Source organism: Mytilus edulis, chromosome 9, assembly GCF_963676685.1.
Source record: "Mytilus edulis chromosome 9, xbMytEdul2.2, whole genome shotgun sequence".
In the NCBI taxonomy this organism is placed as follows: domain Eukaryota; kingdom Metazoa; phylum Mollusca; class Bivalvia; order Mytilida; family Mytilidae; genus Mytilus; species Mytilus edulis.
This window is the reverse complement of record NC_092352.1, coordinates 22,341,137-22,917,852: the sequence shown is the minus strand read 5'-3', so window position 1 is coordinate 22,917,852 and position 576,716 is coordinate 22,341,137. Positions and strand designations below refer to the sequence as shown.

General features: G+C 32.4%; 13 protein-coding genes and 5 long non-coding RNA genes across 43 annotated transcripts in view; 8 read left to right on the top strand and 10 right to left on the bottom strand.

Moving 5' to 3' along the window:
* Nucleotides 1–10,607: 10,607 nt before the first annotated feature.
* On the bottom strand, nt 10,608–13,284 carry LOC139487821 (zinc finger protein Noc-like). The gene is made up of 2 exons (XM_071272955.1): nt 12,845–13,284; nt 10,608–12,598 (listed from the first exon to the last, which is right to left on the bottom strand). Exons 1-2 carry the CDS (start codon nt 12,908–12,910, stop codon nt 11,129–11,131), a joined length of 1,536 nt encoding a protein of 511 aa, XP_071129056.1. The 5' UTR covers nt 12,911–13,284; the 3' UTR covers nt 10,608–11,128.
* Nucleotides 13,285–40,087: 26,803 nt separating this feature from the next.
* On the top strand, nt 40,088–41,309 carry LOC139490275 (uncharacterized). Its single transcript, XR_011656260.1, has 2 exons — nt 40,088–40,351; nt 41,157–41,309. It is a non-coding gene; the product is annotated as an uncharacterized lncRNA (long non-coding RNA).
* A 14,361-nt stretch (nt 41,310–55,670) lies between these two features.
* Nucleotides 55,671–63,296, top strand: LOC139490274 (uncharacterized). Its single transcript, XR_011656259.1, has 3 exons — nt 55,671–55,773; nt 60,833–60,948; nt 63,103–63,296. It is a non-coding gene; the product is annotated as an uncharacterized lncRNA (long non-coding RNA).
* A 579-nt stretch (nt 63,297–63,875) lies between these two features.
* On the bottom strand, nt 63,876–69,416 carry LOC139490273 (uncharacterized). The gene is made up of 3 exons (XR_011656258.1): nt 69,326–69,416; nt 65,796–65,941; nt 63,876–64,028 (listed from the first exon to the last, which is right to left on the bottom strand). It is a non-coding gene; the product is annotated as an uncharacterized lncRNA (long non-coding RNA).
* Nucleotides 69,417–113,610: 44,194 nt separating this feature from the next.
* On the bottom strand, nt 113,611–116,183 carry LOC139487820 (zinc finger protein Noc-like). Its single transcript, XM_071272954.1, has 2 exons — nt 115,630–116,183; nt 113,611–115,254 (listed from the first exon to the last, which is right to left on the bottom strand). The coding sequence occupies exons 1-2, from the start codon at nt 115,708–115,710 to the stop codon at nt 113,815–113,817; spliced, it is 1,521 nt and encodes a 506-aa protein (XP_071129055.1). The 5' UTR covers nt 115,711–116,183; the 3' UTR covers nt 113,611–113,814.
* A 23,759-nt stretch (nt 116,184–139,942) lies between these two features.
* Nucleotides 139,943–251,009, bottom strand: LOC139487814 (uncharacterized). Of its 2 annotated transcripts, XM_071272945.1 has the most exons (76): nt 250,870–251,009; nt 248,877–248,904; nt 247,955–248,042; nt 246,944–247,044; nt 245,586–245,816; nt 245,161–245,256; nt 244,035–244,168; nt 242,697–242,904; nt 242,348–242,490; nt 241,755–241,995; nt 239,930–240,108; nt 237,309–237,495; nt 236,339–236,524; nt 235,648–235,821; nt 234,747–234,929; nt 233,297–233,467; nt 232,779–232,898; nt 231,439–231,636; nt 230,383–230,565; nt 229,161–229,309; nt 228,192–228,345; nt 227,010–227,612; nt 225,171–225,371; nt 224,527–224,736; nt 214,787–215,032; nt 213,148–213,399; nt 211,392–211,598; nt 210,016–210,230; nt 208,608–208,845; nt 207,856–208,014; nt 207,204–207,362; nt 206,416–206,586; nt 204,491–204,574; nt 203,838–203,951; nt 202,937–203,069; nt 202,625–202,758; nt 201,922–202,125; nt 198,807–199,061; nt 197,649–197,734; nt 197,086–197,281; nt 196,507–196,749; nt 194,963–195,090; nt 194,272–194,468; nt 192,644–192,768; nt 190,631–190,753; nt 189,438–189,578; nt 188,456–188,621; nt 187,731–187,967; nt 186,622–186,893; nt 185,948–186,085; nt 182,951–183,046; nt 182,362–182,568; nt 181,769–182,033; nt 181,030–181,126; nt 180,509–180,605; nt 177,385–177,546; nt 176,787–176,948; nt 175,870–176,025; nt 175,455–175,616; nt 174,041–174,205; nt 173,541–173,702; nt 173,149–173,316; nt 172,578–172,739; nt 168,879–169,046; nt 168,020–168,175; nt 156,612–156,770; nt 155,865–156,047; nt 155,419–155,592; nt 154,981–155,145; nt 154,027–154,188; nt 149,146–149,307; nt 147,689–147,811; nt 144,845–144,949; nt 144,572–144,677; nt 141,894–142,198; nt 139,943–140,313 (listed from the first exon to the last, which is right to left on the bottom strand). In XM_071272945.1, exons 1-76 carry the CDS (start codon nt 250,924–250,926, stop codon nt 140,261–140,263), a joined length of 12,930 nt encoding a protein of 4,309 aa, XP_071129046.1. In that variant the 5' UTR covers nt 250,927–251,009; the 3' UTR covers nt 139,943–140,260. The 2 variants fall into 2 exon arrangements, with proteins under 2 accessions (XP_071129046.1, XP_071129047.1); XM_071272946.1 differs by lacking the exons at nt 239,930–240,108; nt 241,755–241,995; nt 242,348–242,490; ... (6 more) ...; nt 248,877–248,904; nt 250,870–251,009 and having other exon boundaries at nt 227,406–227,612; nt 237,309–237,498.
* LOC139487819 (uncharacterized) lies at nt 217,225–218,412 on the top strand. The gene is made up of 3 exons (XR_011655880.1): nt 217,225–217,263; nt 217,727–217,848; nt 218,293–218,412. It is a non-coding gene; the product is annotated as an uncharacterized lncRNA (long non-coding RNA).
* Nucleotides 251,010–256,496: 5,487 nt separating the features above from the next.
* On the top strand, nt 256,497–258,503 carry LOC139487817 (protein PML-like). The gene has a single exon (XM_071272950.1). The coding sequence runs from the start codon at nt 256,513–256,515 to the stop codon at nt 258,406–258,408; it is 1,896 nt and encodes a 631-aa protein (XP_071129051.1). The 5' UTR covers nt 256,497–256,512; the 3' UTR covers nt 258,409–258,503.
* Nucleotides 258,504–263,703: 5,200 nt separating this feature from the next.
* Nucleotides 263,704–371,985, bottom strand: LOC139487816 (uncharacterized). Of its 3 annotated transcripts, XM_071272947.1 has the most exons (76): nt 371,606–371,805; nt 366,957–366,984; nt 362,041–362,134; nt 359,787–359,887; nt 358,726–358,956; nt 358,307–358,318; nt 355,325–355,420; nt 354,527–354,660; nt 354,006–354,213; nt 353,355–353,518; nt 352,211–352,451; nt 349,420–349,598; nt 347,041–347,215; nt 345,696–345,884; nt 345,239–345,412; nt 344,400–344,582; nt 343,841–344,011; nt 342,856–342,972; nt 342,123–342,317; nt 341,447–341,629; nt 340,639–340,848; nt 340,077–340,274; nt 339,409–339,600; nt 336,679–336,918; nt 335,732–335,992; nt 333,958–334,164; nt 333,318–333,535; nt 332,336–332,579; nt 331,404–331,565; nt 330,553–330,711; nt 329,339–329,509; nt 327,810–327,896; nt 326,924–327,037; nt 326,113–326,245; nt 324,149–324,279; nt 323,514–323,717; nt 321,994–322,236; nt 321,219–321,301; nt 320,220–320,415; nt 319,045–319,287; nt 318,048–318,181; nt 317,420–317,616; nt 316,215–316,339; nt 315,424–315,546; nt 314,410–314,550; nt 313,388–313,553; nt 311,105–311,344; nt 310,444–310,718; nt 309,842–309,973; nt 308,881–308,976; nt 308,073–308,279; nt 307,038–307,302; nt 306,438–306,525; nt 305,364–305,460; nt 304,932–305,093; nt 304,355–304,516; nt 302,834–302,995; nt 295,322–295,483; nt 294,791–294,955; nt 294,084–294,245; nt 292,197–292,364; nt 291,529–291,690; nt 289,519–289,686; nt 288,191–288,346; nt 279,458–279,616; nt 276,931–277,089; nt 274,925–275,125; nt 272,819–272,983; nt 271,994–272,155; nt 271,392–271,553; nt 270,862–270,984; nt 269,902–270,006; nt 268,509–268,617; nt 267,723–267,961; nt 266,976–267,017; nt 263,704–265,449 (listed from the first exon to the last, which is right to left on the bottom strand). In XM_071272947.1, the coding sequence occupies exons 1-76, from the start codon at nt 371,666–371,668 to the stop codon at nt 265,415–265,417; spliced, it is 12,210 nt and encodes a 4,069-aa protein (XP_071129048.1). In that variant the 5' UTR covers nt 371,669–371,805; the 3' UTR covers nt 263,704–265,414. The 3 variants fall into 3 exon arrangements, with proteins under 3 accessions (XP_071129048.1, XP_071129049.1, XP_071129050.1); XM_071272948.1 differs by lacking the exon at nt 358,307–358,318 and having other exon boundaries at nt 371,606–371,985; XM_071272949.1 differs by lacking the exon at nt 266,976–267,017.
* A 3,955-nt stretch (nt 371,986–375,940) lies between these two features.
* LOC139487818 (D-beta-hydroxybutyrate dehydrogenase, mitochondrial-like) lies at nt 375,941–384,763 on the bottom strand. Its single transcript, XM_071272953.1, has 6 exons — nt 384,449–384,763; nt 382,934–383,140; nt 381,362–381,514; nt 377,600–377,793; nt 376,562–376,801; nt 375,941–376,186 (listed from the first exon to the last, which is right to left on the bottom strand). Exons 1-6 carry the CDS (start codon nt 384,657–384,659, stop codon nt 376,103–376,105), a joined length of 1,089 nt encoding a protein of 362 aa, XP_071129054.1. The 5' UTR covers nt 384,660–384,763; the 3' UTR covers nt 375,941–376,102.
* Nucleotides 384,764–390,142: 5,379 nt separating this feature from the next.
* On the top strand, nt 390,143–396,465 carry LOC139487813 (uncharacterized). Its single transcript, XM_071272944.1, has 3 exons — nt 390,143–390,307; nt 394,285–394,669; nt 395,706–396,465. Exons 1-3 carry the CDS (start codon nt 390,173–390,175, stop codon nt 396,032–396,034), a joined length of 849 nt encoding a protein of 282 aa, XP_071129045.1. The 5' UTR covers nt 390,143–390,172; the 3' UTR covers nt 396,035–396,465.
* Nucleotides 396,466–398,524: 2,059 nt separating this feature from the next.
* LOC139487812 (uncharacterized) lies at nt 398,525–409,581 on the top strand. The gene is made up of 3 exons (XR_011655879.1): nt 398,525–398,539; nt 399,693–399,800; nt 409,422–409,581. It is a non-coding gene; the product is annotated as an uncharacterized lncRNA (long non-coding RNA).
* Nucleotides 409,582–432,316: 22,735 nt separating this feature from the next.
* On the top strand, nt 432,317–450,797 carry LOC139487847 (5-phosphohydroxy-L-lysine phospho-lyase-like). Its single transcript, XM_071273009.1, has 11 exons — nt 432,317–432,446; nt 438,669–438,787; nt 439,656–439,815; nt 440,321–440,395; nt 441,062–441,161; nt 442,030–442,238; nt 444,547–444,641; nt 446,944–447,068; nt 448,778–448,932; nt 449,393–449,482; nt 450,329–450,797. The coding sequence occupies exons 1-11, from the start codon at nt 432,394–432,396 to the stop codon at nt 450,645–450,647; spliced, it is 1,500 nt and encodes a 499-aa protein (XP_071129110.1). The 5' UTR covers nt 432,317–432,393; the 3' UTR covers nt 450,648–450,797.
* A 9,478-nt stretch (nt 450,798–460,275) lies between these two features.
* On the bottom strand, nt 460,276–463,202 carry LOC139487811 (uncharacterized). Its single transcript, XM_071272943.1, has 3 exons — nt 462,946–463,202; nt 461,538–461,705; nt 460,276–460,827 (listed from the first exon to the last, which is right to left on the bottom strand). The coding sequence occupies exons 1-3, from the start codon at nt 463,043–463,045 to the stop codon at nt 460,523–460,525; spliced, it is 573 nt and encodes a 190-aa protein (XP_071129044.1). The 5' UTR covers nt 463,046–463,202; the 3' UTR covers nt 460,276–460,522.
* A 6,803-nt stretch (nt 463,203–470,005) lies between these two features.
* Nucleotides 470,006–472,517, bottom strand: LOC139487810 (uncharacterized). The gene is made up of 2 exons (XM_071272942.1): nt 472,313–472,517; nt 470,006–470,730 (listed from the first exon to the last, which is right to left on the bottom strand). Exons 1-2 carry the CDS (start codon nt 472,362–472,364, stop codon nt 470,321–470,323), a joined length of 462 nt encoding a protein of 153 aa, XP_071129043.1. The 5' UTR covers nt 472,365–472,517; the 3' UTR covers nt 470,006–470,320.
* Nucleotides 472,518–477,921: 5,404 nt separating this feature from the next.
* Nucleotides 477,922–516,280, bottom strand: LOC139487809 (small G protein signaling modulator 3 homolog). 3 transcript variants are annotated; one of them, XM_071272938.1, is made up of 20 exons: nt 516,088–516,266; nt 515,269–515,441; nt 514,901–514,967; nt 512,483–512,613; nt 511,970–512,164; nt 510,119–510,253; nt 509,365–509,481; nt 508,881–508,959; nt 507,698–507,843; nt 506,031–506,126; nt 505,231–505,359; nt 500,953–501,141; nt 500,374–500,529; nt 499,749–499,912; nt 499,173–499,266; nt 488,601–488,671; nt 487,819–487,867; nt 487,346–487,431; nt 485,878–486,000; nt 477,922–481,405 (listed from the first exon to the last, which is right to left on the bottom strand). In XM_071272938.1, exons 1-20 carry the CDS (start codon nt 516,152–516,154, stop codon nt 481,270–481,272), a joined length of 2,403 nt encoding a protein of 800 aa, XP_071129039.1. In that variant the 5' UTR covers nt 516,155–516,266; the 3' UTR covers nt 477,922–481,269. The 3 variants fall into 3 exon arrangements, with proteins under 3 accessions (XP_071129039.1, XP_071129042.1, XP_071129041.1); XM_071272941.1 differs by lacking the exon at nt 477,922–481,405 and adding an exon at nt 483,035–484,717 and having other exon boundaries at nt 516,088–516,280; XM_071272940.1 differs by lacking the exon at nt 477,922–481,405 and adding an exon at nt 483,035–483,507.
* A 6,571-nt stretch (nt 516,281–522,851) lies between these two features.
* On the bottom strand, nt 522,852–544,584 carry LOC139487807 (uncharacterized). 12 transcript variants are annotated; one of them, XM_071272932.1, is made up of 8 exons: nt 544,496–544,584; nt 538,830–538,969; nt 537,843–538,352; nt 537,353–537,500; nt 532,332–532,349; nt 529,693–529,906; nt 528,678–528,739; nt 522,852–527,593 (listed from the first exon to the last, which is right to left on the bottom strand). In XM_071272932.1, exons 3-7 carry the CDS (start codon nt 538,324–538,326, stop codon nt 528,680–528,682), a joined length of 924 nt encoding a protein of 307 aa, XP_071129033.1. In that variant the 5' UTR covers nt 538,327–538,352; nt 538,830–538,969; nt 544,496–544,584; the 3' UTR covers nt 522,852–527,593; nt 528,678–528,679. The 12 variants fall into 12 exon arrangements, with proteins under 12 accessions (XP_071129033.1, XP_071129027.1, XP_071129032.1 ...); XM_071272926.1 differs by having other exon boundaries at nt 538,918–538,969; XM_071272931.1 differs by lacking the exon at nt 544,496–544,584 and adding an exon at nt 544,405–544,423 and having other exon boundaries at nt 538,918–538,969.
* Nucleotides 544,585–544,615: 31 nt separating this feature from the next.
* LOC139487806 (cilia- and flagella-associated protein 337-like) overlaps nt 544,616–576,716 on the top strand; it is a 70,543-nt gene continuing 38,442 nt past the window's right edge. For 2 of the 10 annotated variants that reach the window (XM_071272917.1, XM_071272925.1), the window contains exon 1: nt 576,550–576,716. This exon is cut by the window's right edge and continues 404 nt beyond it. Coding sequence is in view for 5 of the 10 variants with exons in the window: in XM_071272918.1 (XP_071129019.1) it covers nt 560,930–561,070; nt 571,206–571,267 (203 nt within the window). In the remaining 5 variants the exon portion in view is untranslated. Of the gene's footprint in view, nt 544,877–546,640; nt 546,683–547,940; nt 548,073–549,343; nt 549,714–550,188; nt 550,388–555,331; nt 555,471–560,687; nt 561,071–571,205; nt 571,268–576,309 lie in introns of those variants that run through there. The other 8 variants (XM_071272919.1, XM_071272920.1, XM_071272921.1 and 5 more) reach the window with 8 other exon arrangements.

The window sequence follows — 576,716 nt, the reverse complement described above, 5'->3', positions numbered from 1 at the left end:
CTGTTTTGTTCACGCTTCGTTGTAAATATAATGGAATTTGATGGGACTGTCGTACAAGTGAGAGGTTTAGCGCTATAAAACCAGGCTCAATCCACCATTTTCTACATTAGAAAATGCCTGTACCAAGTCAGGAATATGACAGTCGTTTAATGTGTTTTGTCATTTGATTTTGCCATGTGACTAGGGACTTTCCGATTGAATTTTTTGAATTTGAGTTCAGTATTTTTGTGATTTGACTTTTTTCAAAATATATTATGATTCTGCCAAAAGTAAATCGATGAATATTAAAGTGCAAGCTATATGTATAGACATTTTGATTAAATGTTCAGAAATAAAATATTATACTATTGCAACCCAAAATTAAGAGTCATTATCTGTAAAAAACAAAGAAATTCATGGGACTGTTCACACCAATGTCACAGATTTTCAATATCTTTTCAATATTAAGCCCATATGATGCCCTGATAACAAAAATAACTTTCAGTTTTGTTTTTGGGGTTTCTGTTGCCATGGTTACAGGTCCCATATATATATAAGCCCAGTAACAGAGTAGCAGAATCTCAAAATGCATCATTTTTCAACTTTCATTATTTTTAACAAATATACATTTTTAGCCTAAATCATAGGTATACTGAACAAATAAAGGTCTGGAATAACACATTAAAGTAAACAGACATTGTCTTGAATCCATTCAAAACATTAAAACTTGTATCTGAAAAGTGTCGATTTTGCATTTTTTCAAACTGCTGAAAAAGGCATTTTTTAGTAAATTTCAAAATGATTTTATTTTTTTTCCCAACGTCACATTTTATTGTTATGCCTCCAAAATGATCTTCATATATCACTCTTTTACCAAGAAAAAAATTGTGTGTGTGGTTTTTTTTTTGGTAAAAAAAAAAAATGTTTAAAATTTATTGGTGATAGGATTGGATAAAAAGTAAAATAACAAAAGTACCGAACTCGAAGGTAAATTCAAACGGAGACTTTGAGATCTATACGAATTTATTTTTATTCCATTGTAGGACCATTATAAGTATTGACAAATGAATAAGAGTTATGCATATACAAATCTTGTTAAATATAACCCAAAAATACAGTAACTACTTGCATCTAGTTTTTCCCAGCTAATTTGACATTCAGGATATTACCGAAACTGGAAGACCTGCTTCGTATTTGGATTTGTTCCTTGATATTGATAGAGACAGGCAACAGAATTTGTTTCAAATGTGACGATTTCAGATTACCAATTATCAACCTACAATTTTCCAGAAGTTACGTAACAATCCCTTGATCTAAAATATCTCAATTAATACGTTACGCTTGTGCACGTTCACATGCACTGTATGGACTTCTGTGTATTGAATATGCTCCTTACACAGAGATTTTTAAAGAGGTGTATATCATTAAGGAAAGCCGACTGCAAAAGATGAAGTGCGTCTAAAGCGCTAATATAAATCTGTCTTCATCAAGAAAGCCCAATCCTAGAAAGTCGAAAGCCAATGATATATTTTATGACCCATACAACAAAAATTATATTCAAATATATCTAAGGTCGATCTTGCCTGAAGGGAAATCAACACTACCATTTTTATGGTTATACGGCATTCCAAATTGATGACCGATACGATGTGTGTGTGTGTCTCCAATCCAAAATAACATGTTTTTACGGTCTGATAACTTTAGATATCAGCTAAGTCGTCTAATCTGTTCATTTACTGATTTTTCCCTATTAGCCAACGGTTAGGTAAGATTCGCAATGCAGGTGATAATGACATATCATTCAATAAATTAACCATGTAGACGCACCCGTTCTCTCATCGTTTCAGGTTTATTCGATTATCGTAGGTTTTGTTTTTGTTTATCTATATTATATAGGTACTTATTCTTAATGGAATAACGAGTTTGTAGACATGTTCAAAAAACTCAATTGGGTACATCAGATGCGCTTTTCGTGTACAGTATACTCATCAGTGACGCTCGAATCAGAAGTTTGAAATACGAAGTTGAAAAGCATTGAAAACAAAATTTTCGAAAAGTTTGGCAAAATACAATTAACACTATCCGATTAATTTGAAAATATTGTTGCTCATTAAATTAAGCTCTGAATCTTTGATGAGTGATTATATAGGACAATCTGAAGCTGCATGGCTCTTTTCAAAATATACATCGTTCCAGTGATTCTGATCAGAAGGGGTATGTCAGAGTAATTTTGCTGCCACTAAATAAAGGCAACAGCAGTATACCGCGGTTCGAAATTCATAAATCGATTGACAAAAAAACCCAAGTCCGGGTTTCAAACTAAAACTGAGAGAAACACATCAAATAAATAAGAGGGGAACTAAATTTGCCAAGAAAATTACTTCTTGAATCCTTTCAAAAATCATGTTCGCTAAGTTGATAAGTTCATAGGATGATATAATCTGGATACTTCAGTACAGAAATGTTAGCTGTGATGTCACTAATAGCTTAAGAAACATGTTGAAATTAACACATTTCAACGAATGTGTCAATTAACTTAAAGTGTTTGCCAAAATTAAATATGAATCAAGGCCTTATACAAGAGATGTTTTACCAAATTTTACGTCTTTCAATTAGAAATCTTGAAGCAACATATATATTTTGATCAGCTCTTTATATATATGATAAGACAAAACAAAAGGTTTTTTTTGCAGATTTTACAGTTTTGCGTCATTTTACTAGCAAGATTTTTCAAACTTCAAAGCAAATATATTGAACACATTTCAAGAAAATCTATACAATCGTGAGTGTCTGAAAAATTAAGAATTCTTTTCTGGAACCCTCCACCCCCCCCCCCCCCCCAAATTTTTTTTTTATTAATACTAAAGTACCAATAGATGTAAATCCCAAATTCCCACGAAAATACAGGCACAATCAAAACAAACGTCCTTCCGCTCCTCTACCGTAATGCAGTATAATATGGATAAGGTCAATCTCATGTGTGGTATCGCTGAAGCGTACTTTCGTTGTAGGTACTTTGCTCGATGCACTGCTTAAACATAAAAACTTTCATATTGGTATGCTTTATGAGTAGAGTGTGATTGGCTTAGGTCAGAGTAAACTGGATATAAGAATGTCGTTCTGCCATCCTTGTAGGTTGTTTTTAGGTTTCAATATATCTCCATGATTGTTAAGGAAACCTCTTTCATTTTGATTCGATGCTTGATCCAAATCTCATTAGTTGATGGTTTCTTTTTGAATTTTATAGCATTGATTTTCATAATTGTCAGACAAACATGTTGTCTCGGCAGATCATATTTAGATGTTTGGCTGAATGGTCACGTTATAACTAATTTATCTAATGACCGAATCACGTGACGTTTGATATCAGCCTGTCGTATAACACCAGTTATGGCCGATAGCATCGTACTGTACCCGGATGAAAAGACATCGTCTTTGATCAATCACATAAAAAACTATTAAATTTCTATTCTGACAGTTATTGTAGTTGATATATTAAAAAAAATAATGTATGTTTTACTAAATCATATTCCAATTACCATGTAGATTAAAGCTTCAAAGAAGTAATAGTTGTAATTTACAATGATGGGGTTTAATGGTTTCCGATACATATCTTAATTCTCATAAATCAATTTTTACTGTGCATGTAAAAAACGTATATAGGCACATTAGTGTGAAAAATAAAAGCGTCGAGTCACGTGACCCCAGTCCAAAGTGATATTAAAGACGAGCTAAATTGACATTGTTAATTTGTTTATGCCCATCGCGGTGTGTTTCACATCGATCTTTCATATGTAAAATGAAATAAAGGACGAGAAACTTAATCATTGTCGATAAAAGATGGCGACAAGTAACGCAATTTAATCATCCCTGTCGTCCATCATTATGATGTATTAGCTTTTTACAATTTATATGTTTTTGTTATCTTTATGAATTAAACGATTTTAATACAAGCGTTGGTTTCATCTACGCTAGAAAATCATGTGTATAGAAAAGCACTTTTATTCATTGGAAATCAAATAAAAATGTCTGTATAGAATTAATAACAAGAGCATAATTAATGGTCAACTTTTATTCAAAGGTATGTCCCATATGTTTTTGTACGTTAATTATTTGTTTTGTGGTAAACTTTTATTGTATAGACACCACACATTAACAAATCAAACCGTACTGGTAAAATACATTAAACCGTTTTCCTCAACAAACCAGTCAAATTTGAACAGACTTTGACTTGATTGGTCATTAATGGCTTTTTGTGATATCGCTTCGTTTCATTGGCAATGTCCTTTTGTCGATTTGGCGTACCAAGCGGAAGTGGTTTTTTTCAATTGACCGGAAGTGATGTCAAAAATTTTCTATTATGGTCGCTGTAACGAGGAATAGTATTTTTGACCAAAAAAATCCAACTATTTCATGTCAGCAAGCTAAGTAACTTGCGCTTGCGGTTACTTTCATGCGAGCATTTAATTTTTATATATGTTGTACCTGTATTTGCCATCTTTTATACCATCATTCCTGGCTTGAGTGATATATATGGTACTGATTTGTATTACGTTTATCTTTAAGCATTTTCTCCTCCAACTGATCGATATATAAAAGGGATATATTTGTAAAATATCAGTAAAAATTAGATGTGATATCCAATTTTTAATAAAGTTGTTCCATATTTATCAAAATCTGCATACCAAATTGTGTATATTCGAAATAATCTACTTTAAAAATACCTGCATGTCTTTATAATTTACCATTTACGTTCATTGAAATCTAAAATATCACTGCAGACATAGATTAAGTAATCAGTTTGTAAATTTACAACCGGTAAGAATGAGCCAAAGGACCATCGCCGTTAGAAAGAAAAAAAATACAATAATGAACGTAAAACAGTATAAAAAGACCCGAAATCCAAGCTTAAATTCGAAAAGTGGGAAGTCAATTCAAACTGAAAAAAAGAAGAAAAGTTATCAACGAATGAGTGAAAACCAACTGTCATGCTCCTAAATTGGTAGTCATTTTCCGAAGACAATTTTGAATTAAACCTAAAAAAAAATAACTTTTAGTATAGAGTTTTCCGTCTAAACCTGAAATATTCAAACCTTTTAAATGAGGACAATTGTTGGTGTGTATAAAATTAACTCAAATTCAGTTTCTTTGGGTAAATGTCGGCAGTATAAAAAAGACTTTGGATTTATCAAAGCCAATTATATAATAAAGATAAGGGTAGATAACTTTTTTTTAATGTTTTTTAATCATAAAGAATTTTAACAGACAAATTTTTACTGAGTATTGGCCATAAACTGTGATTCATTACACTAAAGTATTCAGTCTGCTTTTAAAGGGTCGTAACTTGTGTTCATATAAATACCAGAAAAAACTGTTACAGTTCAAGAAAGAAATATCTAGCATATTTATTTCTTTTAATTACAGAAGATAGGCTTTTAATGATACACAATAAGATTTTTCAAAGGGCCATTTAATCAAATAAGAAAATTTCCCTTTGATAAGATTGTGTGGGAGTGTAGTGATTAAAGTCGAAAGGTCATAACTGTCTTCTGAATGGAAAGGACAATCAAAAGCACACTTTTGAGGTTTATTTATGTTTTGGTCCTCAGTGCTCTTCTGCTTTGTACTTTTTTTAGCTTTCGAACTTTTTTATCTGGGTGTCACTGATGAGTCTTGTGTAGACAAATGCGCGGTTGGCGTATTAAATTATACACCTTTTGATAGCTATTATTTGTGTGTTTCTTAGTCCTGTCATGTAATGTTGTCATTTAAATGTTATATTTAACATTGCCATAAAAGCGGGAGGATTAGCTAGCAACAAAACCAGGTTCAACCCACACTTTTTTCTTTTTTTCATCGTTTCTGTGTGTGTTTTATTTTAGTGGTTCTGTTGTGTCGTTGTTCTCCTCTAATATTTGATGCTATTCTCTCAGTTTTAGTTAGTTACCCGGATTCGTTTTTTCTCAATCGATTTATGCATTTAGAACAGCGGTATACTACTGTTGCCTTTATTTGTTTATAGTGGTCAAGGTGATAAAAGCAATACCTCTGTTAATGGTTTTTTTTACAAAAGTGTTTTCTGTACGTTTTGTGGTAACAGCTGATGGTGACAAACACCTATAATGACACGCAGACTCTCATAGAAACGACCGAAAAATGATAATGTAGCCCACTCGTTGGGATGTTAAGAAATTTACTCATTGATATTTTATCCAGTTTGTTCCCTATCTAATATCACATTTTACAGTTGTTATCCAATACTAGTAGTGTATATATGTTGGCGTTTGTTTCTATAGCAGTTCGGTGTTTCTGTTGTATTTTTTTAGTCTTATAGCTGACGTGTTACCCTCGGTTTTGGTTTGAGACCGGGATTTGTTTTCATTTTATCAATTTATGACTATTGAACAGCGGTATACTACTGTAATCTTTATTTCTGGTTGTTTATTTGGTACATATAATCTTTGCAAGGTATACAAGTCTGACTTTTGCAGAAAATTAAGTTGGATCTTGTATCACCTTTTTTTTTTTATCTATGTTCTCTCCTCATTTATCCTTATAGATAGTAATATATGTTGCGTTCAAATTGTTATTTTATAAAAATTACAATTTGTATAGAATTTTGTACAATTTTTTATCAGTTAACTTGTCATTCAGTCTTTGTTAATTCATTCAACTCATGTGGAAGTGTAGAATGATAACTTATTATTAATAATGTCAGATGTTGTGAATGATGGACTGTCCGTTTGTCAAATGAGGGTAAGCATCTTATTTGCATCGCTATGCATAAACTAGTAATGGCTTTGTTCAAAATGATTTGGGATTTCCCATTGGTTTTCCTATTTTTGAACTAGGCATTCATCTCTATAGATAGCTGTTAGATCGCTAAATTAATATACATAAGCCACACAGTCTTACGTGTACAATCCCTTAATTTTATATATATCCTATTTATTCTGTAGTAATATGATTATCAATTATTATGGCCATTTTTTTTTATTAAATTTACTGTATGGAAAATTATGAATTGTTCTAAATACTAAGGATTTTCTTATCCCAGGCAGATAACCTTAGCCGTATTTGGGACAACTTTTTGGAATTTTGGGTCATCAATAAAATAACTATTATCATTTCGTAATGTTTATTTGTGTATTTCTCTGTCCTGTATGTTCTTCCATTTATTTGTTTTGTAGTCCTGTCATGTAATGTTATAATTTAAAAGTGTTATATTTAACGTTGCCTTAAAAGCGGGAGGTTGTTTTGCTAGCCACAAAACCAGGTTCAAACCACAATTTTTTTCTTAAAATGTCCTGTACCAAGTCAGGGAAATGGCAATTGTTCTCATTTAATTCGTTTCTGTGTGTTTTGCATTGTCGTTTGGTTTTTTGTTGCACTTTAGTGTTTCTGTTGTTTCGTTGTTTTCCTCTTATATATATTGATGTGTGTCCCTCAGTTCTAGTTTGTAACCCGGATTTATTTTTTCTCAACGATTTATGACTTTTGAACAGCGGTATACTACTGTTGCCTTTATTAATAAATTAGATCCATTATTTTGTATTATCATTTAAAAAAAATGGACAAATTATGATCAAAATAAGGAAATATATAATGAGACCATGTCGTTATAATAGTACATAGTTTCGTAAGTAAATGTATTCAGTATTTGTCTTTCTGAATATTATTTTAATTGTAAGAGCATCGCAGAGGCATGTCTTCTTAATATTTTGTTTAACTCTGAATATTACTATGGCATTAGTTTATGTTAATTAATAGTTTTCATAACCTTTGAAATGCTTCTTAAAATATCGACCACTTCACAAATAATACATGATGGTCTTGGTGTATAGATTCTGCGTACTGATGTTGTTTATCATCTTAACAACGTGTTATATTGTTCTTTCATTTGTCTTTGCTCTATTGTTAATATTACTTTTACTGTTGGATTGTTTTATGTGATATCCGTTTAACGTGGCTCGGTACTTAAACATCCCGTCAATGTGTTTGTATTAAGCTTTCAGTTTTTGCTGGTGTGTTTTGTATATGCGACTTTTTGTGTTTCTTTGGTTCTTATAACGTGACACTGAACTTTAAACGATCCCGTCAATATGATATTGTTCTATTATAAGTCATTAGGCAGCAACCATTTGATTTTCTGGGGGGGGGGGGGGCTATGGTTTTTTTTTCTGTGCAAACTTTTTTTTTCGCCTTCGGCGAAGAACAATCTATTTTTTTAGCGACAAACCGAAAACAATTTTTTTCTTTCAATTTTAGCATTACATATAGTGGGAGCTGAGGGTGAAACAAACAATTTTTTTTTCTCAGGGTCCAAAACAAATTATTTTTTTCACCAAAACCTGGAAACAAACTTTTTTTTCCAAAAAAAAACCATAGCCCCCCCCCCCCCCCCCCCCCCCCAGAAAATCAAATGGTTGCTGCCTTATGATATATTTCTTTCATGAATTAGAAAATACGTTGAACCACAAACGTCAAAATTATTCAATCGCGTAGTAGAATGAACTATTTGTGGATTCTTATAATTTAAAATTGTTTGTATATATGTGCATTGAACGAAAAATTTATGTGACGTATTAAATTTTCTGACGTCAGACACGCGAATCAATGAATGTTTTTGTAGATAGATTTTTTTTGTGTTAAATTGTTCCTTTTAAAATTGTTACACGATGATGACTGCTGTATCCATATTTTGACCATTTTATTTATTATGTCTGTTTAGTTACGCATCATTATAAATATAACGGAATTTGATAGGACTGTCATCAAAGTGATAGGTTTAGCGCTTTAAAACCAGGTTTAATCCACCATTTTCTACATTTAAAAATGCCTGCACCAAGTCAGGAATATGACAGTTCTTGTCCATTCGTTTTTAATGTGTTCTATCATTTTATTTTGTCATGTGATTATGGACTTTCCCATTTGATTTTCCTCTTGAGTGAAGTATTTTTGTGATTTTACTTTTTACAAGTAATATATGTATGTCCCAAGTCTAGTATTTTATTTAAAATTAGTAAATCTGATTCAGTCATCCCATCAACACCCAAGTCAACAGAATGATACATACATGAATTTTCAATATTCCTTTTTTTCTATAGCTCGTATCATATCCCACAAACTGTTTGCTTTACATGCATGCTCATTGTAGTAATATTTTATATTGTATTATGGAGAAGACTTCACAAGTATAATTTACCTGTGTCTAATCCATTTTGCTTTTAAGTTAGCAAAATTAAATATGTTTGAAGGCCGTACGGTGACCTATAGTTGTTAATGTTTGTGTCATTTTGATCTTTTGTGGATAGTTGTCTCATTGGCAATCATACCACATCTTCTTTTTTATATTAACTAAACATCTAATGTTTGCACATTTCAAAGATGTTCTTTCTCTACTTTCAAATGTTGAAAATTGTATATATCCCTGGTAGATCTAAACCATTCGATTACACGAATAACCTTCAATTTTATATTTTAGTTTTTTCCACTTTTTTCGCAAAATTGCAAAACTCTTCTATCTGAATTTTGCGTATTTTTTCATCTGATTGAAATTCTTTTAAATGAAGTTTGAAGCTATGTAAACAAATTTGAGAGTTAACATATTGCTGAAAAAAATAAGTTTACATTCCTAATGTGATATGGTCTAACGTATATTATCTTGTTATATCATGACCATGAAGATTTTATATTGTTTTACACTCTCTACTGTTGACATGATCAACAATGTTGCTATACTACTTTTCTAACTGAATAATCTGAATATTTCATGATGTGTATCCATGTGCTGGTCTATATTTATATTTCCAAGTGTTATCAATTATGTACCGTCTAATGAAGTGTCAGTAAAAATGTAGGCTTTATTATTTTTATTCTGTATATTAAGTACTTTATATTATTTTTGGGTCAGAGAGTGTACAAATAAAAATTCGACAAGATACTGTCCATATCGTTTAGGTTGTCATGTGAACGCTGTAAGATTTATGGGTAATGCCAGAAGTGATAAATTGAGGAAGTACATGTATCTCGGTAAAAACTTCCTTCACCTCTGATATCTTTTTTGATGTGTATACCAGACATATGTTCGCTTTCAATAAACTCATCACAGATACTAATCTATAGTAATATAAGAAAAAATCTTAATTCATAATAGTTCGTAACTTTTCAATTTAATCTAATATGTTATTTATTTAATGCATCTTATTTTATCACTGCATAATTGTGCTTATTTCAGTAGACATCTTAATATTTATAGATTTACACAAGGAAAAATTATAAAAAGTTATTAAAATTTTTAGTTTGGATTCTATGCAGTGGAAAATTGTGTTGACGAAGACAGTTCTAAATAAAAGGGTAAACCATTTGAAAATATATAAATCCACTGTCTTCACATGAAATTTATATTTGAATTGAAAATTGAAGGTTAACTACGGTGAAGGTGTGTAATAGTAAAAGCGAATATTTTGTCTGTATACATCATGACCGTTTAATTAAATCCTCCTCTGCGTGTTGTTTTTGGTCATAAATATCACCAAGTAAACAATAAATATGCTCCATCATAAATGACATCAATTTTACCTTCATTTTTTTATTTTGCAATTTATAATTCATATCAAAACTTCTCATATGATTTAATATTTTATTTATTTATGGCATCTTATATATCACTGTCATAATCAGTCGCTTCTGTCTACATCAATAAGTAGTATAAAAAGGACTGACGAAATTGATTGATAGTTTAATTCAACAATATAAATTACATTACTCATCGGATGTGTATTCTGTTTAGCCTCCCAATACACACAAGAGGTGATGTGTTGTAAATTGTATAAAATATGTCAATCTGATCCATTAAATATTCAACTTGTGTCATGGAAAAACATTAACACAGCAAACGAAATTGAAATATGATTTTTTTCAAATAAGTTATCTGATCTGTTTTTATACACATCTAAGATTTCTCTAATCTGATTTGATACATATCTAAAATTTCTTTAACATTTCATAATAAAATCCTAAAATTGTCAACAGTTTGAACGGAATAGACAGTTTATACATATAAATATCACCACTACAAGACGTAATAAAATTATCACATTGAAAAAAAGAACAGCACTATATTTATATTTTTGACTTAAAGTCTGTTTTATGGCACAGCAGCTGCCCCTATCCTCTGTCCATATAAGGAGTACGGAGACAAATATGGCCCTACTTGTGGAAGAGGCTGATTGCTAGGCAATGCCGCCGATGGATTCATGAGCGATTTGTATGGGTGGTATCTACCCGATCCCATCAAAGAACTAAGTGGACTTAAACTAGTTGGATAACTTCTTCTCAAAGAGTTTGGACTCAGTGAGCCGGATTGTAAAGAATGTCCGTGTAATCCAGATAAAGAATGGAGACCTGGAGGAGGAAGGCCATAACGTTCATAAGCTGCTGCTAACGACATGTGATCGGAAGATGTCGTATGAGTTCGTAAATGTTGTAGGAGTTCTTCTGAAGAACTGAAACGCTTTCCACAATGTTCATTACCAGACGACACCCAATTACAAACTAAAGGTAGTCCTGAATGAGCAGGTGACGTTAGATGACCCGGTAGGTACAATGATGACAAAGGATATCCACCTAAGTTTGATTGTCCTGCTAATAAGCTTGATGAAGAATATGGATTAAACGAAGATCCTTGAAGTCCTAAGCTAAGATTATGGAGTGACTTTTCATGCGCACACTGAGCACATCCTACCGCTGTACATGTAGCGGATAAGTGAGAGTTCTGGACAGTCAGCTGACAGTGATTACAATAAGGGTCCCTGCACACCGGAACTAGAGTTGTGGCACCTGATGGAGTACGCACCCTTGCATAAGATACAAAAGGAGATAAACTTGATGCCATTGCTGCTGACTTTAGAGCAGAAGATTGTGCTGCGTACGCAGCAGATTGAGCTGCAAGTGCCGCTGCAGCTGCAGAAGATGATCCAAACATGCTACTATGTGCCGGAAGTGGAAGTGGAAATCCTGGCAGTCCAGACACACTATCATGAGTTAATCCAGAAGCATGTGAATATGATAAAAATGAATTTGATATTGAAGGATAAGCAGAATAACTTGGGTAACTAGAAGGTTTATGTTCATCTGGTTCACGACTGGTACGAGATTCGTATCTAGGTGAGGCGGATGAAACTTGACGTTTTTCGTCCTCGTTATGAGGAGAGTGGTGTTGACCAGGACTCCTTGATACGTTAGATCTTGAAAAATGGTGATCTGCGTGAGAGGAAAGAGTACTCGACGCTGTTGAAGTAAGTTCTTTTGATCTTGGTAAAGTTTTTAATGACAGAGGAGAGGTCGGTTTTTCTTCTTTTGGTTTTGAAGTAGGAATAAGTGGTGGCATATCCTTGTGAGACACCGTACGAAACCCAGGTTTCTCCGAACTATCAATGTCTTTTTCTTTGATCTCATTATGTTTTGATTTATCCATATTCACTTTTTCAGAATGTTTTTCGGTATTTGTTTCCTTCTTTAACGGCGGAATAATAGGTTTTGAAGATGTTGCCGTGTCTTTCCCAATACTGCTACATGTCTGTGCAAGAAGAGCAAGAGGACTTTTCTTGGCATCCAACTGAAAATCAAAAGTGAAATGTTTACTTTTTCAGTTATGTGATGTATAAAATTTACATAAAGTCATTAGTTTCTTAACAAAACAATCAATGAATTGTTGTGAGTTAGTCGGTTTTATACTTAAAGGGCTTCCTGTGTTATAGTAGTAATCCGATAGAGGTTTAATCTTTAACGTGAAGTATGTAAACATTAGGAATGGAAAAATAAGAAAAAATATCTGAATAAAAAATCTAATTAAAAAACTTACCGTTGTTGGAAGAGGTTGTAAATAATCCGGATGGATGAATTGTGATGATACGGAAGAAGTCAACATTGTCACAATTATAAAGTCAACAAACTGTTGTTAACAGAAATTATAAATAAATACAATATATCATAAATCCAGAAAAATTATTTCACTTTTTAGATATAAAAAAACACAACTGTTTCAAAGACTAGCCATGGTCTTGTGGACAAGTATGACGTTTCTGTCATTAACATGGACGAGCTAAGCTGACATAACCGCCCATCAAGCAAGATCCTTCTCAACACCTTAGGACTGACTCATTAGATAAAGGGTTTACACCGCCCTTCGGTTGCTCCATACATCACACAAAGTTCTTGTCATTCATAACATGTGGGATTACCCATCTGTCAAGTCCCGTCAAACAACGCGTGATAAATGTCTTTCTATGGCCAATCAGCAATGCGCTAACAAACGATTATCGGTAGAAGTGTATACAAGCAATATGTTCTGTAATCAATCATGTTAATAGTGTGCCTGTCAATCAATTCGCCATTTGTAGGCTCATGTACTTTGTACAAATTAAATAAGCAAATTGCACTTCAAAGAGAATCTGTTTGAGATGATAATGGAGGATCGTTTATTTGACCACCCTCATCAATATTGGCTAAAGAACCTGTCATTGGTCGACATTGATTGTAAAATAATATAAAACACTAGTATTAAAGTGGAGAGGAAAAACAAATTTTCTGTGAAATGGTTAAATTTAATCAAATAGAAGGCAAATGTCAAAGACTTCAATGTACAAGTTTTTCGATCTTGGTTTATAGCAGTGTTTAGGTAATAAACATAGAAACATAGATATATTTGAAAATGTAGTTTTATTTTTTTTTTTAATTAAAGGGGTTCTAGTTGAAAGTGTTATCTGATGATACGACTTCCTCCCTAAATATAGCGATTATTTCCTTATATATAGCGATTATTTTTCATTGTATTATCGGTGGACTAACCACAAACATTACCAAAGATATAATAAACAAGCCACGACAAAAATATAAATTGATGTCTTTAATGTGTAGGTACTTAAAACGAGGGTGTAACACATTCATTGTAATGTCAACATTTATTGTCGTTTTATGAAAAGAAAATTAATGTTTTGAAGGACTACAAACAAGAAAACCATTAATTTTCATAAAGTGACATTTAAACAACTTGACCTCTAATGATTTGCATAAATGATAAATATTTACGCATAGACAAAGCAACATTAATAACATGGTCCATGAAAACATTCTTTGCATCTAGCCTTTCTTCTTTTAAAAGATAAGTGAGTGATAGCCTATAAAACAACTTTATTTCTGTAATTTATCTTTACGATGTACAATTTAAATTTTCATGCCGTTTTCTTTGTAAAGAGAAGACAAATCACGGCAGGAAAGGGGAAGGTTGTGAGGTGATGACATATAACATTAATTTTACTGACATAATGACGTTTAACAGATGGATTTCTCATGCCTCAATGCCTTTCTTATTTAATGGTCTTCGTTTCTATCTTAAAACAAGAATCATTGCACACTAATTGTAAAAAGAATATATACCTTTGCACTTGCATATATCTGTCAATCTGTTGTATTACCTTGCAAATTTTGGATAAATCCATTGTTCTCCGATAACGTTAATGCAACGCATCATGCAAAATATATAGGAATGCTCATTGTACTAGTACAATAAACTTGTCAAATATCTTCATTACTGCTTACCCTCAGTTTCTTGGTGCATTTTAACTTCCAGTAAAATTCAATGTTTTATTGAATTTTTCCATTACTATTGTTGTTGCTGTTGATATATCATACAGGACTAGTACAGGTCTGGACAAAGTATATATAGTTGCAATAAAATGTATAATGTAACATTAATGTTTCTTTTTTTATTTTTCCCGATAACGAAATCTGATCGTATTTTTTTGATCGACTTCGAAAACATCCGAAAATGCGATTTTTGACATTTTTCTTTATTTGCAAATTCTTTCGTTACTTATCAAAGATTTAAATCTGTTGAAAAAATCCAAGCTTCCTTTTAATCAAATCAAATTTAATACGAACGTGAAAAAACTTATTTTCACACAGAATGTATGTGGGCTAGTTTCCTCAAAAAGTAATCATTATCTTGAGGACATATTAAGAAACAGTTTACGGAATAATTTTAAGAAACAAATATGGCAATCTTGCATACCCGAGGTCTCGTTAGCAGCCGATAAGAGAAGCACTCATCTGCCTTCAAGAAAAAAATGTAATGTCCTAAATCATAAAATGTAAAATAAGAAAAAAATATAAAGAGAACAACAAATCACTCCCATTGCCCCTCTGGAAGTAAAAGAGTTTTTCATTGTCTTCACTAATGGAACTGCATTGAAGCTTATTGAAGTGTGTCATCAGTGTGATTCAGTTGCCAAAAACTTATGCTGATAATGGCAAACAGTTTTGTGAAGAAAGAAAAAGTTGAACTAAATAAAATTGACAGAATTGCTATGAAATAGAAGAACATTTTCCTAACATTTGTTTACTTTCGAGATGACATACAAACATCTAAATGTTATTTACTCTGTATTTTTCATCACAGCCTGGTGTCTTTCGGTACATATTTTTTTCTTTATGTAAAGTCGGAAATGTATCATCTATCACCACCATACGCCATCATTATCTGCTTGACAGTTGATGGATTCCAACCGTCAAATGTCAAAAGTAAAGTTTTTAAAATAAATCAAATGAAACTAATCCTCTTCCATTTTATAACGGAATTATTTGCACATCATTTTAAAATATTAAATACAAATTAAATGTATCTATTTAATCCGGTTGGCTCGGCTAATCAATTTTCTTTTCAATTTATCAGCTTCTCGGTGTGAAACGAATTATGATTGACGGGCACCTGTTATGAAGTCATTTTGGAAGCTGTGAAATTCAATAGGTTTTGAATGTTGTGCGAGTGTCATATCGTGATAAGTATATCAGAATTAAAGTCCCGACTACTAAGTCCCCACACACGATAGCTTGTTGTCTGACAAGTTTCGTCTCGAAAAACGAGCATTTGGATGTGACTACCGGTGTTAAAACTATATATCAAATATTATTTTTACATAAAGCACACTACTTCTAACTAGGGGAAATTTGTACTCCTTCCAGGCAATTGCAATATTAATACTTTTTAATAATATCAGAAACATATAATACACAAGACCTGACAAACAGCCGATTAATATCTAATATTTTTTTTTTATAAATATTTTAAAGATGAAAAACTTATTTTCATAGTTTATTTAATACATCGCACAATAAATTTAATGGCTAAATTTATTAAGCTTAGAAAAATGTAAACGGTTACACAGTGATACATGAACATATAGTAAATTGTAACCCTGGAATATGAATTATTCGTCTAGCTATGCTGGGTTTGTAGTATCATTTGAATGACAATTACAGTAAGCTAACAAATTGTATACTATTAATTTATTGTTAAAAACTCTGAACAAAATCTAACGTTAAATGGATGGCATATTTCCATACTTCATTATATTGATTTATGAGACTTTGTGAAAATGTGTATCCAATAAAACAATCTATAAATAAAATGTAATAACATAGTGATTTATCAAATTCTGTTTAGATATCTTCTGATATATAGCTTCTCCAAGGTAACAGTCATGCGTGTTGCGTGGGGCACGAACTTAGTAAGACTTGTATGACATATTGAGACATTTACATGTACAGTTTTACACAGTTTTAGTTCCCGTTGGCTTTGATGTGTCGACCGTTGTTATTTTATCCTAACACCTGACAAGAAAATATTCATTTATCTACGCACAAATCATGACAAAATATAAAGTCATTCACTTGTTAAATTCAAAGGAAAAATGTTTTTTGTACAGGACTGATATAATCAGTGTTTGCCTTCTGTCAGTGTAGGTTATCTTATTCAAACAATGAAATACATGAAAAACATAGAAGACTTTTGCAACTTTCATATTGTGTCATGTATGAGGGTTAAAGATTTTACATTTACCGACTATCAATTTAAAAATGTCTTGGGGATAGACAAGAGTTCGTGTGTTGCCTTATCACCGTATGTAACATATCAACGGATTTTGAACAAGATTAATGCGATGGGGAACAGAATCTACTGAACCTTCCGGAGCATCTCAGTTCAAATCCAAGGAAAAAAGGGGGGTCTAGCTCAATTTTAGTTTCTGTGTTATGAAGACTTCAAACTGCTTGTATCTTATAGGATTTATCTTACTAGCAAAACAATTTTTAGTAAAATCATGTGTTTGGTTGCGTTTTTACTGTTCAATGTAGAATTAATATGGTATCATTGTGTTAGTTACGTGTATCTGAAAACATTGAATTATATGCACGCTGATCGTTTAATTCGGTTACATTTTAATATAAAGAAATATGAATTTTTTTCTGCTATGTTTCGTTGCCGGTATCTTGTCGGTTCCTAATGATTATTAATCTATGGCATATACACTTTACAAAGAATATGATTATGATCAATTTTCATTAAAATTTCATATTTTTTCAAGAAACCGATTTTTTTAAATTTTAATTGATTTTGAATAAAAAATACTAATAGTGCAAGATGTAGTGTAACGAATTTTATGAAAGGCCTTCAACTCTGTGTCGTATAAATATGATTTGCATTTCAAATTTCAAAATGATATCGTATCATATTGAGATATGAATTGAGATTAGAAGGTTTGGTATCAGAGGTTATCACAAACCTAACACATTCCCGCCCATCATGTGCAGGTGTGTCAATGTTTTTGACAAGTTCTCAGTACTGACCAGCAGGTAATATGCCACACAGATATTATCAACGCCACAGGCTCACTAATGGAAGTAAAACAGATCATCAACAGTCGCTGTTGTTTTAAGAAATTTCATTTGGATTTAAAATGTTATACAGAAAATCTCGTTGAATTATATTTTTCTCAGCATATTTTTTCTTTCAAAAATTAAATCTAGCCTGAGCAACAAAGTATCGTTGGTTTTGTTCTTTTTTGGTATACTTTTTAATTTATATGGTATATGGAGTATATTTATATACTCTACAAAAAGAAGAAACGCATAATGGTTTTTTTTTCATCAAAATTTTATCCTTTGTGCTTCAAACAGCAATGTTTTGGTATACTGTATACAAAGAAGTGAAAATAAGTGACATACGTCGGTCAATTTCCGGTGACGTTAAGGTCAGTATCCGTTGTGACCACCGCTATTGAAAATAAAGAGTTGTGGTATGAGTGCAAATGAGACAACTCTTCATAATGTCACAATGTATAAAAAGTTATCAATTAAAGAACAAAGTATGACCTTCATCTCGGTGCTTCAGTTCACATCGAACAACAAACAATAAAGGATCAAAACATGACATGCAGTCACAGTAGTGTAAAACAATTCAAACAGGTAAACCAACTGTATATAATCTATATAAAAAAAAATGAGAAACGAGAATCACATATATGAGTGGCCGTTCATGTCAAAATAGCGATGGTTCCACCTAGATGCATTTTTCATCTAGATGCTTCGCATAACCATCTAGATACTTCGCACAAGTATCTATATGTTTCTCACAAGTATCTAGATAGTTCGTGTTAGTATCTAGATGCTTCGTTGTCTTGAAGTATCTAGATGGTCGAAAACTCTAGATACTTAAAAGCAAATTGAAAAGTATTGGTACTCAGTTTAACTATTTCCATCTAGATAGTTAGCCATAGTAACTAGATGCTTATTTAAACTATCGAGATACTTGTGCGAAACATCTAGATACTTGTGCTAAGCATCTATAGATACTTGTGCGAAGCATCTAGATACTTGTCAGAATCAACTATATATATAGATGCTTGTGCTAAGCATCTATAGATACTTGTGCGAAGCATCTAGATACTTGTCAGAATCAACTAGATACTTGTGAGAAGCATCTAGATACTTGTCAGAATCAACTAGATACTTGTGAGAAGCATCTAGATACGAATGAAAAGCAATTAGATGCTTTCAAGAAGTATCTATATATGGTTGTTGAAAATATCTTAAAAAAAAGGTATCTAGATGTATCTTACAACCATCTAGATACTTATAAGAAGCATCGTATCTAGATGGTTGTTGAAAGTATCTAGATGCTTTCAACAAGTATCTATAGATGGAAAAACAATCTAGATGAAACCATCGCCATTTTGACACGAACGGTCACTCATATACACATGTGAACCACATTAACCATATATTTCTTGTCAATTTTATTTAAAAACAATAATCAGACCAATGCTTTTTTTGTAGAGATATATTCCAGAGCGTGCCTTTCCTATTATGATGTTCTTGATAGAGAGCTTTACTAATTTTTAAAAGGCTTTGAACCAAGAGTTCTAATTTTAAAAACTAAAGTCATATCCACCACCAGGATGAGGTTGTTTGGAAGACTGTGTGCTATTGGTGAAAAAGTATATTAATTTATTTATCTATTTTCAGAATTGGTTAATTCCACCCCCTTCCCATTTTTCCTCTTTCGTGACTATGACAGAATGTTCCTCGTCACTCGTTTTCGCTTGTCATGAACAATAGAGGCGTCTGTCTTATCCTTTTTTTTTATCAATGCATGTTCAAAGAAAAGAGAATTAATATATTCAACATTTTTCATTACAAAATTGGGTTATTTATCTGCTTAAAAACTGTAAAAGGATGATTTATGATAAATATGTCAACCTCAAAGATTTCATAAAAAAGTCCTGAATCCCATAAGTACTATCTGCATTTGGTTTTAAAATTAATGCAAAGTCAGTGCAATTAAAACTTTCTTTCTGTGTCAATTTGATAGAAAATAATATAATAAAAATTGCTTTGAAATCTTGAAAATTCTTGCATGAAAATATATACCGACTTTTATTATCAGTTTTGATGACAATTAAAGTATGTGTTGCATGTTCGGCGTGATCCAAATGATAGAGAAATCTCCCAAAAGAACAATCTTTATCACTGAACAATTTATTCGTATGCACGATATGTCATAAAAATGCTGACAGCAATGTCAACTACAAAATGTGTTGTAAAACCCAGAAAACAACGAAAAACTAGATGATAGATGCATTAACAATATGGATTGCAAAATATATGGGTATATATTTGTGCATCTGTATCTTTCAAATTATTGTACACGAGCAATATACCAAAATGGTTTTAATCACCCAACACTCAAGACATGAGTTATTGGATTGTAGTAATCACCTGCTTCCAAATTAAGTATTTGTCTAAAGCCAAACCAAAGTAAAATCCGATGCCATCATAAATCTTTTCTGTTAATAGCAATTTTATGCAAACTTTATGTATCTTTATTTCAAGTGATAAACTTTATATCTTCGTTTGTCAAATAATTAATTATGTTCTGTCAACATCTCGTTTACAGCGTGTCCTTCCTGAAACAATTTTGCATGGTATGTTATTGAAAAATCAATGCCGGTTGATAGATGAAGTGCCAGAATTACGGAAACTAATGAAGTCAAATGATAAATTATAGATGATGATTACACACAACATATGCGTTCATGGAAGTGTGGACACTTTCTGCATCAATCATGATAATGGGCCCTCAAAGGTATCACAACTCTGTCATTATAGTACCCTGAAAGCCCATAAATCACTCCAAATGGTTTCTTTTGCCTGATACACAATGATAAATGCTCTGTCGCTTGCCATGACAGGAGTTATCTTTTCTTTACTCTCTAGATGTGCATCCGGCACGGAATTTACGACATCCTTTCATTTTAGAAAAGTTGTTTTTATGAGGTTACAAAAGCTCGTTTATATTACTCGGATAATGCAGTATCTTGTATAATTACGACGGCTGATAAGCAAGAAGGAATTGGCAGCTCACGATACCATCTTTTCTATCATTAGTGAGATTTGTTTGGAAGATTTATCTTCTGAGGTATATATATTGCTGCATGTCATCCAGATTTATGATTGTCGATTCAAAACACATGGGAGCAATGCAGGGAATGCGTACTGCACCAACTAATCTGTAAAACTGCAAGTTAAATACCACAAGAAGATAGATGCGAACATGTTTGCATATTTGTCTGTCCATTAGATTTCCATTTTTATGTATTTCTTTTTGTTTTGTTTATAAAGATTCCTAAAATCTAGCAAATCTCGTTAGCGACACATACAAAGGAATCATATTTTTTTAACAACAGCGACGCCAATATTGTTGTCTACTCCAATTATTTTCTATGAAATATTAAAGCATGCAATACGTCCCATGATACAAATGCCTGTTAAGTATTGCCTCTGCAGAATATTGGTAATACTCAATAGTGAATCGTATTGCAGTAACAGTAATACAATGTATAGCTATATGATACGTTTTTTTTAATTCTCCCGGCTTTAACTAGAATGTCAATTTAAAACCAAACAGTGATATCCATATAATTAATTGGTTCCAAATTATTGCCGATTTCTGCACATTTTATGACGGAAATTGTCATAAGTTATGACTTTTTTGCATATCTTATGAGTAAGCTTAGTATAGTGTTTACTCTTAATGTTTACTCCTATCATTTAACATTTGCTATAAAAAGTTATCTATAAGCCTCGCTTATTTTCATATAAAATCAGCATAGTTTATGTTTTGAGTACAATTGATAGCGATTTTGTCAGTAATGTGTAAAATATATTTTTTTTATGTGTGTGTATATATATGTTTTTACTTTTGAGTCAGATGGTTTTACCAAGGAGGTTATACGATTCACAACATGCTTCTTATCGACTTCACTTTAAGCATTCTCTTTACAGTCAAAAATCGTTAGTTTACTAACTTTTCATTTGTAGTTGAAATTAATGTTTCGCCGATGGCGTGCGGTGAGTTGAACAAAAGCGACATTAATGGCCTCCGTTCTGCCAGTCCATTCATTTATCTGTCTAAGAAAAGTTATACTTTCAAAAATGATTTGGACAGCCAGCAGATAGATAAAACGAAAGGAGCATCATATCTGACAATATGAGAAGTAGTAAATGCAGTAATCTTAATTAAACTTGTCATATGTGGACTTTTAAAAGCAATAATCTTCATCATTTTCCCTGACAAACTTCTAGTAAACACGCTAATGTTACTGTTCCCATGAACACAATAAATTCTTTGGCGCAGAAAAATGGCGTCATGCTTAGAACTTTGAAGTATCGAAAACCGGCTTTTGTCACAAAAGCTTAAGTTACTTAACTTAAATGTTTGCATGACAAAAGAATATTTTTATCCGAAATGGAGTCTATTACTAAAATAAAAACAATAAAATAAAACTTTTAATTTAAATTGACGGGAAAAACACACAACTTTTGTGTTCTGAATCATCTAGGCATCAAACGTCATTGGAAAAGTTATAGGTAGAATGTTTGATTTGAAGATTTACAAATGATCGAAATCCCTAGACGTGTGTTATCTGCTATGTAAACGTGTCAATCATCGGCAAGGAGTTATCATAGATGAAACTTCATCTCATCATATCAAATAATTTGTACAGTAGTCCCGATAATGAGTGATCAACACGCCATAAGCAAACATAAACATTATCTGCAACAAGGCTCAGTGATGGACATAGCCATTTGATCCTGTTCAAAGTCAGATAACACGGGCAGATAATAGGTCGATCCTGACATTAATTACATTAATCTGTCTACAATTTGTCTGCATCACCTGTTAATCATTGGCTCGTTAACCTTGTAGAACTATGTTGTCCTATTCGATAGCAGCAGCGTGGCGGAGAGATGGTCAGTTTTAACTTTACAAATATCTACTGTTACAACAAAAATCCTTTTTTAACAAATGATCTCTAACCCACAGAAGATTCTGGAATCCAAAAAAACGTAGCCAGTTGGGTTTTCCAGATGTACAGTTGCAAAATCAAACTCAACCAGAAATGTTTGTAATCGTTAAGAAATTACTGACAATTAAAAAATAATTTTAGTCCCATATACTCCTTGGGAATATCTTACGTCCTGAATGTGCACCCTCTTTTCTTCCACACAGTTTTACAAATATTATAAAGTCGAGCAATATCATTTTCATAGTATAATATATCAATACATGGTTTCTGATAAAACACTCTTTACGATAGCTTCATTTGAATCACTAGAATATCTCATACAATGTTGTTTTTTTTAAACCAAAGACGAAAAGGTTTACAGAATGACTCGGCTGTATTCATCAATGTGTATTTACAACTTGCCTTTCATAACGACCTGGATGGTGTTTACAGGAAAGAAATTAAGGAACAACAAAGTGTAAAATTTTAAAGAATAGAGAATAAATGTCGAGGAAAGTATACAGACTGAGAAAATGGCAAAGATATTACGGATACAGAAATGAAGATCCCATCCAACCCCTCATCCATGCCCTTGCTTGTTCTGTGTAACATAAATAAATTAAAAAAAACACACATTTTTATTCTTTAACTATTTATCTCTGTTATAGAAACAGTTGAAGGGCTGATTATATTTATCTACATGAAATGTTTGACCTTTCATACTCTTTTGATTTGATAACAGCATATCTGAACAATGTTTTGGGAAATGTAAGACAACAAAAAATGGCATCCATCACTTATGTCAGGTATGAAAGAAAGAAGTAATTTTAACTCCATTCTTAAGAAGATGAAGGAAAAACGGTGAAGACGAAAGTGACATAAATGTAAAATACAAATGATTAGAGTTGACATTACATCATTTATTTCCGACGAGAGAATTGTTAACACAATTAACGCCGTCACGTTCGTTTATTTAGGTGATGAAATTGCTGCAGTCAGGTGGTCCAATGTCCATTAATGGCGTCCATTATAACTGACATCAAACGATCATATCGCTGTTAGAGAGATAACATGAAGTCTTTGATGAAAAAAGAGAAGCTTGAAATGTCTAAAAGTTGAAGGATTGAGAAAACATACATCATAATTAATCTTCTAACAAGTTCAAGAAACAGAAAAGATAATTTCATATCAGAAGTCTTGTGAATATAAAATAAGGAGATGTGGTATGATTGCAAACGAGACAACTATCCACAAAAGCCCAAAAGACGACCATATGTCGTGGTATGGGCTACACTATAGATTAGACGTTTGAATGGATTTCCACTTGTATTTTTTTGTCCCTTTAAAGCTTGTTGTTCGGTATGAGCCAAGGCTCCGTCTTGAAGGCGAGTTGACATATAATGGTTTACTTTTACAATTTATGTCTACGATGGAGAGTTGTCTCTCATTGGCACTCATACCACATCTTCTTATATCTAGATAGTTCAGAACTGTGGTATTGGTCTAAAAGTTATGTATTATCTTTATCTATAAAAGTCATTAAAGGAAAGAAAAGGCCCAACGAACCAGTTCTTTTATTGAAAATGCAGTACTATGTCCAGGCCAAAAAAAATAATATGTATATATACATGTATACTAAATGGGTGGAAATATTAACGTTTAACAATATATGATACGAGTGTTTGGAGAATGCCTCCACTGTTCCATCCAGTTTAAAGAATGATCAGTTTTGTTATGGACACAAACATGAATGAAACATTGGTATTCAGATATTGAGTTGAAATGTCAAGGTCCAAAAGGTTTCATTTTGTCAATGTGTTGACATTTTTCAAATTTAAAAGTGTTTATTGTAAGACTTTTAAAGGCCTAAAGCAGATGACAAAATTGAAAATATATACAATTATTTCACATAATAATTACTTATGAACACCTGAAAGATGTTTTATGATGAATAATCCTGTTTGCAAGGAACAAAAAAAAAGGGGGTCTTATCATTTTTGTGGGTTCACCTCCTATTTCAAATGGTTTATAGAAGAATTATAGTCAACGATATCGTTTTTCCCCCAAAGTGTACATGCACATGTTTAATTAGATATATTAACTTCTCTAAATTTAAAAATTCACCTCAAGCTAGCCCAATATGACACCATGCGTTAGGTATACAACAATCAACAAATTTCAAATCCTACACTAAGACAATGTTCCCTAATATTCAAGCACACATCCACATCAATTAACTTTAGATAGACCAGGCCAGTTTTATTCACCAGTCAGTATATTGAATAGGAAAGTAAGTTGAAAAGTTTACTAATCAAAACAGATTATATAAAGATTAATTGAACTGACAGAAATGATCTTCTACAGAATTACATTCCCATTAATTCCTAATCGAAGTTGATTATCCAGCCACGTTCGTTACTATCAGCTTACAAATAGCCTTAGACAAGTACTGTCACACATCAACACGTTTAAATTAAAATTGAATTACACATGTCGCATTCAATTTTCGTCCGCTCATCCATTTTCTCGTTGATTTGGCTCTTGTTTAATTTCCTGTGAAAACTGGACAGAGTGTGTTGGAATTAATCTAACAAAAAAGTATTATATTGCCAAGAATCTAGAACTGTTATAGGATTCTAGTAGTGTCTTCGAGAGATCTAAAACAAATTAAATTAAAAATTGGAAATTGAGGACACTCGAAGAGCAAAACAAGCCTCCGATGCAGACACAGAAAAACTACTAGTGCACATGTCATAAGCTAGAATGGATACTGAAAGAATAAACTAAATATATACAAAAATGTATTAACGTTTTACGTTACCAGCAACTGAGTAACAGTTTATCTCAGTATGGGTTCATTACAACTGCAATCAAAAATGTCAGTCAAAATGGTTGATCATTTCGATCAACTAGCCGTAGAGCTTTGTAGCTTGAGTATACACCGGGAAACCAAACTTAAGACTCATTTATTTTTCTATATTAAGATTCCATATACATGAATCATGCATATATAAGTTCTATTAACTACACTACATGCTACAAGGAGTCGGTGTAGCTCACATGCTATTTTTATTTAGAATTGATGCATGAAATAATGCAATCGTTATACTTTTGCTCTAGTTACAGAGATACAAGTAAAAAAACTGCATTTTACCCCTATGTTCTTTTTCAGCCATGTCTGCCATGTTGGTTTGCAACTAAATACCCTAATGCTTATTTGTGGCCAAGTTTGGTTAAATTTGTCTCAGTTGTTTCAAGAGAAGACTTTTGTAAGATTACAAAAAAATACAAAAATGGTTAAATTTGACCATTTTGATCATGTTGACTTATTTGTAGATCTTACTTTCCTGAACATTTTGCTGTTTACAAATAATCTCTATCTATTAAAATATTCAAAATAATAACCCAAAACAACAAAATTTCCTTAAAATTACTATTTCAGAAATAGCAATTAACCTAACATCAGTTTGTCTGATTTGTCTGAAAATTTCAGGATAAATTTATCTTAACCTGATGGACATATTTAAATCGTCAGATATGCTTTGGTTTCTGAGATATAAGCCAAAATCTACATTTTACCCCAATGTCCTATTTTTAGCCAAGGCGGCCATCTTGGTTAGTTGGCCGGGTCATCGGATACATTTTTAAAACTAAATACCCCAATGATGAGTGTGGCCAAGTTTGGTTAAATTTGGCCAAGCAGTTCAGTAGATTTTTGTAAAAGTTAACGACGACGACGGACCCCAAGTGATGAGAAAAGCTCACTTGGCCCTTTGGGTCATGCGAGCTAAAAATGTAAACTCCCGCCAATAGATAGAATTAACTATAAAATAAATGTGGCATAATTCTATATATGGTTTACTTTTTTCATATGCTTGGAAACTTGGAAAAAGATAAATTCTGACAACAATACAGATTGGTCCTTAAAAGTTGTATTGTCCATACACATGACTTTAATGAGTAAAATATGAAGTTATATAGAAAGTTTGATTGGTGTTTAATGCCACCGTGACTTTCAACACTATTGTGCTATTTCGTGGCAATAAGCTTTTATTGATGGAGGAAGCCGGAGAGAATTACAGACCATCGGAAGGAAAACTGACAATTTTAGTCGACTTAGATTGAAATCGGGAGCACCTGCCCCTTGCGATTCAAACTCACAACTTTAGTGTTGACAGGCTAGTGATACAATAGTTCGACTACTATGACCACTGGGCCACCGATGCATCTGCTTGTTATAGATGGAGAATAGCCTACACATTTTCGATTTCTAAACCCACTGAGTCAGATGTAGAACGAAAACACTCAAAATATTACTTTCACAGTTAGTCTGTTCTTTTGGTGGTATCCATTTGACGTGGCTCGATAATACTTAAACATCTCGTCATAATTTTGTCCTCATTGTGGTTATTGTCCTATTATAATTTTTGTATTCTTGTCTATCATTTTTGCTAACATGCTTTTTCAACATGTACGCCTTTTTGTGTTTCTTGGTTACATATGACGTGGCTCTGTACTTACACATTCCGTCATTGTGTTATTGTTCTATGACAGTTTCTGAATTCTTGTCTTTTGTTTTGCTAATGTGCTTAGTCTGTGTGCCTTTTTGTGATTCTTTCTTCCATGTGACGTGGATCTGTACTTATATATCTCGTTATTGTGTCTTAGTAAATGTTTGTTTATATATATATATATATATATATCTGTTTGTTTTTTTAGTGATTAAGAAAACATCACAACGGTGACTGTTGTACCCCTATTTTTTTACACTTTTACATGTTTGTTTTGTTCAAACATCGCTGTCAATATAATGGAATTTTATACAAGTGAGAGGTTTAACTAGCTACAAAACATGGTTTCACCCACCACTTTCTACATCAGAGAAAAAAATGTACCAAGTCAGGAATATGACAGTTGTTGTCCATTCGTTTGATGTGTTTGAGCCATTGATTTTTCCATTTGAATAGGGACTTTCCGTTTTGAATTTCCTTTGAGTTCAGTTTTTCTGTGAATTTTACTTTTCCCTTTTGGAGTGACACAGGGTGAACTACAAATGCATCTACACTTTTCCTTATACCATATATATATTTCAGTTTTTGGTGAGGTTCGTGTTGCTTAGTCATTAGTTTTCTATGTTGTGTCTTGTGTACTATTACTTGTCTGTTTGTCTTTTTATTTTTCAGCCATGGCGTTGTCAGATTATTTTCGATCTATGAGTTTCACTGTCCCTCTGGTATCTTTCGCCCCTCTGTTAATGACTGAGTAGTTTCGGAGCGAGCGAACAAACTTTCAAAACTTTATAGTATTAATCAGTCAATTATAAATAATAGAAAAAAATCAGCCATCTATTAAACGTTTCGACAATATTGTGTGCGTGTAACTTAAAAGTAAATGTTTCTTTTAAAAACGAAGAGAAAATAACTAACAAGTTTTAATTTTTTTGTCGTTCTGATATTATCGTGAAGGAATTGTTGGAATCTAAAAAAAATAATTCTGTAAAATTGTTTAGAAATGTACAATGAAAACTTACCCCAAAAAATCGGCTAAATAATAAATTATAATAAAATTAAATTAAAATAAATATTTGTTCCCACCATCCAGACAAAAAATGGGATATAAATAGAAGTTATCATTGAGAAGTTCTCATCGCAATTGGATTCTCATCTGTAATGCTATTATGTAACTTATAGATTATGTCATTTTAAAGGGAAACTAGGAAATGTGTTCTTTAAAGGGAAATAAGCTAAATAAAAAAATTAAACAGAAGAACTAATGCAAGTGATAGTTTAATGAAATAATAATACGCGCTTTTAGCCAACAAAGTGGTTCAATATTGTCGAAGTAAACTTAGAAACATTGATGGTGAATATGCAAGTGAACAATTCGACCTCGTTGAATCCGTATACATGTGACCCTCAATGTAACCCCTTATCTGAAGAAGGAATATGCATGTGTTCATCTATTGAAAGGGAAAGAATGTCAACATAGAAAATGAAACAAGGATGGACCATTTGGTTAACTGATTCGATCCACAAAAAAATCACGACCATTTGGTTAACTGATTCGATCCACAAAAAATCACGATGATAGAAATACATATTTAATCAGATATTCCAAGAATAATTCAATTGCACGTGGTTGCTCCTTGTTTATATTTATAATTATGTTGATATTGGGTTAAACTTATAGGACAGTCGGCAGTCTTCGCATTTCATCTCGATGGTTGGTTAGATGACGTTGACAAAACACGCATGCGAAATGTTGATACATATTATCGACTCCGTGCCTTGTTCATTGTTTATTTTAGACTTTTTACAATTTGGATATACGTTTTATAAATCAAATACGAGAATTTGTGTCAAATCGGTCAACATCAAGAATTTGACACATTATGCCCCTTTAATATTTAGAGACAACTTCTTTTCGTATTAACATTACTATAATTGTAGTTTCAAACGTAATCTAACAATATTTACTAGTAACTGAAAATTTGAATGAAATTGTTTACTATTTGAACAAATAAGATAGTTTAGGTATGTATACTAATATGGGTTGCTGACTTCCGGTTGGCACCCGTGCAAATTAAGCATCTTTTGGTTAAGTATGTAATAAATTCATATACTTCACTTAATTGCTGTAACCAACATACTTAACTTCAAAGGATTTTCTGTCTAACTGCGTGTAACGTTTATTGTTATTTTGATTCATATTGGATTCTTTTATCAGATTTCCAAGCGCGTTTATGACCCAGGAGTGAAATTTACGGCTAGAGATACATGGTCGTATTCCTAGAAATTAGAATTGCTTTGGACATATCCTACATAAATGTCAAGACAGCACAAGTATTGGAACATATCGTCTGCTACTAAAACACGCACGGTAATTTGATGAAATGGGGCGCCGTCTGGTGAATCATTATAAAATGTCTTTCTTTTTAATTCATGGAGACATTGAAATTGATGAATTAAATGCTTGACTCTATAATTTTGAACTTCATTTTATTTTTGGGCCTGACCGTTCCTGAAATAGTATAATTACGATATAAGAAAAAAACCAGGGACATGCATTTATATATTGGTCCAAGCTAAAACGTACTTTGATTGAACACACAGAATCATGGATCAATTTACTACTGATGGACATATATAATCTCCTAGAATTCCTTGGTATAATACACCGATGTCAGTGGTCAATTATGTAAGTCGTGGTTTCTCATAACATTTTTATAAATTCTCATTTATAAAAGGAACACTTACAAGCCGATGGGCAATGTTATTCATATTTTTATAGTATCACTTTCGAGATCTTTATATTTTCATCTGAAAACTTTCATATAAATAATATAAACACCCGCTTCTAACTATTAAAAGAAATGCACTTCATATATACATTTTTATACCATATATTATATAACAAATGCATTTTTTTTCAAGGTATATATCCAGTATAATTTTGATTGGTACTTATTCGAAATATTATTGATATTTAAACTTCTCATGTATATACTTTTAAACTTTATTTATATAAAAGTAAGGATTAGAGTGTTTCCAAGGGCGGACGGATAATAAGGGCAACATTTGAATCTTCGTGCACTTGTTCTGAAAAATAAATGAAGGGCTGCCAAAGGGAATTAAAAGACTGGCAGAAGATTCAAATAACTTATTGTACATTCAGTAATAAACAAATTACTATGGGATTCTACAATCAGAGTATAATAAACAATCATAAGATTTTGGATGCGAACTGGTTGATATTTGAGTCTCAGATACATGATTTTTTAATTAGTTGTCATTGGTCAGTAACTGCGAGTACTCTCCGATCTGTATCAATCTGACAAGTTAATACATAGAAATAATAAGATGTGACCTAACTCTTCAAGACCAAATGACAAGAAGCAAACAGCTCAAGGACACTGCACGGCCTTCAACAATGAGTAATACTTATACCGCAATGCTAACTATAAAACCCCGTAATGACAAGTGTAAAACAAACCCTTTTCAACTGATTTTTAACAGTTTGTTCTTATGTTTTGCTGCTACACCACTGTCCAATGTTAGAGGAGGATCGAGCACTCACAAACAATTTTAACCTCGCCTCTTTCTGTCAGTGCCTGTCCAAAGTAGGAGTCTGTAGTTCAGTGGTTGTCATTGGTTCATGTTTGTCATATTTATTGTTCGTAAATTGCTTTATTATAGATTCAGCCTTTCGTTTTTTCAATTGAGTTGTTTCATATCATTCATGTCGGGGCGTATTATAGCTGACTATATACGGTATGGGTTTTCACCGACTTTACACGGTTGCCTAAAATTGCTTACATTCACTTATATTTCAACTTTGTTGGATATTTGTCTCCTTGGCAATCACGCTACATCTTCTTATTTTTGAATAAGGACAAATTCCATAGATGAGATACAGATATTTTGTATTCTGTTTTGTAAATGCTCCCCACAAGCTGCAATACCGTTCTATTCCCATTATTCGCAAAAATTATGGTATGCGAATTGCCAACGAATATGTACATGAGAACAAGACGGGTAACACTATAGTAGGGCAGAAACTGCTTATTATTCCAAATTTAACACAATTCTATTGGTAAGGATCGTATTGCCTAATCTTTCTAGTAAATAGTAATTTGTTTGTTTTTTTCATGTTTGTTATTGTGTTATCTAGATATAAGAAAATGTGGTATGAGTGCCAATGAGACAACTCTCCATCCAAGTTTAATTTATAAAAGTAAACCATAATTGTTCAAAGTACGGTCTTCAACACGGAGCCTTGGCTCACACCGAACAGCAAGCAAGCCCAAATGACTAGTGGAAAACCATCAAACGGGAAACCCAACGGTCTAATCTATATAAAAAACGAGAAACGAGAAACGAGAAACACTTATACGACAACTACAGAACATCAGTTTCTTGACTTAGGACAGGTGCAAACAATTGCATCTGTCTTTTTTTGTATCTCGTCTTCGTGATTAGAAAAAAAATAAGGTAAAACAAAATATGTATTTTGCAGTAAAATCAGAGATGGTCTAGTATGTGACAAGAGACTACTTTATATATAGGGAATGTTTTTGATAGATAAACTCCCCGTTGGAGCCTCTCGAATTGTGTCTGATGTTGCGCAGTAAATGTCGTTTATCATGACAGGCACTGTCGTAACAGATAATAGACAACGTTTTAAGAAGAAAGAGTAATTAAATCTGGGAATATTTGATGATATCATTTGTCACATATAATTGTAGCTAACAGTAAGCAGCAGAGTTATTCGTTGTAATTAATTTCGCCCTATCTCAGTCAAAAGTGGTTCTTTAACAGAATATTTCATCAATCAGTGAGGAATTATAGGAACAGATGTAGTACATCAATTCCAAATTATACTTCAGACTAAAAAAAAAATGTAATGAAAATATTACGGCTGTGATTAAGTTCAATTTGCAAAATTTATAATACTTTATATTTATTTTAAGCTTCGTTTGTTCTTGTTTGTTTTACATTGCAGTTTTATTCAAATAAAATTGTTGGCATATTCCATTTTTTTGGAGAACCCCAAATTATATTGTTGATGTATGGTATTATGTTGCAGTGACTCTGTACACGATAGAAGATTGATATGAAAGTAGATTGAAGAAAATTGTAACGTACTGTATTTTCACATATTGCATCATTAATCATTTGCAGGTTGAAATCTGTCATTTAGTCAAATAGAACACATTTCTGGTCGTCAAGGGACGGTTCCGTATAAAAAGATTTATCTCATCTACTCTATTGATGTCTTTTGTTCACGCGATTTCTCTTTTGTCGTCTGTTTAATGGTGATCGCTTCTGTCAAAGAGAATAAATTGCACAAAGCGTTTCGGAAATACAAAGAAATATCAAAATGTTATCTTTTTTAAAAGTCGTTAAGGGACAAACTTAAACCTTTAATAATTTGAAGCTAATACAGTTTCCATGAAAGGTTTCGTCAGAATTTGCTTGAATAATACAATGAGGGAGAATTAATTTTACAAAATGAAAATCATTCGACACGTTAATACTTAATGAAATTGAAAATCTGGAAAAATTCAATTTGAAGAAATATGTAGTTTCTGCTTCAATTTGACATTTCATTTCATATTTCGAAAAAACGCTAGTTTCATACTGATGCATCTTGTCATTATTCCCATTATGCACTTTAACTTTCTGCATCAACGTGTTAGTAAGGAAATTGAAAATGACATTTAATGGCAGAAATCAACACAATCTAATTGATGATAGTATTAAGCTTGTCATATTAAATCAGTTCCATCTAGGAGGCTGAGTGCAGGGAGCTCCAAGGATGGTTTGGTTTATATCAAATCCTGCAATCATTTGGGCATGTTGACAGCCTAGCTTTATCGCTTTGATGTTATGTATTGCCTGCTGTTTAATGAGGTTCTGTTAATTCCCAACCCATCAAACGATCATGGCGTGCATTTATCAGACTTCAAAAACAATTATCTTCAGAATGCTTCAATCAGCGGCAAATCTCCCTGCTTTGAAAAACTGTGTTGATGAGTTGTAAGATGTAATAGTTTACATTTTCTTACCGTTTGTTACATATAGTGTGATTAATTTATCTCCTATGTCGCACTGGGTCACTTTTATCATATTTTTTATTGCGGAATTTCTGACAGACAGGTGCTCCTAATTAAATAAATTTTGTCAGATTTGTTTTATATTCATGAATGTTATTAAATATCTTATAGTAGTAGTTTTTAACACGTCTTTTATTTGACGAAAGCAGGTGCACAGTTATTAAAATCGTTACTACCGTGAAAGTTTCTTTAGAAAAATTAACCATTTACAATTACGTTACACGTTTGATCGCCTTGAAACAAAATTGAGCATGTGGCGAACGCCGCACTTTATATAATATTAATGTTTACATATTGTTTGATCGATGGGCACAATTGATCTAGGTAATCAATGTTTCATTTCTTTGTAGTTTTAATTTGATGGCGGCGATTTTTAGATGGCTTTCCGTCAGTAATCAAATAAATGAATGATAAATAACGATGGCAAAATGAAGATAAATGCTGTGAAAGTTGCCGTAATGATCCGGATGCGCAATATATATTCATCTGGATTAAATCTATCCAAGATGAATCAAAGTGGGTACTTTAAAAAGTCATTTTTCATCCTTTAAAATGATTAAGGTACTTAGATGTGTCAGTGAAGGCGATATTAAGGGCTGAGGAGATCGATTAGCTCGTTAATCATACAGTTCCAGACATCATTCCCTCAACATTACTGTTCAGGACGCTTTACAACTTATAAATAGGACAAGATCAGAATATGCTAATCTATTTTAATCTATTTAAAAAGATTTTTCCTCTTTTTGTTAAAATGCATAGCTTCGCTTCGTTACTATTTGTATTTTAAATTTCAATAGGCAGAAATCTGATTCGGAAAACTTGAATTCTTTTTTAGAAAACTTTGTACATGTTTTTCTGTCAGATTCCTCGTTTGCGATTTATTCCTCGACATGAGAACACACTTCATTAAATGTTTTCGACGACAGTTAAGTGGTCAGCCTTTGTTATTTGATAGTACCTACATTTTTCACCTTGTGTGTTTTCCACTTCAGGCGCATCCTCAATGTTTGAATGATTGACAGGTTTATAATTGATTTGACAGATTTGTAACGATGGCGATTATTGGTCCATTACAACAAACCATCAAACATGATATAAAGGTGTGTATGAGCTGCCAATCATCTAGACCACCTCGCACGTCTAATTATTTGATGGCGGATTTGATTGACATGTCGGCAGTGCGTATTTCATTACTGTGAAAGGTTTCCGACCAGGACTTCCTATTGATGTTCTGTTGATAATGATGAACATGTTTATACCACAAAGAAATGATTAATTATTTTACATATACAGGGCGTTAAATCATAAAGAATATTTTATTTTCATCATATTCATTCCCTCTTTTTACAACAATTAGAGCATGTTTGATGTTTACAAAAAGTATGTGCTTGCATCACGCTAACAACATGTTCAGCTCTTCAGTGAATATTTTATTCATTACTAACATAGCTTTTATTCCTTACTTTATTCTTGCATATTTAACAAAACGATCACACGACCAGAGATCATTTTTTCTGTCTTGTTGGTAAACAAAAACAAAGTAAGTGCATACTAATATTTATAAAAACCAAATACTTTGTATTGTACATCTTCTACTACCACACAGTTTGTAAGTACTGATTACTATTGATATACGTATGTAGTTGATTTAAATTTTGTAATAAAAACGTATACGGTTATATATATATCAATAATATTTTAAAGAAATTTAAAAAAATAAATACAAGTGTTTTTCTCTAAGTTTTTCTCTCTATGATGTTACAGTATTAAATTATTGTTTTGTACTTCTGTAATGTGTCATTGAACTATGTTTTGTGTTTTGCTTGACCCATATGCAGATGAGGGGCGACACTCTGCACGAGGAACGCTGATATGTCATTTATTATCGATCGGTCGCATTAATGATTTGTCATTAATACAAACAGTACGACGCATATGGTTAAGTATGCAAAACAAGTTATGTTTTACGAGTCTTAATATTTAATATTAAACTATCAAAGCTAGAAGTGTAAACTGACTCACTTACAACCTCTTGAATTCGAACTTAACAAAATCATAATGCAGGTCGCGTGTGGTGTGAGCAGACGATTCTTGAGCGTTACATCCGGACATTGATTAACCGTGACATATTTGAAGATATGCATTCCCGAGGCTATTATGTTGGTCATTTGTTCCGCATTAACACTAATGGTGCAAGCTCATCAATCTTTATTAAGATGATAAGACAACGCGCCATGATGAAGATAAATGATCATGTTTATGTGCAGATACAATTACCCCTAGCCGTCCAATGACAAATGTTTTCACGATGTATCAGCACCATTGCATGGTAACATTCCTAGTAACGTCTACATCTGGAGTTCATCAATCCTCTGATGTTATATAGGAAATAAAAACAAAACAAACCAACAACGTACATCAAATAATGGCTTTGAAATTTTATATGACCAGGGAAGTTATATTAGCCTAATATAACCTCTTTGAAGTGGCTTAAAATGTGGCTTTCACAACGATAAATATTGTGCATGACATGCCCTCCTCAGAAAAAAAAGTAGATAAACAGACCAGGTCGTAAAATAATTTTGTTTTGTTAAAATGTAATATTTAATTTCTTCTTTAATATCAGTATAAAGATGATTTTATTTTGTAAAAAAGAATTCGCAATTATAATTAAAAAAAAAGAAGAGCATACAACCATTTAGAGCAACAAATTTGACAATAGAACCAAGATTTTGTAAGAAAAGCACCTGAATACAAGATACTGGCCTGTACAGATACATTATGAGTATATAATGAGCGAAATATGAAATTACTTGAAGATGGAAATGACAGAAGATTTATAAAGAACAAATACACGTGGTTATTGTGGACAATTGATTTAATTCCAGGAAACTGTCATTATAAAGCATATGGCACAATAGAACAGACTCGATTGTGTATGGCTTTCTGAATTTAATTAGGAAAATTCATAAATATAACCAGTCCTAATGGCTTCGAGTGATAATAACAGGGCATTTTCCCTAATGTACCATCTTTATCACTGGAGACATTTTCTTTTAAGGACTAGAATGAAATTATAGCCTTGTCATCGTCGTAAAAACACAGAAATAAATCATTTCGACATGATCCGGTATTGTACAATCCTTGTAATTGTCTAACGCTGTGATTTATCAGTTTTCCTCGCTTATTATTTCAGTTTTAATTAAGTTTATATTTATACCATACCCGCTTTGAAATCCTACACTAGAAATTTATGATAGATCGGTTTCGTTTATTAAATGGGTTTCGATCAATTTTTATACACAGATATTACATTTATCAAAATTTATTACTTTCAGTATGATAAATGTATTCTTACAATAAATGTTCATATGGGTAGAAATAAGTTTTCCTCAACTGTTGATAACGCTTCCTCCCTTTAATGGTTCGTAAAAGAAATTTACAACAAAATCGAAAATATTTATTAGGCAAGTAGATGTTGAATATCTATATGTATATTATGATTTTCCAGTTTATAAGAATTATTAACATTTCAAAACTGTAAATCGTTTCCTTTAAGTTAGTACAAAAAGAAAGTGAAAATACATGTTAATGTCTATTAATGAAAAACTAGATTGACGGCTAGTTACATGTAAAGGGTGGTATTGGAAATGACAGATGAATGATTTAAAATCATTGGAGCCTGCAAGTTTAGATAAAATTAAGATGATAGAATCATTTTCATAACAGCAGTATCATTTTCATAACAGCGTGGACAACCATAATACTTATGTTGGTAATAATATTGAATCATTTACCTATAACTTGTTTGTCATCGGCTTTCGATAACAGTGATTTTACGCTCACTCTGTGTCAGAGGCCGTCCAATAGAGATTTAAACATGCTAGTGCAGCAGAAGAAGAAAAATTTAAGTGTTAAACATTTAAATCTACACACAAGGTTTAGTCCTCTGCTTGTCATTCGTATTATTTGATCAAGGCATTTAGAACTTTTTAATCCTGGTACCTTTGATAACTATTTACACCACTGAGTCGATGCCACTGCTGATGGACGTTTCGTCCCCGAGGGTATCACCAGCCCAGTAGTCAACACTTCGGTGTTGACATAAATATCAATGTGGTCATTTTTATAAATTTCCTGTTTACAAAAATTTGAATTTTTCGAAAAACTAAGGATTTTCTTATCCCAGGCATAGATTACCTAATCCATATTTGGCACAACTATTTGGAATTTTGAATCCTCAATGCTCTTCAACTTTGTACTTGTTTTGCTTTATAAATATTTTGATATGAGCGTCACTGATGATTCTTATGTAGACGAAACGCGCGTCTGGTGTACTAAATTATAATACTGGTACCTTTGATAACTATTGACGACCAAACAGTTTACATGTCTATAACATGTACATATATCTGATGTCCAGTAGTTGTCTTTGTTGGTGTGGTTCATACGTGTTTCTTGTTTCTCGTTTTTATAAAAATAAGACCGTTGGTTTTCCTGTTTGAATGGTTTAACACTAGTAATAGTTGGGGTCCTTTAAAGCTTGCTGTTCGATGTGAACCAAGGCTCCGTGTTAAAGACCATACTTTAACCTATAATGGTATACTTTTACAAATTGTGACTTGAATAGAGAGTTGTGTCATTGACACCCATACTACATCTTCTTATATCTACGATATGATAAGTGGGCAATACAGACGAACGTTCATCTTATTTGAACCTGAGCGCGTCAAAAAATGGTCTTGTCAACGATGTTATGAAAATGATTCTATGTAAAAAAAGAAAAACAAGATTATTTGTAAATCTCCCACTACCTAATATATATAGTCTCCTATATTTGTTTTTGGCTACTTATGTAGGTATTATGTCAATTAAAAGACTGCTTCCGTGGAGAAAATCTAAGGTCCGTCCGAGTAACAGACAATCCTACATTGCTATTGCTTTTCTAAACTGAGAAAGGAACGCATTGTTAATACCTTTGTATCAGATAGTCAAAATTATCATTCTCTTGAACTTGAAATTCATATGATTGTGTCTTATACCTTGGCAAATTTCGATATTCATGCTTATTCCCTAATGAAATAATTAGATGGTGTGGATACAGAATTGGAATTACATAACTGTATAAAGCCATTTCAAAAGCTTTAATGACAGACCTCTTTAAAATAACATGTTAATAACTATGAGTAAAATGAAGTATTCGAAACGATATTGTTTTGGTATTGCGAGCATCCGGATTTCCCAAATCCAAAACATGAAAGCCTAATTTTTATAAATATATAAACTTGAGTACTTTTTTATCATTATTAATATTATTTTCCTTGGATTCAGGTTTGCTTTATATTCTAGTTTCTCTCATAATTTATGGTGTCAATAAAATACTTTTGGGACAAGTTTAATTGCACAAGATGTACCTCATAAGATTCCAACTGCCTCACTAACCTCCATCCTCACCTTTGTTTTTATTTTTTTTTTTTTTAAAGTGAACTGAAAATATTTGGTTTTGTGTGAATTCGAATGTTTTATTTATGCGTTAACTTGTTATTTGGCGCTGATAAATTGTTAGGTTTTCTGCTACATGAAACCACAGTAAAATAAAAAAAAAACTAAGTAAGCATTTTACCAGACTTCATTTGAATTTTTAACTTTGTTTTCATTAACTATTTTTAATTGACGTAGCATAAAGGCTTTCAATTTTCATCTTAATAATGTATGAAAGGATTGGGTCATATATAACCGCATGACCAGAAAGCTTATATCAGTTTGAATTTGATATCAGTGTCTCCAGTATAGTTGATAAATCACTTTTACTGTAAGTATCAGTGAAACTAGTCTTAAATCATCATTTTTATGGGTAATTTCTATGCAATAGATCTCAGACTTTTGAACAAACATCTATTTTGTCATACAAAATTGGATTCTATATGGAAAAATTATACAGAAAATAGCGTATTATTGTTTTTGTTAGTAATTTCCATCCATAAGTAGTCTCAGAATACAATAAATCTCAGAGAACAGGATCCGATAACGACTACTGTTTTGTTTTACAAATGATGGCAGAAATAATATTGATATTCTTACGTTGTCTAATTGACAAGTTAAAGCCGTGTAATATTTAACAATTGTCATTACGTTATTAGAAAGCTAGCATAATTGATATAAATGGTTCATAGGTCAACAACATTGATTTCTCTTTGGCAGCTGTTTTATAACGTGTAATAAATCATTCGCCATATAAGGGCATACAGTTTTTTTTTAATTTCCTTAATGAATGCAAAGACAAATTCAGCAAATTAAAATATAACAAACATATGCATCTCGAAGGTCAATTCAAAAAGGGGAAGTTCTTAAAACTAACAAAATCAAACGTTATCAATAAACGGAACAATTTGAAAACAACTATCGTATTCCTGATTTGGTACAGGCATGGATTTCTATGAATATATTATAACAATACTCAAACAGGCAACTATCGACAATGATATTCACGATATCTTTTCTTTTGCTATTTTGTTTTAAAATGTTTATTAGTTTGTTAAAGTTAATGAATGAGGTTCTTGAACTGAAACGCTTCAAATTTGTTTGTGAATATCAGACGGATTCTAACTACATAAATAAGGGCAACAGTAGTATACCGCTGTTCGAAATTCATAAATCAATTGAGGAAAAAAACAAATCCGGGTTACAAACTAAAACTGAGGGAAACACATCATTATAAGAGGAGAACTACGACTCAACATAAATTGTAACACACGCACAGAAACGAAATATGATATAACAATGGCCATTTTCCTGGCTTAGTAACACTGAAAATCTAAATTAGTCACGATGACTATTCAGTTAGTCAAATATCAGCCGAAAGGTAGTCAAAAGCATATATGACTACCCATCAAGTCATTATGACTACCTGCATGGTCAATTGACTATGTTAGTGGTCACAGCACCACGTGGTGTAGAGTATCGGTTTTCACGCGCACTCTTTCGCGTTCCCTTTGTTCCATAGATTGTGTAGATGTAAACAAACCAGAAGGCACGGAAACTGTTATTTTGTCATATAAACCAATTGTTTGAAGTAAGTATGATGTATATTTGTTTTAATTCTAACTTACAAAAATTGAATTTAAGAAAAAGGAGTGTATAAATGAAAGTAATATCGGCACATGTTGACGTAACGACAATAAAAAAGGGGGGGATATGTATACGGGATATCAATTTTGATACACATACAACGTATTGTCGATTGAAAAGAGTATTTAGCGATATTTTTTGTTCATCTGAGCAAAAACTGTTAAAAATAAATATTGCAATCGATATTCACAACAATGAATTAAAAACTCAAGGTGGCTGTCAAGATCCTGGTGCTAACATTTCAATGCTGTGATATAGGATGGGTGGCTGTCAAGATCCTGGTGCTTACATTACAATGGTGTGTTATAAGATGGGTGGCTGTCAAGATCCTGGTGCTTATATTACAATGTTGTGTTATAATATGGGTGGCTGTCAAGATCCCGGTGCTTATATCACAATGTTGTGGTATAAGATGGGTGGCTGGCAAGATCCCGGTGCTTACATTACAATGTTGTGGTATAAGATGGGTGGCTGGCAAGATCCCGGTTCTTACATTACAATGTTGTGGTATAAAATGGGTGGCTGGCAAGATCCGGGTGCTTACATTACAATGTTACAATGTTGTGATATAGGATGGGTGGCTGTCAAGATCCCGGTGCTTACATTACTAATTAATGGTATAAGATGAGTGATTAAATCACTAGATCAAAGATTTTAAAATTTGTTTTTTCTTTAAACTTTTAACATGACTGCTAATCTTGTTTATTGTTATATTTTAGCTTCTAAAATGATACAATTATATTTTTCAGCAAATGAAGACATTGCTATTTGTATGAACACAGCTGAGAGATTTTTTTACCATAGAGAATACCACACTGACACATGCAGAGTTGTTACCGACAAAATATCTGAAATAAACACTTCAAATTAACAATGAGTTTATAATAAATTTATTTTCATTATTTGATTTTTGACTTTAATATATGTCACTGAGTAATGGTTACACATGGAAACTTAAGATATAGGAAGGTTTTGAACATTGAGCACTTTGTGGTCTTATACTATTGTCATTGTTATTGTATTGCTGCTGTGGTATTTTTAATGATATTATATTCCAGATGTATTTGTCAATCCCATGGAAGAGAAACAACAAAAAGTAGAATAACAAGAAATGAACCATAACAGAACGAAACGGAATGAAACACACACAAATTAAATGGTAGAACAAAAAACACAACACAAATTAAAATAACAGTCTAACAGTCGTGACTATTCACAGTAATCATGTTGACTAACCAACATGGTCACTTCCGACTATATCAATCAGTCATATGGACTACATTCAATTGTCAAACTGACAAATGTGCATAGTCAATTGAACAATCCAATTCGTCATAAGGAGTATGACATATAGTCATTTTGACTTCCTAACATAGTCATAATGACCACCCTCCTCAGTCAAATGTGACTAGCCATCTAGTCAAACGACTAAGAGCATAGTCAAAATGATTAAAGTGCATTGTCATCTAGAGGACAGTCAAAATGACTAATTAAATTGGTCAAATTGACTAATTTAGATTTTCAGTGAAACGTACAGGACATTGTAAGAAAAAGTGGTGGGTATAAATACGTTTCAACAGGTTTAATGTGTTGGTGGTTACATAGAGATATGAGATATATATGTTTAAAAATTTAAAAGTGTTGCAAACAGCTAATTTTTCGGTTAAAATATTTCTTCAAATACCATAACATAAAATACACAGTTGTATTCTTCACAGATACGCGAACATATGCAGCGTGTAGACAAACTTCAAACCAAGTCATACCAACACAAAGAATATCGAATAAGCTGTTTCGAGGAATTAGAAACTAGTAGCCTTCAACTTATGTACATTTATATACCTATCTTAGGAAGGTCCGTGTAATCGTTTTTCATGCAAGCATACGTTTTTTCTTGTTTAATCGAGAAAAAAATAAGTAAAATGACAAAAATACTGAACTCCGTGGAAAGTTCAAACCGGAAAGTCCCTAATCAATGGCAAATTCAAAAGCCCAAAAACAAAATCCAATGGACAACACCTGTCCTATTTCTGACTTGGTACAGGCATTTTCTTATGTAGGCAATGGTGGATTAAACCTACACACGACCACTTGGGCTCTCAGGTGCCCAGGTGGTCGTGTGGTCTAGCGGGACGGCTGCAGTTCAGGCGATTTGGTGTCACGATATCACAGTAGCATGGGTTCGAACCCCGACGAGGGAAGAACCAAAAATTTGCGAAAGCAAATTTACAGATCTAACATTGTTTAGACGAGTTGTATATACATTATGTACACAGCCATGTATCACCATCATTGATGGCGATCCGATGGATACATCTGTTGTAGAGTTGTCACTGACTCAGACGTACTTATATATTTATATATATATATAATTTGTTTTTTATATATATATATTGCTAGCTTAACCTCTGAATAGTATGACAATCGCATCAGATTCCAGTTTAATGACAACGATGTGTTAATAAAACAAACAGACACAACAGTTTAAAATGTCAAAAACAGGAGTACATCTGTCATTATTGTGTTATGATCAAAATCACTATAAATCAAACAAATATGTAACAATTTAACATTTGTTTTGAACAAGTTTATTTTTTGCTATACAGTCGTGAGTAATTACTATACTACATACTATCGATATTGTTTACTTATCATTTATCTTTACAGTAGTTAAAGTGTTTCTTAGACTGTCGGATGTGTCCTTGTTGATACTTTAGTCAGGGAGAACCATTTTATTTTTTTTGATTTGTTATTGGCTTTGAAAAAGCTTTCGTTAACAAATGTATTTTGATAAAAAAATTTTTACTGAACTTCAAGGTGTATTCAAAAAGGGGGATAATCCATTAAACCTGACAATACCAACCGTTCGACCATGGGTTAAACAATGTTTTACAGCTGCTTAATCTGTGAGCGCTCGTAAATCACCGAATGGTGTATAATATATTTCGTTTGTTGTTTTGAACGCTTCATACCCATCAACTAAGATAAGCCATTCACACATATTTACAGTTTGTTCTTATGTTGTACTGGAACCCTATTGTCCCAATTAAGCAAAAGGGTTAAGCGCTCACAATTAAGTTTAAGCCCTCCATGTATTTAGTGTGTTTGTTCAAAGTCTGAAGCTTATAACTCAGAGTTAAGTTTCGTAAATCTTTTTGTTCTCAATAGATTAGCCCATGAACTTTTTCTCGTGTTACTTTTGGATTAATTTAGGAAAATATGAATGGTTCTATTCATGCAAATCATAAATATGCATAGCCTAGCTATAAAACTACATTATTTTATTAGATTGAATTTAAAGAGGAACAGTTGTTTTTGACAACCTGTATTCTTTTGTTTAAGATCACAACTTCCAATATTTTAAAATACAATGTTGTTTACAGGTTGAGCCAACCATCATCATATGATCGTTGTGCCTTGAAATCAGTAAAGTGAAAGAACATGTAATCAGAAAAAGTCCAGTACATATACTATTATATATGTATGGTTAAATTGAAAACAAAGCATTTTCAAAAAGAAATTATGTGCTAATAAAATACTGAATTGCCGTTTTCAAACCTTGCATCACTTTATTTTAGAGCAGGTGATATTTTATCCGATTTGTCCTAAAATATCACCCAGAGGACATTGAGAAAAACATCTTTAAACTTTTAAAAGTGATTATAAGATTGTTTTATAGTCGATGCTTGATTTACTTTACATCAAAATGAATGCGTCACTTAGTAACAGGGTATGGTAAAGGAGTTGTTCTCTGACCTCACTTCAAAAAGTCGTTTGATATACCATTTTGTAAATATTATCCGAAATATAACTCATCAGTCACATCAAAGGAATACCTTTGACAGGTAAAACCATAAGTAAATATACTTAACACATTTTATATTGTAAAAGTCATGGTGATGATCTCACCCCATATTGTTATATTGACAGTTCTGTCAATTTTCCTCATTGATTTCAGCTTTAGTTTGACAGGCCGGAGCAGATACTTAATTTATTATATCTATCATGACAAGGAATCATTACATTTTATTAAGTCTATACAGATAATAGTATTCTAGTCATAAATAATTCCTCTTTGTCATATTATCTTGTCTAGAAACAATGTAAAAACATACAAAAGCCTCTTCCAGAAACTTAATTCAGTTGTACAATTTTCTATTGTTGTTGTGGTACCATGCATACCTTACGGAATCATTTGGGAAATGAACGAAAATATCAATTTTAAACAAACAAAATATAAAGTCTTAAGCCCAAAGTCAGATAAATTCAATTTTATGGATGATATCTAAACAAGTATGAAAAAAAGTGTACGATAAAATGGACAGAAATCGGGTTGAATATATGTATTTACAATATAACAACGATAAATTAATTAATTAATTTCTGTTAAGCGGCGTATTAGATTATACAATTTATATTGAAAAATGTCCGTGTTTGTCATCATGCACCAGCCGCAATTATAAAGAGCTGCAATTAATCCTCGATGATTAGTTATTATATTCTGTAAATCTCATGCAACTTTTACATAAATCAACTCTGCAGATAAAACTACCAACGATTTTATTTGACAGATAATGTTTATTTATGCAACTTTTACTGACCTTACGGAAATTCTCGTCTGTCTTAGGACGCAGGAAATGACGTTGATAAACGCTGCCATTCTTACACTGTCATGAAAGCTGTTAATTTTCAACAACATTTTCATGTTCTGAACCATTTGCAAGTAAAATATAATTATGACTCTAAAGTTCAATCTTAAGTTCTTTGTTTTCTGTATTCCTAACACGTTTTTGTTACAAATATGAATTATTGTTGCATTTTGATAAATGTTTAACTGTCGAGATACGAATTTTCTTATTATTTTGTGTATTATAAACCATGACACAAAATAATTTATTTCAAAAGAAGTTAAACAAGGCAGAACAAAACGATATAAAAAATGTATACAGAAATGTTGAAACCTGTATGTCTAAATGTCTAAGAGTATATTCGTACTGAAATAATTATATCTTATAATAATCTTTTATAATATTCATATCTTTAAAAAAAATGTTACTGATAATAATGCGTTTTTCGGGAGAACTGCGGCTTGCATTTGGATTTGACATTGAATTTTCAATATATACGACCTGTATTTGTTTTGTTATAAAAAAAAAAAAGGGCTCACCAAAGATACCAGGCGTATAATTGTGTACGCCTGACTCGTTTTTTTGTCTTAAAAAGACTAACGAGTGATGTGCGATTCAAAACTGTTTCAAATCCAAATAAAGTAAGAAGTTGAAGAGCATTTATTATCATTCTTTCTTCAAAAACATTCACTGTGCTGACCAAACAGTCTCAATTTTAAGTTAAAACCAAAGTTTCTGATTCTATTGAGACAAGAATAATTGCATCATATCCAAATTTTCTTTCTTGAAACCAAGTTCAACCCACCATTTTTTTTCTTAAAATGTCCTGTATCAAGTCAGGAAAATGGCGGTTTTTTTCTAATAGTTCGTTTCTAGGAATGTTGCATTGCTGTTGGGGTTTTTGTTTGCACTTTTGTGTTCTGTTATTTTGTGGTTCTCCTCTCATAGTTGATGTATTTCCCTCGGTGTAAGTTTGTAGCCTGGATTTGTTTTCTTCTTTTGAACAATGGTATACTACTGTTGCCTTTATTTGAATATAAACCTAACCGACAATTCGAAAGTATAATCTATGACAGACGGATGATTTCTGATTTCTTGCGGTGAACTTTCCATTTGTTAATGACAGCATATCAACTGACAAGGCCTATTTCGCTTCCACATACCAGATGATATCAAATGTCATGCATAGTATCTTATTATAATGTATGGCGATTCATAAAAACATAAATATTAAAACAAAAAAAATACTAAAACAAGGCATGAGTGAGAACAACTGAAATTGGCATTTCATAAAATCTGCGGTATTCGTCAAGAAATGTTTGATCGTTACTGTGTGTCATCAAGAGACATCTTAACACTACCATACATACTACTATTGAACATGGCATCTCGAATTATTATATGTTTTGTAATGTTTTTTATTTGACAAATATTATTGAATCTGACGTTGAAATTGTATGGCTGATTATTTGTGCATAGCCAAAGATGTTTTAAAGCTGTCGACAGACCTGGTCACATCTAAGGTCATGCGATTCCGGTTAATACTATACCAATTTATACCTTGTGTAATAGGTTGCACTTTGTAAATACAGCGATTTCCAAAAACACGCATCTTTTTTTATAAATAATATTCATAGACATTTTGTTTTATTTACGTACTGGTTCCCAGATATAAAGCATTGAGAAAACTTGGAAATGTTAACAGTATAAATACACATGGATAGCGGTGAAATTAAAATCTGATCTGATTCAGAGTAAAGAGAAAGATAGTAACGAATTTCAGAATAAGTTTAAACTATAAGAAGTTTTGGGCATACAAATGTCGAACATCTACCGCACAGCCCTATATTTTGACCTGTGAATACGATAGTAGTGCATATCAACTTTCCATTCTAGGATATAATTTGTTTACGAAACTTTTAGCAAAAGTGACACAGTTTTAGCTGTGAAGTAAGTTCATATGAAAAATGTATTGTCTATATTTTCAGAAGTGCAACCGGTAAATGACAACTGAAATATTTAGACTTAAAACTTCATATTTTTAACGAACGTTCCAATAGACATGGCTGATAAGTCTATGGGGAACAATACAACACTTTCATTTTAAAGCCTAACAGTATAAATTTATAAAACTTGTCAAACACACACAAGCTTTATCTGATTAAACTTCAATTTAAAGTTGAAAAATTAAACTAATTTAAAACATAAAATTAAACTAGTTGTTGTTTATGATTCACATTAACCGCTGTTACCACAGAAAATTACGTTTCTGTCAATCAATCAAAACGAGGCTAAATTGATGTAACGTAGTGAATACTACAATACAGCTGATTGATCCCGATAATGGAGTTCCAAGGGACATTTCTTCCAGTATCTAAATTGAATCAGTCCGGTCTCTGACTTTGTAGATGGGAATTTTGATCTTTAGGGCAAATTCGTGTCAATTTTTACATCGATTTCGCGATTTGGTGTCCAGTTTATTAAAATGATTTATGTGTATAGCTATAGTCGAAACCATTTGATTTCTGCCTGATCACATTTGTTTAACTCTTCCAGACTTATTATTGACTGATGCACTTAATCATTCTGATCAGAACATACACCATCATGTGTCAATCTTTCTCTACAGAACGGTGCTTATGAAATGTAGAAAATACATCAGAATTGTAGTTTCATTTCGTTTTACCACAACTCACAAATCATTTCATTTATTTCCTGGGACATATATCAAATGTTAACTACAAACCTTAGTTTTGACACTGTATATAATTATATAAATGATATCATCCGTTTACATTTTTAACTGAAAATATACTCTAAAATCTAAGCATATTTAGGAAATTGTTTACGTGGTATGCACATATAATTCTATTATGTACCCAATCCTTTATAGAATAACAACATGTAATGCCCAAAACCCTTAGAATCTAAACAACATGTAATGCCCAAAACCCTTAGATTCTAAACATGTAACGACCTTTGCGAAAGAAAACAAAATATCACTTGGTTGCAAATGCACATCTTCCCTGTGTCCATCCTGCAAATGCACACTATAGGAAAATGAATTAATAACGGTCCAAGAGAGTAGATTAAACCACACATTTAGTGGGAGCATTACTATGTTAATGATTTCTTTAGACAGAACTGTTTTTCGCAGACGTTAAAACCTAAAACTTGCTGCTTAAGGATTTCTTTAAGTGTTTAGAAATTTCACACCAGGTCCTCCACCTTTTTAATTATTTTCTTACACAATTTAGAAATGTTTTAAGATTCTGTCAATACAAGAAGTATTACAGTAATGTCTGTGTCTAAAGTTAAACAAAATTTCAATTTCAAATATCGAGAAATACGATCCTATCATGTGATTCACAAAATGACATTCCCTTTTTTATACTTTTATATAAAAAAAAAGATGTGGTATGATTGCCAATGAGACAACTGTCCACAAGAGACCAAAATGACACAGACATTAACAACTATAGGTCACCGTACGACCTTCAACAATGAGCAAAGCCCATACCGCATAGTCAGCTATAGAAGGCCTAGTAAAATATTTATTTTTATTAACACCATACGAGCAATGAAGTTGTATAGAAATATCCGTAAAATCATGAGAACGATAACTTTCCGGATATAGATATGACATATTGAGACATTATGGGTTGTTTGGATCTAACTGGCTATCAAACGAATTACAATGCTAAGGCAAAAACAAAACAAAAATACAACGCAGTGGTTATCCAGCAAAGATACAGAACAGGAAAATTAAATGATGTTTTGATACAAGATTATTAAAAGCTTTGTTTTGCATTTGAACCAATAAGGTGTACAGTGAATAAATAACATGCTTAAAAACTTAACACGTATAACGTAAATATGTTTTTAGACTTAACACTTACAAAACAAGCATGTCTAGATTGTAAGTATATTTTAAAAGATGTTCAGGGAGTGAATATATTTGGCCAATAATCATGAAACTAATTCATCATCATTAAAAGAGAGGCAGCTGGTCTATTCCCAATCAGCACAAGGCGATGACCAACTGACAACCGCATAACAAAAAAAAACGAAAAACGACATAATGTGGTCATTTTTAGAAATTTCCTGTTTTACAAAACTTTGAATTTTTCGAAAAACTAAGGATTTTCTTATCCCAGGCATAGATTACCTTAGCCGTATTTGGCACAACTTTTTGGAATTTTGGATCCTCAATGCTCTTCAACTTTGTACTTGTTTGGCTTCATAAATATTCTGATATGAGCGTCACTGATGAGTCTTATGTAGACGAAACGCGCGTCTGGCGTACTAAATTATAATCCTGGTACCTTTGATAACTATATATAGAAAAACAACTGTATACAGAATACAACATACGAATCCAATTTGGAACGTAATTCCTACCAATAAATCTGGGGTGATCTCATGCACTCCAGAAGGGTAAGCAGATCGTTCACATGTGGCAACTATCGTAGGTAGGTACTAGCTAAGTGATATCACATTCGTGAACAGAAGACGGTTACAATATTAAAACCATTTCCGTCGTCATCCATGAAACAGATTTTCCATAACGGACAACCACCTTGTCGTGACACCCGTAATATGTTCGAAAGGACAGTGTCATCTTTACCACTTTGGTTTGATATCTATCTATAATTATGAAATGAAAAAAAGCTGCGGAATATCTTTCAACTGATAAATAAATATATACTCCATTTGCATGCGCTGCTTGAATGTTGATACATAGAAATGGAACAGTCACAATTGGGAAAGTAAAATCATATCTTTTGTCGTAAAGATTTATTCTTTACCGACCTTCATTGTCAACTGCTAAATGTGATTAAAGATATAAGCCAGACTTAACTGTACCTGCTTTATGTCCTTCATCACATGAACAGTCACAATACTTTGAATTATCTAGTTAGAAAACATCATCTCTAAAGCGGAACGTGAAGTGGAGGGATAAGGTAGCTCCTTTTCATTCTTCTTTAAGTATCTCCTGTGTGAAGTCTGCTTCATTTGAATAGAGAATCAAGTAGAAAAGTACAGGAAAACAGTTGTTTCATAAAAGATTATATATTGTCTCGAGTAAACTGTGCAATGATGGTAAAGCTTAGTCTGGCCATTTTTTCTTAAAATGTCCTCTACCAAGTAAGGAATATGACAGTTGATATCAAATAGTTCATTTCTGTGTATGTTGGTGTATGTTTTCGTTGCACCTCTAAGTATTCCTTTTGTTCCTTTGTTTTCCTCTTATAGATGAAGTGTTTCCCTCTGTTTTAGTTTATAATCCGTTTTTGCTTTTCTTTCAATCGATTTATGACTTTTGAATAACGATATGCTACTGTTGCCTTTAGTGTCTGAGTTTTTTTTCGCATTTGCATTACCTATGAAATGTGATGTTCGCCTAAAATTCTTTTATTGACGACTGAGGAGAAGCCTTATCCGAAGGAATAAAATCAACCGAGAAGTGAAACAATGTAACAAAGAATAATGATGATACCACTTTACGTCATTTTAATCTTTGTTAACAAAATTATATATGCATAAATGTACTGCAATTATGCTCTTAAAACTTTAAAAGGATGGCTGTTTTTCAACTGAATTGTATTTTTGTTCATCTAAAACGATGTGATATTACCATTTATCATATGTTTAGTAGTAAATACAGTAGTTTTGCATATGTGATAAATAGCCTGCTGTTTAATCCATATCGTGCAACTTTGATGCGCAACCTTTATCGCATACCCTTTATCACACCCCTACTTTTTTTTCTTTTTTTTTTTTTACATAAACATGATAAAGTCAGTTTTGTTTTTTTTTTTGCTTAAGAAAATTTTTCCTCAAAATAGGTAAATTTTTTGAATGACGTCATTGTTTGGTATGTGACGTCACGAACGTCGAGTTTTCATATTGTATGTGACTTCACGAACGTCAAGTTTTTATATTTTTTGGCACACTAAATGCAACTATGAAAAATACAAAACACACAAATTAATACAATAATAAACAAAATATTTTTAAAACAACAGCACGCAAATTGTAAGGTAACCCAGGTGCTTCGGATAAGTAATTGAGCAGTTCTTTTGAGGCCTTTGAAACAAGACAAAAGTAGAACTGAAGGTAACCCAGTGCTATGGATCAGAAAACAGTTAAAATAATATAATACTCTTCTGTTGAAATATATGATAAAGTGTATAATACATAGCAAAATCCGAATCACATGCCGTATCACCCTCGACCAATATCATCCCTCGGGCCTAAAGGCCCTTGGGCTGATATTGATGTCTCGGGATGATACGACATATGATACGGATTTTGCCATGTATTATTCTCTATATAGCTTTCCAATACCAGGGAAAGTGAAAACAACTGTTCGAATAATGAATTTGAGTTCTTTCAATTCACACTCAAAGACCACTAGAAACATTGAAAATAAACATAGAAATAAATTCATTCCTAAAATTGTGTGAGTCTTATACCTTATTTTTTTTTTATGAAATTAAAAAAAAAAGGACAAAATGTTTGATAGTGACAGCAATATACTATGTAAGAAACCAAACTTTGATTTAATATGCAAGTGATTCAAGCAAGAACAAATACTCTGAAGATTATAGCTAAATGCCTGATATGGGTACAAGCATTTAGTAGGATTCTGTTTATTAATGGAAGAATGTGACATTATGAATGACAAGGCACTTAAAGTCGTCATCAATCTGATGAAAATTTAATCAAGTTCCATTCTTTACAGCTATAGGGACAATATTTATACAAATCAATCATTACGGTCCTATTGGACAGATTTTCATAAGGTCCGGAAAATTGTCTTCCAACACAAAACGTAATTGATCATTTCTGGCAAGTAAACAATGAAAGTTATGACACGTTAATTCTTACATGATTTATAAGGGTTAGAATGAAGTAATTATATTGAGTTTCGGATTCGTAGTTAGAAACTTCAGGGATTTTTCTTTAGACTTGTATAAATCTCCATGTAGTGTTTTGAAAAATTGTCTCTAGATAAGAAGTTCAGGGTATGTCAATGAACGGTGTCTACGACTTATCTATTGTAGTATATGTTCATCAGTATGATAATCAATTATGCTAACTTTGATTTTGATAATGCGGTTAAAAAATCAAAGCAAAGTGAAAATTTTAAGAATTACAGTTATAGAAGCACATGGATACTTCTTTTTTTCATAATTTGAGCATATATTATCTTCACTAATTATCTGTTGAACCATATATATGGTGTGGTTTTCTACTTATGTGCCTCTGGAAAGTTATTAAATGTAAACGTTATTTTATCTTAGTTCCGTTTGTCACCACAAATGAAGATTAATTTTTTGTTGTTGTAAAAAGCTGTTTTGATAAACCGGAAATCAACAATTCATATAAGATATGAAAATAATGTAATCTAAGCTAGGTTGTATAAATTAACACTCACCCAGGATACCATGCTGATAAAATAGAGGCAAAAGATACCAAAATGACATTCAAATTTAAGTACAAAATAAACTGAAAAAGCAACGGCAAAAAGAACAATTTAAAAAAAACACATCATTGCAAACAGATCCTGAATAAAATGTGGCATACGTCGTGATGCTTATATGAATATAAACCCCGTGATAAGTCAAATTCAGGTTATAACATTCGGGGTGAAGGAGGACAGGATTGTGGTCAAGACGTCATCTATAAAACACATATTCCATATCGATTAACCAACTCGTGATTATGTGGCATAATTATAATGTAATATATACGAAAGATGAGCGTTTCTTCTTCAAAAGACTCGCCAGGCATTCAGAAACGAAACAATAAAAAGAGAAAATCATCTACAAACTTGGAGAGCATAGAAACCCCTAATCCAAAAGACTTGTGCCAAATATTTCAATGACTGTCATGTGGGTGGTACTGAACAGTTTGATAAATATTAAAATGTAAAATCAGAAAACAAATACTGAACTCAGAGGAAAATTCAAATGGAAAGTACTAATGAAATGGCAAGATCAAAAGCTCAAACACATCAAACGAATGGTTAACAACTGTCATATTCCAGTGGCGATATTATCAACAACGCTGACGAGCATTGACAACCCAAAATTTAAAAAAAAGATGGTGCTAAATTTATCTTAGGTCGTCTATACGATTATCTTATTACACATTTTTATGATTGTTTTTTCCTGGACAGAAATGTGAAGTTATGTTTTATTTGATAAATCTTTTATGTTTCTGGTACATCATCTGCAATGGAATCATAGAAAATGCATCTTCAACATTTCAAATGATTTAGACTTATGAAAATTAGTTGTAAACTATATATCGTCTCTATTTTTATCTAATTCAAAAGATGCATCATATCTCTTTGGTTCTTATCATACTTTTAGTGAACATAAGTATATATATACTACGCATATATTTGCATACTATTATAGGCATACAGATGTTTTATATAATGGCAAATGTTTGACGTAGACATGCGTCTCATTGTAACAATAGTTTAACTATAACGCATTAATGCATGGTCTAATGTTTGTCATATATGAAGGAACTGTGTTAATGATACGCATATGGTATCATATCGTCATGGTAATATATTTGTCTTAGTGCTATACCGTCTGTAAATTTTCTTTTGTGACACCTGTTTTTCCTCCAGTGTAAATTGTCAACTTTTTCTCTGTTAAATTCATGCATGTTGTGAAAAAAATCCAAAATCTGAATCCTCGTCAGCTGTTATTATGTCTTACAAGTTTTCATTTTGTATGATTGGAACTTCTGATGTTACCTATTGTTAATTATGCATACTGTTAATATTATTGTAATATGCTATATATGTTTACACTTTACATGTATTTATTTGATTATACTGATGAGCTGTAAGGCTCAAAATTAATAAATCATTTGTAATTAGAATTTGTAATGATTGTATGTTGCTCTTTAAATTTTTTTAATCATTTGTGTCTTTGGGTTGCTGTCTCATTGATGAATTATAGATTATTACATGGTATTTTTCATATTGCCCTGGTATCAGCCCTAGACTCCCATATCAAGCCAGAGGGCTTTAGCCCGAGGGCTTGATATGGGTCGTGGGCTGATACCAGGGACCATATGAAAAATGACGTGTAATAATCTATTTATCACATATTTTTAAGCAAGAGAAAACAAATAGCTTACACCAAATTATGTTTGATATTTCATCAAAAATCAAAAAGATATTTAACGAAAATAAAATAAAAAATGTATCACTGTGAGTTTAAAAAAGTTCGTATCACAGTAGGTAAACAACGTTTTGTGAAAAGTTTCAGAAATGATTAACAACAAATATATTAATTCTAAGAATTGCAAATATTAAACGACTTTAAAATGTTACATTATAAATGTTAAAAATGCTTAAGAAGAATCCTATATCGCTACTCATTCCAGTGTGGCGTCATATATTTTATAAATTCTTTATGACGTCAAAATTTTACGGGAACTTTTGTGATTTTCACTGTTGATTTCTACTTTTTTCTTCTACAGCAGATTCGTAACTTTCTAAATTTCTTTTCATTGTGTTCAACTTGTTTACAAATAGTCTTTGATTGACAGTTTACCAGAAGTTAAACTCGGAGGCTTGATATGGATTTCGAGGGCTGATATCGATATATGCCCCGAGGGCTGATAACCAACCTTGACTTCCGGCTGTTATTGGCCATGCAAAAACGTACATATCAGTACAAAATATGTGATAATACCCTATATCTCCTGATATACACCTTGGTGAATCAGGAACAAATTATCGTAAAAGCCCTTTAGTGATAATTGATCCTATGTAATATGTTAATATTTTGGTTAGTTGGAGAATATGGTGTTGATGACAAGTTTTCCACTCTCAGCCTGTACAATATGCTCAAATCTTTTATACTCGAAGGAAATTAAGGCTTATCTGTTCATCTTTTATGTTTGTGTGTTGGTCATAATACACATTTGGTTATTTGTGTCGTTGGGCTGCTGTATCATAAGAAAATACGACCAATTTATGTCTACTTCCTTTTATCTAAATACCTGTCAAACAAAATACATTGAACATTTGTAATGCCAAGAGAGAACCAATTACACGATCAAAACAGTATATTTTATTTTTTTAATTGAACAAAATCAGTATTATTGATATGGAGTATGATAACTTGAATTTTTTAATATTACAAACATTTAAGGAATAAACATGCTTAACGAATGTCTTAAACAAAGGATGTTATTATTAATTGTATTGCACATTTGACAGTGTAAGTGACATGTCAAATTATGTCGGGTCTATCCGAGTCGTGTAATTAGATTTTTGTGTTTGCTAAATGGAGTCTGTAGGACTGAGGTCATCCATTTCTGCTCCATCTTTGATGTTACAATGTCTTTTTCCATGAACCAATATGTGTAATGAACGAATCTATCACCTAAATTGAAATATTCTTTGATTTTTTCTTGACAATTGATTACTGTGACCAAAAGCCTACCGACCTTTTCGAACACCTCGTTTGTCTACTGCGTCAAATATGACGTTGACAAACGGTTTCATTATTCCGAGTGTCACCACTGTTGTAAATTAAAATGTTTCGGGAAATACTGCTATATGATAAATTGGAAATGAACAATTACCACTGGCTAAATAACTTCATTCATTTCATATCTTCAAATACCTAAATATAAAGTCAGATACTTCTAGCTTACTTTCTATGCTTGACATGGTTTTTTTTTGTGGATTTAGGTAAGTTCATTTTCTTCCTTAAAATATCTTTTGCATGGACAATAAATAAAACACTATTTATCATCTCAAAAGTAATAAAATTAATCAAAAATATCTAAACTTAAGTCCATAAAGTGTCAAATTTCATGACTTTATTTAAATATCGGTAGAAATAGGTCCAATATCTGGAAAAAACACAACATTAACTTAAGCAGCTGATAAAAAGCAATATGCATCACAAGAAAGTGTTAAGTAAACGAGAACTTTGGTATACCCACGTAGAGGTTTGATAAATTGTGTCCTTATAACTTCCCCCGATAAGCAAACCTGGGTATTAGGGATCTTTGAACAAGGATACAAAGATATTATCTCTGAATTGGTTATAAATCTTTAATGTCAAACTTCAAAGGAAATGGCTTTTAAACTTTGATAGGAAAGGGTACACAGTGATAAACTGAAACAAAATAAATTGCCTAATTAAGTGTGAAAGATAGCGTTTAATGACGTCATTGTCTGCCCAGTAGTATTATATGTTTGCTGTTACTTTCTAAATTCACAAGATTGTAATTGGTAATATAATAATAACTTTTGATAAATTATTTTTTGGAATACATTTATTCTGGCCTATCATTATTTCATACTAAGCAACAGTTTGAAACATTTTGTATGCGGAAGGCGTTTATATATTTCACGTAAGAGGTTTTAAATAGGCGGAGCAAATGTTTTATACATTTCAAGCAGTTTGTATGTATGATATCAAAATTAACTGATTTGATCCTTTGATGTGAAATGAAAAACGCCTTTTGCTTTAATTCTATTCTTTTTGATTCAAGTGTTAAACTCATCACGACCACCGGGTATGCTTATCGCGTAAACGGTTTTTCTTAAACATAACACTGATTTTATGATGCAGTAAAAGAAAATTTCACTTTGATAAGAGTTGTATGTTATGCTTTATTTATACTTAGAAATATCTTCAATTTGACCACGAGTAATGTTTAAAAGATGCTAAGAAGTAGCTTTGTTTCAATTGCGTTTTTGTAAAGAAGTTTCTATCGAAGTTTCAATTTAGTTTACATAGTTTGCGTATGCCCGAATATGAAGCCCTGCTTTCATAGTTTACCAAAGCCTATATCCATTTTATTGGAAAGAAGAATTAGCTATGGTATATGTTTTGATATTTTCTGATATATCCATGCAAAAATAACACATTTATTTTATTAAAACAAAACTGAGTACTTTTTACCATTTACTGGTTATAGAACACCAAATAATCAAAGAATTTTACCTGGTAAGGATATTTTTTTTTTACTTGAGAGTTGTGGTTGTATGTGAAAGATATTTAAAAAAAGGCAATTAGTCATTACGACACTATAAAAACGGTGTCAAGTCTTAAGGTTTAAGAATGTATGTTGGTGATGGGAATCTTTGCATTTGTGGAAAGTTTACCCAAATGTTTGTTAACAGACAAAAAAAAATAAAAATTCGTGGTCACCTTAAAATAGGATACCCCTTTTTTCACTTATCAAACAGGCTAAATGAAAGTGATGTTATAGTTAATATTTCCAATTTAACGTGCAGGTTTAACTCTTTATGCGCATCAAATGCGGTATATATGGTTTTTGATTATACACTATGTGTCTATCTATCCGTGACTGATACCCCGATCAAATATTCAACTTCCAACCATCACAACGTATCACAAAGTAATGAATAATGTATAAATCAAACCCGGATGACATTTTATGGGTAGTTTATTATATACAGAACAAAAAATAGGGATTTAAAGTGGTCATACTATTAAGATGAAGATCAAATTTATTCGTCTACCCTGTCAAGAGAAGACCACACATTTGCTAGATGTTTATCATCAATCATGTATTTTCAAAAATAAATTATAAATTCGAACATGGTGTGGCTTTATAATAGTAAATCCCATCAAAACGTCCGCATGAAGCCTTATGAATATTAATATTTCAATTATGCGTTTGCGGTATTCAAATATACATATATGTAATCGATCCATAATGTGTTCAATTCTAAATACATGAGTGAAATCTAAAAATACCTAGATGAACAAACCTGTCTGATTTTATTCCTCGATGTAATTTCAAATATAAAAAGTAAATGTGTTTCCAACGTATATGAAAAAAATATACCTGTATAGTTTCATTACTTTTTATTAGTATAGTAAATTATTATACGCATCAAAGTTAATTTTCTTTGCAACAATGAAGTAACTGTGTTTCCTATCTGAATTTCTACACAAAAATTACTTCACATTTCAAAACCAAGGCCGTACATTGACCTATAATGGTTTACTTTTTTTTAAAACATACATACATACATACACACACACACACACACCTACCTACATACCTACCTACCTACCTACATACCTACCTACCTACCTACATACCTACATAGTATTGGAGGTTTTTTTCCTTCACTTTTGCCTCTTTTTATGTTTAAAAACATCAATTTTAATGAAATTACGCCAAATTTGAATTATTGAATAACTATTCTTCCATACCATGCATATATATGTTCTTGTTGCATTTAGAAAATATCCCCACCTTAGTATCAATATACCAAGTTTCATTTGCATATGGAATATACATTTCGGTATTCAAAAGTTGCTTGCAGCTGTACTCAGACTTTGTAAAACGTCACCAATGTCTGAGCAAAGATTTTTTGAACCAGGGGTATGTCAAAGAACGTCTCGTCCTTTTTCTAAAAAAAGTTCATTGAAAGGTTCCAAGACCTAATACTTTCCGTATCAACTTCATAAATAATACACGATGGTCTTGAAGTATTGATACTCGGTACTGACGTTGTTTATCATTTTAATAACGTTTTGTAGTGTTTTTTTACTTGTCTTTTTGAATATAACTTTTACTGTTTAGACTATTTTTGTTGATATTCATTTGACGTGACTTGATACTAGTACATCCCGTCATTGTGTTATGGTAATATTTTGTATTCTTGTCTTCCATTTTTGCTTATGTGCTTTGAATATATGTATTTTTGTGTTTCTTTGTTACATATCTGTTTATTTTTATAGTGATAAGGATTATAATACAATGTTGACTGTGATACTGTATTTTAACATTTTTACCTATCATGTCTGTTTGTTTTGTTCATACATTGTTGTCAATATAATTGAATTTGATGCAATTGTCATATAAGCGAAAGCTTAAGCTAGCTATAAAACCAGGTTTAATCCACCATTTTCTACATAAGTTATCAGTAATATGAAAGTTGTTATTTATTCGTTTGACATGTTCCAAATTTTAATTTTGAACCTTAATTATTGACTTTCCGTTCATGATTTTCATCGGAGTTCAGTATTTTCGTGATTTTTCTTTTTCAGTAACGGTGTTTTATATTCTAAATCCCGAAGAAACTTGTGAGATACTTTTGTAATCACTCATGTTTTAAGGTGATTTTCAACGAGTTTATCCATTTCGTTATAGGTTTCAGACTAGTAAATTAGTTAAACAAATTCTCTATTTTTGACCACTTATCGCAGGATTTTTTAAACGAGTTATACGACGGGTGAAACTTATTGGTCGTTGCTTCTGACCCTTCATAACCACGTGAGTTTGCTTTTGTTTTCGGTGAAGTTAAACTTTTGTTTTCCGTGTAGAATTCAATGTTTTATAAGTATACTTTTCGTGTAATGCACTTTTAGACTTGGTAAAGACTTCTTTGTTTTTTAATTTCTCCCTAAACTATAAGTGGTCTTCACAGGTAACTACAAATAACCGGGAAGAAGGCAACTCTTTTAATGGTGAGAAAGTTGATACATTAAGGATCTGGTCATTTATTTTAGCAAAAAACGTTCTGAGTCACATTTTTATGAGGTTTGAAATAAAAACTGGTGAAATGATTCAAAATTGATCATATAAGCCATGTATGATTGATTATACCCAATATTCTAATACACTAGTGGCAAAAAATACTCAATCTTGTCAAAATTGCAAATCTTATTTTCACTTTTGATAAATCTCTTGTATACAAAATGCTGTTATGAACTGTTTTAAGTGGGAAATGATTTATAGCATTTTGATACGATATCGACAGTTGTGTATGCTCATTTGCACCGACTCCATTTATTTGTCAACGAAAATTCATACGTCCTCAAGCTTAAATATAAACGTATATCGACATTGTCATTCATTTCTTTTATGTATCCGTCAAATTCTTTGGATTACATTTCTCATACAGAAGATTACTCCGTATAAAAATTAGGAATTGGCTATTTTGAAAATAATTTCAGCATTTCATAGAGAAAATTGTATTTGTTAGTTGTGAGTGATTTATGAGGACCCAAATACATTGTTCACTAGAATGCTTTTATTATAAATTTGTTTCTTTTGAGGTCCCAATCATTAGTCGATTGATGTGAATATCAGAAGTGATATTTCCATAGCCAATATGACCTGAAGTTATTATCTTGTATTTTATAGTCTTCTGGGATGAAAAGGTGCACTGATCTTCACTAAAATTATTGCCATTTATCTTAATATTTCTCTGTATAGCTAGATGATTTTTATACCGTGGAGAGTCATTTCTTTTATGGATACAAAATATAAATTTGTTATAAACGTTTTATATTTCTTCAAAGGTTTTTTTGTTATTCATTAAAATGTCAGTATTTTCATTTGAAACTTCATAGGTTTTTGTAATTAAAAAGACTCGGTAGCTTCCTTCCATAAGTCTCATTTGACAATATCTACTTTCACGTCTTATAAATGAAGAAAATTTTCCATAGAAGTTGAAATGAAATGATAGCAAGGTTGGTAATAATTAATGGTAATAAAATTGTGAACACATATCAACATGATAGGCAAAATGGTTGCTGCTCCTTGTACATTTTTTTCTTGGCCCAAACCATGAATGAGTTTGACAATTCTGAATTTTAGGTCACATCAGACCTCTATAGATAACATATGGGGCACCACAAGGACAGAATATTTACCCTTTTCAAAATGACAGTGTTTTATGTTGTTGTTTTGTTTTACGAGCAGGGACTGAATATACATGCGCAATAAAAATCTTAATATTCTTTTCACAGGCATTCAAATAAGGCTTTGAAAGTGAAGACAGACATTATACGTACCTAAAATTGCATCCATGCAACAGGCATTTTATATGTTAAATGTGTTGAGGACTAGTTTTATTTTTACCGATGTAAGTATGACGTTTTATGTTGTCTGAAGGTCAAGAGTGGTTTAAATGTAAGCATAGCTTCTGTCCCTGTATATGTGGCTTGTTTAGTCTTTAACGACACTCTAAATCCTTTGATGTGACAACTGGATTGACAATTTTGATATCATTTATCTTAAATATTTGATTTATTAGACAACTCACGAAGGACTGCAAATGTTTAATTTGTTTAAACACTTAAAATTCTATCTTACTTTGGGAAAGTTGATATGGTTCTCCATGGCGATTTATTCAACTGAAATATTTAGATTGACTGAGAGAGAAAAAGAACAAAAATAGGCTAATTTATTTTCCTGAGTGTAGCTTTGTTTGAAAAAGCCATTTAAATCTACAGGAATTTTAATTGTTGTAAAAGTTTTCGTCTAAAGATTATGTGTATTAAAAAAACAAGAAGATTTGCAATGTCATTTTGAAAATGTAATTTCATACAGAAATATATCAGAAGAACAATAATTTCCATGTGCTGAAGACCAGGTTAATATATGCAAACTTACATTATCTTTTCAGAATTCATCAAGATTACTAGTACATTAAAGGGGCATTAACCGTTTTCTTGTTATAAATTGTCAACGTGCCTTTATATGTGTTACAATCCTTGATATTTGTGCATCAAATCGAAGGTTACAATTGCCTTTGGCGAAATTTATCTTGGACGTGTTTTACTGTTCTGATTGGGTCCCTCTTTCAGTTTTTATTTGTCTCAGTCTATAATTGTTTATTATTTTTATTTTAATTTTGTATTTCCAAACTTCAAACAAAACCATAACCAAAATTGGTTTTTGTCTGTTTTGCAAATAAAGAATATAATCAGAATATAATAATATTTAAAAAAATCACGTACGCAATGTAAGCAATTTCGTGGCATAAAACATAATGTACTATAAAAACACAAGCAAAGTGTACTAAATCTATTAAGTAATATTCCTCCATAGATGTGTCTTCATGTTTGTTCTTACCTTCAAACTTTAGCAAAAAGGGTGAAACCAAACATCTACTAAAAAAAGGAAGTTCGAAATAGTCTTTTTTTCTCTCTCTGGTATAAGTGACATGATAGCATAAAAAAATAACGCATAGTTAGTATAAGCTTGGACTATTATACTTACCATACTTCCTAACTGTAAATATATTATATCCCAGGTATAAGGAAAATAGTAATCAAAGGTACCAGGATTATTATTTAGTACGCCAGACGCGCGTTTCGTCTACATAAGACTCATCAGTGACGCTCATATCAAAATATTTATAAAGCCAAACAATAACAAAGTTGAAGTGCATTGGGGATCCAAAATTCCAAAAAGTTGTGCCAAATACGGCTAAGGAAATCTATGCCTGGAATAAGAAAATCCTTAGTTTTTCGAAAAATTTAAACTTTTGTTAACTGGAAATTAAAAAAAAAATATGACCACATTATTGATATTCATGTCAACACCGAAGTGTTGACTACTTGGCTGGTGATACCCTCGGAGACGAAACGTCCACCAGCAGTGGCATCGACCCAGTGGTGTAAATAGTTATAAAAGGTACCATGATTATAATTTAGAACGCCAGACGCGCGTTTCGTCTACATAAGACTCATCAATGACGCTCATATCAAAATATTTATAAAGCTAAACAATTACAAAGTTGAAGAGCATTGAGGATCCAAAATTCCAAAACAACGAGTGAGTAATAATCAAAATAGGTGTCGTTTGTTTAAGGGAAATCTGTTAATCCATATTATGCTCAATCTGTCTCAGTGAACGAGACTGGACGTATTCATTAAAGCACTATGCTTTCCATACGACTTTTTCAAACTCAACATTGAGAACCATCACCGTTAAATATTGTCATTGATATTTATAATATGAGGAAGGGAGTTCAATTTGGAATAGAAACGTCTTGATATAAGAAATAATCTAGTCCAAAATGATATTTTGATATATATCGTCTCATAAAAATATGTGATGTTTGAGTAGGCTACTGCTCATATTTAATTCTTACATTATCAATGAAAAGTTGGGTCAAATACGTTTATTTCGACATGTTTATGGTATCAAATAGAAAATACTTAAGTGGTAAGACAATATTAACCTTAGATTCTCATAGCAAATACGATTTTCATATATCTTTCCTTTTCAGAAACTGTCATTCAAAAGCAATGTAATTATAAACGGAAGCATCGTCATCAATCCCTTCATTAAACCACCAAAGTGATTTAGATAGAACACGACTCTTTAAAAAATATTACCTTGTACAATGTCAATATCAATTTAAAGCTTGTCTCCATAATAGATCATAATGAATCTGTAATAACCCAAGTTTTATGCTCAACTATGCAGAATTTCAATTAAAGGTTTGTGTCATATTACAGGTAATCTTTCTCTTTTTACATAAATACCCTTATTACATCTCATTTACACAGGTAAATGCTCATGGTTAGTTTTAGCATAAATACATGCAATTATTATAATGACAGGTATTGGTATCTCAGATAGTCAATTTTGACAGTTAACACGCCATTTTTATCCTTTCTTATTATCGAATTCGTCGGTAGAGCTTTGAAGTCGGTGCTAAATCAGAATAGTTGTCATTTTAATAATACCTATCTGTCAACACGTCGCATTCAATTTGTTTTGACCACCCCTTACTAACAGTCGCTTGATTGATAACACTGTAATTCAATATGTCTACCTTTGATCGAATTCAAATACCCATGTAGAATTGTCACGCCATCTAGGCTTCTGACGGTGGGCATGGTTACCACGCATTGTGGGTATACCATTTGACCATTTAAAACCCTTTTGCAGTGAAATTCGTTTTTAACACCAGTCAACATTCACATCAATATAAAATGTCAATAAATGTAACACGAGCAAAAATCTCATTTTTATCTTTTTTTTTTAAACACTGATTCGAGCATATAAAGTAATCAGAAATATGTGTTGTAGTGGTATGATAATTCGTCTCTGTTACCTGTAGAATTTTGTTAGAAGTTTTTTCACCAGATGATTGGGATTCCTATGGACAATAGTTGAGCATTGCTTCTCCTTAAATTATTTGTATACCTGTGATATAAGAATGATATAATAATCAATGAAGGTTTCATTGTCATACAAAAATAAAAAGAGAAGATGTGGTATATAAAGGCAACAGTAGTATACCGCTGTTCAAACTTTCGATGTTCCTCATTTGTGAATTCACATCTCAATAATTATCAAAGGTACAATGCTGATAATTTAATACGCCAATTTCGATGGGAATAATTTCAGTACGAGAACGGGATTCAAAAGAATATTAAGCCGTATTTAGCACAATTTTTAGAATTTTGGATCATCAATGCTGTTCAAATTTGTATTTGTTTGGCTTTTTTATTATTTTGATCTTTGTGTCACTGATGAGTCTTATGTTGACAAAACGCGCGTCTAGCGTATTAAATTATAAACCTGGTAACTTTGATAACTATTAACACATTGAAATGTTGTTTATTTGTGTATTTCTCTGTCCTGAACGTTCTTGCATTTATTTGTACTGTAGTCATGTCATGTAATGTTGTCATGTTGGTGTTATATTTAACATTGCCATACAAACGCGAGGTTTGGCTAGCCACAAAACCAGGTTCGATCCACCATTTCTTTTCTTAAAATGTCCAATGTCAAATGTACCAAGTCAGGTAAATGACAGTTGTTATCTTATAATTCGTTTTTGTGTGTGTTGCATTGTCTTTTGTTTTTTATTGCACTTCAGTGTTTCTGTTGTTTCGATGATTTCTTCTTATAGTTGATGTGTTTCCCTCGATTTTAGTTTGTAACCCAAATATTTTTTTCAATCGATTTATGACTTTGAACAGCGGTATACTACTGTAGCCTTTCTTTAGACGTATTTGTCAACGATTTAAAAATTGTTTTTGTTTTAGATGCTTTTCAACTTCGAATTTGATTTTGCCTTCTCAATGTCACATTCTAGTATCACTCATGATTCAAGACGAAACGCACATCTGACGTATCAAATTGTAATCCTGGTATCTTTTTTGAGATTCTTTAAAGCTTTAATATTCGTACATACCAAGAGACGTCTCATTTATTGTTCCAATTAAGGACCCTTGGTGGTGACGATGACATTTATACACACACAAAAATCACGTTGATTAGTAAAATTTTTTTCAAATTTGACTATTATATTAAAATGCAATATTAAATTGTTCATAAAGTTATAAAACTACACATATTTCTTCATGAACACTTTGTTCCAGGCAGGAACAGAACTGTACAATCCTTTAAATAATCATCGTTATAACGAATATCAATTTATGTTTCGAAATTTAACCAGTAACATTACTTCCTGAATATGTTAGGATAGACAAATTTTCATTAGTAAATAACACAATAAATGTTGCCTCATTTTAGAGATTTAAAAAGTTTTCAGTAAAATATTGTTTATCACCTTGAAAAATATAAAAACTATATTAATAACAGGTTTTCATCTTCAACCAAATTATGAATTAATTCCTCTTTCTATACTTAAGTTTAATACCTCTTTTATCTCTTTCTATTTTGAGATTATATATGCATTGATTCTGATTTTACATATGGCACTCCTCAACCGAAAATATTCCAAGATATATTAATTTCTGTAGAAAAAAAAGATTTTAAATTTAAATAAGTATCTCATTTGCTACTTGACTTAATATACTTAAAATATACGAAGCCTTCCTACAGAGAAAGGACTCTCATCGTATAAACCTTTCAGTCATAAGTTATATCAACACTATATAGAAGGGTTCACAATTTGTTCCATCAGAATCAAGTGAATATGTCACAAACTGTGTTATATACCTTTACCAAACCAGATCTTATTTGAATCTATTCAAACATCTTTGACCATAGAACAATGAGTTGGGTGTCATGCTTTTGCTAGGATTTCTGGAAGTAGTTCCTGCTTCTTCGTCAATACAGGGGAAATGGGACGGACGTGACGGTGCCTACAACAAAAATACCATAGCCGTCCTAAAGATCTGGTTTTTAATCTAAATACTATAGAAGATAAAGGAAAATATGTTAATTTTCAAATAAATAGAATCAAAATGAATAAAGAACAATTACTTTGAACTAGCTTAATTTATGTAAATGATATACTATACAAATTAGAACGTTACTAAATATGTTTTATGGATAATATATTAAATGATAACGCACAGAGAAGCAACACACAAGGCGGACAGGGTTTTAATATGTTGTGGCAAGACATTACATAAGATCACATATATCTAACCAAACTAGATTCTAAATGTATCACATGAATTTCAAAGCAACATTCTGACCTTGTTAATCTAAACTGAGACGAACTTCTAATCAAAGAAGATAATATTGTCAGACAAAGCGCCAAAGGTTATATTTTATTCTTTCTAGTGTTGATCTTTGAGACGTACTATTGCAATTAGTGGTCGTTACCTCACAAAACGGATTTTTGATAAAAGCACGAGAGAAAATCCATCTTGCAACCTCTGACAAATTTAATCACTACGTTCAATTGGTTGAGATTTGAAGTACCAGGCTATAACACGAAACAATCACGTTACAAAGGATTATAAATCATGATGCTTTAAACAAATTACAAATAAGTTATCTATGGTTTTGGCATCGAAAACCATCGTATCTAAAATTAGTCCCGATATATCCCTACGCGGTTGTCAAGATAACGGGAATGAAATGGTACATAGGCAGTAAATATAATCGGAGTTGAAAGTCAGCCAGTATTGAAATGAAAAGAATGGCTTTTATTGACGTTGTAACTGCCATATTGGTGTGTATTGCTACCATTTATCAAATATTCATTAGTTTTTGTATCAGGATTACAACTTTCCTGACATGTTAATAGATGCAAGCGAAGACAGAAGCCAATCTACTTAAAATGATTCGGAACATATTGTTGATTTACTGTCTTCCAATTAATTATATGTATGGGATATCTTAAGACTGAAAGAAGCAGATTTTTCTGTCAACCTTACAAAAAATCCAATTAGTTTAGTCTATGAACATGAAAAAAATACTTGTGGCATCAGTTTTTGAGAGAATATTTTTTCGAAATTATGCTCGTCTTAAAAGAAGAAAACTAGCTGAGTATTCAGCTTTAATATGACAATATTTAATAGAGTAAGTTTCAAAGATAGATGACTATTTTCTCTTGTCTGAAGGATCATTAACAATTAGATTTTGCTTACAAACTGTTTTGATTCGATTGACAGTGATGAAGTCATATGTAGACGAACCGCGCGTATGACAATCCAAATATTTAACCATGGTATCATTTTGATGAGATTTTATATGCTAGCAGTCTTCAAAAAGTCATAGGCTACAGCAATTAAAGATATGTTGGTCATAAATTCAGATTTAGGCAAGATTCGTCAAAAGCTCACATCAGGAAGGTTTTTTTTTTAATGTAGCAATAATTTTTTTTATTATTTCTATTCCAGTTTTTACAGGGCATTACACAATAAAGTGTCTCCCTGATATATGTATGGTGTTGATATATGAAACATTCTTTGAAATTTACTAACTTGTATCAATATTTAGAAAAATCTTTGATATAAGAAAATACAGTTACATATATTAAAAAAAATCCGAATTCTTTAGTAGGTGTACTTATTCGTCACTGATGAGTCTTATGAAGACGAAAAGCGCATCTAGCCTCTTAAATAATAATCCTGGTGCCTTTTATAACTATTTGTTTCAAATTCGGATTTGCTTGCCCTTCCAACGTTTTTTTATTTAAGCAAAACTGATTCGTATGTAGACTAACACTCGTATAGCGTTAAACATTATAAACCCGGTTTCTTCGATAAGTATTATACCACCAATGTATCGATGAAATCGCTGGTGGACGTTTCGTCCCTGTTTCTAACACCCGATAAGTACTCAACACATTGAGGTGACTCAAATGTTATTGAAATGGTTTTTTCTGTCATTTTCTGTTAATGACATATAGAATTAATCGAAACATTCAGGTTTTTCAACCCAATACATTGTTTTAGACATATATGTACTATTATTCTGTCTTTTGATTTCCAATATTCTTGAAATTAATATTTTATTTGGCCTTCCAACGTTTTTTATTAATATAAGCCCAACTGATGAGTCCTCTGAAGACAAAACGCTTGTTTTGCAGAACGAATTATAACATTTTATCTCTGACGAGTTTTAATAACTACTATGTCGATCTCATTGCTGATGAACGTTTTGTTTCTGTTTCTTTAATTTGTAATAATTCGAAGAAATCAGTTTTACTGTCTCCAGAATAGCGTGCCTTATTCATAATTGACACATAGTTTCCTCATATTCGGCTAGCAATTGTCTTTAATGTCTGTCCTGTTTTATTTGACATTCGAACGGTCTTGATTCGAGAAACATTCATAAGTCTTATGTAGACAAAACGCGCGTCCAATCGTACAAATCAAAAGTCTTATATTGTTGAGGTTGTTTTATTTAAGTTATGTGATTTCATAACATGTAAACGTGGTCTTGACACAAAAAAGATCTATTATTTACAATTCAAAGCGTCTTTAAATTAATCGAATATTTATCGTCTTTTCGAAAGACGCCAACAGAGTTTGACCCAGACGCACCATTTATGATGCTTGGTGGTAGTTTTGTTCAAGTACCAAATAAAGTAGTAGGCAACGGGTTTAACTTATTTCCGTTCACGGGTGTTTTTGTGTTTTATATGTTAAAACGACAGATAGACATGTCGGCTTGAATAGAGAAAAAAGTATTCATGTTTTCACTTTAAAAAAAGTATCTGTTAAATGAGCTTTAACGAAGATCTCGTCAATAAAATATCATGCCTTTTCTATTAGTATTTGTCTTTTTTTATATTATTAAGTATGATTTCAGTAAAGTATGTAAGACGATTCATTTTAACAACTGTAAATATATAGATAACCGTTCCATTTAAAGCCTTGGGCTCAGCCTCACACAGTCATTACAAATCAGCACAAACAAGTGACCAGTGCAAAATGAACATCTCGGTCAGACATCATTATAGTATTGATTTTTTTATGTTGATGTTTTTGTTAAGTCTTAAACAAAACTATTGGACTTGCTGTACTTGGTAATCATAACAATGGTTTGATGATAATTACTTCTTTCAAATTTAACTTCATACTACAAGAAAGTTGTCAAAAAAATTACCTGATATTTTTGTTGCTTTATTTTCTACATCAAAGACTAATCATTTGCAAGAACTTCAAATATTCGTTGTTGCGAAGACGACCGCCTTTCATTTACAAGACCAGTTTTAAGTTTTAAGGTACACGTTTTGGTCTTCAGTTGTGAAGCTGGTGGATTGTCATTGCAAAAGGTACACTTACCCGCCTTGTTAGTGGTTAACAACCTAACATTTCATAAATCTGTCCTATTAGTGTTCAATTTGATCGAGTATCTTTCGACTCCTGGTGGCCTTTTATCAGATTGAAACCTACCCGAGGACCACTGATTGTAAAATAATTTTAACCACCATTAACATTTGAGGTCGGACTTTAGTATTATTAGCAGTATGTCGCAATCTAAGATCTCTTTGATGTACAGTACAACTGTCATAGTAGATTTTCTCACACACTGCGTATGAATAATAAAGGTCACTGTTTAAAGCGATAAACAAAATGTATAGGTCTGCCAATGAGAAAAGACGTGGATAAATTAATACGATGATAAGATGAAATAACTATATTTGTCTTGACTGGATGTAATTTCGTCTTTTTAATAGTTTTTGACGAATTCTATCTGTTCAATACAATCTGATTAACACAAGGAACTTGGAAGATTACCTGACGTATAACGTTAAAACCTATTGTTAACACCTGACTAATAAATTATTCCGTAAATTAGTTTCGCGTCGACCGCTATAGAATAAAAACAATTCGTGTATAGATGGTTGAAACGCGAAGACTTATTTTATCTGTAGGAACATAAATCAAAAAGAACAAAAACAGTATTACGTATCATTCAAACATAATGAACAAGATATGTCGTTATGAAACAAAATACGTTTATTGAACCTTCCTATTAATGTAAATTTATGGGACACATTTCTTATATGTGTGAAGGAAATGTTATTTTAATTAAGCTTTTTAATAATTTGTGCCATTTCAAAATATCATTAAATAATTATAAAATTCTGCTGAAGATTTGTTAAACTGATAACGCTAAATATACGATGACATTAAATCAATTTTGAGGTCTTTTTACTGTTTGGAGTTAAGCAAAAAACATGATAATTTTAAGGTACATCAATTTAAATTAACGGTCTATTTTTCCTTTTCTTCCAAACATATATTTTAAAGAATAAAACATTTAATCACGAAAAAATGTACCAACGTTTTCAGAAATAATAATAATGTCTTTTCACGATGCGATCAAAACGAATTTTTTTCATGGGAAAATATTTCTATATTGACAAAAAGTAATGCAGCCTTCAAATTAGCCATACAAGTAATCAATTTTCCGACATTAACATATGTGAAAATATACAGTGTTGAGTGATGGCTCATCAACTATCGTGCATTAATTTGGAAACAACAACAAACAACTACACCATGTCTGTCTTCAGACGGGCTCCATTTATTGTTTTTAGATTACTTACTGTCAACACTTGCCACCGAAGCTGATGATGTTTTAGATGAGAACAGCAGACGATTGTCTGTCAATCAAACTCGTTCCCGCTTGACATGCGCCTGTGAGGTATTGATATATTTATTTGAAGCTTTATGTTTTTATCACCTGTTTTTGATTGATATACATATCTAAGTACTTATACCTATAGGAGTAAGGATGGTTCTAACAAGAGAATTTAGATGGCATTCGGATTGAATACACGAACTATTAATATTTCCGTTTTCAGTTGTAAAATAAAGAGGTTATAAGGTTACGGAAGCAATCTATCACAAAGCTAAACTAGAAAAAAAAATTGTCTTAAAATTTCGTAAAATCAAACTCAATAAACTCATCATAGATACAAGGACTAAATTTTGTATATACGCCAGACGCACGTTTCGTCTACAAAAGACTCATCAGTGACGCTCAAATCCAAAAAGGTAAAAAAAAAAAAAAAAAAAAAAAAAGGCCAAATAAAGTACGAAGTTGAAGAGCATTGAGAACTAAATTTCTAAAAGTTTTGCCAAATTCAGCTAAGGTAATCTATGCCTGAGGTAGATAAACCTTAGTATTTCCAAAATTCAATATTTTGTAAACAGTTAATTTATAAATGTAACCATATCAATGATAATTCATGTCAGCACAAAAAGTGCAAAAAGTGCTGACTACTGGGCTGGTGATACCCTCGGGGAAATAAATCTCCACCAGCAGTGGCATCGACCCAGTTGTTGTAAATAAACTCATCATAGATACCAGGACTAAATTTTGTATATACGCCAGACGCGCGTTTCGTCTATAAAAGACTCATCAGTGTCGCTCAAATCCAAAAAAGTTAAAAAAAAAAAAAAAAAAAAAAAAAAAAGGCCAAATAAAGTACGAAGTTGAAGAGCATTGAGGACCAAAATTGCAGTCTGAATTTCAGTTCCAACATCTTTAAAATCATTCAACGGAAGGTTGTCTCGCTGAACCGTTTCCATAGTTGCATTTGGTCTGAAATTTCTAAAATTCTGTGAACTCGGGGGTTTATTCTCCCTAAATTCATGACCATTAGACATAGAACATTGTCTATAAAAATGATCAGGCGAGTCACAAATGAAGTAGGTCCTTTGATTCTGTGTATTGCTCCCGTTTTGGCAATTTTTGAGACCAAATCTAAAGTTGGATCGGTTGTTCGTATTCCGAATCTGATTTTCTAACTTATCCATTCTACTTAAAATCATTTGAATGGTTCTGTCATTATTTGGCTGTTGGGAAATTAATCTAACATTTTGGTTACCATTTATTGCCATTCCATATCTAATTCATTTTCACTACAATTTTCACAAGAGTGCACACACTGAAATGTCTCGCCTTCTTTACTAATCATTGATATTATGTTGATAGTCCTAAATATAAAGCTTTATTACAACTGTCACATAAACTTAACACAAACCAAGAAAACTAAACATTGACTTTTGAACCATGAAAATGAGGTCAAGGTCAGATGAACTATGCCAGGCAGACATGTACAGCTAACAATTCTTCCATACAACAAATATAGTTGACCTATTGCTTATAGTTTAAGAAAAACAGACTAAAACACAAAAACTTAGCACAGAGCAATGAACCATGAAAATGAGGTCAAGGTCAAATAAAACCTGCACGACTGACAAATTGATCATAAAATATTTCCATACACCAAATAATGTTGACATATTGCATATAGTATTAGAAAAAAAGACCAAAACTCAAAAACCTAGCTTTGACCACTGAACCATGAAAATGAGGTCAAGGTCAGATGACACCTGCCAGCTAGACATGTTCACCTTACAATCATTCCATACATTAAATATAGTAGACCTATTGCATACAGTATAAGAAAAACAGACCAAAACACAAAAACTTAACTATTACCACTGAACCATGAAAATGAGGTCAAGGTCTGATGACACCTACCAGTTGAACATGTACACCTCACAGTCCTTCCATACACCGAATATACTACACCTATTGCTTCTTAGATATGAACTTGACCACCAAAACTTAACCTTGTTCACTGATCCATGAAATGAGGTCGAGGTCAAGTGAAAACTGTCTGACGGACATGAGGACCTTGCAAAGTACAAACATACAAAATATAGTTATCCTATTACTTATAATAATCTTATAATAACAGAGAATTTAACATTACAAAAAATCTTAACTTTTTTTCAAGTAGTCACTGAACCATGAAAATGAGGTCAAGGACATTGGACATGTGTCTGACGGAAACTTCGTAACATGAGGCATCCACATACAAAGTATGAAGCATCAAAGTCTTCCACCTTCTAAGATATAAAGCTTTTAAGAAGTGAGCTAACACCGCCGCCGCCGAAGCCGCCGCCGGATCACTATCCCTATGTCGAGCTTTCTCCGGAGATTGCGTGGCTCAACTTTTAGTTAAACAAGTTTTATTTTGTGTACTGGTTTGTTTTTTTTTAGATCGTTTTTCGTCTTTTTGCTGTGATATTGCCATTTTGTTTCTGAATAAGGAAAATTGGGTATCTTTCGTCTCTCTTTTATGATATTTGTTGGCAACGCATACAATGATTTCTTTTGTATTTTATTCATAGCTTACTTTGTTTTTGCCATTTATTATAATTTTTCCATTTGTCCTTTTTCTACCAATATACTATCTATACTATATATAGATAGTTACCCGCAACCAGCATTTATAAGTAAATTCGTTTAATAAACCAGGTTCAATCCACCATTTTCTACATTTTTTGGCAAAAAAAGTTTACCTTACAATGAAAAGTTTATACGAAAGTTTGTTTTAGGGAAAATCGCACATCCGACCGTTTATTACATTAGTTTGTCTTAGAATAAGTTGACAAGTAAAAATAATCCGTACATAAATGTGTTTCAAAAAAGGAACACATCACAACGTTAATTTCACAAGTTTGTCTCAAAAGACGTTTGGCAGTTAAATGAATCCGTACAAAACTGAAAGTTACTGCAGCTAGATAACTTACAAAATAAAAGTGTACTACAGCAGTTCGTTCAAATATAACAGTAGTACGTACACAAAGAAGTTTTTATAACAGTAATACGCACACAAAACTGTTTTACATACAAACTAAAAACCTATCAACTCTATATAAACAATAATACACGCTTGACAAAGTGAAACTCGAAGGAGTAGGTCCGGTAAGACTCTTTTTTTGGCCCCAAAACTTAGCAGTTTTACAAAATTGTTAAATTTAAACTTTTAGTTATTTATTGGAAAGTAGAATGCTTCTGCTACATAAATATGAGCTGTTTTTGACAATACAAGGCACATATATCAGGTACTAGCATCATTAATTCATGCTAAATTACTGAAATCTTCAGAATATAAGCATTGTAGTTAAATTTTAGACAGTTTCCGTCTTAAATGAAAGTGTCCGCATTTGTGTTCATTATTAATATTGAAATGTAAGTTGATTTGATGATAATACATAATATGCATAAAGGTTGAGGATGAACACGGGTGCGGCCACTTTCATTTCTGACAAAACAACATCTGAAAAGTGACATTTTTGGGCATATTTGATAAATTTGTCATATTTAAGCTTGAATCGAAATGTTTTAAATGAGTAACTCAGTTAAAATCTTTCACATAAACTAATTGAATCAACTGAAATAGACACTTAAGTGTTTAAAAAGTGTCCAAAATCTTTCGTCAGATGAACCTGAAATTTGAGAACAAACTCGGCCCTTACCGGACCTACTCCTTCCAAAGTACTAGTATGCTCGGAAAACGGAGGAAAGTCTGACGGAACTGAAAAGCTCATATATTTTACAACCAGGTAGTAATGTAATGCCATGAAGCAGCTCGGAAAAACATACTCGGTTCTCGACAAAAAACTTTGACCATTTGTTTACTTCCACAGAAATTGCACGAACCACTTCATTACAGACATATAGATAAACAGGAGCAATTTGTTACATGAATATACGTGAATAGAACATACAATTATTCGGATTACAAACACATAAAGTAACATGAGTTTTGTGTTACATAATAGTAATCAAAGTTACCAGGGTTATAATTTAATACGCCAAAAGCCCGTTTCGTCTACGTAAGACTCATCAGTGGTGCTCAGATCAAAATAGTTATAAAATCAAACAAGTACAAACTTGAAGAGCAGTGATGACCCAAAACTCCAAAAGATTGTGCCAAATACGACTAAAGTAATATATGCCTGAGATATAAAAATCATTAGTATTTCGAAAATTCATACTTTTGTAAATAGAATGAAAATTTATAAAAATGACAATACAATTGATATTCATGTCAACACCGAAGGGCTTACTACTGGGTCGGTGATACCCTCGGTGGTGAAACGTCCACCAGCAGTGACAAAGACCTATTGGTGTTAATAGTTATCACAGGTACAAGGCTTTAAATTGTATTTCATACAAAGATAAACAAAAGAAGTTCATAAATATAGTTTAAATAGAAATACATGCACTAATATTTTGTTAAATGGGAACAGAATAAATTTGTAATCGAAAATACATGCATAGAATTAACGGCACCTTGTTTCCTCTGCTGATTTGGAGGAATGTTGTTAAATAAGTAACCAGCATCGAGACAATATTCAACGCGGTTCTGCGATTAGATATAACAAACATGTTTTAAATACAAAGACAAAAAGGTCAGTCAAAACAACATACTAATTTTAAACAACACACGGTAAAAGAAACTTAACATGAAATAACACTAATTCCCAATATACAGGATTGAACTATATAAATCATAATAGTCAGCTTCTGCTCCACATGTTTTCCTCTTCTAAAATGTTCCGTAGCACGTCAAAACCGTATGCTTCGAATCAACAAAATACAACTCTGTCATTTCCATTACGACATAACTAAAGATGTGTTTCGTTCCATCATGTATCAATCAAAGCAGACCAAATTTCGAGGAGTGTTCAAAAATTAAGAAAATAAAAAAAATATTACATTAAAGGATAACAGAAAACCCTAAACATATTTGACAGTACCACATACATCACTATGTCTTCCCTGAAAAACAAAGTAATTGTTTCTTTCAAAGTTTACTACCAAGTAGGTATATAAGTATAAGATGCATGTAGCCATTCAGTGCAGTTTTCATGCTTAATATGTACTCAACATGAGATAAGATTTTTGTAATGAATTTTCATTGCATCTAATCTGTTAATGTTAAAGAAGTGAACATTTCCCATATTTCACTCCAACTGTTTGTTATACTCATCTGTTAAATTATTACAAAACATAACTAGATTAATAAGCTAAGTAGATTCCTATCCATCATCACAAGACGTGTTTACCATACAGAAGATTCTCCGTGTGGTAACAGATTGACATCTTACACCATTTCTTCTGCCGATTGATGAAGACACATTTAGAATATTTACGTCAGATAACCATGTACATTTACGTGCACAATTGTCACGCGGTCATTTGATGGTTTCCCCTGCAGTGTGCTACATCAGCCATTATTTCAGAAGATTGCTTCATTCTCGAAAATTAAATTACCTCGATGTGAAAACAAAATAGTTATAAAGCAGAATAAACAAAAGTTGAAGAGCATTGAGGACCCAAAACTCAAAAAAAATTGTGCCAAATACGGCTAAGATAATCTATGCCTGGGATAAGAAATTCCTTGTTTTTTTCGAAAAACTCAATGTTTTGTAAACAGGAAATTTATTAAAAAAAAAACCACACACAACTTATAGTAGATATTCACTTAACAACGAAGTGCAGACTACTGGGCTGGTGGTACCATCGGGGACGAAAAGTCCACCAGCAGTGGACTCGAACCAGCGGTGTCAATAGTTATCAAAGTATGATTTAAATAGAAAAATCCAAATGTCGAATTTTATTCAAAGTCAATAGATTATGACTGAAGAGGCAGGAACAAATAATCTCTATGGAAATAAGATTTGCCAGTGCTTATAACTGTTACCAAATATCATTGAGTAATCGTCAGCAGTTTCTGTTCACAAACTTAAACAACTGTTGATTCGTTGCCCCAACGCCAGAAACAAAACACCTTAGTCACCTTTTTGGCGGCAATGTGAAATGGGTCAAATTTGAATTAAATAAGCATTAAAAAAAAATCAAAGTACAAGTTGCAACACTCAGAATGTAATTTACATATAGACTGAAAACTTTTTAGATATCTATTTATGAAAGTTCTCAAATTTGAACTGTTTCTATTAAAGCTAAGCTAGGTTGTTGCTCTGATCAACCAACAAATTCAGTAATAATTTGTGCTGATTGCCGAGCTATGGGATTTATACTTAGCTTGAATTTCCTGCATGACTTCATGGAAAGCAGCTATTTATACCAACTGACATTTATTTGCAGCTGTTGTGTAGCTAAACAAATGCAATTTGAAAGTAACACAACTACGTTTATATGAAAACAAATATTTCTTTTAAATGAAGTTTACTTTCTCTATATGCAAAGTATGGGAGGTATTAAAGGTTAATTAAATGAATTTCAAAAGGAGTGGAATCAGGAACATCTCTTTACCTTGCAATATGATTTTCACAACGGTCATCAAATGTTTTATGTGAGCTGAACATCAATTTGCATTCAGTAGTGTCTTTTGTAGTATCAAACGTGAAAACTAACAAATAAGGAACAAACGACGTCACGGATGCAAATCTAGCACTAAAACGTCTGACGCCTTTTTGCTTCCTACGTGTACATGTTGCGACAAATAATAATAACGTGTCGGACAGTTTGTTGAAATGAATTTGCACATGTTTTGGCGAAATGTTATTTCAAAGATCATGTGTGCGAAGTAAGCATGTCTCGGTAAGACGAGCACAGATATGTACTCGTTTGAAATCACACTCACAGATCAACGACACATACACCAACATTTGAATTTAGATACAACATATTTCATTCCGTTCCTTCGAGTTGGTATTATAATTATTAATAATTATTCGCATTCTTAGTCGATTTAGGCGATTTCAACAGCAGTAAATAAACTCATCATGAATACCAGAATTAAAATTTCGTATATACGCAAGACGCGCGTTTCGTCTACAAAGACTCATCTGTGACGCTCGAATAAAAAAATGTTAAAAAGGTCAAATAAAGTACGAAGTTGAAGAGCATTGAGTACCAAAATAAACTACTGTGCCCCAAATTTTACAGTTACTGCAGAGAATAATACCTGGATATTTAAAACATCGGTTCATTGTTTATCTTTATAAATTTAGGTCAACTGCTTTGTTTCGAAGACTATGACTACCAACTTGCTACACTGTAACTATCTAAAAATGTGAAACGATGTTTGCTATTTAAAATAATATATTCGACTATATGCACACCATTTTTTATTGTTATTGTTTTCAGACATTCAATATCTAAGGAAGCAGCAAATGTTTCAGTGATCTCGTTTACCAAACACAGACATGTTGGTAATATGTCATTCGCTACATAATACATTATCTGAAAAAACAAAATGGCTTCCTGGCATAACTTTCACTGAAATGAATTTGTTTTCCTCATTTATATCAGCTCCTGTCAGTGTTAAATGAGAAAACCTGTTGTTGCAGTGAGTGAAACGGTCGGAGGTAGATATCGGTTAAACTCTTCAAAGTAAAATGGGTTCTCCGTAACCACGTCATGTAGACATTATCCATTAAATGTTAATTCTGCAGCACACACAAATCATTCACAACGCTGCATCTTTTTTGATACTTGATCTCCGTGAAAACTTGTGCTCGAGTTAACATTGCGTTTTATATTGCATAGTTACTACCTACGAAAGTAAAGCTTTGCTTTGATGTGTAATATGAACAAAGTTGCTGATAACTTTGTCAGTTCCAATGGCATTGCACTTCGTAACATCTTTCTAAACTATGACATAGCATATAAAAAGTAAAAATCACAAAAAATCACTTCGAGGGAAAAATTCCCTAATCAAATGGCAACGTCGAAAGCTCAAACACATCAAACTGAATGGAAAACAACTGTCATATTCCTGACTTGGTACAGGCATTTTCTTATATAGAAATGGTATTTGCAAGTTATAATATATGTACAGTATTTGATCATTTCGTTTTTGAGAAGTTATAGATATTCAATATATGTAAAATATGGCAGCAAGTTTTTAAGGCTTATATACTTAATTGTGTTATTACTGAAGGAATTTTATATCCTTCAAATAACTCCGCATACAAACCAAAATTTACAGGCTTAAATCTGCTTAACTTGTCAAGATATGTATTGTAACAAATAGCTGACACGTATTCAAATAAACGAAAACAACCAGAAGAAATATGGAGAGGAATGACTGTATTGCTGTTATACCTACTATACAAATAAAAAGAATTGTTCTGCAAAACTTCATATTTTACGAAAACAGAACACATATGGGTTAACCACAATGCACCAATATCACTACCAGCAATTGCTTTGATATTTTCTTGTGTATATATATTGCACTTGAAAGAGAATTATTAGAAACGTTTTATGGTACATTTTCTCGATGAATTATAGGAACAACTGTACACTCATTTAATGTAGTACTTGTTACTATCACAGAGGTAATCACCTAATACTAAATGATGAAACACGGGGCCACCCTCTGTTACAATATTGATGTTAATTTGCCAGAATAGAGGCGAATACGTTTTAACAACACATCATAATCTTTTCAATTGCCGGTCATAAAATAAAAAGCTGTAAATTTTAACATAAATCAACAGTTTATATCTTAGTGATACCCTTTGAAGTTTTGAAGTATCCATATTTTTTCTTGATGATTCTTTACTTTTTTCACATATAAAAGTACCATAATATTTCCATTTAATTTGCTCTATAAATCAATTTAGACATTTATGGGTGCTAAATATTCATATCTCATTGAAAAGAAAATTTTATGGTGGCGACGTTGATAGCAAAGCAATTTAACTCAAGTTCATTGTCGTCTAAAACGTCTTCTGACATAAATCTTCTACTGGAAGCCCACGATGACAGAATTATTGCACTCGATGTTTTGTGGGATGCTTAAAAAAATTTAAGATCTTGATGAGGGTTTTAAATCATTTTGAACACAAAGAGTTTTTAACAAAATTAAATTTGATTGATGTGTATAGTCAACATAAATATTGTGCAACGTTTAATGTAGTGCATTTGAAGTGAGGATGTGTGAAAGCATTCAGGTGTACGTCAGTTGATGGGAAGTTTTTATCCATGAAGCTTTGGGTAATCCTTCCAAATTTTGATTTAACATTACTTGAAAATGCCTCTGAAACGAGCAATATCAAGAGTTTGTGTCTTTTCTACCATTTTGTTTTTCAAAATAAAAAGGAAAAAATCTAAAAGCATATGGATTTTTCTCAACTACTAATAAACTAAGTCATTGAAGATGTTTGGTTTTAATGTAGAATAAAGGCCAAAAGATAACAGGGGGACATTCAAATTCATATGTCGAAAATAAACTGACAACGCTATGATTAAACGAAAAAGATCAACAGACAAACAATAGTACAAAAAACACAACAAAGACTAGATTAACACGAACCGCAAAACAACTAGGGTTGATCTCGGGTGCTCCGGAAGGGTGAGCCGAATCTGCTCTACATGTGGTTCCTTTCGTATTAATTTTGATATTACCCGGTAATAAGTCTAATTTAGTAGGTCACATTCTGGGAAAAAGGGACAGGATTGGAGTTACGACATTAGAAACATATCCCCTATCCTCTGGATTTCCCATAACTGTAAACCAACTCGTGATGGTGTCTGTATATCTAACGAAGAGATGCTTTCAACTTTACCACTTGAAACTCTTGGTTTAATATCTTCTTTGGGAGTAGAAACCCTGTATCAAGGAAATTATGATAGAATATACAAGCCCTGAATATCGTATTAACTGGGAGATATGTACTCCGTTTTCAGGCGCTACTGGACTGTTGCTACATTAAAATTGAAAGTTCATAATTAGGAAGCTGAAATCATCTTTCTGTCGAAAAATATTACTTTTATTCAATCGACCAATATTGTCAATTTAAAGATGTTAGTCATGAAATGAAGGATACTTAACTGTATCTGTTGTATCATTTGTCACAATTTCGATGAGAAAGATACGTTCAACCTTATCACCAAATTTTGAATTATTTAGTGAGAAAACATCATCAATATAGCAGAAAGTAAAGTTGAAGGATACTGATACTGCTAACTTCTTTTATTTCTTTCTAAGAAGTTCCTGTATGAAGTCCGCCTGACATGAATAAAGGAACAAGTCGACAAAAAGAGGCCCACGGTGTGTTCCCATGGAAATACCGATTGTTTTTTGAAAGACAGGTCTTTAAAACGTTACAGAAATCAAGCATCTTGACTATATTACTTTCTGGAGAATTTTTTGTTTGAATCAGAGTGGTTATTTAAAAAATTGAGAATTTATCCCTCCCTAAGATAAGATACGTGTATCTACGTTGGTCATTCTTTTTTTTATGAAACAAAGCAGGACCAACTCTTTCAAAATGATTTTTTAGTTCGGAATAGGAAATACTTTTAAATTGTAGAAAAGTCAAATGTTTTAATACTATTGAAAGATGAAAAAAATTAGATTAAAAATACTTTAAAGATCTTTGGTATTTTTTAGTATCCACATCTGATTCACGCCACCTCCAGAATAAGTAGTTTCACAATAAATTAGAATGCAGAATGATTTCCGGTAGAATTCTAACAAGGTCAATAATAATTTATAAAATCTACAAATTGAGTCAAAATAGAATTCCAATGAAACCTATATTACTTTTTCTGTGTGTGTACCAATAACACTATTTGAACAACTATCAACTGGACAATAACTAATATAAAAAATGAGATCTTCAATGGGAATTTCCCGTTAAAATAGAAACCCCCAATGGCAAACAATTTGTTTAAGGTTTGAATGCATCTTCAATTTCATATAAACTTGAAGCATTTGCTAATATTTCTTTTAACAAAGAAACCAGTTAGATTATTCAAAATGGAGTAAAATGAATAACAAGTAGGTAATATACAGCCAATTTGGTGTATTCAATATATATAGGACGAAACTACAAACTACAGTTCACAGAAATATAAAGCAAACCTTTGAGTTTCACAAACAAAATCGATTGATATTTCAGATGCTTCGATGGGAAGAGACGCTTGAATGTTAATAATGAATATGCAGGAGGGAGCTACTGAATTGTTGCTTGGAAAAAAATGAAAAGTTGACAATAGGAAAATTGAAGTTATCTCTTTCGTCAAGAAGTTCAGTTATCAACAGAATATAGTATGTAATGAGTGGAGTAATTGAAAAAAAATGTTGCAGAACTAATCTACATATGTTAAATAATTTATTTCAAATTTAATCAAATAGATGCGGTCAACATAACTTGGATAACTTACTGATGTCGTATAGTACCTCTATCAAATTATATGTATTTCATTTGAGTTGTTGTCTATTTATTTGATGTGTTTGGGCTTTTGATTTTGCCAATTGATTAGGGACTTTCCGTTTTGATTTTTCATCAGAGGTCAGTATGTTTGTGAATTTACTTTTTTCCAGTCTAACAATGCTCTATAATTTCAAAACATATTCGCCCCTAGTTCAAAGAATCTGTACATATTTTTAAGGCATGAAATGAATTCATTTCTTTTTAATATTTAAGGTATTTATTTACCAACATGCTGTATAACTTGATGATAAATATACGTTAAAACCACGTAGCTTTTCATGGAAAATGCGCATGAGATATTTGAAAATCGGATTAATTCGATGCGTTTGTGTTTCCTGTTAGAGTAGTAATTAGGACTGACTTCTCAACCATATGTCTTCATTATAAGATCCAAAACATTAACCTAACATAATTTTGCTTTTTGAATTGTTTGATGCATAGCCAATTCCAAGAAGACCCTGAAACGAGGACTTAAGTAAGAGTTGAGCACTCATTGAGATAAGTAAACTTTAGGATGTCATAAAAACAAATCCAAAATAAAGATTCATAACAAAGAATATTATATAGATAGATATAAATATATTTAGAATTAAGAAACTAACAAAAAGGCTACTTGTGGGCCGAATAATGATGATAAACTCATTTCGTACATTGAACACACCGCGATGTGCAAATTTATATTCACAATGGGAAAGTTCACAAAAAAAATGCTAAATAATTGAGGAAGTAGAAAACATGTATGTTGGAGACTTAACTATAAATAAACTTTTAAAGCACCACCTGCCATTGTCATCACATTGCTACTATGTATATACATGTATAAGTTTCGTTGAACATATACTTGATTCCTTTTCTAGAGGTCAAACAAATGAATCTCTTTTTGTGACAACGGATGACAGTGTTGTCACCTGACGACTGACAAGGTGTGAATAAAAGCCTCATACTGATGAAGATTATGTATTGGAATGACAGAATAACTAATGGTATTGTCAGACATAATGTCATCGAAACGTGCTGGAACCTCACACGAAAATGGCTATAACTACATTAGTGGAATGTTAATTTCCCATCTAAAGACACTGTCCATGGATTTATGGGCTTGTTGTAGTAACTTTATATATTTGCTAAATATAGCATGTTAATGCCATACTTTTATTTGTTTTAAAGAACCATGGTCGATATCAATGAATCATATATCATAGTTTGCATATGCGTTTCATTTTAACTACCATACTTTTCCTCGTGGGTATGAAGGATTCCTTTTATATTCAATTTCAAAGGTAATTTGGTTGAGGACATGGCTTTGATTTTGTCAAATAAGTTTAGCAATAACTATCGTCTTTATATCTTGCAAAGGTAATTGTCGGGTATATAAGTAACGATAGGGTATGACTGATGCTTTGGAGCGTACTTTGTAACACTTTTATAACGATGAATATTATTCAGCTTAGAAAATGGTAACATGATTGGGAATAAAAACGAATAAACAGAAAAAGTAAAATAATAAAAAAAAAACTAAAAAAAAACTCCAAGGGACTTTGCACAGGCATTTCCATATGTAAAAAATTATGGATGAACCCTGGTTTTATAGTTAACTAAACCTCTCATTTGAATGAAACTAAATTAAAACTAATCTTTACAATTGCTGATATTTTCCTTTTGTGGACTTTCTGTTTTATGTGGATCACGGGGGGGTCTCTTCCTATATAAAGGTATATACATATGTGCCGCTGGAATGGGTCCCTTTTTTGATCCGTCAAATATATCAATGGGGTGCAATTTTACCGAGGAAATATATCAATAGGTAGTAATTGACCGATTGTGATATATCAATGAGTCATAAATTTCATAAAATATATGAATGGGTTATGATTTCGCTGTGAAATATATGTATAGGTAGGGATTTCACAATTATTCAATATATGAATGGGGGGTGTTTTTAAAATCCCAGCTGCACACCTGTACCCAAAATCCCATGTTGAGACCCCCCCGTGATGTGGATTCATATAGAGTTTCTATATCCTGTTGGTGCGAAATTCCAGATTTGTGTTTCCTATTAAGATCTCCTTGAAAGAGGTTGCTGCTTACTTTAAAACTCATCAGAGATACCTGACGCGCATTTCGTCTATAAAAGAATTTTATATGCATCAGTGACGCTTGAGTAAAAAATATGAAAGGCCAAATAAGTACGATCTTGAAGAAAATTGATGACAAAAGATTCTAAGGAAGTCATTTAACCCAATAATTGTGATAAAGAAAATGTCATCTCCTCAAAGGCTTACGGACGTCATGACTATTTTGTAGAATTTTATTGAATATTTGAGCCACAACACACATATGTGAAATATCGACTCAACTTTTCATTTTCACGAATTGTTTTGATTTTGTATCTAGTCTCAACACAAATTTCGTTGCACTGATACTACATAAAATTTGGCTAACGGTAGATTCGTAACAGTGGGAACTCTTTGTTACAATGTTTGAGTAGATTAACTTATACATAATTGTGTTTCTGTCGGAAAGGATTCGGTGGTATTTGTGTAAAAAGTAAAATCACAAAATACTGAACTTCGAGGAGAATTCAAAACGGAAAGTCCCTAATCAAGTGACAAAATCCAAAACTCAAACATATCAAACGAATGGATAAGAACTGTCACATTCCTGACTTGGTACAGGCATTTTCTTATGTAGAAAATGATGAATTGAACCTGGATTTATAGCTAGCTAAACCACTCGCTTGTATGACAGTCGCATTAAATTCCATTATATTGACACCGATGTGTTAACAAAACAAACAAACATAATAGGTAAAAGGGTCAAGAATAGAGAACAGCATTCAACATAGTGTTAGAATCTTAATTACTGTAAAATCAAACAAATATGTATCAAAGAAGCACAAAAGGCATATAGACAAAGGCACATTAGCAAAACTAAAAGACAAGAATACAAAAATGTACATTAGCACAATAACGGGATGTATAAGTACATAGCCACGTCAGTATGAAGTAAAATTGCTTACAAAATATGTTTACAGAAAATATCTGACAAGAAAAGAGGCTTGATCTACCCATCCGTTATACGGTTTTCCAAAAACAATCCACTTAAACTAACGTCAAGTCTCTTATTTTCTAAAAAAAAAATGAGGTGCCTGAACTATACCAATAAAACACATTAATCATACATGTATAACACTGAAAACGTTTGGGTAACCGCTTGTCATATAAGCCGAGTCTACTATTCTATTAACGATATATTGTGTACCTTTCAAAGAATATATCATTGTCTTTTATGTAGAACAAGTCATTGACAACTATAATTGTGGTTTTAATTGACACTGCAAATGATTTTTATGAATGATGTAATAAGATTCGGAATTGCCTACAGAACTTTGTAAGCCATGACTTGGCAACATTTGGTACCGCAAATTAAAGAATATATGATTAAACTTTACTCTTCTGTATACTTTAAATCAACATAATTTGCACAGGTTTGTTTTATCATGAAATAATTGTACTAGCTTGTAACAAATACGTTGGTACTGGCATGCAAAAAATGAATATTGTTTAATTGATTTTTTTGCAATAAAAATTGGGAAACCATTTTAAATTGAGAAGTCCTTGAGGGTCTGATTCCTAATCAGGATTTAGTTATATTTTTGGGTATTTTTGCTTTAATCCGCTCTTCAAAGTTTGTGCTCGATTTTTGGTTTTCAAATCTTTTGAACTTAAGCAGTACGAAAAAGACATTTTCAGTTGTTGACGCAATGAATAGCAGGTGCATAGTTCAGGCGGTTTAATTAAATACTTCCATCGTCCAAACAATCGATTTTACATACGTGCACTTTTTAAACAATATATTAACAAATTTATGTTTTCTTTTATTTGAGGATAGTACGTGCGTTATACATATATCATTACAAATCATTAATTATAAATAAAAAGGCAGAAGATTTATGAAAATTGCATGTACACCTAATCCATATATAAGTTCAGAAAAAGATACAAAGTAGGAAATAATGAATTTCCCTGACACACACCTTTTTGAGGTCAAAATATACTAATATTTCATTGCTTTATACTTATAAATGTGTTTTTGACAAACTTATCCATTCTATCATCACATCATAACAAATGAGTGATGTTATTATTTTTTTTAAGGTATGAAGCTTTATATGGTGACAGTTAAACGACTGAAGACACCTTATTATACATAGAGACGAATTTATCTGTCACACTATAATTAAACCTGTCATGGGAACTCTGTTATAGCTTTATTTAATTGGATGTTTTGACTTCCTTACAAATGTCAACTCCCATGTGATTCAGTGAAAAGTATAGGTTTTTCATTGTTTACATTTATTTCGATACAATATTGTTTTTTTATTGAACACCAACGCAAGTAACCTAATTGTGACGTCATAGTCAGACATTTAAAACCAAAACAAATTTCAAACAATCCAGATAAAAAAAAAAGAAAAACAAACAAACAAACACAAATAAAACAAAATAAAATACAATAATATAATATAAAATGATATAAAATAAAAGGGGAAAAGGTAATCGATATTTTAATAATTCAATGCAACAATTGATTTTTTTATTTCATAAAATGTCTTCCTGTAGACACAAAGCTTTAAAAAGAGATATATTTATAATAATGCATTCATCATATGAGTACCGCAGGCACATTATTTTAATTCATAGTTTTTATTCGTGAATTATAACGATGCAAGGCACGAAATCTGGAGATGAAATGCATTTATAATTCTTGAATAATCTATAGGTGTAAGCATAAACATTTTAATACAATTCATAAAGCTAACATGCGTGAAACAACTACTTTATTGTGTTAACACGAAAACAACCTACTTACTTAAAATTAATTTATACGTTCCTTATCTCATTTCTCTAATTGTTACTGTAAATGCGGGATTTTTCAGCTTAGCATACATACCCTCTTCCACATAGTTTTTGAAAAGTATGAAAATGAGTATATTTAAAGAGAGTTTCAAAGAAAGCCTGCATTAATTTTAACAGAATGATAATTTTTCAACATCAATGACCCATTTCCAAAATCAAAAGGATCGTATCTTGTATATGTCTGTACTTTAAGGTTCTCACAATATATCTGAAAATTTGACTCAAATTCGTTTTATTGTAGAATTTGTTTATTCTTTTTTAAAAATGAGTTAGGTTTATTTTGGTCTTGAAACCCATTAATTGGCTTTTTGAAAATAACGTGTTTTAATATAAGCCATGTTTTTTTTTTCTAAAATTGACTCAAATTTCAATGAAAAGAATATTTGTAGACCTATTTTGTTTATAACACCTTCAGATTTCTGATTATTTGAATTGACCTATCAAAGTTTTGTTCATGATTTTCTGTATAGCAGTTCCTATCTCTGTTGACAATTTGTTGGAGCAAATACATATCTGTGCATTAGAATTAGATTATCACAAAAGAACGATCGTTTGTTTGTCGAATTCCCTTGCCAGATTAACTGGAATGGTAAACATAATTCAAAGCTAAAATGGTATTGGAATATCAGGTTTTAAGTGTCTGGGCAAACAAAGCTTATAATGATCAACTTATTTTTTATTTATTTGGTGACAAATAAGTGCTAGTAGAATAAAATCTCCGATTTTGGTTGGTTTCATTTTGCTAATTCTGTAGCTTTCTTTGTGATGTTTTGTTATTGCTGATCGTTTTTTCGTCGTTTAATTTGTAGCTAAGGTATTGTTGGAGAAAAGGGGCGAAAGATACGAGACTCAGAGGGCCGTTCATACTAATAAATCGAAAATTAACTGACAAAGACAAACAGACAAATAAAATTACACAAGACACAACTTAGAAAAAGTCTAAGAAACACGAACCCCATCAAAACATGGGACTTTTGGTGTTCAGTATCTGCTCTTTTTCTTGTTTAACTTTTAAGAAACAGTTAGTAATACATTAAAAGAAATCAGAGGGAATCGCGATCATTACGAAAGGAGATCCATCGTTTTTTCGGCTGGATATGCGTATCATGCCAGATAATACTGTCTTGTTTAAAGTTTAAGAAATTATTAAAAAAAGTTATAATCCATATCCTTTGAATAGTCCATATCATTTATTCATACAAAAGTATAAGGGTATCATTTTCCATTAACAAATGTATGCAAGAATCATCATTAGACATAAAATATGGGCACATGATTAAATGAATAATTATGATATAATACTTTTTGCCTCACATGATGAGGTCACATTACTTCTCTTTAGATATGTTATAAAACTCGTTAATTATAGTCTTTGTATGGCAGACAAATAACCTACAATTGATAGACAAAATTATTGGTCTTTTAGGAATTAAAAAACATTGTTTAGACAGTCGTTAAAATACTTTTAACTTAAAACTGGGTGTAAATTTATTTTAAAAGCCTGTTATTTATGACACCCATCGGCTGCTTGTTTGTATTATAGACAAAATACATAGGTAATTTAACAAATAATAGAGATAGCAGGAGCCAAAGAAATGTTATCAGCAGTTCGGAGCTGCCATTACATCTTCCAATACCAAGTCGGCGCCGATCTGATTTATAATCTGTCCATAAACGGTAGTGGAACATGCTATTTTGTGTGTTGAGCAACCGTAAACATGTGTTTCAAATCTCATCTGTCACACTAATAGAAAAATGACAGTGTACAAGTAAATCAAATGTCGTTAATAGCATCAATTTCAATGATATGCTGTCAATTACAATTGTCTATATTTATATTAGTAGAAATTTCTATAGGAAAATGATAGATACATCTATTTCTCCGTCAGTTTGAAATTGATTTTGTTAAATAAAAAAATATCCTGATTTATATTAATTTAATACAGCCTTGAAGTGATTAATATGTTTCAAAAACGGCAAAGGTTGAAAATCATTGTTATGGTATCAATTTTATGAAGTGTCTGAATTACCATTTAACCTAATAGGACCTAAAATGCCACATTCAGTAATAGTAAAATTAGATAATGGACAAATTTGGCAATACGTATTTACCATTCTGACTCTCAACTCTGATTTTCAGTTTTAACTTATCCGCCATTCTTCATTAAGATCCAATTTGAAAATTTGAAGAAAAAAAACATAAAATGTTAACCGTGCGTACAATATTTTTCAGAAATACCTTTACCCGGAATGTTCGAGACCAAAAATTTGGAAAGCTAAACGATAATCAAAGATTAAGGACTACATAAGTTTAGGGAATGGGCAAGTGATTTCAGATCCAGGTATTTTTTTACTAACTACTGAGACTGGCTGGGTATTTTGTGTATATGAGTTCATGTACACCAAACGAACGACTGGCTTATAAAGGATAAGTCTGGTATCTTTTAAGAATTTTACAAACGCTGTAAAAATGAAAATAACAACAAAATACCGAGAATTCTAAACGGAAAGTCCTTAAGCAAACGGTTAAATCAATAGCTCAAACACATCAAACGAATGGATAGCAACTGTCATAATCCTGACTTGGTACAGGCTTCTTCTTTTGTAGAAAATGGTGGATTAACCCTGATTTTATAGCTAGCTGAACTTCTCACTTATGTGGCAGTCTCATAAAATTCCATTGTATTGACAACTATGTGTGAACAAAGCAAATCGACATGATAGTTAAAAATGTGGAAAATAGGGAAACAGCCGTCAACATTGTGTTATAATCTTAATAACTATGAAAACAAACAAATATTTTAGTAAGTTAACAAGTGTGGACACAGATGAGTGTGGATAGTATGTATGGATGTTTGACAGTGTCTTATGACAAAATGAGTTCTATGTTTTTTGTATATGGTGTTATTAACTATGTTGCACGATGACAACCAATCTGAGCATTATGAGTGTTATTTATTAAATTTTTTATGCCCCCACCTACAATAGTAGATAGGCATTATGTTTTCTGGTCTGTGGGTCCGTTCGTTTGTTTGTCCCGCTTTAGGTTAAAGTTTTTGGTCTGTTATTTATTAAATTTTTTATGCCCCCACCTACAATAGTAGATAGGCATTATGTTTTCTGGTCTGTGGGTCCGTTCGTTTGTTTGTCCCGCTTTAGGTTAAAGTTTTTGGTCAAGGTAGTTTTTGATGAAGCTGAAGTCCAATCAACTCGAAACTTAGTACACATGTTCATTATGATATGATCTTTCTAATTTTAAAGCCAAATTAGACTTTTGACCCCAATTTCACGGTCCATTGAACATAGAAAATGGAAGTGGGAGTTTCAGGTTAAAGTTTTTGGTCAAAGTAGTTTTTGATGAAGCTGAATTCCAATCAACTTGAAACTTACTACACTTGTTGCATATGATATGATCTTTCTAATTTCAAAACTCATAACTGCTCCAAAAGTAATCTGATAGAATTTCAAGCATTTTAAGCCAATATTATCAACATCTACTAATGAGTCTTAATATGTCTACATATCTAAAAAGTCATAGTATTCAAAAGGTAATGCAAAATTATTCCTTTTCATTTTTTTTGTTATATGGATACACATTTGAGTGATACATGTACCAATACAATATTTGTTGTGGTATGAAAGTGCAGTAATTAGCATTTACTGTAACTATGTTAATTCACACAAATTGAAAAATAAACAAATGAATGGACCAGATGCTCCACAGAGCCCAGCTTTATACGACTGCAGAGGTCGAAGCCTGAACAGTTGGGGCTAGTATTGACACAACATTCAAGCTGGAAACAGCTCTGAGTTTGAATTGTGATTAAATAGATGACACAGCTTAGGTTTCTGACACAGAATGAATGTGGTCTAATGAACTTAAATATTTGTTTTGCTTTTGTGTTAGGAGCAATTCACTATGCTGCTGAATATTAATCCTTTCAAACAAAAATATCTAAAGAAATTTTCTTTTTAATTTCTGAAATGAGAAACATTTAGAGGAGACAAACTTCAGTTAAGAGATCAGAAACTAAAAAAATGTATAATTTTTCCATTTGTAAAAGGGCATACCCTAGAAAGTGCTTGCAATCACTGAATGGTTATTAATGACTGCTTTAATTTATCAGTTGGTAATAAAGTGAATATTGCATTGTATATTGTATAATTGATTTAAGTTGACTGAACAAAGAAAGATAACTCCAATTTTCAAAGAAGATTTCATAAAGCATTGGTATTAGGTAATTCAAGAACCATTCTGGACAAACTCCAATTAAGGGTCTTGAATTTACAAAAATGTTTGTTTTTGGTCCGTAATTATTAGACTGTTTGTCCCATAACCCACACAATATATCCGAACCTTCTACTTATGGTATTAAACATTGTGGTACAATTTCAGAACAATTGAAATACTTATACACAACTTTTTAAACCGACACTAGATTAAAGCTTGTTTTGGGCACCTTTGTACCCCTTATTCCTAAACCTTAGGGACCATAACCCCCAAAATCAATCCCAAGCTTCCTTTTGTGGTTATAAACGTTGTGTTATAATTTTGTTGATTTCTGTTGACTTATAATAAAGTTATTATCCAGAAACCATTTTTCGGACAGGATACCAATTTACGACCCCAAATTTTTTGTGGTTGTATAAAAATGTTGAACATGTGCAATGAAGTATAGTTTTAGAAATCGATTAGGGAGCTACCATTTGATTTTTATGGGGGGGGGGGGGGCTCCCTTAGACTGGATAGGCCTTATAATTTTTTTCCCTCCTAATTGAAGGACCGTTTACACTCAGGGCCGAGTCATCAGCAGGCAATACAGATGTATTAAAACAACCTAGCATCATATTGCTAGTAGTGGGAGTAGCATTGACTGGTAAATTTGTTCCCACTTTTTTTTATAAAATGTATGGTTCAAATCAAAATAGAATGCTTTTATCTCCTGAATACTTACATTGTACATAGAGATGATACTACTTTGACAAATCCTTGTCCATTAGAGTTGTCTGTCAAATCTTAATTTCACAAAGAATGAATTGCATAACAATGAACTGAGCTCAAAGCAAAGTACTTTAATAATACACTTAGACAAAGAGCTAAATCCAGTGATATACTTTGTACTACAGGTCCTTCATGACCATCCATCCACCCAAACCATATCTCAATAACATTCCATACTACATGATTGGATTCAGAAGTCCTGAAAAAGACATGACTTTTTTTATCTTGTTTTAAGTATATATGCACAGGTTAAACCTTTATTGTGGATATAATCATTCAGTATCTAGCAACTATCAATTTGCTGCATGCACATATTGATATAGGTTGATTGCTCCTCTGTTGGAAATTAGAACACACCTCCATCTAATTTTAGTCAACTGACGAAGAAAAATTCAAAACTATATAAAATGTTATCTAAGACTTGTCAGTGTCTATTTCCTTTGCCACTGAATAAGATTCCATATTTACAACCAATGAAAATCAAATATCCCTCTAATAGACTTGAAATCGTTTTCTAAAATGGTAGTTATGTGGAACCTAGAACTAAAATGGGTTAAAACTCTGTACAAAGACATAACGGGTTGTATGTTAAACAATAGGTGGGTCTCATCACCATATAACATTAAACGCGGTATTAGACAAGGCTGCCCGTTAAGTTCCCTGATTTTTGTTATTGCTGTAGAAATTTTGTCCTGCAGAATAAGACAAGACAACAACATCAAAGGTTTTCAAATTAAGCTAGATACTAAAACACACAGTTTAAAGATTTCTCAATTAGCTGACGACACAACACTTTTTCTAAAATCAAAAGATGAAGTACGTCACACTCTTAATATTATTGAAATCTTTGGAACGCTATCAGGTTTAAAATTAAATAGATCAAAAACTGAGGGCATTTGGTTAGGAAAATTAAAACATTGTAAAGATAAGTTTGAAAATATAACATGGAATAAAGGACCAATAAAAAGTCTAGGAGTTTATTTTGGAACAGATCGAGCTGAATGTGATAAGCTGAATACTGAAAAAATAATACAGAAATGTGACAAATTAATAAGTAATTGGAAAAAAAGAAATCTTACAATGATAGGTAAAATAACAGTTGTAAAATCTCTTCTTATACATAACCTTACATATTTAGCTTCAGTCACAAACCTACCACATGAATTTATTCAACAGTTTAAAACTATTATCTACAATTTTATATGGGATGGTAAACGAGAAAAGGTCAAACGAACCACCCTTAGCAAAAATACTACTGAGGGAGGGCTTAAAATGACAGATATAGACAATTATATAACTGCACTACAAATAGCATGGATAAAAAGACTTACTGCAGATGATTTTGCTAACTGGAAAGTAATTCCGACATTTTACTTTAATAAATTTGGTGCTAATTTCATGCTACTTTACATGAATCTAGACAACATTTACTCAATACAAAACCTACATAAAACTTTACCAAAATTCTACTTAGAAATTGTAAAGTCTTGGTTCAAAGTACAAAATTTAAATAATACCAAACTCAATATGAATTTTAAAAACATTAGACAACAAATCTTATGGGGAAACAAACTGATAAAATTTCAAGGAAAGTGTTTAGTTTTTATAAATTGGATAAAAGAAGGTATTATATACGTTAACGATATAATAGACCAAAATGGTAATATCTCTCAAGAAATAATATCTAATAAAATATCCTCAAAATCCAATTTAATGTTTGAAATTTCAAAACTTAATTATGCCTTACCAAATGAATGGCTCAAGGTACTTAATCAGAAAAATCAATAAAATCAAAAGTAAAAAATAAACTTAACCTTTGCATCAATACAAAAGAAAAAAATAAGATAATAATTTTACAAGTAATGGAAACAAAACAGATATACACACACATTAATAGTGGAAATGAAGACACGCCTCCAGGTTTCTTTAAATGGAAACGTGTCCTAAATTTAGATTCGTTAATTCCAATTAAAATCAATGCTTAACTTTATATTTACTTATTTAAAAGATAACAGATTAAAAATATTTAAATGGAAATTGCTGCATCATATCCTTCCTTGCAAACAATTACTTTTTCAATGGAAGATAAAAGAAGACAGTAAATGCGACTTATGTAATGTAACAGAAGATTATAAACATTTTTTCCTAGAATGTCGTTACTTTAAAACTTTTTGGGAAAAGATCAAAATACTATTAAATAAAGTTAAAATAGGTCATCATATCCTAAACTACAGAAATCTCATTATAGGATATAAAATCGGTGATATCAATTATTATGATATAAATCTGTTGGTGACACTCATTACATTTTCTATCCACAAGTGCACTCACAGTTCAAATTATAAAACTACAAATTTTGATGTGTATGCCCTGTTCAAAAAAGATTTTTTGAACTACTTAAATATTTCGACACTTTCAGGTGGTAAACATGGTAAAATTTTGAAAGAAATAAGCTTATACATATAATTATTATTCTCGCATATATGCTATATGCTAATTTATTCAGCAATACATGTGTCTCTATATTAGTTAATCTTAAAACCACGTGTTGTAGACTTCGTCATGATCATGATCAGTGATAAAGATTAAACCCCTACTATTGTGACGCATCCTTCATTTAATATATCACATACTCATAAATAAATATACTTATATAATGTACTTCAATTCGTAACCAAGTATGTTCACCTACATAATTAATATACAACAAACTGCTTCGACTGTTAATTTGCCTCCATCGTGTAATCCTTGATCAATAGGTCATGACCAGGTCAACTAGCATATATACAGAGTCAAAGCGGTTCACGAATGTATTTTTTTTCCGGAAAATAATTTCTGTAGTAATCTGTATAACCTGTATACACAATATTGTAACATGTAAATCTAACCATTTATTATTATTATTAATAATTTACTGAACAATCTCCCTGTTTGTTCAGTAAAACTAATGCTTCAGGGATGCCCTGTCAAATGCTGTAGACATGGTATTAATTATAACAGCAATAGTGCAATAAATCAGATTTTAGATAAAAAAAAAAAAAAAAGAACTAAAAAAATTGAAACAATATATCTTAAATATTTCAAATGCATGTACATTTAATAATTCTCCAAAATTCACTTTATTTTTCCTTTTTTGGTTTTCTGTTGGAGACTGTATATTGACCTCTATGTAGCCTTTTCAACTTATAAAAGGGGGGATACATTTCCATAGAATTAAACTTTTCTGAAAGAATTGATTCCATTTATTTTCAATAAACAATAAATATTGAAGTCTATAACAGGCATCTAGGAACAGGCTCAACATTATTTCTAAACATGTATTAATATATACCAAAATGTGGACAAACCTACATTAAATATTCTACTTCAACGACTTTAATTAGTGGAGTAGATCAAATTAAAAAGTCACAATGGTTAAAAACTCCAATGGCAGTCTTTCCTGCTAAAATCTTGATGTGTAGAATGTGATATACCATTTTTGGGTCTATATACTGTCCTTTAAATTTAGGTCATTTTGACACGGCAAAATATGAAAAAAAATGTAAACTATGGTCTGGAAAGCACACAGTTTGTGATATTTTAAGGTATCTTTACTGAGAAAACCTGCAAATCTCAGTGGCAGATCCAGAACTTTTCAAAAAGGTGTGGGGGCTCTGATGGACCAGAGGGTTGCCCACTCCCATCAAGCTTCAATGATTTCTTACATATATGTCATAAGCTAAATTTCCCCCACCCCCTTGGTCTGTCTATGCATCTGTTTATCGTTCTGCGAAATAGTACTAATACTAATTTTTCCCCTCCCTTACCTGGCCCTAGACTGTTGCTTACCTTTGTAAACATTTTATAATTATAGTCAGGTATATATTGATTGAGAGTAACTTACATAGTAGTTAATGGGACTCTTTTTCACACGGTTCTGTGAAATATAATACGGCAAATATATACCCGTACATACTATCCGCATAACACAGAAATCTGATAGATTTTCACTCCTCTGGGAAAAATCAACCTGTGAAATGAAATACCATGCCTGGAAAAAAATTACCGGGACAAATTATCCTCAGGATAAAATATCACAGAGGACGAAATAAACAGTTACATTACATGAGAAGCCGGTTTGGTTACAAATAATTATGTCACGTGAAGGCGCACTGACGTCACAATTTGCATTAATTTTGCAATACACTACAGTTCACTCATACAGAACCCATTATCATGCAAACATGCAACGTGAATGTGATTGGTTATCAAATAATACAGAATTTATGCACGTACAGTTAATATAGAAGAAATTAGTTCATCAAATGTGAGTTCGTGATCTTGTGGTTAAGACCGATGGCTACAGTGCTGAAAGTCCTGAGTTAGATTCTCACTTGGGGTGCTAAAAATATCAGTACATCAGAAGGGTAATTTTCACCCTCTCACACACATCTTTGTTAATGTTCCGGGATTGTTGAAAACTTGCATATTCATCAATATTTGATTTTGTGGTTTTAACAATCCAGACAGACAAATAGCAATAAGGTGTTTAGGAAAACATGACCTAAAACCTCCTTCATATATGACAAAAATACATGGGAACTCATATTGAATGGTCAAATGTGTTCAATATGAAAATTGAAATTAAGATGGTAAAATCAAATATTAGCTGTTACTGTAAATGGACTTAAAGTATGACTTTTCAGCAAATTTAAAGGGAAATGACACGGAAGGGGCCAAATAGTGTTCAAGGGGAGCAAATGCTATTTAAATTAGTATGCAGGTTTTAAATATGGCACTGGCTACGGTTACATGGAAATGTAACAATAATAAAAATATTATTGTTACATTGGAGACTAATTGCCGGAATGCAAAGTTGGGTGAGGAACCGATTAGTTACGAATGTAACAATAATTACTGAGGCTACGGTTACATTACGTTATTGTTACATGAAAAACAGCAATGTACGCTAGATTTATTAAACTTAAATCTTCTATAGTTGTTTTGCTTAATTCTTTCATATGTACTAAACAATACTTGTAATACTGATAAATAATAAATATTATTATTCAACAATCAAATGGTGTATAACCTGAATAGTTTTACGTATTAATGGTTTTGATGTTCTTAAAGATACTACTCAAGATTAGAAGTGTCAAAGGCGAAACATATAATAGTTCAATGGTTTCACTTTTTAAATACTAAGAACTTCTGTATGTACACGTAACCGTGGAGGACGTAATTTCGTTCATCAAAAATGTCACGTTTGGAATTTAAAAACCACTTACTTGATTTGTAGAAAGTGTCATTGTAAATAAAAAATTACAGTAAATAAATTGTATGTAATAAATGTATGTATTGTAAATATAAAATAAATGTCTTCATTTTTTATTATTTAGTACATATTACTAGTCCCATCGTACAGCTGTTTTTCATGTAACAATAACGCTATGTAACCGTAGCCTCAATAATTATAGTTACATTCGTAATTAAACAGATCCTTACCCAACCATGCATTCCGGCATTTAGTCTCCAATGTAACAATAATATTTTTATTATTGTTACATTTCCATGTAACCGTAGCCAGTGCCTTTAAATATAGAGGGAAGTTGAGTCATCTTTTTGGGTGAAGTTAAATACTGACTAGTGTGTGGTTCTCATTGGGTCTAAGCGTGACCAATATTGACAATTTTTCGCAAGCGTGAAACGTGAAAGTCAAATTATTGTGTCATGAAAACGGGAAATGAGGTCTGTCGTGAAAACGGGAAATGGGGTTCTGCAGGACCCCGGAAATGACAAAAAAATGAAAATTGCTCATGTACATAGTGTAAGCGGGATATGGGAATCTGACAAAACAGTAAGTGGGATCTGGGATCAGAACACCCCCCCCCCCCCCCCCCCCAATGAGACCCCCTTATGTAGATTTACCTTCTAATTCTATATAAAAAAAACACAACTAAGAACTACGTTTAATTCACTTTGACTACTGATATGCAAACCTAGAAATATTTCATAAAATAGTGATTGAAAGATTCATAACACTTTGAAAGGATAATTCAGACACGTGTTACGCGGGGAGCATGTTTTAAATTTGTTTACAAATAATAATGTCACGTGATCGCGCACTGACCCCTTACAATTCACTAATACATCATGACCATTTTCATGCAAACATGCAACGTGAATGTGATTGGTTATCATATAATACAGAAATAATGCATGCACAGTTTAAGAAGAAATTAGTTCAATAAATCGATGCGATTTTCACTTTTGACACGAATAGGTCGGGTTGACATTACTGTCATCGGAGATAATATTGAGATAAATGGGATAAAACGGACCGTCAAAAAGGTCTAGAGGAGCACATCAGTAGAACCTTAACATTAAGAAGTAATACTTACCAAAATTTCTCTAATTAAAGAACTATATAACTGAAATTTCACAAAGATAACGGTAAACATTTTGTTGATGGTGATGATGCTATTATCGATCCGTTGAATTCAGGGTCAACGGAATTTTTTGCGTTGCGTTTAAATCATTGAGGCCATCTATTTTTATTGCGGGTTCCACATATATAAATCGGAATTAAAGAAAAAATAGAATGTTGTTAGCAGAATCAAAACAGAAATGATGAACATTGCAACATTTTCAGCAAAATATAAATAGGATGGAGGATCTGTGTATTCACATTATTTGTAAAACTCTCCTTATTCATGTGAAGCGTGTGCTTTACATCGAGGCTTGCTATGCTTATCATTGACGCCACAGTACTTCAACCAATCAGACAATGTTTATTTTGGGCATTTGACTTTTTTTAACTCAGATTTTGGAATATTTTAATCGAAATTATAGAAAAATGGAATGTTGTTAGTACATATAAAATAGAAAATGATGAATACTTTTAGCTAAAGATAATTTGGATGGGGGTTCTGTGTATTCACATTATTTGCACAACTCTCCTTACTGATGCCATATTTTGGAATTTCCGTGACCTAAATGGTTCGCGAAAATTAATATTTTTATATATAGTATAGTAACAAAGAAAAACAAAAAAGATAAAGACAAAGCACATTAGCAATACGAAGGACAAGAATACAAACATGCATCTACCATAGCACAATACACAATGACGGGGTGTATTATTAAGCCACAAGTTCTCCGGAAGGGTAAGCAGATCTTGCTCCACATGTGGCACTTGTGTTGTTCATGTTATTACAAACCCGGTTATCAAAAAATAGACTAAATGTTAAAAGTATGATTTACAAAGACAATAAAAGAATAATAAAACACGTTAAGATGATAAGCAACGTCAGTACCTAAAATCTATTCTTTAAGACCATCGTGTAGTATTTGTGGAGTTGATACGGAATAGTTATCAATAAGGTCTTGGTATCTTCCGATGAACCATTTTTAGAAAAAGAACGAGACGTTCTTTGAAATACACCTGGGTCATCAACTTTCTGCTCAGACACTGGTGACGTTTTTCAAAGTCTGAGTAGCAGCTGCAAGCTCTTAACACCGATTATGTTGGGAAATCTATACTCAATATGCAGGTGAAGTTCTTATATTGCTACAAAGGTGGAGAAAATTTGCAATTTCAAAATAAAATCGTCTTTTGTCATAGACTCCGGTACTGAAATGACCGCTTGTGTCAAATTCATTGTGTAGTAAGTCTACAAATGAGACAGAGGATGCTGTGTCTGTTGTTTCTTTAATTTCTAGTTCAGGAGGATATATTAATGGAACCCCATCAGAGAAGTTTAGATTGTTAATGGAAAGAACACCATCAATATATCTTAACTATGTTACCTGGCTACTTCGATCTTCTTGTTTTGACAAGTGTCTGATGAAACTATGGTCGGCAAAGAGAGGTGCACAGTTCGTTCCCATAGGAATGCCGACAATTTGTTGATAAAGTCTACCTCCAAATTCAAAGAATGTGTTGTCAATAAGCAAAAAAAGGCTTGTAACAAATTATAAGCTTGGTATATTTGACGAGGTTTTGTTTTAAATATTTTTTCAGCTTTAATTTTTTTTATTAGGCCTTGTGATGGATTAAACAAAATATCAGCTATATGAGTATGGTGTTATTTTTTTTTTCATTTGTCAATCTTCCCCTAAAAAGAGAAGAACACAAACAATAAGATAAAAACAAAATGTGTACTAAAAGAAAAAGGAAGAACTTTATCATTTGTCCATGATCATGTGTTTGTTATACAGATATTCACAAAAGCCAGAAAAGTCAGTATGGCGTCCATACAGCTTTCTATAAGAGATGATTTCAAAAAAAAAAGACAGAAGGTGCAAAGTCTACAAAAGGAATATGCAATCTCATAATTCGAATATGATTCGAAAACGTACTAACAATGCCATTGCAAAACACGAAAAATGACCAAATGACATACATCGGTCAACAAAACACAGCAAGAAAACCAATGACTGAACTGCAAGAACCCCACCAAAAACCGGGTGTGATCCGAGGGACTCCGGTAGAGTAGGCAGACTCTGCTCCTTATGTGGCAGCAGTTGTGTCGGTCAAGTAAGTATAAACTATGTGGGTCAAATGTAGAAACGCGTGTGGGACTCCGTCAATGACTATTTTAACATATAAGTCGTCATCTGGGAAACAGATATTCCGTTGCGGTCAAACAAATCGTGATACTGTGCATAAAATTATCGAAGAGTTACTTCAACTTCACCATGCACTTGTTAATCTTGGTTTAATAGCATCCTTATACGCAGCAGTTCCCTGTTAGAGAAACCACGTTAGGAAATACAAGCTATTGAAAATCGTACCAAGTAGGAGATAGATACTCCATATGTAGACGCTGGTGGAATGTTGCTACATAGTAATGGAAAATTCACAGTTGGGAAGATTTTTAATCGTAAAGTTTGGTTCACAAATGGGAAGCTTCTTTGTCGTAGAATTTCTTCTCAAACGACCACCATTGACAATTTTCCTTTTTTAATATCTTCCTTGTGAGCAGCAATCATTTATCAAAGAAATTTTGATATAAAAAGCAAGTTGTGGATTAAGGTATCAGCTTGGAAATTAATGTACTTGGTTGGTGTAATCAGAGTAGTCACCAACACATGAGTTATTCACTAAGAGCTAGATAATGGCCATAGTGGACGAAAGTCAAAGGACAATGCTAGCTTCTTTTCTATTTGTTGTTGTTATTTTAAAACCTTTGTTTTAGGCCAATATGTGCGAATGAAAATAACAAATGTAGAGAAGGTGGTAGCTCTACCTCAAAAAGGAGTGTCGAATTTCTGCATAATATCACGTATATCAAACGTACCAAATATGGTATCAACCACAGAAACAAGCATAGCGATTTCAGTTTCAGAGAACATTATATTCACTGAAAGTGATTTTAAAACAAATATACTCTTTCATTAAAACAATTGTCAATGGCACAGAAAAGTCAACTCATCACCACAATTTACCCAAAACGAAAACCTGCAGAAAAAATCATGCAAACGATGTAAAAGTGTAAAGCTCTCTTAACGATAGATTGGTTTCTATACAAATAAATCTATATTCCCTCTTTCTGACACTTTCGGATGTTTCAAGGTAGACTTTACGTTTTTATGCCTCCAATAAGACTGAATACTCGCCAAATATTGGCAAGAATGAAAATTAATTTGATGTGACGTTTAATGTTGATCCGAGACAGACAAGCGTTTAAATGCCAGATCTTGTATGTAAGATGATGTTTATTTCCTCATAAACTATCACGATTCGCTGTGCTTCTTATTGAAACCCACAGTGCATAACACGTCAGTCAAAACCTTCTTTATGTTTAAAGTCTATAATAAAAATCTAAGTTAAAAAAGGCAGCCTTGTCGTTTCATTTCCAATAAAACCTCTTGTCTGTTACGTTTCCTAATTGCTTCTGACATCAAAGAACATTTATTTCTAGCATTGCTTTGAAATATGAACTAGGCCAATAGTACATAATTTTCATTCCTAGAGTCCTGTTTGGTTTCATTGATATTGTTTAATAATTCCAACCGTTGTGTATGTGTTTTCATTTTCCAAACTTTATTTGTGATATTTTCAGTAGTCTTGATCCATCCTTGGAATCTTTCCTGGATTCATATATGCGACAAGATCAAACACACGACAGCTGCATACCGATTAAACTGAAAATCAACAATTTATTTGTACGCATCCTTCATTCGAATGATTTTAGCTATGGGTGTTTCGGTACATTATCGACATTCTTGATAAACAAGAAATACTGCGATGCTACCAAGCTAAAGCAGACTTACATTATAACATACCTAATGTTTGAAACTGATTTTTATTGACAGTTCAAAAGCAAATAAAAACATAACGGATTTTAATAGCAATTTTCATGTTCCACAGATAAAGAACATCAAAAGATTTACTTTAATTTTTATTAAGAAAGATTAGGTCAGTAAAATATGCCATTTTCATCAGAAATAATAAACTAAACACATAAACTCGATGGTGGTCTAGCCATTCTTCTATCTTCAGTATAATTCGATAAAGATCTTGAAATGAAACTGATGGACTTTATATGCCGGTTTATTTCATTACTTTACAATAAATGACAATATGTAAAGTTGATGACAGGAGAAAATGAAATATGGCATTTCCTTCTCACAGTAAGTTCTCAAAAAATATACTTATATAAACCAATACATCATTGATAATAAAGGCATTTATTATGCTCTACCTGCACAATCTATACTAAACAACCTTCCTTATTCAAATTAGAAATACATCATGTAATGGAATTATAAAGAAATAAACTATAAATATATAGACGAATTTCGATATCTATACAATATGTGTCTATTCTCATTAAGATCCTTCAGGGTGCAATGACAAAGATTCAGTCATAATTCAGTTTTGATGCCTTTAATATATGAAATAAAAGTCATTTAGTAAAAATGCGAAAAAGGCACAAAGGAGTAGGTCTGGTAAGACCCCTTTTTGGCCCCAAAATATAACAGTTTTACAAAATTGTTAAAATTTAAACTTTTAGTTATTTATTGGACAGTTGAATGGTTCTGCTACATAAATATGGGCTGTTTTTGACAATACAATGCACATATATCGGGTTGTAGCACCATCAAGTCATGCTAAATTACTGAAATCTTCAAAATTCTATCATTTTAGTTAAATTTAAGACGGTTTCCTTGTAAAACGAAAGTGGCCGCATTCGTGTTCATCCTTAATATTGAAATGTAAGTTGTATTTTATGATAATACATAACATATATAAAGGTTGTGGATGAACACGGATGCGGCCACTTTCATTTTTGACAAAAACCATCTCAAAAGTGACGTTTTTGGCATATTTGAGAGATTTTTCATATTTGAGCTTGAATCGGATCGTTTTTAATGACTAAATCAGTTAAAATCTTTCACTTATACTAATTAAATCAAGTGAAATAGACACTTAAGTCTTTAAAAAGTGGGCAAAATCTTTCGTCAGATGAAACTGAAATTTGAGGCCAAAATGAGTCCTTACCGGACCTACTCCTTTCATAAGTATTCGTAATGCATGCATGTTTGCTTTAGGTTTCTTAGAGAAGTGAGGTCATTATAGTTTGGAATTTTCAAAAATGCATAGCAATGTAACAAAAAGAGGTCCAAATTGTCCAGTTATTAATTTACCCATGGATATACATATGTATATATATTGCATGTTGTTTTGGTGTGGTGTTTGGTGGGTTTTTTATGTTTTGTATTTTTAGCAACCGGTTCTGTTGTTGCAAAAACAAATCTGTATTAGGAGATGTTTCTGTAATCTATTTTATTTTTATCAATTTGGGTTGCTATAAATTAATAGTGTCACAGTACAGTCGTCATTCGTTTTTTTTTATATACTAACTTTTATCTAAGCAAATATTTGTTATACGTCTTTTCTAAAACAGATATTTTGGAATTAATCACTGATGAGGGTTTTTTTTTTTTTTTTTTATGAAGAGGGGGGGGAATGAACCTACTGTCAGTCCACCACCAGTTTTATACAAACAGGACTAGGGATTTTAGCATAAATTATGCTGTTGGCGTACTTCTTTGAATTGTTTCACAGTTTGTTATTCTTGGATCTTATATATATAGCTTACTATATATGCTGCATGAGTTTAATCATTATTTTTGAAGGTCGTACGGTGAGCCTTATTAAGTCGATTTCAATCAAAAGTTGGGAATTTGAGTTTTAGAAATGGATAAAGTTACGAAACTTTTAAAGTAAGTCTCGCATAATCATGCTAATATCAATATGCGTATATATTTAGTGAAAGTTAAGGAGAACATGAATAACATTTGTTAGGTACTATATAGCTACTTACAATAGTCTAAAACAATTAGTAATGTTAATCTTTAAAAAAAAGTTTAGCTTTGTAAAGTCAGTGTTGATTATTTAGTACATACAGTCGTTTTGTGCAAGTGAAAGCTGTTGCCAATCTTTTCATCCTATAAAGTAAAGAAACAGATAATAGCATTTTGAAATGATTAGTATTCAACAGGAAATTCTACATAACTTCGTTATTCCATGTTGTTCAATCTTTGACTAACCTTTACATTAAAACTCTATCAATTCACCTGAAGTCGAAGAAATAAACGATTATACCATGGCCATAAAACAAATATATTCTATCGTACTTATTTACATGCAACTGTGCTGTTACTTTGGATTATTCTAATAATATTAAACAGTTCCGAACCCATGTTGTATTTTCTTCAAACAAATATTAAGGATTTGACAGTTTTGGGAATTAGCAATGTTGGTACAATGTTTATACGGTATTGTAAACGATTTGTTAGGTAGCTTTCTGTATGAAATGCAAAATTGTGTTGCACAATCGGTGCATGATTTCAGACCGATAACAGTTTAACTCTATTTCATAAATCAGTAAGTATAAAAATGAAAGTATAAGAAAGGATCTTAATATTTCTTTGTTTTGACATTTAGAAATAAAATAGTCTGTGTATAAACAGATTCCAACAGACCACTTTGAACTTTGTGCGATATTGAAATGTCAAAATATAAAATTACATACATCAGATCCATTTGGATTTTATTTATGAACTCTTTACTTGATAAATTGTCTTGTCAAATTGTAGTGTATACATTTGGCCTTTTGTCAGAGTAGTCAATTTGTTGTCAAAGAATAAAATCAACGGGATTGTCTGCATTTGAAGGAACTTCTAACTAGGTTGTCATTCTTGTCTTTTTCTTGGAACAATCGTTCATTCACAACAATTACTAGTTACAAAGAGCTGTCATTCCAACACAGAAAAATATTACTGTGTCATAATGACTACGTATGGATAAAATGGTTTTGGTTCGGACTGTCATTTTGTTTCATTTTCTAAATTGCTCTTCTGTCGCTGTTGGCGACTGAAGGACGATTTTCATATCAGGTCTTGTATCCTTATTATTAATAGTAAAAGTGATTGATAATTTTGATTGTAACATAAATATCACCTTTGCCCCTTCAATCTTGTAATGGAGTATAAATCTCAACGTACATTTTCATTTTATCTCAATAAAAGTGTCACAAAAAAGCTCTTCAAACAAAGCATGCAATACGTTTTCTATGTGATTTGTTATCTGAAGGTAATTAGTGTCTGTATAAATTAAAACCAATCTATATGGAAAGTGTAAAATGTTTATTGGTAAAAACGAGAAAAACTAATTTATTGTCTACAGTGTTCTGAATACCAACGAGACTTGAAAGGTATATAACAACGACGTTAATAACAAAAAACATGCTCTTTCATGACATCCATTATAATTTAGATTTGGAAAGTTGAACAAATATATTAGCCAAAAAACGCGAATTTATGTTATAAAAACCTTTACTTTATCACCGTATGTCGTTTTAAGGAAATGGCATGAAGGATATGTCTGATTACTTTCCCTTTATAGAAACCGAAAATCGCATAGTGGAATATTACTGTTACTTATCGCAAAGCCTAGAGCTCTGCGCAAAACTATTAGTATATGTATTTAACAAATTTTGTCCTGTTTTTCTGTATTCCTTATTTTCTCAATTCTCCAATTGTTTTATTAGCGTCAATTTTATTTATTAACATTTAGAACACATATATTCTTAAAATTTATCAAACATGTCATTAAAGAATTTTGAATAAAGTCTCTCTGACATTAAGAAAGCAGACTTTTCGGCACTTTGATAATACGTTATAAAAATAAGAAAAGTTATCATGGTTTTATAATTTTAAGGATTGCTTTTATAAATTGAAATTTGAAAAAAAAAGATATTTCTAGGTAAACTTATGATAAAGGGTATCGTATTATAGTATTTTTTTTATAAGGTAAACACATAATTTTAGTTTTCAGATGAGAATTGGCCACGTGGTTGTATGAAAGAATATTGCACTGCACAGTAGTATATCACATTTATAACCTGTCGTCTGGAGCTTGTTAACAACATATAGGTTTTCAGTAAACTTATAAATCATTCTGGTATATTGTAAATAACTTACTTACTGGATTAACAGAATTATCTGATTAAATCTTGTCAAGATCAAACACCTTTTGTCAAAAATAAGTTCTCTGTACACCATCCATTAACATTGAATCGCCATGAGTCAGTTACCTTCTATTAAAGACGCCAAGAAAAGACAAAATTGGGGGTGTTAGGTGGTAATTTTGTCCCTCCTCGTCTGTCCTCAAGTCTATCGCTGTAGTAATGGAGAAAGTAGCGATATCACTTATTCTGGGTGTTCAGTATCTGTTAAAGGTCAAATTAATTTTACGGTCATATCGTATAAAGACGGGTTTAAAAACATTTGCGATGATTTATGACAACAGTAATTTTTCCAAGGCTTTTGATCAGAATTGTTTAACAAACTATATCGACAATTAGAGTTACTTTGAGACACTTTATTTTTTTTATTCAATTTATTTCGTAATTGTTGAAATTATATGACACATATGTTATGATATATTAAAAACTTCAAAAGAATATTTGAAGTTTTTTACGTGATATTTTCTTCATATTAGCTATTTGTTATAACAATGATATCACACCTACTGTGTCTTTGAAGGACAATACATGCATTTCTGTTCTTACAAGTTATCAAGATACTTGATAATTTAACTTGATTGTTTTTTTTTCTCCTTGACTATTCCAATTGAATTCGTGAAAGGCTCTAGTAGCACCATAATATATTTATATGATTTATATTTCAGCAAACAATTCCAGTCAGTGTTAGTCCAAATTCCCGACCTTCCTCCAAGACGGTCCCTATTGCATTTTTGTGACTATACCTACTGTGTTTACTGTTAATTTTATTTCGTCCCGAAAATGCATGAGATATTTACCTCTGGGAGTAAAGCAAGCAGCCAATCAATCAGCATACAAAAATTGAGCAATACATACAATAATTGAGCAATAAATACAAAAATTGAGCAATGCATACAAAAATTGAGCAATGCATACAAAAATTGAGCAATGAATACAAAAATTGAGCAATGCATTGTACATGTATTATGAAAACAAGCAAGCAAATATAAACACACACACATACATGCACATGTAAAACTAGGACTTTCTGCATACTGACAATTATAGCAAAGAAGTTTTTTAACTTATCAGCCAGAAAGCTTTTGTTTTCTCAAGTGAAACCGAGACTCTTTGAAGCGACGTGGTTATCTTGGCAGATAAAATATATAGTGATACTCATGAAAAATGTTTAATGTATGTAATAAAGTCGTTCTACCTGTTTGTTCCAAAGTCCTAAATCATGGATTAAGTCCTCTCGATAAAGGGAGATGGAGTGTTTGTGAGCCTAGTAATACATTGACAGCGATCTCTTAAGACTTTTGGAGAGAAATAATTACACCATAAATTATCGCAGTCTGTACTGTTTTGTTTAGATTTTGCCACGAATGGGCTTTCAAACGATCATTGTGAGTGCTTATAAATCTAAATCATCTTGAAACGCTTTATGATGATAGACCTATATATATGTGAGGTATGTAATAAATATAAAAGTATACAATTAATGTGACACATGCTAAATTGTATACGTTCAATTTCCATAGAAACCAGACACTATTAAATGCAATATTTTTTGTAATCAAAACAGAAGTGTATATTGAGTGGAAAATATGTAAATTAGTTGATGGTTAAAATCGGTTCCATGGACATGACATGCGTACATGTATATATCATTTCACTTGAATGCAATAAAGAAACTAGAGCAAGAATAATTTAAAAACTAATTTTAGTCCATTAAGGTTGAATTTGAATATCTTTACACTTATACGTCCCGTGATTATGCTATAGTTAATTTTTGTATTCTTGTTTTTCAATTTTGCTTATGTGTTTTGTCTACACGCCTGTTTGTGTTTCTTAGTTACATATGACGTGGCTTTGTACTTATACATCCCTTGATAGTGTTATTGTGCTATGGTAAATTTTTGAATTCGTGTATCTTATATTTTTGCTTAAAGTGCTTTGTCTTTATATATAAAAAAGAAGATGTGGTATAATTGCCAATGAGACAACCGTCCACAAGAGACGGTCGTCTCATTGGCAATTATGCCTTTTTGTGTTTCTTTGTAACAAACTGTTTTGTTTTATAGCAATCAAAAATAATAAAACAGTGTCAACTGCTGTTCCCTATATTTGACATTTTTACCTATAATGTCTGTTATATTTTGTTCACACAATGTTGTCAATACAATGTTATTTTATGCGACTGTCATACAAGGGGAGATTTAGTTAGCTACAAAACCAGGTTTAAGCCGCCATTTTCTACATAATCAGATCTCTGAATATAGTTTACATTGGCACAAATATCAATTTTGTCATCAGCCAATTAAACATTACATACTTTTTGTTTTTTCAAATGTTTTGGGATATATAAATACAAATCCACGTTCATTTTCTATACAGAGATTAGTCTATCTATATCTATCTATATAATTTATATAAAAAGTCTTAATTGAAAACAACGTTTAAACCTATGATTGCGTTGGATAAAAACCGCAATTTTTATACGTGTATGTGACAAACTTCGTTGTAGAGGGTCTAAATACAGCACAAACAACATTTTCCAAAAGACCAAAAGAGTGAAAAAATATATCTTAAAAAAACGTATATTTGACCAACATGTCGAACAACTGATGTTCTTAAACCCTGCTGACTGCCATTGACGATTGCCAAATGAATTGATCACAAGGTGTAACAAAATGATCTCTATATTAAGTAGAAAACAATAAACTTGCGGCAAAGATAGTAAACGACGCATGAGATGCTATTTTTTTTACACCAAATTCGGATTTCGACAATTAATGTCTCTTCAGTGATGTTAGGGATCGAAAAATATGTGGATATGATATATATAACATTATACATATTTCTTAAAAAGTTACTTCTTGATATCCTACTGTCTACCGATACTCTCATTTTGGCATCGTATTACACAATTCGTGTCTTTTTTGACTAGCCATGACGTTAAAACACTAAATCCCTGGGATGTGTTTTAGTTGATTACCGGTGACATTATCATATTTGACATATTGTTTTACATCTAACCCCCTTGTTTTAAAAGTATTGTATTTACATTGTGTCTTAGACCAAATTTATTATTTCAGTGTAAGTTTACTTGTTTTTGTTAATATGCAATTTAACTAGGTATAAAACCATTAAAACAGGAGAATCAACTGTTTAATCTATTAATAAAAAAACAAGAAACGAGAAACAATTCTGAACCAGTCCAACATACACACAACAACCACTGACCATCAGGTTCTTGACTAAGGTTAGGTTCAACCTTCACCCTATACTAGGAAACTATAGTGTAACATCACATCATTGAAAGATACACTATAAAATATCAATTTAAATGGCTCAACCTAGTCATTTTTTGGGGCCCTTTATAGCTTGCTGTTTGGTTTTAGACAAGGCTCCATGTTGAAGGCCATACTTTAACCTATAATGGTTACTTTTACAAATATGTGACTTCGATGGAGAGTTGTCTCATTGGCACTCATTTTTGAAGTATTGTCACTAATTTCTATTTTCAGGGTAGCCTTTCCAAATGTTTGCTACGAAAGTTTGAGTGTGATTCTATGCGCCGGGTCGGGTCTGTTCTTGTGTATCTATTGCAGGGCATGCAGTGGTAAACGATGATGTTCCGTGCATGTAAATAGAAATAAATACAATTTTGTGCGATGTATGATGGGCACACATCTTATTTTAAACTCTTGAGGCCAGAGTAGGAACGATTCGAGGAGGGAAAATTGGCAAAATAGTGTAAAATTATATTGCAAAATTAAAGTATTCAATAAACTCATCATAGATTCCAGGATTAAATTTTGTATTCACGCCAGACGCTCGCATATTTCGTCTACATCAACGACTCATCAGCAACGCTCGAATCCAAAAAAGTTAAAAAGGCCAAAAAAAGTACGAATTTGAAGAGCATTAAGGACCAAAATTTCTATAAGTTTTGCCAAATACAGCTCAGGGTAATCCATTCCTGAGGTAGAAAAGCCTTAGTATTTTAAAAATTCAAAAGTTTTGTAAAATTGTCACTTACAACTTACTACAGACGGAAGCAGTGTTTCCGTTTTATTATAGTTTATGTTCAAATGTATGAAATGCGTGCAAAATACAGACTTTTATCAGCGGGATGCTAAACACAATCTTTGAAATTAAAATCTCAAATTAATTTGGTGTTATATTTTCAATTATTACATGTAGGTTGATTTATTTCAGTAATGTCTGGGGCGAAAAAACATCGATTTACAATTCTATTATTTAAAATTGGGAAGGTATATGTTTTTTTCAATTTGTTTATGTATACATTGTAGTGTAATTTCAATATTTCGGTATTGCCATGCTCTGATTGCAAAATTGACAATTGGATATGCAAAATCATAAAATAGTATGGAATGGGATAAGAACTGCCGATGTTTAAACAGTTATTTTTATTTATTTATTTGTTTCTGAAACAACAAAATTATACTGATTGAAATATAATTTTGCAACATTGTAATGACATTATTTACCCTGACAAATTATAACAAGAATGTGTCCCAAGTACACGGATGCCCCACTCGCACTATCATTTTTTATGTTCAGTGGACCGTGAAAAATGGGTAAAAACTCTGATTTGGCATTAAAATTAGAGAGATCATATCACAGGAAACATGTATACTAAGTTTCAAGTTGATTGGACTTCAGCTTCATCAAAAACTACCTTGACCAAAAACTTAACCTGAAGCGGGACGAACGGACGGGCGGACGGACCCACAGACCAGAAAACATAATGCCCATCTACTATCGTAGGTGGGGCATAAAAATAAAAATCCTACATGCACGACTATATATTCTATTCGCAGTTCAAATTTGAAAATAAGACTCTGCGCACTTATGTTACTAGTTAGTTAGATGAGCTTACACAGTATATGTAAACCGTTGCGTGTTCAGAGCAACTTGTATGTAATTATCGGTATCCCATCTATATACAAATAAATGTAAATCAAGAAAATAAAAACCGTGATGAAATTGAAGAGAGGTCTTAAATCTCATAACTAAATTGATTCAATTTTGTGCATGAACGCAACCGTAAAAAATAACAATAAAGTTACTTATCTCACCGAATTAAAACCTGTGATCTTTTTTCCACAAAGGACTTTTCCATAGGTTTATCATATGATCTTGAGGCTTCTAGACATAATATAATATGTTAAATAAATTGCATTATGTCCGGTGTCTTATGCCTGCAGATACTCCAAACATAAGTTAAAATTTACTGGTTGTACATGTACCAGATAGCCTTTATCAATGTTTTTGTAGATCGCCATTTTATAGCAGGTTTTGGATTATCCAACACTCTAGGCTCAATGTTTATTTACATTTTTATTTGTAGAATCCTCGAATGAATAATTCATACCGAATAAAAATGCACCCTTTATTATTAGGGAATAGATTTTTTGAACGTACGCATATCTAAAATTCTTCTAATATTTCATACGGGAAAAAAAAACATTCTTCAAAAACTTTTTCAAATATTAATTTGAGGTCCAATTTTGATGATTATTTTTTAATGTTTAGCTCATTAATGTGATTTTTTAATGCTAGAAGTTGTTGAGATTTTTGTATTTAAAGGTAAAATCATAAATAAATTATTTTTAATGTGTTTGCATATGGAATAATAGAGGAATTTTCGATAGATGAAAAACTAAAAAACCTATACTCCTTCAAATATATCTTATAATGAAATTCCCAGCCATTGTATGTACATGTATATGCCTTGTTTAGTGAATGTTTAATTGTTGTTTTCAAGCTTTTCTAATTTCAGCTACGCACCACATCTCATTTAAACCATTTATTCCGTCGATAATTCAAGCAGAATATTTCGAATAAAGTAAAGTTGAATAATAAATTATCCAAAACATCTCACATCTATTGAATGGAAATAAATATAAACTGTTAAATAATACATAAAGAAATTGTTTGGAAAATTTTAAATTTAGTAAAAATAAATATTTCTTTCTTATTATTATGCAATATAAATATATAATTTTTTTTTATTTTTATTATTTTGGGATAATTTATGGAAAACATTCATGTGGTGTTTGTTTTTGTTCTTTTAGATAAATACAAATTCTCCTGCATTATAAAATCAAAAATATATGTGATAGATCTCTACCAGAGACTGCAGTGTTTATTTCATTGTTTTTTTCTTTTGCCAATTTTATGGTGTATTTTCATAAGTAAATATCTGTTAGGAGCAACGTACAATAAACTTAAGCATAAATGCTGATTTTTGTTTTTTAATTATATGATGAGATATTTTAGAGCAGCAAAGTCGTTTACATAGGTGTAACTGTTTGGTTTTAATAAAAATGCAAATATGTAGGGATTATCTAAGATGGAAAACAGATGTATCTTGTTGTGTGGTCAAATATCTAAATATACAGGAGGAAATAATATACCATGCTTCAATAAACTCCTTCGAAATAAATACTATGGAAGTATTTTTTGCATTTTTGTTTAGTTATTTTATTTTATTATTGGTTGTGTCTATTTTGTCTTGTTTTCTCTCTTTGATAATATAATAAAGCACCACTACATAACATTTTTTAAATTATTTTGTAGGAAGAAAAATGGTTGTACATGAATTCTTCTGCATTACTTATTTCTGTTTCTTATTCTAGTGTGAATTTTGTATAAAGTTTCTGTCTGGCTCATTAATATTATTATCCCAGTAGCAATCTTTTTTGTCAATTCCTTCAATGTTAAATTTAAATAAAAAACATATGCATTTTAATAATGTGAACCTCGTTTACTTTTCTTAGTTTGTATGTATAACAAATTTTAGAGTTCTAGAAAATAATATCTAGCAGTTGAAAACGTTCGTTATTCTATAATTTGTTGCCAAATCATGATTACTTTTATACATTTCGACAGTCATTGCCAGTGATGTCTATTTATTTTTGTTTAGTTCTTGCAAATCTTGTTGTTACCAAATGTAAAATAAAACGAAGAAGTATTGTTCCTGTGTGAAGTTTTGTTAAATAAGAGAAACAATGTAGCGAGCGTATAAATGATTTTCTGTTAAAATATTCAGTACAGCATTTGTGTGATGTATGGTCTATATTTTAAGATAAAGACAAAATATGCTAATTTTTCATAAATTTTAATGTCAAAATATTTATGACATATTATAAATTATAAATCCATTCATTCTAACAATAATAATTCACTCATAATTTTCCCAATTATATTGGCACATAATTTAAAGTTTTACAGCACTATATAAAACCTTCAGGTTTTGAACCCAGGGATTTCAACTACATTTTAAGAGTCAGTTAATAATAAACAATTTTACGGAACCGAGGCTGCTCCAAGTCGTTGGCTATATAATGCATATGGAGGGTAATATGCTCCTAGAGGAGGAAGAGGTTGTCCAGAAGGATATGATGGAGAGGTTAACGAGGTTTTATATGGATGGTAACGGTTACCACTCAATAGTCCAGGGCTTGCACTTGTTGGGTATGATCGTCTCAAAGAATTCGGACTAAGTCCACCACTTGCATTTAAAGCTTGTAAATGATATGCACTATTTAGTCCTAGTCCAAAATTTGAAGCAACAGCATCAGCAGATGTTGTATGTGTTCTTAAATGTTGTAATAGTTCCTCTGATGTTGTAAAACGTTTTCCACAGAATTCATTCCCTGCAGACACCCAGTTACAAACAATAGGAAGTCCTTGGTGGGCGCTTAGGGCACTATGTGGATAGAGTGATGACAAAGCAGCTGCTTGTCCAAAAGAGGAATGGAATCCTGGAGGTAAAGATGAAGGCATCATTCCTGGAAATCCTAATGAAGATAGATTTTGAAGAGATTTTTCATGAGCACATTGAGCACAACCAGGGGCGTTACACGTTGACGACAAATGCGAATTTTGTACAGTTAATTGGCAATTATTACAGTACGGGTCCCTGCATACAGGAACTAGAGTTGTAGCGCCGGATGGCGTCCTCACACGAGTATAAGAGACATATGGAGACAATGCAGCTGCTGCAGCAGCTTGTTGTTGTTTTAAAGCAGAGTTTTGTGCAGCTACCATTGCTGCAGCACTAGCAGATCCTAGTCCTAACCCAGCATGTGCAGCTAAGGATGCAGAATATCCATGTAATGCGGCTTGATCCAGAGCACTTCCGGGAGGCAAGAAAGGAAATCCAGGATATGATGAAGGGTAAGTATTAAGTCCATGGAAACTTGATATTGATGGATTCATTTGTGGTTTCAAACTTGTTGTACATGATGTAGACAGTTCTGGTGATAGACGAGACATTGTTCTATGGTTTAAATCCGATTTAGATTCTCCGTCCCTGCTAGAACATCGTTTTGATTTTAGATTGTTTGGTGATGTAGAAGACACTGATAGAGATGTGATGGAATGAGAGATGGTTGAGTTGCTGGTTGCAGATTCAGATGATCGAACAGGAGATGAACTTGATGGTGTTTTTGATTTTTCACTCGACTGTCCCGGCGAGGAGGGAATCAACGCTGGAATGTCTACTTTATTTGAAACTGTTCTAAATCCAGGCTTATCTGAGGTATCAATAACTGGAGATTTCACAACACGACTGCTACCATTATTGTTTGACACTGGTCTTTTTACTTCCGGGCTTGAAGATTTATCCTTTTCTGTGTCCTTTTTACTGATGGATGGGATTATACTTTTAGACGGGGAGACATCTTTTCCAATACTGCTACATGTCTGAGCTAGTAGAGCAAGTGGACTTTTCTTGGCATCCAACTGTGAATGAAAATAAAATATATTATACCTCCTTGCTTTAATTAAATTTTAAATCTCATGTAAAACCAATAGTTTTGCAAATTTATAACTATTGAAATAAATTGTTGCATTGTATTGAAAAGGAAACAATTAATTTCATTCCTTTCTTATTTTTTTATTAATGTAAAATTTCATTAAAAATGCAAATTTCATGTAAAAGAAATCTTCACGAGACGGGAAGAAAACAAGATAAAAATGATTGTATGATGAGTTCACAAGGGCATTTTTTGTATGTCATGTCACGTACAACATTTGTATTTTTCTCGTGTATTTTTCCTGGTATTTCAGACATATTAATATTACTAAAAGACTAATATTAATATAAAAAAAGCTTACCGTTGTTGGAAGTGGTTGTAGGTACTCCGGATGAAGGTACTGAGACGACGAGGTCAACATATTTTCGGTAAATAAATACATAAAAGTTTTCTATTCCATATAAAATTTCAAAATTTTGTTCTTTTCACTACGCCTGCCAATCACAGTATGAATGTTCTCGACTTCACATACCGCCCAACGCAACAACAAAATGTCTGACAGCTCTTGTTTGTAAATTAATCGGAGATGAAAGAACTTTACCGCCTTCCAATGAAATAATAAATTATCACCGATAACCCACTGTGATTGGTTGAATTACTCTACATGACGTCATGCGTGATAAGATAATACGATGATTAATGGATATGAATCCCCTCGGCCAATCAACGTCAAGTTTATTAATTCTTGTCGAAGAAGCCGAGGGGAACCATTATGACGGCTTATCAATCAAGTTGATGGTTTAACTGTCAAATTTGAGTGATTTATATCATTCCGGCCTGTTAATACATATAACATCCCGGAGAAATAACTAGGCGACAAATAAATAACTCAAGTAGTAGTACTTAAATTACAATACTGGTGTTTGCTTTAACACAATTCTTCTTAAGATAATTCACCAGAGTTGTATCCGGGCCTTTTCATACATTACCTTTAAAAAGCTTTAGTTAAATATCTTAGTTTAAAATTTTCTGAGGTTTAGAAAGAATGGTATTTTGTGTGACATTAATGATTTCGAACGACCTTGCGGCGCAGATCAAAGCCAAGAGCCATATATTCACTGTGTTATCAATCAATCTTTTACAAGTAGGGTGTTTCTTAACAGATTGAAATTGGCGTGTTGAAAGACTGGCTATCTCTGAAATGACAATTTATACTGTTTACGAGTTACTTCAAAAGAAAATGATATAGATACTAATCTTACACAATGAACATTCCTTCTAAGTGAGTGTTTGAGAGACAAGTGAAATCTCTGCTTTGTCAAACATAAGGTTCTAGGGGCGCCAATTTTCTACTCCAATAAAAATCATTATTGTTGGGTTTGATTATGTCCGGGATTAGAGTTGATAAATGATAGATGTGTATTTGTGGGCCAGTTTGGTGGTCCAACATCCGGTCAAAACATCTATGGTGCACACCTTCTTATTTAACCAATTAGGTTTCCCAAGTAGGTTAACCTCTTTGGGATGGAGAGAGTCTCATTTACACGTGCGTCTCCCCTGAATCCATTGCGTCCGTCACGTTTGTGTTTCCTTAATAAGTCTGAACATAGCCTGTTAATACTGTCGTGCAGTGAGCCAATATCCCAGGCTAGTCTGAATACAGCTGACCGCTGCTTTGTTTGTATGTTGTGTACTAGTAAATCATTTTACTAGTCTACAGGTGCAATCGTGTCTCCCACCTTTACCATTCTGAATATAAATTACTTTAGCTGAAATTAATAATTATGACTCATCAAAGAATGAATTGTATATTTTAATGGAATGCGGATAAATGTTTTAAAAGTTGACATGTAATCAAAAAATAGTAGCATGTTATTATTATTGAATGTAAATGTTTATGTATGATTTGCTCATGGTCACATCATAAACTGACAAATTTGTCGTATAAATGGCGGCAAGTGAAATAATGTCGATCAAACTGACAACGAAAAATGTTATATGATCATGGAAGTTGTCAACTAAAGCGACACCTGTCAGGATTGATGGACTTTTAGACATGCTGTACCGGTTGAAATAGCTTATATTTATTAATAACTAATTGATGGGCAATGTTTTGAGTGTATTGTTTATGAGACATCTAATAATTCATAAATTTCCGCCTTGTATTTGTATAACATAATTTTTTTCTCACTGGGAAGAATATACAGATGTACCTCATTTACAGTTTTTTATAAACACCCCTCTATATGAATATATTGCACAGGAGCTTACAAAAATTAAAAAAATTAAAATACATAGATATGGGAAGATGTGGTGTGAGTGCCAATGAGACAACTCTCCATCCAAATAACAATTTTAAAAAAAGTAAACCATCATAGATCAACGTAAAGCCTTTAACACAAAGCCTTGGCTCACACCGAACAACAAGCTATAAAGAGTCCTAACTTTTTCTTGTAACGAGGGACAAGGGACTATTTCAGCCAAAAATTAATATCCTGTTTCCAAATAAAGATGATGAAAAAAGAAACAGGTTGAATCTTTCATGCTCTGTATACGTCTTCAATTATTTTTATGAGAATAATTTTCACATAATAAAACTATTCGTCTGCATTTTCTGTAGTTAAACCCTATTTGAGAATTCAAAGAATAACGAAAGTTATTCGGAAATGAAAAGCCATGTAACAATCAATTATACAAATATTATTTTTTACTTGAAATTTGTCAAAATGTATAAAAATTCTAAACATTATATAAAGTGTTATATCAAATTTATATTTGCCGGTTCACACAGGAAATATAGATTTTAACCAAAATATACAACAAACACAGACAGTATAGATATAAGACAAAGTAAATAATACATCATAAGTAAGCAATACTAATAATAACTAAGACAAAATAAATAAAAACCTATTTTATTTACTAACTTGTGTGTGTTGAACGTTGTGCAATTCATGAATATTATTTCCATATAAAATGAAGCTTTTATTGTGTGCTTCTTTGTGAAGAGTTTGATGAAAAATTAATTTATCATTCAGGTATTGGACATTTAAAAATGGTTAAAAACTCAAAAAAAGGAAATTTTAAAATGTTCAATGTTATAGAAAAATGTCGGGTGAAGATCAAAGCTATAAAGTAATTTTAGATTCGTCATGAACAAAACCGTAAAATACTTGGAAATAATGATAAAATTTTATTACAAATTTATCAACAGATTCGATCAAATTATTGCTGATTGAAGCTGTAAAAATGACAAATGTTATAGTGAAATGTACATATACCAGATTGAATCGGACGATAGGATCAATGCCCACAAGACAAAAGTGACGGCTTTTTGTCACAATAAAATAAATGTCCATAAGATAAAAGTCGGATCCTTAGGACAAAACAATTACTTCCTAATGTTCTACATTTAAAATCTAAATTTATCAGTACATTTCGATAATTCATTTGAGATATGTAGATATGTAATGTCCTATTTAAGTGATTACAGCATGGGGGTTGCCCTTGTTACATGTCACCGGTGCTACATTTTAAGATATTTTCAATCGGACAGATTTTGTGATCATCAAATAAAATAGCTATGGACAGATGTAAAATAGCTATTTTTAAACTGACCAGTTATAACTAGCTGTTGGTTCGAAATGCTGAATATTTGGTCAGATCTCCTCCCTGGTTTTTGGAGGAAAAAACGAAGAACTAATTCCTAAAATTCAAATAATATTTTTCTTCGTCAAATGAATAAATACAAAATAAACAAGAAGTATGACGCCTTACGTATAATATGAAATATTACCAATAATTACTATAGAGGATAAACAAAAATTTTGACAAAAAGAAGAAAAACAAATAAACCGCAGTTAAGAAAAATTGGAAGAATAAACTGACATATTAGTAATAAACAAATAAATACAAATATAATAGTTTTTTTCTGAATTGAGAAAAAAGTTCTCTCCTTAAGTTTCTATTTAAGAAATATTTTATATTTCAATTCAATTCAATATTTTATTTAAGTCTCATCTCTCAATAATATATAATACAACATTACATTAATGTAAACATATATAAATATAAAAAGAGAGCCATTCTGTACAGAATTACAAGAGACTATAACATTAAAAATTATAGTTAGATAACAAAATAATTAATCTTAAAATTATTAGAACTTTACTAGACAAAGAAAAATATTATTTAAAATGATTCACCACTGACTATGATAAATAAAACATTACGTATAGTGTAACAAACAATAAATCAACAATATTAATCTGATTTACACAAAAACAACATGCAAATTTATTCTTGTGTGTGAATTGCCTGGGAGATGTGAATTTTAATCTGTCATTTTATTATAGTTGATCGACAGATTCATCATTCTTTATAATATTTATGATAGATAAAATCATAATACATCATATAAAATTCTCCCGGGTACAAAATATGAATAAACAAATATTAAGCAACATGCACTCATGTTTATGTAAAAAAAAAATAGTAATAAAACCTGAAAATCGTCTTGTTTTGGAAACATGACATGACAATATTTGTTTACATATATATACATGTACATTGACACATTCGCCATTTCAATTCTCAATTTTACTTCTTTTCCCATTTTTTTTAAAGTTGTTTAAAAAAATTAAAAAATTGTTAATGAGAAAAGTGTTTACTAGATATTTCCAAAAAAGACGCACATAAATTTTGCGAAATATTTTAAATAAACAATGGAAAAGAAATAGAAAAAAGCAAGATAAAACTTTTCCTATTGTCATTTGCATGAGACTACGAAATGGTAGTGTTAGCTTTTATCTTCGTCATATTTCTACAAAGCTTCAACAAATGTTAAAGAGAGAAACAATCATAAGACCAACTAGCATAAACTCTATCAACTTGAATAAGTCGACAAACATTATGGATCATTATGTATTGCTGTTTGAGACTGGAATGATCGTATGGCGACAACACCGTGCCATCAAGTACAAACAAGGCTGGAAGTATTAAGATCAAAAGTAAAGGAAATATTGCAATTCAAAGATACCGTTACAATAAAACAGTTATGACTTCGGTTTATATTCGTGTAATAGGCTGGGTTATATGCACTCGTATATACTGTTTTCACAGAAACTTGCCCCTGTTAGTTAGGTGTAAAATACCCCCTCGAGAGAGACACATTTCGACCAAAGATAGTTTCTTTACAAACTACTCAAATAAACCTGGTATACAATTTTCCTTTTGAAGTATTGCATTAAGAATTTGGGTTTGACAGATTTAATTCAAAATAGTATTAAAAACTCGTTTGATTTTCTTTGTGAAATTTGACAAGTACCCGACTGATGAACAGAATTACACGTCGGCTTTAATTCATCCTAAACATTAGTAGTAATTATAAAGGAGAAGGGATCCCACGATTTGACGCCCATTTTGAAGAGGGTATTAAGTCACAGCTCGACCTCTCCGCCTCCATTGTACGACGTTCGGCCTTTAAGCTGTTTAGACTAGCACACATGCTGTGATCAAAAGAATTCAGGTATGTGTCAATCAAATTTACCTTTCAGGTGCGATGATTGACAGGTAATCTTATTTAGCTGCAGGTTGTAGTATTTGATTGATTTTCTACTTTATAATGTTTACTCTTTACATGGTTGTAATATTCTTGTCGATAAAATCCCTATGTTATATTACCAATCAGGTGAAAATTACATGACAATATTGACAATGTCAATAAGTTTTATATTTGGTTTATAATGGTTACCGAGGACTAGCCTCAAATCTATTCATTTATTTAAACCGTGTTTTGCTTTGTTTAAACTTGACGAGTTCACGGAACAATGTTTTATAATTTAAATCAGATTGTTAAGCTGCATTACTACGTGTTTGATTACTTAATTCGTCATTTACCCTAATGTCAACCATAACATCCCCAGTTAATTTGAAAACGTAGACAGCCTCAATCAACCTCCCGCCAAATTCCAAGGAATCTAAAACGACAACTGCGTGTCTTGGTACCAATAGTAACAAGTGTCTGAGCTCCTAGCACCATTAGTATGTAAATAGTAACAGTTGGTATAGATCAAAGTTACTAACGATAAAAAGGTGACAAAATTAGTATTTGAGGTCAAAAACAAAGCAAAACATTACATTTCAGAGATATATTAATTACAGAGGAACTAATGGAAAAGTTTATTCACGGTTTCCCGACAGATTAGCTTGGTAACAACAGCGCTATCATAAACATGTCATTTTGTGTATATTTTTTGGAATAATGAGGGTAAAATCCTCAATTATAGACGGTTTGTATAATTAAAAGGCGCCATATCCTTGCTTGTTATGGAAATGTAGTCGTTGTATTGAATTTATTTCTTGAAACAGATTAAAAACATGTCACATGAAAGCGATTGCTTCTCGACTAATATTAATAACCACATATACAATCAAATACATCTATCATAGAGCGATTTATCACAATAACTCCTGTTCAATTCCTATTTCAACTTCACACAGTGCATATCAAATCTTATCTGTTTCAACAAATGTTCGCTCACTTTAAAAATGAAAAATTACTGAAACACATACTTTATGACCATTAATAATAACTACAACAGCAAGAAAAACCATTCCATGCATGATGTAGAAAGCAGTTGCAGGATTTTAAGATGGACTTTCAATACATATTCATGCATTACAGAGCGCATTCATTTCTTCTTACCCTGAACCCTCAGCCAACAGACGCACACACGAACTGGGCGTCTAAAACATATTTACATTTGAATAAACAGTCAGTGAGGACTGATATTCACAATTTCAACGTAGCAGTAACCACCGAAGACAATCTCAGTTTCGATTCAGAAAAGAAACCCAAATTAAGGAAACAATTGATGTTCTTGAACTTCAAAACGAGTAGATATGTATATACTGACTGTTTTCGTGACTTATCATTTGCGGCACGTAAAACTACTTTACAGAAACAACAACGTTAACTTACCTGTTCTAACAAGTATGAAGAGGTCTATCATTGTTGACTACTATTAGTCTCAGATGTTATGTATTCTAACATCTAAAGCCCCATGTAAGTTATATAACGAATTCCATGTTAATGTATTTCATCTGCACATATATCTGGTATCTCATTTTTAACAGTAACATTTTTTTCAACAGATATGAGAAAAGGTTTATGTTTCAAAAAATTTTCAGGAATGAAATAACCCTATTTTTATGCACATGTATTAAGTAATGAATCTGTTGTTCAGTGATGGACGTTTGTTGGTGTTGTTCATAGTTTTTTCTTGTTTCTTTTTCTTTATATTGATTAGACTGTTTTCCCATTATTTTACATTAGTGATTTTGGGGCCCTTCGTATGCTGTTCGGTGTATGTCAAGGCTCCGTGTTGAAGGCCGTTCTTTGAACTATAATTTTTAACTTTTGATACATCGTGACCATGATGGATAGTTCATGGTCTCATTGGCACTCATACCACAACTTATTTATGCTTAAATCAGTGACATTCCACAAAAAAACAAAAACACTGTGAAACAATTAAAAAAAAAAGGATAAAGAAATATATGGGAGAATTGGTTAACCAAACAAACCAACCAGTAATTTAAAGCATTAGAGGCAACACATTCAAGTTAGCCCAAACATTGGTCCTCTCAATCTGATATGATTGTGAAAAATGGTGATTTAACTTGCGAGTATCTGAAATTATAAGTTATAAGAGTAATGCATATCTTCCTTGTTATCTAGATTACAGACACATCTTACATATCCCACATGATGGTAATTTATTATTTATTTGATTCACTTTACTACATAAGTGACAGGATTTGACGGGAAGATGATGAACGATGATGGTTAACATCTATCATTAGCACGCTAACTACATGTAAATACTCTTTCTTTTATTCACCTGTCAAATTAATGGCGGACACCGTGTTGTTGGCTAAACAACACCCCCGACATTTTGTATTAGGGGTGTTTAGAACTGTTTTTCCTTGTTACAAATAATAAGAAATTTGTCATTGTCTAAATGACAATTTCTTGTCTACATTAATGAGTAAATGTGGTAAACCGAAACAAAAAGTCTAAGAATTAGATAGGTTTTTGACACAAACAAGAAATATCTGTATGGTTGTCGCCGCGATATTCATTTTTAATGAACTATATATGATAATCAATAGAAGCCCAATGTTACTGTTCGTATAGTCTACATTAACGAGACACCTTCAAAAAGTCCAGTCATGAACCAGCTAGTCACTCAGAAAATTTTCAAATATTCGGCTTTAAGTGTCCTTGATGGTAAATCCAGGAAAGCGCTTCGGACGCATGAAAATTGTAACTTGTTGTTTTCATTTTTAAGATGCACTGTAGGTTTTTTTCTGATTTTAAATTTCATTGACATTCAAATTAATTTTATTCCTATAAACTCTAAGATTCTCAAATTTGTATTTACCACTAACAGGTATGGATGAAGTGTTGGTGAGAGACAAAACAGATCATATTTACAGAATTATCCAGTTTTTATATTATGAAAAATGTATTTACGTCACACAATATTTGTATGTTTATTAACTGTAAAGTTTAATGATTGTTATCGTGAAATATCATCTTATTATGGAACACACATAAAGCATACAAATTATATCTTTATAGGTAAAGTTGAAAAGGTACAACTCGGTGCAATCTTGAATGAATGTACTATAAAAAAAAATACATTGGAATTTGAATAAGAATTCAACTCGCATATATATCATCGGTTATACGTACGTTATTCATGTATTGATTTTTTGATATATCTATGCAAAATGGATCGTATTTGATCCGACGTAAACTGTACATTTGTATGGAGAGTTGTCTCGTTGGCACTCACACCACATCTTCCTATATCTATTTATGCACTATTGAATAAAGATTCCAAATTGAATTTCTAGTTGAAATGGTTTCTGTTTGAAGGCGTCCTGTAACTTCACATGCAGTCTGTTTTATTATTTTTGTTACTTTCGATAATTAAAAAGTTTGTCTAAAGAAAATCCGCCTACTAATGAGCTGAGTAATGACTGACTTTAACTGGTATGTCGTTAATATATACTACGAACAGTAAAGTACCTAGTCTGGATCCCTTTGAGACTTCAGATGTAATAGATCATCAACATAATAAAATAATTTCTCAGTCAAGTTGCTGATTTAATTCAAAGTCTTTCTGACGATTAGTGCTTGCTTGAGGAAGAGTGTGACGAAATAGTGGTTTATTATAATATTGACTAACCGATGAGCTGCAATGAATTAAGGTCATAAAGTATATAGACTATGATGGCCTTCGGCTGTTGTCTGCTCTATGGTCGGATTGTTGTCGCTTTAACTCATTCTCCATTTCCATTCTCAATTTTATGATGGGCTCCGTGTTTAAAATTCAGTGACAAACATTACAAATAAATTTAATCGAACGATGCGATATGAAGATAAAGAATGCTTAATGTACTAAACCGGCAACCTGACCTCGACTTGTAACGTTCTAGCTCACAAGGATGAGCTGTACAGATTGCCGTTTACACATCCGTTTCTCTTAATTAAGCCTAGATGACGCGTGCATAGCAGAGGATGAATCCCTCATATTCAAACGGGCATATGGGCCTCAAAACAAAAGTTTTTCACTTTCAATTTACTCTATAAAACTATTATTTACATATAAAAAGAAGATGTGGTATGATTGCCAATGAGACAACTCTCAACAAGAGACCAAAATGACACAGAAATTAACAACTATAGGTTATCATGCGGCCTTCAACAATGATGCCACATGCATGTATACCAAGGGTTCTGACAATAGAAGACTATACAGAGCAAAAATGGGACCGTATACGATATATCCCATAAGTTCCAATGGAACATTTGGTACTCATTGTAACTCTTTATGCCAGTGTATAAATATATTACTGTCCGTACAAACTGCGGAATAGATTCAATCGTGTTGAGTACTCATTCGTGTCCACTAAAGCGCTAAATTGTGTAAAATTGAGGTAAATGTAATGTTACACATTTTGACCACGAATCACCGCCCACTTTCGTTTACTCCATATATGAAAGTGGGAAATTGTTTTTATTATTGTTCTGTTCGTTGCCCGCAACTGAAAGTTCATACCGCAAAGTGGAAAGGGATTAATATAAGTTGCAATAACCTGTTTCCCAATCCACTATAAATAAATATGTTTAAACTAATACTAAGCCCTATGCGACTTTCGTCGAAATTATAACACTAGACTTCATAAACGATAACAAACAAGACTCTGGCAGAAATAACACAAAAGACAATCACAAATATGGTGCATGAGTGGCATTTATACAAAGACTACAATGCGAACACAAGAGGACAAAGGCTTAAGCAGATAACTTGCACACACAAAACAATCATCTATTAGATGCATACATTTATATATGAAAACAATGGAAGACAGGTCACATAACATCAATACACATTGAAACATACTAGAATTCATGCACTGGATTGAAGAACTGATTGAAATCGTGTGTTTTCAGTATGGCGAAGATAAAACAATGACAAAAAGTTAATGGTAAGGACGGTTATAACCTGTTGTTTTGATTGAAATTTGTAAACACGATACATATATATGTTCTCTCCATTTTTACCGTAACTGTATGCTATACATCTTCTGGTAAAAAGCACAAGAATTCAGTCATGTGTTGCCAACCTTTTATTTTCAACCACAAAGGAGAAATTTGGAATTATATACGCACATTTCGCGGCCGTCGGTATCTGATTAAAAATGACATATATTATATCTTAATGTATTTAAACCTTTCTTTGTAGTGTCTGTCTGTCTATTTTGTTTTAATGAGAAAACCTGCACAGGAAATGTGCTTCAAACTAATTGCACATGACCGAAGCTATGACCTGTTGTACTCTAGAGTCACGACGTCCCCATCTAAAGTTGTTTATAAAATCTAAAACACCTTTTAATGTTGTAAAAGTCCGATGTGACGGACTAGTAATGTGTTAATATCATGAATTATACATTCAATAGACGAATCAATGACACACGAAGGTGTTGTTACTTTTCAAGTCGACTGCATTTTATTGCGTATATTTCACCTCTTAAGCAGTAATTCTATCACATTATAAAGAAAATCATTTTCTCAGTGATCTATAATTCCGCAAGAATTAACACCTCTTGTCCAGTTTTAATCCCTGCGGTCCTAGAATAAAGTAACTTGCCGTTATGGTGACAGACCTTAAGAATTTTTTTACACCTCTATAGTGTTAATAATATGGTAAATTTCACACTCTAGATATACAACGTGCCTTTTATTAAGTGAAATAAAAAATCAAACAAGTTATAACGTGTTAGTATAATTATATAGAATTCTTTGGAACGAAGATGTATGGCACCCGAGTATAGAGGTCACGAAAATAAATAGAGGTCATGGAAATAAACAGATGAGCTCATTTGTCATTCTGAGGTGCGAATAATGAATTTAAAAATTTGTTAACGTAAATGAAATTAGAAAGAAAACGTGTCAATATACTTCATTGCCCATCTGGCAAAGTTTTGTGTGCACTATTGACTCGAGACTGCAAAATCATGTTCCAAAGTGAAAGTTTTGTTTATGTGCTAAAAATATAATTTATTTATTAATGAACAATGATCTCGTATACACCCATATCGTATAAAGAAACAAAAGTGACATGGTATCCGTGAAGAAATTTCTTAAGTTGTATTTAGACGTGGAGAAAGAAGTTTCTACAGCTTGCAACAAAGTATCAAAATTAGCTGACTAATATATGGGATCTATCAGTGAATATGTATAATAGTGTTGTTGTTTAGTTTCTTCCTAGTTCAGTTGACTATAACTTTATAATCCACGTTCCACAACATGAATAAAAGAGTTTCCGATTTCTACTTCTTTCTTGAAAACTGCTGCTGTTGATGATGTGCAATGGTGATCGAAAAGCAATGGTCATTTATTTTAATTTAGGAGCTTGTTTTAAAAATTGAATAAAACAGTACAACCCTTCCCAATGAACATTTATTTAAAAATAAAACTACTATTAGTATAAGCCAATCCAGAAACAGGAAAATCGAGATAGTATATTTACTACATTTACCAGTCCTTCATGTCGCCGGATTTACTAGTCGTTCTAATAAAGTTATTCCCTATCACGGATTTTTTTGTAGAACAGAAAGCATGCGTGTACACAGACAGTACTCTTACTTATATCAGTTTCACGGTGAACTTTAACGGTTCTTTTGTTCCTCTGTGTCTGAGCTCTGTGTAATGTTTTGTAAAACTCGACGCCATTTTTTCGTTTTTGTCATGCTTTTCATTTTTAATCGCCATTTTGTATCTTCTGCTTTTTTATATACCCAATTCTCAGTCAATTAGTATATAAATAGTTTTGATGGTAGTTGATGGCCCTTATCAAGTACTTCGATCTTAACTTCTTCAAATAAAAGAGCATTGCAATATAATGTGCACATAAAATGCTTCTCAACATCTAATACGTCAATTTTTAGTAGTTTGCAGATCTTTTTATGCAATAATAGTTTAATATTGGAATTTTTATCATCAAAAGTAAAAGAAAAGTTAATGTAAACTTCCATCAATATAAACATCTAACTTTACTTTGAACATGAAATTGAGCACATGTTATGCAAATAATTTAAAAATCACACAATTGGCAAAGCTGACGAGGTTCTACCACATGAGCTTCATAAAGTACCATTTACGTCTAATTGTATGTCTTCTAAAGTCGATGTTTATTATAAAAAACATGGAAAAGATCGTTTGGAGCCTTTGATTAAATCTAAACTACAACCAGATGTTGAAAGAAGGGGACGGTATGGTAAAACATAAATTACTTTTATATTCCTATCAAATGGAGAATAAATGAAAGACGTGAATGTTAACGATAGATTAATCTTCTTTATAGCTATAATAATGTTTTATATAGATGGGAAATGTTTATTCCTCAGTGGTGGTATTATTCTACTTGATTTATTATCATGTTCAACAAATTCAATGTGTTTATAATAATTTTATTTTCATCCCCATTCACGCAGTGAAATTAGCTGTACTCAAAGCTGGTTATTTGGAAACAGCAACGGTCAACGGGGAGATAAGTCTTCACGATAATTTATATTTTGTGGTCAAGGGGGAGACAATTTGTTTTAAAAACCTGAAAGAAATGGTATTTTGTGTGTACTCGTGAACACGAAAAGAGATAATGAAAACAAAACAACCAAACTAAATCCGATACTGGCGTCAAAACATTTGTATGTACATACTTGGATAATCAGTAGATTATTATAGAATACATCAAGAGGAGTTTAACAATGTAAAAACGACATTTTTTATGAATAATTTGATTTTGTTGTTAAAAAAAAGGTAATCTGTTGTATTTTCAAGGCTGATTTTTATGTGATAGTTTTATTCTATACTATTTTTGTTTTGTATTGTCTATGTTATTTATATTATGTGAATTAACAAATATTAATTGAAAAAATAAAAATTAGAAGATTTGTGTTTTCCTATATTTTCCCGTCCAAAATTATGATTTTTTCCCCCTTATAACTTCTAAGTTAAATCTAAAAGGGAGTTTCAATTCTTTAATAAATTATCAAAAGCACATTATGATCATGACACTCTTTTATAGAGGATATATAGATATTTCTAATGCTATACACTATACTAGATCTTGCTTTATTTCTTCTATTTGATGATTCGCTAAAATTCTTTCAAATTATTTGGCATATGTTTTAAACATTCATCGGTAGTTGTTAAAATTATTGAACATTAATGAAATATTTTTTGTTGTAAATTTCTAAACAGGAACAGTGTCATAAAAACGCACTGGGAACGGCGTTTTGCATTTGCGCCGATTTGCATTTCAATTGCGCCGAGTTTTCTTTCATTTGCGCCGATTTTTGTTTTCATTTGCGCCGATTTTTTACAGGAAAATTACATGTTAATTACAGTTGACTCGACTTAAGAAGATGTGGTATGAGTGCAAATGAGACAACTCTCTACCCAAGTCATGTTATTTTTTTCATTTAACATTATAGAACTCTTCCGTTGGGAAATTATTTTTTGTTGTTGTTTTCACACATAGTCCCAGATTTCATCAAACGTTGGATTCTTATTGTCAGCCTTTTTTTTTAATAGTTTGCTTGAAGTGTGTGCTCTCACAATTTTACAATATTTATTTATTTTCCCTTTTATGCATGTTTTATTATATTTTATATGGTCCTTCCGAATTATTTACTCTATTAATAAATTCACTTTGATTATTTGTAGTTCTGTTAGGTTACTGTCTCACAGACGTTTTATATACAGTTAAGGTTGTATGTCTATGATCTAACCAATATCTTGATGTGTCCCTTTGTTATATAAATGCCTGTTTATGCATTTTAAATTAGAATGAGAATTGGTAGTGAAATTATAGAATAAGTAAGGTAACGTCGTCCTCATATTCTGAGATTTTTTTTAACATCTGTACATTTCAATAAATATATTTAGCGTGATTCACAGTGACATGTTCAAACCAGAGTCCGTCTTAAAGAGCATCAATATTTTTTTTATAAAATATGAATATAGCAACAAGAGTGCACACGGTGAAATGTGGCGCCTACTTTACTCACCAATGATTTTATGTTGAAAGTCTTAAAGGTTTAACTAAAACATCACATAAATTCAGGTAAGATCAATGCTGTCAAACAAACTTATACACCTTTCATTTTTTCTACACATAATATGATTGTACTATTGCTTATGATAAATGAAAAACACAAAAAAATATAACATTGACCAATGAACAATAAAAATGAGGTCAAGGTCAGCTGCTACCTGTGTAGCCTGCTAGACAGACACATACAGCTAAAAACCCTTCCATAAACGAAATAAAGTTGACCTATTGCTAAAAGTACTAGGAAAACTTACCAAAAGCACAAAATTTTAACATTGACCAATGAACCATGAAAATGAGACCAAGGTCAGACAGACATATACACCTCACAATCATACCATACACCAAATATAGTTTACCTATTGCTTATAGTACCTGATAAAAAACCAGACAAAACAACAAAAACCTTACATTGACCAATAAATGATAAATATGAGGTACGGGTCAGATGTTAACTGCCAGACAGACATATACACCTCACAATCACACTGTGTCTAAACCACACCGGCAAAATTTGTTCGGACTCGATGGTATCTAACATCCGGCACAATGACGGAACATTAATAGACAGAAGAAAGATAGGTTTCTCCTTATTTTCTTATTTTTTTTATGATATCGAAGAATATAAATACACATACAACTATTTTCTATTGTGATATGCAATATTTTCTACAACCGTTCTATATTAATGGAAAAATAAGTAAAAATGCACGTCAAAATGACGAATTGAGTGAACCTTGCCTCGAAATTGTTTAATTTCTCTTTAAATTGTTCACATTGTACGGAAAGAAAGGTACGGGAAGATAGATATTGACACGGAGATTGCAAATTTAGTTATTATGAGCATCTCAATAATTGTAACTCTGTGTATGGAACGAAAGAAATGGGTCATGTCAAAATGGAACTGGCCGGTTTCGTCAATGTATACAACCCGGTTTCGTCGTAGATTTCAAAATGCATAACCCGGTTTGGTCAAATAAAAAAAATCATAATCGCGTTACATTATAATTGATTATTTAACTTCAGCGTTCAAAATGAGTTTTGTGGGTCGTTCGAAAACAAGTTCGTTCACCGGACAGCGGCTTATTATTTATATGAGTCTCAGAGTCAAATAAATAATAAGCAAATTCCTACTCTTATAGAACACAAATATTTTAATTTTACTTTGCATTCCGAACTTTTTTAACAGCATATTGAGATAAAAGCTCTCTAAATATGCGTTTTCTATATGAGTTATGGGAAAATATGTTGAACATGTTTAAACTTGAAATTAAAGTTTACGGTCTTAAAAATCGAAACACACAATTGATATGTGATTTTCTCGCACAAAAGAATGGACACCTTTATAAGTAATCTAATCATTCCATGTATGTAATCTTTTCTACCATCGTTAAAAATAAATCTTCTTAAATGTATATGCATGCATAATCGACATAGAAAATGAATGTAGGATTACAACTACCATGCATTAAAATAAAATTTATTTATCACTAATTGTAACTATACTGCTATGTACAAATTAGTATAATAGTCTCAGGTCATCGATAAAATTCAATAATAATTATTTTGTTAACATTATTAAAAAAACCGAGTCTGTACTGTCGCCATTGTGTTATGATGATCGTACACTGACGTTGGTCAATATATTTTGACAATATATACGGACAGACAGATTCAGTTTATTTCAAAGTGGGCGTATTTCGAACAACCTTTACATACCGCCGAGCGTAGCGAGTCGAACAATATTTTGATTATTTTTTGCTTTACAAAATCGTTAAATACAGGAATCAATATAGTTTTGGCAACCGAAGGTGGGGTCGGGGCGTGAATTTCATGTAAGGTAAATAGTCGGGCCAATCATTTTTGGCTTTATCTATGATTCCAAAAGATCCTGAATTTGTTGTTTCTGTGAAGGTTGGTTAAAGGAAGGTCCCCATAGTGATTATCATGGCACGATTCTTCATTTAAAATTGTTCGGAGATTTTTAATTCATAGAAAATTAGAGAAAAGGACAGGCACGTGAAACCTGTCCCCAAAAGTAGGATTTTGTTTTCGATAAGATTGTTTTAGAAACAAATTTGTATTGATATAACAGAAAAAAAGGGGGGTACCCCAACCCTGGTGTCTTATTCACAGTCAAGGCATATCAGTATGTTCATATATCTCCGTTGTAGTAGAACTTGAAAATAATGCATCCAAGCAAGTTTGATATAGTATTTTTTTCCGAATGCGTTTTGCCTCCATAAGGTAAATGGGGGTAAATCATCAATTTCAGGCTTATTTCTCACAGTTAACATGTACACGCTATTTTTCTGGAATCACTCCTATATACATTTGTTTAAAGCAATCACATTCTCTCAGGTTTTCTCTATGACATCTTTAAATAACGATCTCCAATTCTCAAAACGTCCATTGCATACGCGCGTGTGTTATCCGACACCGCGTGTGTTATCCGACACCAGTCATCCGGGACACTTTCCGCGTCACATGACACTTTTGTTGATATTGAGGATTTGCGCATCCGCAGACGGATGGCCGGACGAATAGAGATTTTTAACTATTCGTCCGGCTAGCCGGACGAATAGACACTCCGTATAATAAATGCCGAATATCAAGTTCTTTTTATCGATTTCTATACATTTTTCTCAAATATATATAAAAGTTATATAGGAAAATGATAAGGCAGACAAATATACAAATAAATCGACTTGGCCGATCTCCTAATAAAACTTATTGACCTTTAATTACGAATTTTTTTTTCATTTCTTTGCGTTTTTACACGCCCGTCCCAATTTTGACAGGACGTATTATTGTATACACCCGTCTGTCCGTCCGTCCTTCCATCCGTCCGTTCCTCCATCTATCAGTCATTCGGTCCGTCCGTCTAGCTATCCGTCTATCTTTATGTCCAGCGTAAACATGTCGCACCGTAACTTGAGCTTATCTAGTTTTCATGAAACTTAACAAAGTTATTTCTTGAAATGGTCAAACGATTTGTAAACCTTTTAGTGAAAATCAAATTAAATCTTTTTGACTTACAGAACTTTGTAAGTAAAACAGGAGTGTGTTTTTTGTTAACATGTCGCGCCATATCTCAAAATGATTTATCATTATTGCATCAAACTTTACACACTTCTTAGTAATATAAATCTTAACTTCTGCATACTTTATGGTGATGTTTTAAATTTTGTTTTTTAAGCGTTAATTAGGTTTTCTTTTAAAAAAAAAAAAAAAGGGGGGTCACATACTGCGATGTATCTCAAAACCTATATAAAAAAAATATCATAATGTTAATGTTAAAAAAATAATTAGATATCAGTGTTTGCTATTGAGTATTTATATTCCATTTAAAATTAGTTTGAAGATCAGTGAAATAACGGATACGACTTTCATTAGGAAAATGTGTAGTACTATAATTACCTATGTAAATAAATGTAAACACGCCAAGTTTACTTTATAATACATATATATTTAATTTCTTTCGAAAGACAATGTTCAGATCCGTGTTAACGTTGCTTTTCATTAATTGTTGGTTTTAAAAAAATATAAAAAACCGGGTGATATATATAGACGAAACCGGGTGTTGTGTAGTAAACAACAATGACGAAACCGGTGTATTTTTATTTGACATGACCTATTTCTTTCGTTCCATACACATAAATACAAGTATTGGGATGCTCATAATGACTAGTTTTGCAATCTCTGTGTCAGTATCTATCTTCCCGTACCTTTCTTTCCGTACAATGTGAACAATTTAAAGAGAAATTAAACAATTTCGAGGCAAGGTTCACTCAATTCGTCATTTTGACATGCATTTTGACTTATTTCTCCGTTAATATAGAACGGTTGTAGAAAATATTGCATATCACAATAGAAAATAGTTGTTTATGTATATATATTCTTCGATATCATTAAAAAAATAAGAAAATAAGGAGAAACCTATCTTTCTTCTGTCTATTGATGTTCCGTCATTGTGCCGGATGTTAGATACCATCGAGTCCGATCAAATTCTGCCGGTGTGGTTTAGACACAGTGAATCATACCATACACCAAAAATAGTTGACCTATTGATTATAGTACCTGAAAAATAACAGACCAAACCACAAAAACTTAACATTTACCAATGAACAATGAAAATGAGGTCAATGTAAGATAATAACGACCAGACAGACATGTACACCTTAAGCTTACAGTCACACCAAATATAATTCATTGGTTGCTTATAAAACTTGAAAAGACACACTGAAATGTCTCGCCTTCTATACTTCATTGATTTTATGTTGATAGTCTTTAATATAAAGCTTTACTACAAGTAATACACGAACTTAATATGATCCAAGATAATGAGGTCAAGGTCAGATAAACCAAATGAGAAATACATGTACCACCTTATACTCATTTAATAAACCAAACATAGCTGACCTATTGATAATAGTTCTAAGAAACAGTCTTATATAGATTAGACCGTTGGTTTTCCCGTTTAAATGGTTTTACACTAGTAATTTTGGGCCCCTTTATAGCTTGTTCGGTGTGAGCCAAAGCTCCGTTTTGAAGGCCGTACATTGACCTATAATGGTTTACTTTTTTTTAATTGTTATTTGGATGGAGAGATGTCTCATTAGCACTCACACCACATCTTCCTATATCTATCTATTAACCAAGAAAACGTAACATTGACCGATGAACCATGAAAATTAGATCAAGGTCAGATAAACCATGCCAGACAGACATGTACACCTTACAATCAATCTATGAAATGAATATAGTTGACCTATTGCTTAAAGTATCTAAGAAACAGACTTAACCATGAAAACTTAACATTGACCAATGAACCATGAAAATGTGGCCAAGGTCAAATGACACCTGCCAAACAGACACATATGCCTTTCAATCCTTCCATACGACAAATGTATTTAATATATTGCTTATGGTTAAAGAAAAACAGAACAAAACACAAAAACTGAACACTGAGAACCGTGAAAATGAGGTCAAGGTCAAATAAAACTTGTGAGACTGACATGTACATCATAAAATGTTTTCATATACCAAATATAGCCGACATATTGCATATAGCTTAAGAAAAAAAAGGCCAAAACTCAAAAACCTAAAATTTGACCAATGAACCATGAAAATGAAGTCAAGGTCAGAGGACACCTACCAAGTGGACATGTACACCTTACAATCATTCCATATACCAAATATAGTAAACCTATTGCTTATAGTATCTGATATATGGACTAGACCATCAAAACGTAATCTTATTCACTGATCTATGAAATGAGGTAGAGGTCAAATGAAAACTCTTTAAAGGGTATGAGGACCTTGCAAAGTTTGCACATACTAAATAAAGTAATTCTATTACTCTTAATAAGAAAGAAATTAACAAAAAAATCTGAACCTTTTTTTCAAGTAGTCACTTAACCATGAAAATAAGGTCAATGACAATGGAAATAAACAGACGGAAATTTTCTAACATAAGGCATCTATATACAAAGTATGAAGCATCCAGGTCTTCTAGCGTCTAAAATATAAAGCTTTTAAGAAGTTAGCTAACAGCCTTCCGTTGCCAGATCACTATCCCTATTCGAGCATTCTGTGACAATTGTCACAGGCTTCACAAAAATTTAACATTGAACAATGAAGTATGAAAAATGAGGTCAAGGTCAGATGAAACCTGCCAGACTGGCATGTACCTATTGCTGTAATTTCATACACTAAATATAAGATTTGAGAATGGACCTAATCATCAGAGGCAGATTTAGGGAGGCCCAGGGGGCCCAGGCCCCCCGCTTTTTGGGAAAAAAATGGGTTGCTTATGTAGGGCATCACTGAAGCTTGACTGGATCTATGAAATGAGGTCGAGGTCAGGTGTATCTTGTCTTAGGAACATGGGGAATTTGCAAGTAACCCAAATACAACTATAGTAATAGTTATCATATAACTCATAATGAGTGAGAAATTCACATGACTGAAAAGCTAAAATTTGTTTTCAAGCAGTTGCTGAACCATGAAAATGAGGTCAAGGACATTGGACACTGTAATATAAGGTGTCTGCATATAAGATATGAAACATCATGGTCTTCAACCTTCTAAAATTTAAAGATTTAAACAAATAGTTTATGCTGCTGCCGGATAGTTCTATCTATGTCTCGCATGGCTTTCTCTTTTAGAGCATTAGAAACCACCTCCTGATTTTGGTGGGGTTCATGTTGCTTGTTTATTTGGTTTTGAATGATTTGCAGAAAGTTTTTTTATTTTTTTTTTCAGTTTTTGCCATGGCAGTATCAGTTTGGTGTCTTCCCCCCATCTTTAAATATTATCAGCTTTATAGCACTTTTTGTTTGAATCAGGAGTGATGGTTAAAAGTACCTTGATTTGTTCAGTTTAAAAAAAAAACATAAGGGTTCCGCAGAACCCAGTGTCTCGCCTACTTTTGCTGTTGTCTATTGGGAAAAAATATGAAAAATTTTCCCATAGATACTTTCTTTTGATTGTTAGAAGCTTCTGTTAAAGTTTGGTAAAAAATCAAGGATGGTTTTTGAATCTAATAAATGTTTTGAAAAACTTTAAACTGCAGATTGTATGTAATGTTAACTGGAATAAATTGCTAAGCTGAGTGCAGCCTGATACGACCACAGAAGTTGAACCCTGAACAGCTGGGGCAAATTTGGACAAAATATTCAAGCTTAATACTGTCTGAATTTGGATTGTGATCAAATTTTGACATAGTATAGGTTTTTCGGACACAAAATAAATGTCAATATCTTACAAATCTATTGCACAATACTGTGCAAGTGCAATTAAAAAGATTCTTCTTCAATTTTTTCAAAAATTTAATAATTTTAAAAATTTTGAAAAAAATATTTGAACCCCTTGAAAAAATTGGAACTCCCAAACTTTTTACCCCCCCCCCCCCCCTTTTTGAGCAATTACCCACACACTGAATCACAGCCTTTCCTTTTTAGTATGGAACCTTGTACAATTTCAGAGAGATGCATACTCTTAAACACAAGTTATTGTCTGGAAACTAGAAAAATACTTGTTTTGGGCCCATAATTCCTAAACTGTTGGCACATTAACCCCCAAGTGAATCCAAACCTTCTACTTGTGGTATTAAACATTGTGGTATAATTTCAGAGCAATTGAAATACATATACACAAGTTATTATCCTGAAAGTAGAAAAATGTTTGTTTTGGCCCCTAATTCCTAAATGGTTGGAACCATCATTCCCAAAATCAATCCCAACCTTCCCGTTGTGGTATTGAACCATCTTATTAAATTTCATAGAGATCAATTAACTTTTAACAAAAGTATTTGTCCGGAAACCAAATGTGTCTTCGGACGATGACAAAAAGGACGAAATCATAAGATCCCAAAATTAAGTCCATTTATAAGTATTATACTGATAAACAGGAAAATGTATTTTACAAAATTTCCTTCTAGATACTAGCTTTGGATCATAAACAAGCTTCTGTCCAAGTTTGGTACAAATCCAGTAAAGTTTAAGAAAGTTATTCAATTTTAACTTTAACCACAAAGAAAATGTAATGTTAACTGGCAGAAAAACTAGTGAATGTAATGTTAACTGGCAGAAAAACTAGTGAATGTAATGTTAACTGGCAGAAAAACTAGTGAATGCAATGTTAACTGGCAGAAAAACTAGTGAATGTAATGTTAATTGGCAGAAAAACTAAGTTCAATTATAAGTAAAATACGGAAAACAGGATTTTCTTTTTAAATAATTTACTTCTGAATACTATCTTATGATCATAAGCAAGCTTCTGTCAAAGTTTGGTAGAAATCCAGGATAGTTAAAATTTAACTTGAACCAGAATGAATATTTGTGGACGACGCCACCACCACCAATGCCACCCCCACCAATGCCACCCCCGGAATGTAGGATCGCTATGTCTCGCTTTTGAGACAAAAGTCACAGGCTAACAAAAAAAAAAAGGACACCTGTACCTGTGATAGAACTCTATTGCATAAAACTATCTTTTTAGAAAGAACAACTCAGAATATAGACTACTTGTGTGTGTGTAACTCTATTGCACTGTAAGAGGACTATATCCCAATGGTTATACCTGCTGAAAAGTCTTGGCTGCTTTACAAATATCACTGAATTTTATTTCTTTATTGTGTTTGTGACCAAGCTTTTCTTACAGGTATCACACAAGCTTACTATTGTCAATGCTCCATTAAAATGAAGTAAAGGTACGATGACCAGTAACTATTTTTTCAGCTGAGCTAAAAGTATATACACAAATATAACAACTTCATCATTTTTAAACTTTTTATTGTATGTAAATATATATATATTTTACAAATATACTATTGGTTTGTAGATATTTATTTTGTGTGCCAACAGTCAGAAAGCTGACCCCGGTTTGACCCCATTTCTGAAAGCATCATGTGATTACCATATATATGAGCATTTTTTTACCAAAAAAGGTGAAGCCCATTTTTTTTAATTTGCAGTTTTTTGCATGAATTATAACTAATTTTCTTTTAATTGAACATTCTTGAGTATATAAGAAACATATTGATCAACTAAATAATGGATTAAAATCATTTTTTCTCTCAAAATATGTCTTCAAAGTCCAGGAGATGACCTAAAAAATTGGTCTCAGGAAATTAAAATCGTAATTTTCTTTCGTAACTTCTTGGGAAGCTATGCTGAATTTAAATTATGTTATGTAAAATAACTTGGACTATGATGTGTCAAATTTGTGCCACTTAATACGCTGTAATACGCAAATGTGCCACTTCGATGTGTCGATATTTCTGACGAAGCGGGGCCGATGGTAATTTACAAGTTAGGTCCCTTTGTTTTACACTCTCATGAACAAACTATTATTATATTAAGCACCATATTCTGTTATTATTGTGGATATTATTAAAATAATTTTATTAAATATATTTTGATACTAAAGACAAGTGCAAAAAAAATGGAGAAACACATTTATCAAGTTTCAGAGCTAAGTCTCAGTGAAATAGGCCCTATGTGCCATTATAGGGATAATAATTTTTATATTATTATATTCCAAGACTTAATTTAATATTTATATTTTGGTAAGTATTTTTAGTGCTGTAATTAAATTATTTTAACACAGAATAAATTTCTACTACATTAATACAAGGGGTAGCCAAAATATTCATGAATAATGGATCAAGACACGAATAAAATGATATAAACAGGAATTACTTTTCACAAGTACATATATATTGAGATGTTATATCTGACCCTAATGGCAAGTAAGAAACAGAAAAAAGAAAAATTTCCGAATTGGTGCCAAATCATTTTTTCCGCAAAATTAACGCATTTCAGGAATGGCGGGTTTTAATATCAGTCCCATTGTTGTCTTAAGAAAGTAGCAACAAAGGTCGTATTTAAGGGCTTGCTTTCCGACTGTAAGAACCTAACTGCACAATTATTCAACAAACTACATCAATTGTCTAAACAAATGAAAATAATAAATAGAAACATTGATTGTGTCTGTAATTGAAGTTTTCTTCAAGAAAACAAAATAAATATTGTCTCGTGATTGTTTTTAAAGATATGAGTCACAAAAAACAGGGTAAATTTTCAACATAATTCTATATAGGTAATTCTGTGTGAATACTGTTGTCTACAAGTTAGACATATTACATTTGTCAACTTTCCTAACTTGCATTAGTAAGTATGAAGATACCAGAAATTAAGAATTAAGGGACCAAGCTACCATATTGCATGACAAAAATACAATATTTATATACCATAGCACTTTTTGTAAAATGTAAACCAATTAATGGTAAATCATTTATTTCAATAACATGCCTTTTTAACAGGTTAGAAGGAAGCAAATGCAAAAAACAAAAGAATTATAAAAATAGCACTAATTATTAAAGATTCATAACTTTCTTCAATGTCATTAACTTATTACGTTGTCATTATTTAGTTTTTAGAAAAAAAATATGAACTTACTTTTGACAATGATTAATTTTTGTTTAATTTTTTTCTAGTTTATGATATTTGATATTCACTGCCTCATCACATTAAAATTTCACAGATTTCCCCTCAACACTTCATCATAATTACACAAATAACAAATAAATATGAATCACTCTGACATAAAAATGAATGATGATATATTTAATATATCTGTGAAAATAATAAATATGGTAGCAATGCTATAAACTTGGGTAATCAATCTGGTAACATAGCTGACAAACTAATGAACTTTGTATTCTCCAGAACACATCTGGTCATAAGATGAAAAGTTGTTAGAATGAAATACAGGATGGATTTGAAGATTTTCTCATTTTTTACTATCTTTCAGTGCTAGCTTTGGTATATAAACTGCAGGTTGAGCTGAAAAAGAAAATACAAAAGATATTGTGAAGTAATCAGTAAAATATACAAATTGTCTATAAAATTGTAGCTGAAACTCTAATATGTGTCTTCTGTGAATAATTATTTGAAAGAATAGATAATGAACTCTCAAATAGAGGTAAAGTTATAATGAAAATGTTCCTTCAAAATGACTTGTCATGAACTTACATGAAAAACATGTATAATGCATAACACGTGTCTTAAACCTGTTAACAAGAGTATGAAAATAGGCTCAAACCATATTGCATCAGGATTGAATGGTATATTGAAAATCTTTTAACTATAGGTATTAAACTTTATCATTGATCAATGAAATTTGTCAGATGTGCTACATGTATCATAGAAACATAGCTAACCATATCAACTTAACATTGACAAAACAACCATTGAAATGTTGCCAAAAACAATCAAAAATGCACACACTGAATTGTCTCCCCTGCTTTATTTATGATTGAATTCATGTTGAAAGTCTGTAATATGAAGGTTTTACTGCAAAGGTCACATACACTTTAATTAATAATCAATAATCCATGGAAATGAGGCCAGATGAACCATGCCAGACAAACAAGTATGCCTTATTATCATTACACAAAAAAAACTTATGTTGACCAATAAACTTTGAAATGAGGTAGACGTTAGTTAAACCATACAACTATGGCCAAAATTTGTATGTTGGACATGATAACCTTGCAACGATCTCATATACCAAGTATAGTTATTCTATTACCAGTACATTTTACTAATAATACTGGTAAGTACATGGGTATTTCACTTTACAAAAAAATCATACATTTTTTAGCATCTCACAGATAATATAGGCAGCTGCAAGTCAATAATTCAGCTCATTTGAATCAATATTCATACAAATTTCAGTTTAACCCTTAACTGGGATTGCTACACATGGGCTAAGCAAATTAGTTATTAATTTTTGAAAGGAAAATAAAGTCCACACTGAAAAGTGAAGTAAGGCAGCCACTGGGAAGATCTATTTTGGTTTACTGATTTTCCTCACAGAAATCATTAAAATATAAGTAAAACAAGGATTTACATATCTAATCATTAAAATTAAATCAAACAGACCTAGAAACATTGTTATTATACTACTGCATGTGCTTGCTTGTGTATTTATATCTGTATTTATGTTCACATCAGGTCTTATAACCCAATGGGAGATTGTCTCATTGGTTAATTGGATGGGATCTTTTCTAAAATACACAAACTGCTAATAAAAAATAACTTGTCCATTCATTGTGAACTGTCTCTTTTAAAATTTGTAATTTGAATTGACGTTTTAGAAATGTAGTAAAAAAATATATGAGATTTTGAGTCCAATCATTGAACTTGAATTTGACAGCTATTGCCTCCTTATACCTTTCAATTGTGTTGGTAAATATCAAACCTTCAGAATGTTGTGATATTCAATTTCTGATAGGTGAGGATGTACCATATGGTATCAATCAGTTTCAGTCAGATAGGTAATAGCTAGTGACTAAGAATAAGGATGTCAAAACTGATCAAGTTGTGTAACATCAATGTTATTTCATCAAACAAACAAATACCTGTAGAATAGGTAGCATTATCATGATAGATTACAGGTACATCAGGTAACTGTAGTTTTTCTTGCTTCATGTATTCTGGCAAGGGATCTCGGAAATGTAGTTGTCCCCTCTGTCCTGTACCGCCAAAGTAGTTATCATAATAGGTAGGTTGATGAACTGGTACTATGTTGAACAAACTAACTCTATCTACATCCCGATCATGGTAGAGCAATGGTTGATGAACGACTGGCATACTGTATGGATTAACGTTGTCATCAATGTCCACCTTCTGAACATGTGGTGATGGCATACGATCATTCCTCCATCTATTAATAGAAGGAGATATATAAAACAGTTCATTTTTTTCAATTTTTAACGTTTACGCATACAGAGGTGGATTTTAGGGAGTGAAAAAATTGGTTGCTTATATAGGGAATCACTGAAGTGTGACTGGAGAGTGCCCCCTTAGGCAGTCAGTGGGCCCCCACTTATGAAATTTTTTAGATCCGCCAGTGTATGCAGGGGCCATAATATTCAACTTCTACCCAAATACTGGTATTTTATTGCTGCAATGGCTCTCCATACTATCAGAGGTTAACTGTATGATATGTATTGCATGTTTCCTCAACTGCCCAAAGCTATTTATTGCCATGTTTCTTAAGGTTCAAGGTGCAGTTGGGCCCAAATACAAACTTTGCAAATTGAAATCTGATAAAACAAAGGGGTTGGCTTTCCTTTGCCGTCTGGAACAGAGGCCTAAAATGACCAATTAGGCAGTTTACTCACTGGCATATACCCTACTGGTTGTGTTTATAATTGAAATATGTTAAGAAAACAACTTTTTCGGGTTGCAGGTCAAAGTGAAGTCAAATCAGAAAAAAATCGAAACAATCTAGATATTTGGTGAAAATTACCTTCTTAAATCTACCATACTCAGACCAGGTTCATTCAGAACTCAACCCTTATGTGGTCAATGTGTTCAAAATGGCTACAGAATTCAGTGAGATACATTTAAAAATAGGACAAACAATAACCATAACTGAAGCTTTTTGCACCTTTGATCAACTTTGGGGCATGGTTAGCTCATTTACACATTTTTGGCAAATAAAGGAAAAAAGACATTTTCTTAAAATTATTCATTAAACTCTGATGAGATTTTTTTTCAAATCATTGTGATTTCTGTACCATAGACTTTTAATGTGACTGGGGTGCTAGCACTATCTCTGTTCTCATCCCAGTTAGAAACTTATCATAAGTTTCTGAAATTTTTTCTACTGCATTAGGTAGAATAAACAGGTGGTATGGTATATATTTGTCTAACCATCAAAATATGGAATAAAATAAATGGGGAGTGTGTCCATGGGACACAGCTGATGCCCCCACTTGCATTAAACATTATAAAGGGACATAACTCAAAAATGGTAATAGTGATGTTACCTAAATTTGTACTTGATCTATAATTTGAGATAAAAAGCATTGTGTTTAAGTTTTATAACATTTGATTGAGGAACCTCATTTTTGAAAGTATGAATGAACAGATGGACAAGGGTAAAACATAATGCCCCCAGGCATAATTATAACTGTCAGATTCAGAGAATTAACATTTTTTATAAAGTCAATAAAATCACATATTTACCTCATCAACAGACAAAAATAGTTTATATAGTCTACTTTAGATAACAGGCTGTCTTCATGATTATCAATTTATTTGGTGAAACAAAGAATCAATTAATTTAATTAGGTCTAAAAACAGTATTTGATAACAGTAACAGCATGAATGTTATAATGACAACAGGAAAAATGGATGTATTTCTCAATAGGTTCACCTCAATACAGAGTCTTGACCAATCAGCCTAGTGATTATTTTCGTTTTGACATATGATATACAAATTTTATCTGTAATCTAAGATGTGGGGTAGGGTTCATCATGTATTTCTGACATTCTTTTAAAAGGTCTCTCTTCAAAACCTTCACAAACTGGTCAAATCAATTATAAATTATAAATCTTGATACATTTTTAATATTCTTAAAATATCATAATGGATACCTTTTATTTTGAATGTCTGCTTTATAACCAGGTTTAATCCACCACTTTCTACCTAAGAAAATGCCTTTACCAAGTAAGGGACTTTCCATTTTGAATTTTCCTCGAAGTTCAGTATTTTTGTGACTTTATTTTTTATTATAATTCAAAGAGTTTAACTAACTCAAATTTCGAATACCCTCATATACAGTTTTAACCCTAAACCAAATATTATATACATGGTACAAGAAGCTAAGGGTGGTGAATTCTTGTGTAGACAATGAGTATAAACTGTTTTTCTCTGTCTGTGCTGCCAAGTAAAAGCAGAATTGTTATGCAAATGTGTCCAACATAAAACTTTTAATGTCTTTTTTGTGCAAGATGTTATGTTTACAGATACATGTACTGACTACATGTTTATGCAAATAAAAGATTGTTTCTGATAAATTTATTCATAACATTTTTAAATTAAACTCTAGACAAGTTAGAGCTTGCCAAATTGTATAAACACCGGTCTATTTTGACCTTTTTATTGTTGTTTGGTGGCTGTTTCATTGACATATAATTTAAGTTATATATGTTTGAGATTAAAAAGTTTGGTTCTAGCTTTTCTGCTCCTGAAAATGTTTCCTTCAAAATCAAGACCATTTTTCTATAGAATTTGTATAAGACTTACGGCATGGTGAAACAGCAAACAATAAAAATAATTATAATGAGTAGTCCTACACCCCCAGCAACAGTTCCAGCTATGATCTTCTCTGTTCTAGTCCATCCTGAGGAAGCTACAAATCACATAAAAAAACAACTGAAATGCATGAAAACTTAACTAATGTGATTGTACATTTAAATTAAAAGTCTAAAAATAAATTAAAATTACTTCAATAATTTCTTTTCACATCTCCTTTTATACTATTTATATTATTCAGAATATTAAAGTTAGTTTACTTACATCTACGAGTATTACATGTTGTTCCAATATATTCCTCAGGACAGGAGCAGGATAGTGGACTTCTATTGCAGGTTCCATGTGAGCAATAACCAGTATCACACTTATCTGAAAAAAATAGTAAATTTATACAAAATCTAAAACCAACTGCTTTGAGGTTACAGTTCATTATCATAGTATCCAAATCTAAAGGACTTGAAATAAGTAATTTTCAAATGTATATGATTTATTCAGTTAAAACTGTATTAACTAAACATAACTTATTCCAGTTACCAGTATGTCAATAGTATAGACTACTTGAACTCAATAAGGCATGTATATAAGTGACCATTTTGGATAAAAATGCATACATAAACTTTTTTTTATCTAGCCTTAATACAATGACAAAACTAAAGTCAGCCAGTCTGTTACAAATTGAAGTAAAACTAAATTCACATTTTATTCTTGCATTACATATGTATGCATCAATTGCTGATTGATATCAACCAATACATGTTACAAATAATTCAGATACAAAATTAAATAAGAAGTACCACAGAAATCAGGTGTTTTGGAGTAAGGGAGATAACCAAAGAAGCTTAGACACAATACAACAACAAAAAAGAAAAGCAATCACAAAAACACCTTGTATTTGAATCATAATTTACTGTACAGTTCTCATACTGAAACACTTAAATCATTTTAGTTGATTATTTACAAAAAAAGAAGATGTGGTATGTTTGCCAATGATACAACTCTCCACAAGAGACCAAAATGACACAGAAATTAACAACTATAGGTCACCGTACGGCCTTCAACAATTTGCAAAGCCCATACCGCATAGTCAGCTATAAAAGGCCCCGAAATGACAATGTAAAACAATTCAAACGAGAAAACTAACGGCTTTATTTATGTACAAAAGATTAACGAAAAACAAATATCTAACACATAAACAAACGACAACCACTGAATTACAGACTCCTGACTTGGGACAGACACATACATACATAATGTGGCGGGGTTAAACATATTAGCAGGATCCCAACCCTCCCCCTAACCTAGGACAGTGGTTTAACAGTACAACATATAAGAACGAACAATAAAAATCAGATGAAAAAGGCTTAACTTGTCAGATGGACAAAAATACAAGTGGACGTGACTGGGTACTTGTACATCCCAACAAAAAGACACTAGGTACAGATCTGAGAGTACTTGCAGTTAACTGACAGCTAGTTCAAAGCCACTAACAACTAATAAAAAAATCATGCATCTAAGTAAGATTTCCAACTAGTTGGGGGAACTGTAGCTCTCAAGTCCTTATAACATTTTTTTGACACTTTGCAGACCATAGAGTTACAGATTTTTCTTATGTCAAAATATTTTGAATTGCAACCAAGGTTGCGGTTGTACTTATTTCCAAAAATATTTATTGTGTATCGGCAATACATAGCTTTTCAATTTATCTAGTTCATTTTGTTATATATTTATCTATGAAATGACCTAGCTATTTGTGTTTGAATATCCATTTCATTGAAACAATTATCTAATTATTTCCTTTTGTATATGTCTCTTGGTTATGTTATTTTAAATCTTGTCATGAGGTCATTAAATGCAAGAACTTAACCTATGCATTATCAAGTTAAAAAGAAAATTTAATAATCACTCCTAAGAATACAAGCATTAGCCTTTCAAAAAGGGCTAGTCGACTCTTAGCTGATGAAAATGAAAAGTGCTCTCGCTTTGTAGATTAATTCATTTACTAGAATAGCCACGTGCATCAATCAACAAATTTTACCACACACGTGAGGTCACACGTTGTGAAGTAGTATATATCGTTTAACGTTGTTGTTTACGAAACTCCAGAAGATTCGACTATTTATAGATAAAAGTTACCTGTGTACCAATATCATGAATATGCATGATTAATGACCAGGCAAAATCTAATTGCTAAAATAGAGAGGACAAATCCGATACTCTACGGGATTGAAGGACATTAACTAGGTTTGGATTGTCCTAACCAATCAATAAACTTTGATTATTCACGTCTCGTAATATCTTCCAATCAGGTAGCAAGAAAAATTCACGCACTGACTGTCCATCGTTCAATTCTTAATATCGACTCCTAGGAGTCGATAATAATCTTACAAAAAGAAAATAACACCTATAATATTCCTGCATTTGAAGTGATTTGCAGCATATTTTAGGAAGATAAAGTTAAAGCTACAGTTGTGTCCCTTTAATATTTGTTGACAGGGTTGTTAGATATAAATACAAACAAGAATGTGTCCATAGTTCATGGATGCCCCACTCACACTATCAATTTTTATGTTCATAGGACCGTCAAATTGGGATGAAAAATCTCATTTGGCATTAAAATTAGAAAGATCATATCATTGGCAACATGTGTACTAAGTTTCAAGTTGTTTGAACTTCATCTTCAAAAACTACCTTGACCAAAAACTGTAACCTTAAGCAGGACAGACGAATGAATGAACAAACATATGCACGAATGGACTAAGACACAGACCAACAAGAATGTGTCTCCAGTACATGGATGCCCCATCCGCACTATCATTTTCTATGTTCAGTGGACTGTGAAAATGGGGGGAAATCTCTAATTTGGCATTAAAATTAGAAAGATCATATCATAGGGAACATGTGTACTAAGTTTCAAGTTGATTGGACTTCAACTTCATCAAAAACTACCTTGACCAAAAACTTTAACCAAAACTTTAACCTGAAGCGGGACGAACAGAGGGACGAACGAACAGACAGACGGACGCACATACGGACGGACGCACAGACCAGAAAACATAATGCCCATAAAAATATATTGCCCGGAAGTTGGGCATAAAAATCATAACTTACGTTTACATACACCCTTGTGTATTACATGATCAGCAATACACACACAGATGAATCCACTAACTACATTGTCTTGACAAATTGAGTTGGCAGTACAGTTATTCTTATTCCCGTCATCACAATAACCTAAATAATAAAAAAATGGTGGATTTCACAGTCCATTAAGATACTTAAAACCAATGATAAATATGTGTCTATTGAATCAAAAAGGCAAATCTAAATCTATTCATTCATTTCAACAAATGACTCTCAACTATTCTTAGATTATTTCTATCTAGATGATGTTCATTTCTAAACTTATCTGGTTGTTATTCAATCATTGCATCTTGTATTTTTGCCAATTTTGGTGGCAGAAATATTGTGGAAATTCAAATTCACAGAATATATACTTAATATAAAAAAAGAAGATGTGGAATGATTGCCAATGAGACGACTCTCCACAAGAGACCAAAATAACACAGAAATTAACAACTATAGGTCACCGTACAGCCTTCAACAATGAGCAAAGCTCATACCGCATAGTCAGCTATAAAAGGCCCAGAAATGATATTTTAAACATAATACAAATATAAATCTGATTTTAATATGATGTTCTTCAATTGCTTTGAGTACACACCCTTGGTAAATATATGGATATATTGTTTGGACTGTTACAATCATACTACCATGTGATTGTTAATATACAGTCATACATAAATGCACAAGAAAGTGAAAATTTCATATCTTCTCTCAATTATAAAATCGTTAAGAAGGGCTATAAATCTGTCATATCATATAGTATAAATTTTCTGGAAAATACACAATTGGGAGTTCAAAATTCATCAAATCAATTAAACATAAACAAAGGATGATAAAATGTGTTATGAGCTATTTTTTAACATATAACCTAATTTATTGCACCACAGTTAAATTATCACGTCATGATTGGTTTTACGCCATCACGTGGTGACCCCTATGAAACTGTAGGGGGTTAGTAAATTTCATAGGGGGTTCATGACGTCACATCTACTGTTAAGGTGACATCATCTATTACTGTTGTTATGTTTCATTGTTTATTTTTTAACAAACGCAGCAGAAAAATTTCGTTATATGGTTAACTCCTATGGATTTTACTATCCCTCTATGGATCAATAGGGAGACAGAAGGGAACCATATACTTATTACGCTATTCTAATTAGTTTAAGCATGTCACTAGTTCAGTTTACTCAATATAATACAGGAACAGCAAATATTTGCCTTCACCCAGAGCACTTCAATCAAAAAGATTTGCTGTATTTGTCCTATTAGTGTGGAAATAATTCATGGTGGCTTTAATTTATACTCATGGTAAAATCAGTATCCATGAATTATTTCTTAAAAGACCCAGCCATATTTATGGAAGCTATAAAACATTTCAAAGCATCTTTAAATATTTCAATATCCATCTCTTAATACTACTATGTTATTTATGAATTACTTACTCCTACATGCCCCTAGGTTAACACTTCCTATCTGTTCTGTATATTTGCCATTAGGACACAGCTTACAATTAAATCCTCCATTCTGGTCTTGGTAATAATCCAATGCACATTTGTCACATTGATTGGTTCCAGTGTTCAGATATTCTCCTAAGTTACAAGGAGCTGAAATAACATTGTTTTATTCAATGATTAATTAAATAATTAAAAAATAATGAAGAGCCGATATCTTTAAACCACAGAAGTGTATTCATTTTGGTATCTTCAGATTACAGAAAAGTAATTACTTTCGTTTCTTAAGGCTAGTATTGGAATAACTCTGTTAAATTTAGATCAAAGAAGTGAAATCACTTTGCAATCTTAACATCACAAAAGAGAAATCACTTTGGTATCTTTGACCATACTAGTGTAATATCTTTGGTATCTTTAGGTCATAGTAGTGGAATCATTTTGGTATCTTACACCCCTTAATGTATTCACTTTGGTATCATCAGACTATAGACCACTTTCGAGTTCATCCGTCACCGGCAAAAACTCGTCAATTATACACGCTTTTATGACGTCATTTACCAGATAGAGGGGCTCGCCTGTATCCCTGCACTATTTACGTTCATCAAGCGTCTTAGTGATCGTCTTTGTGCAGGATAAACTAGAAATAATGGTTGCTCTGTAGGTACTTACTGACATTTCCTTAATGACAGCAGTGTTGATTGTCAATTTTGAGAATTCATATTTGCCAAATAATTCGTACAATATAGAATTATAGTTTTCCAACCACTCGCTCAACATTGGAAGGAAGTGACGACGCCCCTAAACGCACAAATGACGATGATAAAGGCGCGTATAATTGACGAGTTTTTTCCGGTGACGGATGAACTCGAAAGTGGTCTATTCTATTGCTATCATTTTGGTATTTTTAGACTCTTAACACTTTCACTACTGAATTTATTTTTTCCGCGGGTTTCTGTGGCCGAGGCAAATTTGCACGCTCAGATTCCCCAGCCTGAATTAATTTCGTGATCGGTGCTTCAAGAAAAGTTGCAACTTGAAAAACGTCAAGCAACTGGAAAACCACGGCACAGATTGCAAAAAAAACTGATACGGAAGTTGAATAGATTACTATGTTTAATATTTTCTATGTCTTATCAAATTGAAACGAATAATAAAGTCCTTATGATGTTTGAAAGTTTGATTTTGTTACCTTGTTTGCTCAATGTTGCCAAAATTTCGATACTGAATACGTGTAAAATGCATTTAAAACGTATAATATCCGGCAAATCGCTATTACCGAGTCTTCTCATTTATCTTATCAATCGATTTGGTCATTCAAACATCGTTTATGGCAAGTTCGAAGCTTTTTATCTTTCATTATTGACCGTTTTGACTTTCCGTTTACGACCGCCATTTGTACTGATGAAAAGACAACTCTGTCAATCGACGAACGACTACTCTTTTTCGATGTACAATAATATATGGAACCACAGATACGTTGTTAAAATTCAAAACACTGTTTAATTTTGATAAGAGCGATTATCAAACAAATTAGATATGAAATTTATGATTCATACTCCAAGAATAAATGTCACTATTTTGTTTTAGAAACTTTGCAAAAAAAAAAAAAAAAATTGCAAAAAAAAATACTTTTCAATGCTAAAATAAATGCTTTGCAAAAAGAAACCTTTCTATGATCTTCTATACTCAGATTCAACAAAGACAAATTATATTATGCCTTTTTTCAATCAGCTCTTGCAACTTATTTTAGAAGAATAGAAGAATAGAGCAGAATAGCTGGCCAGGAATGTCAGTTATTTACTATACTATTAAATATAGAAATAAATAATCAGAATCACCATTATGTACAAGAACATTTGTAGTTTTTTTTTTTTAGGCAAAGGTAACTTTCAACTTTCTCTAGTACCAATTGTAATTCCCCGATATGTTACAGCTTTATTCATGGATTCACTATTTGTATTTCCAGTTTTAAAATCACTCAGTTTTCGAATTTCATTATATAGTATACAAGTCTAAATTGAAAACAATGTTCAAACCTGTGTTCTTTCACTTATAAAATGAAATTTTACATTCATTTATTGTGTACACACATAACAGGTATTCTCAATTCTTGATCATTCAGTGCAGGTTTTTTTACCATATCAAGTTACAAAACTTAAATGTACTGAAACTGAAAGATATTTTTTTTTATCAGTACATGTATAACTAAAGTCTTCAAAATAATTTATAAATTTTCAACAATAAGATTTAAACGAACAAGAACAAAAAACAACCAACATTCAGTGACTCACCTATGAATTGTGTGCCATTCACTCAAGGATTATTTCTTTGTAATTCTCTTGCTTTTCCTCACTTTTTTTACACCAATTGTCATGATTATTCAGTTAATTAAAGGTCAATTTGAAAAAAGTTTAAAAGTTATAACACAAATCCATGAATAAAACTGGAACAATAAACGGTATTAAACAAAGAACACAAAGTCAGTCTAGCAGTAATTCTTCTCTGTATGGTAAATTGTGAAGCATTGAGGCATACAGAGGTGTTTGCCACATACTGAACACCCATATTTAGTTTGTCTTATATTGTCTTGCTTGCCATTCTTCTGTCTCATGTAACAGACATGACACCTGCCTTTACTATTTAAAGTTGTAGGCATGTGTCTTTGAATCAATCTCTGATCAGGGGCAAGTAATGGCCTTCCTCTCCGTACCCCGGCAGAATATCCATTGATCAATCCTTTTATCAGCAAACAAGAAAACTGAAGGAATGTGAGGTTTGAAGAATGGTTTGGACTTAATGTGAATAATTCTTATGTATCTTCTTCAGACCATACTGTTGCATTAACTGCGGTTACTTTAGAACACAAAAGTGTTATAACTTTTGTATCTTTAGACCAAACAAGTGTTATACCTTTGGTAACTGTTTCACCATAGAAATGAATCACTTTGGTATTTCTAGACCTTAGTAGTAAATCACTTTGATGTTCTTAGACATAGTAAAGTAATCACTTTGATGTTCTTAGACATAGTAAAGTAATCACTTTGATGTTTTTAGACATAGTAAAGTAATCACTTTGATGTTTTTAGACATAGTAAAGTAATCACTTTGATGTTTTTAAACATAGTAAAGTAATCACTTTGATGTTTTTAGACATAGTAAAGTAATCACTTTGATGTTTTTAGACATAGTAAAGTAATCACTTCCAAATTGATATAATTAGATCATGTATTGTAATCCCACTAATAACTGACAAAGTGTAGTCGGTTTTGTATCTTAAGAAAATTGTAGTGATATTATAGAGAATTGTAATCACTTTTAACCAAAATAGGAATTTGGGTCTCTAGGTGTAATACCACTAATTAGGACCTTGCCAGAAAGCACATACCAGAAAGTAGTACATATTTAACACAAAATAGTTCCTACCCATGAGTGTAACTTTCATATGTAGAGTATTTAGGTATTTCTGGTATCAAATGAAAGCTGAGTGACTGGTAATCATAGTAGACTACTTTTTGCCTGTTTGTCAGATCTGAAGTACCTGTTTTGGTACATCATAAGTTCTGGGAACCAGTTCTTTCTTATATGCCATTAAAGGTATGTTGATTTTTTTAGTACAAGACACCAAAAAGTGTTGCTTTAACATGTAATGATTGTCACTTTATTTGAACTTAAAACAAGAAGAGCTGTACCTGCTTGAAATTGAGGAATTTAACATGAAGCAATGGGGTCATGAATTAGTGGTGTACTTCCTATACAGGCGGAAACCCGGTTGAAATAGAACAAAAGAATCGAAGCTCTTTGTTAGAGAAGGCGATAAATGCTTACTGTAATGTTTACTATAGTAACAAAAGAATTAAAAGTTAATAGAAACAAATAAAATGACAATTTTCTTCTCAATTACGAAGTGTTTTATTTAAAAACGCCATTTGCATAAGGTTTCAATTTATCTATTACATAGTTAAGCAGAACAATTAGATATAGAGTCGACGACATGGGTATCTATCGAGTTGAATGCAAAAAATGCATAACCTCCGATTTTTTTGAAAAAAATACCACGGACGGAGAACATATCAATCTATAAGTTCAGTAATTTTTGTGTCTGCCCTTCCATTATGGGACTCAAGAAAAAATTCTAAAAATTGAGTAACAATTGTATCGAAAAGAGAAAATCGAGTGCACCTTTTTATGTAAGGGCGTGTTTGAGTTGAATATTTTGTCTTGAAAACGTACAAAGCAAGAATATTTGATACATCATCTCGCTTCAGGTTCTATCATTTTTATATATCAAAGCTACAGGTTGACTTTATAACCTAAAAAATCACGGTACTAAAAGATGAAATATATGGATCAAGTGAAATACCTATCTAATGAATCATAAAAACAGAGTAGGTGTGTTCGAAGAGCTATTTTTTTACTAAAAGTACTTGACGACAGTCTTTCAAGTTGGATGATGAAAATGCATATCTTCGAAAATTAATATTTTTTTGTGTGTGATAACTAAGGTTAATAGTCTTCAACCACTAAAAAAATCTAGTCTGCCCTTCCACGAAATATTTAATAAGAATTTTTTTAAATATTTATGAATTTTCAAAAATTCCACCTGACAACCAATTAGACAATAATTCTAAGTTGAATCAATGCAGACAAGATCATTAACTGATGCTCATTAGCTAGTAGATACATTTGTCTTTTAAAATACAACTGACATATAAGGATCGTAATGGTGCTATGCAGATAAATTTATCGGTTTTCAAAAGCAAAATTGGCAGCGCGTCATCCCTACAATGGCTTCCATTTTTACGAATATGAAAATTAACTGGCGTAATGGGGAGATAATTTTGACGAAGTAGAATCCTGACTGTATATACTTACATTGGTTACACATGGATGATGATATAGATGCAGTCTTAGCAGTGGTGTATCCATTTATACAGCTTTGACAGAGAAATCCACTAGTGCCTTTATCTCTGTACTTCCCTACAGGACAAGGACGACAGAGTGAACCATCATGTTCATAGCCAGATGGACAATCACCTGAAAGTTTATACCATATATATATCATGACACTCAAATATTGATTCATATTGACTACTTAACTAGGGTTGCCTAGGACATTAGCAACAATCACAATTTAGCCATTTAATATGTTATGCACACTTTTTTATTCATCTTTTTTATGTTGATAACAGGGTGACCTATAGTTGTTAATGTCTGTGTCATTTTGGTCTCTTGTGGACAGTTGTCTCATTGGCAATCATACCACATCTTTTTTATATTTGGCAGGTCATGCATCTCAATGGATTATTAATCCAGTCTACAATACACACAAAATTATGATATATCATAGCTAATCTATGCATTCTTAATTGTTTCTTTGGACTTTTTGTAGTTTGGATATTAGTTTTAGTATGTAATAAATCAAAAATGAGAATTCAGGTCAAATCAATGACCCTTTTTTGAATGCCAATGCCCTTTTAACCCTTTCTTCAATGGAATTTCTTTTTTTGCATACTTGATACGCATAGGATTTTTCAATAAAATGCTGAAAATATGCTTTAAAGTATTTTATAATGCATTGCAAAAAAACTGATATTTCATCAAATAAATTTAAGTCAGATATATGAATATCCTTTTTCTATTGGATTAAATTCTTATTAGACCTGATGCAGAGTCAAAGTGTTTCAACTGAGGTACTACACTGGCATCAAAAGGTGACTTATGGAGTAAGGGTTACGACCTAGTGGAGGTTGTTGTATACCTTACGGGCATGCTGTAAAAGGGACTTTTCATTTATTGTGGTTATATGTCCATAGAGGGCATACTTACGAATACAGCTATTGACATTATCCGACCCAGTGCTGGTTGTTGTATACCCATCAGGGCATTGTGTACAAGAGTCTTGCCATTTAAGGTGGTTATATGTCCCTACAGGGCAGGCTGTACATCTGTTATTGATAGAGTTTCTGTACGTCCCATGCTGTGTACAGTTTTCTAAAAATATAAGAATGACCTATATATTTTTTAATAGATTTCAGAGTTTTTTATTCAAAATTATGATATCAATATACTGAATGCATTTATTTCGAACTTATATTGCAAATCCACAAATAATTTGATTATTGGCCTCATTTTAGAGCTCATTCTAAATTGAAAAAAACCTTTTAAATCTAACAACAAATAATATATTTTACAACTGTTCATAAAACTAAGACACATTAATATATACAACCATATGATATAATATTCAAGTTTGATCAAACTTACTGATTGTACAGGCATTTATATTAGTGGCTCCTATTTCAGCAGTGATGAAATCCAAGGGACATAACTGACACGACTGTATCCTTCTATCTGAACTATCCCTATAGTAACCAATCGCACATGTACGACATGACAGGGGGTCTAATGGATGTATCTCACTTCCACTAGCACAATCAACTAGAAGAAAATGAATAAAATATACATGTTATATGTGCACAACAGTTTTCAAGATGAACTTTGAACTATTGCTCAATGATGATCATTTAAATATTAATGACAGATAAAATGATCTACTTAAATTTGTTGATTTTGTATTTATTATTGTTATAATATACTTTTACTTCCTGTAGTTATCTTATATTATAAAACTAAATCAAATTCCAAGGGATGAGCCAACTTTGACTCTTCATGAGTCTACTCCTTTAACATTTGTACCAAAACATACATACGTTTACAGTGTAATCTAGTCTGTGCATTTTGTAGTTCGAATGTAGTATATCCAATGCCACAAGGTATACAATCGTGTTGTCTCGTGGACGGCTGGTAATAATCATATCCACATACTTCACAATGTCTATCACAGTTGGTATTCGTACATCTATTCACAATTTTATATCCTGCTGGGCAGTCAGCTAAAAGCAAAACAGAAAGATTCTGTGAACCAACCAACCAACCAAACGCTAACGTTTTATTTTCACAACTTTCGTGAGTATAAAAATAACACGAATATTAATTTGTTGCAAAAATTAAAAATTTTGATCTTTCCTTATGTAACTAAATTGAGAAATCTTAAAAATCACAAAATTTCATGTCAAATGAAATTTATGAATAACATCACTATAGTAAAACTTTCAAACTACGAACAATTCCTGACTATCCAAACGCTAACATATACGAAATTTTAATTTTTTGTCTCCTAAATAAATAGACTAACTTTGCATTACAAAGGATCAACCTCGTTCTGATTTGCATCATGTGATCATCTGTTCACTCATGTGATTCTATAGGTAGATTGGACTTACTAAATAAGTTGGTTTACAGTATTCTTATTAGAATTGTAATATTGTCAAAGTCAGATAAAAAAAACAACATAAAAACAATATGAAAATGATCCAAATGTGGCTCAGTACAATTCAGTGTACTAAAAAAACTTCTGATATAGCAAGATATTGAAAATATAGTAATATTAAACCTACGTATATTACAATCAAGGAAACTAGTAGCAGCAAAATCTGATGTAATCATTCCATTAGGACACTTTGTACAACTAATGGCTCTCTTCTCAGATTTAAAATATCCTATCTGACATTTAAAACAGCCACCAAATGAATCTTCATATCCAGGATCACAACTAACTACAATCAAAAATTTAAAAATTAAACTTGTTTACGATTGATATCATGCAACGCTCACATCTTCATATTTCCATATTCAGAACACCATTAATCTAGATCAATTCCTACTTTTGAATTTATCTTAAACTAATGAAGTACCCGCCCACGTCCACTTGTATTTGTAGTATTTGTATTTTTATCCATCTAATGAGTTAATCCTTTTTCAACTGATTTTAATAGTTCGTTCTTCTATTGTACTGTACACCACTGTCCCAAGATAGGGGAGGGTTGAGATCCCGCTAACATGTTTAACCCACCACATTCTGTATGTATGTGGCTATCACAAGTCAGGAGCCTATAATTCAGTGGTTGTCGTTTGTTTATGCGTTACATATTTGTTTTTCTTTCATTTTTTGTACATAAATTAGGCCGTTAGTTTTCTCGTTTGAATTGTTTTACATTGACATTTCTGGGCTTTCATAGCTGACTATGTGGTATGGGCTTTACTTATTGTTGAAGGCCGTCAGTGACCTATAGTTGATAATTTCTGTGTCATTTGGTCTCTTGTGGAGAGTTGTCTCATTGGCAATCATACCACATCTTCTTTTTATAATCACATCACAATGCAATGAACATATGTACTTAGGTGCTTAATTTGTTTACCCTATTCCTTCCTATATCAGGATTTTTTTTAGATTTTTCGTATTTCACTTGTTTATCACTTTTCTTAAGAGCATTGGTCTTATATTTGTTTTAACTGACTTCTGGTAACAGAAGTAACAAAAGTTCCTCTAAGGAAAATTAGAGTGAACGAGGAGCACGACCCCACACTGACGCTAGGCCATAATTTGAATAACACTTCCTCGGTACTCGGAGGATAAAATTCAAAACTGGTAACAGTGATGAACCGGCCACTCTGGTAAACAAGAGAAAGCCGTTAATAAATGACACAACTTCCCTGTGGTACCACAGTAGAATATTTTAACATATGGTCTAACGTAGAATTATAGGGTCATGACCCCCCTGTCATCTTGCCAGATCCCGCCTCTGCACCAGTACTGCGACAACTGCTTTATTAAAGATAATACTTACAAACAATGAAAAAATATCAAAATGCATTAATAAGAAATTCGTCTTTAGAAACCCGTATATCTATATGTTTTTACAGTTGAATTCTAGAAATTAAAGTTTTCTCCTTTCATAGTTAGTAAACCTCCACCATCAAGATATCGGCATATTATAAGATGTGTAAAAACTAGCACTGTCTGTTTCAAATCAGTATCAAGTATTTATATAAGAATGTTTCATCCTCAATTTAAAAGCATTCGAAAAAATTGTGTAATCGCGACAACAGTTCACGATATAACTGGACACAACCCGGGACACAACCTCTGCAATATTATGTTGTTATAAAAAGTCGAAAAGTTCATCCTCTACGATATTTGCCATACTCAATTTAGTCCAAAAAATCAATTGTCTCCAGCTGGATCCGTTTCCGTTCTTCCTAATCTCACAAAGCATATACCTGAAAAACATCAAGAAACAACAGCAGCAAAAATAATCCAAAAATAGGAGAATGTTGGGGTAGGTGGGTTGGATTGAGTAAGCTTCCCGTTCAAACGTTAGAAAATTTAGAAGTGACGTCACATTGCGCTAACGTCACGTGACAGACACGGTCAAAGTTCAAAATGCAAAGAAAAAAGGGGGGAATTGAGAATAAATGTGGAATTTTAACTTTTATTAAACCTGTATTATCAGTAAACCGATAAACATTATTAATTAAAGATTAAAATAATTCAGGAAATATTGTGTGGAATAAAACTAGCCGCATATAAGGGTTTTGCTCATTGTTGAAGTTTGTATGGTTACCTTTAGATACCAATACCAACGTTGTTTATACAGTTGAGTTGTCTCATAGGCGACCATTCCGCAACTCCTTAATACTAAATAATTCAAGAAATCGTATGTGGAATCAAATCGGCCGCAGGTGAAAAACAGTAAACGAGGACTGGCAAGACGTTACAAACCGCCGGCATTTTTAATATTGGCAAGTAGGTGCTTTTTTGGTAACAGAAGTAACAAAAGTTCCTCTAAGGAAAATTAGAGTGAACGAGGAGCACGACCCCACACTGACGCTAGGCCATAATTTGAATAACGCTTCCTCGGTACTCGGAGGATAAAATTCAAAACTGGTAACAGTGATGAACCGGCCGCTCTGGTAAACAAGAGAAAGCCGTTAATAAATGACACAACTTCCCTGTGGTACCACAGTAGAATATTTTAACATATGGTCTAACGTAGAATTATAGGGTCATGACCCCCCTGTCATCTTGCCAGATCCCGCCAAATGAGAAGGTCTATACACTCTCATCCCAAACGAAACGAGTTTACTACATCGTACTGAAATATAATTAAACTTATCGATTAGGAAATACTCGACGGTCCAAACTTGCAAATGACTCTAAAGCTCCCTGAACATTATTTAAGAAAACATCATTACCTATATCTGACAAGTGCACTCCGTCGTTCCTGAATAAATCTCTTCCTTGAGCTTTTTTATTTGGTTGGCAAATTACAAGGCCATGATTTAATTATTCTTGAATATATTGCAAAGAGCTCGTTTTCGAGTCGAATTGATAGCCACCTGATTTTCTGCCAAGTGCCAGTATCTACGAGGCAAAATTTTACTCCACACCAAGGAGAGATTTGGCAATAATACATGTAATCGCATAATGTCCAACCTTATCTGCTCAATAAGCTCTTTTCCTTAAATTAAACCCAAATCGTTAGAACCCAAATTGGATGATCAAAATGTGTGGAGGTGGATAACATCTAAAATTATCTTCAACTGACGGTTACAAATTTTTCCATTTCATCCCTCGCTGCTGTAATCCCAGGTTTTGACCCCCTGGTCTTCTCTTAACGCTTCTGGTCGCCCAATATATAATAGATGATCACAAGACCTAAACTTGACGGGGTTCTACAATGACAAAAATTCTTAAAAAGTACAGTTTTTTGTACTGTTCTGTTTAAACCCTTACAAAACATATGAAGATACAAGTTCAAAGACTTCGTATCTATAAATCTACCAAATCCGAATGTAACTAGTGTATGCATCAGAAACCCAACATCCCGTCCCCACTTGTAAATTGTGAATCAGAAGCCCCCGTTCTGCTATAATGCGACCTTTAACGCCACAAAAATAAAGGGGGTTTCTTAAGTATAGAAAATAAATATAAAACGAGTCAATGGAGACCCATTAAAGGGATAATTCGCGATTTTTCACTTTTCATCTTATTATGTTCATAATACCATAAAAAACATATTCACCAAGTTTTATTTTGATATGAAATCTAATAAAGAAGAAAATTGGGAATTATTAATTTTATTTTTTGAAACTTCCTGACTTATGTCTTTGATGCATGCCGGGAGTGAAAATATCTCATTTAAGTCTTGTTCGTTAACCATCTAATAACCCGATTTAAAGCGCATCGACGACTTTTGATGTAGCTATTAACCAACAAAAAATAAGTGATAGCCATGCAACTTTTAAAATAAGATCGTGTGGATTTTTTAAAACGAATTTTAATAATAAAAGTAAATCATACAATAGAACATTTTTATGATTATTTTTCTAAAAATACTTTAAACAAACATACGAAACTGACATGATCGATAGTGTATTAAAAATACATGTTTGTATTCTGACCTTTTTGCTTCATTTCAGCAATCATTTTCACTTGCTTGTACGGTGGAAACAATAAAATGTGTATTGTTTTGTGACACCTAAAGAATGTGGAATGCGTAGTTTAACTCAAGGTAATTAAAAGATTAGCATTATGTAATTCTAATCTTTTGATCCTCATTCAGTGAAATCTAGGCGTCACGGTTCACTGGCATTTCAGGTGTGAACAACATTTCGTATCAATTGTAAACGGGAGTCAGACAAAGTTTCAGACACATGAATGTAAAAAAAAATAATTGAAATTAATTAACGGGAATAATAAGATCGCACAATAACTGGATAGCTGTTGTATATTTTTATATTTTGCATAAGATCACTTTTAATGAATTATGACTTTTGATTACTTTAGTAACGATAAAATACTGAATTATTTTAATTGAAGAATTTATAAATAAAAATAGCCTTCTAAACACGAGTTTATGAACTAAAAATTGTACTATTTCAAATTAGGAACGGCAGCCTTAAATATTTCAAACAGATCATTAACAATTGCAATTATATAATTTAGTCCATCCAAAGTGATCTTTGATTACCTATTGAGGAATTAAACCACTGTGTCTAAACCACACCGGCAAAATTTGATCGGACTCGATGGTATCTAACATCCGGCACAATGACGGAACATTAATAGACAGAAGAAAGCTAGGTTTCTCCTTATTTTCTTATTTTTTTTTATGATATCGAAGAATATAAATACACATACAACTATTTTCTATTGTGATATGCAATATTTTCTACAACCGTTCTATATTAATGGAAAAATAAGTAAAAATGCACGTCAAAATGACGAATTGAAACCTTGCCTCGAAATTGTTGAATTTCTCTTTAAATTGTTCACATTGTACGGAAAGAAAGGTACGGGAAGATAGATATTGACACGGAGATTGCAAATTTAGTTATTATGAGCATCTCAATAATTGTAACTCTGTGTATGGAACGAAAGAAATGGGTCATGTCAAAATGGAACTGGCCGGTTTCGTCAATGTATACAACCCGGTTTCGTCGTAGATTTCAAAATGCATAACCCGGTTTGGTCAAATAAAAAAAATCATAATCGCATTGACGTTACGCTCGATGTTGGTGTCACTTTTGGTAACGTCGTATGTTAACGTCAAAATCATATTATATAGACGTTTAGTAATATTGACGTCCAGTCTAGTCTCAGATTCAAATAAATAATAAGCAAATTCCTACTCTTATAGAACACAAATATTTTAATTTTACTTTGCATTCCGAACTTTTTTAACAGCATATTGAGATTAAAGCTCTCTAAATATGCGTTTTTTATATGAGTTATGGGAAAATATGTTGAACATGTTTAAACTTGAAATTAAAGTTTACGGTCTTAAAAATCGAAACACACAATTGATATGTGATTTTCTCGCACAAAAGAATGGACACCTTTATAAGTAATCTAATCATTCCATGTATGTAATCTTTTCTACCATCGTTAAAAATAAATCTTCTTAAGGATAAACGTTGATAATAAGACAAATGTATATGCATGCATAATCGACATAGAAAATGAATGTAGGATTACAACTACCATGCATTAAAATAAAATTTATTTATCACTAATTGTAACTATACTGCTATGTACAAATTAGTATAATAGTCTCAGGTCATCGATAAAATTCAATAATAATTATTTTGTTAACATTATTAAAAAAACCGAGTCTGTACTGTCGCCATTGTGTTATGATGATCGTACACTGACGTTGGTCAATATGTTTTGACAATATATACGGACAGACGGATTCAGTTTATTTCAAAGTGGGCGTATTTCGAACAACCTTTACATACCGCCGAGCGTAGCGAGTCGAACAATATTTTGATTATTTTTTGCTTTACAAAATCGTTAAATACAGGAATCAATATAGTTTTGGCAACCGAAGGTGGGGTCGGGGCGTGCAACCTATACATCATCTAGATTCGCCACTTATCTTATAAAGTGTATACCGAATTAAAATATTGTAAGAAATGAGAAAACAGGGACACCCGGGAAATCGGATTATGTGAGTTGGATTATGTTTATTATAATAAATGCCGAATATCAAGTTCTTTTTATCAATTTCTATACATTTTTCTCAAATATATATAAAAGTTATATAGGAAAATGATAAGGCAGACAAATATACAAATAAATCGACTTGGCCGATATCCTAATAAAACTTATTGACCTTTAATTACGATTTTTTTTTTCATTTCTTTGCGTTTTTACACGCCCGTCCCAATTTTGACAGGACGTATTATTGTATACTTCCGTCTGTCCGTCCGTCCTTCCATCCGTCCGTTCCTCCATCTATCAGTCATTCGGTCCGTCCGTTTAGCTATCCGTCTATCTTTATGTCCAGCGTAAACATGTCGCACCGTAACTTGAGCTTATCTAGTTTTCATGAAACTTAACAAAGTTATTTCTTGAAATGGTCAAACAATTTGTAAACCTTTTAGTGAAAATCAAATTAAATCTTTTTGAGTTACAGAACTTTGTAAGTAAAACAGGAGTGTGTTTTTTGTTAACATGTCGCGCCATATCTCAAAATGATTTATCATTATTGCATCAAACTTTACACACTTCTTAGTAATATAAATCTTAACTTCTGCATACTTTATGGTGATGTTTTAAATTTTGTTTTTTAAGCGTTAATTAGGTTTTCTTTGTAAAAAAAAAAAGGGGGTCACATACTGCGATGTATCTCAAAACCTATATAAAAAAAATATCATAATGTTAATGTTAAAAAAATAGTTAGATATCAGTGTTTGCTATTGAGTATTTATATTCCATTTAAAATTAGTTTGAAGATCAGTGAAATAACGGATACGACTTTCATTAGGAAAATGTGTAGTACTATAATTACCTATGTAAATAAATGTAAACACGCCAAGTTTACTTTATAATACATATATATTTAATTTCTTTCGAAAGACAATGTTCAGATCCGTGTTAACGTTGCTTTTCATTAATTGTTGGTTTTAAAAAAATATAAAAAACCGGGTGATATATATAGACGAAACCGGGTGTTGTGTAGTAAACAACAATGACGAAACCGGTGTATTTTTATTTGACATGACCTATTTCTCTCGTTCCATACACATAAATACAAGTATTGAGATGCTCATAATGACTAGTTTTGCAATCTCTGTGTCAGTATCTATCTTCCCGTACCTTTCTTTCCGTACAATGTGAACAATTTAAAGAGAAATTAAACAATTTCGAGGCAAGGTTCACTCAATTCGTCATTTTGACATGCATTTTGACTTATTTCTCCGTTAATATAGAACGGTTGTAGAAAATATTGCATATCACAATAGAAAATAGTTGTTTATGTATATATATTCTTCGATATCATTAAAAAAAATAAGAAAATAAGGAGAAACCTATCTTTCTTCTGTCTATTGATGTTCCGTCATTGTGCCGGATGTTAGATACCATCGAGTCCGATCAAATTCTGCCGGTGTGGTTTAGACACAGTGTAAACTGCTCATCAAAATATTTTAAATCTCACAACACATGAATACTTCAGATATTTGAAAACAGATGTTTTAAAAAATTGACAGGAAATTAAAGGATCTAATTGGAATGAAATCAACAAATTACGAACAGATATGCTTTTCAAGTGTGAAAAACATCAACAAAATTTATACATAATCGGGAATGTCCTTCTTAAAATACTCTTTGTCTCACACCGTAACTATATATAATACTTTAGCTATTTGACCAACGATGTATTAAAAAAAATGAACGAATTAAATGTCATCTTTCCCTATTTTTTAATGTAATTATAAGTCTGTTTCAACTGGCAAGAATACCACTAAAACGGACAAGCAGTTTATTCTTTAAATTGCTGTCATTGAATATCAAGAGAGAAAATAAATCCCGAAATTGATTTGAAACTTTGATACTCTATAGTTTTCCTGGAAAATATTCACATCCCTCGGTATTAGTGTACTTCCAGTTGCGTATATATTACATGCATGTCGGAACAATTGTGATGATGGCGAATTTCTTCCTTTTTTCGAGAACAATCTAATTGATATATAAATGTCCATAACTTCGATGAGCCAAATAAAGTTATATATCGACCTGTATTTAAATCTCTTCTTCTTCTTCTTTTGGTATACTACAGTCTATCGTCATTTGATGATTACATACTGTTGGCATACGTGGACTTGTCATTTTACAAAACTTTTACCCCAATTTACGCAAAATGTATGTTTCTTTCTTATGTTCTATGTGTACATGTATATGTTTTAATTTGCGCTATAGGTCCGTAACTTATAATCCAGGCGTATATACGAATGGTCGACAAGTGCGTACATTTTTTTAAATCAATATTTCTGGCCTTCACCATTGACAACGAGTATCTATTACATTTTACCAAATTTACCCTTGGAAAAAATACGTATATAGATTTTTATTTCATCAAATCTGTTTTTGTTTTTTTGGGTATTATTTATATTTTTATAAAGAATTTTCTTTTCATCAGAAATGTTATTCATAAACAAGCGTATGAGTTTAGTAATATCACTTTCGGACACGTAACATAGAGATGTATATTATACACCTAATAGTTCAAAATGGAAAGTTATAAGTTATCGGCCGTGTACACTTATCAATACACTAAGAAGTGAAACGATGCAAGAATTTGCAAACTCGACAGGAAATCGCTTGAATACCTGGACGTGTCACCTCACACCCCCTACAATATCTTTGGGAGTAATACCTTTAGCCATGCGGGTGATCAGTGGAGCGAAGATCCTAATTTATTTGAATAAAGTTTATTACATAAAAGAATTATGAACTAATAAGATTTCCGAAAACAATTCAAGTTTCACGGAAGACTTATTTATGATTTGAAATTTTGACTTTTTCACTATTAAATTCCTATATTATCAGTCTAAAAATAACAGATCATGGTTATTAAAAAAAAAAAAGAAGAACATTTTCCGTATCAAGTTAGTTAACTAGTTAACTAGTCGGATAAAACAACCGTACGATTGACGAGATATCAACACGCAATTACGACTACATCGGGTTACTGTAGTTTTGGTCCTTAGACATATCGTGACTGCAAATCGGAGAAGGTGACAAAATGGCTGACCGCAGAGAATTGATACTCTAAATTTAAAATCGATGGTGATCTCTTATATAGCAGAATAAAACTTTAATATCTATGAATTTGAGCATTTTTATACAGAATAAACATAATATCAATTTTTGATTTTTTTGCGAAGTTTCCCTTTAAAATGCAAAAACGGGTTTGTCAGAAGCAGGGTATCTTATTCCGAAAAAGGCACGTAACATGCACACAGGACAAAGATCTGCCTTCCTTTGAGGAATAACCAAAGTCATTGAAGTACCTCTCTGGTCAGCTTGCGAACTGTAAATCTTCAAATGCAATTCATATTGAATATTTGAAAATTTCAATAACAAATCATTAATGAAAAATTGTGTGGGCTCCGATACTATACTCGTATCGGCAGTGAGCTCACCTATTCTTAATAAAGCAAAAAATGCAAACTTAAATGCATAAGCGAACAGACAAGATTCATAATAAGAGGAGTAAACGGATGGTAGTGATCGTATAATTTTATGCAAAATTTCTAAAGTAACAGGAGCGCGAATACCTGATAATTAGGGACTCTACCTTCGAACTCCCTCGAATATTTAGAAACTATAACAGTACATGCAGTGCCAGTTACACATAATAATTCATGATTTATGGATAATCCCGGATAAGTATGTATTGATTGAAGATGATGGTAAACCAGAATACAATAAGTAAGCTATAAAACGAGTGAACACAACAATTTGTATAGGCTATGATACATTTAAGTCATATTCCTTGCTGATTGATAATTCGAGGAGGGATGATAATTATTGCTCATGACTACAGACGATGACCGATGGACATTCCCCGTCACCACGCACAAAACCCACAATTCCTGATCAATGACTACCCAGGAAGATGATGGAAAGCCCCCCCTTTTTTTTTAGTCGGTACTGATCATCGTACACGGCCCAACCATTAGTAGTACCCCTAGATGACACTAATCGAATGCTTTGCATATATTTCAAATACTCTTGGGCTTTCATAGACCATTTTTCTAATAGAATTGCCATATAAATCATAAAGGTCGAAGTCCAAATTTCTATGTTGTTCAAATAATCTGGTTTCTTATTAACCACAGTAAGGGCACCTCTTTCAAAACAAATTTGCCATCCAAAGTAGAATCAGAGCCCAAAACTGCAGCAGATTTTAGCAATAAACCTCACCTCGCCAAATTTTTTCCTTAATCTTTATTGGAATATGAGCCCCAATCGGATCAAATATGCTAGGGATGCTTTCCGGAATGTTATTAACTAGGGAAATTTCATTACTGGCCGAGTGCGAGCCTGTAATTAGCGACTGGGACTTCCTATGATAAAAAGGGGGTGCATTTCGGCCCCCTGTATGTGTATACATACCATGACTATCCTGAATCGATGGGACCATCTCGACTTGGGAAACTATACTAGAATCATTATCGTCTGCTCTTCTGTGGATTGTTGTGGCGACATCGTATAATTCTGGTCGCTGAGAATCTGTACTCGACATCGAAACTCTCGAAGATGACGGTTCAGGAATGGCTACTGTCACAGGGTCCAACTCCGCACGGTCACTTTGGTTTTGGTTGGAGGCAATAAATTCGTCTGCGCTTGCATTTACCATAACTTGAGTTGAATGACTACCTGCCGCATTAATGTTTTGATTCCCACGAGGAGCTATGGGTCTTTTTGGATCAGAATGCACATGAATTTTACTAACATTTGGTCTTTTACGCTTAGAAGTAGACTTTTTCTCTGCACCAGATCATAAACTACCGTATTAGGCGGTTGCCTATTTCTTTTCTGAGGTTTCATCTGGGTTGAGGATGGAACTGGATTTTACAAAAACAAATTTGAGTAAGCTTCCCGTTCAAACGTTAGAAAATTTAGAAGTGACGTCACATTGCGCTAACGTCACGTGACAGACACGGTCAAAGTTCAGAATGCAAAGAAAAAAGGGGGGAATCGAGAATAAATGCGGAATTTTAACTTTTATTAAACCTGTATTATCAGTAAACCGATAAACATTATTAACTGACTTGGTAAATTACAAAATCAGTTTTAATCTTCTTATAAATTACAAAGGAAACAATAATATCTAATAATCTATATCAATGAAAAATAAAAACCAGACAGTTGATATTACAGCAAAATGCCTTAAGTTTGTAGGTAAAGGTAATATCTTTGGTTAGCTTGCTTGCTTGCTGAACTATGAAATTATTATCAGGGAAGATATTATATCATCCTTTCTGAGTAGTCTATTCCTACAGACAGAGATATTGGTTATCTGTTGGACTAGTCTTCTCTTAAAGGAGGATAGTATACCTAAACTTATAATGACCTCAAGGTTCAGCTAGCAAGGAAGCTAACCAAAGATATAAACTTTACCTACACACTGAAGGCATTTTGCTGCAATATCTATATATTTCTACTTACAAATACAATCATTGTAGTCTGTAGATCCAGCGAACACTGTAGATTTATGTAGAGGACAAGGAATACATTCATCCTGCCATTGTAGACTTTGGTAAGAACCTATTGGACAGATTTGACATCCACTTCTCTCTATTCTATATCCAGGTAAACAGTTACCTGTGTAACAAAAATTAAAATGACTCATTCCAATGGAAATGACACAACAATTGCTGTTCTAATGCAACTACAGCTGATTCCAATGACCAGTGTGTTGGCAAAGGTAATATCTTTTATTAGATTGCTTGCTAGCTAAACCGTGAAGTCATTTTTAGGTTAGGTAAACTACCCTCCTTTTTAAGAGTACACTAGTCCAACAGATAACCAATCTATCTGTCTGTAGGACTAGGGTACTTTGAAAGGAGGGTAGTATACTTAATCTAACAATGACTTCACAGTTTAGCTAGCAAGCAAGCTAACCAAATGTATAACCTTTAGCTACACACCCATGGAAAGCGACTGTAATACTTATAGATTATTACTGTTGGTAGCATTCCAGTAATGTCCCCTGTAGCTTTATATATTTGCAGAATGAAAGTCTCAAGAAATGTCTTACTTTACCTAAAACTTTGAATGTAATTGACACATGCATTCACAAGAATGTGCATCAACATACTTAGTATATATATCTGGATGTGCTTGTATGCAAAAATTTCTGGTTATTCTGATTTCTGACTATAAGATAACTTCTAATGGCTCAAATATTGATGTAAGGAGATCAGCTTTGATGGTCTGTATTCATAATATTCATGATACATGTGTCATAATGGTCAATAATCTCATTATAATATGTGCTTGGCCTTGCATAGTTCTCCATACAAACCTCTAGTGCACTGTGAAATAGATATAGATCCAATTGATGGTGTAATACGGTCCACTGGACATGGTGTACATTTCAAAAACTTGTCAAAATCATTGTTTTTGTAGTATCCTATTCCACATGGAGAGCATTGATTATTACTGTCCTTTTCATAACCTGGATCACAGTAACCTACAAAAATTTATGAAATAAATAATATCACTTTTTTGATAAAAAGAAAACAAGATATTATTGGATAAAAAATTATTCTATAAAACTATGTGAAACGTGATTCAAAAGCTCCATAAGGTGTCATCTTACAATTCAACAAGAAAACTTGTCCAAGATATTCATATTTGCAGCCTTCATACCAAACATGGATGGAAAATGGTCAATTCTAACATTATAACTCATCTGTCAGAGGTGGATTTAGAGGTTTTTTAGAGGTTCAGGGCCCCCCCTTTTGTGGAAAAAAAATTGGTTGATTATACAAAATGTATAGGAAATCACTGAAGCATGACTGGAGTGGGCCCTCTCTTATGAAAATTTCTAGATCCGCCACTGTCTGTTATTATGACTACTTTGTAGGGGGTAATAAAATGAATGTATGTCTTTAGTAGGACGATGCAGCTGTCATAAAATTGAAAATAATCACCATTATAAAACTTTTCTGAAATGTCAGTGGCTGGGCAAACAAGTGAAACTGCGAGCTACTGCTCACTGATGATACCCCCACCGCAAGTGGATAATATTAATAGTGTAAAAATATGGAAGTGTTCGGTAAACAGGAAGTTGTCGAGTGATGAATCTGAAAACGCATCACACGGTAAAGCTGACTTATAAAAATCCTGAAACCAAATTTAAGAAATCCTTGTATTGTAGTTCCTGAGAAAAATGTGACGAAAATTTTTAACTTGGTTATCATGTGTAAAATCATACAAGTGTTCGGTAAATAGGAAGTTGTCGAGTGATGAATCTGAAAACGCATCACACGGTATACCTGACTTATATAAATCCTGAAACCAAATTTCAGAAATCCTTGTATTGTAGTTCCTGAGAAAAATGTGACGAAAATTTTCAACTTGGCTATCATGTGTAAAATCATACAAGTGTTCGGTAAACAGTAAGTTGTCGAGTGATGAATCTGAAAACGCATCACACGGTATACCTGACTTATATAAATCCTGAAACCAAATTTAAGAAATCCTTGTATTGTAGTTCCTGAGAAAAATGTGACGAAAATTTTTAACTTGGTTATCATGTGTAAAATCATACAAGTGTTCGGTAAACAGGAAGTTGTCGAGTGATGAATCTGAAAACGCATCACACGGTATACCTGACTTATATAAATCCTGAAACCAAATTTCAGAAATCCTTGTATTGTAGTTCCTGAGAAAAATGTGACGAAAATTTTTAACTTGGTTATCATGTGTAAAATCATACAAGTGTTCGGTAAACAGGAAGTTGTCGAGTGATGAATCTGAAAACGCATCACACGGTATACCTGACTTATATAAATCCTGAAACCAAATTTCAGAAATCCTTGTATTGTAGTTCCTGAGAAAAATGTGACGAAAATTTTCAACTTGGTTATCATGTGTAAAATCAGACAAGTGTTCGGTAAACAGGAAGTTGTCAAGTGATGAATCTGAAAACGCATCACACGGTATGGCTGACATATATAAATGTTGATACCAAATTACAGAAAGGGTGGATGTGTAGTTCCTGAGAAAAATGTGACGAAAGTTTCATGGGACGGACTGACTGACGGACGGACTGACGGACGGACGGACAGACAGACAGAGGTAAAACAGTATACCCCCCCTTTTTTAAAGCGGGGGTATAAAAAATATACATGAACAGAATGATCATAGGCTATGACTAAAACAGAACGATCATAGGCTATGACTAAAACAGAATGATCATAAGCTATGACTAAAACAGAATGACCATAGGCTATGACTAAAACAGAATGATCATAGGCTATGACTAAGTCCATCAAAAACTTAGACTTGTTGGTTGTTTGTGCTATGCACTTCTTTCGGCATTTTTGAACTACATTATGGCATCCTGTTTTTGCTGGAGGAAGCAAGAATTCACCTAGAGGACAATCCAAGTCAATTAAGATTGGATTCCAACACACCTGCTGCAATCAAGGTTTGAATTCACAGCCTTAGTGTTGAAAGGCTAATCATTACTGTAGGTCAACAACTTAGACCAGAGCTCCAGATAAGCTGCGTATTAGCGTGATCACGCAATAAAATAATTAAAAATCCAATGCAATTGCCCATTGCAGAGTTCAAAAACCCAATTCATTCAAAGGAAAACCCAATTATATGCCAAAACCGTGAGTTCTTATATTAGCTATCGTTTGGGTTATTTATCTACTCGCATAAGTTTTGAGAAAATAAACAAGAATGTGTCCATAGAACATGGATGCCCCACTCCCACTATCATTTTCTATGTTCAGTGGACCGTGAAATTGGGGTCAAAACTTTAATTTCGAATTAAAATTAGAAAGATCATATCATAGGGAACATGTGTACTAAGTTTCAAGTTGATGTAACTTTAACTTCATCAAAAACTACCTTGACTAAAAACTTTAACCTGAACTTTGCACTATCATTCTATATGTTCAGTGGACCATGAAATTGGGGTCAACACTATAATTTGGCATAAAAATTAGAAAGATCATATCATGGGGAACATGTGTATTAAGTTTCAAGTTGATTGGACTTCAGCTTCATCAAAAACTACCTCGACCAAAAACTTTAACCTGAAGCGGACGGACGAACGAACGGAGGCACAGACCAGAAAACATAATGCCCCTCTACTATCGTAGGTGGGGCATAAAAACTGGCAGAACAGTTAAAACCGGACACATGTCCCAGGTTAGGGGAGGGTTGGGATCCCGCTAACATGTTTAACCCCGCCACATTATTTATGTATGTGCCTGTCCCAAGTCAGGAGCCTGTTATTCAGTGGTTGTTATTTGTTTATGTGTTACATATTTGTTTTTCGTTCATTTTTTTACATAAATAAGGCCGTTAGTTTTCTCGTTTGAATTGTTTTACATTGTCTTATCGGGGCCTATTATAGCTGACTATGGGGTATGGGCTTTGCTCATTGTTGAAGGCCGTATGGTGACCTATAGTTGTTAATGTCTGTGTCATTTTGATCTTTTGTGGATAGTTGTCTCATTGGCAATCATACCACATCTTCTTTTTTATACATATTAAACGTACAATTGCCTGTCAGTGTATAAATCAAATAAAACAGCTATCACAATTACATATACAACGAAAGAAACATATTTAAGATGGATGAACATCTTGGTTTGATATAATGTGATTATAACATGCCTAATTATTCAATATTGTGTTGATGAAAAAAAACCAATACATTAAGGAGCTTGGTGGTGAAAAACCCAATTTGATATTTGCTTGAGGGATGAATTGGAATTGATAATGCAATTAAAAAACCTTATCACTCAATTACATAAAATATGGTGGGAAAAAACCCCAATTTGTGAATTCTTATCTGGAGCTCCGTTAGACCACTCTGCCACGAAGGCTTGTAATTACTGTAGTAAAACTTCTCAAAACAATCAGCTGCTGAGGACCCTCAATTACATGAATATAAGTTAAATGTATGTGTTGTCTTACTTCAATCTGACATAATTTCTTTGCAAATACAGCATTTTGTTTTAATCATAGTACATACTTTCGCACTGTGTTATGCTAAAAGCTCCTTCTCTTCTAGAAAAGCTATATTCTGGACATTGTTTACATGATGTCTGGTATGGCAAGTCTTGGTATGTTCCTGTAGGACAAGGTGTACAACCAGTGTTGTCATCTTTTCTCATTGAACCAGGCATACACTTTCCTGTAAAATAATCCAGTATTAATATTATATTACAATTATGAATATCCTGTCCTTTTTGTTATGCAAACATTCCTATCATAAGACGTATCATTTTGAATGTTAAAAACAATTGTAATTAATCAAAGGTGATGTTAACTTACTCATAGTACATTCACGCAAAATATCCACCTCAGTTATGACAGCTGAGGGGGTGATCACCATCTTTGAAGGTTTCAAAGGTTAGCAGATATGATCATGATCAACAAAAGTTTAAGAATAATTATTGTGATTATAGGGAATTCTAAATGCAAATATATGTTTCAGATTTCAGAATGTGAGTTCTAATTATTGTGATACTCAGTTAGGCCATTGCATTATTGGCAATACTACAAACCTTGCAATAATTTCTGAATTAACAGTAACTACTTACTCATAGTACATTGTGATATTGATGTAGATTTTGCCCCAAATGTTGTGTATTCATCAGGACAAGCTGTACATGGCATGAAGTAATTATTGTTATTATGTTTATAGAATCCGATACCACAGTCATAACATAAACCATCTGGATGTCTTTCTTGTCCAGGGGGACAGTAATCTGAAAAATAAAATATATTTGAAAAAGAGAGAGCACCAAACAAATATATAGAGAGTGAGAGAGTGTAACAAAAATATTCTGAGAGATTTACATCATAACCCTGGTATAACTGGTGTGGAAATTGTTAAAGCTATAGGGAGCTGAATTTTAATAATAGTAGAATTAAAATTGTGTCAAAAGGTTTTGTTTATCATGAAAACTTTGACTAAAATAAAAACTCATACTTAAACACTGTTGTATAGCAGTTGATCCAGTTTGTTCTGTACTAAGCGGAGTACTGCATGGGTAGCATGTAGTCTCATTATGGTGGGGTTGATACGTTCCTAATGGACATATTTCACATCTGGTACCCAATGTGTCAGACTTGTATCCAGGAGGACAATTAACTATAAACATAGAGTAAATCCATTAGAACAACTGATAAATAAGTATAAATATATAAATTCTATTTCAAAATGAACAGTTTACTAGATACATATTGTATAATAAGAACCTTATTTGTAAAGTCATCACTTCATTAAATCCTTTAAGAATTACTGTGAAACATCATTTATCAAAATTTTAACCTGAGTTGTTTATGAAAATGAAGACAATAATTTCCTTTTTTTTTTTTCACAAATACAGAATAGATTTCACATCACTCTCAATTAATATTATGTGAAAATATCAAATAATAGTTTTTGATCCAGAAAAAAATCAAAAATCAAAATAACAAATAACTTACATACAGAGCAATCTTTCAATGATTTAGAGGCAATATTAACAGTTGTTGTTTGATATGGACACTGTTTACATTTTCCATATATACTGTCAGTATTGTCTTTAAAGAATCCTTCTAAGCATGGCACACATGATGTTACAACAGCTTCGTAGCCAGAAGGACAAAAATCTAAAATATAGAAGGATTATTTGAATTTCTCACCAGAAACAGACATATTTGTAATACAAATGCCATTATTTCATAATTCATCTTAAATACCACACACCTATTGATTAAGTTTCAGAAAGGGTGTTATAAAAGTCACTCTATCTCTCCATACCTGCAACTTTTGAAAGTGCCCATGGGGGTTTTAATGCGTGACAGCAATTTCAAAGGTTGCAATTCTTTGCAGCGTATTTAGCGCGTACTGTTTTGTGTTCTAGAAAAAGTATCATATTCGTATGATGAGCTAACAAGCCTTTTTATTAAGTTTATTTACATGATTTTAGTTATTATATCAGTAGAAAAGATGAACATGCAGCTATAAGACCAGGTTTTATTTTCTTGTGTAAGCATATTAAATGATTAAATGTTGACTTTTCCCAGGGAACAACACCCCAAATGAGGGTAACCCCTCAATGTAAGGACATTAAAAACCACTTTTAAGAACAAATTATTTATATTTTTTGAAGATCTGGTATATGGTCAAAACATGTCCAAGAATTTTGTTATGTTCCTGGACATTTATCTTCATTATTAAAAATAAGGACCTATCATTTAGAAAAGTTGTTCCAAATACAATGAATTTTCCCACTTTTAAGTTGAAAAATCTAAAATTTTCTTTTTTCTTTTTTACAACAGTAAAATTACGATTTGTATTGGGGACAGTTAGCTGGCATATAATACCCCTCGTTTGTGTGAGGAGGGGGTTTGTTTAGTCCTTGTGATAAATGAAGAATAGTACATTGTAATGTAAATGATTTGGAAAACAGGTTTAATACAAAAATAACATATATTATAATGTCAATAAATTAGTGAATAAACTACTATTGCAATCATATTTTTCATGTAGATTTTAACAAGATCGTGTTTTAGAGGTTTTTTCATAATCACCATCGTGCAATTGTGACAAAGGGTCAAAATAGTGTAGTACACGTCTAAATCGTGAAAGTTGGCAGGTATATTTCTCTGTATGTCATGTGCAGCTTAAAAATGTCTTTTAGCAAGGTTAATTAATGTAAAATTGGTTTCTGGAACAAAGATTTTTTGACAGTGAAACATAAGTTTTGGCAACATTTCACTTATTTTTACTAGTGAAGCATTCAAAGAAATAAGAATTTAAAGTTAAGTTCCCTCATAAACATTCTTTTCATGTAATATAAAGTAAGTTTCTAAACCAATGTTAAATACTACTGCTTATAGTAGAAATGTAACTCACATTTGCAATCATCTTGGGATGTAGATGCTTCCTGGTCAGTCCTGTAGCTATCTCCCCCACATGATAAACATGACGTCTGCCATTTCTGTGGCTGGTATGTGCCAATGGGACATTTCTCACATGTATCAGTACCAACACGCTTGTATCCAGCTTCACAAGCCTCTGTATAAGATAAGACATCGTGAAGTACCAACAATTTTAGTTTATGGATGAAAGAGCATTTGGATCTAGCTTTACAGAAAAAAAGGCAGACACCACATGCTCATCTGCAAATTTTATTGTAGTAGGTCATAATAAAAAATTTGAAATGTATTTTTACATGTTCTTTTCATTTTTGTTTGGAAATAAATAAATAAAATCTATTGAAATTTAATGACATTTTTTTTTTTATCTCAGAGCCTGAAATGGAACTTACTTATGTTACAATCTTTCTGTAATGAAGCTCCTGTAGTTAAGGTGGTGGTCCCTGGTGGACAAGCAATACACTTAGCTCCCACGTTTTTGTAAGTTCCCTCTGGACAGTCCACACAGCTACCACTAGCGGATAATTGTTTCCCAGGTAGACATACATCTAAAAATTAAAATGATTAATTGCAACTTTTTACATTAAGTATGAGTACTAGATTGTTTGCATATTTTATCTTAACAATATTGAGAAGGTATAGGTTAAACAAGCATACATTATTTAGGACAAAAGTGTCCTCTTATTATCCTAACTAATATTATATGAATGAATATGTAAGTCTTTCTCTACCTGCATCACCTACAACAACAGTGCACATGCTAAAATGTTTCACTTAAAAGCTTTACTGATGAGGATTGATTTATGGTTAAGATCTTATAAGATTTAAGGTTTCACTAAAATATAAACTCATTTTAATCAATGATCTTTGTAAATGATTATCTCTATAGAACCTTACTAACTCTAGCAAAAACTGGTTGAAACTGTATTTATCCTGGTCATTTCTAACCGACATGATTGACATGACTTCCCCTTACTGTGTTTAAGAGAGCACACCATTTACAGGACTATACCACTGTATCTCATTATCATCTTCCTTACCATAACAAGAGCTGGCTGTATTTGTTTCTCTTGTGTTTTTTCCTATCACATTTCAATCAAAGGACTAGATCATCTTATAATCATATCTTCCTTACTATAACATAAGCTGACTGATGTTGTATTTTTTCTAGTGTTTTTTCCTAGCCCACACCATTCACAGGACTTAGCTCATCCTATCATGATATCTCACTTACCGTAACAAAAGCTGACTGACGTTGTATTTGTTTCTTGTGTGTTTTTTCCTAACCTTCACCAGATATCTAACTTACCATAACATAAGCTGACTGATGTTGTATTTGTTTCTCGTGTGGTTTTTCCTAGCCCACACCATTCACAGTAAAACTGTCCTTCCTTCTCTTGGTAGTATCCTAGACCACAGTCTTCACACTTGGAATCATCTTTATCATATTTCTGACCAGCTGGACATACAGCTGAAATTATAATGTATGTTTCTTTTTTCTTATTAAGAGTATTATTTCAATTCAGACAATACTGTAAATTCATTTATTTTTCATGGGTATAAATTTTCGTGGATTGTTGAAAACTTGCATATTCTTGGTTTTTCCAATCTCTGTATACAAAGTCTATAGAAAATATGTCATTCGTTGAACATTTAAATGTGTGGTTCACCTGTAATGAAAATTGGAATCCAGTGAATAATAATGAATCCACAGTAGGTGAATTCTGATCTATCACTAGTGTTGGAAATGAACCTGAAAATCATAATTGAATCATCAGAATAATTAATCACCATGTTTCTATTCTATTTTGATTATAATCAGTTTATATTTAAATATTCAATGTTGAGAATATTATATCAATATTTCCTTACCATATCTTATATCAGGTTCTAGTAAGTTAACTTACAGTAACAATATGAAGGGTTGTTTAATCCTTCAGTCTCTGTAGTTGATCCAGCAGGACACTCTTGACACTGGGTTTGTCCATCACTGGTGGTGTACGTCCCTATAGGACAACTCTCACAGATCTTTGTTGTAGTATTTAAAAAGGTTCCTGGTCCACATTTAACTAAAAAAATAAATATCATTATACATTTCTACATTTCAATAGAACTCTCTGTATGTCTCACAACATAATGATTCTACAAAGTGAACAGTAATACCTGTGAACGTCAAGAAAAAAAAACCAGGCATTATCTCTGCTACCTTCTACTAAAGGAATGACACAAACTGTTCCTGGTTTGTTACATTTGAAAAATAAACAAGTCGTTACAAGAATGTGTCCAAAGTACACGGATGCCCCACTCGCACTATCGTTTTCCATGTTCAATGGACCGTGAAATTGGGTAAAAAATCTAATTTGGCATTAAAATTGGAAAGATTATACCATAGGGAACATGTGTACTAAGTTTCAAGTTGATTGGACTTCAACTTCATCAAAAGCTACCTTGACCAAAAACTTTAACCTGAAACGCTCACTTTCATTTTCTATGTTCAGTGGACCATAAAATTGGGGTCAAAAGTCTAATTTGACTTAAAACTTAGAAAGATCTTATCATAAGGAACATGTGTACTAAATTTCAAGTTGATTGGACTTCAGCTTCATCAAAAACTACCTTGACCAAAAACTTTAACCTGAAGCAGGACAGACGGACGAACAGAGGGACGCACAGACCAGAAAACATAATGCCCCTCTACTATTGTAGGTGGGGTATAAAAATACACAAGAAGTAATTTGTTACTTGAAGAAATGACAGGGCACATCACAGTCATGTTTTTAAAAAAAGCAATGGTATCATCTTTAACAACATCTACAACCATGATCTTAAAAAAAACAGTATTTATTAAGAAATAAATCACTTCATTTTTTTTAATTTAGTTTATAGGTTCTTTCTCAATAACAAGACCTTTTATTTCTAAAAATAAACAGATGTATGACAAGCATGTGAACTTTTATATCATTTACGCGTCTGGCGTACTAAATTATAATCCTGGTACCTTTGATTTGATAGCTATTTACACCACTGGGTCAATGTCACAGCTGGTGGACGTTTCGTCCCCGAGGGTATCACCAGCCCAGTAGTCAAAACTTCGGTGTTGACATGAATATCAATGATGTGGTCATTTTTATAAATTTGCTGTTTACAAAACTTTGAATTTTTCAAAAAACTAAGGATTTTCTTATCCCAGGCATAGATTACCTTAGCTGTATTTGGCACAACTTTTTGGAATTTTGGATCCTCAATGCTCTTCAACTTTTGTTTGGCTTTATAAATATTTTAATTAGAGCGTCATTGATGACTCTTAGGTAGACGAAACGCGCATCTGGCGTACTAAAGTATAATCCTGGTACCTTTGATAACTATTATAACTTCTGGATTTTCCATTGAACTTAATTTGCTTTAATATAGTTCTTTCCAATACTTAACACAATGTACATCAATGGCTGTTCAGTAATTTTTTTCTTAGATGTTAATCATGAGCGTCATTTCATTTCTTGTGTTATTTTATTTCTTATCACAATCCATTGATGACAGCATATTTTTTTTCTCACAAATTTCAATAGAGGTTACACTAAGTGGATTTAAAACAAGAGCTAACTCCCCTATTTATCACAATATTCTTCAATGCCAGTATCAGTATTTGCTGCAATGATCAAACTCTTAATAATATAAGTCAAAACTTAGTGGATGTGACAAACTATAATCTGCTCTCTTTACCACACTCTCGGGGGGCACTTCAAACTTTTTTTGGTAGGGTTGAGCAGCTGAGACATCAAGTACCCCACCCTTTTCATATATTTTGTTTATCAAAAATATATACCTTGTCATATATTAATTAACAAAAAACAGACCTATAGATATATTTCAATATTTTCCCCGCTCATCATCTTGTCAGAGACATATAATACAATTGTATTATATGTCTCTGATCTTGTTAAGAAGCAAAAAAGTCGCAATAATATCACCTTCTTTTCCAATAAATTCATCACATCTTAAACACTTTTTTCTTATTGCCCATTTTACATCTTTCATTATGAAGTTATTTCAATTCCAAAATACAATACATATAAAAGACGTTTGGTCAGATCATAGATGGTATTACATCTGTGGTCAGATAAATGTAATATCACCCCGGAGTGTAACACCTTCACTAATTTTAACATGTTTAAATATTAATAAACAAGAATGTGTCCATAGTACACGAATGCCCCACTCGCACTATCATTTTCCATGTTCAATGGACCGTGAAATAGGATAAAAAATATAATTAGGCATTAAAATTAGAAAGATAATATCATAGGGAACATGTGTACTAAGTTTCAAGTTGATTGAACTTCAACTTCATCAAAAACTACCTTGACCAAAAACTTTAACCTGAAGCGGGACAGACGGACGAACAGACGGACGAACGAACAGACAGACAGACGGACGAACGGACGCACAGACCAGAAAACATAATGCCCCTCTACTATCGTAGGTGGGGCATAAAAACTGATAAAAAGTTTCATTGCCGTTCCCTCTTAAAGGACGCTGTCACAATGGAATTTCTTTAAATAATTGTTATCATGTTTTATGTATACAAACCCTTGAATGTTAATTAGGTGCAAATGTCAAAATAGTTGGATTTATTGCATTTATCACTGGCATCAGTGGAAATACCACATCAGAATAAATAGAGTATAATTGGTTTGACAAATAACGGATGCATTTACAACTGTGGTTTAACTGCATCAAGAATAAATACGGACATATGATTAGTTTCAGATACTTGTGATATAATCAAGCAAGTGATAATAGCAACCTATTGATATATTTAATTTGAATTTCTCACCCTTTTCATATATCATAGAGCATGAAAAAGTGACCTATTCCAGAGGCTCATCCCTACCACTCATTATATAGCAAGTGGCCCCCCACACTTCATCAATGGCAGTACAAATGTACCAGATTAATCAGATTTTAGGAGATGCAAGACATAAAATTGATGTTAAACTAGAAGTGAAAGCATAGTTATCACCCCCTACTTACCACAATATCCATCAATGACAGTTTCAGTATCACCACATACATCAGTAGAAGTCAATATAAAGCCACTAGTATCTAATTCTCCGCCTGGTATTTGACTCTGTAATAAGAACAAGGTGACAATTTTTGTAATGTCAATCATTGGAAATAAGATATGTGAAAAATAGGAACCACATAGTCTTAATTTTGGTTTTATTTTTGTTGTAGAAATAATTCTGTGTATGTTCAATAGATGATTACAAACATCTAACATGTTTGAATTCCCAAATATAAGAACATGGACACAGATCTACTTCCAAATATACGAGAATTGTAGCAATTTTTCGAATTTATAAAGGGACATAACTCCAGAATGGTGAGAGCAATGCCACCCATCTGTGTTTGGTGGTAATAAGCATTGTGTATAAGTTTTATAACTTTTATTTTCAGCAAAGTCAACTTAGGGTGTGAAAACAACTATTTTAGAAATTTGTCTATTCATAACTAGTGTTATGAATAGACAAATTTCTTATGAGTTTACTTACAGAAAAATCAAAATAATTCGAATCTAAAACTTCTCGTCTTATAACGTCCTCAGCTGACAGAACTTCTTGATTAATGGTCAAATCTTTCAAATTTTTCCTTTAATACACAAAATTAATAATAAGTCAGGAAATGAATCACTTTAAACCATTTCTATTTGAAATTATATGTTGGCCATTTTTGTGATTTTCATATTTTCATATAAAATCATTATATAAAAATGCAGATATGATTCAGTAATTGATACTGTATTATTGTGATGTTGAAAATAAAGAGATCAAACTACAAACATTATCTTTACTATTGTCCTCCTGAAACATTTCCAAAGTAAAGATATAATTGTTAAACTTAATGTGAATCAATGAACCTTAACAATGAGGTCATAAAAGAGGGCCTTTATTTTATTTATATCAGTGGAATAATATAGTGCTGTGCACAGATAATGTACTGTAAATTCAGAAATTATTGTATGCATTTATTATTACCATTTTGTCTTTTTAGACCTAAATGCGATTTAAACTTTTGCAATTTTGGGAAAAATCCTGTTTAATTCATATAAAATATTTCCAAATGCGAGTTTAAATTCTTGCGTCTACAACTCTGTTGCATTTTTCGCAATAATAAAAACCTGGCAATAGTTTCTGAACTTACAGTAGTTAATAGCAATTTGGCTAGTGTGCCATGAAAAGTAGTAACAAGAAATGGAGCAAAACAATAAGTATAAGAGAGAATTTGACTTACAGAGACTTAGGAATGGTAAGCTGAACGTTGGTTATACTGACGGCTCTTTTTCGTCTATCAGAAAGAGTACCACAATCAACAACCACAGTGATATCAGAACAATCTGCCTCAGTACATAGTTTGGAGTCCCAGTAGGCATTGATCTTTTGAACTGACATCTTGACCTCCACTTCCAGAGCTTCTTTTACACCAGGACAGTTTGCTGTTGTTATGTTAGGATAGGATAAAACTAAATCAAGCCTCTTTTTGGGAAATCCATTTATTGCTGAAATATAAAAGCATAGATGTAAAATTGTGATTAACAAATTTATTTGTAAAAATCATCCACCCTTTAAATACATCTCTGTTAAAAAGACATTATCAGTTATAAATTCTGTTCACACCGATATTTCAAGACAGAATAAGGTAAATTAAACCCATTTGTCTGACCATTTTTAAAACAAAGATGGAAAATGAATAACAGATAAAAGAAACTAAGGGGTGCTAGCATTAAAATATAAATACTTCATGCATGTCATACAGGTTTATTGAGGTAAAACTGGCCACCCAAAAAATAAAAAACGTAGCAAGAAAATATTGTTCTACAAACATACGTCCACATGGTGGATAAGTCAATGTATGAGATGGCATTGCTGGATTCCAACTCCCTGATGGTCCACATGTATACAGCAATGGGTGATAACGAGAGATTCTTTCTGTCTTGGAGTTTGTACATCTGATTGTACACCCTTCATTTGATCCATGTTTTTCACACAGCTGTACACCACCCCAAGGATCAGGTACCTTATTACATACTTCAGCTGTAATAAAAACATTCCTTAAAAAAAAAGTACCTGATCTCACATTTTATGTAAGGGAGATAACTGGCATGTAAAATGGATATATCTGATAAACTTATGTAATGTAAAATACTCTTATTCTTTAAACATGTCCATCTTAAACATCATATGGTTGATTGTGATAATTCATGAAAAATCAAGTTTATGACTTTGACAGGCACCAAGTTATAGCAATATGTCATATGACTTAAATTAGAACTTTGGCTATTGAAATAAAGAAGTTCCTTAGTGTTACAGAAAAAAAAATACTATGGGTAATACATATACCGGTAATCATATGCTAGTTGAGAAACTTTCAAACTTTTATGTATGACTTGTACTTAAATTTCTGTGTAAAACTTACATTGAACATAAATGTTGAAACTACAGAACTGTGAATTAGACTCATCATCGATGGCTTCATATATCATTTTGTATTTACCCCAAAGGAATGTATCTCCTGAAAAAAAAAATCATAACAAATAATGTCAAAATGGACTAAGAGGTAGCAAAGTTGTCTTCAAACAATTTTCATAATTTGAAGATTTCTTTTAAGCTGCATTTTATAATAAGGTCTTTCCACTTTTCTGTGGAAAGACCTATTGTATTTCTTCTGATTAATATTGGGTTTTTTTTTCTGCCAAGTTTTGAAATTTTTGTTTCGCAATATATCGTTTAGATATTTCTTACATGGTATCGTACAGTTTATACGCTTTTAAATTTCACCAGACCAACAATTTTCTTTGTAAAAGTTATCTCCCTATTCACTGTTTATCAAATGTGTGCATCTTCTTCGTAACAAAAAATGATATTGTCAAAAAAAAATTCTTACTTGTTCGTTACATCCTCGGGAATTTTTTTTTTTTTACCAACAAATAAATATTCTTTATTCTTCAAATTGCTTGTTACATCTTTACTTCATTGTCCAAGCTTCAATAAAGTATCCCTGTGAATTACTTTCTGAGTATCCAGGAAAATACACAGAATATAATAAAATATAATAAAACATTATTTTTTTTTTCCCCATCAATTATATTAATCTTTTTAACTTTATGAAAAATACATTTTGAGATACTGTTTGGTTCTCATTCATAAACCTTCGTAAATCCTTTATAAACATAGCATACACATCTAAAAATTTCTGTTTTTGCTCGGATACATAGTACGACTTGTAAATACAAAAACCTATAATTGTCAAGAAATAATTAAAACCGTTATACCCTTGATCTGATATTTTGTATCCAAATACTATATGTTTTGCTAATATCTTGTTTTGAAAATTCATTTTTGCTAGAAGATAATGTACTTTCTCCCAAAAATCTTTCAAAAATGAACATGTAATAAAGAAATGCAAATAATCTTCTTCTTTTGTTTTACAAAAATTGCATTTATCGCTCTCAGATATTTTCCACTTTATCGTGAATTTTTGGCTAATTTGTAACGAAGTGATTTGATGAAATTTTATAGGAGTTATCTACCTTTACACAATAAATTTGTCGGTATGTTTTTTTTAACTCATAAACCTTTAACCGTATAATCCTAGAACCTTTTTATTTGAGGTCCCTAGGTCCTAACTTAGAAAATGAGACCAAGGTCAAAGGTCAAGGTCAAATTCTGAATGTGGACTTTTGCTTATTTTTGCATTTTCTCAAACACTTTTAAAGATATATATAAAAGAACAAGTGCAAAATGTTTGCTTTATTGTAATGAATATATGTTACATTTGGTCTGAAACAATCCAAGGTCCAGGTATCTTATAGGAGTTAGTGCCCCTGAAATGTCTAATTATAAGGTTAATTGGTTATTTCTTCAACTAGGTTCATTATAAAGCCATATGATCTTTTACCAAGGTTGGATGACATATGACCTTGAAAAATGACAACTGGAAGTGACCTTGAAAAAAACGGAAGTAGCCATTTTTGCACTTTTTTCATGAAAAAGTACTTGGAATTCATATATTTTGTAATTTCAAAAACTTTCAAGTATCATTTAAGACTAAAATTGACTTTTGATAAACCGGAAGTTGCCAGTTTTTTTCTGTTTTACAGGCAAAAGTATATAGAAACTATTTATTTTTGGAATCAGTGTGAAAGAAGCTATCATATAAGCCCGAAAGTGACATTCACTTCACCGGAAGTAGTTAATTATCTCCCTTATTTCACTCAAAAGAAAATACGAGCCATTGATTCATCCCCACCAGTATAATGAAACTATCTTCTTTTCTAAATTTCTTTGATGTGGAAAGACCTTCAATTGTTCTCTGAACAATTGGTTTTTAATTATACTGGTGTTTTTTATTCATGATCTTATTTTTTTTTTTTTCAATGAAAATCAGTTCATTTATTTATACCTCTAGGAAACAAGCACTTTTAAAGGGTTAAGCAAGTTTTGAAAACTCTTCTTTTTTTTCTGCCTTGAATACTTTACAGGTTTGTTTTGACACTATTATACATTTTAGTGTCCCCCTGTACTATTTAAGATAATACAGTATGAATTCTTCTTGGAAGTGCAGCTTTAAAATAATATAGTTCAACCATTTTTAATAAAAGTTTTACAAAAGTAAACAGTTTTTTTTTTTCTCTCTTTTTTTAGTACAATTAAGTACCTTAAATACCAATTTTAGAAAGGGACACATACCAATTTCATTGAAATAAGCTTTAAATTTACTCTAAGATACTCTCCACCTAAGAGAAATGTAGCGTTTTACATTGGATTTTAATGAGTGTAAGAATTATATTTATTCTTATTCTTATTTTGAATATTTGGTATAAAATTCATTTATATCAGCACTAATAGTGTATACATTGTCACTTGGCTGCCACTATTTAATCTATAGGTAAGCTTTTTGTAAAAGCTATTTTTCTATGTAATCATTGACGTTTACAGCGCAAAATATATTTGCCGTATTTGCCGTCCGTCTTTATGATGTAATGTTTTCCTATGATGATGTTATTTCAATTTGTTTATGCTAGTTTATCATTTGGATTTCATTTGGACACACAAGATGATTTTTATAAGAGAGCATAATCGGTAAGCATATATTTAATCCCACTTTATCATTCATTTCTTTAGCAAGAATTGTAATGTTCTGTAAATGAAATATATTGATTTAATCATTTATGCAAACTTTGTACTTTTATCAGAAAACATGTTTCTTTATATTTTATTATGATTGAGAAGAAACTCATGCACTGTATATAATTTTTATGAATAACAGAATTTAGTTTCACTGTTATTTATGATTTATGTAATTGCAGAGAATTGTATCGTATCCAAGTTATTAAAGAACTGATCTGATATGCATACTTGACTTTGTTTTTGATTTACTGTGTGGTCCAAACAATAAGATTGGGATACTTACCAGATCTATACCTTCTGTTAATAGTACTAGCTCCTTTTATGGTTGGCTCTGTCCAAGAAACTGTTATTAATCTCTCTTTGCTATATATATGTAAATCTGATGGACAGTTGACAATTGATGGTGGCCTCTTGTTAATGACTATAATAAAATTGAGAATGGAAATCATGAATGTGTCAAAGAGACAACATCTCCACCTACAAAGAGCAAAAAACAGCCAAATGCCACCAATTGGTCGCCAACACAGCAAGAAAATTTTGCACCAAGTATGAATAAGTATTTATAATTCTGTTGTGATCATTGATTTTTTATACTGTCTTCTGCTCTTGGTAAAGCTCAGTCATTTACTAAAAACTACATCATGTCTAATATCATAGAATTGTGGTTTCTTTTAAGCCTATTTATATTTTTTCCCTCATTTTGAAGTACATTATTGACCAAAATAATGGCTCCACAAATCTATTCCATTCCAATATACTAAATTCTATCTTATCATCAGAATTTGGAAACAAGTAAATGGCTTAATAAGTGGCAGATCCAGATATTTTCATAAAGGGGGCCCAGTGACTGTGTAAGATGAGGCCGCTCCAGTTAAGCACCCTATATAATGAACCAGATTTCCCACAAAAGCGGGACAATCCTTCTTAATCTGCCTCTGTAAATTAAAAAAATCCTACCTTGTGTGATACAGCTTTTTCCCAAAACACAACCTTCCCTTGATGCATGTGATGGGTAAACAGGTTGTACACCTTTGTGTAAGATAAACTCATTCCATCTAAGTATAGCTCCTATAAAAACCACTTGAGGCTTGGAATGGATCACAGCTATTTCTGTTTCAAAGTCTAAAGCTCTGTTGTAAATATTTAACTGACTAATATATCCTTTGAAGCCTTCGTTAGTTGATTGTTTTGTGATTGGTCCTAAGTTGTCACCAATAACTATCCAAATACTGAAATATATTAAATTAAAACAATGAACTATACATTAGTTATATTTGAGGGTGGGGTTGGAGAGGCCCTGATCCCGAAATCCCAGGCTTATAAGCATGAAATCCAGAGGTCCCGAATTTAAAGAAATTTAAATCCTGACATCCTGAAATTCGAAAAAAGAATTGCGAATCCCAAAAAGATCAATCCTAGAAATCATGTGCTTTAAAACATCTGATACACGAGTCCCCATAAAGGTTAATCCCCCTCATATATGAAACATATAAAAAAGGAAGGTGTGGTCTATTGTGGATATATAATTATTCATGGGATACTCACTTTTTAATGGATTTTTGGTGTACAGGTGAACCAATAACTTAAATGTTCAACGAATTATGAATTTTCTACAGGCTTGTATGCAGACTAATTGGAAAGACCATAAAATTAAATAGTCACAAAAAATACACTTTTTCTTCATTCACAAAAATTGGTACACACAAAATTAATTGATTCCACTGAAATTGCCAATTAGACAACTATCTACAAGAGACCCAAAAACATTATAACTCTCTAAACACACTTCAGGTAACAACTGTGTAGGTTGGCAGGTATGAGGGGTATGAAATATTGTGTACTATAAATTGAGAAATTATTGTGAGATTAATATTAATGCTTATAATGCACCTGGTTGAGTATGGCAATAATAAGGACCAGTATTTTAATATCTGAAACATGTATATCTGTAAAATCAAGTCACTTGTTGTTTCAGGCATAAAATGGATGGAAGGACAAAGTTACGACTTTATAATATGAATTTTTCTGGGTAGCATTATAACAACCTAGACAATTATCAGACTTACTTATGGTTAAAGTTATTCTTGAAATTGATTGCAGTATTTGTTCCTTGACTTATACTATTAATGATATATTTTCCACCAGATTTTTCATCCCATGTAAACACCACATTGTGCCACTCTCCATTATCGATTGTAAAGTAGTTCTGTGCGATTGTCTTCTTTCCATTGTGATCAGTTATATCTACACCCATGTTATGAAACATTATCATTTCTTCTCGATTCTCTAAACTATTCAAAGCACTGCAAAAATAATTGTCAAATTATGGCGTATCTGTTTACTCTTATAAACTTTATTATTGGTTAGCATTGTGTTACTTATTGCAGGGTCTGACACCAGATCTCACTTCTTGTTTTTTTTCAGATCCCTGTATCTCCCTTATCATTGTAATGATAACACTTGTTATTTCACTTGTCCATCCATACGTTGTTATGTTTTCATGCTTAATAATTTGACCATCACGTGTCACCCTCATAAAAACTTAACCAATTCCGCAGCACACTTAGATCCCAATGAGACCCATCTTATCAAATGGTTAAGGTTTCCTGATGCTAGCGATATGGCACAATATAGGCAATAATATATGAAAAAAACCGTAGCAAATTAAGCTCATTGATACATCAAATTTTAACCATAGACAGACAGAAAAAGCTAGAGGTGTTCCAAAAAGTTTTTTTTTTAAACAAGCAACAAATATAACATCTAACCATCCAATCTGAATCATACTTACCTAACACTATACAGGGTAAAGTATATCTGTTTGAAACCATTGACCTGGAATTTAACCCACATACTGATAGTTATGCCACTGCCAGTCAGCTCTATGGGGTAAGGCAAGGCAGCATACCCATCACGGGCAGGTAAATAGAACAACAAATCATAGTTTGTGTCTAATTCTACAAAAACATACAAATTTCATATAAAAAAGAATGCTCATATTTATTTGAGGAAGTGAATGTCAATTGTGAGATTTTATTTTTGAAACCATCATTTTATTTCAGAACTCACGCTTGAAATTTGTCATCAATATCAAAAATTAATTTCTTAAGCAATAACTATAAAAATCTGTGTAATTCAGCAATTATATCATAGGCAAACAAACTTGATCTTTGGGCAAAAACTTTTAAAAACAGTGGCGGATCCAGAAATTTTCATAAGTGGGGGCCCACTGACTGACCTAAGAGGGGGCCCGCTCAAGTTACGCTTCAGTTATTCCCTATATAAGCAACCAAATTTTTCCCCAAAAAGGGGGGGCCCCCGGGCCCCCTGCCCCCCACTAAATCCGCCTCTGAAAAAGTGACAAATAATATTAGCAAAATTAGGCTTTTTGGAACCATTAAATAAGTGTTTAACTTCGTGTTTGTATGTAAGAGTAAGAGAGTGTTTTTGGTGTTGTCTGAGACTAAATCAGCAGAATGAGGTATAAAAACAGTATAATATACATATAAAGACAACCACAGACAAGGTTCAATACATGGGAGAGAGCACTGCAGCACATAAACATGTACTTCTTCATTGAGACAAACTAAGTCTGTTCAGTATTTTTTCAAGTATGCAAGGACTATTACTGGCATCACATCAATAAAAATATAAAAAACAGAAAATCACATACATATATATTGAATAATCTTCTACAGTACTACATTATTCACTATCAAAATAAAGACAATAGCAAAAAAGTTCACTTACATCACATCTACACAATGACTAACCTCTTGTACAGTATTCACCAGTTAAACCAAGATTACATCTACAGTAATAATCATTCACCATGTCTCTACATACAGAAGTCACCGGACATTTAGCTGCTTTACAGTTATCAATGTTAGTCTCACATTTATCTCCAGAAAAACCTGAAATCATTTACCTAAACATGTTAGTACAAACACCAATGTTGGGATCAGAGGTAACTAGGTTAATCTGAAACCAATATCTAAACATGTCAGTAGTACAATTATTGACTAGGTTTGAGATCAGTGGCTGTTTTGTTTAGCCCAAACACTAAAAGAGGGACGAAAGATACCAAAGGAACAGTCAAACTCATAGATCCTAACTAAACTGACAACACCATGGCTAAAAATAACAAGACAAACAGACAAATAATAGTACAGAAGACACAACATAGAAAACTAAAGACTAAGCAACACGAACACCACCAAAAACTGGGGATGATCTCAGGTCCTCTGGGAGTGGAGGCAGATCCTGCTCCACATGTGGTAGCCCGCATGTTGCTTATGTTATTACAAATCTGGTAAATAGTCTAATTCGGTAGGTCATATTAGTGAAAAGGGAAGAGTATTGTAGTTGCGACATAAGGACATATCCAATATCATCTGTGAAACGGTTATTCCACTAAACTGTTATTTTTAGCCAATATTTGAAGGTAACAGTTCTGATGGTCAAACAGTCGCTGTTGATGGACCAGGAGGATCTGTATTGGCAGGCACCATGAAAAACCTATATTAATCTCCCTAGTAAACTTTGAATACCTGATTTCAAAATGAAAAATTTAGTTTCAGCACTTGAAACTTTTTGAAATAGTTTCATATGAAATCTAGAGAGCTTATCATTTCAGCAGCACTTATCTTTCTTATTACCTGTACAGGTTTCAGTGTAACTCTCTAGTGTTATAAGGATAACTGAACCAAGATACATTCAGGAGGGGATATGAACTTTAAAAGGACTTTGGGATCAGGTGTTTTTAAGCTCGGGATTTCTGGATTGACCCTTTCAGGATCCGGAAATTCTTTTTTGAATTTCGGGTTGTCAGGATTTAAATTTATTTAAATTCTGGACCTCTGGATTTCATGTTTTAAAGCCTGGGATTTCGGGATCAGGACCCTCCTACCTCCCCTCATTGAGATAAAATTGGGACATGTCCAAACTATTTTCAAATTATACTAACCAGTTTTACAATGACATTTGAAACCAACACCATTAGCTGATGTTTGACAGGTGCCTCCATTCTTACATGTGTCTTTCTCAGCACAGTGATTAACCAATGTTTGACAACCTTTGCCTGTATAATCTATCAATATAAACAATTAAATTCATCTAAAAACCTCAGCAGCTCAGCAGTTTTCTATCAATCTTAAAAGCTGTTGAAGCCAATTTAAAATCCATGTTGGAAGATTTGTATCAAACCCAGAAAAGGATTATTAAACAAATGTACACATAAAAAAATCTTGCTTAACATTTGAACCACAAATACTAATTTAACATTTATACCACAAATACTAATTTAACATTTATACCACAAATACTAATTTAACATTTATACCACAAATACTAATTTAACATTTATACCACAAATACTAATTAAGAGCTGTGGCATGAGCACATTATCATAAAAGGTTGTTTCACCTTTTTAGTGCATCTTTATGCTTATTGCAAAAGTATGCATATATATCGGTAAGCTAAAAGAAAATAATTGTAATTCATCAAACATATAAATAATAATCATGCTTCACTCATATCCAAGAAATTCAATAAAAATTTGTATCCCAAAAATAATAAAGAACTCACATACTGTTCCTAAATCTGTTACTGATGAGTATCGACAATTTAATAAGTCAGAGGAGACCTTACATCTAAATTAGTCTGATTAATTATCCACTCTATTCTTAAAAGGGGGATAACTTCATACATGTCAACCTCTGACAATGGGAAATCATGTCATGACATGACATGATATGTCAAAAAGCGTGTGAAAACGTGTGACGTAGATGCGGACTTGTTAATATGAATGTGGTAATGTTCATAATTTCATACAAATTTGTGAATATAAAAAAACAATATATATTCTACTGTGAACTTTTATTGTATTAAACAGTGGTCTGTTATGTTGCTTTTAAAGCACCACCACTAGGCATATATTCAAAACAACTGCCAGTTTCAAGTTTAGTTTAATACATTTATTTGATAACAGCACAATACAAATGTAACATAGTCAAGTTCTGATCAGAATTCAGTGTCAATTTCTTTATTATTGAAAAGGCTCTCCAACAGTAGGAATTGATATTTGACTGAATTAGCTTCATCAAGATTTGAAAGAATGTCATAATGGGGTTTTTTGGCAATGTAAAATGTCATCTATTATCTCTGCCATTGCTATTGCCTGGTTAAAACTGGGTAGTTCATCAGAATAAACCTGGTACTATGAGAGCTGATCCAACAGTTCTGTGATATTTTTATCCCCATGGCCTGTAGAAATCTGTTGCCGTGTTGGCTAGATTTGAAACTGAAATTGAAAAAGAAAAATGTTTTATAAATTTGATTTCCATTAGATAAACATGTTAAATGCTTATTCAAATAGCTACATTGTATTTCTCCTCTCACATGTATTGGTTTTTTTTATCATTGCAACATAGAATGCACAAATTATGCTTTACTTGTCACTCGATCATTTTAACTTGAACTCCAAAATATAATTTATAAATCTTGAATCTTGCCGTACACATCGTTTTGGCTTAACAATCGGCACTTTAGACGACGGTACAGGCCCTGAAAGTGACCTCTTTCTGTGCACATTGAATTTGAAAGAAAGTCACAAAATCGTTAAAACAAATCACAAACTACTTACCTTTTACTGTTTGTCCATATAAATAAACAATGTGGCAGCCATGTCGAATTTTTCGGTATTTATCACCGAATAAGGAAAAAACCCGAGAATAGCGATATCACTAACGACCAAAAATTGAAAAGGACGAAAAAGCGTGTAATTGCGTGTAAAGTGGTGAAAAGCATGTACACGCCATGTGACAAAATCCTCGCGTGTAAACCGTTGAAAAAGCGTGTATTACACGCGAATATCATGTCACTTGACATGTATGGATAACTTCACATCCATTTATTAAATCTTTTCAAAAAAGGTACAATGTCAAATCATCATGGAAAGAAACAAACAGTTAATACTGACCATCATTACAATCACAGTTTGGTAAAGCAGCATTGTCACACTCCCCTTCATTTATACAGGGATTAACATCACGACAGGTATCTAAGGAATTCTCACAAAGTTTCCCGTACGTTTTCTCTGGGCATCTGTAATCAGAAACCTTATAGATAATAAATGTATGAATTTGTAATTGTTACAAATATTTTTTTAAAAGAGACATTGAACAGATTTACAGAATGTGTCAATAGTATATGTATGTTCTCATTTCGCCTTAGCTGTATATTCCAGGTAAAAAAGGTAAAAAATATACTAAGCCCAGATGGGAATTGAACTAAGGCGAAATGTGAATTTAGATAAAAATATTAAATAAAAATATTAAACCTTTGTGTTTTTTAACAATTTGAACAACATGTAATCAGGGAATTGTTTCTCTTGAATTATTATTTTTAATAAAAGTGACCATTTTTATGATTTCAAAAGTTGTGAAATCAGAAAAAATCTACAATAAAAAAAAATGTAGTTGGAAAGTTGCTTCTCTTGAAATATTGTTTGTTTCATATTTAATAAAAGTTGCAACTTTTTTTAATTCATGCAGTTAGAAAAGTCAAAATAATTTAATCATTCTTTACATTATGCAACAAAAAAAGTTCAATAGAAAAAAAAACACATATTTTCCCACAGACTTGTTTAATTACATAACAGAAACTTTAATCAAATAAATATTAAAAAAATCTTCAAAACTGTGCTAATTATATATATTAAGCAAAATCCATGGTATTCAATGACTTGACTTCTTCATGAGATGCACAGACCATTGAGACTGCACAAAACTGGCTTCACTCGAAAGTAGGAGATCAGCACTCTACCAGACAAAATTGCAATCACGTTTACCAAATACTTAACCAAGAATACACACCTTGGAAAACGCACCACTGACTAATGCCTGCACCAAGTTAACATATTTTTGTGATATGAAGAGAGGGCAGATACCCACAACCAACCTGGAACCACCACCAGACAGAAGGACCCAGGACAAATAAGCATTTAGAGGGATGGCATAACAAGCTCAAAAGGAGAGCCAAAACAGCACATCCAAACATATTTTTTTTAATGTGTTGAAGAAAGAGCAAGCAGCTTACAAGGAAAAGAAAGTATAGTGTGCAGCAGCAGAAGTATAGATAAAGAGAAGAAAGATTCACCACTTTAAAGGAAACCCTACACAATGGTACAACTGACTAAATTCCGTATAGTGATGCATAAACTGTAACCTTAAGCAGGACAGACCAACGAATGAACGAACATATACACGAATGAAGTAACACACAGACCAACAAGAATGTGTCCCCAGTACATGAATGCCCCATCCGCACTATCATTTTCTATGTTCAGTGGATGGTCAAAATGGGGGGAAATCTCTAATCTGGCATTAAAATTAGAAAGATCATATCATAGGGAACATGTTTTTCAAGTTTCAAGTTGATTGGAGTTCAACTACATCAAAAACTACCTTTACCAAAATATTTAACATGAAGCAGGACAGACCGACAAACTAATGAACAAATGAACAGACAAACAAACAAACAATCAAAAGCACAGACCAATAAAACATAATGCCCCTAAGTTGGGCAAACAAATTAAATGTAACTTACCTACAATAGTAATCATTGAATAGATTTGAACAATTAGCTGATGAGGGACATGGATTTTTCCTCTCACAGAGGTCAATAATATTTTCACATCTCGTGCCTGTCCATCCTGTTGGGCAAGAACAGAGAAAATCATTCTGTCCATCTTGACATTCGCCACCATGCAAACAGGGATTTATAGCACAATCATCTATGTTCATCTATAAATAGAACAAATTAATATAGGTTAACAACCAGCTTTATTAGGTCCCTACTTCAACATTATCTATTATTCCTAATAGTAATATTCTAACTTAAAAATAAAAAAATGTTCTTCGTTTGTATTTCAAAATATGGTTGACTTATAAGAACACTATTTTCTCAAATGTTTTAAGACAGATTTAAATTTGTCTTCCCAAGATGATAATTTTTTAATCATAAATATGTGGATTGCATGCTCTCACAAAGTTTGCATCCATTTTCTTTTCTTTCTATTACACAAGCATGGAATCCATGCCATACAATATTTCTCTATTGTGAATAAATGAAAATAAAACTATAACAGTTGCACACAGAAACGAAGACAATTTGAGAGTTTTGTAGCCTTGGAAAAAGAAAAATAACATCAGAAATATTTTCTTTTTTTATCCAATTATAGAAATGCACTTGTTGTGCAATATATACTTGATTTTGACTATATTTTATGGGAACGTACAGAACAATTACTTCCTGTGAACCCATCAAAGCATTGGCAGGTGTAAGTGTTGACACCATCAATACAGGTTCCTCTGTTAGAGCAGGCTCCAGAGTAACAGTCAGGTTTATTGTTCTGACAGATGCTACCTGCAAACAAAAACCATTATTATATGTACTTATTTCAGCATTTTTTATCTTCATGTATATCACAGTAGTTATAATTATGAGGGTAGAAATGTCTTGTATTGTCAAGCGCCACATCTCATTTTGTAGCTACCTTTAGAGCAACTTTTTAACAAATACATTAGGCCAGACTTTTTTTATTATCTGTTTAATGAGATCCACCGACTCCACCTTTCCCGATTTTAGAATAAAAATAAAAGTAGTGCTTCTTACTTTTATTATTATTTTTCCCGCCGACTGTTACGAAATCAGGCCTCAGAAAAAAATAAAATGTGTTGTTCACGATACTCGCTTTCAGTCAATTTCGTTATCAGTAATATTTAATTTTTACCAAGTCAATGAAACAGCAATTTTCATTTAAAAGTAAATAAATTCAAGGCATAAACGATATATTTTCTTCTAAAAGATTTTTAAGCTGGTGGCATGCTTTTCATACTTGTTACACGAGAGCGTACATCAAATCATTCTAACTTTCGGCAAAATCAGTTATTACTTCATCAGAACTTGATGAAATTAGCCTAAAGTAAACTAATGTCATCCATGTATTGCATTAGAAACGTTCCAAATAGCGTATCAAACATCGTTTATTTTTGTAAATTTTTCTTCGTCCGACATTTAATTTGTAGAACTACGGATCGGAATCGGGATTTCATCGGAAACAGACACGCTATGACCGAAAATCCGGATTCTTGCGATAATGACTACAGACGCATGAATGGCACTGCTGACTGACAAAAATTGATCCCAAAAGTGAAAGTTACGCATTCCTCACGCATAAACATACTTTTGGTTAGATCTTCTTGATTAATGTATATATTTCTCTCTGGGACTATTACACCAGAGACATATATACACATGTGTATATATATGTCTCCGTATACACTAAGCGGTTCCTGACTGGGTGACTGGTATATACATAGTGTATATGCAGCGAGGTTGATATATTTGAGTGGTGCCATGGATCTATATTAGTGGAAATACAGAATCAAAATATAGTTTTTATGTTTATATTAATAGAAGGGTGAACCAGAGACATATATATGTATTTATATTTCTCTGGGTTAATATACTAGTCTGTTCTCATTTCATTGTTCTTGTATTTTGATAAATTCTAAAAAAAAAAAAAAAAAAGTCACTTATAATGGTTTTATTTTTATTTTTAGTGTCGACTGGACCAATTTTGCACTTTTTTTTTTTTTTATTTCGCCCCGTCGACCCTAATTTTTTACAAATTTTCTCGTTAAACAGATAAAATAAAAAGTCTGGCCTTATCGTCATTTTTCAAGCAGGGTACCCTTTTACTACCCTCATATATATACCGTAAAATAAATACAAGCAAAAAAAATATGGGAATTCTGTTTTTATTGAATTCTTACATACCTGTGTAACCCTCTGGACAGTCACATTCATGGCCATTCAGTATATCTCTGCATTTTCCTCCATTCAGACATTGGTTAACAGATGGACAGTCATCAATGTTATGTTGACACAGGGAACCAGTATAACCAGGTTTACAATTACAGTGGAATCCGCCAGCTTGATTGAAGCATGTAGCTCCATTCTGACATGGACTATCATTATAATCACAGTATAACAGGTCTGTGCATGGTCTCCCTTTGAAAACTGCAAACAGAAATTTATTATGAACGAATGCAATTCCAATCTTTTATCAAGAAAAATTTTATTCAAGTTTGTGCTACAACAGTTCAATCATTTTAAAACAAAAGGTATTCTTTCATCTTGAATTAGAATAGGAAAACAATCAAAATATTTTAGTCTTACAAGACAATAAATTTAATACTTCAAATACAAAAACAAATTACCATGAACCTTTCCTCTTTTTTTAATGACAGAAATATGACTTTTAAGCTACTGACTTTTAAGCTACTTCTTTTATACAACAGAAACAGTTTGACATTTTAGACTGATCATATGATATGTCACTTGAGTATCACATACCTTTATTAGCACTGCATCTGTACCGCACTTCATAATCCTCACATGGATTCTTGGGATTACTCTCACATTTCAAACCCTCAATACCACAAGCCAATGAAAACGTATCTCCTGTCTCATAGTGATATGTCAGTGTCTTATTAAACACACGACACTCAGCACCAACAGGCTTAGTTCCTCCACATATATTCATACCATACTAAACAAAACACATAAAATACAATCGTCATTTTTACTTAATAAAAGGTTATAGATAATGCCTTCTTAATAAAGAAGTGTAAAATGCAAAAATGTTTCAAGGGGAGATAATAGCATTTATGGAATGAAGAATTTGATTATGAAAGAAACGTTCCTCAGGTTTGATTTTTTTTCTCTATGCTACATCCACAAAAGTTACCTTGGTAAAGTTTAATTCAAATCCATATAACTATTGTAGACAATGGATTTGTTCCCAGATAACAAACTTAGCTTGAAAAGGGTATCATAATCATGAATTGTCTATTTGCACAAAAAATGCACAGTTTTATGTACAGCTGCTTTGTTGATTTAAATCAAGTACACTATACCTTTCCTGTAAGTGTTTTTATTTTCTCTTGATCACCCATGCTTGTATTTGGACTGTCAGTGTTAAACCATGGAGTGTAGAAATCATCTGTAAATAATATGCAAAGTGAATATGGAAGTTCTCTGAAGGACATTTGGGTTGTTCTCTGAAAAAACATTTTGAAGTTCTTTGGAAGCTTTCTGAAGGACATTTTCGAAGTTCTCTGAAAGATATTAAAGCTGTACTCTGAAGTACATTTTGAAAGTTTTTGAAAGGACATTTTCTTTGTTCTCTGTACAACATTTTATAAGTTCTCTGGAGGACATTTTGAAAGTTCTTTGAAGTACATTTTATGTTCTCTGAAAAACATTTTGGAAGTCTATACATTTTGAAAGTTCTCTAAAGGACAATTTTTGAAATTCTCTGAAGAACATTTTGAAAGTTCTCTGAAGGACATTTTGAAAGTTCTCTGAAGTACATTTTGAAAGTTCTCTGAAGGACATTTTGAAAGTTCTCTGAAGAACATTTTGAAAGTTCTCTGAAGTACATTTTGAAAGTTCTCTGAAGAACAATTTGGAAGTTCTCTGAAGGACATTTTGAAATTTCTCTGAAGGACATTTTGGAAGTTCTCTGAAGGACATTTTGGAAGTTCTCTGAAGGACATTTTGAAAGTTCTCTAAAGGACATTTTGGAAGTTCTCTGAAGGACATTTTGAAAGTTCTCTGAAGGACATTTTGGAAGTTCTCTAAAACATTTTGAAAGTTCTCTAAAGGACATTTTGGAAGTTCTCTGAAGGACATTTTGGAAGTTCTCTGAAGGACATTTTGGAAGTTCTCTGAAGGACATTTTGGAAGTTCTCTGAAGAACACTTTGAAAGTTCTCGGAAAGACATTTGGGTTTTCTCTAAAGATCATTTTTGTTGTGCTATGGTGGACATTTTGAAAGTTCTTTAAAGGACCGCTTGGTTTAAATCCTCTCAGTTTCATACTTTTGGTTTCCAAATTCGGTTTCAAGTGTACCTGATAGTTATTCCACACACAGTAATTGTGCTTAGAAAAATTATCCGTAAAATGTCTCAATGAGATATCTCATGATTTGTTTTTTGTATTTTCACACACATGTATTTAAACATTTAAAATAAAGTATCAGTACACTTTTTAGAATTTTTACATATACATACCTACAGGTCTGATACAACGATGAACATAAAAGTCATAGCTTGAGTTTGAAGACATCTCTATACCGATCAAAGAACTCTTCAATATGTAGCATATTTTATCTGTTGGTTGGTATACAAAGCCTCCACAGCTACTTAACGCATTATCACATGTAGATCTGCATTCACTGGCTGAATAATTTTCATTAGTGGACGCCGCCCCTTCTAGTGACACTGATGGAAGAGTATTCACATGTAGTTTGAAGTCACAGAATTCACCTAAAAAAATCAAATAAGAGAAAAAAAATGGTAACTCAACTAAAGCACCATTTAGGCATTAGTTTTGATGAGTCAACATTATTTTTTATGTCCTTTAAGTATCCTAATATATCCTATACATATGATATCCAAATATAAGTAAACATTATAGTTTATATATCATTATAAACAAATTAGTTTAATTTACTGTTAAACAAGTGTACCCCGCCGCAAGTGGATAATGTCAATAGTGTAAAAAAAATGAAAGTGTTCGGTAAACAGGAAGTTGTCAAGTGATGAATCTGAAAATGCATCACACAGTATAGCTAACTTATATAAACCCTGAAACCAAATTTCAGAAATCCTGGCATTGTAGTTCCTGAGAAAAATGTGACGAAAATTTTTAACTTGGCCATCATGTGTAAAATGATACAAGTGTTCGGTAAACAGGAAGTTGTTGAGTGATGAATCTGAAAATGCATCACACGGTATAGCTGCCTTATATAAACCCTGAAACCAAATTTCAGAAATCCTGGCATTGTAGTTCCTGAGAAAAATGTGATAAAAATATTCATGGGACAAACGGACTGAATGATGGACTGACGGATGGACGGACAGACAGACAGAGGTAAAACAGTAACAAAGTTCAGGCTTATTTCTAAAATTGATAAACAAATTCATCCTGACTTAATATCAACATATTCTATGTATACAAACATCCTACAATATAAATTACTCTATTTAGTAAGCTGCTGGAGTAATTCAAGTATTAACTTTTAATAAACAAGTAAAACTGTGTGATGATACCCCCGCTGAAATATTTCGGTAAACAGGAAGTTGTCGAGTGATGAATCTGAAAACGCATCACACGGTATAACTGACTTATAAAACCCTGAAACCAAATTTCAGAATTCCTTGTCAAGTAGTTCCTGAGAAAAATGCGAAATTTTCAACTTGGCTATTATGTGTAAAATGATACAAGTGTTCGGTAAACAGGAAGTTGTTGTGTGATGAATCTGAAAACGAATCACACGGTATAACTGACTTATGTAAACCCTGAAACCAAATTTTAGAAATCCTTGTCAAGTAGTTCCTGAGATAAATGCAACGAAAATATTCATGGGACGGACAGACCAGGGCTTCCAAAAAATATTTGAGCCAGCCGGACATTTCATATCTGATCCCGATTTTAATCCCTTAAGACTTAAGTCACAAAAGGCAATAGTATGGTAATAAGACGGCCATTCCAATGATTGATATTACATTAAAAAAAAAAACGATTTTAAACTTTACTGATATGATATGAATTTGATGTTCGGATGTTACTGTTAAATTGGCAGTGCATCATTCAAAGTGTGCACATCAGCGTGCTCCTATCTGCCTTAGACTTTTTATTTGTGCAAAATGACATTGTCAAAAACTTTACTTTCGTTTTCAACCGGATGTTGACTTGACAATGGTAAAACATGGACCATAAACGGATACGCAATATCCGTGTACGTTTACAAAGCACGACTGAGAGAAGAAGCTCTTTCCAGGTTATTTCTTCAACAAAATACTTGAATTGAACGTTAGATACAGGTATCAATGATAATTTTAGCATTTTTAAAGAAATGTAGGATGCATTATTTAATTTCTCACCTGTGCACATGCCCACACGTGTTCTAGTTCATACGACGTAGTTCTGACGATTTTTTATTTAAAACCTTTCAAGTTTATAAAATTTTATCAAATCATGTTGATAAACTAATTTCTAATAATTTTAATCTTTTTGGACTAAATCAATTAGATACAAACCGCTGAAATGTAAGAAAATAATTGTGAATAAACCTATCAATTTATACGATGTCCGGTACTGAACATAGTTCACTTGTCACCTGAACAGGTAGATTTCAGTTGTTCTACTACTAATTAGCCTTGATTAAAATTATAAAGTATTGAAGTAGGTGTTGTTTTGATAGTAATTAATCATCATGTCACATTTATGACCGGAAATGTGTTGATGTTAAAAGGCAAAAGGTTAGGTCAAAAAAATCGTGAATTATGTAAAAATGACCGAAAAAGCATATTGAAAACTAAAAAGTATATGACCGTTTCATGCTTTCCCCAGCCGGACTTTTACCGGACATTATACAAATGACCGGAATATATGACCATTTTGGAAGCCTTGGGACAGACTGACTGACTGACTGACGAACTGACGGACTGATGGACTGATGGACTGACGGAAGGACAGACAGAGGTAAAACAGTATACCCCCCTGTTTTTCAAAGCGGGGGTATAAAAATATGTGAAAGCTTACTATTGATATAGGTTTTATTCTTTAATGAAAACCTGATACAATGAATTGTTGTTTAACCTACATTCTTTGTTCTACATGAACAGTTGGTCTCATTGGCAATCTACAAATACAGCCTATATGTGTATAAACCAAAATACCAATCATAACAAGGTGGCCAAATGGTCTAAGTAGTTCTACTACTGTGATCACTAGCCAATCAGCACTCAGATTGTGAGTTTGAACCCTACTTGTGCTTATGCACTCAACTCCAATCTTAATGGACTAAGATTTTCAGTTTTCCTTTCGCAGGTGGGTGATTTTCTCCGGTCACTCCGGCTTCCTCCAGTAATAACAACTGGCCGCCACAAAATAGCCCAAAAGTGGCGCTAAAACACCAACAATCAATTAATCAACCAATCATAACCTAGACCTTCACAATGGACATGTTGTCAGGTTCAGTCCTGTAACCATCTATACATCTACCATACAAATTATAAAGAAGGTATTTATTACTAATGACACAAGCTAGCCCTTCATTTCAAATATGTATAGGTGACAGTCATTTAGACAATACATCTACCACTGTACACTAATACTCACCATAGGACACACCTTCTTTGCAGACACATCTGTAGGAGTCTGCTCTATAATCATCTACACATGTACCACCTTTACAGTCAACACATGGACTGGTACGAACCTCACATCGGGTACCAGAATAACCAGTCTTACATTGACAAAAATATCCATTTACTCTGTCTTCACATGTGGCATCATTATAACATGGATTAGAATCACACTCCTCTGTAGAAAAAAAAATAACATGTATAAAGAAAGCTTAATATGGATCATCGTCAAAAAATTTAATGAGATTCAATGAAAGCAAATTTGATTTTCCACCAGATATATGAAATAGTGCCCCCTTTTTACAATTAACACTAGAATATTTACAGAAGATGTTATAGTCTCTAATGCCTGAGTGAGAATACAGAAATAGGTGTAAACAATTTACTCCTATACTATAATACTGCTCTATCAATTCCAAATTTGAATATATGATAATGAGGATACAGGAATTGAACAGTCTTTATGATTAACCTCAAGGTGCTGATTTATCCAAATTATACAAACGAACAAGGAGTTGCACTTCACAGTTCATAAATTCTATTCCTTCATAACTTTCTATATGTCAGTCAATTATTTACGATATTGCACTTGTAAATTTTATTTCAAAACATTACATACATCATTAAAACACTTGCTGGATTTTGTGTAATATCTCAAATAAAATAATAATACTTACCGATATTAGTTTCACAATCAACCCCAGTAAAACCAGGTTGGCAGACACATTTCCTCCGAACATTGTTATAATTTTCACACCTAGCCTTATTGAGGCATGGTTTTACTTCACATATATCTGTTTGCATTTCACAGCTGAAATGTACAAAGTTAAATGCAATAAACACATATTTTCAAAAAATTTTGTCCTTTCTTAAAAAATTTCAATAATCAACCTCACATTTTTTGTGTCCTTTCGAAAAAAATCACACAATAATAAATACATGTTATAATTTCAAAATTTACAGAAGGCTGAACTCTACTAAAAACTTACTTTGGTCCTTTGTATTTAACAGGACATATACAGGTAAATGAGTTGATCTTGTTTATACAAACTCCCCCATTTATACATGTACTATTTGTACATTCTGAATTATCATCAGTTTCACATCTGGCTCCAGTTGTACCTGTATAAAAAAAGCAAGAACAGTAGCAGATATGTCTCATATTTGTAAGAACATGCATTTTAGAATGATTAAACAGAACAAAACAAAAACTTAAGTACAAAAATATATAAGAAAGACATATTAATGTGTGGGTTATATCGAACACATGCAATTTACAAATAAGTATTACCATGAGAGATTGTGTCCATATAGAAAAATCTCTTGTTTCAGCTTTGAATTGCCTCGCTTTTAAAGTGTAAAAAAAATGTAAATCTTTTTTTGAAAAGTGAAATTTTTAATAAAAATTACAACAAATAAGGACCTCATTGTTCCCTCTCCTTTAGACAAATACATGTATAAAGTCAGTTGATAACTTGATACTTTTTTTTATATATACTATCAAGTTATATGGATAACCAAATATTTCATCAACAATAGATTGGCAATTATTTAAGATACCCAAGTATTAAACTGGTAAACTGAGCACAAGGACAAAAAAGTGTATTTCAGTTTACTCACCAAGAGGACAAAAACATGTATGTGTTTAGTCACCATAAGGACAACAATGCCATGAATATTGGCTTGTTCACCATTAGAGCAATGACATGTATATAGGTCATCTCACCAATTTGAATTAGGTCATGTATATTAGTTTACACACAATAAGAACAAAGAGATGCATATCAATTTCCTCGCCATTTATACAAAGACATTTACACTGGTTTACTCACCATTAAGACATTTACACTGGTTTACTCACCATTAAGACATTTACACTGGTTTACTCACCATTAAGACAATCACATGTATAACTGGTAGGTGTACTGGTACATGTACCATTATTGTAACATGGTTCTGACAAACAGTGATTTACTTCCATCTCACAGTGTCTTCCATAGTATCCTGTCAAAACATTTGGAAGGTTCATTTTTGATTGCATTTTTTTTTTTTTTTTAAATTTATACACTGCAACAAAATTTTCACGAGATGGACAGACTGAGAATAAACAGAATACCCACTCCCCAGTTATAATAGTAAGGTGATGCAAAATAAAATTTTAGGTTCTCAAGACACATCAGAATTAACAAAAAATCTGCTGCTGGATTGTATTTACTGCCAAACCAAAATAAATAGGGTAACTAATCTGCATTGTTAAAGTTTTAACACTTTCAAACTAGTCAAAGAAGGATAACTCTAACTCATTAGGGTGAACTCTGGTTTTTGCCTCTATTTGTAAGATGTCATTTCTGGTAAACTTCCACATTTGCAGAATACCACTATGGCAGGGACATACAAATGTTCTTTATAGCTGACTATGGGGTATGGGCTTTGCTCATTGTTGAAGGCCCTACGGTGACCTATAGTTGTTAATGTCTGTGTTATTTTGGTCTTTTGTGGATAGTTGTCTCATTGGCAATCATACCACATCTTTTTTATATTACCTTCTGGACACTGACAAAAGAAGACATGGTATCTGATAGAACAGTTTCCTCTCTGACATACATCTGGTTTACAAAGTATTGGTTCTGCAAATATAAAATATAAATAAATCATTAAATTCAATTGATTAAAAAGAAGCAAATAAATGAAGTTCTATTCCAAACATTCGCAACTCTTGATACACTGTTGAATATATCATTCGGTTGATTTAAATTTCTTTTATACCAAGGCACTGTGTATTGTATGGTTTTTTTTTATTTGTTGTTTTGTGCTGGACATTGGCTGAATTGTATAACATTATGTCCAATTAGTGCCTTTTGTAGCTTGCTATGCATTGAATTTTGTTAGTTGTTGAAAACTGTGCATTGTCCTATAGTTGCTTACATCTACATCATTTGGTATCTAATAGAAAGTTGGCAATCATACCACATCTCCTTATTTTATACTAATAAATGGCTTGCTTTTCTACAGGAAAGGAGAAGGTCCAGTAAGACCCTTTTTTTGGCCCCAAAATATAGCACTTTTACAAAATTGTTAAAATGTAAACTTTTTGTTATTTATTGGAAAGTAGAATACTTCTGCTACATAAATATGGGCTGTATATGACAATACAATACAATGCATATATACCGGGTACTAGCATCAATAAGTCATGCTAAATTACTGAAATCTACACAATTTTAGCATTTTGGTTAAATTTTAGACGGTTTCCATCTTCAATGAAAGTGGCCGCATTTGTGTTGAAATGTAAGTTGTATTTGATGATAATATATAACATATATAAAGGTTGAGGATGAACAAGGATGCAGCCACATTCATTTTTGACAAAAACCATCTGAAAAGTGACATTTTTTGGCATATTTGATATATTTTTCATTTCTAAACTTGAATCGGAGCGTTTTTAATGAGTAAATCAGTTAAAATCTTTCACATAAACTAATTGAATCAACTGAAATAGACATTTAAGTGTTTAAAAAGTGTACAAAATCTTTCGTCAGATGAACCTTAAATTTGAGGCCAAAATAAGCCCTTACTGGACCTACTCCTTTGCTAAGTGGTTCATTTTATCCTTTTCTTGTAGTGTTGTTTCCTTTTTCAAAATTTAGTGAAATGTTTCTGTGATTACGTACAAGTAAAAGCTTTGCCAATTCTTTAGCTAAATTATTTCCCAAATTTCCAAATTTATTTGTAAAAATATGCATGCTGTTTCAATATCATATATGATCGTTAACATTTTGGATATATTTTAGGTATGCTTCCCAAACAAAGGGACTTCAATATGGCAATAACTGAATAGTTTGTTAACTTTACAGAGATCGCTATAATAGTCCACTATTTAGTGCTGAGATAACAAGTAAAACTGTGAGCTACTGCTCACTGATGATAGCCCTGTCGAAAAATTTCGGTAAACAGGAAGTTGTTGAGTGATGAATCTGAAAATGCATCACACGGTGAAGCTGACTTATATAAACCCTAAAACCAAATTTCAGAAATCCTTGCATCAAAGTTCCTGAAAAAATGTGACGAACATTTTCAACTTGGCTATTATGTGTAAACTGATACAAGTGATCATTAAACAGGAAGTTGTTGACTGATGAATCTGAAAACGCATCACACAGTGTAACTGAGTTATATAAACCCTGAAACCAAACTTCAGAAATCCTTGTCAAGTAGTTCCTGAAAAAAATGCAACGAAAATATTCATGGGACAGATGGACGGACGAGGTAAAACAGTATATACCCCTCTTTTTTTTAAAGCGGGGTATAAAAACTGTGGCTCCAGATTTTTTTTTGTATTTGAAATATTTCACACAGCCACATTATGGCCCCTTATCATTTCATATGCTGTCGTACTTGAAAATCAATGTGAATTCAATTAATTTCATAGTTTGAAATATTTCTAGTAAATTCTGAATATTGACCTTACCTGCATCAAGACAATCAGAGGAATTGTCTGTACCGTTACTTAGAGTTATCTTATCATTGTCACACTCTATACAATCAATAGCACCCTCTTTTGGTTGGTAGTAATGTAAAGGACAAAGTCGACAACTTGGTTCATGACCAAAGATATTGTACTGTCCACTTGGACATTTACCTGAAATAAAAGAAATTAATAAAAGATAGATAAATAAAAGGGATGAGTATCAATTTTCTGTTTTTTCTTTGTGGTCATATGATTTTTGCTTGCTAAACTTAATTTGAATCAATAATGAAAGAAGCCTTTTAGGTCAAAAGCTAGACGGTATTGGAATAAAAGAACAGAGACTGAGGAAGCAGTGTCAAATATCTCAATAGTATTAGCCTTCATTGTTTTATGATCATGCACATGTACCTCTTGTCTCACCTTGCAACAACTTATTCTATAAGTGTTTTGTCTACTGGATTTCTGATTTCTATTCCAAAATTTGGTTTACCATTACAACATTGCAGTATTGTTGGAACTGGATTTTTTTCTGAATCATGAGGTCAAACTGATCAAGAAACATGTTGAATGGACCTTGAAATGAAATCTAGTTTGCTTGAAGATGAGATTTGAATATCAAACTTTGGAAAAGACTAAAATTGCATGAAAAATTTCTAGACCCTTGCTTTAGACCATGATAAAAATGAAAAAACCTTGGCATTGTTCCTTGAACTGTAACAACAATAACTGTCATAACCATTATAAATCACTGCACTTATAACGGTCAATTTGATCTAAAATAAACATACTTTTACACTGTGTTTGGTTAACAGCACCACGTATCTCTGTTTCTGTGTTAATTGGACATTTTTCACAAGTTGTGCTGTTGACAAAATATGTGTCTAATGGACATGGTAAACATGGGGGAAATCCACTGATGGAATAGTGTCCAGAACTGCAGGATAAAACTGGAAAGAAATAATCAGATAATAATTAAACAGCATACCGTGGATTCATTATTATTCTTTGGATACCAGTTTTTGTGGGTTTCGTGGGTACAAGTAAACCACAAATTCAAGTTCTTTGGCTTTGTGTGCACATATTTGCCAAACCACGAAATCAAATATCCACGAAAGTGCAAGTTTTCCTCAATCCACGAAAATTGATACCTACGAAAATAAATGAATCCACAGTACTTTATATTACCTGTGAAATAGCCTGCCTTTCACAATAAACCTATTTCAACTAAAACTGATGGCAAGTATACTGGTTTGTTCATGGCTAACAATAAATCTTAATCATTAAATGTTGGTTAAATGCAAGTCATGAGTTTCAGAGGCTATTTTCACATTCAAATTAGAGTAAAATTACTGAACATCTTAGATCATTAATAATCTGTAAACCAACTCATTAAGAAAATCTTAGCTTTCAAGACACTAAAAAAATATGTAAAGGCAATACCTGTACAAGATCCAGGGAAAACATTTCCTTTAGTATATGAAGTAGTACCATCAGGACAGCTGATACATGTAGAAACTTCAGTCAAACTATTATACGTTCCCACTGGGCACAAATCACAAGTGTCTTGGTCTGTTATGTAAGTTCCCTCTGGACAGGCCACTGAAAACAAGAGTGGACACATACAAATGTCTCGTCTCTATTCTACTTTTAGATTATGCATCATGAAACTTAACATTGGTCAAAGAATCATGAAAATGAGTTCAAGGTAAGGTAAAGCTTCTGAAACAGACAAAAAATGCCTAACATTGATTCTATTTTGCAAATTATATCTGTCCCTTTTCACATGGTTACTGAGATATAGACCTTATGATGTAAAAGGTAACAATGATTCATTAAGCAATTGATGTTGAGAATTCAGCAGTAAATATTTCATTGAAAACAAGTGTTTACAAACTTCAACTTCCCAAATTGTCATCTTGCCATCATGGTTAACACTATAAAAGCCTATAAATAGGTATCTAAAACTCCCAGAATTGAATTAAAAGTTTATCCCATTCAAACAAATAAATGTTAAAAACAATCTGACTTTGTTCAATTTAACTTGTCTTTATCTATTATTACAATGCTTTAAACATTAGAATTTTCTAAACGTTTGGGATACTGTAAAAATATTCAATGAAAATATATAATTTTTACTCTATATTTTTTGTTTTTAAAGTAATTCCTCTGTATTGACATTTTGATACACTTACAGCAAAAGTCCTTTCCGTCGATTTCACCATACTTTCTACTGCCATTACAAGTAGATACTTGAGTGAAACTTAGTGAACTCAAATTGGATTCAGCACTGATATTTGGACATCCCGACAAATCCGTAACGGAACTAATAGAAGAATTCACCATGTGAACCTCAGTAAGGTTTGCACACGCCTTATACTGATCTGTTGTGAAACCTGCAGGCCCTATGGTCATAGTAAACTTGACCATCAACTGAAATGTATCTTGCAAATTTAAATTGTGCAATTTCTTCAGATAACATAATTTAATCTTACTAAAATCTTAGTTACTTATGAATTAAACATGCAATAAAAGTTACTTCTTTTATACATAAGGAAAATAAATAAGGAACATAATTCAAGACTTTTACAGCACCCATAATCATACTTGACCTGAGTTTGGTTATGATAAGCATTGTATATAAGTTTCATATAATTTGGTCAAAGGAAACTAAAGTTTAAGAGATCAGAAACAAAGTTTGGACGTACAGACAAGGTAAAAACTTAATGCCCTCTACGCTGTGGCATTAAAAAAATATACTCATATCTCCAATTTCAGAAGAAAGTGAGTTAATATTTTGTTACATGAATATTTCAAATGAAAAAGATGTATTCAGATTTTATTTTAACAAGAGTGACTTGGCTTATAGTTGCCGTCACGTAAAATTGGCACCATGTTTTATGTAAAAAAAAAAAAAATTTTTTAGCCGTGTTTACTCAAGATGATGTTTTCCATTTAGCGGAACTAAAACCCTTTCCAAATATCCACTACTGTCCTACCTTTTATTGTGTTTGCACTGTATAATCCTGACCTTCACATAATCCAAGATTATTTTGTATGGTGGAATCCGACATTGTTATTACCGGAAGTGTTGCCGTGGAGTTCCACATGCTCTCCATATTCTTGTGTCTCTTGGAGCTTTTCTTCATCTTTACGTAAAAAACGGGGAATTGTATCATCAATGACAATGATATTACCACAGAGTAACGAATGTTATGGCATAAGGCATCCTCATAGAAACTAAGATGGCGGTTTTACAATGTAAATAATCTTGAAAAATGTAGGGTCAGCATAATACAGTGCAAACACAATAAAAGGTAGGACAGTAGTGGATATTTGGAAAGGATTTTAGTTCCGCTAAATGAAAAACATCATCTTGAGTAAACGCAGCTAAAATTAAAATTTTTTGGACATAAAACTTGGTGCCAATTTTACGTGACAGGGACTATAGTAAGCTATTATACCATGTTGGCAATTAATCAATTGTTGAAGGTCGTATGTTGACCTCTTCATGTCTATTTGGATCGCTGTCTAGTTCATGTCTACTACCCATGATATACATAATGCTATAACCTTCACTACCTCAGGATAGATATTACATACCTCATCACTAGTTATATTTACAGATGAGGAAGCTATAGATAATTCCACCACCATAGTTGGAAATAATGCAGTACATGCTTTCTGGATATTGGCACGAGGTGAAGGAATTAAAGCCTCAATTGCATTCTGGTAATCAGATGTACAATTTTCTGTTATATTGGAGACTCCATTGTAAGTTATATCAAAAGTCTGAGTGAAGTTTGCCTGAATATAACCTAAAAATAGAAAAATGTGTTTGTATGATCTCTAAATGTAAGACTAACCTTTCTAAATTTCAAATATATATCAATCCTAAAACAAAGTTTGATAAACTGTTAACGCACAGATATTTTGTTATTTTTAAAGTAAAATGCAAATGTTGAAATTATAATACACAGAATGTAGTAAAATTTTAACATATAATCTGTGGAAAATATTCAAAGTCAATGAACAATAACTGAAGGTACAGGGCCAAACAAACTCAATATAAATGAGATGTGCCATTGCTAATGAAAGTGCATACAAAATATTATTGACCTACAACAAGGGTTTCCCCATAACCTGACCTAATACAAAATATTATTGACCTACCACAAGGGTTTCCCCATAACCTGACCTAATACAAAATATTATTGACCTACCACAAGGGTTTCCCCATAACCTGACCTAATACAAAATATTATTGACCTACCACAAGGGGTTCCCCATAACCTGACCTAATAAATCATTAAAACATTGTTGGCACCTCCATCACTGGAAACAGCATATCTATCTCTTGCTTTTTGACTCTGTCAAGGCGATAAAAACTATATGCATCAATCATAAAAAAGGGGGGTTTTCTAAGCCATCTGGTCACATTGAACATTGGTCAAATGCTGAAGCAGCTTAGATCTAAAGCAAAACCTTCTCAAAACGTTCATTTTTTGTACATAAATTAGACCGTTAGTTTTCTCGTTTGAATTGTTTTACATTGTCATTTCGCGGTCTTTTAAAGCCGACTATGCGGTATTGGCTTTGCTCAATGTTGAAGGCCATACGGTGACCTATAGTTGTTAGTTTCTGTGTCATTTTGGTCTCTTGTGGAGAGTTGTCTCATTGGCAATCATACCACATTGTCTTTTTTTATATTAAGTAATTGTCCATTAACAAGGAAATCCTTGTTTTTCCCCCTTTTTTGCCCCTTATTCCTAAACAGTTAGAGCCCACTAGAACTTCATCTTGACAACACCCAATTGTTGTATAAAGACAGAGGAATGAGATTATTGAATTTATTTCACATGCAAAATTATCATGTTTTATTTCATTAGGAAATAATGTTAATTCATTGCAACTAATGTTATAACAATAAAGAATAACATTGCCACTCAAATATATCAGTTGTAAATAATTGTACTTACCTTGTGTACAAGCAGATATGATTGGTCGATTCCAGCCACCACCATTATCACATTCCATAGTAACTAGACTCTGGTCAGGGTAGTCATACATATAATACCCTGAACTACATGTTATATTACATTCATAGCCGGTGTCTCCTGTCTTTGGAGTACAAGATTTACTACCATGCTGTGGGGTCGGTAGGTAATATGGTGAACACATTGATACTACAAAAAAAAAAAATCAATATGTTTGCATTGATATAATCATAATGAACTACCTTAAAACTGAAGCTATAATTTAACCTTAAGTCAAATTCTTTCTTTATATGCAAGGAAATCTCAAACTGGGTTTCAGCCCAAACTTATACTAACAGCAATATACAGGAAGGACTAGGGGGACGAGTGATAAACCCAGGACACAACCTGTAATTTACAGGGAGGACTAGGGGGACAAGTGATAAACCCAGGACACAACCTGTAATTAACCCTTTAACCCCCAATCCCGCCTGTAGGCGTGATGGCGACAACCATTCTTTGATGGCCCGTATGACCCTCCATACTTTTTTTGAACTGCCCCAGCTGAACTGTCATGATAGCAGGGACTTCAACCAAGCAGTTCATGGTCCATCAACTCTTCTCAGATGTCTGTTCATGAAAATATGTTACTTTGAAAGCCGTTTAAGAGTTAAAAAAACATGAAAAGTAGCCAAAATCAGGTGGGGGTGGGCATCTTTTGATGTCCACTACGTAACTGGAAGTGACTGTTGGTAAAAACTATTATCATATATGCATGCATAGGTGGTATTGGAACACAACAAGGTATAAAATGGCGAATAGGAATCTAGTCTGTAAAATCTAGGTCACCGTTTTGTCAAAAATCCATAAAAACGGACATTTAGGCAGACCTGACTTGACAATAATAATTCCCAAGCAAGACACTGAAGTCCAATATACTCCCAGCTAGCATGAATGGACTACTGTAACTATAGGGTAATACTTGAATGACAAAAAAACACAGTGGTGTCAGTGTTCAACTCTCAAGGTCGTTTTGAAATCGGAAAATAGACGGAAAATTACCATTTTTCACTGGGGGTGGGTTCAAACCCACGAGAAAATATCCCACCTCCCACCCCACCCCCCACCCATGCCATCCGCCCACAAATCCCAATAAGTAGTTTAATAGATGAGCATCAGTTACAGCATCAGGAGTTTGCTCATTTGCATATAATTTGCATATGTTTGCAAATTTTTGAAAATGCCTGATTTTCCAAAAATGTCTTGGGGGGCCAATGAGTTAAGGGGCTGTCCTGTTGGTTGCTGTCTGCTATGTCTGCTGTGTTTGTTATTTTTTTGTAGTATAATTTAGACTTTTTGTTTTTCAATATTTTGTCATAGAAATGCTGTATACAACTTACTATAACATATGGGATTTTTTTACCAATGAAGGATGTGACCTGTAATTGCACACACCTTTCTCCTTTGGTATTAAAGTTTACACTTTAACCTGTCTTATCCGACACAAGAGTATTCCAACATCCTGCTTAAACGGACATATAATCATGGTCCTAAATATGCCTATCCTTGCAGAAAAAACCTGCGTATTTCAACACCCTGCTTAATCTGACATTTTTTCTGGTCCCCCTGTGTGTCAGATTAGGTAAGTTACACTTAGTTGTCTCTTGGCAATCATTTCAAATTTCCTTTCTATATTGAAATAAAAATATCAAAACATACCTGCAGTCCAGCCATAAGTTTTTAACCAATCATATCTTACCTCTAACATAAATTTCAAAGTAGCATTCATCAGTATTGCCTGCTTTGTCTGTTGCTTTGACATTGACTATCTGCCTTGTGGGATTGCTGGCATCTGCTATAAATGTCTCAGGTGTGACTACTGCATTAACATTGTCTATATTGTCAGTAACCACTATTTTATTACCTACGACTGAGGTGATATTGTGACTTGTACTATCTACATATTCTATCCTACTCCTCGGACAATTTTGTATTTTAGGACGTTTCTCATCTGTAAAGAGATAGACAAACATAGTTAAGATATGGTTCTTTTAAAATAAAAATCTGGAAATCTTAAAATAAATTAAATAAATATCTGGACATTGCTAAATTAAAATAGCAATCTCGATAGCAATACATGTACTTTAACAGCTAAGTTATGCAAATATTCAAAGTGAATGAAATAGACTGAAGGTACAGGTCTAACCAAGTACTACTATTGACTAATTAAAAGTCCCTTTTAAACAAACCTAAACACAAACATTAACTTGTAAACTACATAAAATTTCAAAGTCAATGAACCATAATGAAGGTTTTGGGATATATAACCTCCATGGAAATGAAACTTGCAAATGCTCATACAACTGCATATTAAATACCATTGACAAACCACTAGTAGTTCATCATAAACTAGAGCTCATCACACACTAAAAAGTAAAATCACAAAAATACTGAACTTAGAGGAAGATCAATTGGGAAAGTCCATTGATGATTCCCCTGAAATCCAAGTTTCAGGACATTATTGGGACTAGGGGCCAACCAGTCTTTGCTCTTTCTACTATATTCATCATAGTTAATGAAAGAGCAGCAAATACCAATTTTCAAATCTTAGGTTGAACATTGCCACTGAATCAAAAACCAAAAAACTGAGGCAGTTGAAAGTATGAGCAAATGTGGTGTAGTGGTTAGTGCATCAGACTACAAACACAAAGATTCCTGGTTCGATCCCTGTTCAGGGGAGAAAATTTCAGGCACTGAATTTTTCGGCTCTCACTTGACACCATTTGCGAGTATGGTCTTGAGAAATGATAGCCTGTTGGAAGGGGACAATACATGGCTGACCAGTGTTAAGAGAGAGCAATATATCTTGCATGTAAAAGACACCCTTGTAGGTTTCGAAAAGGAACAGACTAGTGCTGCTAAAAGGCAGCACTTGCACCAGCAAAGTGAAAAGGGATTAATGTAAGTTGTGAGAACTTGTTTCCCAATCCACTATAAATAAATATGTTTAAACTAATTATGAGCAGACAATACATTTTTAGATATTTGTTAAAATAAGCATGAAAAACAAATACCGGTACATGTACTATTTTGGCAAGATTTCAAAATGCTCTATTAAAGTAAACTCATACAAGAAAATAATAATTGATTTGTATTTTCTTATCCTACAACTTACTTTACCAAATATCAAAATAAAAATATTAAATCACAGCATTACAAGGAAAGGGGAACCTTGTAGGGGAATACTGAGGGACTTACTGAGGGATGGACAGAGGGCAAACCTATAAACCCTGTCTTCTTTGCAAGAAGGGGACTAATTACTTATCAATTAGCCAATCTTCAAACTCTGAAAATTATTTCTACGATCCTTGGTGCTATATCTGGTCTAAATAACTTGCCTTCAATGAATACTTCAAAAGTACAGATCTCTTCATTATCTGCATGATCCTTGGCAATGTACTTCACAGTAAATGGTGTTCTGTCCACTGTTAAAGTACTGTTGGCATTTACTGGTTCAATCGTGAACTCTTTAATGCTACCAGAATTATCTGATACATTAGGTTGTGTAAAATGTAATGATAGTTTACTGTATGCCTTCACTGTAATGTTGTCTGGGCAACCAGAGAATACTGGTTTCATGACATCTGAAAATAAAGTAAAAAATCTTTGTGAATCATTTCTAGTTTTGAACTTTATATTTATAACAAGAGTGCACACACTGAAATGTCTCGCCTTTTTTAATAATCATTGATACTATGTTGATAGTCTTAAACTTCATTAAAACTGTCACATAAACTCAACATTAACCAAGGAAACTAATCATTGATCAATGAACCATGAAAATGAGGTCAAGGTCAGATGAACCAAGCCAGGCAGGCATGTACAGCTAACACTTCTTCCATACAACAAATATAGTTGACCTTTTGCTTAAAGTTTAAGAAAAACAGACCAAAACACAAAAAGTTAACACTGAGCAATGAACCGTGAAAATGAGGTCAAGGTCAAATAAAACCTGCACAACTCACATATAGATCATAAAATATTTTCATACACCAAATATAGTTGACCTATTGTATATAGTTTAGACAACAAGACCAAGACTCAAAAAATTAACTTTGACCACTGAACCATGAAAATGAGGTCAAAGTCAGATGAACCCTGCCAGCTAGACATGTACACCAAACAATCATTCCATACACCAAATATAGTAGAACTATTGCATACAGAATAAGAAAAACAGACCAAAACACAAAATCTTAACTATAACCACTGAACCATAAAAATGAGGTCAAGGTCAGATGAAACCTGCCAGTTGTACATGTACACCTGACATTCATGCCATACACAAAATATACTAGAACTATTGCTTATAGTATCTGAGATATGGACTTGACCACCAAAACTGAACCTTGTGTACTGATCCATGAAAAGAGGTGGAGGTCAAGTGAAAACTGTCTGGCGTGAGGACCTTGCAAGGTATGCACATACCAACTATAGTTATCCTATTACTTATAATAAGAGAGGATTTAACATTACTAAAATCTTAACTTTTTTTCAAGTAGTCACTGAACCATAAAAATGAGGTAAAGGACATTTGACATTTGACTGATGGAAATTTCATTACATGAGGCATCCATATACAAATTATGAAGCATTCAGGTCTACTACCTTCTAAAATATAAAGCTTTTAAGAAGTAAGCTAATACTGCCAACACCGCCGCCGCAGGATCACTATCCCTATGTCGAGCTTTCTACAACTAAAGTCGCAGGCTCAACAGAAAATTTATTTTTGAGAGTTGTCATTACCACAAAAAGCTTAAATTTAAGTGTCTGTAAAATAATTTAATTCAGTAAAACTATTCTAGATACCTGGTCATTTATGTCTGAGACTACTATAACACAGAGATTGGTCACTCTCTGTACTGGCCAGTCAAATCGTATTTACACGATGTCCACGGGATGCGCGCGCACGCGGACTGATTAGACAAGAAGGACGATCAGCCATTGTTTACAAATGAGGTGCAAAATAATAACTTTTTTCTAACCTGTGTGGCTTATTAAGGAGTTTTATATATCGGTAAGTGTTACAATAAGATTAAAAACGTTAATTATTGTTTGTTTATGTTCACAATCGCATTGTTTAGTGAATTAATAAGCGTAAATTTACAAATGAAACCTGAAATTTACCGCGATTGAGTTAAAAGTCCGTTAGGCTGACTCAATTTATTTTGTGAATCGGTTAAATTCAGATGAACAGTTGGTTTTCTAGATAGTATTAAAACATTCCCTTGTAATTTTTCTTTTTACTGATGTATACTTTGTCATAATTTAATATACCATCATACTGCCATTTATCCCTTTTTGTGAGGGGATTTACCTTATGAAGGTTTCAAAATGGCTGATGTAAATTTTTTGAGTCAATTTATTTTGTGAATCGGTTAAATTCAGATGAACAGTTTGTTTTCTAGATATAGTATTAAAACATTCTCTTGTACTTTTTCTTTTTACTGATGTATACTTTGTCATAATTTGATATACCAGCATACTGCTATTTATCCCTATTTGTGGGGGGGGGGGGTCCCCATGATGAAGACTCCCTAATGGCAATTTTGAAAAAGGCAAGTTTGTCCACAATTTAAAATTAATCAATCAATTTACCATGGCTATTAGTTTGTTAAAGTAAATAAGCCATAAAGCAACATTAACACAAGAGTTGAAGACCCATTTATCATGCTTATAGTCTAGAAGCTTAAGCATGATAAGTTTTCAATGTTACTGATTATAATTTTATTTATTGTAGGAATGCCTCACCGAAAGAAATCTCGTTTGGGAAGACGCCATAAGATAAAAGAACAGAAGCTTAAAATTGGTACTAGTAAGTTTATTTTTCAACATGATAACATTTAGATATCTGACTGACTTTGGAATACCAATGAATTAGGTTTTACTGCAATATCCTTTAATTGTATTTAAATCATCTTCAGTATAAATGACATAAATTATAGCATTCTACATATATATATATACATTTAACAGAGAACATTGTCCATTCATTTATTATGTTCATTCTTACACAAAATTCAAGCATTGACCATGTTGACTCATTAATAAAGATTCAAATTAATACATCTATAAAATTTATGCATAGGCCACTGAGTTCATTGCATGTCTAATGCTGAATAAAAATGCTTCATTCCTTTTGTCATTTAAGTGTACCTCATCTCTAAGGTGGTTATGTCTGAAGCGTTTGTGGTTCCAAAATTTAATGTCTGCTGTCTGTGGTGTTTTCTCCGTCAAATGTTTATTTATCTGTGTCCTTTTGTTGTATGCATTTATAGGACTATGACACTAGTTGGAATGAAAAGAGCTAAAATAAATCCATATCATAGATGAAATTGAAGAACAGATCAGAAAGAAAGCAATGAAGAAAGAAAGGGATGACTTAATTTCAAGAGCAGATGTAAATTAACATATACATGTATAAGTATATTATGAAGTTGCCAATAGAACAATAATACGATTGCAAAGTGAAGGTTAAATCATTGTCTAATATTTATCCTGTTGAATTAGTAAAAAAATAGACAATTTAAAAAATATATATTCATAATATTAGGATATAATGGGAAAAACAGGCTGTAGTTCTCAGAAATCAAGGATTCTGTTTTTAAATATAAAAAAACTTGCATGCTAGTTTGCTATATATATTGTTCCCTTTGATTTATTTGTCTTTTGATGTGAACATTTGTACAAGGTGTAAAGTATTGTCTTTTTAACTACAATGTGTATTTTACTTTTGTAAGAATCATTTTCAAGAAGCTTGTTTAATTTATTTTGATAAGCATGATATAAGAATAAGTGACTGTTGCATAAATATGTACATGAATGTTTCATTTTTTCATTTCAGGATACAAAAGTTCACCTGACGACCAAAAGGAACTGCACACCAACATGATCAAGAGCCTTTATCATTCAATGGACTGACAATTTCTGTTTTGTAGAGAATAAAAATCATCAAAATCTATAACTGAATTTTTTGTTTGCATTTAGTGAGCTTATAAATAAATTATTGAAATAATTTGAATAGATTGTATGTTATCCTCAAGACTAGAATAGAAAATAGAAGAAAAAAAACTCCAAGTTGTATAACTAGAGGGTCCAAGGACCCTGTGTCGCTCACCTGATATTTTTATTTACAATTGTTGCATGATAAATGCAACTGTTGTACTGTCGTTTAGTTTCAATGATATAATACTAAAAAGTGCATTTGAAACCTATGTTTAATTTCAGCCATGTGGGCAGGCAGGGTCATCATACACAGTGGTCCCTGGATATCCTAGTGGTGATTTAAACCAAGTTTGTTTAAATTCAACAGTTGTTTCAGGGGAGAATTTTTGTAAAATTTATCTAACAAGAAATGCAAAGTAATGAGAAAGTTGTGAAGTAGTTTTGTTGTTGCGCAACCCCCCCCCCCCCCCCACTTTGCCAAAAAAAAACAAAAAGATAATAAAAAATTATCATATAAGGGCAATCTATCCTATTAATGATTTCTGCAAAATTCAGTTGATTGTGCAAGGGTTGTATAGCCAGCTGAGGTCGTTAAAAACTCTCTTTCTTTTGTTGTTGCAGATAGATCTTGACCTGATAAGCAATTCTACCACATGTCAGATTTGCTCTAAATGCTTTGGTTTTTGAGTGATAAGCCAAAAACTGCATTTTACCCCTATGTTCTATTTTTAGCCATGGCGGCCATCTTGATTGGTTGGCTGGGTCACCGGACACAATTTTTAAACTAGATACCCCAATGATGATTGTGGCCAAGTTTGGTTTAATTTGGTCCAGTAGTTTCAGAGGAGAAGACTTTTGTAAAAGATAATTAAGATTTACGAAAAATGGTTAAAAATTGACTATAAAGGGCAATAACTCCTAAAGGGGTCAACAGACTATTTTGGTCATGTTGACTTATTTGTAGATCTTACTTAGCTGAACATTTTTGCTGTTTACAGTTTATCTCTATCTATAATAATATTCAAGATAATAACCAAAAACAGCAAAATTTCCTTAAAATTACCAATTCAGGGGCAGCAACCTATCAACGAGTTGTCCGATTCATCTCAAAATTTCAGGGCAGATAGATCTTGACCTGATAAACAATTTTACTACATGTCAGATTTGCTCTAAATGCTTCGGTTTTTGAGTGATAAGCCAAAAACTGCATTTTACCCCTATGTTCTATTTTAAGCCATGGCGGCCATCTTGGTTAGTTGGCCGGATCACCGGACACAATTTTTAAACTAGATACCCCAATGATGATTGTGGCCAAGTTTGGTTTAATTTGGTCCAGTAGTTTCAGAGGAGAAGATTTTTGTAAAAGATAATTAAGATTTACGAAAAATGGTTAAAAATTGACTATAAAGGGCAATAACTTCTAAAGGGGTCAACAGACCATTTTGGTCATGTTGACTTATTTGTAGATCTTACTTTGTTGAACATTTTTGCTGTTCACAGTTTATCTCTATCTATAATAATATTCAAGATAATAACCAAAAACAGCAAAATTTTCTCAAAATTACCAATTCAGGGGCAGCAACCTATCAACGGGTTGTCCGATTCATCTGAAAATTTCAGGGCAGATAGATCTTGACCTGATAAACAATTTTACCCCATGTCAGATTTGCTCTAAATGCTTTGGTTTTTGAGTTATAAGCCAAAAACTGCATTTTACCCCTATGTTCTATTTTTAGCCATGGCGGCCATCTTGGTTGGTTGGGCGGGTCACAGGACACAATTTGTAAACTAGATACCCCAATGATGATTGTAGCCAAGTTTGGTTTAATTTGGTCCAGTAGTTTCAGAGGAGAAGATTTTTGTAAAAGTTAACGACGGACGACGACGACGACGACGACGACGGACGACGGACGACGGACGACGGACGCCGGACGCCGGACGCCAAGTGATGAGAAAAGCTCACTTGGCCCTTCGGGCCAGGTGAGCTAAAAAAGTGGAAGGTCCATAAAAACTAACAAAATCGAACACTTGACTGCAAAAACAAACAGAACGAAGGGGAAAAATGTCATAATCCTGACTTGGTACAGACTTATTCCTTAAAAAGAAATGGTGGGTTAAACTTCGTCTGATTGTTTACAGACTTTCAAAACTTGGTCTTATTGGTTACAGACTTTTCTAAACTTAGTCCTATTGTTTACAAACTTTTCTTTGGTCTCCAGGAAGATTAGAATGTGTAACCCTATTATTGTTAATATTATTATTATCATTAATGAAGTTTTCCAGCTTTATAAAAAAAGAAGATGTGGCATGATTGCCAATGAGACAACTGTCCACAAGAGACCACAATTGACAAAGACATTAACAACTATAGGTTACCGTACGGCCAATCAACAATGAGCAAAGCCAATACTGCAGTCAGCTATAAAAGGCTCAATAAGACAATGTTAAACAATTCAAACGAGAAAACTAACTGCCTTATTTAATTCAAAAAAATATACAATGCACTATATTGACAAGTAAAATGATGGTAAAAATCATTGCAAGGACACTTAAGCAAATATGTACACGTGTATTGTATATTCTGCAATACAGTGCACTTTTCAACCTGTAGTGCTGTACCCTAAGTAGTTCCTGTGAAATCAAAGTACTAGTAGCGTAACCGTTCTAAGGTCTAAACACCATATATTTCTAAACATCTGACATCTAAATAATTGTTGAAATCTAAACACTTGTTAAAATCTAAACATGTTTAGATGCTAAAGGTGTTTCAAAACGTACACAGAATAAGTGTTTAGATTTGAATTTAGGATCTAAACCTGTTTTTACAGTGTACGGACCTTTCAAATGAAAAAAATAATAATTCTCTAGACTTAAAAATACATATATATACACATTTAAGGTGGTACCTAACACTTTAACTAAAATTAATTTGGCTCGTTTAATTTTCTTAAAATTTTGACAAAGTATTTACTTTGACCCTTTGACAAAAATATAAAAAATTCAAAAAAATTGAACCAACCGTTTTATCAGAAAAATTACACTGGTTATATAGCAGTTAGACAAACACTTTATTTTGATCATTGAGAAGCTTAATATTCCCTTATGAACACAATGTCATTAAAACGTTCTGCTGATTTTACAGAGTTATCTCCCTGTAGTGTTAGGTACCACCTTAAATGGAAAGTTAGTTTCTTGAGATCATGCACTTTTCAACTATAAAACTTCTGTTAACACAGAACCTACCCCACTAGATGTAGCTAATTTTCGGTTACCCAATGCCAGAAATATTTGCCACTGACAGTCAGCTATTGATTATTGGGCAGAACTCTACTATAAATATTTATATTTATTTATTTACTATCTTAATTTAATGTATGAATTAGAATGATGTGTACATATGTACCACTCTTGATAAACTCATTCGTCAAGATAAAACTTTAAAAAAAAAAAGGAGACTTTAGAAAACATAAAGATCAGCAACGTGACATTACTAAACGTTAAATAAGGTTTTGTTGGTGGCTGTGCTTTGTTCTTAAATGGCCACGGAATCCAGATACTGAAGAATAGGTTTTGTCACAATCTGAGCACTGGTATAAAGCTTGACGTTCAGAGTTATTTGCGGTAGTGGCTTCTTTTTGTTTTTTTTGCAGTTTTTGCAGCCGTCCTTCAGATTCAATATCTGATGCAGTAAAATCACCAAGTAAAAGATCAAGATTGAGATCACTGTCATACCAAGATAAGAAGTCACTTTTAGTCCCTTTTAGAGGACATTGCGAAGTGAAATTTGCGACGATGTTTTGGGAACATATATTTATAATTTGTAGGTCTTTTGTTTGTTTAATGCACCCATTGAAGTTATAACCCCTTTTGCCGTTCTGTACTCAACTACTTTAAACGATATTTTCTCTCTTATATGATTGCCGCTAATTACGTTGTTTGTAAAAACCTGATCAAAATTGATTGAAATGATTGACCCTTTTAATTAAGGAAAGACATCCTCATTATTTTTGTATTTGGAAAAGAATTTGATTAGGATAAAAACCCAAGTTCATTACAAAGCATACTAGACTGATTCAAACGGCAAAACAGAATTGCTTACAAAAAAAAACGATTATTTGGTATAATATATCTTTTTTGGGGCATATTTTTTTTTCGGTTTTAAATTTCCAATCGATTATTCTTCAATTATTCCTATTCTATAATCTTGATTTTTTTCATCTATTCAATGAATAACCATCGAAACCCATCCATACCTTCCTTTATACTTTTTGCCGCCGTAATTAACCTTCATTTGAAAAAAAAACGGTTAAAACTGAAGCCTTTTTCCATTTTGATTTCTGAAAAAGCTTTTAGTGGAACCAATCATTCATGAAAATTAAAATAAAATAAATTAAAATAAAATATCAAAAAGTATCGATGATGAAATTAATATATCTTAATTCCATTTTAATTAGCATGTGTATACGTGTATCATAACCATATCCCAGCCAATTCACAAATGCACCTGTTTTTACAGGTAGGTAAAATAGGTAAAACATTTGTATATTTGATCAAGGAATTGTTTATATGATTCCTTGATTAGATACAATAAACAGGACCTGTTTCACCATAACAATTTCGGTTGTCGGATTTATGAGAATTATCTAAACACAATCCATTCTCGTCGCAAAGTTCATTTTAAAAAAACTATTAAAATATGTTTATTATGAAAAACTATTAAAATATATTTATTATTAAAAACTATTATAATATAATAATTATTAAAGTAGGTTAATCATAATAATATTCATATAAAATGAATAGTAATGACAGCATTGAAAATAATAATTCGCTTTGTTTTATTCAATTTTAATTTGAACAATTACATGTCGTCTGCTAACGGTAAAATATGAAACTACGTTAAAATAACGTAGCTAGCTTTTTTGAGTGTGTACGGTTTTATAGGGAAATTGAGAGTGACCAATCTCTGTGTTATAGTAGTCTCAGTTTATGTGCATATTGCCACAAATATGGTAAAATTACTTAATATAGCCAAAATTTGTAAGGGTTCCACGGAACCCAGTGTCTCGCCTACTTTTGCTGTTAATCGCAGACTCAACAAAAATGAGGAAAAACATCAATAAAAATTTCCCTCTCGATACTGTCTTTTGATTGAAAGAAGCTTCCAAGTTTGGTAAAAAATTCAGGATAGTTTATGAATCTAATAAATGTTTTATAAACTTTAACTGCAGACTGTATGTAATGTTAACTGGAATAAAAACTAAGTTTATTTATAAGTAAAATACGGAAAAAGTGAATATTTTTTTTACAAAATTTACTTCTGAATAATATCTTATGATCAGAAACAAGCTTTTGCCTAAGTTTGGTAGAAATCCAGGATAGTTTAAGAACATTATAAAAATTTTAAAAACTTAAACCAAAGAGTGAATGTTTTGTTTCTGGCAAAAGAACTAAGTAAAATACGGAAAAGTGGAAATTTATTTTTACAAAATTTTCTTCTTGATACTATCTTATGATCATAAACAAGCTTCTGTCCGAGTTTGGTACATATCAAGGATAGTTTATGAAAGTTATTAAAATTTTAAAAACTTTAACCACAGAGTGAATGTAATGTTTCCTCGCAGAAAAACTAAGTCCATTTATAAGTAAAATACGGAAAAGTGGAAATTTATTCTTACAAAATTTTCTTCTTGATACTATCTTATGATCATAAACAAGCTTCTGTCCAAGTTTGGTAGAAATTCAGTATAGTTTAAGAAAGTTATTAAAGTTTCAAAAACTTTAACCACAGAGTGAATATTTGTGGACGCCGCCGCCGCCGCCGCCGACGGAATGTAGGATCGCTTAGTTGCTTTTTCCCCTAAAGTCGAAGGCTGGACAATAAATCATTCAGCCTTATACTGGTGGTTTCATTCCTCAGATTTTTTTATCAGGTATTTTTAATTCAGCTGGAATTTGCATCCTGAGAAAATAATGATTAAGTTATTGGAGCAAATATAAATGGCCTATAAAAGTATATGTGGTCCTTTTTGTTCCATGTTTTCCGTATTTAATCATTTATATATTGGATTTTTAAATGTTTTGAATGGTTAATTGCAGCCAATACCAATATATTCAATATCAATTAACTCACCAATACAACTGGGTACCTGATTATCCCAGTTTAATGATGTGCTAGAAATGTTTTCATTACAGGAAATCTTGGTTAAAGTATCAGGAACAAAACCAGCTCTATCACAAGAGAAACTTATGTGTCCATTTTTCTGAAAACTTTGAAATGTGTTGTTCATCATCAAGGTAGCTATGCCCCCAGCTGGATAGCCTGGGTCACTACAGGTTTCTCCTACAAAAAAATATTTGAAAAAATTAAGACAAAAAATAATGTATTTTAAAATGTTTCTATGAATGTCAACATGACTTCAATTGTCAAAGTCATGGGGCGGCTCATGCCTAACCTTTCAATTCAGTAATGAAGGTCATCCTTAAAATTTCTAACATTTGTCAGATTTCAAGTTGATCTTTTGATCTACATTAAAATTATTTCCAACTGATTGACAAACTCTTTTGATAAAGTTATTCTCAACTAATGGACAAATGTCAAGGTTATCCTGTAGTATATTTTTTCTTAGATGTTCATTAGTTATAAATGTCATTCATTCATATTTATATCTAAAATAGTCAGTAGCAAATGTTTTCCTGATATCTACTTATTCTAAGTTATTATGTTCCACTAAGGATATAAATGCAACATTATTTTTATAATTCACTGATACCAACCTAAACACTGTAAACTTCCTAAATCCCATTGACCATCTGCTCCACATATAACTTCTATGTCAGAAGATCCATTAACACTTTTTCCGTCAACATAAAATAAACTGGAACATGAAAATTCAAACATGGATCCATATTTCAAGTTTGAAGGATAAGTAAAGTTTGCTCCAGTAATATTAGAAGGTGGATTCCCACAATCAATTTCTACAATATAAAATAGAGAATTAGAAATATAATCACTAACAAGAATGTGTCCAAAGTACACGGATGCCCCACTCGCACTATCCTTTTCCATGTTCCATGGACCGTGAAATTGGGTAATTATCTAATTTGGCATTAAAATTAGAAAGATCATATCATAAGCAACAAGTGTACTAAGTTTCAAGTTGATTGGACTTCAGCTTCATCAAAAACTACCTTGACCAAAAACTTGAACCTGGACGGACGAACGGCACCACAGACGGACGGACGGACGGACGAACGGAGCCACAGACCAGAAAACATAATGCCCCTCTACTATCGTAGGTGGGGCATAAATATTTGTGTTGAAGCTAGTGGGGCATGGTCATATAAACTTACAGGGAAACAAAGCATTTAAGGGGGTAGACCTTGGTTAAGGGAGATAACTCTTTAAATCAGTTAAGCGTTTGTAAAAGTCAAGTTCATCAATGTTTTTTAAGCATTTACCTGAAACAGATTAAAAATAATCTATGTAACCTAGAAGCTTAGAATATGTTTTTGAAAATGGTTGACACAAACGTACTGATGATTTTAAGAGTTATTTCCCTTAACCTAGGTCTACCTCCTTAAATCATAACAAAATTTCTGAATAGGACAATTTTTAAAGAAGCAAAAAGGTCAGAAATCCTGCCTGAAAGCCAATAGCTCATCACTACTAATATACATAATGAATGCATAACTTTAATGACCATCTGATAGAAAATTAAAGTCTAATTGACATATTAGGATATATACACTTATACATAATTCATATTTGAAAGACTGTTTAACTTGACATGCAAGACCATTTTTTATGGGTGAAAAGGGCCAATAGCTTCTAAAATGGAAGATTATACGCCTTAATCCTGATGTGGCATAGAAAATAAAGTGTTTAAATCAGATTCAGCCTAAAGGTATTGTAAGCCATTCAGAAATTCCGTACTTTGAATTAGTGAATAATAAGAGACTTAATGGTCCAAAGATTCAAATTCACAAGTTAAGTGCTGTTTTTCCAAATTCTGGATCAAATTTGGAAGAGTATATACCCTACATGTCAGACTTCTAGCTGAGGACAGGACGGACGGACGAACGGAGCCACAGACCAGAAAATATAATGCCCCTCTACTATCGTAGGTGGGGCATAATAAACAAAACTTGCATTTTATCCCCATGTTCTATTTTTAGCCATGTTTGCCATCATGGTTAGCAAGCGGGATCATCAGACACCTTTTTCAAACAACATGCTCCAAAGACAATTGTGGCCAAATTTGATTAAATTTGGTCGGGTACAAGTTTCAGAGGAGAAGATTTTTGTAAAAGATAAGGAACCACTTTGACCAGGGACGCCAAATGATGAGAAAAGCTCACTTGGCTTTTTTAGCCAGGTGAGCTAAAAAAAAGTAACGAAAATTGTGTGTATTCTATTTAGTAACATTATTTTCAAGGTTCCAGTTAAGGGTAGCGTCAAATATAATTTGTGGATTACTTGAGCATCCTTAGTGAACTTAGTAAACCCCCCAAAAAGTGCGATATTTGTTTTTTTATATTCCTGATCATTCAAATTCCCATATTTTATCAACTCAATCTGTATTTTTTTCAATAATTCTTAAAATTTATACTTACCTCCACATTCATAATCATTTCCATAAAGATAGTAAGAGTCTGATGTCATGTTGTAGATACATTTCCTTTCCTTGGTGAAGTCTGTTTTACCATTTACCTCACAGTTATCCCCCTTGTCTGTGTTATACTTACCTCCACATTCATAATCATTTCCATAAAGATAGTAAGAGTCTGATGTCATGTTGTAGATACATTTCCTTTCCTTGGTGAAGTCTGTTTTACCATTTACCTCACAGTTATCCCCCTTGTCTGTGTTATACTTACCTCCACATTCATAATCATTTCCATAAAGATAGTAAGAGTCTGATGTCATGTTGTAGATACATTTCCTTTTCTTGGTGAAGTCTGTTTTACCATTTACCTCACAGTTATCCCCCTTGTCTGTGTTATACTTACCTCCACATTCATAATCATTTCCATAAAGATAGTAAGAGTCTGATGTCATGTTGTAGATACATTTCCTTTCCTTGGTAAAGTCCCCCTTTCCTGGTACTGTACAGTTCATGTTTAAAGTGTCGCCAAACTCCACAGAAACATCAGGACTGACTGATGTGGGCTGACGTATCAAACTGTGTGTCTTGTAGGGGTCCACTAAGCATACACCTATTAAAATATATATTAATACATAAACTACTAAGTAAAGTCATGTTTCATAGAGCATTAAAGGTGTAATACCACCATTGATTTTTCCCCTATTTGTCTTTGTTAAATTTGCACTTTTCAAAAAAATGTACAGAATTTATCTTTGTTTCAAATGAAGAAATACTTAGCATGAGAAAAGTTTTATCCTGTCCAGTACTATAGAAAAAAATGCACATACCATTTCATAGCATATAAGAAAATAACCATCATTGGAAGTTAACCAATCAAATTTCTCTCCTTATTTTATCTGTGTACAAGGTTTAGTCACCATGTAACTTCAAGATTTATACAAAATTTTCTAAAGAAATCCCAATTAAAAAATATTGGTGTTTTGAAATGCCCAAGACATATGTTTATGACACAGAAATGTTTTACTGCAATAAAATGTAGGATTAATTACCTACAACTGTCAAATTCAAGGGAATATTTTTTTCTACCTTCTTTCGTATACAACCGGATGTGATGTACCATGATTTGGTGGTATTACACCTAAAACTAGTAACATGTGTCATATATTTATTTCTAGTATTCTATACTAACCTGGAGTAATTCTATACACAGATGACCTCCAAATTCCCCCACATATTTCCTTTGTATTTCCTACACAAGCCATGTTACATTCCCTCTCAGTTCTCTTAGTGTACTTGGTGCTACCCAGTTGTGTACCATTACCACAATAACACTTATTTCCTGCCTGTACAAAATATTATTAAATATATGCATTATCTACATGTTAATTATTGTTTGAGATAACAGGAAATAAATTGAGATCCCTTTGATATTGTCTAAAGTCAAGACTGCATCTGGCATCCATTTTTTGCCTGACCCAGACGAAATCATATTTTCTTTTCTTGTATATAAAACCTTTTAGATATTATTTCCAGTGAACAAATCTAACTAAACCACATTCAATATGTGCCTGGTCAAGTCAGGAGCCTTTAACTCATTGGTTGTCTTAAATAAGTAGCTGGCTCTCGTAACTGTTTTTCTTTCATTGTTTTGTCATATATCAGGCTATACGATGACCTTTGATTGGTTAAATACATGTCATTTGAACTCTGTTGGATAGTTGTTTCATTAGCAATCATATCATGTCTCCTTAATTTGTATTGGTACATGTTATCTATGTTGTTTCAGACAAAAAAGATGAAAGTGTGATTTCATTTGTCACTAAATCCATTTAAGCTGTCATTGCTGACCCATGTATTAATTCCTATCAGTTCGAAAAGTAAATTTTTCAAAAGAGAGTCTCTCTGTCATCTTTCCAATAAAACAGCCTATAGAATATTTATACATCCTTGCACTTTTGAATTTGTGGTTTACCAAAAATGGGTAACCAAGGAATTATACAATTTGATCCAGGGTAGTTAAAAAAACATTGAATGCAAGATATAGTAAGATTTTCTCTAGATTTGTCCTTACATGTGTTGATTTTCTTACGTGGATATGTTTTATACAATATTTTATATTTCTAAATGGTTATATCAAATTAAATTTCATTATATTTACCTGTGTTGCAAAATACTGATCGGATTTCCACCCTGAAAATGTGCATTGCGTGAAACAGATTTCTGCTGACAAAGTTTTCTTTTCATGTACTTCATCAAACATTGGATCAGTGTCGTCATGGTAACAGCCAACATATGTGTAGCTGTATGCTGAAAGAATAGAAATTCATTGAAAATCTTGCAGTCTTAAGGAACTGTAACAGTTTGACTGTCTTATATAGTCTTCATGTATTGCCATCAATTTGATATTTCTAAGACTTAAATGAAAAGGCCTTATATATGTAGGACTCGGAGGTGGGATGGGGACGCTGAAGTGCGATGGTCCACGCCGAAGTACGATGGTCCTTTTGCTGAGGTGCGATGGTTTGGTCTGACGTTATCATATTGTGATGTTTCGCCTTAGTAAAATACAACATAGATTCGCAGGCAGGACGGGATAGGGTTGTGTAGATGAAGGTTTCATGTTAACAAAGGAAACGAAAGGGAAAAGAAAGTACCGAAGTATTCAAGTTCCGAAGAGTTTTGAGCATTATAAGTTGAGGTTACAAACAAGTCGTGCAACAAATCATTGAGAGCAAAGCAGCTGATGGATGAACTTGGTCTGCATATCGGAAAATTAGTGTTTGGAATTATGCCACAAACCTTTTTCATGATAAATAAAGCATATTGATCTAAATATTAATTTGGATTTACCTTTAAGTAAAAGTCTCTTGATTCTATGTCGACGATTTAATAGAAAAAAAATTTGCTATTTTACTAGTAATGTTTTTATTATATCAAGTTGCTATAATGTTGTTTTAAACCCGAGATGAATCCGGATTTGTAAGAACACGTCAATCTAGACTTTTTACTTTTTTATAGTGGTTGCAGTGTTGATGTTTTACAACATGTTAGGCCAAAATTGACCTACAATGTAACTGATCCCTACATGTACTTCCTAATTTGTCATCACCTAATTTTTTCGTGGAATAATCGACAAGGATCGCTATTTGTCATACATAAATGCACAAAGTGTTTTTTTACTCCGTGGGCAATCAGGTATATATAAATGGATGAATAATTGTTGTGAGCAATTTCTAAGTTTTGTTATATTTAATAAAATGAGATGGACCCTTCTAGGTACTTTTATATAGACCTACACACTGCATCTTTTTTTTTTCCGTCTTGAACAGCATATTATTTTACTCTCAACTACTTGCCATTCTTGACAATATTACACTAACCTTGACATTTGGGAAATCGACTTGGTGACCATTGTCCAGTGCTGTCACAGGTGAACAATTTTTTGCCATTCATTACATAACCAATGTTACAGAAATATTGTATAGTATCTCCGTACTGATGAACAGATCGATGAGTCATCAACATACCATTATCTATGGAAGGTGGGCTTGGACAAAGTTTGCCTGAAAAAAACATTGTATACTGTATATTTTTTTTTAAATGGTGTATTCAATATTTTAATTATTTAACAGCTTACATTTTAACAAATTTTTTTACATAAATAAGGCCGTTAGTTTTCTCATTTGAATTGTTTTACATTGTCTTATCGGGGCCTTATATAGCTCACTATGCGGTATGGGCTTTGCTCATTGTTGAAGGCCGTACGGTGACCTATAGTTGTTAATGTCCGTGTCATTCTGGTCTATTGTGGATAGTTGTCTCATTGGCAATCATACCACATCTTCTTTTTTATACATTGTTACATAGATTTTTCAATCATGTCAATGGACAGTCCTTATTGTCAAGTCATTACGCCATAAAGCAGCTAGAAATTTGAAAGATATGAGAGATATAATTCAACTTTCAGTGTGATTTGTTTTATAACCATGTTTCTAATGAAATGTAAGATACAACCAAATATCTTATTAACATATTAATTGCCTGCTTATACAAGAAAACATTATTTTAATTGCCAAATATTCTTTTCTGATAGACATTGAGGCTGACTTCATTTGGATAGTAGATGGGATTGACATGGTCTTATATAACACCTGTTATGATTGGATATAGCTTTCCCACCATAAGAACTCTAGACCCTGGGTTGTGGCAGGGTTCCTTGAGATTGTCTCAATATCCCGGATGTTATGATGTCAATCCAATCAAATTTAGATGTAAACATATTCAGAGTAGGGGCCTAGAACTTCCGGTAATCTAGAGTACTTACTCTTCAAAATTATTTACAATTCATATGGAACTCTAGTCAAATCTCGGATTAAAAATGAAGTCACCCCAGAGTGTTGCTTATGATGGTTATTTTTTCCCAGAATACAACTTACGAACACAAGTATGGTCCAAATTATAAACTTTTCCAAGATTTCCATTCTCCATAACTAATGGTACAGTGAAGTTAGCTGCAAAATCTTTGGTAAATAACTGATATCCTGTTTTCTTACAGCCACACTGGTACCCTCCTGGTACATCTTTACACATGTGGTCACAACCAGCTCTATCATCTCTGTCACATTCACGTATATCTGTAACATAAAAATACAAGTATATATTATACACAGGTGTTCATTTAGTTGTTGCAATAAAAAAAATCAGAATTCCACCACATTTATTTAATCCAGTACATGCACTTCCAAACAAAGAATACATCATTCCATAACAACATGAATGCAGTTGGTAATCAAGACTACTGATGGTTATTTTGCTATGAAAGCTCCTGTCCTTTTTTTACATAAATAGGCTTCTTTTCAATGGTGGGATTAAAATCAAAATTTACTTGAATTTAGTGCCACATTTTTATGTGACCATGTGTGAAAGTTAATTTTGTTCTGTAAACATGGTTCTATATTTCTAGCTCACATCAGGACCGAATAAAGTGCTTCAATGATGTATATTTACTGAAATTGTCATGACTGTATCTAAGGTGTCAACTATTTATGAGACTACCAATGTTTTCATGACAACCTAGGTCTGAACATAAAGGATGTATCCAATGTCACAATAATATAAATTACTTATATCTTCATTGTGACCAACTTATCAATGTCAGATTAACATCAGAAATGTATTCAAGGTCCTTAATACAAATGAAGTCAATGCCAGTCATGACAACTGACACCTAATGAGTTAACATCAGGACTATATCCAAGGTCACAATAACATGTGTTACTACCAGCATCAGTAAAAACATTTAATCTCAAAATATAACAGGAATATGTACATATATAGTACCCAGATGCCCCACTCACACTATCCCGTTTCTATGTTCAGTGGTCCGTAAAATTAAGGTCAAAACTCTATTTTGGCATTAAATTACAAAGAACACACCATACAGAACATGTGTACTACGTTTCAAGTTGATTGGACTTTAACTTCATCAAAAACTACCTTGATAAAAAAATTCAACTAAAATTTTTTAACCTGGAGCAGGACAGACTGACAAACAAACAAATGGATGGACGAAATGACAAACAGCCTGAAAAACATAATGACCCTAAGTGGGACATAAAAATAAGATGTGGTATGATTGCCATTGAGACAACTCTCCACAAGAAATCAACAACACAGAAATTAACCACTATATGACACTGTACAGCCTTGATAATATCAGGACTGTATCCAGGATAAAATTGATGTCATAACTACCAATGTTGTCATGACAACTAACCTTTACATTTCTGCTTAACATCAGGACTGTATCCAAGGTTACAATGACATGTGTAACTACCGATGTTGTCAACACATTTTTGATCACAGTTAGAGGTACCTTCAATACATTCATCAATATCTGAAATACAGATTGAAATCATAGATTAGTAAAGTAGATTTTTACTACATGACTAAGAATAGGAGCCTCAAATTCTCTCAAAGACAGAAGTGTATGGAAGATAATATATTAGATACACACCATTGATGACATATCATAAACACACTTAATTATAAAACATATAAAAAAGAAGATGTGGTATGATAACATTTTAACATGGTCAAAATTCAAAGCAAAGGGGACATAACTCAACTTTAATAATAAAAATTAGACACCGATCATAAATACATAAAAACAAAATTAATAAAAAAAATAAAAGCATCATCATGGTAAAACAATCTATGTCACAGAAGTGTAAGAGGTGAATTCCTCAGCATCAGAACTTTTTTTTCTTTATAACAAGACTTATTTGCACTTACTATCACATGTGGGTAACTCTTCGTAAGTCTGGTTTTCATTACAAGTCAGTGTCTTTGTACCATTTAATCTAAATCCAACATCACATTTTACTGTAATCTCTTCTTTAAATTCAGGGAAGGTGCTTTTTGAAAGTTTCCCATTCTTAATTTCTGGTAACAAACATTTCAGCTCTGTAATATAAAATATATTCTCTAATTTCAAATTGTAGTTTTGATAAATTTCAATAAACCACACTGTGTTTAAATTTCTCTCCTGTTATTTCTGAACATATCCATTCAAAATCAAAATATTGCATTACATATTACTTATCATATAAGAGAAACAAATTCTCCCACTTGAGTCTGTTCACTGCAATGTCTATCCATGTTCAATAATTAAGAGTGCATTTGTTTCTAACCTGAAATTTTGTCATCGATGACTATCGTTTAGTAAACGTTAAGCTGCTAGAAACAAATGCATCGTTTAATAAACTTTATCGACCCCACGTTGTCAGACAAAAATAGATTACACTCATGCACTATAAACAAACAGGTAAAAGTGCAGGAAATAAATAACCAGGACTTTGCGAAAACAACACATGCTCGTAATTATTTAAACGACAGATGCAGAAACAAATTTATCATTTACACGTCTCAACGATAAACGATCAACGACTACGCGACTACTTTGAGCGTACATCGTTTATGTGAACGATGTCAACGTTGACCAAAAAATGTAAGAAACAAATGGATTAAACGACTACGCGCGTAGTCGTTTACATCGTTTAGGTTAGAAACAAATGCGCTCTAAAAGTGTTCAAACTTTAAAGTGAGCAGGTAATCAAACATTTTAAAGATTGAAAATTAATCAATCTCAAGTTGAAAATAAATAGGGTTGAATACTGTAAACGAATCTATAGTAATATATGTGGAAAGCAAAGCCAAATTTAAGTCAAGAAATATCTAGGTTTATACTGCTGATCTTATCAAGGCATGTCACTCATTGTTATTTTTTAGCTCCTTATCAGTATACAACTTTAGTTTTTCAATTTATATAGTGTTTTGATAAGAAATATCTGTACATTGACCATTGAACCATTAGAATGAGGTCAAGGTCAGATGGTTTATTGGTCAAAGTTAAGTTTTGTATTTTGGTCTGTTTTTCAAGTACTATAAGCAATATGTCGACTATATTTGGTGTATGGAATAATTATTAAGTGTTCATGTCTGTCTGGCAGATATAGACTATGCAAAAAGGAGGCTTAATGCTATGCTGCTATACACCTTATCACTATTTGGAAATCTGTAATGATTGACCTGAGAATTTGTTCTGATTGATCTTTTGACGTCATACAATAATTACTTTTCCATCGTGGCAGCAGATATTTTCTATTATGACGTCAAAATTTTACAGGAACTAATTTGTGATGTCCAGTAATGGTAGACAAATAGCAATAAGGTGTATTCTTACTTTTGCATGATGGTGGAGTTGCCGACCAGGTATTGTCTGAGCGGCAAAACAAAATGGGTTCCCCAAACAATTCAAAGCCATCATTACAGTCATATTGGATGATAGAGGCATAAGATGTCAGGTCTCCAGTGATGACTGTCCTTATAGCATTTACAACATCTGGAGCAGTTTTACAAGTGGCAGCTGAAAAAAAGTAACATACATGCGATAATATTTTTATTTTTATGAGCATCGGCATTGAGAAATAAAATACAAACATGATAATCTATTGTTACAGTAAGGATTAAAATAAGATCAGGCACTGTTTTAATACTTTAAAACTTTTCAAATGAGCATAAAGTATGTGATTAAAATATTATTTCCTGTTTTTGTATTTTTCCTTTATAAAAATTCAGATCTTTTTGCTTCATACTATAATTTGTGTGCATAAATTTATAAACAGATGTATTTATTCATCTTTTATAATAAAGTGTTCCTTCCTCAATTTGTTGAGGGATATATACCTGTTAATTGATGAAAACATAACATGTTGTATATCTTCAAAGAAACAATTAAGTATTCCAACTACAGTATCTACTACTAAATTTCACAAAAATTACCATCTGTCTATTGCTTTTAACAGTTGGGCCAAAAAAATGTATATCTTATTACTTGATCGTGTGATATGCAGAAGGATACTGCTAGTTTAGGAATTAATACATGCATTTATTATTGCCATTGTTGAACAACCAAGAAAATAGTGAGCTTTATTAATGACAATTTCAAAAAATGCTACATACAAGTAATGCTATCAAAATTTCAAACATATTTTTGAATATTGCCATACAAATCTCTTCTCAATTCTTGCAATAGTAAAAACTTAGCAAAAGTTTTGAATTTACTGTAAAAAGTAATGACAAACCTATACAAGATGGTGGTTTACTCCAACTACCAGAATTATCACAGGTAATTGCATCACTTGAACTTATATAAAATCCTGGAAAACACTTGTAACGAACTTCACTTTCATAAATGACTCCAGTAGAATTGTGATAATAGCCATCAGTTATATTGGGTGGTAGACCACAATACAAAGCTACAACAAAAGAGAAAAAAATAAATCTTGGTATATATAATCAAATCAAAAACTAAAATTAGGATAAACTATCATGTGTAGAGTCTTTCGTCATCATTCTAAAATAAAATGATTTAAAACAATGTATTTTGGTTGATTAATTATTGCTTGCTTAACATCCAGTTGATATAAAATCAATTGTCATGCATGTTCAGGACAAGAATGATTAATTCTTTTTTTACACTGAGTAGGTCCTACAATGCAGATCAAACTAATTGTTTGTTTCTCATCTACAATTGTGTTTTCAGAGTCTAAAGGACTATGGGTAATCTCATTGTTCGTAGACCAAAATGAAAAATAATGTTACGTCATTGGTTGAATTTCCATTGTTTAGAACGTTTTAAACCAATCACAATGTTTTTGTGTACACTTTTGGAAATATTACCCAGAGTGCATTAGATTCTTAAACAGCAAATGGTGTCTTGAGTTGAACTAATGTTTTCTTATTTTTTAACATTCTAATCAATATAAAACCTACGTTGACATTTAGGAATGACCATATCCCATGTTCCGCCAAACAGACAGGTCATGGTCACAGGTTCCTTGATAGAATCAGAGTTGAAAGAGTAGCCAGGTTTACATTTCACAGTTATAATGTCTCTATAATGATAGTTTTTGATAACTGGAACATTTGTGTATTCATTGAAACCTGGATGAGGACAATCTGCAATACAAAGTAAATATAGCAAATTTTTTAAACTTCTCATGCATTTTAACTATTTGACAAGACAAAGCACACTTTCTTCATCAGATTTTCTTTAGGGTTAAATAAGGTAAGCTAAATAATTGACCATAATATCTAAAGCAAGCACATCTTTTAAAACGTCCATGAGCAATCTTCAATTTATTGTTGTATATACAGTGTAATCCTAAAAACCTCAGGCTAATTTTACCCATTTACTTTTTGACACAAAATCAATAAAAGGAAACTTCCGTTTTTCTCCGACTTTTCATATATCAATTTCAAGTTTTTCAGACTTTTACCCTGTCCATATCTATTTTGTAAATAAAATGTCTACTGAAAATTTTACAAGGTTAACATTTTCAAAAAGCGGAAGATTTCAAATTTTAACGGGAGGGACGGAAGAGGGTCTGAAAAGCGGGAGATTTTGACTCCCGCCAGAAGAATCACATGTATGTAAGCTAAATAACTGACCATAATATCTAAAGCTAGCACATCTTAAACGTCCTCAAGCATTATTTGGTAACCATGGAAAACACGACTGACCAAAATTTACCTTTATTGATATTGTCTTTTTTTTGTGCATATTTTAGAATGCAATTGTTGATTTTCATATGTGAAATGGTGTAGTACTTTGCTAAGGATCAAGCGTAACTATTTCAATGAGTAAGTTTTCTTAATGACTTGGAAGCTCCTCAAGTGTAATTTACAAGTACCTAAGTATTCAATGTTAAAGAACATAATTGACACTTGCTCTTAAACTTACCAACAGAATAAACTCCATAGAAACCCCTTCTATTGAGAACAGAATCGGTGGTAAACGTTGCATACATCTTTCCATCAGGTGAATTTATCCCTATACCTTTCTCTGCCAGCTGGAGAAATGATGCAGTATCAAACCCTTCTCCTTTGTGGACTGCAGTTCTCTTTCCATCAGCACTTTCTGTAAATATCTATTTAAACAAATATGTCAGGTTATAAATACAATACAGTTTGTGGACTGCAGTTCTGTTTCCATCAGCACTTTCTGTAAATACCTATTTAAACAAATATGTCAGGTTATAAATACAATACAGTTTGTGGACTGCAGTTCTGTTTCCATCAGCACTTTCTGTAAATACCTATTTAAACAAATATGTCACTTTCTGTAAATACCTATTTAAACAAATATGTCAGGTTATAAATACAATACAGTTTGTGAACTGCAGTTCTATTTCCATCAGCACTTTCTGTAAATACCTATTTAAACAAATATGTCAGGTTATACATACAATACAGTTTGTGGACTGCAGTTCTGTTTCCATCAGCACTTTCTGTAAATACCTATTTAAACAAATATGTCACTTTCTGTAAATACCTATTTAAACAAATATGTCAGGTTATAAATACAATACAGTTTGTGGACTGCAGTTCTATTTCCATCAGCACTTTCTGTAAATACCTATTTAAACAAATATGTCAGGTTATACATACAATACAGTTTGTGGACTGCAGTTCTATTTCCATCAGCACTTTCTGTAAATACCTATTTAAACAAATATGTCAGGTTATAAATACAATACAGTTTGTGGACTGCAGTTCTGTTTCCATCAGCACTTTCTGTAAATACCTATTTAAACAAATATGTCAGGTTATAAATACAATACAGTTTGTGAACTGCAGTTCTCTTTCCATCAGCACTTTCTGTAAATACCTATTTAAACAAATATGTCGGGTTATAAATACAATACAATTTGTGGACTGCAGTTCTATTTCCATCAGCACTTTCTGTAAATACCTATTTAAACAAATATGTCAGGTTATAAATACAATACAATTTGTGGACTGCAGTTCTCTTTCCATCAGCACTTTCTGTAAATACCTATTTAAACAAATATGTCAGGTTATAAATACAATACAATTTGTGGACTGCAGTTCTCTTTCCATCAGCACTTTCTGTAAATACCTATTTAAACAAATATGTCAGGTTATAAATACAATACAGTTTGTGGACTGCAGTTCTATTTCCATCAGCACTTTCTGTAAATACCTATTTAAACAAATATGTCAGGTTATAAATACAATACAATTCCTTTGTGGACTGCAGTTCTATTTCCATCAGCACTTTCTGTAAATACCTATTTAAACAAATATGTCAGGTTATAAATACAATACAATTTGTGGACTGCAGTTCTGTTTCCATCAGCACTTTCTGTAAATACCTATTTAAACAAATATGTCAGGTTATAAATACAATACAATTCCTTTGTGGACTGCAGTTATCTTTCCATCAGCACTTTCTGTAAATACCTATTTAAACAAATATGTCAGGTTATAAATACAATACAATTCCTTTGTGGACTGCAGTTCTGTTTCCATCAGCACTTTCTGTAAAAACCTATTTAAACAAATATGTCAGGTTATAAATACAATACAATTCCTTTGTGGACTGCAGTTCTATTTCCATCAGCACTTTCTGTAAATACCTATTTAAACAAATATGTTAGGTTATAAATACAATACATGTACAATTCCTTTGTGGACTGCAGTTCTCTTTCCATCAGCACTTTCTGTAAATACCTATTTAAACAAATATGTCAGGTTATAAATACAATACAATTCCTTTGTGGACTGCAGTTCTATTTCCATCAGCACTTTCTGTAAATACCTATTTAAACAAATATGTCAGGTTATAAATACAATACAATTTGAAAACTTTCTATAATGCTCCAAAAATCATGAATCAGATAACGTTTTTGATTATTGCCATTTTTGTTACCCTTTGCCTCTGTTGACAATGTTTTCTTGTGGACAACATTTGCTTTCTTTTACTCCACATTTAAATGCCATATTTTGGTTAATAAGAGAGTGACATCTTTTTTAATGTTTACTTCTCTTGCAGACCAAGGATTCACAAATTTTTTCTCAATGACTCAAAATGGTAAATTAATCTCTGAAATCGCTAAAGTTACTTTCAAATGAGAAGATGAAATTAAAACCAGAAGTTATATGACAAAACTAACATGCAGGTCATTCTGGATTCATTCTGGGATTCTTTTTGTTTATCAAATTGACAGGAAATTACCAGCGATTTTAATTCAATTACCTTTAAAAGTGTTTGAAAATAACAGATAATATTTTCACTCGTTTAATCTAGCCTGAAATCATTTTGCATTTTATAATTAAGTGTCTAATCTGCTGAAGACAATTTTATGCATGCGTATTACATAGTAAACAAAGCAGGTGTGTTACTCATGAAAAACTACTTTAAACTACGTAAATTATACTAAGTCTTAATTTTTAAATCAGAATTGTCCTTGCTGTAATAATAAATACTAAAATTTAATTCTCAAATATAATCTAAGAAGCATAACAAAGATTTTAAGAGTAGATATATCTTAAGCATACCTGTAAAATATCCTTTTTATCTTCAAAATCAGCATCTTTGTTGAAAAACAAAGTAACACCTTTACCACTGGGTACTTTTACTTTCCAGGAACATTTCTGATAATTAGCATAATTAATTGATTTCTTGTATCCAGGTGAGTAAATTTCACCTGTATCTGATGTCAGGTTTACCTCACAGCCTGGAAATAAATATATTATTAACCCTTCGAATAGTTCTACTTTACAACAAATTAAGTAAACAGTTGGAATTAATATTGTTAGTTTGAGTAAAACTAGATTCTCTACGAATGCACATGATGAAATGTCTTGCCGGATTTACTGATTATGATTGTATTTATAATGAAATGTTTTATACAAATATCATATAAACTATACCTGCATGACTATGCAGTATGGGTTTTACTCATTGTTGAAGGTCAAATGGTGATCTATACAGAGGGAGATTTAGGGGGAGGCCCAGGGGGCCTGGGCCCCCCTTTTTCTGGGGAAAAAATTGGTTGCTTATATAAGGAATCACTGAAGTATGACCTGAGCGGGCCCCCTCTTAGGCAGTCAATGGGCCCCACTTATGAAAATTTCTGGATCCGCCACTGCTATAGTTGTTAATTTCTGCTTTTTGGTCTCTTGTGAAGAGTTGTCTCATTGACAATCATACCACATCTCCCTTTTTTAACATAATCCTTGATAATTTTAAATGAGGTCAAGGTCAGATTAACACTGTTTAAGAGACTTGTACAGTTTGCAATAATTTCATTCACAAAAATATCATTTACCTATTGATTACAGTATCTGAGAAAAAGGCTAAACTACAAAAACTAACCAATGAACCATGAGGTCAATGTCAGATGAAGATCAGCTGTATTTGGTATATCACGTATGATTGCAAGGCTTACATGTACATTGTCTGCATGTTTGGCAGGTTATATTTGAAATTTTTACATGATTCATTGAACATTAATGTTAAGTCTTTTTAGGTTTGGTCTTTTTCTCATACACTATAACCAATAGGGCTGATAAATAAGGAATGATTGTCAGATGTAAATGTTTATCTGGCTGGTTTCACATCAACTTGACCTCACTTCCATCTTTCAGTGGCTTAAGTTATGTTTTCATGGTTTTGTCAATTTATCAGATACAATCAGCAATTATGTCAACTATATTTGGTGTATGGAATAATTGCTACATGTTGTCTCAAGTTCAATCATGACAAATGAAACAGGCCAGACGATTTAGCTATAATGCTCTTGTTTTATGCAGAGGCCGATCCAGTTAAATGAGATCAAGGACAAAAGTCATATGAAAGACCGAAATTTTTCGTGATATGAGGCATCTATATACAAGGTATGAAGCATCTGGGTCTTCTACCATCTAATATATATATACAAAAATTAGTACTACTAATATAAATTAGTCCACAGTAATTATAAAGATGTATCTTCATTTCAAGTTATTGAAATATGAGGTATAGCTAGGACATGTGATTTTTTAATGTAAACACCACCATTTCATCAACATCCATGTCTAAAATTCTAAGACGTTTTAGACAAAAGAACTGAAAATATTTAGGTTAACACATTGTAGGATGACATGACCAAATATGTAGTTATGAACAAGTAAAACTGTAACATTCAACAGCCATATAAGACCCCTAATAATTAAAATCTTATATATCAATGTTCAAGAAGTTCAAGTAGACAAGTAATTTAGTGGTTGTTGTTTGTTGCTGTGTTACATATTAGTTTTCGTTCAGCTTTTTTACATTAATTAGGCCGTTAGTTTTCTACCACATCTTCTTCTTTATCAATCTATTTGTTTAAATTTTTACCTTGCCAGTATCTAAGAGTTAATCCTAACCCTGATGTAGTATGTAGTGTTCTTAGGATAATATACATCTGGTTACCAGTAGATGATACAATCTGTGGCCATGCTGGTTCTGTGTGAGATTTATGATCTTTCTTTAGGTTATCGTTATTGTCTGCAGTGTATTGGGCCAGTAATGGGTAGGATGGTGAATCTCCATCATGTATGTCAATGTAATCACCTTTAAACAGGGAAAGGGATACTCTCTAAAAAATAAATATGCCAAAAACATTCATTCAAGATATGACTTAAAATAAAATTATACCAAAAAGAAGTCCATCATATTTATCTGACTTCAATATAATACTGAAGAAGATAGCTTAAATGTAAAAGTGGACAAACCATATAGCCTTCATTTCTAATTTCACCAACAATGATAAAATTCAACAATCTGTCATCTCATGTGGAAATTTTCAAGAAAATCACAATCCTGCCTGTATGCACACCTTTTGTTTATGTGTAGCTAGAAAGCATGATTCCTATCAGAAAACTCTCTAGCCAAAAACATAATTTGAATTTTTTCTCTTAATTTCTTTTGAAGATTTCTTCACATAATACCTCTATTGTTACAATTTTCTGTGTATTCTTTGCTGTAATGACCCAGGTATAATCTCTGTTGCCAAGGTATTCTTTGCCAGCAGTCAATGTTAAAGGTTTGTTTTCAGCAGTCAATAGTACGGAGATGGATGTATCTGCTTCAACTGAAATACAAAATGTAAATTCAGGTCTAAGACCCAACAGTTTTCAAAAGTTACATTGTATTTCATAGATTTTCAATTTTCAATCTCTGTTGGTTTTTGATTTTTTGCCTTGTTGTTTTCGTGGTGATTTTTTTTTTGCTGTCTTTAAGTATTTATTTTTTCAACTCAGCCAATTCTTGAGAACTGATTATTGTTAATAGACTAACCAGTCAAGTATTTAATTAAAAATCCATTTCTTTGTTTTGCTGAATCCGTGACAAATCTGATAATTAGGTAATTGTTATAGCTGCGATAAGATTTCTTTCCTGGTAAATATCCTGACAGTTTTGCTAGTAGTGTAGATGTTGCTTCAGTTTTACCCCCAACAAGGATATCCACAACATCTGAATTCTTCTCTGTGTCAAACTTATCAATCTGGTCAAGAAAAAATATAGATAATTGTAATTGTAATATAGATAATTGTAATTGTAATATAGATAATTGTAATTGTAATAAGTTTATTGCAAATCAGTATATAAAATAATGCTATAGCATCAACAACATATGTAATATAGTAGATAAATAAAAATTATCATAGATACCAGGACTAAATTTTATATATACGCTTTTCGTCTACAAAAGACTCATCGGTGACGCTCGAATCCAAAAAAGTTATAAAAAGCCAAATAAAGTACGAAGTTGAAGAGCATTGAGATTCAAAATTCCTAAAAGTATTGCCAAATACAGCTAAGGTAATCTATGCATGAGGTAGAAAAGTCTTAGTAATTCAAAAATTTCAAAATTTTGTAAACAGTTAATTTATAAATATAACAATATCAATGATAATTCATGCCAGCACAAAAAGTGCTGACTACTGGGCTTGTGATACCCTCGGGGAAATAAATCTCCACCAGCAGTGACATCGACCCAGTGTAATGTATAATGATGTGCTCCAAAATTATTTCTCGTTTCTTGTTTTTTATATAAATTGGATGGTTGGCTTTCCTGTTTGATTGGTTTTATACAAGTCATTTTATGGGACCTTTGTAGCTTGCTGTTCAGTGTGAGCCAAGGTTCTGTGTTGAAGGCCATGCTTTGGCCTATAACTGTTAACTTTTACAACTGTGACTTTGATAGAGACTTGTCTCATTGTCACTCATACCACATCTTCTAATATCAATGTATTAAGAAACAAAATGCTTTGATATTACATGTACTTCTTTTAACTAACTGTTGATACAGAGCTATGTCTCGCCTATTAATTAATCGTATAAAATTCAGAAAAGAAAATCTGATGGACAGTAACATTACTAATTAACTCAAAGTTGCTGGACCAGAAACTACTAGGCCTTGAAATGTTTAACAAACTGAGATGTACAGAATAAGAACAGGAGAACCTAAGCTAAAATGATTTCATGTTCCAGCTTACAAACAAGATTATAACTAAAAGTTCACAACAGCCAATTATTTCATATCAATACTTTTATTTGTTTTCAGTTTCATTCTAATTTAAAAAGAAAATGTTTCATCACCATATTCACTTCTGTGAAATAAATAAAAGTTACCTCAATCATTAAATTTGTGCCTTCCTTTCCAACAATAGTCCACAGACAGTCAGTTGAAGCTGGGTATGGATCTGGATAGTTAACGGATTGTATAATACCAGATGGAGCTGTATGTACTATACGACAGTCTTTTTCTAAAATAATTCATACCATTTATGTTTTGAAGCTTGATGACTAATAAAAGTCATGACACTATTTCAACGGACATTGGTTTTTTGGGAAAAAAGTTAATTAAAAAATTTTTTTTTCTTTTCCTTAAAGTCATAAGAAACCTCAAATCAAAAAAAAATAATGCATATGTTTTTTATAACTCAATGGATAGTTTTCATTGTAAAACTTAGGTCCATATACTTTTTTCTGAAGAAAATTCTTTAATTTATTCATATTTAGAAGAAGTTTACTTTATTTGAATTGCTTCCTTCCAGCAAGCAATTCCCCCGATATATTTTCCGTATGCAAGGTGACCTCAGTGTGACCCATCTCGTTAAAATCCGGTGACCACAATACGCATGGATGTCCTTAAAATAAACTTTTATCTGAATTTACATGTTAAACACGTGCTCAATTTCCATGCTTTTTTGTTTATTTTTCGTCAATTGTTGACAAACAGGTGACAATCGTTAAACTTCGGCTTCAAAACACGAACTTTAATTACCTGCCATATTTTCACAACAACACTGACCGATTGAAAAAAAAATTGACGATTATACGAAATTTACACGAAAAAAATGATAAATTCGAGCACAGAAGACTAAGTTTATGTTGTTTGTATGCATTGGTTTAAGAATTGGAAGAACATTATTTTTCACCGGTCACTCGTTTCTTATGACTTTAAATATATGATATATGACAGTGTTAAATGCAGAATATTCATAAGAAGTATTACTATACAGCATATTTATTAGGTCCTTCCCCTTTCTCCACAATCATCATTCCCATCACATTTCAATCTGTTAAGACTGTTACTAACACTTTTTAATTGTTATAACATTGGTCATATGTTGGTCTACTTACAACAATCAGAATCATCTACAAAGGCATCCTCTCCATCACATTTCCAACTGTTACTAACACTTTATTTTATTGCTATAACAAGACAATGCTTTGATCACAGTGACCTACTTACCACAATCTATTTCATCAGAATAATCTCCACAATCATCCTCTCCGTCACATTTCCATCTGTTACTAATACATTTACCATTGTTGCAGAAAAGACTTCCTTAAAATAAAACAAAGAATCAAATTCAATACTTTATATGCTTAATTCTATTAAAAACTAGCAAATTTCATTGCTGTTAATATTTTGAAAGCTTTGTTAATATAAACATGAATCAAATCTCAGATATAAATAGATCAATCATTATGCAGCCATGTGTAACCAACCAAGGTTTCTTCCAATTTAAGGCAATTCCTTGTTCTTTTTTAATTTTGATGCAGCAGTACAGGAGAAGCTGTTTCATCAAAAAACAGTTGACCAACAATTCACATCAAATGATGGATACGCCAAGTCATTTAATAATAAGTTGTCAGTGTTTAATATAACCTTACCTGATGGACATGAGTTGCGTTCACATATAAATGACAATTTCTGTTCACATCGACCAAGCTGCCATTTGTGCTGTTCTTTATCAAAGACAAGAAACACACAGTCTCCATTGGCAACGTTGGGACTTTTATCAGCCCAGTACCCTTCATATCTTGAGGCAGTAAATGGTCCATTTACAGAATTCCATCTTGCAGAGTTAGCATCAGTGTCATGAATATTAATACGATTAAATCCTGGAAAATTGTCATACACTACTATTTCAGTATTAAACGAAAGGTATAAGGAAAACCAATAGAATCTAATCATAAAAACAAAGTATTTCAGGGTCATGCTAGCTAATATAGGATATCATATTTAGTAATTGACTTCCAGATTGATTGATTGTTGGTTGCTTTACGCCGCATTAGCACAAAAATTGACTTCCAGAGAAAGGTGCTATAAAGTTGAACTTGAAGTTTCAGTTTGTTTTTATTTGTCTTAATGGATGTATAAAGCCCACATCTCTCTATAGACATAATGCAGTGATTATCACTGGACCAGTATATATTTGTTTAGGGGCCAGCTGAAGGACACCTCCGGGTGCGGGAATTTCTCGCTACATTGAAGACCTGTTGGTGACCCTCAACTTTCAACTTGAACACAGAAAGGGCATTCAAGTCGCTAATAGACCCTGTTGTGAATGTGACTTTGTCTTCATGTTCGTAATGTCGCAAAACACTGTTAACGTTGTTTCACGTATTTTTGACGTTGTGTGATAGTAACGTGAGGGAGAGATGTGTTGCCGGATGGACAAGATGGCTGAATGTTTGTACTGTCGGAGTGTATGCCGTGTATCTTGTATTTTATGTAACGTCTGTATATACATATAGTGTGAATAAATCGTGACTGCTATTTTCTACAAAGATGGTGTTAAGTTATAAATTTATGAACGCTCGGAATTCTACGTTTACAACAGACCCTATAGATGTCAGCTGTTTTGGTTAGTAGCATAAATATCAAGGAGACTAGAACTTCCAATACAGTCAAGTGTCTGTCCCCTGGTTATTTTGGTTCTGAATTGTTCAGATGCAGTGTTATTAATTTGTATGAACCATCTACATTCATTCAATTATTTAAATTAGTCCCAACAAGAATGTGTCCCCAGTACACCGATTCCCCACTCGCATAATCATTTTCTATGTTCAGTGGACCGTGAAATTGGGTTCAGAACTCTACTTAGGCATTGTATACTAAGTTTCAGGTTGATTGGACTTCAACTTCATCAAAAACTACCTCGACCAAAAACTTTAACCTGAAGCAGGACAGACAAATGAACTTGGTGAACTGTCAACCATTTTTCAACCAATTAAATTATATAAACCTGTCCAAACTGATGTGATTTTAGAATTCTGCTTTTTCACAAATTCCATGACTTCCTTGCCATCATAATAGTCTTTGATTGTTACTAAATGTGAACCAGTCCTGTAAATAGAAAACAACACAAAGTTGTTTAGAATGATAATTCTTTAACAGCTTTTTTCTGAACAAATTACCAGATATAATATAAAGTATTAAGATTTACAAAAATCAGAATGAAAAACACAAAAAAATGTCTACTTATTCACATCCAAAGCTACTGATGTGTTTGAACTAAAACTTTCTTTTCTTGTTTTATAAATAAGAAATTATTAGGAAACTAAGGTTTCACCTCCCTCAGGTAAACTTCACATCAGATGCAGTCCGCTATTATTTTCAAGTTTTTTTTAGTCATCAAACTTTTAAATTCTTTCAGTTCTTATACATTTTTCGCTACAAATATTCAGCAATGAGATTCTGATGAAGGTATAGCCCAAAAAGCACTTCCAAGATGTAAAATTAATATATTGATGTATTTATTTTAAACCTGATTGATGCTACTGCTGATGAACTGTCAGTATCATCAGCTCAGTAACCAGCACCATCATGATTTATAACAAGCATTCTTGAATTGTCTATTTCTATACAGAAGTTGTAAGGAAACTAAGGTTTTAACTACCTCATGCAAAGTTGACCCTCGATGTATTTGGCTATTATTTTTTAGGGGTTATACAAAATCCTTAGTCTTTCATATACATATATTTAGCTCTGAGCATTTCTGACGAAGGTTAACAGTCTGTGCCTAAAACTTTTTCATCTACTAGTCCGGAAACTAAATATCAAAATTTGTCCCAATACGACTATATAAAATTTTGAAAAATTTTACTAGTCTGGGGCATCAGACTAGTGGCTAACAGTTCAGACTGGGTTAATCCAAAAAAACTAGTGTTATCATTTTTAATGAACTCCTCCATTTTTTAAAAATGCTATGAAACCTAGTGACCTGTACCTGGTTAAAAACTATTACTTCGCTCACCCTTGACAAATCCGTAATGCACTCTCCCAAGTCTGTTTCTCTGTGTCCGGGAATAAACGATAACATGATGTAACATGAACATCCCATCCTGTCAACATATGAAAATATTATTTATATTCTATGAAACAAATATTTCTTAATTTAAATTATAGTAATAGAATACATTTTGTAAATACTCCTAATAGGAACAAGGAGGAATAAACCCTTAACCTAGGGCATAAATTAATGCAATCTATAAATGCAAGTAAAATATTGTGTGGCTAAGATGGTGAAATCTGTAAAATTTGCTACAACTCTTTTTTTTTAATAAGAAAAGTCAGTCAACAGGACAACAAATGTTAATGATCAAGAATAAATAATATTAGTTTCAGTAAAAATAACTAAGAAATGATAATACACTTATGTAACCAAAAAAATCCACTCCAGATCTACTATTACAAAATAATTCCAAGTAAGTAAAAATTTCATAAAAAGTCCAAAAACTGAATTGTAAGAACTTGATTCTCTTAAAGAGCATGTGTTGCTCATCTAGGTTAAAGTGCATCTTCAACAATGGACACAATTTCAGTATTTCGTAACAGAATTAATAGTGAGGAGTCTTCAGTGAGGACCAGCAGATTTTCTTCAAGGATCACCAGAGAAAAAAGAAGATTTTGAGAACTCTGGACTTATTTGAAATATTTCCAAATAATAATTCCTCTCTCTAGTGGGTCTCATTGGGGGCCAAGCATGACGTGGAATTGACGATTTTTTTTAAGCGCTACATGTGAAATACAAATTATTATGTCGTGAAAACAAGAAATTAAAAAAATGAGAATTGCTTACGTACATAGTGTACCAGTAAGCGGGATACGGGGATCTGACAAAACAGTAAGCTGATCCGGGATCAGAACACCCTAATGAGACCCTCTCTATAACTCACCTTCTGGACATGTAAATTGGATATCATCCTAAAATAAAAAACAATACAATTATTTTTAAAGGAAGATAAAGATAATACGGTAAGTAAGGACACAGATATATAACAACAAATCAACCATAACACATCATGTGGGGCTCATAGACAGGGGCAAAAGGGTGGGTAATAAGTGAGATAGGATAAAAATATAAATAAAGGATGACAAAGAAACATTTAAAAAGAGTATGAAATATGCTGCAAAGAATATTCAATATGACAAAATAGTTGAGAAAAAAATATTGAAATCTTGATGGAGCCTTTCTATCACATTAATCCTCATGTAGGTGTGTATATTTGTGCACCTGTCTTTGGAAGTTTCCAAATGGCTGTCATTGTGAAGGTCAAGCAGCAACACTGTCAGTGTGATCAAATCAGAAGATCTTGCTATCTACACAATAGATGACTTCTCAAAATCTCATTCATAAAAAATTAACATCTGGAGATTGGTGAATAGGTGATTTGTATATGTGACTTCAGGTGTTTGTTTATTTTACCATCTTCTGCAGTCAGTGTATACCGAACTCTGCCCAACTGACAAAATGTTAGACAAAAATTCATTTGGACAGACAGAATTTTTAAGATTTTTTAGATGAATATATAGTAGAAAAGTTCAAATTTCTCTATCCGTCAGACCAACCATAAAACAGTTTTGCACAGACTGGCAGTGATGGAAAAAATTAAGATATTTTGGGTGGGGGCCATTTGTTTATATTCTTTATACTTTTAGCCCATTTTTCTCCTTTCCTCTTATTTTAACACCTCATACTCTATTCCTGTTGTTTTATATTCTGTAAACCTCCTTTAACACCCTCATATGAGAGGAGAAATGCTCTTTACTATCGTCAGAGTTACTATCAGTTGTCAAATGGTAAATTTTGGCTACCGTTATCGTCAAACTGGTTAAAATTTTATCCTTTTTGTGATTTGTAAGAGGTCTTAAATAATTATCAATACCTTTATTTTGGAAAAAAATTAATGCTATTCGTCAAAATTAGTTGATTTTGTATCTTCTTAAAGAAAGTCATTTTATTGTTGTTTACCAAAAAATACTGTTTACGTCATTTGGCAGGAATGTTTACGTCATTTGGCAAGAATTTTTACTGGTATTTGGCAAGAATTTTTACTGGTATTTGGCAAGAATTTATACTGTTATTTGTCATGATGCAGATGGTACCCCAACTAAGACCCTCTCTTATGGTAGTCCAAATAATAAAGATCCCAAACTGCATAAAAGCAGGGGAGGATCAGGCAATTTACAAAAAAAAAAGGGGGTCCCAACCTAAAAAAAAAATGCCATTATCATCCAAAAAAAGGTTGTTCCAACCCTGCAACCCAACCCAACCCCCCCCTCCATCCGCCACCCTATGTTTCTATTTTTTAGGTGCAAACACAGCCACTTTTGTCAATTGTTACATCAAACCTAAATTTAAAATTGTGGTATACTTGTTGTAAAAAGACACCAGTCCTGTAGACTTATTGGAACCGGCCCATTTTTTTATTGCAGTGATTAGTCATGTTTTACCTTTCGTTCGATCGGTCACAATTTCGATTTAAATACTCATTTGATTTGCAATGTAACCTGAGACACAGAACATTAACTCGTAAGTTATCCTCTTCCCAGATGCAACATGATCGTAACGTAAAATCAACAGGAAGGGGAGATAAGTCGATTTTTGTATGTGCTTCAAAGTTTCTAGAATTGCAAAAACTTTAAAATGGTACTATAACTATTTACCTTCGAAAAGCAGGACTACTTAAATTGAACCCCAAACAGGTCCTTGTAGAGCATCAATATTATGACACTTGTCACAGGATTTGTTGTGTAGATCTACATTGTGACGGATTACGTTTCGAGTACACCTATATTCCAAATACTTATTTACTATATTTTTAATCATTTCAAGATATAATTCGTGTGATTATTTGCGTGAAATACAAAAATAATGTATTGACTTACCTGTAAACTTATGGGATTTAAAACTATTAACAAACATAAGAGACAGGTCCAAATCATAGTGGACACAATGAAACAGATATTTTAGCAGTGTTCGTTTTTTTCAATATTGAGTCCAATATTCCATGCTCAGCCAAAATGTATATGCTCAGCCAAAATGTATATCCTAGAAGAAGATAGTGGACAGTAACTGTTTACACTGATTTCTTATTACAACTGTTCTTACAATATTTCTTCACGTGACCGCTAGTGGATTCCTAGTGAGCAGTGCTCAAATTTTTGTATGATTTGCCGCCATGATAAATCCTACATTCCAAGGGTAATAATGAAAATCCAAACCGATCAGATGCGGATTTAGGGGGGGGGCAAGGGGGAATTGGTTGCTTATATAGGGAATCACTACAGAGGCTTGTATAGGGTATATTGGGATACGGGATATTTGCCATTTTAATTTTAGGGATATGGGATATTTGTCCTAAAAGTAAATGGGATATGGGATATTGATGCATTTATAAGGATATTGAACTTTTAACATGAAAAAAAAAATATGTGGAATTTGAAAGTCAAGTACAGAAATATTTACATCTCACTTGATAGTCCTTGATAACATTGCCCAAAAAAGTTTAATATTAAAGGTCATTTTAGTGCTTTGTTGATTTTATGGTCGTTTTATTTAAAAGTCATCCAAACCCAAACGAAAAGTATTGATCTATTTTCGATATTTATATGCTCATGTGTACTGATAATTTTAAAAGTATTTGTTTTGCTTTCCATACCTCGTTCCTTATTGTTAATTTTCCTTTTTTAGATGGTGATGTTCCTTTTGCATTATCTTACGGTGTTTGTAAATCACAACTGCTCCGCTTTTCCCGTGTCTGTTGTAACGTTTTGGATTTTAATGAACGAAATATATGTATTACTGGTAAATTATTAAGTCAGGGATTTCGTTACCACAAATCACTTAAAATCTTTACTAAATTCTAGATTTGGTTTTAAAGTTTGGTTCTACCTGTAGAAAACTTATTTCCAACGGGATAGCACATCCTCATGTTTACGGAGATGGTGTTTACCGTGCAATTGGATGCTGGATGTGTAATGATTGATAATTTAGTCTCAGATGCATTACTTTTTATTAGTTGTAATTGGCTTTGAACTAGCTGTCAGTAACTGCGAGTACTCTCAGATCTGTACTGAGTGTCTTTTTTTTATGGGATGTACAAGTACTCGGTCACGTCCACTCTCTGTTTTTGTTAGATGTATTTCTATTTGTATCCATCTGATGAGTTAAGCCTTTTTCAACTGATTTGTATAGTTCGTTCTTATGTTGTACTGTTACACCACTGTCCCAGGTTAAGGGGAGGGTTGGGATTCCGCTAACATGTTTAACCTCGCCACATTCTGTATGTATGTACCTGTCCAAAGTCAGGAGTCTTTAATTCAGTGGTTGTCGTTTGTTGTTGCGTTACATATTTGTTTTTTGTTCATTTTTTTATACATAAATTAGGCCGTTAGTTTTCTCGTTTGAATTGTTAGAACTACATTTGTCATTTCAGGACCTTTTATAGCTAACTATGCGGTATGAGCTTTGTTCATTGTTGAAGGTCGTACGGTGACCTATAGTTGTTAATTTCTGTGTCACATGGTCTCTTGGCAATTGGCAATCATACCACATCTTTTTTTTTTATATTATATGCTCATATTTCTTGAAATAATCATAGATTTTTGTTAGATGTATCCATCTTCAATGAGTTAAGCCTTATTGCTAGTGTTGTCAATGTTTTTATTTGTTTTGATGCTTTATATGATTACAGGATATTTTCTAGTGTTTTACCTCTTGTTTTTTACGTGGCGAGGATCTTCAGAGGTCTCCACGTTTCACAGATTGCTCTGTTTTGCCAGACAAGCTGGGACCGAGGGACGTCAGAGCACGTCCCATATCAAAAAGTAGATATTTCGCCGTATAAACTATGTTAATAACGAATAATTACTAAATAATCAATGTAAATCAATATATTTTCTTTCTATTACTGGTGTTGTGAGGAAGGAAATTAAAAAAAAGTAACAAAAATATTGGGATCTATGTAATTCATAAATTTCAAGATCATGTTGTGTTGTTTTTTTGCAAAGCAAGGGCTGTGCAAATTTTGCCTGCTGTAAAAATATTGCAACAGTTAAAGTGTAATGTAGGTACATTAGCAGAAAGCTTTCCTGTGTTAAATTTTGAGTTATTGAACTTGCATGCTAAATATCCACTTTTTGTTTGATATGGACGTGCTCTGACGTCCCACAGTCTCAGCTTGTCTGGCAAAACAGCCGTTGGATGTCAGAGCAATCTCGGACAAGATACAGGATTGAGTCCTTCTGTTCTTTCCAACATAGGTTAACGTGTAGGATGAAGTTTCTTATCAATGAAAGAATAATGCTATCAAAATGAAATTTTACAGTCATATGCATCACGGTTTGAACAGTCTGAAATTAGACCCCTTACACTAAATTTATCGTTTAAGATCACATAAAAAGAGATTGTTATACAAGGCTCTACGATGGAAAACTTCATCTTTTGGACATATATATTCTTATTTAACACTGGAAGTATGCACTGTAAATTTCCTTTAACACAGTTTGTTTTCCCAGTCAAAATTGTTGACGTTGTGATGATGAGGAAAAAAGGGCTTGGGAATGAATTTATAATGATTTTTTGGGATATTTCAAAATAGTTTTAGGGATATGGGATATTTGTAAAAAATATTTATTGGGATATGAGGGGTAAACATTATAGGGATACGGGATATTGGGATAAAAACTTAATGGGATATGGGATATTGATACCCCCCTAAACAAGCCTCACTACAGCTGAAGCATGACTGGAGCGGGCACCCTCTTAGGCAGTCAGTAGGCCCCTACTTATGAAAATTTCTGAATCCGCCAGTGCCGAGATCACTGAAAATCATTAATGGTTGCAAACTACAAACGATGAAATAAACATGTTTTATTAAAGATTATTTATAAATGGCATCTGTTTCGTTCTACTTTTTGGTTTTTGGTTCATAAACAATTGTGAAAAGATTTTAGAAAACGGACCTCTAATGTATCATTGGCCGAATAATCTTCCATTCTTTCTCATTGGTTACCGTTACATGGTTTTTGTACTTTTGTTTGTCTGTTTGCCTTTTTCTTCTTTATTCATTGCGTTTTCGGTTGTTTTGAATTCGATTCATGAGTTTAAATCAGTGTCCCTCTGGTATCTTTCACCCATGGCATCGTGTAATGTTTGCCAATTAAAGCGGCACTAGCTACGAGATATATAAAAATCTAAAGTTTGATTTTTTTCTGTTCAATCAATAATGAAAGTGAAATAGTGAAATAACAATTTGCTTTTTGCAGCCAAAAAGGTTCAATTTTGTCAAATTACGCTAAGAAACATTGATAATTAGGCAGCAACCATTTGATTTTCGGGGGGGGGGGGGGGGGGGGGGGCTATGGTTTTTTGGAAAAAAAAGTTTGTTTCCAGTTGTTTGTTACACCCTCAGCTGCCACTATATGTAACGCTAAAATTGAAAGAAAAAAATTGTTTTTCGACTTATGTAATGCTAAAATTGAAAGAAAAAAAAATGTTTTCGACTTGTCGCGAAATAGGCGAAAAAAAAAGTTTGTACAGAAAAAAAAACCATAGCCCCCCTCCCCCCTCCAGAAAATCAAATGGTTGCTGCCTTAGTTATTCACTTGCAAGTGAATGAGTCGACCTCTTTAAATCCGTATTCATTCATCCTAGCTAGAAATTGACAACGCATGCATTGTACGTGTACTGGTTATTTAAAGAAAAAGAATGTCAACAATGAAAGTGAAACTACGGCAAATCATTTGATTACTAATTCGATGCACATAAAATCATTCTTATACGGTTAAAAACAATGAGAAACATCTATTTTTAACTATAAAATAAAATCAGACAGACCTATAAAATTCCAATTGCACGTGTTGGTTTAATCTATTCATATCTTTATTTATGTTTAAATTACATCGCTTTTATGGTCATCTGAGGTCAGATCTATAGTTAATTAGATGGCGTCTGTGACTAAAATACACACGAAACAAACCTATATATTATCGTACCCCATGCTCTGTAAACTGTTTATTTTAGACTTTTGATAGTTTGGATAAATGTTTTACATTGTTATAAATCAAATATGAGAATTTGCATCAAATCGGTGACCATGAATTTGACAGCTAGTGCCCCTTTAATAGTGTGACTTTTACCTCGGACCATCAGAATAAACTACCAGACGAACTATTAGAGATTAACTGAGACAGAGACATATATATGTCTCTGACTGAGAGCAGTGAGGAATTCAAGATCAAACTCACCAAGTTTCGTTATAGTGGCTTACCAACACAAACAAACTATAGATGATGTTTTAACCAGCACCTGTACATAAAATTTGAGCACAATTTGGAACTATTGTGTATTTGATCATATTTCAATTATTTTTTTTTGTCATGTTGGAAGACGTCAAACTAAATTTCATACTTGAGTGATGAATCAAAATACTCTTTTCGAGTGTCGTCGATGTAGATGTAGGTGTATGACTGTCTAACATCTCAGACACACTGCTGCTATTTAATTGTGGTGTCATGCATTAAACATTTAATAAATCTAGGCATCTAATTTTCCTTTCTCTTTCATCTTTGAGGTGAGGGTGCGGTGGTTTTTTTCTGTACCACACACAAGAAACCAGCACTAATGATCAACAAGAAACCAGCACTAATGATCACTAATTATACCCCACTTAATTTATTGCGTCGGGTATAATATGGCGGATTTTGTCCCGACCGTCTGTCAGTTTGTCAGTCCTGTTCATAGCAACTCCTCTGAAACCACACAACACAATTTCATGAAACTGTAGAAAATAAGGACATACTAGGATATACGTGTATAATGCAAGCACAAAAAAAATGCAACGGACGAAGATTTAATTTGTGATCTTAGCCTCCATGCAGCATTTGAAATTTTACACAATTTAACAACTAAAGTCTTTGGGCTAGCTTGCAAAAGGAAACACAACTGAAGCTTTTTATGATTAGTTGGCCATGGACAACTAGACTCAAAGCTCTTAAAGCAGGATACAAATTGGTACTCGTTTTCTATACAATTCACATAACAACATGTACAAATGTGAACCAATCTCATTAAAATCCGATGTTCTGATACGCTACGTGGAGGATAGCGTATCAGAACATCGGATTTTAATGAGATTGTTAGTGGAGGGTAGCGTATCAGAACATCGGATTTTAATGAGATTGGTTCACGACCACATTTTAACTATACAAACTAAGGGAGCTACCATTTGATTTTTATGGGGGGGGCTAGGATGAAAAATTTTGTCCTGCATTTTTTTTTAGTTGTAATCTCTGTCCTGCCTTTTTATTTTTATTAGTTTATCCTGACTTTTTTTACCTAAATTGTCATCCTGCCTTTTTTTTTTTTGCAAAGTGTCTCATCCTGCCTTTTTTTTTTACTCAAAACTCCTGTCCTGCCTATTTTTTTCAAATTTCATCCTAGCCCCCCCATAAAAATCAAATGGTAGCTCCCTAATCTATTTATGGTTGTATTGATAAACTTTCATCCGGAAGTAAAATAAAATAAATATGGCGACTTTAGAAGAAATAAATGTCGAGTTAACATGTACTATTTGTTTAGAGACTTTTAAGGATCCAAAATGTTTACCTTGTCTTCATACATTTTGTGAAGGATGTATTCATACTTATATTGTGTCTACATTTGAAAAGGATTGTTCAAAAGGTGGGTTTTTATGTCCAATATGTAGGTTCTTTGTGAAAAAGCCGTCAAAAGAAACATCACCTAAAAGCTGGTGTCAGAAACTACCATACAATCAGTTATTCCAATCACTAATGGACAAAAAAGACATATTAACGTCTTCGAAAAATTGTAGCTCTTGTGAAATTCAACAAAAGACACAAGTAGCACACGACTGGTGTTTGGACTGTGATGAAGCTTACTGTTCACAATGTAGCACTTTTCACAGATCCTTTAAGGTTTCTTCAAAACATAACATTGTTTCAATACATGACATCCAACGTAATCCAAAAGATTTTAAGTATAGAAAGACTATATATTGTGATCTTCATACCGAAAAACCCGAAGATATATTTTGCATGAATCATCTTAAACCTTGTTGTACAGTTTGTGCTGCCGTTTATCATCGTCAATGTGATAGTGTCATTCCGATCGAAACAGCTGCACAGGGAATAAAGGAAAAGTTAACAACCAACTATTTGTTGAAAGAACTTTCAGAAGAAAGCAAAGCAGTTGATGATGCAATTTTACATAGGAAGACATTTAGTTCTGTGTTTGAAAGTCAAGTCGAGACCATACTGAAAGAAATTAAGAAAATCCGATCTGACATTGAAAAACACCTAGATTATATGCAGACAAACATTCAGTCAGAATTAAATGCTGTCAAGAAAGAAGTGAATCTTCAAATAAACGACGATCAGACTCATTTGTCTAGTATAAAAAGTACGATCGAAAATTGGATTAGTCTAATAGAGACAAGTTCCAGTCAAGGCACAGAAATACAATGCTTTCTAGAGATTAACAAAATCCTATCCCAAAAGTTTGAACTTCACAGATCTTTGTCGGATCGTCTTCAAGAAATGAGAAATGTAAGGATTACATTCAAAAGGGACCTATGTATTCAACAACTTATTTCTCTTCAAACATTTGGCAGTATTCACAAACAGAATTTTTTTTGGCAGCCAGTAAATTTCCATTCAGGGGAAATCAAACACCTTATTTCGATTGTGTTAGATACTGAGAAAACTCATCATAGATGCATAAGCGGTGTTCTTATGGGAAATCAAATAATACTTTGCGACAGAATTAACAAGAGGATCGTAATATTTGATTCAGATGGAATAAAAATCCACGAAATATTGTTGACTGGATTGCCGTGTGATATAACTGTCGTTAACGCAGAAAATATTGCTGTGACAATTTTTGAAGAAAAAGTGATAATGGTGGCAAACATACAAACACTCGAAGTGCATACTGAACTTAAAATAGATTGTAATGCTAATAGTATAACATTTCAGGACGATACATTTGTTGTCGCTCAAGACTGTTTAATCAGTAGGATAGACTCCATGTCTGGATCCACAATTAAGCAAATATTAACATATGATACATGGTTCTGTTATTACGCTCGCACAGATGTCTACATTTATGGAACTGGAAATTATGTTGTTTGCTTGAAAAAAGGTAAAAGTGTCTTTAAATATAGTAGCAATGATTTGTCAAGACCAGCCGGAATAGACTTAGATTCTCAAAGAAACATTTATATTTGTGGTTGGGAATCCAACAATATTCATCAACTTAGTAAAGGTGGAAAATTAATCAGAATAATTCCCACGAAAACACTCGGATTAACATCACCATGGATTATTAGATTTTTAAAAGACAGTAACAAGTTCTTGTTGACCTCAAAAGACTCGGGCGAAATTGTCATAGCTCAAATAGGATAAATAGCGTCTTTAACCGTAGCTTAATATTATGTCAAATATTAAATAGCGACTTTAATCGTAGCTTAATGTTATGTCAAATATTAAAAAAGTGTATATTCGAGTTTTCTATGATATTATGGATATTCATATTTTTGCCTGAAAGACGAACAAGTCCGATTCCAAAATTCACCAGTGAAGATATCATAAATACAATAACTCATAACTCTACTGGCAAAAGTCAACTGTTAAAAAGTTTCTTGTGGATATGTATATATATATACATTAAAATATTATGTCCTCATTAACTACAAAGTTTCATGAACTTCTGTTTGTGGTTTCAGAGGAGTTACGATTACAAACTGTTGCAGTAGATTTTTAGGCCAAATTTTAAGTTCAAAGGGGGAAATATATATAAAAAATGAATCATAATTTCCTGTCGATATGCACATTTACATAATATGTCCTTATTATCTACAAAAAATCATGACATTCTGTTTTGTGGTTTCAGAGGAGTTTCAATGGCAAGAACATGACTGACAAACTGACGGACAGACAGATAGACGGACGGGTCAAAAACATTATACCAATTACAGTCGGTTGGTTTCTTGTGGAGTATGTCTACAGAAAAAAAAAACATTAACACCTCAAAGATTAACTAGGAAGGAAAATTTATAATCTTTGCCTAGATTTATTAAAATTTAATGTTTTATGCATGACACCACAATACCAGCAGTGTGTCTGAGATGTTATACAGTCACACTATGAATTGGCAAACATTACACGATGGTTGAAAGAAACCAGAGGGACATTCAAACTCATAAATAGAAAATAAACTGACAACGCCATGGCTAAAGTAAAGAAGAAAAGACAAACACTCCTCTATGAAATAGAGGTAAAGTCTACTCTAAGGTAAAGTCTATGAAATACACTGTAAAGTTTGCTATATTGTAAGATTGTGTTGTCAAAGGTCTTCTCCATTAAACATGATGTTAATTCTATATATACTCTATTGTAAGAGTGTGTTGTCGGTGGTCTCCTCTATGAAGCACACAGTGTAAAGTCCACCTTATTGAACATAGTGTGTTTTCAATGAGGAGCTAAAGATACAAGGGGGGCAATCAAACTCATAAATCTAAAAATAAACTGACAACGACATAGCCAAAAAATAAAAATTCAAAGGTCTCGTCAATGAAATACATTGTAAAGTCTACTCTATTGAAAGAGTGAATTATCAATTGTCTCCTCTATGAAATATAATGTAAAGTCTACTCTATTGTTATGTATATAGTGTGTTGTCAGTGGTCTCCTATATGATACACAATGTTTAATAGACTTTGTTTTGTCTATACTAATAGTGTGTTGTCGGTTGTCTTCCCTTAGAAATATAATGTAAAGTCTACTCTGTTGAAAATAGTGTGTTGTTGTTGGTCTCTTCTATGAAACACAGTGTAAACTCTACTCTATCGAAAATAGTGTATTGTCAAAGGTCTTCTCTATGAAACACAGTGTAAACTCTACTCTATCGAAAATAGTGTATTGTCAAAGGTCTTCTCCATGAAACACAGTGTAAACTCTACTCTATCGAAAATAGTGCATTGTCAAAGGTCTTCTCTATGAAACAGTGTAAAGTCTACTCTATCGAAAAGAGTGTATTGTCAAAGGTCTTCTCTATGAAATACAGTGTAAAGTCTTCTCTACCGAAAAAGTTTATTGTCAAAGGTCTTCTCTATGAAATACAGTGTAAACTATACTCTATCGAAAATAGTGTATTGTCAAAGGTCTTCTCTATGAAATACAGTGTAAACTCGACTCTATCGAAAATAGTGTATTGTCAAAGGTCTTCTCTATGAAATACAGTGTAAAGTCTACTCTATTGAATATAGTATGTTGTCGTTGGTCTCCTCTTTGAAATATTGAATGTAAAGTCATCTCTATCGAAAGTAGTGTGTTGTCAGTGGTCTCTTCTATGAAACACACAGTGTAAAGTCTTCTCTATCGAAAAGAGTGTATTGTCAAAGGTCTTCTCTATGAAATACAGTGTAAAGTCTTCTCTACCGAAAAAAGTGTATTGTCAAAGGTCTTCTCTATGAAATACAGTGTAAACTATACTCTATCGAAAATAGTGTATTGTCAAAGGTCTTCTCTATGAAATACAGTGTAAACTCGACTCTATCGAAAATAGTGTATTGTCAAAGGTCTTCTCTATGAAATACAGTGTAAAGTCTACTCTATTGAATATAGTATGTTGTCGGTGGTCTGCTCTTTGAAATACCATTTAAAATCTTCTCTATCGAAAATGGTGTATTGTCAGAAGTCTTCTCTTTGAAATATTGAATGTAAAGTCATCTCTATCGAAAATAGTGTGTTGTCAGTGGTCTCTTCTATGAAACACACAGTGTAAAGTCTACTCTATTGAATATAGTATGTTGTCGTTGGTCTTCTCTTTGAAATATTGAATGTAAAGTCATCTCTATCGAAAATAGTGTGTTGTCAGTGGTCTCTTCTATGAAACACACAGTGTAAAGTCTTCTCTATCGAAAAGAGTGTATTGTCAAAGGTCTTCTCTATGAAATACAGTGTAAAGTCTTCTCTACCAAAAATAGTGTATTGTCAAAGGTCTTCTCTATGAAACACAGTGTAAACTCTACTCTATAGAAAATAGTGTATTGTCAAAGGTCTTCTCCATGAAACACAGTGTAAACTCTACTCTATCGAAAATAGTGTATTGTCAAAGGTCTTCTCTATGAAACAGTGTAAAGTCTACTCTATTGAATATAGTATGTTGTCGTTGGTCTCCTCTTTGAAATATTGAATGTAAAGTCATCTCTATCGAAAATAGTGTGTTGTCAGTGGTCTCTTCTATGAAACACACAGTGTAAAGTCTTCTCTATCGAAAAGAGTGTATTGTCAAAGGTCTTCTCTATGAAATACAGTGTAAAGTCTTCTCTACCGAAAATAGTGTATTGTCAAAGGTCTTCATTATGAAATACAGTGTAAAGTCTTCTCTACCGAAAAGAGTGTTGTCAGTGATATTGTCTTTGAAAAACAGTGTCAAGTCTTCTCTATTGACAATAGTGCACAGTCAGAGGTCTTCTCCGTGAAATACAGTGTAAACTCTACACTATCTGAGAGTGTATTGTCAAAGGTCTTCTCTATGAAATACAGTGTAAAGTTTTCTCTATCGAACAGAGTGTTGTCAGTTGTCTTCTCCATGAAATATTGTGTAAAGTTTACACTATCGAATAGTGTGTTGTCGATGGTCTGACCTATAGAATATAGTGTAAAGTCTACTCTAATTAATATAGTGTGTTGTCGATGGACTCTTACGTTGACCTATAGTTGTTAATTTCTATGTCATTTGGTCTCTTGTGGAGAGTTGTCTCATTGGCAATAATACCACATCTTCTTTGAAATGCAATGTATTGTATATACTAGAAGAGATCTTCTCTTTGAAATGCAGTGTAAAGTCTACACTATCGAAAAGAGTGTACTGTCATTGGTGTCCTCTATGAAATACATTGTAAAGTCTACTCTATTGAACATGTATTGTCATTGTTCTCATCTATGAAATATGATATCAAGTCTACTCTATTGAATACAGTTAGTTGTCAGTGGTCTCCTCTATTAAATACAATGAAATGTCTACTCTTCTAAAGAAAGTGTGTTGTCGGTGGTCTCCTCTATGAAATACAGTGTAAAGTATATTCTATTGGTTATAGTATGCTGCCATTGGTCTTCTCTCTGAAATACAATGTTAAGTCTTCTTTAGTAAATATAGTGTGTTGTCGTTGGTCTCCTCTCTGGAATACAATTTAAAATCTTCTCAATCGAAAAGAGTGTGTTGTTTGGGGTCTTCTCTGAGAAATACAGTGTAACATCTTCTCTATCAAAAAATGTTTGTTGTCAGAGGTCTTCTCTATGAAATACAATGAAGTCTTCTGGACCGAAAATAGTGTGTTGTCAGTGATTACCTTTACAAAACAAACAGTGTAAAGTCTTCTCTATCGAAAAGAGTGTGTTGTCAGTGGTCTCCTCTATGAAATACAGTGTAAAGTCTTCATTTGAATATAGTGTATTGTCAAATGTCTTCTCTATGAATTAGTGTAAAGTTTTCACTATCTAAAAGAGTGTTGTCAGAGATCTTCTCTTTGAAATACAATGTAAAGTCTTCTATATTGAATAAAGTGCATTGTCAAAGGTCTTCTCTATTATATAAATTGTATTGTCTATTCAACCAAAGATTTCTAAGAAGTGTATGCCTTAAAACTGTCTCATTCTTAGTTATAAATAAAATTAGTAGTGCATTGTGGTCCAATTTTTGGATACACACCTTGTTTCAGAAAATATTGTTCAAGTCGAGGCTTAATTCATCAAAACTTGCCATCCAAAGCTATAGATTTTTACTTGGTGAAATTGATATATGTATGTTTTCAGGCTGCAAGAGGCCTTATCTCTCTCCTGGCAAATTAATCCATTGTTCATCATATAATAACAAGTCAATCAATATTTATATTGGACCATCAGCATTTATGAAATGCTTGGTTCATAATAGACCAGTTGTTTCAGAGAAGATTATGAAAATGTAAATAACCCAATGAAGGATTGACAGAGAATTACTATAGCTTGCATGAACCTATGAGCAAGGTGAGTTCAAAATTGATATGCAGTCCATTCTAATAATTTATCCTTTTTATACAATACTTTTTCCCAATAAAGCAATATCTTGGTGTGCACCATGGTAATCTAAATGTCTCTATTGTATATGTATTTCCCAGTGAGATTGCAGAGAAAATTATAAAATAAAGATATCCTTGCCAAATTTGGTTTGTAATTTGTTGATATTATTCTGCATGTGTGTGTGATTCAATGCTTTTGTGTAGCATTACTGATATCAGACAAAGGAATTTAGACCTCTCACCAATGCTAGAGTTTATAGTCTTGAGAGCCTGCAGAGAAATGTGAGTCTAAAGTAAAGGCCTAAATGTGGCATTCTAGGTAATGAACAGATTTAAATGGACTGTTCTTTAAACAATGGTAATATGAGTGGAAGTTTTAGCTAGCTATAAAATCAGGTTTAACCCACAATTTTCATAGAAAATGCCTGTATATCGTGAGGAATACACCATTTGTTTTTAGTTCATTTATTTGGTTGATAACGTTTGATTTTTTTCAGAATTTATGGACTTCTCCTTTTTGAAACTAATTTGGAGTTCTGTATTTTTGTTATACTTTTTTGCTTGAGTTATGTCAAGTTCAAGAAGGAATTTTGTATCATGAATTAATACACCATGTGCCTTCATTAACATTACAAACACATTAAATATTGATATTTATTTTAATGATTAGTATAAATGTAAATATCTGTATATAAACAATATGTATATGGCATTTGATTATTGCTGAGGAGTATTTAGTTCATTATACTATAACAAAATACAATGCATTAATAGAAAACAAACAGGATGTACCCACAATCACATCTTCCATAAATACTTCTGTCCATCATGATCTCATTTTAATAATTAAAAGTAACTAATTTAAAAGGAAAACAGTGCCCTATAATTTCATTAATTAAAATTTATTCAGTAAAATTCAAAAGATATTTTTTCAATTTCTACTTTTACAAAAAAATAAAATACTCAATTAAAAATATAAGTACATTTAAAAATATTTTTTTTTGCATTAGTGTTGTAGGGCACAGTTGTATCAAATTTATAGTTAATATAAAACAAGAGGACATGGTATTATTGCCAATGAGACAACTTTCACTCAGAATCCAAAATAGGGTGACTTTAGGCCTTTAACAATGAGCATAACAAGATGTTAAATAGCAATAATAAAAAATCACACTAATGGACATATTTTTTTTTCTGACATAAAAATGTCAAAAAAGCCAATTTTGGTGATTTCACAAAAATATGATTGATATAAGAAAAAACATATTTCTTTTTCAAATGTGATTTGTAACAATTCCCATACAATGGAGAGAGACTCTAAATTGTTGTATTTTTACATCAAATTTCAACATATATCCTTCCTAGATGTGTAACAATAGTACTGTTAAAATATTATGCTTTAATGATGATATTATGATTCCAAATGAACAATTAAAATTAATATACAAATTTGAGAAATTGCAACTCTCAAATAATGAACATATATTTTATTTCTATATACTAAACAATTATACAAAATAAACATAACATTAGCAAATATATATATCATTCTGACATGAAAATGAAGGATATATTCAATATATCTGTTAATATGATAAGTATGAAAATCAACTTATCAAATCCAGAACTACTTTTATTTTACATAGATTACCAGATCTACTTTTTCATCCATCTCATACAATTTACTTATACGAAGCTGCCTTAAAATGATTGAAAAAGTAATGGCTTTAAAAAATATATCAGTTTTTTTTCCATGCATAGTATATGAGGTAAAATGTTGATCTAAAAGTATTATACACTGTATCAAAGTGTTTAATCTCCAGTTGGATTTATCAAAGATCAATGCAGAATATAAAACTTCAAAAAAACTAGAGTGATTCCTCAATATTAAACTTATGAGAAAAATTCAGCTAATAAAAGTTCACTTCTTCATGCAAAAAAAAAAAACGATCCATTTTTGTCTACATTTTTAATAGACAACCACTCATAGCGTTAGAGAAAAATATTTGTGGTCAAGTTTAAAAAGGGAAAAGTCCATTAAGTGTTTAATTGATTAGGAAAATCTATGTAGAAAATACTTTTGATGTTACAGTTATATACTTATGCCTTAAAGCTGATTACATGCAATCTACAATTTATTCATTAAGGTTCATACTTCATATAAAACAGAGGTAGAATATGTCCTACTATAACAAAAAAGCTTCAATATATCTATTAATAAACTTCGGACTGGAAGCTTCAATATATCTATTAATAAACTTGAGGACTGGAATGTTCTGTAGAAATGACGCAATGTATTTGACACTATAATGTTCTTTCATTCTTGTTTCATACTAAATATTTCTTTTCTTTTATGCCTTGGATTTGTATACCGCTGGATCACCTCCTGAAATAGAAAATGTATTTGAATAATTTTTTGTTATATTCATGGCAATCATCCTCATTAAAACTAATACATGCATACTAAATTGTCTAACTTTTAATCATCATCAAACAAGGTACTTATGTTTGATTATAAATATGATAGGCGCATTTTGATGTTTTAGAAAAAAATATCTAGACTCCAAGGATAATGAATCGAAAAATCAAAAATTATGTCTTTCTTGCTAAATAGAAGATACTTTCTGAAAAATTTAACTGCAGATGGTATTGTATTTCTTCAATCCCCTGAAGTTTCAAAAAATGACTTGATGAGGTAAAATTCTGTTTCATATAAAAATAAACACTGTATTAACATTTTTATCATCTCTATCATTTTATTATTTTCTACTACAATACTGTTTAAATATGTGTACCATTTAACTTCCCAATGTTCACTCCTAAATATACTCTTGAATTTTTTTAAATGGTTAAAGAGACCATATTTACAAACTTGTGCAATTTCCAATTATATCCCATTGCAAATTGTGTTAAACACATCTAATGAATAGTAGTAAATATGATTGATAGAACATATGAAAGCCAAAAACAATACACACAATTTAATAATTTTATCCTACAACTATATCACACAATTTAACAATTATATTAGACATATGTTAATTTTCATTAAAAGCAAGCAACACACAATATTTGAAGTAACTTTAGATGAGAATTAAAACAGCTATTAAACTTTAAATCAACAGAATGTCATGGACAGGAATGATTGAAAAATATTTAATTATTATTTATCATTTGTTTACTTGTGATTGTCCAACTGGCTTGTAATTCTTATATATTTTCCACAGATTACCTTATTGGCGAAGACAGTCAAGTATAAAGCTTTAATAGAATTAATTGTAAAAGCTTTAATCCATTTCATTGAATATTAGGTAGTTTGAGGGACAAATTATTAGTTTTTGCCACAAAAAAAGATCTCAAGCATTAATGTTATGATATTGCAAAATTAACCTTCTGCATGGGTTGTAACTATTTATTACAATACAAATGCTTTGTATAAGACCTGAGCATTGGTTTCGATATGCAGATTAAATAAATGCATTTTCTGTGATAGAAGTAAAGCGCTAGCCCATTATATCTCGAATTAAGACCATCTAAAAATGTTGTATGTTTTAATTTAGCTCATTAATATATGATGAATTTAATGTCAGAAGCAACATAACAAGTAATTTCAAAAGCGCTGACCAGAGGTGGATTTAATAGCCATGTTGTGATCCAAGAACTCTAGTGATGAAGTTAAGATAGTTTCCAAAATATTCATGAAATTTATTTTAGATACAAATTACTGGTACAAATGTACTGTTTGAGTGTACTATTACCATGGCTTTAGGTAAATGAAATTTTTCTCTAAAGCTATCAGACCAATTTTCCCTAAATCTGTTTCATGTAGTGTTATCTTAGTTCAATGCATCACAACTTGGCTGATAAATAAAAATCAACACAATGCTATTTGGCAAATAAATAAAGTCAAACCTGCGTCTAATATCATTCTACCATCTGGTTGCCACATTAATCCTGTTTGTAAAAATATTCTACCAACTTATTTCAATAAATAGCATTACTGGTACCCTTTTAGACAGTTGTTGTAAAGAATACCTCAGAAAGTGATTTTTTATGGACTTTCAACATTTAGTTTGCAGCTGCCTAACAGATTGACATTCTTTATAAAAAGTCAAAGACATAGATCTATTAAAAGGAAAGAGAATACTTTGATTTCAATAGTAGTTTAACTACAGTTGTTTGTATCTCTAGAATCAATCAGAAAGATCAAAAGAGAGCTTCCATCAATTCTAATATGGTGTTAAAATTACATGAGAATTGTTAAAGGCGAGCTATCATGCTATGTGTTGACAGACAGATGGACAGACAGACATTGGTATATGATAATCTGTCCATAGGACACAACTCTCTACTGGCATAAACTTTTATGTTCAATGAACCATAAAATAGGGGTTAAACCATGATTTTGAATATAATTTACCATGTTCATGTGAACTAAGTTCCTCTTCAAGTTGATGCAACCATAACATCATTGTAAAATATTCTGACCTAAAACTGTATCATTATACAATGCAGAAGGAAACACAGCACAGAAAATGTTATGCTCCACACTAAAGTTAGCAGGGAATAAAATCCACAACACACATTAAGTAAAAAGTAAAACTATTAGCAAAAATAATCATAATATTATTGAAAATGCAAATGGTTAATCAAACTCACCCTCAAATCCTCTGTTATCGTAAGTTATCTCTGGTAGCTGCTGCATCCCATGTTGTCCATAGTAAGGTGACGGTGATGGATCTCTATACATTAACATCCTAGGTCCAGTATTATATCTCGATGCTGTATCATACAGAATCGGCTGTCGTGGGGTATTGTTAGAAGTATACAAACTAGCTTTGTCATAGTCATGGTATCTCTCTGGTTCTTTGTAAACTGATCTCCTTGATCCTTTTCTTCTAAAAATATAAACACAACTTGTATGTCTGACATTATACATAATGGAAAAACACATTGAATATTTTGTTATCATTACTATGGAAAGAATTTGTAAATTTGCCTGCTACTGCTGATTTATTTGTAAAATATTTGTAGTGGATAAAAAAAAAATTTGATTAAAAATTTTTAAGTTGACTAAAAATTAAGTCCATTTATCAGTAAGTACAGAATTTTGTTTAAATCCTGATGGTAAGCTTTTGTCCTAGTTTCATAACAATCTATGAAGGTTTATAAATTAACCATTTCAAAGAAATTTATTTCCAAACTGTCTGAAATTGATAACTCAGTTCTTTTATCAGTAAAATACAGAAAAATAAAGAACTTTTTTTCAAAAGCCTCTGTCAAAACTTCATTAATTCAATGAAGATTTGACAAAGTTATTGATATTTAAAAAATTTTTAAACAAAAACTGGACCTTAACATGGAAGCTGTCAACCACACTGATGAAATGAAGGAATTTTTAATCCAAAAAAAAATCAAACTTTATCTTAAAACATATTGACTTACGCTACTAATGAACAGCAGCATACAATAACAACTATGAGAATAAGTAGTCCTACACCCCCAGCAACAGATCCAGCTATGATCTTCTCTGTCTGACTCAATCCTGTTGTGGCTGGAACAGAAGCAAAATTTATACATTATATAATGCTATAACTATGCAGGATATTATTACTGATAAAATAATAGCTGTGTATAACGTCAGAGTACCCAAATTGCACCTATTTAGACAGTTTTTTAACCTACGTTTATTTATACTTCAAACAAAAGTTTTCATTATATGTTTATTTTGTAGATGTATCATTATTTATTATATGGTTTCACCAATTACAATTTGAATCCATATGGAATCATAGAAAAATTGGTCTAAACTGACCTCCAAACCATCAATGATTCTTAAATGAGGAGTACCCAAATTGCATCCGTGCTTAAATTCGCATCGTCAAAAGTCTAATAACAGAGCTTTTGTTTAATTATTTCAAATATTTTGAACAATTGGATATTAGTCCATGCTTACTCTTCATTTTTTAAGAAATAGATGCTTGTAACATATTGTATTTTCTCATTTTAAAAAAGATGACGTTTTGATGACGTCGCATGGTGACGTTTCAGTACATTTTGCTTTTTCAGTAAACACACTTCATCTGTTGATAAATACTATGAACGTTTTGTGCATATCTAAATAGTTTTACCTATGTTGAAAGATGTACATAGTATCAAATCATAAAAATACAAATTGTTTAGTCTCTAGGAAATCTTGTAAGATTTCCGCTGCTATTTTTTCTAATTAGGTGCAATTTGGGTACTCGTTGCAATTTGGGTACCGTTACATTAGCTATTACAATAAATTATTATTATAGCTAACAGAGGCAGATTTAGGGCCCCCTCCCTTGTTTTCTGGGGAAAATTTGTTTGATTATACAGGGAATCACTGAAGTATGACCGGAGTGACCCCCACTTATGAAAATTTCAGGATTCACCACTGGCTAATAAGTCAATGTTGGTCAACAAACTAGATGACACAACACGAATATTGTACAATAATTGTTCCAAATCAGCACCAATTGAGACACTCTTTTTATACATTGTTCTAGTACACAGTTTTCCTAAGCAATTCTTTTCATACAAATATAATCAATACTGTCGTTATCATGAAATTACATCAAGTCGTTATCATGAAATTACATCAAGTCGTTATCATGAAATTACATCAAGTCGTGATTTCCAAAAAGGCCAAACAGGCAAATGTAAAATTTAATAATAATTTAGAGCAGTTAAACTTTAGTGTATTTAAATTGGGAGATTTTTAGAGAAAAAAAAGCTATGTACAATTTTTTAAATGAATGACTTTTCATTGTCATAGAGTAAACAATTCCAGTAATATTGTGACTAAACTTACATTTACGAGTTTCACATCTTGACCCAGTGTAGTCCTCTGGACAGGAGCAGGATACTGGATTTCTGTTACATGTACCTCTTACACAATAGTTAGCATCACACTTGTCTGAAAATCAAAATACTTTCTTATTAAAAGTTTACAAATGCAAATCTCCATAGTAGGTTTCATTTTCAGATAAAATGTATACTTATTAAAAATGAACACAGTTTACAAACCTTACATCAAATCTATTTATATACTCAAAAATTATATATACAGTATATATGAATAAGCATATATGCTAACAGTTTTATGCATAGTGAATGTATGTGTATTTTATCTGGTATATACAATCATATAATAATATAGTATCTGTATAAGCATAAAAGCTAGCCCCGATTGATTGTTTAATAAAAACTATAACACAAGTTCCCATACCTTTCAGACATTATGGTTTTCTTCATTAGAAGAATTATTAAAACATTGAAACAACAATAACATTGATTGTATGACGTTCATTTGTCATGCTTTTTCTTTTTCATAATATTTATTGTCTTTGTTCAAAGTGTTTAGCCTGTCAGGCTCTATAGTTTTAATTTTTTTAATCCTAAAGGTTTCATTAGTTTTTCGGTAATTTTCTGTGCCAAATACTCTTTCTATTGCAGTGACTTTTAGATTTTTTAACAAATGGTTAAGTTCAAAATAAATCTAATAGAAAGTACCATGAGTAGGGTCTATAAATAAAGATTAATAACAAACTGTAAAAATAATAAAGCAAATGTATATATAACAAAGACTACACAATTGTGTCAATTAATCCCTGGTACATTTGACAATTAACACACAGGGATAAACATAAAAATAATAGTCGTGCTATACAGGACAGTTATAGTCCAGTAAAGAAATTGTTCATAAAAAAAAAATAAAAAAAATCTCAGGACAAAAAACCCAAACCCAAGTCTAAATATAACTTGTACTTACGTGTGCAGACATTATTCTGTTCCTGGTAGTTAGCCAGACATGAACATTTAAATCCATTGTTGACGTCATCTTGACACAGAGAATTTGCAGTGCAATTGTTTTTACTAGGAGTATCACAATAACCTGCAGAAAGAAAAATGATTGAGTGAAGTCTAACACAATCACACAAACTGTACTGCTGCTCACCTATCTTAAAGCTGCCAATTATGTGGCCAGACAAAATTCAGGCATGTTTCATCACCTTGAGAAATCTGAATGTTCACAAATACAAGGTGCTCTCTTTTCTAGCAGAGGTATATCCTCATAGCACACAGGTTATATTTTAATTAATTTATAAAACAGTGTTCATATGTCCGTAAATTTTCGGATGAATTATTGACAGGTTTATTAGCTTAAGAAGTTTTTGTAATATATAATACAAATGAGTTTTATTCATGGATTCTTAAAATTTGAGCAAATTAGAATCTAAGGAAAACAGAATCCAAAAGAAATCTAACAAATAAAGTTATGTTGGTATGGTAGATACTTACTCTTACAATCTGCCAATCTTGTAGATGCAGGCTGGTCTGTGTACTTCCCATCAGGGCATACCTTACAGGAGAACTGACCTGTCAAATCCTGATAGTAATTCAATGGACATAGGTCACAGTTACCAGTGGCAGTATTCAGTCTTTGTCCAGCTAGACAAGGGGCTGTAAATAATCATAACACTGCAATTTATTTTGCAATTTGGTATTACATAGAATTAACAAATATCAGACGAAAATGGAACCCACCTAAACAAAAAGTCTTTTTTTACTACTTTTTCATGTTAAATTTTTTTATTGTGGTTACAAATTACAGTCATAAATTCATGGTTCATATAACTCCCCAAAAATCCATGAAAATTAAAAGTTATATTTCTTTTTCAGTTTGAATATCTATTGCAATTGTTAAGAGGTCATTTGAATAATTTGCCTTATTCACATTTCCTATCAAACACAGTCTTAGTAAGAACGTTTTGATTGGTTTAAAACAATGTAAACAATGATAATTGAGCCAATGACATAAAGTTATATTAATTTTGTTGAATGAACAATGAGATTACCCATAGTCCTCTAGAATCTAAAAAGGTGAATTAAAAATTACTTACACTGACTGCATGCTGCGTTTGATGTTGAGCCAACTCCAGGAGTTGTATATCCAGATGGACAAGCCACACATAGTAAGCCATCGGTAGCTTTGTTACGATACTGGCCCTTAGGACAGGCAACACACTGAGCTCCTACTCCTTCTTGACCAGAGGCACAGTCACCTGTAGTAATAAAATCACATTGTTAAATATTTCTTTCAAAAGAGTAATATTTGCTTTGTTATGAATTTTTTACAACAACCTTAATTACTTAAGGCTTGTGCTTTAAATTAGAGGTTCTTCAAAGCAACAATGACCACTTTTTCGTAAAAATCATACATCAAAGGGCATTACCTCTTGAAAAAAGTTAAACAATTTCGGTTATGTTGACATAATGTATTAGTAGATCTTAATATGCTAATTACTTTTGCTTTTTAAAAGTCCTATCTATCTATAATAGTTTTTAACATAATGAGCAAAAATACATACATTAGCAATAACTATCATTAAAGGGCAATAACTCCAATAAAAAACTGCGGACAATTTCGACCAAGTTGACTTATTTATGGGTCTTGTCTTCCTGACCACTTTTTGTAGTTTCTCTCAATCTATAATTATTTTCAAGAAAGAAGGCAAAAATGAAAACAAAAATTGGTAACATTCATCATTTAGGTCAATATCTACTAAACACAGTTGTCAGATAGTTTTGTTGAACCCCCCAAAAAAATAGTAGTTCTCAACCTTATGTACATATCTGCTCCTGTCGATTTTCTCTATCTAGAGTGATTTTAAAGAAAATGTCAACTTTTAATCTATTCTAGGGTCAAGTTATAACATGATACTTACGTATACAACTACTTGAGGAGGTTGCCCCTGGTGATTGAGTTGTATAACCTTGGGTACAGTCTGTACAACTGTCCTGCCATTTATCACTATTATATTTCCCTATAGGACAAGGTGTACAAATGTTGTTCGCTGTATTCCTAAACTGTCCTGGTGTAGTGCAATTTTCTGAAGAAGAAAAAGGAATAGTTATATAAAACTAGAGGCTCTCAAGAGCCTGTGTCGCTCACCTGTTAATGTGTTTACTGATGTCGGCCATCTTCGTTGGTAGGCGGGGTCATTAGACACTTTTTTTTAAAATAGATACCCTAGTATTATGATTGTAGCCAAGTTTGGTTAAATTTGGCCAAGTCGTTTTAGAAAAGATTTTTATACAAGTTACAAAAATGACGAAAAGTTGTTCAATATTGACTATAAAGGGCAATAACTCCTTAAGGGGTCCTCTAACAATTTTGATTATGCTGACTTATTTGTAGATCTTACTTTGCTGAACATTATTGCTGTTTACAGTTTATCTCTATCTATAATAGTATTCAAGATAATAACCAAAAACTGCAAAATTTCCTTAAAATCACCAATTTTAGGGCAGCAACCCAACAACAGATTGTCCGATTCAACTCAAAATTTGTGAGGGGATATATCTTAATTTGATGGACATTTAAATCTTGAAAGATTTGCCCTAAATGTCTTAGTTTCAAAGATATAAAGCAAAAACTGCATTTTACCACTATGTTCTAATTTTAGCCATGTCGGCCATTTTGTTTGGTAGGCTGGGTCATCAGACATATTTTTTAAACTATAAACCACAATGATAATTGTGGCCAAGTTTGGTTAAATTTGGCAAAGTAGTTTTGGAGAAGAAGATTTTTAGAAAAGTTACAAAAAATGACGAAAAGTTGTTAAAAATTGACTATAAAGGGCAATAACTCCTTAAGGGGTCAACTGACAATTTTGGTCATGTTGACTTATTTGTAGGTCTTACTTTGCTGAACATTATTGCTGTTTACAGTTTATCTCTATCTATGATAGTATTCAAGATAATAACCAAAAACTGCAAAATTTCCTTAAAATAACCATTTCACAGGCAGCAACCCAACAACAGGTTGTCCTATTCGTCTGAAAATTTCAGGGCAGATAGATCTTCACCTGATCAACCATTTTACCCCATGTCAGATTTGCTCTAAATGCTTTGGTTTTTGAGTTATAAGCCAAAAACTGCATTTTACCCCTATGTTCTATTTTTAGCCATGGCGGCCATCTTGGTTGGTTTGATGGGTCACGCCACACATTTTTTAAACTAGATACCCCAAGGATGATTGTGGCCAAGTTTGGTAGAATTTGGCCCAGTAGTTTCAGAGGAGAAGATTTTTGTAAAAGTTTACAGACGACGGACGACGGACGACGGACGCCAAGTGATGAGAAAAGCTCACTTGACCTTTCAGGTCAGGTGAGCTAAAAAAGTACCAATTTTTTCTTTATTAATTTTAAGGCATCCCAGGTCCCGCTTACTGTTTTGTCTGATTCCCGTATCCCGCTTACACTATGTACATAAGAAATTCTCATTTTTTCCCTTGTTTCACTATACGACATTTCCTGTTTTCATGGCACAATAATTTGACTTTCACGTGTTATGCTTACAAAATATCGGCAATCCCACCTCATGCTTAGACCCCAATGAGACCCACTACAAAATATGAAGTATCCCAATATTCTACCTTTTAAACTTTAAAACTTTATACAAATAGTCTACAAGTGTGACAAAGATGATCTAATGAAAATTTAGTGACAAGAATTATCTGAGGTTAATTTAGTAGCAAGAATGATCTCATGATGGTCAGAAGATTCTTCTTGAATAAATGTTGGTATCAACTCTCAAGAAAAATTGTTTCATATATCTTGCTCCATCAAAATAAAACTGTAACATATTATAAATCCTATATTATAGCTTGCTGCCTGGTGTGAGCCAAGGCTCATGTTGAAGACCATACTTTGACCTATAATGGCTTACTTTTACAAATTGTAACTTGTATAGAGAGTTGTCTGATTTGCACTCATAAAACCATATTTTTTTTATATCTATAGTCTGACTTTTAAAGAAAATACACTTACTGACAGTACAGTCAGAGGAAGAAGTACCAGGTTGATTAAGAGGTGTAATGAAATCAATTGGACACATTTGACATTCCATGGTTGCTCTATTGGTACTATCTCTGTAATATCCTCTCAAACAGCTCTGACATGACTGGATACCAGTATTGGAACCTCCTGGAGTATAGTTTGGATTGATCTCAGTTCCACTTCCACAATTAACTGTCAAAAAATATAATCACAAAGTTAGAATTGTATTAGATTGTATGCTGTGTAATGGATGACTGACTGTCAAACATGCAGTGACCAATGAGAACAAGATATTGTTATATGAACATATAGACCCTGCTTTGTGCTATACTGACTCACTGAGCTGGATTTTTTTATTTTAGTTCAGAAGGTTATAGTACCCATGGAATACTGTCACCCATTCCAGGACATATAATTCTGATACCACGCCATTGCTCTAAATGAGTATCATGTCCATGTCTAGTCTTGTAACCTTTATCTATTATGACAGTATTTACCTTTATCTGTGTGGCTATCTAAGAATATTAACTACTATATTAATCCATAACACTGTCCCACCCAAATCCTCCCTTATTATGTTGTATATATGTCAGTTGTACCAATAACCAGTATGCTATATCTTTGGTGACCTGACCGAATGCTGAAGAGTTACAGTGCAGATGAAAGCACCTGATTTACACTTAACAGAGTTCAGTCAAGGGACCAAGAAATGCCAACTGGTTATAGCACGTATAAAGGAATAAAGTAAACAGACACAGGTTTGGGAGAAAGAATCACAGTTTAATATTTTCTTTGCATATCAATATAGCAATAAACATATTTACAAAGAAAGCAAAATCAAGTTGAAAAACTGTGTTACACCTAACAAAAAGTACATAATAACTGTGAGTTCTTTGAAAAATAATACTCTACGAAATTAAACAATACAAAAAGATATGTGAAGTTGATGCTTCTTATCAATAAACATATGTATTATGCGTATACATGCATATAGATCTTTAAGCAAATAAATGTAATTGTCCTTAAGGGAGTTGGAGGGTGGGAAGAAAATATTTTCCCAGAAAATAATAATGGCTGCTGCAAGCAAGCGTTGCTTCAGGAATAGTTGAGTCTGTGTGCATAAAACAAAGGCCCTACTAATTAAGCGCTGATTGGTTAATTCAAAATTAGCTATGAATCTCATTGGTTAATTAGTATGATCTCGAAAAACAATTAGTAAACGAGAAGCAGATGAGGCAGTGACTGGGAAACCCCATTGCTGATTGGTTAAAAACCTATACATGCAATTGCCCCCAAGTAACTACTGAATAGCATTCCAAAACGTATTAAGTATTAATACTCTATTTAAATAAAATAGTTCCAGATTCTTTGATATTCATTGTATACCAATTTTCGTGGAATTCGTTGAGACAGGGGAACCAAAATCCACCAAGATGCAAGTTTTCCTTAAACCACGAAAATTGGTACCCACAAATAATAAATGAATCCACAGTAAATCAATATTTACTAATGGTATTTTTTAATTCTTTCTATCATGATAGTACTTACCTTTACAATGTGATTGTTGTGGGGTGTGAGTATCAACTAAAGTCTAAACCTAGTCTTCAGATTAGCCAAGACCAAGGTTTGACCTATAATGGTTTACTTTTACAAATTGTGACTTGGATGGAGAGTTGTCTCATTGGCACTCATACCACATCTTCTAATATCTTTGTTTGTTTTCCTTCCTTCTATTATCTCAGTAATTACCTTTACAACATGATTGTTGTGTGGCTGTTTGAACAGTAAATGTTGTAGGGATTATTTTATTGTAAATACATTATTAATCTAAATGTATTGCATGGTGTATTTAGAATATTGCTAAACTCTTGCACCTAGTTTAAGATTTGTTGGGTTTGTATATCTTATCAACGAATCAGATTGCCTGGAATTTAAAATTTGTGATGTCTGGGAATTGTAATCAGCCAATCAGTTTTCATTATCATTACAATATTTACCTTTACAATCTGATAGTTGTGTGGCTGTTTGAAGAGTGAATGTTGTATATCCATTCAAACAAGATATACAGCTTGTCTGCTGCTTCTGTGGTTGATAATGGTCGTATCCACACATTTCACACTGGTTGTTGACAAGTTTGTATCCAGCTTGACAGTCAGCTACAGAACAACAACATACATTTATTGATGATTCAGTATTTTATACAAAATACCATAGGACATTTTAAGTTTCACTGAAGCCTGACTGGAGCGGGACCCCCTAATAAAAAGTTCTAGATCCCCCATTGAAATGAAATTGGGTCACATTCAAAATATTTTGCTGAACTGAATATAGCTCTGACTATTGAGTACAGTGGCTCCTAAAGTAAATGAAGTGCATTAACATAAACAGTGGCACCCGCTTTTAATTGCCAAAAAGAATAAATATATCATGCTTTTCAATTTTTTGTGTTTTCCAGTGGTCTTTGATCTGCTTTACGGAATTTTACAGTGCAATCATTACATAATAAAGTTTAAACTATTGAGTTATTTATGAATCAAGTGGGAGATTCTTAAAATTAAAAAAAAACATGGAATATATATGTACTGGCTAAAGTAAAAAACTAGAGGCTCTAAAGAGCCTGTGTCGCTCACCTTGGTATATGTGAATATTAAACAAAGGACGCAGATAGATTCATGAAAAATTGTGTTTTGGTGATGGTGAAGTGTTTGTACATCTTACTTTACTGAACATTCTTGCTGCTTACAATTATCTTTATCTATAATGAACTTGGCCAAGTAGTTTCAGTGGAAAATGTTAGTAAAAATTTACAAATTTTATGAAAATTTTAAAAAATTGACTATAAAGGACAATAACTCCTTAGGGGGTCAATTGACCATTTCAGTCACGTTGACTTATTTGTAAATCTTACTTTTCTGAACATTATTGCTGTTTACAGATTATCTCTATCTATAATAGTATTCAAGATAATAACAAAAAACAGCAAAATTTCCTTAAAATTACCAATTCAGGGGCAGCAACCTAACAACCAGTTGTCCAATTCATCTGACAATTTTAGAGCAGATAGATCTGGACTTGATAAACAATTTCTTCCACTGTCAGATTTGCTCTAAATGCTTTGGTTTTTAAGTTATAAGCCCAAAACTGCATTTTACCCCTATGTTCTATTTTTAGCCATGGCAGCCATCTTGGTTGGTTGGCTGGGTCACTGGACACAATTTTAAAACTAGATACCCCAATGATGATTGTGGCCAAGTTTGCTTTTATTTGGCCCAGTAGTTTCAGAGGAGAAGATTTTTGTAAAATATAACTAAGATTTACGAAAAAAATGGTTAAAAATTGACTATAAAGGACAATAACTCCTAAAGGGGTCAACTGACCATTTTGGACCTGTTGACTTATTTGTAAATCTTACTTTGCTAAACATTTTTTTTATTTACAGTTTATCTCTATCTATAATAATATTCAAGAAAATAACCAAAAATAGCAAAAATTTCCTTAAAATGACCAATTCAGGGGCAGCAACCTAACAAAGGGTTGTCCGATTCATCTGAAAATTTCAGGACAGTTAGATCTTGACTTAATAAACAACTTTCATCCTTGTCAGATTTGCTCTAATTGCTTTGGTTTTTGAGTTATAAGCCAAAAACTGCATTTTACCCCTATGTTCTATTTTTAGCCATGGCGGCCATCTTGGTTGGTTGTGCGGGTCACCGGACACAATTTTTAAACTAGATACCCTAATTATGATTTTGGCCATATTTGGTTAAATTTGTCCCAGTAGTTTCAGAGGAGAAGATTTTTGTAAAAGATAACTAAGATTTACGAAAAATGGTTAAAAATTGACTTTAAAGGGCAATAACTCCTAAAGGGGTCAACTGACCATTTAGGACCTGCTGACTTATTTGTAAATCTTACTTTGTTTAACATTTTTTTTATTTACAGTTTATCTCTATCTATAATAATATTCAAGATAATAACCAAAAACAGCAAAAATTTTCTTAAAATTACCAATTCAGGGGCAGCAACCTAACAACGGGTTGTCCTATTCATCTGAAAATTTCAGGGCAGTTAGATCTTGACCTGATAAACAATTTTACCCCATGTCAGATTTGCTCTAAATGCTTTGGTTTTTGAGTTATAAGCCAAAAACTGCATTTTACCCCCATGTTCTATTTTTAGCCATGGCGGCCATCTTGGTTGGTTGGCGGGGTCACCGAACACAATTTTTAAACTAGATACCCCAATGATGATTGTAACCAAGTTTGGTTGAAATTAGCCCAGTAGTTTCAGAGGAGAAGATTTTTGTAAAAGTTAACGACGGACGACGACGACGACGGACGACGGATGACGGACGACGGACGACGGACGACGGACGCCAAGTGATGAGAAAAGCTCACTTGGCCCTTCGGGCCAGGTGAGCTAAAAAGGGTACTGGAAGAAACATGATAATTGTTGCACAATGGACTTTGAACTATTAGATCTTTTTTATAAACTTATTACAAGGCATATCTATGTTATACTTACGAACATTACATGCATTCTGATTCGTAGATCCAGTACTAGCAGTAATGAATCCAGTTTGACATTTTGTACAACTACTGGCTTTCTTCTCAATTTTATAATACCCAATCTGACATTCGACACACAGACCATTTACATCTTCATATCCTGGATCGCAACTCACTAAAATCATAAAAAAACACAAATTACTCGATTTCTATTTAATGCAATCACAAAGTAGAGGCTCTAAAGAGCCTGTGTCGCTCACCTTGGTCTATGTGCATATTAAACAAAGGACACAGATGGATTCATGACAACATAGTGTTTTGCTGATGATGATGTGTTTGTAGATCTTACTTTACTAAGCATTCTGGTACAATTTTCTGTATCTATAATAAACTTGGCCCTTTAGATACAGAGGAAAATATTTTGTAACAATTTACAAAAATTTACCAAATACGTGAAAATTGTTAAAAATTAACTATAATGGGCAATAACTCCTTAAGGGGTCAACTGACTATTTTGGTCATATTGACTTATTTTTAGATCTTACTTTGCTGAACATTATTGCTGTTTACAGTTTATCTCTATCTATAATAGTATTCAAGATAATAACCAAAAACGGCAAAATGTCTTTAAAATTACAATTCAGGGGCAGCAACCCAACAACCGGTTGTCCCATTCATCTGAAAATTCCAGGGCAGATAGATCTTGACCTGATAAACAATTTTATCTCTCTGTCAGATTTGCTCTAAATGCTTTGGTCTCAGAGTTATAAGCCAAAATCTACATTTTACCCCTATGTTCTATTTTTAGCCATGGCAGCCATTCTGGTTGGTTGACCGGGTCACCGGACACATTTTTAAACCTAAATAACCTAGTGATGATTGTGCCCAAGTTTGGTTAAATTTGGCCCAATAGATTCAGAGGAGAAGATTTTTGTAAAAGCTAACCATGACGGATGACGACGGACTACGAACGCCAAGTGATGGGAAAGAGCTAAAAATACAAGTCAATAGATCACTACTTAGTGCAATTTTAAAAAAACACTAATCATAAGAAATCACTGAAATCATAAACCACGCCTGGTAAACCATCTAATCTCAACCAAATGTTGAGACGGTAAAAAGTATTCTGGCACTTCCTGTTGAGCTTTTCTGGTTCAAAATATCCAAAATAAACATAGGGTAAGTCGACTTTTCGTCAATTTACTGAAAATCAATGATTGTTTTGTAAAATAGGAGAATGTCATGCCATAGATAAATGATAATTCTAACTAATATGTCTCTTCTTGGTTCAAAATATCTGAAATTGAAGTCACTATCACTTTTCTCCTACGGATTATCATATTTACTTTCTTTCAATCCGATAGAACTGCTATGATATTAATGATTTAGCAAGAAAATATGTCAATTATTTGTGTTTTTTTAATGCTTTACGATAACCACTTCTGTAAATTGCAAGACTGTTTGATTGTCAAGCCTAGTCTTAGCACAGAAATGAAAAATTCGAAATGGTTGAGATATAAAGGTATTGGTTGAGTCTTTCTGTCACAATGTTGAGACTTTCTGGTTACTTTGTGTCATGAAATATGTTACTGTTAAAAACATTGGCACTTAGGTTTCAAAGTTTAAATTAACTATGACTGGCAACCCAACACGCGTGCATTATTATTATATAAAGATAAAAATATTGAGTTTATTTCAACTAATCAAAATGTAATTTCTATTGTTAAAATATAGTTAATTCCCAAAATGAACAAAGAAACTTTATCAGTGCGCGGTACTATTCGAGTTAACCTTTTTAACGGTTAACTTGATATATGTTTTCTGTCTGTGGTAAGTTAAAATCTGAATACAGATACAATTTTAAGAATTGCCGATAGAAAAATGCATGCCTTTCTAGTATAAATAAGATTAGTTTATAATATATAAATATTAATATGATATGGAAGAATTCGATTTCTCACAGACATTGTTCAATGCCGAAAATGCATACCTTTATAAAGAAATAAAATTGTTAAAAACTAAACAATCGAACAGGACCCCCTTCTCTAGGTTTGTTATTTCGTGCACATTATTTCAGGATGAGTTCTCACTCTAAAAGGTGGTGATCATTTATTTGTGAGCAAAAGGTGTTATTCTGGTCATTATAATACTGATCACAAAAACAAGCCTTAGATATGATTCGATTTTAAAACTGCTAAAATGCAAGTACTATATATGTGACGTCCAACTTAGTGTAATCACACGTGTTGTGTTGAAATAATTATAACTTAGATTGATTGTTCACAACTGCATTCAGGGCACATCCTTAGTATTTGGTAATATTCAGCAACATTAATATTATACCCCGGACCCTGTCACTCTAGGCCAAGATCGCACCACGATCTCTAAAAAAATAATGCTTTTGACGATCATAGTGCAATCATGTAGATCGCAGTATCAGTCGGAAACCCGGTTAAAGTAGAACAAAAGCATTGAAGCTCTTTGTTAGAGAAGGCGATAAATGCTTACTGAATTGTTTACTATAGTAACAAAAAATTTGTTAATAGAAACAAATAATATGACAATTTTCTTCTCAATTACGAAGTGTTTTATTTTAAAAACATCGTTTGCATAAGTTTTCAATTTACCTATAAAATAGTTAAGCAGAACAATTATGTATCAAGTCCTTGACATGGGTATCTATCAAGATGGATGTAGAAAATGCATAACCTCCGATTTCTTTGAACAAGAGTGCACACGCTGAAATGTCTCGCCTTCTATACTAATCATTGATATTATGTTGATAGTCCTAAGTATAAAGCTAAGCTTTATAACAACTGTCACATAAACTTAACATTAACCAAGATAACTAAACATAGACCAATGAACCTTGAAAATGAGGTCAAGGTCAGATGAACCATGCCAGGCAGACATGTACAGCTAACAATGCTTCTATACAACATATATAGTTGACCGATTACTTATAGTTTAAGAAAAATAGACCAAAACACAAAACCTTAACACTGTGCAATGAACCGTGAAAATGAGGTCACGGTCAAATAAAACCTGTGCGATTGACATAAAGATCATAAAATATTTCCATACACCAAATATAGTTGACCTATGGCATATAGTATTAGATAAAAAGACCAAAACTCAAAAACTTAACTTTGACCACTGAACCATGAAAATGAGGTCAAGGTCACATGACATCTGCCCGCTAGACATGTACACCTTACAATCGTTCCATACAACAAATATAGTAGACCTATTGCATATAGTATGAGAAAAACAGACCAAAACACAAAAATTTAACATTGACCACTGAACCATGAAAATGAGGTCAAGGTCACATGACATCTGCCCGCTAGACATGTACACCTTACAATCATTCCATACAACAAATATAGTAAACCTATTGCATATAGTATGAGAAAAACAGACCAAAACGCAAAAATTTAACTATAACCACTGAACCATGAAAATGAGGTCAAGGTCAGATGACACCTGCCAGTTGGACATGTACACCTTACAGTCCTTCCATACACTGAATATACTAGCCCTATTGCTTATAGTATCTGAGATATGGACTTGACCACCAAAACTTAACCTTGTTCACTGATCCATGAAATGAGGTCGAGGTCAAGTGAAAACTGTCTGACAGACATGAGGACCTTGCAAGGTAAGCACATATCAGTTATCCTATTACTTATAATAAGAGAGAATACAACATTACAAAAAATTTGAACTTTTTTTTCAAGTGGTCACTAAACCATGAAAATGAGGTCAAGGACATTGGACATGTGACTGACGGAAACTTCGTAACATGAGGCATCTATATACAAAGTATGAAGCATCCAGGTCTTCCACCTTCTAAAATATAAAGCTTTTAAGAAGTTAGCTAACGCCGCCACCGCCACCGCCGCCACCGCCGGATCACTATCCCTATGTCGAGCTTTCTGCAACAAAAGTTGCAGGATCGACAAAAATTACCACGGACGGAGAACATCAACCTATTAGTTCAGTAATTTTTGTGTCTGCTCTTCCATTAGGGACAACATAAAAAAATCAATGAAGGATAAAATTTTTAAATAGTTCGGATACTGGGGGAGGGGGGGGTAAAAAATATGTTATGTTTATTAATTGACATCGATTCATTATATATCATTATTGGTCAATCAAAATTAAGTTAAGAGGGGTGTTGGGGGGGGGGGAGGGGTTAGTGAAAAAACTATATGAATTAAGTTTTTTTTATCCTACATTGAACTTTTGATGTCTAGTGAAATACCGCAGGCACTTGTCCCAGAAAAAAAATTCCTATATACCTTAGTATAAGACAAATAGCGGATACAAAACGGACACATGAAGGACGAGTATTGTACAAAACGGACGCTTACCGGACACTTCAAAGTTTTGAACATGCTCAATTTTTTCCATCGGACAAAACGGACGTCGACTGATAAAACGGACAGTCCGACACTGAGCGAAATGAAACAGATATCGACCGACGTCTTAGCCGGGATAACAACATGCGGCTTACGGACATGAACGAATTAAAAAAAAAAGAGTTATCGGTTCGGCGTCAGTTCGCGCTATCTAGTGAGGTGTGACCGGAGTTTTAAGCACCAATCACACCTTATTGGATAGCGCAAACGGACGCCGAAAGGATAACTTTTTTCAATCCGTTCATGTCCGTTAGACATCCCTTAGTTTTCGTTTTATGTCCGTTCAGCATCCGTTTTATCCATCAATGTCCCTTCTGTCCATTGGAAAATTTTGAGCATGTTCAATGAATTAAAGGACGTTCAACAGATGAAGTGTTCGTTGTACATCCGGTAGGCGTCCATTTTTTACAGTATGTGTCCGTTCCATTTCCGTTTTTAATCCGTATCTTCATCAACGGACTCACAACGGATATCAATTTTGTCAACGGAAACCCTTTTCTTTTCTTTAGGCGTCCGTTCGTGCTATCCGGTACGGTGTGATCACAGCTGAAGTGAGAAGTAAACACTTCTAGGCTTAGATTTAGAATAATGTGTTCTTAAAAAGGGACAAATATTAACTGTGGGACAATACCTTGTGTATACTATAAATATAGATATTTAAAAGAAGATGTGGTATGATTGCCAATGAGACAACTCTCCCCAAGCGAACAAAATGACACAGAAATTAACAACTATAGGTCACCGTACGGCCTTCAGCCATGAGCAAACCCCATACTGCATAGTCAGCTATAAAAGGCCCTAAAATGACAATGTAAAACAATTGTAGCGAGAAAACTTACGGCCTTATTTATTTTAAAAACAAGAGGCTGTCACAACGACAGCAAACCGGATTTATTAACATTTATTTGTGTCCTGGCAATATCACAAGAACCATTACTGATGAATGGTGAAAGTGAAAATCGTCAATATCAAATTTGACCTCCATTTTGTCATCAGTATCAACATATTAAAATTTGAAAAGCTTAGATTGAATGGTTCATGAGTAAATGCAACAACGTGAATGGAAACACCATTTTACGATCTTTCAAGAACCATAACTCCTGAACGGTAAAAGTCAAAATCGTCATTATTGAACTTGACCTCTATTTTGTCATCCGTAACAACATATATTAAAATTTCAAAAGCTTTGGTTGAATGGTTCATGAGAAAATGCACGGACACGACGGGAAACACCATTTTTCAATCTTTCAAGAACCATAACTCCTGAACGGTAAAAGTCAAAATCATCATTATTGAACTTGACCTCCATTTTGTCATCAGTAACAGCATATTAAAATTTCGGAAGCTTTGGTAGAACAGTTCATGCATAAATGCACGGACACGACTGGAAACTCCATTTTTCAATCTTTCAAGAACCATAACTCCTGAACGGTAAAAGTCAAAATCGTCATTATTGAACTTGACCTCCATTCTGTCATAAGTAACAACATATTAAAATTTCGGAAGCTTTGGTAGAACAGTTCATGCGTAAATGCACGGACAACTCCATTTTTCAATCTTTCAAGAACCATAACTCCTGAACGGTAAAAGTCAAAATCGCCATTATAGAACGTGACCTTCGAATAGTTGTCAGTAATAACATATTAAAATTTTAAAAGCTTTGATTGAACGGTTCATGAGTTAATGCACGGACAACATTTGATTGCCACCCGCCCGCCCGCCGTACATCCCCAAATCAATCATCGACATTTTTGTCACAAAAATCTGGTTAAAAAATGAACGAAAACAAATATGTAACACATAAACAAACGACAACCACTGCAATACGTGGTCCTAACTTAGGACAGGCACATACATACATAATGTGGCGGGGTTAAACATGTTATAGCGGGATCCCAACCCTCCCCTAACCTGGGACATTGGAATAACAGTACAACATAAGAACGAATAAAAAAAAACAGTTGAAAAAGGCAACTCATCAGAAGTACACAGATACAAGTGGACGTGTACATATCAATTTCATTTCAAAAGCACACACGGCGTGTCAATCTAGTACATAGGAGGGTTTATATTCGTGCAACATTTTCATGTACTCGTCTTGAATATGCATGTAGTTAGACAATGGGCGTTAATGACTCATTCAAACATCAATACTACAATCTTTTCAGTTTTACTCCTGTTCATATTGATTATAAACATAGAAAAAACGTTATAGAAAATAACTGACCCACTGACATTTACTTTGGTGAAATTGCCACCCGTTGATATATAACTTGACAATGAACAAGAGACCCATTCCTGTGGCACGTCTCTGTATTCTTTATAGAGAAGGAACCCCATACCACGATATGAGGCTGTCAGAATAAAGGTCTAGTGTTGAAGATTCACAGTTAAGCACTGATATTATGTAAATATAGCGCAGGGGATGCAAATTGTCCCGTGCTAACGATTTTTAAAACCAAGTTCTGTAGATACAGTGTTATGTTGATGTTAACACCAGCACTGCAAATGTAAAGTATAGCGATGTAGATATCTAAAAGTTAGCTATTGAGATGTCAAGATAAGCGATGAATAAATTCTAGCTTTTGGAGATGTCAATTACACCATTATTGACTTTATAGCTTCTGTGCAAAACTGCATCTCAAACGCTAGACTATTAATCTCCAGTGCTAGAACTTTAATACTTTAAAAAAACACACAGTTGTTTACTATTTAGACTCTATTACAACCAAAGGTCTCTTTAGAAGCTGCTGTCATAACTACAGACAAGATTTAAATGACAGTTGGAACGTTTTGACGGTTGTATATGTAATTGATACTAAGCTATAGTTGAAAGTTTCATTCACCAGAAGATCTCAACATTGTTCCAGAATATCTCAACCGATACCAGAAAATCTCAACATGACATACTTTATAGCATATTTCGCTTAATGCAATTATATAAGTAAAGAAAAAGAACAAACTGTAATTTTATGTTTATAAGGTTTTAGAAAAATACTAATTCATTGATATATACGTGAGCTTACGTATATCAATGATATCGCTAACATTTTGTCAATAGCTGACTGCACTGGCCACAAAGTTTACCTGCTGGAGAAAAGTCATTCCGATGTCATTTTAAATCATATTGGTCCATGTTATACACGACAGAAACCCTAATTCAATTATCTATGGCATGACATTCTCCTATTTTACAAAAAAACGCATTGATTTTCAGTAAATTGACGAAAAGTCGATCTACCCTATGTTTATTTTGGATAATTTGAACCAGAAAAGCTCAACAGGAAGTGCCAGAATACTTTTTACCGTCTCAACATTTGGTTGAGATTAGATGGTTTACCAGGCGTGTAAACATCACTTTTAAAGTATTCAAACTTCTATTTAGACAATATACATATACTGTCTTGAAATATGACATTTATTTATACGAGGCTTAGAAACGGGGAAATGCGAGGTTCTACCGAGCATTTTTCCGTTTCATGCCAAATACAAATAAATGTCATATTTCAAGACACTATACGTATATTGTTTTTATACTGAAATCGATAAAAAATTTAAAAAAATAAAAAATATGTAACAAATATTGTTAAAAAAAGTGTTTTGGAATTTCCCTCTTGGGGGTACCATTTTGGGTTATTTCCCTATGAGTGTAGTCCAGGCGGTAAGACATTGAAATTTTAAGAAATAAGAAAGGGAAAATGAACTTAATTAATAACACTTGATACACATGGTATAAAATTAACAATTTGAAGATATAACAAGTTTAAATACATAAAAGTTTGACCATTGTTACTACACGTTGTCATGGTTGTGACGTGACATTGTTGATGAAATACAGTAGTTCCGGTTAGTAGGCGGGGCTTATAGGTTAGTTGAGGTCATTGACGTATAAGGCTAACGTTTATACGTATAGCTTTATCTGTATAGTAAAATAGCTGATTGCAGTATAAAAAATGCTCTGCCTCCCGATTAAATGGCAACAAACAAGAATGTGTTCATAGTAAATAGATGCCCCACTCACACTTTCATTTTTTTTTATGTTCAGTGGACAAAGCTATAATTTGGGTCAAAACTCTAATTTGGCATTAAAATTAAAAATATCACATCATAAGGAATATGTGTTTTAAGTTTCAAATTGATTGGACTTCAACTTCATCAAAAAACTACTTTGACCAAAAACTTTAACCTCAAAGACAAAAAAACTAAAACTTGAAGCGGGACAGACAGACGGACATACGAAAGAATGGAAGCACAGACTGAAAAACATAATGCCCATAAATGGCGCATTAAAAAAAACAATGGATTAAAATTATTATAATACTTACATATGCAATCATTGAGTGATGTAGCCCCAGGAAGAGTGGTAGTTTTCTGTGGAGGACAGCTATCACAATCAGTCTGCCATTTATTACTCTGGTATGTACCAGCAGGACAAATCTGACATGCAGTACCAACAATCTTGTATCCAGCTGTACAGTTACCTTAAATTAACAAAACAATACTAAACACAGTGTTATAACTAGCTGAACAGTTACCCAAATTGACAAAACAATATTAAACACAGTGTTATATCCAGATGAACTGTTACCCAAATTAACAAATCTATAGTAAACTCAGTCTTATATTCAGCTGAACTGTTATACGAAATTAACAAAACAACAGTAAACGCAGTCTTATATCCAGCTGTACAGTTACCCCAAATTAACAAAACAACAGAAAACTCTGTCTTATATCCATCTGTACAGTTACCCAAATTAACAAATCTATAGTAAACTCAGTCTTATATCCAGCTGAACTGCTACACTAAATAAACAAAACAAAAGAAAACTCTGTCTTATATCCAGCTGTACAGTTACCCCAAATTAACAAAACAACAGTAAACACAGTGTTATATCCAGATGAACAGTTACCCCAATTAACAAATCTATAGTAAACTCAGTCTTATATTCAGCTGAACTGTTATACGAAATTAACAAACAACAGTAAACTCAGTCTTATATCAAGCTGTACAGTTACCCAAATTAACAAATCTATAGTAAACTCAGTGTTATAACCAGCTGAACCGCTACACTAAATAAACAGAACAACAGTAAACACAGTGTTATATTCAGCTGTACAGTTACCCCAAATTAACAAAACAATATTAAACACAGTGTTATATCCAGATGAACAGTTACCCAAATTAACAAATCTATAGTAAACTCAGTCTTATATTCAGCTGAACTGTTATACGTAATTAACAAAACAACAGTAAACTCAGTCTTATATCCAGCTGTACAGTTACCCCAAATTAACAAAACAACAGAAAACTCTGTCTTATATCCAGCTGTACAGTTACCCCAAATTAACAAAACAACAGAAAACTCAGTCTTACATCCAGCTGTACAGTTACCCAAATTAACAAATCTATAGTAAACTCAGTCTTATATTCAGCTGAACTGTTATACGAAATTAACAAAACAACAGTAAATGCAGTCTTATATCCAGCTGTACAGTTACCCCAAATTAACAAAACAACAGAAAACTCTGTCTTATATCCAGATGTACAGTTACCCCAAATATACAAAACAACAGTAAACTCTGTCTTATATCCAGCTGTACAGTAAAGGAACATTAACATCTAATCTCAATATATCTATTTAATAATACATACCTACAGTACACTGTGATTGTAATGGAGTTCCAATTGATGGAGTGATACGGTCTGTTGGACACAATGTACACTCAGAAAACAAGTCTATGGCATTGTCCTTGAAGTAGCCTCTATCACATTTTACACAATTACCCTGGCTATCTTTTTCTTCACCAGGGATACAATATGCTAGAAGAAAAAAATAAAAGGTGACAATCATTTACAAATAAACAGATTGGATAAATGTAACATTGCGAAAAACAAGTTATTTTTCTTTGTTTAGTGACTGGATGAAAGTGTAAACATGGCGCTTGCGTTTGTTGTAAACCAGGTCAAAATCAAATGAAATCTGAAGTAAGGGAACATTTTTTTGAAAAGAATACTGAAGATTTGAAGCCAGATTAGTATACTTTTTTATGTACAAAACACTTGGAATGGACATCGTTCAGTGTTCAATTTGATAAAACAAAAGAAATCCAGAATTACTTGTACTTAAGAATTGTTGCAAAACTTCTGGTTTTAATTTAGTCTTCAAAATCGAATGAAATATTACAGTTGTCTGAGAAATTAACCCTTTGAGTCATTTAAATCACTTCAATTTTAATCAGTTGCCTTCAATAGACTGTTCTTGAATGTTATAGAAAAATGGATAGAAAGTTCACCAAGTAAATATGATGAAACAGTCATTATGCTATGAATGCTATATGTTATCGATAATTTGAAAAAAAGGCACCAACTCTTAAGTTATCTAGGGACCTAAAACCTGTGAAAAAATTTCTGAATCCTTGTCTCCAATGATATTAGATGTGATATTGCTTATACAACTGCATATAAAAAATCATTGACTTACCATTAGGGGTTTATCTTAAAATGACCTAACCACAAGGTTTGACAAATAAATTAGACAAAAGTTTGAAAGTCAACAAAAAAATAACTCCAATTGAAAAGAAAGGGCCAAATACATTCCAAAAGAACACTGTGTTTGTAATCTAACTTTTTAGACATAAATCACTCTTGCTGATGATGAGTAAATCTAAGTGAAACCAGGTGACTAATAGTGATTAAGTGAATCAATTGAAACCAGATTAAGGTTATCAAAGTGAAACCCAAGTGACTACTAGTGATTAAGTAATTCAAGTGGAACCAGGTTACTGCTATGGATTCATTGAATCAATTTAAACCAGGTAGCTATTAGTGATTAAGTGAATCAATTGAAACCAGGTGACTTCTAGTGTTTATGTGAATCAAAATGAAACCAGGTGCCTTTGAGTGAGTAAGTGAATCAATTGAAACTAGGTGAGTTCTAGTGATTAAGTGAATCAAAATGAAACCAGGTGACTACTAATGAGTATCTGAATTACAGTGAAACAAGGCAGCTTCTAGTGATTATATATTTTTTATTGAAACCAGATGACTATTAGTGATTTAGTGAATCAAAGTGACTACTAGTGATTAAGGTTATCAAAGTGAAACCAAGTGACTGCTAGTGATTAAGTGAATCAAAATGAAACCGGGTGCCTTTGAGTGAGTAAGTGAATCAATTGAAACCAGGTGAGTTCTAGTGATTAAGTGAATCAAAATGAAACCAGATGACTTTGAGTGAGTAAGTGAATCAATTGAAACCAGGTGACTTCTAGTGATTAAGTGAATTAAAGTGAAACCAGGTGATTTCTAGTGATTAAGTGAATCAAAGTGAAACCATGGGACTATTAGTGAATATGTGAATTAAGTGAAACCAGGTGACTATTAGTGAGTTTAAAGTGGATCAAATTGATACAAAGGGACTACTAGTGGTTAACAGTGAATACAATTAGATTTATAACTTTCTCATATAAAATCTATCACACTGTCTACCACTCACTGATCCAGCCCATCTTGTATGGGTTAGTTATACAGTCTGTACATGGTTGGTAGACTAATCAAATTGAGAATGGAAATGTGGAATATGTCAAAGAGACAACAACCCCACCAAAGAGCAGATATTAGCCAAAGGCCACCATTGGGTCTTTAATGCAGGGGAAAAAGACTTACTTTCACACTGTGTAAGGCTGACTGATCCAGTCTGTCTGGTATACGTGTTAGTTGGACAAGTTTTACATGTAGTTTGGTAGTGAAGATCTTGATATTCTCCTCTTACACATGTTTCACATCCAGTGTCACCAGCATTTCTCTTAGATCCAGCTTTACAATTCCCTACAATACAAAATATACAGTTCTGATAAAATCATAATCCTCGGATAGGTTCCTGGAGTCAAGCCAATTAGTTATATAGATCAATTTAAGAAACATGTTATTTGTGACCATGTTATATGGTCAATTAAAGAAATGTGTAATTTGTGACCATATTATATGGTCAATTTAGGAAATGTGTTATTGTGACTGTATTCATGTGGTCAATTTAAGAGAGCCTTTGTTTTCTGTTTCTCAAGACCATACTTCAACTGAAAGAGGAACTGAGCTTTTGAAAAAGTTTGCATGGTTGAAGAAAGCAGGAGTGATTATAATCAAACAAGGGCCTGCATTCTACAGTTGTCTTTCTGTGTTTTGGTACATCAAAGCAAGGTGAAGACCAACGAACTCTGTGAATTTTAAATAAAAGATAAATACTTGGTCACCCAAATTGGATTTATCATGACTATATATCTGTACAGACTTTATATCTGTGGGTTTAAACCTTGAATCCGAACATTGATACTTACTAACTGTACATTGTTGTGAACTTGTTGATTTTTTCCCTGGAGTGACGTAATCAGAAGGACAAGCAGTGCAATTCATAAAGCGATCGTTGGTATTATGTTTATAGAAGCCAATCTCACAATCAACACAGTTTCCATTGTCCATTCTTTCCTGTCCCTCAGGACAATAATCTAAAAACAAGATACACAAAATGATTAAAATGTTTATACCTCAACATAAGGGGAAATCATTCTTTGGTATATAAAACAAGTATTATCAATACAAAGTTGTAGTGCTATAATTTGTATCTTGAAATATATATTTGGGTACAGACTTCAGGCTTGGGTTTAAAACACACCACATTCATACATTGACTTATGTGAAAATACCTATTCATTAATATATTTGATAGGTCAATAACAACCCATTTATATATATTGCCCAACTATCATGACATCTTATTTATACTGTAAGCACATGAGTCATAAGATCATTCATAATACTAGATGAAAAAGGTCAGAACACAGTTTTTACAAACAAAAGATGAACATTTATGACCCATTGACATATAAGTTCCTTCCCATTGATATATTACATGTAACTCCTAAAAATTTCACTCCATTAAAATATTTGACATTCCAAAAAAGTGACTCATACCATGCAGCCTAATCATTTTACAGGACTTAACTTCATCAAGAACACTCAAATAAAAAAAACAAAATTGAAAGTCAAGCATGTATAGATACTTAAAGTGCTCTTTTCAATAGCTACCAACCGATAAAAAATATCCCAATAATTTGATAAGTTTTTTATTTCTCAATTTTCCCCCTTATGTTTGCAATTTGGAAAATAAATGTAGGACAACTATAAATAAAAATTGTAATATCAAAAACATGGTGGTACGATATATCTTTAGGTGGATGTTCAGTCTTACAACTTCACATTAACTTTAAAAACAAGAGGCTGTCACAACGACAGCAAACCGGATTTATTAACATTTATTTGTGTCCTGGCAATATCACAAGAACCATTACTGATGAATGGTGATAGTGAAAATCGTCAATATCAAATTTGACCTCCATTTTGTCATCAGTATCAACATATTAAAATTTGAAAAGCTTAGATTGAATGGTTCAAGAGTAAATGCAACAACGTGAATGGAAACACCATTTTACGATCTTTCAAGAACCATAACTCCTGAACGGTAAAAGTCAAAATCGTCATTATTGAACTTGACCTCTATTTTGTCATCAGTAACAACATATTAAAATTTCAAAAGCTTTGGTTGAATGGTTCATGAGAAAATGCACGGACAAGACGGGAAACACCATTTTTCAATCTTTCAAGAACCATAACTCCTGAACGGTAAAAGTCAAAATCGTCATTATTGAACTTGACCTCCATTTTGTCATCAGTAACAGCATATTAAAATTTCAGAAGCTTTGGTAGAACAGTTCATGCGTAAATGCACGGACAACTCCATTTTTCAATCTTTCAAGAACCACAACTCATGAACGGTAAAAGTCAAATTCGTCATTATTGAACTTGACCTCCATTCTGTCATTAGTAACAACATATTAAAATTTGGGAAGCTTTGGTAGAACAGTTCATGTGTAAATGCACGGACAACTCCATTTTTCAATCTTTCAAGAACCACAACTCATGAACGGTAAAAGTCAAAATCGCCATTATTGAACTTGACCTTCGTATAGTTGTCAGTAATAACATATTAAAATTTTAAAAGCTTTGGTTGAACGGTTCATGAGTTAATGCACGGACAACATTTGATTGCCGCCCGCCCGACAGCCCGACCGCCGTACATCCCCAAATCAATAACCGACATTTTTGTCACAAAAATCCGGTTAACAACATATAAAATCTTGTTTTTATATTTGTATATCCTGACATACTTATACACTGTGTAACTGAGGTTGAAGCATCATCTTCTGTCCATGTTCCTGCATTACAATTAATACAGGTAGTCTGGTCTGGATTTGGTTGGTATGTCCCTGTAGCACATTTATCACACTGTGAACCGCCTAAATTTGATTTATATCCAGCAGCACAACTAACTGTTAAAAAGTAAACAAACAAAAAAGTTAATAATTTTACAAAATCTAAATTAAATAAAATGTGTTGATCTTTGAAGAAATCTGTTTAAACCAAACCCAAATCAATTTGTTTGGCTTCAAAGTATATTGATGTTGATATAAAAAGTCATTGATTTAGAGCTGGTCTGGTGAAGACCAGATTTGGTTAAGACAGGAGGGTTGTTATGGGAGTACAAATAACATACGAAGATTATTTTTCATAAAGCTTCTACAAAAACCTTTTTGTGTTTATCTGCTGAAATAAAAAAGTTAGTTGTGTTTATCCAAAGGAAAAAAAACAACAAATTTTGTCTAAAATTTAGACCCCTATTATCTCTGAAAGTAGCACATGAAGGTATATTTTTTTATTACATATTTGAGTTACTTAGGCAAAAATAGCTAATATGCAAATTTTCCTAAAAAAAATCATCATTGGATGGAAACTGTATCCTATGCCCTTAAGATTGGTGTAAAGTACCCTACCAACAGAACCATAAACAACAGTTATCTATCTCACTAAAACTTACAGATGGAACAATCTGTGGCTGAGGTTGAACCTTTGGATGGTGTCTTTTTATTTTGAGGACACTGAATACATTGTGCATAAATGTTTACACTGTTGTCCTTGTAGTATCCAATATCACAGAGCTCACAAGTCAGAGAATTGTTCTGGTATCCAGAGTCACAGAAAACTGAAAAAGAACCACATTATATTGTGTTTAAAATAATCTAAATCATTTATATGCAGAGAGTATCCTGGATCAATTACAAGACTGACATGACCTTTAAGGTAAACAATTATTTGTCCGATCTCATGATATTTAACACATATATTTCACTTGCTTTGTAAAAATGTATATACAGTGATACAGCTGTACTACATTGGTGATATTTCACCAAAAAAATAGAAATTCAGTAATTGGCAAATGGATTATGTATAACAAAGTTTCCATCGGAACTTCTGTTAGGCAGAACAAATATTCGTTAACAGTGTCAAGTATTTTTCTTCAGCAAAATTGTATAGTCATTTTTAATTCAAATTATGATTTACTACTTACATTTGCAGTCATCTTGGGATGTAGAAGCCTCCTGGTCAGTTCTGTAACGAGCTCCACCACATGATAAACATGATGTCTGCCATTTCTGTGGCTGGTATTCACCAATCGGACATTTCTCACATGTATCTGTACCAACACGTTTGTATCCAGCTTCACAAGCCTCTGTCATAATAAAGAAAATGTTACATACCATATGATGATGTACATTTCATACCAATATTGAATGGATTTGAACACATTTTTGTCATATATTAGTCATTGAAATAAACTTTTAATGAAGCATTCAGCACTAAATCATCTAAAATTGACAGGTGCTTGTGAAAGCAAGAGAAAATATACCAACAGTGTTCAATTTTTATTAGAGATGGATTTTTATGGAATCTTTTCATTTATGTTGTATGTCAAAGAGCATTTTACCTTGTCTCATGGGTTTTTTATTCTTTTAAAAATGCATTATGTCAAAATTTTACTGTAAAAGCATGCATAATTCGAATTCATATGACATACGAAAATATATGATCTTACAATCTTACAATTATCCCTAGGTAGCACCAGGTATTGAAGAATTTAATTTTTTAATGGCTAATCAGCTTCCTGTTAGAACATCACACCCTTCTTTTCATAAAATTTTTTTTTTTGGGGAATGCTTTGAGAACATAAATAGTTATTATATACTTTAGTAGTAAATACAGATAAATTGTATGTGTAATAAATCATTGGCAAGCGTGCTGTATCAGCCACCCGTGATGATATCGATATCAGCCCGATTGCAAAGGCTTTATCACACCTTTAATCTGTATGACGTCACGTCATCGATTTTAGTCACTGTTGCAAAGGCATCAAACCCCTAATCTGTATGACGTCATGTCAAACCTATAATCTGTATGATGTCATTTCAAACCTCCTTATCTATACGACGTCATGTCACATAAAAAAATCTACTTAAAGTATATGTATATAATAAAGTGTATATGATATGGCTTTTTCAATATCACACACCATATCAACCCTCAAACAATATAATCCCTCGAGCAGAGCTCTTGGGATTATATTGGTGTCTCGGGTTGATACGGATGTGATATTGAAAAAGCCATATGATATTCTCTATTAATCACTTGTAAATATTTGTTTAAATATGTTGCATATGTATGTGAGTATATTTGTGAGTAAAACGATCAAGTCCTCCTTCGGTTCATTATCATATGTGAAATAATATAGATAATAAGGACATACCCTTATTGCTCTATACATGTAGTAGCTACTCTATCCATATGTCTGTCCTTCACAAATACCTATTTTGTATGATAACTCAATGTATTTTGACTGATTGATATACAAGGTATTCACAATGCACATGTAAAGCATCATTTGATTTTGAAGTGTTTGCGATTTAATTGACTATAAGGCTGAAAAGACCTTTATGATGCCTCATTTTGCTTAGTTATTCCTTTGGATTATTTCAGACATCAAAAGCTTGCAACAAGAGAAGTTAGGGAAGGTGTCACTTATTCTTCTGGCATTGGTTTGGAAGACCACCTTTCAGATGACATTGAAGAAATTCCAAGTCCATCACTGCAACCTGCATACCAAATGATTGAATGGTCCACTACAGTTAATAAAATTTTCTTCGACATTGAAGCAACAGGCTTAGGTATGATTGCAGTAAAAAGATATATCTCTTCTATAGAAATTTTGATCTGACATATGTTTTTAGAATTGCTTTGATATGGTCATGTGTTGAAATTGCAACCCTATTTTTCATAAAAAAAATTGAAACTTTATATACATGTGTCTAAATTATCAGACAAATTCATTATAAAATTGATCGACTACAAAAGCAATGAACCACACTAAAAACATAAATTATATTCAGGTACTCTAAAAGGGTGAGCCGTTTGTGCTATATATTATACTTGTATGCCTCCAAGATATTGTATATATACAAAAAGATGTGGTATGATTGCCACTGAAACAACTCTCCACAAGAGACCAAATAGCATAGAAATTAACAACTATAGGTCACTGTATTCCCTTCAACAATGAGCAAAGCCCATACTTCATAGTAAGCTATAAAAAGTCTGAAATATGTATGGCTGCTATGCTCAAACAACAATGTATGGTCAAATATTAGAATTCAAATTTACAAAACAAATTTATTTTCAAAATGGACTGTTCAGTACCCAGATTAAGTTAAAGTCCCTGATTTGACAAGTTTAGCTTCAGTTTACTACTATCTTGAAAACAAAAACGGAGATCAATGAGCATTCAAATAGTATAGATAATATGAATGACAGACTTCAGAAGCTTGGGCTTGTAAAGTTTAAAAAATTTCTAGTTAATGCATTTTTCAATTCTTATTGGCATGATTCTGTTGGCTAGTGCTTGTTCAACATGCCTATCATGAAAGTGATTTACCAATGTTATGCCTTTTATATTTCAGCAAGAAACTCTCACATAACACAGATTTCTGCAACATCTGACAAAGGTTCCATCAACACATATGTACTTCCAAAGAAACCAATAACACCTAAGGCACAGATGTTTTGCCATGACGAGGAAGTAAAATCAGTTAGCATCAAAGAGGCTTTAAAGATGTTTATATTATTTTTAGCGCAATACAAGAAAAACATAATTATTGGTCATAACATCAAATCATATGACATTCCAGTGCTATTTTGTGCTTTAAATAATTGTTCAATTATGAATGAATTTTCATGTTCCATTCTTGGATTTTTAGACACGCTACAACTATTCAAATCTTTATTACCTAGATTAACCTCATATTCACAAACAAATTTGGACAATACAGTATTAAATGAAACATATGACGGTCATGATTCAATGGAGGACGTTGTTGCTTTGAGTCGTCTTTTCCATCACTTAGCTCTATCAACAGAAGCAAAACAATTGTCATCTTTTTCCTTTGATTCAGCTGCAAGGAGATATGAACACAACCAGAAAATGAAACTACTTCTCCCTACTTTGACACCTCTTACAGAATAGAAAGTAATCACACTAACTGCAAATGTAATAGCAGCAAGTGGCATGTCTTTTTCTCATTTACGCATTTCATATGCGAGAGATGGCCGCCAAGGGATAGAAGATGTTATGAAAGAGGAGGATGTAAATAGAAAAGTGCGTGTCACCAAATCAAAGAAGATAGTGGATGCCATATCTGACTTTTTTAAAAGTTTAAAACCAGATACTTGATGTACTTTAGCATGTACCTTTCATATATTTATACCCGAATTAGAACTACATTCAAATCTTGCATGGGATTGATATCATAATCCAAAAGATCTAAATTTGCTACCAATTTGATTTCTTTCGGATTGGGGCTTTTAAAAAAATTCTTGTGTATACATGTATGGGAGAGTGCTCACTATATTTTAGGTTATTTCATATTCAAAATTCATAATAAATGTCTATAGGTTAGGGTCTTCAGAGGATAAATTTGTTTTCTTAAAAAAACTAATTGGCATGTAAAATAACGTTCAGGTATTTTTTTCTTATTGAGAATGTTTATTTTTATATCCATTTATTACCTGAAGTATGCAATTCTGGTCTAAGCAAAAGTGGAGAGTCATCTATTGATATTTTGGAAAATACTTTATTTCAAATTGTGAAATTGATCATAGGGACTGCATTGAGCAAGAATTTATGTGATAATTAAAAAATATTTCAGCTATTACAAATGATTGATTCTGAAAAAAATAAAGAGGATGATTTTGAGTATTGTCATGGTATTACCTACTGCTGCACTTGTCGATATTTACATTGTAACTTTGGTATCTGAATGGTGCATTAATTGTGTTAACCCCTTTCAATTTCAAGGTATAGTATTATGGTATGCATGTAAAGTTGGTTAATTTTTCCAGTTACGATAAGGGTTAAATTTTAACAAAATTTTGGATTTTTGAACTTGGCTATTTTCCAGCAAATTCCTGTGATGGTCAACATATATGACTGTGTGTTACAGATTGAAAAAAAATAAACAGTTGAAAAACTATGTCTAGCTAACATCACATGAGCATTTGCTCTATAATGGCATATTTTAATTTTTGTTTATGAAGTTTTCAAAGTAAAATGAGGCAGTAATACTACTGGAATTGAACAAAATATGGGCAAAACCACAGTTTTTTGAAAATTCTTAACATGGATTTTTTTCTTGTATCAGTTTTCAAGATCATAATACCTCTTTTTAACTATTAATTATTTAAATATGATTCTGATTACAATTTTCTATTTTTTTACCCCCTAAAAGATTGTAGAAAGTGGATTTTGAGTAAAATCTAGTTTTTGAAAATCTCAATTATGCTTATAAATTTTCGAATTCCAACATGGATTTTTTTCTTGTATCAGTTTTTAAGACCATTAGACCTTTCTTCTTATCCTTTAACTTTGAAATGTGGTTTTAATTACAATTTCTTATTTTGTATGCCCTAAAAGGTTGTAAAAAGTGTAGATTTTGGGTAAAATCCAGTTTAAAAAAAATTCAAATGAAGATTTTTTTCTAATTCCAACATGTATCAGTTTTTAAGATCATGAGACATTCCTTTTTAACTATTAATTATTGAAATATGGTTCTAATTACAATTTCCTATTTTTTACTACCTAAAAGGTTGTAGGAAGTGTTGATTTTTGGAAAATTCCATGTTATAGGTGGTGCAGAAATTTATCATCATTCTGAAAAACAAGTATTAAATTCTTTGCAATTTGACAAGTATTTTATACTAAATATTATGAATTGTAATTGATTTATTGTTTTACATTTTATTTATATGAGATTTTTTTATTTAAAGGTAAAGGTATTTTTTCCTTTGAAATGGGATGAATTACCATCCTTTACTGATTGTATGATAAAAAAAAAATTTTGACATGGATTTCTTAATTAAACATGAAAACATGTTAAAAGTGTTATATCTTTATTTTCTATGCCATTTTGAAGCATTCTAATTACATCAACCTGAGCAGCGTACTCCCATAATTAACTTTAGAACTGTTACTTACAAAGCTTCAAAACTGAATCTCCCTAGATACTTGAAAACAAAATATTTCTTATTGGAACAAATTCATCAAGTGACTCTTATAAGTGAAGATTTAAACACATTTTAGGGACTTCTGATCATCCCATCTCTGGAAACATTCTGTATACGCCTGTCCCCAAGTCAGGAGCCTGTAGTTTCTGGGTTATTGTTAGTTGTTTGTCATATTTGTTTTTTGGTAAGTTGTTATTCACCTTGATACATGATTTGAAAAGCAGCATCACCACAGTCTTAAACCATTAAATCGACCATTATGATGTCAATATCTGCCCTTACTTATGAAACTATATAATGTCAATCAAGGGATATCACCAGTCAAATTATCTTACTTATATTACATTCTCCTTGAACAGTAGGACCTGTACTAAGTGTACTTACTGATATTACATTCTCCTTGTACAGTAGAACCTGTACTAAGTGTACTTACTGATATTACATTCTCCTTGTACAGTAGAACCATGTACTTACTGATATTACATTCTCCTTGTACAGTAGAACCTGTACTAAGTGTACTTACTGATATTACATTCTCCTTGTACAGTAGAACCATGTACTTACTGATATTACATTCTCCTTGTACAGTAGAACCTGTACTAAGTGTACTTACTGATATTACATTCTCCTTGTACAGTATAACCTGTACTAAGTGTAGTAAATCTGTACTTACTGATATTACATTCTCCATGTACAGTAGAACCTGTACTAAATGTAGTAAATCTGTACTTACTGATATTACATTCTCCTTGCACAGTATAACTTGTACTAAGTGTAGTAAATCTGTACTTACTGATATTACATTCTCCTTGCACAGTATAACCTGTTCTAAGTGTAATAAATCTGTACTTACTGATATTATATTCTCCTTGCACAGTATAACCTGTACTAAGTGTAGTACATCTGTACTTACTGATATTACATTCTCCATGTACAGTAAAACCTGTACTAAATGTAGTAAATCTGTACTTACTGATATTACATTCTCCTTGCACAGTATAACCTGTACTAAGTGTAGTAAATCTGTACTTACTGATATTACATTCTCCTTGCACAGTATAACCTGTACTAAGTGTAGTAAATCTGTACTTACTGATATTACATTCTCCATGCACAGTATAACCTGTACTAAGTGTAGTAAATCTGTACTTACTGATATTACATTCTCCATGTACAGTAGAACCTGTACTAAATGTAGTAAATCTGTACTTACTGATATTACATTCTCCTTGCACAGTAGAACCTGTACTAAATGTAGTAAATCTGTACTTACTGATATTACATTCTCCTTGCACAGTATAACTTGTACTAAGTGTAGTAAATCTGTACTTACTGATATTACATAATCCTTGCACAGTATAACCTGTACTAAGTGTAGTAAATCTGAACTTACTGATATTACATTCTCCTTTCACAGTATAACCTGTACTAAGTGTAGTAAATCTGTACTTACTGATATTACATTCTCCTTGCACAGTAGAACCTGTACTAAATGTAGTAAATCTGTACTTACTGATATTACATTCTCCTTGTACAGTAGAACCTGTACTAAATGTAGTAAATCTGTACTTACTGATATTACATTCTCCTTGTACAGTAGAACCTGTACTAAATGTAGTAAATCTGAACTTACTGATATTACATTCTCCATGCACAGTATAACCTGTACTAAGTGTAGTAAATCTGTACTTACTGATATTACATTCTCCTTTCACAGTATAACCTGTACTAAGTGTAGTAAATCTGAACTTACTGATATTACATTCTCCTTGTACAGTAAAACCTGTACTAAATGTAGTAAATCTGTACTTACTGATATTACATTCTCCTTGTACAGTAGAACCTGTACTAAATGTAGTAAATCTGTACTTACTGATATTACATTCTCCTTGCACAGTATAACCTGTACTAAGTGTAGTAAATCTGTACTTACTGATATTACATTCTCCTTGCACAGTATAACCTGTACTAAGTGTAGTAAATCTGTACTTACTGATATTACATTCTCCTTGTACAGTAGAACCTGTACTAAGTGTAATAAATCTGAACTTACTGATATTACATTCTCCATGCACAGTATAACCTGTACTAAGTGTAGTAAATCTGTACTTACTGATATTACATTCTCCTTGTACAGTAGAACCTGTACTAAGTGTAGTAAAACTGTACTTACTGATATTACATTCTCCTTGTACAGTAGAACCTGTACTAAGTGTAATAAATCTGTACTTACTGATATTACATTTTCCTTATACAGTAGAACCTGTACTAAATGTAGTAAATCTGTACTTACTGATATTACATTCTCCTTGCACAGTATAACTTGTACTAAGTGTAGTAAATCTGTACTTACTGATATTACATTCTCCTTGTACAGTAGAACCTGTACTAAATGTAGTAAATCTGTACTTACTGATATTACATTCTCCTTGTACAGTGGAACCTGCATTAAGTGTAGTAAATCTGTACTTACTGATATTACATTCTCCTTGTACAGTAGAACCTGTACTAAGTGTAGTAAATCCAAGTTGACAAGATATACAGCTTGAATGTACCCCTGATGTTCTGTAAGTGCCTACAGCACAGTCCACACAGTTGCCATTCTGAGATAATTCTTTGCCAGATGGACATTCATCTAGAAATAATCAATTTATACTGACTGTGTACTCATGATGACAAATATTGTAAACCAACTATCTATGCAAGAGCTCTTTTAATATTTAGAGAAGAAAAATTAACAAATTGTCTTGAAAAGGTAAAATTGGGATTTTTACATGCATGAAAACACCAATAAGGTAAAAAATTTGTAAGGGTTCCACGGAACCCAGTGTCTCGCCTACTTTTGCTGTTAATCGCAGACTCAACAAAAATGAGGAAAAACATTAATAAAAATTTCCCTATCAATACTGTCTTTTGATTGAAAGAAGCTTCCAAGTTTGGTAAAAAAAATCCAGGATAGTTTATGAATCTAATAAATGTTTTATAAACTTTAACTGCAGACTGTATGTAATGTTAACTGGAAGAAAAACTAAGTTCATTTATAAATAAAGTACGGAAAAAGTGATTTTTTTTTTTTTTAAATTTACTTCTGAATAATATCTTATGATCAGAAACAAGCTTTTGTCAAGTTTGGTAGAAATCCAGGATAGTTTAAGAACATTATAAAAATTTTAAAAACTTAAACCACAGAGTGAATGTTTTGTTTCTGGCAAGAAAACTAAGTCCATTTATAAGTAAAATACGGAAAAAAGTGGAAATTTATTTTTACAAAATTTTCTTCTTGATACTATCTTATGATCATAAACAAGCTTCTGTCCAAGTTTGGTACAAATCAAGGATAGTTTATGAAAGTTATTAAATTTAAAAACTTTAACCACAGAGTGAATGTAATGTTTCCTCGCAGAAAAACTAAGTCCATTTATAAGTAAAATACAGAAAAGTGGAAATTTATTTTTACAAAATTTTCTTCTTGATACTATCTTATGATCATAAACAAGCTTCTGTCCAAGTTTGGTACAAATCAAGGATAGTTTATGAAAGTTATTAAAATTTTAAAAACTTTAACCACAGAGTGAATGTAATGTTTCCTCGCAGAAAGTCCATTTATAAGTAAAATACGGAAAAAATGGAATTTTATTTTTTTGCAAAATTTACTTCTGGATACTTTCTTATGATCATAAACAAGCTTCTGTCCAAGTTTGGTAGAAATTCAGTATAGTTTAAGAAAGTTATTAAAATTTCAAAAACTTTAACCACAGAGTGAATATTTGTGGCCGCCGCTGCCGCCGCAGCCGGAATGTAGGATCGCTTAGTCTCGCTTTTTCGACTAAAGTCGAAGGCTCGACAATAAACCACAAAAATAAATTGCAGCTGAAAGTTTTATTCTATCCTCTCTGTTTTCAGAGTGCTTTCCTTTGTTGGGAGTATATTGAAATTGCTTCAGAAACAAATCCCAATAAATACATTTTTTTACCAGTAAGTCCATCCTACTCACCATAACATGAAGCTGATGACAATGAAGCTGGATCTCTTGTGGTTTGTCCTAATCCACACCAATCACAATAAAACTGCCCTGTACTTTGTTGGTAATAACCTACTGGACAGTCTGAGCACTGTGAATTTGTCATATTGAAATACTGACCAGCTGGACAGGAGTCTAAAAATACATTTTATCATTTTTAGGAATTAGTTTTTTGTATTACATTAAAGCAGATCATTAAAGTAATATAATCTAATAATTCCACTCATAATCATAAGTGAATTTAATATCTTTATATTTTTATATTTTTCACTTCATTTTTCACATAAAATCAATTTAAAATTTCTTTAAAAAAGACTCAAAATACCTTGGTAGAAGAATATCAAATTGTAAATTCTACCTACTCCATAATACTTTTAATATGTATAAATTTTGAAAGTTAAAGTTATAAGCCCACTAACTCATCCATGTTAGGGAAATATAACCATGAATATCTTATTTGTGCATATGTTGTTTAACAAAGATTTTTGCCAAATGGTAGCAGACTGTAGAAATCTTCATTGAACAAAGGAACAGATTCGGTGAGACTTACTATAACATTTACTAGCATCATTTGTTCCTGTGGTCTGTGTTGTAAGTCCAGTGGTACATGTCTTACATACTGTTTGTCCATCCAGATCTGTATACTGACCAATTGGACAGTCCATACACATCTTTGTTGCAGCCACCCAGTATGTTCCAGGACCACATTTGACTGAAACATAACAAATAAATAACTGCCATTTTAGATACAAATCGGACGATACAAAAAGGCAAATACATTCACCAGTCAAAAACAAACTGCCATACCATGGCACATATAAAAACAACATTTTATTTTCAATACTTTTGTCAACTACTAAAAAAACCTTAATATATTAAATAGAAGAAAGTGAAGCATGAAAGTAGGTTTTTGACCACCTGTCCTGATATGAATTGTATCAGAATCAAGATTATATAGGACATACAAATTTCCTTTACTTACCACATGTACCGTCTATAACGGTCTCTGTATCGGCACAAGACTCAGTAGAGGTTACAACAAATCCATTAGGATCTAAAGTTCCTTTGGGAATCATGCTCTGTAAATACATACAATGTATAGTTTTTATACTGTAAATTCATTATTATATTATTATCAATTTTCGAGGATTTAGTGGGTACAGATGAACAACAAAATTAAATGTTCAACGAATGATCAAATTTCCTATATGCTTGTATGCATACTTCGGCAAAACCACGAATAGCAAGTTTTCCTTAATCCACGAAAATTGATGCCCACGAAAAATAAATGAATTCACAGTATATCATAATTGTGCCATTTACTCAAACTTTAGTAGTAATGGAATCTTATGGGTTCAACTTCAATTTATTGAGGCATTCTTTTTGTATTTAATGGTGACACCAATCAAAATTTGGATATATCATAAATGGGTCATCTACCTAATTTAAAGTCCTTACTATTGCTATTGGGTTTTTATCATTTCATTATTTCCTTAATCATATTATGAAATAAGTCTATAAGCAGCATATGGATAATGAATAAATTACTTGTTTTAAGTTTGATGAAAAGCAAAATTAACAAAACTAGTACAAAAAAAAAACCATGGGACACAGATGATGCCCGCTTGCATATCATATAAAGTTATAAAGGGACATAACTGAAGAACAGTAAGAGTGGTGCTACCAACATGTATACTTGATGTAAGTTTTGTGGTAATAAGTATTTTGTATAAGTTTCATAACATTGATTGAGTAAGTGAATGGAAACAAAAATTTCAGCAATTTTTCCATTTGTAAAGGGACTCTAGAACATTAAAAGTGACTCCACCAAATTTAAAACTTGATCTGTGTTTTTTGGTAATAAGCAATGTGTATAAGTTTCATAATATTTGGTTGAGGCAAACTAAAGTTACAGAACAGAAACCAACTTTAAGACGGACAGACAGACAAGAGTAAAACCTAATGCCTCCTTCACTATGGCATAAAAAGGATTGACACATACAATCTAAAAATTCATGTGTGACCCACGGAAACTGATATACAAAATAAAACTTACTGAGAAGTCGAAAGCTGGACTTTCCAAAACTGCTCTGGTAATGACATCTTCAGCTGGTAATGTTTCTGTGCCTGATGTTAGATCTTTACTGTAAATAAAAGTCAAGATTGTTGTATTGGATATTTGATTGTATTGGATATTAGATTGTATCTCATTACTAAGAAGGGCAAGTCTAAAATCATGTCTAATACTACTAATTCAATCATTTCAATCAAAGAATGCTATCAAATATTATCTTAATATATTTTGATATTTCTAATGAACTACTCACTCTGATTTTGGTACAGTAATTTGAACTACTCACTCTCATTTTGGTACAGTAATTTGAATTACTCACTTAGATTTGATACAGTAATATGAACTATACACTCTGATTTTGGTACAGTAATTTGAACTGCTCACTTAGACCTTGATACAGTAATATGAACTACTCACTCTGATTTTGGTACAGTAATTTGAACTGCTCACTTAGACCTTGATACAGTAATATGAACTACTCACTCAGATTTTGGTACAGTAATTTGAACAACTCACTCTGATTTTGGTACAGTAATTTGAACACTTCACTTAGACTTTGATACTGTAATATGAACTACTCACTCTGACTTTGGTACTGTAATTTGAACATTAGTAGCACTAATGGCTCTCCTTCGTCTGCCTACATTCAACCCACAGTTGACCACAATTGTGATATCAGAACAGTCATTGGTAGAACACAGTTTACTTCCCCATGTATTATGAATGTTAATGATAGCCGCCAACACTCCAGATGTAACTGAGGTCTTCACACCATCACAGTTTGTTGTTGATACTTGTGGATAGGAAATTATGATTACGAGCATTCTCTTAGCTTGTCCTGTTACAGCTGAAAAAATTTAATTATTGTCATTAAACAATCTGGATGATTATGCATTACATTCTCATCTTCTTTTTTTTCAAAACAGTACAAGAGGACTGTGTCAGTAAGAATTGTAGAATAACTAATACATGAATTTAAATCTTGAAAAGTGACAGAGCAACACATAAGTTCATGCATGCATCAGTGGTGTTCAGTCATGAGTTGATTTTTTTTCCTTCAATATTTGAATTTTTGAATCAGTAATTTATTTTATTACATTAACTATGATTTTTTTATATGGAATATTGTAGAAAACACAAGGAACTATATTTTTCATCTACACATTCTAAATTGCTTTTGATGTCTTAATTGACAAAATCAATAATGGCATTGTTGTATGTATGGTGTCTAAGGAGTGAAATCAACATATTTATTTCACATATGAAATTAACAGATTTGATTTTACTGAGAAATCATGGTATTCCATATCAAATATTGTATTAAACAGATTATCAATATAATGCTAGATATATTTTCAAGATGGATTATCTGGACATATTTCATAGCATTTTCATGTGATGTAGTCATATGTTTAAAATACACAATTACTTTTTTATATTAATACATTGTATTTTCAATTTGTGTGTATAAAACACATACATTTTTCATCTTATCAAAATTGAGAAAAAAGTCCTGTTCACTGTGTTGTCTCCCTTGAAAGAAATTGAAACTGAGGGACTGGACCCCCTCTTGTTTAAAAAACCCATCAATAATCTACATTTAGATATAACACTTACGACCACATGGTGGATATCTGAATGGAATAAATCTTGTTGTTGGGTTTATGCTACCAGATGGTCCACATGTGTACAGATTTGGATGGAGGCGAGATATCTTTTCGTTGTTAGAATTGCAGGAAATGGAACAGCCAGTATATGGATTATAATTACTGTTGCAAGACTGATCACCTCCCCATGGATCCTCAGGTTCAGGACATTGGTGAGCTGTAATAAAAGATATTTTTTTTATCAGATCTTTCATATGAGTTATGTTGGAAGATTGTACTGTATAAGAATATAAGTGTAGCAGTTTCAGACTCAAAAAGTTTTCAATATGCCATTGATATTTTTTAATTGAATCAGTATTCTTATAGTTTTTCTCCTGATTAGGTCCCCTTTAGAAGTATAAACCAACAAATACTGTTTCTCTGTTCTTGTTTAGCCTGCCATTACCTCAGTAGACATAATCACGTACATGTTACTATTTTCTGCACACTCCAAAAAATCATTCTATACTGAACCAAAATTATATTTTTTTAATGCACATCCTTAGTGTGCCACAACGGTGTATAGTTTCAGCAATATCTGTCTAGTTACATAGAAGTTACCCTTACAAGGCAGCTAGACAGACAAACAGAAAGATTCCTTTATACTTAAAACTTTGATGGCGTGGGCATTACAAGTGTCAATCAATAGTGATTGATCAACAAAAAGGATTTGAATTGTTTTACATTTTTCCTTTCATTGACTTTTTCTGATATATATTGTCTCTTTCAGTTGGCTTAGAAGCTCTAATACACTCTCTTATTCTTAAAAGGGTACTTACATTGAACATAGATGTTAAAGTTACAGAACTGTGAGTTACCCTCATCATCAATGGCTTCATATGTCATCTGGTATTTACCCCACAGGAATGTCACTCCTTAAAATAAAGTAAATAAATATATATGAATTCTGGTATTTAATGTCTCTCCTTAATATATAATGAATAAATGCAATGTTTTACCTACAGCTGGAGTTAATATATCGAGTCTAAACATAAAATCAACGATAAGCTGCAGTCCCCATAAATCAGAAAAATATATAAATTTTTGACATAAAATATGTGCCCATGCTCCATAAAATCATTACTAGTTACAATCTATAAGTTCAAATCCTGCATTCACTAATGTTTCAAACATAAACAGGGCATACTAATAATGTTAATACCTAACATCATTTGGTGGAAAGTTCTTTCCTCAGTAATCATATCACAACTCCTTATTTTTATATACAAAGATTACAATTTAGATCCAGATATTTCTTAACAAAATTCAGATAATCTACTTGTTCACTTTGTAAGGGAAGATTACTATCTTATATTTGAGTTAAGTTTGTTTTTTTCTGGTAGTGAGTCATAAGGATAGACAGTGTTACCATTACCTTTCCTTCTCTCTGTAGAACCCTGTAATCATTATGTGTAGCTTGAATTCTAGTTGATGAACAAAACATGTATTGATGTGGTTCATGTGTGTTTCATTTTTTTATATAGATTAGACTATTTGTTTTCTCTTTTTGAATGGTTTTTTAAACTAGTCATTTTTGGGGCCCTTTATAACTTCTGTTCTGTGCGAGCCAAGGCTTCATGTTGAAAACTGCACTTTGACCTATAATGGTTTACTTTTACAATGTGTGACTTGATTAGAAAGTTGTCTCATTGACACTCATACCACATCTTCTTATATCTATCAACTTATGTTCTCTTTTAAATCAATATAACCTAATAACTAAGGATAGAGATAATTTACCTGGTATATATTTCCTCTTAATAGTACTGGCTCCTTGGAATGTAGGTTCTGTCCAGGAAACTGTGGTAAATCTATCCTGACTGTACTCATACAAGTCTGATGGACAATTAGAAATAGATGGCGGGGTTTTGTCTGTGAAAAAAATACAAATTTATAAAATAGTATTAACATTTTTAAGAATTTTGAAATTTTTGCAGCATGTTTTAAATTTAGATATCAATTCTTTAAAATTTGTAACATAAATAATTTTTACTCTTCAACAAATATTAATTAATCTAATATCCAATTAGAGGATTATCGTAAAAATTAGAAGTTATAGACATATGTATGTGCCTGTCCCAAGTCAGGAGCCTGTAATTCATATTTGTTTTTCGTTAATTTTTTTGTTGCATAAATAAGTTAGTTTTCTAGTTTGCATTGAATTGTTTTACATTGTCATTTCGGGGCCTTTTATAGCTGACTATGCGGTATGGGCTTTGCTCATTGTTGAAGGTCGCACAGTGACCTATAGTTGTTAATTTCTGTATCTTTTTGGTCTCTTGTGGAGAGTCGTCTCCTTGGCAATCAAACCACATTTTCTTTTTTTATATATAATATCATACCATGTTTAACACAGCTAGTTCCAACGGCACATCCATCGGTGGAAGCACGGGATGGATAAACAGGCTGTACTCCCTTGTAATACACAAACTCATTCCAGCGAAGTATGGTGCCAGGGTAAGCAACTCTAGGGGATGTCAAAGTATCGGGGATTTCAGAGTTGAAATCTAAAGCTCGGTTATAAATATTCAACTGACTAACGTATCCTCTGAAACCCTGGTTATCAAGAGGCATTTTTGTTGTAGTATCCAGTTTACCACCAAGGACAATCCAAATACTGAAACAAACAGTTCAAAACTTCATGTTTATAATAATACTTTCAAGTACTTAGTAAGTATCACATCTAAATTTGGCAATTATTTCTCAAAAATTACAAATATAATGTATTTAGTATGGCTATATATCTTTCATCCTTTTAAAACATGTTTTTAGCCAATAATAACATTTTTCCATTAGAAAGAAGTAGTTCATTTGCATAAAGATGATAATAGAATAACACTAGAACAATTTGATGTGTTTAAAATATGAAAATAGTACATTACCATAACTATTTAAAATTCAAAACAGATTTTCAAATCTTAAGTCCAAATGTAAAAAAAAAATTTATTTCAAAAGTTAATATGATAATAGTAAAATCCAAGAAAAACATTAGTTTATACTTACTGATGATCAAATGTAGACCCGCTGTACATAGAAGTATCACTTCCTTGTCCAATACTGTCTATATAATAATTTCCACCTGTTTCATTGGTCCATGAAAATACTACATTATGCCAGTCTCCATCATCTACCTGCTGGTTGGACTGTGTAATTGTAGATTTAACCCCAGTAAGTGAATAAACATTGACACCGTTACTGTCAAATTCTACGATCGGCTTGGGATTATCTAAACTTTTCATGGAACTGCAAGGTAAACAATTGAAATTATATATCAAATAAAATATGTAAGTGTATGCTTTTTACCAAAAAATAGAAAAAAAGTAAATTCATTATAATTTTGCACATTTGAAGTGTTGGGGACACAATACACCTTATCCCTATTTGTCCTACATTACTGGATATCACACAGGTTTCTGTAAAATTTTGGCTTCAAAACACAAAATATCTGACGCCACAACGAAAAAGTGATTGTTGTACAACGTCAAAAGTTCAGGCGGCCGGGTCAGCCCGGATTAGCGATAACCTGTATACCATTGCAATAGATACAAAGTGATTTCTTCAAGGGAAACATGTAAACAAGAGTGCACACGCTGAAATGTCTCGCCTTCTTTACTAATCATTGATATTATGTTGATAGTCCTAAGTATAAAGCTTTATTAAAAACTGTCACATAAACTTAACATTAACCAAGATAACTAAACAAAGACCAATGAACCATGAAAATGAGGTCAAGGTCAGATGAACCATGCCAGGCAGACATGTACAGCTAACAATGCTTCCATACAACAAATACAGTTGACGTATTACTTATAGTTTAAGAAAAATATACCAAAACACAAAAACTTAACACTGAGCAATGAACCGTGAAAATGAGGTCAAGGTCAAATTAAACCTACACGACTGACATATAGATAATAAAATATTTCTATACACCAAATACAGTTGACCTATGGCATATAGTATAAGATAAAAAGACTAAAACTCAAAAACTTAACTTTGACCACTCAACCATGAAAATGAGGTCAAGGTCAGATGACATCTGCCCGCTAGACATGTACACCTTACAATCATTCCATACAACAAATATAGTAGATCTATTGCATAAAGCATGAGAAAAACAGACCAAAACACAAAAACTAAACTATAACCACTGAACCATGAAAACGAGGTCAAGGTCAGATGACACCTGTCAGTTGGACATATACACCTTACTGTCCTTCTATACACCGAATATACTAGCTCTATTGCTTATAGTATCTGAGATATGGACTTGACCACCAAAACTTAACCTTGTTCACTGATCCATGAAATGAGGTCGAGGTCAAGTGAAAACTGTCTGACGGGCATGAGGACCTTGCAAGGTACGCACATACCAAATATAATTATCGTTTTACTTATAATAAAAGAGAATTCAACATTACAAAAAATCTTAACTTTTTTTTCAAGTGGTCACTGAATTATGAAAATGAGGTCAACGACATTTGACATGTGACTGACAGAAACTTCGTCACATGAGGAATCTATATACAAAGCATGAAGCATCCAGGTCTTCCACCTTCTAAAATATAAAGCTTTTAAAAAGTTAGCTAACGCCGCCGCTGGATCACTATCCCTTTGTTGAGCTTTCTGCAACAAAAGTTGCTGGCTCGACAATAAAAATGGAGCAAATAAAGTCAAAAGGTATCCCTAACTTAAGATCACCACACGATTTGGTGGGGTTCACAGTGCATAGTCTTTTGCTGTCAATTTTGTGTTTTAACTGATGTTTGTAATTTGGTTGTTTTTAGGTTCATGCCATGGCATTATCAGTTCGTTTTTGACTTATGAATTTGACTACTGTAAATTCAGAAATTGATGCGATGTTTTTATTTTTGCAAAAATTAAATGCAACAGGGTTATAATCGCAATAATCAAAACTCGCATTTTGAATTTTTTCAAACAGGATATTTCTGAATACGGAAAAATTAAAATCGCATTTTGGTCTAAAATCATAAAATAGCAATAATAAATGCAAGCAATAAATTCTGGATTTACAGTAGATCCATGTGTTCTTGAACAATCATAGAGTTTTTGAAATGTTATATTTTAATGGGTGGTCAAGTTATGATGACAATGGCTATCAAAGTGGTTTTTCTAATAAGGAAATGTCTGGAACAAGTCAGGGATATGACAATTGTTTTCCATTTGTTTGATGTGTATTAGCTTTTGGTTTTACTGCATCTCTAATGAAAAATTCAGCCCAGCAAATGACAGAATTTAAATCTGTTTTGGTAACTCTGTACTTACTCCACAGAATATAGAGTGAAATATGTCTCGTCTCTACCGCTCTCATAGAACCGAACCCACATACTGATAGAAAAACTGGTTGCTGCAAGATTTATCGGATATGGCAGAGCAGAGTAACCATTACGTGTTGGTAAGTAGAAGAACATATCATAGTTGGTGTCTAATGCTACAATAAAAATTAGTCTCCATAACAAATGCACAATGAAGTTATTATTGCTACAATCAAAATACATATCCTTACAAAATGCATAATCTACAGTGATTCAAAAAATCTCGTAAATATATACATAAAATTCATTAATACAGTACTTAAATTCCTATATATAATTCAAAATAAGACCATTTTGTGTTATTCTCTGATGAACAAAAAACTATTTTAACCAATTCAGTGACTGTTTAAACAATATATATTTTGGCTGAATATTTGTTTTAAAATATTACAACTTATGAATTTCAAAATCACATTTATCATTTTTCTCTTCATGTATAAAATGATATATTTAAGAATGCTTCAAACCCATAAAAACAAAATCTGGTTATTCCCACATTCCTATGAATTACACCACTCAATCCTAAGTTCCTGAAAAGGGGCCTTCTGTCATTCTTTTATGCACAAACTTCTAGAAAAACCTTCACCTGAGAATTATATCAGAATAATTACATTAAATGTATTATTCACTATAATACGTTATTCTGATTGGCTAACTGTACATCACGTGTTATTCCTTAAGCAGTTGTATCACACAATAACACTTTTCATTCATGATGACACAAGGTCCCACAATAAAGTGCACAGGTAAATGAAATAAAAACTTGATAAAAGGCGTGTTTTCATGATCCTATAGGTAAAAATGTAATTATAAGTATTGAATGCTTTTTTTGTAACTTTATAGGGTTGTAAAAGCGTTGACCGTGCGTACATTTTTAGTATGAAGCGCTTCATACAAAATGTACTTCGGTCAACGCTTTTACACCCCAATAAATTTACAAAAAAGAGCATTCAATTCTTAAATGAAACCTACCTCTAGAACAACCTTCACCAGTTAGGCCAAGGTTACATCTACAGTGGTAACCATTGACAACGTCCACACATGTAGAGGCTGATGGACATGTGATCCCTGCACAGTTATTGATATTGTTCTCACAGTTATTTCCACCATATCCTGTAGGGGGAAAAAATGTGTACACAAACGTTACCACAGAACTGTACGTAAATACTTTTTTTTTAATGACATTCTAGATTTTACAATTTGTGTAAGCTACCAACTGACAAACATATATGTTCCAGTCAAGTATTCATTAAACTTAAAGAAATATATTTTCAAAACTTTTCATGACTTTGAATCAACATTTTTGTTGTTGTTCTTTTTTTTTTAATGAATAAAGGCATATATTTTAATGTCTTTAGGTATAACTTGTAAGCTGTAATATTTTGTTTATGTGTAAACTGTGCTTTACTTGCTTACATTCATATGTTTCTGTTTCTGCTAGTGTTTTATCTTATTTTATTGCATGTGTGTTAGGTGTTGATTTTATGTGTATTTTAGCATGTAGGTGTTTAATGTGAATATCTACTCTTCACATTGAATGTGCTCAGTCTGTTATTATAAATCATGCTTTTAATGCCTGTGTGTGCTTATACAATTATATGTGGCTTTGCTTTATATATGTAGCATGTGCTCTGTATTTATTAATTCATATGTGCTGTATGAATTGATTGTATGTAATGTAAATGTGCATGTTACTACTTAAAGATTGATCCTCAGAGTAACCTTATATAAGGTGTATATTAGTTGATTAAACAGCTCCAAGGAGCTCACATAATAAAGAAATGTAGTATGATAATCAATGAGACAACTATCCACAAGAGACCAAAATGACACAGACATTAAGTAACAACTATAGGTCAACGTATGGCCTTCAACATGCTCTTTGTTGATTGTATATATGAAAACTCAACTTTAATGAGGATTACTTACTTACTTACTATAAATACAATATATACATGTAATAACATCCATAAAATAATATCTTACCAGGGGGACACTGACATTGGAACCCAATTCCATTGGTTAATGTTTGACATGTGCCACCATTTTGACATTGGTTAGAAATAGCACAGTGATCTATTAATGTCTCACACCCAGTTCCCTTGTAATCTGTAAAAAATTACAAAAAACAAAGATTTCAATAAAAAACTTGCATTGTTACCTTTGTATAAAGTCACCAAATGAGCAGTGAAAAGTTTTAATATTTCTGGTTTATATACATGCATCATCAGATCATATGATTTCTTATGACATATGAATTTGTACTATGCATGGTTTTTCAATTGAAATTGTGACATCACAATGCATTCTAAATAGCATAAAACCCATAATGGGACAATATCTTAAATCTGATAATTCTTCTAAAGTCATTACGAGGTCATAGAAACACTATGATGTGACTGAACTTTGGACAAGGAGCAAAAAATTCAACTCCTATAATTGTATGAACTTAAAAGAAGACTATTATTTCTAATGGCTTAATAACAATTTTCTATGCAATTAATAAAAAAATAATCAGAAGTTTGCCAATGGGACAACAATCAAACTTCAAATGAAGTGAGTGAAAGCAATTATAGGCAACCATACCGCCTTCAACAATGTGAAAAACCCATTATTAAACATACCAATATGGCAAAAATAAAATTGTAATGTGATAACAATCATTTAATATATCTAGTTTTAAGAATAGAGCATTGAGCTCCATTACCCAACTAGCTTTCCATACATACTGACAGAAAATTGAATATTGACCTCCTGTACTTTGATTAAATACTTACTGCCATTACAGTTACAGGTTGGAGGTGCTCCTGTAACACACTGTCCACTGTTACGACAAGGATTAACATCCCGACATATATCTGGAGCATTCTCACAATGCTTTCCGTAAGTGTTCATAGGACAGCTGAAACAGATTATGTTCTTAGTTCACTAAACGTTACCTTGGAATTTAAAAATTGCCTGTAACTATCATCTCTACGTTAGAAATATTCAACTATAATTAACCTTGACTATGATAGTAGTGTCATTAACATCCTACGACCCAAATCTACTTTTTTTGGGGGTGTCTCAAATTGTATTCCATACTTGTAGAGGTAATTGATAAACTGTGTGATACATTTTTTGTATTACATGTAATTCAAAATAGCCAGGCTCCTTCAACCTAGGGCAATTTTTGTATGTTTAGCAAATCATAGTTTAGTTTTGATATAAAATCAAAGTTTGCAATTTCAAGTCAGACACAAAATATAGAGGAGTGTTTTGCCATCTCTATCTGGCAATTTTAGCTGAGAAGTCTTAAACTTCTGAAAATTACATAATCTTTGTTGAATATAACTTCTACTGTGCATATCAGAAATGATTGGTCCTTTTATAATATATGTACTAATTTGCATACTGTGGATTAATTTTCATTCAATGGACACCAATTCCCCTGGATTTCCTGTGTTAAAATGACCCACAAAATCAAATATTTCCGAAATGTAAATTATTTTTTGGTTTGTTTGTAGAATTTGGTTGACCATAAATAAAATAGCAGCAAAAGTCCATTCTGTCAAAATATTGAAGTTCCATTACTATAGTTCCCATCTCTTCGCAAAAATGCACTATATACACCAGACCTTGTGTTTCCAGAATTACGATCTAATTATAATAATAATAATAAATTCTTTATTTAAAGAGGGTCTAACTTTCATTGAGGCCCTTAAACATAATACATGCATACAGTTAACATTCATACGTTAAAATACAATATATATTACAATATATATTACTAGTATATACACAATTCAATTATTCAAATATACAAATGGTAATAAATTATGCATTCCCAATACACTTAACTTAATAAATAGTTACCTTTCAAAACTACCTTTTTAACTACTGCATGTTATATTAGTCTTTAAAAATACACCTTTCCATTTCAATTGCAGGTTTATAATAAAAACAAAGATTTCACTTAAAGTTCTCATTTTAGAATACTTACTTGCAATAGTAATCATTAAACAGAAAAGAACAGTTAGATGAGGCTGGACAAGGACTCGACAAATCACATTTGTCTACAATATCTTGACATCTGTCACCTGACCAACCATCTAGGCATGTGCACCTGAAACTGGCAACGCCATTCTGACATGTACCTCCATGGAGACATGGGTTACTAGCACACTCATCTATGTCAATCTATCATAAGAAAATCAAATTTTGTCAATCTTGTTTAAGTAATTCATTTTAAGCAAAGTAAGTTAAATCAAGCACACACATTATACAGATCCTAGAAGATTAATTTCACACAAACTGTTTGCTTTTTTTTTATTGCATGTGTTATTGTGCTTTAGGCTCAGAACTCGACATGTTATAAAGTGGCATAACAGCAACATGTAAAATTTATATGCAAATGAAAAATGGCAATGCTAACATTGGCTTATCATAAATGGTTCCCTTTAAACTGAAAATAAAACAAAAATAAGAACTTTCTGAAAGTCCACTTGCCAGGCTATGCACATTTTTAACATTAGATATATAAGAAATGGTTTTGTGAAGGAGGTAATTATGCAATAAAGCTACAAGTGATGTGTAAGTCGAGTATATAGATTTTAGGTGTTTACACTTACTGAACAGTTTCTGCCTGTGTAACCAGCTCGACATTCACACATGAAGTCATTTACACCATCCACACATCTATTAGTTCCTGGGAATGTACATGGACTAGATAGACAATCCTGTATGTTGTTCTGACAAATGTTACCTAGAAAGAAAAAAAAATGATTATATGCTCTCCTTAAAAGTGTGAAACTTTTAAACATATATCAGTATTTAATTTTATTTTATTGAAACTAAATGAAAAACTTAAAATTCATTTCTTAAACCAAAACAAATTATATAAAAAAGATAAAGGCAGGTAATATGGCTTGACAAGTTGTGTTTTTTACTGTGACAGTTATACCTCATGGTCAGGTTAAAATTTATAATTACTATCATCCCATTTGTCAACAGATGCACATCATGCACTAACAATGAGCTTTCTCACATAAAGTTAAAACACTTCCCTTGTAAGAACATGGTTGAAGATTTCTGTCTGGTTCATGACTATTGTTGGAGTTCATAGATTTTCCTGTTTTGTCTCTAACAATCTAAGAGAGACATCGTAGTTATTCAAATCTATAAGAATCCCAACTTATGTTTAATAAAATCATCATAGATACCAGGATTGAATTGTATTTACGCCAAATGCAAGTTTCACCTATGAAAGACTCATCAGTGACGATGTTGAAGAGCATTGAGGACCAAATATTCCTATGGAAATCTATTCTTGAGAAAAAAAAGCCTAAGTATTTTAAAAATTCAAAGTTTTGTTAACAGTTAATTCATAATTATGACCATATCAAAGATCATTCATGTCAACACAGAAGTGCTGACTACTGGGCTTGTGAAATAAAAACTCCACTTGCAGTGGCATGGGCCCAGTGGTTATAAATAAATTCATCATAGAAACCAGGATGGAAATTTTGTATTTACACCAGATGCGTATTTCAACTACAGAAGACTCATCAGTGACGCTTGAATAAAAAAAAGTTAAAAAGGTCAAATAAAATATGATGTTGAACTCACCTTCAAATCCTTCAGGACAGGCACACTGATAGGTGTTCAATGCATCCCTACATGTACCTCCATTTGTACAAGGGTTATCAGGTGGACAGTCATCAATGTTATGTTGACACAGTGAACCAGTATAACCATTTGGACAGTTACATCTGAAGCCACCCAGTATATTGACACAGTTTCCACTATTCTGACATGGGTTAGGATAATTGTTACAGTAATTCTGGTTGGTGCACTGTCTTCCTTTAAAGACTGAAATAAAATTGATCAAAACATGTAAGGAATACATGTGTACTAAAATTATCATGTGATTAATTCACAAGTACACAAATAGTCATGCACAAAAGCAGAATAAAATAATTTTGAAAAAGTCTAGTCAGCTGTGATTGTGTGATGACTTCGAATAAGTTCTATCACATAAAAACTAATATAGCATGAATTCCTAGATAAATTGTTATATGGTTCATTGGAGTATTCATTGATTTGAGGTAACTGAAAAAAACTTGTTACATAGACCATGGTAATTCATTAATTCCTTTGGTAAATAATTGACCTATGGTAACACATTCAGACAGGTGAATAATTGACCTTTGGTATCAATTACAGACTGTTGAATAATTTACCTTTGGTACTAAATACAGATGAGAAAATAATTGACCATTGGTATCAAATTTTGGCAGGAAATTCAGGATCACCTGGTAAATTTTGTAAACTTCCATTATTGTTTTGCTAGGCATAAATGATCTGTGAACTGAATTTATCACTTTATAAATTCTGTGTGTCCAAATGAATTTCTTGGAATGCTTTCTTCAGGAACCAGAATTTAAAGGCAAATATTTAAATATCTGAATACATCAGAAGCTATATGACCAAAACTAATCTAAAACCTAAAAAGAATAGACTGATTCATCTAATGTCAGCTTTACTTGAGAATGCTGGAATCTTAATTTCTTGTTGTAATAACATGAACTGTTCCAATTTTCTGCACTTGATGGGCATTTCAACAATCAATGTTTCTCAATTGATGCTCTGACAAGACCAAATATTTGTAAATCTAAAGCTTGTTTAATATATGAAGAGATATCTAACCAAAAAGGACCAAAAAGTATAGACAAAGCTGGGCAAAGAATCAGAGGTTTGCATGTAAAGATTGACAAAATACCACAATGAAGAAGCCAATTTACCTTCATTTGCACTACATCTATAGCGCACTTCATAATCTTCACAATCATTATTGATACTGTTGGTACATTCTAAACCATTAGTACTACATGATAATGATATAGTGTCTCCAGTCTGGTAATCGAAAGTTAATGTTTTATTAAATACACGACATTCAGCTCCTACAGGTTCTGTACCACTGCATAGATTCACACCATACTAAAATACAAGATTTACAATACTTAAGTTATTAAAAAAATTGACACAACATTGCATTTTGCACAACTTTACACCTTATCACCATTTGTCAGCCATTACTGCATATCATAAAGGTTCCCATAAAATTTTGACGTCATTGTGGCAATATATCGAACGCCACAATTGAGAAGTGATTATTGTATGACTTCAAAAGTTCAACCAGCACAGATTCTTGTGTCAACCATCACAGATTTCCAAATAGCAATAAGGTGTAATGTTCAAAGTCCAATTAATGAAGAAGCTCCATTTGAGGATTTATACTAGATATGCTTATGCTAATGTTGTCAGCAGATAACCTGTTATAAAGACCACATATTGAATATCTTTAGATGTAATATAAACGTGTATTAAAATCATAAATAACAATGTTTAAAAGTTCATAGTGCAACTAGTATTTAACGATCCTTAATGGAATGAATTGTCTATTACATGATTACTAGATAAACCATGAAAACATTCCAATATTACATTATCAATTAAATTAGCACAAAAACATTTTGTATAACAACTTTGTGCAAGAAATGAGATTACCAATTCTGAAACAACTACATACCAAAAATCATTGATTTGCTATAAGTTGTTAATCTTAAACTGACCTAACCAAAAGTTTAAACATAGGGATGGGTCATGCATTTCCCCATGGAAACTTATTAAATTTCAGAAAATGAAAAGATGGACAAACATAATGCCTAATTGTCTAACACTGGGCATAACATATCAAAGATTGACTTCTATTTTATTCCCATAGATACACCATTACTTACTGTTGTTAATGATGTTCTTCTTTCATTATCACCATTTCCTGTATCTGGACTGTCAATGTTAAACCATGGTGTGTAAAAATCATCTAAAAAATTATAACTTCTCTTTATATTATACTGCATATCTTTATGTAAATTTCTTAATGCTGTTTCATAAACTCAATAATATCATAGTCAATGTGATTATGTACCAATGTAATCTAGTAAAACAATTTCTTGTGTTCTTTAGCATGTTAACTAAATCTAGTTGAGTGGAGTTCAACTCTAAAGGGTTTGTAATTACAAAGATACTAAGATGAAAAAGAACTCAACAAATGGTCACTCTTCTTAACTTCGGCCTTCTTTTACTTTAGGGGTCCCAACCCATATAGAGCTATACTTAACTATCCCCACCCCAAACCTAACCCTAACCAATACCTAAATCATTCATCTAGTATCAATAATAGACTTGATATAATGAGCAACAACTCAAAAAGTCAATCATATATTGAAAATTCAGAAATTATTGTGATATTTTTATTATTGCGATAAATGCAACAGGGTTATAATTTAATATAATATAATTGTAATAATTTAAACTAGCATTTTGAAATTATTTATATGAATTAAACAGGATTTATCTCAATCACACAAAGATTTAAATCACATTTTATCATAAAATGACAAAATCGTAATAATAAATGCACACAATAATTTCTGAATTACAGTATTCGCTATCAACAAAACAGGTTCAATAATAAAAAAAGTTGCCATAAAATAATCAGTTTCAAAAACTTGCCTGTTGGTCTGATGCAAGTCTTTACATATAAATTGTAGCTAGTATCAGTAGTTCTGTCTGTTGGGATTGAGTTATAGAAGATGTGACATAATTTATCACTTGACTTGTAAACAACACCACGGCATGCATCCTTGTTTGTACCACATACAGCCAAACAATCTTCAATAGTATCTTTTGTTTGTTGTTGTGAATTACTCAGTGTTGGAACAGTATTCACATGAAGTTCATAATGACATAAATCTCCTACAAATAAATGTAAAATGATTTAACACTGGATTCCAAAGGTTAAACATGTAAATTATGGCACACAAATAGAGTGGTAAACTGACTGTATCTCTGGTGTGGTATACAGAATGTATCTCTAGTGTCGTATATCTGTAAGTATCTCTAGTGTGGTATACAGAATGTACCTCTAGTGTGGTATACTGAATGTTCCTCTTGTGTGGTATACTGAATGTATCTCTAGTGTTAAACTGACTGTATTATTAGTGTGGTATACGGAATGTATCTCTAGTGTGGTATACTGAATGATACTGAATGTATCTCTAGTGTGGTATACTGAATGTATCTCTAGTGTGGTATACTGAATGTATCTCATGTGGTATATCTGTAAGTATCTTTAGTGTGGTATACAGAATGTATATCTAGTGTGGTATATCTGTATGTATCTCTAGTGTGGTATACAGAATGTATCTCTAGTGTGGTATACTGAATGTATCTCTAGTGTGGTATATCTGTAAGTATCTCTATTGTGGTATACAGAATGTATATCTAGTGTGGTATACTGAATGTATCTCTAGTGTTAAACTGACTGTATTATTAGTGTGGTATACGGAATGTATCTCTAGTGTGGTATACTGAATGATACTGAATGTATCTCTAGTGTGGTATACTGAATGTATCTCTAGTGTGGTATACTGAATGTATCTCATGTGGTATATCTGTAAGTATCTCTAGTGTGGTATACAGAATGTATATCTATATGTATCTCTAGTGTGGTATACAGAATGTATCTCTAGTGTGGTATACTGAATGTATCTCTAGTGTGGTATATCTGTAAGTATCTCTAGTGTGGTATACAGAATGTATATCTAGTGTGGTATATCTGTATGTATCTCTAGTGTGGTATACAGAATGTATCTCTAGTGTGGTATACTGAATGTATCTCTAGTGTGGTATACAGAATGTATCTCTTGTGTGGTATACAGAATGTATCTCTAGTGGGTTATACAGAATGTATCTCTAGTGTGGTATACAGAATGTATCTCTTGTGTGGTATACTGAATGTATCTCTAGTGTGGTATACTGAATGTATCTCTAGTGTGGTATACAGAATGTATATCTAGTGTGGTATATCTGTAAGTATCTCTAGTATGGTATACAGAATGTATCTCTAGTGTGGTATATCTGTAAGATACAGTCCTGTTGTAATTTATCAGTCATGTAATAAGTGTTAAATACAGGCATGAATGTAGAAATCAGTCTTATCATCATATACATATGTACCACTTTATACTCACCATTAGAAAGGCCTTCGTTACAGACACATCTGTAGGAGTCTGTTCTATAATCATCTACACATGTTCCACCGTTACAGTTGACACATGGACTGGTACGAACCTCACATCGGGTACCAGAATAACCACTCTTACATTGACAGAAATATCCATTTACTCTGTCCTCACATGTTGCATCATTATAACATGGATTAGAATCACACTCCTCTGAAAACATAAAATAAAATCATTGATTAAATCAAACTCCTCTAAAATCAGAAATGACAACTGCACATCAAACTCCTCTGAATTGAGAAAATGATAACATGGAACCATATATCAAACTCCTCAGAAATCTTAAAACTATAAAAAAAAACAAAAAAAAAAACTACGTTAAACAACTCTAAAATCTGAAAATTAGAAGATGAAATATATCTAACATGGACTATATCAAACTCCTTTGAAATCAGAAAATGATTACATGGACTTTAAATGAAAAATAAAAAATCTTATATCTATTGTAAATTTTCTAATTTTAGAATTTAAAAAAAATATTGTAATTTTGTATTAAAATTCCCACATATCTTCACTATAAAAATGTTTAGAAGATTCATGTCTTATTTGCTTTATATTTAAAAAATTATAACTACTGTACTTACGAATATTTACACTACAATCGTCCCCAGTATAACCAGCATTACAGGTACACTTTCTGCGGACATTATCATAGCTTGTACATGCACCATTAACACAGGGCTTATCCTGGCATATATTGGACTGTCCAATGCAACTAATTAAAACAAATACAACATTAAAAACAACAAATATGACCAAAACACTAGCTTAAGGTACCATCTAATGAACAACACCTATATCATCTATTCTAAATTCCTTTTTTAGTGAGGATTCACATGGCTGCATGCATAGGAAATGCTTACCCTAAGAGTTGTCTGGCCTTTATCCTTTGGAGGTTATGTGGTTCCCTTATTTTTTTCTTTTCACATTAATTTGCATCTTCTTAATAGATTTATGATATTTAAACTCTAATACACTGTAGCTGCTACTGATTTGACATTTGAAACACAATAAAAATTAAAATGAAATTGTTTAAAGAACAATTGAAGGTCATTTCACCATAAAAAATATTGATTTGATAAGAACAAAAAATTAAAAATGTCCACGGAAAAGAGAAAGACTTTATTACGTAACATATACATGATAAATACAATTTTCATCCATACTTTTCTGAAAAATTTCTTTCCATACTTTATGAAAAGCCTACACCACTTATACATATTTCAGACTTGGTAACATTTACCTATTCTTTAATGAGCTACAAGTATTGGAAAAATTGGTTATAGTTAATGCTTGACCCCTGCAGCCAGATGCCCAAATCTTTGCAGATTAACTGACCTCAAAGCCAGCTCTAAACATTAAAATGCACCCTACCTTTCCTTCAATGAATAATGTCTTGGATAATATGTATAATACATGCACATTTTCTGATAAATTAATTCTCCCACTTCCTTCATAGAAAACACATGCATTATCAAAAATTTGTAAATAATCGACTATACTCACTAAAAAGAATTGAAATAGATAGAATGTTTGATTACCAGTATAAGAAAAGATTAAAAAAACAAGGAATTGTTTGAATCTGGAATAATTTTGAATTCTGAAAGTATGTTGTAAACTAACCCAACTACATGGATTAGCCAGGCACGCATGACTACGGTTCATTTTACTTTCACTGATATTTCAGTATGAACTAAACTACCCCCCCCCCCCCCCCCCACCCCTTAGTAATGTGCACAAGGCTAACTTATTTAGTTTGGTTAGTTTCATCATACTTTACTTATCAATTTTCCAGAATTCAAAATGAATCCTTATTCAAATAATTTCTTGTTCAGATTTCATCAAGGAATGAATGTAATATTTTTCTGTCTATGAAAAATAACATAAAAATTGTACACTGAATATACTAGTAATTTAAACGTGTGCACCACATTTTTGAGGTTATTTTGAATAGACAAAAAAAAAACACCAAAAAATAGACATTCCTTATATTTTATTCTAAATTCTATTTGTAGTAGGGATTAAATCATGCAAAAACGCCGATGACGTTGCTATCACATGACAAAATTATGTCTATGAGCTGATAGACAATAAACTTTTAGCCAATCAGATGTGTCACATCCAATTAAATTATTAGAATTTAGATAACAATTAACAGCTTAAACCCTTCAAATAATAATGAAAGAATCTGAGCTCAACCCTTGGAAAACTTGTACCAATTTCAGATTTTTCTGATAATCAAATTGATCAAAGGTTTTGATGAAAGGAACTCTACTTAAAAATTTAAAGGGAATCTGAACAGATATGCAAGTGCTATTCCACCGACAAGTATTAATATTGATCACTTTTACAAGTACCCCTTGTCTGGATAATCAATCATTATTTTTATTCATTTTTTATAATCATTTTTCTTTATTCTTTGTCTGTTTTGCCATTTTTTCTCTTGTCTTACTTTCATTGCCCTTTATTTTTGATTTTTTTAACATTATTTTAAATTCTGAAACACCCCATCCAGACCCTCATTAAAGCATACTGTATTGCTACTTACTTTTTTCCTGTAAATGTCACAGGACAAACACAGAGGTAGTCATTGATTCTATTTAAGCAGACTCCACCATTTTGACAAGGATTTGCCTGACATTCAGTAGCTATGTCAGTCTCACATCTAGCTCCTGTTGTGCCTGTGTAATATAAACATCAACTCAGTCATATGGGGGTTGTTGTTTTTTTTTTTAATTACAAGTGAGTTATCTACCATATACATTATTTTCTACCATTTGAAATCTTTAGTATTTTCAACTTGAAATTTATTTTTGGAAAATCTTTTTGTTTAGAATTCTAAGAGTCATCCACTTAGATCTTTTATTAGAGAAACATTGTTGTATGATGTGTTTGACAATATGTTAACAGTTTGTTTTTTTATAAATTAAGATTAAGTGTCCTATAACTTAATAACAATAAGAGAACTTTATACTTGCCAAATTTACCCATTTAGACATAAACTACACAATTCTAGCTCTTATGAACGATTGCACAATCTTGACTGTCTAAAAATATTGAAACGGTCTAGACAATAGTGATCAGTGATAATGAGCAAATCCATTATAATTTTTCACGATTTTTACTTAAGAACAATTTTCTCTAATTTTTTTTATTTTCCCATTATTCTCTATTCTTAAGTATCAAAGTGTTCTTTATTCTTTAAAAAAATACACCCAATATTTTCTATTCTACTTTTTATTGCCTAAATTCTCTATTCTTAATATGTTTGTCCTTTTTTTCTGCATTTTTTGTCCAGTATTCTCTATTTTGTTAACTCCTTCTAGACCCTCACATATTCAACAATATTGAACACTTACCTGTAGGACATGTACAAGTATATCCTGTTGGAGAACTGGAACAAGCACCATTATTGTAACATGGTGTTGAGGAACAGTGGTTAACTACAGCTCCACACGTTGTTCCATAATATCCTAAAATAGTTCAAAGTTAAGATAACTCACAATTAAGGTTTTTACTGTGGAAATTCCGAAATTTTTTCGTTTGTCTTTAAATACATTATAGGTTTTTGAAAATAAAATATTGCATCATAATTTTAATAGTATTATTCTATCCACAGCATTTCCTGATATTGCAATAATTAAGCAACTTGCATGTTTGTCAATTATCAAACAATAATTTCTGATTTTGCAGTATTTTAATAAATGTATAACTTAAACTTATTTAAAAACTTATATTTCAAAATGATCATTTCATAATTAATAATTAGTTAACACTGTCTTGAAAAATCTTTCATACTTCTTTTAGATTAGTGTTTTGACCATTTTTCCATGTCATAATAAGCTCAAACTACCACTTGTAACCATCCTTCAATAGAACTTCTATTAGCTCCAACTAACACCTGAGTCTAGTTGAGTTTAAAACCATGATAAACAAAAATCTGTCCATAGTACACTGATGCCCAATTCACACTATCATTTTCTATGTTCATTTGACCTTGAAAATGGGGACAAAACTCTAATTTGGCATTGAAATTAGAAAGATCATATCATAAGGAACATGTGAACTAAGTTTCAAGTTGATTGGAATTCAAATTCACCAAAAACTACCTTGACAAAAAACTTAAAGATGAAGCAGGACAGAGGAATAAATGAATGAACAGATGAACAAGCAGACACACAAACCCCAAAAACATAATGCCCCTAGGGAGGGGGCATAAATATAAAGCAAACACTTTTAACTCACCTGCATTACATTGGCAATAAAATCCATTATTTCTTATCAAACAAGTCCCTCCATTAGAACATCTATTAGCAGTGCATAGTTGTGTTGCTGCAAGTATATTTAATATGATATATCTACATGTAAATAATTTTATCAACAGACAACACATTACACACTTAATCTCCATGTAAATGTCATGAAATATTTGCCACTGAACATTCAGAAAGCAATAATCAAAAGACAGGTGACATGCATTAAATTTTGGTGATATCACAAATTTTAAAATCAAAATGAAGTAAACTTGTTGCATCCTAGCTTATGCCTGAGCTTTTTTTTCTGATCCATGAAAGATTATTCATTATTATGGAAGTTTGCTTCTCTTGTTTTTGAATTTTTGCCACATATTTGAAATCCTCTGGTTTTATCCATGTAGTGCTCTTACAATTTTTTTACCACTACCTCCTACTTTTCTTTCCATAACTTATCACATTAAGTTAAAAAAAAAAAAAAAAAAAAAGCATATTTGAAAATCCTATAAAATCCTTGTTATTTTATGTTTTTAATAAAAAGGGTGCCAATTTTAAATTTATGAAAAGTCTAGAGAGAATTATTTCCCACCAAATTTTCAATGACTTATATCTGAAAAAAAACAAGCAGATGGAGTCATAAACCCTTCATTTGTTTTTGCTTTTTTAGTTCCTTTACTCATATACTATCCTTAACCTCATTATGAAATTTAAAAACAAATTTCCATGACAACCATCAAGAGCATGAACTAATGTCAGTGTTAAAATTAGAGAAAGGATAAATGAAAATGGCTATGTGGTAGAGCTTTTGCACATTGTTGAAGGCTGTAATGTGACCAATAGTTGTAAACTTCTATGTCATTTGGTCTCAGGTGGAAAGTTGTCTAATTTGTAATTAGTTCCAGCAGTTATACACTCTTTACTGCTTTTTCTTTCTTTATCTTTATCTTATAAAGCATTCTTATATCAACAAAACCTGACACAAGATAAATGTCCATACAGGTGTAATACCACCATTAACTTTCCTATTAGTCTTTGGCAAATTTACACTTCCAACTTTCAAAAATTGTTCAGAATTTATCTTTGTTTCAAAAAGAAATACTTGGCATGATTACAGTTTTATCAAGTTTAGTACTATAGAAAAAAATGTCGGATTAAGCAGGGTGACGGAATACTCCGGGTTTTTTCAAAATGATAATAATGTTTTGGGACCATGAAAATGTGTCGGTAAAAGCAGGATGTTTGAATACTGTAAATTCAGAAATAATTGTGTGCATTAATTATTGCGATTTTTGAAGAATGGACAAAAATGCGAGTTTAATTATCGCTATTTAAAAAAAAAATGCCTTCAGATCTATGTTTCAGTTATCAGAATGGAGTTCTTATTATTGCCATGCCCATCCAGTCACATTATTCGCAATAATAAAAACCTTGCAATAATTTCTGAATTTACAGTTCTCAGGTGTCAGATAAGACAGGTTGCACTGTACTTTTTAATGACAGTAATGGCACTTGATAACTTACATGCATCAACACAATCTGTAACATCATCTGAACCAGTACTTAGTGTGATCTTATCCACATTACACCGAGTACAAACAGTTGAACCAGTATTAGACTGGTAGTAATTCTGTGGACAGAGCCGACAATTTGGTGCATAACCATTATAACTGAACTGTCCTGCAGGACATTTAGCTACAAAAAATAAGAAATTAAGACATTTTATTGTAAATATGAACTTCAAGCATTAAGCTAAAATCAGTAATTAAGACTCTTAATGTAAATAACAAAATTTTAGTTCAGTCTTAAACAATGAGAAATTAAAACAGTAAATGTGAACAATAAAAAATTATACAAAAAACATAAAAATAACATTACATAAACAATACATTAAAAATGAAAGGATGTTTTTTTACAAATTGTCTATTGGTTTGTTGGCAGACTTTGGCAAAGCCCAAATCAAATATATATGTTATCAAAAGTATGTATTATGGCCTAGATAGTTATTCAATCATATTTGCCTGTAAAACAGCTATCCCTACTTCGAAACTTAATTAAATAAAGATCAATGAAGACAGATTACAAAGAGTAGTTCAGTGTTAAGGTCTCACTGAGACTATGTGATGAAGAACAGCAATAAAAGTGCTATTCCTTTGCATTTTGTGTGTTTTTTGTTGTTCATTTACATTATTTTTCTATTACATTCATGTTAACTTTGCTCTTATGCAGAAATATAAATGATGAACCTTATTAAGTGTGGACAAATATGAATTCCTCTCCTAATTTTTTCTCACAAATAATAAACTAGATGTGTCAAAGCGACACGAATGGCCCCATCCCAAAAGTTGAAAAATCTGCAATTTCAATAACACATGTGGGCACAAACATGATGGTAGTCTCACATTGATATGTTCATAATTATAAATTAACTGTTAACAAAACTCAGCTCAAAATGTGGAGGCCTATAGAAAAAAAGCTTAAACTTGATCTGTAACTCATCATGAGTACCTCATATACCAAAAATCAGCCCAATGATAGAAAAAAAGTCCGTATAACTGTGATTTTCAACAATTTATCAAAGTCAGAATTACGGAATTTCGGAATTTCGGACAAGGGTAAAACTATATGGCACCGACAACTTCGTTGTGGAGCCATAAAAAACCATAAGGAGGCTTTGTTATGTTGAGTCTATTTTTTAAGCTGGAGATTAATAAATGCTTTTTTCTACAAATAATTACCATGACAATCAGCTAGCTTAACGGAACCAGTTCTGTATGTGATTGTATCTGTCGGACAGTCTGTACAATGAGTGCTATTATTTACAGAGTATGTATTTTTTGCACACTGGGTGCAAGGTGAAAATCCTGTTGATGAGTAAAAGCCTGCACGACATTTAGCTGCAAAAAAATATACAGTGACAAGGTATTAAATAAAATAAATCACTGAAAGAGACACTAAATGATGAACATAGGCTTATAAATGTAATGACTTCTTAAAATATAGATATTAAAGTTTGGACTTGGTAAAACTAAGTCCTCATACAATAACTTTTACAAGCTACTTCAACTACTGATCAAGGTTTGAGGGAAGGTTGAGCAATCTCAAAAGCATTTACTCCAACCATGTGCCTGTCTCCAATCATAAGGTTGTTGTTGGATGCTGACTGAAAATATTGATTTTTGTTTTCCTCTTGAGTTTCGCGCTCACAATATTTTCATTTAGCTTACTTAATTGTATGAGTTTGGCTAATTGCTGAAGGCTTTAAAAACCACCTTTAATTGTATACTTACTATTTCTTTAGTTTTTGGTGAATAGATGTCTCATTAGTGATCTTACTACAAAGCACATCTTTTTACTTTTATACATTTAAATACAGCTACTGAAGATAAGACTTATATTTACTGAAGTTTGAACTAAGACATGGTTACTAATTGAAGTCTTGATTGAGATATAGTTATAAAGTTATAAGATTTCCTTACTTTTTCCTTATTAACAGGGTTTATAATATTGTATGGATATCTTTACAAATCAATCTCCTTTAACTGATGAAATATATCCTTTAAGAAAATCAGAGCCTTAAATAATTTACCTCTCTGACAGGAAGAAGCAAAAATATTTCCTTTTCCATATGTAGTTGAGCCAACTGTACAGTCTGTACATTGTGTAGCACCCACTATTCGGTTATGGGTTCCCTCTTGACACAAGTCACATGTTCCTGAGCCTGTAGTGTACGTTCCCTCAGGGCAAGCCACTGCAAAATGTTTACATTTAAATTATTACCTATTTACATAGCAGATTAATTTCCTTTTAATCAATGCAGAGAAATGTACATGATCAAATAACATTCCAATTTAGTATTTCTTTATTCAATTAAGTAGTGGTTCTGCTGGTAGCTATGTTTTGCAGGTTTTTTATTTCTAAGTTTCAGTTTTAAGACATATGGTCTTATGTAGGCAAAATGGGAATTAAAGCACCTATAAATCTAGCTTTCACAAATTTTCTGTTCAATTTTGTTTGTCTGTAAAATCAAATTGTTATTAAATATACAGTTTTCAAAATAAGTAAAATTGATGAATTCATATACTATTGGCAGCATTAAAATTACGTCAACAATATTTAAAGTTGAAGCAAGTATGTGAAAAATTATTACCTGTCTGGGTATGAAATTACACAGATTTATGTTTCATCATGTAATTTTTTTAAAATATTTTTTGAATAAGTTTGTACTTGAGGTAGATTTTTTCAGGAATATTGGTAAAGTTATTGTGTGAATTTATTTTTGCGATTTTGTCATTTTAGACTGAAATGCGATTTTAATTCAAATTTTACGATTTTGAGAAAAAAATCCTGTTTAATTCATTTAAAATATTTCAAAATGTGAGTATAAATTATTGCATTTACAACTCTGTCGCTGTTTTCGCAATTATAAAAACTTCGCATTAATTTCCTAATTTACAGAACTGAGTTATCTTAAAATTGTTAATTTAAAGTTTTGAACTACACATCTATCAGCATACTTACAGCAGTACGTTACTCCACTTAATTCCACCAATTTTCTTTGATTAGTACACTGAAAACTTCCACTGAAGTTTGGAGGTTCATTCCATGTTCCAACCAGATCTGGACATCCTGACACACTAACTATATTTTCAAGGATCGGGAATTGTACAGTTTGAAAGGTAGCCGAATTGAAGTTAGAACATTGTTTAAACTTGGCAACTGTAAATGTATTAGGTCCCATGGTTACAATAAAATCAACATCCATCTGAAATTCAAATTTAAATCAAAGTTTTGAATATATTAAATGAAGCTGGTTGAATTCAGATTAAAAGCTTTATAAAGGTAGTGTAATTAAAGATTTGTTGTGTCAGGTCAGATATATTGATGCCATACCATGAATAAGTGGGTTTATGGTCATTTTATAAAAACAATCATTTGTCTCATTGGCATTCATAACACATTTTCTTATACTACGGATTCCTTATTTTTTGTTGGATACCAATTTTTCGTGGATTTCGTGGTAACAGGGAAACCATGAACTTATATGTTTGAGAAATAGCAAATTTGCTATTGGACTAAATGCAGACTTTTGAAAAACCAAGAAATCAAATATCCATGAAAATGCAAGTTTGTCTCAATCCATGAAAATAGGTAACCACGAAAATATCTTTGTAAACATTACAATAAATCTTTAAAACAAATATGGTTGTCTTACAGTGACTGATATTATGATGCTGTCACAACAAGAAGTACACATTGATTTGATAAGCATACCCCCAAATTCTAATTTAAAGCAAAGTAAAAAAGGAAGTTTGTGTCTGACAGAACTGGAAAGTGCTTAGAATTAAAATTCATAACTACCAATTAAGCGGGTGACAAGTTATGAAGCCATTATGGTCAGTAGCACCTGAAAACATGGGACAGAAATATTTGTTGGACAACTGGACAGACTAAAAGACAGAGATTCAAAGTGAATGCTAACTAGCCAAGGTGAAATATTTACCACATTGCTGTTAATGTTAATTGATGTTTCATCCACAGTCAATCCAACTATCATGTTCGAGTCAACAGCAGTAGTGCACAGCGATTGTAATTTAGTTTGTGATGCAGTAATCTGTCCTGCAATCTTGCCACGGTATTGATCTTTACAGCTACTTGGTATATTACTTGGTGCATTGTATTGAACTGTATAGATTTCAGAATATTGTGCTCTGACACTTGCTGAAAATAAAAAAAATATCTAAAAGTTTTTTGGGGTGTATTTTTTGTGTGTTAGATGTAAATACACAAATTAAGGTTTGTCTGATCTTATCAACAAGACAGTGACAGAACAACATGGAATCTTAAAAAAACAGAATTCCTTTTAAGTTTTTGAAGCCTGACCATCATACTTTAGCGTCCCCATCGCACTTCAGAGTCCAACATATATATATGTATAAATAAAATGAATTGTGTTACCTGTTTAGTGAATGTGAGCAAACGTAATTTAAAGCTGTACACAAACGTAATGTACCAGAAGGTATTATATTTTTCATTTCAGTAATTCTTTTTCAATATTTGGAAATGAAGATAGGATTATATTTTTTTAATCATTATATAGATGCAAAGTTAACCCTTAAATAAAACTATATCAAATAACCAACCTTGTGTACAAGCAGATATGATTGGTCGATTCCAGCCACCACCATTATCACATTCCATAGTAACTACACTCTGGTCGGGGTAGTCATACATATAATACCCTGAACTACATGTTATATTACATTCATAGCCGGTGTCTCCTGTCTTTGGAGTACAAGATTTACTACCATGCTGTGGGGTTGGAATATTGTATGGTGAACATGTTGATGCTGAAATGACAATTTTTAACAATTATAGATAACAAAGAAATATTATAGTTATCATTATAAAGTTAAAGTCTTGTTAGTTGTTTTTCTGCTTTGCATCCAGGCCTTTTATAGCTTACTACACTGTTTTGGTTTTGTTTATTGCTGAAGGCTGTTTGGAATTTGATGCGACTGTCATAAAAGTGAGAGGTTTAGCTGGCTTTAAAATCAGGTTCAATCCACCATTTTCTATAGAAGAAAATACCTGTACCAAGTCAGGAATATGTCATTTGTTATCCATTTGTTTGATGTGTTTGAGCTTTTCATTTTGCCATTTGATTGTGGTTTGCGTTTTGAATTTTCCTCCTATTAGACACAATAAGGCATAAGTTCACCAAATAACTCCTACCACAACCTGATTTTGGCTACTTTTAATAGTTTTTCTATTTTTATTCTCCACTAAAGGCCATAAAGGTAGTCATATTTTCATTATAACAGACCTGAAAAGAGTTTATGGGCCATGAATTGCAAAATTAAACTCCCGGAAAGCATATAGGCATAGTTGGGAGCAAATAAGTTAAGTGCAGTTTACGTAATACTTAATCAGTTCATATAATTATTGGTTGTCAATGGCATTTTGAATTGGTTGATCATGAGAAGTAATTTTATCCTTGAAAAATAAGTTTTCTACATGATTGTGAGGGGGGTCTTATAAAAGGGGACTACTGCATTACATAAACATAATTTTAAACATCTCTCACATTCTAAATTCTGGCAGTTGTCTTTATGAAAATGGCTCAAATAAAAAAAAAAAAAAAAAAAAAAAGTTTATTATACATGTACCTCAGTTCTCAATTTCTATATAAAGTATATGATATTTTGACTATTTTTTTCAAATTGCAAGCTTTGAACTATTCTTTCGGGATATTTCCAATACAGCTACGGGATTGAAGGATTTTGAAAATACTGCAGGAGTAACGATGTTGCTTTTTACCTATAGTGGCTAGGGTTGATGTAAGAGCAAGACGTAGCCTTAGAATTTCAGAATATTTATGAATTAAACGTTATGGTTGGGTTTCTGCTTTATATATTACGATAGTTGATTTATCCCTCACATTTATTGTCTGCTGTCTTTATCAATATAATAAACCACTTACTGACTAAATATCCCTGGAAAAGTAAGTTTCTTGTCCCCTCGGATACAACTATTGCCCTTGGCTACGCCTTAGGGCAATAGTTTCACCTCGGGGAAATAAACATACTATTCCACTCATACCCAGTCAATAATGTTTACAATAATGACAAGTACAGGTAGGCATTAGGTTCTCTAGAGCTTAAACTCCTCTATGATGAATTTGAAAAGTTAGCAGGTATGACAATGGTCTGTTAAAAGTATCACTTTCATAAACAAGATGCATAGAGCAGGGGAAGATCAGCCATTTTTAAAATTGGGGGTGCCCAACCCAGGATAAAGGAGGGGTTTCAACTATATGTCCTCATTTCAATGCATTGAATATTAAAAAAAAAGTAACCCTTCCTTGGATCTGCCACTGGCATAGAGTATGATTTTCCGTTACATAAGTCGTCTCACCTTGTACATCAATATCAAATTGACAGACATCAGTATTGCCAGCTTGATCAGATGCTGTCACAGTAACCTCCTGATGTCCAAGTTGGTTAGCATTAACTGTGAAGGTCGTAGGAAACACAGAGGGTACAATAGTCCCACCATCATTATCTTGAGCACTTATTGAAGCAGGATCTACTGTTGTAATGGTCCTTGTTTCTCCTGGGGCTGAAACATATTCTATCCTGCTGGGAGGACAATTGGTGATTATTGGAGGTTCCTCATCTACAAAGTTTTGAATAAATCATAAGCATAAAAACAGACCTGTTTATTGGCACATAACATGGAGTCCAAGGTGTCAGCGCAGCCAGTGATGTCGCGCATTAGCTGATTTCGTCATATCTGCACAATAACACAAATAATATTGTTCTTGTAATTGTTTTAGCCTTCTGTAGGGATAGAAAAGAATAAATTGATAAGTTCAAGAGTTGATTTATAACTGCAAACCCAGCTATTTACCATATTTAACCAATTTCCATTAAAAAAATTATATCATCAGATAAAATTTGTTTTATCTCAGTCAAATTAATATCAGATTGCAATAAAGAATACCAATGATCACCTTCTATTGATATACTTTAAAATAGTCAATAAATATCATTATCACATCTCAGGTAAATGAAGCACATTGTGATTGGTTTAAAGCCATCACATGGTTAACCCCTAAAGATCTGTAAGGGAACAGTAGATTTCATTGGGCAATCATGACAGTACATCTACTATTAATGATGACGTCATCTATTAAAGTTGTTGTATTTCATTGTACATTTCACTACTGATCCCTCTGGATCAATTTAGGGTTAGTCAAATCCAAAGGGGACGAGGCCAAAGCCCTGAGAGATTTGTAAAAGGTAAAACAATATAACTTATACTAGCGGTAGTGAAAAAGAAAAAATATAAATTGACCATACCTTTGACAGTTATTTTAAAGCTACAAGTCTCTTCATTATCAGCATGATCAATGACCCTGTAAGTTACTGTCTGTTCTACTCTTTCTATTGTCATTGTTGTATTGGCATTCTCCGGTACCACTGTAAATTCCTTGATTCCACCAGAGTTATCAGAAACGGATGGATTCAAAAATGAAGGATTAGTGTAAGCATTAACAGCCATATCTTGTGGACAGTTTAAAAACGCAGGTTTAGTTACATCTGAAAATAGAAAGAAATAAATGTTTCATAAAATAAGGCTGCTTGAAAAAGCAATCAGAAGTATATTGGTATCATTTCCTTTTTTTATATGAGAACTGTTTCCCTCAGCTCACCTAGTCTTACATCTAGAAACACTCAATCTGCAACTACTACCAAAGTCAGAGTTAACTGACAATTTCAGGCCAAGTTGGCTATATTCAAATTTTGTGATGCTAATCCTTTTTGAAATTGAAAGTTTATATCTAACTCTTATATTTTTCCAGATATTAGACAAACACGCAAAAAATTGTTAAATATCGTCAATAAAGGACAATAACTCATATAAAGAGTCAACTGACTATACTTAAGGTTCATCATAACAAACAGACAAATATGGCTGTATTTACATGCCGAAAATTACTCTGAGTACAGACTTACCTGTGAAGTTGGAAAAAGCTTTAATGCCTAGCATCCTCTAGATATATAAAAGTTAAATACATTTTGTGTTTCAGAAAGATACTCTCTTTTGGATTTTGATGGACATTTTCAGACCTGCCAACTTTTGAAAATCTCCATGGGGGATTTAGCGCGCGACCAGATTTTTAAGGGTTACAATTTTAGCGACTGTTCTGTGTGCATTGTTTTTTACTCCTAAAATAGTCTAAAGTTCTCTTCTTTTTTCTTTTGGTATACTAATGATGAGCTTGTAGGCCTTGATTTCTTTTATTTGCATGATTCTTGTACTATTAAATTATAAAATTGACAAAATAACTGAAGAATAGAGAAAAATGGCATTAAAAATAAAGGATTCAAAGTAGAGACCCCCCTTTTCCCTGTCCAAAGACCTTCTTATCTATGATCCTTGACTCAAAAGACCTAAAACTACATGTCCTAAAGTTAGAAGGATGAAGACAGATTTTGATTTAGTCTTACTTATGGTCTTGTCAGTATCAATGAGAAAATGGATAAAATTTGAGTTATCTTTCTTTGTATTCAGAGGTTCTCTTACCGGCGGAGGCTTATACAGTAACACAGTAGAAGTGAATACAATATGACGTCAATTTTAAATCAACAGACACACAACGTCTGGTTTCAAAAATTAAACGGATTTCAAGATAAACGATGTTTTCTTGAGAGTTCATTACAGTTCTCATCTTTCTATTAATTATGATTTTGTTGTGGAACTACAGCAAATGTTGCAAATTGTGCTTGTATGATAAATTGATTAAAATTGAAAGGCTGTTTGACCAAATTTGTGTATACAAATTAATTTTGAGGACTGATACGAACCATTAGGTAATCTGATTACATATACAACCACTAATTATGACACCTGTTGTGACTGTTGATTAGCGTAGGGTCGTTAACTTGTCATAATATGTCCCCAGGTAAAATTATAGATCTTTTTTAATTGATCAGAAAAACTTCAAAATCGGTAAACAATAATTTTTTCGGGTATATTTAGTGAAAATCGGGATTTTGACTAGTTTTACGATCCCGATATCGGGATTCGGGTTGAGGGATAAAAATCGGAATGATACCGTGAAAATCGGGAAGTTGGCAGGTCTGCATTTTTTTTCCTTAATGCATAATGTGTGAAAATTAACTAAATTGTGGTACAACTTTGAGATGCTCCCTCAGGTAAAAAAAATCAGTGTCCTTAATTGTCATGGACAAGAGGTATCTTCACAACTACAGGTGAGTTAAAGAGTTCATCTGAGTCAGTGAGTGGACTGTATCAAAGTAATTCAGGTGTTTGTTTATTTTTACACCTTCTGCAGAAAGGAAAAAAAATATGCCCATTAAAAACCAAGAAAGATTTTATCTTTCTTAAACACAAAATGCAGTTAACTTTTATATATCTAGTGGATGCTAGGCCTTAAAACTTTCCAAACAGCACAGGTAAGTCTGTACACAGAGAAATTTTTGAGGTAAAAATACAGCCATATTTGTCCATTTGTTATGATGAACCTTAATATGTTGACTTATATGTAGATCTTCTCTTGTTGATCATTTTTGCAACTTTTAAAGTGTCTTTATATCTATAATAGTTTTTAAGAAAATATGCATAAATACACACAAAAAAATTTATTAATTGTCTTTGAGGGCAAATACTTCAATAAAGAGCCAATGAGGACTACTGCCACAATTTTTTTTCTTTATTTAGACATGTTGACCATTTTGGTTGAAACGCAGGGTGATGACAATGAGAGACAACAGAAGCCAAGTGATAAAAAAAGCACACTAAATAATGTTTAACTAGTATGCTATACTGAAATAGACATACATTTTCTGTTTAGACAAGGAACCTATTGTTCAATTTTGTCAAAAAATAAACATTTGAAGGCAAGTCTTGCAGCTGGTTAAATATATCACCTTTCTATACTTAGATTAACATCATAATATAAGTTATCTTGGTGTTATCAGGGGTGTACAGAATTTTACACTAGTGTTGAAAATTCATACACCCTGAGAATAATTTAAAATTGTTATTAATGTATAATAACTAACCAATACAATTAGGTACTGTATCATTCCATACTAGTGCATTACTAAACTGGTTCAACTGGCATTCGATTCCAGAATCTCTGTTTGGCTCATAACCTGGTCGACCACAATTAAATGTCACATAACCATTTTGATCAAAGCCATTGATGGTTAAAGAGCCACCTGCAGGATATCCTGGGTCTAAACACTTTGTTCCTGAAATTAAACAAATTTTACAATCACTGTAAATTCAGAAATTAATGCGAGGTCTTTATTATTGCGAAAAATGTGACAGAGTTGTAAACGCAATAATTCAAACTCGCATTTTGAAATATTTAATATGAATTAAACAGGATTTTTCTCAAAAATCGTAAAAATTAAAATTGTATATAAGTCTTAAATGACAAATTGCAATAATAAATGCGCAATAATTTCTGAATTTACATAAGTGATTGATAGAATATAAATTTTTAAACCATCAGAAGAACTGAATCACTTGTCATGCATTTTTTTTTATTTAAGTCATATGAAAGGAGTTTCTTGAAAATAATTATGAAACCAATAATAATCAGTTATAAAATAATAAAGCAATGTGAAAAAAGTATTCCATCCATTAGTTATACTTTTTTAATTTGATACAAAATTGATTAAGTCTGATACTGATTTCTTGAAGGTCAAACATTTCCACCCACCTACACACTGTAAACTTCCTAGATCCCAGTGACCATCTGCTTCACAGTTGACGTCTGTGTCTAATGCTCCATTTGTACTTTTCCCTGTAACACTGTACAAAGTGGAACATGAGAATGTGAATTTTTCACCATATCTTGTATTGGTTGGTGTTAGGAAATTAGCTCCAAGAATGGTTCCAGGACTTCCACAATCAATAACTACAAAATAGATAGTGTTCATTGATAAACATTTATAAGTTGTACTAATCTTGCAAGAATTGTAACAGCATATTTAATTGAATATGTACCTTGTACTCAAGTTTCTTCAAAGCTATTCCTTTCCTTGATGTTTTACCAGTTACCTTATTTATCTCCCTTGTCTGTTTTTACCATTTACTTTACAGTTTCTCCCTTGTCTATGTTTTACCATTTACTTTACAGTTTCTCCCTTGTCTCTGTTTTACCATTTATAATTTACTTTACAGTTATCTCCCTTGTCTGTTTTACCATTTACCATATTTATCTCCCTTGTTTGTTTTACCATTTACTTTACAGTTATCCCCCTTATCTGTATTTTACTAACCTCCACATTCATAATCATTGCCATACAGATAGTAAGAGTCTGATGTCATGTTGTAGATACATTTCCTTTCCTTGGTGAAGTCTGTTTTACCATTTACCTCACAGTTAATGGTCAGCATGTCTCCAAATGGAACACTAGTTGTAGGACTAACAGAATTTGGACCATTGGTCAAGCTGAAAGTATTATAGTTGTCCACTGGGCAGACAACAGCTGCAAAATGATTAATAAAATGTTGCATTTTCTTCACATAATCACAGGGACCAGGACACTTTAGAGGTCAAGTGTTCTAAATAGTTCATTGTATAATTAGCCTGTTAAGGTTGTGATTTTTTAAACCATGCATGTGCCAGGTGCTATTGACCCTAATCTTAAATGACTAGGATTTTAGTTTTCCTGTTGAAGGTTGAAGTTCTCTTGGGGTACTCAGGATTCCTTCCCCCCACCCCTTTTTTCTATGATGATGTTTGGATCCTTAATATTTTATCCTATAAACTTTTCTTCTAGATTTTTATGAACATATGACAATATGAGAAATGTCAATTCCTTAGATTGCCCTCTGATAACATAGAAATCATAGTACTATAACCATATGAAAAGTACTGAATTTCTTAAACTTATTTTACAGCATGAAAAAGTTCAATAATTGTGTCTTAAATATGAGTATACTGTTACAAGAGAACTGTGTAACAGATATTTACAGCCTGTCTAAACACTTGTCTGTTCCTTTTCAATAGAAAAAATACCTCAAGTAATTCAAGTAAATTCTATATATTGTACTGAAAATAAGGTAAACTAAGGGATAACTGACCTTGACATGTTGGAAAAACTGATGGTGACCACTGTCCATTATTGTTACATGTAAACAATTTAGCATTGGTTGTGGTGTAACCAAGGTTACAGGAATATTCTACAGTATCACCAAAATGATGATCTTGTCGGTGTGTCAGAAGCATGCCATTGTCTATGGATTGTGGATCTGGACAAAGTCGACCTGAAAAAAATTGATACAATTTATCTATGTATTATACATGAGAACAATAGAATGATTGTTTATTGCTAATCACACCAATTAAAACTGAGCAGAAAACTTTACATTAAATCTAGTATTGATTCAAGACACAGACTTAAAGGTCAAGGTACAGTAAATTGGCTCTGTCACACATTTTGGTAAAATTTTGCTAACAGCCTGATTAATACATTTACGGAATAAAAATAAGTCCAATTACACTGACAATTTAAATATTATTAAAATATCAAAAGAAGAAATTAACTGTCTTATTATAGAAATAGTAAAGGCAGTTTTTAAAAACTTCCTAATAACTTACTTATACAAAACATTGCGAAAAACTTGAACTTAATCTTTTGAGTAAAGCATGCAAATGATATATTTCAAAAGGCATTACAATTCATTAAATTATTTTCTCATAGAATGAAATTAACAGTAAACAGTAAACTTTGAACAGATGACACTTTAATCAACTTACGGACACACGTATGATTGAGGTATTTTACATCCCCCTCTAATTCACCATTCTCTGGAATATGAAGGGTGAAGTTTGCAGTCCCATCTTTAGTAAAGAGTTCATAGCCTGTATTACAGCTACACTGATAACCTCCTTGTACGTCATTACATATATGATCACAGCCTCCACGGTTTGCCATGTCACATTCCAATACATCTAAAAATAGATCACATCAAACACCGTAAAATCCAATGAGATTCATAAAGCAACTTGATTGCTTAATCAAATTTTAATAGTATCAATGAATAAAAATGCATTTAGTACTTATTTTAATTCACTAATACTTTTATTACTATTTCTGCTTATTTTATTCACTAAAATAATGAAAAGATAGTTCACTCCCTGAATAAAAATAATTCTAAAGATTTCATTGTATTTTTTTCTTTCTTTCAGCTAAGTCATTATGACCTACTGCAGATTAAATTTCTTTGCTACTGTGGATTCATTATTATTCGTTGGGATACCAATTTTCATGGATTTCGTGGGTACAGATGAACCAAGAAATTAAATGTTGAAAGAATGACAAATTTTCGTAAGGCTTGTATGCAGACTACAGGAAAACAACGAAAATAAATATCCACGATGTCAGATTTCCTTAATTCACAAAAATTGGTACCCAAGAAAATAATCAAATCCATAGTATATAGAATACACAGGCATAACAACGCCAGATCCTGATTATCTATAAACCTACCTCCACAAGTTCTTTTATCTGGATTTAGGAAATAGCCGGAATTACATGAGCATGTAAAACTACCAATGTTGTCATGGCAATTCTGAGCACATGGTGATCCAGTACACTCATCAATATCTGTAGGGAGAAAAAACACAGTTGTTTATCATCGAATTATCCTGAAGGGTTTCACTTTCTCAATATCAATTTTTAAAATGAATTACCAAAATTGAAGATGGAATATATTTCTACATACTGATGAGCTTGTGACCTATAGTTATTAATTTCTGTATCATTTTGGTCTCTTTTGAAGAGTTGTCTCCTTGGCAATCATACCACATCTTCTTTTTATATTGACAAATCTGTTTAGTATGAAGTAAGTGCAGTGTAATAAAAATTATACTAATTTACTTCCAAAGCATCATGTGTCACTACAAAACTTTCAACATTGGTTGAAAATTGACATGTAGAAAGTTGATACATGTTTAATTCAGGAATAAATGATTCTTTGAAATGTTCATGGATAGGATGTATAGAATGCTATGATCAATGAACTATATCTTTTGTGTCTCAAAAAAGTAGTAATACATCTTGGAAGATTTAGATATCCAGTCAGTGCCATAGGGTTTTCATTGCATTTCAAGCAATCTTTACCAAAAAAAAATCCCAAAAATTTTATGAAAATAAGGGCAAGGATTTTTTGAGTTATTGTCCAAAGTGTTGACAATGAGTGGAGAGTCAGACAAAAGGATAGACAGAAGGATGGACAGACAACAGTATACCATAATTCTCCTGTAAACAGGTGTAAAAAAAACTAAACTTAATCAAATCCCTGATTTCAATGTAATAAGTGAACTTTAATAATAACAATGGTCATAGTTATTATTCATATTTATATCATTTCTTTTAAAGGGAGGTGTTTTGATAAACCATTTTTAATTCCTTCATGAACAAAGTGTGATTAAATCAAAACCAATCAATAAAAGTTAATGTCAAGGTCACGTACTGTCACATGTTGGTAAATCTCCAAACGTCTGGTTTTCATTACAAACAAGGTTAGCTGTTCCATTTAGATTGTATCCTTGTTCACATGTAACTACAATCGGCTGCTGGTACTGTGGAAATGTAGATTGTGAAAGTTGACCATTCATGATTTCTGGCAAAGGACAGCTTAGTTCTGTAAGTAAGATAGTAAAATTATTATTCTATGTCATACATCATACATAAATTTCTTCAATATGTAACCTCCGAAAACAATAAGCATTCTAGAGATGCTTTCAATAGACGCTGGCGATGAATCTTAATTTTTCTCAGGCAAATTAAAATTAATTAGGACAAGGACATTATTTTGGCCTTAATTATTAAACTAATAACTCTCACAACTATAATTATAATATTATGCAGAATTCATGTAAGATTTGAATTTTTTTCATGATGATGAATTCCTGTATATAGAATAACTATACATTGACTTGAAATATCAAATTTATTTGTATGAGGCTTAGAAATAGGTAGAAATACAAAAACATCCTTGTTAATTGCCTGATTAATTAAAACATACTTACTTATACATGATGGTAAATTAGCAGACCACTGATTGTCTGACTGACAAAATAAAATGGGTTCACCAACTAATTCATATCCATCATTACAGTCGTATCTTATGATAGAAGCATATGATGTAAGGTCACCAGACACAATTGTTCTCTGAGCATTCTGTACTTGAGTTGCTGTAGGACACACTGCTCCTAAATAAACAGAAAAACTAATTTCATTTCCTGATTTTAAGGTGAACACTTTATGTGTTTAACATATATGTTTAGATTTGTGGATTTTGTGAAACATAACAATATCTAACACTTTCAGTGTTTTTTTTTCTGAACTACATAGTTTTATAACAAGTATATTAAAGACTGGAGATTAAACATTATCAGCGATGTCCTGATTTTTTTGTATTTTGTCACAAATTGTTATTGTAATTGTAGATGTGAAGGAAAGGTATCTAAACAGCATTGCTGGTCCTGTAAATTGAGGAATTATTGTGTGCATTTATTATTGTGATTTTGTTATTTACGACTAAAATGCCATTTTAATTTCTGCCATATTGAGAAAAATCCTATTTAATTCATATTCAAAATTTCAAAATTGCAAGTTAAAACTATTGTGATTATAGCTCTGTCACATTTTTCGCAATAATATAAACATCTCTATAATTTCAGAATTTACAGCAATCATTATGTTGTACAATTTATTGTCACAATATCTTATACCAAACCTGTCGGCAAGGTTTTATTTTCAATTTTGTTCCTGAATTTAAATATTTGTCAAACATTTTAACAGATCTAACAGATTTAATTAAACAATCAAATAAAAGCAATATAAATAAGATTAAATAAATTCTAACCTTGACATGAAGGTTGGTTTGTCCACTGCTTAGAGGATTGACATTTTACTACTGAATTAGATATCATATTAAATCCTGGAAAACATTCATATTGGACCTCCTCTTCATACACTACACCAGTAGAGTTAAAGTAATACCCATTGGTAACAGCAGGTGGCAGTCCACAATATACAGCTAAAATAATGTCAAAAAAATAATTCAAATTATAATTTGGGTAACATCACATGATAAACAGGAAACCAGTAAAAATATATTTATTGGTTAAAATTGGAAAATTGTTAGTTAGAGAAGTTTAATCTTTTTTAATAGTGTTATGTGCTTGTGTTCAATTTTTTTATTATCTTAATAATTTTTTTTTAGCAGGATATTACATTGTATTCTGACTTTTTACCAGATATATTGATTATTTTTTCCTTATCACACAAATTCACACTATTATAGAAAATAAAATGCTTACGTTGACATCTTGGAATGGTGCGACTCCAGGTACCACCATACTGACACGTTAACTGAACAGAACTTTGTGTGAACATATCGGCTGCGAATGAATATCCTTGTTTACATGACACAGTTATACTATCACGATATCTCCAGTTCATTTGACCAATCACAGTGGTGTCGTTATTAAACATAGGATCTGGACAATCTGAAAATAAACAAATCATAATGCATTTAGTGGATGCAGGTACATGTAGTAGATTTAGGACAATAATTCCTGTAGATATTATTCACCATAATGTAATGATTTATAAATAAATGAAACCACAATTTGTGACATGAAAAAGTTTTAAAATTCATTCATAATATAAACATATTAACACAATCATAACACCATCATATAGACAGTTAGATTAACCCTACTATCGGAATAAACATATTTTGTAGTACAGCTCTACTGACAAATTTTTTTATCTCTCCAATCAACGCCCATGCATATGCATACTGACAAGGCATTAAATTGTCATCAATCAATCAAATCAAATAATTAATGAAAAATAAGACTGAACAAAAACGGGGAAAATGTCCATGTGCCCCACTAGCATATATATCATATAAAGTTATAAAGGGACATAACTGAAGAATGGTAAAAGTGATGCTACCAAAATTTACTAGATTTGAGTTTTGTGGTAAAAAGTATTGTATATAAGTTTCATAACATTTGGTAGAGGCAAACTTAAGTTAAAGAATAGAAGTGAAAAATTCAGCAATTTTTGCATTTGTAAAGAGGCATAACTCTAGAACCATTTAAGTGATGCCACCAAAATGATTACTTAATTTGTGTTTTGTGGTATGAAATTAGCATTTTGTATAAGTTTCATAACATTTGGTTGAGGCCAACTAAAGTTTGAGAACAGAAACTATCTTTGGAAAGTATGCACAGATGGAAGAGGGAAATATTTAATGCCCCTCCACTACGGCAGAAAATAATACTCCTATACATCTTCCTATTCTGTTAAAATCCTTCAACCATATACAAATTGTATTTGAAGATTTAATTGTGGATGAAACAAGATGTTCTGCAAGCTTTTGCTCACTAAATGTAATCTGTTAACAAGAACTTCATTAGGAATTGATTTGAAAACCATCACACAGTTAAGTTTACTTTCTGAAAGTTTCATGAAAATTGATACTAAATTTCAAGAAGCTATGATTTGTAGTTTCTAGAAAATATGCAAGAAAATTTTATATACCGCCTTCATGTTTAAGAATATATAAGTGTTGGGTGAATATGAAGTTATTGAGATATAGATATAAAACCACAAGGTTGGTGAATTCCACCATCATAAATCATTGATACTTACCGACACTATAAACACCATAAAAACCTTTCTTGTTGACTACAGAGTCTGTGGTAAGCTTGAAGAACATTTTCCCATTAGATGAGTAAATAATTGGATTGGAAACAAATGAAGCAGTATTAAAACCACTTCCACTATGCACAGCAGTCCCTGTGCTATCTGCACTTCCAGTGTATACCTAATAGAGAAAAAATATACCTTCAATGTTTTACTTCACTGAATATTTAATATTCTGGATAATCTTCAAACAAAGTGAAGAAATACTTAAACAAGAATGTGTCCATAGTACATGGATACCCCACTTGCACTATCTTTTTCTATGTTCAATGGACAGTGAAATTTAGCTTACAACTCTAATTTGGCATTAAAATTAGAAAGATCCTATTATAGGGAACATGTGTACTAAGTTTAAAGTTGCTTGAACTTTAACTTAATCAATATCTATCTTGATCAAAAACTTTAACCTAAGGGGGAAAGACAGACCTGCCAACTTTTGAAAATTTCCATGGGGGATTTAGCGCGCGACCAGATTTTTAAGGGTTTCAATTTTAGCGACTTTTCTGTGTGCATTGTTTTTTACTCCTAAAATAGTCTAAGTTCTCTTCTTTTTTCTTTTGATATACTAATGATGAGCTTGTAGGCCTTGATTTCTTTTATTTGCATGATTCTTGTACTATTTAATTATAAAATTGACTGAAGAATAGAGAAAAATGGCATTAAAAATAATGGATTCAAAGAAGAGACCCCCCCCCCTTTTCCCCCCTCTAAAGACCTTCTTATCTATGAACTTTGACTCAAAAGACCTAAAACTACATGTCCTAAAGTTAGAAGGATGAAGACAGATTTTGATTTAGTCTTACTTATGGTCTTATCAGCATGATCAGTATCAATGAGAAAATGGATAAAATTTGAGTTATCTTTCTTTGTATTCAGAGGTGCTCTTACCGACGGAGGCTTATACAGTAAGACAGTAGAAGTGAATACAAAATGGCGTCGATTTTAAATCAACAGACACGACCGTCTGGTTTCAAAAATTAAAAGGATTTCAAGATAAACGATGTTTTCTTGTGAGTTCATTACAGTTCTCATCTTTCAATTAATTATGATTTTGTTGTGGAACTACGGCAAATGTTGCAAATTGTGCTTGTATGATAAATTGATTAAAATTGAAAGGCTGTTTGACCGTGTATACAAATTAATTTTGAGGACTGTTACGACCTATTAGGTAATCTGATTAAATACAACCACTAATTATGACACCTGTTGTGACTGTTGATTAGCGTAGGGTCGTTAACTTGTCATAATATGTCCCCAGGTTAAATTATAGATTTTTTTAAATTGATCAGAAAAACTTCAAAATTGGTAAACAATAATTTTTTCGGGTATATTTGGTGAAAATCGGGATTTTGACTAGTTTTACGATCCCGATATCGGGATTCGGGTTGAGGGATAAAAATCGGTATGATACCGCGAAAATCGGGATAGTTGGCAGGTCTGGGGAAAGATGGACAACCAATTTCTAGTATACATTATTGTTTAGAGGGCAGCTGAAGTCCCCTCCAGATCAGGGATTTTCTGTTGTATTGAAGACCCATTGGTGGTACATGTATTGGGCTGTTTTTGCTTTTTGGTCAGGTTGTTGTCTCTTTTACACATTGCTCATTTCCATTCTCTATTTTAACCCTTTCGCTGATGAGTCCAGATTCATGCTTCAGACAGCTGATGATGAGTCCCATTTTATATTTCCTGCTCAAAACAGTGCAAACAAGAGTTATCTTACTTTGTTGAATACCCGTATGAAAGTATAAACATGGGGCTTCCATTTGTTGAAAACCGTGTCAAAATCAGAGGAAATTCTGGAATTTACGAGAATTTGAAATGAGGGAACATTTTTTTTTAAAGAATATGGAAGAATTGAAGCCAAACTAGTATACTTTTTTGACATAGAATGTTGTTTTATGTACAAAACACTTGGAATGGACATCGTTCAGCATAAGGAATTTGAAAAAGCCTCATTAAATTTTTCAAAATTTTGCCGTTTTGGTTTTAAAAAAATTACGATTTTGGGTCAAAGAGCAGAATTTTGAGAATTTTCCCTATATATATATAGATAATGCGGAAAATTTGAAAATTTGAATATTTTATGAAGAAAAAATTATCAAAACATGAACAAACTGTGAACATGGTGTTAGTGAATGAAAATGATGAATAAAGACACAAATAACTACAGACAAGTTTTTATTGACATTTATAATGAAGATCTCCCACTTGAGTAATAGTAGCCAGGGAAGCCCTTGTCTCAGAGTAGCTTCTGTCTGGGCAGCTATCCATGAAAGGGTTAATCAGTACAAATTTACAAATTCTTCACTGTTAATCAATTACCTGTAAATAATCTTTATTATCTTCTAATACTGCACCAGTTGAGAAGAATAACGAAACACCTTTACCGCTAGGTACCTCTACTTTCCAGGAACATGTCTGATAATTAGCATAATTAATTGATTTCTTGTATCCAGGTGAGTAAATTTCACCAGTCTCTGATGTCAAGGTTACCTCACAGCCTGGAAAACAAAGATCAAAGCATGAACTTAATCTGAAGACACAAGAGATGAACTGAACCTAATATCACCTTGAAAGTTTTGCATTGAAAAAAATCCTTTACTTTTAGTTTTAAAAAGTTAAAACACATCAGTGGTGCTTTCCTATGTGTGGGATTCATTTATTCTTCTGGATAGAACACAATTATGTGTTTCTGTTGATACTTTATAAATGGGGATACCAAAGTCTGAATACATTCTTATACAAATTTGTATGTGGATGAACATTTTACTTTGAGGTTTATCTAGGCATATTCCTGACCAGTCTCTGTAAAGATTGAGTGTATGAAACCAGGTTTGTCCCATCAGTTATACTAAGTCAGTCTCTGTAAAGATTGAGTGTATGAAACCAGGTTAGTCCCATCAGTTATACTAAGTCAGTCTCTGTAAAGATTGAGTGTATGACACCAGGTTTAACCCAACAGTTATACTAAGTCAGTCTCTGTAAAGATTGAGTGTATGAAACCAGGTTTTTTCCCTCAGTTATACCAAGTCAGTCTCTGTAAAGATTGAGTGTATTAAACCAGGTTTGTCCCATCAATTATACTAAGTCAGTCTCTGTAAAGATTGAGTGTATGACACCAGGTTTAACCCAACAGTTATACTAAGTCAGTCTCTGTAAAGATTGAGTGTATGAAACCAGGTTTGTTCCCTCAGTTATACCAAGTCAGTCTCTGTAAAGATTGAGTGTATGAAACCAGGTTTGTCCCATCAGTTATACCAAGTCAGTCTCTGTAAAGATTGAGTGTATAAAACCAGGTTTAACCCATCAGTTATACCAAGTCAGTCTCTGTAAAGATTGAGTGTATGCAACCAGGTTTGTCCCATCAGTTATACTATGTCAGTCTCTGTAAAGATTGAGTATATGACACCAGGTTTAACCCAACAGTTATACCAAGTCAGTCTTTGTAAAGATTGAGTGTATGAAACCAGGTTTAACCCATCAGTTATACCAAGCCAGTCTCTGTAAAGATTGAGTGTATGAAACCAGGTTTGTCCCATCAGTTATACCAAGTCAGTCTCTGTAAAGATTAAGTGTATGAAACCAGGTTTGTCCCATCAGTTATACCAAGTCAGTCTCTGTAAAGATTTAGTGTATGAAACCAGGTTTAACCCATCAGTTATACCAAGTCAGTCTCTGTAAAGATTGAGTGTCTGAAACCAGGTTTGTCCCATCAGTTATACCAAGTCAGTCTCTGTAAAGATTGAGTGTATGAAACCAGGTTTGTCCCATCAGTTATACCAAGTCAGTCTCTGTAAAGATTGAGTGTATGCAACCAGGTTTGTCCCATCAGTTATACCAAGTCAGTCTCTGTAAAGATTGAGTGTCTGACACCAGGTTTAACCCATAAGTTAAACCAAGTCAGTCTCTGTAAATATTGAGTGTATGCAACCAGGTTTGTCCAATCAGTTATACCAAGTCAGTCTCTGTAAAGATTGAGTGTATGAAACCAGGTTTAACCCATCAGTTATACCAAGTCAGTCTCTGTAAAGATTGAGTGTCTGACACCAGGTTTAACCCATCAGTTATACCAAGTCAGTCTCTGTAAAGATTGAGTGTATGCAACCAGGTTTGTCCCATCAGTTATACCAAGTCAGTCTCTGTAAAGATTGAGTGTCTGACACCAGGTTTAACCCATCAGTTAAACCAAGTCAGTCTCTGTAAAGATTGAGTGTATGCAACCAGGTTTGTCCCATCAGTTATACCAAGTCAGTCTCTGTAAAGATTGAGTGTATGCAACCAGGTTTGTCCCATCAGTTATACCAAGTCAGTCTCTGTAAAGATTGAGTGTATGCAACCAGGTTTGTCCCATCAGTTATACCAAGTTAGTCTCTGTAAAGATTGAGTGTATGAAACCAGGTTTAACCCATCAGTTATACCAAGTCAGTCTCTGTAAAGATTGAGTGTCTGACACCAGGTTTAACCCATCAGTTATACCAAGTCAGACTCTGTAAAGATTGAGTGTATGAAACCAGGTTTGTCCTTTCAGTTTTACCAAGTCAGTCTCTGTAAAGATTGAGTGTCTGACACCAGGTTTAACCCATCAGTTATACCAAGTCAGTCTCTGTAAAGATTGAGTGTATGACACCAGGTTTGTCCCATCAGTTATACCAAGTCAGTCTCTGTAAAGATTGAGTGTATGACACCAGGTTTGTCCCATCAGTTATACCAAGTCAGTCTCTGTAAAGATTGAGTGTATGACACCAGGTTTGTCCCATCAGTTATACCAAGTCAGTCTCTGTAAAGATTGAGTGTATGACACCAGGTTTGTCCCATCAGTTATACCAAGTCAGTCTCTGTAAAGATTGAGTGTATGACACCAGGTTTGTCCCATCAGTTATACCAAGTCAGTCTCTGTAAAAATTGAGTGTATGCAACCAGGTTTAACCCATCAGTTATACCAAGTCAGTCTCTGTAAAGATTGAGTGTATGAAACCAGGTTTGTCCCATCAGTTATACCAAGTCAGAAATATGACAGTTGTTTTTCACTCATACCATTGATTTGATTTATTCAGTTTTTGTGGACATCCCTATTTTATCCAAAAAGAAGTAACTTATGTATGAATATCTTTACCTTGCCAGTATCTAAAACGGAATCCAATTCCTGCTGTACTCATGTGTGTTCTCAATATAATATACATCTGTCTGCCCGTTGATGATATTATTCGAGGCCCTGTCTGAGGTACATTAGCAGTAGGATCCATAGGAGTATTGTCATTATTACTTGAGGTGTACGAAGCTAACATTGGATCTGTGGCTGAATCTCCATCATGGATGTTGATAAAATCACCCATATACAAGTCAACTGATAATCTCTAAATGGAGGAAAACAAAATTATCATATCAAATCTAGTTCAAACAACAGTACAGTAAATCAGTATTGAAAATTATGACCAAAAAATATATTTCTCCTAGAAAAGATAGTTTTTTAAATAGATTGTGGTGTTTTGTTGCACATTTTGTAACAAAATTGTCCTAAGAAAGTCCATTTACAAGTAAAAATAAAAGATAAAAAGAACAGAGTTCCAATTTCCCCTGTGTTGCACTTATTTTATCTATCCAAGGTAAAAGGGTAATAACTAGAAAAACCCTTTTTGGGGTTCTAAAGCAAATTATAACATACTTTAAGTTTATACTATAAAAATCTTGCAAGAATTGAACCTGTGAGCGAGCTAATGAGGCTATTTTCCATAAATTTAAATTTTCCAAGGTGCATAACTTTAAATAAAAACTTGATTTGCCACCATTATAAAACTTGACCAAGATATTGCTGATATTAAACTAGAGTATAAGTTTTATAAAAAATCTGGCAGGAATTGTACTCTGAGAGCGCTAACGAGGCCATGTTTCATAATTTTTCATATTTCCAAAGGGCATAAAATAACAAACATGTATGTTATTGGAAAACCAAAATATCTCTTGAATCTGTTGAAATCCAGTTCTGGTTTATGAATAGTCATATATACAATGTTGGGAGGAATGAAATGACCAAACAAACAAAGGAATGGACTTACAGACAGAATGATCATTATTTGAAGCTGCCTCAGAAGGGAGGGGTCTTCACGCTTAACCACAAGTCATCAGCCATAGCTTGTAAAATTGTTTTCAGGCTTGTAAAATTATTACAAGCCAACAGAAACCAACGAAAATTTTTTAAAAATTGAGCTTCAGGCTTGTGGACTCGAAAAATTATTGTGAAGGCTGTAATAACAACAAACCTCAATGGTGACTATTTTTTTAGTTTGCTCAGCTGTAATTATCCACACGTAGTCCTGGCTTCCTAAATATGCTGTTCCAATAGCGGCCGGAAACATAGGTGGACTTAATGTTGAGACAGTGTCCATTGCTGTTATTGGCAATGACGAAGCCGAGCCATCATCAACTAAAATCAAAAGATGTTTATTAGTTACTTTCACCTATTGAAGACAAATAACCTGTATGTAGATTTAGAAATTTGTGTTGTTCTAAATTTAGCTATTTTTTTTTATAAAAATAAGGAGATATGGTTGCATTGAATGAGACATCAATTCACCTGAGACCAATGACATAAAGAGATAAAAAAAAACATATATGACTGTCATACAAGTGAGAGGTTTAGCTAGCTATAAAACCCGTTTAATCCCCCATTTTCTACATAAGAAAATGCCAATACTAAGTCAGGAATATGACAGTTGGTCCATTTGTTTGGTGAGTGTGAGCTTTTAATTTGATAAGGGACTTTTCTTTTTGAATTTTCCTCAGAGATCTGTATTTTTGTGATTTAACTTTTTATACACTGTGTTAAAACTCAATCAACCAACCATTTACCCAAAGCTATATTAATATAAATGTCTAAATAAAAGTGTGCAACACAATAAATCAATACTTACGGCTTTGAAACTTTAGGGAAAATCCTGTCTTCTCATTGCTTGAATCAGTGATGAACCTTACTATAAGATAATTATTGTAACTACGGTAGCGATGAGTTCCTGTCAAACTTCCAGATAATCTAGCTATGGCTGTGGCAGTGGCTTCGGTTTTGCCACCTACCAAGATGTCCACCACATCAGCATTCTTCTCAGTATTAAAAACTTCAACCTGAAAAAAAGCAGCAAAATGATAACTTCTTTATACACTCAATAATAATTGTCCAGACATATTTCTTTTTTATGATTGTCTTCTTCTTTCTTTCTTTTTGAAACTTCCTCCTGTGGTTAGGAACACATCACTTGTTGATTTTTAAGTTGTCTTATTATCTATTTACAATGAACTCATAGATTAATTCATTAAAAAATATATTATCCAATAAGAATCAAACACATCCTCCTAACTACAGATACTGTATTTGGACTTAAGTTTTTTTTTTTATTAGTACATGTATGTAACAATAAATAATTAAATTTGTTATTACCTCTAGCAGAATATTGGTACCTTCTCTTCCCATGATGGTCCACAGACAGACCGATGAAGATGTATATGGATTAGGATAGTTACTTGATCTAATGGTTCCTGATGGTACTGTCAAAACTGTATGACACTTATTGCCTATAAAGAAAGCAGCATTTGTAAATGGATAAAATTTCTGCCACTGTAACCATGTATACAAAACTTACATGGCCTGTAGGAATAATTCTTTGTTCTGCTGTTTTAATTGATATCATTGAAAGTAACAATGCTGTAGCTAAACTTACTGTCATTATTCGGGGAAATGTCAGGGATTCATATACTACTTTGGTGGTTAACAGCACTTTCAGTACTATTGGCTTTTACTTGGTGGTCAGTTTTTATTGATGGAAGTTTCCAGAGTGTCTGGAGAGAATCACCAACCTTCAGTAGCAAAACATTCACAACATCAGTGTTGACAGGAAATGTAAGTGAAAAATTTTAACCAAGATATATGCAATTCAAAAGTTCCTATACGTTAGGTATCTTAGATTTGGTCACTGTGAGCCACTTACTTCACAGTCTATTTCATCAGAATAATTTCCTCAGTCATCCTCCGAATCACATTTTCATCTGTTACTGACACTTTAATGTATTGCTATAACAATACAAGTTTTGGTCACAGTGACCTACTTACCACAATCTATTTCTTCAGAATAATCTACAATATCATCCTCTCCATCTCATTTCTAACCGTTACTAACACTTTTTTTTTTTATTACTACATGTATAACAATACAAGTTTTGATCTCGGTGACCTACTTACCACAATCTATTTCATCAGAATAATCTCCACAATCATCTTCCCCGTCACATTTCCATCTGTTACTAATGCATTTACCATTGTTGCAGAAAAAGTTGCCTATAATTAAAAAAAAATATAAAATTATTTCCACTGACTTTTAATTATGTCAAAAATGTGGAATTTCGATGTGGATTTAATGGGAGTGGTTACATAAAAAATATAAATTAAAAAGTGATATTTCTGTTTGAAATGATCTGTATCTTCTAGTAAATGTTCTAAATCTTGTAGTATAGATATTTTGAAGAAAAAGAAGAAATACTGTGCATGATTTCAATATCTAATTTTTGTTGTTGCAAAAGGGAAGAAATACATTTTTATATGTTTTAGAAAAATAGAACAAAATATAAACCTTATATTTGTATTTTGTCTAAGATGTTGCCTTCAATATTCACTGCAGGAGGAAACCTCATAATTTTCATGTTGTTATTTAATAATATTTTGACAAAATTAAAAGTGACAAATAATAGTCCCCCAAAATGATTTGTAAAGTTTTAAAAACTGAATGACATTAAACAAATATTTGTATGTTTGTAAATTACTAAACATAATTACTTGATTTAATGTTCTTATTCCCCCTTCATCAAATAACTAGTGCATGTCAATCTCACATGAAATTATAATTCATCAAGTAAATATGACTCTAAATTTTACATAAAAATCTTACCCCTAATTAATTATTTTGTAGTTCAGTTATGCATAAAAGAATTATAAAACAAAAACTGAAAATCAAATGTTTTGCTATCAATCATCAAAACAAACTTTTAGAAAAAGGTGCACAGTTATTTAAACGATATTGTTTATAAAAAAATCTGTCTTCATATTCATTCATATGATAATATGACTGAGAATGAATTTTTTGCTCAGATGATGTCTTATTCCTTAATAAATGTTGGAATATTAAAATGTTAACACTAAAACTTTTACAAATAAAAAGTTGGATGTAATTTAAGCAACATTTCAAGTGTACATCTTTTAAAAAGAATGTTGTCCTTGAATATTGATAGAGTTGTCCTTGAATGTTGATTCTAAACAGAGGTTATGTTAACTCTGTTTAGATCCTTAAATATCAAACAAACTTGTAATCAAGCATGTCTATGATTATTTCGTCCTTCCCTACACGTATATTACCCCACTCTGTCACTCCATAATTCTCGTATCAAGGCTTCAAAACGAGACCAGGCATTATCAGCAACAGAGAGGAGAAGTTATTAGTGACGTCACAATGGGAGAGGAGACGTTATCAGCTTGCTTTCGTCAAGTGTAAAACTGTCTTGGGAAGAGGGAAAAGACCAGTAATAGAACGATAAAAAGATAATCAAGTTTTCTTCTTATAGATATCGTAAAATATCAGCAGCTCAACATAATGTGAAACTTTTTAGCTTGTTCGCTCCGCTCACTCGCCAAAACGGTTCACATTGTGGCTAGTGTCTGAAACTTTACGATATCAATGTGTAGAAAACCCGATAATCTATATATACATAATCTGCCAGTCATAGAATGAGACAAATTTTAAGTCATTCACTAACTGTAAACCAAGTTATTTTCATGAGCTATTTTCACGAGTAGAAAAATATTGCGAATATAAATCGTCATCAATGTGTAAAACTTGGATCTTTTCTAATTTAACTACATCAAACAACGTTGAGATTCAGTAAATTAAATCGATGTGAACTGGGCTAGTAAGAGCAAAACCCATAAATAAGTTGGTCAATAGTATAAAACATCATACAATCATCAGCACAAAATATTAAGTGTATTTTCTTTGTTTTACCCCTGTACCATGTCAGGAAAACGGTATTTGTTTTCTTATAGTTCATTTCTGAGTGTGTTACAATGTCAATTGTTTTTTGTTCACTTCAGTGTTTCTGTTGTTTCATTATTATCATCTTATTGTTGATGTGTTTCCCTCGGTTTTAATTTGTAACCTAGATTTATTTTCTCTCAATTGATTTATGAATGTTAAAATTGAGAAAGGAAATGGGGAATGTGTCAAAGCGACAACAACCCGACCATAGAGCAGACAACAACCGAAGGCCACTAATGTTGCCTTTATTTATCTAAATATGAACTTATGGTTAGATTCTGATATGGGTTATTAGCAGCAATAGTTTAAAATTTCTACTTTGATCACTAAACAAGAATTTAAAATCAACCACTTATCAATTATGCTTCCACATGCTGCTCTTACATTATACACATGCAAACAACCTTAACCACATTGTTAATATTCACACGGTCACTGATCCACATAATTTTAATGTATACCACATCTTCTTATTTTTTATATTTTCACATGGTGGTTAAAAACTCTACAAAATCTTATTGCATTCCACAACATACTGAAGAAAAACTGGTGCTGTTAAATTTTTGTAAATTTCAAAGAAAATTTTTCGAAAAAGGAAAATTAAAATCGTTTAAATCGCTTAACCAAAAATCCTGAGACCATTTGTTCTGCAGGAAAGTCATTTAATTTGACCAGTATGAACTGCAATGGCTAAAAAATAATTCAGTATTTTCCCTTCCAAATTTTTAAAATTGATTGACTAATAGGATGATTTTCATTATTTTGAAGGAAAGAAGTTTGTTATTATGGTAATGTGAATTTCCAACTTTAAAGGAATAAGATCTAAATTAGTGTATGGTGGCACACCCTACATACACCCTCTAGGAAAAAAACACTGTTATCTAACAGCTAAGTATAATCTTTGAAAAATATATAAAATAAGAAGATTTGATATGATTACAAATGTGACAACTATTCACCTGAGACCAAACAAAGTGATGGTCAGTAAATGGTTGCCATATTTGTAAAGATTTTGTTACTTTTCTGGTAAAGGAATGGTAAAGATATGCTAGTAATGGGATTGGTGTGAATATAATGGTCATAAGACGGCAAAGGGAAATTGCAAAACAAATAAAACATAAATAGTGCCACATTCTTACCGGCTTGACCACCTGAAAGAAGATATTTGTGTAAAAAAAAGGATATTAATATATCAGTTTCACAAATAGAATTCAAGACAACTTTTTGAAGAAAGTAAAGATACATTAGCCTGCCCAATAACTTACCAAAATATTCTGCATTTAAATAAATCTAATCAAGTTTTACTTAATGGATGTGTCATAAACAAGTATAGCTTCTACAATGAGCAGCAGGAGGGGTGTCACCCAAATTCCATTAAAAAAAAAAAACTTTCTTTTCTAGATCCTGAAAAATTAATCATTAAGTTCAAAGTCAGGATAAGCATAAATCCTGAATTCCCGCCAAAATAAAGGTCCATTCCTAACATCCCAAAGAAGGTTCTGCACTTCTTCTTCAGATGAAAAAAAATCTATTTCAAAATCAAACTAGTACCCCTTACCTGCAGGACATGAGCTGCGTTCACATACAAATGCCAATTTCTGTTCACATCGTCCAAACTGCCATTTGTATTGTCCATTACTAATGGTCAGGTAGGCACAGTCTCCATTGGTAACATCAGGACTTTGGTCAGCCCATCTTCCTTCATACTTTGAGTCAGTGATTGGTCCTGTCACAGAATTCCATCTTACAGAATTCTCATCTGTGTCTGAGATACCAATACGGTTCATTCCTGGAAATACAATTTTAAAAATATATTCCATTGTTAAGTTAAATCAGCTATTTCTTTTTTACATTTTATTCAAAATTATTGGGAAAACAAAACCAAGCTGTTTTCATGTTTATAAGTGAAATAAATCCTCTTTTCTCTTAAAACAGGGCTATAATCTGACAACATGAGATAACTTGGTAAAAGAAGCAGAAATACTGGTATTAGCAACTTATATTTGCTTACAGTTTTATGTTTTATAACTTATTTTTGTGAAAGCTTTGTTTTGCTCTTCTAGCTGTTTCTAGCAAGACCAGTAGTGATTTATTATCAGGATTTTTCTAATTCTCATGGTGCATTCATATTCTTGATGATTTGTCATTAATAGGGATACCAGAAGTATGGTCAAAGTCAAGTAACATTTTCGATTAACAAAATCATCATAAAAACTATACCATGGGATTTTTTTCTGTTAGACACACCAAGCCTTATTGCAGAGGTAATTAATGCGTTATGCAACATAAATAAATTTTGGATACAAATCTAGCTGTAAAATAAAGATTTATCAGAATACTATTGAGTAACTGTTTTGAAACCTAGCCATTTTATAACAGAAGCCTTTTATAATAATTATTGATTATTGTTGGTCATCTCAACGAGATTGATTTTCTCACATGACCAAAGATAATTTGTTTATCGCTATTTTACTTTTGACAACATTGTTAATTTCATTCACATGCACCCTTAGTTTCTAGCAATAATTTTTCATATCACTCTACTGTGCTGAGAAATGAAATTATCAGTATAAGATCAAAGAAAAAAATTGTAAAATAGCAATATTTTTAAATACGTACCTAGCCATACTGCAGAGGTACCAGAAGCCTGTTGTGATACAAATTGTCCAACTTCTTCATTGTCGTAAAAATCTTTGATGGTCACTAAATGGGAACCTTCCCTGAAAACAAAAATATTTTTTTGGTTTTCACATTTTTAAAGCTTAAATAATATAACAAACAGTTGTCTGAAAGTCTTACACTTTCAAATTGAACTGCAGATTCATTCAGTGATACATATTTTTCTTCATTCACATTAACTATGAAAAAGTTACACAGTAGCGGGTACTCGAATACATAAAGCAATCAGGTACTGATTCTGTTTAAAAAATATCAATAATGCATTGCAAGCATAATGTTCTAAATGGACTGAATTGGTTGAGGGTAGATACAGAATGTAATCATATGAAAACTGCCATACCATTTAAACTTTATAATAAGCATAAAACAGATGCATTCTCACATGACTTGATGATAAGGGTATGATAAACAAACTGGGTTTATCAAAGGTTTTGACAATAGCCTGATATTTGATTAGAAGTTTTATTGCTGTCTGATGATACTGCTGCAGTTGTTGCCTTGCAATAAATTATGAACACTTTAGTCAAAGATTTTCAAAATTTAATTAATATTTTTTTTACTGGTGTCAGTGGTGACAAAATGGGGATCAAATTCAAAATTGACCATATTCATTTTATCTGTTCAGTAGTTATAATGATGTTAAATAAAAGCTTATAAGTAAATGGTTGGCTGCAATTTCCTTATCTGCAATGGATGTAACTGTGGGAAATACTGTCAAGTTTAGGTGTATATTCATTACTTTATAACTATTCAGTCAGTTATACCAGGAAGATACATTAACTAAGTTTTCTTATTCTATTTTACAATCACACAGGTTTTTCCCCAAACATTAAAAATATATCAGTTTGACTTGATTTTATATTTGTTGGCGTCCTAACTAATTGATTTTCCCAGCAGCATTTTTTCAAATCTCCCATGATTTGTATTACATTATTAATTGCTATTTCTAACAATATCTGAATTCCCTATTTTGGAAAATAATCTCAGTCTGTTATTGCATTTTCACAGTGCTAAGGCTTTTTTTTTTTTTTTTACCTTAAACTGACTGACTGAGTTGGGTAGATTAATTCTATAGATAAACATAACTTCTTTTTAATTAAATTGCTGAATACAAATTTATAAGCTGGTTTATAAACACAGTGCAAAATGTAGTATAATGTACATAAACTTGGAATTTTCTTATATCAACATAAACCAGTATTTTGTTGAAATACATATTAGGGTTCAATCTAAAGAATGTGCAAAAGTACATAAAAGAGAAAAAAATATATGTTAACTCTTATATAATGAGGAAGCACAATAACTTCAAAAGCAGTGATGGATAAATACACACAAAAAATGCGATAATTTGGTAAACATTAAACGAAGTCTTCTATCATAAACAGGTAAAAAAACTTCCATGTCCTTAACATTCTTGTTGCCAGCCATTTAGCATGATCAATAATGTCTACATTTAAAAATGTTTTCATTGTCGAAGTACTTAACTTTAATGTAAGTTTTATTCTTTTAAAAAGTCAAATTCTTTCCTTCAGGGTATAACCGCTATACTTTAGTACACCTAAGTACGTATATCTTACAGATAATTTATAGTTTTACCCAGGAATAGAAACTGGTGTTTTTGTAGCATTGTCAGTAACTTGCCACTAACCTTACCAAATGGCCAAAAGCTTATTATAAAACTGAAAGGATAATTACTAGTTTCTCTCTTAAAATGCAGGAAAGAAATGATGGATAACAGATCATTTATAAATAAGGGAGCTGCCATTTTCTTTTTAGGGGGAAGGGTGGCGGTGTCTTGTATGAAATTTGAAATAAATGGTATGACAGGATTTTTGAGTAAAAAAAACAATGCAGTATGACAATTGATGTAAAAAAGTTAGGATAAAGTAGTTAATAAAATGCAGGTACGAAAAGAGAGAAAAATAAAAAATGCAGGACAGATATTGCCACTAAAAAAAATGCAGGACAGATATTGCAACAGAAAAAAAAAATGCAGGACAAAATTTTTCATCTGAGATCCCTAAATAATCAACTCCCTGTGAAAAAAAAAGTTTGAAGGCTTTCTTATTTATTACGTTCTTCTAACAACTCACAATAAACCAGATAAAAATATAATATTCTCGTTTCAAACTAACAGTCTTCTCTAAATTAAGTATCAGTTTTAAAGCAGCCGAGAGGTCTGAAACTCACTCACCCTTGACAAATCCGTAATGCATTCTCCCAAGTTTGTCTCTCCGTATCGGCCACGCCAAACAATTTGTAACATGATATACCCTTCACATTCCAACCTGAAATACAATACTCAATTTATTCAAAATACTAGTACGTTCTATCTTTTGTAGTTTTACTACTGTACTCATTATACCTTAAACACACACAATGTACACAAAACAGTGATACTTTGTATGTAATGCATCTGCAGCAAACTTGTATAGATAGTACAACAGTATAAAAATCTAGATCTAAAATAATATGTTGATGTTACAAATCATCATGAAATACGATCAGAATTGTCAGGTAAAACTGATACTGTATCATACAATCATTTTCAAACTTAAATTGATGAATTTGAGAGGGACATAATCCTATACTATCAAGACCATGTGACTGATTTAATATGATACCCAACAATGTAAAGGTATAAAGATTTTATATTCACACGATGAAACTATATGCTTTGAGTTGGTCAAAAAAGAATTTGTTCATCCTGCCAAAGGAAGGCCATTAAATAAATATTTTTCACTATTAAAACAGGTTGGTGTCAACAGACATATGAATTTCAGCCTTATATGTATTGCATCCTATCAAATCTAGATATAAAGTAGAAGGGAAAGTAAGTGTTTTCCTTAGAGGCAAGCATGATATCAGACTTCATAATTCTTTAACACTTATCAATGTCTTTTCGTATTACAAAACAATAGTATTAAATATAAGAAAATAAATCACAAGAAGAAATGTCACGACAGGATTTTAAATAAGTATAGAAATTCTTATATATTTAAATGGTGTGTACTTATGTAAGTATGTCTTATAGAACATTTCATCCATAAAATCATGTTATAACAAGAGGAATTACACCTTATTGAGTCAATGAAAGTTTAAATCAGGCATAAAATGTAAACAGGTTTCATAAGCTAGTTAAATAACATGTTTCATACAATCTGATTATATCTTGTGTCATATATACTACATATATCTATCTATTTTACTTCTGTAAATTTAAATTTTCAAAACTCCTTTTGTATTTAAGACCACTATACTTTGCTGACTGCATTACATATATTTATTACACATATGTATAGGTGTCAGTCAACACTTTTTTCACAAAATCCTTTTAATTGGAAAGGAAAGAGGGACGAAAGATACCACAGGAACAGTCAAACTCATAAATCTAAAACAAACTGACAACGCCTTGGCTAAAAATGAAAAAGACAAACAGAAAAACAATAGTAAACATGACACAACATAGAAAACTAGGAATAAACAACACGAACCCCACCAAAAACTAGGGGGGATCTCAGGTGCTCCGGAAGGGTAAGCAGATCCTGCTCCACATGTGGCACCAGTCGTGTTGCTTATGTGATTACAAATCCGGTAAATAGTATAATTCGGTAGGTCAAATTCATGAAAGGGAAGGGGATTGTAGTTACGACGTAAGGAACGTATCCGATATCATTTGTGAAAAGATCGACTTTGAACAAATAAATTAAAATATACATATGGCCCGAGAACACAGTTATTTCGTAGTGCATTTCTTTAAGACAAAAATTCAAATTTTAAAAAATCGCACCTGCTCTATCTCAAAAAGATTTTTACAGTGTAGTGTTCTTCTACAACTGTGTCCTTGGACCATATATATGTTACGTATTTGTAATAATCACTGATGTGATGTAGAAAATCTTATCATTGAACTTGAAATGTTTTTATTGGGATAAGCGATATCTAATAACTTTGGACAATCTCATATATATCTTCTCATTGAAAAAAGGTGCCAACTAAAATCTATACTTAGAAGTAAATAGAAAGAAATAGTATACATGTAGTGATCAAATAAAACTGTAAATTATAGTGAAAGATATTGTTTTTTTAAGGATGAGATAAGTTCTACTATTCAGATTTTTTTTAACAGGTGAATGGAGGAAAAAGTTATTGTAATAAATGATATATTTCAAAATGTTCATCCAATTTTCTTTTTTTCTTCAAAAATGATGAGTGAGCCACCTTACCAATTGCAGAAGTCGGCAAAATTGGGCTATTAAATCATTGAAATAAACTGAGACTACAATAACACATATAGTAGTCTCAGAAATAATTTAAATTACAATAGAAAGATGCACATTTAAACTTTAAGCTTTTAAAAGGTAGTTACCCAACTAAATTTGTGTAAATAATGTATGTGCAAAAAAATGAATTTGTTTCAAATAAGCAGTTTCCAACAAGATACCAAAAAAAACCTAGGATACAGTGTGCAAAGTTGCAAATAATACTAATTTCCCTTCAAGGCAGATAACCCACAAGCACAAAGCAATGAGCCATGTAAGCATATGATCATGATGACTTGCTAGAATGAACACAAAAGCTCTAGAAGCACACAAGTTTTACACATAATTACACATAATACCTGGTTTATCTGTAAAAGAAATGATAATGATAGTTTTAGAAATTATCATAAAATTATGGGTATTAAATGTACCATCTCCTTTGTAATGGTGATAGCTTTAAAATCCATTTACATATACAAAGAATTATTGTCTTAAATCCTGTGATAGACAGAGGATGTATAAAACATAATAACTTATCAGCATTTGAATAGAACAAGTAACAGAATAACACTAAATATAAAGTTTTAATATATTACCAGTATAATAGTTTTGTATTGTTACCAAAATATTTTTTTTACCTTTATTAAAAGAATTAGAAATATTTCTTGTGTTATATATCAGAATAGTAAAATTGAGAATAGAAATGGAGAAAATGTCAAAGAGACAATAACCCGACCAAAGAGCAGAAAACAGCCAAAGGCCACGGATGGATCTTCAACGCAGCAAGAAATTCATAATTAAACAGTTGGGAATTTGACATGCACAAATATCAATGTTACTGGCTCTGGTCTGCATCACCAGTTAAACTGTATTTGCTTCTTCATGTATGCAATTCCCAACTGACAACAACAAAACTTTAAATTATCATCCCTTACACCTGTAGTGCAAGTGAAACCTTATTAAAAAAAACAAATCGGTCAAATGAAATCAAATACTTTTAGATTTTAACTTGACTATTTAAATGTAACATTAGGCTACTTTAAATTGTATTTAACAATTTTTCAGAGTTTTATACATGATAAAACATACTTTTTCTGCATTCAAAACAAGGGACTTGCAGTCTGCATCATTTATGGTTGGTAACTTACATATGATGAAAACTATAGACTTCAAACTTCACTGGTCACAATTTTAATACTTTTTACAGGTTTTTATGGTTATTTTAGAGGCACTAAAGGCAATGAAAAGTTTTATCTTCCCATTTACTAATATTCCATATTCTTTCTTTCCATAAAAAATATGTTAAAATCACTTCCTTCTTTGATTAAATATGCAGGTAAAGGCTTATTTTGACATCAATAAGACATCTTTTCAAAATGTGAAAGGGATGTACTGAGTTGACCAAAGGTCATTCAAAGTGTCACTTAAAGATTCAATCTGATCAAAATCAGATATTTCACTTTGCTCAGTTAGATTTGTTTGTTGTTTGTGTAAGTTCACTAGCGTCAAACAAATCTAATGTCGTGTAAGTACAATGAGCCCCATGATTCTGACAGAGATTAAAGAAGGCTTCTTACAAAGAATGGGAGGTCCATATAGACAAATATTAGACAAATTTGCATTTTCAATTTGTCATTTTGTTCAAACACTCAGTTTAAAATTAATCACAAATCCTATTCAATACATGTAACACCTTAGATTTGGAAATGCCAAAAAAGGTTTATATTACATGTATCGTATTAAATGATTATTATTTCTTCCGGTTTGAAGATACCACAAAGAATTTAATCAATTTGACAACAATAAAAAACTTCATAAAGAATTCAAATAATTAGACAACTTCTCTACAGGAGTGGATTATCCCACCTTAAATACAATGAGATTACATTTTTTTAATACTGTCATATTATGTTGTCGAAAAATAAGACCTCAATTTAAATGACCATATTTGACCGGGCTTATTAGTAAAATCTGTACACTGAACTTTTTAACTTGATGAAATATGAAGATAAAAACTATAAAAGCAATTACTTTAACCAATTCAGGTGAATGATTAGTATGCACTGACAAAGTGAAAACATAAAAAAAAATTTAAACACAAATTATAGATTACCTCTGATCATAAAAATTCTAAACCGTGAAATATCTACTTAAATCTGAAATTCATCGTTTTAAATTCTATCAAATCTTTAAACATAAATACAGTTGCATCTTCAACAACTTTGTTTATGCAATAGGCGTTAACCTCAAATGTAAGTTTAAAATGGTGAAATGTCATTGGATTATAAAGTTAGTTACAATGGCCACACCTAAATAAACATATTTAATTTGTTATGAAAAGTACAAACCCTTTCCTAACCCTATGTCTATCTAAGTACAATTTCACTTATATTCTATGGGGGATGTTTTTTAACTTACTAAAAAATACACATATATAAAAGCTTGAAAAAATATCTGCTTGTGTCAAAATCTGACCTATAACTAAAAATTCTTAATGTTTTTAATATCAAATCATTTCTGTTTCTTTGCCATGGTCATCAATTTGTTCTATTTTCATGTTGGCATGTTCAATAATTTGCAATTTACTTCAGTGAGCTCCTCCAAAATGAATATAAAAATCACTTCTGGATGTTCATTGGTGGTACTATGAGTTGTTAACTTGCTGTCTTAAAGACTTTTAATTCCATATCTTTGTTATTCAAAGTACTCAAAGTACCAGCAATGAACATCTAAAAACAAAACATCTAAAAGAAAAAAATGCAATTGTTATGATATTAATCACTCCCATTAAAATGTATTAGAATACTATATTTTTACTAAAAACCAATAATAAGACCTGATTACTAACCTTGTGGACAGGTATATGTTATTGGATCCTGAAAGTAAAACAGAAAAAACAATTAAAGAAACATGTCAATATCCATATAAGCCATGTAAGTCATTTGTATACTTAGGACCTGATGTTTTGAGTGCGACAATAAAATTACTTATGAATTTATGATTTTGCAAAAAAACTGTAAAATAGATCAAAGCACCAGTATGTAGTTCTGTAAGGTGAAATTAAACAATGACTATCTTAGTAAAATTATCAGTTTTCTTGTCTGAATTGTTTAATATTTGTTATTTCCATTCTTTTATAGCATTCTATACAGTATTGGTTTTGCTCATTATTGATGGATGCACAGAGCTAACCTTCTACATCTCATTTGGTCTGCTGGTCATAATACCAAATAACAAGGAAGGAGGAAAAAAATATACTGATGAGTACTTTTAATGTATTTTTGTTATTTAAACTATTTTTATTTGTCTATTAGCAATATAATATATCTGTCACGTTATACACTGTACAATGTCTCATGTTTGTTGCTTATATTATCATACTTATTCATTGCAATGCCCCTGTGGGACCCTAATTGGAATAATAAAATATATTTGAATTTATAAGCGAGTTTTCTTGATAAAAACCATAGTGAAACTTTTGCTTGCCTCATTACCTAAATGGATGCTAAACATTTAGACATTTCTCTGACCTTGAACCTATTGAATACAAAATATATTCAATCAAAATCTCAATAGACTAAGGCAGGTATTGTTTGCTCCCCCTCTTTTTTCATTCAAAATATTTTAAGAATATGAGTTTTATGTAAGCATTCCTAAAGTTTTCAACTCTTTTTCACTTTAAATGTGCTATAGCCTATTTTTGCTTCTATCCTGTTCCATAGTCCAGTCTGTCGACGATTTTTTGCTAATCAAGGCACACGTCCAAATGCTCCGAGGATAAATGCAAATTTATTGCAGTAATCAGTATAAGCACCGACATGTATATATGTCTGTGCTATCAATTAAAATTAGGTTTAAAACGACAGTTTGACAGTTTCTTCTGTGGCCTCATTCAGTGTAATCTGATACTTAAAGAGTCTGTTTTGGAAGGGAAGAGTAACTAACTCCTAGTGGTTGATAAAAATCAAGGAAGTATAACTAATACGTCCTTGATAAAAATACACTGGACACAACTATACAATTATATATATATATATATATGGGAATCGGGGATTGTCTCTGACAGAATCATGTAAAAACATAATAGTATTTGCTGTCCTGGTGAAAATTGATCTGATCATTTTGTTCAGGTGACTGTCTCAGCCTCTGAGACTATTTTTATCACGTGATTTTCCTAGTAGTCTCAGCTTAGAAAATTACACACTCTTTTTTTTATGTCGGTTTTGTTAGTATAGACCTATCATTATCTCTTATTTTTCTGTTCAAATCTCCTTTTTTTCGGGAATGGGCAAATTGTGGTTTCAACGGGAACTGTAAGACCCAGAGGCGGATCTAGGGGTTAGGGTCAGGGGCCTGCCCACTTGTGATAACAAATCCTTTGTTTAGGGAACCACAGGAACGGGCCCCTCTTATGGTAGTCAAAACACCCCCTCCCCTTTATACAAATTTTCTGGATCCGCCACTCCGGCCAAAGATATCTGACAGTATATGGCACCAATATGAGGGTGCTGTGACGAATTGGCATTCATTATAAGACGTTTGGACTCGCTGTGACTCCTATAGCATGATGATACATATGGGTCCAAGGTTTGGAAAGACAAAACAGTGCTTACACTGATGTAAACTGCCGGACAGATAGTTGTCGTAAGCTTCAAACGAAACCGTTTACATGTCTAAAGACGGGTTAAAAATATAAAATTCTGGTAAGTTGGGTTAGAGATTAAACCTAAATTATAGTTACTGAAAATATTTGATTTTACTTGAAGCTGTAGTGGTTTAACGGACTATATTAAATAATACAAAATCAACATTACAGGTTACTGACATGAAAATATGTGATGTAACGAGTCCTATACCAGTATACGTGCCAAAGCTATTTAAACATTTTATTTTAAAGAAAATTCTATTTCAAACCTTATCTAAAATTTAATCAATGTTCTATGGCCCTGTGGACAATGGTCAAATTTGTCGCGATGTCACTTTATTTCTCAATTATCCACGCCTTTACACATTAAGATATCCAGTGTAACATCAATGTTAAAGTAAGACTAGAGGATATATAATTATGACCATTTAAAGAAAATAAAACCCAAAAAGTGTTACTTTACATTATCTTCAAAGACGGGATGGTTTAATTCTTGCAAATAATACAGCATGTATTCTGACGTCAATATTATAATATTGTGTCCCAAATGTATTCAATTCAAGTTTGCATAATCTAAAAATGGTTTTCATAAAAAAAAAAAAGTTAGTGACACTACAATCAACGTATATATTTATTTAAGATGGTGCAGTATACTTCATGTTATCCTTCAATGTATATATTTAAAGATACGGGTGTCGGCTCACGTGGAATGATAATTATGTCTCTTTACCATGCATGATTTCATACTTAAAATTCGAAGATATTAACGAAATTAAATATGGTATATCAAGACGGTAATAAAGTATCGTGTTACTACTATGTTCCATTTATATTCAATGAAAACGTAAATAACACATTAGATGACGGTACAAATGTCTCTGATATCAGAAATGTCAGAAAATTTACGATGATGACTAATGCGAATCCTTATTTTTTAGTTTGAAATTGAAAAATATTCAAATGCATCCTGTTGCGCTTTAGAGTTACACCCAGCGATTGATGTGTAAATTATAACAAATATTGGGTTGATTTGTTTAAATCATATCTACGCAACCCAGAATGTGTCCAATACCATACAATGCGCTATGTGTTACATACTCAAGTTCAGAAGAACCCAGCAATTAGGAAAATTAAAGTACATGTTTCATTATCTACATGTATATGTGATCTAGCTGAGACGTCACATACTATATGTTTTCATATCCTTCTGACCAGTATTAGGTTTTGCATAATATATATAGAGTTGTTAAGAAAGTTTTGCCTGGCCCAAGTCCCATTATTGTAAATCGCTTTATCAACCGTTTTTAAATTACATAACACATCCATAGCTCTCGCATATTTTTCGCAGTGTACCAAATTTGAATCATTAAGTATTAGACAGATGACTTGCTTCCAGAAGAATGTCCAATACGACACAGACAACATTTTAAGAAAATTTCCTGCATTGTGCTGCACAGAAACGCTCAGTCAGATTTATTTGAAAGATACAAGCTCAAAAGGCACATATTGCCATGTCACTGTATAACCTTATGCGGTTTTCTGAATCGGAGACGAAACACTTTGCTCTTACTAGTATTCCTACTGAACACCGGGTGCTGAGCAGAAAAATGGTAGGTTTTGGTTTGACCAAGACGGAAATCAAACCTATGAGCAAGACTGACTCTGAAGAGAGAACGCCTATGCGGTACCACTGAGGTGGTGGTATTGAAACATTTTACAAGGGACCGCGTTTGCGTATATAACTGGAAGAATATAGGCCTACACCCGGTTAATATGAAAAAGTAATCATGACGAAAAGATAACATTATTCAGACTGTAGTCGCATGACCTTCACATTCCCAAAATAACTTGGCAAGGTTGGGAATAGTCATGGGGTGCAAAAGCCTAGGCAAAAGCAACCCCGACACCTTTAAGGGTAAGATAAATATAAAGATAAAGGGTAGGGTAAACATAGATCGCCCCCTTTGCATCACGTGGATAAAACCAAGCTATATATATTGTTTTTTCACAGAGTATAATATACTGTCCCAATGAACTCCAGCATGAGTTTAACTTAGAAGACCAAGACTTTTATAGCAGCTTGTGGCTGAGAGTCGTTGTCCTTATATGTATCACACACATTTAAATATGATCATTAATGTTCAGGTGATATACAGGTCATAATTAAAATGACAAATTTTAATGAATGCAAAGGCATATATTTCATCACTGTCATTATTTGACATAATTTATACATAGTCGACAATGCTTTAAAACCTCAATGCAATTTATTTCTTTTTGTTAATTATGTAAATACACCTGCTGAAAGTACTAGTCTAGCCTAAAATGTTTCATACTAATGTCCATTTAATTATAGGACCTAGGATTAAAAAAAAATATGTGCCAGTCGTCGTAGTAAGTCCGGTATTCATCTACGAAATCACAAGCCTTAATCAACAGGTAGGCCCTATACCTTTTTATGGGGTAAATGCTGTACAACATGCACAAAACGGAAACTGATAATCGGTCTACTTTTTCGTTTTATTTTACAATTATGTGTTATAAAATATACACATCTCGAGACCAATATTCCTTATCTGAACATTTAGCTGAATGTTTGCATTTGGAAGTTACAGATGGGTGTTAAAGCCAGAATGTGAAAGGTATTGGTAATGATCAGCGAAGTTTTAATGTTCTGACCAAGAAGAGGGCGTTGGACCTTTCACCTGTTGCCAGTATTGCAAACTCTTTTTTCTTGTAGAAATGGTAAACAACTTAAACATAATATGTATATGATCAATAAAAATCTTTGTATAATTAATGAATGAGTTGACCTTTAACAAGGAAATGAAATGATGTTTTAGAGAACTTACCTGACAGTTGACTAGAACAATAGATACACACAGTAATGAGATCCAAGACATTATATTTGTCATTGTTTGTGTATGAAATTTAAATAAAAAAACCTAATTAATTTAAAATCAAGACACAATTTCCATTATTTAAACTCCAAACAAAAACAATCAAAACGAAAACCGGTTATTTCACACTAGTCCAAGAGCTCTGCAACTGCACAGATGCAAAGTTCTTAGTAGTTTCAATTAAAACTCGAAAACTTGGTAAGAATGGTATCACTTGCGACCGCACCCACGTGAAACAATGTCATGCAAGAGTAGACAGACACAATTTTTAAGCCAGAAATGGAATGACAATACCCTTTATAAATGTTCTTTTTATAGAAATTGATCTACCCAGTCTAGCCGTGGCTATTCATTGGCTGAGACATATTGGTATTGTGTGGATTTATTGGTGCATGAAATTAGGTGTACCGTAATTCATTCATCAAAACTTTCATAATATACTATACACATTAGATTAATAGTCACATGTACAATTAAAATTTAAATCGTGTAGAAAAATTACTAAAAAGTAAATAAAGTAAATAAAGTCAGTAACTAAAGACAAGACGTTTGTCATGAAATTTTAAAATAGGATTAATATTTGTATCACTGAAAGATTTAAAACATGAAAGAAGTATAAAAGAAAATTTATTTGGCCATTTTATATTTGTTCCAAGTGACCATATAAATGATCTGATGACAAACCGGATCTATGTATATGCAATATTGACTGCTATATGTTTTATCAGCTGTTTCATGAAAATCTATATACAACTAACGTGATGAAGTTTATATTGAAAAGTCAATTTTGTCTGAAAAAGATAATGATCCTCACTGTCTATTCGAGGATTCATCGTACACATCGAGTCAATTCTAACCTCATTGAGAAAATAATACTTAGAGAGATGTGAGAGAAAAGGGAGCATGAATATCAGGTAACACAACATGTACCGTCAGAGGTCAAAACTGTTTTTAAAATAGGTAGAAAGTTACATAAATCATAAAAAAAAAAACACATTGTTTTATCTCTGTCCGATTTGGATGAAATTGACACTATAGATATATACTACTGAAATATTTGCAGTTTCTCGGAAAAGTTTGAAAAATTTGTTTGAATCATATTTTCAAAGATAAGAGTTAATTTAAAGGCAAACTTGAATTTCTGGTCAAAACATATATTTAGGTATGGCAAAATATATATGGATAGAGAGTTGTTACATTGGCACTCATACCACATCTTCTTATATCTATCTATATATATATATATATATATAGCAATAAGAACGTATACAATCTAAAAAGTATGAGTAGAAAACACATTGTATTGTTTATAGATAAAGATTTTCAGTAATTACACGCTAATTATCATTTTAAAAAAGGATTCATATTTAAAATTTCATTAAAATCGGACTTCAATATTAGACAAACGGTATCCTTTTGGAAGTCGTTGTAAGAGTTATCTTTAAAGTCTTAAATTAAAACTACCCGGAAAAACTTTTACAGCAAACTCAAGTTGAACTATTCAGCATAAGGTATTGGAAAATGATATTTAAACCTTAAAATGTCCGTGTGGATCGTGTTCATTTAATATAATCTTCATTCCAATTATTGCTTTCAATAGGAATGCTAATCCGACAAAATTACGAATAGTTTTCTTTATTTACAAATACTTTTAATAAAACATATGTCTATTAAATAACTATTGGTAATATCATTTCACCTAATGAACAACAATATTATTGATCAAATAAGATCTTATATGATCTTATATCATATTGTCAAAATAATCGTGACGTTCGTAGTACTGTAAATTAAGTTCCAAAGATTTAAAATCAAGAGAGAATAACGTTAAATGGTTGATGATTCATGAATCCCGTTGAGAAAGGATCTTTTGATAAAACTTGAAATATAAGGAATCTAGGGTAATCTCCAATATATCGTGGACACAAAGCTATGCATCGTAAAGACATCAACAAGTTACAATACAACTTCCTTTAAATGAAGGCAGTGTCTGCGCGTACCCGCATGCGGGTACGCATAGCAAAATTGCCGTTCGTAGGCTACGCGTACCCACATCCGGTTTTATAATAAATTGCCATCGGATCGGGAATTAACTTCGCGTAAAATATATACAGAAATTATCGCAAAATTTTAGTGAATAAAATTGATCAACTACTTAGAAGTTTTGTAAAAATTTATATATATATGTAAGTGAACAGTTTTTCTCGGTTGATAAATATTCTTAAAATGGGAAAAGAGTGATATGCATGTGGGGCAGACATTTCAAAGTTATCATGAATTGGAACAATTTGTTCAAAAGTATCAGTCGATTAATTTCATACAATTGTATATAAAAACAAACTCAGAGTCAATTGCAGCTGCAGAGAAAAGAAGAACTGGAAACACAAAAAATAAAGAGGAAATCAAGTTTTACAGAATAATTTTTTCCTGTATTCACGGAGGCAAAAAATTCTAAACAAGTTCGACAGGAAAAATGAAGGCCTAATACATTATTTCTAAAAAAACAAAGGCCGATGCCAATAATCTTCTATGAAAGCTTCGTTAATAAATAACAAAATGTTTGACGAAAATGTAAACCTTCAGAGCATCAAAAAATATTTTGCCTCTGAGGCGTGGAAGCAACTTAAAATTCGGATTTATATATTATAGGACTATATAGTATACAGGGACTGTATATTTCTTTTTCAATCAGTGTGCATTTAATTTGCAAGGTTTATTATATATTATTAACTTATAAATACAATTCGAAAATATTATTTGTCATACCCTTCACTCGTTCTACTCGAAATCCCCATATTATCGATAATTTCTGTATATATTTCACGTTTAATTCCCGATTTGATTGCATTTTATTATAAAACCGGATGTGGGTACGCGTAGCCTACGAATGTCAATTTGACTATTCGTACCCACATGCGGGTACGCGCAGACACTGCCTTAAATGAAAGATTAAAGCAGGAACACATTGGTTGCATAAAGGGTCTATCATGGGCCCTCTACTTTTCTTGATCTATATAAATGACATTACCGATAACATTACACGTCCGTGACAGAGAGGTCTTTGATTATTAAAGTCTAAAAAACATGGTAAATATTGATCTTCAAAATAATGCAAACTTGGCAAATACATGGCCGTCAAGTTAGACCCAGAAAAAAAGAAATGAACTACTTTTTAGCTGACTATGCGGTATGGGCTTTGCTCATTGTTGAAGGTCGTATGGTTACCTATAGTTGTTAATGTCTGTGTCATTTTTGTCTCTTGTGGACAGTTGTCTCATTGGCAATCATACCACATCTTATTTTTTATACTTTTCCAACAGGAGAATTCCTAGTGGATTGTGCCTCTCGTTTAAAGATACATGTATACTGATAAATCTTAGTGTCACCCTAAGTAATCACAGTAAATTACCAAAGCATATTGGTACTATTGATAAAAAGCCCCAAAATTCGTAGAACTAACTGATTTGTCTAAATCTAATCTGTATAAGACGTACCCTTCCACAACAGCAAACTCCAAGTTACATCACTCGTGTGTTACATGCTTATTGTGTCTTATTTTTTTTTTTTGCAAATATTTTATATTTCTGTGCCAAGTATACTATGACCTACAATGGTCTACTTTTATAAATTGTTATTTGGATGGAGAGTTGTCTCATTGGCACCCATACCACATCTTCCTATACCTATATATGTCATATATTGTATAATGTAAAATGATTATTTGCAATGGTACAGTGTAAGTTTGATTTTTGGTGTTTTAACACTTTTAGGCATAGCTTTTGGGCTATTTCGTGGCGGCCAGTTTTTATTGGTGGAGGAAGCTGGAGTGCCCGGAGAAACAGATTGTTTTGTAAAGTCGATGGTGCACACTTGGGAATATTCAGGACAACTATTTAAGAAATACATGTCTTCAGGATTGTTTTTCTATATACAAAAAATGCATTGTATATACTGCAGTTATCCACAACACTGACTCGGGGTTTCGAAATATTTTCAGGCCGGCTGTTCAGCTCCTACTAAGGGGCAGCAATGTTAGGTTTTCATCTTAAAGATTTTACTTTTAAATTTTGAATAAAAGATACGCAACTCTTAATTATGCTTTGATCAATTGATAAATGAAATATTTCATACATTCAAACAATTACTGGCCATGAACCCTTTTGGGGTCATTACCGGACATTTTACTTCCCGACATATTTACAAACCTTGATATTATAGACCCGGCTATGGTAGACACGGGACTTGGAATCATTCGTGACAATTATTTGTATCATATATAATAACAAGTAACCGAGTATAATTATCTTCTAGATTCATGTTTTGTGAACATTTTAGACACATGTATATTTTATAAGAGCTGCACTCTCAACATAAACAGTTCTAAAGAAAAGAAATGTGTCAACTTGGTATTGCAAGGCCCTATGTTGAGTTCTTTAACGTTCTTGCGCTCTACTGTTTTCCGCTGGCAAATGTTCTATCAACCAAATAGTCCATCCAAGATTCAGGTAAGTATGGTGTTAATCGTGCAAGAGTCTGAAAATAAAGACAAAAGATTGTTATGTGGTCCATTCACTAAGCCTTGCTCAAATATCGTATTACAATACATTTGAGAATGGAAATGGGGAATGTGTCAAAGAGACAACAACCCGACCCTAGAGCAGACAACAGCCAAAGGCCACCAATGGGTCTTCAACGCAGTGAGAAACTCCCGCACCCTGAGGAGTCCTTCAGCTGGCCTCAAAACAAATAAGTACACTGGTAAAACGTTTGCATAACAAGGGAGTAAGCTGGACAATCGGAATAAAATATTGATAGAATTCACAAAATACATACAGATGTTCATAGACGTATTGCAGACTTTATTACCCATCGCAAAGGTATGTTTAAATTATAAAAAGAAATACATACGCAATACACATCATAGAAGGAGTTGCTTCCACCAATTAGATATCTATATTTAGGGTGAGTGCTGACAACAGCATCCTCCATAGCGTCAACAACTGGTTTAAGTCCAGGATACGTACTGTTACTGCTACCACATACGGCCTTGTATAAATCTTCTAAATATTGTTTAGCATTGTAAACGTCTTGTACCTCTGGAGAAACTTTATCTGCCATGGTGTCGAAATCTCTTTTAATAGCTTTAAGCTGCAATAATAAAATACATTTACAAACAACCTCAACTTGGCCATCAAAACAAGTTCGCATTTCACCGGCAATTAATTTATACCGATTGAATGTGTTGGTTGCTTGATTGATTGACTGATGTTGCTTGTTTAACGTTCAGTAGCAATTATTTTATGCATATGCAGGAAGAGAACAAATTGTGCCACTGACGATTTGAAAATATGTTATGTATTTAAATTTGGTTGTTTGTGCTGCGCAGTCACATACTGTCAGATGTGTATTACATTTGCTTGGTTTTGATATCGGTAAGCATACTCGCCTCCAACAAGAGTCGTTCAAGTTCAAGTTCATTCTTTAGTGTCGAGTTACATCACTATAGAAATGAAAGGACAGTTAGATATAATCTGTTATGAAACGTATCCTTAATTAACGACAATACTCGCTTCGATTTTGTCTAGCAGTTGCGTGTTAAACGCACATTGGGTTTCTTGGAAGTGTTCTCGGCTTCGAGTGCAAGTGGACGACTCTATTTGTAGTTAGTTTGATGAGAATTATAAATGCATTTGTCTTGACGGGCAGTCGTTCGCATCTGTGGTCATACTGGGGGCACATCGTGTACAGATGGCACTGTTTTTTTCTTTTTTTTCTTGAAGTTTGCTCAATTGTCACTCTTTTCATTTTACTTAGCCTGTTCATCTGTTTGCCCCATCGCCTACATTCCTTTATACATCGCTTTACACCATTGATCACCATTGCATGTAAGTACTGAAGAGCTATTCAGATTAAAGATACACGATACATAATAACGTTAATACTTACAGATTGTTCGTTTAGCATGCCTGTGGCTCCGCCAAAATTACCAGGTTCTATAACGATTACCCGTACTCCAAACTTTAGCATTTCTAAGCGTAGAACGTCTGAAAATGCTTCCCCGCCAAATTTAGTAATAACATAGGCAGCATTTTTTGGCAAGCAAAGTCTACCTTTTACACTAGTAGTGTTTAGAATGCGACCTGCAACAAATATCAAAGAATACCATAATCAAGTTTTCCCAAAGTTTACTTATATACTACGAAGAAACTATATCACAGTCTTAAGACTTGGGATTTCCTCTCTCCGTGTGCCGAATGGCATTGAATGCGAGATGTTGATTATTAACATAATGAATTTAAAACTAATTAACTTTTGGGACTCTTTATCCGACATCATTCCCTAAATAGTTTTGAAATAAAGTGAAAAATATGGTATGAGACAGAAATCTAACAACGTGTAGCAAGCATTCATACTTTTATGGTGTTTTGATATGATCGTATCGATTTGTAAAAAAGAGGTGATATCACGGGACACAGAAAACACACAAGTCGAGAAAAACATATCGCACCATGCATTGCAAACACAAATAAACATAAATACATGGAGAATGTGTCCATGGGACACAGAAGATGCCTTCCGCTTTCATACAACTTTATAAAGGAGCATAACTCAAGAACGCCACTAAATTCGAACTTAATCTGTGTTTTGTGGTAATAATTATTATGTTTAATAACATAAAGTAAACTCAAGTTAGAAAACGAACACCAATTTTAGGACGGAGGTAAGAACGGACAAGGGTAATTAATGACGATGGCATAAAAACAATAGGCGACGAAAACAATAACAATTTCACAAAACACTACATAGAAAATTATAGACTGAGCAACACGAACCCCATACAACTTGATCTCATGATCTGGAAGGGTAGGCAAATATTACTCCAATAGCAGCGACCAATGTGTTATTCGTGGTAAGAACACATAAGGCGACCAGTCTCATTCGGCAATCGAGAAAAAGATGACGTGATTGTAACGAGAATTAGAACATATCCGTGGTCATCTGTGACACAGATATTCCATAGTAGTCCTCATAAATTTCGTTTGTTAAGGTATGTGTTTTAAGTAATTTTTCCAAAACAGGTAATACATAAACTTTGAGAAGATAAGTAAAAACTGATGGTTTGTTGTTAAGAAGACTAGGAAACAATTAAATTTCTAAAATAAAAAGATTTTTTCCTGCCTAAAATATTTAAAGTGAGTGAGATAAAATTTAAAGAGTTGGAAAACGTTAGTTATCTCTCTTTGCACAGCAACTTAGTATATATATATATATATATAGGCTTTTATTTTTTGTCTTTGAACATTATTAACCATTACTCAACAACAATGTGTTATAATCATAGTCATCATAAAAACAAACAAAATTGTGTCAACAAAGAAAAACAAAATGGCAAACATAGGTAAAACTAATAAGCAAAACAAACGACAACAATATGACATATGACCATAGCACAACAACACAGTGGTAAGATGTATAAGTACCAAGCCACGCCAAAGGGATGTTACCAAAAATAAACTTTAACAGTCAATCGTCAATCTGCTATTGTGTGATGCATAATCCCTTGATAAAACTTTTTAGAAGTAACACGACGGGTGTCGCATGTGGAGTAGGATCTGCTTACCCTTCCGGAGCACTTTATTTCACCCCGTGTTCTTGATGGGTTCATATGTTCAGTCTTTATTTTTTTTTTATTTTGTGGGTTTTTTTAAATGCTGTTTGTTGGTCGTCCCTTGTTTTATGCCATGACATTGTCCGTTTATTTTCGCGACTTTTCAGCTAGAATATCCTTTTGTTTTCAATTGCCTCCCTTTTGGAACACGCTGTAGTCTTAATAAACAATTTAGAAAACAAAAATAGGTTAAATGTCTGTGTTAACAGATTGAACCACTTTAATGGGAAACTTTTAATCAATATGTCCATAGATCAAACCTTTAGGGGTTTATTCTGGCTTCACGGGTAGTAATTGCCGAGTATCATCGTCATATATGCCGACAAAGCCTATGCAAGTTCAAATTTTCTTATACATGTATAAGTTCCATTTCAATATGTTTTTGGGATAGACCCCATTACATAAGTGTAGACAATTTACAGAGTACGCGTCTCGATTACATGCAGTAGATATTGGTTCCCTCTTTCTCATTTCCCCTTCCGGAACACCCAAGTTTACCCCCAGTATTGGTTGGATCTGTGTTGTCCAGTTTCAGTATTCTGTGAAGTTTTTTGTTACTATTGTTTGTCTTTTTTTTTAAATTTATTCTTGGCCATGGTGTTGTTATTTTTTTTTGGTCTCCTGATTTATAAAGTTTCGTCCATATCCTCTCTCATTTTAGAAGAAGGGTATGAGGTTCAACTATCTGAACTTTGAAATATGTTTTGTGAATTTAAAATTCTTTATAACAACCATATAAATAGGAAACGATTCAGTCCACTTGGAAGGAACGTTTTTTAATCCCAAAACAAGTACGATTTTAACAAAAAGACCGAACTCCAACAAAATTTCAAATCGTTAAGTCCTTTATCAAATGGCAAAATCAAAAGATCAAACACATCAAACGAATGGAAACTGTGACAACTGTGATATAACTAAAGCAAGAACAACACGAATCCCTTTAAAAAAAAATAGGGGTTATACGAGGTGCTATAAAAGATAAGCAGATCATGTTCCACATTTGACGCCCGTCGTGATGGGCATGCAAGTAAAATCCCGATAATAGGTTTAATTCGGTAGGTCACATTCGAGGAAATAAGGACTGGATTATTGGTACGACAATTGGATTATATCCGTCGTCATCTGTGAAACAGATATTCCAAATACGGTCAAACAACTCGTGACGGCGTCCATAAACTTTTCGTTCGAAGCAATGATGTTATATCAACTTCACCACTTGGAACTCTTGGTTTTATAGCTTCCGTCACACAACAACCCTCTATCAAAGAAAACATGACAGGAAATGCAAGATCTGGAATATCGTATAAAATGAAAGATAACTCCATATGCGGGCGCTGATAAAATGCTGCTACATAGAAATGGCAAGTTCACAGTTGGGAACCTGACATCATATCTTAAGTCGCCAAGTTTTGTTCTCAACCGACCATCTGACATTGTCAATATTTAGATTTAAGTCAACATATGAGGCAGACTTAAATGTATGTCTTGTATTCTTTATCTCCATGTTGATGAGATAGATGCGGTCAACATATTAACCAAACCTTGAATTGTTTTAGTGACAGGACATAATCTATATAGCGGAACGTGATATTAAGGCTAGGTCCTGTCTATTATTCTTATAGGAAGCTCCTGAATTAAGTAGTCTTCATATGAAAAAGAACGAGTCGGCAAGAAAAGGAGCACAGTATGTTCCCATGGGAATGTCGATTGTTTGAAAAAAGAAAAAAAAAGCATCATCCAAACGAAACTTATATATTTTCCCCAAGAAAGCCAGCATCTTGATAAAGTCAGTTTTTGGTATTTTTCTTGTTTGAATCTAACATTTTTTTACGAAATACGTATTGTATTTTACAAGAGGCAAGATATTTGGATTGATCCTGGTGACGATAGTTATAAGAACTTTATTGTCTTAATTCATTTTCTTTTTCGTGTGTAAATATTTGTTTCTGATTCATGCATGCATATTTAAACCATCTTTATATATACAGTAAACATTCAAGTTTCTGAATTACTGTTAAATGATTGATTTATGGTGTTACCTTTACTTTTGCGGATCAATGGTAGAAATGCTTTGGTGACTCTGACCATTCCATACATGTTTACCTCCGATATTTTGTAAAACATTTCCATGGTACACAGCTCTATATCCCCTAGCATGTTTAATCCAGCATTATTCACCAACGCCCATAATCCTACAAATATATTTTACAGGAGTAAAGGCAGAGGCGGCTTGAGAAGTGTGGGACAAGGTGCCCTTTGTGGTACTTTACGTATATGGTCAAGGCAGAGTCCTTTTCATGTTTTACTCCAAACAGTGACTAATTGTGGAGCCTCTTTTTTCATAATCCTGGACCCGCATCTATACTGTTTAATATGAGCAATACGTTGGGGAAAAGAACTCTGATTGAGAGTTGTCTCATTGGATGCCATACCACATATTCTAATTTTATACTTGACTAGCAAAAATGCAAAAACAAATCATTCACTGTTGGTTTTTTTATGATAACTGAAATGTGTACTGGTCATTCGATTTATCGATATTCTTGTCTGCATTTCAATATATAAAATATAAAGACTTATCAGCACAAATTGATATTTTTATTTTAAAAAGTTCGACATCAAAGTGGGAGCATTATTTTAGTGTAAAGCGAGGACAGTTATTTGAAACCCTATGATTGTTAACTTTTACATAAACAACACCTCACGCATAACCGCTTTATTTTTTGTGGGAATACAAAATGAAAGACTATCATTGTATTTTAAAGTTATTTATAAGATCGATCAGAAAATTTGACATAAAACTTTAAACATCAAAATAAGATCTGTTTTCGATAATAAAGATGCTATCTATAAACTACAAGGGTTATATTAATAATAACAATGATATTTGAAAAACGGTAAACAAAATTACAACATAAACTATTTAACTTTTCTTCTCTTTATAGAATTTAATTCATAGTATTTGATCTCTATTTGTTAACACAATATATTAAGAAGAAATAAAACCGTCAATTTTATGATTTGGTAATGACCTGCAAAAATAAGGGTTCGAGGAAAGCATTACGATTTGCTTAAGACTATAGAAACAACGGTTCGATGAAAGCCATCTTATGCAAGAATGTCAAAATGAATTGGAAAAATATTATGAGGAAGAACAGCAAAACGAAAAGCAACTTCTTTTAAACTGAGTTTTTCTGTGCGTTTTTCTGTGTGTTTGTTTATTCTACATTGGCTAGAGGTATTTAGGGGGGGGGGTGAGATCTCAAGTCTCAAGTCAGTAGCCTCTGTCCTTTGTTAGTCTTGTACATGTTTTTTTATTTTAGTTAATTTATATGTTTTAGAGTTTAGTATGACGTCTATTTTCACTGAACTAGAGCACATCTTTTTCATTAGGGACCAGCTGCATCCTGCCTCCGGGTGCGGGATTTTCTCGCTGCGTTGAAAATCCATTGGTGGACTTCGGCTTTTATCTGCTCTTTGGTCGGGTTGTTGTCTCTTTGGCATATTCCCCATTTCTATTCTCAATTTTATGATGGACAATCTCATACGCATCCATCCCACATGCATTTAGAATAGTATACAAAACATTAATAAAGACATCATGGACTTACCACATCCTGTTTTTTCGTGGACTTTAGTAACGTATGTTACTGCTTTAAGCACCTCATCATCCTTTGTTATATTGAGACCAAGGACGTGTAGTCGACCTGTTTTACTTGTTTTGAGGTTCTTAGCTCCATCACTTTGATCTGATAAACAACCAGCGAAAACTGTAAATCCCAAGCTGTCCAATCTTTTGGCAAATTCGTGTCCGAATCCTAGAGAACACAACAAACTATCAAATACATATTATCATTTGGCTCTAAACTTTCCCTTAGTACTCGTCTAACAATTTGTCTTAACATTATGTTTTACATAAACGATTTCGTTCAAGAAATTATGAATGAAACAAATTATTTCAATAAAAATTGCCCTTCCAATACAAAAGATGAACTGTTGAAGCCTAAGAAAAAAGGACGACTTGACACGTAGGGCTAGGTAACAATGCGATAACACTGTAGAATACAACATCTAACTCTTTCTATGATTTGTTTTTCATCTTGTCTTTGCAGTTGGTTTTAACAGTTGGTCACCAAAAGTATCAAAAGAGTATGATTTCTGCTAATTTGACTGAATGTAAAAGTCAGTCAGTGACACTGTTATCGAAACCGGACTCCTGAAACAGTCGGTCACCGCTTTACCAATATGAACTACTAGTAAAAGAAGTACTCACATAGCGAACTATTGGAACTTACATTCTGTGAGGTCAGGGGAAGCACCGCTACACAAGTTTTTTTTTCACGTACGCTTATTTTACCAATTTAAGGAGCACTGTTGGTCTCATATAGATAAAGAGTTGTGGTTTTTATTAAAGTCAAGCACTGGCGATGTAAATTCTAGCGCTGTGGAGTTAAAGATAAGCACGTGAGATTTTAGTCCATTGTTACCGTTGGAGCTTTAAAAGTCCACCGTGGGCCACCGAAAATATGTATCAGCATTCAGCGTGTACATAAGTCTATATGCGCCATCTAATTTACCATCGAGGTGACTTCCGAAGACTGCCGACGGTCATATAACTCGACATACACATAAATATAGATATAAATAAATAGACAGGTGCAACTGGATTTTCCTATGTCTGTTATATTTCATAGGTGGCGGTGATGTCAGATATTTCGTCTGGAAAATCCTTTGTTGGACAGCACCATAACTGAAAATCGAGTGCACCTACCCAAAATGATGGCAAAAATCGAATTTGCAATTATTATTTCAATTGTGCTAGTTGATGAGGATTACTTAATAAAAGTCTTAGCGTTCATCACAACTTTTTTGTTGTTGACAGTTGTCTACCGTATCATCTTATTTAAATATATTTTTAAAGGTATTTTGGTCTAATATGGCTGGCCTACTAACTAAATGTAGGCTGAGGGCCGTACGGTTGCTTATTATTGCTAACATCCACTTCATTGTAACATTGGTACCGTGCATAGTTGTCTCATTGACAATCATCATACCACACCTTCTTATTTTTATATTGAAGGATGTACACAAAATGAAAACGATCAAACACGACTATATATACTTACCGGTATCACATCCAGTAATAAGGACTCCTTGACCAGATACAGGTATCCGTTTTATTGTAGATTTTCTGTACAGGTAGAATGCAACATAAATAACAGACAGACAGACGAGAAAAGTTGTTACGTAGCAACACGAAAGTAACAGCGGCAGGCATACAATTGTCACCAACCGTCCTACATCCCAATATGTCAAACCTATTGGCAATGCGGCCATGTTTTGTGTATATAGGGTGCCAGCGTGTGTGTGATTAAAACTTTGCTAGGTCATCAAAGTTAAGGAAACGAAAATGAATTGCTGATAAGTACAATACACAGTGTTAAGTGTGCGCTATTTATGAAAAGTTGTGTGCATTGTGTGCTTTGGAGAGAAAAAACATTTGGATTTTAAATTCCTTTTTTTAAGATACTATAATTTAAAAATAAACACCTGGATTTCATTTGTTACGGACCAGTTATCCAAGCAGTTAAATTATCCATTGTTGTTATACATATATTGATTGTCAAAAGTGTATAAAACGTGCAGAGTCTGAAATACTAGTATTTTTGGCATAATGTATTTTATGGAGTGGAGTGTTGGAGTGGAGTATTGGAGTGGAGTGTTGGAGTGAGATTTTGGAGTGAGATTTTGGAGTGAAATTTTTTGAGTGAGATTTTGGAGTGATTTTTTTTTTTTTGGTGAAATTTTAGAGTATATAGTATATTATTCTAGAAGTAGTAGAATGTCAGGGGGTTAAATGTTTTGTTTAATTTTGAACAAGTATTCATTAAAAATAAATAAATAAAAATTACAGAAAATTAAAGAACAATTGAAGGAAGGACACAAAGAAATTTTAGATCAGCACAACATTAAATACTAACATTTTTTACAATTATGTGTGGGACGACACACATTGATCTTAGCTTTCCGTCTGACTGTCTGTCTTTCCGTCTGTCTGTCCATCCAATAAATTTAGTTTTACTATGACAAGTTACAGATAAAGTTTAAATTCTGTTTCGGTCTGATACTTATGAGTTATGACCCTTGGACTTAGGAAATTAATTAATCAGTTCTCAACATTTTTATGCCCCACCTACGATAGTAGAGGGGCATTATGTTTTCTGGTCTGTATGTCCGTTCGTCTGTCCATCCGTTCGTTCGTTCGTCAGTCTGTCCAGTGAGTTTTGACTGCAACTAAACGGTCAACTGAACATAGAAAATAATAGTGCGAGTGGGGCATCCATGTACTATGGACACATTCTTGTTTATCACTATGCTTGGAGATGGTGATTTGAGTTTATCAAGTTAATAATCAATTTTCTGCTCTTTTTGTGTCATGCTTAAACATATTGATTTAATATTTGGTATACATATATATAGTGTTTATTCATATATTGGTACAACCCGCAAATGATTTGCATAATATATTATTACCTGAATCCTGTGATAACCCAGTTCACACGCAAAGAAATACTGCAACCATTTAAAGAACATTATAGTAAAATCTGCTGAAACTATATTCTTGTGTGTCAATTGATTCTAATGAATTGATAAATGTTTCTTCTAAGTTATCAATGTTCATAGTTGTGTACATCGACGTTACATCATGTGACCTCGTGTGACTCTATTTTATTAATGAGGTCTTTTGTATCTTGAATGTAAAAGTTATGCCTCTTCAATAATGGTTTTAAGATTAGACCCAGTAATCTTTCAATGCGTCTCGTGGGAGAGTTACACTTATTGATGATTGGTCGGTAAGGAATGTTTATGTTTCCAACTATTTGACCAGTTCGGAATGCCTCATTAATTATTTCTAGATTAATTTTATGAACTTTTGGAAGAAGGTACATGTGTCCGTGTTTTGATTCATTATTATTCCTCAAGAAATTATAATTAAGTTTGTGAATCTATTTCTTTTTTCCTATATAGATTTTCAACAATATCTTTTATAGATTTGACAACAACGTTAGTAGTTGGTTCATTTATTTTCAACTTTTATTAAATGCGGTTCCTTCAACCAACATACGTAATGAATCTCAAGACTTATATATTTTATTGAGACCATAATTATTATATGCCTTATAACTACAACTTAATAGTTTTGTAAATATTGAAATTTGACCAATCTCTCTTGTTAATATGTATCCACATATTGGAGATTTATCATATATATATATGATATTATATTACTATTGATGTATCTATACCAGTGCCTGTATTAAAAATCAGTGGCGGATCCAGAAATTTTCATCAGTGGGGGCCCACTGACTGACCTAAGAGGGGGCCCGCTCCAGTCACGCTTCAGTGATTCCCTATATAAGCAACAAATTGTTTTCCCTAAATCCGCCTCTGAAAATCACCATATTACCTATGATTTATATTTATAGCCCAGCCTGCTACGAAGGTTTAACCACACACCCCAGGTGTAACAATATTTTCTCAATGTAAATCCAGGAAATAACACTGTAATTGCAGTTCATCTTTTATTATTGTGTTCTATTGATACCGAAATGATAGCTAGGTAATACCAATTAATAACTTATTTTTTCATAAATCCAAATTTCATCTAAATTAAATTCAGAAAATGAAAATACTTTCATCATGTAAAATTCTCCTAATGAGGATGCTGCCAGATTCTTAAGAGATTGGGAAATCACAATGCTAAATAATTATATAACTCTTAGTTATGCATCAGTAGATCAGGAGAATTTGAAATTGTTTATAAAGGACTGTTGATATGAGGTCGTTCACATTATTATTCGAAACATTATTATTCGAATACTTCACTGCATGCAATTTTTTATTTCTATTTCAGTATAGTTTGTTTTTAAATTATTCACTACAAAATTTTTCATCAAATTTCACTCCAAAATCTCACTCCAAAAATTTCAATCCAAAATCTCACTCCAAAAGTTCACTCCAACACTCCACTCCAATACTCCACTCCAACACTCCACTCCATACAATACATTATGCCAGTATTTTTACTGTATCTGTCATACATTTCGCATATAGAATAATACATGAATAGTCGAAAAAAATACGATTTTTCTATATATATCGCATGCATTGTTTTGTATGGTCCACCTTTAATAGTGAGTCCCGGTTTTAGTTCATGTAACTGCAAATTATAACTCACTGTTTATTGTTTCTTTTTTATTTCCTTTTTATCACCTTGCCTTACCTGGCCCACATGCCTTTCTCATCATTTGGCGTCTGTCGTCCGTCGTCGTCGTTAACTTTTAAAAAATTCTTCTTCTCTGAAACTACTAGGCCAAAGTTAACCAAGCTTGGCCACAATCATCATTGGGTTATCAAGATATAAAAAAAAAAATTCCGATGACATTATGGCTGCCATGGCTAAAAATAGAACATAGGGGGTAAAACGTAGGTTTTGGCTTATGTATATATCTTAAACCAAAGCATTTAGAGCAACTCTGATGTTTATCAGGTCAAGATCTATCTGCCCTGAATTTTCAGACGAATCAGACAACCCGTTGATGGGTTACTGTCCTTGAATTGATAATTTTAAGAAAATTATGCAGTATTTGGTTATTATTTTGAATATTATAACAGATAGAGATAAACTGAAAACAGCAATAATGTACAACAAAATAAGATCTACAAATTAATCAACATGACCAAAATGGTCAATTTACCCCTTAAGGAGTTATTGCCTTTATAGTCAATTTAAAAAAAAAATTGTTTCGTGTAGTGTCTTTTACAAAAATCTAATTTAATCAAAGTTTACCACAATCATCATAAGGGTATATAGTTTTAATGTGTCTCATGACCCCGCCAACTGACCAACATGGCCGACATGGTCTAAAAATAGAACAAAGGGATAAAATGCAAGTTTAGTTTATTATTTTTTTAACCTTTATAATAAAATAGAGAAAATTTGAAAGGAGCAAAATTGTTCAGAATAATTAGCTGAACCAATTGTCCATATACATAAAAACTATTAGACACATTCTTATAGGAGTTATTGCTTATAAATGACAATTTTTTTTATCATTTATTTGTTCTCCATTTTTTTGCCTGTTATCATGAAAACTGTGATTTTTAGACAGGTACGAGATCAACAAACTGGAGATTTTTGTCATGAAGTCTGTTTTCGTCTACAATGTTGGAGAGTGTCCTTTTTTTCACAGGCACTTGTCTCAGAAAAAAATGTGCTATATACCTTAATATTAAGGTATATAGGAAACAAAATTCTGAGATAAGTGCCTGTGTTTTTTTATATGTACATATACCAAGGTAAACGACACAGTCTTTTTAAAGTCTCCTAGTTACATTTTCTTCTATACATAAATCCAATAGTACAGAAGATCCAATACAAAAAGACATTAGGTCACCGTACGGCCTTCAACAATGAGCAAAGACCATACCGCATAGTCAGCTATAATAGGCCCCGATAAGACAATGTAAAACAATTCAAACGAGAAAACTAACGGCCTTATTTATGTAAATAAATGAACGAAAAACAAATATGTAACATAAAAACAAACGACAACCACTGAATTACAGGCTCCTGACTTGGGACAGGCACATACATAAATAATGTGGCGGGGTTAAACATGTTAGCGGGATCCCAACCCTCCCCCTAACCTGGGACAGTGGTATAACAGTACAACATAAGAACGAACTATAAAAAAGATCTGCATTTCAAAGACTACGACCTTTTGGAAGTCCAAACAATACATCAGGAAAACAAAGATCAGGGTATATACCAGTAATGTTAAAGCTGTCCGTCTGCGTGACAGTGAATACTGGAGAGTAACGAAAACAGGTATGTGATTGCTCTCAAGTTTCCACCACAATTGTCTGAGGCGAATATGCAAAATCTTCTGGCCAATCCGTATTTCAAATGAATATCTCCTTGAAATGACTAAGTCTACTTGTGTCCAGAAAGAAATACAACAGTGGCACTTCAGATGGCTGGGGCATGTTCTCATGATGTCTGTTTCCAATATAACCAGGATAGCTTTAAGATAAACACCCCAGGGGAAAAAGACCAAGAGAAAGACCCAAAACCACCTTCCGTCGAACGATTTAAGCAGAACGGAAGGAGCTAAACATGACCCGGGGAGAAACCGAAACAAAGGTTAAAGACAGAACTGGTTGGCGAAATCTTGTGGCGACATCATGCTCCACCAGGAGCGAAGAGGGTAGGTAAAGGTACATGTAGGTATACAATCAATAGATCTTGTTTAAGAACTTTGCAAACATTGAAGATTTCATTTTGGAATTTTGCATCGTTGGCATCATAAACGATCAATCCGATTGTATATCTGGTGTTTAAAATTTCGTCAACTGTACATGACGTATTTCACAAAAGTTTTGCATGATGTTGCATGCTGTTCTGCTATTTAGAATTTACTAAACCGAAATCGGATAGTTGATGACTAAGACTTTTCAAACATTGTCCAGTCTCACGACTTCATTTAGTTTATCTTTTTCCATGGGTGAAATAATTTGAACCTCAGTTCGTGACCGATAGCTAAAAGTGTGAAATTTGTTTAAATATAATATTACAACGATATACTATATATATATTGAAATATTTTTGATAAAAAACGTTTTTATCCAACAAAGAGATATTGTATTTCACTTTAATAGAATAATAAAGCATTGTATAGTGCTACAAAACACGCAAAACACCCACCAAATTGGGAACATTATCACCAGGATACCATGAAATTGCAAATTTTTATAAAAGTTTAGTTCAGAGTAATTTTTAAACCGAGATGAAAGCTGTATTTTTTTTGCTGGTTGTAAAGGTTGTGTCCATACATGGACATGCTTTTCTAATGGATCCTCCTTACAGGGCTTATGCAGCTGGATACTCCACACCCCAAGGAATGAATTGTGGAGGGATATCGGTGAGTTTTTTTCATTTATTCGTTATGCGAAAAAGAAATGCACATATGCATGGGTAATACACTTTTCATAATAGTATTGTCTATTTTTACATTGGATTTGTTTTGGTTATGCAAAAGAAACTATATTTAACCAACAAATCTGGTTTTTTTTCATACTTACGCTGTCAGCAAATAGGTGACAATTTACCATAGCTGTGGGTATAGTTTTAAGTATACTGCCGAGATCATTCATGAGAAGAGAGAAAAGGGCCGGAGACAATGCACACATCATGCATTGTCTTAGGTCAAAGAATCTGTTTTCACCTTTTCTCAGCAGTGCTGAATTTGGTTTATTTCTTCACTGTGATTTTTAACAGTTTCCACCACTAACCTTGCACCGATGCTGTTATTTCATTTAGCACCTCGTCTTAAAATATCTTTCTTCTGAGAGGTCATACTAATTCTTTTAATATGGTGGGGAAACACTTTCTATGCATTAGATTTAAATTTGGTCCAACTATAAGTATGAATACTGAAGACATATACTCAGCTTTTGATAAAGGAAGATGTGGTATGAGTGCCAATGAGACAACTCTCCATTCAAGTCATGATTACCATTAAAGGTCAAAGTATAGCCTTCAACACAGAGCCTTGGCTCACACCGAACAGCAAGCTATAAAGGGACCAACAAATCGCTTGTGTAAAACCATTCAAACAGGAATTCAAATGTCTAATCTATATAAAAACGAGAACGGGTTTGGTGATACTCTTTACGGTAACAAGGTCGGTATGATAATAATAAAATTCTTAAGTGAATCAACAAGTGCATCACTGCCAAAATTTTAGAATTCACGAAGTACCACATCGATATCACCACTGGCTTTGATGGCTATTGTTTGGTTTTTTTTGGTAAATTTCTACCAACCATTTTTTTTTTAAATGATCGAATAAATTTCCTCAACTTCATACTACGAATTAGATTAACTGAAGAAACTACACCGAGAAAATCTAACAGGTCACTTAAACTAACATTTATATATTTTCATCCGTTAAAAGATAGCTTTTTAATTTGTTTGGGAACAGTAGTCGCTCTTTGGGCCTACAAATATTCCAGACTTTTACCTATATTGTAAACACATTTATCATAAGATTGCATCAATTTCAAAGTGTTTTTTTCTTCCGTAACACTAAACTAATTCTTTTATTTTCTATATTTATCAAGTGAATTTTTTATTTAAAGGCAAACTTTCAGCGATATTCTAAACGTTAAAATATCGAGATATTTAAAATTTAAATTTAAGTATTCGAAAAGGTAAAATATTGTGTTTAAAGTCAAAAACTCAAGATTTAAATTTCAGAATTTCTGACTTTGAGCTGGATGAAACATTTATGTTTACCAGTTTCCGTATACAATTCCGCAGAAATTGTCCAAAAAACACAATCTGTATTGAAATACCAAACAAATTGCATAGAAGGCTCCTTGAAATACTAGTATTGTTAAAGTTGTTCGACTAGTATGCATTTGGCAATCAGTATCATCGTTTAGAATCATATTCAAAACAGTGTAGCTGTGGCCATTGATTGACAACCTTAAATTATCCCATTGACTGGGGCAGATTAGGTGAACGTGTGTCCGTAACGACAACTGCTCACTACTTACTTATTATAGATTTTAAACTGTGGGGTCACCAAATGTTTTTAACGCCTTTAATATTAAAATAATTCGAAAAATTAATCAGGAATAACTTTATGTTTTGATTTATATTATTGATATAAATCAAAACATCGTGTTATTCCTGATTAGTTTTTCTAATTTCTATATTTAGGTGTTTAGAACCTTTTGTGACCCCACAGTTTAAGTGCCTTTAACAAGTACATAGTGAGCAGCGGTTTTTACAGACAAACGTTCACATAATCTGCCCCAGTCAATGGGATAATTTGAGGTCGTCAATCAATGGCCACAGCTACACTGTTTTGAATATGATTCTATTTACCAAATGACTGAAATGTGTTTTTTTTTTTTTGGTTTCTTTTTGTAATTCACTTGAACATTTTTCTTTTAGTTCTTTTAAAAAAAAAAATTACTATATAGTTTACAAAATGCTGTTTTCAGCTAGAATGACATGTGTTAAGTTGAGGCTTAGACAAAATGCTTCAGAAAGGAAAATAATAATCAAGTTGCGGTTCTTTGCTTACTCATGAATACGCTAGACTGATAAATATGTATCAATTCTGATCGATATGGGCTTTTAGCCTTTTCTGTCCCTTGAGCATAGGTACCAAGCCAGGGGACAGCACTCGTCAGTATAATTAATACGCGGGCAGTTCACAGCGCATTCATCATTGTATGAAAAAACTCGATGGCTAAAATCCGCCTAAAATTGTCACCTGATGCATCTCAATTGATTGATTGATTGTTGGTTGCTTAACGTCCAGTGGCAAATATTTCATGCATGTTCAAGACTGGAACAAGTTTTTAAACAATAAATACAATAGATAGGTTTTGTAAGAGGCCATCCGGGATTGCCACAGGAAACTTATGAGGAGGGTATATTGGATAGGGACAAAAATATTACCTTGCAACAGGCCATCTACGGATCCCTCAAAGAGTTGTTGCAAGGGTTTTTAACGTGCAAAGAGCGTGTCATTCTCTTTTCACGAAGCATCCGATTTAATACATCCCCATTCTGATCGGACGTGGCTGCAAACTTGATACATCCCTCACAGCCAAACAGAGGCCCACTTTGGCAAGCGTTTTATTGCTGGTCGGGAGAAGACCAAGTGACCATATTTAGTTTCCCCAGTCACACTTGGGGGTTAGACTGACGCATCTTAAGGATGTTCGCTTGTTATAATTTGGGATTTTTGTCAGATTTTCGGAACCATTTGAATGCCTTAAAAATTTTGCCATTGACCCCCATTTCTCATTTTATACATCTTTTATATGTATAATTATAAGCCATCTGTAAAAAATTTATTGAATCTTTGTTTTTGTTTAAATAGTTTTTGAGAACTTTAACTTGTCAATAATAAAGCTATGAAAAATCAAAAGAAAACATTTTCCCGCCAAATTTTCAATGGCTAATATATCGAAAACAAGAACATTGACCTGTATAATTTTTTTTGCCTATTTGGTTCCTTTATTATCCCTGTCAACATTTTCTAGTGTTATTAAAAGCTTGTAATTTTGAAACTGATTAACGAACTTCCTTAATAGATCTTAATACATAATCATGCGTAAATGACAAATACCACTTACATTTACTATCTTTGTGTGCAGTTTTCAAGTACGTGTATGTGTATTTTGTTTACTGGTTGATCAATTCCATCAGCAGATGGTAAAGTATTTTGTTAGCCGTAAGCATTGCCTATAAACCTATAAACCCTCATAGTCATCGTCCTTAATACTTTTAAGGAAAGTATTATTCATGGAAAGTTTGTCCAAAACAGGAAGTTCTGGTTTTGAACATAGATAGATATAAGAAGATGTGTATGAGTGCCAATGAGACAACTCTTCAACCAAGTCACAATTTATAAAAGTAAACCATTATAGTTCAAAGTATGGTCTTTTACACGGAGCCTTAGCTCACACCGAACAGCAAGCTATAAAGGGCCCCAAAATTTACGATTGTAAAACCATACAAACGGGAAAACCAACGGTCTTATCTATATAACAAAAACTAGTAAAGAGAAACACTTATGAACTACATCAATAAACGACAACTACTGAACATCAGATTCCTGACATAGGACCGGTGCAAATAATTGCAGCGGGTTTTAAACGTGTTAATGGTACCAAACCTTCACCCTTATCTGAACAATAATAGGTATATTCCCCTCTACCTGATATCCTGCATTTTCCGAGATATGTATACGAAGTGTTGGTTACACTTGATAAAAGATAAATCATGTTCTTGTTAACTTAATCTAATCAAAAAGTGATGATTTATATATTTATCTTCGAAATAAATGATGACCATAAACTTTTGTTTATTTAGCACCAATGGGATCGCAGTGGAGGTGTATGTGGTGTCTGTGGCGATGCTTATGGTGGAGTTCAAAATAACATGGCTGGTGGTAAATTTGCTACTGGTGCTGTCACGGCAACTTACAATCAAGGTCAGACTATCGATGTCACAGTCAAAATCACTGCAAACCATCTTGGATTCTTTAATTTCAGTCTGTGTGTAAACAACGACTTCACCAAGAAAATAACAGAAGAATGTCTGTCAAAACATCCTCTTACCATCACAGACCCAGACAATGGGTTCACTGGATTAGAATGGGACCTCCCTGGTCACGTCACCCTAAAAACTCTCAAACTACATCTACCAGCCAATGTGCACTGTACACAATGTGTACTAAGATGGTACTGGAAAGGAGGTATTTACAAATAACAGTTATCCTCGATGACACCATTTTCGCTAGCCAAGGGTTACGATCCACTTCCCTCCTGTGGAGAGGAGGGAAGTGGGTCGTAACCCTTGGCTAGCAAAGATGCGATGACACGTATGATCAGTAACAAAGTGATCATGGATATAACACACATCTGTCTTCGATGACATAGGTGATCGGTAAAAAATAGATCATGAATATCACACACGTCTGTCAAAATAACAGTTAGTATCCTCGATGACATATGTCATCAGTAAAAATAGATCATTGATATCACACATATCAGTCAAAATAACAGTTAATATCCTTGATGACATATGTTATCAGTAAAAATAGATCATTGATTTCACACATATCAGTCAAAATTACAGGTAATATCCTTGACATATGTTATCAGTAGAAATAGATCATTGATATCACACATATCAGTCAAAATTACAGTTAATATCCTTGATAACATGTGTTATCGGTAAAAATAGGTCATTGATTTCACATATATCAGTCAAAATTACAGGTAATATCCTTGACATATGTTATCAGTAGAAATAGATCATTGATATCACACATATCAGTCAAAATTACAGTTAATATCCTTGATAACATGTGTTATCGGTAAAAATAGATTATTGCTATCACACATATCAGTCAAAATAACAGTTAATACACTATTGCTTTCGTTCCCCATTTGTATTCACATTTTTTTTTTTAAATTTATGCTTACCGTCCATTGGCATATATTTGATACAAGGACGGGAACCAAAACTTATATTGCTGTACCCAATGATATCTTTAGCTATTTGCAATCACGAAATGAGGTAGAGGTGGCACAGTTTTTTTGCCAAGTTCTTTTTTAGTCTTTTAACCTAAGATCTTTTTTATGAAATAGACAAGTTTAACTTTGACACTGAAAGCTATCGTACATGTATAATTTGAATTAAAAACGTAAGAAGGTTCGAGTGCTGTTAAACTGAATAACGAGTGTTATTTTAATTTGGGATTTTGAATTGGTTTGCTATCTTTTCAGGAAATAATTGGGGTAGAGATCCTGTTACTGGTGTAGGCTGTAAGGGATGTGCAGAAAAACAGGAATGTTTCGTCAACTGTGCTGACATAGAAATTGTTAGTAATGGACAACCTGCACCAACCGCCCAACCAGCTGCCACAACCAAAGCCACTAACTCAAATAATGTTGGTGATGGAGCAGGTGGATGTGCAGGCACGGTGGCACCCCGACCAGTAAACGGCAAACAATGTACAGCAAAAGATCCCAGTCTACAAGATGAGGCTCGTTGGTGTCAGAAAATGTGCTCCGAAACTCCGTTGTGTCCAACATCCCACTGTGTTTGCATGTAGAATTGAATTATGACCAGAGACAAAACAACAATAATCAGTCTATGTCAATTTCTGTTATAACCATATATCTTAGAATTATATCTCCAGGAAAACGTTTCACAGATTGACCAAATACATTGATTACTTTTCCCCCTCATTTGTAATGTTTTCAGTTACCGATCACAAATTCATATTTGCCTCTTTACTGTCTTTACCTTTATATACAGAAAAATGGCAAATCTCTTATTTTCTGTCTTGTTTTTGGATTTTAGTTCTGTGAGGTCTTAATTTTTTTTAGCACATTCTCTTATTTTTTCCGTTTATTTCATATTACAACAAATTGGACATAATATACTTCTTGTCACTTATGTTAGATGACTTATCTACTGAAACATCTTAAAATGTCATATGAAAAAGACAGCTAAATCTTCTTATAAAATATTTTTCTGGATTTTAATTTTTCTTAATGTCTATGATATAATATATATATATATATATATATATATATACTTGGTGGAAATATGCCTTTTCGATAAGTGCTTAAATGTGTGCATATATATTTGTCCTATATTACTTAAGAACTCCACTGGTATTAGAATATATATCATTATGTGCATTAAATCTTGCATTTTCAGGGTACAGTTTAAAAAAGGGTTAGAAGTGATGCCAATCCACTAGAAACAAAATGGCGTGGATGTAGGCACGTATAGTCACAGTGCGGTCTCGATAGTATACCACTAGAACACACCCGTGTTAAATGGAAAACAAACTTCATTTAAAAAAAATTAAATAGGAGAAAATAAAATGAAATACTTATAGACTTCCTGTCATTCTCGTCAAGATTACAGCAGTGCTTGGTCGCACCGTCGGATTTTAATAATTGATATACTGTGGATTCATTATTATTCGTGGAGATCGTGCGTAAAGATGAACCACGAATTTAGATGTCCAACGAATTACAAATTTTCGATAGGATTGTATGCAGACTTTTCCTAAACCATGAAATATCCACGAACATACAATAGTTCTTCAATCCGCGAACATTAGTATACATATACATATATCCACGCATAAAAAATGAATCCATAGTATACAGGTCGAATTTAGGGTTTTCAAAAGGAGTTATGGAGTATAGGTTAATATCGACAATCTAACAATAAAAAATCATTTCATATCCTTTCTTTTCCTAATGGCTCGTTATTCAGATGTTGTCGTCGGTTGCTGTTTGTCATATTTGTTTTTCTGTTTTGTTGTTAGCATTAATTATAGCCGGTTGATTTTGAATTTGTATGACCTATTTATGGGCATTATGTTTTCTGGTCTGTGCGTCCGTTCGTTCGTCCGTCCCGCTTCAGGTTAAAGTTTTTGGTCGAGGTAGTTTTTGATGAAGTTGAAGTCCAATCAACTTGAAACTTAGTACACACGTTCCTTATGATATGATCTTTCTACTTTTAATGCCAAATTAGAGATTTTATCCCATTTTCACGGTCCACTGTACATAGAAAATGATAGTGCGGATGGGGCATCCGAGTACTTGGGACATTCTTGTTTCTCAATAATTTTAAACCGGGGCCTTTTATAGTTTACTTATTGGTATTGGTGTAAATCAATGTTGAAGGCCATACAGGGTGCCTGTTCAATATGACAAGTTCTGAATAATGTCGAATCTTCAAAATTTATCCCAAATTAGATTTTTTTTTGTCGGCAATCTGTCTGAAAATTAGAGATCTCACATACTTATCTTAGTGCCAAAGCGATATCATATACCAAAAATGCAAGCCTCATACCAAGGATTTGTATAGTAAGACTATACAAATCCTTGCTCATACTACGGTCAAAATCCATTTCAAAGTGCCGAAGTTTCGTAGTGCTAAAAAGTACAATTGCTATGCCATATATGTAAATGAATACCTCCTTTTCTGAATATGTAAGCGATGTCATATATATACCACGGATGTTTTTCTTTTCTGTGTGTTTCAATGATGACATAATATACCAGTGACACACCACAGGCACATGTGTAAGAAAAAAAGTTTCTACATTCCGTACTAAAACGGTAGGCACTTAAAGTTAACCATCGAGAGACGTTAACCACCGAGAGTCGGTTTTTAGACCCGCCCAGTGCACCTAAGCACGCCTACTTTTGGAGCTCTTTAGTATGAAGATAAGAAAAATATACGAAATTACGGAACTGTGTACCTTGTTTTATCCTTGTTGTTGGTGTTTATTGCGCATGCGCACAAAGCACGGTGATAGTTACGGTTACTGACTCAGGAACCTTGTATATTATATACCTCGGTTTACAGACGTTTAATGGATCCCTGTTGTGTTCACTTATCGATACACTATGATGGAATTACGGACCAGTTTAACATAAACATGGTAAATAGATAGACAGCTGATAATCATAATTGATTAAGAAATAACCTGGAAGAAGAAATGAGTTAACTATTGATTATAACAGAGACGAGAATCAATGCCATCGCGTTTGTTCTTCTAAAAAAAGCAGGAACATTGGAGTTTATGGTTAGATTTTAAATATTTCTTGTCTCCAAACTGGGTAAATTTGATATAATAGTAACAACAACCCCCCCCTTTTTTTTTTTTAAATAACTCGAGAACCACACATCGCGCTCGCTTAACAAAGTAACAATAAGAAATAATTATTGTTAGTTTCAAGAATAATTAATCGTCAAAACTTATCCCCTCCCCGACATCAAAGGAAGTTAAATGTATTATCCCAAAATTAGACCAAATTATTATGATATAAGGACGTCTTGACAGGCTATTATTTTATTTTGTTTTGTTGGGTTTTTTTTGCTTTGACGTCATCCTCCTGTATGAAAAAAACATAATAGACCCCCCCCCCCCCCCCCCCCCCCCTTTTTCCCCATAATATAGTTTTTTAAGAAGTCATAATTATTTGGACTACCCCTGAATATATTTCAGACAGACTCTTCTCTAAAAAAATGTAAACATGATTTGAGAGAAATCTTTGGAATAGTTTTTTAAATGATTTAATTATTATGTCATGTATATAATTAACATTAACATAGTTATAAACTGAGACTACTCGTTAGTATAACACATAGTGTTATAGTAGTCTCAGCTATAAACTTTCCATTGTATTGACCAATATGACTAACTCATATGCTCTTTCCCATAAATGTCACAATATCAATATATTACAGTTAAACTGATAGTTTGATGACATTGTTTAAGACTATTGACCTCAGGTCAGCCTAGACTGAGTTTAAAACTGTAATTTATTCATTAAAACAGTTCAAGACATGTACCTTCTGAAATGTGATTGCATCAAAATTAAACCTAAGGCACAACATACTTACATGTAGTGTGCAGGAAGTGCCACCAAATAAATACTGATTTGTAAAATTAGATGATGATATTTGTGAAGTCAGAGATATTATACATGTAGCTAGTTATAACTGGTTTTAGATATAAATCTGAGTAAAAGGTTGATTTATATGTGCTCTTTCATGTTTAGATTATAATTTAAATTTAATCTTTTGAAGTTTTTTTCATAATATTAAGACATTAAAATCACAATTATTTATTTATACACAAAAAAATAATTTTTGTCCTTTTTTAGTTGAATGACTGTACACAAACATTATACACACATAATTTTGATAATTCTGTAATGTTTTTTTTTCTATAGCCCCAGAATGAGACAAAAGACTTATTAATCCAGATTTACAAAAAATAGAAATAGTTCAGCTACCATAAGACTGCTATGACAAAAATTCTGCAGTTTCCAGAATTTGAGGTAGAGTATAGTTAGGAATAGTTTGATTATGCAGATGCTTAGTTTGCCATAAACAATTATGCCCTTGATACAAAAGCAGAGGAAACAAAATGAAAAAAGTAATCATTATTACCTAGTCATATACTGTAAATAGAAAAAGAGAAAAGCACTGGTTATGATTTGGTATTTTTAATAGCATTATCATTTGTCCATAACTTGGAATATATACTGGATTGAGCTTGACATTTATTTAATATCATTGACACATGGTTGCAAGAAATGAAAGATGGTAATTTAAACCTAGCAATTTTATTAAGATTTAAAAAAAAAGCTTTTGATTTGGTAGAATATGACTTTCTTTGTTTAAAGCTCGACATGTATGGATTTAGTCAGACTACTGTTAGTTTTTTTAAGTCGTACCTGAATAACAAAAGGTATACATTTGTAATGTTAACTCTGAACAACAACATGTAAAATTTGGTGTTCCCCAATGTTCTATACCTTGTCCTCTATTGTTTGTGCTATTTATAAATGACCTTCCCTTGTGCATTAAAAATTGTGAAACAGACCTATATCGTTGTATATGCTGATGACACCAATATTCATAAATCAGGGGGAAACATCTAGAAAATATAAATGATGATGTTCAAGAAGATTTATACAGGGTTGAAGAGTGGTGTAAAATGAATAACATGTTCATAGATGCAAATGAAACAAAATGTTTGATTACTGGAACAAAGCAGAAACTATTCAGACTTTTCAACCAAACTTGATAATAAATTAAAGTATTACAAAATTCTTCATGTGAAAAAATATTAGTTTCAAAATTGACAGCCCACTAAGTAACTGGAGAAATCAAATTGACCAAGGTTGTGCTAATATATCATCCAGAATATACCATCTTTCTATACATTTTTTTTTATATAACTGCAAGAAAACATAATACAATGGGTGTTCTGCCCCTAATTGACTACTGTTGTATTATTTGGGATGAATGTAAAAATTGAGGGATAACAAGAATTTTAAAAATCCAAAAAAAGGGCAACATGATAAATTCTAGATGCAGATCCATTATCCCTCTTGGTATATAGGAGCACTATATTCTATGTTAACCTCCGACAGTAGGTATAAACAAATACTGTTGATAGACGGTATATAGGAGCACTATATTCCATGTTAACCACCGACGGTAGGTATAGACAAATACTGGTGATAGACAGTATATAGGAGCACTATATTCTATGTTAACCACTGACAGTAGGTATAGCCAAATACTGTTGATAGACGGTATATAGGACCACTATATCTTATGTTAACCACCGACGGTAGGTATAGACACATACTGGTGATAGATGGTATATAGGAGCACTATATTGTATGTTAACCACCGACGGTAGGTATAAACAAATACTGTTGATAGACGGTATATAGGAGCACTATATTGTATGTTAACCACCGACGGTAGGTATAGACAAATACTGTTGATAGACGGTATATAGGAGCACTATATTGTATGTTAACTACCGACAGTATGTATAGACAAATACTGTTGATAGACGGTATATAGGAGCACTATATTGTATGTTAACTACCGACAGTAGGTATAGACAGATACTATTGATAGACGGTATATAGGAGCACTATATTGTATGTTAACCACCGACGGTAGGCATAGACAAATACTGTTGATAGATGGTATATAGGAGCACTATATTGTATGTTAACTACCGACGGTAGGTATAGACAAATACTGTTGATAGATGGTATATAGGAGCACTATATTGTATGTTAACCACCGACAGTAGGTATAGACAAATACTGTTGATAGATGGTATATAGGAGCACTATATTGTATGTTAACTACCGACGGTAGGTATAGACAAATACTGTTGATAGATGGTATATAGGAGCACTATATTGTATGTTAACTACCGACAGTAGGTATAGACACATACTGTTACTAGACGGTATATAGGAGCACTATATTGTATGTTAACCACCGACGGTAGGTATAGACACATACTGTTACTAGACGGTATATAGGAGCACTACATTGTATGTTAACCACCGACGGTAGGTATAGACAAATACTGTTGATAGACGGTATATGGGAGCACTATATTGTATGTTAACCACCGACAGTAGGTATAGACAAATACTGTTGATAGACGGTATATATAGGAGCACTATATTGTATGTTAACTACCGACAGTAGGTATAGACAAATACTGTTGATAGACGATATATAGGAGCACTATATTGTATGTTAACCACCGACGGTAGGTATAGACAAATACTGTTGATAGACGGTATATACATTGTAGGAGCACTATATTGTATGTTAACCACCGACGGTAGGTATAAACAAATACTGTTGATAGATGGTATATAGGAGCACTATATTGTATGTTAACTACCGACAGTAGGTATAGACAAATACTGTTGATAAACGGTATATGGGAGCACTATATTGTATGTTAACCACCGACGGTAGGTAAAAACAAATACTGGTGATAGACGGTATATAGGAGCACTATATTGTATGTTAACCACTGACGGTAGGTATAGCCAAATACATTTTATAGACGGTATATAGGAGCACTATATCTTATGTTAACCACCGACGGTAGGTATAGACAAATACTGGTGATAGACGGTATATAGGAGCAACTACCGACAGTAGGTATAGACAGATACTGTTGATAGACGGTATCAAAGAGCACTATATTGTATGTTAACTACCGACAGTAGGTATAGACAAATACTGTTGATAGACGGTATATAGGAGCACTATATTGTATGTTAACTACCGACGGTAGGTATAGACAAATACTGTTGATAGACGATATATGGGAGCTCTATATTGTATGTTAACCACCGACGGTAGGTATAGACAAATACTGTTGATAGACGGTATATAGGAGCACTATATTGTATGTTAACTACCGACAGTAGGTATAGACAAATACTGTTGATAAACGGTATATGGGAGCACTATATTGTATGTTAACCACCGACGGTAGGTAAAAACAAATACTGGTGATAGACGGTATATAGGAGCACTATATTGTATGTTAACCACTGACGGTAGGTATAGCCAAATACATTTTATAGACGGTATATAGGAGCACTATATTGTATGTTAACTACCGACAGTAGGTATAGACAAATACTGTTGATAGACGGTATATGGGAGCACTATATTGTATGTTAACCACCGACGGTAGGTATAGACAAATACTGTTGATAGACGGTATATACATTGTAGGAGCACTATATTGTATGTTAACCACCGACGGTAGGTATAAACAAATACTGTTGATAGATGGTATATAGGAGCACTATATTGTATGTTAACTACCGACAGTAGGTATAGACAAATACTGTTGATAAACGGTATATGGGAGCACTATATTGTATGTTAACCACCGACGGTAGGTAAAAACAAATACTGGTGATAGACGGTATATAGGAGCACTATATTGTATGTTAACCACTGACGGTAGGTATAGCCAAATACATTTTATAGACGGTATATAGGAGCACTATATCTTATGTTAACCACCGACGGTAGGTATAGACAAATACTGGTGATAGACGGTATATAGGAGCAACTACCGACAGTAGGTATAGACAGATACTGTTGATAGACGGTATCAAAGAGCACTATATTGTATGTTAACCACCGACGGTAGGTATAGACAAATACTGTTGATAGACGGTATATGGGAGCACTATATTGTATGTTAACCACCGACAGTAGGTATAGACAAATACTGTTGATAGACGGTATATATAGGAGCACTATATTGTATGTTAACTACCGACAGTAGGTATAGACAAATACTGTTGATAGACGATATATAGGAGCACTATATTGTATGTTAACCACCGACGGTAGGTATAGACAAATACTGTTGATAGACGGTATATACATTGTAGGAGCACTATATTGTATGTTAACCACCGACGGTAGGTATAAACAAATACTGTTGATAGATGGTATATAGGAGCACTATATTGTATGTTAACTACCGACAGTAGGTATAGACAAATACTGTTGATAAACGGTATATGGGAGCACTATATTGTATGTTAACCACCGACGGTAGGTAAAAACAAATACTGGTGATAGACGGTATATAGGAGCACTATATTGTATGTTAACCACTGACGGTAGGTATAGCCAAATACATTTTATAGACGGTATATAGGAGCACTATATCTTATGTTAACCACCGACGGTAGGTATAGACAAATACTGGTGATAGACGGTATATAGGAGCAACTACCGACAGTAGGTATAGACAGATACTGTTGATAGACGGTATCAAAGAGCACTATATTGTATGTTAACTACCGACAGTAGGTATAGACAAATACTGTTGATAGACGGTATATAGGAGCACTATATTGTATGTTAACTACCGACGGTAGGTATAGACAAATACTGTTGATAGACGATATATGGGAGCTCTATATTGTATGTTAACCACCGACGGTAGGTATAGACAAATACTGTTGATAGACGGTATATAGGAGCACTATATTGTATGTTAACTACCGACAGTAGGTATAGACAAATACTGTTGATAAACGGTATATGGGAGCACTATATTGTATGTTAACCACCGACGGTAGGTAAAAACAAATACTGGTGATAGACGGTATATAGGAGCACTATATTGTATGTTAACCACTGACGGTAGGTATAGCCAAATACATTTTATAGACGGTATATAGGAGCACTATATTGTATGTTAACTACCGACAGTAGGTATAGACAAATACTGTTGATAGACGGTATATGGGAGCACTATATTGTATGTTAACCACCGACGGTAGGTATAGACAAATACTGTTGATAGACGGTATATACATTGTAGGAGCACTATATTGTATGTTAACCACCGACGGTAGGTATAAACAAATACTGTTGATAGATGGTATATAGGAGCACTATATTGTATGTTAACTACCGACAGTAGGTATAGACAAATACTGTTGATAAACGGTATATGGGAGCACTATATTGTATGTTAACCACCGACGGTAGGTAAAAACAAATACTGGTGATAGACGGTATATAGGAGCACTATATTGTATGTTAACCACTGACGGTAGGTATAGCCAAATACATTTTATAGACGGTATATAGGAGCACTATATCTTATGTTAACCACCGACGGTAGGTATAGACAAATACTGGTGATAGACGGTATATAGGAGCAACTACCGACAGTAGGTATAGACAGATACTGTTGATAGACGGTATCAAAGAGCACTATATTGTATGTTAACCAGCGACGGTAGGTATAGACAAAATACTGTTGATAGACGGTATATAGGAGCACTATATTGTATGTTAACCACCGACGGTAGGTATAGACAAATACTGTTGATAGACGGTATATACATTGTAGGAGCACTATATTGTATGTTAACCACCGACGGTAGGTATAAACAAATACTGTTGATAGATGGTATATAGGAGCACTATATTGTATGTTAACTACCGACAGTAGGTATAGACAAATACTGTTGATAAACGGTATATGGGAGCACTATATTGTATGTTAACCACCGACGGTAGGTAAAAACAAATACTGGTGATAGACGGTATATAGGAGCACTATATTGTATGTTAACCACTGACGGTAGGTATAGCCAAATACATTTTATAGACGGTATATAGGAGCACTATATCTTATGTTAACCACCGACGGTAGGTATAGACAAATACTGGTGATAGACGGTATATAGGAGCAACTACCGACAGTAGGTATAGACAGATACTGTTGATAGACGGTATATAGGAGCACTATATTGTATGTTAACCAGCGACGGTAGGTATAGACAAATACTGTTGATAGACGGTATATAGGAGCACTATATTGTATGTTAACCACCGACAGTAGGTATAGACAAATACTGTTGATAGATGGTATATAGGAGCACTATATTGTATGTTAACTACCGACGGTAGGTATAGATAAATACTGTTGATAGACGGCATATAGGAGCACTATATTGTATGTTAACTACCGACGGTAGGTATAGACAAATACTGTTGATAGACTGTATATAGGAGCACTATAGTGTATGTTAACTACCGACAGTAGGTATAGACAAATACTGTTGATAGACGGTATATAGGAGCACTATATTGTATGTTAACCACCGACGGTAGGTATAAACAAATACTGTTGATAGATGGTATATAGGAGCACTATATTGTATGTAAACTACCGACGGTAGGTATAGACAAATACTGTTGATAGATGGTATATAGGAGCACTATATTGTATGTTAACTACCGACGGTAGGTATAGACAAATACTGTTGATAGACGGTATATAGGAGCACTATATTGTATGTTAACTACCGACAGTAGGTATAGACACATACTGTTACTAGACGGTATATAGGAGCACTATATTGTATGTTAACCACCGACGGTAGGTATAGATAAATACTGTTGATAGACGGTATATGGGAGCACTATATTGTATGTTAACCACCGACGGTAGGTATAGACATATACTGTTGATAGATGGTATATAGGAGCACTATATTGTATGTTAACCACCGACGGTAGGTATAGATAAATACTGTTGATAGACGGTATATGGGAGCACTATATTGTATGTTAACCACCGACGGTAGGTATAGACAAATACTGGTGATAGACGGTATATAGGAGCAACTACCGACAGTAGGTATAGACAGATACTGTTGATAGACGGTATCAAAGAGCACTATATTGTATGTTAACCAGCGACGGTAGGTATAGACAAATACTGTTGATAGACGGTATATAGGAGCACTATATTGTATGTTAACCACCGACAGTAGGTATAGACAAATACTGTTGATAGATGGTATATAGGAGCACTATATTGTATGTTAACTACCGACGGTAGGTATAGATAAATACTGTTGATAGACGGCATATAGGAGCACTATATTGTATGTTAACTACCGACGGTAGGTATAGACAAATACTGTTGATAGACTGTATATAGGAGCACTATAGTGTATGTTAACTACCGACAGTAGGTATAGACAAATACTGTTGATAGACGGTATATAGGAGCACTATATTGTATGTTAACCACCGACGGTAGGTATAAACAAATACTGTTGATAGATGGTATATAGGAGCACTATATTGTATGTAAACTACCGACGGTAGGTATAGACAAATACTGTTGATAGATGGTATATAGGAGCACTATATTGTATGTTAACTACCGACGGTAGGTATAGACAAATACTGTTGATAGACGGTATATAGGAGCACTATATTGTATGTTAACTACCGACAGTAGGTATAGACACATACTGTTACTAGACGGTATATAGGAGCACTATATTGTATGTTAACCACCGACGGTAGGTATAGATAAATACTGTTGATAGACGGTATATGGGAGCACTATATTGTATGTTAACCACCGACGGTAGGTATAGACATATACTGTTGATAGATGGTATATAGGAGCACTATATTGTATGTTAACTACCGACAGTAGGTATAGACAAATACTGTTGATAGCCATCAACGGTATATGGGAGCACTATATTGTATGTTAACCACCGACGGTAGGTATAGGCAAATACTGTTGATAGACGGTATATAGGAGCACTATATTGTATGTTAACCACCAACGGTAGGTATAGACAAATACTGTTGATAGACTGTATATAGGAGCACTATATTGTATGTTAACTACCGACGGTAGGTATAGACAAATACTGTTGATAGACGGTATATACATTGTAGGAGCACTATATTGTATGTTAACCACCGACGGTAGGTATAAACAAATACTGTTGATAGATGGTATATAGGAGCACTATATTGTATGTTAACTACCGACAGTAGGTATAGACAAATACTGTTGATAAACGGTATATGGGAGCACTATATTGTATGTAAACCACCGACGGTAGGTAAAAACAAATACTGGTGATAGACGGTATATAGGAGCACTATATTGTATGTTAACCACTGACGGTAGGTATAGCCAAATACATTTTATAGACGGTATATAGGAGCACTATATCTTATGTTAACCACCGACGGTAGGTATAGACAAATACTGGTGATAGACGGTATATAGGAGCAACTACCGACAGTAGGTATAGACAGATACTGTTGATAGACGGTATCAAAGAGCACTATATTGTATGTTAACCAGCGACGGTAGGTATAGACAAATACTGTTGATAGACGGTATATAGGAGCACTATATTGTATGTTAACCACCGACAGTAGGTATAGACAAATACTGTTGATAGATGGTATATAGGAGCACTATATTGTATGTTAACTACCGACGGTAGGTATAGATAAATACTGTTGATAGACGGCATATAGGAGCACTATATTGTATGTTAACTACCGACGGTAGGTATAGACAAATACTGTTGATAGACGGTATATAGGAGCACTATATTGTATGTTAACTACCGACAGTAGGTATAGACAAATACTGTTGATAGACGGTATATAGGAGCACTATATTGTATGTTAACCACCGACGGTAGGTATAAACAAATACTGTTGATAGATGGTATATAGGAGCACTATATTGTATGTAAACTACCGACGGTAGGTATAGACAAATACTGTTGATAGATGGTATATAGGAGCACTATATTGTATGTTAACTACCGACGGTAGGTATAGACAAATACTGTTGATAGACGGTATATAGGAGCACTATATTGTATGTTAACTACCGACAGTAGGTATAGACACATACTGTTACTAGACGGTATATAGGAGCACTATATTGTATGTTAACCACCGACGGTAGGTATAGATAAATACTGTTGATAGACGGTATATGGGAGCACTATATTGTATGTTAACCACCGACGGTAGGTATAGACATATACTGTTGATAGATGGTATATAGGAGCACTATATTGTATGTTAACTACCGACAGTAGGTATAGACAAATACTGTTGATAGCCATCAACGGTATATGGGAGCACTATATTGTATGTTAACCACCGACGGTAGGTATAGGCAAATACTGTTGATAGACGGTATATAGGAGCACTATATTGTATGTTAACCACCAACGGTAGGTATAGACAAATACTGTTGATAGACTGTATATAGGAGCACTATATTGTATGTTAACTACCGACGGTAGGTATAGACAAATACTGTTGATAGACGGTATATAGGAGCACTATATTGTATGTTAACTACCGACAGTAGGTATAGACAAATACTTTTTATAGACGGTATATAGGAGCACTATATCTTATGTTAACCACCGATGGTAGGTATAGACAAATACTGTTGATATACGGTATATAGGAGTATTGTATTTTATGTCAAACATCGACGATAGGTATGGACAAAATCCGACAAATACTGTATACAGACAGTGTATAGAAGTACTGTATTGTATGGTAAACACTGACGGTTGTAATGGACAATTTCTGTATCATGCATCAATTGTAAATAAAAGTATCATGTGAGTGACACAGGCTCATTGAAGCCTCTAGTTTTGATATTATTAATGTGGAGATCTGGTCTAATTTATCATTTTCTCTATTACATGCATGATAACTGCAACAATTGAATTGAAATAAAAGTGATAATATTTCTGTTGTAGGTTATCAAGATTTAGTGTTTCCATACAAGTGATAAAGATTGAACAACAAAAACATCTCAAACTTTACAGGACAGAGTAGACTTTTTTCACTGTGCTTAGTTTTGTCTTTATGTCTAAATTATGATACCTTTTAAAAAAACCAATAAAATATGGAATAACATTTATTTCTATCTTATAAAGTGGAGTGAGAAATAAGGAGTCATTGAAAACATAAGAATATATTGCTATCATATATTGCAATATTGCAGATCAGCAGCCCATACATTTGCTATAGCACATAAATATGGGACCAACAATTTCAAGTTGCCTTTTAAAAAAGACCTTATTAATGTTATGCGAGATACCACCAAAGACCACTAGGTGTTGATCAAATGATATTGTAAATAAGAGGGTTGTCCAAAATATTTCCAACAGCTGTTTGATATACACTACCTTAATCAAACCACAATGGTAAAAAACAGTTTTGGTCAGTCTTAAAAGAAGCAAATATAATTTAGAAAAAGTGCAAGCTGTTGATAAAAACTACAAATAACTGCCAGTCCTAAATGTGGGTGGAGATTACCATTTAGCACAAATGAGTTTCTGGACTAAAGAAAGTAATTTCGGCACAAACCGATTATACCCTTTCAAAAACTATGTGTAGTCCCTTTTATAAAAGTGGCAGATTATCTTTCTATCTAGAGTATCTATGACAACTAACTGCTGCTCCTAGTGACGTTAGTCTTTGGGTTTTGAAAAGATTGGATATATTGTCACAATTCTTTTCTAAGGTACCGGTCTGATAAACAGGAAGTAGCCAGATTAGCTACTAAATATATGCACACTGAAATATAGTCCCTTAAAATTCCCATGGCTATGTACATGTTCAGATACGAACTATGAAAATTTTGTTTATATCTTTAGAGAAGTAAAATCAAGTATGTATGTCTTTAGTTTTGTCAAATTGCTGTCTTGTTTTGTCCTGTTATTAGTTACTGATACAATACTGTAAAAATACGGAGATGTGGTATGATTGCCAATGAGACGCCTACATGTATCCACTGAAGTTCAAATAAAGTGGATGTAAGCAGTTATATGCAACCATACAGCCTTCAACAATGAGAAAAATCAGAGGGTTGAGATCTCAAAAAACATGTTTAATCCCGCCGCAATTTTGCGCCTGTCCCAAGTTAGGAGCCTCTGACCTTTGTTAGTCTTGTATGATTTATAATTTTAGTTTCTTGTGTATAATTCGGAGCTTAGTATGACGTCCATTATCACTGAACTAGTATACATATTTGTTTAGGGGCCAGCTGACGGACACCTCCGTGTGCGGGAGTTTCTCGCTACATTGAAGATCTATCGGTGGCCTTCGGCTGTTGTCTGCTCTATGGTCGGGTTGTTGTCTCCTTGACACATTCCCCATTTCCATACTCAATTTTATAGTATGATTTACATCTGCAATAATCACGAAACAATCAGAGACAAGTTTGGGTCTAAATCTGTATGTCCCACATAATCAAATTGACCGAAGAGGCGAAAGATACTAAAGGCTTATTCAAACACATAAGTCAATAATAAAATGACAAAACCACGGCAAAAAAAAAAGAAAGATTAAAAAACCAACAACAGAATGCAAAACACAACAAAGAACATCACAGACTGAACAAAACGAACCTCGCCAAAAAACTGGTGTGACCAAATGACTAATTTATCTCAGCCTTACATTATTTAGCAGACCCTTTATTATACCAAACCAAACAAAGTTCTTTATGGTACAATGTTTTTGATCCATCGGTCTGTCAGTCCTGTTCTCGTTATTGCAACTCCTCTGAAACCACATAACAGAGTTTTATAAATTTTTGTAGATAATGAGGAAATTATGAAATCATCAATTCATTGATTTTCTATATACACCTACAACAGTTTGTCATAAAATCTGTCTAAAGACCACAACAGAGTTTCATGATTTTTTTAGATAGTTAGGACATGCTATGTAAATGTGCATATTGGCAGAAAATCATGATTAATTTTGTTATGCCCCACCTACGATAGTAAATGGGCATTAGTTTTCCGGTCTATGCGTCTGCTCCTTCGTCCGTTTTCTCGCTTCAGGTTAAATGTTTTGGTCAAGGTAGTTTTTGTTGAAGGTCAGGTCCAATAAACTTGAAACTTAGTACATATGTTTCCAATAATATGTTTTTTTCTAAGCTTAAGGCCAAAGAAGGTTTTTTTTCCCCTATTTCACGGTCCACTGAACAAAGAAAATGATAGGGCTAGTGGGGAACGGTGTACGATGGACACATTCTTGTTTTTGTCGAGCTTGCGACTTTTGTCGCAGAAAGCTCGACATAGGAATGGTGATCCGGCGGCGGCGGCGACAGCGTTAGTTCACTTCTTAAAAGCTTTATATTTTAGACGGCGAACGACCTGGATGCTCAATACTTTAAATACAGATGCCTTAAGTTTGGAAGTTTCCGTCTGTCACATGTCCATTGTCCTTGAACTCATTTTCATGGTTCAGTGACTACTTGAAAAAAGTTAAGAGTTTTTGTAATTTCTCTCATATTATGGGTAACTATGTTTAGTATTTGCGTACCTTGGTCAGCATGCCCATCAGACAGTTTTCACTTGACCTCGCCATCATTTCATGGATCACTGATAAGGGTTAAGTTTTTGGTGGTCAAGTCTATATCTCAGATACTATATGAAATATGTCTGGTATATTTGGTGTATGGAAGGATTGTAAGGTGGACATGTCCAACTGGCAGGTGTCATCTGATCTTGACCTCATTTCCTTGGTTCAATGGTCAAAGTTAAGCTTTTGAGTTTTGTTCGTTTTTTCTAATACTATATGCAATAGGTCAACTTTATTTGGTGTCTAGAAATATCTTATGATGTCAGTCTCGCAAGTCTCATTTGACCTTGACCTCATTTTCGAGGTTCATTGTTCAGTGTTTAGTTTTTGTGCCAAGTGTCATCTGACCTTGACCTGATTTATATTGAATGATTGTAAGGTGTAAATGTATTCCTCATTTTGGTCATATGACCTTGATCTCATTTTCTTTGGTCATGTTATTAATAAGTTTATGTGATAATTGTAGTAAAACTTTATATTTAGGTCTATGAACATAAATAAGGCGAGAAATTTCAACGTGTGTACTCTTGTTAGGAATTAGGAACTATGCCTTCTGAACTTAGAATTTCGGCCTAAATATACTTCTGCATATCTTCTGAAATTACACAACAGAATTTCATGCGTGTTTGAACTAAATAATCTGTTGAAGTTTTGTTTGCTTAGTGACAATGTCGGGCTGTGAAGTATGTGAGCGTGCTCACAAAGGTTCTTTGATTACACACAGTCAATGCATTGTCTGTGCTTCCCAGATACAGTCTGTATGCATTTTCTTTGTTGTAAATTAAATTAAGTTTATGTATTGTACGTCGTTCTTAGTCTTTATACATTGTTTATATGCTTTGACTATGAGTCTAAGATACTTCTATTGTCGGTATATCTTAGATTTAGTCGGTTAACACTGTCTATGGATCAGAGACACAGTATGTATGCATTGTAAGTTGTTCCAAGTTGAAATAAAAGTCTGTATGTTTTGCCTGTTACTGCAAGATAAAGTGTGTGCACTGCCTGTGGGTCTTATATACAGTCTGTATGCATTTTCTGTATGCTTTATCTATGGGTCTAATTTTTATATACAGTCTGTATACAAACTGTATCTCTGACCCATATACAGTGTCCAAAAAAACTCTGTTTTAAGATCTCTAACCCATATACAGTGTGAAAATGATCTTTGGTTCTAAGATGCATTTTGTTTGATTGGCTGAATGCTTAGTATATATTGGTTTCGATATATGGTCTGTATGTATTGTATGGATCTTATATATTTGTATTTTTTTCCATCTGATGAGTAAGCCTTTTTCAACTGATTTTTATAGTTCGTTCTTATGTTGTACTGTTACACCAAAGACCCAGGTTATTGGAGGTTTGGGATCCCGCTAACATGTTTAACCCCGCCACATTCTCTATGTATGTGCCTGTCCCAAGTTAGGAGACTGTTATTCAGTGGTTGTCGTTTGTTTATATGTTACATATTTGTTATTCGTTCATTTTTTGTATATAAATTAGGTCGTTAGTTTTTTCGTTTAAATTGTTTCACATTGTCATTTCGGGACTTTTTATAGGTGACTATGCGGTATGGGCTGTGCTCATTGTTGAAGGCCGTACGGTGACCTATAGTTGTTAATTTCTGTGCCATTTTGGTCTCTTGTGGAGAGTTGTCAGTAGTGTTTGTGGGATAAAATGAACCCATAAAGGTGGACGTCGGACGCTGACGCTATATTTGGACCTGGGTGTGAATGCCGACGCCATATTTGGGCCTTAACGCAGACGCCATGGTCGACCATGAAATCGGGACGCGAATTTGAGTTTGGACCGTATGATTCGGACATCGAGACAACGACGCCATATTTGGGCTTGGACGCTATACCTTAATGTTATACCAGTAACGAATTATAAAATTCGTAATAACGATTTAAATTCGTGATTTCGAATTCAAATTATATTTGTGGGAGGTCCTATGGGCGTCCGTAGCTTTCCGACTTATTTGAACCACTTAATTAATATCCTATGGTCCTGTTTAACATGACATCTCAAATAATTAGATTAAGAGATAAAGCACATCTGGTGATTAAAAATAAGTATCTTTATACACTTTCTTTCAATAACATGTTTACAGGTGTACACTTTTTTATTTGGTTCTAATTAACGGACACCAATTATAAAAATATAGTCTGTGACATTAAATAATTATCTCTATCTTTTAGATAAGCATGACAACCGTAAACATTGAGTAGTATTGCATTCCAACTCATTTCAACCACATATAATAACTATCATATGATTAGGATTTCAACCCAAATGATTAACTAAAACCACGTCTGGTCATTTAAAATTGTTTCTCATTTAACATAATCTTAACTATATATTTGAAAATTCCACGGTCGTAGTTGGTTTTTATCTTCAAAAATTACACGGATAATATATTTAATCAATCAATATTTATATACAAGGAGTTTGGATTGGGTTTACAGAATAGAGAACAATGGACGAAAAAATAAATAAAGAATGATATGGGCGAGAAAAATAAAGAATAAAGAAATATGACAAAAATAAATATAAAGAATAGTGAAATAGGGACTGGTAAAATATATCGAATAGAGAAATATACGGCTGCTTAAATATAAAGAATTAAAAATTATGGGATGTTAAACTATAAAAAAAATTATAAAGAAATACAAACAAATACGACTGTTGCAGTATATAATTGCAGTAGCATTTTTTGTTTGTTTGTGCACGTGCAAGAATTATGTCCGTGCAGAGAAACAAGAACCGGTTTGAACCGGTATAAATGAGACGATTCTGGCTCTGTAGGTGGACTGCTCTTAGCATACGGTCCAATCAAACAAGTTTTATGTCTATATAGTCCTTAACATAAAATTATGATGAAGATTACTAAATGCTTAAGGAAGAAAGATGATCAGGAGGATTCATTAATTATACAGAAACACCAAAAATTGTATTGACTATAATAATTATTTCAACCGTATAGAAGATAAATTAGTCTACTGTACTTATATAGTTATACACAACACATTTTAGCCTATTGCAAGGCAAAATTTATGTTCCTATCCAATATATCCTTTATCCCGCGGGGTGGCCTCTTTTACAAGACCTATACCTATTGTATTTATGGTAATGTGTTCTAAACATTCATGAATTATTTGCCACTGGACGTTAAGCAATCAATTACTATTTCCGTTTATTTCCTTAAAAACGGCTTTGAGTATAACAAAGCTGTAAACGAGATACTAAAGGTTTCACTGGAATTAACACGATGGACAAGTTTTGTTTATTTATTAATGCGAAAACTCGCTTTCATCCATCGTTTGAAAATAACGTACGTGGCAATTTCAAAGTGCGCCTTGCAAAACGCTATACGTTGGATGGATCGTGGGAATGTTCATTGAAGGTGTCGTTCATACCGGAATTAGAAGCCTAAACGAGACGTATGTACTTCTGTTCCGATTTCGTGCACCAGTCGTACGTTAGGGAAAATCTCTCCATATTCTCCAGTCGATACGATTAAATGAAGATATTACGGACGTGACGTTTGGGAAACCAGTCTATTTCACGGTAACCAGGAATGAATTGTATCACATCGAATTTGTTTTGAGATACGATCATCTTCAAATATGTCGTCTAAAAGATGACCATGTATTTCTCTTGCTATATTTTCGAAGGAAGTGAAGTAAATCTATAAGAGAAAACTACTCACTGTCATTTAGGAAATTACGAGTATGTTTAATTGCAATATTTGCTGCTAAGTGTATGTGTGGCCGCACGATCTTCAAAGACATATAAGAAGTAAGCATTCTTCCGATGAGCAACTATACCACCCAGGTGTTACCCAGCAGCAGCAAAAGCAGCAACAGCAGCAGCAGAAAAAGAAGCAGCAGCAGCAAAAGCAGCAGCAGAAGGCTTTCGTGTTTAGACACCCTTCTACCATGATTGTGTCCGGTCCAACGTCCTGCGATAAAACTTATTTTATGTTATTTGTTTCAACACATAAAAAAACTGTGAAGTCCTAGTCCAGACAGGATCGTTTGGTTGTATAAAAGGTGGCAACCTCTTTACGAGGAAATACAACGAACATGCAGTGCTTCCACGGGTTGAATTCATTCGTGGAATTCCCTTTGATCTCGAAAGGGACGATTTTTTCGATCCCAACATTCGAAACATGATCCTATTAGATGACCTCATGTCGACATCGGACAAAGACTCCAGAATAAATGATTTGTTTACGGAAGGGTGTCACCATAGGAATTTATCGGTCGTCGTTTTTAATCAGAATGTATACTTTGTCAAAGACCCCACCCAGAGACGAAACTGTCATTATCTCATTCTCTTTAATAACCCCATTGATCGACAGCCCATCGTTACTCTTGGCCGACAGATGTATCCTTCTCGAGGGGACTTCTTTCTCCGGAAATTTGAAGAAGCAAAGAGGACACCTTTCGTGTACTTTCTTGTTGACCTAAAAGCTAGAACCCCCGAAGCCTCCAGATTGCACACAGAGGTCTTGCAGGTCGGTCAAGGAGAGACACCAGACGGATAAAGGGATGACGACCGTATCTCGAATACTTTTGAAGACGATAGTTCGGTCTCATCAGACGAAGATATTGCCGACGAGACAACACATAGTTCGTCAGAGGATGCTGAAACACGGAGAAATCTCATCGCCTGTCAGGATTGTGGAGTACTTAGTGTTTGCTCACCTACGTGGATTAGAAGCCCAACGTCAGCACGGTTGTGGGAATAAAAACGGCATTGCCCTTAACGATGACCGGGAAAGATGTAGAGGATGCTTTGAGTGGATTGCCCGTGACCGTTTGCTGTGCAGAAGACTTGCCTAGATATGTGAGCGACAGGCGTAGAAGGTTTGTGGTCAATACGGACGACTGTGATCAAAAGGGGAGTCATTGGGTTGCATTTCATTTCCCCGCATCGGGTCCATCAGAATTTTTCGACTCCTTAGAACGATTACCGGAAAAGTACCAACGCTATTTCAGAAATGCACTTATCGTCAATGGACCGAAATACTGTGTGGTTTGCAATCAAATCCAACCCAATGATTCAGATACATGTGGCCTGTATTGCATTTATTACGTCAAATTGAGATGTCGGGACTCGAGATGAACGACATTATCAACAACTTTTCATCCACTGACACGATTCAGAATGACAGTAAACTCGTAGCTCTATTTGGTTAAATGAAAAATAATGATACAAAAAAAAATAATGAAAAAAGAAAGAAGAAAAAATTTTAAAACACCTACATGGATGTATACCAGGTCTCAAGTCTTGAAAAACTCTTTCTAGGGTCACTAAAAGTATCCACCCTGGAGGGTAGCCTGGTCAAAAATTAAGATATAGCGTCCAGGATTTAAGCCCAAATATGGCGTCGGCGTCTCGATGTCCGAGTAACATGGTCCAACCCGAAGTTTGCGTCTTGATTTCAGGGTCGACTATGGCGTCCGCTTTAAGCCCCAAATATGGCGTCGGCGTCTGCGCCAACTTTCGAATATGGCGTCAGCGTCCGACGTCCACCTTAATGGGGGTCATTCTGTCCCACAAACACTACTGTTGTCTCATTGGCAATCATACAACATCTACTTTTTTATATTATATATATATTATCTATACGTATATATTTTCTATATACGAATTTTACATGTTTAGATGATGCAATGAAAATTCAGAAGACATGTGGTAATATTGCCAATGGGAAACTTATCCACCAAAGACAAACGAATGTGAATCAGCCATGAGTTAAACATATGTATTCATGTAAAATGCTATTCAAACCCATTCCTGACTAGATGTGACGAAAAACGAAAACTAACAGCCCGATTAATGCTGAAACGATAAACGTAAAATCAATATCAAAGACAGCAACCAATAACAATACAGTGCTCCTATATATCGTCTACCAACAGTATTTATCTATACCTACCGTCGGTGGTTAACATGCAATACAGTACTCCAATGTACCGTATATCAACAGTATTTGTCTATACCTACCGTCGGTGGTTAACATACAATATAGTGCTCCTATATACCGTCTATCAACAGTATTTGTCTATACCTACTGTCGGTAGTTAACATACAGTATAGTGCTCCTATACACCGTATATCAACAGTATTTGTCTGTACCTACCGTCGGTGGTTAACATACAATATAGTGCTCCTATATACCGTCTATCACCAGTATTTGTCTATACCTACCGTCGGTGATTAACATACGATATAGTGCCATTATATATACCGTCTATCAAGAGTTTTAGTCTATACCTACTGTTGGTAGTTAACATACAATATAGTGCTCCTATATACCGTCTATCAACATTATTTGTCTATACCTACTGTCGGTAGTTAACATGCAATATAATGCTCCTATATACCGTCTATTATCAGTATTTTTCTAAACCTACCGTCGGTAGTTAACATGCGATATAGTGCTCCTATATACCGTCTACCAACAGTATTTATAATGAAATTCAAAACAGTGTGGCTGTGGCCATTGATTGACACATTAAATTCATCCATTGACTGGGACAATTAAGGTGAACGTTTGTATGTAACTACCACTGCTCACTATGTACTTTTTAAAGACACTTAAACTATGGGGTCACCAAAGGTTCTCAACAACTTAATAAAGTAATTCGAAAAACTAATCAGAAATAACACGATGTTTTGATTTATATCAATTATATCAATCAAAACATAAAGGTTCTTCCTGATTAATTTTTTGAATTATTTTATAATTAAAGGCGTTAAGAAACCTTTGGTGACCCCACAGTTTAAATGTCTATCGTAGGTACGTCGTGAACAGTGGTAGTTACAGACAAACGTTCATGTAAATTGTCCCAGTCAAGGGGTGAATTTAATGTGTCAATCAATGGCCATAGCCACACTGTTTTGAATTTCATTTTATCTATACCTACCGTCGGTGGTTAACATGCAATACAGTACTCCTATTCACCGTATATCAACAGTATTTGTCTATACCTACCGTCAGTGGTTAACATACGAATTAGTACTCCTTCACACCGTCTATCAATAGTATTTGTCTCTACCTACCGTTGGTGGTTAACATGCAATATAATGCTCCTATATACCGTCTATTATCAGTATTTTTCTATACCTACCGTCGGTAGTTAACATGCGATATAGTGCTCCTATATACTGTCTACCAACAGTATTTATCTATACCTACCGTCGGTGGTTAACATGCAATACAGTACTCCTATATACCGTCTATCACCAGTATTTGTCTATACCTACCGTCGGTGATTAACATACGATATAGTGCTATTACATATACCGTCTATCAAGAGTTTTAGTCTTTACCTACTGTTGGTAGTTAACATACAATATAGTGCTCCTATATACCGTCTATCAACAGTATTTGTCTATACCTACTGTCGGTAGTTAACATACAATATAGTGCTTCTACATATGTATATACCGTCTATCAACAGTATTTGTCTATACCTACCGTCGGTGGTTAACATACAATATAGTGCGACTATATACCGTCTATCAAGAGTTTTAGTCTATACCTACTGTTGGTAGTTAACATACAATATAGTGCTCCTATATACCGTCTATCAACAGTATTTGTCAATACCTACCGTCGGTGGGGTGGTTAACATGCAATATACTCCTCCTATATACTGTCTATCAACAGTATTTGTCTATACCTACCGTTGGTGGTTAACATGCCATACAGTACTCCTATATATCGTCTATCAACAGTATTTGTCTGTACCTACCGTCGGTGATACATGCCATACAGTACTCCTATATACCGTATATCAACAGTACCTGTCTATACCTACCATCGGTGGTTAACAAGCATTACAGTACTCCTATATACCGTCTATCAATACTATTTTTCTCTACCTACCGTCGGTGGTTAACATATAATACAGTGCACCTATATACCCTCTATTATCAGTATTTTTCTATACCTACCATTGCTGGTTAACATGCAATATAGTGCTCCTATATACCGTCTATCAACACTATGTTTTAACCTGTTTCTATACCCACCGTCGGTTGTTAACATACAATACAGTGCACCTATATACCGTCTATCAAGAGTTTTAGTATATAACTACTGTTGGTAGTTAACATACAATATAGTGCTCCTATATACCGTCTATCAAGAGTTTTAGTTTATACCTACTGTTGGTAGTTAACATACCATATAGTGCTCCTATATACCGTCTATCAACAGTATTTGTCTATACCTACCGTCGGTGGTTAACATGCAATATAGTCCTCCTATATACTGTCTATCAACAGTATTTGTCTATACCTACCGTTGGTGGTTAACATGCCATACAGTACTCCTATATATCGTCTATCAACAGTATTTGTCTGTACCTACCGTCGGTGATACATGCCATACAGTACTCCTATATACCGTATATCAACAGTACCTGTCTATACCTACCATCGGTGGTTAACAAGCATTACAGTACTCCTATATACCGTCTATCAATACTATTTTTCTCTACCTACCGTCGGTGGTTAACATATAATACAGTGCACCTATATACCCTCTATTATCAGTATTTTTCTATACCTACCATTGCTGGTTAACATGCAATATAGTGCTCCTATATACCGTCTATCAACACTATGTTTGAACCTGTTTCTATACCCACCGTCGGTGGTTAACATACAATACAGTGCACCTATATACCGTATATCAAGAGTATTTGTCTATACCTATCGCCGGTGGTTAACATGCAAATTTAGTCCTCCTATATACTGTCTATCAACAGTATTTAGTCTATACCTACCGTCGGTGGTTAACATGACATATAGTACTCCTATATACCGTATATCAACAGTACCTGTTTATACCTACCATCGGTGGTTAACAAGCAATACAGTACTCCTATATACCGTATATCAAAAGTATTTGTCTATACCTACCGTCGGTGGTTAACGTAAAATATAGTGCTCTCTATTAAAATCATGTGTCTGTACATACTGTCGGTGGTAAACATACAATAAAGTGCTCCTATAAACCGTCTATCAACAGTTTTCATTTATACCTACCGTCGATGGTCAATATAACGTATTATATGGTCCGTATATAGTGCTCATATATACCGTCTGTCAAAAGTATCTGAATTTACCTACCGTCGGTGGTTAACATACAATATAGTGCTCCCATATAACGTCTATCAACAGTATTTGTCTATACCTACCGTCGGTGGTTAACATACAATATAGTGCTCCCATATAACGTCTATCAACAGTATTTGTCTATACCTACCGTCGGTAGTTAACATACAATATAGTGCTCCTATATACCGTCTATCAACAGTATTTGTCTATACCTACCGTCGGTAGTTAACATACAATATAGTGCTCCTATATACCGTCTATCACCAGTATTTGTCTATACCTACCGTCGGTAGTTTACATACAATATAGTGCTCCTATATACCATCTATCAACAGTATATGACTATACCTACCGTCGGTGGTTAACATACAATATAGTGCTTCTATATACCGTCTATCAACAGTATTTGTCTATACCTATCGTCGGTGGTTAACATACAATATAGTGCTCCTACAATGTATATACCGTCTATCAAGAGTATTTGTCTATACCTACCGTCGGTGGTTAACATACAATATAGTGCTCCTATATACCGTCTATCAAGAGTTTTAGTCTATACCTACTGTCGGTAGTTAACATACAATATAGTGCTCCTACAATGTATATACCGTCTATCAACAGTATTTGTCTATACCTACTGTCGGTTGTTAACATACAATATAGTGCTTCTATATACCGTCTATCAACAGTATTTGTCTATACCTATCGTCGGTGGTTAACATACAATATAGTGCTCCTACAATGTATATACCGTCTATCAAGAGTATTTGTCTATACCTACCGTCGGTGGTTAACATACAATATAGTGCTCCTATATACCGTCTATCAAGAGTTTTAGTCTATACCTACTGTCGGTAGTTAACATACAATATAGTGTTCCTATATACCGTCTATCACCAGTATTTGTCTATACCTACTGTCGGTAGTTAACATACAATATAGTGTTCCTATATACCGTCTATCAACAGTATTTGTCTATACCTACTGTCGGAAGGTAACATACAATATAGTGCACCTATATACCGTCTATCAACAGTATTTGTCTATACCTACCGTCGGTGGTTAACATACAATATAGTGCTCCTATATACCGTCTATCAGCAATATTTGTCTATACCTACCGTCGGTGGTTAACATACAATATAGTGCTCCTATATACCGTCTATCACCAGTATTTGTCTATACCTACTCTCGGTAGTTAACACACAATATAGTGCTCCTATATACCGTCTATCACCAGTATTTGACTATACCTACCGTCGGTGATTAACATACGATATAGTGCTATTACATATACCGTCTATCAAGAGTTTTAGTCTTTACCTACTGTTGGTAGTTAACATAAAATACAGTGCTCCTATATACCGTCTATCAACAGTATGTGCCTATACCTACTGTCGGTAGTTAACATACAATATAGTGCTCCTACATGTGTATATACCGTCTATCAACAGTATTTGTCTATACCTACCGTCGGTGGTTAACATACAATATAGTGCGACTTTATACCGTCTATCAAGAGTTTTAGTATATACCTACTGTTGGTAGTTAACATACAATATAGTGCTCCTATATACCGTCTATCAAGAGTTTTAGTTTATACCTACTGTTGGTAGTTAACATACCATATAGTGCTCCTATATACCGTCTATCAACAGTATTTGTCTATACCTACCGTCGGTGGTTAACATGCAATATAGTCCTCCTATATACTGTCTATCAACAGTATTTGTCTATACCTACCGTTGGTGGTTAACATGCCATACAGTACTCCTATATATCGTCTATCAACAGTATTTGTCTGTACCTACCGTCGGTGGTTAACATGCCATACAGTACTCCTATATACCGTATATCAACAGTACCTGTCTATACCTACCATCGGTGGTTAACAAGCATTACAGTACTCCTATATACCGTCTATCAATACTATTTTTTTTCTACCTACCGTCGGTGGTTAACATATAATACAGTGCACCTATATACCGTCTATTATCAGTATTTTTTTAAACCTACCATCGGTGGTTAACATGCAATACAGTGCTCCTATAGACCGTCTATCAACACTATGTTTTTAACCTGTTTATATACCCAACGTCGGTGGTTAACATGCAATACAGTGCACCTAGATACCGTATATCAAGAGTATTTGTCTATACCTATCGTCGGTGGTTAACATGCAATATAGTCCTCCTATATACTGTCTATCAACAGTATTTAGTCTATACCTACCGTCGGTGGTTAACATGACATATAGTACTCCTATATACCGTATATCAACAGTACCTGTTTATACCTACCATCGGTGGTTAACAAGAAATACAGTACTCCTATATACCGTATATCAAAAGTATTTGTCTATACCTACCGTCGGTGGTTAACGTAAAATATAGTGCTCTCTATTAAAATCATGTGTCTATACATACTGTCGGTGGTAAACATACAATAAAGTGCTCCTATAAACCGTCTATCAACAGTTTTCATTTATACCTACCGTCGATGGTCAATATAACGTATTATATGGTCCGTATATAGTGCTCATATATACCGTCTGTCAAAAGTATCTGAATTTACCTACCGTCGGTGGTTAACATACAATATAGTGCTCCCATATAACGTCTATCAACAGTATTTGTCTATACCTACCGTCGGTAGTTAAAATACAATATAGTGCTCCTATATACCATCTATCAACAGTATTTGTCTATACCTACTGTCGGTGGTTAACATACAATATAGTGCTCCTATATACCATCTATCAACAGTATTTGTCTATACCTACCGTCGGTGGTTAACATACAATATAGTGCTCCCATATACCGTCTATCAACAGTATTTGTCTATACCTACTGTCGGTAGTTAACATACAATATAGTGCTTCTATATACCATCTATCAACAGTATATGACTATACCTACCGTCGGTGGTTAACATACAATATAATGCTCCCATATACCGTCTATCAACAGTATTTGTCTATACCTATCGTCGGTGGTTAACATACAATATAGTGCTCCTATATACCGTCTATCAACAGTATTTGTCTATACCTACCGTCGGTGGTTAACATACAATATAGTGCTCCTACAATGTATATACCGCCTATCAACAGTATTTGTCTATACCTACCGTCGGTAGTTAACATACAATATAGTGCTCCTATATACCGTCTATCAAGAGTTTTAGTCTATACCTACTGTCGGTAGTTAACATACAATATAGTGCTCCTATATACCGTCTATCACCAGTATTTGTCTATACCTACTGTCGGTAGTTAACATACAATATAGTGTTCCTATATACCGTCTATCAACAGTATTTGTCTATACCTACTGTCGGAAGGTAACATACAATATAGTGCACCTATATACCGTCTATCAACAGTATTTGTCTATACCTACCGTCGGTGGTTAACATACAATATAGTGCTCCTATATAACGTCTATCAGCAGTATTTGTCTATACCTACCGTCGGTGGTTAACATACAATATAGTGCTCCTATATACCGTCTATCACCAGTATTTGTCTATACCTACTGTCGGTAGTTAACACACAATATAGTGCTCCTATATACCGTCTATCACCAGTATTTGTCTATACCTACCGTCGGTGATTAACATACGATATAGTGCTATTACATATACCGTCTATCAAGAGTTTTAGTCTTTACCTACTGTTGGTAGTTAACATACAATACAGTGCTCCTATATACCGTCTATCAACAGTATTTGTCTATACCTACTGTCGGTAGTTAACATACAATATAGTGCTCCTACATGTGTTTATACCGTCTATCAACAGTATTTGTCTATACCTACCGTCGGTGGTTAACATACAATATAGTGCGACTATATACCGTCTATCAAGAGTTTTAGTATATACCTACTGTTGGTAGTTAACATACAATATAGTGCTCCTATATACCGTCTATCAAGAGTTTTAGTTTATACCTACTGTTGGTAGTTAACATACCATATAGTGCTCCTATATACCGTCTATCAACAGTATTTGTCTATACCTACCGTCGGTGGTTAACATGCAATATAGTCCTCCTATATACTGTCTATCAACAGTATTTGTCTATACCTACCGTTGGTGGTTAACATGCCATACAGTACTCCTATATATCGTCTATCAACAGTATTTGTCTGTACCTACCGTCGGTGGTTAACATGCTATACAGTACTCCTATATACCGTATATCAACAGTACCTGTCTATACCTACCATCGGTGGTTAACAAGCATTACAGTACTCCTATATACCGTCTATCAATACTATTTTTCTCTACCTACCGTCGGTGGTTAACATATAATACAGTGCACCTATATACCGTCTATTATCAGTATTTTTCTAAACCTACCATCGGTGGTTAACATGCAATATAGTGCTCCTATATACCGTCTATCAACACTATGTTTCTAACCTGTTTCTATACCCACCGTCGGTGGTTAACATGCAATACAGTGACAACAGTATTTGTCTATACCTATCGTCGGTGGTTAACATTTAATATAGTCCTCCTATATACTGTCTATCAACAGTATTTAGTCTATACCTACCGTCGGTGGTTAACATGACATATAGTACTCCTATATACCGTATATCAACAGTACCTGTTTATACCTACCATCGGTGGTTAACAAGCAATACAGTACTCCTATATACCGTATATCAAAAGTATTTGTCTATACCTACCGTCGGTGGTTTACGTAAAATATAGTGCTGTCTATTAAAATCATGTGTCTATACATCGGTGGTTAACAAGCAATACAGTACTCCTATATACCGTATATCAAAAGTATTTGTCTATACATACTGTCGGTGGTTAACATACAATAAAGTGCTCCTATAAACCGTCTATCAACAGTTTTCATTTATACCTACCGTCGATGGTCAATATAACGTATTATATGGTCCGTATATAGTGCTCATATATACCGTCTGTCAAAAATATCTGAATTTACCTACCGTCGGTGGTTAACATACAATATAGTGCTCCTATATACCGTCTATTAACAGTATTTCTTTATACCTACCGTCGGTGGTTAACGTAAAATATAGTGTTCCTTTATATACCGTCTTTCAATAGTATTTCTTTATACCTACTGTCGGTGGTTAACATAGAATTTAATGCTCCTATATACCGTCTATCAACCGTATTTGTCTATACCTACCGGCGGTTGTTATCAAAACAAACTATTTTCAATGGACGGTCCAAAGTTTCGTATCTATACTTCACTCTGAATGACCGATGACATTTATTTGAACAGTAACTTTCCCTATTGTATTCATTATTTAGTTTTCTCCCTGAACTTGTCTGAAATATTTGCGGCTGTACTGATGGCAAACAACAATCAATCAATTTCTTAAAGTACTTCTTAATCTAAATAATATATTATTTTTTAATCTAACCAGTAATATGTGATCGGTGAATGTACGTATGACAATTACGCCAATTTTGAAAAAGCATATTTTTTTTCATTTGCGCACATTGACGTTTTTTAATTTGCGCCAAATTGATTCGAAAGGTTAGGTCTGATAAATTTAGATGATAAAATTAAACTTGTTTAACCAAACGCAGGCTGTAGTTCAATGAACACAAGCTACAATATAGATAACTGTGTGTATAGACACATGTTGAGATCATGGGTATCATCATTTAATCACACTTCTGGTACCCGAACATTTACTTTCATATATGGAACCGATGCCATAAAGAAAAAAACAGGCTTTAACTTATAAAAATTTTGATAAAAAAGGGGATGATTTATTGTAGGGAAGATATCACAAGGTTGCAGTTCAACAGAAGTGTTGCATGACAATACTCACTTAAAAAAGATTTGTGGATATGCAAATGTGCTTTTTATGTCAAACTGTTACAATCTTATTTTATAAAGTGCTACTTCAAGTGTGATGTACACTTGCAATAAACTTATCCTGCTTTCAATCCCCCTCCTCCTCCCCATCACATGTGAGCAAGTGGCAGGTGGCAAAAGGCCAGAAGGAATATTTTTGTTATTATATAAATAAATTCTATACATCTTACATGCCTCATGACTTGTGTTTACCTGTTATTTGTGCAAATGAAGAAAATAAATTTGGCGCAAAGAAATAAAAAAAAATAGGCGCTAATTAAGTGCAGATTGGCGCAAATGGAAAAAGCCGAAGCAAATATAATCTTTTCTTGTATCAAGATTTCAAGATTTTATTCATAACCTCAGACACATACTTGTGTACAAGAGGACAATAATATATAAAACCATATTAAGATAATACATAGCGAGACAGGACAAACGAAACACAAATACATGGTATATTTTAAAAGACAATTGGTATAATTAGATTAAGTATTTTATGATTTTCTTCACGAAAATTGATAATTTCTTTTGAACTTGTACGTTACATATAGACAACAAGCCAGTGAATTTCTTCTTGCTTGGATTCATAACATAGTAATTTGGTACAAACTTTGATCTAAGAGCAGAAACATCAGCATTTTTACAGGTAAACAATATATGAAACTCATCCCCTATTCCCTCATTACATAATGTACATATTCTATTTTCCCTCGCGATCCCCGCCCATCTACCCGTCTCAATAGGTAACTTCAAATTCGAGCATCGAAGTTTAGATATGTAATATCTGTCCTTGGGTAATAATCGCAATAGATGCGGTTCCAAACCAAACTCGAGTTTGAATAAAGAATAGAATTCACCCCTATCAGATCAAATTGGTGTTTTCTTTCTTTTTTTTCGTTCAGTTTCATCTAGTCCATTTGTTCATTTGACTCTGTTTCCATCACGAGTAGGATGCATTTTAATTAATAATGTAAAGTCGTTCAGGTTTTTGTTTTATTATATAAAAAAAAAAGAAGATATGGCATGATTGCCAATGAGTCAACTCTCTAAAAGAGACAAAGTGACACCGGAATTAACTATTAAAAAAAACCTTTAACAGATCACGGTACGCTGACGGTACAGATGTCTGTAAATTCAGAAATTAATGCGAGGTTTTTATTATTGCGACAATAATTAAGACTCGCATTTTGAAGTATTGCGTTTGAATTAATCAAAATTTTTTCTTAATCGTTGTAATCAAAATCTCATTTCAGGCTATATTGACACTCATCGCATTAAATATTTAACAATTGCACGCAACAAATTTATATTCAAAGACTTTGAATTTGATGTATATTTGACAAGATTAGTTCGTTTAAGTTATCAAAAATTCTATAATTAGTGTATTATTCTCCCAAGTTTATTTGAAAAGGTATAATTCCTCTATACAAATGGCAAAATCTTTCATAAAATATCCAGTAAGTTGGATAAACGTTTACCAAATCATCCCAATACAGTTTGATTTATATATTCACTTTGCTATTCCGTTCTTGCACAGTGATATAGTTCATTTTGCGTCATCTCATATTCTAGCAAAGGGAGATTATCTCAGCATCACCGTTACATTAGTAATAGCTCTCGTACATAAAATAGTTATGTATCTGAATGATCCTGTGTGAATCTGATCTTTATATTAAAAGTGCATAAATGGTTCACATATGGGTCTTATTTAAACATTAAACAGTATCAAAACAATTAGTGCATTATAATGTAACCAAATAGGCATGCAAAAAAGAATCAATAGGCAAAATATGCTTGTCTACCGTCTAATTCTAATTGCTATTATTTACTGTATTGTACATAGCTCAATTCCATTCCATTCCATTCAATTTTATTTATTTTTTAATTTTCAGAAGAAAACAGTATTTCTAACAATTAAATTGAATTAATTTGATATGACGTTGACACACGGTAATCACTCTCATGTTTTTATTTACATCGCTGTCAATCATCCGGTAAAGATGAATATTCATTACTACCCTCGGTAGTTAACGTCCCTCGATGGTTAACTTTAAGTGCCTACCTACTAAAACACTATGTTATATTAAAGTCCATAGGGGATTCAGAGGCAAGTGCCTGTGTAACACATTCATTTCAATTTGCCTCAGCGATGACATAGATATGCCACTCATACATTCCTTCTCAAATACATAAAAATAAGAAAATGTGATATAATTGCCAATGAGACAACTCTCCAACAGAGACCAAAAGGCATTGCAGTTAACCTTCGCGATGAGCAAGTTTATAAGCAATGTCATATGACACGGATGCTAAAAAGTATCTTTCCCCGTGCCCAATCGATGTCATATATCACTGATACAAGCATTTTCTGAGTGCCCAAGCAATGTCATATAATACGGAAACAATAATTTTTAAAGTGCCTAACAGCACAACATAATAACAAACTGCAGTAACCAGTTCCACGGAAATGTATAGCAAAAATGCTCAGCAAAAATAGATCTACAGATAGGTAAACACGGCCAAAATCATCAATCGACCCTTTACAAAAGATAGTGCTCTTGGAAGTTGATTTTTACATTTTTTTGTGAATTTTGCAGAAACAATTGTTCAAAGTGTGAGTAGGCCAAAAAAAAAAAAAATCAACACAAAATTTTTTGTTTTTTATTTATGACTTTTCCAATTTTTGTTCAGTGGAGTTTTGTTGAAAACCATAGAAAGTAGAACGAAAAGGTTACAATAAAAAAGATCCACAATCTAAGATCTATACAAGTAAGCCAACATGACCAAATCGTCAGACTCCTTAAACATGTAAATGATTTATTGCCTTTAAATTGTGATTTATTTTTACTAATCTCTTTAATTCTGTTTAATATTTCGAAAACTTTAAAAGAAAAGAATAAACAGTACATAAAGATCAATGATACAAGATTTTCACAAATGCCACAAAAAAGAACCAGACAAATAATCTTATTGCAATAAAAGCAAAATACTATTATTATTAAAATAAGGTCTTGGACATGAAACCTGGTGAGCAAAACACGCTCTTGTTGATTTTATTTAAACAAAATCATGGCTTCAATATTTTATCAGTGATTTATTACGAACAAACGAAAAACCCGCATTTACTATATTTGAAAACGATACTCTGTGTGTGTAATTATAGGGATTATCGAATTATTTTATCTTTTTGAAAAAAATGGCTTAAAACTTAAAAGACGTATTTAGTGCGATAAGATTAGAATGAAGTTATCCTATTATTAAAGAATTATAAAAAAATGATTGACCCTAAGTGTTTATTGATTACTGTTTTGGTGTTTACCATAGTATGCAATTTTAATCCTTTGAACTGAGTTGCATTGGGGTACATTTTCAGGTGGTATCTTTTTAGTGATGCATAAGGAAAATGCTAAAATTAAAAGTTAGAGTCACTCCATTCAAACAATTTTTTATTTATTGTTTAGGGAGCTACCATTTGATTTTTATGGGGGGGCTAGGATGAAAAATTTTGTCCTGCTTTTTTTTTTAGTTGTAATCCCTGTCCTGCCTTTTTATTTTATTCTCTATTCGGTCCTGCCTTTTTTTTTACTAGTTTATCCTGACTTTTTTTACACAAATTGTCATCCTGCCTTTTTTTTTACCAAGTTGCTCATCCTGCCTTTTTTTTTACTCAAAACTCCTGTCCTGCCTATTTTTTTCAAATTTCATCCTAGCCCGCCCCCCCCCCCCCCCCGCCCCCCCCCCCCCCCCCCATAAAAATCAAATGGTAGCTCCCTTACATAGAAATCAGTAAAAAGATGTGATATGAGTGTTAATGAGTTCAGTCTCCATCCAACTTGACATTGTGTAAAAAGTGAACAATTATAAGTCAAGGTACGGTCTTATTCTTATACACGGAGCATTGAGACCCAGTTAGATGGGAAGACTACAGGAGACAGGCTACTCCAGTCAATGATGATGCATGGTATAAAGCTATATAGATCTAGGAAGATGTGGTATGAGTGCCAATGAAACAACTCTCCATCCAAGTAATAATTTATAAAAAATAAACCATTATAGGTTAAGGTACGGCTTTCAACACGGAGCCTTGGCTCACACCGAACAGCAAGCTATAAAGGGCTCCAAAAGATACTAGTGTAAAACCATTCAAACGGGAAAACCAACAGTCTAATCTATATAAAAAAAAACAACGAGAAGCACGTATGAACTACATAAACAGACGACAATCTGTATATATATATGTTTGTATCTGCATGTGCATTTGTAGGTAACGTTACTGGTTAAATTATCTGGCTGCCATAATTATGTTGTTTTCTTTCTTTTAATGTGTTGATTTATAGAGAGTGCATATAAGTCTAACCGGTTATCCGCCTTTGTTCTATAGTCTGCTATCCCAGAGTTTGCACGTTGTCGTTGTCGGCTGAATGTCAAAGTTCAGCTAGGTTGCAAGTTAATCTTTAAACAAGATAAATAGACTTATAAATGAATAACTTTATCGAAATGATATAAGCCGTTCGTTTTTTTCAAAGATGACTTTTAATAGGTGGAGTGTTGATGAAATCTTTTTGTCATATATAGCTTCTCAAGTATTCCAATGTTGTTTATAAGAATTTATTGAGAAAAAAAAAAGATTACTTATCCAACCTATCGTCAGTTGCTGAGATTTTAGCTGGCATGGTCGAGTATAATTCCTGTAAATTTCTGTGCATTATCTAATAATTTATTCATTTAAATGAAACTCATATAAAAGGTCATAAAATATATCATAATAAATATCGTTTCATGTGTTACTTGGTTGAAATACAGGTTCATTTGAAATCACGGTGTGCCGCGTAAAATATCCATACAAGTAAAGATGATTTAAATCAAGAATAATGTGGTATATGTTTTTTTTCCATTACACATAAGTTAACTGATTTATTTCTAAAGAAATAAGAAATATTTCACCGTTAGCAGAAATCTTTTGCTGTGCATTCAGTTTAAAATGTCCCCTTTAATCTAAAATTAAGATTAAATTACTTTAAAAGATGCCCTGATAGCTTCAAGGTTTAATAACATTTAAACGCAATTTCTTTTTGACCTTCATCAAATGTATATGGTTTATAACGCAACTTTTTAAATAAGTTACTATTATTTGAAATTAACCAAAGACGATGCAAAAAAAGGGGGATGCCGGAAAAAAATTGTACGTAAAGTATTGGTCACGCCCGCCTTGTTTTCCTTTATATAAATCAAATATTTTATTTATAAACACGCCCACTTCTTTTATCGTATAAGAAAGCGCAAACGCGACATTGTTTCGGTCAGTGTACATTTGTTTTTTCTGTCAGCTGCTGCAACTCTCCAAACCAAAATGGAAAGGTTTTCGAAGGAAATAACCTTAGAAAAAAGAAATAAACACATTGGGTAAGTGCATCAAATAACGTTGCGTTAGAGGGATCTTATAAAAATTGTAAAACATTGGTTTGATAGCTTATCGTCTAGTAATATCGATTTTCATCAGCTGTTGCATCTTTCTGTCAAGGACATTTTTGTGTACACATCATTTTCAGAAGATAGTTGAGTTTGAGTTTTTAATAGTTATTTTCAGTGTAAAATGGGCCATACACTTAAGAATCATATCGAAAGTAGATTTAAATTATAGATCCAATGTGCATATATCCCCGATTTAACAAATGTTTCAAGGTTGCAGCATGCAATATTTCAGATGAGTGTACTTGTTACCCCCTTTTTTTACAAATGAGATAATTAAAGAAACACTGATGATAAAATCGTTCTTTTTTTTCCTTTATAGCCATAAGTACTGGACTAATCTCTTTAACTGTTTAAATCTTGTAATGACATTTAAATATGCTTATAAAAAACGTCTTTAGAACTTGAATACAAATGTACATGTATGTGTGTAAATGACTCAATCTGAACCTATGGTTCATTTTAATGAATTATATATGGCATTTACATGATTAACTTGCATGAAAATTAAAATCTGTGCAGTTTATGGTTGTAAAGATTTATTTGGATCTCTATCAAATGATTTAATAAAATTTGGGACTTTGGACTAGTGGCTATAGCCTAAATGGTGCAGACTAACAAGAATTTATTTTTTAATTTGAAACTTTATCTGCCATAACAAAGAACTCTTCTGCCATTTTGAATTGAAAACACATGTATATGTTATGAAGACTGTTTGGTCTGTATATTGAGTACTACATTTAATATGTTGAGGAATTTGTTTTGTCTAGATACAAGCATGAGCATGGCATGAAATATATGTTATCAGGTTATGATGACTTTTAATTGTCTTGATATTGAGCAATTTGGGTTTAATGCATGCTAGAAATGCCAAAAAATAAATGTATTAAGAAAAAATATCTCTTCACAAATGATCCTTAGGCAGGAAAGAAAATATCAATGCATATTATCGTGCTTGATCCATGCCTTCAATGCATGTAATTTGTGCATGCAGTGACCGTTTCCCCAGAAATTTAGAAGCCCACTGAGCGGGGCCATTCTGGTCATGCTTCAGTGATTCCCTATATAATCAACCAATATAAATTTTTCCACCTCTGGTATGGCTATACAATTGATGTTACTTTTCAGAATACATTTTTTGGTATGCTCCTAGGATGAGTGTGTCTGCAACTTTAAATTTAAGCACTGTTGTAAAAACTGTTATAGATGTGATCCAATGCCTCAAGTTAAGCATGTTAAGGGCTTATATAAATACAATGTACATGTATGTATAGCTCTGAAAATTAGATATTTTAGGGAAATTTATCATGGATTAGAATAAGAGTTTCTGATACATCCTTTTTTTTAGCACTCCTACATGTAGCTTTATAGGATATTCTATAGTGCAAGTTTTTTAAACTTTTAATGTTGTCTTGTGTGAATGTGTTTGTGATAGTCTTTGCACAGAGACCTAAACAATTGTTCCTATATTTAATTATGACAATATATATATATATAGCAACCAAATGTTTCCGCCTGTGGTAGTAATATAAAAAGTCATATTATGTTAGTATTGATAAGTTTATGGCATATAGTTGTCTGACCCTTACATTTTTATACAGCTTGGTACTTTTAATTAATGCATTTGTAATCTGTATATTGAATACTATAACTTTATTTGTATATTCCATAAATAAATTTCAACAAACTGCATTTGGCCATATGATGGTATTTTTATTCCAATAATCAAAACAAACAAGGCACATGTAGGTTGAGTGAATACCTATGTAACTATTTAACTTAGCTGCCAATCAATTCTGTCAGCACACTTCATTTAACTACACTAGTAAACAATGCTTTAACAAAGTTATCTTTTAATCTTTACTGCAAACTAACTCCAGTGTACATTTGTGAATTAATTACTTTATACCTGTTTCTTAACAATTCTCTTTTTATCAGGGTTTTCACTAAGATGATCCCAGGAATCAGGTAATACCAGTCAGGTTGTTAAGGTCATGGATACAACCCATAACCTTCTGGTAGTAAAGCAAGTTCACTACCACCAAGGTAGTATCTTGTCAAGAAAACATATAAATCATTGGACTGTCCTACATTAGACTGATCTTTAGATAGTAAAAAAGAATGATGGAGTGTATTAAGTTAAAACACAAGTTAATAAATTAAAACATCTTGATTAGTTCTCAAAGGTCAAAGACTATACATGTATATAGAAATAAGATGATATTATAGTTGTGATAAAAGAACTATTGTTACCTAATTTATTTAAGTAAATGAGATTTTTTTTGTTGTTTAAATGAAAATGAAATAATAAGTAAAGTAAAATGTGATATACAGGTGCTAGATACATGTATATGGATACTGTTTTGGTGGTTGCTGTTTTAGTAATTGATCAATGTTAAACATAATTCCATAGAATAAAACCTCCTGACTAACAAGATGAACTGATGACAGTTTAGTGTTATAGTCCTTAAATGATTATTTTTACACTTTTTAATTTTTGGCCAAAAAAAAAGCATGATGAAAAAAAGATTCAGTCACAAATTATACTCTAGGTTACAATGTTAAAGAGTGGTTTTTGTTGATGATGCACACATATCCAGGTAAGCAACACAGAGTCTCTAGTTTCATAAAAAAGAATGATAAGTTTTCTAAAAGATCAGTTGATAGTGTAAAACATCCAGGTCAAGGATTGAAGTTAAAATTTTGGCATGGAAGCCCACATCTTAAATTTTGAAGCCCAACGTAACGGTACCCAAATTGCAACAAGTACCCAAATTGCACCTATTTAGCAAAAATAGCAGCAGAAATCTTACAAAATATCCTAGAGACTAAACAATTTGTATTTTTATGATTTGATACTATACATGTCTTTCAAAATAGGTAAATATATTTAGATATACACAAAACGTTCACAGTATTTATCAACAGATGAAGTGTTTACTGAAAAAGCAAAATGTACTGAAACGTCGCCATGCATGATGCAACGTCATCAAAACGTCATCTTTTTAAAATTAGCAAATACAATATGTTTCAAGTATTCATTTCTTAAAAAAAGAAGAGTAAGCATGGACAAATATCCAATTGTTCAAAATATTTGAAAAAAATAAACAAAAGCTCTGTTATTCGACTTTTGACGATGCTAATTTAAGCATGGATGCAATTTGGGTACTCCTCATTACAGAATCATTGATGGTTTGGAGGTTAGTTCAGACCAATTTTTCTATGATTCCATATGAATTGATATTCAAATTGGTGTACTTATATAGTAAAGAAGGATACGGCTACAAAAAAAACACAAAATGGAAACTTTTGTCTTAATCATAAAAAAACCTTGTTGAAAAAACTGTCAAAATAGGTGCAATTTGGGTACTGTCACGTCACATATATAGTCCTTTACAAGAAAAGCAGAAATATAAGTAGCCCTAACCAAATTTTAGGGGCCATTGGCAAGTGGGCCCCTGCTAATTTCAAACCCTGCAGATGATCTGTTGTTAGGTTGCTGTCTTATCAAAGTATACCACATTGCATATTTCCTTTTATTCAAGTGAAATAAAATACAGTATAAAGTCATGAAATAAGAACAATTGACAGATGACAAGCACACTTCTGTCTTGTTACCACAGGTTGATTGGTAGAGTAAAACAGAAAGACTGTCAAGCTGTCGTACACCTTATCATAGCTTTACATACTAGTTTATGCACTAGAAAATAAATTTGATAGTATGAAAATAGTAAGAAGATTGCCAGTGTGACAAAAGACCGTAGGATAAGAATGTAAACAAGTACAGGTCACTGTACAACCTCTAACAATATGGTGAAATAAGATTAGAGAGTTATTACAAGAAATCATGTAATGACCTTATTATGAACCATTGCTCTTCGAAACACAGTTTCTGTTACCTTTCTATACCAAAAAAAAATGTCAGGATGCAAATTTGACAGTTAAAGCCCTGCAGGCCTAACATTTATCTTAGCTAGCTATATATATATATATTATATATAGGTTAATATAATTATGGTATGTACACTTTGTATGATTTGTTAAGCTTGTTAAAAAAACAAATATAAATTTGTAGTACTTACACTAAGTAGATGTAAATGGTATTGACCTTTAAGTACTGTGCTCTTTGTGAGACATGTAAACATTCATGGTTTATCTACATTTGGAAACCTGACTGAATTATTTTCAAATATGTGTAAATCATGACAACATATTTGAAAAAGGAGGGTCTTAGAATTGTCAGTCAAAAAAATTGACATTAAGAGCGCATTTGTTTCTAACCTAAACGATGTAAACGATTACGCGCGTAGTCGTTTAATCCATTTGTTTCTTACATTTTTTGGTCAATGTTGACATCGTTCACATAAACGATGTACGCGCAAAATAGTCGCGTAGTCGTTGATCGTTTATCGTTGAGACGTGTAAACGATAAATTTGTTTCTGCATCTGTCGTTTAAACATTTACGAGCACGTGTTGTTTTCGCAAAGTCCTGGTTATTTATTTCCCGTACTTTTACCTAGATATAGGAAGATGTGGTGTGAGTGCCAATGAGACAACTCTCCATACAAATAACAATTTAAAAAGTAAACCATTATAGGTTAAAGTACGGCCTTCAACACGGAGCCTTAGCTCACACCGAACAACAAGCTATAAAGGGCCCCAAAATTACTAGTGTAAAACCATTCAAACGGGAAAACCAACGGTCTAATCTACTGTTTGTTTACAGTGCGTGAGTGTAATCTATTTCTGTCTGACTACGCGGGGTCGATAAAGTTTATTAAACGATGTATTTGTTTCAAGCAGCTTAACGTTTACTAAACGATAGTCATCGATGACAAAATTTCGGGTTAGAAACAAATGTACTCTAAGCTTCAGCACTATTCTATCTGTAAATCAATATGACAATATGTCCAAATTTAAGCTCCTCCAATATAAAGGACCATTTGAACTAGATCCCCAACTCCTTGTACCTGCACATGTATTGTTATGTACCTCTATTGTGAACCAAATCTTCTTCTACCTTATAAATGTACACTTTTAAATTTCTGTTCATTCAGCTAATTTAAATAGCCAATACTGCTACATAAGTTGGAAAATAAATACAGGATTTCTACAGTTATCATACTAGTCATTAGGGGCCCTTTATAAATTGCCCAATAGTGTTTTAAAGCTTATACCTATAATTGTTAGTTTTATATATTGTGACTTGTCTTTAATGGAGAGTTGTTTCATTGGCCCTCATACTACATCTTCTAACAACTTTTATTCATGTATTACATAATATTTCATGTTTGATCAAAACCACAAGTTTAATTTTCCTTGATTTGTAGCTTTAAAGTTTGAAGCTGGATTTCAGAATCCCACTTGCCAACTATTTTTGTACTTGTATGCCACAGCTGTCTGAATCCACCAATAAAATTACTTTCTCTGACATTATAGCACAAAATAGTAATGAGCATCATTTTCTGCTGAGTAACTTATGATCACTGATGCAGAAACTTGTAAAAAAAATTCACTACTGTAAAATCAGAAATTATTGCATCCATTTATTATTGTGGTTTTGGAAGAATGGACAAAATTGTAAGATAAATTATTGCCATTTAATAAATAAGAAAATCTTCATACATACATATGTATCAGTTATCAGAATGAAAGTTTTAGCTAATGTAATCCTTACACTCCGTTTCCAGAGGCGGATTTAAGGGGGGGCCAGGGGGCGGGGGCCCGGGCCCCCCTTTTGGGAAAAAAAATGGTTGATTATATAGGGAATCACTGAAGCGTGACTGGAGCGGGGCCCCCTCTTAGGTCAGTCAGTGGGCCCCCACTTATGAAAATTTCTGGATCCGCCACTGGTTTCATTATTTGCATTAATAAAAACTGCATTTCTGAATTGATAGTGTTTTATAGTAAAGAACAATTCAAAAATCTTATGGGTCCATTTTAGTGACATTTATAAGCCTGATAAGCATTTCAGTCCTGGTAGTACTACCTACAAAATCCTTCCACAACATAATGGATTTAAAGAATTTTTAATTGAACTATTATTATTTAATGTTTTTTTCTATTAATTGGGCTGATGGAAATGATTCCTAATTTCTATAATTTTCATATTGTTTATACCTAAGTAAATAACTAATATTTGTATTTTTTTACAGAGATGCATGTACACTGTTTTTCAAACATGATCCGTTGAAGATCACAAAAGCTTCCAAACAGTATATGTATGATGAAAAAGACAATGCATATCTGGACTGTATAAATAATGTCTGTCATGGTATGTATCTTAAAAGGATCATGGTGTATTTATAGGGTATCTTAGGAAGGGTGGCTCTTAGGAAGTTCATGCTAGTGTTTGAGCTGTTCAAAAGTTATATATAAAACATATTAATGTGTTTCCATCTCTTACCCCTAATTTGTCCCTCTGTTAAATTTGTGCATTAATATATATTTAAATTCAACTTGTATAGAGAAAAGGTGATCAAATTTATAGGCACTGCAGTTTAAATGCTCTGTATAATAATATTAAGTGGTGACATTAAGTATGTATTTTATATGCCATTGGCTGATTCAGGATTTTCAATAAGGCAATTTGCTATAAAAATAAATAAATATATATATACTTTAAAACTACAATTTGTTTGCATTAAAAAGGGAGAGGGTTGCAGAACAGAATCTGTGTTGTTCTATGCTTTAAGTTAAACAAAAAATCCAATCTTTAAAACAATAAAATATATCAAGTGATGATGACAGTTTCAAAATCAATACACCTTATCACTATTTGTCCACCATTTAATACTGGACATCACACAGGTTCCCGTAAAATTTTGACATCATAATACAAAATATCTGACACCACAATGGAAAAGTGATTGTTGTATGACGTTAATATTTCAAGACAGATTCTGGTGTCAGCCAGGATTAGCGATAAGGTGTATAATATTTCAAAACTAAATCTTAATTACCTTTTTACTTCACTTATTGCAATAATTTATGAAATGCCTGTAAGGTTAAAAGTTACATGTAGATGCTATATAGAATTTGCTGAAAGAATGACTATTGCTTGTAAATTGTACAGAGTAATCAATCCTTTTGCTCAAACTGTTAGACAATTATGTTCACGCAAAGTGTATATTCAATTTCAGTTGGTCATTGCCATCCAAATGTGGTTGAGGCGGGATATGAACAAATGAAGACATTGAATACCAACTCCAGATTTCTTCATGATAATATGGTCATGCTAGCAGAAAGACTTATTTCCACACTGCCAGAAGGTTTAAATACTGTGTATTTTACAAACTCAGGGTAAGACTTACATCCACACTGTAAATGGCTTAATGTTGTGTATTTTACAAACTTCGAGTAAGTCTTGCATTCACACTGCCAGAAGGTTTAAATACTGTGTATTTTACAAACTCAGGGTAAGACTTACATTCACACTGCTAGAAGGCTTAAATGTTGTGTTTTTTACAAACTTGGGGCAAGACTTACAACCACACTGCCATAAAGCTTATATACTATGTTTTTTTACAAATTCAGGGTGATGTTGTGTATTTTACAAACTCAGGATAAGACTTAATGCTGACATCTACATAACTATATAATATAGGTTTTACTTATTGTTGAAGTCCGTACATTGACAAGCAATTATTGACATTTTTGACATCTTTCGTTCCTTTGGTTGCTGATAGATATTTGTCTCATTGAAAATTATACCATATCTCCTTGTTATTATATAAACTGTCAGTGTACTTTATTGAGAACAAGTGTAGTATGAACTCTCATATTATTGTATTATTTATAATTTTAGATCTGAAGCCACAGACCTTGCCATTAGACTTGCCAATCATCACACACATGGTTCAGAACAGATAACACTAGACCAGTAAGTTGTCACAATAATGTAAACTCTCTCTCTCTCTCTCTCAGTAAAAAATGAAAAGAACTTGTTGCACTTTATAGATTTCAGTATATAACAACATCTAAGGGACATTTTTGAGTGTCAAATAATGCTTGATAAGGTTCAGAAAAGATGAACTACTGTAAACCAACTTATTTTCGCGGATACATTATTTCGCGTTTTACCCTTTCTAGATCACTTCGCAGGCATTTAATTTCGCAATTTTCTGATTTACTTGATGAAGTTTAATAAGGAATAATTGAAGTTTTACATATTCGCGACAATTTAAATTCGCGTTTTTTTTCTAGTCGCGAAAATAAATCGCTCGCGAAAATAAGTTGGTTTACAGTAATTGGTGTGTCAAAAAATAAATAAAAAGCTGGACATGTTTGTAAGTTGAAGTGTAATGGACATATTTGGTGAGATGGATGTCTAAGAGAGGAAATACACATTGAGAATGTTACAGATATATTGAAAACATGAAATAAAAACAATGTGATATAGTTCTGGGTGGCATAACACTGCACACACATGTTTATATCAAATTCTGTACTTACCTGTTTTAAATCTGGGTGGCACAACACAAAAATTGCATGCCACACTCATGTATAAGTACAAAATGTATGTACAGTATGACTTTTTTGTTTTTAGTGCATACCATGGACATGTAATTTCAGCGTTAGATATATCACCATACAAGCTGGGAACGTGTACAGATGGTATTCATACACACTCAGACAATGTCCACATTGTAAGTCACATGATCAAAATATCATGTATAACAATTATCAAATGTATGTATGTATACCCAGGTCTATAGGAGGTACAAATTGAATTTGTTTATTATAAGTAATCTTAATATAGAATAAGAACCCCTCCCCTCCCCCCTTCTCCCTTTCCCCCAAATAAAAAACAAAACAAAACAAAATATAAGGGTAGAGCAGACCTCACTTGCCAACTTTCCTGCATTTGGGAAATATTCCTAATGAGAGGTATTACCTGACACTCATAAAGCTCAATTGTTTAGACAATGGGTAAATACTTTTAAAAAACATATTCATAATAGTAAAATATACAGATGCATATATAATTGTCAACTTTTTCAACCAACACATTAAAACAGCATATACATGTATCCTGGGATTTTAAAATAAGACATGCTTACAGTTACCAAATTAGAAGGTCTTAACCTGCTGACATAGAATAATATATTCCTACTCAGTAATATATGTGGTTGTGTAGTGTGTAGCAAGGGCAAAGCAACATCTTCTACTGAATACCTGTACATTATCAGGCTTCTCACAAAAGAAATCAAAGTTACTACACCATTATTGAGTCGAGCTAAGAAAAAAAACAAACTGTATTTATCCTAATAACAATGTAGCTAGACCCATGATTCCAATGAGACAACCTTGCACACTTGTATTTTTCAAAAAGTGAAAAAATCTGGGGCTGTTAACTGATGATAAAACAAGCACACGTTATCTGTCAACTGATGTATGCCTTTTAGCAGATAATGTTCTACAGACTTGGACCACCCCTAAGATAACGTAATGTGGCACATCCTTATTCTAACATATAGGTGACAGGTATCATTCTAATATATACATGTTTTGTAGGTTCCATGTCCAGATACTTACAGAGGGAAGTTCAGAGACTGTGACTACCCTGAAGATAATATGGCACACTTGTATGCTAATGAGGTCAAGGCTGTAATTGACAAACTCAAGAAAGAGAAGAAACAAGTTTCAATGTTTATAGCAGAATCAATGCAAAGCTGTGCAGGCCAGGTGATATTCCCAGAAGGATATCTACAGAAGGTTTACAAGTAAGTTGCTTCCTAATTTGCCATTATATCATGTTTGATGAGACCTCACCAAAGATAAGCCGCCCTTTTATAAGGTACAACCCTTCCTATAAAGTACCCCTCTTTCTATAAAGTACCCCTCTTACTATAAAGCGCCACCCTTCCTTTAAAGTGCCACCCTTACTATAAAGTGCAACTCTTCCTATAAAGTGCCACCTTCCTTTAAAGTGCCACCCTTACTATAAAGTGCTATTCTTCCTATATAGTGCAACCTTCCTATAAAATGCTATTCTTCCTATATAGTGCCACCCTTCCTATAAAGTGCTATTCTTCCTATAAAGTGCCACCCTTCTCAAAAGTGCTATTCTTCCTATATAGTGCCACCATTCCTATAAAGTGCTATTCTTCCTATATAGTGCCACCCTTCCTATAAAGTGCTATTCTTCCTATAAAGTGCTATTCTTCCTATAAAGTGCCACCCTTCCTATAAAGTGCTATTCTTCCTATAAAGTGCCACCCTTCCTATAAAGTGCTATTCTTCCTATAAATAGCAACTCTTATAAAGAGGTATTCCTGGAAAATGCCACTCTTCCTACAAAGTACCAACCTTCCTGTAAAATGTTACCCTTCCTGTAAAATGCCACCCTTTCTGTTTGATGCCACCCTAACCATTCTTGAAAGGTTTGGTTTTATTGTTTTTTCGAGCTATTTCTCTTTTATTCAATCTTCACTAAAGACCATCTATAATTAAAGTCCATATTAGTTTTATGGTTTAATTAATATTATATTTACAAAAGGTTTGACAATTTTCCTTTACAAATAGTGTTATAGAGAATACATTCAGATGCACAAATACTGTCAATGGTAATGGGAAGTTGACTTTATTACATATTTGTGAATAAAGTTAATCTTAAACCTTTTTCTTGATTTGCGGTTTATGTTGTTTTTTCACTCAGGCATTATATTGCCACTTTTAAAGTAGATCCCTTAGGGATTAGTTTGTAGGTTATTAACAGCTTTTAATGCACCTACTTCCATTAAAAGTTGTGCTTTAAACAAATTTCAAGATTACAATCCTAAATTAAATGAAAAATGTAATATTTTTTCATAGTTCGATGCAATAAAAACTGGAGGTTCATATAAACTATGCCAGAAACATTTTAGAATCTATTTATACACATGTGACTCTCATCCCCCCATTTCCCTCCAAGTTTTTATACTTATTTTTTGATAATTTAGATTGTTTAGATAACAACTTATTTAACTTTTAATTTTGTCAGTTTTAATACTTCATTTTTAATTTTGTATTTAGTACATCCCATTTTGAATGCATAGTGCTTTATGTATGATATTTTAATTCTGTAAAAGATATTTTGAAGTGGCTAAATTTACTGACTGTGTTTTCCTGTAGTACAAGTTTAATTGTTATACAAATGCCCAGACAAACACCTATTGTATTTTGTTTGTTGACTTAAGTTGAATACCTTATGGATTTTTTCAAAAGATAGAATAGGTTGAGAACACGTAACTGAATATGTATTATTTACAGAGTAATTGATTCAATGTTCTGATTAACTTGACTCTAAATTCTGTATATGTAAGTAAATGGTATTCTCATAGGATAGAATATTATCCATTCATTTGATGTGTTTGAGCTTTTGATTTTGCCATTTGATTAGGGACTTCATGTTTTGAACTTTCCTCAGAGTTCAGAATTTTTGTGATTTTACTTTTTATAGGTTTTTTTTTAAAATGTTATTTTTTATGGTTTATTCTTTGAACAGTTATCGTAAGGTTATTTTTTATGGATTATTTATGAATTTACAATTTAAAAAATTATAATTTATGATCTCAGAAATAAAAAACATCAACATCAACATTAAAAAATCTAGCCTTTATATATTTACTGAAATTTAACTTCACAATATATCTCAAAATGCTTTTAAAGTATGTCTTGAATTTTTTAGCAGCATCCTCCAAGTTTTATCAAAATATTATTTCATATTAGAATTTATTAGTTGTGAATATGTTAAATTTAGTTCTTCTTGATGAATATGTTAAAACAAATTCCTGAAAATGAATACCACTAAGATGGCTATATAGAGCTAATGATGAGTTTTAGAGCTAGATAAAAAATATCCCTATATATATTACCTATTGGAATTTTTGAAACAAAGATAAAGTATCCACAAAAATGATTTTGTTAACAGTATCTAGAATGTGATCTTGATTAGTATACACCACTCACAGTATCAAATACAAGTAGATTATATAAATAGACACTGCCATTATCACACTGCTTTATATGTTTAGTATGACTCTTTAACAGGCATGTCCATGATGCTGGAGGAATATGTATAGCTGATGAGGTCCAGGTGGGCTTTGGAAGGGCTGGCTCACATTTCTGGACCTTCCAAACACAAGGTAGTTTCATCAATTACTCTATTAAATTCACTGTTTTAATCAAATTGTGAAGAATTCTTGTATATAAGGTACTGTAAAGTATTAGTTATTGTGGGGAAAAGGGGGGGGATATTTTTGTTTAATTGACAATTAAGATGAAACTCTTGTCTGGCATATTATTTATTATGACTTTCTGAATGCATTTAAATCTAAACTCAGTAATAAAGTTTTGTATACCCTGTGTTATAAACTTGGATAAGAATGTTACCTGTATATAACATATGTTGGAAAACTTTTTATTTCAATACTTAGTATTTTTGTCAAATAGCATTAGATAGATATAGATATATAGATAATTTGTTATTTATCATTGAAGGGCCCATGAGGGGCATTGCTAAATGTAAAAAAAAATTGCTAAACAAAAAACATTTTATGAGAACGATACATTGACATACATGTAAATCATCAGGTATCATTATACATGTAATGGAAACATGTATAATAAAGAAGCATTGAAAGTCTATACGACAAGATGGGTACACCAATGACAATGTACTAAAACCAGAGACATATATAAATAAAACTTTCATATTATTCTGTAGTTATAAAACACCAAGACTGTAGCTTAGGTAGAACTTTATTACATATATAAATGCCTATTGTGGGTACATGTTCTGACTTTGTTATGCCTGTAGATATATGCAGATTTATGCTACACTTGATAGAGTATACAAGTGAGTAACTGATAGAGGTTGTAGTGGTCCTGATGACCAACTTTAGTCCTGATGACCAACTTTAGTCCTGATGACCAACTTTAGTCCTGATGACCAATTAGCGTTAACAGAAACAATGTGCCAACATAAATAGCTCAGTGTTCTGTATGAAAATTCTTATCTGGAATATTGCATCAGAAATGTTGTAGCCATAATAGCTTCATAGATTTAAGGGCCATAATTGATGTTCAGTCTCACTTTGATGTTTTTGTTCTGTGTGTAAAAAAATAAATATGTGTGTTAGATTTTATGGTTTTAAAACTGTAAGGGGTTAACAAAATCTAGAATGATACTTTTACAAAATACTTGAACTACATGTATTTCCTTCAATTTTCAATGAATTACATGTACATTATTTAGTTTCCTTCAATATCAATCATGTTTATTTTGGGAAAACATTTGCATTTGAATTACATTTATGGTTTCTAGTTTAAAGGGGCTCAACTAAGGTTAACCTTTTAAATATATTTTTATTTGAATGGTTTGTTTTCCTTTATCAGTGCCTTAGCTATTTAAATTTGAGAGTCTCTATACCCTACCATCTTTACCCTTTACTTAAACACTTTATAGATTATGCCTATTTCCTCTTGGGTTGCTAGGATGGCAACAGTCAAAAATGATCAAAAATGATGTTATGATAAACAGTTAAATTGTTGAATAATAAATGTTGACTGGATTATAATCCTTTTCAGTTCATTGACCTTATTATATAACACTGACGATGCAGTATGGGATCTTAAAACCTATAATTTTCTATAGCTCATTTCAAAATCTAATATAAGTTAAATATTATATTGCTGCAGGGGAGGGAATCTTGACCATTTTTTTCCTTCTTTTATTATAAAATATTTTAGAGTTATTTCCCTTTTAAGCTCATTTTATAAAACGTTTTGTCCATTGAAGTAAAACTTTTTTTTAAGAGGAACATTTGTGAAGAACAAATAGGACTTACAAATAATAATACAAAATTTTGGTTGTAAAAAAAAATATTGTGAGCCTGATATTGGATTTTAGAGTTTGTTATAATTTCATATCACATATGGTAAACAGGACTTGACAAAAATGCATTAGGACTTAAAGAAATTAAGCAACACTCAAGAAACTAGCAATAAAGAAATGAAGATTAAAATCACTGCATATCTTAGATGAATGAAAAGTAGATTTATGGTTTACTTTATATCTAGGATAAAAAAAATCACAATTATGGTTTAATCCCAGGGAATGTCACCTTTTTATTTAAATTAATTCAATTTGCCAAATTGGCAAAATTGGAAGAAACTTTTTTGCTTTATTGTAAAAAAGTAAAATAAACCATACATTTATTTTGAATTGGTTGGAAGTAGGAAAAATAAGATATAGTCAGTTTGTATTAACAGAATAGTTAAATTTCATTGAAACTGACTGCAATAATGAATGATATATTTTACAAACTATTTAAAAAAAAAAGAAGCTTTAAAAAAAAAAGCAGTAAACATATCATACATGTTTAAGTATTTGATATTCATACTATTATGAAGAATATCTTTTATCAGTACCGTGTTTGATTTCAGGTGTAATACCAGACATAGTAACTATAGGGAAACCTATGGGAAATGGACATCCTGTTGCCGCTGTAATCACAACAAAAGATATATCAATGAGTTTTAAAAATTCTGGCATGGAATATTTTAATACTGTAAGTAAATCGAGAAACTTTACCCTATAGTCAAACTGATCATACTGTTTTATTTTCCTATTTAAAAAAAGTGATTTCATTCTTCCATTGTAACAAGACAAGGGTTATGAATTAGGGGGTAGTATCTCACACCCAAGTCTTGCCTCATTATCTCATTTAAGGTTTGCTCCTTAGCTGAAAATAGTAAAACTGATACCTAAATGTTCCAAGGCTTATCACTATTTTTTTTTAGCTCACCTGGCCCAAAGGGCCAAGTGAGCTTTTCCCATCACTTTGCGTCCGGCGCTATCCGGCGTCGTTAACGTTTAAAAAATCTTCTCCTCTGAAACTACTTGGCCATAATCATTATTGGGGTATCTAGTTTAAAAAATGTGTCAGGTGACCCGGCCAACCAAGCAAGATGGCCGCTATGGATAAAAATAGAACATAGGAGTAAAATGCAGTTTTTGGCTTATAACTCAAAAACCAAAGCATTTAGAGCAAATCTGATATGGGGTAAATTTGTTTATCAGGTCAAAATTTATTTGCCCTGTAATTCTCAGATGAATCGGACAACCCGTTGTTGGGTTGCTGCCCCTGAATTGGTAATTTTAAGGAACTTTTGCTGTTTTTGGTTATTATCTTGAATATTATTATAGATAGAGATAAACTGTAAACAGCAATAATGTTCAGCAAAGTAAGATTTACAAATAAGTCAACATGACGGAAATGGTCAATTGACCCCCTAAGGAGTTATTGTCCTTTCTAGTCAATTTTTAACAATTTTCATAAAATTTGTAAATTTTAACTAACATTTTCCACTGAAACTACTCGGCCAAGTTCATTATAGATAAAGATAATTGTAAGCAGCAAGAATGTTCAGTAAAGTAAGATGTACAAACATATCACCATCACCAACACAATTTTGTCATGAATCCATCTGCTTCCTTTGTTTAATATTCACATAGACCAAGGTGAGCACCACAGGCTCTTTAGAGACTCTAGTTATTTAATACACAAAATATAGTGCATTGATCATAACATTCTATACGTCCTATCCATGAACATTTCAAAAATTTATAAATGTAATATATGCTCAGAAATTCAAGGCACAAAATGTTGTTACACTTGTTGAAGAGAACATAACTTTTGCATTGTGCAGGAATCTAATATCTGTTCTTAAAATAGAATGATGTCATTGTTAAAATCATTTTTGAAAAATTTGAAGTTATCTTCCTTTTTCTAGAATTGCTGTTTTAAAAATCAACTAAAACCAATGCAACAATTAGTTTTACTTCCCACTGTTAATTGAAGCAATCTGTACCTTCTTATGCTTACAAGCACTTTGATTGTATGTTCTAGTTGAATGTCTGCTTTATGCAGTTTGTGTAAACATGTTTGTCTTGATAAATAGGAAATAAGTTTGTGTAATGTTTCAATCTAGTGCCTTATAAAAGGACCATAAAGTTAACTTTGAAGATCACCAATACATGATCTTTAATCTACTTTCACTTTACTGTTGTAATTTTATATGCCAGTATGAAGGTTATCTTGGCAGTGTCATGTTCTTATGTATACTACTGGTAGATGTTTCCTAGTTATTTTTATCTTTGGGTTGCTGTCTCAGTGAGGTATATCCCACATATTTTATTAATGATTTAAAACTCTTGTATGATGGTAACCTTTGAAATTAAGATGTGTAGTTAATGAAATATTATTTTTTATTCCAGTATGGAGGTAATCCAGTATCCTGTGCTATAGCTTTAGCTGTGATGGATGTTATAGAAGAAGAGAAGCTACAAGAGAATGCTTTGGTCACTGGGAAATACTGGGTGTCACAGCTCAATGAAATAAAGAAACAATTTCCTATTATTGGGGATGTTAGGTTAGTCAAAATTAATTTACGGTACCAAACACTTGTTGAAATATTGAATTTATCTTGATTCCTCGAAGAGGATTTCATTCTTGTCTATTAGTTGAGTTTGTTCAGAATTAAATACAAAATGCTATGATTCAAGATGAATTACTTGGAATATCTTAAAAGCACATTTTTTTCCTGGAAAGTACATAACTCTTCTACTCTCAACATTGTTTAAAACTTAAAATCTGTGTGTGAAGAATATTTATCATCAAGATTAATTGCAAATTGTCTGTGGTCACTGAAACCATGGGTTTCAAGTAAGAGGGATGTCAGAGTTTTAATGTCACTTGAAACAGAAACTAAATAAAAAGAAAACTTTTTTTTTTCTTCAACAGATTTACCTCAACAAATAACACATGGAAAAGAGCAGTATCAGATTTGTGACATTTTGTATCAGAGTTCAGTTTACATTTTATATTTGTAGGGGTCTAGGAATGTTTATAGGAATAGATCTAGTCAAGGACAGAGAAACCAGAGAACCAGCATCGGCTGAAGCCAAGCATGTCATTGCAAGGTAAATTAATCATAGATATTACAAAAAATAAAATACATCGGGATTCGGCAATCTGATTTTAAAAAGCAGCTTTAAGATTTTCAAAATATTGAAAAACAGGTTTTGTTGCTATATGGAAATCGAAAGCTGAAATCATCTTTTGTCATAAAGTTTAGTTCTCAATCAACCCTCATACATGAATAATGTGTGAATTATATTTTCATAATGTTAATTATCTTCACTTTTACATTAACCTTGAAGTGAGTTCTGTGTGATTTAAATAAGAATAAAATTCCTAATTTTACTGATTTAGAAAACAACAGTTATTTTTTTGAATGTCAGTCACAAAATCAGATAGCTAATTACAGATACAGTGCTAGTTGTCCCTAATGCATCACAGTGCAGGGGGATATAGTTATAACCTGTCTGTACGTAAAAAAAAACCAGAAATACTGGATACAATTTTTTTAGGGTTTTAAATAAGCAGACTCTATGAGTTCTTGTAAGTTTCTTTCCACATAAAGCACATTTAAATATTGGATGTTTATACCTTGATGAAACAGCACTGAACAACACAGCTTCTTAAGATTTCACATACCAGTACTGTGTATTCTTTTATTTTCCTTGATTGAGGAAAAATTGTATTTAGTAAACATTTGATTTTGTGGTTTTGCCAAAGTCTATATACTACTACATGTACTAGCTAATAGAAAATGTGAACTTCTTTGAACATTCAAATTTGTGGTTACGCTTTACTCACAAAATCCACGAAAATTGGTTTCTTATGAATAATAATGAATCCATATTAACTTACTGCACTCATTTATTAGTAAGCTAACATCAAATGTCTACATTTGTATTTTACAGAATGAAGGAAGAGTTTATAATATTGAGTACAGATGGTCCTTATTGTAATATAATAAAGATGAAACCGCCAATGTGCTTTACGAAGGAAAATGTAGATCATGTCTGTCAGAAACTAGTCATGGTCCTTAAGGAAATTGAAGGCAAAAATATGAATAGTAATGCAAACATGAAGAAATCTGTGATCAGTGGTAAAAAGGAAACACTTTCTGATAGTGATGATAGTGGTGTATCTGTGAATGGACATCATGGTTTTGTCAATGGACAGGAATATGTAGCTGTCCATCCTGGAGACAATGATTCTGTTACTGTTGTTACATAACTTGTTGAATGCCAAAATAATTTATCTTTTTTGTTCCAGGAATTAATATGATTTTCCTGGCATGCATTGTTTTGTCATTTCTGCAGACATTTTGTTTTATACTTGTTTTGTTTTAAAACCTGTATATGTTATGATCTGTTTTTAAACATATTTTTTCCCATCACTTGGCGTCCGGCCGTCGTCGTCGTCGTCCGTCGTCTGTCGTCCATCGTCGTTAACTTTTACAAAAATCTTCTCCTCTGAAACTACTGGGCCAAATTAATCCAAACTTGGCCACAATCATCTTTGGGATATCTTGTTTAAAAAATGTGTGGCGTGACCCAGCCAAATAACCAAGATGGCCACCATGGCTAAAAATAGAACATAGGGGTAAAATGCAGTTTTTGGCTTATAACTCAAAAACCAAAGCATTTAGAGCAAATCTGACATGGGGGTAAAATTGTTTATCAGGTCAAGATCTATCTGCCCTCAAATTTTCAGATGAATCCGACAACCCGTTATTGGGTTGCTGCCCCTGAACTGGTAATTTTAGGGAAATTTTGCTATTTTTGGTTATTATCTTGAATATTATTATAGATGGAGATAAACGGTAAACAGCAATAATGTTCAGCAAAGTAAGATTTACAAATAAGTCAGCATGACCAAAATGGTCAGTTGACCCCTGAAGGAGTTATTGCCCTTTATAGTCAATTTTTAACCATTTTTTCGTAAATCTTAGTAATCTTTTACAAAAATCTTCTTCTCTGAAACTACTGGGCCAAATTAAACTAAGATTTGCCACAATCATCATTGGGGTAATTTGTTTAAAAAATGTGTGGCTTGACCTGGCCAATCAACCAAAAAGTGCTACGGCTAATAATAGAACATAGGGGTAAAATGCAGTTTTTGGCTTATAACTCAAAAACTGAAGCATTTAGAGAAAATCTGACAGGGTTTAATTGTTTATCAGGTCAAGATCTATCTGCCCTGATGTTTTCACATGGATCGGACAACCCTTTGTTAGGTTACTGTCCTGAATTGGTAATTTTAAGGAAATTTTGCCGTTTTTTGTTATTATCTTGAATGTTATTATAGATAGAGATAAACTGTATACAGCAATAACGTTCAGCAAAATAAGATCTACAAATAAGTTTACATGACCAAAATAGTCAATTGACCCCTTAAGGAGTTATTGCCCTTTATAGTTAATTTTTAACATTTTTCATAAATTTTTGTAAATTTGTAGAAAATATTTTCCACTGTAATTACTGGGCCAAGTTCATTATAGACAGAGATATTTGTAGCAACAAGAATGTTTAGTAAAGTAAGATCTACAAACACATCACTATCACCAAAACACAATTATGTCATGAATTTATCCGTGTCCATTATTTAATATGCACAAGACCAAGGTGAGCGACACAGGCTCTTTAGAGCCTCTAGTTTATTATTTCTGGTTGTAACATTTTATTTTACTTTCCATAATCAGCTGATCTATATTAGCTCATCACTGCCTATATGAGGTAACACATCGATAATTTAAATTTGCCCGACCGTGCAAGGGCTGTTTAGCCAGTAAGGGTCATTAAAAACCTCATTTGTTTGTTTAAATTTGTAATCTTAGGGTATCTTGTCATACTGACCATGATTTTTTCTTCAAATGGTTGTCTTTCACAAGCTAGGTTAATAGTTGCGACATCCATTAACTATTGCTTCTCTTTTTCAAAGTGAAATCATTTGGGTCATTTATAAATATTTGTCCCTTTTGGGGGGGAAAATCCAAATGATACCGTAGCGATATTTCAGTTTTTTTTTTAATTTAATGTTGTTTCTTCTTTAAAAAAATCCATAGAGCATTTATTTCATTTTTTTATTTGTTGTTTAGTAATCATTTTTTTTGTTTTTTTTATACATTTTTAAATTGTTGATGATTAATATACTAGTCTGTTTTTAATTTAGTTTTAACTATTCTGTTTTTATTTAAGTTGTAGGGAGTTATGTCCCCTCACTTAAGAAATCATTTAGCATCAATAATACATTTCATTAAATGCCTAGTCCTACAAAGTTCAGGTGTATCATCTCAGGTATAGACAAAACCTTATCATTATTTACTTCATTAGATATGTGTAAAAGTCAGGTATAGACAAAACCTTATCATTATTTACTTCATTAGATATGTGTAAAAGTCAGGTATAGACAAAACCTTATCATTATTTACTTCATTAGATATGTGTAAAAGTCAGGTATAGACAAAACCTTATCATTATTTACTTCATTAGATATGTGTAAAAGTCAGGTATAGACAAAACCTTATCATTATTTACTTCATTAGATATGTGTAAAAGTCAGGTATAGACAAAACCTTATCATTATTTACTTCATTAGATATGTGTAAAAGTCAGGTATAGACAAAACCTTATCATTATTTACTTCATTAGATATGTGTAAAAGTCAGGTATAGACAAAACCTTATCATTATTTACTTCATTAGATATGTGTAAAAGTCAGGTATAGACAAAACCTTATCATTATTTACTTCATTAGATATGTGTAAAAGTCAGGTATAGACAAAACCTTATCATTATTTACTTCATTAGATATGTGTAAAAGTCAAGTGTTGACAGAACTATTGTACATTTAAAATTTTGATATATATTCAAAATTTCAAAACAAAAGTTTTTGATTTTTGATTTTGTATAGTTATTTAAGGATTTTTAGAAAGTAATTTCACTGAAGTTTTATTTTGTTTTCTGTAAAAATAAATATTGAAAACATTAACACTGTTTTATGTTGGGATGGGGGTATACACCTTATCGCTATTTGTCCGCCATTACTGGATATCACACAGGTTCCCGTAAAATTTTGACGTCATAAAACAAAATATCTGACGCCACAATGGAAAAGTGATTGTTGTATGACGTTAAAAGTTCAAGCGGCCGGGTCAGCCGGGATTAGCAATAAGGTGTATTATTTTGTTAGCTTTTCTCACATTATCTTTAGTTATTCATTCATTCTTCCAATGATCTTCTAGGAACAGTATTAGCACATTACCTTTAGTTATTCATTATAATTCTTCTAATGATCTTCTAGGAACAGTATTAGGATGATAATTTATGGAACAGTAAAATGTATAAAAAGTTATCTTTTGTATGGAATGATTATTTTCATTATATAAGAGAATATTGTATTCTGATTTGTGGTGAATGTCATATAAAGAATTGTGATAGTTTTGTAACTTGTTTTTATGACTTTGTCATAGACAAATTGGAAATATAATTTTTGCTTTGGTTTATCTCTTTATTTCTTTTGTCAATAACTTCATAACAACTCTTGAAATTTCCTTTATTATTATTATTTACTTTAAAACAGATATTTTACTTCCATATCTAGTGCCCCTCAACCATTTTCTATGAAATATTCTGTAGATATATGGATTGCATTTCATTTTGACTGTTGTTACTGAGTTATTTCCCTTGGTTTGAAACCTTCAAAGATTTTTGTTCTTTTTGCATTGTTTAAATTCTATTATGCTATATTATGCATGTTCCAGTATTTTATATTGATTGTGACAGGTTATTTGTGTCCTGTGTTCAAAAGAGTAAGTGATTGTTAATTATTTGTTGTTTTAAATCATTTATAATTTTTGAATAATTAAACTAAAATTCTGACCAGCTAAGCTTTGATTATGCAAATATTTTATTTTTTTAACATTTATTGGAATGAGATGTAGCAGGTCTGTGTCTTTTATCATCCTCGTTTGTTTATATTTGTTTTAAAAATTGTAAAGTTTTTTTTTAGTGCATAAAAGGTTTGTTTGAAATAAATTTAGTTTTGATATATTGTATCTTTATATCATAAAACTTCATTATTTTTTCAACAATCATTTTCATCTAGAATTTTCACTTCTGTTGACCCAAATTTTAAGGGAAAAAAAATGAATAGCATATGTTTTGAGTAGCTTAGATTACATAACATGAAAATTTCCATTTAGGGAGCTAAGACTATGTAACATGAGAATATGCATTTAAGTAGCTCAGATTACATGTGACTGCATTTAGAATATTATAAATCTCTATCCCAATTTTACTTGTTGCTATTGCATTTCTAATTTACTATCTCCAAGGTTTGTGAAAGGTATTCAATATATTTAAAAAAAAAATGATATATGTAAGTATTAACGATGTGTTATATTCTTCTAGGAACAATGCTTGTATTTCCTGCTATAAAGATGATAAAATGCCTTTAAATAAATGGAATTTTTTTTACAAAGTTGTTTTTCTGCAAAACAATTGGGCATTTTTAGCTCACCTGGCCCAAAGAGCCAAGTGAGCTTTTCTCATCACTTGGCGTCCGGCATCTGTCATCTCATGGTCGTCCGTCGTCATTAACTTTTACAAAAATCTTTTCCTCTTAAACTACTGGGCCAAATTTAACCAAACTTGGCCACGATCATCATTGGGGTATCTAGTTTTAAAAAATGGCCGACATGGCTAAAAATAAAACATAGAGGTAAAATGTAGATTTTGGCTTATAACTCTGAAACCAAAGCATTTAGAGCAAATCTGACATGAGGTAAATTTGTAAATCAAGTCAAGATGTATCTGCCCTGAAATTTTCAGATGAATTGGACAACTGGTTGTTGGGTTATTGCCCCTGAATTGGTAATTTTGAGGAAATTTTGCCGTTTTTGGTTATTATCTTGATTATTATAGATAGAGATAGACTGTAAACAGCAATAATGTTCAGCAAAGTAAGATCTACAAATATGTCAACATGACCAAAATGGGGTCCAAAATTAAACTTTGTTTGATTTCATCAAAAATTGAATAATTGGGGTTCTTTGATATGCCAAATCTAACTGTGTATGTAGATTTTTAATTTTTGGTCCCATTTTCAAATTGGTCTACATTAAAGTCCAAAGGGTCCAAAATTAAACTAAGTTTGATTTTAACAAAAATTGAATTCTTGGGCTTCTTTGATATGCTGAATCTAAACATGTACTTAGATTTTTGATTATGGGCCCAGTTTTCAAGTTGGTCCAAATCAGGATCCAAAATTATTATATTAAGTATTGTGCAATAGCAAGACATTTTCAGTTGCACAGTATTCAGCAATAGCAAGAAATCTTCAATTGCACAGTATTGTGCAATAGCAAGAAATTTTCAATTTCACAGTGTTGCGCAATAGCAAGAAATCTTCAATTGCACAGTATTGCGCAATAGCAGTATTTTCAATTGCACAGTATTGCGCAATAGCAAGAAATATCTAATTGCACAATATTGCGCAATAGCAAGAAATTTTAAAAATCACCTTAAATTATTGTTTTATACAATATACAATGCATATTCACTTTTACTACCAACTGCTAAATTAAAACAAGTGATAACAAGCACTTTTTTTACATTTTAATATTTTATGATGTATTTAAATGAGTAGTTATTGTTGCAAACTCCCATTAGAAATTTGAATTGAGATCAGTTATGGAATAAGGGAAAGGGGGATGTGGAAAAAAAATTTGGGGGGGGGGTCAATTTTTCTCCTTTCAGATTTCATAAATAAAAAGAAAATTTCTTCAAACATTTTTTTGAGAGGATTAATATTCAATATCATAGTGAATTGCTCAAAGGCAAAAAACAAATTTTAAGTTTATTAGACCACATTCATTCTGTGTCAGAAACCTATGCTGTGTCAACTATTTAATCACAATTCAAATTGAGGGCTGAATCCAGCTTGAATGTTGTGTCCATACTTGCCCCAACCATTCAGGGTTCAACCTCTGCGTTCGTATAAAGCTGTGCCCTGTGGAGCATCTGGTTGATTATTATCTTGAATACTATTATAGATAGAGATAAACTGTAAACAGCAATAATGTTCATCAAAGTAAGATCTACAAATAAGTCAACATGACCGAAATGGTCAGTTGACCCCTTAAGGAGTTATTGTCCTTTATAGTTAATTTTTAACAATTTTCATTAATTTGGTAAATTTTTGTAAATTTTTACAAAATATTTTCCTCTGTAACTAATGGGCCAAGTTTATTATAGATAGAGAAAATTGTAAGCAGCAAGAATGTTCAGTAAAGTAAGATCTACAAACACATCACCATCACCAAAACACAATTTTGTCATGAATCCATCTGTGTCCTTTGTTTAAAAGAGGGACGAAAGATACCAAAGGGACAGTCAAACTCATAAATCTAAAACAAACTGACAACGCCATGGCAAAAAATAAAAAAGACAAACAGAAAAACAATAGTACACACGACACAACATAGAAAACAAAAGAATAAACAACACGAACCCCCTCAAAAACTAGGGATGCACATAGACCGAGGTGAGCAACACAGGCTCTTTTAACAGAGCCTCTAATTTTTTCTGAAGAAGTATTTTTTTTCTTGTGTCTTTTTTTAAAATCTCTTCTGACTTATATACACCAACTAACAAGTCCCAGGAGCCTTTATAATGCACCTGGCATATACAAGAATAATTACATTAGATGTATGTTTCATTAGAATACGTTATTCTGATTGGCTAATTGCACATCACGTGTTATTCCTTAAGCAATTGCATTATTCAATAAAACTTATCATTCATGATAACACAAGGTCCCACAATAAAGTACATAGATGAATTAAATCAAAAAAAATTTAAAAATCGTGTTTTCATTATCCTAGCTAAAAAATGTAATTATAAGTACTGAATGCTTCTTTTTGTAACTTCATAGGGTTGTAAAAGTGTTTTTAGAATGAAGCGCTTATGCGTTCCATACAAAATGTAATTCGGTCAACGCTTTTACACTCCAATAAAGTTACAAAAAGAAGCATTCAATTCTTAAATAAACAATAATGAGATACCTTCAAATTTTATAATGGATATGGCTGAACTGAATTTAAAGATGGCTTTTGAAGTACAGAAATACTATGACTTATTAACATTAGCATTGTGACATAAGTAATTTATGGGAAAATGTACACATTTTGAAAGTTGTGTTTTCCACTAAGAGTCTAAAAATACAGTAAAACCATCTTGAAACAGCTTTCAGAAATAGTATTTTCACCATATACAGCTGCTTGTGAGAATGGGCATACAAGTTGAAATAAAAAGACTGAACAACATGTTCATTGTTGTTTGCAACAACATTTAAAGTCCCAGAAGAAATATATAGTCTCATCAAATAGACTACAGACCAGAGAAACCAATTACTTGTATGCAGTCTTACTTGTAATAAATACAGTAGCCTTACAATATTTAAACTTTGTACACATACCCATAGCCAGGAGGGGTTCTAGGGGTTCGGACAAACCCCCATCTTGAAAACAAATAAGCACTGTTAAAGTCAACATTCTGTTCGAATTGTGACTGTTAAAGTCGAGTTCATGGGTCAAAATACCCCCCCCCCCCCCCTGGAAATTCCTGGCAATGGGCCTGGTACATATTCATAAACTATCAACTACTTGTTTTAAATATCTCATAAAGCAGAGAACACAGCTCATGTGAGCATTTGGATTCTACTTGATATGAGTAATTTGAGCTGACAACATATAATCTGATTATACTGTCCTGCTAATGTACGTTTTCCTGTCCAAGGGGCTCAAGGTTAATACAAAGTCTATAGGATTGAAACTTTTAAATGGTAACTACTAACTACACACAGAAAGCTAACATTTGCTGTACTTCTTATGTACTGTTAGAGAAGTGATTGTAGGTTGGCCATCTTGTCATAAGATACAAATGAAAACAAAGTGACCCCTAAGGATCAATCTGCGGCATACATTGGCTCAGCAGTGTTAGAGGCAATCACATTTAAAAAATGTATTAACCAGGGACTACCAGCAGTAGATGATGGACACACAGTAATTTATAATAAAATGTTCTCTATATGAAAAGATTGGTTATTATACCCCAGTATACAAAATATCAAAGGGGATATATAGTTTTTACTTGTTTGTCTGTCAATAATTTTCATTTCTGGATTCTAACTCAAATGCTTTAAATCTGACTTTAAACTTGCTTAAAGGACTAGGTCTGTTAATGGCCGATTTTGGCCTAAAATTTAAGGTTTAGTCAAGGATTTGTAACTATACTATACAAATCCTTGGTTCAGTGGATGAAAGATTTTGAACACCTTTTAAACACTTAAGTGTCTACTTTAAAAGATTCAATTAGTTTATGTGAAAGATTTGGACTGACTTAGTCATTTAAGACGCTGTAATTCAAGCTTAGATATTAAAAAACTATCAAAAATGCCATAATATGTCACTCTTCAGATGTTTTTTGTCAAAAATGAAAGTTGACGCATCAGTGTTCATCCTCAACATTTATATATGTTATGCTACAATTGTGATGATTTCAGTAATTTAGCATGACTTAATGATGTTATTACCTGATATATATATGTGTATTGTATTGTCAAAAACAGACCATATATATGTAACAGAAGTATTCTACACTCCAATAAATATCTAAAAGTTTTCATTTTAACAATTTTGTAAAACTGCTCTTTTTTGGGGCCAAAAAAGGGGTCTTACTGGACCTACTCCTTTGCTCAAATATATTGAATATATGTAATGGCTCGAAGGTGTGTTACTAAAAACAGTCTGAAATTTGTGGAGAAAAGTCGTTTTTTATGCTTAATCATATGCTACATAATAAACTACAATAAAATATTTTGTCACATTGAACACAGGAAAAATATAGACTTAAAGGAAAATACTTTAAAACATTGGTTTCTGGATGCTTAATCAAATACGATTTTTCAAATTTTCTTTGATCTTTGGTTAAAACCAAAAACAGGAAAAGCTGAAAATTTCGAGGTCATTTTGTCTTAGGACAAGGTCAGCAATTTAAAAGTATCTCTGAATATGTGTCAAAAACTTGTTTTAGGATGCTTAATCAAATACTAAATATGATATAGAAACCTCACTAGGATAATGGCATGTAGTAATGTATCATAATGGAAGATCCCTTTTAAATTTAAGTCATTTGGTTGAAGGGCAAGACCACACTTACTAAGATTTTCAGGACTTGGTTGAAGGTCAAGGTCACTGTTACGCTTTTTCTAATTTTAATTTTAGCGTATAGTATAAAGGTTCTTTTATTCACAATTGTGATAGTACTTATTCTTCCCGATCATCCCTGTATTAGAACTGTTAATTTAAGGCCAGTGGTTTCAGCAAGTAATGTTTACCATCAAAGAAGTTATAGGATGGACCACAAAAATCAACTTGAGTTGAAAACTTGTGGTACTTTAAAATAACATCAAACCCTATGTTTAAGTAGAAAGGTTTGTGCATTCATCAGAATGTTTCTTATAATACAAGAAGAATGTGTCTGGGAACACGATACCCCACTCAAGATTTGAAAATTTTCATAGTTAAAAGCGGCATAACTCTAGAACTGTTAATGACTCTCAGTGTCTCTCTGCATGTTGTGGACTCTGTTGTGGTTTTTAACATTGTGTATCAGGTTATTTGTCTATGAGTCTGGTATTAAACATAGTTTTGCCTGACCAGTCAACAAAAGAACAGCTAGACTTTATTCCTGTCAACAGTTAATGTAATGTTTTGGTCTGATATCAACGTAGTCTGGCCTATTATTAACTAAGTTTTACTTTGCCTCTAATAGCTGCGCATTAAAAGTCTGAACAAAAATTCATAACGTACATTTATCAGATCTATAAGAGAGACTACTCAATAATACAGACAAACAATTATTTACATTATTTAACTGAACAAATAAGTACTTAAATATAAAAATAAATTAAACTAAATGAAAATGACAAGTCAATAATGAAATATTATGCACAGATGAAGTCGTTTGTACAGACCGGGATTTCTGAACACATTATAATTAATGGCACCGGAGACAAGTGTTCCTATGTTTTCTACGCATATAACATCAGGAGTTGCTATGTTGTAAATGTCGTCTTCTGTTTGTTGTCCTTTGTTGCTGTCTTGTTTGTTTATTGTTCTGACTATTCTTTGATGCAAGACAACACCTTTCAAAACTACTTTTATGTTTAAGTACACATTTATACTGATCGAGCTCTGTGATCTGTTGTTGCAGACCTAATTGTTCTGATTTAAGTTGGAGTCGTAGATTTTGTTTGACAAGACGAACATACACCCTAGAGCTACAACTGCTTCGTCTGGTAGAACTTGCTCTTCCTAGAGTACAACAGATTTCTCTCTGGATGTTGCTATCTGAAACGATAAAATATCTTCTAAAGTATTCAAAATGAAAGTAAGCAATACAATGACAATATATTGGTACGAGCACATACAACAGATTGGTTGGTTTCCTTTAAAAACTAACATAATTCACAAATTTAATTCCCGTACAACAAGCTAAAAAGTACATTATTGTTTTTTATGCCCCACCTAGATAGTAGAGGGGCATTATATTTTCTGGTCTGTGCTTCTGTTTGTCTGTCTGTCCCGCTTCAGGTTAAAGTTTTTGGTCAAGGTAGTTTTTGATGAAGTTTAAGTCCAATCAACTTGAAACTTAGTATACATATTCCCTATGATATGATCTTTCTAATTTAAATGATAGTGCGAGTGAGGCTACGTGTTCTATTGACACATTTTTTTTTCTTCAAATTGCCGTCTTTTATGGCACAAGAGCTTTTATTCTGTGTTGCTTGCACTGATATTGGTATCAAGTTTATAAAACATACAATTGTACTAAAATTAAGGTAGTAACACACGGTTGTTGTGACAAAGTTTGCATTAGACTGTTGTGGGTTCTCTGTTTATGGTTTTTGGTTTTAAAGCTGTATGCATGTTTTTTTGGCTTTACTTATAAATCTCTTCCGTGAAAGTGCTTACTGAAATCGGTGTCTAATCGATTTACAATATATTATTAACACTGTCGATGTAAAAAACAAAGTCTGGAATAAGAGATCAAATTATACCTGGATTGTCCATAATGTTCCCAAGTGGTGTTCCATCTCCTTGGATGTCATCAGTCCTGCTCCCAGGTTTATACTCCAGCAAGTGTTCGTCGATCATGTGTTTTGGGATCTGATGATGGTTTACACGAAGACGTCCTCCTTTGGATAAATATCTAGACAATCTGTTATCTACAATAATTACAAATGAAGATAATAAAAAACTATACTTAGTTTGAGATGTCTTTCCATAAATGTTAAGTGTGTTTTAGACGGCTTAGCCAAATTGGCAAATTGGCTTGTATTATTGAAAATTCTCAAACATCTACAACGTACATCTAAAAATAATGAGAATGTAATAATACTGTTTATAATTATCATTTTTGTTAACGCAAATGAAGATCTGGTTGGCATAGTACTTTGATTGGAACATCTTTGTTGCCCCAGCATTATACTGAGCACAGACTCCCTATGTAGTATTGGACACGGTGACCTTGTTGTCTCTTCTCCCCTATAGGCACGGGGCATATATATAGGAGTAACAGTAAACACTGGTAATAATGCAATATGTGCCCGGTAGGGTGATATTTCTTGCTTCAGCCCTACTGCCTTGTGAAATAGCACATTAAAGATAAGCCGTGTTGTATTTCCGTCTAGTTACATTAACATGTCATCGTCCTTGTCATGCATCAGCATGCATAGCAAGATGAGAACATATTTATTCCATGCAATATTTGCCACTTGTCGTTAATCGCCAACCCTTCAGTTTCATCAGCTGACGTGACAAATCGGACCCCCACCAAAAAAAAAAAGAAACAATTGCTTTTGAATAAATATCATAGTCAACGATTTTACTCACTTCAACGCTTTTTTCATATACAACTTATTCAGAAGATGTATGACAAAAATAGTAACTTCAACATAAGTACGGAGGTAAAACATTTTTCCAGATAGAAAGCTGGTGCGAACATATGGTAAAATATCAAGTGTATAAAACTGACATTCATTCATACCGGCAATGCAAATTATCTACACACCTTTATTATAAGACATCATATTTCCACTTAAACTTACCTTCATTCGTTAGTATAGTTAACGGCAAGTGAAAATTTAAGAACACTCGCCAAGTTCTACATAAAATTTTGTTTCACATTACCAAATTGTCATAAGGAATATAATAATGACCTATATAGTTGTAAATTGTCTGTGCCATTTGGTCTCTTGTGGAGAATTGTCTCATTGGCAATCATATACCACATCTTCTTTTTTTATATCGTTTCGTATGATTATACGAAAACATATCCTTTATGTATTCAAATAAATATCTGTTCCTGCTGTACATAAAAATATAACAAATGTGTTGGTGATTCTTGGTTCGTCAGATTTTAAACCACTTTTTTCCTTCTTTTTTCAGATTTGTGATGTTACTTACTTGGAAACTTTCTCTTCGTTTCGTGCTGTCTATTGCCAGCTACTGTATCCATAGAAAACCAAAGAAATGATAAAAGAAGATAGATAATATTCATTTTCATCAATTGTCTGATAACTATTTTGAAGGTCTAATACCGGTGTATAGTTATCGTTCTTTGGCTATTTACTTTGCTATAAAAGGAGAATATGTTTGTAATAAAAAAGGGATATTATCGAACCATATGTACACCCAATCACCAGACGGGAGCTGTCTACGCCATACATGTTCCGATCCTTTCATACCTTTATACTACATTAACCACAGCAAATAGCAATGCAATAGAGACGCCGCACCTAAGGGTTGTCATGTAGGATTTAATTTTAAATAGTGACGAAATACATTGGATTAAGTTTTACAGTTATTTTTTTCCCATTTGAATTGTTTAAAATAATGCCGCTTTTAATAAGTTTTATCAAAATTGATATTGAGAATACTGTGATAAAGAACATCAACAAAAGTTATGTTAACTATTCTTTCGTTATTTATTAATTTACTCGAAAAAATAACTCTCTTAAAAATGAAACTGTCCTCAGTAAAAGTGCTTTTAGAATGTCAGATTTCTCTAAAAAAAATCAGAACAGGGCGAGGACTATTTTGATGAAATACAAATTATCTAGCTACCATTTTCTGAAACATTAAAAAAATCATTAAGACAATATAGCCCTACAATCAAACAAATCAGTTGTACTATAAAAATAAGGAGACACTTTATAATTGCCAACAACAAAATAATTAAGAAGATGTGGTACAATTGCCAATAAGATATCTATATATATATATATACAAATAGAGACCAAAAGACGCGGATGCAAGCAACTACAATTCAACATATGACCCTTAACAATGAGAAAAACTCATACTGTATGCTAAAACAATAAACGAAAGAAAAATATGACAGATAGAACAAAACAACGACATGCTGTTGACTTGAAAAATGTCGGATGTGGGTGGGGGATTGAAAATGTTTGCGAATCCTCAACCTAACCCCTCACCTGGAACAGTGGTATGACAGTACATTACCTCGAGTAATTACTTGTGTGCATTTTAAGTATTTTTAAAAGGGGATTTTTTTGATTTTTTTTTTCTTCGGTTTTTATTGTATAAATGTGTTTTTTCCTTACTTCAATATCATTATAATTTTGTGAATTTTGACGAATACTCTAAGTCAAATAAACCCTAATACGAGTATGCAAATCACATGGAATTATGTTAAACATGCATTTACTGTTATAAATTGTTATTTGGATGGAGAGTTGTCTCGTTGGCACTCAAACCACATCTTCCTATATCTAAAGCAAACGTCACAATTTACAAAATTATAGTTTAGAATGTGGATTTTAACAGTTGTTATTTTGTAACTGTATGGAGGTGTGTCAAAAGAAGTCGTTCAAAGGTTAAGATCTATATCGTTCCAATCATTATGGGCTCAAATAGACGCGCTAGAATGATTGTACAGTTATACCTTTTAACTTTTAACAATTATCATCATATCATATCACTTGACAATTATTTTCTTAAGGAAGATTGTCCATCCCTGTTCAATAGTAATATGTATAAATTATTTTACACATTTGGATGATTCTCAAGTACCACTAGTAGCATTTGTCCATCACAATGCATACTATGCAACAAGAAGGATCATTTCCAACATTATTTCAATTATTTTTAATTACTTACTCATAGCTAAATATGTGTACTACAACGTTATAACGACATTTTGGCGTATTCTAAACAGTACATCAAATAAAGAACGCATGAAGAATTCCGAAAACCGAAATTTTGAGAGATTTGTCAAATTTTGAGTATTTATTTCAATACAATACCTTCGTTAATCAACCCCAACATTAAGTTGGAAATAAAACTATGATATATTGTCTTTCGAATAAACATTTCTTCTTTTTTATTAGTAATTTCCATCGATGCCAAAGGAGAAGGTCCGATAAGGGTCGATTTTGGCTCAAATTCAGGTTCATCCAACAAAAGATTTTGGACACTTTTTAAACACTAAAGTGTCTATTTAATTTGATTCAATTAGTTTATGTGAAAGATTTTAACTGATGACGCAACGTTAGATATTGCTACTACCACGAAAAATAGCGTTAAGTAAATATTTGACGGGAAAATTTTCTTAGAAATGCTGAAATAAATATTTCAAATTATACATGAAAATAAAGATTGATTCTTACATTTTCACATTATGATAGAGAAAGAATAAAAATATAATATTCATAGGCTTAGGAAGACACAGATTATCCGAAAAACGTTTACTTAGCGTTGTCCCATGTAACAAACTCGAGACATGAAACTCGCACAATTCGCGAAATGTTCACGCAACTCTTCGAAATTTTGCATGAACATTCTATGACGTGATATATTTCAGTATTGGTTAACATGGCTGTCTCCATTTAAAATTTGCATACATATTTTCAAAAGAATATGATGTACGGAAATGTCCCATCGGAAATTTAATTTGGAAACTTCAAACATTTCAGGTCAAAAATATTTTTTTTACAGAAAAATTCATTAAATTGTAAGCACGATCGTTTTGTACTAAGTGTAAGCTTCCAAAATTCGAAATTGAAAAATAAATTGAGCTACATATTCAATTCAAAACAATAGATTTGTAATGTCTTGCGGAAATGTCCGAGTTAAACTTTCATGCCTTCACAAAACTTTTACGGCCCAAAAAACAGAGATTTGATTTCGTGAAGATTATTTTTTCGGCTTTGATAACCATACCAATAAAAAGTACTTTTAAAATTGAAGTTGGTACACCAAATAGCATTAACATTACAGGGTTATCTATAAAAAATACGGATTAATGAAAATGTCTTGCAAGTTTGTCCGTTATCATAATTTGACGTCGTCAGAAGCGTTATGCTACCTATAGGGACGGCATAAACTGCATTCGTTTGTTCCTTCCTCCACTAAATATAAATGTCCTGCTTTCAACTAAACGAAATGATGCAAACATTACAAAAATACACATCTATAAGACGATCAAAAAGAAACAAAACTTCAGTATCATAACCATAAGCTATTGTATGTTGCTGCTTGAATAAAATCATACTCGGGTTGAATATATAATGCAGCAATATTCCTCCAAAAACACATAATTACTAGCAGTAAAATTGCCTTTCCTATGTTAATTATAAAATCATATTGGATTGGATTCTCATGGCATTTACACTTGTGTGTTATACTTTGCATTTACCAAAAAAAGGAAAGCAGGAAGAATTAGACAGTGTGCGTTTTCAATTTAACGTCATTTTTCTGTTACACTAAATGGTAGCAATATCTGACGTTGCGTCTGATGTCATTAAAAACGCTACGATTCAAGCTTAAATATGAAAAATCTATCAAATATGCCAAAAAATGAAAGTGGCCGCATCCGTTTTCATCCTCAACCTTTATATATGTTATGTATAATCATCAAATACAACTTACATTTCAATATTACGAATGAACACAAATGCGGCCACTTTCATTTAAGACGGAAACCGTCTAAAATTTAACTAAAATGCTAAAATTATAAAGATTTCCGTAATTTAGCATGATTTAATGATGCTAGTACCCGATATATGTGCATTGTATTGTCAAAAACAGCCAATATTTATGTAGCAGAAGCATTCTTCTTTCCAATAAATAACAAAAAGTTTACATTTTATTTTGGGGCCAAAAAGGGGTTTTACTGGACCTACTCCTTTGACAAAACATGTAAAATTTGCAATTCTATTTCAAAATGAGTCGACTAGCTAAGCAGCAACATGTTTAGCACTGAATTTTATGGTAATATGAAAAATTGGAAACACGATTTTAATATATAGACTCTAAAACTCAATTTAAAGTGAAGATTTGACAACTATAAGAAGTATATCAAATACAGGGGAAATTGACCCCATCCCTTGAGAATTTACCTAAAACAATGAAAAGAAAGAACATTTTCAAACCGAAATTAAGATTATCTCATAAGTCAAGCTATGCATTGCCTTTTAGATACCAAGAACCCTTTTTCCAAATGTCCTTGGGCTTTAATTACAATGTCATGTAAAGTTTGCCGCAAATATCTAAAAAAAAAAAAGCTATGTACAATGTCGAATGAATTAAAGATTGACTTATCTGAATATGTTTGTTTTACATACCAGATTTAGATTTCAGCTGAAGTCATTATTGAAAAATGCGATTATTTATTAGTTATCACAACTTTAACCTCGATTAAACATGATAACACACCTGTGGTCATTATCATTATCATAACTCTTGACAATTGTTTTCTTAACTAAAGAGGAGAGTTATAGTTTGGACTTTGTGTTAACTATTGTCCATCCCTGTATACAATAGTAATTGATATCAAGTCATTACACTCAGCCGGAATGATCTTTATCATTTTACCTATTGTCAACAGAAATGTCAATTGATTGTTGCTTGCTTAATGTCCAGTGACCAGTCTCTCTTGCATATTCAGTATGAAAAAACCCCACAAGTACTAAAAGTGCAAAGAGCACGTCACTATCTTTACATTGGGAATATGATCAAATGTCCCCATTCAACCGGGCGGGTCAGTATATAGACCTACTACGGTAACATGTTTGTTGTTTCTCCCGATTCAAAAATATTTTTGACGATGATTTGCAAAAGTTCCATAAGTTAATATTGTAAGTATGATTGGGATCTATAATAGCATGTGCGCCCCCTTAAAAACAGAAAACAGAGGCGGATTTAGGGGGGGGGGCAGGGGGCCCGCCCCCCCCCCCCCCTTTTTGGGAAAAAATTTGGTTGCTTATATAGGGAATCACTGAAGTGTGACTGGAGCGGGCCCCCTCTTAGGTCAGTCAGTGGGCCCCAACTTATGAAAATTTCTGGATCCGCCACTGGAAAAGAATGGACATTATAGGTAACATTACATCACTGTCAAAACATGATCCTTCAACTCTAATTTCCGAGGCACGCCCCTTCCATATAATAAAATTATAAAACTTAGATTAAAACTACTTTAAGCAATTAATGTTGATCTTGGTCGCTTAATGGCTGTTTCAAATTGTTTTTATTATTTTTGGTTTTCCAAACACCTGATACAGATTTCTCCAAGAACACTTGCTGTACGCACAAACGTTGGTTATAATTACTTTTAATATACAAAAATAGGTTTTCATCATTTTGAAAATAACAATAGAGCAACGCGAACCATAAAAATAGGGTGATTTAAAGTGTTCCAAGTAGAAAACATAGTGATAGATTTTTTTATTGAAAGTCCTTAAGGTCAAGGTTTTTCTATGGATATAAGTTAAATATAACATGATCAAGGTCAATAAAAATTAGGTCAATGTTATATAAACCCTGCCAGATTACATGTACACACCAAATATGGCTGACCTTTTGTTCATAGAAAAAAGATGTTATAAAAAAATACCGATCAATAAATCATTCAAACGAAGTTAAGGTAAGATAAACCCTAGAAGGATATACCACATCTCCATATTTTATGCATACATGTACACATTTAAAATCATTCCATACATCAAACAAAGTTGAACTGTGACAACGAACCATGAAAATGAGGTCAAGGTCACACGAAGCATGCTAAACGGACATGTACTCCTTGTGCTAGTTGTATATGCATCAAACAGCTATAGTTTACCTACTGTTCATAGTATCCTAGAAACAGACATAAATATAAAAACTTTACATTGACCAATGAACCATAAAAATGAGGTCAATGTCCGATGAATCCTATTACTTGGACATGTACACCCAACAATCATTCCAATGAAATAAATTATGAACAATTGGTTTGTATAACGTAGCTTAATTAAAAGCAGAGATCACGAAAGATTAACATTGGTCACTGATCTATTAAAGTGAATCCTGTCTGATGGATATGTACACAGTGGTATGATTCTGTGCATACCAACTGCAATTAAAATAGTACCTGTTATTGAAAAAAAAATGACGACTTGTTCATACTTTTATCAGCAGTCGCTGAACATGAGGTCAATGACAATGGACATATGTCATTAGGCATTTGTGAACACGAAGTATACATTTTCTCTATCTACAGCCATATTTACTTAAGCTTTATGCAAAGAACTACCAACTTAGCCAGACAAGCAACCTTTGTCTCGCATTCTGTGACATTCGCGACACAAAAATCAGATAAAACACTTCCAGTGAAAGTCATTAACAAACAATGAATTACGGGAATGTAATTATGAAAAATGGAACCTGAAAACCCTGGTATGATGCATCTTATGTCGGAAATAAACTGGGAATGTGTCCATTGGGACACAGATGATGTCCCTGCTAACATATAACGTTATAAAGGACATAACTCAAAACCTGTAAAAGTGAAGCTGCCAAAATTTGAACTTAAACTGAGTTTAAGCATTATATATACATTTCATTAAAATGGGTTCAGACAAACTTAAGTTAAGAGAACAGAAACAAACAAAAAATCAGCATTTTTTTTCCATTTGTAAAGGGGCTTAATCCTAGAATTGTAATACAAGTGTTTGTAAGCACTGAATGGTTAAAGATTGTTTTAATTTTTCATGCAGTTGGTAGTAAGATTGAATATTGCATCGTATAAAGCATTGGTTTTAGTTGTTTCAACTACCATTCTGAACAAAGAAAGATAACTCCAATTTTTGAAAGACGATTTTAAAAAGCATCGATTGTAGTTGATTCAACTATAATCATGGACAAAGGAAGATAACTCCAATTCAAAAAAAATACTTGATTGATATTTATGAAATTTTTCAGCAATTTTTCCATTTGAAAAGGGCATTACTATAGAACAGTAAAAGTGACGGCCCCAAAATTCAAAAGTGATCTGTATATTGTAGTAATAAGCATTGTGTAAAAGATTCATAACATTTGGTTGAGACAAACTTAAGTTAGAGAACGGAAACGAACTTTGGGACGGACAAGAGTAAAACTTAATGCCCCCTCCGCAACGGTGGGGGCATACAAATGATGTAGATCTGGAAGTTCTTTGATTTAAACAAATCAAGCAAGTAATAAACAGTCTTAAACATCTTTTAATCTTCACAAATTTTACATAACTCAAACAAAAATGTCAACAATACAATATATTTCATCCAAGACAAATGTTAATTCTATGTAAATCTATCATAATTGTTCATTTGGAATGTTCCTTCGTAACCGTTTGTTTTCATCTCTTCCTTCTGTCTGGTGACTAGAAGGCAACATGATCAAGGTTTGTCCTGCGGCAGTAGCAGCATCATTCATCATTTGGAAATCATGCCCCCGTAGCTGACTATCGGCCGACATAGAAGTGTTTCATATCAGATTCTTGCTAAAAAGCTCCCGATATAAATCAAGTGTACTTGTCTCTGACCAAAGTTTTACATTTCCTGCGATCAACTCTATCAGAGAAGTTTATTTTACATCTATGCATATCTCTGTAAAAGTCTTCCCTATAATTACAGCACTTTTCAAATGGTTTACCGTATCTGTCCCCACATTTCTCTGCCTTCCCGACAAGCAATCTAGAACTAGTATAAGCAGAGTTAATTCTTTGTATCATGTTCTTCTTTCTAGAAGGGTCATGAATATGACAAGAAAGCTTCTTCTTTGCTGTTTTCTCCCCAAGCTTACAACATCCGACTCCTGATGGCTTAAACAAAGCAAGTGCCCTATCTACACGTGACTTTATAGACGTTTGTGGACTCCGAGTCCTGCTCATTCTTGCACGCATCAGTAAATGGCGTGGAACGACGGCCTGCACTGAAAAATAAAGAAAACAAAACATGAATAAATGGTGACTTTTTAACCTCACAGAGTCTTTTTGATTCTGGAACAATGTTTAAGGAATAATGGAAGATCTTGATCAATTGTGACCCACTCATTTTATTCGTTCGGGTTTTTTGAGTGACGCATTACAAGTTTCGTTACAATCTTTAGGTTAGCGGCACTCATATTTCTTTGACGAAACTGTTACCGCAGGTTCATGAGTCAGGTTAAAAGAATAAAATATTTCATCTGATTTAAATAAAGATGATATATGCACAAATTTCCCATTAAAGTTAAAAATACAAGTTGTAAGATTTGAATTATGTGATGAGTCATGTTTAATCCTAATATAGTAACTTACAAGGACATATTACCAGAATACCTATTGTGCGAGGTGTCTGATATACCTATATTACAGTCCTATTTAAACGCTATTTAATTCTTATATTAAAACGGGTCACAGAGTAGTTCATTGAATACCATTAATTCAAACTAATCATTATTTTTTCACCGTTTGAATGTTACCCAAAAAGGAAAAAAATAAATATTTTTTATTTATAGTTTTTAACACAATATATTGGCATGTTCGTACTTTGCAGTTGTTCAGAAGAGCAGTAACTACTCGTTAATACTAATAATGATCTCTGTATCTTTGTTGCACTCACTGGTAACGAGATAGTTTACTGTTAATGAAAAAAAGACTATTCCCCAACAGACTAATTCTACTCCTAGATAAAAATCCTTATAGTCAACCTTTCGGTTCCCAATACCCATACGAATTGTACCTACTGTATTCGTTCGTATACATCTACCCATGTTTGTTCGATCACCCTGTGTGGCAAGGAGTGGTGCAAAAACCTCACACCCTTCATAAAACTAAAATTAAATACTCGAATAATCAGTCTGGGACTCCCCCGCCTTTTATGTCCTATTTTGTGGCTTTCCTGTTGAAGGTACATCCAAAAAAAGCTCTTCATATGCATCAAATTCAAAACGAGTTCATTTCATTTTCTTTCGAAAAACATTGTGTATGTTCATTCGATATTGTGAGGAGACAATATATTTTCCCTTTTTTTTTTAATGTAGTTTACCATAAGAATACGGTCATATATTAACTTGGCACTTAGTCCGAGATTGCATGCTCTGATATCGGACAGCTATACATCAAGAAAGCATACCAGTCAATGGCACACTATTATTTCCTACCAAAAACATCTACATTACAAACCCTTGCGACTTAACAGCAGTGGAGGATCCAGGGGTCTCCTTTTTTGTACGATCAATGCATTTGAATGGGGACATACGGTTGGAACTCCCATTTATCCTACGTTGAAATTTCCTCCCCCTGTTCAAGATGGCTCGATCCGCCCCTGCATGGTTAGTGTCAGACTTGTTTTAGTGAGCGTTACTAGTACTTCAGAGTTGTAGAAGTGCAAACATGATATATTCTAGTTCTAGTGATATTCTTTCATAATTAAAGCTGCTTCAAATCTTAAGTTATGATTGTGTTTCTCGGTAAAAATCTTAAATCATTTGATTGCAATCCCCAAAAAACTTGATAGCATAATATTCTTACCTGAAATAGCTAAGATACAGGTATATATAACTCCACTGTATAACAGATTCATTTTTACTATAAAATCAGCTGATTTAAGACAGGTGTGTAAAGAACTTCTAATCGTCCGTAAATGTTGTCTTAAATAGATTACAAAGTTATTTATACTACTTGTTAATGGGCCGTGTTCCACACGTCATCTGCCAATCAAATGGCCGGGTGTTATGTTTTTGTATGTACTGTTTATCAATATCACCCCATGTATAGGACGATATAACCTTATCACGAAACTTACGTTAAATTTAAATTCATAAACAGGAAATAAATACCCTGGTAAATATCCGCATACCATACCATTATTATGGTGTACACATATGAGACAAACGCTTGGTGCAATGACCCCCCCTTTTTTTTTTTTTTTGTGTATTTTTTTCAAATTTAAATGTGTACTTTATCCAATCCTCACGATATAACCATTGTAGTTGTTTACATATTGAGCCTTCTTTTCATTTTTAAATTACATAAAATAAGTGAAATAAGTTTAAAATTGAAAGAATATTTACAAAAATACTCCCTCCCCCCCCCCCCAAAAAAAAAAGAAAATATGTCGAGGTCCATGCACCAAGCGAATGTGGGTGGGAATTCTGGGTGTTAGAACCCCCTTCTTCTTGAGCGATCAATGCATTTGAATGGTGTAATATGGTTGGAACCCCCATTTCTTCTGTTTTAAGACCCCCCCCCCCCCCGCCTTTTGAAAATGGATGGATCCGCCCCTGTTATTGGGCTCTAAGAAATCTTAAACTTATGAAGTTTTCAGACGGTAAAACATTCTTGAAGTACTGTTTTCTATAAACATAAAGAAGAAAGAAATAGGTGGTTTATCAATGGCTCTGGAGCAAAAACTAGTTCCTTTAAATATCTATACTGGTATTCTCTACTTGTCAATTGAACAGCTGTGTTACTCTACAATATTTTGGTTTGTAAATAACAGTCTCAACTATGTTAGCAATGCACATAAATGTCTTCTTCTATGCTGTCATGTCAGACATGTCAATATGAACTCTACTATGCTGGCATATAAATAACTGCATTCTATAAATACAACATGTATGTTGAAATGTTTATAATTCTGTTTTCAAACCATAATTTGGCATAAGAACAAGAGTAGGTACGAGAATACTAGTAACCATGTTTCTCTGCAATGCTGGTATATGAACAATTAATGCTTTTTCTTTCCATCTTCTATGCTGTCATGTCAGACATGTCAATGTGAACTCTACTATGCTGGCATATAAATAACTGCATTCTATAAATACAACATGTATGTTGAAATGTTTATAATTCTGTTTTCAAACCATAATTTGGCATAAGAACAAGAGTAGGTACGAGAATACTAGTAACCATGTTTCTCTGCAATGCTGGTATATGAACAATTAATGCTTTTTCTTTCCATCTTCCGTACGACGATGATATTCTTTCTTTGATTTTTTTGGGTTGTAGTAATTGTCTTCTATGTAATTGCAACATTATATTATGTTGATCTTATTCTGAAAATGCAGTGGTAAAATAACGAGAAGATGGCAGAGGCGGATTATATAGGGAATCACTAAAGCATGGCTAGGGCGGGCACCCTCTTATGCAGTCAGCCCCCTCCCCTTTATGAAAATTTCCGGTTCCGCCAATGTTATGATTTGTAGAAAAATTCGTGCTAAACATACAGAAAATATTTGCCACTGGACGTGATATGCAAAAAGCAGTACTCCAATTAGACTGAAAATTTAAACTAGATGTGTCAAAGCGACACGAATGGCCCGTCTTTAAAAGTTGAAAAATCTGCAATTTCAATAACACATGTGGACAAAAACATGATGGTAGTCTCACATATCAAAAATCAGCTCAAAATCTGGAGGCGTATAGAAAAAAGGTCCGTATAACTGTGACTTTTCAACATTTTTCAAAGTGGTAAACCCTTAATTTTGGCAAAAAATAGCCGGCGGAACCAAACTAAAACTTGATCTGAAACTCATCATGGGTAACGCACATACCAAAAAATCAGCCCAATATCTGAAAGCATTTAGAAAAAAATTCAATATGACTGTGATTTTCAACAATTTATCAAAGTCCAAAGCCCGTAATTTCGGGAAAAAAATAGCCAAGCGGAACGAAACTTAAACTTGATCTATAACTCATCTTGGTTAACTCACATACCAAAAATCATCCCAATATCTGAAGGAGTTTAGAAAAAAAGTCAAGTATAACTGTGATTTCCAACATTTTATCAAAGTCCAAAGCCCGTTATTTCGGCAAAAATTAGCGAAGCGGAATGAAACATAAACTTGATCTGTAACTTATCATGGTTAACTCACAACCAAAAATCAACCCATTATCTGAAGGAGTTTAGAAAAAAACCTCCGTATAATGGTTTGTTGCGGAATGACGGAATGACGGAACTACGGAATGACGGAATTACGGACAAGGGTAAAACTATATCAGTGGCACCGACAACTTCGTTGCGGGGCCATAAAAAAAAGTTGTTCAGTCACTGACTCATCGACAGTAAAATATAAGTATAAATGCATTGTTTTGAGGTTTTTACCATAAACATTTAAATTGAACGCTAACTGACTATTTTTACGGGTTGGTTTATTTATGACATAATAAAAGTGCATTTATAACCCGAAAATAGAAACTGTCACAAAGGAAGATAACGACCCCGGATAGCTTCAACAAGTCGGTTAATATAATGTTTGTAAACAAGTCAGTTTGATACGAAGAAAACTCGGCTAAGTATGTGATTTGATTATAACAACCAAAGTTTGATCTTGTAATTTGATTTCTAAAGAAATTATCGAATGGATGGAAGGGTTGGTGAACAAGTTCAGTTCTATATACGTGCATATCAGAGTGCCACAGTGCATGCTGATGTTATATGATAGTACAGCCTGTTATGTAGTAGACTGACACACTGTGGTCAGATTTTTAAACGTCCTCGTTCATAAGAAAATGTGTCACTCTACCCAGGCTATTTAAAGATTTTCGCTGCAACAACCCATTCCTCTTCTCCGAAATTATACTTGTCCATTTATCAGATGCTACAGAATCTTCTTGCTCTTTCGGATTTTGGTGTAGCTATTTTGCTCTATCTTTGGTTTTCTATATATGTAGTGTTCTTTAGATTGTTGTTTGTCTTTTCGTTGCTTTTTTAGTGTGACAAATGGCTTGTTTTTTTTACTTGGCATCGTCGGTTTTTCTTAATCGATTTATATTTTTTATAACCCTTTACTGTCTTTTACCTCGGAGCTCCTTACAAGGAAGTTTAGTAACACTCTTTTATACTTTAAAGTTAACAGCATAAAATCACTTAATTTTTTGTTGCTTATCCAAAACTGTAAATTTCGGCCCCTATTTTAGCCTTTGGATTCTGGTATTAGGTTACTATTCACGGTCGTTTTGGCTTGCATTCTTTCTTAATTGATAATTGGATAGCAATACACTTGTCTATAACTTCAAATTACTCAACGGCAACGTCGGATGGAAAAAGTTTAGGCCAATACCTTATATTTTAGATATCACGTATAAGAAAGCTGATGAGTATCCAAAACATGACTTTCGAATGCTGTTATTTCTGGCTTTAATGTGAATTTACGTGATGAAATGAAGCTATGTGTGTACAGGACTTGCGTCAGAGAATTAATTATAAAAGATTAACATAACTTTAAGTATTATAACATTTAGGAGAATTATTTAATCACACAACACAGTTTGAGGTGTTTTCTTTGTTTCCTTTTCTGTACGTAAGACGTGTAACGCTAAACTTCAGAAAATATGATATAATAGGTTACGCCCAAGGTAAATCGATTTGAAATTGGGAAGAATGTTTGGTTCAGGGACATGTCAGGCACGCACTAAACTTTACCGTTAGCTGTTTACCTATTCAAAGTCATATGAACTTAAAATCCATATTGATGTTTTAATGTTTTTTTAAGTTTGGACTTCGAATTAGACGTAGATGAAGCCATTTTTAAACAGGGGGTTCCAACACATGCAAGTCATGTAATAAGGAGGGGTTTCCAGCCATGTGTCCCCATACAAAAGGATTTAGTTGTCAAACAAAAGGGAGGATCTGCCAATGGAAATCTTGTTCAATGCCTAATTCCTGAAGGACTCTGATATTTTCTAGCTAGGCTTTTACTGGACCAGACTGCTGTTATGTGTAAATAAAGTTCCAATATGTCTAGATTCGTGAATTGAAAGTTTGACGTTACTAGTAATGAACTTATCAATGAAAACCCTTTGAAAATGACCATATTTGCTAAGTCAAGTTAACGCAACATGAGTGAACCAGTACCGCAGATTATTCAGTTACAAATGAAATAATGTCTCTGTTCATATCATGACGACAGTGCATATTTGGGACGTGATCAAAACTTTCTATGGTGTTAAAACATGATTGAAGACGTAAATTACAGAATTTAATAAGAAACACCATTTACTGACTGGGTTTTAAACAATATGAAAGATCAAACTTTCAAGCCTTCTTTGTTTGAAAGTTTGTTCCATATAAACACCAAAGTTTTTTGGAGTCTAATCCAAAATAAAATAGAAGACTTTATTCATCAACGTCCAGGGAAGACCACTGGATGTTCCTCATGAGGTGCTGACCAAGTGCTGTTACTTTGTAGCTGAGACACTATCCAAGACGGCTGCCATCGGGGGTTTGCATTTTAACATATATATATATAGAACCCCATGGACAATACATGCAAATGTCTTCTTTTTGAGAACCACTGAATGGAAAGAAAATAACCTGGCATGAATGTTTCTATTGAGGTGCTGACCAAGTGTTGTGACGTTGTAGTCAAACAGTCATCCAAGATGGCTTCAAGCGGGGAACTAAGTTTAACAAAGAACCCTATGGACAATACAAACAGATTTTTCTTCTAGAGAACCACTTTTAATACAGTGAAACCAAACAGGGTATGAATGTTCCTAATCAGGTGCTGACCATGTGTTGTTACTTTGAAGTCGAAACATCATCCAAGATGGTCACTAGCAGGGGACTTAGTTTAACATTAGAACCTATAGGAAATACATACAAATGCTTCTGCTAGAGGAGCACTGAATGGAATGAAACCAAACATGGCATAAATGTTCCTTATGGGGTGCTGATGAAGACCTTTAAAATACATGTATCTTTATAGATTGAGATAATCTGTAAACTGCAAAAAGATCTACACAATTATAAGTCAACATGACCATAAATATTGTTGGAGTTATTGTCCTGATAAAGTCATTTTATTCTACAATTTCAATGAATTTATTGGTAATTTCTGTAAACTTTTCAAAAGTCTTCTTCTTTTGATTAAATGATGGGGCCAATATCAAACCAAATTTGGCCTCAATATTTATAAGGTTCTGTTATGATTTTAATCTTATTTTGTAGGATTTCCAAAAGCCAGGTAAAATCAGGTGAGTGACACAGGCTTTTGAGAGCCTCTAGTTGCTTTTGTTCTCATACCTTTGTTTTGTTTTTTTCCTTGTGTCTTCTTATTGAAGATGTGATTCATATTAGACATTCAGGTTTTACTCGCATGTTTTTAACAGGGGCATAATAAATATCTAACTCAGAATAAATGTAAATATATTTATTAATAACAATGAGATTGCACTGATCATGATTACAACAAAGATCTAATAGGCTGTAATACTGTTGTTATCATGATAACAGTTTTTACAACATTTCATAAATTTCTTGCTTTTTACAATAAATATCAATAAAATAAGAAACATTTTTTTAACAACTATCTGGATTTCATGTCGACTTTACAGCAATATTGCACTAGTTGCAGGATTTCTCAGAATATATAAGGTAGTACTGTTAATATAATAACTATATTGCACAAAAAAATGTAAGGACTATTTACCCTATAATGCCAATACATTTACAAGGAGTCTGTGCATTTTTACATAAATTAATAAAATGCCATTGCTTTGACATAAAGTGAGAAACGCTGAGGATATTTAGAAACCACATACATTTATAAGAGAGGAACATTTCATACAAATTGTTGATGTGGTACATTATCAACCAGTACTTGGTTTTGGTATTTAAAAATCAACCAAATTCATGTTTGATTATTACTTTTTTTCTTCTTTTAAGTTTTTATATATAACAACATACTATATGGTTTTGTGACATATTGGCTACTCAAGTATTTCAATAATTTATTATCTAAACTAAATGAAAATTTGGAATGAAAAACAATAAATTTGGAGTGAAAACGATGACAAATAATGCCCTTAGAGTACCCGATCAGTTCAGGGTGAAGAGTAATAGTATCCCAATCCCGTACTTCAAAAGCCAATAGAAAATAAGCCATTAGAGCACCTATCAGTTCAGTAGAAAGAGTAATACTATCCCCACCCCTACTCCAAAAACAATGGAAAATAAGCCATTAGAGCACCTGTCAGTTCAGTGGAAAGAGTAATATTATCCACACCCCCTACTCCAAAGAAAATGGAAAATAAGCCATTAGAACACCTGTTAGTTCAGTGGAAAGAGTAATACTATCTCCACCCCTACTCCAAAGACAATGGAAAATAAGCCATTACAACACCTGTCAGTTCAGTGGAAAGAGTAATATTATCCCCATCCCCTACTCCAAAGAAAATGGAAAATTAGCCATTAGAGTACCTGTCAGTTCAGTGGAAAGAGAAATATTATCCCCACCCCCTACTCCAAAGAAAATGGAAAATAAGCCATTAGAACACCTGTTAGTTCAGTGGAAAGAGTAATATTATCCCCCTACTCCAAAGAAAATGGAAAATAAGCCATTAGAACACCTGTCAGTTCAGTGGAAAGAGTAATATTATCCCCACCCCCTACTCCAAAGAAAATGGAAAATAAGCCATTAGAACACCTGTTGGTTCAGTGGAAAGAGTAATACTATCCCCTCCCTCTACTCCAAAGACAATGGAAAATAATGTCATTACAGCACCTATCGATTCAGTGGAAAGAGTAATACTATCCCCACCCCCTACTCCAAAGACTATCAAAAACAAAGCCCTTAGAGCACCCTTAAAGTTCAACAGGAAGAATTATTTTATCCCCATTCCCTACTCTCAAAAACTAGAGAGCACCCTTTTTAGTTTAGCTGTAAGATTTGAATTTACACCACCCCCTTATCCAAAAACAGACATAATAAGGACACATAATAATTGTGAAAAAGCCTTTTAGACACATTAATCTCAATTACAACTACTCTAGTTTAAATTACAACAAAATAAGTAAGAAAAAAAAAATCACTTTCAAATGTTTACATGTATCACAGATTTAATGATTTCATAAACACAAAATAATATTAAGTGTACCAGTTTAAAAGAAAAGATTTATGTCCCACATAATAACATTAAAAGCCAATCATAATACATGTTTTGAAGTAGGATTGAGTGCCAAGTTATTTATTTATACAATATCACAACAAAAAAGTTTGAAAGTCTCTTCTTTGCTATAAACTATATGTGTCAAATATAGGAAGTTAAACCAGGGCTTGAATTAAAAAATGTTATGAGGGTAATGAGAAAACCATATAGTAAAGAACTTTTTTGTCATACCCTTTTAAATTTTGCTCCCAGAAAAGACATTTTCCAGTTTTGCTTTCAGTTTCTATCAATGTACTTAGTTAGTACAAGTGTATTTACTATTGTATATAAATAAGTTAATCTGCTATAATTAGTGTGTGAATTGTGCATCCTTTACCTTTCTATACAGTGAATATTTATAATACAGTGAAAAGATAAATGCATTATTGTATAAAATAAACCACAAAGATTTAGCCCATGTACTACATGACTGACCACTCAAATGACTTAAATAAATACCTTCTATGTTTACATATTATTGACAATCCAAAAAGTTTATACATCAAAACATTATCTTATCTGAAAAGAACTTATAAACCAAAGTCATTCAAGTATAAAAACTAGGTGATGACGAGTTATGGAAATGTCATATAAAGATAAAATTTTGCCTAAGAACTCCATGTGTTCCTACAGTAAGATAAAGACCAAACAATCATGTAAATATAGGTTACAGAGGATAATAAGGGTTGTAATTTCATTGAATACCACTTTGAGTTTTAATTCATTGACCCAACTCATTTTTGACTATAACCACTTAACCATGAAATGTAGGTCAGAATGATTTAACTATTTTCAAATTGTGATAAATCATTAAAATATCTTTACATTGATGAATTCATTTTCTTCAGCAAACGAGAATTGTTTCCCCAAAATAAATTAAAACAATGATTATCAAATGACCAGGGTCAATCCACATTTTATAATTGACAATGTTTTATTGTATGGAAGATGAACAGTGTTGGCATCACTAATACTACAATAAGAGATAAAAATGTATGAATGGAATGTTTTGGGAAGCAGTTTATATACCATGGAATGTTTGATGAGTAACAATTAAGGGGGAGGGGGGACAAAGGAATAGCTCTCTTTTATCACAGATCACTGTTCTGATTTTATAAAGATAAATGATGAAATAAATTAACATGCATACTAATAATAAGTGACTTTGGTAACACTTTTAGAACATCTTATATGACAAATATGACAGCATTTTTTAAACTAAGAGGCTCTAGATCAAGAAAGGTACATGTAATCTTATGTAAAATGTATAATTTAAAGTCTGATGAATATAGATACATTAAATAATAAACTGAATACCAATTATTCAGAAGAGACAGTTCACATAGGAGTATTTCATTGTGAATTTAAATTGATGCTGCTGTTTACAACATTTTGGCAAACAAGTCAAACAATATTTCTGATTAGCTACTTTTCACTTGTCTTTAACAATCAACTTCTACCTAACTATGAAATTTTTCATGAAAGAGAGAAAAGAAAAATGTGTTAATGAATTTGACAACTAGGATAATGTGATGATTTGTATTCTATTGAGTAATCTATAAATCCCAACTAAACAAATGATGTTTAACTAACATATCTTTTACACCATCCTTGAAAGGTTTGAAAGTTGTAATTGTTTGTTTGGGGGTTTCCCAGTCCATTGATAGATTGAAGGAAAACTGGGATAATAACCTGGAAAATATAAAATAGGATAAATATTACAATATCATGCTAATGTTCATTTTGGACAATGTTTTTTCTATTTGGTCAATACAATTTGGCTTTAACTACGTTATTTATTACAAATATAAATGAATCATTCTAATTACAAATCCTGTAGAAAATCCTGTTCATAATTTCACTATGATCAAATTAATATGAAATAGCTGTTATCCCAAGCACTATTTTGATAATATTCTATGTAGAAGTGTACAATTTACATGATATATACTGAGTTCTTACAAAATAATATGATTAAGTAGGTATGTAGTTACACCAACTTTAGTAAGTACCTATGTACTACAAATTAATGTACTGTAGTAGATCTGATATGATTGAAACACATTCTCTGTTTGCTCACAAGGACTTGGCTCTGTTTTACCGGGTACTTTCTGTTTTAAAGATCATTTGGAAATATGGTGTTAGCCTTCAAAAATTTCCGAGGAAAAAAATTTCATGTAATATTTTTTTTAAACAATGACTTGGCTCTGTTCTACTTTCTGTTTTAAAGACCATTCAGAATCCTTTAGTCTTATTCCCCAAAAATTTGTAAGGAGAAATTTCATGTGTTGATGTAATAAACATCAGAACAGATTGTTGTTAGATCCTTGTAAGCAAAGCATGGACACATAATTTGTATTTCAATCCGATTGGATCTCAATTATTATGCAAAGCATGATACAATTATACAATATAAAGAGAACAAATAAACAACACTTAAAGCCATCACAAAATGTTCTTATCCTTTTACTCCCTCATTTCCTTATATGTAGTGATTTAAAAAAAATGCAAATGTTCTGGACTCCACAAATATTTCTGAGTTTTCAATGCATGTTCATTTCTTTTATTTTGCATATTTTAATAATACTAAATATTTTTTAAACTAAAGTTGCAAACATAACAATAACAATTAGACTAAATGCATAAAAACATTGTTATCCATCATGTTGAATAAGGGAGATAACACACAACCTCACAAGTCACAACCCTAAGTAAAATAATCCCCACGAAAAAAGAGAATAAAACACAATAAAAAAATTAACAAGGTTATTTCAATACACAAGCTGCCTGAAATTCATAGAAACAGACTCTTTTTCTTCATTCAAACGAACAATATACTCAAAGTGTAGCAGCATGCTGACAAAATTGATTTCTGGATTTCATTCAACAATAAATAAATGTAGAAACTAGATATGTTGGTACAATAAGAATGCCCCTGCCTGAAACTTAACTGTTCAATGAGTATTTCTTTAATTTCATATGAAAAGTTACATAATCCATTGACATAAACTGGCAATTATACATTCAAGGATTTGTAGGATGGCTTATGTGACGAAACTGAGAACTTTTATTATGTTTTTGTTGAGACAAAACTGGAACAGATGATTTTTGGCCCTTAATTCATAATTTACTTTGGTCCAATAACCCCTAAAATGAATCCAAACCTTCTTCTTGTGGTTTTAATTATTTCATTAAGATCTTTTCACTTAAACTAAAGTTATTGTTCAGAATGTGTCTTCGGACGACGCAGACGATGACATCACACCATTATACCATCCCCCAAATTTTTTTTGCCGTCGTATAATAACACCTTTGGACAACTTTTTGATTTCAAATCACTGGAATGACAAAAGTTGGGTATGGGTAATACTATATGCCCTCTACACATGAGGTGGGGGGTCTAAAATAGATAATCTTGTTAACAGTGAAAATATGAATTTCTGTAAGCTCTTACTTCCTTGAAAATAAGTGTTTAATTCAATAATTTGATAAACAACTTTAATAAAGACCAGTTTTTGGCGTAAAAATAATTTGGTAAATAAAAAAACCAAGACAACTGGAATTATACATGTCACAGAGAGCGTTACATTTAACTACTTCCTTATAATGTCAATTAATGCTGTATGACTATGTCCATTCCCCCCTTAAAATTCTGTTTCTATAAATCCCAACTGAACAGATGATGTTTTATTAGCATATCCCTAACTCCTGATCTAAGTTGTTTGACATGTGGAGTAGAGAATTGTGGGATTTCTTTCTCCAAACTGAGGCTGAATGGTAACTGTGACAACAGTCTGTAACAAAAACACATGTTACTCACAACAACAACTGAGCAGGAGTTTATATATATAAATAAATATTTATAAAGAAGATATAAATGAAGTCATATTGACAGACAACTTATAAAAATTAAATTAAATACTGGTAATGAAATATAATTTATGTCAATGTGTGAATTTTTCTGAACAACCTTTTGCTCTAACCAAACAGTTCTTAAAATTTAAAATGACTTCTTATTCTAATTAAATGGGTTCTGATGCAATAACACATCTATTCACAGTGAAATTCAGTATACAAATAAATGTATATAAACATTTCATAAAGAAGGTTATACAGGAACTTACAAAACGGCTTTAATAAATGTTTAAAAGAAATCAATCTCCATGCAAAAAAACTACTATGTGATTCATACAACAAATGTTTAAAGATATGTAATAATTAGCTTTAGTACCATTTAAATTCTATAACAATTATGAAAAAAATAATATAAACACATATACGGCATATACGGCATGCGGCTGTGGATGGATACACATATTACAACAATCAGGTTTTTTCTAAATTAATACCTATAACCTTTTTGCACGTCTTAAAACATAAGAAATAAAATAAATACAACATATATAACATAACAACATAAACAAAGGATAAACAAAACAGAAAAACAATTACATCTTCATACAAATTATACTGTGAATGTAATTTGGCAGCAAAATCAATCTGGTATAATTAGACAATGCACTTTTAATTTTATAAGTCAAGTAGATTTGGCTTCAGGGGGGCCATCATATGATTAAAAACTATAAATATACTTTATTAGTGTTAAGGCCAACAGAATTATTGTCAAAGTTCATCTGATAAAAAAATGAAGTTTAACTTTTCAGAAGCTGGATCAATGTTTTATTGAACCTGCTATTTTCTATTCTTTAGTTCTTTTACAGAAACCTATTCATACAACATAAGAAATGTCAGTGTAAAACTGTATTTCTGGCAGAAATGAGTCTTGTTGATCAACTATAGATCCTACATTGCCAAGTAAAGTGAAAACTGTTCCATATTGTACAACTTGTCAAGTCGTACATTTTAAACAATTAAATTTCCCAGCTGAAGAGATGATGCTTTATCAAGATATCCTGGACTGAATCAGTTACATCTTTTTTGGCTTTCTTTTTTATTCCAAGTTCCCAGTTTCTTGATAAATTAAATGCAAACTGTGACAGAAGCCTACAATACAAACCATGTATACTCTTCATATTATAAGTCCTACTCAATTTACAGTACATCTTTTGCAGTCAGTCAAATACAATATCATAGTTGGTCTTTTAGAAAATAAAGAACAAGTGGTCTGAAATCTAGAAAAACTAAATGTGAATTGCTTTTGTTAGATATGTTGTACTCTTGTGCTAAGGCAAAATATGAAATAACTACTTTAATAGTATTAGGTTAATATTAACACTGCCCAAAGAGGGGGGGGATACCACCACACCCCTCCCCTAATTACTCCTTGTAAAATTGTAATTTTTCATAAGAAATTTGCAGAATTTATCTTTTTTTTTTCAAGTTAAGAAATACTTAGCATGAATGAAGTTCAATCCTGTTTTACAGTGAATATTTCCCAAAATATTTCACTGCATATAAGCTAAAAACCATCACCTTAAATAAACAATTTTTTTTATTGAAAAGACTTTTAGAAAGAAAAAGCATATTGAGTTAGTAATGCAGTTTGCATACCTTATTTGTTTTGTTAACTTGAGGAGCAGTAATGCCTTATCAAATGATCATGGCATTTCATTTAAATCTCAGGAATTTGGTTATTTAATTTGGCCTTTCATCAAAAGTTTCCAATGAAGGGTATTATTATGGTTAAATCAAAATAATACAAAAACTAACGATCAACAGCAGCTGAATTCATTAAGATCACCAGAAATATGCCTTCCAGTTATAATAATTCAGAAGTGTGTCAGTATGATACATGGCACGTGATCATATCTCATGATACTACCTCGTGATGCTTTCTGAAGCCAAAATGATGTCAGAATAACATTACAACAGAGTAATTATGTCACGATAATTCTACATCGTAACTGCCTTCACTTATGTCATTTTTATTAACTACTTATCAAAATACACTGCAAAACAAAGCAAAGAAAATCAAATTACATGATTTGAGATATAAAACTTTATTAATCATTTACTTTTTTCATGATATATTTTTTTTTCAAATAACTGCAAATAGTTTTACTTCTGTTAAAAAAAAAATAAAGATTTTTTTTTCTGTTTTGTTGCATGCACCTAAAACCAAAAAGGCAAACAACATCAACTACAACATCTAACAACCATGCAGGAACATGGAACCAGTTCAATCGACAGGAAACCAGACTTACCTTAATTCACATTTGATCTGAACCCATCCCGGACTTCTCATAAATGACCAAGGATGATACCACTTTTCAACGATATCAACACACGAACACAAGGTTTCTAACCAAAGGTGTAGGACCTGTTCACTGCAAATATATTTGAAATATTGCAAGATTTTCATTGCATGCCTTTAATATTTTTTTTTGGTTTTGTGGTTTTAACAAATTAGGCGTTCAAGTGAAAGGGAAATTTGTATTTTGTAGAATGTTTTAAATTGTGGTTCTTTATTCCCACTTATTCCACCAAAATATGTATAAACTGAAAATTAATGAATCTACAAGTTTATTTTAATATCTTCTGTTTAAAAGTACCAGTAATCTCTAAAGGATAATGTGTAAAATGAATGAGGTTAAAATCTAGGATGAAAATTGTTTTTTTTAAAATTTATAGATTTAAACAAACAAAAAAAAACATTTCAAGAAGGATGGAAGATGAAACTATGATACTAAATATAAGGTGCTATTATCCATTTAACAGTCTGAGATAAGCTCCCTTATGGTATTGTTTTAATACATATTTTAAATTTTTGACTGTTTGGCCCCATTAACATTATTGATCTTTTAACAATTGATGTAATATTATCAAAACTCTCTATTTAGATATAGGAAGTTGTGGTGTGAGTGCCAATGAGACAACTCTCCATCCAAATAACAATTTAAACAAGAATGTGTCCAAAGTACACGGATGCCCCACTCGCACTATTATTTTACATGTTCAATGGACCGTGAAAATGGGTAAAAAATCTAATTTGGCATTAAATTGGAAAGATCACACCATAGGGAACATGTGTACGAAGTTTCAAGTTGATTTGACTTCAACTTCATCAAAAACTACCTTGACCAAAAACTTTAACCTGAAACTCACACTTTCATGTTCTATGTTCAGTGGACCGTGAAATTGGGGTCAACAATTTAACTTGACTGTAAAATAAGAAAGATCATATCATAAGGAACATGTGTACTAAGTTTCAAGTTAATTGGACTTCAGCTTCAGCTTCATCAGAAACTACCTTGACCAAAAACTTTAACCTGAAACTCACACTTTCATTTTCTATGTTCAGTGGACCGTGAAATTGGGGTCAAAAGTTTAATTTGGCTGTAAAATTAGAAAGATCATATCATAAGGAACATGTATACTAAGTTTGAAGTTGATTGGACTTCAGCTTCATCAAAAACTACCTTGACCAAAAACTTTAACCTGAAGCGGGACAGACGGACGGACGGACGAACGAACAAATGAACGAACGGACGCACAGACCAGAAAACATAATGCCCTTCTTCTATCGTAGGTGGGGCATAAAAATTTGTTTGTTAAGTTAAACTTCCAAATTATATTTCATTAAAACAAATTCCTGCAAAAGTTTTTCAAAGTTGACCAAAATGCATATGTCATGGCCAATATATTCCTGGTCTTAATTTTCATTTTACTTACTTAAGTCCACAACAAACCAGTGACCTAAATTTGACGTCCATCTGTGCATGACAAGCATCATGGGATACATTCACTGCTTGAACAGCCTGAAATCATACAATGTTCAAAATATGTCCTGTCTCAATTGTACCGCTAACTTTACTTCAATTCTACAACTTTTTTTTTATCTGTGTCCATGTATTCAATGTATTATGGTCACTTAGACTATGATCAAGTATATTTTAACTTTTGTATGAAAAAGGTGTGACACATATATTTAATTTTAGAAATTATTTGTGCTTGAACTTGACAAAAATCAAACGGTAAAAGTTGATGTTCTTCATCTAGAAGTCAGTGTAGATCTGAAATATTAAGCTTTAAAAAGGCCTTCTAAAAGATTTTTCAAATAAGAAATTGTGTGTTTCTTGGGGTAAAGAATTACTGAAAGTTAACTGTTTCCCTAAATAATCGAGTCCAATGGGTAAAATACTTACTCTGTACAAAATCTCTTCTGGTGTTAAGACTTTTCCATCAGCATCCAATCTGTAATGTAAAAGCATTAGTTATACAAATATGTCATCCGATTTATCACTCATTAAGTGCCAAATATCTTATGAATTTCCATTTATAACTAGTTTCAGGTTATCAATTGTTACCCAATAAAATAAATTCTTATTGTCTTTGAGGAATAAGGCATTACTGTTATTACTAAATCTAACTTGCTCAATATGCTAATTGAGTTTTGTGAGTAACTCTTTTCAGCAGTATAGGGAAATACCTAAAACAGTAAACGCTTTATGCTAAACATATGTATAAACAAGAATGTGTCCTCAGTACACGAATGCCCCACTCGCACTATCATTTTCTATGTTCAGTGGACCGTGAAATTGTGGTAAAATCTCTAATTTGGCATTAAAATTAGAAAGATCATATCATAGGGAACATGTGTACCAAGTTTGAAGTCGATTGGACTTCAACTTCATCAAAAACTACCTCGACCAAAAACTTTAACCTGAGGCGGGACAGACGGACGAACGAACGAACGAACGAACGGACGGATGGAGGAACGGACGCACAGACCAGAAAACATAATGCCCCTCTACTATCGTAGGTGGGGCATAAAAAATAAAATCAAGAATCAATCTAATATAATTATGTTAGCTAATTCAGAAAGAATAAAAATCTCCTCTAAAATACTAAAAAATGCCAATGTTTTAATTTTTAAGAAAATACAAGAAGAGCAACAATAATTATTTTTTTCAGAAAGTCCATTTACCTGTATGTTTTACATAACACTAATCTTGAATAAACTGACTGGAAATCTTTCTCAACCTCTCTTGTTGCAGCCTGGAAATAGAAACAAAATAAAAGTACAGAGTTATATCTTGTTTGTATAAAATATATAGATAGTGTAATGCATAAGTTAAAATTAAAATGGCAAAACTTTCAACATGTTAACTACTACTACTACATGTACTACAAACTTAAGGTGCAGGGCCAAACTATCTCCCTGGAATTAAGGAATAAGCTTAACCCATACAATTTAATAAGCTATAGAAGTTCAAATTATAAAGTCACAGATTGCAAAGATATGTAATCCTACATTGACACATCACACACCCTTAGCCTAAAAGAGGGGGGGGGAGGGGGAGGTAATTAGGATTTAGTACTTTGAACCAAAAATATTTTTACCGACTATTTTTAACATTTGTTCCAGATCAAAGTTTCTCCATTTAAGTCAGAGCACCATGACCCTTAATAATCCCTACAACCTGGCTATGGGCCTGCACAATTTTATGATTTTTACCCAAGCAAAACTCTGCGATGCTGTATGCTAGTAGGAATATCAGCATTAGATATAATGAACACTTCAAATGTAAGATACAAAATACCAATTTTCAAGTAAAATTTCTGACTGAATGTAGACCTTCATGTATTCAGTTTATATCCAGATAGAATTAAGGATACCTTTCCAATTTCCTTTGTATTTCAATTAAATGACATTTGAATACATCATATGACATGTAACTCAGTTTGAAAACAGCTTGCTAGGGTAAGATGGATGGCCATTTAAAGCAACATTCCTGTTACCTCTGTCCAATTTATAGGTTCAAATACCAAGATAAACATTCTTGAGCTGCCAAATTTTCTTTAATGTTAAACAAGTTGGCCAAACTACAATTCTTTTATATAAATATTTATCATGTTTAAAAATATATAAAAAATAGTACATGTGCACTTGAAATCTATCTATTAAAGCATTCTTGTGTACCATAAAATTGATCAAGTATCAGTACATCAATATAAAATAATCAAACAGGTAGTTTGTTTCTATATCTACTTTTAATTACCAGGTACCCATACAAATCACAAGTGTTTTTATGTATTATCAAGGCCACCAGAGGTAGTTATCCTATGGAGAAATAGTTTGCAGAAATTATCAGAAAAATCATTCTATGGCAAACCAACCCCTAACTAATTAGAAATATTATACCATCTTATTTTTATTAACCTTATTTTGTTCATTCAAAGTCCTTGTGATACCACATTCTAGGTTAATTGATACCAATGTGAAAACAACATTAAAACCATTTAATATCCATTTTATTATAGGTTTATGCAATTTATATTCTCATATAAATGAATTCTGTTGGCTTCTTTTAAACATACAATATTTAATTGTTCATGTCTTTTAATGTAAAGATCAGCTTTTAACCAGAATGACTTATACATAAATCTGAAAATAACTTCTGTTTAAACTGCATACTGAGTATAACCTAGTCTCAAAAAAAATTTGAGCTTGACATGTACAACTGATATGTATGACTGTTTCCCTGTTTCAGTTGTGTTTTGTATGGTTGCTGTCTCATTCATTTATACCCATCATCTGGTTTGTAACATCATATCCAAAGTGTATGTCCAGTCATCTATAATTTTGAGGACTCTTTATTAATTTCACCTATATCGAATTGGTGTAATCTTAATTAGGTCTCTTTTCATGTAGATATCCCAGTGAAAAAAATGTGTTTGAGAATGCATGTTATCAACCTAGGACATGTAGAAATTGACATGTGTATGCATGAACATGCAGGTAACTATTCTCAGCTTGCAATTGCCTTTGACTCTCAAAAATAAAGATGGAAAAAAAAATCTTTGGATGCTTAATATTGGTACTGCTTTATCAAGTACATGTTTTGTATAAGTTAAATTTCACTCGCAAGTAGTTATACATAAGATATCTTTATTTAATCTTATTTTCATCTTATGAGTTTGATATTCACTTTGGTATTGTGTGGCTCTCTTCGTGGTTTAAACTGTTTAATAGCCAGTTAATATTTACTAGTAAGGAGTTGGGAAATGGACGCTACCTATGGGCAGACATAAATGTAACTATAATGGTTTACTTTTACAAATTGTGACATGGATGGAGAGTTGTCTCATTGTCACTCATATGTTTTTTTACCATATCTTCTTATATCTCTTATGTATATTAAGGGTCTGTGTACAAAATCAATTTCTCAAGCCTTAATAATGTATGTATCATTACCAAATGTACTCTACAATATTCAATGATCATATGGAGAAACATACTTAACCATGACAAAAACAGTCATTTAACATCTTCTTAAGCATGTATATAACTGTAGGTTAAAACTAGGCATGTAAAATTGCAGTTCATGCCTTTAATCATTAAATGGTATTTAACCTTGGTTAAATGTATTTTTCACCTGTTCAGCCATGTATTTAACCAAAAGGTCAAGGAACATCAAGGACAATGTATATTGTATTTAAGGAAACTAATTGTTTATAATCTTATCAAATTCAAGGTCGCTGACAGAATTATATTTTAAACAGAATTATACTGAACTGTACTGTCCTATCATAAGATAATCCAAACAGATTTAATCTATCAAACTGAATAAAAAAATACTGAGTCAGCTAGTTTTTTTAATTTGTAGCAGGAAGTCGATAATTTGGGTTGAAACTTGACCAAGTTGTAGTGATCAGCAATTTATAGTATACCATCAGCATTATTAAGTATAGAAAACAGAATTAAATCAGGTATTATGGTGGCACTGATATTTCATAGATACAATCAATACGTTAAAATTTAAGTAAAACAAAAGGGTGACCCATTTTCAACAATGAGCCAGTATACACTGGGTTACCCCTCACCTTGTCTTGAAAACTATTTCTTATGCATTTAAAAAAAGTCTTTGATCTTTTGTTCTTAAAAAAGATGAACACCGTTTATCTGAATAACAAAATAACATCGTTCCTAAGGTGAAACAAGTATTTTAGTTGATTTAATTTTAAAACCACTGGTAATTTTTTCCTCACAACACAATTTTTTTTATAGATTTTCATCCAGATACTTAATGAACATATCATAACTGACTAATAGCTTGAGTATAAACAGAGAATACTTTATATGATAAAGTACAAAAAAAAAAAAAAAAAAAAAAAAAAAAACATGTAAAGCTACACCATGAATGGCACTGTCTGTGGCAAGTAAGAAATGTAATAGGACTATGTGTCATTATAACTGATATTGATATTTGAAAACAAAACTTCATTAACAACAAGTATTGAAGTAAAGTTTTTGTGTAGAACTACTAAATATTTTGCAAACATACAGAACTAGAGGCTCTAGTGCATATTAAACAGATTCATGACAAAAATTGTGTTTTGGTGTTAGTGATGTGTTTGCAGATCTTACTTTACTAAATAATCTTGCTGCTTACAATTATCTCTATCTATAATCATTAAAATGGAGGAAAAAAAAAGACTCTTCTTCTATATCATGTGTATCCAGACAAAAACATTAACAAACAAAGGGGTACATTGTAACTATCATGAGCATGATGAGGACATCATTACAAGAGAAAACATCAATAGCATAATATAATAAAAACACATCAAATCAATTACAAACAAAACGCGCGCCGCAATAAAGTTACTGAGCATTGTCGAAAATTACGCGCTTACCACAGCGCTATCCAAATATCCTGGGGAGAACACTGTAATGAACTTGGCCAAGAATGTGACAGTGGAAACTATTTTGTAAAAATTTATAAAAATTTAATAAAATTATGAAAATTGTATACAAGAGTGCACACGCTGAAATGTCTCGCCTTCTATACTAATCATTGATATTATGTTGATAGTCCTATAGGTATAAAGCTAAGCTTTATTACAACTGTCACATAAACTTAACATTAACCAAGATAAGTAAACAATGACCAATGAACCTTGAAAATGAGGTCAAGGTCAGATGAAACATGCCAGGCAGACATGTACAGCTAACAATGCTTCTATACAACATATATAGTTGACCCATTACTTATAGTTTAAGAAAAATAGACCAAAACACATAAACTTAACACTGTGCAATGAACCGTGAAAATGAGGTCACGGTCAAATAAAACCTGTGCGACTGACATAAAGATCATAAAATATTTCCATACATCAAATATATTTGACCTATGGCATATAGTATTAGATAAAAAGCCCAAAACTCAAAACAGGCCAGGTGAGCTAAAAAGCTGATGAAATTATCTTTCATGAGTATACCAGTTGTTAGAGACATAGTATGAATAAAAGAATCTTTAGTAAGCAATCTCACATACCTCACACCATACATAATACATAATAACAGATTTTTTCTGTCAACTTTAAGATACCCCGGTATTAATCTTTTTGGTTATAATTTCAGGCAGTAATATTGGTGTTACAATATATATTTTTTAGAATCTATGACCTTGACCTTTGACCCAGTGACCTTAAAATCAAACGGGATCCTCCTCTAAAATATGTGTAATGCATTCAAAGTCGTACTGTACTCTCATATGCATGTTTGATAGAGCAAATGGAACCCACTTTTCTTTACAAATTTCAGTCTATTTTAGAAGCTTTGACCTAGTCCAATGAAATATAAACCTTAAAACAAATAGTGATTTTCCTCTAATTGAATGGAACTGTACATAAAAGTATGGTTGCAAACCTATTTGATTAGTATCTGGAAATTCATTTTTATGCACAAATGTCAGTTTATTATTGGCAATTATTATCTCCTACTTAGATTAAGTGACCTCATAATAAGGAGGAATTTTACTCTTATAGCAAAGTGACTATATAGTCAAGTAATATTGCAATGTCTTATGTAGTATTTAATTAAGCATCTAAAACCACTTTTCATAAAATTCTGCTAAAATTTCAGAATATTTTTTAGTAACAACGATCTTGACCTAAGACAAAGTGGCCTCAATATATCACTAAGGATCTTCCTCTCATTATACATGACAACATACTTGAGTATGGTTGCAATCCAGTGAAAAATATTGAAACTAACATCTTAAAGGAATACTACTGACCAACTGACAGAGTGACCAACATAATTGTATGCATACCCCTTTGATACTTTGTAGCATTGGGTATAATTACATATAACAGAATGGAATATGTAAGAAAAGACAACCAGACCCATTTTGGTATCAAATATTAAAAACCCATGATTTTTATTTGAAATCAAATCTTAAACTCATTTGACAACAACAATCAAGTGTCTTTATTCAATCTCTGAGGGTACAGTAATGCAAACATACTTATTTGATAAAGATGTTGTAATTTTTACAAGAGTCATAGTGAATATGCAATAAAGTGATTGAAAATTATCCAAAAACTTTGAATTCAGTCCCACAATTTTATACCAAGATGGAACTAGATTTCACTAATGATCACTTTTGATCTTCAGAGATTCGATTTATTGGATTGTACTGTAAAATGTAAACGAGAAAGTATTTAAAATAATTATGTTCTTGTAAAAATTGGCAGATCTCTATTTTAAAGAAATTGGCAGAAATCTTTTAAATAGGAATTGGCAGAAATCTTCTTTATAGAAATTGGCAGAACTTTTAATTGAAACTTTCAGAAATATTAGTGCTGCATAGCACATGCAAGCATGTTTAACTTCTCCAGATTTGCACAATGTCAATTTCTAATGCGTTGAAAGTAATTACAGTTTGACAGGTTTTTTTTCAACTTTTCTTTGTTCGGTATATGTATCTGTTGGATCTTAGGATTCATGCTATCCCACCTACCAGGTTGTTTGTTTCTACATTTTTCAGTGATTAAAACTAATCATCTAAATGTAAATAAATATAACGAAAAGAAATAGATAGGAATCACCATTTGTTTTGAGAATCAATGCATTTGAATGGGGACATATATTTGGAACCCACTCCCCCTTTTCCCGGGTTTGTCTAGATCCACCCCTGAAAAGAAATGAATATTTTTACACTGCAATGTAGTGAATGTGACCCTTGTGTTTAATCAAATGTTGAGGTCATTCACTGATTAATTATAATGGCATTATAATCTATTAGTATTTGTACTTATATTTAGAATGATAACCTATCTATCCTTTAATACTCGTACTATAAATATGAATTGTACTTTTGTGATACATGTATAAACTTACAGTACAGATTATAATGTCCAGAAATCTATTACTGACAAACTTAGTGTTGGACTTTTGATATGAAAAGTTTATATAAATATGAATAACAAAAGCCTAGGGCCATATAAAACTTCAAACACAGTTAGTCTAAGGTCAACCTTGCTTAATGGAACTAAAAGCTAGAAATAAAGGATATTGGCACTACAATAACTTCTATCTTAAATAATCATTCAAAATTAACAATTCTGGAAAAAATGGGTTCGAAAAATTGAAACAAGATCTAGATCTCATTCATTACAAAACAGGGTAATATTTTAAGAACCTTAGGTGAGAAGGGTCCTGTACTCCTCAACATATAAGGGGTAAGACTTATAGTGTGACCTGTTTGTTTACCAAGATTCAAGATTTCAAGATTTTGTTGTAGACTCAGTCAGTTTATTTTCAGATATAACTGAATGATTGATTGGTGTTTAACACTACTTTCAACACTTTTGTGCTTTTTATGGCTGTCAGTTAGAATGGTTGCCTGAGAAGTAGTAGGAAAACGGCATTTCCTAGCCAATTCTCTCTGTCCAGGTGGAGGGGCCATAGAAAAAAAATGACAGTGTAATAGTTAAAAGAACAAGAGTGCACACGCTGAAATGTCTCGCCTTCTTTACTAATCATTGATATTATGTTGATAGTCCTAAGTATAAAGCTAAGCTTTATTACAACTATCACACAAACAGAACATTAACCAAGACAACTAAACAAAGACCAATGAACCTTGAAAAATAAGGTCAAGGTCAGATGAACCATGCCAGGCAGACATATACAGCTAACAATGCTTCTATACAACATATATAGTTGACCTATTACTTATAGTTTAAAAAAAATAGACCAAAACACAAAAACTTAACACTGTGCAATGAACCGTGAAAATGAGGTCACGGTCAAATAAAACCTGCGCAACTGACATAAAGATCATAAAATATTTCCATACACCAAATATAGTTGACCTTTGGCATATAGAATTGGATAAAAAGACCAAAACTCAAAAACTTAACTTTGACCACTGAACCATGAAAATGAGGTCAAGGTCACATGACATCTGCCCGCTAGACACATACTCCTTACAATCATTCCATACAACAAATATAGTAGACCTATTGCATATAGTATGAGAAAAACAGACCAAAACACAAAAATTTAACTATAACCACTGAACCATGAAAATGAGGTCAAGGTCAGATGACACCTGCCAGTTGGACATGTACACCTTACAGTCCTTCCATACACCGAATATACTAGCCATATTGCTTATAGTATCTGAGATATGGACTTGACCACCAAAACTTAACCTTGTTCACTGATCCATGAAATTAGGTCGAGGTCAAGTGAAAACTGTCTGACAGACATGAGGATCTTGCAAGGTACGCACATATCAAATATAGTTATCCTATTACTTATAATAAGAGAGAATTCAACATTACAAAAAATCTGAACTTTTTTTTCAAGTGGTCACTGAACCATGAAAATGAGGTCAAGGACATTGGACATGTGACTGACGGAAACTTGTAACATGAGGCATCTATATACAAAGTATGAAGCATCCAGGTCTGCCACCTTCTAAAATATAAAGCTTTTAAGAAGTTAGCTAACGCCGCCGCCGTAGCCGCCGCCGGATCACTATCCCTATGTCGAGCTTTCTGCAACAAAAGTTGCAGGCTCGACAAAAATCACAAAAAAAGGACACCTCTAAATAATGGACATCAAGGGGAATATCTTTGTGGTAAACAATACTTAAATCTATAGTACAGCAGTCCACTATCTAGATTATATCATTATTACTCGTAGTAAAATGTGATTTAAATATAAAATAGTATTCAAGCAGGTATTAACTTATTTTTGTGGTCAGTTGACCCTTTGTTAACAATAACAATTCTTGAAATACCCCTGTTTTGACATTTAAACCTATATGACCCTGATCTATATCTGTTGTTTATCTCTTAGTTATTTGTAACATATTAACAATTATCTTAGAATAAATAATGCTATTGTCACATGCTGATACAGTATCAGGTCATTATAAACAATTTATCCTACTTTTAACATGTCATTTATCAGATGATCCATTATGTAAGCAGAGATAATCATTTAATGATAATAATAATCAGGTTTGGCATTATCATATACCTTATTACATGTGGACTGATAATCTAAAACTCTCTCTCTCTCTCTCAGATGATCTGTTATGTATGTAAGCAAAGATAATGATAGTAACAATCAGGTGTGGCATTATCATATACCTTATTACATGTCAACTGATAATTCAAAATTCTAAGATATAATTCAACTTTTAAAAAATGTACCTTAGGGAGAAAGTCAACATTGGTATGTAAAATAGGATAGTTTGACCTATTTTGAATTCTAATTATTTTGTTTGAGTAATCCAGTGACATATCCAAGGAGAGGTGGATCCCCAGTGGCGGATCCAGAAATTTTCATAAGTGGGGGCCCACTGACTGACCTAAGAGGGGACCGCTCCAGTCACGCTTCATTGATTCCTTAAATAAGCAACCAAATTTTTTCCCAAAAAGGGGGGCCCGGGCCCTCCTAAATCCGCCTCTGATCCCGGGGGTAGGAGTACTGCCCTTTTTTGGGACCATCAATGTATTTGAATGGGGAAATATGGTTGAAATCCCATTTTGAAAATGGCTGGATCCACCCTGTAAACTGATGAGACCAGAAACAATACTTTTTTCCAGCTCATTATTGTTATGTTATAAAAAACATTAATACTAATTAGGCAAATTGTTTATTTGACATATCTCTCTCTCTCTCTCTCTCTCTAAAAAGTTTTGCACATTATTTCTAACTATGGAGCTCAAAATTATGATCTAAACTTATATCCAATATCAACTTCCATCAAAAGACAAGGACCAAAATTCTTGTAATTAGATGATCGCAATCAAAACCAAATATGCAAGTCTTTCATATATACATGTATCCTAGCTTGAATGACTGAATGAAAATGTGTTTGTCTTCCATATAAGAGTTGTATGTGTTGTCTGTATTCTACAAATAGTATAAGCAGAAAAGGTTAAGTCCATGTTTTGGTATGGTAATCTTGAAAATCATTCAGATCAAACTTAAAATAAAAATTGCACAACTAAAGTCCTGTAGAAAATTATGAACAAGTTTGGTTGAACTCTGTGACTGTCAAACAACTTTCAAGGACTTGTGGATTAACATACACTGATTATGTAGAAATTGGGAAGTCCATGTTTGTATGAAAAATCACTTGAATGAAAAATCAAAATAGATGATGTACAACTTTCTGCTTTGAAAAAAATTTGTGCAAGTTTGATTAAATTCTGAAAAGTTTTAGGGATTTGTGAATTAACAAACTGGTATAAACTGGCCGAGTCCGAGTTTTAGTATGAGAACATCACTTGGCGTCTGTCGTCCGTCGTCATCGTTAACTTTTTACATTTTGAACTTCTTCTAGAGAACCACTGAATGGAATGAAACCAAACATGGCATGAATGTTCCTTATGAGGTGCTGACCAAGTGAAACCAAAACTGAATCTAAGCAGAAATTGATGTGGAATCATTTAAAATCACATAGATTATATATTTAAATAGTAGATGCTCATTGCAAATTTGTTTCAATCTACTTCTTTGTAGTCATGTTCAATATAAGAAAATAAGAACACTAATTATCTGCTGTTGTCTTGAGTAGTATGAATGACAACACATTAAAATAATCAAAATTGGCAAAAGTGACAAAAAAAATACTTAAAACAAAAGACTTCTTTCATGCCCTAAGATCAACTCTGACTTAACATTGCCATTTTTAAAGATTACCTTTGACTATAACCTTAGTTGATAGTTTAATTCCAAAAATAAAATAATTAAAACAATAACTTTTACAGTATACATGTACCAAGGCAGACAACTCTTGGGAAATTGACAAGGTTTTTCTATACTTTTCTTTTTCAGATAATCATTGATGCATATCTTTCATATTCAAGTCAAGAACAATTAGCAGTAAATAAAAAAGAAGGTTCTGCAAAGTAGATCTGAAAAAAAGATATTTGGAAATGGGCAGAAAGTTTACCTTGCGCCACGCCACCTATAACCCTCTAAAGAGTTGTTGAAATGGTTCTAAACCATGAAAAAAGCATGGCACTACAATGTATCACTAAAGAAAGCAAATAACTCAATCTCTCCCTTGGATCAAATTTAACTCTATTGTCAAACATCCCTCACTATTAAACAGATGCACACTTGCATTGGCTTATCTAATACAAAAGGAGTCCATGGTAGAAATTACAAAAGTCAACACTTGTTCCTTCAAAACAAATTCACAACATAAATTAATACATTTACTAAATGATTACTCACCTCCTCTAAGAAGAGCCATGGATGGCAAGTAGAACCAAGTAAGTTAGATCTCTTTAATCCATGGTCAAATACCTGCTTCAGTGCTGGACACAAACTACAAAAATATTCATAACTTGATTACAAGTTGAAAATTTATCATCTTATGTCATTTGACCAATGGAAACAAGTTTACCATACTCTTTACTACTTCCTTCAAGCTTCATGTTTCCAATAAAGCCCTTTTTGGAATTTGAATTACCTGCAAGTTTAATGAGTTGACATTCTACACTGTTTTGATAGTGGTGAGTAACTACAGAGAAGCTCAAATAATTTTAAGCACAACAGAGTTATTTTTCTTCTTTTAAAGAAATAAAAACAGTCCTGGTAAATGAAAGCATCAGTTCGTGACTAATGGATAGTTATTTTATTTGTTGACCTTAAATAATATTCTACATATTCATACAATTTTTACGGTAATTTTTTTTTGGTCCTTTCTTCAAAATCGCAATAAGTTTTGAATTTTCAGTATCTATGTTATTTATGATGTGACATTTGATTTTCACTTAGGAAGAAAACTATTTTATACTTTACACTTACCTTCCTCTGACTAGATCTGTTATTGTTTCCGTTACACTGTCGTCTCCTGCTGAAGAATAATGTTTACTCCTCTCATCCAAAACTTCCACAAACTTGGCAGGAAACCATCCACGGAGTCCATTCAATTCTCCTACCCAACAATGTTCATCTTTCTGAGAGATTATCTGTAATAAAATGTCAATAACATTATCGTTTCAATAATACATAACAACTGTAAATTTTCCAGATTGCCTAGTCGCCAATATTTACAATACATTTTTACAGAGGTTAGAGGAATGTTTTGTTACAGCTTATACCATATCTGTAATCAGGAATCTGTCTCTAAATTATAATTTGAATCAATATATTGGAAAGTAAATTTTATTCTTAGCTATGAAGGAGAATAATTAGCTTCTTCATCCCTTGCAAATTAGCATTTCTGAACTTCTAACAATATGTTTGTCTTGCAATATATTTTTTTAAAACTTTTAAAACAAGAAGGAAATGTTTTACACTTCTAACAAAGTATTTAATTTTTCTAAAAAGCTTTTTAAATAATTATACAGGTAATTTAGAAACCAAGTAATTTTTCCTTAATATGCATATCTGCATTAATAATTATTCACTTTTAACAAATCTTACTTACTGTGATTATATCATTCTTTCTAAATCCTAACTCATCATCATCATGTCTTTCAAAGTCTAACAATGCTTTAGCTCTCCTTCGTTTATTTCTTGCCACATTAACATAGTTCTCTAGATCCTTGGCATGACTCTCCATCGTATAGTCAGCTATCAGGTTCTAACAAAATTACAATGTGTCATTAAAATTCAGTAAATATAATTAAATATTATTTTTTACTCTTTAATGAACTACCATTTGACCTTCATACTATTTTTATTATAGCATTCCATGGTAACTTCCCATGTTTTTATTATTTCTAGAATCAAGGAACTTAAAGTGTCCTGCTATTTGTAGTATTACTTCTCTTTGGTAACTTTTCATTTCACTTTATTATTTTTTAATCAAGGAATTAAAAGTGTTCACTATAACTTATTTAACTTTTCTTTGGTAAATTATCACTTGATTGATTTAAAGATCAAAGGACTGAAAGTTACCATAGTTTGTTATAGAGCTACACTTTAACAAATTAAAATTGAATTTAGGATCAAGGTACTTGAACAGTATCACTTTTTGTCACAAAGCTTTTCTTTAGTTACTCACCACTTTATTGTTTTTGGGATCAAGCGACTGGAAATGTCTTGCTATTTGCAGTATAGCTTCTCTAAGATCTACAAGTAACTCTGTCTGCTTAATATTCTTGGCTTTTCCAAAATCATCATCTTCTTGATCACCCCAAAGTAACGTTGACACTAAAGACCGTGACCTCCTTAAATGCCTTTTATTCAATTGCTATAAGAATAAGTATGTCATTTCAATAATATTCATAAAATATCAAATATAGAAAAATATTTTCATTCTTCAATTCAACTTTAGAAAAGAGATTAAAAACATTATAATATTAAATAAATCAAGATCGTAATAAGTTTTCCTGATCATTTAATGATAAACCAATAATAGGAAATATGGGTGGCCTGAAATGTCTTAATGAGACAGAAACCTAGACAATTTTTTTTTCATTTGGACATGGACTACTTTTTTGCTAGAAAAAAAACTTGCCCTATTACCTTGTAACACATTTCTCTTCAAAACTTACACAAGACTAATTTTTCAAACAAAACGATCACTTAAAATAAGTATATAATATAACATGGGTTACTGAAATCTAGAAGAAAAACAAGAATGTACATGAATGCCCCATCCGCACTATCATTTTCTATGTTCAGTGGACCGTGAAAATGGGGTAAAATCTCTAATTTGGCAATACAATTAGAAAGATCATATCAGAAGGATCATATCAGAAGGAACATGTGTAGTAAGTTTCAAGTTGATTGGACTTCAACTTCTTCAAAAACTACCTCAACCAAAAACTTTAACCTACCTCGACCAAAAACTATAACCTGAAGTGGGACGAAGGGATGGACAGACGAACGAACAGACGGACGTTCAGACCAGAAAACATAATGACCAGAAATGGGGCATAAAAAAGATCATGAAATATATATGGTTATATTAAACAGACAAAATTGCAAGCTGGGATTATTAAAACCCACTTTATAAGGCTTCTGACAACAAATAAACCAAAGTATAATCATTGGTGAGACTGCAAAAAAATACTGCAGGTTAAGATCCTATGGACTCTGCCACTTACAGTCTGACAGCTTTTAAAACAGACAAATAATTCGGCCTGTAAATAGTAAGAATCTATTTATAGGTAATGAATAACTTAAAGATAAATTAAATGCAATTTGATAAAAACTCATTTTACTATATCTATTCAAATATTTCTGATATTCAAATGTCTGCCACATTTCAAATGCTTGCTATATCTATAGATTATTGTTGGTCATCTCAAAGATATTTTCTCATTTGAGCTGCTATGGCGAAAGTGAGAAAAGCAATCGGGTTGAGATAACTAATGATAATCTGTTTAACGCTATTTTTCCTATGACAACACATGCTCCCTTAGTTTTTAGCGATTATCTTTCCTTTCGTATCACTATATTATACTGAGAAAGGAAATTATTAGTCCGTAAGATCAAAATAAATTTTTCGTAAAATAGGAATAAAATATTTGTTCAAACCATCACTGAAGCATAATTACAAGGTCATATATCTTATTTTATTAACCAAATAAGTGCATTATTGCCAAAAGTGACTGTTTATTAAAAATTATATGTTTTTCTGTAATGGCCCTGTTTTTTTCTGTAATGGCCCTGTTTTTCTGTAATGGCCCTGTATTAATCAGTTTGTCTGTATTAAGCCCTGTTAGGGTTTTTAATAAAGTTAATAAAACTAAGTTGTAAAGAGTATAATACCTTTTTGTATTTTATTTAATTTAGTAACCAGCAACCAACGTTAACTTTTTTTTTTTACTTTACTGAAAAGCACTTTACGCCCATATGGGCCAATGGCTTAAAACATTATACATAATATACAGTTTACATATATAAAACAATGAAAATAAACAATGCAGACACTTTGAACTATAATCCTTGTTAACATTAAAGAACCATATAAAGGGATCACTGTTCATCCTGTTTTTTAACACATATCTCAGTCTTTCAACTTAATATCTTGGATATTTGGTATATTAAAGCTTTATAATGGTGAAGTACTAATTATTGTTCAAACTAAACTGTCATTAAAAGAGTAAGACAGTACATCAAGTTAGCAGCAACACATACACTTTTGTTCAGTTGGTTAATAAATGTATTAACAAATGGGTGTTTTTATAATGGCCTTGTTATATGTCCTCGGTCAGTAATAATGGCCTCGGATGTCTGTAATAGGCTAGCCCTCAGAGTTGCCTCGGGCCATTGCAGACTTCCTCGACCATTATTACAGACCTTGGACATATAACAGGGCCATTATAACTAGAGGCTCTAAAGAGCCTGTGTCGCTCACCTTGGTCTTTGTGAATATTAAACAATGGACACAGATGGATTCATGACAAAATTGTGTTTTGGTGATGGTGATGTGTTTGTAGATCTTACTTTACTAAACATTCTTGCTGCTTACAATTATCTCTATCTATAACAGTACTTTCTGTGGAAAATGTTATTGAAAATCTTCAAATTTTAACAAAATTGTTAAAAATTGACTATGAAGGGCAATAACTCCTTAGGGGGTCAATTGACTATTTTGGTCATAGTGACTTATTTTTAGTTCTTACTTTGCTGTACATTATTGCTGTTAACAGTTTATCTCTATCTATAATAATATTCAAGATAACAAAAAAAACAGCAAAATTTCCTCAAAATTACCAATTCAGGGGCAGCATTGTTACCTAACAACCGATTATCCGATTCATCTGAAAATTCCAGGGCAGATAGATCGTGACCTGATCAACAATTTTACTTCCTGTCAGATTTGCTCTTAATGCTTTGGTTTTTGAGTTATAAGCCAAAAACTGCATTTTACCCCCATGTTCTATTTTTAGCCATGGTGGCCATCTTGGTTTGTTGGCCGAGTTACTGGACACATTTTTTTAACTAGATACCCCAATTATGGCTAAGTTTGGTTAAATTTGGCCCAGTAGTTTCAGAGGAGAAGATTTTTTTAAAAGATTACTAAGATTTACGAAAAATGGTTAAAAATTGACTATAAAGGGCAATAACTCCTAAAGTGGTCAACTGACCATTTTGGTCATGTTGACTTATTTGTAGATCCTACTTTGCTGAACATTATTGCTGTTTACAGTTTATCTCTATCTATAATAATATTCAAGATAATAACCAAAAACAGCCAAATTTCCTTAAAATTACCATTTCAGGGGCAGTAACCCAACAACAGAATGTCCGATTCATCTGAAAATTTCAGGGCAGATAGATCTTGACCTGGTAAACAATTTTACCCTGTCAGATTTGCTCTAAATGCTTTGGTTTTTGAGTTATAAGCCAAAAACTGCATTTTACCCCTATGTTCTATTTTTAGCCATGGCGGCCATCTTGGTTGGTTGGCCGGGTCACGCCACACATTTTTTAAACTACATACCCCAATGATGATTGTGGCCAAGTTTGGATTAATTTGTCCCAGTAGTTTCAGAGGAGAAGATTTTTGTAAAAGATACCTAAGATTTACGAAAAATGGTTAAAAATGGACTAAAAAGGGCAATAACTCCTAAAGGGGTCAACTGACCATTTCGGTCATGTTGACTTATTTGTAAATCTTACTTTGCTGAACATTATTGATGTTTACAGTTTATCTCTATCTATAATAATATTCAAGATAATAACCAAAAACAGCAAAATTTCCTTAAAATTACCAATTCAGGGGCAGCAACCCAACAACGGGTTGTCCGATTCATCTGAAAATTTCAGGGCAGATAGATCTTGACCTGCTAAACAATTTTACCCCATGTCAGATTTGCTCTAAATGCTTTGGTTTTTGAGTTACAAGCCAAAAAATGCATTTTACCCCTATGTTCTATTTTTAGCCATGGCGGCCATCTTGGTTGGTTGGCCGGGTCACGCCACACATTTTTTAAACTACATACCCCAATGATGATTGTGGCCAAGTTTGGTTTAATTTGGCCCAGTAGTTTCAGAGGAGAAGATTTTTGTAAAAGTTAACGACGACGACGACGACGACGGACGACGACGGACGACGGACGCCGGACGCAAAGTGATGGGAAAAGCTCACTTGGCCCTTCGGGCCAGGTGAGCTAAAAACACCCATTCATTAATACTATAGTTATACATGTACAATTTTGTGAGATTATATCTGTATATACATTCTGGTAAAATTTATTGAGATATCTCATCTACTTCTATAATACAACTTATATGTGAACAAATAATCTTAAATACAATGCAACAGATAGAGGATACTTAGCACTGTTCAATAAGTGACTAATCAAAATCAAATTAAAACCCTCACCTGTTTTGGTAAATTATTTGATTGGGGGCTAACAATAGCACCTTGGTCAGCCATTAAGTAGGCTAAATGTTTTCTTCTATGAGATTCTATCACAACATCAGTCAGAGACCCACTGATTCTGAAGGCAATCTGTAAAATTACAATCAAATGAAATATTTCTTACTAACATATCATGAATAATGCAAATTAAATTATAATAAACGGGGAATGTGTCCAAATTCAACCTTGATCTGTATTTTGTGGTAATAAGCATTGTGTATAAGTTTCATAACATTTTCTTGAGGCAATTTAAAGTTAGAGAACAGAAACCCACTCTGGGACGTATGGATGTACAATGGTAAAACTTAATGCCCCCTACACTATGGCAGGGGCATAAAAATACAGGTACTTAAATATTGAAACGACATTTATCTATGATTTTACATATTTTTTTTGTTGTTTTATCTTTATCAATTTTGAATTTCTAGCAACTCTTGATAAAAGAAATACAGAAAATATCAAAGGGATAATAAAAAAACAGCAACTAAAATTGCACTAAAACAACAAGTAAAACTGTGAGCTACCGCTCACTGATGATACCCCCGCCGCAAGTGGATAATTTTAATAGTGTAAAAATATGCAAGTGTTCGGTAAACAGGAAGTTGTTGAGTGATGATCTGAAAACTCATCACACGGTATAGCTGACTTGTATAAATCCTGAAACCAAATTTCAGAAATCCTTGTATTGTAGTTCCTGAGAAAACAAAAATATCACAAGACACACAATGACCTTCTACCTTATAAACATTTTTGTTACATACCTCTATTAGTTCATCCACATCTTGGACATCACCAGGTACATCTGACAGAGAATTAAATATCTGGGCTGAGTTATCTAAACACTTCAATTCGGTTTCCTGAACAGAAAAATAAACAACCATTAGGTAAAAAATATATTAGACATATTGTTTACTGATTCACTGGGGGTATATTATACATGATGTTACCGGATTCACTGTTAGGGTACTTACTATTCATGCTGTTTCTAATTACTGATTCTACTTTTGAAAATGATACATGTTAAATGACCAATAGTGGGAATATTATACATATTGTTTACTGATTCACTTGGGTATATTATTCATGATGCTACCTGAGTCACTGTTGGGATATTATAGATGCTATTTACTGATTCAACTTTGGGATATTATACATGGTAACTGACCCACAGTGGGAATATTATACATGGTAACTGACCCACAGTGGGAATATCATACATGGTAACTGACCCACAGTGGGAATATTATACATGTTATTTACTGATCCAACTTTGGGATACTATGCATGCTGCTTACTCATTTACTGACGGTATATTGAAGTTGATTCCTTTTGTTTATTAATTCATTGTGAAGGGATTGGTTAAGTGATGTCTTCTTAACATACAGCATAAAAATTTAACAAACAAGTTTAGAACACCAAAATTAGTATCATAATACTTTAAATGAACCACATCAGTGGTCATGTGCCTGCCTCAAATGTGGGTGGTCGAAGGATCAAACCGAGTAGCCCAGGTCAAACCAGCATTTAAAATTGGCATTTGCTGTTTCTGCACTTAGCATGCAGAATAAAGAAATAAGTCAGAATAATATGTTAAAGTTAGTGTATTATGTTTTCCTGTTACCTTGTGAACTAGCATGTTAATAATTCTGTTGTGTTCTGGGTTTATACTCATATGACATTGACAAGTTCTTTTCCTAAGAGTACAGTTAATCTGAAAATGGACATTAAACAGCCATCCATCATATTTCAAATGTATTAGTTCACAGGGTAAATCGGAAGGAAGACATATCACCTAAGGTAATATAATGACTCTACAATATCAAAAAGACTTCCCCCAAGGGTGACTGGGGAATAGAAATATGGTCACTTGGTCTTCTCCCGACCGGCACTGAAACGCTTGCTGAAGTGGGGCGTCTGTTTGGCTGTGCGGGATGTGTCAAGTTCAAAGTCACGTTCGGTCAGAATGGGGACGTTAAATCCGATGTCTTGTGTAGAGAGTGCCACGCTCTTTGCACGTTAAGAACCCTTGCAACAACTATTTGAGGGGTCCATAGGTGGCCTGTTGCAAGGCAAAATTTCTGTCCCTATCCATTAAACCCTCATTTTCCAGTGGCAGTCCAAATTTCACTGACCATCATCCCAGATGGCCTCTATTGTGACAAGACCTACCTATTGTATTTATTGTGAACTTGTTCTCGTCCTGAATATGCATGAAACATTTGCCACTGGACGTTAAGCAACCAACAATCGATCAATCAAAAAGACTTACTCCCAAGTGTGATGTGTTTTGCAGTGATGCAAGAAAAACCCACTTTAAAGAGCTGGTAAAACCTTGCATATATTTGATAACACAACCTTTCAAACTTGGAAGCTAAAATACTACGAGTAGACCATTCAGGGATACTTTATTCTTACATGCTATTATTACCTTCATTTTCAACATGCCCATTGTCATTTGAAAGACAATTGTAGATCCTTCATTAAAGAACATATCCCAGATCCTGAGTAAAACTTTCATATGTACCACACTGGCAAACAGGGTTAGAAACCAATGCAAACTGATTAATGATAACTCTGAAATGTAACATGCTAGTTAGTATTCATCATTCACTGCAAGCAATTGTTATACAGTCAAACCTAAACATGTTAAGATGGAAGTTGGTTGTGTCAAAAACATGGCTTAGTCAAGGTATTTAGTAAGTCCTGGTATAATTCCTCATTTGTTCAATCAATTTTTAACTCATATAAGTCAAACTTGGTTAAATTTTGAAGTGCTTAATAAAAATGAGAAAATAATAAAACCCTAAATACATGGATGTTGAAATACAAAGTACAAGAATGTGTCCTCAGTACACGAATGCCCCACTCGCACTATCATTTTCCATGTTCAGTGGACCGTGAAATTGGGGTAAAAACTCTAATTTGGCATTAAAATTAGAAAGATCATATCATAGGGGACATGTGTACTAAGTTTGAAGTCGATTGGACTTAAACTTCATCAAAAACTACCTTGACCAAAAACTTTAACCTGAAGCGGGACAGACGGACGGACGAACGAACGGACAGACGGACGGACGAACGGACGCACAGACCAGAAAACATAATGCCCCTCTACTATCGTAGGTGGGGCATAAAAAGAAAATTAGGAAGAATCGTGTTTTTACTTTTGAAATACTGTCATATATTCAAATAAGTTTACTTTAAAGTTGTATCCAGTTTTGAACATTAAACATACAAAATTTTCACTTGAAAAATATACAATAACTGTTGACACCTCTTATATATGTTAAATAGTTATGTTAGGTCTCAATGATTTATCATGGATTGACTATAGCTTAATCTGACACATGCACAATGAACATTCAGTACTTGAACTCTTGTAATCAAAATTACAATTGCATAAATAATAGACAATACATAATTACTGAAGCAGGAAAATAACTCGAAATGGAGTCAAAAATAAAGGGAAGATTAAATATTTAAGGAAATGAAGAAATGGTCGGATAATTTCTGCACGACGATGTATAGATCTACCATAATCAGCTGTCTCAAAAATATTTCAAATTAGCATGGAGTCTTGTCAAACCCTTTCAGTTGATGATTATATTTACCAATGTCATGTTCTTTGAGGACTAAGTCTAAATCGGGTAAGTAGTTTATAAGTATCTGCCTCAAAACTTTCTGATCAGCCTGAAAATAAAGTATCGTTAGCAATTAATAGTCAGCTTTAGAGTGAGCACAAACTCTCAGGCAGTAAAAGGAAATCACAAACCTAGAATACAATATCATCTTATAAATCATACCAAACTTCTCATAATTGGCCACACTTCTTATAAGAATGAAAATGAAATTTATGGTTTTAGATTTGTGAAGAAGAATGCAATCTTCGGGGGCATGCCATCATATCGGGTGCTATAAGACCCCATTTAAATGCATATTTACATTGTACTCAAATTCAATTCCATAAGTTTGTCATAAAGATTTGCTATTTCATGATGAATGACATTGACTAACAAATTGACTTTCCATGGATTGCCAATTCTCAGATAAACAGATGCTTATCCATATATCAATAATGCAATTTTATATACATACCTGTATACCTATCAAGGTATGTGAATAATATGATGCAGGTAACAAATCTTCTATGATTGAACACATCATCCAAAAAGCATCCTCTTCTTCCATAAACAATAACAGAGAGGCAGCAATCTACAAAACAAATCATATTGATAAATGTAGAGTTATATTTCTAGATTTTGGTTCTTTCTAAAAGAAAGAAAAGGATTTTTCAAACAGTCACTGAACCATGAATAAGAGGTCAAGGACAATGTACTTAAAACAGACAGAAACTTTGTTACATAAGGTATCTACAAACAGGGTGTGAAGCATATAGGTCTTTTAACTTCTGAAATTTTAAGCTTTATACATTACAAATAGTTTATGTTGCCCCCTACCTATTATATGTATCCCATACAAGGGAAAAAGAGGACAATGATACTGTTCTTAACAACTAGATACAGTATAATTTCAGTCAACAAAATACTCCAGTTTCTCAAAAGTATCCAATGTCTAAATATATCTATGCTAGCATCAAAAAGGTGTACTGCTAGCTATTGCTTGCTTACTTTACATATTCTAAATGTTTTATTGCAAATAGAAAGTAAAACACTAGAAGAAGTGAAAATGTATCAGATTGTAAGGCAAAACTAGATAAAGCATGGCGACACATATCAAGAACCCTTACTTAAAGTTGATGAGTAAAATGTGACTGATACAAGTTCAGACCGGGAAAGAGAGAAAAAACACAGTAAATCCCCTCCTTTAGAACAGAGGTGTAGCAACTTACCACTCCCGTCCCTTGACAGTATCCAATGTCTGGATATAACCATGCCAGACCCCGCAATACTCTTCTTAACCTAGGTATGCCTGTACCATGTATGTTACAGAAACACGCATTACTGGGCATTGTTCTTAACAAGTCCTGAAAATCAAAAATAACATTTATCATTCATTAAGCAGATGTTATCAAGCTTAAGATTTACCATCAATTTCATTATTCCTAAATGACAAAAATATTGAATAACTAAACGCAACCATTGATGATCTGATGTTGCTTGGTATTTTCCCAATATGGCAAAATATAAGCTGCGCCAGATAGAAATCGACCTAATGCAAGTGTATACATGTGGATGTGCAGGGCTCACACTACTTCAGAATCATAGGGAGAAGTGACTTCTCTTTCTGAAACTGATAAGGAGAAGTGGTGAGATTTGAAAGAGAAGTGCTCTTTCGCGCGCTGGGATACAATGCTTGGATTTTACTATAGTATCAAGGGCGAGATGTAAATGTTCTTTTTATATTGTTCAATTCATATCTGGGTATACAATTAAAGTAACAGTTCAATTTCAAACTTGTTTAAGTTTAGGTTCTTGTGAGAAACTACCAACTAAATATCTAGCACTAAAAAGATTATTTTTTTTTATGTCAAAAAGGTAAAGAAGTTATGATGTATAAATTACAATTTAAATAAAAACTATCTTATGTATGAAATTCAGTGTTTCTCATCAAAGGATACATACAAAGTTAAGCTGGGCCATAATAAATTGAATTAGTTTAATAGTCTCAGAGTTAAATCAATATTTTGAAACAATCCATATAAATTATATGGAATTATATACACTAATCAGTTAGATGTAACCAAAAATCTGTTAATGCGTGTGGAATGCATAATTTTGCCTTTTGAGATCATTATTCTTCTGTCAGCTATTCTATCTATGCCTCCGAAGTTATTATTGTAAAAATACGGATTTCGGTCATAGCTGGTCCGGATTCAATCCATAGTTAGAAACGGTCAATGGCTGATGAATGCAAGAAAACTAACAAAAATAAACGATGTTTGACAAGCTATTTGGAAAGGAACATGACCTTTTTAATGCAATAAATGGATTAAACATTTATGGAGACAACTTTTGTCACATTTAAATGAAGTAACAAACTTATTTTGCTGCCAAAAGTTAGGTTGATGTACATTTTAGAGTAACAAGCAACAGAAGCTACAGAAGTTCATGAAGTTAAAAAAGTTTTCTATTTTATTAAATAACCTGCTACACACTGTAAAGACAATGCTTCAACCTCTTTTCTTAAGAAAATTAATCATTTATGTCTGAATTTAATTAATTATCAATAAAAAATTGATGTTTCATCAACTTGGTGAAAATTGAAGATGTCCGATGACAAAAGCGAGTATCGTAAATAACTGGGCAACTTGTTTTCGCTTTTGGGGGTCGGGGAAAGTGAAGTGACGGTGGGGAAAGCGACTTCTTGGCCCTAGTCGCCTGGTAGCGTGAGTCCTGCATGTGTAAGACTTTGATTGATTTTGGAACATTCAAGTATGATATTAAAGATAAATTTTAGTTTGTTGTAGGGTTCTTATAGCAACTCAATTTTCAAACAGAGACTTTGCAAAAGATTTTTTCTCAAACCAAAATGAGTTAACAGATGCATTGATTATTATCCGATGCAGCTCATATATAAAGATTTTGTTAGTGCACTTGTCTCATTGGCAATAAAACTTCTCATTTCTTTTTCAGCACTTACTCTTCAATAGCTAGGAAATACATAATAATAACAAACAATAAAGTATTTAAGCATCCTTGCAGTAAATAAAGATAACATGTATGTTTGATCTATTTCATACCTTTTCAATTTGTTTTGATGTCATCAAATGGTCATTAGAACTAGCTTTGACAATATCTTTATATGAAAGATCTGATTTTTCTTTCTTCTCCTGGGCTCCAGAAAGTCTCATCCAAATCTGTGGTCGTAATGAGTGGGGAATACCCAACCTAACCATGCTCTTCAGCTTATCTGATCTTGGTAACCTTGATTCAACCTGTGTTTAAAACAATCAACACTTACTATTAAAGAGAATTTTGTATGACGCCCAGAAGTGCTTCATACTAAAAATGTGCACAACATCAAAGCCTTTAAAACCATAAAAAATTTAAAAAGAAATCTTAAATTCTTTTTTCATATTCTTATGACATACAAAATACAACCATGAAATTTAGAATTATATCAAGCTTGTGCGTTTGTTTTAAAGTTATCATGAATACAAAAGCATGATCAGAAAAATGTTTTAAGAAACTAGCCTAGTACTTTAAAAAAAATTAATTTGGAAAGGAATTCACTGAGGGCAATAGAATAATACCTTGTCCCATGTCAGGTCTCCAACTTCATTATTATGTGTAAATTCTAAGTAAGCTGTCCATTTCAATCTGTGTTGTGGGTCCTCAACAAATGGAGTACTCAATAATTTACTGGAATTTTCTTCTGGTCCATCTGAAAAATGTTCAAAGGTACATAATACACACCATCTGATTTACTGTATTTTATACAGATCTTTGTTCTTAATAAAAAAAATACCAAAGATAAAGTCTAAACAAATTAAATCCTCAGATATCTAAGGATCAATGGTGTACTCCATTATGAAAAAATAAACACCAGAAAATAGCCAATGGTGCTGAAGGTGCCGATTTTCAAAAGTAAACAATTATTGACAGATAATGTTTTTACCAAATGGAAACAACTAATCACCGTGATCATGGTAATTCACAGATTTTCCATCTAAGCACCAAGCCTACTCTAATACTTGTAATAAAACTGCAAAGTTTATTTTAAAATGCCATTTTTTGTTGTTGTTGGTTCTTTTTATGATACATTTCAATAAATGTTTAAGCAAACATTATTTTTTTCTGTGTATTAAAATCAAAATTATACAACGGGTTATGTTCCTCTCATATACAATGTATGTTATGATGGTATGATACTAAACCCCTAGCGGGAAGGATTGTGCCTGATATTCATATGATGAACACATAATCTTCCAATCATTTTAATTCAAGTCTGGAATTTGGCATGTCAGTTAACTGCTAGTAGTCTGTTGTTATTTATGTATTATTGTCATTTTTTTAATTTCTTTGGTTTCATCTACTGACAACTGACTCGGACTTCTCCTGAACTGAATTTTAATGTGCATATTGTTATGCATTTACCTTTCTACATTGGCTAGAGGTATACAGGGCTCACACTACTTCAGAATTATAGGGAGAAGTGACTTCTCTTTTTGAAACTGATAGGGAGAAGTGGTGAGATTTGAAATAGAAGTGCTCATTCGCGCGGTGCGCTACAATGTTTGGATTTTACAATTAAAGGGCAATATGTAAATAATGTTCTTTTTATATTGTTCAATTCATATCTGAGTAAAAAAATTACAATTAAAGTAACATTTGAAATTAAAAGTTGTTTAAGTTTTACTAAGGTTCTTGTGAGAAACTACCAAGTAAATATCTAGCACTAAAAAAAAAAAAAAAAATTTTTAAAATGTAAAGAAATTATAATATATCAATTACAATTTGATTTAAAATTATCTTGTGTATGAAATTCAGTGTTTCTCATAAAAAAATATAAAAGTTATTAAGCTGGGCCATAATACATTGATATTAGTATAATAGTCTCAGAGTTAAGCAACTTTAATCAATAGTTCGAAACAATCCATAAAAAATATAGGGAATTATATACACCAATTAATTAGATGCAACCAAAAGTCTCTTAATACGTGTGGAATGCGTAATTTTTTCCTTTGGGATCAATATTCTTCTGTCAGCTGTTCCATCCGTACATCCGTAGTAATTATTGTAAAAGTACGGATTTCGGTCATAGCTGGTCCGGTTCAGATCCGTAGTTTAGAAATCGGTCAATGGCGGACGAAAATTTACAAAAATAAACGCTGTTTGACAAGTTATTTGGAAAGGAACATGACGTTTTTAATGCAATAAATGGAATAAACATTTACTGGAGGCAACTTTTATCACATTTAAATGAAGTAACAAACTTATTTTGCCGCCGAAATTTAGGTTGATGTACGTTTTCGAGTAACAAGCACCAGAACTTGCAGAAATGCGTGAAGTGATAAAAAGTTGTATTTTTTATCAAATAACCTGCTACACACTGGGAAGACAATGCTTCAACCTCTTTTCTAAAGATAATGAATCGTTTATGTCTAAATTTCTGTTATTATCAATAAAAAATTGATGTTTCATCAACTTGGTAAAAATTGAAAATGTCCGATGACGGAAGCGACTGACAGCGAGTATCGTCATGGACAGGGCGACTTGTTTTCGCTTTTGGGTGTCGGGGAAAGCGAAGTGACGGTCGGGAAGGCGACTTCTTTGCCCAAGTCGCCTGGTAGCGTGAGCCCTGGGTATAGGAGAAGGGTTGAGATCTCATAAACATGTTTAACCCCGCCACATTTTTTGCGCCTGTCCCAAGTCAGGAGCCTTTAGCCTTTGTTAGTCTTGTATTATTTTTAATTTTAGTTTCTTGTGTACAATTTGGAGTTTAGTATGGCGTTCATTATCACTGAACTAGTATATCTATTTGTTTAGGGGCCAGCTAAAGGACGCCTCTGGGTGCGGGAATTTCTCGCTGCATTGAAGACCTGTTGGTGACCTTCTGCTGTTGTCTGTTGTATGGTCTGGTTGTTGGCTCTTTGACACATTCCCCATTTCCATTCTCAATTTTATAACTTCATGTATAACTGTAACACTATTTGTTTCTACATTTGTACCTTCTTCCTCTACTTTAAACCCAAACTCGTCATATCTATAGTCCAATTCTCCATTTGGGTCTTCTGGCTGCAAGAATAAATTAAAATTTTCTATAGATGTTATTTCTTCTTCTGTTCAAGTGTTATAACATTCCATGAACATAATAAATGTTAAACAAACTTAACAATGTTTTATTTTTTTTAACCCAAGACCGCTTTCAAATATAAACTGCAATGTAAGAAAAAGGAAGTAGGTGTGATACTGGGTATTATATACAATATGGATTCCATGTGTATGTGCATGGATGGTAGAAATCTTATAGCTATAACAGTATATGTAAAATCTACCTGATGTGTGTTTATATAAATCCTTAAGGGTGTTATTATACCTGATTACTTAGTTTTGTAAGTATATCTTCTGGCCACATGGATGGTGTGAGTGCTGAAAAAGGTCCTCCAGGCGTCGGTACAAATCCCTGGGGACTAGTGGTGTGACTTGGTGACATGCCAATATGTCCAGATTGTTGTGCAATATCATCTTCATCTTCTGACAAGGTTTCAACTGTAAAAAAATCATGTTAACATTATTGTTGGTACAGCTATAAATAAATGCAATTTCTGAGCTATTATAATTATTAATATAGCTAAGTAAGTAATGCTAAATATATTTTACTCCACAAGTCATAACACACATCAGAGTTTTCTTTCATGCATGTTTTACTTGTGTTTAAGGCCAAACCAAAAAATATGTGTGTAAACTGTACCCGTACCTTCCCTTATTTTATCCCTACCCTAATGTTTTTTGACCAATTTTGAATAAACACTGTTAAAGTCACAGTGTTGCTCCAATAGACTTGTGTAAAATTTAAAAAAAAAACTACCTTCCCTTGGTTTTTTTTCATCATGTGACAGGAAAGTGGGTCTCATTGGAGTCTAAGCTAGATACATGAATCTGAAGAAAAAAAACAGTAAGCGGGATCGGGATCAGAACCCCCAATGAGACTTCAAAGGCAACTGGCCCAGTATTAAACACACTTTTCCGTTTGGCCTAATCATTACGAATGCTTAGGTTTATTTACAACTCTTTACACAATAATAAAGAGCATTTTTTTATAACTGTTATTGAGAGTTAGACCCGTAGAAAAGGTGATAGACTTATGCCTAGACTACTGCATTTTTTAACCTTTTTTTTTGCCATTTTCGTTTACCTTCAGTGGCTTTACTACTATATCCGTCCTGATTCCAACCACCAAAAACAGATTTTGCATATTCCATACTGATGTTTTACTGTTATGACATGACGTGTGGGTTGTTAATCTACATTTTCATTCATTATTATTGATTTTCCCCGGTTCTGACGTGCACAGTTGTTTTGTTTACATGCGGACTAATTTAAAAACCGGAAGTGAAAGCGATATCGAATGAAAACCAAATCTTTCAGAACAAAGTCATTCCTTGGACATTTCAATCACCGTATAACTATCTACAGATATTTTTTTATCCATACGAAAAGAAAAAAATGATGGTTAGTTTAAATATATTTATATTTTAACGAACTATGTTCTTAACTTTTTACTGCTTCCCCTTTCTCCTCTTAGCCGTCGTAGACCTCCAACTAATAGGAGCACCCATGTTTTTGAGACTTTTTTTACACATGTGTATGTCTATGGTTTGGGTGATACTAACGGTATAACAAGCTTGCTTATTGAAAACAGAAAGAAATGGGGGCTGATATGAATTTTGTAGCAAAGCTTTGACTTGGGGGGGGGGGGGGGGGGGGGGGGGCAGGAGGATTTTGAAAATAAATAACGCAGCCTTGATAATCACAAAAATAAATGGTTTGTTCTGTGGTAGTTTGAAAATAAATTACCTGACTTGCAATGTACTGAAAATAAATAACTTAGTAGGTCTAATCGAAAGTAGATGGCACCAGATTCTTCATAAATTCATCTTTTCCCCCAAAAAGATCGGGAAACACTTAACAAATTTTTTAATAACAAAAGCGGTATAAATATTATTTAATCATACTTGAAATGTCTGAAAATTGGTTTCATTTAACTTGAGGTATATTGTCTCAGGAAACCTTACCTCACTTTTATCATTTAACAGGGCCGTAACTATATGTAGGAAATTTCAAAACCAAACGCTTTTCTCCATATCAAATTGTGTTCACGGCCTTGTGAGAAGAAAGTTCTGTTTTCCCTCAGACTTATAGCCCTGATTTTTCGGGATCAATGCTTCTTATTTATTTGTCTTTTGTTCATTGGTTGCCCTTTTGTACTTTTGTATTCTGTTAGTGTTGCATTCATTTTGTAATCTAGAAATTTTGTTATGAACTTGATCATGAGTTTAAAAAAAAATAAAACAGCAGCCACAGACTTAACTATGTGAATTCCATTTTTGCTTTATCATGCACATTGGTCTTTTGATGTTGTCCCTAGAAACTTCAGTCTTACACTGAATTTATACATTTTGCTTTGAGACCAAAATATTGTCAAAAAATTATTAAAACAAAACTTCATTTTCAGATTATGAAATGGTCTTCGGAACACCCAGAAAGCATGATATTGCATCATTTGTTCTATAGTTTCTTGGGCCTTCAGTGGCTCCAAAACCCTTAAAAAATAATTTTCCTCGTTCCGCTCGGCGTAATATGTTCCCCAATACATTTAAAAGTGCCTAGTTATAACAAAATTTTAATACTCTGTATGTATGCAATACATGTATATGCAGTTGGGAATTTAAAAGATTCATTTCTTCAGAGGGGGATGGTTAATATAATTAAATGGTACATAACGACCTGACTATACTATACATGCTATATGTATTTATTTATTATAAACAAATCATTTAAAAATTGTATGTTTTCGAATATCAAAAATATAGTTGTGAAAATGAATAATCAGTCCCTTGCTTTAATGAAAATGAAAAATCTTGCTTCAATAGTACAGAAAATTAATAATTTGTCCTCTTAGTTTACAAAAATAAATAACCGATCAAAAACAAATCCTCCTGCCCCCCCCCCCCCCCCCCCAGAATATCAAATGGTCGTCCCCTAAGGGAAAACACATCAAATACAAGAGGAGATATACGACACAACAGAAGCACAACATTAAGCGGATGTAACCACACATAAACAAACTATATATAGCAATTTTCCTGACTTGGTTCATGACATTTTAATAAAAAAAAATGGTGGGTTGAACCTGATTTTCAGTTTAGCCAAACCTCGCACTTTTGACAGAAATCATTAGGCAAGTATGTACTTCTACCATATAATAGATGATATTTTTCAAATGAATTGCCAATTTGGAATGAACTTACTGAAAGAAGAGGGTGGCATCATCATGATCATAATGGTCAGACAAGTTGATCTGCTGATCAAAGATGAGCTGATACCAGGAAGGTACCGAAAACAAACATCACCATATATCTAAAGTGACGATTGCAAAGGACACTTTGAAGCCAATGACAGAGACCAATATGATTTGAAGTGTAGACTGTCCAAAGGAGTCTCCGAGACTTTTTGCTGCTGTTTTGGGACCCGACATCCTTACAAAACGGTTACAACACTGGATCAGTTTTAGTGGAAATGAAAGAAAACATTCCATTCAGAATTATCTATCCAACACAACAGAAAATTATGCTGTCATCTAGAACTCATCTGGCAAATCTAAGTGTGGTACTAAAAGACAAATTCGAAGAGTTAGTACTAGTCTTGCTTTATTCCCTATTTTAAACTAAAAGACAAACTGAAAGAGTTTGGTATAGCTCTATCCCCTATTCAAAACTGAAAGACAAATTGAAAGAGTTGGTATTGCTTTAATTGTTTCATATATATAAAAAAAGAAGGGCAACGTAGATATTCCCAATTCCAAACGAAAAGACAAAATGAACGAGTTGGTATTGCTTTATTCCTCATTCCAAACTAAAAGACAAATTGAAAGAGTTGATATTGCTTTATTCTCCATTCCAAATAAAGACAAAATGAAAGAGTTGGTATTGCTTTATTCCTCATTCCAAACTAAAAGACAAATTGAAAGAGTTGGTATTGCTTTATTCTCCATTAATCCTAAATAAAGACAAAATGAAAGAGTTGGTATTGCGTTATTCCTTATTCCAAACTAAAAGACAAATTGAAAGAGTAATTAAGTATTGCTGTATTCTCCATTCCAAACTGAAAGACAAATTGAAAGAGTTGGTATTTCTTTGTTTTATAAAAAAAAAAAAAAAAAAAGGCCAGCGTAGATACTAGTATTCCCCATTCCAAACTAGAAGACAAATTAAAAGAGCTGGTATTGCTATGTGATAAAAAAGAATGGCAAACGCAAATATTTCCCATTCCAAACTAAAAGAAAATTTGAAAGAATTGATGATGCTTTGTTTCATAAAAAAAAAGAATGACCAATATTGGTACAAGTATATTGTCTAAGGGAGGGATAAGACGTAGTAGTTCTTTGTAAAAAATCAATCTGATTCAATCAAATATTCTCTGGAACTGACGTTATCAAGATGCTTGATTTCTTGGTTGACAACATATTTGTTACGTTTGGTGGTCGTGTTTTTCAACAAACAATCAACTATCCCATGGGAATCGACTGTGCCCCTTTTATTGCCGTCTTGTTTCTTTACTCTTATGAGGCTGAATTTATACAAAAACTTCTTAGGAAGAAAGAAAAGAAGATATCAATATCATTTAACTTTACTTTCCGCTATAAATATGATGTTCCCTCACTAAATAATTAAAAATTGGTGACCATGTTGAACTAACCTATCCATTCGAACTAGAGATGGGTTTAAGTGTGGTTCTTGTTGCTTTAGTTTTTCTATGTTGTGTCTTGTTTACTATTATTTGTCTATCTCTTTTTTTTGTCCATACACGGTGTTGTCGGTAATTTTTTAGTTAAAATGTCTCTATGGTATCTTTCGCCCCCCTTTTTTTTCGGAAGTAGTTTACATTGGCAGTTGGGATTTTGATACCGACAACAACAACTTCGAAATGCCCGATTATACAGAAATTTGCCAGAATATTAAGGACCTATTATGAATTCAACAGGAGACAACTCACCAGAAACAGGAGGTTGCAAGACGTTTGATGGAAATGAAGAAACAAAAATCTTTGCTAAGAATGACGAAGATGTTTGTCGTCAGCCCCTCAGACGCACTCCACTAGGAGTCCAAAGCGAATAAAAGGCGCACTTTGATAAGCTACTCCAAAATGAAATGGTCAGCACAATTTGTTCTTTTGAGGAAAAGGACGGAGGTGCATTGACTATAGGAAAACCAACGCAGTAACTAGCAAAGATGCATATCCTCTTTGGAAGAATAATTTTACACCTTAATTAGCGGGAGCGAGTGTATTTTCCAAACTGGACCTTGAGAGTGGGCATAATCAAACAGAAGTTGCAAACAAGGATCGATGCAAAACAGTTTTCACAACTCGTTATGGGCTGTTTAAATACACTTTCCACTGAAGACCTCGCAGAACTAATTCTATTACCAATTGAAATGTTCCAGATGCTCAACATAGCCCATACGGTATGCTATGTTGAGCATCAGGAACATTTCAATTGGTAATATAATTAGTTCTGCGAGGTCGTATGGGCTATGTTGAACATCAGGAACATTTTAATAGGTAATAGAACTAGTCCTGCGAGGTATTCTGTGGAAAATGGGTCTTATCTACCTTGGCGATGAAATAATAGCCAGTCCGGATCTTGAAATTTATATACTAGTAAGACACCTTACTCAGGTATTTCAAGGATTTAGAGATCATGGTCATTTTGTTATTTCACTTTTTCTTATGTAGAAAATAATGGTTTGAACTTGGTTTTATAGCTTTATACCAAGATAGACTTCAGCCAGCTATATTATTGGAATCAGTACCTCTTTGGGTATCCCGTTAGCGAAAAAGGCTTATTAAAGTGGATGTGCTTTATATCCCAGAAGAGGAAACTCGCCTACAAGAAATTCTTGGAGATGAAATATCAGACTTGGACGGGCTGAGTGTGATTGATACATATGTGTCACCTTGTTGATGGCACAGGCTGTAGACTCAGGTGTGATTGTGAATACGAACGATAAGCAGCCATAATTTCAGATGATAATGATGCAGCTACCAACGATGAATCTGATAATTCAAGGGGAGTTAAGACTATTAGTTCATTTGATCACGCGATACAGACTTTGGATACAAGCGTCAACATAACCGAAAATGCAATCAAAGATTCAATAATATAAGATGCCAATTCAGAATGCAAGGAGGTATTATTCCTTGATTCTGGAACACCGAGTCTAGTCTCAGGTGATATTCTAAATGAAGTCAACGAAGACGACAGAGAGAGACTCTCAATGATGCATAACTTGCAGGCAAAGATTAAAACAAAAACGGATAACAGTTCACATTCCATTGAGTCGAGGACACAGGATCCTGGCTCACCTGAGAATCATAAAACACCTAAAGAAGGGAAGCCACCCAAACCATTAGATATGGTCGAAAAATAAACCAACTGTGGCGTTTCAGAGGTGGACAATAAACATCAGTTCAAACTGAAGACATTTCTGTTGAAAGGTTACTGACAAGTGCCACAGGCGGAACAGGATCTGCTTACTCTTCCGAAGCACCTGAGGAATAGTGAAACGATTACTGGTTTTGGGATTGTAAACTAACTTTAGGTTGATCGCTCTTTCAATAAAGTTCGAGTTTTAGTCTTTAGTTTTCTATGTTGTGTCTTCTGTACTATTATCTGTCTGTTTGTCTTTTTATTTTTAGCCATGGCGTTGTCAGTTTATTTTCTATCTATGATTTTCACTCCCCATCTGGTATCTTTCGTCCCTCTTTGAATAGTGGAACGATTACTGGGTTTGGGATTGTAAACTAGCTTTAGGTTGATCGTTCTTTCAATAAAGTTCGAGTTCTGCATACATCTTTTTGTCGTAGTCGTAGTTGTTGATATCTTATATGTGTGGTGCCAAATCGGATCCACGTTACTAACAAAGAGCTTTAGGCATCACAATATAAGCCTTAAATTTACAAATCAAATACCAACATCGTTAAAAAGAACTTCCAGTCTAACTCATCATTGAGATTTCTGAGGAGAAACCCGACAACAAGAATGGAAAAACTTAATTTTATGTTTGAAATCATTAAGATCAAATTCATCATTCAGGTACCCAGGTATCACTAAAACAGATCATTATCACTTATCCTTGAAAATGAGGTCATGGTCAAATTGATTGACACCCAGTGGAAAATATCTCATGCATATTCAGGTTGAAAACAATTAATTCAATAAATAGATCCTACAAAATATACTGACTGGCATGACAAACACTAATTTTTATTGACACTGGAAAATGCTTGAATAGGACAGTATTTTGCCTGACATCATGTCACCCTATAAACCAATCTAAAAGTTGATGCAAGGGTGTTCTTTTTATATAGAGAGCATGAAACTCTCCTTTTTTACAAGATTTTGAAAATATCACCATTTTGCCAGATATGGCTGTGTACTTACACCCTTTTGTATAAATTGTGACACATTTACTAGTTTTGAGATAGCAATTTAGTTCAGGATAAACAAATTCTCATAACTTTTAACCATCTATATTTTCATGCTTTCTTATAAATTAAGATTACTGATTTTGTCATGTTTGTAATCTACATACATTTGATGTCACAAAATATTTTTCTTGTATTTGTCTTTCATTCATTTGTTCATTTATCTTCCTGCCAATCTAATGAGTCATGCCATTTCCAAACGATTTTAAGTCAAGAGAGGGTTGAGCACTCACGGACATGTTGACCCCATCAAATTTCTTTATTGCTGTCGTATCCTATTTGTTGTTATGTTATTGTTTAGCCCTAAATAAGACGGCATGTATTCTGGTTTGAACTTTCCAAGTCAAGGGCAATTTTAGCTCACTATATGGGTTATATTGAAAGGCATTTAAAACAGCAACAGTAAGACCATTATTATTCAAAAACTTTTTATTTCCTTAAAAATACTTGACATCTGAAGCATTACACTGTCCACCTTGTTCACAATAAAATCATGATTATATAATGTGATTCTGCATGAATAACAATAATCATGATCATGTTTAGATGATGTGATTCTGCTTGTGAAACAATAAATCATGATCATGTTTAAATGATGTGAATCTGCTAGTGAAATAATAAAATCATGATTAAAATGCTGTGAATATGGATGAATGACAATACACTCTTGATAAAAACTTATGATTCTGTGTGAAAGACAATACAATCTATGTTATATGATTCTAAATGATTAGTTAGAACACTTCTCCCCTTGTTTGAAAGAATAATACTGAGGAGCACATGAGAAAGGTATTTTGTAGTCAAAATAAGTTTCATCATATGATTCAGAGTTTGCCAAACCCCAATACAGACTTGTTTGCTAAACAAACTTCTTAACAAAAGAAAATTCAAACTGTAAACTTTGGAAGACTTAGGTTCTATAAATTATCATAAGAAATATTCTCAAGTCTATTTCGCAACATCTTGAAGAAAGAAGACAGTTATTTAAGCTGGTCTTTGAGATCCTTTAAAATAGCACTAACATAAAAGATAAACAGTGTACTTTGATTTTGATATCTGAAAACACTTCTATTGATCTGACACTTTCGAATCATTACTATAACTGTATTGGGGTTTGTGAATAAAATTTCACTATCTATACAAATATATTCAATGTTTGATCTTGATGCATCAGTATTGTGTAGCCTGAACACATATTAAAATCATTTCAATTATTCTAAGGTTACAATCTACTTTCCTTAAAAAGATTGTGGCAGTCAAAAGGTGACTTTAACTCTGAAGGTTGAGATTTATGCCTAATGAAACTAGCAATTCTGAATAATAGGCTGTGACTGGCTAAAAGTTGAAGATTACAAATCATAGAAAGGAAATCACTTACTAAACCAAAAATAAATCCAAATCATATTTCATCTATATGTGTTTTTATAAATTATAGAATAAAATAAATAGTTATTAAACAGCTAATAAGGATTAAAGAGTAAAGATTTTTTTTCACTTAAAATGTAAACATTGTATTGTTTTAAGCAATGGAAGGACATTTTTTTAATAGCTCTCTTACTTTTTCCAAAATTGTTGTTGAATTTATTTTTTAGAACAGATAAATCTTTAAACCATGCACAAATTCTGTTATTTTCAGTAAAGTAGTTTAGATGACAAATATACTTGAATATCTGTGTTTATATCAGTCATAAATTGCTTGACATGGGCATAGATATGTTTTAAAGAATGTTTACCTCATTGAAATATGTTGTTTGCAGTCTACCTTTAAGAGATAAGGCCTGAAAATATGTCCATCTAGCCAGTGACAATAGGGTTTGATTGCAACTAATGTAATCTTTGACCCAAAATGTAGATAAGTTACATATTGCTGATGTTTTACACATTGTGTTCACATTTGAATTTTATTGAAATAAACATTTCTGAACAAGGAAGTATAATTCAAATGTTATGTTTTATGTAATGCTGGAACTGAATTCTTTAAAGTTTTCAGTTTGATTTTGATTTAGCGTTTTCTTAATTAATTGGTTACAACATCTATCCATGCATAAACATTTTGTAAGCACGAAACCAGGACGAAAGCACATCAAGACAACAAACATTGAACATACAAGTATAACTAAAAACATAATATAAACAGTAAAAGAATATTGTTAGAAAATACAAAATCCCAGTAGTGAAATTCCCCAAACTTAAAAATTATACATTATCTATGGCATTTAATAATTTCTCTCTTATCAAATTTACTAAATGCCTTTTTACTTCATTTTTTTCTGTACATAAGAGATGAATGCACAATTTGTCATTTGTAAGTTATAAGAAAGCAAGTGATCTGGAATGGGGTACAAAACTGTCAATAAACGTTAAATGATATTTTAATTTTAGTTGTATATCGTAAACAAATCAACAAATAAATTGGATACTAAAATTAAACATCATTTAATGTTAAATGATTCTTGTGCAACCCATTCTATAGTAGAGCAAAAATAGTTTCAATGCATCATGCCAAAATATGCAGTCACTCACATTCTTATTTCTCAGAACTTGCAAAATTTGCATTCATTTTATTTATGTATACAAATGAAATACCGGGATATTTAGGCAAATGAACTACGGTAATAATGGTATGCATTTTTCAAAATAAATAAATGAGCAAATAAACAGACAACAATAATACTAAGTTATGAATAGCTTAAAATCTAAACACAACCAAAACAAATACCCTTATGTTCTCCTAAGTTGGAAAAAGTCTTAATTTGTTTATAGTGGTTTCAAAATGTAAAAGAATAAAATGGTAAAAAAATTGTATTTAAAATGTACTGCTTATGATAAATGACATTTGTAGATGCCGTCTAAAAACAGAATAAAAAGTAAACAAATAAAATGTTTATATATTGTGCAGCTGTATATTTTCAATACATTTGTATATCAAAATGTTTTATGAAAATCATTACTTAATTATAAAAACTTCTGCACTGCACAATGAATATTAGAAATTTATTGTGTGTATTATAATGGTCCCATTCTTTTATGAACATATTGATTGATGCCGTTTAATATTAGGTGATGATGAAATTTTTAAAAATATTTACACATTCTCTTAAAAGACAACCAAAATTAAAAAGAAGCTACTATGTTTAAAATCAAAACATCTTAAATTTTGCTGTTATAAAAGGTATTTTTTATAATTTTCATTTTTGTCCTAGTTTTGTAAAATTCTGGTACTGTTTAGATACAGTCATTGATGTTGATAAAAACATCGACCCCATAATGAACCTAAATGTTGACAATGACAATATATGTCCAGCCATAGCAATATTTGTCACAAACTAGATAAAAATATGTTTAAAATGTTTGCCTACCTCTACATTTTTTTTTTTCTTTTCATGGGATTGAAAGCATTAAAAAAATAATCCAGATATCAAGAACAACTCAAACTTTTCCTAAATAGTCTTGTAATATATAAATTTTATAGAAAGGTTGAGATTTGTTTAAGAATCACCACTAGATTAGATACATACAATGTAATTAATATGCTCTTTCTGCTTTATGTTGGAAATATTTGGTTTGATAAAATTATGTATATGTAACACAAAAAAAGTCAACTTAAAGCAACAAAAAACAAGCACCTAGACAAACAAAAGAGGTAGAATGATCAACAATCAACAAAATTAAATTGCAGTAGTTATACAAAATGTGCACCAAAAATCTTAACACCTAATTAATTCCTTCATTATTTGTCAAGTTTACATTGATCTAGTAATAGCCATGATCTTGCAGATATACTTCAATTAATGCATTAGCTACATTCTAAATTACATTTGGCAAAGGGAAGCAATTCTAAGTAAAACAGACTGTGTTCCCTTTCAATGGAAACTTAATGGTAGGAGCAAGTTTTGATACATGTAAGCTGTTCAGAATTTTCATTCCATAACCACCCTTTTGTCATAATTGTGTGATACTAATATTCTTGAATCACTTGCTTTGTTAAGACAGGGACAACAGATTGTCCGTTCTATTTACTTAAATGAAATTCAAACAGATCATATACATATAAGATAAAGCATTAATGTGAAATTTAAAAGATATTCAGAAGTAATAATAACCTATAATTAAAGTAAAGAAAAAAAGCTTTTTATTTTTATTTTTATGACTAACATGACTAACTTATCCCACCAATTTGAACAGTCTGTCCCACCTAACACTGATTTAATTTAAAGTGACCATACTGTACCCTATTGCAATAACATTTAGAAATATGCAAACAATTGAATTTAAGAAGAAAAACTTACAAATTTTTAAATAGCTGCTTGCATTTGATGACACAAATACTTTGTGATGATGAAATTATTTCCATAAAACTACAAAATTTACATCTTTTTCCCCCTATGGTACACTATAAGAATGACAAGTTGTGCTTAAAATGATCATAGATAGGTATGTGATATAAGAAGGAAACCAGTAAATATATATGATTTGTTAAAAAAAATATACCAGGCTAAAACCAGAGATTCAGTACAACTTTTGTTGTATAAACTAACATTTTATGAATACTACTCTCCCCTTACCACATGATCAATTGACAAATTGTACTCAAGGTTTTCCTAAAATGTGCGCTGAATGTAAACAATGCTGTTTGTGTACTATTTCAGAAAAAGGAATTGATATTATAAATGATTATTCCAGAGTATATTGTATCACAATTATTAAAACTGATACAAATTTAAGTACAAAAATAATCTTTTCAAATGCCTGAATGGATAACATGTGAACATAAGTAGTTGTAAAGAAGTACAAATCGATCAAATGTTTTCATTTATAAAAGCTCTGAATGTTTTGTTTTTTTTATGATAAAAAATATATTTTCCCCTGGAATCAATCCTATCTTTTCCCTCATAAGAGATCATTGTAAATCACAAGAAACTTCCATGAGTATAAAATTACTCAATATAAATAAAAAGAACTTGAATAAAATACAAACGGTATCACACTCTTGTTCTAACTACAAATAAATTACACAAAATAGATTATACAATGCTGTATATACAATGAGACATATGTAATCTGGAAGGAGTCTAAATATTATGGTCTATGTACAGTGATCTTTATGAAACAATTCTCTCCTGGAATGATTTCATTTTACTCTGGAACATTTTCTGAAAAGATAAAAGTTTTGCATTAATAAATGCCACAAAATAATTTCTGCAGAAGAAAGGTCTTTGAAAAGTGTTTCCTTTTACATAATTTACATTAAATGAAATTTACACTTCAAAGGCTATACTCTTTTCATCGTCAATTATGTTAATATTTTTGATTTAGTCATGCTTAACAACTATCATCATTTCTCTCTTACTTAGCACATTTTTAATCATTTTGAGACTCAAACTTTGTGATGTTTTATCACTCATTACAATATGATATGTCATTTTCCCACTTTTTATCATATTTTTTTAATTTACAAGTGAAGACTGCCTTTTAAATTGTTTAAAGTTTTACAATTCAACTATGAAGAATAATGGAACGTTATATCTTATGTGATACAGTAGTGAGAACCAATTCTTATTGATGAAAATGTAAAAATTTGTTAACAAATGATTTGATACATACATTTCTCATTAAATGAAGGGAACTTATGATGTGACATTTCAGCAACCAGTATGTCAAACGAGAAACTTTTTTTCTTTTTTTTTTTTTAACATGTTTTCCACATGATCATTAGCAGAAAGGTTTAAAGGTTTCAGTGAAGAAAATTTTGGGAAGATAAACTTTTTAGAATGAACAGGTGTGTCTGGAGGATTTGTTTAGATGAAATATACATGTATTGAGAAATTTACTGTCCCTCTGGTATCTTTCGTCCCTCTTAAAGGCTCTTTTACATGACATTTAAGTTTGATCATTAAACAAACCAATTAAAATAAATAATTTCTTTGAATTAAATAACAGTGTATATAATCATATATATATAAAAACAAGAATGTGTCCCAAGTACACGGATGCTCCACTTGCACTATCATTTTCTATGTTCAGTGTTTCAAGTTGATTGGACTTCAACTTCATCAAAAACTACCTTGACCAAAAACTTAAACCTGAAGCTGGACGAACGGACAGACGGATGAACAAACGAACGAAATTACGGATTCACAGACCAGAAAACATAATGCCCCTCTACTATTGTAGGTGGGGCATAAAAATCAAAAACCTATGTATGAAGTAAGACATTGTCAATTTATGTTATCTTACCGTCAGGATTTACTAAAGTTCAATGATGTTCTTACTCTTGGTGAATTCAGTGACTCATTAAACTGAAATTAAAGGAAAGTTATTATTATACCTAAATCGGAACTACAGTATGGTGAAATTGACCTGTAATTGTTTGTAACCATTTCCTCTGGTTGCTTTAAATGGATAGAAGTCTCATTTGCATTCCTACCACTTCTTTTTTATATTGATGATGTGTATTAACTACAATATGCCCACAATTTAAAAAGAAATATGAGTAAACTTTATATTTGGTGCACATGCAACTTTTGAGACCAGCACAGATTGTAAGTTATAATGACAAAAAAGATTTACATTAACATATTATTACTTCCATAAAAACATGAAGTTCATGAACATAAAGGTTTAAAATAATTACATTTTTTTAAGACATACATGTACACCTTAGTGACCTTACAACCATTCCATACATCAAATACAGTTGACTTTTTGCTTATTGCTTCTTATAAATGAACTTAAACCAGGAAAACTTAACATTGGTCAATTGGAAATGAACTTTGTAAATGATGACAAGGTCAGATGAACCATGCTAGCTATGTATTAAATATAGTTAACATATTCCTTGTAGTATCTAAGAAACAAACTAAACCATGAAAACCTAACATTGACCAATGAACATGGAAATGAGGTCAAGGTCAGCTGATACCTGCCAGACATATACACCTTACAATCATTTTATACACAAAATACTGTAGACCTGTTGCTTATAGTATCTGATATCTGGATCCGGACAAGACCACAAAAACTTAACCTTGTTTATTGATCCTTGAAATGAGGTCTAGATCATATGAAAATTGGCTGACCTTGCAAGGTAAATAAATTATCCTATTACTCATAATAAGACAGAAATTAAGATTACAAAAAAATCTTAACTTTGTTTTCAACTAAACTATGAAAATGAGGTCAAGGGCAAATGATTAATGCTGTCATCTGATCTCTAACCCTGTGCCAATCTTTAGTTTTTTTTATATCTTACCTCTGACTGATCGTCTCCACTGATGGACTGTAACTGAATAAGGTCTGTCAGCTGACTAAGTTTATATTTTAATGTTGCCAGTTCCTCTAATACTTGTGAGTACAGTTCAGCATCAATAACAACCACTTCCTTTCCATCCATTTGCATTGTTTTAACATCCTGTAGACTCTGGAAAGCTGAAGGTAGGTCTAAACTTGCCTCAGAATCAAAATGTCTGCAAAAGTTAAACATACTTTCAATATATCTAATTACTGTAGTACTTACTACTGTTAAACAGCCAATTTCTTTTCACAAATTCTTTATGAAATTTAGATTGAATTTCAGGGACTCTTCACATAAAAAGTCTTATGATTAAAGTTGATCTTTAATTATACTGAAATGTTCCTAACCAACAAGTGATTTAAGTTTTGTTTCTTTAGCAAAGAGCCACTGCCCTTTACGATATTGGTATGGAGACTACCCTCCAATGTAAACCTATGCCAAGCTTATCATAATAATTAGAGTATGACTTCACAGTTAAATTGAAATGAACTCAAAAACTTGCTACCTATCTCAATTTTCAGTAAATGAACTCAGCATAGATACCGGGATTAAAATTTTGTATTTGCACCAGACGCATGTGTTGTATTCAAAATACTTATCAGTGACGCTAAATAAGCTATCTCCTTAAAGCTAGAACAAATACTTTCTTTGCACAGTAAAGGTAACCATTTAGCACTTAGGAGCAAATGCAATAACCTATGACTTATTTACTAAAGGGTGTCATCATAAAACTAAGTTACCAATTCCAAAATTACATATAAATACCAGTACCATGTATGAATTCAGAAAAGGATCAATCTTGGTTATGTTTCATCAATACTTCTAATCTTATTTAATGGTGGAATTTTTGGTTGCCTTTAAATATAATTATGAATTGGGCTCCAGTTATTATTACAGCAAAGCTTAGGTTTATGAAGTAAGTTAAGGTACCAAGACCAATATATGAAAAAGGTAATTAGAGCCTAAAGAAAGCCAATGCATGATTTTGAAAACAAATGTTAGGGCCTTCCATTACTTGTCTTCTGTATTAACTGCAAAAATCAACAAGTTCCACCAGTATTATTTTGTTGGAGACCAAACATATTGTTAATTTAGCAAGAAATAATAATCTTATTATTTTGAATTCACAATTAATTTACTTGCTCTTTACAGAATTGAACCTACACAAATATGTTTTTAACTAAAATAATATTAAATCAAGGTTGTTTTGTATAACAAAATTGATGTTGACTTATTTTTAAAGTCTCTGTAAGTATATCCCCTATCATCTCATTTTATGATTAAAAGGCAAAAACTAAATGTACACTTCCTTAAAAAAACAAAAATTAACAGGAAAGAATTTCATGAAAAAGTGCATGAATAATTTTCTAAAATATTGATTGAGGTTTTTATACATTCATTTTCCTTATAACATATCAATAGAAAATATAAAAAATTGTTCCTTCTATCATGATACAATCAATACAAATAGAAAATATAGAAAATTGTTCCTTCTATCATGTTACAATACAAATAGAAAATATAGCAAATTGTTCCTTCTATCATGATACAATACATACTAAACTAAATAACATTTCACTCAACAAACAAGAACTCAATGTTCTAACCAACTTCAATCCTTCAAAATTTTAAAACGCATTGTTGGATTCACAGAAAAAGATATTATCAATGATAAAAAAAGATCTGCAGTATGGGGAATCTCTCATGCTTTGAAATAGACATGCTTTCCTATTTATTGCATATTATCTATATAAAATATAGGTTATTTGGTTTTCTCTCTAAGAACTCTTGGTAAAATTATCAAGGAACTAAAAGATGCATAAATAAAGGTAATTTATGTATATCATCTCAGAAGTCTTATCCAAATCATCTAGGGTATTCAACAAAATAATTAGCACAGATGTATTACTAGTAGGTGCAAACATTAATGCATGATGGAATTGGTGTAAGGAACTTTTATCTGTGCCACATGTTTTGCCTGTCCCTAGTAAAAAAACTCTACTAGATATCTATATCTTAGTGCTTTTTGTCATTTGATGAGTTTGGTATTGATTGCTGGATTCTGGTAGTCTTATTCACATTTGGTGTAGACATTGGAGTGATTTCATGAGTGACATATCATATGGACACGTGTTTTTGTTTGTCACCATACAATGACCCAAACAATAACTTTGGTTTTAGTTTTTTTGAATGTAATTGGGTTGCTGTAGGATTGATCTATATCAAACTGATGATCTTATTCATAATTGTACAATAAATTTACCCAGACTAGCATACAAAAATACAGGTAGAATTGTTTGGTGTAAGGGTAGTCTGTTGTACTGTCTAATATTTTTGGTTAATCATTTTATGTACAATGTATTAATTCCTACATATCCTATTGGCATATTCTAATGGGAAATATAACTCATACACCTAACAACATTTAAAACAAGCAGGTTTCCTACAATTTAAATAATTGATATAACAGGACACATGTTAATTTGTTTAATGGAACCAGCATTTGCTACATGAAACATTCATTATATGAAACAAGTCTTAACTACATTCTCATAATAACAAGGAACAAGGCACCTAACCAGCATGTCTTTACTTACATAGTTAATCTCCTGAAACTGAAAGCAAGGTCATATAGTAATCAAAGTAAAATCAAGGTCAAACCCAAGTACTGATAATGTTTGGGATAGGAGAATAATTACAGCATCCTTTTAATACATCTGTCATGATAGTAAATGAAATGATGCCTAAATTGCTGCACTTCAATTTGATCAAATCAGATATGACTCATAAAATAGGTTGCACAATGATAAAACATCTTTGAATGCAAGATAGGAACAAATTGCAGTTTTCATTCAAGTTTTCAACTGCCAGTATGTAGTCCAAAAAGTGCTATAGCAATAGAATTTAACCAACAATCTTTAGAAATGTAATTATCAAATTAAACACTATTGAATAATGAAGATGTAGCAAATAATTACAAATACATTAATCTATGTTTATGACTTTCTTGGACCCATTATTGGACAATAAATGATTCTTGTTTTACATGGCTTTAATTATTATAGTCATGAAACAAACATTTCTCATCCATTATATTTAATCAACTATAAATCCTATCAACTAATTATCTAATGCTGCACTCAAACTGTAGCTAGATGTAATAGTATTCATGGTATTAGAACATTGTTTGACTTTCTGTATGGCAGAGGGAATATAAAAAGGAAGTTGATGAGTTTTTATACTTTATTCTAAATGTGCATATTGTCCTGATGAAAGATGTCCTAATAGGTTGATATAATGTTTAACATTATAGGTCATTCGATCCTTGATGTAAGACACAGCAAACAGTGTTTAAACATGAAATCAATATACTATTACAGCATTAACAGTACTGATCAGGTTATTTTAATAATTAATCTATACATCGTGCAGATTTATTGAAAAAAAATTCCACAACAGAATAGTGTTCTAATAGAACTTTACATTGACCAAAATTTATAGTGAAATACCATACCATTTCTTCTAAAATATTCACTTACATATTGATGAGGAAGCAGAATTGATTGATACTTTAGAGACAGAGAATTTAAATATATTTTGAATTTAGCAAACAAAAAGTTTTGTACCATTTAATCAATTTTTGTGGATTGAATATTATATACTGTTGATTAATTTATTTTCGTGGGTACCAATTTTTGTGGATTGATGCAAACTTGTATTTTTATGGACAATCAATTTCATGGTTATGCCGAAGTCTGCATATAACCTTATGAACAATTTGTAATTTAATAACTGAACATTTTAATTCATGGTTCATTTGAACTCATGAAAAACATGAAAATTGGTATCCAACGAATAATTACGAATCCACAGTATACTTTTGAATCAGTTACCGATGTTTTACAATTTTTAAAATATGTCAATTGATATAATCTATGTCTGCTGGTTATTTATTAATCTTTACATCTCAGTATTTAAATGCAATAGATCTAATATACAGTTAACGTTTGACACCAAATTACATCAACAAACAATTTTAATTGGAAAACATGTAAATAAAGAAAGGAAACAGAAATACACCATTCTTTAAAATTGACAGCTAAACAAGAATTAAGTTACCCTTTCATATCAAGATATAATGTTTGAACTTGTTCATTGCATAGAAACATCACAGTTAAACCCGGGTCAGCCTTGACTTTTGGTCGAGTTCAGGTACTTAAATTCTTACTTTGTATGTAGTGCTATGAAGGCAGGTGTGTAATTTTCATTTTTTGCCACATGTATTGTTGTTTTCTTTGACCTATGAACTTTGATTATTCCTGTGGTGTCTTCTGTCTCTAGATAATATGGAAGGGAGGCACATAAAAATCTTAAAATGTAATTCTAGAATAAAAATTTTGTTAAACAGTCTTATTCTGTGTAGAAAGGATAGAAATAGTAAAAGATATGATTTATACACCATCAAAGATCCTAAGAAATTGATTATACAGACTAGATTGAAGAACATTTGTAATAATATACTATGGCCTAGCCTACGTAACACAAACATCATACTAAGGAATAAAATCATGTTAAAAGGCTTTGATAACTCTTTGCACTTACTCTTCCAGAAAGTGCCAAAAACAACTTTTGCATACTGCGTAAGCAACTTTAACCACAAGTAACTAATTCTATCAATGCATTTGAAACAAATCAAGCTACATTTGTACAACATGAAAAGCTACAAAACATTCCTGTCTCAATGGTTTTCCAAATATATGCCCTCAAACATGCAATAGGTAATCACCGTAAGCATAATTGTGTCAAGTATTCATAACCTTGCAGATTAAATCATAACATATGCAGAATCCATGTTACATTTTGAAGATATCTTGCTGAGAATTTGAATGTTAAATAATTATGTTTTATAATGGAAACCATAGGTTGTTTCCTTTGAAATGGAATAAATAGATTAATTTCTGTATTAGCACTGTTGGTTATTACAACTATCATATAAAAGCTCAGAATGGTTGTAAACAATAATTAGACCATAAAACTCAGTCAAAAGAACACTTATTTTTCTAAATAGGGTGGTGGTTTCCATGTTGGCGTAATATTTTTCCGAAATATAATAATAATCTTTCCAAACAGACTAAAAACCAATTTATTTCAATGATTCAAATTTACACTTTTGGTTGACAAATGTATATACATGAAAACTGTTCCCCCTTTACACTACACACAAGTAATAAAAATAATTTTGCATTCACTGATAAAACTTTACTTTAAAGCCTGATAACTATAAGATACAAAAGTTCTTTAAGCAATAGGTAATGAACCTACTAAAAAGTTCACTTATGCCAGTAATGGTGTCATTCATCATAGAAAAAAAGTTTGTTAGGTAAAATACAAACTTTTCAGCTATAAAAAAATACTGCATCAAATTTCCATTGTATACATTGAGGAGATTATTCAACATTCCAGCTATAATGTAATTTCTAAACATTTATACATCATGCATGAGTAAGTAATTATTCCAATTTTCATATTTAACATTTTATCCGGACTTTATATAACATTCCTAGAATAATATCTGAAATCAATACAGAAATAATGCAACACACAAACTGACAATAACACTCATGCTGTTACCACACAACAAAATGTTGATAAGGTCATAATGAAGGAATTCTGAAAACTATAGCACAAAATGTCTTCACAAGAAAAATCTTGATCACTTTTTTTTTATATCTAAAAGGGTCACTGTGACCAACATTATGTTGAATTAATGGAAAATTACAAAAAATTAGCATGCTAACCTTACATACTTCAATCAAGAGTTTAGGAAAATTGGGTCATGTTGACCTAAATTGGGTTGGTATTATCATATAGGAAATCTATATGTTACTGAACCTTTCCTTTAAATAGATAATGCATATGCTATATCAGATATGGTGTTTATTCAACAAGGCACCCAAAATAGATGTATATGCTTTAATTAATATATCGTCGCTGTTATGCAAAAACCTCGTATCTCAACATTTTGCGGAAATCTTTTTATCGATTATTTAGAATTAAATATGTATGTTCCACTATATGCGAAAATATCTGACCTTCTAACCAATCATCAACCCGAATTCTGACATGTGACGAAAAAGTGTAGTCGGATTGGTGAGACATTTTGTTGTGCAAAAATATCGTATCTCAAAAGAAAAAAATTTTGCACGGCAGCTGACATTATTACAGGTACAGTTTTATCAATTTTAGGTTCTCAAAGCTAATATATTAGCTTAAAAATAATGAAAATACAATATAGGTGCAGAAATTTTTGCTCGTCTTGGTAATTGATTGGTTAGAAGATCAGATATTTTCGCATACAGCGGAACATACATATTAAATTCTAAATAATCGAAAAAAGATTTCAGATTTTACTGCCTGGTGTAAAATTATCAAAACCTTAGATACGAGGTTTTTGCATAACAGCGACGATATGTATTATTGTGTTATCTTGACATTAATAAGAGCTTTGTAAAACTGTCCGATGGATCCATGAACACCTAAAATCGACAGCCAACAATTCTTAAGTAAGATCCAGAATTATGTGCACTATTTCCCAGTGTCTTGTGGTAGATCTTACATAACCATGACAACCCAAAAGGATCAGTATTAAAGACAGAGACATCTTCTCTGGACAGTTTCCAAAGTGGATTTTGACAAGAAAAACAAGAAGAACACCTTCAGCTTATGTTTAATTTATATTATTCAGTTTACCAATATCAGCTTAGCATGGTCAGGGAATATATATTAATAACTTATTGGTCATTAGACATATTAAATCAATAGCGGTAACAAAATAGAAAATTAATAATAAAACCTTAGGCCTATAATAACGAAGACCATGTCCCAAGGACACTGTATAGGAATTAATAGTCTGTCTACAGAAGATTAATTACAAGATACAATTAGTTTGTGATGAAAGACTTCCATGCAATGCATGCAATGTTAAGAATTCCGTGCATTAAGTTAGTGGCATCCTATGCTTCTTTGTAGTAAATGCCTACTACACATACTCTATCATTTATCTATAGTAATATGTTTACAAGGTATTCAGTCCGACAGACATACAAGATTATGTTCCTGTGTAGGACGCATAATATACGTCTCATAGATAGAAAGTTTTCAGTATCTAATGATTTTTATCAAGGATAACTGTTTGCAAGAAAAAAAATAGCATATTCATATTTTTCAAATGAATATTGCTTCAGAATTTTGAAAAGAAAAACATAAAAAGGTCTTTTGATAGTTTTTCAGATGTAAACATCTGAAACGTTACAATTTTTGGAGGAAACGTTGTCTCTAGATTGTTTGCATGTAATGTGAAGTAGAAAGGCTTTTAGCTTGGAAAAACTTTTGTTAATGTGTAAAACATGGTCAAAAACACTGAACCAAAGGTGGGATAATTTTGCTACATGTATTTAAATAGGTTATTGAGGGTAACATGTAGTCTGCCTAGAGTAAACAATAATTTATATCCTTTTCCTATATATATTTGTGCTCTAATTTTCAGAATCTGGCATTATATCCTGACCAGGAAAGAAGCAGGGATTTGAAGCCTTGTTTTACCTGTATCCTGTCTTACCTCATTTCACGAGAAGATCGTTTTGACATATCCAGTAAAACATTTTCACAACTAACAGTACTGGTGCGACTATCCTGTCGTCTAATCACTTTTTTGTCATCCTTATCCGGAGTTGTTGGCGCTGTGTCACATTTTACCCTCTGTGCGTCTAATGCGGAAAAATCAAATTTAAAAGTAAAAGTTTCAGAATCATAACTTATGTAACTGTTAGTTTTACTGTTATCACGACGTAATTTGGTAGTACTTCCAAGAAAATCAACAGAATCAAAAGTTGCTAATGGTGCACGAATGCTTAGTTCATCAAACATAAATAGATCTGAAGCCTCACTATGACAACGGTCCAAGTTACTACCAAATGAACTAGTCCAATCTAAACTGTCTGAAGACTTCCATGACAGTCGAAATTTCTTATCTGACTTCTGTCCAATTTTCTTTAAACTTGGTTTTAAATTAAAAAAATCAGAATTTCTTTTAGAACTTTTAAACTCACCATAAGTAAATGACCTATTTTGTGCACCACAAGTACAATTTGAGCTTTCTTTGTCCTCCAAAATATGATCAACTTTCTTTTTGTGTAAAAGACTTGTATTTAATGGTTGACTTGATGTTGCTTCTACATGTGACTCTACTTCATTGGGAGAGAGGCTCTCTATCCCACTGTCAGAAGTAGCAACACCTAGTCCATGTTTAAGATCATCAATGTCTTTGTCTATAAGTGGAATATTCTTTACTATTTCATTAAAGTCAATGTCTTTTTCATTTTCTTCTTCAGTTATTGTCAACTGACCATCAGTTGACTTGTTGTCATGGTTAAAGTTATTGTCCACATTTGCCAATAGTCTGTCATCTTCATGTGGTTTGACTGGTGAATATTCTATTTTTATTGCCAACCCATTGTTCTGCTTTTTATGTGGTGACTTCTGTTTTGGTGAGAGTGAAGCTTCATGGCCACTTTTAGAATAGCATGCACCCATCTGTTTTTTAATCTACATTTGATGCTCTGAAAAATAGAACATCTGTAAGTTAGAAATAATTCTATAGAATTGATGTGTAGAGAATCTGTAATATATATATGTTACTTTTTGTATAAAGTTTTGGTTTACCGAAAAGATATGATTTTACAATGAACTAGATAACAGAATTTTGTGGAAGAACATATTGTAGTCATAAGATTGACAATCAGGATTAAACTAATATTTTTTAAGCTTTATATATATCCATATAGATAAGCAGTTGCAATTCTATATAAAATAAACAGAAAAAGGGACAATTCCAAAAATACCAAACATTTTCAAAACAAACAACAATTAATGTTAAGGTCTGGAAGATAGCTTATAGAAACTAGTATAAAGCTAGCAATCTGATAAAATATCAGACTATAATGATGTAACTTCTTCATAGAAAGAATGTAATAATAAAAATCCATTATAATCAATACAGAAAAACACTGAAGTACATGTAGATGCAAATAGCAAACCTTTTTAGAGAAACTTTTCAATATTCCCAACAAAGCAGTAAATCACTATGAATGAATGACTGGCAGTTTTGTTGTAGGATCTACTTACTTGTTATCAGGTAAACAATTAGTGGATTTGTGCAGCTGTTTCTAAACTGATCCTGCAAAAGATAAATTCTTCAATGTTATCCCAGGAAATGGTCATTCTCCATCGGACTGATCAATATTACTTAGTGAAATATTATAAATGGAAACAACTACCGGTGATTATAGAAACTTTAACAAATGTAACCCTATCTATATTGATATACATGTATTTATCTATGAATAATGAATTAAAACTCTTAGAATAAAATAACACAGCTATATACCTGTATTAGCAAGTATCAATTTCTCTGGTGTCAAATTCCAAAACTACAGTACGAAGCAATAAAAGTACATCTAACACACCTTCATCCTCTTGTACACTTTGTTTTGATTGATTTAGTCAACATCAGCAGTTTTCCTCACTTCACATACAACAGCTTGTTCATGCATAATCATTATAATTGATAGAGAAATAACATCGCAATTGTCCAGACAAAACATAGAAAGATGAAACTCAGCCAAAATATACTCTATCTAACCCTCAAACTTGACATACAAATAGTATCAACAATAATTTCTTACCCTAACAATTGTTAGTAATTAACCGGATAATACCTGCCCCTGCAGGACATCAGACACAACAACATTTTACACCTGTTACAAACATTAGTTCACCTATAATCACCTGGACATTAGACCCACTTACCTGAATGGTGTAATTACATTGATTTTCATATTTCCAGAAAAAAAAAACTTGTTACCGATAAAATACTGTGTTATCAAAGTGATTCACTTTCTCGTTTGATCAGTTTGTCTCAATGATATTAATCTATATAATCACCTCTGATGTTACCGAGATGTACCATAGCTATGTTCCTCAACAGGCAAAACAGATGTTACTTACTATAACTGATTCATCGACAAATTATTAAATAATGTGAAAAACATCAATTTGCAGGCTAATAATTAGAAAACAATATCAATATCAACATTTTATTGAATATACAAGATCTGACTGTGCTATATTGAATGTTTAAAAGTTACTTCCTTGAAATATAAGGCTAAGCAAATAAATAAAATGAAAATAAATTTGATAAAATAACAATTAATAAATTAATTGATTGTTTAATAAAATGCAAACAAAAAGAAAGGCCAAACAGTTTTTATTATAATGTTGCTTATATTAAATAAACTGTAAACTTTACTTATATTTTCACAAATAATTAAAAAAACAAACTTAAAAGCTTTTTAAATCCTTTCAGCATGGAAAGTGTATGAAAATTTACACTTCATTATTATCCTAAATGACTTTGAAAGCATAAATTTTAAGCTTCAGGTAAGTTTAAAAGTCTATTCTCTAGTACAATATATTGAAATTGATGATTGAAAGAATACTAAATCCATTATGCAACCATGCCTAAAGCAAATTCACTGTGGATACTTATTATTCCTGTCAATACTAATATTCCATTATTCATACAGTTAAGCACATTTTGACAAGTTCTATAAGCTTACAACACATATTAAACATTTGATGATACCACACTAACTTTAATTGGATAATGTATTCAATCAGACTAATATCCCCCTAACACTCTGTAAAAAAATAAAAAAAACCCCAAAATACCCAAATATTAATTATTTGAGTTTTCTAACTTCCTGCAATAAGAACTGGCTACTGTGATATAGTCAAGATTGCTGAAAGTTAAATTGAGAATGGAAATGGGGAATGTGTCAAAGAGACAACAAACAAAGGACCAAAGAGCAGAAAACAGCTCAAGGTCACCAATGCCAATGGGTCTTGATCACAAGTTTAATTCAACAGCATTATACACAAAGAAACACCTAAAACCCAAATATTTCAAGCTTGGAAACTTAAATAGGAAATGAGTGAATAAAGTGTGCACTTAATTAATTACTTTCTTTTAATCTATGGATATTTCATCAAAATCAAATTCTGGATCCTGATAGGCATTTCATTACTTTATGATTAAGAACAATTGTTTTGTGTAAAAACTGTTTAACACCACTTTTGGCACTATTGTGTAATTAAGTGGAGGAAGCCATTGAGGTCACCAATGACTTATACACATAATTCAGCATAGGCCATAGCAATTTTTTTTATATCTGTTTTTTTTTAAATGTGGGAGGTGTACATGTTGAGCTTACAGACAGTTAAAAAAGTTCAATAAACTGAAATCCCTATAATGAGCTCCTTAATTTTGTTAAAAACATTCATGATTCTAGCTGGAACCTTGGGAGAAGTTAAACAGTGTTTATTTAAAATTGAACAAATATTGACTGATTTTGACATATATTCAATCCTGTCTTCAAAACTTTATTAATTTCAATTGATTATTTAAAATAGTTATTCAGCTCATTTATGGGTGCTGTGATTTTCAATAAACTATACTGCTCAATGTGTCAGCTGCAAATGGACACATATTGTAAATTCAGAAATTATTATATGCATTTAAGACTAAAAAGCGATTTTAATTTTAGTGATATTGAAAAACATCTGTCTATTAATTTAATAACATATTTCAAAATGTGAGTTTACATTATTGCGATCATACATGTAACAATGTTCCATTTTCATTTGTTGATATGTATAAGACTAGACAGCCAAAAAAAGCATTAAATGTTGTTAAAGAAAACTACTGTGGAACTCAACTGTTACATAACCTAAATACTATTGATAACCTGATTGAAGAATTTTGTGATGCAAATTACACTCATAGCAAATTTATGGTCAGTCAATGTAAAATTCAGGAACTGGAAATTGGTGTACGTAATGTTTTCAAATGTATATAAAATGTTTATGTCTTGGTCATTTATGGGACAACTCCTATACCTAAGATTGACAAATGTATACATTTTGTAGTAGGCAATTTAACTCTATTTGAATGCCATTACTAATAGTGGGAGAAGGGCTGCAATACACATGCTATTGTCTGAATAGTCAGTAAATAAGCCATTTATCATACAGAAAGAAACCAATATATATTTTGGGATGCAGTAGTATTTTCCTTATACTGCAAGTCTTGCAACTATTCCAAATATTTTGGGTAGACTATTATTTTTTGCTGAAAAATAATTAAATAATGCAACTAATCCTTGTCTTGATTATTTATTACTCTAGTCAATTTGGCAAGGATTGTCAGTTTTCCTTCTGAAGGTCAGTAGTTCTCTCTGAGCACCCCCCCCCCCCAAATAAAAACCGACCGCCACAAAATATCACAATAGTGCTGAAAGTGGAGTTCAACACCAATCAATCAAGCCAATTTGTTGATCAAGGGATTATTGATTAAATAAAAATATCCTTTTAGTTTTGAATAAAAAATAACACCTAACAACATCAAACTGCTTTACGAGCGTAACAAAACCAGTAGCTTGCTTTTTGGTGAATTTTTTTCGAGTCTGGCACCAGAAAGTTGCTCAGTGCCACAGCAGACATGAACTAAACATAACACTTGTTACTTTTTGCGTCTGCATCACTTTTGCAAAATTTGCAGATATATACATTTCAGCATTCAACACTCATAGAATAAATGCTGTCAATAGCTAGATTTTATGCATCGTGTGTACAATATTTTTTTTTATCAATCTTATATTCTATTGCACCATAGACTTAAGATTATTATTTCACGTTTCAAAGTACATTGTACTCAAAAAATCTTCTGTAGGCTAGCACTTCATATTATCAGTCAAATATCAAGTTTGTTTGATAAAAAATTTATTGTTTTCCATTTTTTTCCAACGTTCAACAGAAATAAACGTATATGTACATATAATTTAATGAGTGCAGTTCACCAAAATTGAATGACTAGGTAAGCAAGGCGAACAAAAAGGTTATTGACATCTAGCCACATATATCATTTCTGCATAACTTATGATGGTTTCCTCAAAAAATGTTTCATATATTCTTGATTAAAAATCAGAAATAAGATGGGCAAAATAGCAATTAACAGGCTATTATTTGAACTTGGAATTATTTTTAATTATGGAATTTGCTTGATTTCTTGTTATTGAAATTTTTTATAAATTCCATGTTTATTCTGTACTGAAATGCTCTGTGCTGCGCACAACACTTTCTATTACAAAGAAAATACTATATTTTCAATAGAATGTACTGTGATGCGCACAACACTATCTAACCAAAATACATTGTATGGAAAGTTTTATTAACCGCTCAAAAGATTTTAATACCAAATTAACATGGAATTAATTAAAAAATTTTAGACACAAGAAATTATGCAAATTCCATAATTAAAAATAATTCCAAGTTCAAATAATAGCCTGTTAATTATTAACTCTAAACAAATCACTATTTTGCTGTGGTCGGCAAAATAGCGCAAAGAGGGCTATTTTGCCGGAGCTGGTAAAATAGCACCTAAGAGGCTATTTTCAATGCTTGTGCCGGCAAAATAGCCACTGCCTTAGGTTAAACTGTTGAGGAATTATCACTATTGGTCCTTGCGATATTTTTTCAACAAGGTCTGCAAATTGACACAAAGTATTGAAAGAAGCAGTTGATTTAATATTTGAATATACAAAACAAAGCAGGAACTAGTCCAAATAATTATGATGTCTGGCAAGGCTATTTTAAATAAAATAGCCTTGCTAGACGTCATAATACACCTTATCGCTATTTGTCCGCCATTACTGGATATCACACAGGTTCCCGTAAAATTTTGACGTCATAAAACAAAATATCTGACGACACAATGGAAAAGTGATTGTTGTTGACGTCAAAAGTTCAAGCGGCCGGGTTAGCCGGGATTAGCGATAAGGTGTATTATGGGGACGAAGTCCCCAATAACAGTAGAAAATTCAATAAAAAAAAAATTCGGGAAAATTTCCCGAATTTTTCATTGTACTAATGAACTCAAAATCGTTCAATTTTTTTTATGTCATGTTTTGAAATCCCGGACCTGCGCAGAAATGTACAATGTACTTCCTTTTTCCGGTCTCGTTTGTATGAAACTTTGAATAAAATATATATTTATCAGTCTAGTATAAAATAGGAAGGAACGCGCAATACCAATTTCATTTTTAATAATTCCTTGAAATGAAATAACGTTACCTGATGATAGCGTTTCTTTGTTTACATTGCATATGACGTCATAACTTAAATAACGTCACAACTAAAATCCCTAACAACAGAACCAAAATCGGAAACGTTACGGTATTTCCGTTTCTTTTTCTTAACAAATATATAAATGTAAGTTACAAAAAAATAATTCATACAGACTTCGTCCCCATTTACAGGTAATGCCTGCCTCATATTATTTGGACTAAGCAGGAACACATGAATTGGGGCAAGTGCATCAGTTTTCAATAACCAAAATTACATGTACATATGTATGTGAAATAATTTGTCTTCAGCCACAAATTTATTTTATGGCACAAACCCACAGGCACTTGTATATTTACGTTGATAGTGGGTCTTCCAATGGATAGAAACAAGTGCCTGTGCACAAACCTATATAGTATAATTTAACTTTACTTGTGTCCACCTAAGGGCTTTGCTACAAGATTAAGTTTGTAACTTTAGTAAAGTTTAGATTGGTCAGTTTTTGTATAACTAAATGAATTACTGTGACAAAGCTTGTTTGCAGCTTGGTTTTGTTTTCGAAATCACTACAAATCCATATTTTGTGAAACAGGAAGTTGTCATTGAAGATTGGTGGCGCTCCGAAATTAAGGGTAGATAATTTAGCGGGGAATTTGACAAAAATAGTCAGAGGGACTAAAGAAAGACAACAGTAAACAGGAATACAGAGAAAACTTTCTCGTTGTATAGATGCTTGACACATGATTTGGTCGGTTTCTCAAAAACTTTAAGCAGTAGGTCTAGATAGTGACTAGTGTATGGAATGGCAGTAATTGGTACATGTCAGTCTGGAGGGGTTTCATCTGACCTTGACCTCATGCATTTTCTCATGGTTCATGGGTCAGTGTTAAGTTTTTGTATTTTGGTATGTTTTTCAAATACTAATAATGATAGCATTGTAGGTCAGATATATTTGGTGTTTAAAACAGTTGTAAGGGTTTATATGTTTTTCTGTCAGGATTTATCTGACCTTGACCTATTTCTCATAGATCATTAACAATGTGAAGTTTACATTATACTTTTAGCAAAACTTTTTTGACTTTTAAGACTTTCAATATAAATTAACTGGACAGCAAAGCTGGTGAGATATTTCAGTGTGTAGATATAAAAAGATGTGGTACGAGTGCCATTGAGACAACTCTCCATACAAGTCGCAATTTATAAAAGTAAACCATTATAGGTCAAAGTATGGTCTTCAACACAGAGCCTTGGCTCACACCAAACACCAAGCTTTAAAGAGCCCTCAAAATAATTAGTGTAATCCATTCAAATGGAAAAACCAACTGTCTTATCTATATAAAAAATGAGAAACACTTAATTATGAAAGCCATCAACAAACGACAACTACTGAACATCAGCTTCCTGTCTTAGGACAGGTGCAAATAATTACAGCAGGTTTTAAAGGTTGTAAAGAAGAATTGTAGCTTACACATGTCACAAACCTTTTATATCAAAAAGCCATAAAAGCATTGACATAGAAACAAAAAGATAAAATATCCTAAGTTTTGTTCTGGTATCTTTAGCTACCAAAGAAATTTTATATTGACCTGAGGAAATATTATGTTAGAGCTACTGTTGACATATATGCACTAGAAAATATAAGCTCACCAGGCAACCTTATTATATCAAAAATAATTATTTCATGAAATGAAGCTGTCAAAGCATTATTAAGAGAATAAACATTAACAGATCATACATGTAGATACATTTAATTTTTAGCTAACCTGAACCAAAAGGGCCAAGTGAGCTTTTTTTTATCACTCATGGTGTCCGTCGTCGTCTGTTAACTTTTAAAAAAATCTTCTTCTCTGAAACTACTGGGCCAAATAAAACCAAAATTGGCCTTAATCATCCTTAAGCATCTCTGAAAATAAAGCATTTTTAGCAGTCTGATGAAATGTGCATCTGGTCAAGATCTATCTGTCATGAAATTTTCAGATGCATCAAACAGTTGTTGGGGTGCTGCCCATGGTTTGGTAATTTCAAGGAAAATCTTGCAGTTTTTGGTTTATATTATCTTGAATATTATAATAGATGGAGGTAAACTGTAAACAGCAAAACTGTTTAGCAACGTAAGATCTAAAAATAAGTCAAACATGACCAAAATTGTCTATTTTCACCATAAAGAGTTATTGCCCTTTTAAGTCAATTTTTCACAATTTTTTCATAAATTATGTTAACTTGTACAAAAATCTTTTCCTCTGAAACTTCTGGGCAAAAGTCATTATAAAAATAGATAATTGTAAATAGCGAGAATTTTCAGTAAAGTAAGAGCTACAAACAAGTAATCATCACCAAAACAGAGAGTTCTGTCATGGATTCTAGTCTTGTCAATCATGTGTGTCCTTTTTTTAACATTTACATAGACCAAGGTGTCTGAGTGATAAAGGCTCTTTCATGACTATTAACTAGTTTTAATTATTTTATTTAGTTATCATGGTTATTAAAAAGTTTTAGTTCTATATTACATTTTTTTATTGCAATACAATACAAAACCAAATTAAATACTTGAAATGTATGTCTTCAAATTACAATTTTTTGTGAATATTGTTGTTGACATGATTAAACAATGATTAAACAATGAACTATTGAAAATTTGAATTCACTTATGGATTTTGTTTATTTTCAGAAACTGTTCTAAAGAGAAACAGACTACTTTGTAAATGAAAAGGTGACATTCAATCCACACAAGCAAGAAAAATAAATGAGTTATCTCTCTTTGATAAAACACTTCTGTTGTATAATTTTCAGATATTGAAAAAGCTTTTGCTGGATTAAAATAGCCAACCAATTAAATTGCACAGAGTTTTAGATAATTAAATACTTTTTTTTTTCTTTTTTTTTGTAGAAAATGCATGGTCTCTTAGACACATTCCTCATTTCCATTCTCAATTTTATTTATTTGTAGTAACTTATTACATTTGTATTATGCTTTATACTATTGCTTGTTGATTCCCTTTTTTACAACTACTGCTTAGTATAGACCATGAAATTTTTTCTGCCACTTATTTTTTAAATAATAAAACTTTACCAGCATACATTGTAGTAAAACAAATGTGCATTTATTTCGCAAAATGTCACACAATTATGTTATGAAAAATAAAGTTTTGACAATATGTCATAATTAAATGCATCATACGATTTTAAATCTACAAGCTAAACCTGGATAATGTTTTAAATTCATTTTAAGAATGATTGAGTCTGCTAAATGTTAGATTTGTGAAAGAATTAAGATTGTCATATCAGAGTCCAGCCTGCAACGAAAAGCAGAATTTGAGACAAGCTTGCAGCAGTGCTAGCTATGTTAACTTTTTGTATACAACTTAATATTTGCTGGATGCTTCATACAGATGCATTATGGTACAAAGTTTTTGTGACTGTTTAAAAAATATATTTTTGAATAATAGGATAACTTTGATTGGTATATAGGGTTCTTGAAAAGGGCTACAAAAAAAATTGTATGTAAGAGTTCAACTGACCTCAACCTTATTTAAAGGATCAGTAACAAGGTTCAAATTACATGATAAGGTTCATTACTCATATAATATGCAAGGGGCCTTGGAGCCAAGTGGTCTAAGTAGTTCTACTGTAATCACTAGCAAGTCAACACTTAGGTTTTCCAGTTCAAACCCCGCCTGTGTGGGTGCACTTTACCCTGATCTTCATTGACGAGGATTGTCAGTTTTCAAACCAAAGATGGATGGTTTTCTCTGGGGAATCTGGCTTCCTCCACCAATATAAACTGGCCACCATGAAATAGCATAAAAGTGGCATTAAAGCACCAACAATCAATCATATAATGAGCATTTGGTGTATATGGAATAATTGAAAAGTGAACATGTCCATCTGGTTGGTTTCACCATACTTTGACCTTATTTTCATAGTTCATAAAGTAATTTAAAGTATATGTGTTTTCATTTGTTTTTCAGATAATTTAAGCAATATGCCAGCTTTATTTGGTGTCTGAAATGATTGCAAGATGAGCATAGTGAACATGTCTGTCTCGTAGGAATCATCTCACCTTGAACTCATTTTCATCCTTCAATGATCACGATTAAGCTGTAGGTTAATAAATTTCTCAAATACTTTAAGCAACAAGTTAACTATATTTAGTGCCTGGAATGAGTTTACATGTTTGTCTGGCATGTATCATCTGACCTTGACATCACTTTACTGGTTCACAGGTCTGTTATGTTTTTTTGTGGTTTGGTCAGTTTTTATCATACTATAAACAGAAGTACAACTATATTTGGTGTATGGAATTTCGTAACTTAACCTTTGTCACAAACAATGAAAAATATGTGTGTGATCCATTTTCAGCAACAACAAAAATTGTGGAAGGTTGGTTTTGAAAAAATAACAATTTTAATATAAGAAATATCTTATGTTGTACTGTTACACAAATTTCCCAGGTTAGGGGAGGGTTGGGATCCCGCTAACATGTTTAACCCTGCCACATTCTGTATGTATGTGCCTGCCCCAAGTCAGGAGCCTGTATTTCAGGGGTTGTTGTTTATTTATATGTTACTTATTTGTTGTTCATTCATTTTTTGTACATCATTAAGGCTGTTAGTTTTCTTGTTTGGATTGTTTTACCTTGTCATTTCTGGGCCTTTTATAGCTGACTATGCAGCTTTGCTCATTGTTGAAGGTCGTATGATGACCTATAGTTGTTAATTTCTGTGTCATTTCGTCTCTTGTGGAGAGTTGTCTCATTAGCAATCATACCACATCTTCTTTTTTATACAGAAATGTTATAGCAATGAAAGCAATAAATGGTAGATAACTTAACAAAAATAAAAAAGATAATATATTGTAAAACCTCTAAAAACAACAACCATTTATAGTACATGTACATACATATTGTATATTTGTGTTGAAATAAGGTATGATGAGATATCAAGGGAGACAAATATTGTAACTTCAACTAGCGTTAGAGGTTAAAATGAAATAATTATTTACATAGGCGACAATGGTAGCCTGTTTGGGTCCTGACTTTTCACTATAAAAGATACTTTGATAAAATTGTCAATTCTGAATTATCAACATCTGGGTGTAGATAAAACTATAAAACACATATGGTGCCTCAGTGTTTTTGATAAAAAAAAAAAAAAAGGGTACTCAACTGTTGAAGAATTTTAGAAATAGTATAAATGAAGATCACCCCTTGCTTAATTTGGCACAGAAAATGTTTGTCACAGATAGTTTCCGACACATTTCTTGCTATTTCAATTTGAATAATTATTATCAGGCAAGGACCTATGTTAGTTATACGTCCTTGTATCAGGGCAGCAGAAAATAAATTTACGTTTTATCTTGGGTGTGAAATCTAGGTGGCACCAGTCATCTTTAATGACGGTACTTCCTTTTTACAGTATAGCAGGGAGTAGAACATTGATATTTCAGGGAACATTAGAACAGGGACTGGCAATGGTTGTAACAAGATGTAGAACATTGAAACTTCAGGGAACATTAGAACAGGCACTGGAAATGTTTGAAGCAGGGACTAGAACATTAAAACTTTACACAATGTAAGAAAAGGCACTGACAATGATTGTAGCAGGGAGTAGAACACTAAAACCCCAGGAATCATGGCAGAAGCTGGCAATGTTTGTAGGAGGGAGAATAACATTGAAACCTCTGTCAAAATATTAAAACATTGACCGTCAGTGGTAGTAGCTATAAATGAAGGAGGTTTTACTGTAAGTTATCACTCCATTTCTTTAAATACATTAGATGTAATTTATCACAATTATTGACAGACTCAAGAAAAATTTAAAAAACTTAATTACAATTTAAAAACTAGAAGATGATGAAAAGCTTTTAAACTGATCATTAGTTCTACCAGTTAAAGTGAAAACATAAAAAATTCTATAAAGTTTGAAAAATGTTTTGTTATTTAAGTAGTATACAAACTGTTGCCATAATATTTCAACTTTTATTGATAAATTAAAGTGTTTATTTGAAAATGAAATCTAAGTTTTCAATACACAAATTAGTTAAAAAAGATACGAAAATAGAATTAGTGTTGACTGAATAGTATCTGATACAATGTGAGCAATTGTTTGACTTATTTATCCAATAGTTAAGAGTAGATGCTACTTTAATAGAGGGATTAAGGACATTTAAAGTTAAAAGTGTCAAAGCTGGAGTTAACTACATATTTATATTTTATAGTTACTACTTACTTATTATGGTGAATGGGAGATACAGTTCAGGGATAAAATCTGAAAGAAGACGGATAAATTGGAAGAACTTGTAAAAAAATTCAGAACGTGGACAGGGAATAGATAGTATGTTGGGAGAAAAAAAATTAACTGATTTTTTTTATCCACAGTCATACTATAGTGAAGAAATCATATAAAAGCTGAAATATGTAAGTATATATATTTTTATCCAACGCAATCATAGGTTTAAACGTAGTTTTCAATTTAGACTTGTATATATATACAAGAAACTTTCACTGTTTTGTTTGTTCACATACATTTTTTTTCATTTTATTTTTCCATAATTTATTTTAATTTTTTGTTATGTTATTTACATTAATTTGACATATTTGAGGAAAAAATCGAGGATGGATTCTTTGATATTTTGGGTTGGGAGAAACTGTTGAGTTAGGGATTGGAAACTCTGTTAATGGTTTTATTATTGGCTGTTGTATTTCCAGAAAGTTAGCCTGCATTATTTACAATTTACATTGATTTACTGTTATTAAAGGCTGTAAAAAAAAGGTTATTGCCTACATCCTCTTTAAAATTTGGTGTTGTTAGTCTTAAAGAAAAGCACATGCAATCAGGGTTCTTCTGTTAAGGGATATCACATTCATTATTCCTTTTATTCTAAAAATTGTATATATGCTTACACCCTTTTTAGCTCACCTGTCCCGAAGGGACAAGTGAGCTTATGCCATCACTTGGCGTCCGTCGTCGTCCGTCGTCTGTCGTCTGTCGTCGTCTGTCGTCGTCTTAAACTATTTCAAGAATCTTCTCCTCTGAAACTACTGGGCAAAATACTTTCAAACTTTAACTGAATGTTCCTTAGGGTATCTAATTTATAAATTGTATCCGAAGTTTTGATCTATCAACAAACATGGTCGCCATTGCTAAAAATAGAACATAGGGGTCAAATGCAGTTTTTGGCTTATAACTCAAAAACCAAAGCATTTAGAGCAAATCTGACATGGGGTAATATTGTTTATCAGGTCAAGATCTATCTGCCCTGAAATTTTCAGATGAATCAGACAACCCGTTGTTGGGTTGCTGCCCCTGAATTGGTAATTTTAAGGAAATTTTGCTGTTTTTGGTTATTATCTTGAATATTATTATAGATAGAGATAAACTGTAAACAGCAATAATGTTCAGCAAAGTAAGATTTACAAATAAGTCAACATGACGGAAATGGTCAGTTGACCCCTTTAGGAGTTATTGCCCTTTATAGTCAATTTTTAACCATTTTTCGTATATCTTAGTAATCTTTTACAAAAATCTTCTCCTCTGAAACTACTGGGCCAAATACTTCCAAACTTTAATTGAATGTTCCTTAGGGTATCTAGTTTGTAAATTGTATCCGAAGTTATGATCTATCAGCAAACATGGTCGCCATTGCTAAAAATAGAACATAGGGGTCAAATGCAGTTTTTGGCTTATAACTCAAAAACCAAAGCATTTAGAGCAAATCTGACATGGGGTAATAATGTTTATCAGGTCAAGATCTATCTGCCCTGAAATTTTCAGATGAATCAGACAACCTGTTGTTGGGTTGCTGCCCCTGAATTGGTAATTTAAAGGAAATTTTGCTGTTTTTGGTTATTATCTTGAATATAATAATAGATAGAGATAAACTGTAAACAGGAATAATGTTCAGCAAAGTAAGATTTACAAATAAGTCAACTTGACGGAAATGGTCAGTTGACCCCTTTAGGAGTTATTGCCTTTATAGTCAATTTTTAACCATTTTTCGTAAATCTTAGTAATCTTTTACAAAAATCTTCTCCTCTGAAACTACTGGGCCAAATACTTCCAAACTTTAATTGAATGTTCCTTAGGGTATCTAGTTTGTAAATTGTATCCGAAGTTGTGATCTGTCAACAAACATGGTCGCCATTGCTAAAAATAGAACATAGGGGTCAAATGCAGTTTTTGGCTTATAACTCAAAAACCAAAGCATTTAGAGCAAATCTGACATGGGATAATATTGTTTATCAGGTCAAGATCTATCTGCCCTGAAATTTTCAGATGAATCAGACAACCTGTTGTTGGGTTACTGCCCCTGAATTGGTAATTTAAAAGAAATTTTGCTGTTTTTGGTTATTATCTTGAATATTATTATAGATAGAGATAAACTGTAAACAGCAATAATGTTCAGCAAAGTAAGATTTACAAATAAGTCAACATGACGGAAATGGTCAGTTGACCCCTTTAGGAGTTATTGCCCTTTGTAGTCAATTTTTAACCATTTTTCGTAAATCTTAGTAATCTTTTACAAAAATCTTCTCCTCTGAAATTACTGGGCCAAATACTTCCAAACTTTAACTGAATGTTCCTTAGGGTATCTAGTTTGTAAATTGTATCCGAAGTTATGATCTATCAACAAAAATGGTCGCCATTGCTAAAAATAGAACATAGGGGTCAAATGCAGTTTTTGGCTTATAACTCAAAAACCAAAGCATTTAGAGCAAATCTGACGTTGGGTAATATTGTTAATCAGGTCAAAATCTATCTGCCCTGAAATTTTCAGATGAATCAGACAACCTGTTGTTGGGTTGCTGCCCCTGAATTGATAATTTTAAGGAAATTTTGCTGTTTTTGTTTATTATCTTGAATATAATTATAGATAGAAATAAACTGTAAACAGCAATAATGTTAAGCAAAGTAAGATCTTCAATTAAGTCAATTTGACGAAAATTGTCAATTGACCCCTTAAGGAGTTATTGCCCTTTAAAGACTTTTTTCACAATTTGTTCATCATGTTGACTTACTTTTAAAAATCTTCTCCTTTGAAACTGCTGTATCAATTTCAGCCAAACTTAGGCTAAATGAGTTTCAGAGTATCTAGTATAAATTTTATATTTTATTTCCTTGTATGTCAAGAAACATAGCTCCTATGGCTAAAATAGAACATAGGAGAAAATGATTATTTTTTTTGGCTTTTGAAGAAAATAGGACGATCCAAAAAACATTTAAATAAATTGAAAAGCCAAAATAATCATTGATGAGAGATTTAACCAAAAGAATTAAGGTGAGTGATTCAGGCTCTTGAGAGCCTCTTGTTATTCAACATGTGGCTTTCGATCCTGCCGTACATTTTTTACTGGAATAACCCTAGAATTTTGCATTGAATGACTAATTAACTCATAGATTATCATACAAAGTATTTAACGACATCTATAGAATCTAATGGATATATTGGGTAAATATGATTAAGACAGCAACCCAACAACAAAAATGGCCAACAGACATTATATGGCCACATTCAGTCTTTACAATATATCAAGCTCTTAAAATTGTAAGAAGTCTGCAATTTAACAGAAACAATCATTGATCTGTGTGATATCAACACACAATTCTTAAAATAAGGGAAAACATTAAGATATAACATACATAAACTTCAGTCTTACCACATTTAGCCTTTGATTTAGGGATAAAGAGACCTATCAAATAAGGAACACTTTGACAAAAACTGGGTGAAAATAAATCTTCCTGTTAGCAAGTAGTGATATTTTGAAATTTATTGAAAATTGAATTTTTAGCTCACCTGACCTAAAAGGTCAAGTGAGCTTTTCTCATCACTTGGCGACTGTCGTTCGTCGTCGTCCAGCATCCGTCATCTGTAAACTTTTACAAAAATCTTCTCCTCTGAAACTACTTGGCCAAATTGAACCAAACTTGGCCACAATCATCATTGGGTTATCTAGTTTGAAAAATGTGTCTGATGACCCAGCCAACCAACCAAGATGGCCGCCATGGCTAAAAAATAGAACATAGGGGTAAAATGCAGATTTTGGCTTACATCTCTGAAACCAAAGCACTAAGAGCAAATCTGACATGGGATAACATTGTTTATTAGGTCAAGACCTATCTTTCCCCGAAATTTTCAGACAAATTGGGCAACCCGTTGTTGGGTTACTGCCCCTGAATTAGTAATTTTAAGGAAATTTTGCAGTTTTTTGTTATTATCTTTAATATTATTATAGATAGAGATAAACTGTTAGCAGCAATAATGTTTAGCAAAGTAAGATCTACAAATAAGTCAACGTTATCAAAATTGTCAATTTACCCCTTAAGGAGTTATTGCTCTTTATAGTCAATTGTTAACAATTTTCATAAATTTTTGTTAATTTTTGTAAATTTTTAGGAAATATTTTCCACTGTAATTACTGGGCCAAGTTCATTATAGATAGAGATAATTGTAGCAACAAGAATATTCAGTAAAGAAAGATCTACAAACACATCACCATAACCAAAACTCAATTTTGTCATGAATTAATCTGTGTTTATTGTTGATATGCACATAGACCAAGGTGAGCAACACAGGCTCTTGAGAGCCTCTAGTTTTGTTTTTACTTAAGACATCCAAATTCATTGAAATAATAGTCACGAAGAAACTTTTCTTTGCATAATTTGATAATGCATATCAACATTGACTCTTTATCAAAATTTGAAGGAAAAATCATTATGAGATTTATTTATATATTGTATGCCCTTATGTCTTATGGTAAATCAATTTTTTCACCACACTAAAAACATCAAGGATAAATGCATGAATTTTTTGAATGTTTTGTTGTGTGGATCCATAATAATTATTTCTTGCATAACTTTCAGGTTTACAGCAGAGGAACTGTCCACATCTGTTGTCAAACTTTCTTGCTTACACAAAACCTTGAGCAAAAATAATCCATTTTCAAATTGTGAATTGCTGATGTCACAAATAGGAAGAAAATAGCCAATAAATTTTAATGGGGTAGATTAAAGTAGCAGTTTCCAAATGTTCAAAAATCATTTTGATTTTGAATAAACATTTAATGTGCTTTTAAAAGGGTAGGATTCAGGGAGAGGGGTAAAATTTGATGTAGGTTATAAAGGTTCTTACAAGGACAAGGATACCTCAATATACTGCCTTATGTACTCCTTAATTAAACAAAATACTCATGCATGTGGCTAAATAATCTAGCAAAGGCTTGTTAGATTTGAATACTTTATTAACCTTAAGTTTAATTGGTTCATAACATATCTTTGGACATGTTTTAAAGAATCTGTATTTCAGAATGCATTCATACCATTAGTAATACAAACATCTCATATCCCATCTTTTACAATTTCAGATAAACAGTGATTTGGTGTATAAAGACTATGGAGCATACATCTTCCTTTCCAATACAGAAGCTTCTTAATAAAAAGAACAAGCAGAAGACATCTGATCGATGGAAGATAGCTGCAAACATCATTATTCCATTAGTATCTGTAGGTTATAATACGTTGTTACAATATTTGTATTACGTTTGACTCTATTGATGCTTTCTGGTTTTGTTCATTGTTGTACAATGACCTTTAATTGCTAACTTCTATGTCATTTAGTCCTGATGGATAGTTGTATCATTGGCAATCATACCATGTCTGCTTATTTTATATTACTTCTGAGGAAGGAAAATAGCTTTTAAAAAATACAGCTTGAGTGTTTGCATACTAGAAATAAGGTCCAGCAAAATTAAGTCCCTTAAAATTATACTATTTGAAATTTTGAGCCGATGGTAATATTGAGTATCGGAAAAGTCAAAACAAATATTTTATTTTGAGATTTTGGTCATGGAGATACTATTCTATATGATATAATGTAATGTCAAGGGTTGGTTTTATTGCAAAAAGTTTTTTATGCCTGCGCTGTAGGCAACAGGAGCATTGAAAGTTACCCGTCCGTCTGTCCAATTTTTGTTTCTACACTCTAACTTAGTTTGCCTCATGCAAATTTTATAAAACTCAAAGACAATGATGAGATCCAAAACTCGACGACAGGTTAAAATTTGGGCCATGGGTCACTTACAGAACTTTCAAGAGTTATACAACTTGGAAAATTTTTCCGTTTCCACACTCATTTGAGTTTTTTTCGTTCAAATTTTATGAAACTCATACACAATGCTGAGAACTAAAACAAACAGACAGAGCTCAAATTTGAAACTGAGTCATTTACCATTCTAGAGTTAAGCCCCTTTATGACTTGGAAAATTGCAAATGTTTCTGTTTCTGCACTCTGACATATGTTTTTCTCATTCAAATTTTAAGAAACTCAAACACAATACTTAAAGAAAACTTTAATAGTAAAAAGATTTTGAATTTGGGTTGTAGACATATACTGTTAAATTGTTATGCCCCTATTTAACTTAGAAAATAGCATAGCTTGAGTGGAGACATTCATATCCTCATACACATTCTTTTTTCCTAAAAAAAATTACAATGTGATTTTCACTCACATAGATTTGAAGAAAAAAAGTTAAAATTCAGACATCTTGGTTTGAATGTTCTTAATGTAAAACACATTAAAAAAAACGAAAAAAAAACAAGACTCTTATTATAAATTAAAGTAATCTCATGCAAGGAGATACATGTTCTTACAAATTATGTTTTAAAGTTTTTGAAAGTATATATGTCCTGGCCATATAATATCAATGGAAAAATTTAAAAAGGCATGGGAAAACTATTAATCTCCAGCTATTAAAGTGAAAAAGAAATTATATCCTCCATGTGAAAGAAAATTGAAAAGTTAAAAAGCATTTTCTGACCTTTAAACTTATTTAATCTAAAATTTTGTAAATATACATTATAAACTTTCAAATGAATCTACGATTTAATCTTCCATTCATTAAAGCAATTTGTGATGAAGGTGCTCTTAAATCAATCATTTCTTCATAAGGAAGATAAAGAATCGCCTTACATAATCTGATCTTGATAAATTGATTTACAAATACAAATGTACCAACACCTGTTGTTAATTACAAGTAATTCAGGTGTCGATTATTGATTACAAGTAGATTAATGGAATTAAATTTACTAGATGTCAGTTTAGTATATTTCTCATCAATTAAACAAATAAATAAATGGCCATTTACTCTAAATTAATTTTTACCAGCATTAAAGTAATTGTGGACCAAACTAAAGCGTAAATGTTGTATTATATTTCATGACAGCCATGTTATTATTGTATTGTCTGTTAAAGATAATAGACATTCATCATTGATTCTTCCTAAAGATGATTTATGTGTATCAGACAGCAATCCAGCAATAAAAAAGATGCATGAATCTTTTTGTTACCTTTGTCTTTTCAGTGAAGATTACAAAATCAGTGCTGTAACTTCACTATAAAGATTGAGACAAAGTTGACCATTCACTTATAGTTTTACTACTTTAATCTCTGACAACTTTAGTACATACATGTTCAGAACTCTTAAAGATAGTTCCAATACCTAATTTCTGTAAGTCTTATTAAAAGGATTTCAGGTACTACTGCATACAAATAAGGCAGTCAAAAATCAAAATGCAAGCTTTTATTTTTGCCAGACTTGTTCCATTTCAATTTTTTGCAATGATAAAACATTGCAAATATTATTGAGCACCCAAGATAGCTGTCATTGAAACCACAGTTTTTATAGAACTATGGTTTGTAGAAAGTTATGCTGCATTTTATAAGGTGCATAATATTATGTCCACAGGACCAGATATAACTAATTTTTATGGAGAAAAAGGATAGGACAAGAGATGGATGTATCCAAACATGTTTGAAGATAATTTAGAAATAATCTGGCATCCAAGGGAAAGGGCTTTTAACATATTATTGTTCCAGCAAAAACTGTATATATGATATTCTGAATACTTAAAATTTCCTATGTGTTCCTGTAATGACTTTAACAACTTATATATAATGACTTTTGTTACTACTTACTTGTTATAGATATAGGACTAATTCAGTTGTTCAAAGTATGAGTTATTTAGCAATCTAAAATGGTAAAGAAAGTTAACAATTTCAAATGATAGAAAAGAATTTGTATGCCAGATGATCATTAATGGTGTTTTTCTTAGACTTGAATTTTAAATAAAGGACCAGATATATGAAGAAAGCGTTAACTATTTCAGAAATGATATTATAAATTCTTTCATCCTATTTTAGATCTTAAAATCCATAAATTCTTCACATCTTAATGTTGTTATAGGTAAAACTATATTTCATTACACAGGGTTTATTGTAAAATTTGAAAAGTAATAAAAAGTGAACTTAAATCAAACTGATAAACCTGTTGTGATGGTCTTGGTTAAGATTTACTTTTTCTTTCAAGAATTGGATTTAAAAATTATAAAAAACTTTCTATTTGTCAATTTAAGATTTAACTATAACATGTATATACAGAAATAACAATGAATAGAACAAAAAAACATCTGGTTTTAGCTATATGAGTATTGGGTTTGTTTGATATAGATTATTTATATTTTGGCAAAGTTAATATAAAGATCCACTGTTTAATTCTGTCAGTATAGTATCTGCAAAAACAGATTTTTTATCAGTTTGGTTTTGTGTGACAGGAATCCTGACTAATTGTATGCATCTTTCAAGTTTTTCTTGTTGCTTTTAATTAGCTATCATTGTAAGTGCTTTACCCTGTCTTCAACCACAAATATATAAACACTAGCTGCCATTTAAGAACCAATATTATAGTGCTGAAAGTGGTGCAAAACACCAAAAAATCAATCAATCAATCACAGTAATATATGACTGTACATGTCCCATGTCAGAATTCTTATCAGAAATCATCTTAGTTGTTTTTGTTTCTTTAAAAAAAAATAATATTGAAGGCAGATTTTTTAAGCGTTTGTTATATTTATTTGAAACTTTAGGCTCTGCATGATTTAGAATTTTACCTATGGTAAAGACAAATCCCCTATGTTGAAGTTTGTATGTTAAACTTTTAAAATTGTTTTAGAAATATTACTGTGCATTTCCTTTTATTCATCCTTATGTTTGTTATTTAGGAATATGATACACTGTATTATAGAGTATTATATATCTATTTACTGTGAAGTTAAAAAATTTTTGTCAGTTTTATTTTGTAAAGAAAAAAGTAAGCTGTCACGAAATAAGCAAGTTTAAAAATAAATTTAATAATATATGTGGTATGATTACATGAATATAAATCTTATATTCCATTTAACAATGTTTAAAGGCCTAAAATTTGGGCAGAAAATTTCTCCATATACATGTACATGCTGTATCTCATTGTAACAAAGTTCATCCATACATAATTTATAGTATCATCAGTTAGTATAAAGAATGAATATTAAGAAGCAAAGCTATTTTGATTTCAATGTATCTTTCTTATACTCTACCTTAAAAGAATTCTAAATTTTATTGGAAGATTTATTGCATCATTTTGAGATAATGGCTTTTTTATAAGTTATTAAAATTTAACTGCATTGGATTGGGAATGAGTTGTACAATATACCTTTACTATCAATAGAAAGTGACTATAAGGAAGTTGAAGTGGTGTTATTAGTGCACTTGTAGACTACAAAGTGTTTAAATTACTTGTCAAGTGTTTTAGAACAACGGGGGAGTTGTCAGTGTTCTTTCTGTTCAACCTGATGCTAAGGCCACACATAACTCATACTTGTTTCTTTGGATTCTACAGTATTTGTTTTTAACAATTAACTTTTTCAACAGAACTTAATATCTGCATGAAGAATGATATATGAATGTCATGTTCTGTATTTTCTTCTTTTGAAAAGCTATTAATTTATAATCCAGTCAGAAAATTAATATTAAAACTATCACAAAATTTGCAATTTTCTTAGAAATTAAACTTTAGTTTTATAAAAAATGCAATTATAATCTTCCGGAAAATGCTTTTATACCTTGATTATTTAAATGTCTGAAGTTATTCCTCTGAAATTTCTGAAACAGATATTAATGTGTTTAGTTAAAATCAAATGGTACATGTAGTACAAATGTACATATATTTGTAAAATCAAATCAAGCTTCAGTTATTCATCTGATAAGATGAGTTTTGTTGGTGTTTCTAATGTTTATATGGGTTTTTAGTCAGACTAACAGCAAGCCAGTTGTTTTTGGAAAATGGATTTATTTCAAACAAATATCAATCAAAATTTGCAAGAACAAATTTATGACAAATTTGCTGCAACTGAACTACAGTTTTGTGTAATTTTGGTAAACCTTATATTTGGTCTTCAAAACTGACTTCGAACATACATAAGTATTCATCTAATAGAAAAACAAATGATATGAGGTATCTATCCATCACACAAAATCAGTACAAGCACAAAAAAAAACAAAAAAACAGCACAAAAAGCAATGGAACAATCTGTTAACTTTCTCTTGTATTCTCCAGAATTATCGGGGAGCATTTGACTTATTGACTTAGTCCAGGCAAACAAACATTACCTGAAAACTTACTTTGATACAGTCCCCAGGTTGAAGTATATGTTGATTCTATTTCATGAGACAGGTGTTGTAAAGATGTTATAAATTTGAATACAATTGAATACCATTCAGGTTATTAATCTTGGATTAGACAAAATTAAATTTTCACTCTAAAATATTGTTTGAATTTTTTCGTTGTAATGGAAAAACAATTGAAAAAATTGAATGTTTTATGTTTGTCTTGGAAAAGTAAATAGTTTTGGTATATTTTTCAATTTGGATTGAATGCAATTGTCAGGAAGTATTGTTCCGATAGGCAATATTTTTGTTTATTGTTTCTATTAATCAAAGTTTTTTCTTTGGTTTTCTCAAAATTAAAAAATAACCAGTGACATGTGGTTGAATTAGATCTACAACATAACTGATTACTATAGCAGCATGGATAGAATAAAAATATCTGCATCCGTAAATTTTTAACAGAAAAAAACTACTGTAATTAACAATGGCTAGCAACAGACTATATCCTGATAGTGTGGGAGGCGTTCCAAGGAGTACATTTTTCCAGTACATAGACGATGACAATACTTTAGTTAATGTCCGCTTTACGACACGTCTGGGTTTTTTACTGCAGGCCCAGCAATCGGTATGTACACAACAATTTCATGACTTGAATCTTGGAGGACATATATGTATGACTTTAAAGGCTTAAATTAAAGAATTTGCATCTTTTATGCAGTATGCAAGTCATATAGATATTCATCCATATTTTTTTGTGGATTACATATTCATAATTTTCCACTATATATATCAAATTTAACTTTTATAGGACACATTTGCTTTATTACCCTCTTAGAGACAATTGCCTTATTTCTTTCCATCAAGATATATATAAAAAAATTATGGGAAATATATACTAGAGTTATAATCCTAATAAAGGCATTGTTTAGTATTAAGTGTGCTTAGTTTGCAGACACTAATTTGAATTATTTTCCTACTGTTTCCTTTAGAATGAAATGAAACTTGATACATTATTTATTATCCAAGAGAGATATGCTGAAATTTGTTAGAGTTTTGGCCCGTCTGGTCCAGCCGGTGACTTCTGTTGAAGAAAGCTCAACATAGGGATAGTGATCTGGCATTGTGGTGTTGGCTAACTTCTTTTGAAAACTTTATATTTTGGAAGATAAAAGACCTAGATCCTTCATACTTTGTATATAAATGCCTTATTTTATGAAGTTTCTGACCGTAATATGTCCATTGTTCTTGACCTCATTTCCATGGTTCAGTGACTACTTGAACAAAAGTTAAGATTTTAAGTATTCTTAATTTCTCTCTTATTATGAGTAATATGATAACTATATTTGGTATGTGCATACCTTGCAAGGTCCCCATGCCTGTCAGACAGTTTTCACTTGACCTCGACCTCAATGCATGGATCAGTGAACAAGGTTAGGTTTTCGTGGTCAAGTCCATATCTGAGATACTATAAGCAATAGGTCTAATAAATTTTGTATATGGAATGATTTTAAGGTGTACATATCTAACTGGCAAGTTTAGGTACTTATATGTTATATAAGTTATGTTTATACATAATTTGATTTTAATTACTCAGTAGTCATTATTTTAGGATTTTCCCAGGATGTGTATTTTCTTTGCTGTTGAGATGAAACAGATTTATTATCATATGTCAATCAGTTAGATATGAAGTTTATCACATGTTCTTAGCAGGAGGTCTAATTTCATCAGTTCCAATACAAATATACATGTCTTGTTAATTAGTGACCACTTGTGGCATTTGGCTTCCTTTGTCCTTTGTTTCTTGATACATTAATCTGGGTGCAGTTTTAACTCCTCCCACTTAGGAGTATCCCATTAAGAAGTTGTGTATTAAAAACCTGTGTATGCTGCCTTGAGTATTCATTTATCTAAATGCAGATTAAGCAGTTATAGAATAATCTTGGCTAATAGTGCTAATAGTGTTTTAGCTAAAAACTTGCCTCCCACCGACCCCTCCTTTCACCTTCAATATTGCCATGACAGGGGAAGCAATCTCAGCATTATGTTTATTGATTTCATTTATGAAATTTTATCACTGGTTGTTTCAAAAATTTCACTCATCCCCCAAGAATTTCTGGGGATAAACTGTCAAATTTCATACAAATTCATTCCAACACCAATTCAACATCAACACTACTAGGCTTCCTCATAGCCTCCTTACAGGCTTCCTCATTGTCTCATTATAGGCTTCCTCATAGCCTCATAGGCATGATAGCCTCTAGGAATGATAGCCTCATAGGCTTCCTGATAGCCTCATGCATTTATTTTGAACCATCGTTCCAATTGGATTGGTGTGATGTCAAGCCAGGGGTCTATACTTTGCTACTTTTCAGTATGCACATAGCTAGGCTCTTGGTTTAGGCATGGAGCAAAAAATTAAATTTTTTAGCTGAGTAGTTTCCCCAAGGGCCAAATTATAATCGTGATGTATATATATAAAATAAAAGTTGCAATTAAATTATGATTTATGTTTAATTCAAACATGGATACCAATGGCATTGCTACACAGTATTTCCCAGGAGTTTATTTACAAGATAGGTGATAGCAGGAAAAATTAGGTTGATAATAATGTGAGCACTAAATCCTTAATTTTACATATCATGAGTTCAAACAGTGTGTTCTGAAAGAAATCAGGGGTAATTAAATTATTTAAATTACTATGAAATTAATATGAACTCATTATGTGTGACTTTGAGGATTTTGTTCACTGACACATATTTAGCAAAATTAAAATATAGGGCCAAAAGTTAGATCAGGATGGTTTAATTGTCAGGTCAAAGAATTTGCAAGAAGATATGAGGTTGGATGTTTGCTCAGGTGTTAACACACATTTCCCTATTACATAACAGATTACCACAGAAAAGATACAGTATAAACAAAAGACAATTAAAATAAGATTAGAACAGCATCACATCAAACAGAAATAAATTTACCCTAAAAAATATTTACAAAGAATCAGAACACATTGCAAACATGGAACAAATGACAATTAAACATATTCAGGATCATTTCTGAGAATTTTGTATAAATTTGTATTTTGGTATGTTTTTCTAATTTTGTATGCAGTAGGTCAACTATATTTGGTGTATGAAAATATTTTATAATTTACATGTCAGTGTGGCATGTTTCATTTGACCATGACCTTATTTTTTACACTTCATTGCTCAATTTTAAATTTTCTTGGTTAAGTTTGTTTCTTTCGAAATTATATGGTAGTAAAGCTTATATTTAGGACTACCAACATCAAATCAATGGTAAATAAAGAAGGCTAGACATTTCAGTGTGTGCACTGTTGTTTAATTTACAAAATTGTGTGTAGACATTTTTAGCTCACCTGTCCCGAAGGGACAAGTGAGCTTATGCCATCACTTGGCGTCCGTCGTCGTCCGTCGTCTGTCGTCGTCTGTCGTTGTCTGTCGTCGTCTGTCGTCGTCGTAAACTATTTCAAGAATCTTCTCCTCTGAAACTACTGGGCCAAATACTTCCAAACTTTAATTGAATGTTCCTTAGGGTATCTAGTTTGTAAATTGTATCCGAAGTTATGATCTATCAACAAACATGGTCGCCATTGCTAAAAATAGAACATAGGGGTCAAATGCAGTTTTTGGCTTATAACTCAAAAACCAAAGCATTTAGAGCAAATCTGACATGGGGTAATATTGTTTATCAGGTCAAGATCTATCTGCCCTGAAATTTTCAGATGAATCAGACAACCTGTTGTTGGGTTGCTGCCCCTGAATTGGTAATTTTAAGGAAATTTTGCTGTTTTTGGTTATTATCTTGAATATTATTATAGATAGAGATAAACTGTAAACAGCAATAATGTTCAGCAAAGTAAGATTTACAAATAAGTCAACATGACGGAAATGGTCAGTTGACCCCTTTAGGAGTTATTGCCCTTTATAGTCAATTTTTAACAATTTTTCGTAAATCTTAGTAATCTTTTACAAAAATCTTCTCCTCTGAAACTACTGGGCCAAATACTTCCAAACTTTAACTGAATGTTCCTTAGGGTATCTAGTTTGTAAATTGTATCCGAAGTTATGATCTATCAACAAACATGGTCGCCATTGCTAAAAATAGAACATAGGGGTCAAATGCAGTTTTTGGCTTATAACTCAAAAACCAAAGCATTTAGAGCAAATCTAACGTGGGTAATATTGTTTATCAGGTCAAGATCTATCTGCCCTGAAATTTTCAGATGAATCAGACAACCTGTTGTTGGGTTGCTGCCCCTGAATTAATAATTTTAAGGAAATTTTGCTGTTTTTGTTTATTATCTTGAATATAATTATAGATAGAAATAAACTGTAAACAGCAATAATGTTCAGCAAAGTAAGATCTTCAATTAAGTCAATTTGACCAAAATTGTCAATTGACCCCTTAAGGAGTTATTGCCCTTTAAAGACTTGATCACAATTTGTTCATCATGTTGACTTACTTTAAAAAATCTTCTCCTTTGAAACTGCTGTATCAATTTCAGCCAAACTTAGGCTAAATGAGTTTCAGAGTATCTAGTATAAATTTTATATTTTATTTCCTTGTATGTCAAGAAACATAGCTCCTATGGCTAAAATAGAACATAGGAGAAAATGATTATTTTTTTTGGCTTTTGAAGAAAATAGGACGATCCAAAAAACATTTAAATAAATTGAAAAGCCAAAATAATCATTGATGAGAGATTTAACCAAAAGAATTAAGGTGAGCGATTCAGGCTCTTGAGAGCCTCTTGTTACAAATAATCTTTCAATTTTCGTAAAAATAACCATTATGGTCTCCAAACTTTTAAGTTGTATCTCTTATCCAAGTCACTTTCAGGTCTTATTGGTTGACAAAGACAATTTTTCTTATCCTGAATATGCATGACATATTGACCACTGACACTGTGTTCAGCAACCATCATTTAAACAATCTAAATAATTGTCCAAGTCTTGTTTAGTGACCTCCTTTGAAATAAGTCCCTTTGATATTTTAGTAATGTTAAGATTTATATAATTTTGGAAACCAAGTAATATTTGTTCTTTTAAAATTATCAGAATAAGTGTCTAAATTATGAACAATTTCTTAAATGTTTCTTTTGTCTAATCCTTTTGATTTCACACAACATATTGACTTATGACAAAACCAAAGCAAAGTTAGATGAAAAGACATTGAGCCTACTAGTTTTTTAAATTTCAATTATCAAAGTTTGAATTAATAAGATATAGTAAAAAACAATGTATTGATAGATATTAAATTAACATTTAAGAGTTGACCTTTATAAAGTTTTATGGGTAAGCTGGGTTACTTAAAAATAATGGTTTGAAAAATTAATGTAAAGAGTTTTTGACCAGTATACTTGAAATCTGATGAATATTTAAGCTGCAATATACTGGTACATGTATCATGTGGATTATTTGATTTTTTTTGTTAGCAAATGTGCCATATAAATGGTGGTTTGAAACAGTAATTAACCATTTGATAAATTTGGGAACTTATACTAAGTTTGGTAAACTAGATCTTTTAAAAGCTAGAGAACTGCTTAAACGTAATGATTAACTATAATTAAAGAAAAATGATAAAAAAACCAATAGAGTTAAAAGTAATCCTTTTCCTGCAGTATATTCCCTATTGGATTAAATGCATTAGTGTAAATAGTACACGTCAAGTTTTCACTGGACATATTTCAATAATTAAATTAAAGACATATATGTTTAAAGATGAACTACTAAAAAAGATATTTCATTTACTGGTAATTCTAGTTTAGTTTAAACATATTTATTTATAGTGGATTGAGAAAGAAGTTTTGCAACTTATATTAATCCCTTTCCACTTTGCGGGTGCGAGTGCTGCCTTGTAGTGGCATTAGCCTGCTCTTTTTTGAAATCTACAAGGATGTCTTTAACGTGCAAGAGATATGGCTCTCTCTTAACACGGGTCAGCCATTTATCGACATAATACTAGTGACATTGTAAAGATAGTAGCTTCAGTTGATAAAAAATTGAAGCACAGAAAAGTTTTTTTTTCTAGAATGTACATGGGTAGAATCATAGGAGGTCATTTTAATTTATATCATGCTACGACATTGTATAAATAACATTGCTTGTTTCTCATATGTTGCTACGTAATGAAGAAGCAGGATAACACTTTCTGTTTTGGCTTCCAAGCATTTAAAAAGTTTATCTCGTAGAGGGGGGAATAAACAACCTGATTTATTATGTAATAGAAGTCCTCATATCATATGATAGGAAAGCTATTAGTTTGGTAATAACTCGGTATACGACTTTTCAATCCTCGTCAAGTAGCATTTGATGACGGATATTAAACACTTGGTATTGTTGTAAATCTTTTGAAAATCATTTGAAGTAACTTCTATTCCTCTTCAAACATTCATCACACACCAAATAAAGTCAATACTTAATGGAAAAATAGATAAATTTACGAAAATTTATGCAGTTAGATTGCAGATTGATATGAAAATCATTGATTTATCAAAATGTTTAAGGTCTACAGCAGTTCAAACATTGGTGCACACATATTAATTTGTTGGTATTAAGACATTTCCATACTGATTTTATTTTGTCAGATATCACCCTTTTTAGGAGAGTATGTCATTAAGTCTCTGTTGGATGGTTCTCTCATTGACATACATACCAAATGATAATATCATGGGAATTGGTAATATATCTAGAACCAATTCCGTTAACATTTTGGATATAGTTTCTAAAACTGTTCGTAAAAAACGTTCTCACGGTCGTAGAACAAATCGCAATCAAAGAAAATTTCGGGCAAATCATACCAATATTTCGGACCTAATTTCTATTTCAAAAAACAACGGCAGACATTATTTGTTAACAAAACTCTGTTCGTTACCGGTTAATAAGTTAAATAAAATTTTGGAGGATTGCAACACAATTTCATATAGCAGTCCTAAGTATGAAATTGTTCAAATTATTATGGCATATTGTTATTCTAAATTATTTCCCAAAATTGATCGCCCTGAAGATCATAAAAAACAATTTATTAAAATTAAGTATGTCAATAAAGGCTTTGATTTTGTAAATATTGCCGGTATATTTAACGACCATTCTGTTAAAGAACAAATTCCTGGATATTTCGACAATACTGAGCTACCTCTTATTTGTTATATTTACAAGAAATCTACCCGGAAATTTGTGTTTAATTATAGTCAATTGTGTAAAGATGTTAATATCAGTGAAAATACACCTACTTCATGTAATTGCAGTAATTCCGAATATATTTATGGACCCATTTCCCATGTTATAACAGGAGATCTTAACATCGTTCAAGACCGAGAGTTAAAATCATTCCTCAGTAAAGGACCTAAATATCGTCCCCCGTCAATTATTAATTGGAATGAGTGTCGTAATATCATCCACGACTCACTCCATACTTACTGTATGAAATGGATAAAACGGGAAAAAGCTGACAAAAAATCTTTGGACTCTTTTTTTAATTCAGTAATGAAGATAGTTGATGTACGTATTCAACATTTTAAAGAACATTTTACTATAAACAATAACCACAATAAACCTATTTCTCGTATCAAACATAAACTAAAAGAACTAGCCAAGGAATTTGTTTTTGTCCCGGCAGATAAAGCTGCTAATAATATTATTATTGTTTGACGTAAATTTTACATTGAGGTTCTGAAAAAGGAAATCACCAATTCGCCAACATTCCAACTGACTCCATTTTCAGAAAACGAAATCTGTAACAAACATAAACTTTTAGCCACCGCTTTACAAGCAGAGCCAAATACAATGAAAGTCCCAACTATGTATTGGCTTCCGAAGCTACACAAAACCCCTTACAAATATAGATTTATTTCGTCTTCAAGCCATTGTTCAACTACTAAATTGTCTATTTTCTTACCAGCACACTTGGTACAATTAAAAACCTGATAATAAATTGTTCAAATAAGGCCTTCGAAAATAGTGGAATAAATTACTTTTGGAGTGTCAAGAACTCGTTGGAAGTACTTGATAAATTGCATGCTTATATTGGTGATTTTGAATCTGTTCAAAGTTTTGATTTTTCTACCCTGTATACCACATTGCCTCACATTCTCATTAAGAAAAAATTCACACACCTAATTAAATGGGCATTCAAAAAATCAGAATGTGAATATATATGTTCAAACTCTTTTAGGTCATTTTTTAGTAGCAATAAACAAAAAAACTATGTTAATTGGACATGCTTTGATACTATATATGCCCTTGAATTTTTACTAGATAACATTTTTGTTCGCTTTGGAGATTCCGTATATCGTCAGATTAACGGAATTCCAATGGGGACTAACTGTGCACCACTTATTGCGGACCTGTTTTTGTATTGTTATGAGTGACAATTTATGACAAAAATAAGCAAAGACCCATCGAAACAACATCTGATAAACAAATTTAATAATACTTTTAGATATTTGGATGATATTTTGGCTCTCAATAATGACGACTTCAGTATGTATATTAATGAAATTTATCCTGTTGAACTTACTTTAAATAAAGCTAATACTAACAATGACCACTGCCCTTTTCTCGATCTTGATATCTATATTACTAATGGAAAGCTGAATACTAAAATTTATGATAAAAGGGATGATTTTTCATTTCCTATCGTTAATTATCCGTTTTTAGATGGTGACGTTCCCTTGTCACCATCTTACGGTGTTTATATATCTCAACTTGTACGATTCGCTCGTGTATGTAACAATGTTTTCGATTTTAACGAGAGAAATTTATGTATTACTGAAAAATTATTACACCAGGGTTTTCGATATCACAAACTAGTCAAAACATTTACTAAATTTTATCATCGGTATAAAGACATCATTCGTAAATATAGCTCAACATGCAGACTTCTAATACGTTCAGGTATTTCACATCCAATTTTTTATGGTAATATTCTTTATAAAGCACAAAGGTGTCAGTATTCACCTCAGAAACTTACAAAACCTTTGAATAGACTTATTAAGAAGGGATATAACTACGATACTGTTGTCAAGTCATTAAAGATTGCATATTTTGGCGTTAATATTGAATCACTGATAAGGTCTTTGCATCGGAACTAAACACATTTATTCTAAAAACAGTTGTTGGCATGACACGGGTTATGTTCTTCTCATATATGTTATGATGGTATGATGCTAAACCCCTAACGGGAAGGATTGTGCCTGATGTTCATATGATGAAATCATAATCTTTCAGTCAGTTTAATTGAAGTCTGGAGCTGGCATGTCAGTTAACTGCTAGTAGTCTGTTGTTATTTATGTATTATTGTCATTTTGTTTATTTTCTTTGGTTACATCTTCTGACATCAGACTCGGATTTCTCTTGAACTGAATTTTAATGTGCGTATTGTTATGCGTTTACTTTACTACATTGGTTAGAGGTATAGGGGGAGGGTTGAGATCTCACAAACATGTTTAACCCCGCCGCATTTTTGCGCCTGTCCCAAGTCTGGCCTTTGTTAGTCTTGTATTATTTTAATTTTAGTTTCTTGTGTACAATTTGGAAATTAGTATGGCGTTCATTATCACTGGACTAGTATATATTTGTTTAGGGGCCAGCTGAAGGACGCTTCCGGGTGCGGGAATTTCTCGCTACATTGAAGACCTGTTGGTGACCCTCTGCTGTTGTTTTTTATTTGGTCGGGTTGTTGTCTCTTTGACACATTCCCCATTTCCATTCTCAATTTCACATTTTAATTTTGCTGATTATTAACTTAAAAGACCAAACAGCCTATTGTTTATTTGCAATAGCTAACCCAACTTGATTGAGACATAAAAACTCTATGATGTTGTGTCCAGCTTAGCAAAAGCGGCAGATTAGAACATCCCAATTGTTGTATTTCATGGATTTTAATTCAATGTACGCATCAAAATACATTTTGTCTAGTAGAGAACTGGGATTGTCTGTGGCAAATAGCTGGTGAAAAATTAACTAAAAAATGAATACAAAAGAAATCTTCATTACCAATAACCTTGACACTTAAAGCCTTCAACTACAAAGTTAATTTTTTGTATACCGGTATGTATAAATTGGTAACTTTTAACTCAGACTATCACTAAAATTAGGTCAATGAAAAAATGGTTCAAGTAGTTTAGATCTATACTGTATATGAAAATAAGGAGATGTGGTATGATTACCAATAAGACCACCATCCACCATAGTGGAAAAAAGTGGATGTAAGCAATAATAGGCAACCATACAGCCTTCAACAATGAGAACAACCCATACCTTATATTTGGCTATAAAAGTCCAGACATGAAAAAAAATGATACTACTGAATTGAGAAGAATTACTGCCTAATTAATAACAAACAATTTACGAAATACAAATATGATAGACATGAAGCAAAGACAATCACTGAACTACAGGCTCCTGACTTGGGACAGGCAAATAAAGAATGTGGTGAGGTTGAACATGTTTGTGAATGCTCAATCCTCAGTCTGACCTGGGACTATGACTCAGTCATGTAACAGCACAACATAAGAACAATAGTAGTCTTGTTTATTTTATTTTATTGTTTATTTATGCTTATCATTGTCCTTTGCTTAGTTTCTTCTGTTGTCAACCATTATTGAAGTTTTAGCATATTTTTCTGTTACCTATTCTGAATATTGAAGTAAAACTGAAACATAATATTATTTCAGGGTCATTTACCTAAATTGGTAGTATTTTCCCTTCAGTAATATTTATACTGTTTGTTTTATTTAACAGTTACGTCAGGCATCAGAGAACAAAAGAAGACAAAGCTTTGAAAACCCAGAAAACATTGAAAAGTAAGTGGAATTACAAAATGGGCTCTTATGTGTTAACACCAAGGGCTTCAGTATCCAGCATTGTTGGTATGACGTTAAAAAAATTCCTTTTTGGCCAGAATCCAATAATTTTCTAGATCTGCTTAACATAGAAAATGAATATAACTTTCCTTCAGGAAAGTGAAAAAGGCTAAATGTAATTTTTATTCTGAAAATAAACCAACCCCATTTTAAATGCATTTCAAATTAACATGACAAACATATATACCGGTAATCATTTTTGCAAAAGAATCAATTCAAGACACTTTTGTAAGACTTCAAGTTTTGTAAATGAATGTACAGCTTTCCCCAAGAAATCTTTTCTGTACTAAATCTGGACTTTAAACTATAACAAGGTATTTCCATACTGAAAAGAATTTGAAACTAACAAATAAATCATTAATTAAGTTACTCGACCTTTCTTGGCAGAGGTACTTGTTTGGTGCTGTGTTGTGTTGAAAAGTAGGAAGAAAGCTATCTGTTCTTGGAATTTTATTTAATTTGGGTCCTTTTGTAGCTTGCTATGCAGTTAGGGATTTGCTCACTGTTGAAGGCTATACAGTGACATGTAGTTGCTAACTTCTTCCTCATTTGGTCTCTTGCTGAGTGTTGGTCCTATATGTAATCAAACCACATCTTATGAATATTTATAGGTTTTTGCAGTATTTTGAAAGGAACTATTAAATATGGATCAAATTAAGATGTAAAAGTATAATATATTTTCCCTTATCTAACCTTTGATTAAAGAAAATATTGATATATTCCAAAAAATAAATTTATATTACAAGGGGAGCGACTCTATTTAGATATGGGTACAATATGTGTAAAAAATTTGTACATGTATAACCAACATATATTGTAAGGGAAGCAACTCTATTTAGATATAGGTACAGTAGGCTGTTAATATTTATTTAACAAATTTATCGTAAGAAATGCAACTCCATTTAGATATTGGTACAGAAGGTATAAAAAATTCAAAGCACCAAATGTTTGCCCTACAGTCGACAATGCTAATTTTAGAAAATTTACCATATCTAACATACTGACATAAAAATACCAAAAAATCTGTGAAATTGTGCCATTAGCATTAGGAGATTGAAAGTTAAAATGATCCATACAAAGAAAAGAAATATCTATGTTTAGCATTATTTATTCCTGTGCTATAATTTAGTTATCAATTATACCAGCTGTAAAAATTCTGATAATCCTGATAAATGACAAGATTTCCTTTCCCAGTTACATCAACACAAACTCTTTCCTAATAGGTTAGATAATTGAATATTCATAGTACTTCTGTCTCAACTCTTTCCAGCATCATGAAGGCTAAAGTAGGTCTAGTAAAGTTTACTTTCAGACAGACGTAAATGGATGGACAGAATCAAGCAGTTATAAGCCTTGCTTCGCCTTCATTGACGCTGGAAACGGGTCTAGTCACCTCTTGATCCTGTCCATCAATCTTCGTCTGTCTGAAAGTAAATTTTTGTTAAAGTTTTCATAGGCTTCGTTGATGGGGAATGATTTTATATATGGTCTACTGCATGGTAATGTGGAGTTGTACCAAGAAAGCAAGTTTTACATCTGCTCTGTAAGAGCATTGAATATACCTGTTGTTCTTGAATATTCACAGAACCTCCATACCCCTTGTTCTTATACGTTAGAGCATTGAATAATCACATGCATTACACTCATCCTGATTGTTCTCTAATAAGTAAGAACATGTCTAATTATTACTCAAATTAATAAAAAAAATGAATTTGTTTTTGTTTGTTTTTGTTTGTTTTTGTTTGTTTTTATTACTTTCTCCGCCAATAAAAACTGGTCGCCATGAAATAGCCCACAAGTGGAGTTAAATCACCAACAATCAATCAATACTTAAGTTTTTTTTTCTGCAATTTTTACAATGTGTTTGATTAAAAGATGAAAAGCACCCTTTTTATTAGCTTACCTGGCTCGTAGGGCCAAGTGAGCTTTTCTCATCACTTGGTGTCCGGCGTCCAGAGCCTGTCGTCCCTGGTCGTCGCCGTCCGTCATCGTTCACTTTTACAAAAATCTTCTCCTCTGAAACTACTGGGCCAAATTTAACCTTACTTGGCCACAATCATCATTGGGGTATCTAGTTTAAAAAATGTGTCAGATGACCCAGCCAACCATCTAAGACAGCCACCATGGCTAAAAATAGAACATAGGGGTAAAATATAGATTTTAACTGCTAGTAGTCTGTTGTTATTTATGTATTATTGTCATCTTATTTATTTTCTTGTGTTACATCTTTTGACATCGGACTTAGACTTCTCTTGAACTGAATTTTAATGTACGTATTGTTATGCGTTTAATTTTCTACATTGGCTAGATGTAAAGGGGAGGGTTGAGATCTCATAAACATGTTAAACCCCGCCGCAATTTTGCGCCTGTCCCAAGTCAGGAGCCTCTGGCCTTTGTTAGTCTTGTATGATTTTTAATTTTAGTTTCTTGTGTATAATTTGGAGTTTAGTATGACGTCCATTATCACTGTACTAATATACATATTTTTTAGGGGCCAGCTGAAGGACACCTACGTGTGCGGGAATTCTCGCTAAATTGAAGACCCATTGGTGGCCTTCGGCTGTTGTCTGCTTTATGGTCGGGTTGTTTTCGCTTTGACACATTCCCCATTTCCTTTCTCAATTTTATTTGACATATCTCTGAAACCAAAGCATTTAGAGCAAATCTGGCCCGTGTAAAATTGTTTAAGGTCAAGATCTATCTGCCCTGAAATTTTCAGATGAATCGGACAACCCGTTGTTGGATTGCCTCCCCTGAATAAGTAATTTTAAGGAAATTTTGCCGTTTTTGGTTATTATCTTGAATAATATTATAGATAGAGATAAACTGTAAACAGCAATAATGTACAGCAAAGTAAAACCTACAAATAAGTCAACATAATCAAAATGGTCAATTGACCTCTTAAGGAGTTATTGCCCCTTATAGTCAATTTTTAACAATTTTCATAAATTTTGTAAATTTTGTAAATTTTAACAAACGATTTTAACGACTGGGATAGATTTATAGGTTCATTAGATAGAGATAATTGTAAGCAGCAAGAATGATCAGTAAAGTAATATCTACAAACACTTCACCATCACCAAAACACAATTTTGTCATGAATCCATCTGTGTCCTTTGTTTATGATATGCGCATAGACGAAGGTGAGCTACACAGGCTCTAAAAGAGCCTCTAGTTTTGACATTTTTTACATAAATTAATCATTAGTTGTACATGTTGATTGAAAATAAATAGAACGTCTGAGCATGTTTCATGATAAGACAGACTTACCTTACCCTATTTGATATTTAAATTTTTCTCTTAGAAATATTAGACTTTATTTAAATTTAGAAAGGCAATTTTGGGTAGTTTTTTTATCAAAATCTTTCAATCGGTATAATGCTACTCTCTTATAGATTTTAAAATTTTCAGGTTTATTATAGAGTTATTGGACTCGAAAGTTTAAGTTAAAGTGGTGGGCGTAATATGTTCTCACTAGATACAGTAGTAAACTGACAGATTTTAGATTCGCAGGATCAAATGGACTTGAATCAATCAAAAATCTGTTGAGTTTATATTTTTATCTTATAATTATTCTTTTGAAACAGTTTTGAATATTCTTGCAAAGGGAAACTTGAGTAAAGTATTGTTACTCAGTGTTATGAAAAATCTCTGTAATTTATTTTTTCTATGTGATAGTGTGAATAAGCTATAGACACTAAGAATATTTAGCCTTAAAAGTAATTCACCTATCCTGTCAAGCTTTAAATATTTTCCTTAGATTTTGTTACTAAAAACAAAAGCTACAAATTAGGAAATATTTAATAAAATTGTCATATCTTTAACAAACATTTCAATTAGAATTAACTTTTAAAGCTGTGTTTATTAAATAAAAAGTAAAAATGTTAAGAATAAGTGCTTTTAGCAACACGACCTAGCGACACACGTTGAGTAAACCTGTCTGTTTTAGATGTAGGGATTTAGATAACATAACACTATCATCTTCAATGTTTAAGTTTGGTAGAAAAGATTGATCCTAATGGCTTCCAAATAAGCTGACTTTAAGAATTTATGGCCCATGTTGTCAATATAGAGATAAGTTTGTAGTCTTATTAATTTCTTGTGAATTTTTGTAGGGATTTTAATTTGTTTGATATTGTCTTTTGGGACTTTGTATCTATCATGGTAAAATCAAGTTTATGACTATATTTTGCATATTTGTTAGGATATTTTGAAAAGCATGATTCACTAAAGGTTCTGTTGATTTTTTTACTGGTTGTTGTTTTGAATTTACTGTTTATATGTGGTCATTAATTTTAACACAGAAACCTGGGATGTATAGCAACACTAAATGATCTATATACTGAATGAAAAATGAAAGTTGGAAAATAAAACATTGTGAGATCTATTAAACAAAATACAGGAAAAATAGTAAGAGGAAAATATAAGTATGTAATTATGAGATTTACTACATGGCATTAACCAAATCTGTAGAAATGTGTTCTTGTGAGATTTATTGTAAAACGAAATCTGTAGAAATGGAGAGAACAAAAAGCAGTACAGCATTGTGAGATAAACTGATGTTAGCTAATTCTGGAGATATAATTAAATCTGTAGAGAGAAAATTACACAGTATTTAATTGTGAGATTTACTTTGACATAAACTGTTTCTATGGTAATTGAAAAAAAATGTAAGCATTATTACATTGATAATATATTTTGGGACTTTAAATGAATCTTCAAATACAATATATATTTTCTAGTTGAGTTTTAAATAAATTGAAGACTCTTATGATAAAATTTCCAATTGTAAATTGAATAAGTAGGAAAAAAATAAAAATTATGAAGAGAAATTTAAAATACTTTTGACTGCAAGAAATTTAAAATTCTTATTCATTTAAATTCTTTAAGTAGTTTTGTTTAATTTTGTATTTATCCAATATTACAAGAGATTTTTTTACTTGCCATTGTGCTAGATGTGAAATACAACAAATAAATACAATACCAGTGTAGCAAGCCGTTCCTAATTATTGACATGTTTGAATGCAAGGAGGTGTAATCATTTTATTTTTATTGTAAACTTCATTGTAAGAACTGAAGACCTGCGAACAACTTGTAATAAACCACCATCATCATTTAAATTTATTTGTAACTTGAGAATTTTGTTCAAAATTTAGTTACCAGTGAATGAAGTCACATAGAGACTTAATTTTAAAAGTTTTCCGACTGATTACAGGGTTTTTGTAATGGTTGTTCACATGATATGTAATTCATAAAAACATTAACAGTTACTTTTTCTCATGCATATATATACAAGTAATTAATGTGTACATTTTTATGATACATATTTATGGAAATAATACTATATTCTTGAACAAGTTGAAAAATCAACAGTTTGGACCAAATTTTA

What these genes read in the sequence shown, in the direction of transcription:
- LOC139487814 (XM_071272945.1), bottom strand. Translation starts at nt 250,926, where the DNA reads ATGATTTGGACCTGTCTCTTATGTTTGTTAATAGTTTTAAATCCCATA. An exon ending in AAGAATAACTTTAACCATAA is followed by an intron (nt 186,894 to 187,730) that starts GTAAGTCTGATA and finishes AATATATTTCAG; the next exon opens with TATTTGGATAGTTATTGGTG. An exon ending in ACAGAAAGATTGTAACATAA is followed by an intron (nt 175,617 to 175,869) that starts GTAAGTTCCATT and finishes TATCTTATACAG; the next exon opens with AGGCTTGTGAAGCTGGATAC.
- LOC139487816 (XM_071272947.1), bottom strand. Translation starts at nt 371,668, where the DNA reads ATGACAAATATAATGTCTTGGATCTCATTACTGTGTGTATCTATTGTT. An exon ending in CCTCAATCATACGTGTGTCC is followed by an intron (nt 341,630 to 342,122) that starts GTAAGTTGATTA and finishes AATTTTTTTCAG; the next exon opens with GTCGACTTTGTCCAGATCCA. An exon ending in TTCCTCTGACTGTACTGTCA is followed by an intron (nt 272,984 to 274,924) that starts GTAAGTGTATTT and finishes TTTCTTCTTCAG; the next exon opens with AAAATTGCACTACACCAGGA.
- LOC139487820 (XM_071272954.1), bottom strand. Translation starts at nt 115,710, where the DNA reads ATGTATTTATTTACCGAAAATATGTTGACCTCGTCGTCTCAGTACCTT. An exon ending in TACAACCACTTCCAACAACG is followed by an intron (nt 115,255 to 115,629) that starts GTAAGCTTTTTT and finishes TTTCATTCACAG; the next exon opens with TTGGATGCCAAGAAAAGTCC.
- LOC139487821 (XM_071272955.1), bottom strand. Translation starts at nt 12,910, where the DNA reads ATGTTGACTTCTTCCGTATCATCACAATTCATCCATCCGGATTATTTA. An exon ending in TACAACCTCTTCCAACAACG is followed by an intron (nt 12,599 to 12,844) that starts GTAAGTTTTTTA and finishes TTTGATTTTCAG; the next exon opens with TTGGATGCCAAGAAAAGTCC.
- LOC139487807 (XM_071272932.1), bottom strand. Translation starts at nt 538,326, where the DNA reads ATGGGTGCATGCTATTCTAAAAGTGGCCATGAAGCTTCACTCTCACCA. An exon ending in AAATAGGTCATTTACTTATG is followed by an intron (nt 537,501 to 537,842) that starts GTGAGTTTAAAA and finishes TTTCCGCATTAG; the next exon opens with ACGCACAGAGGGTAAAATGT. An exon ending in GTGGAGACGATCAGTCAGAG is followed by an intron (nt 528,740 to 529,692) that starts GTAAGATATAAA and finishes CTTTAATTTCAG; the next exon opens with TTTAATGAGTCACTGAATTC.
- LOC139487818 (XM_071272953.1), bottom strand. Translation starts at nt 384,659, where the DNA reads ATGGCCGCATTGCCAATAGGTTTGACATATTGGGATGTAGGACGGTTG. An exon ending in CCACGAAAAAACAGGATGTG is followed by an intron (nt 381,515 to 382,933) that starts GTAAGTCCATGA and finishes ATATATTTGTAG; the next exon opens with GATTATGGGCGTTGGTGAAT. An exon ending in CCTTCTATGATGTGTATTGC is followed by an intron (nt 376,187 to 376,561) that starts GTATGTATTTCT and finishes CTTTATTTTCAG; the next exon opens with ACTCTTGCACGATTAACACC.
- LOC139487817 (XM_071272950.1), top strand. Translation starts at nt 256,513, where the DNA reads ATGGCGACTTTAGAAGAAATAAATGTCGAGTTAACATGTACTATTTGT.
- LOC139487847 (XM_071273009.1), top strand. Translation starts at nt 432,394, where the DNA reads ATGGAAAGGTTTTCGAAGGAAATAACCTTAGAAAAAAGAAATAAACAC. An exon ending in AAAAGAAATAAACACATTGG is followed by an intron (nt 432,447 to 438,668) that starts GTAAGTGCATCA and finishes ATTTTTTTACAG; the next exon opens with AGATGCATGTACACTGTTTT. An exon ending in GCATGGAATATTTTAATACT is followed by an intron (nt 447,069 to 448,777) that starts GTAAGTAAATCG and finishes TTTTTATTCCAG; the next exon opens with TATGGAGGTAATCCAGTATC.
- LOC139487810 (XM_071272942.1), bottom strand. Translation starts at nt 472,364, where the DNA reads ATGAATCTGTTATACAGTGGAGTTATATATACCTGTATCTTAGCTATT. An exon ending in CTGTATCTTAGCTATTTCAG is followed by an intron (nt 470,731 to 472,312) that starts GTAAGAATATTA and finishes TTTATTTTTCAG; the next exon opens with TGCAGGCCGTCGTTCCACGC.
- LOC139487809 (XM_071272938.1), bottom strand. Translation starts at nt 516,154, where the DNA reads ATGGAATATGCAAAATCTGTTTTTGGTGGTTGGAATCAGGACGGATAT. An exon ending in TTACAAAACTAAGTAATCAG is followed by an intron (nt 514,968 to 515,268) that starts GTATAATAACAC and finishes TTATTCTTGCAG; the next exon opens with CCAGAAGACCCAAATGGAGA. An exon ending in CATCAAAACAAATTGAAAAG is followed by an intron (nt 510,254 to 511,969) that starts GTATGAAATAGA and finishes TTTGATTTTCAG; the next exon opens with GACTTGTTAAGAACAATGCC.
- LOC139487811 (XM_071272943.1), bottom strand. Translation starts at nt 463,045, where the DNA reads ATGAAAATGAATATTATCTATCTTCTTTTATCATTTCTTTGGTTTTCT. An exon ending in AACGAAGAGAAAGTTTCCAA is followed by an intron (nt 461,706 to 462,945) that starts GTAAGTAACATC and finishes TAATTATTGTAG; the next exon opens with ATAACAGATTGTCTAGATAT. An exon ending in GAACATTATGGACAATCCAG is followed by an intron (nt 460,828 to 461,537) that starts GTATAATTTGAT and finishes TTATCGTTTCAG; the next exon opens with ATAGCAACATCCAGAGAGAA.
- LOC139487813 (XM_071272944.1), top strand. Translation starts at nt 390,173, where the DNA reads ATGAAAGCTGTATTTTTTTTGCTGGTTGTAAAGGTTGTGTCCATACAT. An exon ending in TGAATTGTGGAGGGATATCG is followed by an intron (nt 390,308 to 394,284) that starts GTGAGTTTTTTT and finishes TTGTTTATTTAG; the next exon opens with CACCAATGGGATCGCAGTGG. An exon ending in AAGATGGTACTGGAAAGGAG is followed by an intron (nt 394,670 to 395,705) that starts GTATTTACAAAT and finishes CTATCTTTTCAG; the next exon opens with GAAATAATTGGGGTAGAGAT.